The sequence below is a fragment of the Ambystoma mexicanum genome, chromosome 13 (assembly GCF_040938575.1).
Source record: "Ambystoma mexicanum isolate Mex_15411 chromosome 13, UKY_AmexF1_1, whole genome shotgun sequence".
NCBI classification, from domain to species: domain Eukaryota; kingdom Metazoa; phylum Chordata; class Amphibia; order Caudata; family Ambystomatidae; genus Ambystoma; species Ambystoma mexicanum.
The window spans coordinates 140,566,760-141,054,346 of NC_090938.1; the positions used below are offsets into that span (position 1 = coordinate 140,566,760).

Sequence of the window (487,587 nt, forward strand, 5' to 3'; positions counted from 1 at the left end):
GTGAGTAATACGTAATCGAGTGCGCGAGCACATGGGACTGGTACACAGAGGGAGGAGGACTGGTGCCCTGATGGCAGTCACTGTGGGCAGCTGTCGCACTCCAGTTGTTTCTTCAGGTGCTAGTTTTAGAGCATCGAGCTGCTGCACGCTACCTAGTAGGGGGGAGTAGGGTTCGAGAAAGGCAGCTGGGCCTGAGAGGACATATAGCTGCTGGGCCGTTGTTGTTGGATTCAGGGGAGACTTAGGGGCTTGTTGTTTTTTTAGCCCAGCATGGGGGGACTGAGAGTTTACAGGGCCTGCACATGTCACGGGCTACTGCTCCGTGGTACACGGGAAGACAGGCTAGGCATGCACAACTGGGGGGGGTGAAATTGGGTGGGTATGGCCAGTTGGGAGGGGACGTCTCGGGTCGGGGGTGGGGTCTCTTATGTCTCAAGGTGGGGCCTACTGCAAGATAGCGCACTTGAAACGAAGAGGAAGCCTGTGTAGGAGTTGGTATGGCTGGGAGTGATGGCTAGTGGAGTACGAATAGTCACTTGGAAAGTAAGGGGCCTCTATAGCTACATAAAGAGGTTACGAGTCCACGCATATTTGCACAGAAAGGGAATTGGAATTGCACTTCTGCAGGAAACCCACCCCACAGCAGGGAGGCAGGACACTTTGGTAAAGAAGTGAGGAGGGAAGCTGGTGGGTTCACCGTAATCCACATATGCTAGGGGGGTCCTGATCTGGGTGACCTTTGATGTCCTCTTTAGGGTCCTAGAGACAAAGTGGGACGATGAGGGACAGATGGTGCTGGTGCATGGCTTTTTAGAAAATCGAAAGGTGTGTGTTGTGAATACATATGCACCCAGCCATCTCTCGGGAGGATAGCTCAGGGGCAACATGCTCGCCTTGGAAGCAAGACGACACGGAGCAACACAGGTTCGATCCCCGGGTCCGCACTTAGAAACATCTGGGTATTAAGCACGTAATAAATAAAATACCCAATAATATCTTATCATATCGATGCTGGACCCTTTTTCAGTTCATTGTACACGCGCCTGGCCACGTATAGTGGAGCGCTATGGATTTGGGGAGGGGACTTCAATTGCATGCTAAACCCCACTATTGACAGGTCTGACGGGAAGCATAGATGACCGGCTTGAACTCTGCCGGTGTTACTGGATCACCTGAGGCCTATAGATATGTGGAGATCTGTGCACAGGCAGACTAGAGGGTATTCACATTATTCAGCCCAAACGCAGTGCATAAACCCATTGACTTTTTATTTACCAGAGAGGAAACATTGGGGGAATTTGAGAGCACAGGTTATTTGCCAAGGGTCCTCTCGGACCATGTTCCACTGATGACTGCATGGTGAGGGGCTGTGCAGAGATCACTGATTCCTATTTGGAGACTGCTAGCTGAGGCATTGCAGGATGATGTTTTTCTGGAACACATTGCAGACAGCATGAGGCCTTTTTTAGACCAATCAGGGCAGTGTGGATAGTGTGTGCATGCAGTGGGAAGCCTTTAAGGCGGTGACGAAATATGAAGCTATGGGGTAGGCGGGTGGCATCAGGAAAGGTTTATTACAGGCCCTCTCTGACACTGACGAGGAGATAGCCGAGGCGGAACAGAGACATATGGTGGATGGAGGAGTGGAGGGGATACTAATAAAGCTTACACGGCAAAGCATGGTGCATTGGGTTAGGCTGGGCAAGTTTGACTACGCCAAATATATGGAAATGTTGCATGAAAGTGGTGATAGACCAGGAAGGTTACTTGCCTCGCTGTGCCGGGGGGAGGAGAGAAGGGAGATGATTTGCGCAATTAACTATGACAGGGGCATAACGCGAAAGGACGCAAATGGAAATAAATGTGGTGCTTGCTCATTATTATGAGAACCTGTACGGCCAAGACGAGACAGGGAATCCTTCGGAAATGGAGGAAGCACTCTCACAAATCGCACTGCCATGCCTAGACATGTGGAAGAATTTCACGAGGTAATTAGGGCATTGCCTACTGGCAAAACACTGGGGTGGGTGGGCTGCCGGAGAGTTTGATAAAGAATATTCTGAGGTATTGGCGTCCAGGTTGCTAGAGGTGCTTGAGGAGGTGTAAGAGAAGGGGGTATTGCCACAAAGTTTTCAGGCATCTATAATTATCCCAATCCTGAAACCTGGGAAAGCACCCTTGGAGCGTAGCTCATACAGGCCTCTTTCTAGGATAAATTCAGACTGTAAGATCCTTACTGTGGACCTGGTGATTAGACTACAAAGGGTAATAGGTACATTGGTGCACCCAGACTAAAGAGGGTATGTCCCGGGCAGGAGCACGTCCTGGAACCTGAGGCGATTGCACCACATAATCGACTGCACTAATAGGATGCGTGAGGATTGCACAGTGGCTTCCCTAGACGCCATAAAAGTGTTTGACTTTGTCCGATGGGACTGGCTGCACGCAACGCTGGAGCATTTTCGCACTGGACCAAGTTTTCTGAGGTGGGTGCGAGTGGTTTACACGACACCGACGGCAAGTGTAAGGACTGGGAGGCACATTTCACATATTTGGGAACTGAAAAAGGGAACGTGTCAGGGGTGCCCTCTGTACCCCATGTTGTTTATCCTGACTCTAGAGCCGCTGCCAGAATTTCTGCATCTTGCTGTCATGATGTGTTCCCTTTTTGGGATGCTGAGAGATGCCCGGAGTGTATTATTTTGGATGACTTGGAGTTTTTGGAGGTTTTTAGAGGAAGTGCCAGCGAATAGGGCATTGCAGTAATCTAGCCTAGAGCCTATGATGGCTCTTGCTATGGTGAGGCAGCTTGCTGTGGATATGGAACGGTTTTGCTGCATTCAGTAGTTTGGTCGAGTATGCTGCAGATGAGGCGATGGCGCTGGCTTGTCGGGACATAGAGAGGGTGGTGTCTAGGTATAGTCCTAGAATCTTGACAGCGGGAGAGACCGGGATTTTTATGTTCTCAATCAGGAATGTGGGGTATTGGTTGATGAGTTTTTTTGTGTCGCAGGAGGCCCTATTAGCAGGATTTTGATCTTGTCCCCGTTGAGGAATAGGCCGTTTGGCGCCATGCAAGTCTGGATGATGGAGTAAACTGTGTTGAGTCCCTTGGAGTCTTCTTCGCAGTTACCTGTTAGGGGAGGGGACTTGGGTGACTTCTGGCAGTTGGTATAGGTTATACCGCTGGAGTCTAGGATGTTAAACAATGGTCTGGTGAAGATGTTGTATGAAGTGGGAGAGATGCAGGAGCCCTGTGGGACTCTGCAAAGAATGGGGCCGGGGAGAGCGTTCGCATTTTCTGCAAACACTCTCATGTTTGTACCCTCTAGGAATGAGGCGATTCAGGTTGTTTCCTTGTGCAAGAAGTGGGCCAATATCGTGAGGTGGTGGCGGAGTATTTTGTGGTCCACTAAGTCGAAGGCAGCTGATAAGTTGTGAAGGAGCAGCAGGGCAGGTTTGCCATTGTCCCGAATTTCGCCCATCTGATTTTTTAGATCTAGTAGCGCCGATTCGGTGCCATGGCCGGGTCGGAATCCTGATTGACCTAGGCCTAGTATGCGGTTTTCTTCTAGGAAGTGTTGAATTTAAAGATAGGCTGCGCTGTCTAGGATTTTTAGGAGAAAGGAATGGGATTGTTGTGATGGGCCTGTCCTTGTTGGGGGCTTAGGGGTCTACAGAGAATTTCTTTTAGGAGTGGGAGTACCCAGGTTTCTTTGAGACATGATGGTACCAGTCTAGAGGCGAAGGAGGGGTTGATGAAGGACATGAGGAAGGGAGTTAGGATGTCAGCACATTCCTTAATGATTGTGGCAGGGCATACATTGCCTTTGCGTTTTGAGGGTTTGAGAGTTTTTAGAATTGAGTGCACTTCCAATTCTGAGATTTCCTTGAAGGAGAAAGGAGGTATGTTTGAGGAGGGTGTGTTGAAGGCAGGGGCTGCTGTTGTGAGATGGGGTGAATCCAGTCTGTTTTGGTTGGTGCATGTTTTATTATTGAGCAAGTCTATTTTGCTACTCATGGCGATTTGAATGCTTCATCTTTGATGATAGATTGAGGGACGAAAACTGGGGTCTCAAGTTTTCTGAATATAGAGAAAATGTCCCTGGTGTCTGATTTGGCATTTGTGATTCTAGTATTAAAGTGGAATTGGCCGACATGATTGCCTGTTTGTAAACTCTGGAATCTTTGGCGAATTCCCTTTTAGCGGGGTCAGTGTTTATTTTATCCAAGCTGACTGAGCTGTCCGTTTTTTGTTTCGTAGTTCGAGTAGCTCAGTGGTGTACAGAGGGTTGGCGTGCCTGATGGGTTTAGCTTTCCTTGCTATGATGGGGGCAATGGTATTGATAGCCTGATTCAGCAAGGTGTTGTATAGGACTGCGAGTGTGTTAGGATCCTCCTTGGAAGAATGGCGTTTTGAACTCCTCAATGTCTAAAAGGGGGATGAGGTTGTCTTTTGTCAGCTTTTTTTGCTAGTGCTGGTGGTAGTGAGGTGGGAGCAGGCTTGTGTTTTCTGGGATGAGGGATGGAGAAGTGGATGGTATGGTGGTCTGGTCATGGGCAAGGGGAGTTGAATGTGATGGATGACTGACAATTGAGGTCTGTTATCCAGTCCAGAGTGCAGCCTTTGTTATGCGTGGGGCTGGTGATGCGATGTGTGAATCCTAGGGTGTCTAGAGCTTTGGCAAGGGTCTTGGCTTGCGAATCAGGATCATTGAGGCCTAGGTTCAGGTCACCTAGTAGGATGATTTTGGTGGAGTTCTTAAGATTGTCTCAACCGATTTGCTTACCCGGGGGAACTAGACAGGGCTGCCCCTTCTCCCCTCTCCTTTACGCTCTCTCTATGGAACCCTTAGCAAAAGCGGTTAGGAACAATCCAGAGATTAGGGGGATTTGGGGATTTGGTGTGAAAGGACCGAGTTTAAGCTGTCACTGTTCGCAGATGACATCCTATGCTGTGTGTCAATCCCTCCCTAAACTGCTTAACCTAATCAACACTTTTGGGTAATTCTCGAGCCTAAAAATTAATAACACAAAGTCCAATATCTTGTCGCTGCAGCCGACCCGCACCCAGGGGATAACATAGGAAACACTACGAGGAATGAGGCTAGAAAATAAGGGAATAACGTACTTGGGGATATGTATCCCCAATGACCTGAATCGACTGGTAGAAGCCAATTTCATCCCCGCTCTGGTTAAATTGGGAGCGGACCTCTCACGCTGGGCGCCCTTGACCCTCTTATGGTATGGCAGGATAACTGCAATCAAAATGACGGTCCTGCCATGATTACTATATCTTTTCACAGCCCTCCCCACTCCCATTCCAGAGAGCTTCTTCGAGAGACTCAACTCCATGATCTCACGCTTCATTTGGCAGGGAAGAAGCCCCAGAATCAAAATAATTAGTCTTCAGAGGCTTTGCCCTGCCATATTTGTACCTATATTATAAGGCTGCCCAACTGTGCATCCTATTAGAGCACACAAGGGACGAGATGGGCACATTCTGGTCCTACCTGGAGGACATGTGTGGCCCCCATGGCAAAGTTAGGGACCTGCTTTGGGCTCCGACCAAATCAGTTCCAACAAACGTCAGGGGGCACCCAGTGCAATGCATAATATGGACACTGTGGAAGAATAATGGGTGAAATGCGTCCCTATCCTCCTGGCCTTCCCCCCTGAGTTCACTATGCGGCCCCCCAATAGAGCTGGGTAAAAGAGGTTTTAAGAATGCACAAAGGTGGTCGGACAGGGGCCTGGAGAGGGCGGGACAACTATTCCAAGAGGGACAGTTTAAAAACATTGAAACAGTGAGTGAGATGCTGGGGGAGGAGGAGGTGACAGTGTTCAAGTACCTAAGGCTGAAGGGCATCTGTATAGACACGAGACTCCTCCCCAAACTATCTTGTCCACTAACTCCCTTTGAACGAGTCTTCAGTGAGTCTACCACCAGGAGGGGCATTATATCGAAATTGTATAGAGTACTGATCACAAAAAGCCTAGAAGGAAGACAAAACTTCAAGCAGGTGTGGGAGGCGGAGACAGGGAGGAAATAACTGCAGAAACATGGGACCATGTCTACCGAATTATGTTTCATGGGAACCTGTTTACGGCGCAAATGGAGCATAACTTCAAAATGTTCCATGGCTGGCCCTTAGCCCCCCAGAAACTGTCCAAAATGTTCACCAGGGTTTCCTCCCTCTGTCCCAAGGAGTGTGGGGAGCGTCCCAGGGAGTGTGGGGGAGCCAGGCACATTATATCACATATGGTGGTCATGTTCCAGAATCCAGGTATACTGGTCGGAAGTCCTTAGCTGGATGAAAGAGGTGACAGGCATAGTTTTTACCCTTGACCCATTACAAATGTTATTGGGGGTACCGGAGAGCCCCAGAGATGAAAGTTGGTCCCCATGAATCTGTGAGGCAATGCTGAGGGCGGCCAAGGTGGCCATAGCACAAAAGTGGAAGAGCTCAGCATGCCCCTCTAAAGTAGAGTGGTTCCTCAAACTCTGGGACATCTACGTTCTGGAAAAACGTACCGCAATGGTAAATGATAGGATAGCCTCCTTCCACACGGATTGGGGAATGCGAATTCAATATTGGGGTAATAGTGACCTATAAAGTTTTACCTGACATAGCAACGGGGGCCACTTCGCCACTCAGGAAGAGATCACGGAACACAAGCCGAGGGCCCAGCGGCGGGCTCAGGACGCCCCTCTAGAACACAAAGGATGCCTCGTGAGCCTAAGAGACGATACAGCTTGCATGACCGGAATGCCAGCCTCAACACTGTAACTAATGTTAATGTGATATGTGCTAATAGCCTGTGTTGTGTAAAGTTTGATGGGAAGGAGGAGGGTGGTGGGAGTGGGGTGAAAGATTAAGGGAACAATGTGTTACTGAAAATGTTCTTATCATTGCAATATGTTCCTCATGCAATAAGTTTAATACAATAACGTTTTTTTTAAAAAGGGATCTCGCCATGGTTTTGTAAGAGAACCTTCACATCTCCCCTAAAGTCAGGATCAATAATGCTGGCTAAGACGTCTATCCCGAACTTCCATGCTAGGCCAGATTTCAGGGCCAATCGAATGTAACACCCCAGAGGGGGTATCAAAACCAAGTCTGTAGGAATCATTCCTATTTTCCCAGGTGGAATGGTAGCTTCCCTACTGCTACAGATATCAAACCCTATTAATTTCTTGGTGGCAATGGAAGGGCTAGAGGCTGTGTGACTAAGTTTTTGCAATTGTAGGGTTCCCCAATTAGTTTCAATTGAGTCACATCCCACTGCTGACACCATATGTAAGGAACGCATGGTGGCAACAGTAAAGACAGACACAAGTGATCACAGTTCAAGGGTGTTTATTAAACTGTAAATTTAGGGTGGAAAAACACCTAAGCTAAACCTAAATCTAAGATGTTAGCAAGCGTTGACCATAAAATTAAAATAAGGCAGTCCTTGTGGCATATTGTCTAAGTAAAAGGCCTATACGAAAACAAAATATTGCCAATTCATTACAGCTTATTCCAAAAAGAGTGTGGGATAAGGTTTCAAATAAAGAAAGAAGTGTTCACAAATAATATGTCCGGATGTGATTGCCAGGGTTCTCACTTTCCCACGTTTTGAGCACGGGACAAGGTGGATTTCCTGAGCACAGTGCACACTCGAGCTTTTCCAGCACGAGCCAACAGTTCCATATCAGCTATCAGGTTCTTTGACGGTTAAGTCTCTTTCAATAAAAGTCTCTTGCCTTCGATGCCTGATATTCTCAACAAAAAAAACACACAGTTATGTTCCACAACTGCTATGGGTGATGGCTTCACCCCCGGACACCCCTCTTCTGGGTGCAGACCTCTCCCAAGTCGCTTTCAATAAACAACTAAACAGTTAGGTATTTGGTATTTATTTATTTATATTGCGCACCTAACCCCTAAAGTGGTAGCAAGGCGCAGAGGCAACAAGAGGATTGCAAAGCTTGGTTACATTCAGGGGAATGAAGTCCAGCCGTGGTTACAATGCTGGACAAGTCAAAAAGAAACAATGCACGCCGATGAGGCATATGTTACAGAAATATACAATATAGGCAACACTATATACAATACATCGGTTGTCTCATGGAAGGTATCTACACTGCACAGTTGACAACCTAAATATACATATTTACAATCATAGTGGTGGAGCAACAGGGCAGCAAGAGAGCATAAGGTTGTTATGTGTCGTGAGTCTTGAGCCTGTGGATGGTCTTAGTTCTGAATAGGCGGTAGGGGAGGTCCTCCCTGCAAGGAGGTGGAAGGGAGTTCCAGTATTGTGCTGCTTTAACAGGAAAGCTATTCCCACCCAACATAGAGCGTTTAAACCTGGGCACCAGGAGGAGATTGGAGTTGGTCATTCTAGAGGGGCGAGAGGAGGTAGGTCTGGTGAATCTAGTGATAAGGTATTGAGGGGCTGCTTGGTGGAGGCATTTGTGGGTCAGGGAAACCGATTTGAGGAATATTTTGTCTTTGGTAGAAAGCAAGTTGACAGATCTTCTAGAATCAGAAATGTGGGCTTTCTTTGGGATACTGAGGGCTGCTCTTAGGGCGTTATTTTGAAGGATCTGAATTTTGTTCGTAATATATTTGTTGCATCCTACATAAAGTGTGTTGCAGTAGTCCAACTTGGACAAGATCAGAGCCCTGGCTAGTGTGATACAGTTAGACGGAGAGAGAAAAGGTTTGGCTGCTCTGATGAGTTTGCATGTATAAGATGTGCCGGATGCTTTCTCAATGAACTTTAGGTTATGACTTTTCACCCCTGGATCGCCCTCATCCAGGCTCAGACCCTAAATGACAAGGGGAACACTTCCCTTCCCCTTGTTTTGCAATACTTCTGTTTCACGAGTCTTAATGTCTTTTCAAACAATTCAGTGTGGGCGTCCTTCGATGGGGTTTACTCTTTCCAAATTTTGCAACCCACTGTCCAGGCATTCACTTCACCAAGCGGGTTTCATTTCCCTTTCGCTTCACAATCATCTGTCGGTCAAAGACTTTAGACGGTACAGAGGATTTTACAAGACCCCAGTATGACCACTTTGACCCTCTTTTTGCCTTCTTCCAAGGCCTTCTGGTTATCGTAGTTTCAACAACTGGGTAATCGGCAGTGCTTCCTAAGTGAGCACCCACGTGGTGCTGGATTTTTCTGAAGCTGGTTTCCCCCTCTAAATACTAACAGTTCTTTGTTCAAAGTTCAATTAGCCACTTGCTACTTTTCGTTCAACACAGCTCCGTTTCTTATCGATACTCCTCTCGACTCACCGGCTGTGATGAACTGCTTTGCTTTCTTTATCCTTCGAGTCAAGGTTGGTACGCCAGAGACCAGCATCTCCCCCGGCTTGGTTATCAGCGGAGGTGCATCTTGAGTACCGTTGACATCTGCTGCAACACACACTGGCTATTGTTCACTGGCTTATTATTCCTTCTGCAGCGGTTCCATGGGCCTTGGTCAGAAAGGGCAAGGTTGATTCTCTTCTCGTCACCCTCTCGGTCTGCGCCGTCTTTCTCCTCCTCTTGAACGAGGAAGTGGTGTTTACGAACTATGCCGATGATACCCCCTGTATCATCCCGATTGGTGGCACATCTGAATAAAGTTTATACTGTTATTGAGAGCTGGATGATCCATAATAATTTAGCGTTGAACAGAAATAAAACGTAGCTGTTGATGGTTGGGACCTCGAGTTTATTACAGAAATTAGGTCTGGCTTATGATCGTTTTTTCATTGAGGACTCTAAAATGTGTACTTCAAAGAAGGTCAAGACATTAGGTGTTATCTTGGACCAACACCTCAACATGAAGGTACACGTTAGTAGTCTGCTGTCTTCATCGGTATACTATATCAGGCTCTTGACTCATCTCAGACAATATATTTCACAAGTTAGTGCTGAAACTCTATCGCAAGAGCAATTGTTGGTGGGAAGCAAGATTATTGCTGTAGTTTGCTACATGGCACCAATAAAGTCGATCTTAACAGGCTCCAGGTAACTCAGAATGCAGCAGTGTGTGCAGTCATGACAATGGCTCGTAGAGAACATATGTCAGTGGCTAGACGTGCTTTGCACATGCTCCCTGTGGAGTCTAGATGTTTGTTCCATCTCTTGGTCATCACTCAGAAAAGCCGACAGGGATTGATGCCAGTGTATCTACAGTAATTACTGAAAGAAAAATCCTGTTTGAGAACCTTGAGATATAATAATACGGATCAATTGGCTATTCCAAGGTCTAGAACCTCCGGGGCCTCAAGGGTATCCTTTCAGTTTGCAGCCCCGATAGCTTGGAATGGCCTCCGACAGAACTTGAGGGGCACAACGTTCAGAGAAATATTCAGGAAGAAATTGAAAACACTCCTGTTCTCGTAAAGTCTGCCTATCAAATTCTGAACACCGGTCACTGGTTATGATGACTCATTTCTATTTATCCGCTGCTTTTGCTTCTGTTTGTATCCTCTTTTGTGTGTTGCGCCCTCAAGCCTCGGGGTCCATGGATTGCACATTATAAAAATAAAAAGTAAAGTAAAGTAAAAGAACTGCCGTGCAGAGTTAGCTCTTACGTCGTGCGGTCTGCCTTGCTCATCCTGTGCTCTCGTCCTCTACCTTTTATCCCTGTGGGGAAGGAAAACGGTCGTCAGGTGTGAGTGATTCTGGTCGATTGCCTGACTTTGCCTGACCCTTGTACTGGGACATGTCAGATAAATTAATCTGGTGCTAGTCTGTTGTCTTTTGTGTTGTGTGAAAGTGTTTGTGTGGACAAAAGGGGGGGAGCAGTGTTTTGGAATATCCTACGTGGTAGGTCAGAGAAAAGGTGTTGAAAGAAGGGGGATACCGCATCTCACCTGTCGATGTCCTACTCACACTCCCCAAAGGACCCCCCATCCAGATGATCCTCCCTCACTAGTCCACCCCAGGAACTGGATCCAATAGCGATGGCTGTGTACTGGCCACCTGGACAACTGATCCCCGGGGACTACCTAGGGAGACACCTTCAGGTTTCTCACAGAGGTGAGCACTTCATTGATGTCCAGGGCATAGGCTGGGAGGGACCGGGCATTGATGAGGGCATAATTTTGTGGCAGCATGGCGGAACTCTGGGGCATGTGTTTGGATGTGGTGGAATGTACAAAGGCTTGGGCTGTAGATGTAGGTGAGACAGGGGCATTTGGCCTAGCACACTGGGCTGTAGGAGTAACACCATTTGGCATAGCACAATGGTTGGTAGGAATAACAACATTTGGCATAGCACACTGGGTTATAAGAGTAACAGCATTTGGCATTGTACACTGTTCTATAGGAGTAACAGCATTTAGCATAGCACATTGGGCAGTAGGAATATCAGCATTTTGCATAGCATACTGAGTGGTAGGAGTGACAATATTTGGCATAGTACACTGGGATACAGGAGTAACAACATTTGGCATAGCAGATTGGGAGGTAGGAATATCAACGTTTTGCATAGCATAGTGGGCGGTAGGAGTAACAGCATTTTGCATAGCACATTGGGCGGCAGGAATAACAAAATTTGGCGTAGCAGGAATATCAACATTTGGCATAGCACCCTGGGCATGTTTCGGCCAAAAGTGGCATGTTGCTTACGGGCTTGCGCTGGTGGATAACTGCTCGTTAAGGGTGCGGGCCAGGTAAGTAGATTGAGACAGCGGTTTCTTTTTTCATAAGTCTGTGGATGGGCAGGGCGGCAGCCGTGTTCGGGTCCGCAATGATGCATTGCAGGCGGTCAGGGATTGCTGTGAGGGGGGCAGGCAAAGCCTATAGCTGGATGAAGGTTGGACTTTCAGTGCTTGGGGTTTCTGTGGGTCTTTAATCTGGGCATGTCTGTCTTTGGTTGCAGAGTAGGGATGCGTCGTTTTCTTGCTGGTGTTCAATGTATCTGCTTCTTGGATTTCTGGCAGGGTGCGGGGGTAATCGCTTGAGTGTCGGATTCACTACTGGCGGAGAGGGGTGGGAGCAGTGCTGATGGGAGGAAATAGGAGGGTGCAGGAACTGGTATGTACAGCGCACAGGAAAGTTTGATAACGCTGGGGGTTGGAGGTGGAAGGGGCATTCTCAAGATGCCAAGATGGCTTTGGTGCCTCTGCTTACCTTCATTGTGATAAAGGTGGGAGAGCATCATGCAGTTGTGGGGGATTACTCTGAGGGCTCCAGCTGCCATGCTGCCAGAGTGAGGAGTGTGTTATAGACGTTCTTGGGTTTCTATCTGTGGCCTCTGGTCTGTTTGTGGTTGTTACAAGTCCACAGCAAAGTGGTTCCGCTGAGATTGTGTGGCGAGGAGCGTAGCGGGTGAGATCTGTGGCTCCATTGTGCAGCGCCTAACACCTGCGGTGCACAACACTGCGCCCTTGGCCGGACCGGGCTTTTGACGCAGAGGGTTCAGTACATGGCCTTTAACGCAGCATAGTCAAGCGTTGAGGCGTAGTATAGCACGTAGACTTGGACTCATGCAACGTGCTCTGCGGCGCACAACACTGCGCCCTTGGCCTGCGCAGGCTTTGCCGCAGAGGGTTCGGATCATGGCTTTTAACGCAGCATAGTCGAGCGCTGAGGTGTAGTGTAGCACGTAGATGTGGATTCGAGCAGCGTGCTTGGCGGACCAGCGGCACCCAACACTGCGCCCTTGGCCTGCGTGGGCATTGCCGCAGACGGTTCGGTACTTGGCTTTTAACGCAGCGTAGTCGAGCGTCGAGGCGTAGTGTAGGATTAGTCGGGAGAAGTCTTGCTTGATACCAGTGGGTGACCTAAGAGGCATAAGAGATGACCAGCTACCTGACTTGGGGTTGCGTGGGTCCTTACGGATGTTCATGTACTTGGGAGTAAATATTTGGCACGACCTGGCTGATACGCACAAACAGAACATGCAGGCGGCAATAGATGGTCTGAAAAAGACCAGGCGCTTTTGGAAGTAACTGCTGTTGTCATTGGGGAGCAGGAGGGCCCTAATGAAGATGGTGGCGCTGCCACACGTGCTGTATTACTTGGTAAATGTTCTGTATGATGTACCGGGAAAGTTCTTTTGAAGGGGATAGTACCACCAGGGCATTTCTATGGGGAGAAATTGAATTGCACTGAGTACCTTACAAAGGGACTATGTAAAGGGAGGGATAAAAGTGCCCAACTTTGAGTTACATTATGGATCAGGACAGCTGCAGTTTGTTATAGACTGGCTGGCAGACGAGACCTCACTAGACACACAGCTCTTGCAGCCTTGGGTGGAACCTTATTACCTGAAGGAGATACTATGGGTAGACGAAAAGAGCCTTCCACGAGAACTGCACCTACTGACTCATGGCAGGGAGTTGTGGCAAAGGGCTTGGAAATTGATAGGTGTTAATGAGCCCTACTCCCCACACATTCCCCTGATAGCGGTAGTGAGTGGATGCAGGGACCTGCAGAAGGAGATCAGATTGCATTGAGAAGATAAAGGGGTTGCCACCATCCGGGACTTACTACGAGAAGGGAAGGTAGTTGATTTTGGGCAATTCTGGATGCACATGAGCCTGTCTAGTGTAATTACAAAGAGGCAGCCTGAAGCGCGGACTGGGATTGAAAAGGATAGTGAGCTAGGGACCACGTATGACATATCGGAAGGGAGCCATGTGGTAATACGTCTGTATGAGTTACTAATGGGCCAGTGAGGAGGGGAAGAGTTGAGAGTGCGAGCAAGCTGGGAGTTGGACCTAGGTAGGACGTTCACGGACGCAGAGTGGACCAGAGTTCTTCTTTACATGAAACGTGTCTCTAGGAATGCTAGATCTCAGATTACACAACTGTATCTGACACACCCGATTTATATGACATCACACAGGATATTGCAGATGCCAGGAGCGAGCAGACAGGGCTGCCCCAGATATGACGTGCAGGAAGCTGGAATGCTCCATATGTTCTGGACCTGCCCTTTGATCAAAACCTTCTGGGAATCCATTGCGGATAAGGTAGCCAAGGGAGGAGTTGAAATACATGGCTGGCCCCCTCAGGCTAGTCTACTATGCATGTTTGCCTGAGGAAAAAAGGGGAGGGAGCGAGAGAAGAGTGCCGCACATTTAACGAAAATGAAGGACCTTATTTGTATATTGGCAAAGCGCCGAATCGCTATGGCCTGGAATTCAGCAACCGGTTTGTTGACTGTTTGTTATGTTTGTTTAAAACCAATAAAACAAAGTTAAAACAAAAACAAAAAAACAACATCTCCCCACGAAGCACTAGGCCAGGCTATCTCCAATGGCTCGTAACCCCAAGGAAGAGGACAGATATTATACATTTTAGGGCAAATTTGCTGTTTACACGGGATATGGTGCCCTCCTCGCTGAATAATTATAATACCGGGAGGAGGATTTTATATTTTTTAAGTCCTTTTTTGTCCTATTTTTGTAATTCCGAGGAAAAAATGTGTACTCCCGATATTAAGGGCACATGGAGTAAGACATGTTTCAATAAGCCCTTAGGTTTCTTTTATCAGTTCCTGGCCCATTGATAGTTCAAAAAATATATATTTGTACATTGAAAATGCTTTTATGTTGCGTAGGCAATTATTATGAACTTGATTTAATGTCTGTTAATTTTATAAACCACATACACAGGTTTTAATTATTGTAGTTTGTTTCTTTTTTGGATTCTGTGGTATTTTTGTATTATATTAATGTATATACTCTTTGATAGAAAAGGTATATTTTCCGAATAAAGATGTTCTCTCTCTCTGCCCAGATGTTATGGTTTTGTGCTGTACAAATATGCTAAATCAAATTTTAAAAAGTGATGTAGGAGTAAGCAAACGTCACTCACTCTAGTGACCACTGTACTACCGGTACGTGGTTAACCTTCCTCCAATAGCCCTTCCACCATCCCCGATAAACCTAGCAGTATGACAGGTATGGCTTGTCAGATGGAAAAGGACAGAAGAAAAAGCAGGAGGCTGGAGTAAACGTTGTGGAAGAGCATAACCCACAGCTGAATAGAAACATAAATTAAGTAATATACCAATCGCTCGGACGTGGAAGATTATGAAGTAAAGGGGCGGATCTGGGTGAGATTTCCTTCATAGAAGAAAACAAGAAAATATGTTTTTCCTGGCCCGTCCTGTCATCACCTCTGTACCCTTAGAGTTTATAATTTTTTCCTTAAATCTTAGCGAACACTGGTTAGGACGTACCCGTCCCTATTTGAACCAGGCATGGCTGGTTGCTATCATTTGGATTGCGCATACGCGCTTAATTTGCTGAATATGAACATTTGCACTGCCTCGGATGACTGGGGCATGGCCACGCGCTCTGTGCACGTGGATCATGTCGGTCTTAACCGGGCCCAACAAATGACATTTCTTCTGCGCCAGAAGGTGTCACAGGGGTGAAGGCCCTACGCTCCTGGCCGGTAGAGGGGGTGACAGGAAATATGTAAGCGCTGCCATTTTGTACCCGGAAATAATACCCCACATGATGGCCTTTGGACACAGACATAGAGGGTGGACTATTCCATCGAGCATGAGAGAAGATTGAAATAGTGGCAGGGAAGGTCTGTGTGGTGTTTTTTGATGTCTTGGGGTTGAGCAGCTGTAGGGAATTTAAGGAGCATTACTGTAGGGCGGGGCAGGGTTGGTTGGGAATGGGTTAATGCTAGGATGCTGTCTGTCTGTCTTGCATGACTAACTGCAATAAACCTTTTTGCTCAATCCATTGCTTGAAATTAAGACGTTCACAGTTTGAATGTGGCTCATAGCCATGCATTGGCCCCAACACAGCGAGCGTTATGTTTGAGAAATTGGGTGTTTTGCTGTGCAAAATGTTCCTGTCCCATCCCTGCAAAAAGTACCGCCCAGGGGTATGGAGGGAAAGGAACTATGGACAAGGAGTACAGTAGTCACTACAATGAGTAAAGTTTACTTACATACTGTGGAGTTGGATTGCGGTTTTCATTTATATATGAGCATAGTTTTCAGTACAGGTAAAAGCATATGTCAGGTTAGATGGTTGTCATGATGTCTAAGCAAATCAGCATCAACTCTGTTGAGAATGAGCAGCTTTGAGAAAGGCTTTCTTAAAGAGAAACCGATACAATACTTCCTATGTAACTGTTGGTCTGTATACAGAAGGAAACATTGCTGCAGAATCCCTTCCTGGTTAACTTTTGGTCTATATGCTTTGAGCCACACCCTTTGCATTGTGCATTCTGAACCAGCACATAGCAAAGTAACCCTCTTGGAACAGAGGAGCTTAGGCGGGTGTGTGCAAAATCTGTACAATATGGGGTATTTACAGAATGTATGTCCATTAACGGTTACACTCTTTTTTTCGCACTAAGTACATGTATACTTTTTTGGAGAGAAGTTAAAATTCACTTCAAGATGTAAGCCCGAATAAAAGCTAGTTCATGGTCACCTACCTTTAAACACTTCCTAATTAGTGACTGCTCATGCAACACCCGGGAGATTCAGAAGTCAGGCATCCTTTATATGAGACGCAGAAATCGTGAAGGACTGCACCTTGTGAACTCGTGGAAAGGAAGAAGCTATCTATAAAAAATAAAGGGATGGGCTCATTATGAAACAGCTAATGCTGTGCCGCAAAACACCATGTATGCAACACTAATTCCAAAAACAAAATCATGTGAGAAGAATGAAACCATTCTCCCAGGCCCAGACACAAGTTCTTTACCATGTAAAGAGTAAAAACCACAGAAATGTTTTCAACAAACCCGCACCTTTCAATCATATACAAGCATTTGCTAACTCAAAAGTGGAACGGGTCTGTACATGCGAATGCTGAATCACTTCTTGATCAGAGCTAGTGCATTTTTCTAGGCTTTACTCTAAGATAACACATTTGGCATCATACTTTTAAAAGCAATGTTAAGTCCAAGGTAGTCACACAGAATTAAATATATCATCTCCACTCAGGTTCAACGTAAATAAACAATAGCTAAAAGAAGAAAAGCATTTCTATAAAATGGTTACGGATTGGGTGTTTTAGCTTAATGGCACCCGTGACTCAATGAACTGCTATTTTCTTAGTCTTTAACAACAAAACTTGAGTAGACCACGAGGGCAATTAACTTTAACGTATTTAAATTGTAGGGAAATTATTTGTTCAATTCACAGCACATTAACCCATACCCATTCTCCGAAGAGAGCACTAAACTGAGAACGTATGTATGAGAGCCCCCCATAAATGAGAGGAGGCTTGTCTACCATGTCCCTTTGCTGTCTGCACACTGACAGACACATCTCCAAACCATACCAGGGCATGCAAACTCGTTTTCTCTTCTTACAGGGGAATCCAGGCAGACATGAGGGTAGCCACTACCTACTCTGTAGGGTTACTATGCATGTCGTGTGTCTCACTGGGTTCCCGAAGCCACACAGAACCCAGTGCGAATGGAATGTCTGCCAACACCCACAAAGCACAGAGCATGCTCGGGAACTGTGTGGGTGGGTCAACACCCTGGGACGTCTAGAAGAGGTTGGAATTGGATTTGTTCACCCTAAACCATTGACTGGGCTTCAACTATGTGCTATTGTGAGGCTGTAAAAAAAGCCTCACCTGCGATTTCCTTAAAAACAGCTTACATTAGTTTCCTGTAACAGAGTGCTGTGTTTGAATTTTATTTCTCTATAAAGGACAGGAGAATTTCCAGATTTAATTAAGTTTCAGTTCAGGGATTATTGATTGCCATTTGTTTTTAGGGGTTGGTGTCAGAACTTGAACAAAGTACAAAAGCCCCTAAGCAATGTAATATCATAAAATTGTGTGTAACCATGTTTTTTTTTAAAAGATTGGCTTTGTTTTAACTCTAATATCTTAATCGCATGTGATGATTCAAGAAGAATAAAAGCTGTGCATCCTTCTGAGTCTGCTGTCACTTTGAGGTCATCCCAGAAAGAGATCAACATGGTTTCTGTTCCGTGGCGCGGATGGAAACCTGATTACGCGGGGTCTAGGAGATTGTTAGATTCCATGAAACCATTGAGCTGTGAGTAAGCAGTGCAGTCAATGCGTTCTGTCAGGAGTCTGGCATTGGAGATTGTAGTTGCTTGGTAGTAGTGGTTCGAAGGATGCTTTCTTAAGCAGAGGTTTGACAGAGGCTGGAAAGTTGCCGGAGGTGAGGGAGTCCTTGAGAATTGACCTCGCCAATTCTCCTGCATAGGTGGAGGTGAATATTTCTTTGAGAGAGGCGGGACAAGAGTCAAGGGGTGAGACAGAGGGTCAGCTGATGGATAGTAGTTTCGCGAACTCCTCGCTCAAGAGAGGGTTGAAAGAGCAGAAGTGTTCTCGGGGGGAGGGGGGGAGGTTGGGTCTGGTAGAGCAGGTGTAGAGTGGCTGGACAAGAGGTTGAGTTTGGCGTTGAGGGTGGCCTTACTGCCTAGGGCTGTTTTGTGAAAGTGTTCAGACAGGGAGTTGCAGAGCATTTATGAGGAAGCAGTCAGGACTGCAGTGCAGTGTGGATTCAGGAATTCAGCGATGATCCTGTGTAGCTCTTTCCTGCTGCTAGGGCAGTTCAGGATCCCTTTATCATAATATGCTTTTTTGGCCTTTCAGATCCATGATTTGTAGAGTCTATGGTGGTTGGCGAGTACTAATTTGCTATGTATGGTTCTGGGTTTTGGGAGCCTTCAGGTGGGGGCGTGAACCATTTGGGGTAGGTCCTTTGCGGGAGGAAGCGGACTTGGAGCAGGTTAGAGGAATGAGGGAGTCGTTTAGTGAAGGGTCGAAGAGCTCTATGGGTAAGGGTCTAGATGTGGTTGGCAGTGACGATATGGTGCTTAGCAGTGCTTCGGCCAGGTCCGGTAGTACCTTGACCTTGTTCCAGCACTTGAACTGAGATGTAGGGGTAGAGGAAGGCCAGAGGTGTGGTGGTGGTGCGAGGATGGAGAAAGGTATGGCAGAGTGGTATGTCTAGATGAGGGATTGGGGGTTGGATGTGGAGATGAGGTCAGAAGAGCTGAAAATGGCATTGAGGAGGTTGTGGTCAGCAGAATGTGTTGGTCCTCTGATATGCTGGGCGAGGTTGAATGCCTCTGGGCTGTCGACCAGGGGTAGAGTCATGGAGTTGTTCGGGAGGTCGAACCAGATGTTATAGTCTCCCAGTAGGGTGAATGCCAGGTGGTTAACTAGAATGGCTGCTAGTGAGTCGCATAGGTTGTTGGCGAAGTGTCTGCCGTAGTCCGGGGGCCTGTAGACGAGTAGGAAGCTGTGTGAGAGAGTAGGCAAGAGAGAGTTTGACTAGGAGGGATTTGCAGTTAGCTGTGCTGGGTTGGGTTTCAATGGAGGCCATAGAGATGTGAGGTGTGTGCAGGATTGCTAATCCGCCTCCCCTAGAAGGTCTGTTGTAGATGATGAGTGAGTTAGGTGGGAATGATGACAATTTCAAACCAGAAAAGAACAAGAGAAAATACAAGAAAAGGGAAAACCATGAGAAAAATGAAAGATAAAGATAGTCCAGTAAACTGTCAAATATGATGGTCTGGCAAATAAAGAAGATCTGCAGGGCAATAAGACCTGTCAAAAGGCATGTTGAGGAGTCTGGATTGCACCTCCGGCACAAAACCCGACTTCCTGAATCATGCAGATCTGCGTATTACGGTGCTAGTAGCCATGGCTCTGCTGATGCTGTCAGCAGAATCCAGACCCAACTGAAGAGACTCACACATGGCTTCTTTTCCATCTCTAACAATAGCCAAGAACCCGTCTCTTTCCTCCCCCTTGGGAATGTGCTCTGCTGCCATGGAAATGCAGTCCCATAGAGTGAATGAGAATTGTGCAAGGGCACATGTGGAGTTGGCTGATCTAAGCGCCATACTCCCTGCAGAAAATACTTTTCTTGCCCATCCATCTTGTCATCCCTATTTGGAGGGATAGTAGGATGAGCTGCCTGCTTGGAAGTTGCGGTAGCTGCCTGTACCACCAGACTCTCTGGAGTGGGGTGTTTAGACAGGTAGTCGGGGTCACTACTGGAAGGGCGGTATTTCTGGTCATATTTTTGTTCACTGCCGGACTAGTTTCTCCCAATTTGCCGCCACCCATTTTTGGAGAGCAATATGAAAAGGTAGTATAGGATGCATCTGCGGACCCTTATCCAGGATGTCCATCAGATCATCCTGTTCAAATGGGAGAGGTGGCCTACTCCACCCCATATAGTCTACCACTTTGGACATTAGCTGTCTATACGAAGCATCTTGAAAAGATGTACACTTACACCATGCAGAAGGGATAATGCTTTATTAAGTGTACAAGTTAGCCCACCGGCTCTGTCAGCAACACAATTGTAATAAATACTGAACATTCCTTCTAAGCATCTCTCCCCTCACATTCCATATTCTGTTACATGCTCCATATTCTACAGCTGCGGTTTATAGTGACTTTTTCGAATGGCATTTTTTCGAATGCCATTTGTCGAAAACATTTTGCCCCAAAAAAAATGTCAAATGTCTTTTTTTTTTTTTAAATGGGGGGATCCCCCCAAACCTCCTGTTTTTGTTTTTTTAAACACTTTTTTTTACTTTCAAAACCCAAAAAACATATTAAAACATTAAATAAAAAAAGAATACATTCGAAAACATTTTTTTTCAACGAAATGTTTTCGACATAATTGCATTGCGAAGAAATGCATTCGAAAAAATGACCGGATACCTACAGCTGCTCATGCCTGCACTGCTATGGTGACATATTAAGATATTACACACCTCCCTTCTTTATCCAGAAACACACATATGGAAAGAATGTGGTTCTATCTCTAACAATTGTCCTAGAAACTAACACAGATATAAATATGTACATTCTTAAAATAACTAACAAAATAGAACAGTAAACAGATATACATCCTTACACTACCTAATGAAATAGCTAAAGACATACCCAATTATGAAATACCTAAAAACTGTTGGTGCTGAAATAGCGGCCTGTATAAATACAGTACAACCGGTTGTCACTATGCAGTTACAAAATGTGAATGATCTAACTCACATAATCCTTTAAATATAAAGGTTTCCCACAAACACGTTTTAATACCTTTTCCTGCATCACATTTCCTTTCTCATGTCTAATCTTCCCTCCATGGATTGTATTCCTATTGTCTGAATTAGTACTGGTGGATGATAGGTTACAACTATTGCAAATCCTATTGACATTCCACACCCTTAAATCAGCAACTTTCAAAGATCCATGAAACCTCTCCATGACCTGTATAGGTTTTGACCATTTGGCAGGACTTTCTGCTGATTTTTGGGGAAGCTTAACTCTTACCCAATCGCCTGCTTTTACAACACATTCTTTCAACGCCTTTCTGGTATCAAAATAAGTTATGTTCTTCAACTGTGTGCAGAGTATTTTCTCCTCTACATCTTTAAAATCAATATCTCTCTTTTGAGCTCTTCCCAACCATGTAGGATAAACCCTAGTATTGGCTTTTCTTCCTCTCAACATTTGAAATGGTGATATACCTGTGGTAGAATACGGGGTAAACCTATGTGCAACAATAGTCTCTTCCACAGCTTTCTTCCAGTCAACATTCCTTGCTGGAGCACTGCTCATGCTGTTCTTAATGACTTTGTTAAACCTCTACACAATTCCATTTGTTTGGGGATGATATATAGAACTGGTTTTATGCTCAACACCATTATCCTTAAGAAACAATTTAATCTCTTCTGACACTAGCTGTACACCATTATACGTGATGATTGTGGTGGGATATCCCTCCCTTCTGAAAATCACATCCAAAAATGAGATGATATCCTTAGAGCATACATTTTTCACCCATTCAATTTCCACCCATCTGGATAGAATGGCACCGAAAGTGTATGCAAGTGTGCTGGGCTGTTTGTCTGTGTTCGCTGTGTTCCCATCCCCTTGAGAGGTCTGCGTTGCCGTCGGCGCGAGGAAGTTTGCAAGGAGCCGAACCACGCGGCATTGCTCGCACTGTTGGACCCTATTGCTTAAAATCTCTGAACTTTGGATTTGAGGTGACTTTTCTTTATGTAGGCACTCTTGTGCTCTCTCAGAGGATTTCTCTGTGTGGCGTACTACGTACGCGTCAAACACCAACACTACTTCTTTTCTGAATGTTGCTTTCTTTTTTGTTTTCCCCTTGTAGTCCTGCCCCTGACTCCCGCCGAAAGCCCCACCCAAAGCACATCCTAATTGGATCTCTCCACTACTAAACACCCAGGCACGCGCACCGCGCGTGCATCGGAAGTGTATGCAAGTGTGCTGCGCTGGTTGGCGGGTCGGCTGGAGGTTGGGATAGACTTACTTACTTTTATTACTATTTTATTTCCTTTTCACATTTTGGTTATATTTGTACTTAGCCTGTTTTCTTTATTGGTGCCTGCATATGGATTTATTGAGTTCTTTGGCGCTCGTTTGATCACATGATTACGTTCCTTCAGGCTTTTAGTACTAATGTACTAATTGGTGATGCATTTAACAGTATACACAACTCAGGCCAAACATAGTGTGTTTGATTCACTTGATATAAGTTCTGGTAAGCAGGGCTCAATCATGGTGGTTAGCCTACGTAGTGGAAAAAGTCTACTGGACGGTAAAACACAGGTTGGTTTAAATGCAACTGTTCCAATTCAACTGTACGATTTAAGTGCTGACATAACTCCAATAGCACTACAAGTTTCATTTTATAGCGAACGGGCAATGGATGTAAATACTGTCCCCTATAGTATGCAATCATTAGCGGTCGATCCTAATGATGCCATGTACGAGCAACCATTGCAATCTACACAGAATGGACAAAGAGGGGTAACGAATGTTAGTAAAGATATGCATTAGGTGAAACTAGCAAATGCTACAGTGATGCATGACGATGAGATGGATCAGGAATCTATGAACAACATGAACATACCTAATTACATCTCTGATGTTTCCTTTATGGCGCCGGCACTGGCAAACGAGTGGGAAAAATGATGTCGTATAGCTCTAAATCCTCAATCACCGGCAGTATTTCTACCATCAGAAGTAGAACGAATTTGCTTACATAATTTACAAGATGTACACTCCCCTGACCCATGTGTAGGTCTCGATAAACACTACTATGAGAGACCAGTGAGGCCTTCGGGTAGTTCTCCTATATTTAACAACATAGGAACAAACGAGGTGGGAGTGTTCCCACTTAAACATTACAAGAACGATAAATCTGATTGTGTAGAAGAAGACCTACTTTAGGAAAGGGGGAGCAAGCATTTTGAGACAAATGCTGATATAAGTTCCCAATATTAAAAAGAGATGGAGAAAACACGACCTTTCCTGTAATAACTTCACTACTGAATTTACTTGACAAGGGACACAAATTAACACATATGCATTTGAACTCCTTAAAAGAAGGAATGATGGGGGTCTATCAAACAAAATATCTAAACTAGAAGGTTACATACTTGCACAGGCAACTGGCCAATCATAAAAACAGGGCTTAGTGGATGCATGCTTATTGAAAGCTTTAAGTCCTGTAGACAACAGGGGAAAGAATCAATATACACAAACCTCTGAGGTAGATACAAGTGAATACACTGAAACACAATCTTATGCCAAAGCAGTCGCTGAGGGCATGAAGACTGAGATACCATCTGATATGGTAACAGATCCATCACATTTAATTGTGGCAATCAAAGCAAACTCACTGAAATTGGATGATGTGTTTCGTTACTTAATTTCGCATCATCCTAATTTCAAATCTGGTGGGGAGATAGACACTCTCAATGCCACGATTGGAAACAGTCTATCTGTTATTAAGGAAGATTCTCCCAATAGTCCATCGCCGCTTGTGAATATTATTGAGGAATCAGAGGCAGTACAAACGAAGCAAGAGAGCCATAGAGCTTTAAAACTGGCACTCATGTATCAAGAAAGCGATGAAACACATAGTGTGAAAGAGGGGCGAGAATCTGATGAAACTCATGCAATATTCTTTTCACGAAAAATGAAGCGTGCACATGACGAGGCACTAAAAAGAGAAAATAAAACAAAAAAGAAAAACAGTAACGGTCCTCAAGAGACTGATGTAAAAAAAAAAAAAAGAAACAAAAAAATAACAACAAAATCATTACCTCCAAGGATGAAGAAGAAATTGCAGGACAACCTATTAGTTCTCCTGCTGGATCAGGTAATGAGACACAGATTGCCTTGACCCAACTAAATGAGGAATCGAAAGCTGTGTTAAATCTAGCTTTGCCCAGTACAAGACAGATTGACACAAATAAAAAGGGGGACACAAAGGCAACCCTTAGACATGGACAGAGGAGGGGTGGAAATTGTACTTTGGGGTCACAGACACAAGGTCGCTTATCTACATTCCATCCCCTCACTGAAAAGAAAACTACAGGAAAGGCCTATGAAGGGAAAACTATCTCAACTCTTACAACCGGGATAGTGCCTAAACACACTCATGAGAGAAGGGTGTCTCAACACAACTCCCTTTATCTTGATAATGTAGAGACTGAGCCTTTGGGTTTTGCAAACGCTGGAATGGCTGTGGCAAATGACAATCAAAATCATGTCATGCAACTAGGCCACAGTACAAATAACAAAGCAAAGCAGTGATGAGGTAGTTGAAAATGTGGTGAGTAAACAAATGGCAACCAATGGTAGAATGTCCCCTACGAGAGACGGTTTCGAGCAGGAGAGAAGAGATTGCTCTTTTCAGAGAGACAAAAGGTACATCCTGGGCTGGTGCAGTGACCAAGCAATAAATGGTCAACAAAGATTGAACAGATCATTTTTGTTTAATGTGTTTAAGGGTTGTCCGCAATTGAGGACGCTTCACTCTGATGACAGTGAATGGCTGAGGCTGTCTAACCACAACAATCTTCGTATGATTTGTGCACCACAATCTGTGATCATACTGAAGTTGTTGTGGGAACACAGGGAGGACTTTGAGTTACGAAGTCTCTCGTTGCGGTTGTTTAGATCTACTGAGGAGGCCGATGTGTTTCTCGAGGAAAAACTTCAGGTTATTGAAGAAGTAGGGTCTACCTCTGCAAACTCACAGGCCGTGCCTACACAAACTGCCGATCTAATTTCTCAAATCTCTGCATTGGTGGGTGTGGCGTCTAACTTTACTTGGCTGGCCCCATTGATGACTTAAATTATTGAACTGTCATCTAAAGAAAAGCAACTGTAACCAACTATAGTTGGAAATCCTACCAAGCAGGAGCTTAACATTTTATCATGGAATTGGTGTGGGATGAAGAACCTACAACATTGGTTGTCCTGTTATGTTGAAATGGGCTCCCCTATGATCTCATTATTACAGGAAACTATATGTGTTGGGGAGCTCGTTATTGATGGCTTTTCCATTTTTCGTGTGCCTGCTACTCAGGGTTCAATTGGGCGTCCCTCGGGGGGGCATAGCTATTCTCATCAATAACACTATAAATCATCAATCCCATGTTCTCTATGCAAAAAAATGGTTTGCTAGCAGTAGAGTTCGTTACAACTAGGTTGTCAGCTTGTTCTTATTTACTGATATCTATTTATTTCAATCATGCGCAAACACTCCAGATGCTACACTAGACATGTTGGACAAAATCCTTCAGGAGGCCATGATCAGAAATCCTAACTACTGCATAATTATTGGGGGTGACTTCAATGCAGTGTGCATCAAATCACTTGTCAAATCCAAACATAAACAAGTATGGCAAAGTGAGTCGCTTAGCAAGGGAAGTCGTTGGACCAGCTATTTTAAGGAATGGAATATGCAAGTGGTAGACTATGCATTGGGTACGCACAGAGAAACTTGGGTAAGGGGCACAGCTGCGTCCTACATAGACTATTTCTTTGTATCCATCTCCTTAGTAGGAAAGGTTGATAAGGTCGATATAATTAATTGCACATTCAGTGATCACACACCGATTAGTATGAATGTACGATGTGATCTTGAATTTTTAACTGAAGAAGCTATGTTAGGTTTGATAAATCTTGACCGAGTTCAGACTTTGGTCGGTTGGCATCCTAAGATTTGTAGGGAATTGACCTACTTGGTACACAGAGATGCATGGAGGGCACCTAAATTGCACCTGACGCATTACAATGGCAACATGAGAGAAGAATGGACTGCCCGAGTGATACAAAAGCACATTGAAACCTTGAGTAAGCGCCCCAAACTGGACGCTCATTATGACTCACAAAAATTCAATGTCGAAATTGCCAAAATCAAATGAGAAAAAATCGAAATCTAAGAGCCCTTCTTAGGATGCACCTAACTTCTGCCTCTTTTATTGAGCGCACGAAAAGGTTGACACTAAAATATAGAAATATGATACAATCCATTAAGTTTAAGTCAAAAGTACAGTTAAATCAAAGGATCATGAGCAACATTTGGTCAATATTGAATGGTAAAGAGAGCGTGGCCTTGCATGACTTGGGTGCTTCATATCAGCAATCACCTGGCAGGAATATATAAGTGATAAGTTCAAATTACCTACTGAATTCCAATATGTTAATTCAGGGATATTGGAGTATAAATGTAATGAAAAAATGTTCTTCTCTATGGAGCATCCAAGGCGGCCGGCCCAGACGGTTTGCCATCCTGTATCCTCAAAGATGATGCCTATTTTTGGGCAGCCATTCTATTCACCAAATTCTCAAACATCTTAGTTACGAATATAATACCCAGCTCATGGCGAAATGCCATAATTATTCCCATTTTTAAGAAAGGGAATCCCACCCAACCATCCAACTACAGACCAATAGCACTCATGGATGCTTCTGCAAAGGTTTTCGCCATCATATCGCTGCAGCATCTGCAATCATTTATAGAAGAGAATAACATCTACTCGAAGTTTCAAACTGGGTTTCGTAAAAACATGGGGACCTCTTTAAATGCTCTTGTGGTAATAAGAGAAGTTTTGTGGGCAAAATTATTGGGGTTGGGATTTTCGAAGCGGGTGGTGCAGTGGATCACCTTGTTACACAATGATACAACCTTTCAGATTAGAGTAACTAAATCAGGAGCACTTATGCCCCCAATTCATACAAAGACTGGTATAAAACAAGGCTGCAACCTTGCGGCCACGTTGTTTAATTTATACCTTTGTGATATGGACATGCTATGGAATGAGGTCGGTATGTATCCTATAAAACTCGGTGAGCTGAACATTTCTTGGCTCTGTTTTGCGGATGGCATCGTGCTATTTGATCGAACGCCACATGGGCTCTAAAGCAAGTTGAATCAATTTCACGAATATGCACTAGCACACAATCTTGTAGCAAATTCAGTTAAATCACAAATTCTGATTTTTCCTAATAACAAAAGAATTAAATGCTATGGTTGGCCCTTGGCAAGAACCAAAATTAAGTGTGCCAAGTCAATCCGTTATCTTGGTTATCCTCTAACGGAGCTTTATTCAAAGAAATCATGGGAGTTATATTTGAAAAACAAAGTGCGCCCATTGGCATCAATGATGAAGGTGATATTTGGCAAGTATTATCCATTTTGAATGTTGCCACTCATCGACTATTATTTATTAAACGTTGAACCAATCTTACTATTTGGCTTGGACATGTATCTATTGGATATGGACGAGGTGTTAAATAGTATACAGGGCAACCTGTGGAAGAGTACTCTGGGCTTGTCTTTATCGGTGCCGAATTCCATAGTGCACCATGAAATAGGGCTTTCATCTTTGGCAGCTAAATGGGCAATGCGACAACTATATAGATATGCAAGCATTCTGTCGCCACCTCAGAACTCACTTTTCCTTGATCTAAACATGTTACTCATTAATGGAAGCCTTAAATCCTTGGTAAGATTTGAAAGCCAAATGAATGTTATGTTAGAAAACATACAGCTAGAATTCCTTTATCATATATATAATTGTTTCTTTAGATTGATTAGGGGGTTGGATTGATAGATATATTGAGTTGTCTGTTGTGCTTTTTACTGTTGTCTTGTCTTGCTTGTTGTACGTCCAAGATCTATACATTGGTTGTAAAATAGTACTTTGTGATTGCGCTTAGTTTCTCTGTTTCATGAATTTATGGAGAATACTGTATGATTCGTGTTAACGTTCTAAATTTTACGATCTAGATGCAATGTAATGGTTTTGAGTTTGCGTTGCTGTTCTGTTCTTTGTATGTTCATCGAAAATAAAAATAAAGTGAATTAAAAAAAGAAAAAAAAAGAAAACATTGATTCTTCTACTAAAGATTAAGCGCAATTTATACGATCGAGACAGGTCTGCAACTTTAGATCGCAACAAAAATTAGAAAACATATTATGAGTATGCACAGCAATCAAGGAGGAGAAAGTTACGATCATATTATCTAATTAAATTTCCCTCCAGTAAAATACAAAATGTATACTTGCAATTCAAACTGAATCAGTTTCATATATTAGAACGTATTCAATGTTGGCACTTGCCTATTATGGACAATGATAACTTAAGCTGTTGTTTCTGTGAATGTGGAAAACAGCTCGAAACCTTGAAACACCTTGTGGTCTATTGTACATACTTTGAAGTACATAGAAAGAATTTAATGGGGATATATGCACCCCAGGATACCAATTTATCAAGATCCTCTTTTTGGGAGAGATGCATGTATGGTAGCAATACCCGGTTGCTTTTGCCACTAGCACGCATTTTATGGAAAATTGATGTAGAAATCTCACAGAAAAATGAATATATGGTTTTGCAAATGGGTAGTGCCGGGCAAGCTAAACGATCAAGCTAGCATAACCTTGGTATTGATCTAATTTAATTGATTCAGTGTACCAATTGTGTTATGGTTTGTTGAAATTAAATGAATTTTAGTGTTGGATGCTGGCCGAAAACTTACAAGAGGAAGTTTGGCACCATGTTCATGAGTAAAAGTAAACAAGAACATCCATTTAACACCAAAAAGCTTTTATTATGGACATAGCACTTCAGATGCATTAACCTTGAACATTCCATCCATTAAGCAGGATGCATTAACCTTGAACATTCCATCCATTAAGCAGCCCCAAGTATATTCTTGGATGTGGCTGCTAATGGATTGCCTTCGCACGTGCTCACTCTCTAGGAGTGGCAGGGTGTGGCTGGTAAGCCGGCCCTAATGGGCGTGCCCACAATCTCAGCTATATAAGTTGGCCCGATCCTCAAGACAGACGCTTCGCATTATTCTGCACTTGCAAGCAGCGTAACGCTCACCGTCGCCTGAGGTCAGACTTACCTTTGAAGATCCTGCTTCCTGGACATCCTGCTTCCTGCCAGCATACTTACCAACTGGGGGAAGCTGTTCTTACCTGTACATCTCTTCGGCGAACCAAGTATTTATCTTTACACTTTCCGGAACGCCGAAATCTTCATCTTGGCATCCCAGCACGACACGCTCATTGTTGACAGCAGCGCCTGCAAGGAAAAACAGAAGACAAGGTTAGACATCGAAATAACAGTCAGCTTAAAGTTGCGCTTCGCCATATTTCGCGCTTTCCTTAAACAATCACTTACCTGCTGTCAAACATTGCGGTAGCATCCATCTTCCATCCGGCCAAGTCTCGCCTCTCACAGCTGCATTGAGGCCACATTTCCATCTAAGGGAAGAAAACAGAAGAGAGACATTATCGCGGGCATAAATAGGAGCAACATATAAAGACATTAAACAGAACGAACAGCATCACAAGAGCTCAAGAAAGACTTACCAATCATAAGGAGAAGCATAGTCGCAGCAGGACTGGACTAATCCTTATCAGGGATCAGTGAAGGAATTAGATCCCATTTGATGCGCCGCTGCCAGAAGTAGCAGGTCCAAGAGCTTCCATAATTCACAGGAGCAGTATCACAGCGTACCACCGCTCACATCTTTTCTACTGAGGGAGAGGCCTGAAGGGGGTGTACCAAGTTCAGGGAGGGCTGCAACCTTGCCCCAACGCCTCGGCAGAGACCAGGTGAGCGTAACAGAACGCAAAGCCTCTAATACTCTCTGCCTGGGCGTTATGGAACCTTCAGAAACAGATCAGTAAGCCCTCTTACTAGGGGAATTACGGGCTGAAGGACTACACTCTTTTACCAAGGGTTACATGGAGAACTTAAGGATGTATTGGCGCAAGTGGTGAATCCCCCTGAGAGGTGTGCGGACTACATAGACCTAACGGTGCAACTCGATCATAGCTTGCAGAATCGGAAAATGGATCGAGCTAGATCAGAGGGACGGTCAGTTAACGTACAACCTCGTGATAATCAGACTAAACCACATGAACAGTCTGAGCCAATGCAAATTGCTGGATTACGAAGTCCCCTTACCAAAGCAGAAAGGGAAAAAAGAAGACAACAACAGCTTTGCTTATATTGTGGACAAGCAGCTCACTTCCTCCGTGACTGCCCGGTAAAACCACCCAAGAAAACGGTTGGGGCAACAGACAAAACTGATGAAGAAGAAGAACAGAACTCGGGAAACGCCTATGCCCGGCAAGTGTAGGGGTCCGCTTGTCGAGCATGAAAAAGGAATCCGTACAGACCTCACATCTAGTCCTTCCAGTGCTTTTGGTGAATCACAAGCAACCATCAAAAATACATGCCTTGGAGGCATATATTGATTCTGGAGCTGTGGGTAACTACATTGACCAAGATTTGCCTCTCCGAATAAGCCTTCCTCTCCGACAGAAGCAGAAATCGGAAAACGTCACTGCTGTGGATGGTTCTCAGCTATCATCCGGCCCGGTGACACAATACACAGAGAAAGTCAAGCTTCTGTGTCAGGACGGGCATCAAGAGGACATTACTTTCGATCTCATTGGTGCTCCTCAGTTCCAGATGATATTGGGAATGCCCTGGCTGGAGACCCACAATCCTAGGATCGACTGGCGAAAACGAGTTCTGACACTTCCTCATGATTGTGCCGACACATGTTATAAAAAAGATGACACCAATCTGAAACCGAAGAAAGGAATTGTGTTGGGCCTTATCAGCTCCTTACCGCTTTATTACCAAGATTACCAGGATGTCTTCAAAAAAGAGCAAGCCAACGTTCTGCCCCCACACAGACCCTATGATTGTCAAATAGATCTTGTACCCGGAGCCCAGATCCCTTGCAACCGAATTTACGCTATGACAGAACAGGAAAATCAGCATCTTAGAACCTACCTGGATCAGTACCTAGCGAACGGTTTCATTTCCCTGTCCAAGTCACCTGCCTCCTCGCCCTTATTCTTTGTGCCTAAAACGGAGGGGGACTTAAGAACTTGCATCGGCTATAGAGCCATCAATCAGATCACAGTAAAAAATCGATATCCTTTACCACTTATACCAGAGCTCCTGGACTAAGTGAAACATGCTCAAATCTACACAAAACTGGATTTAAGAGGAGCATTCCATCTTATAAGAGTAAAAGAGGGAGAAGAGTGGAAAACGACCTTCCACACGAAGTACAGCCTCTTTGAATACCAGGCCATGCCCTTCGGGCTGTGTAATGCCCCCTCGGCGTTCCAATTCTTTATGAATGATGTACTCTCTGAACTACTGGACGTTTGCGCTCTTGTTTACATGCAACATTCTTATCTACTCGAATTCCATGGAAGAACATGTAGGCCATGTCCGGGCAGCCTTAGAGAAGCTTCGACAACACCAATTGTATGCCAAGTTGGAATTTATTTTCCCATGTAACCGAGGTCGAGTTTCTCGGTTTCATGCTCACACCACAAGGCGTACATATGGATACACGAAAGGTAGATTCAATCCTCCAATGACCCTCTCCAACATCAATGAAAGGAGTGCAAAGCGTGTTCGTATTCAGCCACTTTTACCGTCGGTTTATACCTGTGTTTTCACAAATTGTACATCCTATTACCTCCTTGCTAAAGAAAAATCAAAAGTTCCATTGGTCGACAGAAGCTGAAGAAGCCTTCCAGAAGTTGAAACTAGCATTCACTACAGCACCAGTCCTTCGAAAACCCACAGCCAGACCTACTTTACATAGTCGAGACAGATGCTTCAAAAATAGCCATGTGTATTGCTCGCCCAGAGTGCACAGTCATTAATCACCAGCGCAGTTGCAGAGCCAATACTTTGAACGCAGGTAGACGACGCAATTACTTACAACCACACGCATGCTTAGAAAATAATGAGCACTTATACGGCTATTTATTCATAGCTTGGAAACAACAAGTGATAACACAGAAATAAATCACAGAAAAGAGAGAGAATTCAAAAGAAAATACATCACTGTGGACGTAACTGAATCCCTCATCTCGCCAGAAGCGGCTGGAAGACCACGGTAACAGCCAGGCCGAGAGCACAACAGCCCACAGGTATGCCGGACAAAGGCATCCCCCTTCCGACTGAGGTCTTTGTACTTATCTTGTCTGACCGCTGAGGGGTTCCGCATATATGCACTCCTCAAACAGGGGTGGCAATTTCTCGAACCTTCTAGCAATGTGCTTGCGCATTGATAAGTGACCGTTGGTTGCCAGCTGGGTCAACCGACAGTAACCTCAAGAAGCAAAGCGCTTCCCTCCTCTCCTAAGAACAAATGCCACGTAAAACAGTTCCATAACTCATTGCAAGACATAACAAAACCATCTTTCCCAGCAGAATGTCCTTGACTGGCTGCATACCAGGTTTGGAACGCAAAGCAAATTCAGCTCTCAGCAAAGTAAATACAGTTTTTCACTGAGGCATGGAATAAATATCCATTATGCCTCTGAGTGCCCCCAGAATGCACTGCGCACCAGCGCCATGTTTTAGCTCAAGCATAACACCATGGGAGCAGTATTGTCACAACGACACCCTGAAACAGGACAACTACACCCCATCGCATTCTGGTCTCGCAAATTTTCAGCCCCCGAGTTGAACTACGCAATCACAGATAAGGAATTACTGGCGATTAAAGCAGCTTTCAAGGCCTAGAGACATTACCTTCTTGGGGCGAGACATACAGTCGATGTCATCACGGACCAACATAACTTGCAATACTTGCATACCGCCAAAGCACAATCCTCGCGTCAACTTCGTTAGGCTCTCTTTTTCGCGGAATACGATTTTATTATCACTTATAGACCTAGAGTACACAATGGGAAAGCAGACGCTCTATCACGCATGAGTGAAGAAAAAGAGGCTTTTACAGCATCCAACCTCGTGGCCATAATTCCTGAGGAAACCATTCAAACCAGAATAGCTGCCACCACGTGTGTGGATGACCAAAGAACCTCTTTGCAATCCCTGATGGATCAATCAACACAACAGGAATGGCTGTTAAAAGGTGACCAGTACACCATCGAAGACAATCTACCGTATTTCCAAGGACACTTATATGTCCAAGACCAAGAACTGCAAAAGCAAATCATCACAAATTACCACGATTCATTAGTGGAAGGACGCCCAGGAATAGCTAAAACTCAGGCTAAGGCAAAACAAAACTACTGGTGGCCAACCTGGCGAAAAGACATCGCCCAATTTATTGAAACCTGCGGTGTCTGTGCACAACACAAGTCTCAGAAACAGAGCCCTGCTGGCTTACTACATCCCCTAACAGTACCGCCAAGCACCTTGGCATACCCTGTCGATGGACTCCATCACAGATCTTCCACCCTGCAATGGATACAACACCATATTAGTCGTTGTGGATTTATTCTCCAAAATCGCCCATTTCATCCCTCTGAAAGGACTCCCAACTGCGTCAACTCTCGCTTCTGTGTTCCTAGAGCAAATTGTTCGATTGCATGGATTTCCATCAATATTAGTATCTGATCACGAAACGCAATTTGTTTCTGCCTTTTGGAGAAAGTGTTGTACGATTGCCAAAATCGATCTCCGGTTGTCCACAAGCCATCACCATCAAGCTGATGGGCAAACTGAACAAACCAACCAAACGTTAGAGAAATATCTCAGGTGTATGTTACAACAGTCCGAGGATTCTTGGAAAAATATACTCTGGATAGCTGAGTATGCATACAACAACTCAGTTCACACAAGCACAGGGCAAACTCCATTCTACACTGTGCACAGAAGACATCCGAGGACATCAGTATTTGATCCACCCGATACCTTGGAAATGCCAGCCATAAATAACTTGCATAAAACCATCACTCAGGTTCTTAAGGAGGCGACAGAGCATCTGACCAAGGCTAATGAAAGACAAAACCTGTTTGCTGATCGACATCGGAAGGAAGCTCCCGCCTACCAGATTGGAGAAAAGGTGTGGTTAGCATCCAAATATATTCCCCTGAAGGGGCCAAGAGCTTTCCGCCCAAGATACCTGGGCCCCTATACTATAAATTCCATAATCAATCCTATCGCCATGAAATTGGAGTAACCATCTCACATGAAAATTCACCCCGCATTTCGTGTTTCTCTCCTCAAACCAATGAAGTCCAGTACACGGCTTAGTTCTCTGCCAAAGCACAAAGTAATAGATGGAGAACCAGAATATGAAGTCAAATCCATCCTGGACTCCAAGGTGGTTCGATCAAAATTGTATTACCTAATGGACTGGAAAGGTTACTGACCTCAAGACCAAACTTGGGAACCCAGTGAACACGTCCATGCTCTGCGTTTAATCAGACAGTTCCATCGCAATAATCCCACCAAACCAGGACCGAGAGGAGAACCACCCTTGAGAGGGGCCTTGAGGGGAATGCTGTCATGGTCATGAAGTCAGGGGCACAGGCATGCAGGGATCGCATGCACAGGAGACGTGGGTGGACACTGACTGGCGCCTTTGGCACCAGGCTCATGAACAAAAGTAAACAAGAACATCCATTTAACACCAAAAAGCTTTTATTATGGACATAGCACTTCAGATGCATTAACCTTGAACATTCCATCAATTAAGCAGGATGCATAAACTTGAACATTCCATCCATTAAGCAGCCCCAAGTGTATTCTTGGGTGTGGCTGCTAATGGATTCCCTTTGCACGTGCTCGCTCTCTAGGAGTGGCATGGTGTGGCTGGTAAACCGGCCCTAATGGGCGTGCCCACGATCTCAGCTATATAAGCTGCCTGATCCTCATGACTGACGCTTTGCGTTATTCTGCACTTGCAAGCAGCGTAACGCTCACCGCCGCCTGAGGTCAGACTTACCTTTGAAGATCCTGCTTCCTGGACTTCCTGCTTCCTGCCAGCGCACTTACCAACTGGGGGAAGCTGTTCTTACCTGTACATCTCTTTGGCGAACCAAGTATTAATCTTTACACTTTCCGGAATGCCGAAATCTTCATCTTGGCACCGCAGCACGACATGCTCCATCGTCCACAGCAGCGCCTGCAAGGAAAAACAGAAGACAAGGTTAGACATTGAAAAAACAGTCAGTTTAAGGTTGCGCTTCTCCATACTTTGCGCTTTCCTTAAACCATCACTTACCTGCTATCGAACATTGCAGTAGCATCCATCTTCCATCCGGCCGCGTCTTGTGTCTCACAGCTGCATTGAGGCCACATTTCCATCTAAGGGAAGAAAACAGAACAGACATTATCGCGGGCATAAATAGGAGCAACATATAAAGACATTAAACAGAACGAAAAGCATCACAATAGCTCAAGAAAGACTTGCCAATCATAAGGAGAAGCATAGTCGCAGCTGGACTGGACTAATCCTAATCAGGGATCAGTGAAGGAATTAGATCCCATTTGACACGCCCCTGCCAGAAGTAGCAGGACGGAGAGCTTATCTTCCATAATTCACAGGAGCAGTATCACGACGTGCCACCGCTCACAGCTTTTCTACTGAGGGAGAGGCCTGAAGGGGGTGATTCAGTTCAGGGAGGGCTGCAACCATGCCCCAACGCCTCCGCACAGACAAGGTGAGTGTAACAGCAATGTGATTGATTCAAATGAAATGTAACAACTTTCATCGCTCTTTCCTAGACATATGTTAATAGAAAATATTGTTTTTTCTTTTTCTTAGTGATGTTGTAAAAGTTTTACAATGTATGAACTAACTATAAACAGCTTTTTAATTAAAAAAAAGAGAATGTCAATGAGTACGATGCAATACTTTAATGTACCTTCATTTCTCACTGGGCCTACAATGTCCAAACCAACTAGTTCCCATGGAATGCTGGGTATAGACATAACCCTCATTGGTTCTTGTCTCATGATGTACCCTTTGGCTGAATCTTCACATTCACAACATTCTGTTGAGAGTCTCTCCACTGCTAGATCCATACCAGGCCACCAGAAATCTTGTCTAACAAGTTTTTGGTCTTTGTCATACCCTGGTGCCCCTTATGTGCCCATTGTAATATTCCTTTCCTTACCCCTACAGGAGGATAAACTTTATCACCTCTGAAAACTCATTATTCTTCACATGCACCTCATCAATTATATGTCTGAAAGCCTCTGGAATATCTCCCTTTCTAATTTCATTGCTCTTTACACCATTCATCAAAAGTTCATTTACTTTCTCTAGAACTTCACCAGATGTCATTGGGCCTCATTACGAGGCTGCCGCCGGTATCCATTTTTTTCCGGCACCCGCCAATGGGCAATTACCGGGTCATGCCGAGTTTGACGGACCCGGTAATTGCCCATTTGCGGGTGCCGGTAATAAAGGACTCCCCATCCCCATTCGGCCCCATTGGGCTCAATGGGAATGGGGAGGTTGGTAGCACCGGTACCGTTAATAACGGTATCGGTATTACCATCAAGTTCTGCTTGCGGGTGCCGGTACACCTGGTCAGACGAGGTGGCTGCAAGGGCATCCTCGAGCAGAACTCGTAGTATGGTGGAATGGTAACTACGGTGCCGGTAGCGATACCGGCGCCGTTGTTGCCTTACCACCATACTCGTAATGGGGCCCATTGACTGCATCCATTATTCCTCTGAAACTACCTCCTGATTGACATTTAATATTTGTTCCTCTTCACTCTCATCATCATCAATGTCATCAATAACATTTGTTAACTTTGATAGGCAGTCAGCAGACTTGTTATTGACACCAGGCACATACTCAATCTCCCAATTATACTCTTTTAGGCCTGCTACCCATTTCCTAATTCTGGAAGAAACCTTATCCAACCCTTTGGTCATGAGAATTTCTTTTAGTGGGTTGTGATCCGACCTCACTACAAATTTTGTACCCCAAATAAATGTGTGAAACTCTCCAATGGACCACTTGACAGTCAACAATTCCTTCTCTATGGTCGAATAATTGTATTCTGCCTCTCTCAAAACTCTTGAGGCAAAAGCAATGGGATATTCTACTCCATCAACTTGAGATAATACAGCCCCTAAGCCATGGTTGCTGGCATCTGTGGTAATGATGCTTTTCTAGTTAGGATTGAATGATTTCAAAGTGGGAGCATTATTCAGATCTATCTTTATCTTACTGAATTCACATTCAAATTGCTCATTCCACTCAAACTTCACATTCTTCTTAACCAATTTGCTCATATTAAATGTTTTGCTTGCTAAATCTGGAATGAATTTTGCGTAATACTCCACCATGCCCAAAAATGATATCACGTTATCTTTGCTAGTGGGACTGGGAAAATCTATAATGGTGTTCACTAATTCCACCTTAGGTCTGATGCCTTTGTGTGAAATTTCATGACCCAAATACTGTATGCATGACCTATTGAATTTACACTTGTCTTTGCTAAGTGTAAGACCAGCTTCCTTAAAGATGTCTAAAACCCTATGAACCCTATTGTCATGTTCTTCCTGGTTTTCGCCATAAACAAGTACATCATCCTGAAAAAATAAAACACCTTCTATCTGATGAAATAGTTGATACATTATCCTCTGAAAAACAGCTGCAGCAGAAATTAGACCTAAATGCATTGGGCCTCATTACGAGATGGGAGGTAAGGGATTACCGGCACCGGTAAGGGCACCGGCGCCAGTAATCCCTTAACTCCCTGCTAGGAGTTCCCTTTGCGGGTCCTTCCTTAACGCCTGGTTTTTGCAGGCATTAAGGACGGGACCCGCAAAGGGACTCTAGAGCTAATAACGGTACCGCAATTTGCGGTACCGTTATTAGCGCCTTCTCCATTCCCATTGAGCCCTATGGGGGCTCAAATGGGAATGGGGAATGGCCCTGGTGAATGGGGAATTATCGGTCCCACCGACCTCGGAATGGACCGGTAATTGCTCCATTCACCAAGAAGGAGTCGGAAGGGTTTTGGAGGCAGCCATGGAGCTAATAGCTCCATGGCTGCCTCCAACCTCGTAATGAGGCCCATTGTCTTACATTGGAATAACCCTTCTTTGGTGATAAAAGCTGTAATGTTTATAGAAGTGGGATGTAACTTGATTTGGTGGTATGCAGACCTCAAATGAAAAGTATTCTTTATTTTGGCACCCTTAATAGTGCCTAACATTTCTGTTATATTGGGTAACGGATGCCAGTCTGGAATTACACAATTATTTACACATCTGAGATCAATACACAATCTCAATTTCCCATTAGGTGTGTGCACAATAACTAAAGGGGAAACCCATTCTGACAATTCCACCCTTTCTATGATACCCTGTGCTTCCATTTTCTGTAGTTCCTCCTTCACTGCACCTTTGATGGCCAAGGGAACCGGTCTCACTTTTTGGACTACTGGAACGGTACCATCTTTCATCCGAATGTTATGATTGAAGTTCTTTAAAGTACCAAGTTTCACACGAAATACTGAATGTTGTTCAAACCAACTAGTTGCTGCCTGTTCATCCACAGCATATACAGCCTCCTGGTCACTTGGGTCTAATTTTATTTTAAGTCTCCTTTGATGTGACCAGCTCAGTAATGGAAGTCTTCCTTTCTTAGAGACATATACTTTCCCTTTCACCACTCAGTCCTTAAATTTGAGTATTGCTCAGAACCATCCTTCTAACTCAATGCGCCTGCCACCATATGCGACAGGTCTGACATCCACTTGTTTCAGCGTGATATTGTTCTTGAAATGTTCCTCAAAAAGAACTTTTGGTATTAAGGTAGATTTCGCTCCTGAATCGATAACCATACTTAGGTCTATATTGTTCATTTCTATTGTTGCCATTGGTTTTTCCAAATCTGCATCATCAACCTCAATTTCATTTATGTTTGAGTCTTCAATCGAAAAAGTACATTCTTCCATTCCTTCGCACAGTTCATTAATATATTCTATGTTTTTTTGTTTTGTCCTGCAGCAGTTGGTAAGATGTCCCTTTCTGTTGCATCTTTTGCACACTTCTTCGATTGCTGGACAATCTTCACTGCTCGCTAAATGATGAATGCTATCGCATCGGTAACATTTTCTACGTTCTTGAAACTCTTTCCTTTCCTTGAATTTTGTTGCCTTCTTTTTTACATATGCTGGGTTTTTCCCAAAATGTTTTTTCCTGGTTGTTTATTCTTATTTTGAACCAGTAACACTTCTGGTGCTTGTAATGCCTCTTGTATCTTATTGTCATTTCCAGTTCTTCTTTCATGCTCTCTTACACATTTACTTGTATGTTCCACCTCCTTTGCAATTCTAAGAACTTCCTCTAATGACGGGTTACCTTTGGACTATAATTCTCCCTTACTTTTCCATCATCACATTCCAGAATAAATTGATCTTGGGCAATGCTGCATGGGATCCCACAAGCAAGGCAGGGTAACTACTGTTACTGTTACCATCGGCAACTGGGAGAGGGGCAGACCCAGCCCCCCGCGCCTGCTCCTCTCCTCCCACCCAGCTACGGAGACACGCAGTCTCGGCAGCACAAAAGCCACGGAAGGGTAAGGTGCGAACAGTCATCGCACCCTTCCTCCAAACAGCAAGGTGCTAAAGCGCCACAAGGAAACAACCATCAGGCAGGGCCCAGGTTCAAAGATCTTCCCCCAACAGGGGGTCAGACAGTCGGCTATCCGGCCGGGGGCTGCGACCACAGCGGCCCCCATCACATACACAACAAAGACCCAGGGCCTCCCTGGGTCCTATAAATGAGAGCAGCATGCTCAGAGTAAACACAATCTGTTTGTGGACCCTGAACGGGGACCCAAGCAAACAGGAGGTTCACTGTTTACTCAGTGTCTTCCAAATCTTCTTGCTTTTTTACCACAGAACCCACCCACCCTACAAAAGGGGAGAAGAACAAAAAGAAGTACAAGGCACTGTACGGTGCCCACAACAAGTCGTGGGACACAAGAAGGCGAGCATCTGCCGTCATATTCTCTTCCCCGGCTAGGTGAACAGCCGTTAAAGAAATTCCTTCTTGAATTGCCCAATACCAGAGTTGCATTTTTGTTTAGATAATGCATGGCCACTGTGTTGTCCGTCAGTTCTTTGTCTCGGTGGCAGCAGGAAGAGAAGGAGATGCAGTCTCAAAGTCCACTATATCTAGATGGATTGTTCAATGCATCACTCTCTGTTACACTCTTGCTAAGCGAGAACTACCCTTCGAGCCAAGAGCACACTCTACTCGAGGCACTGGGGCATCCATAGCATTCATTGCAAATGTTCCCCTTGAGTCCATTTGCAAAGCGGCAACCTGGAGTTCTGTACACACCTTTACAAAACACTACTGTCTAGATGCCCACTCTAGATCTGCTTCCCAGGTGGGACAAGCAGTATTAAGACATCTTTTCTCTACTGTTTCTTCTCACAACCCACCTCCAACTCCGGGTACTGCTCGCTAGTCTATGCACAGCATGTGATTCTAAGCAGATTAACAAACATCAGAAGAAAATGCATTACTTACCGTAAAAGCATTTCTGATGGTTGTATCTGCTTAGATTCACATGCGCCCACCCTTCCTCCCCGCTCGGATGGAAGGAACATAGACATCTTTTTATATCTCTCTTTTCTGTACTCACTCACGTCTGGAAGGCTCCCTCAGGGCAGAAGAAATACAAACAGAGGGACCTCGACGCGTGAGGGATTGTGAGTAGACCGCACGTCACTATAGGGATAGTGCTATAGACACGCCTTGTCGACGTCCCCTTTTCGACCTCGAAAAACAAAATGCAATACTCCGCAGTGACCACTGGATGTCACTGACAGATGGCAGGAAAGTCTTCAGCGCTAGTCTGATTTTTTCTCAGCTCCAGAAGGTAGCTGATTGTCAGATCGTTGGCATGAGCTCCCCACCCCTTGAGTGAGGCGTCCGTCACTACTGTAATCTCCGGCCATAGTTGCCAAAAGGGTTCTCCTTTCAGAATATTCTCTGAACATGTCCACCATAGAAGATCCTGACGAACCTTGTTCGGAATCTGGAGAAGATCCGTCATTCGACCTGAGAACTGGGACCATTGAGTCTTTAGAGCCCATTGAAGGGATCTCATTCTCAGGCGTGCCTCTGGCACCAGAAAGATGCAGGATGCCATGAGGCCGAGCAACCTTAAGAAGTCGTAAGCCTGAAGATTTTGGGCGTTTTGGAATTTGGAAACCATCTGAAGAATGTCTTGAGCCCTCAACCTGGGAAGCGAGCTCTTTCCCAGGGATGTGTCTAACACAGCTCCTATATATTGCAGCCATTGATAAAGTGTCATTTGTGACTTCTTGAAATTGAGGGAGAAGCCCAGACTGTGGAGGAAATGGCAGGTGACTTTCAGGGTGTCTAGTCAAATGGTCGACAGTTTTCGTTTAGGGAAAAAAAGGGTTTTTAGCAAAGAAAAGGGGGTTAGGGGGATACCCCAAAAAAAAAAAAAAATTGAAAAAACAAACAAAAAAAATTCAACCATTTGACCTGTCGACCTTTTGGTGTCGACCATTTGTCCTGTCGACCATTTAGATTCGACCAGTTGACCTACAACCGACTTTCAGGTGATCCAGTGCCTGTTCAGCAGATCCTGCTCTGATCAACCAATCCTCCAGATAGGGGTAGACATGAATCCCCCCTCTCCTGAGGTGTGCTGCCACTACTACCATCAATTTGGTGAAGACCCTCGGGCGGAGGTCAATCCGAATGGAAGGACTCGAAACTGATAACTTGAGTCGCCAACCACGAACCTCAGGTATTTTCTGTGCTTGAGATGAATCGGCACATGAAAATAAGCATCCTGGAGGTCCAATGACACCAACCAGTCCTGAAACTGAAGGGCCTGAAGGATCTGAGAAAGAGTGACCATCTTGAACTTGTCCTTCCTGAGGAACTTGTTCAAGTTTCTTAAATCCAGGATAGGTCTCAGTCCTCCGTCCTTTTTGGGGATCAAAAAATATGGGGAGTACCATCCCATGTTCCTCTCCGCTGCAGGTACCGGTTCTATAGCACCTTTCTCCAGCAGGGTTAGAACTTCCTGCTGTAGGAGCGGGTCCGAAAACTTCAAAGGGTGTCTCCCTGGTGGATTGCTTTGAGGTTGCGTTAGAAAAGGAAGGCAGTAACCTTGGGCTATTATTTCTAGAGCCCAAACATCGGAAGTAATGGCTCGCCATTCTTGCAGATGCTGTGACAACCTGCCTCCTACAGGTGTTTTGTGATGCAAGTCCTCAAAGTGGTTTTGTGGTGGTTGCTGCAGCCGCTGATGGCAAAGAGGCTGTAGCTGGAGCTGGCTTTGCACGTTTTGCTCATCCACCGCAAGTGGTCTTTCTTTGGCCCCTTTGACTGGCATTCCTCTCGTTCTTCCATATGAGGAGTAGTGACAATAGGATTGTCCCCTCCAAGATTGATTTGTCGCAAGAAAGGGCGGTGGTTGCCTAATAGCAGCTCCCAACGACTTGGCAGCTGCCTTTGAGGTCTGCAACCTCTCAAGGCTCTCGTCAGCCTTGCTGCCAAAAAGGCGAGGCCCGTCAAAGGACATGTTCAGAAGACGGTTCTCTACGTCTGGTGCAAAACCCGACTTCCGTAACAATGCAATTCTACGCATTACTGTGCTAGTGGCCATGGACCTGCTCACACTATCAACAGTGTCCAAACCAGATTCAAGGGATTCCTGCATACCTTCCTTTCCATCTCTAACAATGGCTAGGAATCCTTCCCTTTCTTCCCCTTCTGGTATGTGCTCCCAAAGAGTGTACAAAACTTTACCAAGTCACAAGTGGAGTTGGCCGATTTTAATGCCATGCTCCCAGCTGAAAATACCTTCCGTGCCCAGCCATCCACATGCTTATCGCCCCTGTCTGGAGGGATAGACGGGTACGCAAGTTTGTTAGAAGCTGTGGTTGCCTGTATGACCAAACTTTCGGGAGTGGGATGTTTAGACAGATAGCCGGGGTCGCTACTGGCAGGGCGGTATTTTGAAGTAAGGGATTTATTCACTGGAGGAATAGAATCCGGCGTCTCCCAATTTTTGGCCACCCTATTTTGTAAGGCCACATTAAAAGGTAGAATTGGGTCTTCAGTAGGACCATGGTCCATTATGTCTGTAAGATCATCTTGGACAAATTGGGCTGTAGGCCTGGCCCAGCCCAAATAATCTACTACCTTAGTCATTAACTGACGGTATGATGGATTGGCATGTTCACCTGGCTCTGGTCTACCAAATTCATTTTCTGGGGACGTATCAATACCACTTGCATTGTGCAATGATTCAACCAAATTCTTCATCCTGCTTTCCTCTGAAATAAGGCATTCAGGAACATTTGGATTACCAAATTCAAGCCCAAAAGGTACATTTTCCTCATCAGATCTTTCTTGTTCCTCAAAAATTGAGGTCAGGGATTAGAAAAACTCCTTCCTAGGTAGAGGCTTGAAAACCTTCTCTGGAGGAGGTGGAGGAGGAGTGCTAATGGGTCCTGAATGCAACCCAGGTGTTTTAGCCTTTTCTTTCTCTCTTCCTAGCTGATCTTGTCGAGCTGGAAGTTTCGGCATCGAGGGCTTCGGCGTCGACAAAGGCATCGATAACGTCGATGTAGTTCCCGACTTCGACGGCATCGGCTTCGAGGGCGTCAAGGCACTCTTCGAAGACTTGCCCTTTGAGGTATGTTCGGTCTCGGATGGCGTCATCGACCTCGAGCGGTCAACTCCACTCGAGCAATCTTTTTCGCTCGACGTCCTGGAAGGTTCTCTCTATCCTTCCTCCTTCGATCACCCGGGCTCGAGGGCGCGGACTGAGGCTTCGCTTTCTCGAACATCTCCATCATTTTTACTCTACATGCTTCCCATTCTTCGGATGATGAATGTTTTGTGGGACATTTCATCCTTTTTGGGGATTCGTCCAAAGATGAAGTGGAGGGGGATCTGTGGCGTCATTTCTTAGATTTTTTCGTCGAAGACGACGAGCGATGGGAATCACTTCGGGACCTAGATCGATGCCTTTCGCATCGAGGAGATTTCTCCTCACGGGACTTCGACTCGACGCTAGAAGCTTTTCAGTCGGACTTACGACCTACCTGCAGTTTCCCCCTCCTCTCTCGCAAGGCTTTCCCCGTCATCGCTTGACACTTCATGCAGGCCTCCATGTCGTGGCCTTCTCCAAGGCACCATAAGCACTCTCTGTGCGGATCGGTAATTGACATTTTTGAGCCGCACGATTTGCATTTTTTTAAACCCGATATCGGGGTTGTGGTCGGCGTCGATGACGAACTCGAGGAGCGCCGAATCTCCGAAGCAACGTACACTGCGGAAAAATGGAACTGAAGCCAACCATTGCCGCGCCTGCTACTTATACACCCGATGATGTCACCCTCGACGGAGACCTTCGAGGGATCATCGACTCGACGACATCGACGCACGGCGCCCTCTGCCGAAACATTTTTCCAAAGCAGCTGAAGCTGGATGGAATACATCAAAGATGAGGAATACGTTGGAGGACACAATCCACTCGAAGAATCATTTACGAACAAAGATGTACCCTTGTTTGTACATTGCAATGAGTTTCCTTTATTGCCTGATGTGCCTTTCAATAAGAAAATCACCCTGACTATCAATACACTGGAAGATTTGGAAGAACCCCCTAAGGCAACCAATCCAGCCGTAGCCCTGGATCCACCTATCAGTGTTATACCATTGCCAGCCCTACGGAAAATGTCTTCCTTCAAGAAAGAAGAAACAATGGAGCATGCAGCAGAGCTTCACAGTTCCTCAGTCCATGGACGCTTTGCAGTGTTTTGTGCCTCTGAAAACTTGTCTTTCCTGGATTTAAACACCAAGGTTCTACAGGATGTAAAGACTCTCACCTTGAAGCCTTGAACAGGGTTTGGTTCATCATGAGGTGCTATCACAGTATAAGACCCTTCTACAGTGAGACAGGCCTTGGACTCAATCTTCTTTTTGGTCTAACTACATGGGGCTTGGGGAGGGGTATACTGTCACGATTGTGCCACTGGTGCACCAATTGGCACCCATCGTGGACTATTTGGGACTCATTTGTTTCCGTATACTCCCTGGACAACACCTATTCATATTATTGTCTTTAATTTCCGTTTGCAAGGCTTTGGAACTTTCGTATTTACTTTTACAAACTACATGTCCCATAATGCATCGTGTGGCAGTTCCCTTTTCCTATGCAGCAGTTCTAGCACTACAATCCCCAGAAGCCTTAGAAAACAGTACAATTACATTCAGGTGTGCTGCTCCAGGTGCTGCTAATTAGCCTGCTTCAGCACAGGGCATGTCAGTATTTAAGCAGCAGCCTGCAGGAGCACAGGTCTCTTGCATTGAGCTTTCTACCAGCCCTGTGTTGCCTTTTTCCTTGGTAATTCGCTGTTTCCTGTGGTTCCAGTTCCTGCTCTTGTTCCTGAGCCCTGTGTTTCCTGCCTTGCCTTGCAGCCCGGCTTCTCAGCCTTCTCTCCTCTGGCTTTTGCCTGCACCTCTGCTCTTCCCATACTTCAGCCCTGCTTCCTTGTTTGCAGCCCTCTGTTCCTAGGCTACAGCCCCCTTGCTCTCTTTCTTGTTTGAAGCCCTCTGTTCCATGGCTACTGCTCCCTTGCTCTCTTGCTTGCCTGCAGCCCTCTGTTCATGATTCCTGTCCTTGACTTACTTGAGTTTTCAGTCCTCCCCTTTGGTTATCCACTTCAGTTGTACTGTTTCCTTAATTTCTCTCTGCTAGCTTTCTCTTCTCTTTCCAGCCCTGAGTTACAGTTCTTGATTCCTGTGTTCTGTTTTCCGGTAGCCGTTCCCTGTATTTAGATACTAGTTTTCTGCCCTTCCTTTCTTCCGGTTCTTTGTCCTGAACCTTGCTGTCGTTGGCTTCCTTTTCCCTGGATATTTCTGTTCTTGTCTTCACTTGTGTTTTATGTAATTCCTATGTACAGAGTTTGGCTGCTGGATTTCCAGCAGGCAATCTCTGCCCCTTCCCTTGTCACATTTTAGTGCTGTACTTCGTGTCATTGTTTACAGTGTACTGGTTCCTGTTTCAGGAAGCAGTCATTGTTCGGTTCCTGCTGGACCTGTACAGGCTTCAGTCTTGTGAGTGCTGTTACCTTGTTCGTGCCTTAGGGTTCAGATACAGACACCCACTGCTGGTGCTCCTAGCCATGAGTATTCAGAGTGGGCCCCTGTAATAACAATCTGTGCAGAAGGCTGGAGTTTCCCAGGTTCCGTGGAACACTCTTTCCCCATTCTGTGTACACCCAACGAGGGAACCCAGCGTGTTTGTAATATTTGTATTCCCTGCCCCATTTTGTTCACAGCCTCTGTTGCTCATCCTTTCTTGTCTACAGGACTCCTTGTAATCCAGCTTCTTGTGCGCTTTTTCTCCCTTTGGCTTAGTGGGCACGCCTATACCCTCAGGCCCCTCCTGACAGCCACTGTGCTAATGGAAGTGATATTATTAATAGTGGGCGGTTGCTGTGTTATTAATGGTAGCCGGTTGCTGTGTTGGTGGTGATGATCTCGTTTGAAACTTTAAAAAAAAAAATTAATCATACGATTTAATTGTTTATTGTAATGCACACAATATTCTTTAATACTAGTTACTTTAACAAATGTAACACCCTTGCATTATAATTAGATTGACGTGGAATTGATTTCAACAGTATAACATTAGTACAAAGCACATATTTGCTTAATTCTGTGCGCATCGTTTGAAAGCATTAGGGTTTCCCTGGAAACTTAAAATGGTTGCCCGTTTTCTGGACGTAGAGAGGTCATTTCCTCTAATGCATGCACGCACTGTAACTGCAGCTTCTCTCAAATGACGCACTGCCGCTGTCTCGCACTGGTAAGTGGCACTCTATTTTAAATAATGCTATATTGCATGATAAGATTCCGTTACTGGCAATACAAAATTGACGGCTCGTGGCGCTCAATCTTAAATAATGCAATATTGCAGGTTAAAGGAATAGTGCGCTCAAAAATATTATTGTCCTGAGGGTTCGGGCATGTGTTTTTAAGCATACGTTGATCGATCGTACAAACATTTCCTATGCACCTTACCGTAGTTTTCCTCTTTTTTACACATGTGAAATCAGACAGCAGGGTGCAGCCATATTGTGCTAATCTTATCTGTTGCCGGATCGCCCTTAGGCGAACTGCCCTGAAGGCACTAAATCGTATCCCCCGCCCCTGGGATGAGATCACTAGATGAGTACCGGCCCATTTCACAACGCCAATGCACGTGCGTGTCAACATTCTCTGTGCTTCAGCTGATGACGTGTCTCTATGGAAATGGCAGGACACATCTTTTCTCAATAAGTATAAACAGACCGCTTCTCATCAGACAACATCAGATTTGCTTTTCCAATCATTTCACTGTCTTTTTTTGAGTATTCTGTGCCTCGTTTCTGTGCTCGGGTCAGCTACCTTCGTTGCTCGTAGCCCGTGCGAACAGATACTAGTATCATTAATATCCATTTTTATTTTGCCCCATAATGGCAACAATACAGCCCTACCAGTACGAGGAGGAATTACTCGATAGAGAAAGATGCGGAAACAATGGGGCTTCGGGTTGACAGTTGGGAGGACGATTCAACAGATCAAGAGCCTGAGCCTAGTCGCATGGACGACGTTTCCACCTGTTGTACCTGCAATCGGTGCACGCTATTGCCCACTGAGGAGAACTGCTGCTGCCAAGAAAACTCTGGATGCTTGTCCTACATATTGGAAGGCGAGACACGTCCACAATGCGTTACCGAACTGCATGACTTCAGGGCAGCCTGCCTCACACAGTCCGTGTTGAGGAATATGATGGTGCGTATGCACAAACTTCAAGCAACACTTCGGCCTCGCAATCCAATTAACGAGTAAGTGTACTCTAGTTGTGATGTCACTTGGGCCACTACCATTTCATGGTTGTATCCTATATTGTCATAACTTTAATCTATCACTGCCAAACGAATGTAGTCTTGCAATTCTATACATCACTCGTAATTTGGGGAAATCATAGTGGTCTTCTTAGGTTTATTTCATGTACAACCATGAAGCAATATTTCTTTGTGTCCCAAATGTAATGGAATGCATAGTCGTTCAATATTGTAAAGTGTCTAAGTAACATTGGTACTGGCAACAATGCCATTGGATACAGGATTGCATTTTCAACTAAGGTTTAATACACTTATCTTGTTCATTCAAAACCATTTTGTATCTTTCTCTTCCACAGGTGGTATAGGCTAGTGGCCTATCGGTCGTTTACATGGTGGCTTCATGGGAGGCTTGGACATCACGTTTGACATGTAATACCCGCCTGTGTCGTTGGTGCCATTAGAGACACATTCCCCAGTGACAGCGTTCAGTACAGGGGATTTTCCCATACTGTGCTGTAACCCGAAGTTTATAATGTGTAGTACATTTGTGCCATCAAAATCAGCAACAAAATAAAATACAACTAAACTTTAATGAATGGTTGTTTCAATTTTTCAGTGAATCAAGTGTGTCTCCATTCAGCAGTGTTCCGGCCCTTTCCTGCATGCCTCTTGGCTGTCCGTCCCCCCTACCATATCAATAACTGTCAGCACCTGTGGCCGTGCCATCCCAAGGTAGCTTACAGCGGTGGGAATGGCCAAGGTGCCAAACACCATGTACACTTCAAAGATATCTTACAGGCAGGGGCCATTGTACACATAGCCTAGCCAGACATCGTGTCTCCATGCAGGCTCTCCTGAAGCAGGCCGCGCCCCTGCAATCCACATAAGTGTGTCTCCATTCAGCAGTGTTCTGGCCCTTTCCTGCATGCCTCATGCCCCTCCATCCACCCCTCCAGAATCAATGACTGTTAGCGCCAGTGGATGTGCGCTGCCAAAAGGGGCTGGCACGGGTGGGAACGGCCAAGGTGGCAAACACCATGTACAGTTCAAAGGTATCTTACGTGCAGGGGTCATTGTACACATGGCCTAGCCAGACATCGTGTCTCCATGCAGGCTCCCCTTGAAGCAGGCCGCGCCCCTGCTATCCACATAAGACCACGCCATATACAAGTCATTCATTCACATACACACCCACTTTTCTAATTCTTTATGAACCACTTGATATTTATCATGAGAACATCTTTGAGCACTGCAAGTCAACTCGTGAACGTGCTACCTGAGAACTTCTGTGACCACTGCGAGTCAGCTCGTCGTCGTGCTACCTGTGAACATCTCCCTGTTCTGCTGCTACTAACTACCCTGCTTGCTGAATCTAACTGTTTGTTGGTCAAGGTAAGGGCAGTTCCCCTAATCATATCTCCTTGATCTTTAAATTTGTATCTATTTCAAATGAACGTACCCAGTAGTGTAATGATCATTCATCTCATTGTCATTACCATTGACTTGAGTTTAATTTGCTATGTTATCGATATATAGCAATTGTCATCAGTGTCAATTGGGTTCAAATTGCATCCTTTTGTGGACCGTGTCCATAAGCATGTTTCCTTTTGATACATGATAGTACATTCAAGGGACGAGTAACATGTTACGATTTCGAGCTGAACATACTCCATAGCACTAACCTCAGAAGAAAATTGTAGACTACTTTCCACGTTGTTTTCTCTGTGTTCCAATTTTTTTACGTCTGTGTTCATCATTAGTTTGCACACGGTGCAGAATTAATGGGATTGACCAGGCATACCCCAAGACGACAAGCTCTCAGAAAGCGCAGAGTGTAAAACACGTAAATTGTACGGCGGGGTAGGCTAGGAGGGGTAATGAGGAATACGTGGGAGGAACAACCAGTCGAAAAAAACGTTTACAGGGGTAAGTAACTTGTTCTTCAAATTGATTGTGTCCTCCCACATATTCCTCATCTTTGATAGACTCCCAAGGCAGTGTTTACATTTTTGGAGGAGGGAGTACACATTTATTTAGTCATGGACTCTATGAAGAACGGCCTTTGCAAAAATACCTCCTTGAGATGAGGTTGTGTCTAAACAGTAATGCTTTACGAATGTATGCATAGACGACCAGGTGGCCACTGCACAGATATCTTTCACCGGGACACCCCTTTGCAGAGACGCAGAAGTTGCCATGCCGCTATTGGAATGAGCCCTTAGACCATCTGGTGGTTCTTTACCCGCCAGTCTGTAACATTCTCCAATTGCTAAAATTATCCATCTGGATATAGTCTGTTTAGTTACTCCCAGGCCCAATGTATTGCTGGTATACCCAATGAAGAGTTGATCATCTTGTCGAAATTGAGCAAGTCTTGAATTATAATAGCTTAGAGCCCTTCTTGGGTCTAGCCTGTGAAGCCTTTCTTCTTCCTTACCTGCATGACGGGGAAGATAAAAGGTCGGTAATGTTATCTTCTGCGACAAATGGAAGTCAAAGACTACCTTAGACAGGAATGATGGTTTGACTCTTTTATCCTTATAGAAAACGGTGGAAGGAGGCTTACAAGAGAGAGCCTGTAACTCACTCACCCTGCAGGCTGAAGTTAAAGCCACTAGTAGGACTGTTTTTAACTTAAGGAGCCTTAGAGGACATGAATGTAATGGCTCGAATGGAATGCATGTGAGAAATTTGAATACTAAATTTAAATCCCAAATCCCAAACAGGCACATGAAATAGGACTGGAGGGTACACATTAGAGAGACCCTTCAGAAATTGCACAATCAAGGGTATCTTGAAATACGAGACCTCTTCAGAGGAGCTCTTAAAATCCTTTTATCGTTCCAATCTAGAGCCCCAGATTGGCTAAATGCAAAAGGAAAGAAAGCACCATAGGTGTGCTACATAGGAAAGGATCCACATTCTTATCCTTGCACCAATTACTGAACTTATTCCAACAGCACCGGTACAAGGATTGGGTTGCTGGCCTTCTGGCCGAAAGCAAGATCTCCATTACGTCTTGCGGGAGGTCCCAATCCTTATATCTCAGCCTCTCAGAAACCATGCGTTAAGGCTGAATGTCTTGACCTCTGAATGGAGAACCCGACGTTCCTCTTGCGAGAGAAGATCCTCTCTTTGTGGAAGAAGTATTGGAGGGCACATGGACATGTCCAGAAGGTCCGGGTACCACGTCTTCCTGGCCCAATCTGGAACAATTAGGATCATGGATTTCCTGAACTTTCTCAACCTCCTGATCATGTGAGGAATGACGGAAACTGGAGGAAACGCGTAGAGAAGCGGAAATTCCCAGTCCACTACGAATGCGTCCCCTAGAGCTCCTCTCAGAGGAAATTCCATTGAGCAATACTGTTTGCACTTCTGATTGAACTCGGTCACGAACAGATCTACTTGAGGGATTCCCCAAAGGGTGAAGATCTCTTGAAGGACTTCCTGAGCTAGTTCCCAATCGTGGGAGACTGTGCTCTGCCTGCTAAGAGCGTCCGCCGCTGTGTTCTGCTCTCTGGCTAGGTGAACTTCAGACAGAGGGATTCCTTCTTGAATTGCCCAGAACCACAGCTGCATTGCCTCTCTGCACAGTGGTAGTGACCCTAAACCTCATCTATTTTTGAGGTAGTACATGGCCACTGTGTTGTCCGTCATTATCAGGAAATTCTTGCCCCGTACAGAGTGCAGGAAGGCCTTCAGCGCTAGTCTGATTGCCCTCAGCTCCAAAAGGTTGATGTGTAGTTTGAACTCTGATGGAGACTAACGACCGCTGATTGTCAGTTTGTTGGCGTCAGCGCCCCACCCCATGAGTGAAGCGTCTGTCACTACCATTGTCTACGGCCATGGTTGCCAAAAAGATTGTCCCTTGAGAATGTTGTCATTGCAAGCCCACCAAATCAGGTCTTCAGCAACTCTGGCCGGAACTGCAGTAGATCTGACATATTGCCTGAAAATTGGGACAACTGAGTCCTGAGGGCCCATTGAAGGGATCTCATTCTCAATCGGGCTTTTGGCACCAGAAAAATGCAGGATGCCAAAAGGCTAAGCAACCTCAGAAAATCGAAGGCCAGCAGATGCTGGGCATTTTGGAATATTGTTACCATCTGCAGAATGTGTTGAACTCTCACCTCGGGAGGCAAGACTTTACCCGAGGAAGTGTCCAGGACTGCTCCGATGAATTGGAGTCTTCGGAATGGTATCATATGGGTGCTTTTTGTAATTGAGGGAGCAGCCCAGTAGGTGTAGGGAGTGGCAGGTGATTCAAAGATGTGCCTGGGCCTGTTCGGGTGAACAAGCCCTTATCAACCAATCGTCCAGGTAGGGGTAGGCATGAATCCCCCTCTCCTGAGACTCACTACCACTTCCGCCATCAGTTTGGTGAAAACCCTTGGGGCGGCGGTCAGCCCAAATGGCAAAACTCGAAACTGATCATGAGAACCGCCAACCGCGAACCTCGCGGCACATGAAAGTAAGCATCCTGAAGGTCCAATGATACCAACCAGTCTTGGAGTTGGAGAGCTTGAAGGATCTGAGAAATGGTTACCATCTCCTTCCTGAGGAATTTGTTCAGATTTCTTAAGTCCAAGATGGGTCTCAATACTCTGTCCTTCTTGGGAATGAGAAAGTAGGGGGAATACCAACCCTTGTTCCTCTCTGCTACAGGTACATGTTCTATTACACCTTTCTCTAGCAGGGTTAGAATTTCCTGCACAAGGAGCAGATCTGGAATGTTGACAGAGTTGGCTCCCGGTGGATGATCTTGAGGCCTTTTTTGAAAAGGAAGGTAGTAACCTTGGGGTACTGTTTCCAGTGCCCATGCATCTGAAGTAATGCCCCGCCATTCGTTCAGATGCTGAGAGATTATGCCTCCCACCAGGGTCTTGTGGGTCAAGGCCTCAGAGTGGCTTAGTTGCGGCTGCAGCAGCGGCTGAGGGTGAAGATGCTGCTGCTGTGACTGATTTAGCACACCTTCCTCGTCCACCATGAGGGAATCTTTTCTGTCCCCTTTGTCCAGCCTGTCCTCTTCCCTTTCCAAATGAGGAATAGAAACGAAAAGGACAACCCATCCAGGAAGATTAGCCTGAATAGGGTTGTTGTTGAGGTTGACGTATGGAGGCTTTAAGTGATTTAGCCGCCTCCTTGGAGGTCTGCAGCTTCTCCAGACTCTCATCCGCCTTGCTGCCGAACAACCTCGAGCCGTCAAAGGGCATATTGAGTAGTCTGGCCTGCACATCCGGTGCAAAGCCCGACTTTCTCAACCACGCAAACCTGCATAGTACGGTGCTAGAAGCCATGGACCTGCTGATACTGTCGGCATTGTCCAGTCCTTTCCATCTTTCACAAAAGCCAAGAAGCCATCTCTTTCTTCGCCTTCTGGAATGTGCTCAGCTGCTCTGCTAACACAGTCCCACAGGGTGTAAGTAAATCTTGAAAGCATACAAGTAAGATTAGCAGACTTAAAAGCCATACTGCCCGATGTGAAAATCTTACGGCCCAAGCATCAACCCTCTTGTCATCTCTATCCGGGGGAATAGAGGGGTAAGCAGACTGTCTGGTTGATGTGGCTGCCTGAACCACCAAGCTTTCAGATGTAGGGTGCTTGGTCAAATAGTCCGGATCAATACTAGAAGGCCTATATTTTCTGGAAAAAAGTTCCTGTTTACAGCAGGTCCAGATTCTGGAGTTTCCCAGTTTGCCATGACCTTCCTCTGAAGGGCTGCATGAAAGGGTAATACTGGGTCCTTCTGAGGGTCTTGATTCAGGATATCCATCATATTGTCTTGCTCATACGCAGGAGAATTCCTACTCCAGCCCATGTACTCAATGAGCCTATTCATGAGAGACCTGGATGTAGAATCTGCATGTTCAGCTGGATCAGGTTTGCCGAATTCCAGCTCCGGCGAAGTGTCTACACCACTAGCCGACTGGAGGCAATCGTAAAGATGAGCTATCTTGGAATCCTGATTAATAATCTCCTCAAGAGCATTTTGCCATAATGAAACCAAAGGGGGGAGCATCCTCTTCAGAGGCTTGCTCTTCCTCATAAATTGAGGCCATAGACTTATAAAAGTCTTTTTTCGGCATAGATTTAAAAACCTTCTCCGGACTAGGCAGAGGCTTCGAAATGGTCGAAGTGACCGTCGAAGGCATCAACACTGGTTTCGACAATGGCGTTGATGATGCTAATGGAATCGACACTGACTTCGGCAATGGTGTCGATGGCGCTTTCGACAATGGAATCAATGAAACATTCGACAATGGTGTCGACAAAGGTTTTCGGCGATAGCGCCGACTTACTCAGAGTTGCGTTCGACTTATGCATCGACAGGCTTGACTCTGTCAGCGATTTTCTCTTTTTCAGAGGTATCGGAGAAAGACTATGTTCTCGAGACGATGCCCTCAACGATTTTTCGTCGGACCGAGAGCGGCTCGCTGGTTTGACATTCTGCTTTGCCATGATAGTCTTTCACCTCCTTAAGTCGTCCGAAGGAGCGACCGGGGCATGGCCTTTACGTGTTCGTTTTGAGGGGATCGAGATACACAAGATTTCATTGTTGAAAGCATCCCATTTACTCGGGGAATCATTTTTGGTTGGGCACCTGATAACCTTGGTAGAGGAATCAGACGAAGAAGAAGAGGGAGATCTATGGCGTCTCTTCTTCGCCTTCGTCGACGAAGAAAATTGTCTCGACCGACTCCTCAACTGAAAATTCTTCGACCTTTTGCGCCGCGACAAGTCCCTAGACTCCACAGACTTTTTATCCCTCTTCGAAGATGACTTTGAAGCCACCCTCCCACCCACCAGTTTACCTCGGCGCTCCCTGAGATCTTTTCCTGTCATGGCCTGACAGGACCTGCATTCATCGGTTCGGTGTTCGGAACCCAGGCACCACAGGCAAACCCAGTGGGGATTGGTAATAGACATCTTCACCACACGGTCCTGGCATTTTTTAAACCAGACCTTGGGGTCGAAGCGTTGGAAGATGAAGACATTTCTTGACGAAATTGAAGCGCCCCGTTCTACACTCAAAGCAAAGCTTTCGGAAAAACAGAACTGAAGCCAACGGCGCGGTTCAAGCTATTTGTACTACGGGTGACATCGACACCCGACGGCAGCCCTCGAGGGACAACGATGCCACTACATTGAGCACAGCGCCCTCTGGTGTGGATTTTCTTTTTCCGTAGCAGCAAAGCTGAAGATACGAATATATCAACGATGAGGAATACGTGGGAGGACACAATCCATTTGAAAGGCAAGTCTGGTTGGCGGCCACAGGAGAGCAGCACTTCAGCTGCCCGAGTATGGAGAAAGCCTCAACAACCAGGCGGGAGCCGCAAGGGATGTGGAGACCGACGAGCGAAGCCAGTGAGCCTGCAAACTGGAGGCAGAGCAACGAAACGGTGCTACAATTCTACCGCAAGAGAACCGAAGAACGCTTCATAAAAGCGGTGAGTCCTAATAATGAAGATTGGGACACCGGGGTGCTTCAGCAACATTATTGAAGAGCGTTAAAAGACAGTGGGCCTCATTACGAGGTTGGAGGTAGCCACATGGCTGCCTCCAAAATCGTTCCGACTCCGGTCTGGTGGATGGAGCAATTACCGGTTCATTCCGAGGTTGGCGGGACCGCTAATTCCCCATTCACCAGTGCCATTCCCTATTCCCATTTGAGCCCCCATAGGGCTCAATGGGAAGGCGGCAACAACGGTGCTGCAAATTGCGGTACCGTTATTGACCCCGGTATCCCTTTGCGGGTCCCGTCCTTAACACCTGGTAAAACCAGGCGTTAAGGAAGGACCCGCAAAGAGAAGGAAGTACCCGCAAAGGGAACTCGGAGTAGGGCTGTAAGGGATTACCGGCACTGGTGCCCTTACTGGTGCCGGTAATCCCTTACCTCCCACCTCTTAATGAGGCCCAGTGAATGGAATGTAAAAGAATATGAGACACAAATTTGCTAAAAAGGACCGAATAGAAACAAGTATAGAAGTATACAAGTGTTACAAGTGTGTTAAAGGGAAGCAAAGTCTGAGAGAGGTCAAGGGGAATGAAGGATAAACCATCACCTCGTGCACTTTTGAAGAACCATAATAGTTACAAGTCTGGGACTCGCACGCAAGGGAGCAAACCTCAAAAAAAGGTCATGTGGAGAAAAGGATAACCCCTCACCTTGTAAACTTTTGCAAAACCATAATAATTACGAGTCTGGAATTCACACTAAAGGAAAGCAAATCCCTGGAGAGGGTACTGGGAGGGATGGATCACCTGGTGAACTTTGTGAAACCATAACAGTTGCAAGGGGATAAAAGAGACACACTAAAAGCCCTGGCAGCAGAGTATAACAGGAACACCCAGGTCTACCAGCGTGAGAAAATAATCATAACAAAAGTCCTGGCAGAGGTGTAAAGCAATAAAGCTAATGAAAATTAGACCATCCAGACCAGAGATAACAACTGATTACTCTTTCAATTTGTAATCGTTAGCTATTTATTTTCCAACAATCCATATATCAAATTACACAATGACAAATATATTCATATAAAATATGGCTCTTTGAACTTAGAACAAACACATCCCTCCAAACAAACTTCATTCACAACTTCTTCATGCATTCATCACATTCATAAACGATAGAAAAATGATATTTTGTTCATATCACAATAACAATAGCAGTTAAAGCATTTCTTAGTTCAACACTTGATTGATTTACAATGTGTCCATCTGTCAACATTCAGAGGATAGAAAAACTGTTTGTCGACATGTTTCGGTTGAGTTCTTAACGTGGGCAATGAATTCCCTTTGTGTATTATATTCAACCTTCTTCAGGACAAGAGACGATCGCCAAATCCGCGTGGTCTCATAGAAAAGTGGGGGTGTATAAGGCAAATAGGCCTTGGGTCTATAAAATAAGGAAAATACAAAAAAGATGTCATCTCTATTTAATAAAAACCCATTTATTGAGTAACAGCTCACTAATAGGGCTGTGTACAAACCGGCTCACCTCCTCTGATTTTTTCAGTGGCTGGCGTGTCGGTTCAGTGGAATAAATCCCGGCATGAAAGATCTCTAATAATGAGCTTCACGTCGTATGTCCTACAAAATAAAGGACATGCAACCTCGTAAGTTTATAGAAAGAGTATAGCATACTATTAGAAAAGAACATTAGTAAATCGGTACTCACTCAGTTAGAGTAGTGGGGCTCGAAAGAGTGTCCGAGCTGTAGGTTCAATCAGACTGCAGGGGAGGAGACAGAATGTAAGTGCTTCCAATTATGCACCCATATATCGCGTTACTATTATCACAATATGAAAAGCTTGCTTTAAGAGTTCTTGTAAATGTCAGCTCCATAGAATAGGAAAAATGTATCCACAATAGGGAGACAGAGACCCATGAGCCTACACGTCTAAACCTCAGAATATCTGAGTATCTACAGTAAACTCTAATCCACTCGCAAAAATGGAGAAATTATGCTTACTTGTTGGGTTCCCTGTAGTGAATCCCTTGGGAGAGTGTATCCGTTACTGGTCAGTCGCAGATAAAAATGTCACGAAGCTGTAACAACAGTGCATAGTGTCAGATATGGAGCCAAATGAGCACGGGCTGGCATAGGCTATATCTGCTGTTGTTTACTTACTCTGTGTTTTCTTCGGCTAGGTCCGTCAATGTATGAATCAGTTGGCGCTCCTCCGCTAGTGCTCGCGGCGACCCGGCGTACGTACCAAGTAGCACCAATGGACGCGCGGCCGCTCGGAATTATGGTCCGTGTGGTAGGGGGCTGCTCAGAATTATGGACAACGTAGTTCCCGGGCTATGGCGGAAACGAAAACTGTCTCCACAGGGATGTACATCTTGTGAGGTATACACACAATTACCGAACAGTACCCGGATGACGATAGCGGTAAATGTGCTGTCTGTGGCAACCGGCCGCTGTACATACTCACCGAGCGTAAAGGGAAACAAAGTCCTGATTGCTAGAGCCTGGGGTAGATAGAGCTAGGCATTGTGGGATATGTGGTCCCAGATATCCGAAGGCCTCAGTTGCTGTTATTTTGTAACCTAAAACGTGAAACCTAACCTCCCATGTCACAGGGCTATAAACAAAGGCTACAGATGAATGAAAAAGTCGAATGAAACTCATCTTAGGCCGCCATAGTGTTATGTACTATTCAGGACATTCAATTCCACCGAGATATTTAACCCATGGCGGACCGTATCTAAAGAATAGATCCATTTCTGTTCCAGGCAGTGTAGGGCACTAGCCATATCCCCGCCTCTTGACTTGGTGCATATGGTTTGTAGTACAAACCACTTGATGTCTGTATCTTTATGATGAAGTCTGTCAAAGTGGTCCACCAGAGGTTTGTCAGCTGTATGGTTTCTAATACACGAGCGGTGTTCCCCAATACGTATTTTAACCTCTCTTGTGGTTTTTCCAACGTATAGTAAATGACACGGACATGAGATGACATAGAATGCATTTTTTGTATGGCAGTTAGTGTGATTCTTCATCGTCCATGTGTTGGTCCCATATTGAAAAGTATGCTTGGTCTCGGTAAAGGGACATACACTGCAGTTCCCGCATTTGTAATGTCCAATAATGGGTGGAAGTCCCCATTGGTTCAAAATCGAGTTCTCTTTGGGTTTTTCATAGTAGGTGTGCACCAACTTTTGTCGCAAATTGCAATTTCGTTTGAATGCAAACATGGGTTTCTTTGATAATGTACCCGGGTTCTTGATTAAATCCCAATTCTTATTCATGATTTTCTTGATAGCATTGCTGATAGGATTATACGTTGTAACACAGACCAATCTCTCGTGGATCTTTTTTTCTGGACTCTGTAGAATGAGAGCCCTGTTGGTGTTGGCTGCTCTCTTCATATTCCTTTTTACCAGATGCTTAGGGTAGCCCCGTGTATCCAGTCTTTCTTTGAGTTGTGTAGCGTGTGTTTGATAATCGACCCTATCTGTGCAATTGCGTCGAATCCTTAGAAATTGCCCATATGACAGATTAAATTTCAGACTCTCCGGATGAAAACTTGAATAATGTAGTAGGGTATTCTTGTCTGTGGGTTTCCTATAGAGTGAAGTGACCAACCCATTCCCTTGTTTTCTAATCAGTAGATCTAGGAAACTGACTTGATCATTGTTCCATTCAATGGTGAATTTTATATTAGAATCGCACGTGTTGAGCCACTTGTGGAAGGTGAGTAGAGATGTATTGTCACCCCGCCATATGATGAACACGTCATCTATATAGCGGCGCCACATCTTTAGCTGTCCATGCGGTTGTGTTCGTAGGATGTCGTTGATGTTTCTTGATTCAAAATTGGCCATGTATAAATTGGCCACGTGTGGGGCAAAGGTGGCACCCATACTTACCCCTTTTTGTTGTTTAAAAAGCTGTTTTTTGAAGAGAAAGAAGTTCTCTGTCATTGCTAGTCTTGAACACTCTAGTATAAACCCTGTTGGTGGTTTATGTGGTTTACTACGTGTGTCAAGTACTTCGGCTAGTACTTCACGTTTTAGGTTACAAAATAACAGCAACTGAGGCCTTCGGATATCTGGGACCACATATCCCACAATGCCTAGCTCTATCTACCAGGCACTAGCAATCAGGACTTTGTTTCCCTTTACGCTCAGTGAGTATGTACAGCGGCCGGTTGCCACAGACAGCACATTTACCGCTATCGTCATCCGGGTACTGTTCGGTAATTGTGTGTATACCTCACAAGATGTACATCCCTGTGGAGACAGTTTTCGTTTCCACCATAGCCCGGGAACTACGTTGTCCATAATGCCGAGCAGCCCCATACCACACGGACCATAATTCCGAGCGGCCGCGCGTCCATTGGTGCTACTTGGTACGTACGCCGGGTCGCCGCGAGCACTAGCGGAGGAGCGCCAACTGATTCATACATTGACGGACCTAGCCGAAGAAAACACCGAGTAAGTAAACAACAGCAGATATAGCCTATGCCAGCCCGTGCTCATTTGGCTCCATATCTGACACTATGCATTGTTGTTACAGCTTTGTGACATTTTTATCTGCGACTGACCAGTAACGGATACACTCTCCCAAGGGATTCACTACAGGGAACCCAACAAGTAAGCATAATTTCTCCATTTTTGCGAGTGGGTTAGAGTTTACTGTAGATACTCAGATATTCTGAGGTTTAGACGTGTAGGCTCATGGGTCTCTGTCTCCCTATTGTGGATACATTTTTCCTATTCTATGGAGTTGACATTTACAAGAACTCTTAAAGCAAGCTTTTCATATTGTGATAATATTAACGCGATATATGGGTGCATAATTGGAAGCACTTACATTCTGTCTCCTCCCCTGCAGTCTGATTGAACCTACAGCTCGGACACTCTTTCGAGCCCCACTACTCTAACTGAGTGAGTACCGATTTACTAATGTTCTTTTCTAATAGTATGCTATACTCTTTCTATAAACTTACGAGGTTGCATGTCCTTTATTTTGTAGGACATAAGACGTGAAGGTCATTATTAGAGATCTTTCATGCCGGGATTTATTCCACTGAACCGACACGCCAGCCACTGAAAAAATCAGAGGAGGTGAGCCGGTTCGTACACAGCCCTATTAGTGAGCTGTTTCTCAATAAATGGGTTTTATTAAACAGAGATGACATCTTTTTTGTATTTTCCTTATTTTATAGACCCAAGGCCTCTTTGCCTTATACGCCCCCACTTTTCTATGAGACCACGCGGATTTGGCGATCGTCTCTTGTCCTGAAGAAGGTTGAATATAATAAACAAAGGGAATTCATTGCCCACGTTAAGAACTCAACCGAAACATGTCGACAAACAGTTTTTCTATCCTCTGAATGTTGACAGATGGACACATTGTAAATCAATCAAGTGTTGAACTAAGAAATGCTTTAACTGCTATTGTTATTGTGATATGAACAAAATATCATTTTTCTATCGTTTGTGAATGTGATGAATGCATGAAGAAGTTGTGAATGAAGTTTGTTTGGAGGGATGTGTTTGTTCTAAGTTCAAAGAGCCATATTTTATATGAATATATTTGTCATTGTGTAATTTGATATATGGATTGTTGCAAAATAAATAGCTAACGATTACAAATTGAAAGAGTAATCAGTTGTTATCTCTGGTCTGGATGGTCTAATTTTCATTAGCTTTATTGTTTTGCCTGATAGACCACAGACTTAAAAGGAGGCGCCCCTTATATTTTGTCTACTAGAGGTGTAAAGCAGACCAGATAAAGAAGTCCTGGCAGAGGAATATGCCAGGCCAAAACAAGACTGACTAAAGGTAAACGAAAGTGGAGACAAACCTGGCAGGGGAGTACACCAGATGTCTTGCATGGTTGGAATTCACATTTAAGATGTTTTTGAATACAAAGTGGTTTGTTGCTGACACAAACCTTAAAGGAAGATGTGTACCCTTGGGAATCTTAAAACACTTGAACAGAAACCAGGGGAAGGGAGACAGCCCCTGGAACGGTGACCCGCATCCATTGAGAATGTTGTGTCGGAGTATATCCATTGGGAACTTTGTGTTGGAGTATCTATATATGTATCTTTTGAACTTGAACATTTGTGCATCTTTCAAGACCAGAGACATTTCCCTTAGCACCTTAGAGTTACTTTTAGAATGTGAGGGCAAGGATAGGATTTCCGACACCGGACAGTTTTGCCTTGGACATCTTGACATTGGAGAGTTCCATAGTTCCTGGTTGATGAAGGGAAATTCCTCTTACAGTAGGGACAGTGAGGCGTTTTCCAACCCCTTTTTATTTTGAATAAATGTTTATGGCAATAAACATGAAGTCGTCTGTGTCCGTGTCTCATTCCTTGTTCGTCACAGTGGGCAATGAGGTAAATGGAGACACATTAAAACCATTCACTGTTATCACAAGAGACGATTTTAAGGCAGCACTAATGTTACAGTGTACTGTGATAAGTCAGAATCAGGAGACAGACAAACAGGTATGATTTTCAAAAGGTTTATTGCCTCTTGTGATTCAGAGAAATACCTAATCTTTCCCTAACTCTGTGATGCTAAGCCCTACTCTATCCAAATGAAGGTAACAAAAGACGCTTGTCAGTGTGTCAAGATGGTCAAAGATAAACAATGTCCTCTGTCCAATAGTCAGGGAAGTAGTCATTTTTTATTTGGAAATACTCTTCTCGAAGGATCCCATAAAGGTTTCCATAGTAGGTTAAAACAATTCGGGGTCTGGATCCGAACTCTCGTTCATCTTCTGAGCCGCTAGTAACTTGCTGGTCACGGGCGAGGCTGTCTGACCTGATTATTGGTCGTCTCGTACTACAGTCGTACCTTCCTTGGGGTGCTTAAAGAGGGTTTTATGCCCATCTGCCTCTAGGGTGTAATTGATCAATACGCTGCCGGGGTCTATGGTGGGTCTGGCTCTGTATTGGGACAGGCACATCCTACTTCTGACACCACGTATGGCAGGTCAGAATCAGGAGATGGGCAAACAGGCATGATTTACAAAAGGCTTAATTCCTCTTGTGATTAAAAAAAGACCTATATTTTCCTAACCATACGACACTAAGCCATACTATATACAAATGAGGGTAACACAGGGTGCTTGTCAGTGTGCCACGATGGTCAAACATAAATGATGTCCTCTGTCCAGAAATCCTATTCTATCCTACTTTCTCTCCCTACTGCTCAAAAGAAAGTATAAAACAACCAAAGCATACTTTGGGTCTTGCCCAAGGGAAAGGGGTGACTGTTGGCTTCTGACCCCCTCTATTGTGTCTCTTTACCACAGGCCCTTGCCCTATGTTCACAGTCCAAAACATAGAGCTTGTGCATGGCTGGAGTGCTGTCCCAGGGTTCCAGCTGTGTCTCTGGTTCACTTGCAAATTGAGTTTCTCACTATCTTTCTACTTTGGGGAGACTTATTTATTTAAACGTGTATAAAGCACCTTAGGCCCATGGACAAACAGGCGTTTCATTTGTTTTGTTCCCCCACTCAATTGGGGTCCTTTCAGTATCTTTCTCCCCACCTTGGGGCTCCTCTCCTTCTCCCTCCCCACCCTGGGTTTCCTTCCTTCTTTCCCTACACTGGGTCTCACCTCTTTCTCTCCCCCCATTCTGGGATTTCTCAGTTCTGTCCCCACACCAGGGCTTGTCTCTCTCTCTCTCTCTCTCTGTCTACTCTGGGGCATCTCAATGTTCTCCTGACTCTGGGGCTTCTTTCTATCTCTCTCCTCGCCTCGCTCCCAGAGGCATAGACAGGGTAGGGCCTGAGCAGGCAAGGTCCACCTAAAATCTGTAAATTCCCACTCAGCAGCCTGGTGTGGCAATTTACATATGTTAATGTAACTGCATTGGGCTCAACTACATTTGCTTCAGGCCCCACTTGTTAGACCATCCTGGCTACGCCTCTGCTCTCCCCACACCGGGGCCCATCTCTATCTTTCTCCCCACTCTGTTTTTATTTGGATATCTAACCGCTCTGTGACTTGTTTCTGTGTCTTTCTCCCACCACTAGAACTTCTCAGTTCTTTCCCCGCTTCGGGGATTGTTTTGGTTTCTCTCCCTACTCTGGGCCTTGCCTTCTCACTCTTCTCTCTGGGGTATTCTCAGTATCTCCCCACTCTGAGGCTCTTCTCCTTTGTACTCCCTACTCTGTAGTATAGTTCCTCTTTCTCCACTCTATGTTATTTTTCCTCTTTCTCCCCACTATCGGGTTCTCGCTGTTTCTCCCCACTGTAAGGCTTTTCACCTTTTTCCTCCCCACTCTGGAGCTCCTCCCTCTGGCCTTGTCACCCACCTGCCGGTCCTCGTTAGTCACTGCGTATTCTGTAACTGCCGAGCGGAGCTCCCTGTGAGGGCTATGTCGACTCCACAAATGGACTCCACAGCGGTGGGTGTCTCCTCCTGCTTCCTGCTTGCTTGGTGTGGGATCTTGTGGGCGTTTCCTCCATCATGCTCTGTCTCAGCCCACTGATGTACTCCATTCTCGCTTGGGCTGCCACCCCACGGCTCTGGTTTATCGCCTGTCGGGTCATGTTGCACTCTTCTAGTGCAGACCTCTGGGTGTAATGCCACATCTGCCGTTCTTCTTCTCCAAGTGTCTCCCCTCTCAATGTGCGCTGGATTGTAATTAAAACCTACAAGCTTTGTGGATATTCCTTCCTGATTGTTTCCTCGCCTGGCAGGACTACAGGAGCTTGGCTTTTCCTTCGTCTGCTGTTTTCCCTGTAGAGGATTAAGTGAAGTTGGGCCAGATGCCGAGCCAGACACTGTTGAAGGGTTCTTACACATCTTAGTTCCTGCATACCCCATAAAGGTGTTAGTCTTGGAAGGGGAGGTATGGCAACTTAAGTTTCTCATTGTGGTTTCCCTGTCCCCTAACTGGAAGTCACCTCCAGAGGAATCCCGCTTGCCCTGTCCCCTAGGGGGTGTTAAGTGTAGCGGGCTCACCTCCATAGTCCCAAAGGGGGTCACAGGACATATGATGAACAGGCACTTATCTCACAAGAGACAAGCAAGTGGATGCACTAATGTTAGATTAGATAATTGATGAGTGGGAACGGATGTTGCAGGAGGAAGATGGAGCGGGAAATCTTATGTCACAAGAGACAAATAGAGAGTGGGCAATGATGTCAATTGGCGTAAATGTCAAAAGCATTGGCTGTTATGGGAACTGCTGAGGCTCAACAATAAAAACGGCATGATTATCTGAAACTCAGTAGACTGCTTCCTTCTGGTATAGACTGTGGCAGTTGGTTATCCATTGTGGGCATCAGCAGTAGTGGCCCACTTCATAATCTCTTCCGGGAAGGCTGGCATCTATGAAGCACTGCCCACTTCTATCTGTGCATATCTCGGATTGCATTTTTGTGGTGAGCCGCTACATAGAATCGCGGCTCGGAGTGAAGCTACATAATGGGGGAATTGTTCCTGTGGCTCATAATCCTCCCTAAATGTAAAATAGTGCTTTTGTTTCTGATCATAGAATGGATGGATATATTTACTTACATAGCATATATGGACATATTTCTCATCATCAAATAGAACTATATTTTTATATATCAGATCACTATACATTATAATGACTTTAGATTAAATATATATTACACAAGCTGGCAAAAGTGGATTCTGTCTTTCCAGCTCCTCATATATTTACCATTAAGGAAAGTTTTTAAGTGCGCCCCTGTGTCTTTAATATCCCTTTCCCCTCTTCAAAGGTAAGGCTGGTAATGCTCCCGCCCTTTGGTGGAGCTCGAAATTGGGTACATTTCAAGGAGTCTGCCGGATGTACATTAAAAACACATTCTATCGGTTACAAATCCCTGTGTCACCAGGAAAGGCCGAGGGAATTAATAAAGACGGGAAAAAAGGCTGCAGTCGGCTTCCCTGGGCCGAGGGCACGAAGGATTTATAGAGTGAGAGACTTGGATGTCTGGACGTAGGGCTCAGCTCAAAGGTACTATCGTGAAATTGCAAAAAGGGCTTTTCTCCAATGCCGACAGCTCAGGATTTATTCCCCCCATTTGTTTCAATTTCTCTTAACGTTCCTTAAATGGAGGAGAAAGCTTCGGCACTAAGGGGCTGGAAGGGAGAGGCAGAGCTATAATAAGATACACTTGTATCCTCGTTCTCTGGAATGAAGGATACGACCCGTTTTTTTCCTGCCCTATGCAGCATCCAGACATACTCTTCTCTAGCGGTATTCTTGCCAAGAACTGCACTGTGTGAATGTAATATCAGACATTACTTTATGCATAAAATAAACACTCACAGAAAAGACCACATGTGCTTCCGAGGAGCAACATTTACATCTGATAAATCCATGTAATTTCTCCAACATGCTTGGTGCCAGAAAAATGGGTGTGGTGATGAGCATGATAAAGGAAAAAACTGACCAATACCATTGGAAACATCACCCACTTCTTGACAAATGAGCACCACACTTTATGAGGGCTCTATTGCACTACATAGAACATGTGGAAAGAACCTATAATATAAGTACCCTATACCTCCATGCTTGCCTTGACATTGATACATTGGAAACCGTTACAGTTACTCATATACCATGTTGTCAAGGTGGTCCTGGGGTCCCAAGCCATCATACACCACTTACCATGGTGAGCTTAAAACCTCGGCACCCACGCTGCCAAGTTTACCATGAAACCCATGCCACCAAAAAGGTCTTGATGTATTGAACCACGAAACTGGCCACTACCCCAAGGCACGAGTGTACAAGGTGTTACCGTATTCTAATCATAATATTATAAATGCTAAGATCAAGGTGTTAAAGTAGAGGTGCATTAGAGAAAGGATAGAGATGGCTAGCTCATGGTTTAAGGCTTGCATCTGACATGAGGCAAGCCTTAAATTCACAAGTTCAAGTCCCAGCATGGATCAAACAACCCTTGCTTCTTTTCATGTGATTTCGTCCCAGGGATTCGAATCGTTGAAATAGAGTGAGAGGTGGGTCCTACTGATCAAATGAGTGGGATTTTTGTCTTTTAGCAGTAAGGGCACAGGGAGTTATGATGTTTCCACCGTTGTACAAGCTTCTGTCAAGCAGTATCTTTTATTCTGTCCCCAAATCACATTTGAATATTAAACGGGATCTAGATGTCATCCTATAACTATGGAAACTGTGGCTGTCAGTTTCAATAATATTGTCCAACAAAGCATTATAGATGTTAAAGAGGATCATGAGAGGGCCGATCCCTGTGCAACTGTGCAAGAAATCTTTTTGTATTTTTTATTTTGATATAGACGAGCATTCGACTTTTCACACATAGATAACATTAAGACTACATAAAACAAGAAGTAACATATCAAAACAATAAAAACGAAATGCATTGGTTTTAGGTTTTTTTTAGGAAAAACTTCGATAGTCAAGCTAGTTTCATGGCATGCTACGGGTCTTTCCCAGAATGAGTCTGGTGACAACCAGTGCAATATATCCACGAACCCAAGGAGCAAGCCACTTGCAGCTCCCCAGTGCCCCTGCAAACAATAAATTGTACAAATATTGAACTACCAACTCATTGCAGAGAGAGCACAGAGTTTCTCCCAACAAAGACTTGTCACAAATCGACTGAATTTCACCATTGTTAATCCAATTCAAACGAAATCTTAAGAATTCTGACCTCAAAATTGAGTTTGGGAATCATTTCAAATAATTTGACATAAAACCTCTCGGTTTGTCATAAATCAACAAACATCTAAAAATAGTCAAACCTCGCATGTGTGCTATAGTTTGAATCCAGTCCATTTGTGACATAGCCAACTTGACGCCAGCTCGATTTGCAATTAAGTCATTCACCAAACGTTCACACTGTTGCAGAATTGTACTGACATATTTATCTAACTAAACCAGGACAGTACTCGAACATCTTTTAGTTCAAAAAGCATATCCTCGTACAAAGTGTCAGCCTGTGGTATCACTATATATCGATATAATGTGATCATTTTCAAAATGATGTACATTTTTAAAGATTGGAGCACCAGCTCATATCTCATACTGACCATTGGAAGGCGCTTGGGAAGACACAAAACCTTGTTCCAAATCTTTCCCTCAATCCAAGTCCAGTTGAGTGTTTGAGAATGGGGTAGTATATTTAAGAAAAAGAGATGGAATGACCTTTCTTTTGTAGTATCTTATTAGTGGACACAGCGAAAGTGTACAATAGGTGTTATAAAATGTCCTCATTTGGGCCACCAACAGAATCAATTTACATTCCATATCTGATCCCAGATTGTACCACGTTTGAGTAGGACGCAACTTAAAGCCTAGGTAGGTGACTTCTTTTACTAAAGGCACAGTTTGTTCAAGGGGCGACCACTTAACGCTTGGAGAGGACTTCGGGGGTCTTTTTTAATTTTTTATTTAGGTTTATTAGTTTTATAGAACAACAGAGAACTTGCAAAATAAACAGCAGGGGGCACATGCCCCTAACAATCTCGTAGTAAGCAATAATTCCCCAAAGTGTCCAGCCCCCCTCTCGCCTCCCGCCCTTGTTGATTGTCTCTGAGCACAGCATCTGTTTGTCCATGATACACCTTAGTCGGCAGCTCCACCCGGGCATTGTACTGTCGGAAGAGGACCAACTCACCTTACTTAAGGACCATGTGTTTTAGGCGAAAGACAGTATAGGGCCGGGTTCTGAACCCAGTAGATTTTCAAACTGTAATTTCTGGATTAGCGAAAACATTTAAAAACTGGAGCCATTCAGTCTCTACCAGAGCACTGGACCCCTGGATTGCTGCCGTAATTCTTTACATAAAATAAATGTCCTTGGCCACCGCCACCCATTCCCTCTTCGCGGGGAGGAAGACCCTCTTCCATGTTTTAGCCCGACATGCTCTGGCCACCACAAGTAAAAGGTTCTGGAGCCTTTCCCATTGTTGGTCCCTTTTTTCTACCCCAAACAATATCAAAACTGGGTCCAGTGGGTAGGAATCCACTCCTGCATCCTTAATCCAGCTCAGTACCTCTGACCAGAATGCCTGGACTTTGTAACATGTCCACCACATATGACAGTAGTTGGCTCTTTCTCCACATTCATGCCAGCACAGATGAACATCCTGGAGAGTGTGACTGGGTCGTACTGCCCTCTATGGAGGAGTTTTATGGTATGCATCCTATATTGACATGAGATTGAGGTCTTAAATACCCTACTACAGAGACTCCCCCATAGACTTTCTCCGATTCCACAGCCCAGATCCCTCTCCCATTTCCTTCTAAGGCTTCTGATAGTTCCTTCTCTGGGGGTGAAGAGTGCCCTATGGAGGAGAGAGATGAGCCCTTTCATGTCCACATGGGTATCTAAAATCTTTTCCACCGGGGTGAGCGATCTCTGCACAAGTGGCTTCTATTTCTCGCCCATTAATACCCCCTTAAGCCTTAAATATTAAATATAAGAGTGGGGACAGCCTGCCCATGCCCAAAGCCTCTTCCAGCTCCTGAATACCTATAAAGACGTTTCCTTCACCAACTGGCCCACCCTACAAAGTCCCGCCTCAAACCAGGATTGGTAATGTTCATGGCCCGGGATTGCATCCCTCACCGGTGGAGACCAGATGTGATTTAACAGTGAGGGCCATGTGGTCACCCTGTCTCTCTTCCCCTTTCCTGTTAACACTTTCCACATTGTCCCAAAAATCGGGTGCTTTGTGATCCTCCTTGGGAGCTTATTTAGCGGAACCCATAACCATTTGCCTACTGTCACTGGGTGTAGGTGAAAGTTCTCCAGGTAGACCCATTGTTTGTTTGGGTCCTCTTTCAGGTGGGGGGCCAGAGCGCTTAGTTGGGCTGCTCTTTAGTAAGTCTGCAAATCGGAGAGGGCCACCCCCCCTTCTCTCTGGGGAGAATGAGAGTCTCGTATCCTACTCTGGGTTTTCGGCCCTGCCATATAAATCCCACTATACTCTTCTTGGCTTCTCTGAGGTGGGCTTATGGTGCTTCCAAGGGGAGCATCTGAAATACATACAGCACCCTAGGGAGAAGGTTCATCTTTATCGCATTTACCCTTCCCATCCATGATATTTGTCCCTTGCCCCATCCTACCATTTCCTTAAATAATTTTTCAAATAGGGGTGGATAGTTTGTGATTCTCAAGTCCTCATTGGGTCTAATTGGAATTCCCTCGCCAAAACCTAGTTTCTCTTCACCCTGTGTAGAAACCCCAGTCAACCCGGTCGAAGGCCTTTTTGGCATCTATAGCTACCAAGACAGGGTTGCACCCCCTGGGTGATGCCTACCTCATGAGGTGGAGAGTCTTTCGAAGAGTATCCGCCCCCTGCCTTCCCTGTATAAACCCCACCTGGTCAGAATGAATTATCCTCGGCAGAAGGCCCTCTAGCCTCGTTGCGATTATCCTCGTGAATAGCTTTGCATCCACATTCAGGAGGGAGATCGGTCTGTAGGATTGGCAGTCGGCCAGGTCCTTCCCTTCCTTCGGGATCACCGTGATCAATGCCTTTCCAAACGATGGGGGAGCCCTTCCTGTCAACATTATATTCGAAAATAGACCTGCCAGGAATCCCACCAGTTGGCTGGCAAAGGCCCTGCAAAAGCCCGCTGTGAACCCATCCTCTCCCGGGGCCCTCCCCAGCTTCAGACCTGCTATTGCCCCGAGAACCTCTTCTTCTGTTATTGGAGCCTCCAAAGTGGAAACTTCCTCGGGTCCGAGGGTGGGGAGGGTCACTCCGCGAAGGTAGGTCCCCAATGCCTCGTCTCCTTCCTCTCCCTCCTTTCCGTATAGAGTTTCATAAAAACTGGCAAATTCTCCCACTACCCCCTCTGGGTCTGATCTCTCTCCTTCCACCTCATTCTTAATCTTTGTCACCCATTTGTCTGCCCATTGGCCCCGGAGTTTGGCTGCCAGCATGGCATCCACTTTATCCCCTTTCTCGTAGTATTTTTGTCTCAGATGTTGGAGACCCGATACTATTTTACCCATCTCCAATTCTCTCAGCTCCTGTCTCTTCGTTCTTGCGTTCTCCAAGTCCCTCCCCTTCTCTTCTTCCCCCTTCTCCTTCGCTTTCTCCAGCATACAGATATCTGACCAAAGCTTATGCCCCAGGAGAGTCCAGGTCCTCTTTTTGGCCGCCCCTTCTTTAATCAACCTGCCCCTCCACGTTGCCTTTGCCGCCTCCCATACTATCTCCCGGCTCACTTCACCTGTATCATTAAATTCGAAATATTCTCTAATAGCTGTTATCATCTCGTCCCTGAAGACCCCGTCTCTCAATAGAAAGTCGTTGCATCCCCACAATGATTCTCTAGGTTTCAATCCTGACATACTGATGTCCGCCCATACCATGTCATGATCTGACCAGCTAACCGGCTGGAGGTCACATGTGCCCAGTCTGCTCATGTACTGGAGTTCCAGGAATATATAATCTATTCTTGTTCTGGTACCATGAACCGCAGAGTAGAATGTATCTCCTTTCTTGGTTGGGTGTGTCTCCCTCCAAACATCTACCAACCCATGGTCCCACATTAGGTCCTGGAATCCCCTGTGTGGCCGTCCCCCTCTATCACCCAAAGGAATGTACCTCCCACTGTGGTCAAGTCACCGATCAGCCCAAATGTTGAAATCCCCACCCAAGAGGAGGAGCCCCTCTGATTTAGCCATTACTTCTCCCAGCACTTCCTTGATGAAGTCCATCTGGCCCACATTGGGGCAGTATATGGCTGCTATGGTAATCCTGGAGTCGTCTGGGTTACCCGACACCACTATGGCCCTCCCATCTGCTCGGCCCCAAACCGTTGGCTCAGTGAGCCTGAGGCTTCTGCGGAGTAGGACTCCGACTCCACCCTTCTTTGTGGGACCGGATGCCCAATATGTCTGACCCACATGGGACCCTGGGATGTGCCTTTCCTCCCCCTTCACTGTTCTAGTCTCTTGCACCAGGAGAACATCCAACCTCGCATTCTTCATTTTCCTCCCCAGAAGTGAGCGCTTTGCAGGAGAGTTAAGACCCTTTACATTAAGTGAACCAATCTTAAGAAATTCGACCCGGCCCTTCTCTTCACAGTGTATCATTAAATGACAACATGGAACCCACTGTTCTCCCGGTCGTGTGGAGGCTGCTCTGTTCCTGTGTGGAACCGGATCCGTGCTATGCATGAAAATTTAAGTTCCCCACTTCTTCCCCTCCCTCCTCCATCCTCCCCCCATGTCTGAGACGCCTGCCAACGGTCAAGCTACTAGGTAAAGAGATTTGTCCGTCTCATGCCGCTCTCCAACCAAATCCCCTCAACACCCCCGGCTGGGGACGCTCGATTGTGTTCCATTCCCACACCTGTGGTGCAGCCTCCGCCACCTAGTTCTCCTCTTCATTCGTCGTCGGGGCGTTTGGTTTCTTACATTTTAGCCTGCCTTTCATCTTCTTCTTTGTGGCCCAGGGACCCTCTGGTTCTCTCCTGAGCTCTGAGGACCTAGGTACGCCCCCTCCCCTTCCTCCGCTCGGGGTTCTCCTTTAAGCACCTGCAGCACTTTTAGCGCCTCCTTGCCACCCGTAACTCGGTAGTCAACTCCAGCTCGTTCAAAGGAAAGGGCAAATGGATAAAACCACCTGTATCGTATGTCCTGGTCGGTAAGCCATTGGGTGAGCGGGCAGCACACCCTCCTGCGGATGAGGGCGGACAGATCCTGATATATTCTGATTGTGTCCCCCTCAAAGTTGAGAATTCCCAGCCTCTTTGCCTTCTCGAGGACCTCCATCTTCTCTCTGCAGCGGAGGAAGTGCACCACAATAGATCTTGGACCTCACCCTCCCACTCCTCTGTGTGCTCTCTCCAACTGGACTTCCTTGCCCCCCTCCAGGGCAAAGAGTTGGTTTATTAGTCCTTGGACTTTCCTCCCGACATCAGCTGCTGTCTCACCCCTTTGTTGGCTCACCCCTAGGACACGCAGGTTGTTTCGGTGTTCCCTATTTTCAAGGTCATCCATCTTCAGGGCTATGTCCTCCTCTCTCATTTCCAAATCTGTTAGCCTTCCCTCATATTTCATGTCCAACAGATCTACCTGGAGGTGATTGTTCTCCATACCTTCCATTTTCTCTTCAAGGGTGTCTACTCTTCCTCTAAGTTCCACTAACGAGGCCTGAATGTCCGTGCGTACAGCTTTAATTTCTTGGACGATGTCTTTAAGATCGTCCTTCTTAAGTGCTGCGGGGGAGGACGTTTCCTGCGGACATGTTGACGGGTATAGCTCCGGGTACCTCAACCAATACTGCTTGGGGCCTATGAAAACGCTGGAGGGAAAAGATTGCGCGAGTGGGCACTCGTTGTTGTGGGGCGACTGCCGGTGTTTGCTCCAGGTTTCTGTTTCCCAGGTATGCCGTGGCATGATTTGGTCGTCAGGTCCCTCCAGACTGCACCCCTGGCTCCTCCTCTGAGGCCCTCCCTCGCTATTGTAAGTCTGGCCCACCAGGGTCAGGTTCTCGTCTATGCAGGGCTTTACTGCCGGCCCTGGACCCTTTGGGGCTTCCCCTGCTCAGGTCTGAGGCTGGGTTTTCAGTCGGGCTCCTTGTGCCGGGCCTTCCTCCCTTGAGACTCACTCCCTTAGGCTCCTTGATCTTTTCTCCCTTTTGGTGTGGGGGTTAGGGTTTTTTCATAATCCGGGTCTCTCTGATGGTCAGTGGACAGGGATATGTGGCCCAGCCCACCACTGAGGGCCGCGATATGGCTCGTGCCCGTATCGCTTCTCCGCCTTAGTCTCCGGGTGAAGCCCATGGACGTTGCAAAGGCACTGGCTGGGGCTCTGTAGGCAAACACCCCATTTTCCGTTTGAGGCCAATCCATGCAGTGAGGGTTATCTCTGGGATCCCCTCTCCGCTAGCGCCTCTCGATTAATTTACGGGTATCAGATGGGGGGGGCACAGCTCCCGGTTTGGCATCCCCTGGGCCCTGTTCACCCCCCTGATTCCTCCTCACCTCTTCGTAGCTCTCGCTGGCACCAAGGGCTCAGGCCTGGTGACAAACAGCCCGTCCGAGCCCCCTAGTCCATTCCTCTGTCGTTTTGTCTCTTGGGCGAATCTCGCTCCGTCACTCCACCAGCACGGTCCCGGGCGGGTCTCTTTGCGGGCCTTTTCACGTCTTCCAATGTGCTGGAGCCCCTCTGCGTCTGCCCGGGTGGAGCGCGCTCTGTGTCTCTGGGGGGGCTCACTTCTGCTACATCTTTCTCCTTTGCTTCAATCCATGACTGCCTTTGGCGGTCCCGGGTCAAGGCCCTGCCCACGGCAGGAGCCGTGGGACACCCGGCTGGGCTCTCGTCGGGGCCTCCCCAGCTCTCAGTCTTGGCCTGCTCTGTCTCCAGGGGCCGACCGCCTGATTCTGCTAATTCGGCTCAAGGCTCCTGGCTCCCGCTCCCCACGTCTGTATGCCGACTTTTGGGTGCAAAGATCCTGTCCGTGTCCCGAGCTCCTCGGCGTCCCTCTCGTGGCCAAGTGTCACAGCGAGGAGTACGGCTTCCGAGGCCCGGCCTACGCTCCACGTGGATGGGCACTCGGCGGGCGTGTCTGGAACTCAACATCTTCCCGAGATGGCATCCGGAAGGTCCAACGGCCCCTTTCACATGGTGGGGGCCAGCAGTGAGGGCCCGGGAGTACACAGCCCTATCATCTCCACTTTATCCCTGCCGGGGTGGTGGAAGCTCTGTAGGCCTTGCAGCGCGGATGGACCTAGAGCCTCATGCATCCGCCATACTCTGCGCCCCCGAGCGGTCTCTTCTGGGGTCTTTTAAAAGCAACAATATTGGATTTTGCCAGATTTAGTTGGAGATCGTTAACCGCAGCATAATTACCAAAAGAGGTCAAAAGGCGCTGCAAGCCTATTGGTGTATAATCCAACAGGACTATATCGTCCATGTAAGCAATCCAATTTATAGACTGCATACCGATCTTGGGGCTGACCAGCGATTGATTTACCAGGGTTTCTGATAAGTGTGCTAAATAGAGGTTGAAGAGGCAGGGGCAATAATACACCCCTCTCTCAGTAAGTACTTCACCAGGCAGATCAACTTGTACATTTAGTCTGACTCTCAGGTTTGTGCCCTTGTGCATACTTATAAGTATTGCCAAAAGACTCTGAGGCAGGCCCCGGGACTTCAGCTTCAACCACACTCTCTCCCTGTTGATAGTGTTGAATGCCTTAGAGAGGTCCATCCAAGCCCCTTATGATATGGGAGCGCCTTTCTTCCAGGAATTATTCGAAACAATCGACCTCACCAAATCATTCAGAGAGATGGAGAGACACCTCCTAAATCATATCTGCGATTTTGACAGGACTTTTTTCCTCCTTATCCAGTCCTACAGATCCCTTAGAACGGTATTAGCATAATTGACCTAAAACATTTGACCTAAAACATTTCATCAAATCTTATGGACCTTTTTTCGGGTCAAATTTTATTAAAAATATATATGGGTGGGTAAGGGTATAGATTAGGTTGAGAGGAAGTGGGGGACTTTGCGGGGGTCTCCTCCCGCATTTTAGACCAAAAAAAAGGTCAAATAAATTCGATCAAATGTGATTAGGTCAAATGTTTTAGGTCAAATAGACCCAAACCCTCAGAACTGCACCTGCAAAAATGTTGCTATCCGCATCCAAGAGAGCGATCGGGCGATAGTTGGCAGGATCAGCCTGATTGCCCTTCTTAGAGATGCAGATGATAACAGTCGACTTCTAAGAGTCTGGTAAAGATGTATTTTTCAAGCCTTCACGAAAAAGAATCATTAGAGCCTTGGACCACAGGTCTTCTTTTGTGGATTTAATTTTGAAGGAATTGGAACCCTGCGTATTCCAAGCCAACAAGGTCCTGCTTCACTAAAGGTAATCTTCAGTCACCCTAAACCCCTCAAATATTTCACCTATGATCTCTGGTAACAAGACCCACATCTTAGTCTTAGTTTCCATCGAATGATTGCCCCCATGTGGGGGAGTAGGTGCAGATCTTGTTGTTGGAAATTATGTTGAGTCTATCAGATTTGAAACTCTACCAACTTCAGGCCTCTCCTCCTTGGTAATAGAGATTTGCTCTCTTTTAGCAATTTTAAGTGAAGAGATTTCTAGGCCCAAATTACTTAACTCAGCACTGGCCGCCAATAAGGCATCCGCAACCAATCATGTTTTTAAACCCAGTTCGACTATAAAAGTGCAACGATGATAAGTAAAATGAATATATTCAATGTCATTTAACGAGAAAAGATGTAGGACAGGGATCTTCTTTAAAGCTGACAAGATTGTACTTCGATGAAGAGTCTTAAAGTCTGTACTCTTTTAGATTGTTGCTGCCAAACTCTTGGTATTGAAAAGGGTTGAGAAGCTGATGAAGACCCAGCCAACTCAGACAGGTATGGGGCCACACCAGAGTGAACCCTAGGGTCCACGAAAGGTCGATTCTTCTGTAGATCTTCTTGCGATAGAGGCTGCTGATGTTTATCATTGATTCCTCAGACCAACTCCAAATCACACAATGGCGGGAGCCATTGAATTTGGTATTGCCTCTTGAGTACCTGGAATTATTTCAGAGGAAGGGGAAGGTAGTGAAACGTTCTTCCCTTGGTAAAAGATTGTTTGTCCTTTTGTTACTTGCTCCACATTGCTGTTTGTACTCCAGTGGTTACTTTGGCCGTTGTCTTAGTAGACTGTGTTGCACGCCATAGATTGATTCCTTGGACTCCTGTCTCCTGAAGTTGGAGCTTCCGTTTGTTCTTTGCTATCAAATATGGGCTCCCAAAAAGGTTTAGATGTACCAACGGATGTCTTGCAAGCTATTTGAGGGGAGACAGATGGGACAGAAGGCGCATATTGGTCTTCGTTGTCTTGTAATTGTGGGTTTCCAGTACATAACTTCGAAGGTCCCAGACATGAGGTCTGTTGTTCTGTGTCCTTTATAGAAACCTTCAAGCTATGTGCAGTTTTGGATACCTTTTTACTTGAAAAATTCAAGGCATGCCAGAAGTTTGTTTTAGCCGCATTTTTCTATTTTCCAGCCCTTTTGATTCTTGGTTTTCAGCTCAAGGCAGGAAGCAACCGGGACACCTTCCTCGTTCTTGGACTTATTTTTCCTTTTTCTCTTCTTCCGTCCATTACAACAGATCTTTGGTAGTGTGTCCTCTTCAATGGCCATCTTTTCGACAGCCTCCGTCAGATCAACGGTTGAGACACCTAACCCCTCAAAATCGTTGGTCACCTGCACCAATCTTATGCATTCCTCCAAGGTGAATTCTGATAAGGGAGTGTCATCTAGGTCCACAGTCAACCTGTCACATATTGATAAACTCCTGATCACCTCGTCAGACCCCACGAATTGTTGTGCGACCTACACTTGATTATGTTTGTCACTGAGTATTGCTTTAACCTGCCTGTAAACTTCGCCGATTGTATTTTGTAAGTTGTTTATGTTGTTCTCCTGTGTCAATCTTCCAATCTTTAATTCAGTCCAATACAACTGTATTTATAGCCGACTTTAGGCCCACCAAAGATGATTCACATTCACCCATTTCTCGGTACAATTCCAATAGAATCTCAGAGGGCACCTGCACGTCACTTTTCAATAATTCGAAGACATTCACTAATGATGTCAACACAAAATTCAGAGCCAACAGTGTTTCATCAGGGACAGTTTTAGAGTTCAAGCCGTCTTCCGGCTGAGAGCACTAGACACTCTTCGACTGCGGAAATTGCTAGGGTAAGGTCAGTAAAGGACTCATGATAGTGGTTTGTGCAGATTAATTAAGCAATGTAGGGCTCATCAGTTGACCCGGGGTTATGCTGTTTATAATCTCCACTGAGTCCCCAATCATTACCTCTTCCTTCACTAATAGGTCGTTAGCCCCAATGCATTCAAACAGATTAATTTCCCCCAGAACTCCACCGTTTCCTTGACTTGAAACAGTCATTTTTTTTTGTTTATGTTTGTTACTGTTCGGGTCTACTTCAAGCTGCTAACCATTGCTGATTTTACACACTGAGAGACTCTCGGAGGAGTAAAAACTTCAAACAAATCGTTCTGATGACATGACACAAGATGTCCCTATTAAATCTTATTTTCATGAATTTGCACAGTCGTCACCTATTTCAAAACATTTAACGCTTCTGGATATTGACATTCGAGCGGGGGCCTTCCCGTTCCCTGCCAAAACAAATTTTCCAATTCGGGAGCTCTCAAGTCATCCGAGAGAGTTCCACTGCAGAGGTAGTATACTTTGGACGTGCGCTGTGTTTTTGTGCCTCCTGGCATCACTCCCCTATTAGGTCAGGGCGTTGCCCACTACCCTGGGATGGACAGGCTTTCTAAAAAGTAGTCGCAATAAAAACAAAAAAAGTGAGTCAAGGGGGCTGCCAGCTGTCTGCCTCGAGGACTTAAAACTAGTGTCAGTGACAGCACTTCAGCTGGGATTACTTCTGAGTAAAGACTGATAAAAAAAATACAATTCCTCTTACTTGAAGATTCCGATGCGCACCGAGACACACTGCAGACCACTGATGACCACACTCATTTAACACACTCCGCGCGGTGCTGGGCATTTTAGCAGTATGGTTGGATAACTCCTCCTCAAAAACGAATGGCACCAAAGAAACACTGCTGAAGAGAAAGGTGTGGACTCCACTGACGACCACACTCGGCTCCCACACTCTTTGCCATGCTCTGTGCGTTTATGGAGATTTTAGCAGTGCTGTTAGATAACTCCTCCTCCAAAACGAATGAAACCAAAGAAAATTTCAGAAGAGAAATGTGTGGACTCCACTGACGGCCACACTCGGCTCCCACACTCTGGGCTGTGCTCCAGGCGGTGCTGGGGATTTTAGCAGTGCTGTTGGATTACTCCTCCTCCAAAACGATTGGCACCAAAGAAACACTTCAGAAGAGAAATGTGTGGACTCGACTGACGACCACACTCGGTTCCCAGATTCTGCACCTTCGGCTTCTAAAATGGGGTGAATCCGAAGGATGATAGAGCAATTGGGGGTTTCAGTGTATCATGGCTGTACTGATATGAGGGCCTGCTGTTGCAATAGTTTAATAGCTAGTTCTGATGTTGTCATAGAAAAAAAAAACAGGGTTTCACAGAGTTGTTGAGATAGGCCAGTGTATCGCGTGGCCAGCTGCAGCATTTCCATTTGCCAGTAAATTGCCAGTAGATCATTAACAATTATCTGGTGAAGCTATCAGACTTTGGGAAAGGGTACGTACATACTATACGCCTTTTTGCCCCAATGCAGGAAAGTTCATAGTCTTGGAGCTTGTTATGCTATGTTATGTTATGTTATCTTCACTTGTATAGCGCATGGTTGCCCAAAGGCATCATGGTGCTGAAGAGAGAGGACTGGCAGCTGAAGACAAAGAAGAGCGCTAGCAAAAACTCGGCCCATTGACCATGGTTAGCCCAGTGAACTAAGGCCTTGAAGCACCTGGCCACCAGGGTCTGTATACACTGTAGCCGCTGAATCATTCCAGTAGGCTGCGATAGATACAGCGAATTACATTAATCCAAGCGGGAAAGAACTAGTGCTGCGACCACCGGGGGGTGCAACTGTACAGGTATCATAGGTAGAACCTTCTTCAGAACCCTGAGATGATAATGGTCTGCTAGACACATAGCCGTGACTTGATGTGACATAGAGAGAGAGGCAAAGAGAATAACACCTACGTTTTTAACCTTACTAACTGGAGTGGGAAGGGGACGCCGAGAAGCGGGCCAAAAAGCAGTGGCCCATAATAAGGGATCCGGTGGACAGCCCACCACCAACACCTTGGTCTTGTCGCCATTCAGCTTGAGCCAGTTCTGATCCATCCAGTCGCCCACGGCACTCAGACAGTTACAAAGGCACGACAACACCTCAACATGATCCTGATCTAATCGGTGTCACCGGCATACGAGTAACAGTTAAGGCGGTGGGCACGGATAAGGCATACCAGAGCCCAGATATAAATATTAAACAAGATTGGGGACAGTGAAGAGCCTTGCGGGACACCAAACGTGAGGAGACAGGGTACAGAGAGGAAAGGGGGCATGGCTAGGGTCTGGGTGCGGTCTGATAGAAAAGAGGTGAACCAAGCGAGAATGTGGCCAGATATTCCAATCTGAGCCAGGCGTGACAACAGGATGGGATGGTCGAGTTGTATTTGGTATGGTCATTGGTACATTGAGATATCCGTTAATCTTCTCTCAATAGCTCTACTTTGTGTTTCAGCCAATACCCTGGCTGTAAAGTGGTCAGTACCGTTGCTGGAGTTTTCATCTTTGACTTTTGTTGGGGTAAATAAAGGTTGGAATAAGAGCTGTCCAGAACTGTCCTAAGGCCAGACTCGTTCTTTATTGGGGTGGCAAAGAACCTTGAATAGAAACCCTATCATTTTTCTTACAAGGAACATGTTCTATCGCTCCCATCTCCCTGATTTTTGATTCTTTTGCTGCAAGGGTTGTGAACCCCACTAAGAAAGGGGCAGAGAAGAAAAAAGAGAGGGAAAAGGAAGACGAAAGCCCTTCCCACCACTGAAAGAACCCAGGAATCAGTAGTTATTGATTTCCTGCAGGTTATGTGGAAGCAGACTTTGCCCATACATGAGTGCTGTGGACCTCGACCCTCACATCAATTAGATGTCTTCTGGTATTGGGCGGCAGAGGGCTGAGAGAAGAAACATCTGGGAGAAGGGCGGGGCTGCTTGTTGCTGTAGGTACTGGTGGACCCTTCTGTCCGATTTCTTCATTTATGAATACCTCTAAAACCTCCCGTGAACTTGGATGGAATGGACTGCCTCTGCTGACCTGTGGCTCCCGACCTGGCTTGAGCTTGTCGTCAGTTCAGGGCTGAAGAGCTTGACCACATTAAAGGGGAGGTCCATAATTATTTCATGGGCATCAGCCTGAAATGTAGTAGCCCTTCACAGTGATGATAGCTGCTCCTAAGACCATAACCCGAGCTGCAGTGTAGAGGTGATCGTAAAATGCATTCATATGTCCTGAGCAACTTGGTGTGCCACCACAATCCTGAACTGAAACCTGCTTGTTATTCAGCTGACAGTAAAAATTTGAATTTGCCTAACTCTTTCCACAATTTCAAGTTTGCGCATCCATAACGGCTTCTGTGTTCACTTGCCACATACGGAGGGACGCATTTTGGTAGAATTTCTTGAAAGCAGCATCTAGCATTTGATCGTCCTTACCCAGCTGGCTTGAAGAGGAGGATGATGTGGATGCTTGGACCTTCCCAAATAGTGTAGCTGCTGCCAGAATTGTAGAGTGTGACAGAGTTCACCCATTAAAGCACAGTTTCTCCCCCAGGAGGGAACAGCAACAAATATCTACTTGGCTACTGACAGAACCAATGCTGGTTTTGCCCACATTTTGATTGCCTCACTTGCCAAGTCTTGTTGAAAATTAATTCCAGATTTTGCTGTAGACTTGAGTGACAGCATGGTGGAAAGGATACCATGATCCGTCTGAGGCACTTCCGGTATTGAAATATCCAAATACTACATGAGTGTCATCCTTGAACCAATTGCCCCATTCTCCCGGCTCCATGCCATACAGACACACAACACTGCACGCTCAGTGCCAGAAATGCGCACATCAGAGACAGACAGCACTACACACTCAGGGTTTAACAAGCATGCTGTCACTCTAACATACATACATCCACACACACTTACATATTATGCCCGTCCTGGTGCATGTATGTCTGGTGGGGCTTGGGCACCGGATTTACTGGGATACGCTGAGGCACGGCATGTCCTCATGTTTGTTAGACAACACATGCATGGTGGGTTGGTTCCAGTATCCACGCCTGTGCTGTACTGAAGGGATTATTCCGGTTACCACGACAACCATCCAAGAAGCATGGAGTTGCGCTCTGCAGGAGTATTTAAACCCTCTCTCTGAAGACATCGGGCCTCATTATGAGTCTGCCGGTAAAGCGCCTGTAGGCAGACTCACCTTACCGTTAATGGTGCCCGATATCCCGGTGTTACCGGGATATTACAGGTGCTGCCAACTGCAGTAACTTCTCATTCTATAGAATCCCATAGCACTCCATGGGATGGGACCTACTGAAGCGGCAGCACCATTGTTAACAGTGCCGGTGCTTCAGTGATTTCTCTGCTATTGGGGCCTGAATGTCGTGTACCGTCCGTACATGCGGAACAGAACAACTGTGAATAGCTACGTTAAGAACTATTGGCATCTGCCCTGGCGCTTAGCCTAAAGATCGCTCCGACGGCAGTGAAGGACTACACTTCCCGGTTCCCCTTGCGCCCGATTCCCATGTGGTTTGTCACGTCATCACGCAGCTAACGGTACCCGTAAGCAACAGTACCTATCTGTTGTGCGGTTGCTGGGCAACGCTCCTTAACCGAAGCGTTCACCCGGCAAGGTTGCTCCCGCCCATGTCCATGTGCCTTGTTTCCTGTGATTCTGCATACTTGATTTCCTGGTGTTTCCGACCTCCTGGCTACTGTTGTTTGGCTTCTCCTGCTTTATCCCTCCACTGGCTTCTGGCGCATACTTCCCTTGGACGGATTCCCTGCATCCTCAACTCTGGCATTCTGTCTCCTCGGCAACGGCTCCTCCCCTCATGTAACTGCGTCTGGCGCATGGTTCTGTTTTCCTTCCCCGGCGCTGTCGCGCTCCTCTGCTGTTAGTCACTGCAACTCTGTCTTCCCTTCTGTGTCTGGGTTAGCGTTTACGTTTCCCTGGAATTTCATTCTTGCAATCTTCTCTGCAAGACTTCTTTTACCTACCTTACTCTTGGAAATCTGCCAAGCGACCACCGCTACTCCTTCCTGGAACTTTGGACTCTTCTGACAACATCATTGAACTCTGGAGCTTTGGACTTCTTTGTGGATTTTGGACATTTCAGAACTGTCAGCTGCCTCCGGTGGGGGGGTGAATTAGTTGCGCCCTCGTTCCGTCCGGGTTAGGCTACTCCTGCACTGCATCTTCTTCCTCCACGCAAATCATCTTCTGGCGGACCATTGGCCCTGACCATTGTATTGGAATGTCTTCATCCTGCAAAGACTCACTTCGGCTGGCATATTGCAAGTAGTTCTGGACTTGCATTGCAACAACTACAGGTAGGAGTTGGGATTTCCTCAGGGGGCGAGGTACTGTTGTGTCTTAAGGAGTTTGACCTGGTGATATGTGTTTCTCCCTTTAGCTCTGCTGCTGCACGGCCTTTTCAACAGAGCCCCTGGCCTGATAGGTGTTTTATCACCCTGCAGGCTGCGCTCTCTGGCGGAAAGTCTCTCTGTGACAGGAGACCCCAGGTTTCGCCCGACACTGGGGATACGTTGTTTGATCTTGATCCTGACACTGAACTCCCGACAGGTCGGGTCTGCCAGTAGTTAACTGCCCCTACCAGCAGACTCGGAGTAAGCCGGTCTAGGAAAAGTTCTGGTGACGGTAATATTTGATGTTTTACCAGCATTTTTCCTGGACTTGTAATGTCTGCCATAGTGTGTCCTATTGCCCTCAAGTCGGTACCCTTTCGTTTGCTGTCTTTCCCTACATTTTTCTGTGCCTGGTTTTGCCCCTGCCTGTTCTTGTCCTTGGGCCAACCTGTCCTGGTACCTTCCCTAACTAGGCCTGCTACCTCCTTGTTATTCAGTTATTCCTGCCAATACTTGTTATTTCCTGCCAGGGTTTTCTTCTCTCTTGCTCTGAACAGCCTGCCTGGTCAGAGTCATCTGCCATGGTGCTACCTGTTCCGTTCCACCTTCTTCGCCTAGAATCCACTGGTGGTGTTCATCTACTTGACCCTGCATGCTGCTACCAAACACCTTGCTTCCCCTGTCATTGTCCGCACTGTCCTCACACCACACTAATACAAGGGGAAGCTTGCATGTGGTGTGGGAAGTCAGGCGCAACACCAGGTTTTCACCTTCCTGGGTGTGTCGAGCCGATTCTTCGCTCTACACAACATCCATACACAGCTCGGACTAGCCACGACAGAGCGCAGGAAGAGTTCAGCTACATAGCGCAGGCGTGACGTTGTCCTTGGCAATGAGACCTTGAATTCTGTCATGAAAAGCCTTCTCAGACATGGGAACCACCTCTGTATCAGCCATGAAAACATCCATGCCTCCCAGGTCCTCTCCTGGCAGTTGTGCCAAAACGGGGAGGAGAATTCTTCAGCAGAGGAAGCTGCAGAAGCACTGGTGAAGAGGCTTGGTAAAATCGGTGGAAAAGTAGGTCAATCTGGAGGAGCCGGTGCTAAAGGCGTCACAGGGTTTGATCGAGAGACAACCAGGGTCACTCCTGATGCCTGAGAGACAGTGGCTAGAACTTCCTGAATGAGGTCTTTAAAATATTTCCCCACATGAATGAAGTGCACAACATCCAGAAATCTCTTGATTAAACAGTCTTCCTTCGATGCGTGGTCGTGGTTTGAACTTGTAGATGGCCCTAGGAGCCCCTGGTGGGCCAGGTGCTTTGGGGCACCAAAAGCAGCAGAGCCGAGAAACCCCTCACACTGGGAGACCACTCCACTCTGGGAGAAAAAGGAGGAAGCCACAGTGAACTCTGCAGAGCTGGGGACAGAAACCTATTGGAGCCTCCTGCAGTATCTGAAACTGCAAGAGAGGTATCACCCAGTGATTGGCCTTAGTCTGAAACTGAAACCATTACCATCGGGTTATGGTGCCCATCATATCCCGCACTATGCCATGGTAATAGGGAGCAAGGAAGTTGAAGTGCAACCTTCAGATGATTGGTGCATGTAACATTTCGGCTGCCAGAGACCCTTCTAGGTGCTGGGAAAAGACCCAGTGACAAGCATGGAATGGGCCTCGGCACGAATCCTGGTATGAGGCAAAATGCTATGGTGCAGTGCCACTGCTACAACCTCTCACAGAGACTGAGGTGCAGTGACAGATCCTGTTGTATCCTCGGTGCAAGAACTGGCAAAAGCTTCCATAGAGGCCTCAAGGTGAACTCCGGTTGTGTGGTGGACTAAGACGACAGATTCAGAGTAGCCCTCCTAACCAAATTCACTCCAGGGAAGGAATCTCCTGGCTGGGGTGCTGAAGAGAATATAGTCTTACCTACCTTGCTAAAAGCCACACAGTTCTTCAGGTGATCCAGAGGACTACCCTGAAGACCTTTGCGAGCGTGCCAGCCGGTGCTTCAGTAATGTCTGTGACAATGCATCATAGAGCACGCAAGTATCCCAGCAGTGAAGAGGCCCCAAGCACTCCAAACAGAGTTTGATTGTCTGCCACTGAGAAAGACCTGTGACGCCCTGTGCATGTGGGAAAACCTGTATCCCCCGGCATATGCGAGAATGAACCGAGGTCAGCGCTGGGATTTTTAAAAAAAAAATTTTTAAGTACCACAGGGAAGCGGAGAATTGAGGAAGAGAAACCTCATCAGGAGTCCGACCCGTTTGATGCAGAGAAATGGACTAAGGGACGAACATGTGGGGGCGGAGTCAAGGACGCTGGATAACGTGCACGCTGAAGCGTTTGTTGCCGTGCTCAGGCTCCAGTCCCATCCAGGCATGAACTCCCCTACACATAAAGGAAAGGAGACAGACTATATGGGTAAAAGGAATATTCACCACTTTGTCAACCTTTTAGAGAATCTGGGACCCCCAAGGGAATAGTCACAGGGATGTTCCCAACACTTCTATCCTTGTGCAAAACCACTCAGGGGAATCAGAAGGATATGCCCAACCTTTCTACCCATGTTCAGAACCATAATGCAGGGAGTAACAGGGACACTTATACGCCAAGTACCCATGCTGATCCACAGGTCCATGAATGAAATAGTCCTGGGAGTCCTCAGACTCTTTCCCAACAGGGGAACACACTGGGAGAGCAAGTCAAGTTCCCTAGCCAGACACAACATCCACCATATGGAAAAAAGCCTCTCCCTTTAAGAAAGCAATGTCGCACCACTTAAAAGTTCCCAACAAGCAGGGACGTACATTTTTCCCCATGCTCCCTCCCCCATTTTGATTCACACATGCATAACCCAAGCAAGCCCATTGGTTAGAGAGTTGTTCTATATCAATGAAGAAATTATCGCAATGAACTGTGAACACTGAACTGATCAATCCCCATTGTCCCAGCAACGCTAGGATTTCGGAGTTGCTAATCCCTGCCTCAAAGGGAGTACGAATGCTGTAGATATTTTTTATCGTGCTAACCGGAAGATGCTCAGATTCCCAATCCACACGCCAGGGGAACAGGAGGATCTATACTCAATAAGGGTAATAACAGCAGGGTTTCTACAGAGAGGGAGAGAGATTCCACTCCATGGCTCTGTTGGAATTCAAGATGCCCGCAGACCTTTATGTGACTTTAGTCTGGCCCAGTCTAAGCAATATAACGACTTGTCGGCGCCCAATGACAAAGCAGCACATTGCTCCATACACAGCACAGGTGTCCGCAATAACACTACGAACCATCCAAGGAGAGGCCTGCCTTTTTTTGTGAAAAGCAGATAGATAAGCCTAGCAGTGTGCTTTGCTCAAGTAGAAGATGGAGGAAGGAATTTGGTGGGGAGTGAAGAGAGAGAGGAGAGGAGACAGAGGGTTGGAGGGAGTGTCTGGAGAATGTTAGGGTAAGAGAGATGCAATCAGGAGAAGAACATTTGTAGAGTGTAGTAGGTAGCCTGAGAGAGAGAGAGAGAGAGAGAGAGAGAGAGAGACAGAGAGAGACAGAGAGAGAGAGAGAGACAGAGAGAGACAGAGAGCAAGAGAGAGCAGGATGGTCGGAAGAGACATGCCATAAGATGAGCAACCATCCAGGTTGGGGAAGGGGGAGGAGGCCCTTAACATAAGTGGCAGTACCCTGTAGTTGAGAGCCCATCCAGGTAAATCATAGAGATTCTGCGCTATCTATCCTCTGTCCTGTAAAAAGTAGAAATGCTACATTATTTACCCATTGTCCTGGTAAACAGAGGAGATTGTGCACTGCGGTTGTATGCGTTCTGGATCGTGTTGGCATGGTGTGCTTTAATATGTAAACAAACCCTTCCGGACTGCTTGTATAAGGAAAGTCTATGTACTAGTTAGCAACATTTATAAATCAAACAATTAACTGCCATTGGTTCCCCCCCCCCCCCACCCCAGTGCCAAGGCATTTTTTAGTGATTTCAGTATTTCACCATGCAAAGCCTTCTAACATTGTCTCCTTCATTAACCCCTTAAGTGGCAAGGACGAGCTATCTCGTTCTTGGCACTGGGGAGGTAATCCGAAGGACAAGATATCATTTAACCCATTTTTAATATCCATTCAATACAATCTTGTACACCCTTAATTTAACAAATCGGGTATCAGTAAGCCTCAACAGAATGGCCTTAGGTCCGTCTGTACATTTAAAAACACATCTTAAAACCAATCTAAATCGCAAAGTCCTTCAAAAGTGTCACTGTGCTAAACCTCTATTTCTGCAATAAAATGCAGTTTATTTACAGATCCTGTTGGAGATTGTATCAATTTAAAATGCCCAATATGCTTCATTCCTCTTAATGCTGACCTAATCAAAGGAACTTCTTCAGGGGCTTACTGCTCACTATGATACTTAAGGTGATACATGACCTGCCTTCTTTACTCTTACACATAGGCTTGTTACTGATCTATGCTACATGGAGTCGAACAATCTAGCATCCTCCATCTATTTCCAAACTAAAATGGTCACCAAGGTCTAGTTGTAAATAAGTACAGGCTAACTTTAACAAAAAGTGAAACACTAAAGGTTACAAAAAATGTATCCTATGAATGTATAAGAGAATGATTTAAATATTGGTAAAGGATGGGCAATAGATGGTAAGGATGGCACATGTTTTGCACATTATTTTCAACTGCCACTGCATGGAACAGGTCAACTGGAGATTGGGCAATGAGGACGCATCCTGAGGTAAGTATGAGGAAGGTATGAGACTAGATGCTACCCCGTGGTAGTTTTTAGGTCTGTATTTTTTGTGGAAGCAAATAGTAATACTATTCTGAACATACTGCAGCTTTCCAGAAAATGGAACATTCAAATAAAAAGGGAAGTTCTGGCATGGTTGTATGCTCGGGATAGGCATTTGCCAGGCCATTGCCATAATGCTACTACATGGCAACAAGATGGCAACAGCTGGAAAATGGTGTGAGCACCCGGACATTTGGTGTCAGTGCCTGGCAATGCCTATCTAATACCTATGCACATCCCAAAAAGGTTGGCTTTGCCAATGCGTGTTTTTTTTAAATTATTATTATTTTTTTTTAATAAACAATGCTTGTTTTAACAGGCCTTCATTGAAAGGAACATATACAAGGACAAGCATGTTGCTTATAAATCAAATGGCAGAATGCACACTTGGTTCAGGTATTTTTATTACACTAGGAGCAGCAATTAGGCCATTCATTCTCAGAAGAATGCTTAAAAATAGCACTGACATGCCTTAAGCGACGCACAGTTTGATGTGATTGCATGATAGAGCCAGTTCCCTAAAGGGTGTATTTTGGGTGGGAAGGGGCAGATATTGGGTGGGAATGGCCATGGGGATTAGCTTGTCCATGGGCAGCCAATGAGTGACTAAATAAGTAAGCAAATACCACAGGTTGTGTGCCCACATTCACATCCCAACTCCCTCTTATATGTACTTCAATGTAAAAGTTGTGGCTTATAGGTGGCGCTAAAGTGCCACCTAAGAGCCAAAACTAAAAACAAGTCGGCTGCAGGAAATATCTGGTGATGAGTAGGGCACTAACAATCCAAGAAAGCAGAACACAAAAGCCCAGGGATTGAGGGGATGAAGTTCCACTTGTTTCTAGGTCTAGGGGGAAAGGGTGGTACGGAGGTACTGTTTGTGGAGCCATATCTGAAGGTGGTAGCTTCCAATGGAGTGTGCGAGGATAGGAAATTATCAAGTGGGAACGTGAATATAAAGGCTTGGGGTGGTAGGATGATTGATGGCTTGGGAACGGAGCTGAGGGCAAGTGCGTAGTGATAGTTATGCAAGCTGAGGGGAGCACAGCCATGGCCAGATTTAACAATACGTTTTAGGATTCTAAACAGAATTCGTTATTACAATGAAAACAATCCTGCCTAGTGTCTGGCAGTGGCAGTAGGTCAAGGGTCCATCAAAGATGGGGGAAGTGGTGACTTCTAGAGGAAAACCTAGCAATAGAGTGTAGCAGTAGGCAAGCTTCCCCATGAATTCCCCAGCAGTTTAGGCCGAGTGGAGGTGAGTTGTGGATGAACTTACAAATTGACTGTGTTCGGTAGGCTGCTGTGGCGATCATGGTGATGAGGGAGAAGCCTGCCGTATGAAAAAAGGCCTTCTAGAAAGCAGGTGGAGGAGAAGATTAGAATAACCTTGGTGAGGTAATATGGAAGGGGGAGCAGATCATTTTAGGTGCTCTGAGCGAAATAAGCTAAGCTTTTGCTCGGCGGAGCATCAGGAAGCACTAGGTCATTTAGTGTCTTATGTTTGGATAATTTTTAAAACAATCTTTTTCCAGAGTTCAGAAAATACTCAACCTTTCTCTCGCCTCTATCGAATCAGTACTCAATGCTTTTTTTCAAACCTGCTTTCAGGCAGCACTTAATCCATTCTCTTTTCCTAAATGTAACCATTCACAAAGATTTCTTCATTGCTGCGTTCATGGATGATTTAACCCTTTATTCACTGCTACCTTCCGGCAGTACTGACAATTTTCTTCAATCCAGAATTTAAAGAACGCCCAGATGCAGCTAGCGACTGAGCCCAACGAGTGAACAAGAACCAATTATGGGGAGTATGAGAGGGCGCTAGAGAGCCGTCCAAGATGGCGGCCTCCTAGGAGCTCTGTGAAGCTCCCCCGAAATCCTGATCAATCGCAGCTATCGTGATGGTGATATGAAGCCCTAACGCCAGCAACATTTAGGCGAACTGTCGGGGGGAAATTCTGCCGGGGTCGGCCGGGCCGCCCGCAGACCTCCGGGCAGGGAGGCCCCAACTCCTCCCGTGTATATCTCGGATCGAGACAGAGTATGAGGCACACACAAGGAGCAAGGCAACTTCTGCTGTTTATTATGCAAACGGCAGGGATGGGTCAAGGAGCGTACGCGTTCGTCCTGACACACACACGATCGTGGGGCTCGCAGGCCCTTTTTACTGTAATATGACGCGCTACTTGCGTCACTTCAAAAAGTTAACAAAAACCTACCGCCACTCTTAATTGGTTGCTCGAGTGGTAGGGTTAGTATAGTACACATATAGAGAATGATATTAGTGGTCAAGGTGTAGTCAGGTGGTATATCTGGGTTGTCCCTTCAATTAGATACATAAGAATTGTTACATGAAGACCCCTGAGGATTGGCTAATGTTACTGACGTCTGAGATAAGAGCCCCATGTTCTGATTGGTGCATCCGTGAGCTCCCCAGCCTGGGACCACCGTTGTTCCCAGCTCTCGGTGTACCCGTGTTTGCAACAATGTTTCAATATGGGTACATGCAGACAATGTGAGGATTTATTCATAGGTGGGAGCTGACCGTTCCCACTGTAGCAGGTGTCCATTGAGCCTTTCAAGTGTCCCGGCCTGTGTCTCGTAGTGCGGGACCCAGACGCCCTGTCTCTCCTGGGTTTTGGCATCTCGTCAGGTTCGGCTTGGTCACGTGAGGCGGGACCGTGTTTGAGGCAGAATTCTGCACAATTAATATTGTTTTTCCACTGTGTGTCTGGTTTAATTTGTAGATATGATTCTAACGTTGGTACGCGGAGTGCGAGGTTGCAACATCGTGCCTTTGATGATTTGGTCTTGGATGTGGGTTTGCAACATTGCGACCTTGGCTGGGTGCTCCACCAGGCTCATTCTGCAGGATCAGCAACCTGACTTTTGCTTTGTTAATGTCCACGGAACTCTTGCTTGAGGCCTACTTGGGCCTGGTGCATAAGTGATCCATTTCGTGCATGGGTGCTTTAGATTATAGTGGCATATATTTCCATGACCAATATCGTGTTTCCATTATACCTCTCACGGTGGTAACGGGTTTCAAGGGAAGCATGAGCAAGCGTTATAGATGAGTTCATGATGCGTCTTGCGTTTCTGTACTCTGAAAGCCTATGTAAAAATAATAAAGATGCACGTCCGTGAATATGCCTGTCGCCTACGTCAGAGCACTGAGTATATTCTTCGTGTAGATTGGTGTGGGAATGTTAAGTGTGTATATTTATACAGATGTGCTTCCCGTTGTCTAGGTCGTCATGGCATCTCTAACGACGTGTGGTTTTTAGTCTAGCTGATCCGGGCCGCAGGTGTCGGCACGGCCAGTGCGGGCTGCTGGGCAGGCAGGTGGACACATCCGTATGTTCCTGTACCATGGTACCTGGTCGTCTGGTAACTGGACGAACTCTTCTCGCGGCGGGTGTCTGGGCCGTGACCCTCTAGGCCAAGCGCGAGAGGTGAAGGACGGGAGCCTGGTCTTCCATTCTCCCACTTCAGTCCCCCCTCTGGTCGACTTGTCGACCACAAACATATCCTTCTCGTTATCTCCTCTTACCCTCCATATCTTAGTTATCCCTCCGAGATGTCCATAATGGTTTACATGATCTTCAAACGACCAATACATGTATTCACATGTTCTTCCAGGAGTACAGTATACCCATCTTCCTATGTAGCTCCTGGGGTTCCTTGGGTTCTCGATCTTCACTGATGGTGGATCTAGATGGTTGGCGATGATTTGTGTGCGCAGCTTCTCCCTCTCTTGTATTATCACCCCTGTATGCTGACCATCATCTGCTGGCATCAAGGGGTGCATTCCCACCATTTCCAGCAACTCGTCAGTCGTGCGTGCCTTCCGGGCCTTCCAAAACCTAATTATTATCAGGGCAGCTCCAGCCAAAATAGCACATCCCACTATTATTTTCAGTCCATCTGACAGCCAAGATGGCATCCATGACCATAATAGTGAAAACCAGCTCTTATCCTTGTTCACACCGTTACTTTCGTCCATCATTTTGGAGTGCATCTGGGCCAATTGTGAAACTGCTTCTGTCAGCGTACCATTGTCAGCATCGTTGGCAGGTATGAACGTGCAGCAAGATTGTCCTATCTTTGCACAAACTCCTCCTTCCATTGCTGTGAGGAGGTCCAATACATATCTGTTCTGGAGTGCAACCATCCTTACAGCTCGCAGCTCCTCTTTAATTGCGTTGAACCCATTTACTGTTGAATTGATGGTCATCATTAGTTCCCACCTTGTTATTTGGAGCCATTTTGCGTTTGCGTATGCCTGCAGTCCCGGATGTATTATTGAGGAGAAGAACATTGCTGCTCTGCTGAATAGTCTATGTTCTGGCGGTATTGATGTTAGTTCCGTTTCCGATCTTCCCCACAGGTAATTTCCTGTCAATGGCTCTCCTTGTCTTTTTCTCCTGTTTAGGACAGTATCATTGCTGTTGGTCCTGTTTCCTTGCTCCTTCTGGAGTGGTGCAGATCTCTTTCTTCTCTTATCCCCTTCATCCATTTTAGGAAATTTCGCCACATCGACATGCTTCTTAGGTACCACTAGTGATGGTACATTGACGTGTACCATTGTGCACACACCATTCCACAGGGGAGGCAATGTATGATATGCCTTTTCCCCACAGGCCCAATAATGGTCCATTATTACTGCTGTTCCCGCTCCCCCCTCAGGTAACTCCATCACGTTTGCACAATTGGTGTTATATCCTACGTCCACCTCTCCTTTATGCTGGTAGCATACTTTGGGTGCAGTCAATGGTAGTATAGTTATCGGGTCTTCATCTTCTTCTACCCATGTGAGCATTGGTACATACTTGATCCACGTCGTCCAACATCGATGATTGTGTGTCTCGATAGTTGAGATAGTTTCTTTTGTTACCATGTTGCTGCCAATCACTCCTATCTCCCAGCTGTTGCCCAGGAACACCTTTCCTGTTATCGTCAGTAGCGGCCTTTCCCAGCATCCTTGTTTACCCGGAACTTCAGTGGCGTACCAATCACATGGTAGGTACTGCAGTGTTACCTTCTTTGTTTCTCCTTTTGCAGGGCCACTTGTTATGTACCTGAATGCTTCAGCATGTAAACTGGTCTTGTGATAACTTAGATAGGTCTTGAGGAAGTTGTTTTCATATGGGTATGAGTCTCGTGTTTTCCATGTCATGTGCACTACTGTTCCTTGAAATCTTCCTTTTGTTTGGAACAGGGCCAAATATATTACGCACTGTGCTGTTTTTTCATCTATTTCTGTGGCAACAAATGTTCGTGAAGCGCTCATGGCGTATGGTATTAATGAGCAAACGTAACAGCTATCCTCAGTTGTCTGCTTACCAATGCGGGTCATGTGTTGGTACCATATGTTGTTTGTGACGTGTGCTGAATCTTGTACATAATTATCAATACCTTTATTGTCTGAGTATGTGCTGCGTTTAACTCTATTTTGCTTGGGTGCAAAATTACTATTACCACCTGACGTAACACCTGTTGCAGCAGGGGACGGGGGTATATTAAGGTTGGGTGCAGCAATAAAATCAATAGCATAGCTGTACTGCCAGACAGAAGCAGCCAAGAACCCGGTGATCATAAAAATCCCTATTATTTTTATTACATATGCTAATTTCACCGGCATTTTGCTCTTACCTTGCTGCGGTCCTGGCAGCTTATTCTTGCGACGTTATAGTTGCCCGCCTGAAAATTCTCAAAAGTGCTGGTTATTAGATGTTAGTTTTGTTACCTTTAAGCTCTCCCTATCAAGTAGTCATTCAGTGCCCAGGCGAAGAGCTGCTCCCACGCTACTCTAAGTGATGGGTCTCTTAGGACTGGCAAGTATGGGTGGAGGTGGGGCATGTGATATTCTATGGCCAGGAGGAAGGCTGTGTAGTATACACGTACCCTTCTCCTTTTTAAGTATGTTGGCCTCTTTATTTCGTATACAAATTGGTGTGACAATTCTTCTGGGTAGTTATCGTCTGGCAGCACCATCTACGCCTGTACACTGAACTTGTTAATTAACTTTTCTTAACAATACAATATTACGCAGTTCCTGTATGTGCGAGAGAAAAAGAGAACATTCACGTGTTTACATGTGTATTAGTGCAAGCATGTCCTTCAGTTTTAGTTACAACTGTACTTAGCAGTCAATGGGGGGGTTTGTGCTCAAATGGCGGAAGTATTTTTACTCTTTGAGCGAGTGATCATGGGGTGGGCAGTATGGGGATCACTTCCTTCTTGGTCAGTTATTGTCTCCGAGGGAACAATTGGGTCGTTGTCTGTGGTTGAACTTTCTTCCGCTGTAGGGGATGTGGTTGCTGTTCTTCCAATTGCTCTGTCGTTGGCGCTGGGGCGGGTCTGCAGTTTGTAGATCTTTACGTCATGTAGGTGGTTCCAGGCACGCTTATCCTTTAGTTTTACTGCTCTTGTTGATACGTCCTCTACCAGATGGGGACAAGTGAACCTCTTCTCATGCCACCTTCTATTGAAATTGCGAAGTAGTACGTGGTTACCTTTGGCAAGTTTGCAGGAGTTCTCCTTTCCCAATTCCGTACTTTCGTCTTTTTCTTGATTGCTGGTGGACCCGCCCCGTGTGCGCTCGAGCTGTTGAGACACAAACACGACACTAGTAATCAAAGAAGACACATATTGATACATTTCATCACCTAACACATTCGCTGAACTTTCGTGGTCGGTGAATGCCCTTGACGTTGGTGTTAGGGGAAGGCGCATTTGGCGTCCAGTAACCACTTCGTGTGGGGTGAGGTGGTGGTCGGACCCTGGCCTGTTTCTAAGTTCAAACAATGCTAACGGGAGGCAATACAACCAACTTTTCTTTGTTGTTTGTTGTATTTTAGCAATTGCCTCCTTCAATAAGCCATTCAGGCGTTCACATACACCATTAGCCTGTGGGTGGTATGCACATGCAAATTTGTGTTTAATGTTCAGCAGGGATGTGATATGCTGGAACATTTCGTTTGCGAAATGGGGCCCGTTGTCTGATCTTAACACCTCACACACTCCCCATCTGGGGAAGACCTCCCTTACTATGAATTTGGCTGCTCTAAACGCATCAGGGTGTGAACAGGGCCCTGCTTCAATCCACCTAGAAAATGGGCATACTACTACAATCATATACCTATTGCCTTGACAGATGTTGATCATATCAACATAGTCAATGTGAAGGTGCCGAAAAGGTCCTTCTGGCCGGGGTATTGTACCTCTTATCACTTTTAAAGTATGGCCGGCCGTAAACTGTTGACATGTGAGGCAATTGCTGATAAAATTTGACACATGAGAGGTTAGCTCGGGACAAAACCAATCTTCTCTAATTCGTGCTGCAATTATTTCCTTGCCTGTATGGGCAGGGTGATGTAATTGGCTCAGGGCGGTATTTAACAGTGCCAACGGTATTACAACTTTCCCAGTGCCACCCTGGCGCCATAGTGCGTCAGTTGGTGACATTGTGCATCCTCTTTTCACCCATACTTCTTTTTCGGCCATTGGTGCAGCCGCTTGTAGCTCCATAATCTGTGTGGCTGGGAGATGGGTGTACCCTTCTCTTATTAACATCTCCCTCGCTATTCCCCTCCCTCTCCCTCTCTGTGAGTCGGTGGGGTTCCATATCTCACCAAAATATGCAGCATATTTCGCATGTGCGTCTGCTGCTGCATTTCCTTTTGATACATAGTCTTCTCCATTGGTGTGTGCGGTGCATTTTACTAGGGCTAGTTCTTGGGGATCGTTTATTACTTCAATTAGTTCAGCCAACAAGAGGGCATGTTGTACTGGAGTGCCATCAGCTCTCCTAAACCCTCTTCTTCTCCATTTTGATAGCCCTGAGTGGACAGTGGATGTAACATATGCACTGTCGGAATATATGGTTACTCTTTTATTAAAACTTTCCTTTAATGCCAATATGAGTGCAACGAGTTCCGCCGCTTGAGCAGAGTAATGCTGTGGTAATTGTACACACTTCATAGCCACACACACCGGCGCCTCCATCATTTTTACTACAGCTGCCCCAGTCCTTCGTATCCCATCTCCTTGATCAATAGTTGATGACCCATCAATAAACAAAAGCTCACCTCCCTCTAGTGCGTTTTCTTCAACTTTCCTAGTACATGAGTATAGTTCAGTTACTTGGGTGCAGTCGTGGGCGTAATCTCCTTCTTCAATTACTTCTGCTAGGAACCTTGCAGGGTTAACCGTGCTACATCTAACAATTGCTAGTTCAGCTTTAGACAAAATAATCTCATAACCTGATGCCCTCTGTGTTGTTAGTGTGGACTTAGGTTTATTCAATATCGCAAATAGTGCATGTTCCACAAATAGTGTAGTTGGACACCCCATAGTTATTGCTGATGCTTTTTCTACTGCAAAAGCAGCTGCAGCGAGACCTTGTTCACAAGAGAATTGGCCTAACATTATAGGGTCTAAGTGACCGCTGTAAAATGCTACTGGTTTATAGCCCATGCTAGTTTTTTGGGCCAATACTGCTTTCATCACTGCTGAGTCGCAATGTGAAAATATAAAGAAGCGCCGCTCATAGTCTGGGGATGCCAGTACTGGAGCAGTTGATATTGCGTCTTTTAATTCGTCAAATGCCTCCCTCATTTCCATAGTCCATCCCAACTTTTTCTCCCCTTTATTTGCTTCCTTCAACCCCTCAAGCAGGGGTCCTATGTATGAGCTGTAATCAAATACCCATGCTCTACAGTAGTTGCACAGCCCCAGAAATTGCTGTAGTTCTCTCACAGTCTGTGGCACGGGAGTGCTTGAGATGGCCTGTGCTCTTTGTGGTGCAATCCTTCTTCCATGTTGGGATATCAGTTGGCCAATGTAAAGTACCTGTTCCTGACAGTATTGTATCTTTTCCATGTCTACCTTGTACCCCTTTTCTGCCAGTATCGTCAACATTTTTAATGAGTCCTCTCTACATTTGCTTTCGTTTGTACTACAAATTATTATGTCATCCACATACTGTAACACTGTGCTTTCCACCTCAACGTTACCCAAATCCATCTGTATTACTCTATTGAAAATTGAGGGTGATTCACAATACCCCTGTGGTAATCTGGTATGTTTCCACTTTGTATTTCGGTAAGTAAAGCTTGTCAAATCTTGTGAGTCTGGGTGTAATGGTATTGAGAAAAAAGCATTTTTAAGGTCAATCACTGTAAAACGTGATGCTTCTGCCGGAATGCCACACAATATTGTGGCCGGGTTTGCTGTTACTGGATACTCTGCTTCTACTATGTTGTTCAAGGGTCTGAGGTCCTGTATGAAGCGCCAAGACCCCCCTTTAGCCTTGCGCACCGGGTACACAGCTGTGTTACATGGTGATTCTGAGGGGACCAATATGCCATTGTTTATAAGGGCCGTTATGGTTTCATATATGCCCTCATCTGCCTCTTTTGACAATGGGTACTGTTTCACTCTTGGTAATATGGCACCCTTTTTCAACTTTATCCTTACACCCCCTATGCTTTTTATGCATCCTACGTCATAAGGGCTAATAGTCCATAATGATTTGGGCACCTTTGACATATCCTCCTTAGAAAATGGGACTGGGGTGCCTGCGGGTGCCTCAAGTGCCATTGCAATTTTCTGTGCTACTTGTTTGTGAGCCACTCTTAGCCATATTTCTACGCTCATCATGAACACCATTTCATTTTCTTCCTTTTCTTCTGAGAACAGCTCTTCATCGGACACCTGGGTCAGCCTACACCCTTCTGCTAGTGCTATCACCGCCCTCCAAGCTCTCCCTTCTTTATCTTGGGCGTGCACAGCAACATAATCAGCTGTTGCAATAATGCTCTCAATGTCCACTGCAAACACCTTCCCTTCCAGTTCATTAGCTGGTGTTTCTGGTCGGAATAGATAGGCTGCTGGTCTCCTCCATATTTTCCCTTCTATCCCTGGCATCCATGCAAATGCCATGTCAGTGCCATATTGAAATATCTCGCCATCTACTGGCTCCGCCCTAATCGCTGTCTGTCCACAGTATGCTTGCAAAATCTGTCGTGCTGCGAGCATGTTAATCCCTGGAGTAGAGCAAATTATGCCATCCTCTGTAAACGAGATCGTCATGTTCAACCTGTTCATTATGTCCCTCCCCAGTATATTTACTGGTGAGGCGCTATAATACAAAAGTGGAACTGACAGATCATAATCTCCAATAGATAACGGAACGTTATCAGTAAATGGAACCAACCCTTTAGCCCCAGAAAATCCTTGGGTGTTCATGGCTTCGCCTGACATCTTAAATTTACCTTCCCTTATGCAAGACCGGGTTGCCCCGGTGTCAACAAGAAATGATAATTTTTTGTCACCTATCTTTACCTCTATGCGTGGTTCCTCCGCACTATTAGGTGTTACTGACAGGATGGGACACACCAAGGCCGTCTGTGGGCTGGCCTATTGGGGGTACAATGATTGGCCATTCCCTGTGTAAGGGTTGTGTCCCAACACCGTCACCCCACCCAATTGTGTTCGTTCATTTTGTGGTGGTGGTTGTATTAACGCTACTTGTTGTTGTGGCGGTGGCAGATACTGTGTTATTTGTTGTTGTGGCAGTGAATAGGTTTGTTGCTGTTGTGGTTGTTGTGGTTGGCCACTCCCTTGTTGTGACATCTGCTGCTGTTGTATGCCCTGCTGTTCTTGTGATGTCCTAGGTTGTGCTTGTTCATTCCATGCTGGTGTTCCTGGCCTGACCCTACATGTACGTGACATGTGTCCTAATATTCCGCAGCTCCAACACACGGGTGGTTCCCTGTTTTGCCATGGGAAGCTCCCTGCGTTGTCTTGGTATACGGGTTGCCCTGTGGAGTAGTTATTTCTGAGTCCCCCAGCCTGTTGTTGGGTATTATATCCATATCCTCTCCCTCTCATAAACCCTCCTCTCCCTCTGTTATAACTATAATACCCAGTTCCTTGCATTGGGTACCCTCCTCCCATGTTCGGTGTGTGTAATTGCAGAGGCGGCACTTGCTGTATTACACCTTGTGGGGGCGCTATTTGAGCTTGATCTTGTGCAGCCACTACTTGCGTTGGGCTTTGGGTCATTGGTGTGGGCGTAGTTATTAGTGCCCCTTCCATTGTGTATTTAGTAAGTTTTTTCTGTACTAATTTGGCCTCTTCTGTTTTCCTGTCCTCCTCCTTTTGTTTCATCTTTCCTTGCCATGTCCTGCAGTGATGTACTATAGTCAGTTGTATTTCTGGCCATGGTTTTGCTTCCATTCCTACTACTTTCTTTAGCTGTTTCTGAACTCCTTCTGGGAGCCCTTGTACTAGTATATGATAAAATATGGCTGGTGTCTTGTCCCATTGTTCTCTAGTCTCCATGCGCCACTTCTCTTGAATGTCCTGGATATAATCAACAGGATCCTCATTTTCACCCATCTTACGGGAAGTAATGGCTCCTATGTCTGAGGTGTCTGGGTACTGCACTCTCAGTGCCTGCCATAGCGCATGTCTGCAGTTTGCAAATGGTGCCCCATCATGCGATGTGTTTGTTATTGTTACTCCATGGAATCCCGCTCTTTTCCAAATGTCATCCGCTCTATCCCCTAATATTGATATTAACAGGCCCTTCACATCTCCTACTGCTAGTTTCTGTCCTGCGGTGTGTTTTTCCATTTCATATATCCACTTACCCGCACCTCCACTTAGTGATGGGAGCCTACATTTTATATTTTCCTTATCCGTATGTTTCCAAGGTACATACTGTGGTCTAACCCCTCCTCTCTCCAGCAGTGGCATTAAATTCTGTCTTTTTTCACCCTTTACGCTCCATGATATTGAGTCTTCACACCCCTCCTCTTCCCCCATTTCTTTTACTACTTCAAATTCTTCCTTACTACCTCTTCCCCTACCTCCCTCTTCTTCCTTTCCCCTTCTTTCATCATTTCCTGTGTTCAATATGGGTATGTTTATTTGTCTGTCTTGCCTGCGACTAGGGAGGTCCCTAAGCCGACATGCATACGGTGTAAGTTCGTTCATGAAGGGCGCGAGCTTTATTCTGTGCAGAGAGCGTGCGGTGGTTGAACACGTAGGTAGTGACGTGGGAGGGCGGCGTGATGGAGATGTGGGTGGCGTGGTTTCATTGGTTTGTGTTTCCCCTATTCTTTTCGTTTCCTCCTTACTTCTCTCCAGCTCCTCCCCTCTTCTACTTATCCAGGGCGAATCTATGTTTGTTCTAGTGAGGTACAGTTTATCTAAGCTTTCCCTTTCACTCTCTCTTCCATCCTTCTCCACTCCTTCTTCCTCCTCACTGCAAAAATTATTTATAAATTCCACCCCCCACTCTGCCTTTTTTCCTTTTATTGTTACTGTTTTTAAATCTATTAAGTCTCTTTCTCCCCTTTCGTTGTTACCAACTGTCCCCCCTAGTGCTGATGTCGTTGCTACCTCCCTACTTTTGTATACATCTCCCCATCTTTCACTCTCCCTACCCCTCCCTTCTCTTCCTTCTTCACTTCTCTCCTCCATTTCCCTACTATTTTCCTCTCTTTTCCTTTTTAATTCCTCCATTACTTCGTTGCTCATCTGTTCCAATATCCTTTCATCCTCCCTCTTCCTTTCCCATTTCACCCTTTCTCTTTCTACTATACTCTCTATTACCTTCCCCTCTTCATATTTTTTAGCTGTCTCAGATATTATCCTCCTCCTCCATATTTCCATTTCTTTTTCCTTTTCTTCTTCTTCCTTCTTCTTCTCTCTCAGCACTACTCTTGATACCCTATCTGCTGCTGCTTTTACCCTTTCAGCTTCTCTCTTTTGTTCCTCGCTTCGTTCCCTTAATCTTTCCAATTCGTCCTTACCTTCTTTCCTTTTCCTCACTCTCTCTCTTTCCTCCCTCTCAAGTTGTTTGATCAGTTCATTCTGCTCTTCCCTTAGTTTTGCTAATCTTTCCTCCAAAATCTCTTCCTTCTGCCGTAGTAGCTCCTCTCCCCTCAGTTCACTCTCTCTGGCACTATCCTCGTTTGTTCTCCTTACCGCCTCCCTTTCTTCTCCAGTTAGTGAGCCTCGTAATTTCAACAATATCTGTGCAGCTACCCACTCATCGTCTCCTATCTCTACAGTCTGCTCTTCTCTAATCCTCCCTTCCCCCATTGGTATCTTCCCATGAGCTACATATGGTGGAGGGCTGTATGCCGGGTTTGAGTATCCTTCAGCCGCCCTTAACCGTCCTTCTATTTCTCCTAATTCTCTTAACGGGTACAACCCTCCTCCCTCTGTTTTCACTCCCGGTGTTATGGGTATCTCATTGCTCGGTTCCTTTTTTATGTCGTCTGATTTATCAACATTTTCTCCTCCCTGTCTTTCGATCCCCGTATTCTTTGTGCTTTCGCACTCCTTTTCCCCACCCGTTCCTTCTTTCTTAATCTCCTTTTCTTCCGGTGTTTCCCCCATAGTGAACATTCCATTTGGTCCTGGTCGAGACCCCTGGAACATCCTCCATAAGTTAAACACCTCCACGTGGTTTGCCAACTTCTTCCCCTTGTATGTATTGTGCAGATGGTTCAGTAGTGAGAGTTGGGCATATGGATCGAAACTACCATTAGGCGGCCATGGTGTTAACATTTTATTGTCGGTCCCCTGGGTCCACTCTATGCTGTACTTAATTAACTTCTCCCTGTGTGGTGGCAGTGTGGTGCATATGTGCTGTAGTGGGGTAGTGAGGGTGTTCCCCCACCCTCCCGACCCTCTCCCGTATGACATGGTTGTACTCCCCTTGTTACCCTTCCCCTTACTACCAATTTACAATATACAACCTTGTATTGCTTACCTCGCCCCGCAAGTGTGGGGACTTACGACAATCCTTTGACAAATTATGCAATAGTAATAAATGTGATGTTATATTATATTCCTTCCCCTACGGCCCCCTGCGGCCGAAGCGCACGCAGCCCCCTGCGGCTGCGTACCCCTTACGACGATCTTATACAGTTGTCCTGTTTCTCCGTTCTCCTCCCCCTTTTACACTTGCCGTGGCCGGCGTTCTCCGTGCGCAGCCACGCCCCTTTCCCCTTCTTCTTTCGATCCACTGGTTTATAGTTTATCTCCGTATCAGCTCCTTTATCATGCTTCTCCTCCCCACCACTCTCGAACCCAAGGTTCCTTGTGCTCACGATATCCTATTAAATCCCTACTGGTGACGTCACCGATTTCTTCGAGCTACTGGTATATTCGTGTTATGTTCTTTAAATTCAAAATACACTTGTAATCTACCCCGCTAACCCTACAGCTGTCTTCCTGTCTCTCCTGGAACAAGGTAATCTCATCAATACTATAACCGGACTGCGCACGCTGCGTCGCCTCGCGTGTGATACGCCCCTCAACAGGAGGGCTTAACCAGCCAATTATCTTCCGTTTTGGGCAACTATGTAACTAGCCACCGCCCACAGGGAAACGTCATCTACCTATCGAGTTTCTTGCTCGAACAATAGGGAACCTCATCTACTCATTCAATAATAAATATCAAATCGTAGGAAACCACACACCCACCCTCACACGTATCCGCGATTCAGGCCAATCAGTGTCTTACGAGCGGCTGCACGTGATGTTTTCGTACCCCGCCCCCCTCTTTCGCGTAACGTTAGCTCACTGTTACGAGCGGCTGCACGTGATGTTTTCGTGCCCCGCCCCCCTCTTTCGCGTAACGTTAGCCGCCTGCTTTCGCACTCGTTTCGCTACCATTCATTCCATTTAGCAACACTCAATTAAACCCTCGCCACTTTACAATTCCTCCCTCCTCCCTTATTTACTTCCTCCCCCTCCCTCACAATTTCGCATTGCTTGTTGTGCGTGTCATGCTCACCAAGTTCTCTCGATGCAGGGCCGCTCGACTGCGTGCACCCCTCCAAGCGGCTCGCCACCTCCCCTCGTCTGGACCACGTCTGGACACTCGCCGACCGCGGGCGGGATACTTCTCAACCGGCTCCCGAGGGCCAATATCCGGATTGCGCTGTCCGGTCCTCTCGCAGCTCCGCGATGGTCCTGTAGTCCTCAGAAGGGGGCAACGGCAGAGGGGGCCGCGCCGCCGGGCCTCCTCGCAACGGGAGTGCCTGGAAAAATTAAAAATAAAAGTCGATCTTAAACAGATCTCAGCAGTGCCTCCAACTTGTCGGGGGGAAATTCTGCCGGGGTCGGCCGGGCCGCCCGCAGACCTCCGGGCAGGGAGGCCCCAACTCCTCCCGTGTATATCTCGGATCGAGACAGAGTATGAGGCACACACAAGGAGCAAGGCAACTTCTGCTGTTTATTATGCAAACGGCAGGGATGGGTCAAGGAGCGTACGCGTTCGTCCTGACACACACACGATCGTGGGGCTCGCAGGCCCTTTTTACTGTAATATGACGCGCTACTTGCGTCACTTCAAAAAGTTAACAAAAACCTACCGCCACTCTTAATTGGTTGCTCGAGTGGTAGGGTTAGTATAGTACACATATAGAGAATGATATTAGTGGTCAAGGTGTAGTCAGGTGGTATATCTGGGTTGTCCCTTCAATTAGATACATAAGAATTGTTACATGAAGACCCCTGAGGATTGGCTAATGTTACTGACGTCTGAGATAAGAGCCCCATGTTCTGATTGGTGCATCCGTGAGCTCCCCAGCCTGGGACCACCGTTGTTCCCAGCTCTCGGTGTACCCGTGTTTGCAACAATGTTTCAATATGGGTACATGCAGACAATGTGAGGATTTATTCATAGGTGGGAGCTGACCGTTCCCACTGTAGCAGGTGTCCATTGAGCCTTTCAAGTGTCCCGGCCTGTGTCTCGTAGTGCGGGACCCAGACGCCCTGTCTCTCCTGGGTTTTGGCATCTCGTCAGGTTCGGCTTGGTCACGTGAGGCGGGACCGTGTTTGAGGCAGAATTCTGCACAATTAATATTGTTTTTCCACTGTGTGTCTGGTTTAATTTGTAGATATGATTCTAACGTTGGTACGCGGAGTGCGAGGTTGCAACATCGTGCCTTTGATGATTTGGTCTTGGATGTGGGTTTGCAACATTGCGACCTTGGCTGGGTGCTCCACCAGGCTCATTCTGCAGGATCAGCAACCTGACTTTTGCTTTGTTAATGTCCACGGAACTCTTGCTTGAGGCCTACTTGGGCCTGGTGCATAAGTGATCCATTTCGTGCATGGGTGCTTTAGATTATAGTGGCATATATTTCCATGACCAATATCGTGTTTCCATTATACCTCTCACGGTGGTAACGGGTTTCAAGGGAAGCATGAGCAAGCGTTATAGATGAGTTCATGATGCGTCTTGCGTTTCTGTACTCTGAAAGCCTATGTAAAAATAATAAAGATGCACGTCCGTGAATATGCCTGTCGCCTACGTCAGAGCACTGAGTATATTCTTCGTGTAGGTTGGTGTGGGAATGTTAAGTGTGTATATTTATACAGATGTGCTTCCCGTTGTCTAGGTCGTCATGGCATCTCTAACGACGTGTGGTTTTTAGTCTAGCTGATCCGGGCCGCAGGTGTCGGCACGGCCAGTGCGGGCTGCTGGGCAGGCAGGTGGACACATCCGTATGTTCCTGTACCATGGTACCTGGTCGTCTGGTAACTGGACGAACTCTTCTCGCGGCGGGTGTCTGGGCCGTGACCCTCTAGGCCAAGCGCGAGAGGTGAAGGACGGGAGCCTGGTCTTCCATTCTCCCACTTCAGAACCGTTTACGAACCCGAATCTGCGCTTCAATCTGCTTGCTATCTAACGCTTCGCCTCTAAACACACGGCGGAAAAGACCCCCCCCCCTCTTGCAGGCCTGAAAACGCGGCCTCCGCTTGAGCGCGGAAGGCCGGGGGAGCGGGAAGGCGGCCGGCTGGGAGGAGCCTGCCTCCCAATTGCAACATCCGAGCGGCGCCAACTTCAGGATAAGACCCGGGACTGCTGGATGGGCCCCGCGGTCACTGCTGCATCCGGGTGCAGCCTGAGAAGAGCGAGCGGCTCAACACTGACACCAGGAAGAACGTAGAGGCAAGCGGCCGTGATCCACGGGAGCCCAGGTACGAGCGTCCTGCGCACCCCTAAACCGCATACACACGCACGGCAGACAGGCTGAAAATCCCGTGCCCCCCGTGCGACAAGCAAGCAAGCGGCACAAATCTCGTGGCCGCATTGGCCCTAAGAACCGAAGAGCTGCGGAGGGGGTCCCGAAGCGTGACACTGGTGCGCACGTCTGAGGGGACAGCGAGGAACACTCGGCACCCCCGGACTCAAGCAACGGAATATAGCGGGGAGCTCTAGTGGCCCTGGGGTTCTGAATATCCTACTGAGGCACCATATGCAGCCTTGAGTCCCGAGGACCTGCCACGTCGCCTCCGAAGACACAGTCGGCCCTATCCATGACAAAAATGGGGAAAACCGATAGATCACAGAGAAAGCTGACCTTTGAAAGCTGCTCTTCCACCAAAACGGGGCCCCCCGACAGTAGATCGCAATCCCCGACCCAGGACCCACCGCATAACAGAGAGGCAACGCAGGACTTCGACATCAGGGAAATACTACTTGATCTTAAAGCTGGCATAGGTGGCCTAGGAAGCAAACTGGATACACTCTCCTCTAAAGTAGTCCAGCTCCAACACCGGCTGCACAAGCATGCCGAACGGCTGGATGCAGTCAAGCAGAGGGTCTCCGACCTCGACGAAGGGGCGTCAGCCCTGACGACCAAAGTGTCCTCACTCGAGACGCAAATGAGAGTGGTAATGGCCAAAAATGAGGACCTGGAAGGTCGTTCCCGGCGCAATAACATAAGAATTGTCGGAGTCAGAGAGCACCAACTGACTTCCAAGATGGAGGACCACGTGGAGAAGATCTGCACTGACTTGTTTGGCCCAGAGATCCTGTCCAAGCTTTTTGTAGTTGAAAGAGCCCACAGAATCCCTAACACAAGACCTATCCCGGGAGCGAACCCGCGTCCCATCATAGCGAAGCTACTAAATTATAAGGATCGAGACGCAATCCTCAGGGCCGCAAGGGACAAAGGGAACCTACTGTATGAGGGAGACAAGATACAGTTCTTCCCTGACTTCTCGTAAGCAGTCCAGACACAGAGACGGTCGTTCACAGCTGTGAAACGCAGGCTGCAAGAAAACCAAATCCAATACTCGATGCTATTCCCGGCGAAACTTTGCATCCAATTCGAGGGAAAAACTCAGTTTTTTAACACGCCTGAAGAAACAAGCGACTACCTGGATCGCACTGGCTGCAGACCAGCCCAAAATAATGGCCTCCAACAAAGGGGACACCGACCAAGAAGGGACCCGCCATAACGTCGCCTCCGGATGAAAAACTGATCAAAGACGTCCATTTTCCATCGACGCAATAACTTAATCATCACGAAATAAGAGCATAACAGTGGGAGGGAGCAAACCTCCTCTTGGAGGGCTACCAGTGCCCCTTGCACAGCAATGTTGACAGTTTATTTTATTAGGGACTGTTCGTCGTGGGCCAGTTGGGGGTTGCCCACTCAAGGGAGGGATACGAGTTCAGTACGGCCGCCTTATACCCCGCACTGCCATTCCACAACAATCACGCTACACGAAGCAGTCCGATCAGAAGCCAAGTCCTCCAGTCACTCATACGGATCAAGCCATCAGTCGCAATATCCGGACCTGTCAAACTTGAACTCCCCGGATCACTCTGATGACAGTGCCAACACTTAAAGTCGCCACCTGGAACATCCGTGGAGGCAACCAGCCGGCGAAAGCGAGGAGAATCTTCCAGTACCTCCGCAGACACAAAATCAACATTGCCATACTGCAGGAAACCCACCTCTTGCCACAGTCGGAAGTGCACTGGGCCAAATCCTGGGGCTTTCACAGGTATTTCTCATCGTACTCTTCCTATGCCAGGGGAGTCGCAATCTTAATAGATCGGAGAACGAACTTTAGTGTAATCGATTCGCAGAAAGACTCTGAGGGGAGAGCTCTGCTGGTGAGGGGGAAAATCGCAGGAGGATAATCGCAGGAAAGGAAGTAGTAATTGTGAACTCCTACGCACCAAATACTGACAGCCCAAACAACTTTAACTGCGTGATGTCCCAACTAGGAAAGACCAATGCAGCAACCATTATATGGGGAGCAGACCTTAACACACCAATTGATCCCAGACTTGATAAATCCCACAACACAACCGGGAATCCATCGAAAGCCAGCGCTCAAGTTAGGGAGATCTGCCAGACTTTTGGCCTTTCTGACACCTGGAGGCACCACAACCGAGACGCTAAGGACTACACATTTTACTCCGCTGTCCATAACACTAGCTCCCGGATTGATTACATCTTGGCGTCCACCCACAGCCCATTCGAATGGGGTATGAGTCAAATTCTGCCACGCACCTTGTCTCACCACTCAATGGTCACTCTCGAGGACTCCCTAGCGAACACAGCAGTCCCCGGCCTTAACTGGAGATTCAAACCAGGCACACTTACCGATGCAGTATTCGCGGACGAACTGTGCAAAGAAATAATGGCCTTCAGCGAGACAAACAAAGGCTCTGTTGACTCGCCCGGTACCATCTGGGAAGCTCTAAAGTGCTTTGTCCGTGGCATATGCCTAGCAAAAGAAAATGGCAAAGAATTATCGGACAGTGAACTACGTCTGAAGACACTAGAGCTCCAGGTCCTCACGACCCCAAGCCCGCACACCCAAGCCAAACTGAAGGAAGAACTTCTGAAGTTCAAGGAAACGGCCGAACGAGAGATAATTATAAATAAACGTCATAAATAAAATTCCTGGGTCGCGGTCGCCAGGTCCGACAATATGGGGAAGGACAGAAACCAGGCGCTCTGCTGGCCCGGCTGCTGTCGATGGACAGAACCCCGACCCGAGTTGAATGCGTTAAAGACGATCAAGGGCAGCGAGTGTACGCAGAGGAGGACATTGCTCTCACATTTCGGAACTTCTACCAGAAACTGTACAGCTCCACAGGTATCTCAGATCCCAAAGCCATACAAGAGTATCTCAACGACACCCAGTTGTACTGGGTGGAAGCAGATCTACGAGAACCTCGGAATGCACCGCTGACTGAGGAGGAAATTCTGGAAGCAATAAAATCCCGCCCAAACTCGAAAGCACCAGGCCCAGATGGGCTCATTGGAGAGTTCTACAAAGCTCATGGATCCATCCTCGCCCCACTCCTACTTCGCGTTTATGGAGAAGCAATCGAGCATGGAAGCCTCCCCCCCACACTGCGTGAAGCTAACGTTATGGTGCTGCACAAAGCCGGCAAACCCGCAGATGACTGTGCATCCTACAGGCCGATCTCCTTAATCAACCTGGACAATAAAATCCTAGCCAAAATACTCGCATCAAGGCTCCTCCCTCTCATGCCAGCTCTGGTGATTGGAGATCAAGCCGGATTCATCCCTGGACGCAGCACCACATACTGCATCAGGAGACTGTTTGGAGTCATAGAGGCCGCAGATCCAACGCTACAAGCAATTGCGGTAATGCTCGACGCCGAGAAGGCGTTTGACTCTGTAGAATGGCCATTCATGATGGCGGCGCATAGACAAATGGGCTTCGGCATTTTCTTTATCAAATTAATATCGCTGCTATACAACGACCCACGATCACATGTCACTCCAGGTAACACTAGATCCACGAGCATATCATTAGAGCGGGGAACACGACAAGGTTGCCCGCTTTCGGCCCTGATATTCGCCCTTGTTATGGAACCCCTGGCATCGAGATTACGAGAAAACCACCTGACCCGTGGTATTAAATTGGGCCCCACAGGTTGATTGTCTCTCTTTATGCTGATGACGTTGTGTTGTTCGTCAGTGACCCCCGAGTGAATCTTAACCCCGTAATGCACGAAGTGATAAGATTTGGCCAAATGTCAGGTCTCAAAATGAATCACTCCAAATCAATAGTATTCCCCTTGACTCCCAGTACAACTGAATTTATTGATGATCATGGTTTCAAATGGGAGCACTCAAAGGTGTGCTATTTGGGTATTTACATGTCACGTAACCATCAGGAGATCTATAAGGATAACTATGTTACCACGTTAAACTCCCTGCAGGAACGCATACACAGGTGGAAATCGTTACCATTAACGCTTTGGGATAGAACGTCCTTGACTAAAATGGTCATTCTTCCTAAGCTTCTGTACCTATTCATTAACATCCCGTTACTCCTCCCAAAATCCTTTCTCCAGAAGGTCAAGTCGGCAGTCCTAGAGCTAATATGGGCGGGTAAACCAGCTTGTGTCGCTTATAACACACTAGTTCAACCGACGTCGAAAGGGGGTCTAGCGCTCCCAGACATAGAAAAATACTATTGGGCAGCCCAGGCTCACTTCCGGAGCTTCTGGTATATGACTCACTTTGTTCGCCCACACGTGCAGGTGGAACGAGCCCTGGCCTCGCCCGACTTGCTAAGCGCCGTTATCATAAGTCAGATCCCAGTTCCATACAACACGCTCAACACAGTTTTGTCTACATACGCAATCTGGAAGAAGATGGCGGCCAAATAAGGTGTAGATGTAAGATTCTCCCTGCTTCTGCCCATCAGATTTATTCCTGGCATCCCCCTCACAAATGAAAAAGTATTCCTGATATGGGCTGACAAGGTTGATGTCCACTCCTTCGGAGACCTGTTCCCAGAGGGCACCTTTTTAACCCCACAAATGGCCAAAGACAGGGGCGGAGACACTTCCCTGGATGTATTCCTTTACTTTAGACTACGTCACACATTACACAAAATATTTCCCTCATTTCCCAAACAACCCCCTACTTGGGAGTTATTGCACAACACGATTCAGGCTCAGGGGGAGGGAAGGTTAGTCTTGATGCTATATAAATCCCTGGTGGTCGATATTGGGAAACCCAACCCTAAAACAAAGCTAAATTGGGAAATTGCCATTCACAAAACGATACCCACGGAGGACTGGTCCTATATCCTATGTCAAACTCAAAAGGTCGCACTAAACACCCTCTATAAACTCATACACTTCAACTTTGTCCACCAAACATACTATACCCCAGTTAAGAAACACAAGCTTCACCCGGAAACGTCGCCCCAATGCGATAGATGTGCAGCGGCCCAGGCGGACTTCCTCCACCTAGCATGGGACTGTCCTGGAGCGAGGCGCTCCTGGAACTCGGTTTTGCAAACGATTGCCGACATCATAGGCGAACAGCTGACCCCACTACCACTGGGGCCCCTTATGGGTCTCACCAAATACCTTCAACCAGCAGCACGTAAATTAGCATCCCTTCTTCTGGTGCTGGCCCGAAGAAGGATCGCCATGTCATGGAGCCGAGGCCCACTACCCAAAGTCGAAGACTGGAAAAAAGACATAACATACTGCCAGGACGTGGAAAACGAATTCATAAGAACCCTTCCACTGCATGCACGCCCCCCCCGACATCTGGGGACCATATATTACATACCTGCTAAATTGTAATGAATCGTCGGACTCCGCGATTCAACTAGCACCTGAAAGGAGAGTGTGGATCTATGATCGTCAAGACTGCACTGAATTGTTAAATTATCAGACACTGATGAAAGACTGTTTCGGACATTTTCTCGTGCTGTGTGGGTGGGAGAGGAGGCAGCCTTAAAGGGGAACTCGAGATTGGGTAATGTTATGTTATTTCTCTTCCTTCTATTTTCCCTACATTTCCTCTCTTGCACCCCCTTTTTTCCCCTCTTCCCTTTTTGCCCTTTCCAAAGGTTTCGACAGAGCACCATGTTGATGCGTTTGTATGCAAAATTCAAAAATAAAGTTTAAAAAATAAAGAAATAAAAGAATTAAATGGGGAGTAAAGGCGGGATCTTCCCCAGAGAGAAATGTTTTGAATAATGGGTTAAACTGTGCATTATAAAGCACACTTTATGTGAAAAATTGGGTAAAAAGCCAGTTTCAAATTGGTTTTTTAGGGTAACTCCTTTAAAAATCCAATAGATACTAGTCGACAACAGTAAACAGTATCATTTCCCAACACATTTACACAATGCCCTTCCGCAGAATATATGCCTCTATAAAAAAACATTTTCAGGCTGGCTGTGCCGCTACGTTTCCATGTTGGCTGCACCAAAACATGCCAGTATTCCCTAATAAAAACATACTCATGTTTACTTTGTGCATAATGGCAATAATGATACCATAAGAAATAAGAAAACATGCGTACAAGCAATAACCCAAAACTTGTGATTGGTCTGTTGTCCACAGCCTTTGCTGCATTGTGAAAGATTTTCAATTCTCATCTGCTACTAATAGCTAAATCACAAATTCTAAAAACGAATCAACACTACTATACAGTAGCATCCTCCACCTGCCTTCCTGCCTCCAGAAAGCACGCTTCACACAAATTAAGCACTTGTTAAACTTGCCAACCCTACCACCCACACTACATCTACGTTAAACAACACACGAGCAAGAGCTCAAGCTTGATTAAAACCAGCACACGGCAAAACCTAAACGCATAGCGCACACAATGGTCAAGCACAACAGCAGGAAGAGAACAATACAACAAAACCTGCCTTCCAAATACGATTTAATTATCAACTCTGCCCCCACTAACCCGCCCGCAATTCTACCTTTTTAATTTCATGACTCAAAGTGCCAAGAAGACGTGCAAATGGCAAATGCTGCCCTATAGCAAACACCAGTAACATAACTAAACAACATTATCAGCTATAAGAAAAACCTATCCCAAACGGATGAAGCGTGAACCAGATGGATGAAGCGTGAACCAACGATGATATTGCCGATGCCCTGCTCCCATCTAGTGGTAAAAGCAGAAACTGCACCATTGGGCAGAATCCATTTCGATTCAGTTCAATATTTAACTTATTCTAAGCTTGAGCAAACAAAGCATACACAGAGTATAAACTACAGCAATCTATCACAATCAATGAACCACTTTGTACAATACAGAGATCCAAAAAAGAAAATCCGTGAGTGCAAGCAACTGTAGTATACAAACACGTTTATATGTACTTCAGTTTTCGATAAAAGAGAGAAACATGCGCATATTACAAGGCATATTTCTATGTAAGGACAGTACTTCTTTTTTTGTATTGTTCATTTATAACTCGCGGTTTCTAAGCGCAGGGTGGGGATTCAAATCTCTGTTGTTTTGTTTCCAAGACAACTGCGTTGCCCCTGAGCTATCCTGCCTCTAAGTGTAAGGTGCTCCACCGGAAAAAGACCAGAACCAAGGGCGACCATAATGTTTCTAATGGGGAATACGATTCTATTATTCAGGTGAAATTTCACATTTTACTTGTGACAGATTCATCGGAGTGAAAGCAATATTACCACACAGGCATCTCACAATGATGTTTATGACAAAAAGAAAAGTATTTTTTTAAAAGGCTGCAAATGTCTCATCAAAGATAATAGGGCAATGCCAATGCATAATATAGAAATACAAAATAAAAAGATAAACAGGTAAAACAAGGATATTTTTAATCAGGTGGCACGCTTCCTGCAATTGGACTCAACTGCAATATTCACTCACATGAATTCTTGTCCAAAAGCTTAGCATTAAATCATGCACACACTTGTCACGGATGAGGGATCGTGTTAGGTTTTGATCTGCTCTCTGTCCATGGTGTGTATGCTTAGGTCATGTTCAGAGTGTTGGTGTGGAATGTTTGGACTGGAGTGTGCATGAGTATTCCAAAGTGTGCATGAGTATTCCAAGAAAAGCAGTTGGGACCTGGAACTGAATGGAGGAGGGGGCCGGTGGATGTCTCTCCCTGCCTATGTATTTTACTTAACTGCCCTCATGTACTTACCTGAAGTATACATCCAGAAAAGACGTATCAAACCCACGCCAGGCTCCTCTTACATATTTAGCCCTAGAGCTACGACGTAACAGATCAACAGACAACCCAAGTCTCTAAAGCGAAGGGAGGCTCGGGACGTGCTCGCATTGGAAGCAAGACGACACGTAGCAACACGGGTTCGATCCCCTGGTGCGCACTTAGAAACCTCTGAGTATTAAGCGCCTTATAAATAACCTATCATGTCAAAGCGTCGGACATGCGCCAAGAAACAAAGATGAGCAATTCCGTCTTCCTTAGGCACTTGCCCATAGTTCATCCGTGCTTCTCTAACTGCTGCTAGGGTTGTCTCCTGGTCGTTAAATGAAAGACACTCAGAGTCTGAGTGGTTGCAGGTGTCCCAGCACCTCTTTGTTTTCTTGTCTAATTGTTCACGGGTGTTAGTCTATAATGTGAAGCTTAGCTAATGCCAGTGCTCGTGAAGCCTGGAGTTCATAGTTTTGCTTTCCAAAGTTACAGTAAAGCTATGCCAGATATGCCTGTGGTGGTTAAGGATGGGCTCCAAGGGCTACAGCCTCTGTAAACACTATATTGGTAGGGACCTTATGAGATGGACGCTTCCCGTTCCCGCCTTGGAGCCCAGGCAATCATCCTTGTCTTTTCGCTGCTATTCTTGGTCCCTGTCTCTGTCTTTCCACCTTCACTCCCCACCTTCCTCCGAAAGATCTCGCTTTCATTGCCTTTCCTCGTTCCCAATTGTCTTTGTCAACAGCTTGATGCCAGTCTCCTGCATTCCTTCCCCTTCTATGGCTCTGCTCTGCCCTTTCCAAGTCTTCTTCTTTTTTTGTTTATTTTCTTTTGTATTAACAGGTATTTACACACAAAAAAGAACGTTATAAATAGCAACCGACCTCTACAAACTCCAGCCCACACATTCGCAAAAGAACACACAGTTTACAGGTACATTTCATTAACTCTATCCTAAATCTTCTCATATTGGTGGAACTTATCCAGTTGAGAAAACAGAACCTTTTAAATCAGAGACAAGTTGTGGAAGTTCCTTAACCCAGTCTTTCGTTAAGGATGTCTTACAGCCTTCCAAACCCTAAGAATCATCTTATTCGCCATCATAGCGGCTCTGAATAGCGACTTCTTCTACGTTCTGGACAACTCATCTATGAGGTCATCATCCCCTATAATCATTGTTTCAAAATCAAATGCAATTACCAGGCTCAACACCTAGTTGACAAATGTACAGGCCTCATTCCAGAAGGTTCTTCCTCTGGTACAATCCCAAATCATGCGTTCCAGCGTCACTTCAGTATGCCTACACCCCAGCACAAATGTGAATTACACATATTCAGTACGTTCATCCTTACAGGTGTCCAGCATGTCCTATTCAAAATGTGTATCTGTCTTGCACACTCACCACCATTGAGCGATACAAAAGGAATGTTACTGCATATCATCTCCGACTTCATCTCATCCACATTTGTTGTAAGGTTTTGTGACCATTTCTCAACTAAACTAAACTCTCTCAAAATTTCCTTTCCTAGCCCTCAGCAGGTGGTTATAAACCGCTGAGCCCAAATGGTCCTGCTTTGCAATTTGTACAATGTGGTCATCTAGGTCTTCCTCCCTAATAAAGTGGGCACCACCGAACACTTCCTTCAGTGTGCGGAAATCTCTATTAAAATCCCCTTCTAAATTGTACTTCGCCTTCAGCCTTGACAATGTGATCCACGCACCATCTCTATCAAGTCCCCAAGCCATTTTACTCATCCCAGGAACCATACTGGCCAGAAAAGTGTGTTCCCATTAAGTTTCACCCTTTGCGTCAACCCGATCTAAGCTCAGGGCAAGTTTTGGAGGTCAGAACAGGCCTCGGCTCCACGGCCAACCATGCTAGTTTCAGCCCTATTTCAATCATCCGGCACAGCCTCCAAGAATGGCACAATGTGGCGCATTGTAAATGCTAGATGGTATGCCCCAAAGTTGCGAACATTCATGCCTTCCTTATTCATAGGCATTTGTAGTTTCCAGATTTTATCCTTGGTTTATTTTCCCAAATATAATTCTGCAACATTTTATCCAGCCCACACAAGATCCCTTTTATCACTGGTAATGGAAGCATTTCCAAAATGTAATTAATTCTCTGAGCTGCTATCATCTCGAGCGTGTTGACCTTACCCCACAGTGTCAAATAAAGTTTAGACCATCTCTTAACGTCCTGCTCCAAATTCTCTAATGCCAGTGCATCTGCATCAACTGGCCAAGTTTCTCTCGTGAGCCAAATCGAAGATACTACATTTTCGTCACGCACTACTGGAAACCTTCCTTCACGAAATTGGACTTGATACAGAGTGACGTAATCGGCATAGCCTCGTATTTTCACCAATCCATTTTGTAGCCTGAAACTCTTCCAAATTCCTCCAGTCGCCCCATCACTGCTGGAAGCAAATTCGAAAGATCCAGGACCGCCAACAGAAGGTCATCCGCCTAGAGCCAGACCTTCTATTCTACTCCACCACAATTCACACCATTGATTCGCCCATTTTCTCTTAGGATTAATGCTAGTGGTTCCATTGCAAGGACAAACAATGGTGAGAGAGGAAATCCCTTCCTGGTACTTCTCTGCAACACAAAAGGATCTGAAATGTACCAATTTGTCATCGCCGTTGGCCTGGTGTACAACAATTATATCCAGCCAAACCTATGCAGTATCAGAAAGAAGTATTTCCAATCTATCCGGTCATATGCCGTTTCTGCATCCAGGGACAGAGCCACCACATCATTCTTCAACTTACTACCTTCATGTAGGGTCAACATGTAGGGTCAACAAAAGACATCTTAATATTGATTGATGCATGTCTGCCCTTCACAAACCCTGCTTGGTTGCGATTGATCATCCTGGGCAGTACCTGCTCTGGACGTCAAGCCAATGATTTTACCAATATCTTCCCATCCATGTTTATTAAACTAATGGGTCTGTAGCTGGCCAGGGGCATTTGTCTTTTTTGACCAAAACAGAAATGTGCGCTTGCCGGACCGTTGCTGGGAGAAGACCAGTCTCAAGGGATGCCATGAATATATCCGATAACAACAACAACAAAAATTCTCTGGTGTTTAGATGGCCCGGAAAGTCCCACATTACATAGAGGTTCTGGAATCAGTCAAACCAGATTAAATAACGGAAATAGATAAGTGCAAGGCAAACCCCAGCATTATTATCATCAAAATAAAGCACATACAGCATACAAGCATTGAATTCTTGGAGCTCTTGCTCGCTATATAAAAAACAATGGTTTATATATTGAACACTTGTCATAACTGACATCATAGTGTTATCTTAGTTACCAAAAACCTACGGGGGATGGGGATTGGTTAGTGATGGTGATTAGACACACATTCTAGGAGTTACATTTCTAATTGGGTAACGCTTGTCTGACTCCTCCTGAGACCACCTCTAAATTGATAAAGGTAAAAAGACATAATCTCTGCAACAGGTAATTGGCTGGCACCTTACTGCATGGGCAGCCTAACATTGGGGGTTTTCATTGGTTGGCTTCGTACTAGCAGAGCTTGGACAACTGACAGGTCATCAAGACATGAGCCAGACAAGAGTAGGGGGAGAGAGGTCTGCAAACTGCTTTCATTTCAATTAAAGAAGATACCATCCCTCAGTTCTAGTCCATGAGCCAGGGTGATCTCTTTATATTTGGCCTTGTACGGCGTCTCGTGTCTGAGTACACGTATAAGGAGTAAGGCATGTGTCCGATCTGTGTTTGTTGCTAATCAATAGACAGTGTTCTTCAATTATGGGTCACGTGTGATGGGACCATGTTTGGAATTATTTCACCCTACATTTATTGGGATTTTAGCTAATATTAATGTGAGTTATATGGTTTATTTTAACACTAGGGACACTATTGAGTTATTCTGCATGGATTTCGCTTTGCTCATAATTGCGTGCACCTGGCTAACAATGGTCGGTTGTGCTCTTCTAAACTTTCATTATTCTGGGAGTATACTTCTGCATTTTGGGAATTGCTATGTCATGCCTTCTCTGCAACATTATGACCCTACGGTAATTCACAGTAGCTGTGGGTGTGGTTACCAGCTTCTGCCTGGGCTCTGCACAGATCTGTATTTCTGTGGTTTCAGCATTTTGTGTTCTCTCGAAGCCTTTAGGCCTTTGTCTATCTGAAAGCATGCAGTAGCTTCTATTTTGGCAAAGATGGCTGCTCATTACTCTTGCGTTTCTCTGTTAGTGAGCTATATACGCGTGTCATTCATGTTACATTCAGCGTATACATTGCTTAAGTTAGTATTCATTATGTCTTATGGATGCTATGTTAATATTCTTCATGCATAAGTGCATATATTACCTAGTGTGCATGTTCTTCATGTTGAGAGCACGTTTGCTTCATGTCTAATGCATGCACATATACTATCACAACAATAGTTCGATTATATTTGCCGTCTTCAGCTTAGATCGTGTCTATTTCTACATGTACCTGCCTGGGATAAAGGCGGTACGGTTGTCTTAATGAGTAGCGTTTCTCACCTTTACGACATTGGGCCAGAGGAGGGGCAGAAGCTATGGATGACGTATTCATCTGACTCGGAACACTCCCCCCTCTGGCCGAGTCCTCGACCACACTCTCCTCTCTGTTCTCCTCCACATAGGGCTCTTTGGGCATCAATATCTTAGTCACCCCCCTCAAGCATCCTGTATGTCTAACATGTTCGTCCACACTCCAGGTCATATAGCAGCATTCCCCATTGGAATCACAATATACCAAGTGCTCGGTGTAATTATGAGGGCCTGAGGACAAATACATTTTAATCCTGGAGGGGCAATAGGGCTTCCCGTTACTTGGGCACGGGGGAGGTCATCTGTTTGGGTATACTCGTATATGTGAGCATCAAGGTTTATTACTATTTTTGTTCCTACTGCTTTTTTGGCAGTCTTTTTGCAATTTTTAGAACATACAAGGCAAATATTATTGGTACTAAAATGGCCATCAGTACTTTGAATGCATTAGCCAACCAGGAGGGGATCCATGAGAAAAGGTAATTAAAAAGTCATCATCAGCAATATCATTTACCTCCTCCACCATTCTTGTGTGTGCTTCTGTTAAGGTGGCTATGGCCTCTGAAGGGTTTAAATTCTCCTCATCGTGGGCGGATGTGTATGTGCAGCAGTAAGGCCGAATTTCTGCACACATTCCCCCCTACATGGCCATTATCAGATCGAGAACGTACCTGTTCTGGAGGGTTATGAGTCTTATGGATCTCAACTCTTCTCTTATGGCGTTAAAGCCTTTCACAGTAGTCTGCAATAGTTCCCATCGTGTAATTTGCAGCCCCTTTGGATTCGTATTTGCTTGCAATCCGGTAGTAAAGAGGGATATAAAGAACAACTCTGTTTTACTAAACAATGTATGCTCATCTGGTATGTTGTTATATGTGTTTGCTATCTTTACCAAGTTATAGTTACTTCTTCTTGTGCGCTTAAGTGTAAAGGACCTCTTATGTCTTCTGTGTGTGTTCACGGTGGGGAAATCGCTAATCTGTACTTCACTCTGGGGTACTACCAAGGGTGGTGTACTTATTACCAGTAGGGAGCACAAGCCTCCCCAATTAGGAGGGAGCTGCATATAAACCCTTGAACAACAGGCCCAATAGCGATCCATTAATACAGAGGTGCCTATTTTCATGACTGGCACCTGCAATGCGTTTGCACCCTTTGTTTTGCCCTACTTTCACTGGGCCAGTATTCATGAAACATAATGTGGTATTTTTCACTGGTATGGGTAGGGGGCCAACTTCATCCTCTTCCCATGGTGAGCAATTTGGAATATTCAGTCCATTCTTTGAGACATAGATCATTTGCATTTTGCACAACCTCTACTGGTACTGTCAGGAGTGCTTGTGCTTTGCACCCCATCATCCCTTCGACCCAACCTTCTGAGGTAAATACCTGTCCATATATTAGTAACAGGGGTCTTTCTCGGCACCAAGGTATCTCAATCCCTGCTGCATTTATGCACTGTAATAACTTATGGTCCATTATTTTAACGTCTTCTCTATTCGGGCCCTCTAATCTGTATTGCATCCCCAGGATCGTCCATCATAGCCTTTTGTTTCATGTAACTATCCTCACAAGGGAATGTCTTTTTTGTCATCCATCGCAAGGTGGCCCATCTTCCTTGGAATTGCACCCTAGATGTACAAAGTGCTAAGTGCATTAGGCAGTGTGCTCTATGTGTTGGTATTTCTGTGGCCACAAATGTCCTGGAAGTGCTTATGGTGTAGGGAAGGAGGGAACACACATAACAGCTCTCATCAGACATCTCTCTCCCAACTTTGCTCATGTGCTGTTACCACAAATTGTTAGTGATATGGGCAGAAACAGAAATATATTTGCACAGGTGCCTAGAGTCATCTAGCACTCTTCTATTTAGTCCGCTCATCTGTGTGTTTACTACAGGGAATTGCTCTGGTGCCATTTCATTTATCGTTGTTACAGTACTTATACTCAGGTTTACTGGTCTAGCAGTATTATAAATGATCATTTCTCTTGCTGCGATAAAATAAAATTATATAAAAACTATAAAATGTAAAAAAACATTGCTATTGTGATTATTGCCAGGGTATGTACTTTCTGCAAATCTCAACGAGCAAATTCTCGACTAGGCGCTAAAAGAGACTATCATTTATTTTTTGACATATGCATTCTTGTATCAGGAGAAGCGTTTTTTTGTATCCTTCACAAGGAAAACCTTGTCAATATTGAAAGAAAATTCCTTTCCAACAATATATAAGTCTTTTGATTGAATAGTAATATGGCGATGCAAATATTCCAAGCTCCTGAAAAGGGATAAGGGGTTCAAAAAAAAAGAACAAGAACAAGAAAAATAAAATTGGTAAAGGGAACATCTGTTATTTTTCTTTCACTGCAGAAGTATCATGCTTTATTCTAGGCGAACGTTGTTGAAAGGATGTCAAACAGACGTGTCTGTTTATCTAAAGAAAAAACAATGCGTCTTTTATTCTTCTTGCTGCTGATTGGTTCTCGTCATCAACCTTGTTTCGGGTCCTCTCTCCTCTTCTTCAATTTCATGCTCAATGTTGGCAGACAGGGTGGTCTCTCCTTTGTAGTTTGACATTGCTGAGGTGTAACCAGGCATGCCTTCCTTGCACCTTTATTGCGGACTGTGTAACCGCCTCCACTATGAACGGTACCTAGAAATGGGGCTTGTGTCACTTCCCGGTGAAATTCCTGTACAAGATCGTGTCCCCTGGAAACAGTTCTAGTGGTTTCAGTAGAACATTTGGATCAGTTTGTCCCTGTGCTTCATCAGTCTTCATTGAACAACCCTGCCGTGCTTGTACCTGTCGTGACATTTCAGAGATTCCATCATTGCTGTCAAATAATCGTGCATTTTGTTCATTAACACAATAGCAAAGTTGTCTGCATCAGTTTGAGCTAGAGCGGGAGGAGCAAGGGGTGTGTGCATTTGGCGTCCTGTCACCAGCTCATGTGGAGTCAGGTGATGGTCAAAGCCGGGCTGATTGCGTAATGCAAATAGGGCTAACGGAAGGCAATGGAGCCATCCTTTTTTCAGTGTCTCGTTTAGTTTGGTGATTCGCTCCTTTAAGAGGCCTTGAGGCACTTGTGAATGCCGTTTGCTTGTGGGTGGTAAGCAGATGAGAATGTATACTTAATGCCCAAAAGCATAGTGATGTGCTCAAATACGTTATTTACAAAATGTGGTCCATTGTCAGGCCTGAGTACTTCTCACACTCCCCACCTTGGAAATACCTCACGTACAAGGAATTTTCCGCCACATGCATCTGGATGTGTGCATGGACCTGCTTCAATCCATTGGGGGGAGAAAGGGCAAACTACCACTAGCATGTACCTGTAGCTGTTACATATTTTGAGCATATCTACATAGTCGATATGCAAATGCTGAAATATTCCAGTAGGACGGGGTATAGTTCCTCTCACTGTTTGCAGGGTATGTCCAGTAGTGAACTTCTGACATGTTCAACAATTTACAATAAAATTTGCGATGTGTGCTGCCAAATTCGGGACAAACCAGTCCTCCAAAATCAGTACTGCAAGACACTTGCTTGATGTGTGTGCTGGGTAGTGCAATTGGTCTAGTACTACTGTAAGCAGTCCTAGGGGCATGACTGGTTTCCCAGTGCTGTCCTGTCTCCATGTTGCATCTGTGGGGGACAATGAGCAATGTGAGGGGTCAGAAATGAAAGCCGAACACAAGGTTGTTATTTTCTCTTTCAAAGAAATTTATTAAACAATAATGGGTTGGGAAAATACCTTTCTAGTCCTGATCTAAAGAGGAATTTCCCTACCTAGAAACTAAAACTAAGGATCTGGCTGTGTCAGGATGTTAGTAACTGAAAGTCCTCCTTGTGTCCAAACCTTCCTATACTGACCCTCACACTATAAACAAAACAACAAAGGGTGCAAGGAAATATCTTTAACTTAATGTTGGCAAAAAGGGTTCAAAACCAAAAGTATAAACATAACTCCAATGCAATTGTTCTCCAAAGTAAAGAACCTTGGATCCAGAGGGTGGTTCCCTTCCCCAGGATTTTTAAACAGGATGGAAAAAATGTCTCTTTAGCTAATAGTTCCTTTGTGTCTTCAATAGACTCAAAGTTCTCGTTCAAGCAAAATGTTCTGTTATAGTCTTTCTGTAAACGTTTTTGTAACTTTTCAGACTACCTGGTATGCTCCCCTGCCAGGAATCTTCATACAATGTCAGCTGCCTGGTGTACTCACCTGCCAAGATTTCTCTTTAGGGTATTTCAGATTACCTGGTATACTCCTCTGCCAGGAATGTTGATACAATTTCAGCTTCCTGGTATACTCGATTGCCAGGACTTCTTATGTGTTTCACAGATCTTTGATACAACTTCAACTGCCTGGGGTATTTACCTGCCAGGACATTTTATGCATTTCACAGTTCCTTAGCTAGACCACAATAGCATATACCATGAGGTGCTTGGTATATCTATCTATGGTAATATTTGCTCAAACATATTTACTGAAACCGCTCTCCACATTGGCATCTCATGCATATATACTTGATTGGGGTTTGCCTTTATAAGTTGCCTTGTCTGCATTCAAACATTCTTCTTATTGGGTGTTGAATTTGTACTTTGCCTTCACTGCATTCAAACATTCTTCATGTATTTTCTGCATCAGCAATCTTGTATCATTCAAAGACTTGTTGGTGCGCTTGTCGGAACACCCCAGGGTCCTCCACTGCTTTGAGCAGACTCACCGGTTCCTTCCAGCATCTCCAATGCTGCTCACGCCTCTGCAGTGTGTTTCATTGACCCACTTTCCAGTTTGGAGTGTGTGCATGTACTTCCAGCATCCTGCGTGGCTCCATGGTCACATGCCAGCTTTCCTTGTCAGCCCGGCCAGGAAAATGCTGTCTCATCGAGCAGCCCAACCTCCAGGAGCTCCTACACGGCTCCCAGCGTCTCCACAACCCTTCTTGCATGTACACTGAACTTCTCCTCCTGTCCCGGTGGCTTTCTCAATTTCGCCAGCCTACAACATAGATGGGAACATTTCCTCCTGCACTGGTGGATTCAATAGTGCGGTTGCCATCTTTAAACGTCCCGCACACTGAAGACTTGGGAAACAACTAGTCTGCATGTTGTACTTCCAGCTACTGCCACTTTGCACAAACTCTCTTGTCCTCCTCCTCAGCTCAATACCTGGGTGGTTATCAGAGTTGGAGTCCAAGGTTATCTTTGGACCTTTAGCTCTTAGATGTTTTTTCTCATGGATTTCACATAAAGGCACATCACAAACAAAAGGTGTTATGTGTGATTTGTAGGTGTTAAGGTCAAAGGTGGGGGCCTGACTAGAATGACAGGCCATTAAGAACTTGGGTGTTAGGGGTCTTCCTCATGGGAAAAGGGGGAATACTGGGATTTATCCAATGAAGTCATAACATCTCCCAGGAAGTTGTCTCCTCTCATGTGATCCTCCCTCGTATAACTGCCTCCAGGGTCGGGTTCAGGTAGTGGCTGCCGTCCACTAGCAGCATGGGAGGAGGTCACTGCCAGGAAATCTGTGAAGACTCCATTGGATTAATTACAGCACCCCCTTTGTTTCCATAACTCTTACTCGTCTGTTGGTGCCCTTACCTTCAATTCGGTAATTTGTGCTATGCGTAGTGTATTAAAACCCTCTTACATCACCATGTTGCATGCATGTGTGCATTTGTTTGGTACAGTCGCAATGTCAGATATTTTGAGAAAATATGCTGCTCTTTTTGCTGCCAGTTCAGCAGCCTGGTTGCCGCAAGGAATTAAATCTGCACCTCTGGTGTGCGCTGCGCACCCCACCGAGGCGATAGCCAATGGGAGTGGGAGTGCGTCTATGAGTCTGTTCAATAGTGGTACATGCTAAGCTGGTGTGCCGTTGGCGTTGTGGAAGCCCCACCTCTTCCAAAGTGAGAGTGCTGAGTGTACTGTTGACGTCACGTAGACGGACTACACTTGACTCCCCTGAGAACTATAAAAGGTGTGGTTCTGCACAGGTGGGAGAGCAGCAGTTGGGAGAGCAGAAGGGAGGCTGTGTGGCTGAGTCCACCAGTGGATCCCTTCTCAATCCGAGACCAATTTCTGCCAAGAACTTTGAGCGAGCTGGGGATGCGGGTTGGAGCGTGGAAGCTGCAGCACAGGAAGCCTGGAAGGACTGGAGGAGAACGTATGCCGAGACGCTGACCCAGTGTGGCCGGAGGGTTGCAGCGTGGCAAGGGAACTGGGCTCCATGGAGCCGCATTAAGGCAGACTGCTCATTGTTGGCCGTGTCCAGGCCAGTGTTCGTTCCTCTGGGATGTTTGCTGGTCCTAGATGTGTTTGAGGGGCAGGTGGTGAGACCCTGACCTCAGCCCACAGATCCCGAGGAGCTTCCCGCCAGTGCTGAACTACCTGAGTGAGTCAGAGAGAGAGAAACCCAGTGGTGTGCATGATGCGGAAGCGGCGCACAGATCTGAAAGTGAAAAGTGAGCAAAAATGACATTCTGTACAACTCTGTAAGCAGAATAAATGGTGAAAGGCAATCAAGGTTAATTTCGAAGTTGAAAGGCAAAGGAAGAAATGCATTCTGGGATTTGTAGCGAATTGAACTGTGAAACCTCATTGTCAAAAGAAGAACCGCATTTGGGGATTTTGTAGTACAGAAACCTAACATGTGCAAAAATAAGGAGATTGGGATTATCATAGCGAAAAGATTGAAAGTCCAGTATAAAGCAAGAAGGACAGTTTTAAAAAACAGAACGTGTGCAGGAAAGGAATATATGAAAGTGGTGCAGGAAGCACTTGAAGATAAAAAGTACAAAGGAAAGCAAGAGTAAGGAATAAAGTGAGGAGCAAAGGACCAGAGTAGTCGCGCTTAGGAAAAGCAAAGAGCCTGGCGTTTTCGAAAGCCTCTGATTCTACCCCATGAGAGGATTGTATGTAAGAAAAACTGTATATAAGGAAAGGGCACATCCTGACCAGCTGAACATGTGTTTGAAACTATAGGGGCCTATGTTTGGGGAAGGGCACCCTCAGAAACCTAAAAGGAACTGTGATATATTTTGTTTTGTGTTGAACCTGACCAGCTGAACTTGTGTTTGGAACTTGAGGGGCCTACGCTTGGGAAAGGGCACCCTGAGAAACCTAAAAGGAACTGTGATATATTTTGTTCTGTGTTGAAAGCTTGGAGAGGCCTGAGCTTGGGGGATGGAACCCTGAGAGGCCTACCTAAGAAATCAAAGTGCATCCTGATAAAACTGACTTTGTATTTTAAAGTTGGAAGGGGCCTGAGCTTGCGAAGGGAGAGAGGCACAGTAAAGTGAAAAGAAGGTGCAAGTGTCCACAACGGAAAAGGAAGAACTGAAAGAGGTGCAAAGTGCCAGAAGAAGGGTGCAGAGAATAAGGAGAGGGGATAGAAGTCAGAGTGGTCACGGCTGGGAGGAGCAAAGAACCTGGCATTCTCGAAAGTCTCTGACACTACCCCATTAAAGACATTTGTTTAAAGGCAAATCCTGACAAAATAAAATATGTTTTGAATACCTGAGAGGATTGAGATTTGGGGAAGGGAACCCTGAGAAGCCTACCAAAGAGGAACTGTTGTGTAGAACCATTTGAGAGCATGAAACTTGGGGAAGGGAACCCTGAGTGATAAAGAAAGAGGAACTGTTGGGCAGAACCATTTGAGAGCATGTAACTTGGGGAAGGGAGCCCCGAGTAATAGAGGCGAGATTTACTTTCCTGGAGCAGTCAAGCAGCATTGTGAATCAAGCCTGAACCCAATATTGAACACCATGTATAGATGTCAGCAGTGGATGTGACTGTCAAAAAACTAAATGAGTGAGACCTGTAAGAGTGAAGCAATGTGCGCTACAGTGAGTGAATACATTTCACCATGGGTTCCGCAAATCTTTGCCAACAAGGTTGGGTGTTTGAAGCAATTCATGCATAAGATCAAACTGAAGGATGATTCTATTCCTGCCGTGGCAAAAGTAACGACAGTGCCTCTTGCACTTAGGAAGGAGGTAGCAGTGGAGCTTCAACGAATGGTGGAAGAGGGAGTCATTGAACCAGTAGAAGCCTCAGAATGGGTGGGTCCCAATGTAGTGGCATGGAAAGCCAATGAGTCTGTGAGATTGTGTATCGATTTTAGGGGAATGAACAGAAACATGTTTGCTGATAGAGTCCCCTTACCAAAATAGATTAACTAATTTCAGATTTACCGTAAATCTGTACCTTTCATCGGTCTCCCCAACTCACCGGCTGTGTTGATCTCTTTAGCAATGCTTTTGATCTTGGAGCCAAGGACGGTATCACAGCGGCTGCTGTTCCTCCCTGACTCAGTCAGCCGCGCAAGAGGGCCCCGGGACACACAATACAGGATTCTTCAGTCTGATTTCCTTGCCGTAAGCTTTCTAATCTGGAAGGTTCTGGAAAGTAACGTCTTCTAGCCGAAAAGGTCAAGGGTATTTGCATCCTTGCATACCCTTCTTGGTTTACGTCTTCCTTCCTTCGTTCAGCTGCAGTCGGGAAAGTACTGTTCCTTCGTGTGCTTTTCTTTGCTCAAGAGTGTGCTCTCGTGCTCCGCTTTTTATACGTGTGGGGAAGTTTAATGGAAGTCAGGTGTGAGTAATCACCAATATGTGTCTGACCTTGCCTCACCATAGTAGAGGGACATGTCAGGTACAATGTCTGGGTGGGAGTCTGTTTTCTCCCAGAGCGGGCTGTCCTTTTGAAAGTGTTTGTGTAGGGAAGCGGGAGGGGTGTAGAGTTTCTAAATATCCTATCGGGTAGGATGGGGTAAAGGTGTTACAGGGAGGGGGATACCACATCTCGCCATCAGGTGTCCCACTCCCACTCCCTGAAGACCCCTCACCCACGTGATCCTCCCGCGCTCGTCCACCCTAAGGGTCTCGATCCAATGGCGATGGAATGGAAGACAGAAGGAGGACAAAACACCGATTTTACGAGGGCTTGTGTCAATAAGATCATGCAAGTGCGGGGGGGGAAGCGGACAAGTGACGGGGGAGTATAAAGGAAGTGTTAAGTGCTGCTAGGGAGGTGGCTCATAGGTGCAGAGCGTCAGAGTACTGTAGGGTTGCAGATACAGTCCCTAAGTGGTTGAGAGGCCCAGAGGCAGTGCAAGGGCAACTGGTCGTGCAGGAGCCTGATCCCATAAGTTCAGTGGGTGGCCGGGTAATCAATATACGCAACAGACAGGGATATCGGCAAGGGAGAGGGAGAGAGAAAGCGGAAGCGAAAAGGAAGGTCTTGAGTTGCTTTCGGAACCTTAGGTGGTCCTGCTCAAGCTTGAGAGAGGCAGGGAGGCTGTTTCAGAGGGAGGCCCCAGCTGAGGACAGAGATCTACCCCCCACTCTCTGCCTGTAGAAGCGTCTGACCCTCAGAGAGTTGGAGTTGGATGAGCGGAGGCCTCGAGAAGGAAGATGCTTAGGAAGGGAAAGTTGGATGTGGTGTGTTCCAAGGCCCCAGAAAGCCTTGTGGACGATGCCGAAGGTCTTGAACTTGATCCTTGCAGCCACAGGGAGCCAGTGGAGGGATTTCAGGGCTGGAGAGATATAATCCCTGGGCTTGAGGTCAAGGACAAGTCTTGCAGTCCTGTTCTTGATTATTTGTAAAGGGCGAAGAGTAGAGGCAGGCAGATTTAGAAAGAGGCTGTTGCAGTAGTCCAGCCTAGAGAGGACCAGGGCTCTGGAGACAGTGATCTTCTGGGGGAAAGTGAGAAATGGAAGAATGCCTCTGGAGAAGTGCAGCTGATAGTGTGATTTCTTAGAGACTTCAGAGATGTGAAGAGATGGTGGAGTCGAAGATGACACCAAGGTTCTTAGCCTCACAGGAAGGTGCAGATAGAGGGCCCAGGGTGGGTGGCCAGAGTAGAGAGGAAAGGCAGGAGCAGTTGTCCCAATGAGGTGGATCTCAGTCTTACTGGCATTAAGGCAGAGATAGTTGGAGGCACACCATTCCTGAATTGCGGACAGACAGTCAGGTATGAGGGAAGGAGCAGAAGAGGGTGAGGGGTCATCTGCATAACACTGAAAGTTAGAACAGAAGGTAGAGATGCAGTGGGCCAGAGGTGCCAGGTAGTGGTTAAAGAACCAGGGAGAGAGGTTAGACCCTTGGGGGACACCTCATGTAGAAAGAGGGAAGAGGGGAAAGACCCGAGTCGCACATGGGAGGGTTGATCTGAGAGAAAGGAGGTCAACCAGACTATGGCCTGACCAGAGATACCCAGCTTGTCAAAGAGACGATTGAGCAGGATGGCACGGTTGACCGTGGCGAAAACAGAGGATAGATCAAGGAGAATGAGGACAGAAGGAAGGTTAGAGTCTAGATTAGAGAGCAAGTCGTCACAGGTGTTCAGGCGAGCAGTTTCCATGCGTCTGGCTGCTCTGAAGCCAGACTGGTGATATTGATATTTTATTTTTATCGCACTCATACACAAGTATATCATGGAGACAAGCAACGGATTCAGTATGAAGATTAATCTCGGGAATGGCCAGCTTTTCCAGGAGTTTGCCAACGAAAGAAGTGATGGAGATCGGGCGATAGTTTGCCGGAGGGGAAGGGTCGGCAGAGGGCTTCATAAGGAGGGGGTGCACAATGGAGTGCTGAGGGGAAGGTTCCAGGGGCAAAAGAATGATTGCAGAAATAGGCCAAGGCTGGAGCAAGGGTGTCAGTGTGGTCCCTGATGGTTCTGGAGGAGCAGGGGAGCCCCTGCTTTGATGAGACTTTCATAGATTGGACTTGTCTAGAAACATCGTCAGGAGTGAACAGGGAGAAGGAGGAGAAAGAAAGAGGAGATACGGCCAGAGAGCGGCCTGAAATGGTAGAGGAAGAGGAAGAGGAGGTAGAGGAAGAGGAGAGAGTGGATAGGATGTCCTGAGTTTTAGTGGTGAAATGAGATGCCAGAGTCATGCAAAGGCCCTGTGACGGAACAAGAGAGGTGGAGACTGCAGCAGGATTGGCCAGCTCCTTGCAGATTTTGAAAAGTTTGGCCGAGTTGTTAGAGGCCACTGAAACACAGGCTTGGATGTAGGCTCTCTTCTTAGAAAGGACAGAGTCTGTATTGCCTTTAGAGCAGGCTGCAGGCCAGTTTGTCAGAGGAGGAGCCTGATGCCCTCCACTTCTCCATTCCTCAGGATATCCCGCTCGCTTCCAAATGTCATCTGATTGCTCCCCTAATCTGGCAGTGAACAGGCTTTTTATGTCACCTACTGCTAAGGTCATCCCAGCTGTCATTCTTTATAAATCATAAATCCTTTTGCCCGCCCCTGATGTAAGTAATGGTAATTTGCTAATCAAATTATTTGTATCCATTTGTGGCCACGGGATGTATTGCGACAGCCCTCCTCATTCTCCAATAAGGAGAATTGTGTAAACCCAGCGTCCTGTCCGAGTGCATCTGCACCCTTTGTCTTTGTCACTGTGTCTGTCATACTAACTCTCTTTGTCCTGGTAAATTTCTCAGTCTATTAACGTGCGGTGTTCTCTCCTCTAAACTGTTTGATCGCATCATTGGTTGTCTGGGATATTCAATGGCATCTGGCCTCCACACTGGTTCTTCCAAATCTAACCACGCTATCTTATTAACTATCCCCATTCTTGTGGAAAGGGCTTGTGCGGCCTCCTCCTCCTCACTGTTTTGTTAGAAACTTACCTCCAGTGTCTCATCCGGCAGCTCCCTTGTTGCCACGGAGGCGGGTGCAGAAATTGAAGGGACATCACGCTCCATACAGGATGCACCGGCAGCTTTTCGGTCCCCAAGCGGGCTGCTCCATGCCAGAGCCTGGTGCCGGTACCGATGATGGAGGCACTGGGACGGTGCCCGGCACGGAAACATAAACACATTGGGGAGGAAGTATAGCTCAGAGGCAACACGTTTATCTTTGAAGCAAGATAACGCAGCGCAACACAGGTTTGAATCCCGATTGCGTGCTTAGAAACCACTCGTTGGTATTAAGCACGTTATAAAGGAACACTTATAAATTATAATTATAAAGAACAATTATAATTATAATTACGCTGGTGACTTCCGGGGTTATGTAAATAAAAAACGGCCAGCTGTGAGGGGTCAGCAATGCGAGGCAGGCAACTTTTTGATGGTTGTTCAAAACATGCCATTTCATTAAAGTATAAATGATATTAAATGCCTTACTATCCTTACTCTGATGAGGATTTCCCTGCCTAACAAAACTAAAGGGAAACACTCTAGCACAGGATGTCTGGTCCTCACACTTAAATATCAAATACACAACGAGGGGGCGCTGTTGCGCACGTTGGAAATGGCCGCCTGATCTAAGAGCTCCCGCTCCACCGAGAAATCCTGAGCTAGTTTATCCGTCCAGCGCTGCCTGTTTCGGCTCGGACGGGCTGGGGGGCTGGCCCGGCCGCCCGTGGGTTACCAGACGAAATCCTGAGGCCCAGGGTCCGGGGTCGCTGGAGATACGGCACGATTCAGATTGACCGGCACGTGGAGTGACAGGTATCCGGAGGTGAGCTCCAGAGCAGTCTACTACAGAGCCGCGGCGTGGCCGGAACGGCTGGGCCCAAAAGGGGAGGAGCTTAGTGCCGGCTCTGCCCTGACACTCTTCTGGCGACACGATACGGCTTCTGGGCTGCTGCGGTGTGGACGACTCTCCGGCCCGTACCTGCTCAAGGCCCGACCCGGCCCCGGTGGTGGTTGCCGCAGTTGCTCAGCCCCATAGAACTCTTTACAAACCCTACAGGGCGGTGCGGGGCGAGGCACCCGATGTGAATCGCAGTAGTAATACCCACACAGACAACCGGTAAGGAGACGAGGCTGGGCGGAGAGGGGGCCCCGCGGGATGCCACGGGGTCGGCCGGGTAGCAGCTAAATCGGACCCGCAATCACCCTTGTTCAGGCGGTGGGCTCCAGTCTCCGAGTGGACGGGAAACCAAACCCCTACTGGTAACTGGAATACAGTGTACTGCACCACCTGGAACGCCATTACTCATGGGGGAGCCACAGAGGCCGGCTAAGGGCACCAAGACTCCGGGGAAGCCGAGGAAGGGCCCCATGGACGCCTACACGGGGGGTCAGGGGCAGGCCGCGTCGGCCGACGCCCACTCGGCCAACACCGAGAACCCCGCTGCTGAATCCAGTGAGAATTTGGACAACCTAACAGGTATAGTCCAAAACAGGTTTCGCTCAATAAACACAAAGCTGGATGACATAGTCTCTACCATCGGCTCCTTAAAGGCTAGAGTGGAGAAGGAAAGCCTACGCATAACGGAAACTGAAACCCGTATCAGCACTAATGAAGACGTTATCTCGCACCACAGCCGCGATATCACCCAAATTAAGGAAAGTATGACGAAACTACAGAGCAAGTGCAAGGACCTAGAATCGCGCTCTAGAAGCAATAATATTCGTGTGGTGGGCGTAGCGGAATCTTTTGGAAAGGGCCAAATGGAGACATATCTTGAGACACTGCTTAAAACCCTGTTCGGACCGGAGGCCTTCTATGAACAATTTCTGGTGGAACGAGCACACCGTACGCTGGCCCCTGCACCTAAACCAGGCGCGCCACCACGCACCATAATTGCTCGGCTTCTAAACTATAGAGACAGAGACACAATCCTACGAAAAGCGAGAGAGGCGGGAACCCTCTACTATGAGGAAAGTCGCATACATTTCTATCCTGATTTCTCCTCTGGAGTACAAGCGAGCAGAAGGTCCTATGAGCCAGTCAAGAAGCTCCTAAGAGAGCGCCAGATCCCATACGCTTTAATGTTCCTGGCAAAAATGAGGCTTCAACATGCGGGCAGGGCCCATTTCTTCGAGTCCCCAGCGGAGGCCATGCATTATATTGAAACTTCCATACCCCTTCCTCCCAGAGGGGGCAGACCAGCACAAAACAACAGGCCCAGACCCTTGGAATGAGAAGCACTTGCGTATTGACCCTGCGTCGGCCCGGGGCCCATATGAGTAACTGATTAAGGTACACCAGGCACTTTGGTTGGTGGAGCTGTTGGACCTGATCGGCAGCCATGTGGAGCAACATGGCCACCCGTGGAATGTTCCATAAGTTGTATGGGCTACATCGTCAAGTTGGGGGTGATGATGAGGGGAGACGGGTGGGACAGGGTGAAGGGGAAGTTACGTTCAGTTGTTGGATGGACTCAAGGGGACATTTTGTTGAGGGTTTTGGCTGCCTTCCGGAGCTACCTCTAAAGGGAGGATGGAAGGGGACGGCCTGTTGGTTGAAAAGTATAGTTTTGGTCGCGGCTGGGTTGGCACTGTCTGTATGGCACGAATACTATGAACTTGTCAGATTTGGAAATGGCTAATGTTGCATCTCGGGTCCCCGGGGGTGGGCTACAGGTCAAGCTGCTGACGTAGAATGTGAGGGGATTGAACAATCCAGTTAAGGTTAGGAAGATATCCAACTACGTCTCCAGGCATAATCCACAAATACTGATGCTGCAGGAGACCCATGCAGTGGGGACAGGTAATTCTCACATCCTGCCCGGGTGGGGTCCCCTGAGGTACCACACGGACTACTCTACCCAGTCCAGAGGGGTTCTCACCGTTATTCACCCAAGCCTTGGGTTTCGGGTTGGTGGGCACAAGGTCGATCCCCAGGGGAGATTTGTCATGGTCTGTGGGGAGGTGGCTAACCAACAGCTTCTCCTGGTTAATACATACGGCCCCAACATTGATGACCCGGCCTTCTACCTGAATATATATCAGATGGTTATATCACTGGATGTCTCGGGTGTCTTGTGGGGGGGGACTTCAACTTGGCCATTGATTCGGTTCTTGATAGATCCTCTACGGTGATGAGACCCCCAAGCAGGACAGCATTGAACCTTAGACATGTCATTGCACAGCTCTCACTGGCTGATGCGTGGAGGGAGGTTCGCCCCGGGCAGTAGAAGATACACGTTTTATTCCTCGGTACATGATTCCGAGTCCAAGATTGATTACTGGTTGGTCTCCATGCCTATGACGCCCTCAGTTGAGCGATGTGAAATCCTACCCCGCACCCTGTCCGATCACTCCCCAGTATTGTTGGAACTACTATTCCGGAACACCCCGAGTCCCTTCAGGAGGTGGAGAATGTCTGGTGGAATGTTATGTGACCCCGGGGTAGTGGAGTCACTTCATGTTGAAATTTCGGAGTTTCTGTCCAATAATAACGGATCGGTCGACAGATAGTGTGGGAATCATTCAAGGTCTGGATGAGGGGTCTGTTGATGTCTAGATCTACGGGTATGTTAAGGGCTTTGAGGACCGAACTATCGTCAGTTGAAGGGAAGTTAGATGCACTCGAGAAAACATATTCAAATACGCAAGACAAGAAAGTACTAGCTGATATACACACACATCTCCAGGAATTTGACAAGCTTGCTTTGAGGGAGGTCCGATATGTGGCGGCCCCGATTCGGGCACGCAGGTACGGGGAGGGCAACAAGGCTGACAGGGCGCTCTCCAACCTAATTAAACACGATAAACAACCCACACAGATCACAAGCATACGCACGCAACAGGGGAGGGTTCTCCTTGGGGATAAGGACATTAATGGGGAATTTATGGAGTTCTACAAGAGGTTATACTCTAACCAAGATAAGAAAACATCCGCAGAAATTAAGACCTATCTTGAGGCCCTCTCACTCCCTAGGCTCCCGGACGAGGTGCGACTGGCGATGGACCAGCCGGTAACGATGGAAGAGATTGGGGAAGCAATCAAGGATCTATCAACAGGCAGGGCACCGGGGTCAGATGGGTTAGGCGCCATATTTTACAAGGAGTTCCGTGAGGAACTTGTGCCGATCCTACTACAAGTGTGGGAGGAGGTGCTCGAATCAGCAGATTGCCCTCAACTATGAGAGAGGCCATAATAGTGGTACTCCACAAGCCCAGGCGACAACCACAGGACGTTTCGTCCTACAGGCCCTTATCACTCAAACACGGACGCAAAAATCTTTGCAAAGGTCCTGGCGAAACGCCTTCTGCCGGCAGTCCCGACCCTAGTCCACCCCGATCAGAATGGGTTTGTCCCTACTCGATCTACAGCCCTAAACCTCAGACGACTCTTTGGTATCATGGCGCAGATCGACCCCGCGAGGAGCGCAGTGGCCATATGCCTTGACCCTGAAAAAGCGTTTGACTCGGTATCGTGGGTCTATCTCCTTTCGGTGCTTGAGGCGTTTGGGATGGGTCCCACCTTTATACGATACGTAAAACTCCTATATACGGAACCTGGAGCCCGTGTCCTGACCAATAAAGCCATTTCCGAGATGTTCCTCCTGGAGAGGGGGACCAGACAAGGGTGCCCTTTCTTGCCCCTACTATTTGCACTGACCATTGAACCTATGGCGGCCGCGGTCCGTCTTAGACACTCAGACAAAGGGATCACTATGAAGGGCTCCACCCAACTAATTTCGCTTTACGCGGATGACACATTGCTATATGTCAGGGAACCTGAGGTTAATATAGCACCCGTCATGACAGAGATCCAGGGGTTTGCAGATTATTCTGGGTACACCATAAATATGTCGAAATCAGAAATATGCCCCCTAACACCTGCCACCCGATGCCCTACAGACACAGGGGGACTCAAGTGGTCCGCAGATCACATTAGATACCTGGGAATACTGGTCTCCAGGGACAAGCTCACACTCTACGCAGATAACCATGAGGAATCCCTACAGGCAATAGGCTCCAAGCTCCAGATTTGGGGGCGGCTCCCAATTTCATTAGCCGGCGTGTTGCCATTCTTAAAATGGTGGTCCTCCCTAAACTTTTATACCTATTTGTCAATATTCCTATATGGCCGGGAAGGGCCTTCTTCTCCAAGCTTAGATCCATGGTGGTAACATTTCTCTGGAACGGTAAGACTGCTAGGATTAGCTGGAAGAAAATGGGGGAGCCCTATTCCTCTGGAGGGATAGCGGCCCCCGATTTCGTACTTTACTATTAGGTCTCCCAAGCGCAATTTGCGAAATATTGGTATAATGACGAGAACAATACACCCCATGCATGGATAGAGGAACACACCACACATCCCACGAATATACAGTCAGTTATTTGCGATCCAAAGTATAAAGACACATGTGCATACAATCCGGTTAGCTGTACAGTCAGGGCATGGATGGCGATATTTGAGAGGCTGGGAGTGGAGGTCCCCTACAATCCAGAGGTACCGCTTTGGGACTTCCCGGGCATACCCCCCACGCATGATGCTAACATACAGGAGTCCTGGGACCCTAACAGGGAAATGAAACTGGGTGACATGTTTGTGAATGGTGTTTTTGCAGACCGGGGTCTCTTGCTGAGGGCACTGGGGGGTGGTCCCCTGAAAACGTTGCAATACTACCGTATGAGGTCTGCATTCCAAAAGAGGTGGCCTCTCTTCCCGGATGAGCCCCCACCCCATCCATGTGTGCAATTGGTAACATCTAAAAATGGCCTGGGGATTGCTAGGTTGTACACAGCTGTGCAAGCTCATACCCCCACATTAAATCAGATAAAGGAGCAGTGGGAAGCGGATTTGCAGGGGACCATTGAAGAAAAGAAATGGGCCAGCTATTGTGCGTTATCCAAGAAGGCTTCGCTTAATGCAGGTCTAAGGGTGATTCAATTTAAAATCCTGAACAGGCTACATTATACGCCGGCCAGAATCGCAAGGTTTGCACCGGATGCCTCTGACGCCTGTCCTAAATGTAATGCTCCCCAGGCTGGATCCTTTCACATGTTCTGGGACTGCCCGGTACTGAGGGGATTCTGGAGGGCGGTGGCTGAGCTCCTGGAAGAATTCACTGAGGTTCCCCCCGATTCGACTCCTCAGAAATACTTGTTTGGGGACATTGGCAAGCAATCAGAGAAAATTAGAAGATTATTTAACATTTCATGCGCCATTGCCAAAAAATGTATTTTACAGAAATGGAAACGTTCTCTCCCGCCCACCCTAAACCAATTTCTTCAAGAACTGGCACATGTCAACGAGTCAGAGGAACAGTTTGTTTTAACCCGACCCTCGGTATGCAGACCCAAGGACATTTGGGGCCCGTTCAGATCCTATCTATGTAATATGATTGCCGATGCTGACTTGTCTTCATAATATTGTTATGTGAAATGTAACGGATATTTTACCCCTGATGTAACTGTTAAACAGATGTGCTGTGGTGTGACGGCCTATACGTGACCATTAATAAAAAAGAGTTTTATAAAATATCAAATACACAACGAAAATATATGGCAATTTCAGATCACAATAATTATATTCACAGTTTCTTGATAACATTTTAGTTAACTGGGCGAACTCCCTTCCCTAGGATTCAAGGTAAATTCAGCTCCAAATGTTTATCAAAAGAAATAAGGAAATCCACATAGGTAGCAAAGTCTCAATTCAGTTTTTGAAGTTTCAATGTCAAGGGAAAGTTTTGTTAACCACAGTTCCAACAACAACAAAGCTCTTCTTCTTGGTGAAATAAATGCTTTCCACTGCCTCAAAATTGCATCAATGTTATTGCCAGCAATAATGGTTTGCCACCACTTCCAGTCATCCAAGAAGACTTGACACAGTTGAAAAGAAATACAACTTCTATAAATGTTAGTGAAAGACAAGTCTTGGTTAACAGTGATTATGTCTCTATTCAAGATTAGGAGTCACAATAGGTATATTTGTTAGGATGACTTTACAGTGCTGCTGCTTCTACTTCAACAATGTCACTTCTACTATAGTTTACCATGAGGACATTTGCCTTTGCCTCATAGTATCCCACTTCACTTGTACTACTGAAGTCTTGCATCTACTGAAAAACAGATATACCATCACAGCTTCAGTATTTTGTGATACCACCACAACTTCAGTACTTTGTGACTCAAGACAGGTGCTGACAAGATTCATTTTAAGGTACTTCAACACTTTCAAATAGGCAAGGCACTCTTCCTCTGAATATCTCTCTTCAAAGGGGACAGCCTCTTTGCCACTCTTGTGTAGAGAAGGAGCTAAGTACCCCCAACTTAACCACCTCGCCCATATTACCTATATGTTGGGAACCAGAGTGTGAAACTTGAGCAGTACCAGTTGAAGTGTCTATACCCTGAAGAATCCTGTCGGCAAGATTTCTTTGAGAAAACCGTACCTACTTCCAAGACAGTATGATGGCTATTTGAATGAAAACCCGGAAGGAAAAGGACAAATGCACGAGAGAGCAGATTGGTGACGTCATGCGAGAGTCGAGACAACATACATAGAGGAGATGCAGAGACAAGAGAATGCGGACATTCTATAAGGCATCAAGAAAATGTCAAGGATAAGCAACATCTCGGGCTCGACATGAAGAGGCTTATGCTACAGAAATAATGAAATTGTTATGCCAGTTCACACGTGTACAGATGCAAAAGTAATGCAAGCAAACAAAGTTTTCATGCGGCTAGCATTATAGTGAATAGATTGCGGCAAGCGTCAATGTATATATAAGAAACAAATAAAGAATGGAGTCTTGCACCACGTATTATAGCAGAGCCAGACTAAAAGAAGGAGAGGCCTTCTTTTCCAAGTGTGTCGCAGTAAGAAAATTAGTGATATACAGGCGAATCTCAGAAAGGCGAGGCTGGATGAGCCAAGAAGCCAAGGATGTGTCGGACTGGAAGGAACAGAATGTAGTTACAATCTGTGAAGGAATGAAGCACCTCTGAAGGCATGAATAAGAACAAAGAAGACGTCAGAGGCTTTTTGGAAAATAGTCTTTTTTAATATGCCTTAGCTCGATTCTGTGGTCTTTCGTCACGTGGAGAGAAGAAGTTGGACGAATATGATGTTCACACCTACGCATGAGAGATTAGTGTATCTCTACTCCGCTGTATTCTGCAGGAACAGAGAAACATTTTAAGGACAAGTTCAAAAGGCCTAATTGACAGCAGACCACTGAGGTGATGATGGATAATGTTCTTATTGATGAGAAGCTATGGTTATGACCAGCTCGCCAAGCACCTGGCAGTCTGGCCTGCGTGCTGCTAGCGTGGGTGGAAGAGGGCTGACGGAGGTTAGAAATCAGCCAATGATAGAGGGCCGCATGATTATGAGCCCTATAGTTAAGTAACCAATGGGACGGTGTATATTTAGTGACGTTCATAGTGACCTGTTTTTAGGGGAGGGCTTAGTTGCCCCACCTGTTGTTATAGAACCTATTACTTTCTCTCACTGTCTCAGACTAGTATGGAACGTATACTTAGATGTTCCCTTAGACCCAATCACACTTACGAGTAGGTTTTGTAGTTTGCCACGTAGGATGACGTTAGTAAATACGCAGGTTGTACGTCACCTATGTCGAGATTTTAGTATAAAAGAGTGGGTTTTTTGTGGAGTTCGGTGAGACCTTGCCATGATACGTCGGATGAGGTTCGTTGTACTCCCTGTTTTAGATAACTGACATTAAAACAGTTATCTTTTTTCCTAGTATTGATGTTTTGAGTAACCTCTCCATCCCCATTCATCTCAGAGTATTGCTACCTCGTCTTAAATGGCTGGAAGTTCTCCAGTTCACTTGTCTGTCTGCCACAATAAAAACCCAAGTTTGCCTTTATGACACACTTCTCTCTTTCTCTTCTAGTCTTTGTCAATATAGGTTATGTCAACTTCAAATAGTCTTTATAAAATGCAAAGTTTCCCTTTCCCAACTTTGCCTTCAACTCTCTGCCAACTGTTAGCCAAAACAATCACCAAGAAGCCTTGGTGCCACTCTCTTGGCTGTAGGTAATGCTTGCACCCTTGTATCTTAGGCAAGGTTGAACTTCTATTGGGTTCACAGTATTGGTTAGATTGCTTTCTGCCTTTGAGAAAGGCTGCTCTCAGTCTCAATAGGGGATTACCTTTGGCTTGGGCAAGGCTTGCTCTCTCTCCAGCTGCGGATACAAGCTTTAAACCCTTGACTTCTTTTATGAGCAATAGTTGTTCACGTGAATAAAGATGCAAAGTTCACTCTTCCCATGGAAAGTGAAATTAGGCGCATGTGATCACGTCTTCATAAGGTTTACACAGTTTAAGGGATTAACAATGGCTTTCCGCAGCGTTTGCTTTTCACGCGAGTGAAAGAGATATTACCCAATCACACGCAAGTGCTACTTTTCCATTGTCCCATTGTAACGGATTCAACAAACAACTTCAGCTTGCTTCTATTTATATGTGAGTGAATATTAAGCTGGATAATGTTGCTGGCAGTGCTCGTGCATGGAATCAGAACGCCAAATTTGACTCACCGGCTTCTGTGATCCTCTCTTCATGTTTTGCACACCTTCTACTGCTTCTGACTTCACTTGGGACCCACACCCTTCCGCGGTGAAGGTGTCTATGGTCCGGCCACTCGATTAAATAGCATCTCTCACTCCTGAGAGCCACGGCTTCACAACAGCTCTTTGCCTCGGTCTCTGACACGCTTCTTGCACGGCAACCTCTGCAATAGGCTCACATGGGGAAAGGCAGCCTTCCTGCACGCCTTCCTCTGCGCAGCCTCTCCATACCAGAGCTTGGGGGTACAGGACCCTCACAGAACAAGCAGGTGAAATCTGCTGCATCAACATTCCGGTGTCCCTCTAGTTCTCCCACTTCTGTCTGGATTGCCAACACTGTGCCTTGTTCCTTCTACCTCTGCTAGTACTGCACACACTCCAGTCACAGTTCCAGCTCCTTCCAATTGCCTGCCCCTGAGGTGGCCTGTTATGCTTCCAGGTACCTTTAGGTGTGGGCTGTTAGGCTTAACTGCCTGACTACTGCTACAGCATAAATCTTCTGTCCTCTTCCTCGTCCTCCCAGTACTTATGGTACTTGTAGTCTTCAACAACAAAGTCAGCTCTTTTAGGTAACTTCCCGATTTTAGGGGTAGATGTATTTCCCTTAGAATCATTTAAAGATGCACCTTTAGAATTTGTTGTGACAGAAGAAGACAATGTACCTAAGGCAATATCTCTAGTTCCTTTACTTTATGCCTTTGGGAGTAAGGACGATGTTTATCATTAAATACCTTGAAGGCTCTTTCGTTTATTAAGGCTTGTGGAGGTTTTATGCCATTTGTGCCTAGAGCCACAGATCATATATGTGGTTCAGATACATCATAATGGCAATAAGCCATTACCTGTTTTGGTAATCTTGAGAGGTTTTCCTTTTTAAAGGACAAATACTGTGTCTCATCCCACGGGATCTCCTCACCACCCTAGGCCTTGTTTCCTCCCAGGTGATCCTCCAGCAGTACACCACCCCCAAGGTCAAGATCAGGAGCGTCTGCCTTTGTCTGGCCACCTGGGAGGAGACTTTAGGCAGGGGTTCAGTGAGGGATCCGTAGGATTCATCACACAGCCCAGTGAAGCGGCGTCAAACCAACTGCTGTTGTGTTATTTCTTGACCTTCTTCCATGCCAAGTAAATTTATACCTTAAAACAGGGACAGTTATCAGAGCGTTTATGTTAGTTCTCATAGAGAGTTCCCTGTTTCATTGTCTCTCAGCACCATTATTATCCTATCTACAATCATGTTTATCTTAATATAGATCCACACTACATTCATGTGAGTATCTCACTTGGGGTCTGGGAACAGGGAACACAAGAGAAGTGTGTTTCTCTATAGTAATACCTACCTTTATATTTTAGGTCTCAACAACAGTTTATGCCCAGTGCCTATAAAGTACAGCTTCTGACTTTTGGTAGTTGTGGATCACACAAGAGACAAGATATCCGAAGGTGCTTTGTAGAACCTCGGAGATACTGTTTTATGTCCTATTCTCAACCTTTACAGCCTGGTGCAGAGAATACAGTTGGATCCGGAATATCAGGTACTGACAGCTTTCCTCTCTCTCTTCATCTTCCAATATAGTTTCTTCACTGTCATCACCTTCATCATCTTCAAAATCTAGTCTCCCAAGGGGACTCGTCCTATACGTTTCACTCATTACCTTCTCCAATATATTCCTTTCCCCATCTTGCGGAGACCCTCCTCTACTCCCATTTATACTGCTGGTGCCATCTCCCCTACTATATAGATTGACAATCCACCTCCGTAGCCCCTACCTGCCCTTCAACTGGAAGAGTATGCTTTTTAAGAATCTCATCAAGTTTTCTAACTTCCATTTCTCTTTCTTTAAAATCATTCATGCCCTTTCTATCTAATTTGAGCATTACTGTCTTCCTACCCATTCATTCGGTACAATCGCTGTCTCATCCATGTCGCCCTGCCTGCCTCTTTCTCTCTGGACCTCCTCCTTGTCATGCAAGGTGTCATGCTGGCGCTGCGTACCTGCTTTCCTTCGAAGTTGTTGAGATGAGAAAGCCAGTCTGCCGTAGTGAAGACACCAGAAGATATTGTGGCAAAGAAAACCAACCCAACGCTACCCTGAGACTCAAAGGAGTGGTGAACTGACTCCCTACGCCACGGACGGACCTTCCCAGATTATTGTGGTGCAAGGACAGTGTGGGGCACTGGCAGAGAAGGCCACACGAACCCTGTAGTCCAAAAGGCTGATCACGATTTGTGGTGAAGATGGAGGTAAGCAGGATACAGCTGGATGATAGGTGCAAGGACTCATGAACAGGAGCTGATCGAGGCACTGGGAAGGAAGGAAGGACTAGGGACACGGGACTGTGAGGAACCTGAAGGTGTCTTACCCGGTGTCCCCCGGGATCTGTCATCCAGGTGGCCAGGACATGGCCATCGCTTCTGGATCTAGATCCTTGGGGTGGACAAGTGCAGGAGGATCCCCTGGGTGAGGGGTCCTCGGGAGTGGAAGTGGCACACCGGAGAGTGAGACGCGGTATCCCCTTCCTAATAAGACCTTTCCCCCGTCCTAACAGGGATGATACCAAGGAATTAAACACCCCCCCTTACCCCTTTCCGAAACAAACTCTGTCTCACTGACAGTTCACCGTGAGCGACAATGGATTAACACCAGAGCCATATACCTGACATGTCCCAACCCCATGGACATGCAAGATCAGGCAGTTACGGATTATTACACACACCTGACTTCCATCGCACTTCCCCACATGGATAAAAGGCGGAGCACGATAGCACACTCTGGGCAAGGCAAACCGAACGAGGGAACAGCAGTTCCAAGATGGAGGTTTAGTACAAGGAGAAAGACAGTGAGACGAGAGAGAGAGTCCCAAGGAGGGAAGTACCTGTGACCTCTAAAGACTGTTACTTTCATGAGCCTTGTAAAGTAAGAAACCAAAGACCAAGAACTAAGGCTGATCAAACCTGCAAATTGTGTGGAGGTACCACACAATTATCTCCTGCGGCGATACCCAAAGCGGGGAGGAGCGATTGCTCCCGTGGTACTGTCCTTTGCTCGTACAACAAAGCAGCATCAGAAAATACTGCACAGTCAGAGAGACTGATACCAAACCAGCTTGTGTTTTGAAACAAGGTTTCAAGCAGCAACATTGTACAAAGAGAACAGTGTGTGAGGCATTGGCAAAGAGCGACGCACAGATAATTTGAACTTTGCAATTGAACTTTGGGAGGCCCAGAAAAGATACCATACACAGAATGGTCCGGCGCCACGTGGGTGCTCATTCAAAAGTCTCTGTTAGGTATTCAATTGATGCTGAGTGTGAGTAAAAGGAATAAAGAGATCAAAGTGGTCATGCAACGGGTCCAACCAAGCCCTGTGCACATTCAAAAGTCTTTGATTGTTTAAAGTGCATTACAATTGGTCAAAGCCCCATTGAGGGAGACTAATTAAGTGTATGAAAAATTAATCCGGGGTGAACCGTGATTCACCAGAGAAGGAATTATCTGAACTTAGTTTGGAAGGGATCTGAGCCCAGAAGAGGGGGATCCAACGTTGAACATTCTGTTGTGGAAAGGGATCTAAGCCCGACTGAGGGGGATCCAGGGTGAACACCCAACATTGAATACTGGAAGAAGGAAAATAATGTTTTTGTGTAATTTTATTTATTTATTTAAGTTTTAATGTGATATAGTTTATAAATAAACTTATAAATAAACTTTACACATAAAAATATAAATTTGTATACTTAAATACAACTTTACATAGTAAAACATATCAGAATAACATAGAGATATAACATACGTATCACTCAATTTCTCAATACAGAAATACAAAGAAAGAAAAAAATAATAAAACCTAATAGCTACCATCTATAAATAAAATAACATCAGCTAACCTAACAGGATACATTTACATCCAACCAATACCATTATTGCCTAACAAATGTCCATGATTCAGGAGGAATGTATAACAAAATGGGCCTCATTACGAGAAGTGCGATAAAAACGGGTCATTACCGGCATGAAGGAACTAGCGGGTCTGTGCTCGTATGACGCCGTTAATAGCGGCTGATTACGAGTGCACGAGCACGCGCGAACCCCCATGCCGGTAATGGCCATACCGCTAAAGGCCCTCCAACCCCCTGATAGCGGCATCACGGGACCCACCGATACCGCCTCCGCCTAGGAGGCACCCCTTAATACCGACCCGGTAATAACATCATGCTAATATTGGGCCCGTAATACCGGACCCGGAAGTAACGTCATCGCGTGGGAACTGGAAATGCGCCGGCGGCCATCTTTAAAAACACAATCCATTGGAATCCTCCCAAACCACCAGTGTTGCACAGGAGAGACCAGGGCCTTCCAAATCAACATGTCTAAGGCAACCAGAAAATCCAACACCCGCCTGTGCAAGAAGCGTTTTTCCGATGAGGAACTTAACATGTTGGCGGACACCCTCGCTGCCCATGCTGAGGACATAAACACCCATAACCTCAAAAGGGAGGCGCAGCAGAGGAAGAAGGAGATATGGGAGGAGGTAGCCCGCAAGGTATCTGCAGTCGGCACCACCGCACAGACAGTCAAAGACTGCAAGAAAAGGTGGAATGACCTCCGCCTTACGGTACGCAACATCCTGGCCAGCAATCGGAGGGAGGCCATGGCCACAGGCGGGGGTGCCCACTCCCCGACAAACTATAGCGCTGGGAGGAGACGTGTAGTACCTTCATCCAGATGGAGTCTATCGAGGGCTTCGGGGAGATGGAGACGGGTGCCGCAACATCTGGAGATGGAGGGGAGTGACCCTGCAGACCCCAGTAGGAGAAACCATGACGTAGCACAAGTGATCTGGAACAGAACATAGGCAAGGCAAAGCATGTCCCAACACACACACATCAACATATCCATGTCCAGATGGAGGCCCAAACCCTGCCACACTGAAATGCATGCTGAGTGCCAATCCCGCTACCAACAGACAGCCAACACACACGGACCATTCCCATGTCATACATCACACAAAACCCAATACAACGGCATGCCACCTGCCATGCAGCATTCCTGAATTGAGACATCACGGCAAATGCCAAAATGCCCCCTTCAAACTACCCTGTGTGACACACCTGTAAGATATGAATGCATGATCAATGAAAATCTCCACAGCACCATATAATGCATCTTGCATGTAACACCATCACTGATGCCCTGCATCTCTTCTACCCCCCCAGGCACCGATGGAGAAGATGCCAGTGAAGAACCACCCACAAGGGCATCCACGTCCCAGGCCAGAACAACTGCCACAGGCAAAACCACCTCCGGAGTAGCCTTGCAGCCCACACCAAAAGCCATGGCAAGTGCCCAGGCCATGCCCGCACATGAGGGCCTCACAGCTACGCCTGAGACCGGAACCACAGAGCTGGCAACACCAGCGGAAGGGGAGGCCAGTGGCAACCATTCTGCAGAAACAAGTTCCGTGGGCGAGGCAACAGCCACAGCCCCACTGAGCGACATCGAAATTGGAGCGGAGGATTATGTGGACGAAGAAGGCCTAATCCATGTGGCATGTCCACACTCCCCAAGCCCCCGGCCACCCCCCAACCCCACACTCAGGCCACACCCACCAGCACCATTGCGGATCCTGCACTCCACAGTTCAGACGTCAGCACCACCCCCGAGGCCAGCCCCGCTAATGCACGCCCGGTCGCAGCACCCTCAACCACTGCTGCTCCAACCAACCTTGAGGCACGGCTATCAAGAGACTGCTGCTCCAACCAACCTTGAGGCACGGCTATCAAGGGTGGAGGCAAGACAGGACTCCATGCTGGAACTTGTTCGACAATATGTGTCGGAGGGAGAGGACACAAGGCGAGAGATAGCGCAGGCCATAGCAGGGAACTCTGCTGACATAAAAGCCTCTGCGGTGATGATGCAAGACAGTCTGGGGGCCGTCACGCAGGTCCTGACCTCAATACTGCTGCACATGCAGCAGCAACAACCCGCTCCAGCTGTGCCAATCACTACGGCATCCACCCCATCCACCACACCCCCATTCTCCACACCCACTTCCTCTGCACCCTCCAGCCCTGTGCGTCAGACAAGGCGGAGTGCGAGGCAGTCAGAAATGCTGCCCACGGACACCAAGAAAGCACGGAAATAGTGTGGGACAACAATGGGAGTGGGTTAGATGGTGTCGGTGGTGTATAGGTGTATAAGGGGGTGTTTATTGGGGGTATGGGGATATCATTGAGGGGTATGGGGAGTTCATTGGGGGTATGGAGAGTTCATTGCAGGGTATGGGGTGTTTTGGTGTTGTGGGGGGCAGGGGGTAGCACATTTCTTTAGGTTACATTAATACACCCGTTGTGTAAAAAATCATTTAATGCCTGGACATTGTTAATTTCATGTGTATCCATTTCATTCATGACAGTGCACAGTGCCCAACACCCCACATACCCTCTGTGCATGTTCACATGGACCCATGCTCAGTGTAGCACTGACACATATCCATCCACGTCCCTGTGGTTCAAAATTATTTGTCAATCAGTGATTGGCGTACAGCACAGCCATCTTGTGCATCACGTACTAGCAGGGGTGCCGCTTCTCCTCAGTCTTTATCCTCATCATCCACACCCGGTGCATGCATGTCAATGTCAGGTGGCAGTGGTACATTTCTCCAGACACACATGTTGTGCAGCATGACACAGGCCATGGTGATCTTTGCCACCTTCTCAGGCCTATAAAGGAGTGCTCCACCAGACCTGCTTAGGCAGTGGAACCGCGCGTTCAACAGACCAAAAGTCTGCTCAGTCACAACACAGGTAATGGTATGAACCCGATTGTACTCCTCTCATGGCTGTTCCACGGGTTCCGCACAGGGGTAAGTAGCCTCAAGGGATATCTTCCATCACCTGCATGCGAATACAAAGAGGTCTGTGTGAGTCACTCTGAGCTACCACCTTCAGGATTCACAGCCATGCCGCAGCAATTTGCTGTTGACATGCACATGTCCCTGTACGTATGCACAAATATTATTAAGATGCATTGTATACTGCAATATGGTGTGCTAGTCTGGATGGCGTTGAACAGATGATGCAGGGTGATTACTTGCATGCTGATGCGGATGTACTGTGGATGCAGGACGATGTCTTGCCTCCCATGATTGCTGTGTATACTACTCTGTGCATAATCACATCAGCCACATTGGCACAGTTGCAATCATGTTTGGTTATGCATTGCTTGATATACCCATGGTGGCCAGGTTGTGTGTCTTACATGTTGTCATTGATATACAGCATTGGTCCAATGTGTGGCAGTGATGTGTCATGTTCGGGTTGGGAGGTTCAGGTCAGGAGTGTATAGCTCTGCATGCAATCTCCACTCACAGCCCATTCCCACCCTGGTGGAGTATGCATCCCCCCACCTCACGACCCCAATGCACTGCCATGGCCCAGTCAGGCAACTCACCAAGCAGCCAGGCACGTCGTCCAGCATGTCGCTCCATGTGACAGGGTAGCGTGGAGTTACGCAGCACCATGGCATCATGTGTAGATCCGGGATATCGGGCGCAGCAATGTGTGATGATCTTGCTGGAGTCACATACCATCTGCACATTGATGGAGTGGTATTGCTTGCGATTGCGGTACACAGCCTCTATGGCATGAGGGACTACCAATTCGACATGGGTGCAGTCGAGGGCACCAATGCAATTGGGCATGTCTGCCAGTGCATGGAAGCCTACTTTGGTGTCTGCAATCTCCTGGGCAGTCCGTGGTAGGGATATGTGGGTGCTAGCCTGCTTCAGGAGGGCATCCAGCGCTTGGGTCAGCATGCGTGAAAAGAGTGGTTGTGAAATGCCATGCAGCTGGCCCACTGTGTGCTGGTAGGTGCCTGTGGCCAGGAAGTGGAGCACAGACACCACCTTTAGTAACGGGGGGATGGCGTATTTCGATGAGGCTGACGATGTTGTCATGTATTATGTCCACAATGGTGGTGATGGTGTCCCGGTCTAACCGGTACAGGGTGTGGATCTGCTCAGGGGTTAGATTGAATGGACTGGGTCCGATGCGAGGGATTGGTGGCTGCCTACAAGGTACTACTGGCTGCACTGGTGGTAATTGCTGGGCCTGTCTCACCCTCCTTCTCCTCCTGCGTCTCCTCTGTGCTGCCTGTGGCTGTGGTTGTTGTTGTGGTTGGTTTTTCTGCTGTATTTGTAGCAGTGTAGGCATGTCCTCCAGCCCCATGATTGCAACAGCTAGTGGTATCATTTTGGTGTGGGAAGGGGTGTGGTGTGTGGGTGTACTCCTTTTATGCTGGGACAGGTTCCATTGACTCCACCTGTGGTGACTGTGTGCACCTGTGGCAGTTGCCTTGACTGCAGGTTACTGTTTACGGGTGGTCCGCGATGCCTGTATGGTCGCCATTGTGCAGGCCCTAATTACCACCTTCAAGATGCTGGTAATTGCATGCCCACGTGAGTTGTGATGTCCTCCTATTACCGGCATCCCGGTATTTACTCCGTGAAGGGGCGCGTGTACATGCGCGAGCCGGTATGAAGGGGCACGGCACGGGCGGTATTGGCAGGTTGTCAGGTCGTAGTGGCCCGGACCCGTTAACAATGCCGGTAATACCATTCCACCTTCCTATTTTCATTACATCCATTCTCGTAATGAGGCCCAATGTATCAATCGTGGAGTCCTTCTACCAATCAATAAACCAGGGGTTTCAATAAGGAAAAGAAATACATAAGGAGGATAAAGATAATTAACATCTCTACAAGTTACAGCATTGGTTCAGATGGAAATTCCCAATCGGCTCTCTATCACTAGCCAAACATTGTACATAGCGACCAAGAGCCTGATATTCGATGTGTTAATGCTACTCCACCAAAAGAGAGATTCTGCTATACAGTTAAATCGGTGGATGTATCTCCCATAATGGGTCTGGTAAATCATGACTAATTTAGGGCAATTTGTCAGCACATGTTTCCCTGTTTCTGCAATTGATTTGTTATTACAAAGTCGAAAGTAACGTTCTGCATCTGGTATCTGATTTATTACTCCTGTGCAAGCCAACACTGGCAAATGGTTCACCCTAAGTAACAAGACAAAACACCTTACTCTTACTGCAGGGCACAGATTAAGGTAAAACTGCGTTTTTTTATAAGTATATAGAGTATACTTAACAAAGTGATAATTCTTGAGGCTTTCTAAGTGTGCCTAATTTAGAATCCAGTCCCAAAAGTCTGCTTTTAACCCCTCAGCTCTAGTGTTCCAGCCAATTTCTTTTAGGTATGAATCAACCTTGATTTTTAAGAGGAGATTCCCAGACTGTTTAACAGATTCAATTCTCAAGGTTTCAACTAAAGGGTTGCCTGGTTTACTTAACATCAACAGGTATAATTCAGACCTTTTCTTGAGTCCATCCTAGTTCTAGCCTAATAATGGCCATCGGAATGCAGGTTGGGAGGCCAAGAATCTTCCTCCAATATTTACCTTCCACAATCTGCACGCACTTCAGGTCCATATTTTGAAGGGCTTCAAGACCATAGATCATCATTGGTACTAAAACCTGTTGATATAGCAGGCGTGCAGCACATATGGTAAAGCCGCCATGTGTCATAGCAAAGCGGTACAATAAAGATGTAATTTGAGCGGCACTAATCTTTCTATTCTGTTTACACTGGAGATAGTCCCCCTTAGTTTCAAAATCAATACCCAGATATCTATAATTAGGGGTATATAAGATCTCCACATTCTGTACTTTTAAGCTGGTACGAGCGACCTTTTTGTTAGTGAATAACATCAATTTGGTTTTCTGTAGATTTATTGTCAATCCGTTGCTATCTGAGTACCGCCATAGGGCTTCTGCAGATCTCCACAGGCCACTAAGTGTATGATCTAATATCACTAAATCGTCCACATATGCCAGGACAGAACAGTGTTTGTCACCGATTTTTGGGGGACAGTTATCTACCTTATCAATAGCCGCAGGTAGATCATAAGTAAACAGATTATAGAGAGTCAAGGCCGTCACGCAACCCTGCTCGACTCCTCCGTTTTGTGCACTTTTGGCAGTCATATTGCCTTGGCCGTCCAATTTAAGGGACACTGTGTTGTTCTGATGGAGGAGCCTAAGGTAGTATAGGAGGCTTTCAGGGCAACCAAGAGCTTCTAATTTAGTCCACATAATGTCTCTATGAACCAAATTGAAGGCGGCTATAAAGTCTACGTATAGCGCATTCAAAGGCGGGTTCCCCTTTTTCCTAGCAGCTGCGTTCTTTTGCGTAGCAGGTCCTCTGAGTCAAGAAACATGTGGGAAGCAAAGAGACTTGGACCCAGAAGGTCTTGAACTGTGTAAATGGACTGTATCCTCGTGCCCCAGAAGGCAGAGTGTGTGCTTTGCTCGAGTGAACCGCTGTGTCCTGTGCTGAAAACATGGGGAAGGAAGGCCAACGGCCCGAACATCCTGACTTATCATTTTGTGAACACTTCTTTCTTTTTCATGGACATTCCCCACATTATTTGTACATTAGTAGTAAGGTTTAGCAATAGTTTTTTTTTAGTATAGGCCCTTTTTATTTGACAAGACTCCACTAGGACTGCATTATTATTTGATGGTCGTAACTTGCTCCCATCTATTAGATTTAGGTTTAGATAGCCGTTTAGTACAACCCTGCAAAAGTTCAATAAACACCCTTGAACTGTGGTCACTTGTGTGTGTCTTACTGTTGATACTATGCCTTCCTTACGTGTGGTTTTAGGCGTAAGATGTGACTCAATTGAAACAAATTGGGGAACCCTACAATTCCAGAAGCTTAGTCATAGAGCCTCAAACCACTCTGTTGCCACGAAAGAATCAATAGGCTTTGATATCTGTAGCAGTAGAGAATCTACTATCCTTCCCGGGAAAAGAGGAATGATTCCCACAGACTTAGTTTTTATAACTCCTCCTAGGTGTTATATAAGATTGGCCCCAATGACCCTTACAGGTCCAACTTGGGTCCTTCCTCTCCTCTATCTCATTCTCTACCTGTGATGTTCCCCAGGGGTCTAACCTTTCTGCCTGGCTGTTCAACCAATACCTGGCACCTCTCACCCACCGCATTGCTGCTCTCTGCTCTAACTGTCAGTGCTATGTGGATGAAACTCAGCTCACTTTCAGGCTCCCCTCAGCTGCATCTTCTCCCTCTCTCATCCCGGATGGTCCGTCTGCAATCCAGGAGTGGTGTGTCGCCAATGATCTCTGCCTTAATGCCAGTAAGACGTAGATCCTCCTCATCGGCACACCTGTAGCTTCCTTTCCTGTCACTATCTGGCCGTGCACGCTGGGCCCTCTTCCTGCTCCCACCTGTGAGGCTAAGAACCTCGGGCCATCTTCGACTCCACACTGTCCTTCTCTCCTCACATCTCTGACGTCTCTAAGAAGTCAAACTACCAGCTGCATTTCCTCAGAGGTATTCTTCCTTTCATCACCTTCCCCCAGACGCTCACTGTCTCCAGAGCTCTGGTTCTCTCTAGGCTGGACTACTGCAACAGACTCTTTCTAACTCTGCCTGCCTCTACTCTGTGTCCTCTATAACTCACCCAGAACAGGACTGCAAGACTTGTCCTTGGCCTCAAGCCCAGGGATTGTATCTCTGCAGCCCTGAAATCTCTCCATTGGCTCCCAGTGGCAGCAAGGATCAAGTTCAAGACCCTCTGCATTGACCCCAAAAGAACTATCTCCAGTTCCAGAAGCAACTCAAGACCTTCCTCTTTGCTTCTACCTTCTCTCTTTCTCTCCCCTGTGATCTCCTGTCTGATACTGCACTGGTCACCTGGTTATCCTCTGAACTCCGGGCCTAGGTCCCTGCCCCCCCCCAGTTGTACACCTGCACTGCCTATTGGCAGCCCTTGCACTTGTGGTCTGTATTTGTAACTCCACAGTCCCCTTCCTGCACTTATTAGACACTTGTTGTCTGCACTTTTAACACTCGCACTTGCCACCTGTTGGCTGCACTGCTTGTTGTTTTGATCCCATGTCCTGCACTTGCCCATCCCCCCACACTTTCCCCTCCCCTCTCCCCTGTGCGATCTCAATGTCACTAGGCCTAGTAAGATCGTTGTTTTATCCTCCCTCTGTTTCCCCTCCCTTGCCTCGTCGCGCCTTGAAACACTCGTGTATAGGCGTGTTATAAATGCCTATCATATCATATCAAATAGAGCACACTGTCTAAAGCACTTAGCAAGACTAGAGGGCAGTTCCAAGGAAAATGGGCTACTTTGCGATGGATGTCAAAAAAGACGTTCCCTTATGGAGATAGCTACATAAAAACAAAAAGCTATGATGGATGATCCTTGGAGGGAAAATAAGATGATGAAATACATATTATGCATATAGAAGAAGTTAGAGTAACAGAACGTAAGCTATTACAGTGCACACATGCTGCACAGAGAGAGAGAGAGAGAGAGAGAGTGAGTGACATGGGACACCTAGGTGCTGGGACAGATCCCAATTATTAATATACTGATAGGTAGTTACCTCATACGGTTAGGTTGAAGGAATCATGGGGTGCAAAGCACAAGCACTCCTGACAGTGCAATTAGAGGTGATGCAGACTGCAAATGATGTATGCCTCAAGGAATGGACTGAATATTACAATTTACTCACATGGGTAGAGGATGAAGCAGGCCCCCTACACATAATGCAAATTAACAAGGGGTCCTGGGAGTCCCTCTGCCAGACATTAGTCCTGGTTCCGAGAGACTTACCCAGAGTCTTTAGCTCACTATCTTTCACAGAGAAGAAATATCCCAAACATATCAGTCCTTGTCCTGCCCTGGGGCAGTCCAGCACCGAAATGCTAGGCAATTCTCCTCTGAACAAGAGTAACAACAGAAACCCCAGACACGTGTTTTGGTCTGGTTGGACCTCATCAGTAGGGTGGATCTGTGCCTCTCTAAGAATAGTGAGCAAGGGGTCCACGTCTGGATTCCCCTAGTAACTTAGGGTGAGACCCAAAGTTACTTGAATATGCAAATTAACAAGGGGGTTCCTGGGAGTCCCTCTGCCAGACATTAGTCCTGGTTACGAGAGACTTACCCAGAGTCTTTAGCTCACTATCTTTCACAGAGAAGAAATATCCCAAACATATCAGTCCTTGTCCTGCCCTGGAGCAGTCCAGCACCGAAATGCTAGGCAATTCTCCTCTGAACAAGAGTACCAACAGAAACCCATAATACCTATAGGAAATGCCACATTATGTTTTAAGAATACTGACCTGGTGAAGGTGGGAGAAAATAAGGGGTGCAAACATTTTCGAGAAATAGGCCCTGCTGTTTTACTGGACCACTTTTGGGCCTGTGGATCAAGAGCTTATATGCAGCTCCCTCCAAATTAGGGAGGATTGTGGACCCTGGTGGTAATAAGTACACCAGCCCCAGTAGTACCTCAAAGTGAAGTACAGATTGGCGATTTCCCCTGAATGGATGCACACTTACGAAATAAAAGGTCTCTCACCCTCAAACGCAGAAAGCGGTAAAGTTATTTTTCGGCCAAATCAGTAGAGGCCTATCACGATATACCAGATGAGCATAGAATGTTCAGCAAGACGTTAATGTTCTTTTTGTCAGTCTTTTTCTTCCCGGGCTGCAGACAGCCATGAATGGAAAGTGGTTGCAAATAACAAGATGGGAATTGTTGCAATCCATAAATGCAACTGTGAAAGTCTTTAATGCCATGAAAGAGGAGCTGAGAGCAATAAAACGTATGGCCCTCCAGAATCGGTACGTTCTCAATCCTATAATGGCCATGGAGGGTGGCGTGTGTGCAAAAAGTGGGCCTTCTTGCTGTATATATATACTCGCCCATGATGCAGAAAATTGAAACCTCTCAGAACCCATAGCCACCTTAACAGAATTGCACACAAAAACAGTGGAGGAGATTGAAAATGATCACTGGTTCAATTACCTGTTCTCCTAGCCATAGAGGTTCAGGAAAGTAACGGCTTCTAGCCGAAAAGGTCAAGGGTATCTCCCTCCTTGCGTATCCTCCTTGGTTTGGCGTCTTCCTTCCTTCGTTCATCTGCCATCGGGAAAGTACTGTTCCTTCGTGTGCTTTGCCTCCCTCAGAGTGTGCTCTCGCGCTCCATCTTTTAACCGTGTGGGGAAGTTCAATGGAAGTCACGTGTGAGTGATTACCAGTAATTGGGCCTCATTACGACCCAGGCGCTAATGGGTTAACGGCGCCGTAAAAGGCTGCGGCGCCGTTAACCTATTAGCGCCTAATTACGAGGTCCCTTTGCGGGACCCGACCTTTTCGACTGGTGTAGACCAGCCGTTAAAGTAGGGACCCGCAAAGGGACCCTGGTGCTAAATACGGTGCCGCAATTTGCGGCACCGTACTTAGCGCCTTCCCCATTCCCATTGAGCCCTATGGGGCAAAAATGGGAATGGGGAAGGGCCATGGAGGAAGGGGGAATTACCGCCACGCCAACCTTGTAATGGGGTGGTAATTCCCCCTTTCTCCATGGCGGAGTCAGTAACTTACCGGCATGGACCATGGTGCTAACAGCACCATGGTCTTCCGCCAGGGTCGTAATGAGGCCCATTGTCTGACCTTGTCTGACCATGGTAGTGGGACATGTCAGGTACAATGCTTGGGTGTGAGTCTGTTTTATCCCAGAGCAAGCTGTCCGTGTGAAAGTGTTCCTGTAGGGAAAGGGAGATGGGGGTAGACTTTCTAAATATCCTATTGGGTAGGAAGGGGTAAAGGTGTTACAGGGAGGGGGATACCATCAGGTGTTCCACTCCGCGAAGACGCCTCACCCAGGTGATCCTCCCGCACTGTTCCACCCCCAGGGTCTGTATCCAAAGGTGATGGCCGTTCCCTGGCCACCTGAGAGAGAAACCCCCAGGGAGTTGCGGGTGAGACACATTCTGGTTTCTCACAAGTGGCAATGCTGACATATATTGTAGGCACAGACATCACAAAAGTGTTTAACAGTGGCAATGCTGGCATACATAACATGGGTTCAGGCATCAGGAACATGCTTTTTTATAGAGGCAGTGCTGCATATATTGTAGGCATATGCATCATAAATCATCTTGTGCAGTAACAATGCTGACATATTGTAGGCACCGGCATCATGAAAATGTGTTGTAAAATATATCTGCTTACTGTTGGTAACTGGGCATCTATTGAATTTTCTTTTTATATCTTCCCCTACAGAACCAAAAAGGAATGTGCTATTTCAACCCAGTATTAACACAATTTCTAAAAACAAACTTAAACACAGTACAATCTATGTAAATGACTTCTTTTAAGACCTCGACAGGGATGTTCTCATATATCGGGTTCCCCAAAGAAGTGACAAGAGAAAGCACTTCATATCTGGATATATGAAGGCATTGGGGGAGGAGTGTGGGTTTAGTTATAGTTCTCTACAGCTTTCAATGCCCAAAACAATGGGCTTGTGGGGAGATTCAACAAGACCCTGAAAGGCATAACAGATGACTTGAAAGATCACCTGAGGAGACAATGCAATGTTCTCTTGCCATGTCTGCTGTTCGCCTACAGACAGGTGCCACAAAATGGAGTAGTGTTGAGTCCCTTTGAGCTTCTGTTTGCCCATCCTGTTAGGGGTCTTCTAAGTCTTGTGTAGGAGGGATTATGGTAACTCAGAGTCTTTCCTACAACATAGTGGATCATTTACTTGGGTTAACACCAAGGATGGCCCAGTACATGGAACAGTCTACAAAGAATCTGAAGTCTGGTCAAGAGTTGATGAAACACTGGCATGACTACAAGGCCAGAGTGACAGTGAACACTACAGGACAGTTGGTCTGGTTAGTGGAACATGTCAAACCTAGAGCACTTCAGGACAGATGAATTTGGCACTATGCAGTTCTGGAATAGATAAGTGAGATTAACTAGCTCTTTGACAAAAAGGCTCTGAGACAGGCGCATAGGGAATTTCATGTCAACCTGCTGAAATGTCATGCAAGTCTGAAGAGACTGATAGCTCACAGACGTGCTACACACAGTATCCACAAATGGGTCCATAGAAGGGGTGCAAATCTCCTCTGATCTGACTAAACAGTAATTGTGAGACTGTCAATGGCTTCTGTTGCCAGTTTGAGGGTCTGTTATCACTGACTCCATGCCACAGAAACTGATGTGTCCATGACATTGACATAGCAGACAGTAAACTATTGGAAAGCAGAAGGAGGAAGTCTCCAAGATGTTAGTACGTGGAGTCATTGAGCCATCCCAGAGTTCAGGGGCTGGTGTTTGTTTCTAAAAGGTCTTGCAATGGGAAAACTGGAGGGTGCTTTTGTGTGGACTACAGAGAGCTCAACTCTGTGACCAAGACAAATGCACAACCCATACCTCATGCAAATGAGCTCACTGGCAAGTTAGGCACTGCCCAATACATGAGTATCAGTGACCTCACAGCCGGGTACAAGCAGGTGGGCCTGATAGACAAGGCAAAAAATAAAGGCAGCATTTTCCATAGCAGAGTGTTATGATAAGCTCACTTAAAAAGGTGCTTGTGAGCAATTGTGGAGATTCAACCACCCATAGCTCATCCAGCCCTTTCCCCCCAATTCCTACAAGGAAAATATTTGGTGACACTCCAGGAGGTCTTCCCTGGAGGGACACAAAATACCCACAGGGGAAAAACCCTCTCCAAAAAAGTAGCGAAGAGTGCGTGAAACTCAGATGTGGGGCTTCAGCAAAACTACCCAGTTGGAAGCAGGGAAAGGCAAGGCATGAGGAAACAGGCAAACACAGACGACTGGACAGTAGTAGAAGACAGCAGAGCCAGGAAGAAGCAGACTGGAACCAGGTAAGAAAACAGGATAAAAACATAGGCAAGAAACGGGGTCCGGAGAGCATCAGTGCCCATGGGAGAATTTGCAAATCACGGTAATCGAGAATCTGGATGTTGATAGTGGAGCCCATTTCACGTGTCATTGTGCCCATCCCCAGCATTCATGAATGGAGCAATTATATTGTTCGAGAGAACCATCATTGATCCCCCACAGACCACAAAGACATGGGATTGCGGTAGGCATTCATGACACAGAGGAGCTCTAGCAGTTCACTGTTATGCCCAAAAGGGGTGGGACCAAGCCTGATTTGCTTGTGGTCTTTCCCCTTTTGTAATGGCTTGGCAGGCGAAGAACGATGGTCTGGAGGGTTGACCAGAGCAATGCCAGAGGTTAAGATTAGTTCAAAACCTTCCAGCCATCACCTCTTTTGTTTTGCTGTAGTCAACCCGAGTGGGACGGGTACGCCCAGACGTCGGCCCTGTGCCTGCTGGGCCTACAGACTCAACCTACTCCTCACTGATGAAGCTCAACGAGGTCAAAACATGTCTGGGGATGCTTGTGGTCTCGTGCAGAAGGGATGTGACCAAGCAGTTTGGGCTGTACTGCCCCTTTTGGGGTGGGACCAAGTCCGATTTGCATATGGTCATTCTGCTTTTGTAATGGCTTGGCAGGCGAAGAAGGATGGGCTGGAGGGTTGCCCAGAGCAGTGCCAGAGGGTAAGATTAATTCAAAACCTTCCAGCCATCACCTCTTTCCTTTTGCTGTAGTCACCCTGAGTGGGATGGGTATGCCCAGACGTGGGTCCCATGGCTGCTGGGCCAAGAGACCCACGCTGCTCTTTATTGATGAGGCCCAATGAGGCCAAAACATGTCTGGGCATGCTTGCGGTCTTGTGCAGAAGGGATGTGACCAAGCATTTAGGGCTGGACTGCCCCTTCTGGGGTGGGACCAAGCCGGTTTTGAATTTGGTCTTTCCCCCTTTGTAATGGCTTGGCAGGCGAAGAACGATGGTCTGGAGGGTTGCACAGAGCAATGCCAGAGGTTAAGATTAATTCAAAACCCTCCAGCCAACGCCTCTTTTGTTTTGCTGTAATACTAACGGAAAGCAACGTTGAAAGAAACAACCAGGTATAGGACAGTGTAAGGAAGGCATGGTATCAACAGTAAGACAGACACAAGTGACCACAGTTCAAGGGTGTTTATTGAACTTCAGTTGGGTTTGAAAAACGGCAATCTAATCCTAAATCTAAAGATCAGAGCAAGCTACGGCCATCAAATAATAATAACGCAGTCCTAGTGGTGTCTTGTCAAAATAAAAGGGCCTGTACTAATAAACCTATTGCCAATCCTTACCTCTAAATACAAATAATGTGGGAAATAATGTTTGAAGTGTTGAAGAAATGATTTGTCAGGATATTCACGACATTGGCTTCCCTTCCCCACGTTTTCAGTATGGGACAATGCGGCACACTCGAGCTTAGCACAGTCTCTGGCTTCTCTAACACGAGGGTGTAGTTCAAAACTTCAACATCATGGCCGTCTGTGCCAAAGTCTCTTTGCCATTAAAAGTCTCTTCTTTCAGTGGGCCTGGTGCAACAAACAAACAATAAAGTTCCTTTCCCTTATTTATTTCAACTATGCACAATTTTCATAGGTGATTTTCTATTCACCTCGGATCCCCCTACGCCGTTCTCAGATCCTCTTTAACACAATGTTCTTAGGATTTTCATGTATGCAATTTATCGGGTGATTCACGCTTCACCCCGGATCCCCCTCTGCCAGGCTCAGATACACTTTGTCACAAAATCTTCAACCAGTCTCCCTCCGTCAGGCTTGGACCAATTTATTTATTACTTTTAACACAAACTCGCTTTAACACAAAGTTTTCAATTGATCTCTGTCAGAATTCCTCTTCACAGATTTGACCCCGTAGTGTAGAAGAAGAATTCTTCCCACTAATGTATCCCTCTGAATGGTATCAACACACATCCAAAGGAATCAATTAATTGAAAGATTGGTTTTCCCCCAAGACCACCGTGGCTGCAAAAAGACATAAGCACAATTAGTATCTGTTATACATGAGGCTGAAGACAATAGTAAGATACTGTGCCTAGACTAAACTGACTAGTAAGAATACAAGTTTTAGAAAAAACTACCACGATCAACTTAACAGCTGTCTCCAATTGATATCCTGTAAAAGAAACAATCTCTATGACTCTACCATTCACAGCAAACAGATGAGCAGATAGTGTAGATAAGGGTAACAGGACACAACCCTACCAGGGAAATCCCAGTGAAGAAATACTTGAAGGAAGAGAAGTATACTTGGGTCGATTGGTCAGAACACAGTGGGCATGAGTAAAACTCCTTCTTTTACCTTCCTGTAAAGCGCGAATGTAGAATGACTTCCCCTTTGCAGCAGATACTGTTTACAGTTACCGCGGTGCAGCTGATGTTGCTCCGACTCCCGCAAAGCTGTGCAGGCAACCTCTGGTCTCAAAATGAGCGCGTACGTTGTTCCGAATCCCACGGTTCAGCGGAGGCTGTCCCACAGCGCAGCGGAGGCTGCCCCGCGGCGCAGCGGAGGCTGTCCCAAGGCACAGCAGAGGCTGTCCCACAGCGCAGCAGAGGCTGTCCCAAATACTTTGTGCTAAATGTTCTAAGTAAATTTGAGTACTTGAACGAATTCACTTGAGATTCAAGAAGCAGACAAAACAAAGCAAAATCCAAGGGTAACCAAGTTCTGTCCGAGTCGTAAACCAATGCGGGCAAAAGACAAAAATCGAAGGGAGAACAAGACGGAATCCAGGGACAAGAGCACAAGTTCGTAACCAGAGACACAGAAGTAAATCCCTAAACAGACAGGGGTAATCCAAAAGCCAAGTAAGTTCCAATTTCCGAGGTCGAGAAAGCCAAAAGTACACGAAATACTGGAAAACGAAAGTAAAACAAAATGCTTGATCAGAAGCACTGAGCAACTGAGGAGACTGGGCTAAATAGCCAGGATCACATGATCAATGTCGTGATCTCAGCTGAGCATTGCGTCTCCCCAGCAACGCGCCACCCAGCTTCCATGGCAGTTTCCAGTTGCCTCGGAAAGCAGGGTTTTGTATGAACCTAACCTGCCGTCCAATGCCCCTCATTTCGTTGCTTTGTCTCTGGATTTTGGTCGTATGAGAAGCACGTGAGTTGCCACTTAAACGTTTATGCATGACAGTTCCCTCCCTCAAAAATGGGCCCCGTCTCCTTGAGTTCCAGAATTCTGCAACCAAGCGAGGAGCATGTATATGCTGGACGGGTTCCCATGTCTTCTCCTCCGGACCATAACCTTTCCAATCCACATAATACATTCTGACTCCCCTGGAGACCTTGGTATTAAGAATTTTGTGTACCTCATACTCCTCTTCCTCCCGCACAGAAACAGGAGGAGGATGCGAAGGGAGAGTGGTATTAGGATGAAAAGATTTTAGGAGAGACACATGAAAAACAGGATGTACCTTCCACTTGGCAGGAAGGGACAAACGTACAACCACTGAATTGACCACATCCGTGATCACATAGGGACCCACATAACGTGGAAGAAGCGCCCTTCTCCCGGGAATACGCAGATTTTTCGTCGATAGCCAAACTTTCCCACCTACTACATACTTCGGGGCCGGTGTACGGTGGAGGTCGGCGAATCGTTTAGCATTATCCTGAGCTGTCTCAAGATGCTGTCTCACCTGCTTCTGTACAGCACTTAGTTACTGAATGCAAGAAGAGGCCGCTGGATGATGCGTCGGCAAGACAGGGGAAATAGGCAATGTTCTGGGATGTTGCCCGTACATGGCAAAAAATTGAGAAAAGCACGTGGAGGAATGAAGAGAATTGTTATATGCGAATTACGCCATCATAAGTACTGAAAGCCAGGTGTCCTGATACTGATGTGTAAGACACCTAAAATACTGTTCCATAGTTGCGTTAAGACTTTCAGTTTGTCCATCTGTTTGTGGATGATATGAATAGGAATACCTTTCATCGATTCCAAAAGAAGCCGTAAGAGATTTCCAGAAGTGAGAAGTGAACTGTGACACCCTATCCGTGATATTAATAAAAGGGAGACCGAAGAAACTAAACACATTCTTGAGAAACAAATCCGCCAAAGCAGGGGGGGATGGTAGACCTTGACAAGGTACAAACAATGCCATTTTGGTGAAATAATCAATGATCACCCAAATAGTGTCAAATCCAGAAACCGGAGGTAAGTCAATGACGAAGTCCATTGAGATCATATACCAAGGGTACTCAGGGATAGGCATAGACTGAAGTAGCCCCACAGGCTTGGGATTAGTGCCTTTACATTGAGAACACACATTGTAACTAGCAATGTATTCGGCTACATCAATGACCTGTAACGCTCACCTGATTCCCGTAGAGGCGCCGGTCTTGACTGGGCATATACCGTATCTTCAAAGGTGATGTGTAACACACGGCTGGCTCTTTGGGCTGGACCTCTGTGCACTGTATGTCTGACTCGAAGAGTAAGATGTCTGCAGATAGAAAATATGGGATTAAGGAACTGGGTTATTGAATGTCTCTCTCTTCTTCCCTTTCTCTTCTCCTGTAGAACCCCAAAGGTTAACGCTCTCACCTTAGGTAAGTGAATGCCGTGCTCTCCATCTGCCTCGGGGCAGGGTGCTGTAACCAGTTTCTTCACTGGATAAGGGGAGCAGGCCTCTTGACTTCAGAGGACTGCTGTCCGTCGTTTACTGCACGAACGGTAAGTTTCGAGTAATTCTAATGTCTTTAAAGTCTTTAGAAATGATGTCTCTTGTTTTGCAGGGTGCCGGCGATGGCGGATGACGGGCTGAAGAGAGTTGAAGATGGAGCCCGTGTGATGAATAGAAGCGCCTGGAAGCACGTAAGTAAGCGCTTGTTGCCTGCTTCACGATGCGCTCTAACTGTCTTTTTATTTTGCAGGTACAAGTTCGGAGCGGCTGCAGGGTGCCGGAATACCCACTGGGTTAGATGTGGAAAGGAGTAATGGCACGTGAGTATTAAAGTTCCCCAATGTCTTTAAACGCACCTTGTTTTGTCTTTCAGATGCGGGATGCAGCGCCGAAGGCCTCCAGAGCGTGCGAAGAGTTGGTAAGCTTTTGTCTTTCAGATGCCGGAATGCAGTGTGAAGACCTCCGGAGCGCACGAAGAGTAGGTAAGCCTTTGTCTTTCAGATGCCGGAATGCAGCGCGAGGCGTTGGTGACAGCCGATGGACCAGGTAAGTGAAGAGCTGTCACTGAAGACCGTAATGCTAACCTGTTCTTTCTTGTCTTTATAGGTGTTGCTGAAGACTGGATTCAGGATGGTAAGCCTTTTTCCTTAGGCCCAGGATCAGATGCAGAAGACACGATGAGCGTTCTGCTGCAGAGGATGCAGAATAACGCAAAGCAAGATTCATCCATCGGGTGTGGTTTAAATAGCCTCCAGTAGTGCTTAGGTGTCTCCTTCCACAGCCACGCCTAGGTAAGAAAAGAGTTCCTGCTTTCCAGAAGAGTTCCAGTGTTCTGAATCTAGGGAGTGGCTCCTGCCCCACCCAACAGGAAAAGTAGTTCCAAACAGAAGAGGATCAGAGGCTCAACTGGCAGGCAAGTAAGCAGCATGGTCTGCTGCAGGTAAGTCCACCCAAGCATTATGAGCCCGGCGCTTCCAGCGCTGTGACTGGGCATATTTATGAGCCTGGTGCCACTGGCGCCAGGACTGGGTCCAAAAGGTCCCAATTGGGACTGGTTGGCACTCGGAACCTGGGTTATGGATCTGCTTCCAAGGGAGTTGGGAAAACCCTGACCTTTTGGAAGCAGAGATCATGACAGTACCCCCCCTCAAGGCCCCTCCCAAACCGGGCTTCTCCGGGGGTTTTGGCTTGTCAGGAAATGTTCGGTGAAATTTTTTGATTAGGCGAGGAGCGTGGACATATTCAGCAGGTTCCCAGGATCTCTCTTGGGGGCCGTAGCCTTTCCAGTCAATTAGTTAAAATAGTTTAGATTTGGAGATCTTGGAGTCCAGAATGCTTTTGACTTCAAACTCGAGTTCTCCATCAACTAGGATAGGTTTTGGAGATTTAGTTAGTCGGGTTTGAGGTTGCACGGGTTTTAATAGAGAGACGTGGAAGACCGGATGTATCTTCATGTGCGGGGGCAAGTCCAACTTGCCCGCTACTGGGTTTACTATGGTAGTGATGGAATAGGGACCAAGGTATCTTGGGTTGAATGTGCGTGGCCCTTTTAGAGGTAGATATTTGGTGGATAACCAGACTTGATCCCCTACTTGATATTGAGGGGCTTCCTTCCGATGTTGATCTGCTCTTTTCTTGTATTGTTCTTTAGCCCTTTGAAGGTGAGAAACAGCTTCCTTAAAGGCTTGGGTGATTGTAGAATGCAGGTAGTCTACTGCTGGTGTTTCAAGATCTTGGAGGGGATCCAACTCCGAGGTTCGAGGGTGACTGCCGTACAAAAGAAAAAACGGGGTTTTCCCAGTTCCCGAATGGACAGAGTTATTGTAGGCATATTCGGCTATCCAAAGGATGTCTTTCCAAGTTTTTTCAGTTTGTTGCAGCATGCAGCGTAAATACTCTTCCAGAGTTTGATTGGTCCTCTCGGTTTGTCCGTCGGTCTGAGGGTGGTGACTGGTCGATAGTCTCACATCAATTTGAGCCGACCGACAGCAACTTCGCCAAAAATGAGAAATAAATTGACTACCTCGATCCGAAATTAGAACCGAAGGAAAACCGTGCAGTTGGACGATGTTTTCGAGAAATTCTCGGGCCAGAGTTGCTGCTGTTGGCAAGCCTTTGAGCGGAATGAAATGCGCCATCTTGGAGAATAAGTCCACGATTACTAGAATCGTATTGTATCCGGAGCATGGAGGTAGATCGGTGATGAAGTCCATAGAAAGCGTATGCCAAGGGCGAGGTGGGATGTCAATAGGGCGTAAGAGGCCTGCTGGTCTTTCCTTTTGACTCTTGTTTTGGGCGCATACTCCACAGGACATTATAAAGTCTCTGATATCTTTTTTCCAAGACGGCCACCAGAAGTAGCGCTTGATCTTTTCTGAGGTCTTGGCCATACCGGGATGTCCTTCCATTAAAGAATCGTGATAACAAGAGATTACTTTTTTCTGTAAATCTGTGCTGGGTAGGTATAATCGTTCTTGGAAATACAATAAGTTGTCCTTTACTGCAAAGTCCTTTCCCTGCAGATGCCAATTCTGTATGTCTGCTGGAGTTACAAGTTGCCTGGCTTTATCCTTAACTTCCTCTATGGATTCTGTGGCGATTACACCCAGAATTCTTTGTTCGGGAATGATTGGTACAGGTTTAGGGTTGATCAAGTGTTCTTCCACTCCCAACCGAGAAAGGGCATCAGCTTTACCGTTTTTTGTACCAGGTCGATAGGTAATTATGAAGTCAAACTCGGCAAAGAATAATGCCCAACGGAGTTGTCTAGAGGATTGGGCTTTTGCGGTTTTCAAATATTGCAGGTTTCGGTGATCCGTAATCACAGTAACGGTGTGTCGGGCCCCCAGCAGATAATGCCGCCAAGCCTTAAAGGCAGACTTGATAGCCAGAAGTTCCTTGTCAGTAATCGTGTAATTGATTTCAGGAGGCGAGAATTTGCGGGACCAAAATGCCACGGGATGCAAATGATTGGTTACCGGGTCCTTTTGTGATAGAACTGCCCCCATGGCAAGGCTTGAAGCATCAGTTTCCACGATGTAGGGGAGTTAGGGGCGAGGGTGTTTTAAGATTGGTGCAGAGATAAATTTAGTCTTCAAATCCTGGAAAGCTTGTTCCGCCTCGGTAGACCATTTCAAACTTTTGTTTTTCTTTAACAAGGCAGTGATGGGCTGGACTATTCGAGAGAATTCGGGGATAAACCTGCGGTAAAAGTTAGCGAAGCCTAACATGCTTTGCACACCTTTTACGGAGGATGGTGATGGCCATTTGAGAACTGCATCGACCTTCTTTGAATCCATATGCACTCCGCCAGGTGATAATATGAATCCCAAGAATTCAACTTCAGTCACGTTGAAAACACATTTTTCCAATTTAGCGAAAAGTTTGTGTTGACGCAATCTTTCGAGGACCATTTTCACGTGTTTCCGATGTTCAGATTCCGATGAAGAATAAACGAGGATGTCGTCAATGTAAACAACAACACACACATCTATGAGCTCTCTGAGGACATCGTTCATAAAATATTGAAAGGCGGCCGGGGCATTGCAAAGTCCGAAGGGCATGACCTGATATTCAAATAGCCCATACTTGGTGCGGAAGGCCGTCTTCCATTCATCGCCCTCTTTTACTCGTACCAAGTGGTAAGCTCCTCTAAGATCCAGCTTTGTATATATGCATGCTTTTCTGACTTGGTCCAGGAGTTCAGGGATCAAAGGTAACGGATATCTATTCTTAACGGTGATCTGGTTCAGGGAGCGATAATCTATACAAGTTCTAAGGTCTCCTTCCTTTTTTGGAACGAAGAACAAAGCTGAAGAAGCAGGGGACTTGGAAGGACGAATAAACCCATTTGCCAGGTATTGATCCAGGTATTGTCGAAGGTGAAGGTTCTCAGGCTCGGTGAGGGCATAAATTCTACTACAAGAAGGAGTAGATCCAGGTATCAGGTCTATCTGGCAGTCATAAGACCTATGAGGAGGTAGAGAGTTAGCCTGATCCTTCCGGAAAACATCTTGGTATTCTAGGTATTCAGGAGGTAACTGGGGAGTCTCTGAAGAAATTGCTGCCAGTGCAACACCAGGTGGAGGGTGACAAGTAGAGAGACATTCTGGAAACTGGACCGTTCTTGCTCGCCAATCGATCAGAGGATTGTGTTTCTCTAACCAAGGTATTCCTAGAATAATCTGAAACTGAGGGGCCTTGATCACATCGAACACGATCTTCTCATGGTGTCCATCTTGACTTACTAGCGTCACCTCTTGAGTGGTATGCGTTACTGGCCCGGAGGCTATCTCCGTACCATCCACCGTAGTAATGACGTCCTTTACAGCCTTGGGACAAAGAGTTAGATTCATCCTCAAAACCATTTCATGATCCACATAATTGCTGATGGCACCGCTGTCGACGTAAGCTTCAATTGCATGTAATCGATCCGGATTATCAGGGCTAATGAGGACCATAGGTATCACGAAATGCGAGGTCACGGAACTGGTTTTCACGCTCGGCAAGAGGACCTCTATCCTTGTCGGGCGAGGTCGTTTCCCTGCTCAGAGTTTGTAACTTTGCTAACTGCAGCTCCTACTGCCTTCTTGGCAGGTTTCACCGGACAGTCTCGAAGAAAGTGCCCTGAGTTTCCGCATTAGAGGCATAATTGCAACTGTTTTCTCCTTTCCCGCTCCTTTTGTGTTAGAGGACCTTTCAGACCCCCTATTTGCATGGGTTCCCCGGAGTCTACTCCTTTGGAAGGAGTTGGCGGTTTGGAAAATACTCGAGCATCAAACTTGGAACGATCGGCTTTCCTGTTCTGCAGTCTGTGATCTATTTGAACGTCTAAGTCTATATAGTCCGAACAATCTTGTGGGGGATTCACTACTTGGGCTAACACATCTTTGAGCTCTCCGCGTAGACCTCTATAAAACAGCGTAATCCTTTTGTCCTCAGGCCATTGAGTTTCCACTATCAGTCTGTTGAAAGACGCAATATAAGCCAAAAGGTCTTGATTACCTTGTCGCAACGAAAGAAGCTCATTGTCCAAGGCCTGCCCCTGTGAATGTCTTGCGAACAGTTTTTCCATACTGAGCTGAAAAGCTTGAAAATCATGGAGGACCGGATCATCTTGATTTACTAGAGGGATCGACCAGTCTGCCGCATTGCCACTAAGGTACGAAAGCACGAAAGCTACTTTAGCTTGATCAGTTGGAAAGGCTGCTGGCCGGCATAAGAAATGCAACCGGCACTGATTGATAAATACTGCAAACCTCTTTGGGTCACCAGAAAATCGTTCGGGCGGAGCCAGAGGTACATTCCCAGGTAGGTTGATCTGCACTGGATTCATAGAGGATTTAGAAGGAAGATTTCCCCCAGATGCGGGTAACGGGTCTGTCCGGCTTGTGACTGTAGCAATTGTCTAGCGAGATCATCTGTTCGCTCCTTGGAAATAATCAGTTCCCTTCTTAGAGCGTTCGTTTCCTGACGGGCTGCATGCACTTCTGCCCTTAGTTCCCCAAGTAACTGGGCTAGCTGGTCGGTATCCGAGGTTTCCATAGCGCCTGGACGGGAGTTTTGTGGTAGGCTTTGCGTTCTGTAACGCTCACCTGATTCCCGTAGAGGCGCCGGTCTTGACTGGGCGTATACCGTATCTTCAAAGGTGATGTGTAACACACGGCTGGCTCTTTGGGCTGGACCTCTGTGCACTGTATGTCTGACTCGAAGGGTAAGATGTCTGCAGATAGAAAATATGGGATTAAGGAACTGGGTTATTGAATGTCTCTCTCTTCTTCCCTTTCTCTTCTCCTGTAGAACCCCAAAGGTTAACGCTCTCACCTTAGGTAAGTGAACGCCGTGACCTCCATCTGCCTCGGGGCAGGGTGCTGTAACCAGTTTCTTCACTGGATAAGGGGAGCAGGCCTCTTGACTTCAGAGGACTGCTGTCCGTCGTTTACTGCACGAACGGTAAGTTTCGAGTAATTCTAATGTCTTTAAAGTCTTTAGTAATGATGTCTCTTGTTTTGCAGGGTTCCGGCGATGGCGGATGACGGGCTGAAGAGAGTTGAAGATGGAGCCTGTGTGATGAATAGAAGCGCCTGGAAGCACGTAAGTAAGCGCTTGTTGCCTGCTTCACGATGCGCTTTAACTGTCTTTTTATTTTGCAGGTACAAGTTCGGAGCGGCTGCAGGGTGCCGGAATACCCACTGGGTTAGATGTGGAAAGGAGTAATGGCACGTGAGTATTAAAGTTCCCCAATGTCTTTAAACGCACCTTGTTTTGTCTTTCAGATGCGGGATGCAGCGCCGAAGGCCTCCGGAGCGTGCGAAGAGTTGGTAAGCTTTTGTCTTTCAGATGCCGGAATGCGGTGTGAAGACCTCCGGAGCGCACGAAGAGTAGGTAAGCCTTTGTCTTTCAGATGCCGGAATGCAGCGCGAGGCGTTGGTGACAGCCGATGGACCAGGTAAGTGAAGAGCTGTCACTGAAGACCGTAATGCTAACCTGTTCTTTCTTGTCTTTATAGGTGTTGCTGAAGACTGGATTCAGGATGGTAAGCCTTCTTCCTTAGGCCCAGGATCAGATGCAGAAGACACGATGAGCGTTCTGCTGCAGAGGATGCAGAATAACGCAAAGCAAGATTCATCCATCGGGTGTGGTTTAAATAGCCTCCTGTAGTGCTTAGGTGTCTCCTTCCACAGCCACGCCTAGGTAAGAAAAGAGTTCCTGCTTTCCAGAAGAGTTCCAGTGTTCTGAATCTAGGGAGTGGCTCCTGCCCCACCCAACAGGAAAAGTAGTTCCAAACAGAAGAGGATCAGAGGCTCAACTGGCAGGCAAGTAAGCAGCATGGTCTGCTGCAGGTAAGTCCACCCAAGCATTATGAGCCCGGCGCTTCCAGCGCTGGGACTGGGCATATTTATGAGCCTGGTGCCACTGGCGCCAGGACTGGGTCCAAAAGGTCCCAATTGGGACTGGTTGGCACTCGGAACCTGGGTTATGGATCTGCTTCCAAGGGAGTTGGGAAAACCCTGACCTTTTGGAAGCAGAGATCATGACATGACCATAGAGGGCCACCAACACCAACGCTGCAAGAGATCAACGGTTTGATTATTACCAGGATGCGCTGCCAACATTGAATCATGGCACCATTGTATAGCTTTCTTCCGAGTATCATTGTCCGGAAGGAACAGCAAGCCTTTGATATGAGGCAAACCACGTAGGATTTCAAGATGAAGTTTGGCAGTCTCTGCAGGATTCTCCTTTACCCATTCTTGTAATTTGGTACCCAGTGTAGACTGCAAGGTACACCCACAGATTACCTGATGCGGTAACAGAATAGTTCAGCCTGTGCTCGAAGGAGATGAGTTACCGTGCATACGTGAGAGGGCATCAGCTTTAGTGTGTAATGAACCTGGCCGATATGTCATCGTGAAATTAAACGTGGAAAAGAACTCATGCCACCTAGCATGCCGGGCAGTAGAGCACTTAACCGATTGCAGGGCTACTAGATTATTGTGGTCAGTGAATACCTGGACAGGAAAAGCCGTGCCCAATAAGTGATGGCGCCAAGTCATGAAAGAGTCCCGTACCGCTAGCAATTCCCTTTCTGTGATAGTATAGTTTCTTTGATACAAGGTCAATTTCCTTGAATGAAAAGCTACCGGATGTAGTCCTTTAGTTTCTGGACATTCTTGAGACAAAATGGCCCCAAGCGCAATGTCCGATGCATCAGCTTCTACCACAAACGGTAGGTTAGGGTTATGTCAGCTTTCTTAATTGTCGTGAAGTGTATGAGACCTCCGTCCCCAAGTATCACAGAGAGAGAATACAAGATTACTCCCTATGCGATCATTGAGGCCACAGGTGGGTAGTCCTCGAAGCCCGGAACCACGGAACGTTGATAACCCCAAGGCTGCTGCAAAGGAAAGCTTTGGTTAGCAATCAAATGAGCACAGTACAACCAGAGAGAGTGAATAAGGGTAAGTGCTTACCTAAGTTGGGAGTTGGTGTGGCCCTAAATCCTGTGCTTGGTGGTAGTTCCGTGGAAGGGGCACGTGAGCTGGTTTTGCCGATGGCAGTGGGGGAGAGGAACAGTGGGCTGGGTGTGGACCCCAGCCTACCCGCCTGCAGCGATTGAAGGCGAACCGAATAAAAAAAGAACTTGATAACTCGATGAAGCAAGAAGACCAAAAACGCCAATTCCATACAGGGCAATCCGAGGCAGTCCAGAGTACAAGCCGAGGTCGGGTGATCTATCAAGGATGCAGAGCCAAAGAGCGTAACCAAAACAAATCAGAGTAGAAGTCATGAGTCGAAGAGCCGTAAAACAAAGTATCCTTAACGCCGTACAGAGTCCAACAAAGAACAGCTGTGAAGTGTGGAACCGTGGGAGTTCAAGGCTTAAGTAGCGGCCGCTTCCGTGTCATGTGACCCGCAAGTGAGACGGGCAAGCGCATCACGTGACCCGCGAGGGCGACACATGAGCGCTGGTTCCGTCTTAGTGATCGCGGAAGCGGCTGTCTGCGCGCACCATCCTGCAGATGCCGTCTGCGAGCACCATCCCGCAGACGCCATGGAAGACGCCAGTGAAGGAGCGGGGAACCCCCGCACTTGTGTATCTGGCCCTTGGGGTAAACCCGCTCACGTGACACCCTCCCACCGTGAGTGACAGGAAGTGAGGCTGTGGATAGTGTGACTGAAGTAGTGCGAGTGTTGCCTGGCCTAGGTACATGTGGGAAGGAAATCGAGGGAAGCGTGACAGGTTAGGGTGTTGGAGCACAGGGGCACTGGTAAATGCAGTTTTGAGATTCTGGAAGGCTTGGGTACAAACTTTATCCTAATAAAAAGTGGTTTTACTGCTCGTCAGAGCGTTCAATGGAGCGGCCAAGGAAGAGAAGTCTTTAATGAATCTCCTATAAAAGTTTGCGAAGCCCAAAAATGATTGAAGGGCTTTCAAAGACTTGGGTATAGGCCATTCCAAAACGACCTTAACCTTAGACTGACTCATTTGTACCCCTTTACAAGTTATCTCACCCAAGAAATTCTACTTCAAATGCATGGAATATACACTTCTCCAATTTTGCATATAGGTTGTTGTCACGAAGCCTTTGTAGGACATGAGACACGTGATCCACATGTAGGTGTCACAATGCCTACCCCCGGGCATCCGGATCGAGTCCATCAGCCCGGGAGCAGGCATCCAGATACTCATTAAAACCCCAACAGCCCCGACTGGGGGCTGTTTGGATTCAGTCCTGGCGCCTTAGGCGCCAGGCTCATCATAGAAATCAGTCGTGGCGCCATAGGCGCCAGGCTCATATACTTTACTTACCTTATGCAGACCATGCTGGAAATGAGTCCAAGCCAATGTGAGGCCTGGATGGGACTATTTTATTACAGGGACTATTTTTCACTCAGGTGTGGTTCTGGGGAACTTCTTACCTGGGACTACTTTGCAGGCTATTTAAACCACACCCGAACAGCAGCCCATGCTTTGCGTTATTCTGCATCCAGCAGCGTGACGCTCACTGTGTCTGCAAGTCAGCATCCAGTCTTCTGCCACGGCCGCCTCGAATCCGGAGCTCCTAGACAAAAGGCAAAGAAAGGAGAAGAGGTTAGATCACAGACATTATTTGATTCCTTACCTGATTCCGGACCCAGCACATCTCCGAGCCTGGAAAGGACATTATTTCAGCATGCGTCGCTTCGCCAGCAGCAGCGCCACGTTATACTCACCAGTCCACCGCATCTTTCGACTCGGCGCTGCCTCCATCATTTTCTTCGTCGAAACCCAGCACCTGGGGGGAAAACAAAAGGAATAACAAGGTGAGCCGAGAAAACCAACAAGGACAATCTCTTTGCCACCATATGCTTACTTGCTTTACAACCGGAAGTATTATTCTTTAATTTGCTGCATCTTCCTATGCCGCACCTATAAAGGGAGAGAAAACAGCAAGTTAAACTCATGCAACTTTTACCGGACAGTGTTTGGTAATACAGACTCTTACCTGAACGCCATCAGCTGCCTCCAGGCAAAATTCTTTTGGACCCAGGTGCAACCTAACGAGGGAATGGAACAAGAGTGAACATCGGACATATTGAACTCTTTGAACTTTATAGACACTGGAGTCAATATTCCTCCGGAACTCCTCCAGTACCTTCAACCCAGTGAAGTAACTGGTATCTACGCGCCCCTGCATGCATCGCAGGATGGAGAACTCATCATTTAAAAACATAAGGTGAGGTTACCAAAAGGGAATATCAGAGGTGATTAGAGGGGAGAACGAGAACTGTTGGGGGGCCATCACTAAAGTCCACGGGTGGCTAAATCCCTTTCTCCACTTGCAGGAGAATACTTCTACGAGTCCAGCAGACAAGATTAGGCGGGCCAGTCCAGACTGTCATCTCTTCACTACGCATCACGTTGGTGGAGACCGCAGCTGTCCGGGTCCGATCGACGCCCCTGTGGGAACCAGGTGAGCGTAACAGTAGGTCGTAGGATGCAAAATAAATCAATATATCATCCAAGTAGACTACCAGGAATTGATCCATCATGTCATGGAAAACATCATTAATGAAGTACTGAAATGTAGTGGGCGCATTGCGCAGCCCAAATGGCATGACTCTATATTCAAATAACCCATATTTGGTCTTGAAGCCGGCCTTCCAGTCATCTCCACTACGGATTCGTACCAAATTGTAAGCACCACGTAGATCTAATTTGGTGAAGATGATGGAAGATCCCAGTTGATCCAAGAGCACAGATATAAGAGGTATGGGATACTGATTACGCACAGTGATAGAATTGAGGGCCCTGTAATCGATGCATGGACGCAGGTCCCCCTCCTTCTTGGGTACAAAAAACAATGGAGAGGCTGCAGGTGAACGAGAGGGACGTATGAAACCTGATTCAAGGGATGAGTCAATGTATTCTTTTAGTATGATGTCTTCCTTGTGTGTTAATGAATAAATCCTTCCAGATGAGATTTTGGCTCCAGGGACCAAATCGATGTGACAATCATACGGTCTGTGAGGAGGTAACACAGTACCTCCGCCTTCATCGAACACGTCCTTAAACTCAAGATACTCGGTAGGGAAATCTGTAACGCTCACCTGATTCCCACGGAGGCGCGGGTCTTGGCAGGAAGGTGTCTGTAACACGAAACGTGATGTGCAGGATTCGGTTGGCTTCTGGGGTCGACCCTCTCCGCACTGTGTGTCGAACTCGAAGGGTGAGGTTTCTGCAGGTGAAATAATATGGGGATTAAAGGTCTGGGTTGCTGAATGTCCCTATCTCTCTCCTCCCAGCTTGTCTGTTGAACCCCCCTCCCAGGTCAACGTGCTCACCTTAGATAGGTGAATGCTGGGCTCTCCATCTGCGTCTAGTGCAGGGTGCCGTTGCCAGTTCCTTCACTGGTGAAACGTGGGCCTCTTGACTTCAGAGGATGGGTACCGTCGTTGACTGCACGACCGGTAAGTTTCTGGACACCTTTAGTCTTTATAGTCTTTTATGCGTGGCACTGAAGCGCCTGGAGTTGCGTAAGTATGGCAGCGATCTTACTGTCTCTTTCTTTGTCTTTGCAGGAGACGATGCAGAATGAAGAAATCCGGAATACGCCACGTGCCGGTAAGTGTGACACTGCTATTGTCTTTGCAGGTGAAGATGCGGCGTGAAGAATCCGGAATGCACTGCGTGCCAGTAAGTAGAACAATGCTGTTTATCTTGGTGCAGATGCAGCGTGAAGAATCTGGAATGCACGGCGTGCCAGTAAGTAAAATAATGCTGTTTGTCTTTGTGCAGATGTAGCGTGAAGAATCCGGAATGCACGGCGTGCCGGTAAGTAAAATAATGCTGTTTGTCTTTGTGCAGATGTAGCGTGAAGAATCCGGAATGCACGGCGTGCCGGTAAGTAAAATAATGCTGTTTGTCTTTGCAGGCGAAGGAGCAACGTGAGGCACGGCAGCTGCCGATGGATCAGGTAAGCAAACACTGCGTGTGAAAGTTCATTCTGCTAACCTGTGGTTTCTTATCTTTTGCAGGTGCTGATGTTGCTCGGATACCGGAATGGTGAGTATAATTCTTGCAGGTTCAGGATCCAAAGAAGAAAAGCTGGAGCAGACTCGGTGAGCGTTCTGCTGCAGATGCAGAATAACGCGAAGCACGTTTCATCAATCGGGTGTGGTTTAAATAGCCTTGGAGTGATGAGGCGTCTCCTTCCACGGCCCCGCCTAGGTCAGAAAAGAGTTCCTGCTTCCAGAAGAGTTCCAGTGGAGTTGTGCTGCCCCACCCAGGTAAGAAAAGTAGTCCCAGTTCACAGAGGACTTTTAAGAGTCTGGCAAGTCAGCAGCATGGTCTGCCGCAGGTAAGTCCACCCAAGCATCTTCACACCCCTGATGAGCCCGGCGCTTCCAGTGCCGGGACCGAGGCTTCTGATGAGCCTGGTGCCACCGGCGCCAGGACAAGGTCCAAAAGGTCCCTGTGGGGACCGGCTGGTGCCTAGGATCAGGGTTAGGGGCCTGCTTCCAAGGACGTTGGGCTGATCCTGGCTCCTTGGAAGCAGTGATCATGACAAATCCCCTGTCAGCACTGCACCAATAGTAGATACATTATCCATTAACGGGCGGCAAGGATTATTTGTTGGAGCCTTACTACCCCAACACCTAGTCTCACAATATTCCGACAAGAAGTCGATACTGCCAGTGTGCCATTCAATGGAAGGGTTATGTAACCTAAGCAATGGAATTCCTAAAATGAGCTTGAACTGTGGTGCTTTTATAAGATCAAAGAAAATGTTTTCTGAATGAATCTGTACTGTTTCCATTATCAAATCACCTGTCTGTTGGACCACCAAACCTGATAACAGGGTGGACCCATCAACAGCGTTCACGACTACAGGGTTTTCCTTGTCAACAATAGACAAATTCAAATCATTAGTGTACAAGGTATCAATATAGTTTTCGGTGGCACCAGAATCTAAAATCGCTGTGGCTTGTACGACTCTGCCTTGAGGTAATCTAAAGCTCACTTTAATAGTGAATGGTTGGACTAATTTAGAGTCCATGAAAACATTAGTGCTCGGCAATTGGACTCCTTTTAGTGCCGAGCTTTCAAGTTTCCATGTTTCTTAATAGGCTTCTTGTTACAAGTTTTCAAAAGATGCTCCGAAGACCCACAATAAAAACACAAATTGTTTTTCTTTCGATGTTCTCTTTCTTCCTGAGAAAGAGGGCCCGCGTAGCCGGCCCGATTTACATAGGTTCGGGTGCAACTGCAGCTGGTGTAGGGTTAAACTGGATATCAGGCGCAAGACCGCGTTTGTCCCCTTTCCGGGTGGCCTTTCGGGCGTCAATCTGAAGAACTAGTTCCAGTAACTCTGGAAACGTAACCGGGACTACTGGTACCATGGCAAGGGTATCTTTCAATGAATCTGATAACCCTTTATAGAACAAAGACGCCTTTTTATCAGCGGGCCATCCTGTTTCAGCAGCTAGTTGATTGAATTTGGCTAAATAAGCCAGAAGTGTCATATCCCCTTGTTGTAAACGTAACAATTCCAGTTCCATGACTTGAGCCTTGTATCGGGTATCAAACACCATGCCCATGGCTTCAATCAGAGCGTCACAATCGAACAGTAAAGGACTACCCTCCTCCAAGAGAGGGTTCGGCCACGCTGCTGCAGTTCCCCCAAGATGCGACAATAAGAATGCCGCCTTAGTTGCAGAGTCAGGAAAAGAACCTGGTCGGCATAAATAATGCAAGCGACATTGGTTCAAGAATGTCCTGAAATGCCTTGGATCCCCATGCAACCTCTCTGGAGGAGCCAAAGGAAATTGGGAAGTGATGTACACTGGTCCTGCCTCCGCCTGTGCAGGCTCGATGGCAGGGCATTAGGCACCACAGGTGCAGCTTGGGGAGGCGGCTGTATGGCTGTTTGTAATTCTAGAATCTGTTGTTGCGTAGTGGCGTGAGCATTAGCCATATCCGTTCTTAAATCTGCCACTAACTGGAGGATATTAGCCAGCGTCTCGTTGGGGTCCATGTTAAGAAGGCTTCTGATTATGTCAGAATTCCACTTGACAGACTTGACCCCCTAGTGTAGAAGAAGAAGTCTTCCCACTAATGCATCCCTCTGAATGGTATCAACACACATCCAAAGGAATCAATTAATTGAAAGATTGGTTTTCCCCCGAGACCACCGTGGCTGCAAAAAGACATATGCACAATTAGTATCTGTTATAGATGAGGCTGAAGACAATAGTAAGATACTGTGCCCAGACTAACCTGACTAGTAAGAATACAAGTTTTAGAAAAAACTACCACGATCAACTTAACAGCTGTCTCCAATTGATATCCTGTAAAAGAAACAATCTCTATGACTCTACCATTCACATTAAACAGATGAATAGATAGTGTAGATAAGGGTAACAGGACACAACCTTACCAGGGAAATCCCAGTGAAGAAATACTTGAAGGAAGAGAAGTATACTTGGGTCGATTGGTCAGAACACAGTGGGGATGAGTAAAACTCTTTCTTTTACCTTCCTGTAAAGCGCGAATGTAGAACGACTTCCCCTTTGCAGCAGATACTGTTTACAGTTCCCGCGGTGCAGCTGATGTTGCTCCGACTCCCGCGAAGCTGTGCAGGTAACCTCTGGTCTCCAAATGACCGCGTACGTTGTTCCGAATCCCACGGTGCAGCGGAGGCTGTCCCACAGCGCAGCGGGGGCGGTCCCGTGGCGCAGCAGAGGCGGTCCCGCGGCGCAGCAGAGGCGGTCCCGCGGCGCAGCAGAGGCGGTCCCGCGGCGCAGCAGAGGCTGTCCCGCGGCGCAGCAGAGGCTGTCCCGCGGCGCAGCGCAGGCTGTCCCGCGGCGCAGCGCAGGCTGTCCCGCGGCGCAACGGAGGCTGTCCCGCGGCGCAGCGGAGGCTGTCCCAAATACTTTGTGCTAAATGTTCTAAGTAAATTTAAGTACTTGAACAAATTCACTTGAGATTCAAGAAGCAGACAAAACGAAGCAAAATCCAAGGTTAACCAAGTTCTGTCCGAGTCGTAAACCAATGCGGGCAAAAGACAAAAACCGAAGGGAGAACAAGACGGAATCCAGGGACAAGAGCACAAGTTCGTAACCAGAGAGACAGAAGTAAATACCTAAACAGACAGGGTAATCCAAAAGCCAAGTAAGTTCCAATTTCCGAGGTCGAGAAAGCCAAAAGTACACAAAATACTAGAAAACGAAAGTAAAAAAAAATGCTTGATCAGAAGCACTGAGCAACTGAGGAGGCTGAGCTAAATAACCAGGATCACGTGATCAACATCATGTTCGCAGCTGAGAGTTGCGTCTCCCCAGCAACGCGCCGCCCAGCTTCTATGGCAGTTTCCAGTTGCTGCGGAAAGCAGGGTTTTGTATGAACCTAACCCGCCGTCCAATGCCCCTCATTTTGTTGCTTCTCCTCGGGATTTTGGTCGTATGAGAAGCACGCAAGTTGCCATTTAAACGTTTATGCATGACAATCTCCCTCTGCCGGGCTCGGACCAACTTTATCTACTTTGCAATCAACTTTCATTACTGTATCAACATCGATTTTGCACACAAGATTTTGCTTGACCCGTTGCAGGAACACTTTGATTCACAATCCTTTGCCACTCGTTCACTTTTGTCAACTCTCAGCTGGATACCTTACAGAGACCTTCGATTGAGCATGCACGCGGTGCGGGATCGCTCTGTCAAAGGTATTGCATCTTGGTTTCAAAGTTCAATCACTCATCATCTGCAATTCAACTTTACTTGCGTTGGTTATCACATGCGTTTCATACAATGTTCATTCCAGTGCTCACCATACAATGTTGCCGCTCGCTGAGCTGACCAGAGCCCAGGGCCATACCCCCTGCTTGTTTCTTATGAGGTTGTGAGTAATCCATATTTATCTTACCTACTCCACCTGCGCCCCTTACCTTGTCCACTCAATCTGCTCCCTTTATTACCTTACCGGCATCTGCTATGTGTCCCAGTCACTGCATTGGACGTTAAGGTTGCTTAAAACATTTGCAACAGTGCGCCACCTTTAGTCGGACCTATGTACTCTACATTCTGGTAGAAATCTCTACTATCCCCTCTCCTCATAGACAAATCACATTTATGTGTTCATTATTAATGCATTTGAACTTGTGCCTTTCTGCATTTTAATCGACTGCCTTTTTGGCTCCCTTTGCTAAAATCGAATCTAGGTATGTTTGGATTATGTATTTGAACTTGTGCCTTTCTGCATTTTAATCGACTGCCTTTTTGGCTCCCTCTGCTACAATCGAATCTAGGTAAATAGGTATCTAGGTATCTGTACCCTAATACTGTCATATCTCACAGAAGGAGATGGTCTTTGTGGCACCGATGGTCACAGGCACGTATGGCAGCCATTGTTTCTCCCAAGATGGCGGCTGCGGCAGGTTGCGGCATTACAGCCTTGCAGTGGATGCCTGCAACCAAGGCACCGCCCCTCAGCAAAGTTCCGGTTATCTGCCGACATGCACAACGCTCGAGTGCGTTGCAACTCCTTACAGTCAGCGCTCCGTAAGTTCGCCCCTAGGCTTTACTACTTGCTACAGCTCCCATTGTTCGATTTTAATACTTCTCCGTCTCTGTGTTTTCAAAGCTTCCCACCCGCTCCTCTGGAATTGAGGCTTCGCCGCGTAACACCCGTTCCCTTCGAGCCAGCGGTCGACTCAGACCCGATTCTTTGCTAGCCATCCGGGATCGCTTAGCTTCATTCCAGTCGGGACACATTGAGCCGGCATTATCGCTCCAGTCTCTCCGGACATTACCCAGCAATTCACTCCGAACCCATTTCCGACTTATCTCACAAGTGGAACTTGCTTATCAGGTATCTTTTGCACGCTTAGTTTAGCTCCGACGCCTTAGTTAGCACTGCCTTTTTCTCATCACGTCTCTTTTTATCTCTACCGGCTCACAGCCGATTCCAGAACTCTCACAACTAGGATCACACGTAATTTCTTTACGACTGAATTCTGCTTCGCAGGTATTTCAGATTCCTTTCCAATCGATTTAACATACTACGACATTTAGGAGACTCAATACCTTCAACCTTCTTTCTTCTATATTTCAATCATTCAGAAGGAATTCGCATTCTCGCTGTTCTGAATACCTCATTGCACATTTCCTATCTCCATAGGGTAAATATTTCCTTATCCTATATCCAGATCATTTCACCCCTATTTCTACTCCTGAACCTATTGTTCTATAATGTTTACCTTTCTTATTTCCTTGTTGTATTTGCATTCAGTCACCTGGAACCGCAACGGAAACTCACCCCATCCAGTGCAACATAGAAGATTACATCCACTGAGGCGATCAGGGTTTTTTACCCCAGAGGGTTTCCCTGGAGAGCTCATTCCCTCCTGATTCCTTTATCTAGGGAGATGAAGAGGTTCTCCAGGTGGCCACTCATATTCAACACACACATCTACTGGAACAGGTCAGTGGGTGCATGTTTAGAGGGAGAGTATTATTCCTGAAAAAATCCAATTTATGCAACAGTTATTACAAATACACTGCTACCGCGGTTACTGCTGCCTTACTTTCTGCGCACGCCACTGCATCTACGGTGGTCATTGTTATTATTGTTTAACATTGTGTGCAATTGCCTACGACAGCACCTCTACCTCAACCAGCCTTTTTGTAGATCTGGTAGGCATCTGTTTTTAGACTGTATTAGGCCAACATGCCCTCCACCCTCACTACTCTATTTGCAAGAATACTGCCCACCCTACTCTATCTCACATGGCACACCGGTGGGACAGTACCCAATTACACCACCGCCTCCCTCCACTACCCCAATCTTCACAACACCATGACTATGCCGTCCATTGCTCACCACACCAACCCTTACCTCAACAACCCAGCCTTATGGCTCCAACACTTTGCTTCCAGACCTTCACCAAATATACCATGTTCCATCACCCTGAGAAATGCCAGACTTGGCTCGCGACTCACGCACGCCTCCCATCACTCTGTGCATCTTAACAAACAGCCTCTGACCTCCACTGCATCCACACACTTGAAAAACCCATCATCACCTCACCCCAACCTCCCTAACACTAGCAATATTAAGGGTGCATTAATCAATGTAAGATCACTCACGGCTCACACTCTAGAAGTGGCTGACCTTATTCTTACCCTCGACCTCGACTTTATGGCTATCACCGAAACTTGGCTTCACGCAGCCTCTGGCCCACTACTCTCCCTTACCATCCCTCCAGGTTACAACATTATCAGACACGATCGTAACTCTAACCAGTCCAAAGGTGGTGGCATTGCCATCTGTTACTCACCGGTGAGATGAGTGCGGGAAACCGGAGAGTAGAACCAAAAACAGGGAAGTTGCTTGAAGAGCTTTGGGTAGAGCTTCCACCCAAGCCTCCTCTCTGTGAGGGAAATAAGACCTTCTAAATGATATTACCTCTTGCTGTAATTAACCAGGCAAGTGGACTGATCACCCAGAAGGGCGGGGAGAACGCACCGCCACAAACCAGGCTGCAAAGGAAAGAACAACAAGTAAGTAATACGAAGGTAACACTTGTCCCCTGTAAGTCTTACTAATCGATGGAATACCTGAGCTTTTTCCCCCCGTTGTATGGAAGTATGGCACAAAACCGTAAACCACCTAGGAATATAACAAGACTTAGAACCTAACTGATTTAAGCTATGACACAAATCAGGAGGTGGACAGGATCTTACCAGTGGAGAAGGACTGAATGATTTGAGGAGTTCAGAACACAACGACAGGGATAAAATAAGAAAAAGGGAAATGTTAGTAGGATACTAATACCCGGGCGGCACGAGGGTCGCACTGGATTCGGGATGGTGCACAGCTGCAGAGCATCCTTAAGTGCACAGGAAAAACAAAGTTCAATCCAAAAGTTCAGTTCGCAAGGCAGAAAAGTCTTACCACTGGTGACTGAAGAGTGAAGGTAACAACCAGTCGGGATGGCAGTTCCAAGGTAAGGTAAGTTGAAGGCAGGCAAGGTCTGACTCGAATGAAGGTAATAACCAGTCTGGATGGCAGTTCTAAAGTAAGGTAAGTTGAAGGCAGGCAAGGTCTGGCACACTAGCGGACAGCGACTATGGCAAAAGCGTGTAGAAGAGAAGTCCGGGAGAAAACAGGGTTCCGGTACACGTGCAGGCGAAAACAAAGACAAAACCTTTTCTAGCTGTAAACAGAAGCGGCGTCCTGGCTGCAACCACGGATTACATCAGTGAGGGAGGCGGGGCAAGCCAACGCGAGGCTCCACAGCCGAACTACCGCACGGAGCTAGGTTTTCTGGGAAGTGTAGTTGCGTTTCGAGTTGCTAACTTCCACGGCAGCTGCCATCGTGCATAGAATGGAGCAGCATTATGCCGTATCCTTTTGGGGAGCGCCACAAACCTCCTGACCTTCCTGGCAGCTGTACTTGGGGAACCGACTGCACTGGGAAACCGAAGTGCTAGGGACGCAGGTGGCCGGGTTTTCCGCACAGGACGAGGTGAACATCGGCTCATAACAGCATCCGCCCCCAAAGGCGGCGGCAACCCCTTGCGGGCATGGAAGCGGCGCAGGAGTACAGGTGAGTGAATATTGCTCAAGGGTTCCCAAGACCTGTCCTCAGGACCATACCCCTCCAGTCGACCAGATAGAATGGCTGGCCCCTGCGGAGTTGAAAGTTCAAGATATCAGCAACCTCATACTCGTCCTCGCCATCCACGCGAACAGGGCGAGGTCGCGTAGGTAGACACGTAGAGGGAAGGCAAGGCTTGATGAGACATACATAGAACACCGGATGCAGTTTCCATGAAGCAGGCAAAGAAGGACGCACTGCTACAGGATTCAAAACTTCCGTAATTGGAAAAGGACCCACAAACTTCGGCAGCAGCATACGTTTGCCAGGAATGCGCAGATTACGCGTAGACAGCCAAACTTTCATGCCCACTCTGTATTCCGGGGCTGCAATCCTATGTCGGTCAGCGTACTTTTTTGCTCTCTCCTGGGCAAGGAGAAGGTGGGATCGAACTCCCCTACGGACCGACTCCAATTCTCCCGACTCCAATTCTCTTACACAAGCCTGAGCGGCCGGGTTGTCAATGGGGAGTGCCAGATCCAAAGGCAAAGAGCGTGGATGGAATCCATATAAGGCAAAAAACGGTGATACACCTGAGGCGGAGTGTACCGAATTATTGTAGGCAAATTCGGCAGGGGCGAGCATCTCCAACCAGGTAGACTGAAATTGGAGACACAGGCATCAGAGGAATTGCTCTAGAGTGGCATTAGCCCTCTCAGTCTGTCCATCAGTTTGTGGATGATATGCAGAGCTGAAACGATCGTCAATGTGAAGAAGTCAAAGCCCTCCAGAAGCGAGACGTAAACTGAGGGCCGCGGTCTGAAACAATGATAGAGGGAAGCCCAAAGAAACGAAAGACATGCTTGAGGAACAAAGAAGCCAAGACGGGGGCCAAAGGCAAACCCAAGCAGGGAACAAACAGAGCCATCTTGGAAAAGTAGTCGATGACTACCCAGACGGTATCATAACCGTTAAGAGGAGGCAGGTCCACAAGGAAGTCCATGGAGACCATAAAACACGGTTTATGTGGCACCGGAAGGGGACGCAAAGGCCCACAGGTTTGATCTAGAGACTTTGCATTGAGCACACACCGAGCAAGAGGCCACATAATCGATGACATCCCTGGGCATTGATGACCACCAAGCCCAGCGGCGCAATGCCTCCAGCGTCTTTTGCTACCCCGGATGGGCTGCCACGAAGGAATCGTGTGACCAGGCTAGGGCCCGAAGACGTGCTTCTCCAGGAGGTATAAAGAGACGACCCTGGATATAAGGCAAGCCCTGTATAATGTCGAGGTTTAATGAGTCGCATTCCTCCTTATTTGAAGTCACCCAGGACGAGAAAAGGGCACGGAGCGAAGGCTGAGGAGTGCAGGCACAAACCACCCTTTTAGGTAACAGCAGGGGACGATCGGCCATAGGAATACAAGTACCGTGGGTTAACCTCGAAAGAGCGTCAGCACAGGCATTGAGACGAGCCGGTCGGTATGTGATGACAAATTTAAATTGGAAAAGAAAAGATGCCAGCGAGCTTGTCGGGCCGTAAGGCATTTCATTGATTTAAAGGCAAGGAGGCTGCGATGGTCCGAATAAACAGTAACCTGATGACGGGCACCCAACAGATGATGACGACATTCTGCAAAGGCGTCTCTGATGGCTAATAACTCACGCTCTGTGATAGGATAATTGCGTTCATACGGGGTCGATTTCCTGGAAAAATATGCAATATGCAACTGGATGGATCTCCCCTTAATCAGGACATTCCTGTGACAACACTGCCCCGATAGCTGAACCGGAGGCATCCGCCTCCACTAGGAAAGGGAGGAGAGGGTCCGGGTGTTGTAAGACCGGTGCCGTCGAGAAGGTGGCCTTCAGAATTTCAAAGGCCCGCTGTGCCTCCGGATTCCAGGCATACGGTTTCTTGGAGCTGGTCAGTGCCGTTAAAGGAGCAGAGATCGATGAAAATGAATGGATGAAACGCCTATAACAGTTGGAGAATCCCAAGAAGGACTGCAATGCCTTGACAGAGGTTGGAATGGGCCATTCTAGAATCGCTCTAACCTTGGAGTGACTCATTCGAATGCCACGGCTAGTCAAGTCATAACCAAGAAATTCCACCTCAGTGGAATTAAAAACACACTTCTCTGCCTTGACGTATAGGTGGATCTCCCTCAACTTTGCATCTCCCTCTCCTTTGCAACACAAGACGCAAATGTACGTAGTGATCCTTCATAGAGTATGAGTAGATAAGGATATCATCCAGATAAATTACAAAAAATTGGTCCAGGTAGTCATGGAAGATGTCGTTCATGAATGCCTGAAAGGTGGCCGGGGCATTACAGAGTCCGAACGGCATCACTAGATATTCAAATAACCCATAACGTGTCTTAAAGGCAGTTTTCCACTCGTCCCCCGCTCTAATCCGAACGAGATTATAGGCACCCCTAAGGTCAAGTTTAGTGAACACCACTGACGAACCAAGTTTATCCAAAAGCACTGATATCAACGGAAGAGGGTACTGTTTTTTTACAGTAATTGCATTCAATGCCCTGTAGTCTATACAAGGGAGCAGGTCCCCCTCCTTCTTAGGGCCGAAAAATAGTGGAGATGCCGCAGGGGACTTTGAAGGCCTAATAAAGCCTGTGGCCAAGGCTTTATCTATGTATTCCTTCAGAATCTTGTCCTCTGGTAAGGTAAGGGAATTGACTCTGCCGGCTGGTATCTTGGCCCCTGGTAACAGGTGTATCGGACAATCATAGGGCCTATGAGGAGGCAATTGATCTGCCCTGCCCTTATCGAACACATCCCGAAAGGATTCATATTCAGGAGGAATGTCTATACTGGCGTCACGAGTGATGGCGCCTATGACAGACAAGGAAGCCACCAGAGCTTGACAAGAAGACTCCGGGCATACATACGTGTCCTGAAAACAGTGTTCATTACATTCCAAAGAAGGGAAGCGAACACTCTTCTTTACCCAATCAATAGCAGGGCTGTGGTGTTGCAACCACGGAATACCCAATATGACCTGATATTGAGGAGCCTTGATTAGATCGAATGAAATCGATTCAATGTGTCCGTCTTCGGTCTTCATGCTGACAAGGGAAATATTCTGTGTGACCAAGCCGGATACCAAAGATGTACCATCCACAGTATGAACCCTCTCGGGTTGTGCCTTGGGTAGTATGGACACATTGTTTTTTGCAGCATAGTCATAGTCCATATCGTTCCCTGTAGCTCCTGAATCGATGATAGCCAAGGATGAGAATGTAGCGTCTTCGGTCGTGGTGAATAACACAGGAAGACTGACAGGAGCAGACGAAAAACCCTGTGAGTCCAAGGAAAACACTCCCGGCGTAGGGACTCTATCTATCGCAGTGATTTGGCGGTTCCCGCCTTTTTGACTGGTTTTTTGGGAATGTCTTTCAGCTGGTGTTCTGAAGACCCACAATACATGCACAAACTATGTGAACGTCGATATTCACGTTGTGCGGGAGTCAAAGGGCCCCTCACCGCCCCTATCTGCATGGGTTCTGGAGTTCGAGCAGGAGGAGTGACTACGTCCACTGGAGAGGGGGTAAGGACCGGGGTTTTACGTTCCCCTCTTCTTTCTGACCTTCGGGCATCTATTTGTAACACCAAATCAAACAGTTCACCGAAGGAGGTCGGAACAACCGGGATTGTGGCTAGGATATCTTTTAATTCTTCAGACAACCCCTGGTAAAACACGGCTGATTTCTTCTCTTCAGGCCAGTCCGTTTCAGCAGCTAGCTGATTGAATCTGGTGAGATAAGAAAAAAGAGAAGAAGTGCCTTGTCATAGACTCAGCAACTCCAGGTCCGATGCTTGAGATTTGTAGCGGTTATCAAACACCTTATTCATGGCCAAATTGAGTTTGTCACAGTCATGGATGATGTAGATCTTAGACTCAAGCAAAGGGTTGGCCCACGTATCCGCCGTACCCCCGAGATGGGAAAGAATAAAGGCTGCCTCGGTGGTGGAGTTTGGAAAAGCGGTGGGGCGACACAAGAAGTGTAGCTTGCATTGATTTATGAAAGTCCGGTATTGTTTTGGGTCTCCGGTGAAGCGTTCCGGAGGGGCCAACAGGAATTGTGTGGCCATCAAAACCGGGGCCGCAGAAAACCCTGAAGCAGAAGCTGAAGGTAAACCAGAACCTGAGGCGGCCGCACCCGCCATTTCTACCCCCAGTGTTGGGGGAGTTTGAATACTCCGTAAGCTATCGATCCTCTGGTGCATGGCGTCATGAGCCATTGTCATGTCAGACCGTAACTCAGACACTAAACGAAACAAGGCGGCCAAAGGATCAGCTTCATCCATGGCTTCTGTTTTTGTTACTCTCCGGTGAGATGAGTGCGTGAAACCGGAGAGTAGAACCAAAAACCGGGAAGTTGCTTGAAGAGCTTTGGGTAGAGCCTCCACCCAAGCCTCCTCTCTGTGAGGGAAATAAGACCTTCTAAATGATATGACCTCTTGCTGTAATTAACCAGGCAAGTGGACTGATCACCCAGAAGGGCAGGGAGAACGCACCGCCACGAACCAGGCTGCAAAGGAAAGAACAACAAGTAAGTAATACGAAGGTAACACTTGTCCCCTGTAAGTCTTACTAATCGATGGAATACCTGAGCTTTTTCCCCCCGTTGTATGGAAGTATGGCACAAAACCGTAAACCACCTAGGAATATAACAAGACTTAGAACCTAACTGATTTAAGCTATGACACAAATCAAGAGGTGGACAGGATCTTACCAGTGGAGAAGGACTGAAGGATTTGAGGAGTTCAGAACACAAGGACAGGGATAAAATAAGAAAAAGGGAAATGTTAGTAGTATACTAATACCCGGGCGGCACGAGGGTCGCACTGGATTCGGGATGGTGCACAGCTGCAGAGCATCCTTAAATGCACAGGAAAAACAAAGTTCAATCCAAAAGTTCAGTTCGCAAGGCAGAAAAGTCTTTCCACTGGTGACTGAAGAGTGAAGGTAACAACCAGTCGGGATGGCAGTTCCAAGGTAAGGTAAGTTGAAGGCAGGCAAGGTCTGACTCGAATGAAGGTAACAACCAGTCGGGATGGCAGTTCTAAAGTAAGGTAAGTTGAAGGCAGGCAAGGTCTGGCACACTAGCGGACAGCGACTATGGCAAAAGCGTGTAGAAGAGAAGTCCGGGAGAAAACAGGGTTCCGGTACACGTGCAGGCGAAAACAAAGACAAAACCTTTTCTAGCTGTAAACAGAAGCGGCGTCCTGGCTGCAACCACGGATTACATCAGTGAGGGAGGCGGGGCAAGCCAACGCGAGGCTCCACAGCCGAACTACCGCACAGAGCTAGGTTTTCTGGGAAGTGTAGTTGCGTTTCGAGTTGCTAACTTCCACGGCAGCTGCCACCGTGCATAGAATGGAGCAGCATTATGCCGTATCCTTTTGGGGAGCGCCACAAACCTCCTGACCTTCCTGGCAGCTGTACTTGGGGAATCGATGCACTGGGAAACCGAAGTGCTAGGGACGCAGGTGGCCGGGTTTTCCGCACAGGACGAGGTGAACGTCGGCTCATAACACCATCATCCATAAAAATGCTCTAAACTTCCACCTCTCCTCTGTGCATCACTTTTCCTCTATGGAAGCACTGACAGCCAAACTAGCCGTCATTCCTAACCACTCTATCACCTTCCATCTACTTTACCGGCCACCTGGGCCGCTGTCCACCTTCGCTGAGGACCTCTCCAACATCATCACTCATAACACCAAAACCAAATCCCAAGCCTTGATAATAGGGGACTTTAACCTGGGCCTCACTGATCCCAACGACAATGCTGCCATGACTATTGATAATATGCTTATGAATGTAGGATTCATACAGCTTATCAACCAACCTACCCACGTTAAGGGCAGAACCCTCAACTGGCTAGCCTCCCACAATTGTCCTATCCATATCATCTCTAACCAACAGTATGCATGGACCGACCACAACTTAATTACGTTTAACATTCAGTCCAAACCTGCCAGCCTCTCTCCTACCATTGCACCGGCTACTGCCACCCGCAATAAACGTGCTATCACTTGCGACAGACTCCCACCCCTCCTCCTCCCGGCTCTCAATGACCAGGTTCGCTCATGCTCCGACCCCACGGCTATGGTTGACACCTTTAACCTCGCTATGCAAAAAGCCTTAGATATCATCGCCCGGGGGCGCTGTTGAGCAGCCTGCAAGATGGCTGCCTAGTGCAAGAGCTCCGTGCCTAGCCGCCTTTTACCTGTTGACATCTGCGGTTCTGCTTTGGATCCTGTGTCCCTGCTACGATCCCTGCACTGCGGCCAACAAGCTCTATCTGCACGTCGAGTTTTGGGAGAAATCAGACCCTCGGAACTGGAGATCTCCGTCCCCCCGTGTCTCGCCGCCATTGGGCCTTCGCTGGGCCCTGTTCTCATCGTGGCCTGACCGGGTGCCTCCCGTCGGATTCGCTGCTGGATGCTCTGCCCCTGACACCTTGGAGCACACACTACACGCGTGGGCCGGTCCGCTCCTGTCCCGGCCCCACCAGACTGTCCTTTCCGCTGGGGGCTTAGGCATCCGCGGCGCATCAGTGGGCTGTCTACAGCCGCGAGGGGCCTGGGCTGAGCTGCCTGGTGCGAGCCGGCGGAGTCCGCTGTCGCGCCCTCAAAGGGATTCTTCAATACCTGATTCACTGGCTGGACTGACCAAGGAGGGCTGGGTTCTCAACTTGCCGGGCTGCTTTTATCGAGCCTGTGGCAGCCCGTTACGCCGCCGGAGCCCGCTCCCTTCATCCTACTACCTCCTCCTCTGGTTCCGGCCATGGCGAGTCGTTCCAAAGGATCTGTTAAAGGGGGTGCCATGGACAAATTTACTAAGACGGTCCCTCGGCCGGAGGTGGGCCACACGTCGCCTCTGCAGGAAGAACTTGACAACGACCCTAATCCGGGGGTGGCAGCGCCGGACCTCACTGCTATGATGGAATCAATGGCTAAAAACTTTGCCTCCTTTCATGAGAAGCTTGACGATATTAATGCAAATGTCGCCTCGCTCAAAACCCATGTAGACCAGGCTGGATCTAGAATTACTGAAGCTGAAAACCGGATCTCCACTAATGAAGATGTGATACACGTACTTCAGGACACTGTGGCCACCTTATCGCGCGACATGAAGAGCGTTAAAGCAAAATGCGATGACTTGGAGTCCCGCTCCCGCAGAAACAACCTTCGCATCATTGGGGTCCCTAAAACTGCCCTGAAGGGGCGCATGGAGGACGCAGTCGAACAACTAATCAAGGACTTGCTGGGGGATCCGGACCTCTCCCCTTATTTCACGGTGGAGCGGGCTCACCGGGCCCTTGCCCTGCGACCCAGACCTGGCGATAGCCCCAGACCCATTATAGCCAAGATTCTTAATTATCGTGACAGGGACCTCATCCTTCGCCTGTCACGGGAGAAAGGGGAGCTGCGACTGGAGTCTCAGCTATCAGAATCTTCCCAGACTTTTCGGTGGCGGTGCAGCAGGAGAGACATCAATTCCTCGGCATCAAGAAAATGCTCAGGGAACGCAATGTACCATATGCCATCTTATTCCCGGCTCGGCTTAAACTCACTCATAAGGGCAAACTGTACTTTTTCACCGTCCCTGATGAGGCAGTGAAATTCATCGAGATGCAAATACCGCTTCAGGGTTCTGGAGACGGCTGTGTGGAGGCTAATTAATTGTGAATGGCACGGATTGTGGACATTTATTGAACTTGTTTACTTAATCTGCACTGCGTTACTGGTAAGGCTGCTCTGTTCATTGTAACGTTATGCGCCTGCGATGACCCACGCCCCTGCAGTCCTTACGAGCTGCAGCGTTAATGTGCACATCCTTATTGGCGTATCTGCGATGCACTCCACAGAGCTAGTCTTGCATTGTTTTGTTGTCCTACCTCAATTTCTGTCTTCCTGTTGTTCAACTGCAGGTCTTTAATCTCTCAGCGATATGCCCCGCTCCCCGTATATAGGACGTAGGGATGTACGATATTTGACTGTCAAAACTGTTTTGGTTTGTTTGGGAACCGCAGGGGCTCGTGCGCAGTCCCCGATTACCCGCTCCGCGGGCGGGGCCTGTGTCATGTGTCCGCCACCACTGTTCGTTTTGCAACAGAGCCATTTGGCTCCAAGCGTGCTAGCGCACGGCAACGGCGCACCCCATTGCGATTGCACAGTTTTTTTTCAAACCTTTGGTATGTGTTGGCCCCAGTTGGGCCTCGGGGCAGATCCTTATACTGGACACTGCCCTGGACAGAACTGCCACGGCACCCAGAGTTCTGTCTGGTGCGGAGCGCAGGCTGCATGGCCACATGCAGTCGCTCAACATCTGTGACGCCTGAAGAACACTTCACCCGCAGCAGCAGGAATACACCTATTACTCTTCGGTACACGATAGTTCGCCCAGGATAGATCTGTTCTTGGTCTCAAGAGAGGTCATGGGTAGGGTGGAAGATACACGCATTTTGCCCCGCACATTCTCGGATCACGCTCCAATCACATTATCCTTAGGACTGGGAATTCCCATCCCAACACTCAGCACCTGGCGCTTTAAGTCCGAACATCTAAAAGACATTGTGTTTAAATCTGAGATACTAGCTGACATTGAGTCGTTCTTTGAGCTTAACTCTCTTCAGGACACGTCTGCCCCGGTTAGATGGGAGACCTTTAAGGCTTACATTAGGGGTATGTCTATCTCCCGGGAGGCTGGGGTGTTGAAAGCTATTAGAGCCGCTCTTGGGCGATCTGAGGCCAAACTGAAAAGGTTGGAGCAATGTTGTTCCTCCGGGACTGACCCCACCACTCTGGGCCAAATCTCTGATGAGCTCCAGGTATTTAACACTCTAGCTACCAGCGAAGTTCATTACTTCAGCCGCCCGCAGGCCGCCAGGAAATATGGGGAGGGGGACAGGCCCGGGAAGACGCTTGCAACACTTGTGAGGGGGGAATTGGGCCGTACGCAGATCACTTCCATCAAAGATCGAAATGGTGACGCTCAATGGGCGGACCAACGAATACTGGATATATTTACCGAGTTCTATAGATCCCTTTACTCCCAGCCCGTAGAGCACACCGAACAACATATGCAAGAACTCCTCGACCAGATCCCCACCACAGAAATTTCCCCACAGACCCGGGACCAGTTGGATGCCCCATTTACGCTAGACGAGATAGTATTGGCTATCTCAGACTTACCTAAAGGCAAGGTGCCGGGACCTGATGGCCTCACTGCGGACTTCTACCGAGAGCACATAGCTATTCTGGCCCCCCGGCTGTTGGAGGTCTGGAGTGAGGCACTCCAAGCTGCTATCCTTCCCCCTTCCGTGCGGGAAGCGGCCATCACGGTGCTGCTCAAACCAGGTAAACCTGAGGATGAGTGCGGGTCCTATAGACCTCTCTCCCTCATGAACCTAGACACAAAGATCTTTGCTGAGATCATTGCTAACCGATTTCTGCCTATTATGACGCACTTGGTACAAGAGGACCAAGCAGGCTTTGTCCCCGGCAGGTCCACCTCCCATAACATCAGGAGATTGTTCAATGTCATGTCCTGTATAGATCAGGACGTCCAGGCCGTAGCGGTTACGCTGGACGCTCAAAAGGCCTTCGATATGGTCTCTTGGAAATACATGTGGCTGGTCCTCGAAACAATGGGCATTGGCCCTAACATGATAGGGTTCATTAAACTATTATACACTTTCCCCCGTTGCGCAGGTACGAGTCAACTCACTAATATCCGAGATGCTTATGCTATTCAGAGGCACCAGACAGGGTTGTCCCTTCTCCCCGATCCTTTTTGCTTTGGTGATAGAACCGATGGCGGACTTTATCCGTGCACGTCACTCGCGTAAAGGAATAAGACTGGTTGACGATCCTGAAATAATATCTCTATATGCTGACTATGTCCTACTATACGTCAGAGATCCCACAACCCACCTAGATCCCATACTGAGAGACATCACCCGGGTCGGCACCGACTCCGGATTTACGATTAACTATTCCAAATCGGAGATCTTCCCGCTCACTAAAGCTACCCTACAGCCCACCACCGAGTATCCCCTGCGCTGGGCCCCTGAGGGTGTTAGATACCTTGGGGTGCAGATATCCCTCACTAAACACACCTTGCTTGCCGATAATTACTCAGCTGTAGCACAAACAGTTGAGACCAAAATTTCACGATGGCACACTCTTCCGTTGTCCGTCGTTGGCCGACTATCTCTTATTAAAATGATCTTGCTCCCCAAGCTCTTATACACCTTTTGCAACATTCCCTTATGGCCCGGGAGAGCTTACTTCACTAAATTGCATATGCTTTGTGCACAATTTCTCTGGCACTCTGGTGCAGTGCGCAAGAAGTGGACTGACATGGCACTTTCATACAAATGGGGTGGTATTGCTGCTCCGGACCTAACACTATACTGGATCGCAGCCAGGCCCAGCATGCTACTCATTGGTACCCGGGCTCCCCAGTGCGCCCACATGTCAAACTGGATCGGCTTGCCTACGCCGGTATTAACTTAATGGCCTTAATACTACATCGACACTACGCACCTGATTTCCCCATCGACCCCATTGCTGCGACTCTGTATGCCTGGTCACATCTGCTACACCCGACAAGTGGGCCCTCCCCATATTACAAATGGCTTCCCGTATGGGCCTTTCCTGGCCTGGAGCCCACGCTTGATACCGCTTTGGCCCGACACTGGGGTGCACTGGGGTATCGGACGCTGTCCGACTTCTATCCCGAAGGCAAATTCATAGATCCCCAAACTTGGAGACCGGGGCACACCAGATCCCCCCTAGAGACTCTTCAATACTACAGGCTTCGCGCCGCGTTCTGTACCATGTGGCCCTCCTTTCCGGATGAGCCCCCAGATAACCCGGCAATAGCCTACATCGCCAACTCGGGCGGTGCACGGGCATCGTCTCTTCACTGTATCAAATCCTACAAGACATCATCCCCACTCCGGCTCTTGGGGCGCGCGACGGATGGTCGGCTGAACTGGGTCTAGAAATACCTGATGAATTGTGGGAGGACATGTGCTGCCACACACAAAAAGTTTCCCTCAATTTCCGTTTTCGTGCCATGCAATATAAGCTTCTCAATAGGCTCTACTATACACCACGCAGGACATCGGGTTTGCTCGCTCTGAGGTGCACCTCTGCCCGCGCTGCAGGGCAGTGGATGCTGATCACTTACATATGTTCTGGACCTGTAACAAATTGTCCGATTTCTGGGACGGTGTCCTTCATACACTAAGTGCAGTAACTGAAACTGTAATTGATCCCGATCCTTGGCAGTTCTGTTTGGGGTCTGGAGGACTGACGAAACTAAGCTCCTGAAAAAGTTTTTGAATATAAGTTGCATGATTACTTCAGAACTGGAAGCGCTCCTCCCCACCGGCCTCTCAGAAATGGCTGGGTATGCTCACATGGTCACGGAACTGTGAGGAGGAATACCTGACTATGCTGCCCGCCCAATCTCGCCCCAGGAACATCTGGAGCGAATTTAATATGTATCTCAACAACCAAAGTGAGAACACGCCCGGATCTGGCTTGTCTCCAGTCTCCATCCATGCACCGTGATCTCTGCTGTGTCCTTCTGTATCTGGCGATGCTCTGTAACCACTGTTGGAACTATATTCTGTAATCACTATGATGTTTTATGCTATGCTTGATTTATTTGTTTGTTGCCTTGAAGTATGTGCCTTGTGAACCTCTGCCGACAAAAATAAAAGTTAAAAAAAAAAAAAAGATATCATCGCCCCATCCAAACTGAGAAAACCCAAACCTCGAGCCCACCTGAACTCGTGGTTCACACCCCAGCTCAGAACCCTCCGCAAAGAAAAATGAATTGCGGGATCACATTGGAAAAGTAACCAGTTCGCAGCCAACAAATCGTGCCTCCTCCTGGCCACCCTTAACTACAAGGAAGCCATATTCCAGGCTTAAAAAGACACTTACAATAAACGTATCGAACAAGCCAAATCCAACACCAAAGAATTGTTTAGAATCCTAAAAGAACTTGAAACCCCTGTCACTGCACCAGACACTTGCATCAAAGATAGCACTTGGTGTACCAAAATCCAAGAGGCTCTCCTCTGCAAGATAGCCACCCTCCAAATTAAAATCAATAACAAACAATCAACCCTACAATCCAACCCACAACCCAACCCTATCCCCACCCTAAACCACCCCATCCCAGACAATCTGACTCCTTTTAGCTTCTCTCCACTCTCCATTTCCGAAGTGGAAAAGATCATCACCAGCCTTAAACCGACCAATTGCCAAGGCGACCTCTGCCCGGCACCTATAATCATGGAAGCAGCCAATGACCTAGCGCCATTAATTACTACGCTCATCAACTCTTCCTTTAGCTCTGGGATCGTACCTGACAATCTAAAGGACGCGTGGGTCATCCCCCTATTGAAAAAACCTACCCTGGACGCTAGTATACCCACAAACTACAGGCCAATCACCACAGTCCCGTTTTTACTAAAAATCCTTGACCGTGCAGCATATCTACAAATTCAAGATTACCTTGAATCTAACAAACTCTTGGGACTTAGGCAATCTGGATTCTGGCCACGTCACAGCACTGAAACTGCCCTCATAGATTTAAAAACACAGATTGAAGATCTAAAAGACAAAGGCAAACTTGCTCTCTTACTCCTCTTGGACCTCTCGGCGGCCTTTGATCTCGTCAATCATGAAATCCTCTGCCACCACCTTAAATCAGCTGCACACTTCTCCGATAAAGCTACAACCTGGATTAGCTCCTTTTTAGACAATAGATCTATGCGCGTGTTCTCTCCACTAGCAGCCGCCCCACCTGCATCCGTCTTCTGTGGCGTGCCACACGGATCTTGTGTTTCACCCACGTTGTATAACGTGTTCACCAAACCTCTCTTCGATATCTTGGACTATCTGGGTGTCACTTACACCAACTACGCTGACGACACCCCGATACTAATCCCTATCTCTGGTGACTACATGGCTGACTCCCTCGCTATCAATGTCATCTACCAGGTCATCCAGGCGTGGATGGCTCAACACGGACTCTGTCTTAATGACGAAAAGACTGAGCTCCTTATTCTTGGTTCGCCACAAAAACTTACCAAACTCGACCCTGCGTTCAAGTCCTTCATCATCGATGGGAATATTATCCCAACCGCCAAGGACACAAAAACCCTAGGGATCTACATTGACTCGACCCTATCCCTGACCAGACAAACTAACTCAGTCTCTTCCGCAGCGGCATATACCTGCAAGCTTATTACAGCCTGTCGCCTTTCCTCTCCGCAACCAATTGTGTTGCCCTGGCTAGAACTCTTGTATTATCCAAGATTGATTACTGCAATGCACTGTACCTAGGCACCAATTGCTGCAACCTAAACAAGTTACAAATTGTCCAAAACAATGCGATTAGAGCTGCCCTCAACATTCCCAGGCGCCAATACATATCCGACACCAGACGCAATATTCGCTGGCTCTCAGTCCCACACCATACCTCCCTGAAAACCCTGGCTCTTACCCACAAATGCCTTCATAACCAAGCTCCCTGCTACCTGGCCAACCGATTTGCCCTCCACAACTCCATTAGACCCCGCAGAATGGCTCATTTAAACTGCCTTGAGGTTCCACGTTTCAATCTCCAAAGATCAGGTGGAATTAGCTTCCCTATCTTGGCAGCTAAACTCTGGAACACGCTTCCTAATGAGCTTAGAGCAGAAGCCTCATTCCCGAGATTCAAACACCTTAAGAAAACCTGGCTGGCCGCCCAGGACATTTAGCTCTGGGTTCTCTGCTTAATTTGTACATGTATATATAATCTGCTTGTCCTCTCATTGCTATTATTATACCTGTAAATTCTGTATTATACTTGTAAACTTTGTAATTATGGTTCTGTCTGTTTTTCTTATGTTGTAACTAAGTGATGCGCCCGGTTGCCCCTAGGCCTGGTGCGATATACAAATAAATAAAATACAAATACAACGTTGGCTTCAACACAGACCGGTCTTGTATCGGTCTCCCCAACTCACCGGCTGTGTTGATTTCACTGTGGCGTTGCTTTGTTGTTGATGCCAAGGACAGTACCACAGCAACTGGGGATTCTCCCTACCTTGATTATTGACGGAGGAGGGCCCCGGGTACGTCCGACACACAAAGCAGGATTCTTCAGCCTGGTTTTGTGGTCTTACGCTTTCTATTCTCAAGGTTTCATGGAAGTAACGGTTCCTTGTCGAAAAGGTCAAGGGAACTTGCATCCTTGCGATCCTCTTCTGTTTCGCCGTCTTTCTCCTCGTGTTAAACTGCCATCTTGGAACAGCTGTTTCCTCGTGTGCTTTGCCTCGCTCAGAGTGTGCTCTTGTGCTCCGCCTTTTATCCATGTGAGGAAGTGTAATAGAAGTCAGGTGTGTGTGATGGTCAGTAATTGCCTGACCATTGTATTGGGACACGTCAGGTATACAGCTCGGGTGTTAGTCCGTTTTCTATCATCGCAGGCTGTTTGTGAGAAAGTGTTTGTGTTGCAAAAGGGGGGGTTGAGTTCCTAAATATTGTACCTGGTAGGATGAGGTAAAGGTGTTACAAAGAAGGGGATACCGCGTCTCACCATCCGATGCCCCAGTCCCACTCCCCGAAGACCCCTCACCCATGTGATCCTCCCACACTGGTCCACCTCTGGAAACTGGATCCAAAAGCGACGGCCGTGTTCTGACCACCTGGATGACAGATCCCCGGAGACTAGTGGGTGAGACACCTTCTAGTTTCTCACAACAGGTAGAGAGACAAAGTGCAAAGCAGAGTCTGGAATATCAGGACACACGAAGCAATAAGTTCAGACAAAACAGGTTGTGGCCAACACAGTGAATACCGGGGGTTCAGAAAACTCAGAGCACTAAGCATTGGCACTAGAACAATGGACTGAACTCTCGTAATTAGGCAAGCAAGGAACAAACAGGAAAGCTAAAAACTGGAGGAAGCTACTAACTCAGCAATTTCGTGACATTGAATAACGGGAACAAAGGACAGAAAAGCAAGAGACCAGGATAGCAGAGAGAAAGAGAAAAAACAGCTTGGTAAGAAACAGGACAGGTCAGTGATGCAGAAATGCTTACAGAAAACAGGGCGTTTGCAGAAATTCAGAAGGGCAGCATAAATACTGGTATAGAACTGGATGTCCTTAAAAGCAAAACAGGACAGGGGTTGTAACACAGACTAAGGCAGGCAGGGATCAGAAGTCAAAAGCAGGATTTCAAGGAAAGGTTCAATAACAGGCAGGCTGCAACAGCAGACTAGAAAAAGCACTGCAAGGCAGCAACAACAAACAGGATTCACAAGCCAAAATCAGGATATTCAGAAAAAGATTAAAAACTGGTCACAGGCGCATAGAAGCACAAAGACCCAGTGGAAGGAGTTGAATGAACAACTGCTTCTGTTCAAAGTGAGTTTATAAAGGCCCTCCAGCCCCACAGCCCAACAGGATGGAGCTGAGTGCAGTCTCAGGCAGCTGCGTATAATCAAGCCCTTTACCGGCTTGAATAGCCTGCAGAAGTGGATTGTTATTAAGGTCTCTCTGGCTCTCGGCAGCCTAACCTGTTGTAGCTTGGAACAGGTGAATGCAATCAGGACCTCTACAGCTCTTAGTAACTTGCTGCAAATAAAGGTTCTTTGTATGTCTCCTCCAGCCCTCTGCCTCTTGCACAGCATACATATACCAACATGCATCTGCTGGTTTAACCCAAAACCTGAAATGGGACATGAAATTAGATTGGTCCAAAACTGCAGCGATAAAACAAGTGAATGAATGCAAGGTTTGTAGGTTTTAACTTGGCAATTATGTCAGAAACAGAGTCACTGAATGTGCGCATGTAGCGGTGCTGGGTGGCAGGTGGGTAGGATTGTGACCAAGACTTAGTTCTTTCCAGGTAGAACTTCCAAGTTCTTTATCATTGAGATTATGCTGAGGAAGTGTGCAATCAAAAGGTGAAAGGTCGGCAAAATAATCTTCTGCTTTAAATGAAAATCAGACACAATTTCAGAAATAAAAGATGGAACAATCCAGAGGATGACCTTGTCTCTATGGAAGATGATATAAGAATCTTCCAAAGAAACATCCTGAAGCCCACTCACACTCCTCGCAGAAGTAATGGCCACTTAAAAACCAGCTTTTCACATGAGGAAGACCAAATTGCACATATTTAGGAGTTCAGCATATGCATAATGGCAGCCAGAACCACGTTTTTTTTAACCAATCTGTTCATTGTTTTCAGTGTTCTCCCATGTCCCCAGCAAAGCCAGTTTCGGTTCCATAGGCACTTGGGCCCCCATCACGGTGGACAGCCTGCGCATGCATTTCCTCCAGAAGACTTGAAGCTGTACACAGTTCCAGAGTGTGTGATGGAAAGTACTGCCCTCCCTCCCGCTATCCACCACCCCACACGCCCCACCTGGCAAGCGCAGTACGTGAGTAATATACCCTGTGGAGGATGTTGAATTGGATTAGCCGCAGCCGGGACGCTATCCCCCACCTCCCTCGGGAACATCAGAGCTGCCACCCATTCTTCCGATTCCATCTGTCCCAAGTCCCGCTCCCATTTCTCCCTCAGGCGGGCAAGTTCTGTGAACCCAAAAGCCGTAAGCAGCCGGTACAATGTGGACATGACCTTGGACGGAATGCCAGATGGGAACAGGTTAGCTTCCAGAGGAGAATTCTTTGGGACCTCTCCCAGAGCGGGAAATTGGGCCTTCATGGCATGCGTTATTTGTGCATAGTGAAATCTCTCCCCTGCCAGTAGGCCGTATTGCACTTGTAACTCTTTGAAGGGTCGAAGGCGCCCCTCCTGTACTATGTCCGTTAGGGTGTCTATTCCCTTCTCTGCAAAGCTCTTAAAATAGCCCATCTTCAGGAGCTCCGTCAGTTGCGCGTCATGCCAAATGGGCTGCTCAAGGGCCGGTTTTCCACCCCACCCAATCTCCTTAGGCTCCTGTACCCACACCTGGCATGTGTGCTGTGTCAACCCAGGGAGAGTCCTCCCCTGTCTAGTCACCCCGTACAGTACCTGTCCGGGTGACCTGCTGTTCATCCTTCTGCGCTCCACAGCTATGTGAGGGAGGGAAGGGTCCCTGTGTAGCCAATAGTTCACGGCCCCTGGCTGTGCTGCCCAGTAGTACCTGCGCTGGTTGGGTAAGACTATGCCCCCTTCGAACACAAACCGTTGCAGTATCTTCAATGCCACTTGTGGTTGTTTCCTCCCCCCCTCGATAGGAGCACCCGGAGGGATCCCTCAATTTCTACAAAGACCTTCTTTTGAATCGGGAGCGGGGCATTCTACAGGACGTAAAGGAATTTGTGAAGTGTTAGCATCTTGAAAGGAGCTGCTTTGCCCAATAGGATCAGTGGGAGGGACTGCCATTGCGTAACGTCCTGCGCGAATTCAGTCATCACCGGGGATAGATTTTGCTGGTTGAAGTCAGACAAGCATCAGCTGAGGTGGATGCCCAGGTATTTGAAGCCTGAGGCTGCTATTGTGTATGGGCATTCCTGCGGAAGCATTGTCAGGACCCCATCTACTGGAAGAGAACTGACTTTTGCCAGTTTATTTTGAGCCTGCTAAAACTTTGATATGCCTGTAGTATTTCAGTCACTGCCGGGCATGAAATTCTTGGGTTGCTCATGTATATTAGAAGGTCGTCTGCATAAAGTGAGACCCAGTCCTCCTCCCCAGGGCCATTTGAATCCCACCCACTCCAAGCTTTCCCTGAGCTGTATCGCTAGTGGTTCTATTGTAAATGTGAACAGCAGCGGCGAGAGGGGGCATCCCTGCTGCATGCCACACCACAGGGTGAAGGCCTGAGAGGTAATCCCATTCACTCATATCACCGGCTTCGGGGCGGTGTATAACAGGCGAACGCAAGCCAGGAAATTTCCATCAAAACCCATGCGGCCCATAATCTCCCAGAGCGAGTCCCACCGCACAGAGCAGAGCACCTTCTCGAACTCTCTGGCGAGAAGTGCCAGTGTGTCCGGTATTTCAGTTGCCAGGCCCATGGCGAGTTGCACCCGGCGCAGATTAATTCCCGTGGATTTAGAAGGCATGAAACCGCACTGGTCCGGATGAACTGGAGAACCGATTATCCCAACAGGCGATTGCCCAGTACTAAGGCTAGGATCTTGGCCTCCCCATTAATTGAAGATGTTGGCTTGTATAAAGCACACTGTTCCGGAGGTTTACCAGGCTTCGGTAGGACCACTATGCTGGCAAGCCTGAGATTGGGCGGTAAACTCCCGTCTTGTCTGCATTGTAGAAAGAGCCGGTGCACCAGACCGACTATGTTCTCCCCCAGTCGCTTGCACGTCTAAACCGGGAACCCATTGGGCCCTGCGCTTTATCCATCTGTAGCTGCGCAATTGCAGTTGTGATTTCATCCTCCGATATGTCAGCCTTCATGCCCAGAGCCTGTTGCTTGGTGAGCCTCGGGAGAGGCACCTGGTCTAGAGCAGTCAGCCCGCCCCCAACCCCCAACCTCCCCTGCCCAGGATCTTATAGTGCTTCATAACATTGCGCAAAAGCCTCACCAATATCTGCATTGTTAGTCAGTTCCTCTCCTGAGGTGTTGCATAGGGTGCGCACGTACCCTGCCCCTCTATCCCTCTCCAACCAGGCCAGCATTTTGTCTGCTTTGTCCATGGCTTTGTGTATTTGACTTTGCCTTGCCCAGTGTGCCTCCCTGGCATTGTCCAGTGCAACATTGCGCAGTGTTTCTTGTGCTGTAACTATTGCCGACTTGACCCTGTGTGACCCAGGAGAGAAATTCCTCCTCCGTCTCCTATACCGCTCTCTCTGCCGCCTCCACCTGCCGAATGTGTTCCTTGTGCTTAGCTGACACCATTGAGAGAACCTCCCCCCTCAGTGAACCCTTATAACCCACCCATAGCATAGACGGCTGTCGACTGTCCCTGTGTTCAGCTAAAAGTACTGCCCGGTTTTGGCAACCAGGCCATCAATGAATTCAGGGTCTCCTTGGTAATAAGTGTTGAGACGCCAGCTCATCTCTGGCTTGGTCATCCCATTCTTTAACTCCATAACTGACGGGGAGTGGTCTGATATCCCTCTGGCCAAGAATTGGGCGGAATGCAGCTTGTGGGTTGTGTTAGCTGGGACAAAAAAATTATCGATCCTTAACATGGAGGCGTGTACCCCTGAGAAGAAAGAGTTACCCATTTCCCTTGTGTGCCGGCACCTCCATGTATCCACTCACCCCAGAGCCTCGGCAAATGAGCGCAGTTTGGTAGAAGTCGTCAAGTTCCTGGTGCCAGCGTATGGCCTGTCTAGATCCCGGTCCTTCACCTCATTAAAATGCCCCCACCCCCATTATCCAAATGTCTGCGTTTTTCTGCAGTGTCAGCCCCTGAAGTTCGGACAAAAGGTCTGATGCATGCAGTAGGGGTGCGTACACCACGACCAACCCCCAAGTGGCTCCCGAAATCCCGACATCTCCCCCCTTGCCAGAACGTAACGCCCCCTGGGATCAGACTTCCCTTCTTCAAGCTGGAATGGGACCCTCTTATGTAGAAGTATGAACGTCCTCCGGGAGCCCCTTGCGAAACCGGTGTGGAACGCCACCCTATAATTGGATCTGAGACAAAATGTGCACTCTGTTCCCACTAGGTGTGTCTCAGTGAGAAATACAATATTGCGGGACTGACTATTGAGAAACTAACACCAACCTTCTTTTGACACTTGAACATAGCCCATTAACATTCCAGGTCATCACTGTGACTTTCCCGTTATGAGCGTCATTCGAGAGAAACCAGCCCTTAACTCAGATTATGCCCCCCAACCCGTTGCCCCCCTGTCACCCAACAACACTCCTTTTTTCACACCCCATCCGTGCCAAGTCCTTATGCGCTGCATGCCTTGCAAAGCCAAATTCAACCATAAATAAGCCAACAATTGTTGATAAACTCCCCACGCACCCCTCGCTGTACTCCTCCCCAACCTGAAGCACCTGTCGCCCTAACACTGCACCAAACGGGTGCGAACAAACCAAGTGAACCATTTGCGGGGTGTCTGCTTTTGCCATTCCATGGGTGCCTCCATGCCCGATCAGCCGCCATTTGGAACGAAGTACCCCTGAAAGTCATCGCGGGAGTATGGGCCAACGAACTCCATGCCGCTAAGTCAGCCATTGCCTGTTATTTCCAGCACAGGCTCCAAGGGCACAGACTGATCTACTGCCTGTGATTCGAACAAGACTGGGGAGTGCGCCAAATCGGGCTCGTCGGGGCACCCTCCTCGTGGCTGATGCCTGGGAGATGACAGAACGTGTCTCCCCAGCCATGTCCATGCCTCCCTTGGGTTGTTGAAAAGATGCACAGTTCCCTCGTAGTAAACTTTGAGTTGCGCCGGAAAGAAAAGGGCGTACTTCATGCCATGTGAGTGCATCTTTCTTTTGACAAGTCGAAAGATTGATGCGCTTTCTGGACCTCCCTAGTATAGTCTGGGAAGAACCCAATCCGATAGCCGGTATATGTGATGGAGCTGGTCGCCCACGCCCTTTGCAGCAAGGTGTCCCGGTGGTTCAGGAGTCGTGCTATGATGGTGCGAGGGGGCACCCCCGAGGTGGGGCAGGGGGCTGGCATCCTGTGTGCCTTTTCCACTGAGAAAAACCTGGAGAGTTTCTTCGGAGCGAAGAGTTAAGTGAGCCACTGCTCCAGCAAGAGCTCCATGCTGGGCCCCTTTCCTTTTATGGCACTCCGGGGATGTAAATGTTGTTGTGACGTACCCTTCCTTTGCTGTCTTCTGCCCTATTTTCCAGGTGTATAAGCTTCTGGGTGACCGTTGCCCGCTGCTTTTCCATTCGCTTAATTGCATCCTCCGAGTCCGAGATGCGCTGCTCTGCTTCCCCGACCCTCAAGGCCAGGTTCTGCATGTTTTGCCTGAGCAGAGACACTTCCATTGAGAGGCCATCAATTTTCCCCTTCGTGGAGGACCTGGATTCCCCTATTGCTCCCATGATATCTCAGACGGAGATTTGGGTCGTCCTGCAAATCCCTTTATGTGCCTGTCATCCCATTGGTGAGAGTTGCAGGGAGCTGGGGAGTGCCCCCCGTGTACTGGTCCATTTTGCACTGGAGCCCAGTCTTCATTGCTTTGTCCTTGAACATGGTCCTGCTCTCGATCTGCCGCTCTCCCTCCCTTCTCCGATTATGCGTGTCACCTCCTTTGAGCAGACGTGCTTGTCCTACGACCTTCAGTCCCCCTGCGTATCACTGGCCTTGTGCTGCCTTTATTAATAAATGTGATCCGGGCCACACCGCAATGTGCCTGCCCCGCTTAGCCCTCCAGACGTAGTCTGCAAGTCACTGGCCCCAGCGCACTTCCTCCACCGGGACCCCTTGGTGGGTGGGGGGTATTTCACACAGTTTCTAAGTCAGCAAGGGTTCAAAATGCGAGTGGCTATGCCTGGTGGCATTGTTGTCCTCCCTCTGCTGAAGCATGGTCACCAGGCACTCCCCCAACCCAGTGTCCAAGAAAGTGCCACTTTTATGGCAGGTTTGTTTGCTGCTGCCTCGTGCACCCCCTGTTATGTCTGGCCAGTGTAGATGGGCCTTGGCTCTGGTAGTTTCACTGGTGCTTCGCAGTGTTGTTTGCTGGATGTGGGCCAATTCACACAGCAGCCCTCCCCGCTGAGCCCTCCAACGTCAACTGCCTGAATTGCCTGGGGGGGGCTTATATGTAGAGTTAGGGTCTGCAAGTGTCCACTACGCAAGTGGAGGAACTTTTTGGTAATGTCACTGTGTGTCCCCCGCGACCAGTTGTTATTTCAATTTGAAGTGTCGCATTGGTCTGTCAAAAAAAGGAGACCCAGAGTTCCCCTGATTTATTTGTTGGCCCTCTCTGATAACACGTGTTTCGGCATTATAAATGCCTTTTTCAAATCAGAGCATATCTCTGTATCCTTCACCGTCGGTCATAATATGCATAATAACAAATGGTTTTGTACAATCAGACTGAAAAAAAGGTCCGACCGTACAAAACGACCGAAAAATGCTACCACCAAAGGTTTGAACACCAAAAGTTTGCAGTTAAGTAATAAGAAGACTGCGGGAGTGTCCCCCGCAACACTCCGCTCACTATACTGTGTGGCATAGTGAGCAGGGTGTTGCGGGGGATACCCCCGCAGCACACCGGCAAACAAAAAAAAAAACGAAAAAAAAAAACGGGGGCTGCAGTGGTGTCCCCCGCAACACCCCACTCACTATACTTTGCAGTATAGTGAGCGCGGGTTGCTGGGGAAACCCATGCATCCCCCGTAGTATGTAAGTGTGTTCACATGAGAAAGGTGCAAACTTTTGGTAGTTTGCACCTTTCTCATGCGAACATTCTGGCTGCGGCAAAATCAGCCGCGGTCGGATCACTTGGAATCTAATAAATATGGTAAATTTTTCACCCGAAGCGAGACGCGAGAGAATAATCATTTGCAGGCAGGATTTAACCTAGTACTATTCCTTCGGCTATTATGCATGTTATGACCAACGGTGAAGATACAGAGATATGCCCTGATTTGAAAAAGGGATGTATAATGCCGAAACACGTGTTATCAGAGAGGGCCAACAAATAAATCAAAATAGATCACAAACCAATGGTTTTCGGAATTTATTTTATACTGCGGCGCAGTAACAAGGTGTGTTAAAAACAAAATTGTCCACTATGCAAGTGGCCATGGCCAACTGGCCTTGGTGTCCTCCCTCTGCCTATCACGGTGCCATGCGTTCCCCCCGTAGCAGGCTGAGCTCCAGTGTGTGCCCCGGTGTCCCTTAAAACAGCGTCTCTGGGGCTGGTCTGTGGGAGAGTGGATTTGCTGCTCCCTTGTACACCCGCCTAGTATATCCAGTCAGCAGCTCCAGTGTGTGTCTCGTTGTACCACTGTGGCACCAGAGCTGCCTGTCTCCTCCTTCTGTACTCCGACAAGCATACCAGCACTGCACGGTGTCTTTGAATTGCGCTGCTCTGCACTGCAGGTTCTGGACTTCCTCTTCCCGCATTATTCAGCTTTCTTCTCCGGTCCTGCTCGCAGCTGTCACACCCCTGCTCGGAGGCCCCACCGCTCCGGCTCACTCGTTGTCACTGAGGGAGGAGGAAGGAGAATCCACAGGGAGGAAGGCACAGTATCAGGTCAGCCCCACTGTACAGACCCCAGCACTGATGGTGTCGCCAGAGTGTCTCCAAAATGGCGCCGGCCGCTTCGTTCTCCGGCGGCGGTCGTTTGTCAGTTTCCCCATCACTGATTCCTCTCGGGGACAGAGCGGGTTGTAGCCACAGTGTTCCGCCAACAAGGGACAGTTGTTCCACAGCTTGTAGCTGCCGGGAACAGGATTTAAACTGTAGGATAACAGCAGATTTCACAGAGCAATGGAGGCTCGCGTCTACATCTCTCCACTGTGCAACAGCGGCACCAGCCAGAAACCACATTACAGTCTCATGTAGGAGGAGGTTCTCTGAATGCGTATAAAGAAGAAGCCCTTCAAAATGCTGCTTTACAATGTCATTCTTCAAAGGAAAGCTCTCCTTAGAAGAATTTAGCGAGGCAGCTGTAGCAGACAAATAATGTTTTCAGGATTATCTGCAAGATAAATCATAAAGGACAAAACATTGTCCAACAAGGCTTTATGGGGTTTGATATCTTTGGATAGAAACCAGTAACAGAACCGGACCCATGTTGGCTTCTTGTTAGGTCCTTCCTTGCTGCCCGCATGACCAAGATGTTAGCATCAGAGATTCCAGCATTGGGGTAAATTACTTCTTGAGGAACCAGACTCTCAAGCTCAGCAATAACTGTTACGCTAACCTGGTATCCACGGGTCGCCACTCAGCCCTGGTTGCTGGATTCGCCCTGGACCCCTTCCCGATCCCGGATGGTGCCTTCGATGGAAGTCGGGCCTGAAAGCACAGGAGGACTGGATTTAGGTTCAGGTACGGTCTCCTCCCACCTGCCCTGGGTTCGACCCAATGGCCCTCTCCTCACCTTGTTGTGATGTCTGGCGTGCTCTCCGTCCTGCCTTCTTTGCAGGGGTGCATAGTCTTCTGCGGGCTTGAGCGACCAAGTTAACGTCACTGGTGCAAGCCCATTCAAGTGTCTTTTAAGGTAGGTAAGTCTGATTACAGCAGTCTTTATATGTCCTTGCCTTCTTTTCTTGTGGTTAATGTCTTTTCTTTATTCCCCCTTAGGTGAGCAGAGGTTCGGCGAGTGCGCAGTTTGGATCGGGCTCCTGCCAGAATGGAGGACGCAAGAGCGCACTACGATTTGATAGGTAATGCGCTAAGTGAGGCGCTGTTTTGTCTTTTACTTGCTAACCTGTACTCTTTCTTCCTTTTCAGGTCGCAATGATCTTTTCCGGCGTGCGAGGTGTTCCGGAACGATGCCGGCCTAGAAATGCCCAACCAGGTGAGGTTCTTGTGATGACGGAGGCCAGCGCCGTAAGTAGCTTGTTTTAAAGTTGTCTTTCTCTCTCTCCCTCCAGGTTGCTTCGTTCCAGTGCTTTCGTGGAGTCCCGAAAATGCTGATGGCTGGATGGATAACCGCGAGCAGCAGAAGCATGGACGAACGATGGGCAGAGGCGGGATGGAATTCGCAGGTAAGTAGATACTAATAATGATGTTCTTTGTCTCCTCTGCAGGTCTGTTGTTTCAAGGATCGCCGGTATCAGGACACTGGACACGATGAGCGTCACGCTGCTGGCTGCAGAATAACGTGAAGCACGTTCTGTAACTTGGGTGTGGTTTATATAGCCCTCTAATAAAGTAGTGCAGATAAAGTAGTCCCAGGCTGCCACACCCCAAAACACTGTACCGCATAGTCTGGTTCTAGGAACTAGACTGTGTGGGTGCCTCCATGTTGGCTGCAGGCCCCCAAAGAAAAAGTAGTCCCTTCAAGGAGGTTTCCCATTCTGAACATGAGCCTGGTGCCAGGGCTGACTCCAGGAGAGTCCAGGAAGATAGTGCAAGGCTCCTGAGGCCCCAAATGAACCCCGAGTCCTGACCCTACCTGGCATGTGGGCATGTCAGTGGGGTTTTGGGTCAAGGGTTGTGACAATAACAGGCAAGGATAAAGAACCACCCCTCCCAGCTGAATTAAGAGATTCCAGGCCCTGGGTAGGAGATGAAATAATCCTCTCGAGAGCAGGAGAAGGTCAGAGAACAATGTCTGTCGAGGCCACTAAGAAGCCGCCAAGATTAGGCTGCAACTGCAAACCTCCACGAAAGTACATAGAGTCCAGCGAATTAGAGGAAATTGAGTAAATGAATAAAGAAACCTCCTCTACCAATCCATGCTTGAGGCGTCTACCAATCTACCAAGAAACCTCCTCAACCAATCCATGGTGGAGGCCCAAACAGTGATGAGAGGCGTACTCCCAATGCAGATGGTTACTCTCTGTTGCAAACAAGCCCACAGAAAGATGTCCCCAGTTTACCTCTCATTTGTGAGTGATATGGAACAGTCTGCTCGGGAAGTCCGCTTTCTGGCTCTTTTCCCCTTGTGGATGGGATGCAACAGGATGAACATGATTCAGAAGGCACTATTCCCAAAACTCACAGGCTAGGAAGCACAAGGAAGGAGATTTTGTTCCCCCTGGTTGGTTTAGATAAAACATGGCCTTGGTGACGTCCATGAATGCCTGAACCAGTTTTCCCTGAATCAGAGGAAGAAAAGAACTGTGGCCCTCAAATCCAAGAAGTGTATGTGAAGAAGCTCTCCTGGATGCACCACAAACCGCAGCAGCGGGATGAGTCCATTGGAATGGGGATTTGAGGAAAAGGAGGAGAAGGGAGGTCCCCTGAGGAGGATTTCCTCCAAAATCCACTACTTGCGAGAACTCTGGACTTCCTTTGTGATTAAAATCTTCTTGGACAAAGGTTCCGCCACCTAATTGCACTTTGCTAGTAAATGTAACTGCAATGGTCTCATTGAGTCTGGCAAGAAGAACAAGGTAGATGTTTGAGTTCTGATGATGACATGATGGATTGTTTCAAAGCCACAAATCTGTCGGCCAGGGTACAGACATATCCAGAGTGATGTCCAGGACCGCCCGATCAACAAGATCCTCTGGGATGAAATGAAGCTAGACTTATTTTTTTTTATTTTTTTTTAATTACAGTTTGTTATAAACTTTTTAAAAATTACAAACAACTTATCACTTAACATGTACTCATTACACTATATTCTAACTATTCAGATTTGAATCATATTAAAGTTGTTTTTTTTTTCTTTCGCCAAGTATTCCTCTTCACGTCACTTTCTCCTCAATCATTATTGCGGCCTTTGATACCTCATTTTTCATCAACAACTTATGTAATTTTTCGAGATAAAGTGCTAGTGCTATAGTTTGCCGCTGGGAGTCATCCTTATGGAATTTAATCCACCATTCTTCTCGACAGTATGTCGTAAATTTCACCAGTTCCACACCTAGGTATCGTGTTCTTAAGTCTCTCAGGTCAGAGCAATCTAATACGAGGTTTTTTCAACGTCTCCTCTGACTTTGTGCAGAATCGGCATTTGTCATCTTCACTTTCAGGTTCTTGCCTTAGTTTTTGTATCTCTTTAGTATTGAATAACTTCAATCTGAACCTCATATATAAGTTTCCGAGGCGCTTACAGGGGAATATTTCAAGGTATTTAGCTAGAATGTTTCTTTTTGACTGCGTTTGGATTGTTGGTTAGTGTTGTTTCATCTGTGTTCAATTGTTTTAAGATATTTTTACATCTGGCACTCCATCTTTGTAAGAGATCGTCTTTCTTACCATTTTCAGTTTCCCACATGATCTCAAATTGTGGTATGTTTGCTTCTGTAGTGCTCTTACTATACAACGCTAAAGTATTCCACATGATTCTTGCATTTAAGGTTGAAAGACTCATTTCATATAGTACACAGGCAGTTGGAAAGCCTTGGGGCAGTTGTGAAATACTCTTCCAGAAAATGCATTTGCATCTTCCCCAGAGCACATTTGAGCACCCAAACATGCTTTCCGCTCCATATACTAACACCGGAATTACTTTGCTTTTATAAAAGTTTATCACTGGTGTGTATGAAAACTTGCCATATTTTTTGTGGATTATGGCCCCTTGTGCTGTCAATTGTTTGCATTGACTTGCAATCTTCTTTGTCATCGGGTCATCATTTACAGTTGCGTTGATGTATGTTCCTAAGTATCTACTGCATTTTACCCGTTTTAGTTCTTCTTTTCCAAGCCTCCATTTGAACTTTTCATTTTTGTTCTGTGAGCCTTTTAGATTTTTTAGTATTAAGATCTCGGATTTTCCTCCGTTAATTTCCAGACCAATCTCATCAATGTAGGCCTTTAGGGCATTCAGCTTCCTCTGGAGGCCTATGGGGGTCCGGTCCAGTAGCACTATATATATCATCTGCATATAGTGCCCATCCGATATGTTTTCCATTTATTTTCGGCGGGAATGCCACAACCTCGTCTATCGCTTCACCAATCTCCGCAATATAAAAATTAAACAGGGTGGCTCCCAGAGGACATCCCTGTTTGACCCTTCGGGCAGTTTTTATGGGATTAGATAGGTGGCCTTCATGGTCTAATCTGACTCGTATTTCTGTGTCCGAGTATAGTTCTTTTATTGCAGATATTAGACCTGGTGGGCATCCTTGATGGTTTAATTTTGTCCACAGTAGATCGCGATCTATACCATCGAAAGCGTGAGCCAGATCAACAAATGCCATATACACCTTCTGTTGATTTTTAATCGCCTCCATCTTCAGTAGATTTATAATAAGAAGATTCAGACCGCAGCCAACACCCTTGACAAAGCCTGACTGTCTCACATCAAACCTGTTATTCTTTTTAATCCATTGGGTTAACTGCGCTAATATAATAGTGGCAAATAGTTTGCCAATCACATCCAGGAGCGCTATGGGGCAATAGTTTGCTGGATCTGTGCGACATCCTTTTTAAAGATTGGCACTATTATAGCCGTTTTCCATGAGTTTGGTATTCGTCTTTCCTGGATTATCTTTTTGAACAGCACATTGCAGAACTCGGTCCATTCCTCTGGATTATTTTTTAACATTTGGTTTGATAGTCCGTCAGGGCCTGCGGCTCTTGACGAGCTGCAGTTTTTTATCACTCTCCTGATATCGTCTTTTTCAATTTCAAGATCCCAGGACTCTGGTCTTGGTATGTCCAGCTGTTTCAAATCTCCTTGTCTTGCAAACAAGCTACTATAATGGTTTGACCATTGTGAATCAGAGACCATGTTTGTTATGGACTCTTTCTGTGGATTTTCAATTTCGTTGATGAGCGTCCAGAACCCTCTTGCATTCCTTTGAGTGTCTTTAGTATCGCCTCCTCATCTCTTTGCTCTAGAGTTCTTTTGTGTGAAGATATCCAGTTCCTGTAGGTTGTTTTTAATTTTCTCTTAAGATCCTTATGGTTGGGATTCTGTCTCCACTCCAAAGTTCGCATCTCTCTCCTGAGCTCTTTTTTTTTTTAGCCACCTCTAGATCAAATTTGTGTTTTCTATATGTCACTTTTTTTGGTCCCATTGAATTGACCTTATAGATTTCCATAAATTGGGTGTATTCAATCAAGTCCCTTTCTCAATTCTGTCTTGTCAAGCTCGTTATTTCTGTTAAGTCTCGAATGTCGTCCTGGTGTAGTCGCAGACACTTGCAATTTGGTTCTAGCATCACGTTACCTCTCCAACATTCTCTCCAACTTTTACTTTCTTGCTTCCAGGTTAGAATTAACAGATTGTGGTCGCTTTGTGGCGTCTTTTTTACCTCTAGAGCCACAATTTCGTCGACCATGGACTCTGAGACAAAGAAATAGTCAATAACTGACTTTTGGTTTCCTCTTTCCCAGGTTTCTCGTGCCGGGATGTCTCTGCTTATGTTTCCATTTATCATGTTCATGGTCCTTGCGTCCATTTCCTCTAACCAACTTGTTTTCAAATTTTTTTCCTTTTCACTAAACTTGTCTCTGCCGTTTAATAGTTTTTGTTCTTCAGTTAATTTGATATTTAAGTCTCCACACAGAACAATGTTTGGGTTCTTATTAGATGCCATTATGGAGTCTATTCAATTTAATACACTTAACATAAGCGTGTTACTTGGGACTGCCTGATGGTTCCAATATATATTTAATAAGTGTATCTCTACCTCTTTTTTTTTTTCCAATTTACCATCTCCAGCTTTGCACTCTTTAAGTACGGCGAATGGTTGCACGAAGATTTGATAGATAGTCCACTTTTCAAGTTGACTAAGATAAGTTGCCCTGACATCGGTCTTCCTTTACTTTGCTGGATTGCTGGATTAAAAGCTATTTCAAATCCATCAATGCATGGGCATGTTGCGAGCCATGTCTCTTGGAGACATATGAGATCCAGCGTTTTTAGCTCACTAGCAGCTGAGCACAGTAAATGACTAAACCCTTGTGTGTTCCAGGAGCCTACGGTGATCTGTTCCGTATCCTCATAGCGTTAACTGGATTGGGAATCACTTAGTGAGCGCGCTATCCAACTCCATTGATCTGCTTCATCGCGATTTTGGGTCTTGTCTTCAGACGTAGAAGCAACTGCTGAATTATCCTCTAGATTCTCCACTGTGATTTAAATTTTTTTCATTAACAAGTCAACAGGCAGACGAATATTTTCATCTTTTAGCATTTTTTCTTCTGGGGAGGCTCTTGTCTGGGCCTTTTTCTGGTTTCTGCAAGTTGCATCATTGGTCATACAGTCAGATACCTGGCTATATGTGCCTTGTTGTCCTCGTAAGGCCGCTTTCACATTCTTTTGTTGAGTATCAGCGGCTGAGGTGGAACTCAGTAGGCTGTCCATTTCATAAATCTGGAAGCCAGCTTCTAGCAGTTGTCTTTCGCACATCATCACTGTTTGTACTATTTTTACTGAGTCAATATGAAGAATTATTCTATCCAATTTCAAATCGTCTAGAATTTCAACCCTCTTTATATCGATGCTTTTTGTGGCTCTCAAAGCAGGAATAAAGTGGAATAGTTGCATCACCAGACTTCGGTTCGATTTCTCGATACGTTCAACTAGAATTCTGAAGCTATTTTCAGTTGAGGGCAAAGCTGATTTGGTGGATACTTTTAGACCACCGCCAGCCACCTGTTCTTCGCTCCAGCTCCTAGCCGAGAGTATTGGTTGTGGTGCATGTAATTCCTGGGTCCCTCGAGATTGGCTCTTTTGGTCAATCTGGTCATTTTCCTTTTTGGCAGACCCTCTCTCATATTAATGTCATAGGGGACCCGGTAGTTTCTCACATGCTTATTTAAAGTTCTCTTTAGTTTTTTTCCCATTGTGTAAAATTCTTTTTTTGGGCTTCCTGTAGTTGCATCGACTCGTTCTCTCCCTTCACTTTTCTTTGGAGAGGGCGACATTTCTACACGCCTCATTCTTACTGTAGTATCTTTCATGTGGTCTTTTACCTTGTCCGCAGATGGCATCTCACTCTTTTGTTCTCTTATCGCAAGCTCTTTTTCATCAGACTTTGCGTTCCCCAATCTCTCGGTGCTTTCTTTAATTCGTTCTAGCTTCTTTGCTTTTGGCACCCCTAGATTTTTTTCTATGTCTTCCATGGTAGGTACTTTTTCTTTCTGTTGGTTCGTTCTTTCGTCACATTCATCTTCCGGGGTACTGTATGTTGAAAGATTAATTAGTTCTACATCACTGCTATCTGATTCTTCTGTGCTCGTGCAAGAATTTATTTTTGACTTTCGTGTGAGTGCTTCACGCGTCTCACTATTTGCGGGTCTCTGATTCTCTTCCTCTTGTTTCTCCGGGGTTTAGCCTGCGTGTTTGTTATTAATCGTCACATTGAGAGATTTAAGATTTCTAAAAGAATTTGAGGCATTCTTTGCGTTCTTATTTTTTGGGGCCGCCATGTTCTTAGTCTTTTTTTTCCATTTGCCCTGCTACTATGGACCATTTTCATTTTTTGAGGGACTCGCAGCTTTGCGTGGATGTTGTGTCTTTTCAATTATATCAAACCATTCTGTGTCTTTTGTTTGTGGTCGTACTTCACCCACATTCCATGTTAAATTTTCACTTTGCGGCTCTTGCACTATTGGGCTTGTGGGTAGTTTACTCTCTTTTACTTGTGGTACAGCCTCACCCACCTTCGGTGTTCTATTTTCACTTTGCGACTCTTGCAATATTGGGCTCGTGGGTGGTTCACTCTGTCGGCCTTCCACTTGTAGAGCCAAGTTTGGCTTTGCCTGTGGTACTTTGATTATTACGTCTGAAGTTGGTATAGATGCACCTATGATCTTTTCAGGTGCGCTTGTCGGTGCTCTCACGATTGCGTTAGTTCTCAGTCCATTCATTGTACTAAACCCACTGATTGCATTTTCGTTTATTTCATCAGTTTTCCTCCGCTGCGTTGTATTTTTGCATTCTAATCTTTGTCCAGTTTTAGAACAGCAGCAGCATTCCAATTGTTCTCGATTTACGACTTGTTCTGCTCCACTTATCTGATCTGCACCACTTTCTTCTGTACTCGCTCTCATGTCACGTTCTTTTACCAAAATAGCTACCGCTTCTCTGGCTACTTTTGCCGATAGCGTTTTGTCTTCTCTGGTGTTTTTTAAGGCCTCTTTTAGAACTAACATCACTAGTTCATTCTTGTTCCATGCTGCTATGTTTTGTCTGGTCATTTCATTCATGTTCTTTTCAAGCGACTCTATCTTTGTATTTAGACCTACTAGTAACGTGGCTTGATCTTTTAGATTGTCATTCACTTGCTCATACAGTTTCGTTAGTGGACTTACTGCAATTGACGTCGCAGACATCAGATTTGGGTGAAGTTCATTGATCACCTTTGTTATTACTCCATAGATCTGTGTTGTTACCGTCTGTTCTTTATCAGACAGTTTTCTTGAGATCCGTGGTCTAACATTCCTCTCAGCTTCGCTCATTTTCTCGGATTCGGATGAGGACGACTCCATAGATCTGTGTTGTTACCGTCTGTTCTTTATCAGACAGTTTTCTTGAGATCCGTGGTCTAACATTCCTCTCAGCTTCGCTCATTTTCTCGGATTCGGATGAGGACGACTGGGTGGATGACAAGATCAATCCTGAAGTTTTGCTGGTAAATCCAAGCTTACTTAATCTATTTCCCATCGCTTTTTTTGTTTCGCTGATAAACTCTGGGGTAGCTCTCTTCAACCTTTTCTGAGAATAATGAAATTGTCTATCTGAGCTTTTTTCCGTTCTCCTACGTTTCCCCAGGAGTTTTACGCATTCAGGTGTCGCCCATCCAATACACTCGCTTTCTTCTAAATCAGTCCTCTTGTCGTTTCCAGTAGTATTTAGTGTTTCTGTCACTGGTGTATGATTTGTCGTTATATTTCTGGGTTTGAAGCCTTCGATCCCATTTTCTATGTTTTTTGGCATCACTGTTGGGGTTGCAAACTTTGCATTTAGTTTCATCAAGTCGCGAATCAGCTGGTCGGCCACCGCTATCATGTCTCTGCGTGGTTTAGTGAGGGGAACTTTGCTTTTATCCTCTTCTATCGTGGAGTCATAGAGGGGAATCCGGACTTCCCACAACTCTTCTCCGATGGCGTTGAGCACCTCATCATTAATCTCCTCAGTGTCATTTTGAGCCGTGTTTGTATCCAGTTGGGTATGTACCTCTTTTTTGTTTTCTCTGTCCATTCTTTGTGGTACATGTTCGTTTTTGTCACTTCTTTTTGGCTCTCCTTGATTTTCTTTCCAACAGCTTGGTAGCTTGTTATACTGCTCAAAAGTTTTCCATGGCAGGTTTTTAAGGGATTGTATTTCCTGGTCTTTGTGCCTTGGGGTGGGTGCTTTATCTACATTCTCATGCATTTTTAATAATTCAGATGGGGCAACTAATCCACAGTTGTCCTCTGCTCCGGCACTCTGCTGCTCGTCCAGCATACATTTCACAGTTTGTTTGTTTGGATGAAGTTTTTCAGATTCACACTGCCGTGGCGCACTATTTACTTCACTGTGTGCATTTTCGGTGGTGCTCCCTGTCGTTCCGGAAACCACCCGGGTATTACCTTCTTCCATATCCTCATCGCGCGGCTCATCTCCACTAGTCGCTCCGGACTTGTCCTGCGCATTACAGCGTTAGCAGCCTTGGGGGAGAGCTTGCGCTTCATCAGAACACACATTTCCTGTTTATTTGAAACCTGTATCATTGGGTAAGTACACGCACACGCGTTGGTGTTTATCTGGACTGTGTGTGTTATGTGCGTCGGGATCATGGGCGGCGTCACTGGTGTTACTGCGTTGTGACCGGCTGATGGGGTGATGCAACTCTCCCTCCCTTGCCCGCCCCCCTCAGCCTGTACACTTACTTCCGCGTTCTGAGTTCCTGCATCTTTTCAGCCACCCCGCTGACTCGAGGTCCCGACTTGCTCATTCTTAGTCAGCATTTTTCATGCGTACTCACTCCCTCCTCGCTTCACTTGCGCCCTCGTTAATGGAATTACAGTTCTTTTTTCCATCGGGCGCAGGTCCGCACGGCCCACGCAGAACACGAGAAACACTCCTGCCACACTCCGCGATGCTCTGCGTCGGGCAGGGTGTTTTGAGGGTTTGCTCCTCCTGCAACAATATAAGTGAAGGAAAGACTCTCTCAGGCAGCACCTTCACATGAGAAACACTCCTGCCACACTCCGCGACACTCCGCGTCGGGCAGGGTGTTTTGAGGGTTTGCTCCTCCTGCAACAATAGAAGTGAAGGAAAGACTCTCTCAGGCAGCACCTTCACACGAGAAACACTCCTGCCACACTCCGCGATGCTCTGCGTCGGGCAGGGTGTTTTGAGGGTTTGCTCCTCCTGCAACAATAGAAGTGAAGGAAAGACTCTCTCAGGCAGCACCTTCACACGAGAAACACTCCTGCCACACTCCGTTAGCTACACTTATTCTACAATAATCTAGACTTATTCATAATGATCGAAAACCACAGATTGTGCAATGCGTCGCACATGACTTAGAGACTGTTCACACATTTTTCTATGGAGAGGGAGCCCTGATCAAGCAATAGTACAGGGTGGGGTTCATGTGGATCTTTGGGAGATGAACATGAGCTGCCACCACCGAAAGCACTTTCATGAAAACTGTAGGGCCAGATTCAAACCAAATGGCAGGCAACTGTATTGGTAGTGTTGAGGGTCCAGAGTGAACCAGAGGAACAGACAGCGTATCTTCTTGAGGAGGATCATCCACAGACATTAACCAATCCCCCACTTGGAGAGCATCCAAAATATGAACCATGGCAGTCATGTGAAAAGTCTTCTTGGGGAGGAACTTGTTGAGCTCAGAGAGGTCCAGAGTTGGCCTAATCCCACCTGTTTTATTTAACGGTGCAATGTCTTGAAGGGGTGAAATCTCTTGACTTTTTTGCTGTCTGGAACAAACTCTACTGCCCTGAGGCAGAGAAGATTTTGAATCTCCTGCTTGAGAAATGAAGTAGACCTCTGAATATTTTGTGGCGACGATGTAGGCAAGGATGGAATGTTTTAAGATCAGGCCTTCCTTGATGATAGGGACTACCCAGGGACTACCCAGGGAACTTGCGTGATACTCAATCAGGCTTCGTAAAAGGAGGAAAGCTTCCCTCCTGCTGGGTATGCATGATGCCAGGGTAATAAAATGGAAGCGCATGGATCCCCACTTCAGAGTCCAGATGATTTTGGAACAGCATCCTGGCCTATAGTGGAGAGGACTGCTGGTTTAGATCTTGAGCAAAATGTATTCTTCTTTTTTTTGGCAAACCCAGAAAAAAATGTAGAAGAACCAGAAAATGTACTTTTAGCAGATCGTCTTGCTTTGAATGCCCTGAAGGCGTCAGAGGGTTGTAAACTCTTTCTGGATGTACAGAAAGGGTGCTCAGGGACTTTGTCGTAATAGTACCTGTTTTACAAGTTTGCAGTACCTGGTCAGTAGAAGGGGGAACACGTTTTCAGATCAAAACGTATCCTGGACATCCTCATGCAGTGATGAGGTCTTTAGATATGCATGCCTTCTCTAACTAACTGAATAATTCTAGGCTGTGGATGTAGTGTTGGTAAGGTCCTTGTTGCAAAGCCACTTATTAAATTAACTAATTCATCTATTATTGCACGCTTGATATCGTAGACCATTCTCTAAGCATGGGACCAGCCTTCGAACCTGTGTTGCTCTGCATAGTTGTGCTTCTAAAACAAATGCGTTGCCCCTGAGCTATCCTCCCGGTCCAAGAAAAGTGGCCTTGCGACAACCAAAAGAAAAGTTCCTCCTGAGCATCAGTGGGAAGTAAGTCCCTGAACTTTTTCAGAGATTCCCAGTTATGTAAATTGTACTCAATGTGACGAATCTGACAACTTCGTCACTGATTCCCTGGAAGGAAGCCCCTCTTACGTGGCGGGGGAAAGGCAGAAGCTACCCGACTCTGACCCTGGCGGTGGCTATCTGTGAGAGGACCACGTGGGTGAGAATAAGCTCCAGGCAGACTGACAGACACTAAGTCAAGTTTACTCTTCAGTTATTCCTTTCAATGACATCCATGTACCTTTGTAACATTCATACATGGCCTGTTGTAATACAGATACTGATTTCCCAGGTTTTTCTAGCACAAGACCTATTTTTCCTCCCCCCGACCCTTTTTTGGGTACTGAGATGAGGAAGAGAGATTGAGTAATGAGGCAGACTGGACACAGTAAACCCACGCCACGTTCTAGTCATTAGAGACTGCAGAGCAAGACCGGGACATTTAAAAGCAACACAGGAACCGAATTCAGGAGAACGAGAGAGCCAGAAACTGGAGAGGCACCTAACTTGTGCTGACACTGTGCAAGACGACGAAGGCAAGCAAGCTGCACAGTGCAGTGCAGAGGCCAATGGGTATGGTGTGCAGAGGAACCGGACCGGGAGAAGTCAGCTGCTTTTCGACCACGGGCAGCCGGAGCTGCCAAAGTCAGAGGAAGGTGAAGCGGGAAGTGAACAACTCGCTGGACCCAAGACCAGTCAATGGACCGGGAGCACAGACACTGGGGAAACACGAGGAACGCTGAAGACACCATCCACGACCGGTAAGTCCAGAGAGAGTGAGCGGGTTACCACGGAGCGTCTAAGTGAATGCAGTGTACTGCATTCTAGGCTAGAGAGCCCAAGAGTGAATATTACTGATACAAACATTGTTGAAGGAACAAGCCTAAGTGAAGGCAGTGCAAGTATTTCTGACACAAACATTGTTGAGAGAAAGAACCTGAGCGAAGACAGTGAAAAAAATGCAAGTAACAACAGTGTTAAAGGCAAAAGCCTAGACATAGGCAATAGAAGTTAGAAAGGGTTGCTGGCCCGATATTGGAACATTGTTGTAAGCTTGATAAAAGAGAAAGTTGTGCCCTGGCAGGTTAGTGAACCAGGCAACCAGTCAGTCTGGGACTCACACCCAAGCAAGAAAGTGACGACACCCTGGCAGGCAAGTAACCCAGTGGTAACACTTTTCAGGAACAAGGAACAATACCCTGGCAGGAGATTACACCAGGGAAAGGAAGAAGGATTGAGAGTCTCAAGGGAAAAGCACCCCTATATGTGAAAGTTTGTATCAGATAAGGAAATACTCTTGTCCCTTTAAGGATTCAAGAGAACTATGCCAGCACTGTGAGAAAACATTATCAAGAGCGCTAGAAGAAATCTAGGGGAAAGGAAGCCCCTTTCCTGGTAGAACTTTGTTTCCTTTCCGTTTGTGCACCTTGGAATGTTATGTTTGGAACTTCAAGAAGAAGCTATATGTTTATAGCTCAAAGAAATCCCCATTTTCACCTTGTATTTAGTTTAGAATGTAAAGGTCATTTTAGGGTTTTGGACGCAGGACTGAAGACTCTTTGTTTAACATCCTGACACAGACATTCCTTAGTTTTGTTGAGGTAGTAAACTCCTCAGAGTTAGGTATAGCAAGGATTTCTGAAACTCGTCTTATTATTTTGACAATAAAGGTTTATAACCAAAACTTAAGATGATGATATGTTGATGATGATATTGCATTTATAACGCGCCTGTACCGCATGTTTGTGATCAGCAAACCAATAAAAAAAGAATTTTAAATAAATAAATTACGCACATGTACACATGTTTTTCTAGGCACCAAGATGCCACTGTGTCCGAGTCTGACTACTGACTGCTTACACCAGTCAGAACTGAGGCTGCATTAATCTGTCTGAGAGATAGGGTGTCGTTCTGGTAAACCTTCTTACCCTGAGATTCCCACATCTTAAAATCCTTATCCAGAATAGTTGTAGGATTCTGAATAAGGCATTTGCCTTTACTTAGGGCTGCAGAAACAAGTACAGATTGTGAAGGTAAGTTTCCCATAGCAACACAAGGTGCAACCTTTGGAGTTTTGTATTTGGAGTCTAAAGATTTGGAAACTATAGGCTCTGAACGAGGTCTCTGCCAATTGTGCATTGCCTGTTCCCTTAATATAACCTCTGTTGCCAAAAAAGGCTTATCTGAAGAGGAAAGAGAAAAAAATGTTTATTCCGCTTGCGCCATTAACATAAAGAAATACAATAGCAATAAAACATCTACACATTATACAAATCTCAAGGTTATCTAGATACAAAGCCTATAATAGGTATACAATTGGATTAAAATTGTCTCTCCAGTCTTCTGAAAGACGCTTTGACATATTCACACAGATTAGAAATAATACTGCTGTCATTACAGCACAAAATAAATGGCATTGCCTCAGCTATAGTTGTGATATTGGAATATATAAAATTCCTCCTCAGCAACTATCTCCTTAGATCAATCAACAGGTTACAAATCAACATAAAATGGGGTAAGTCTTCATTGGCCCCAGATCCACAGGAGCAGCGCCCATTCTTAGACAGCCATGGCATCCGTCCCCTTAGAGGTAAAACATTAAGGGCCTCATTACGAGTGAGGCGGAACGGGTTAACGGGCTCCGCTAAAGGAGGCAGACCCGTTAAACCCGTTCCGCCTCATTACAACCTCCCCTCGCGGGACCCGGTAAGTAACACCTGGTCAAACCAGGCGTGCTTACCGGGTCCCGCGAGGGGAAGAGGGAGCAAACAACGAGCCGCTCGTAATCGGCCCGTTGTTTGCACCCTCTCCCATTCCCATTGAGCCCTATGGGGGCTCAGATGGGAATGGGGAAGGTCTGGGCCCGGGTTCCTGGAGGGAGGAATTACCGGGCCCTCCAAACTCGGAATGGCCCGGTAATTCCCCATTCTGGAAACCCGGACACGGACCCGATTTCGGCGGCAGCCATGCCGCCAATAGCAGCATGGCTACCGCCGACGTCGTAATGAGGCCCTAAGTCTTAACATTAAAATAATTTGCCTCTGTTGAGGAGATCTTATTTTACTTATTGCATTTCCTTAAGGATCTGAGCTGGGGGCAACGGCTAAATATTTCCGGGCACTCAGATTCACAATACAGCTCATGGCATTATTGTATTCTAACACCTTGGCTCTCTTTTTTAGATTTAACTTATTTATACCTCCTTTCCTAATCTGCTTAAAATCTACTCCCCAACTCTTGCACAAGGCGGAATACTTATTAAGCCATGGATAGTTTACATGTGACACAATTTCCCCCACATCATTTATAATGTTTGGGTTTTCTAGGCTCTTACTAAATGCTTTCCAGCAGAATTTAAAAAATGTGTGTTCCACACGTAGCATAATACTTGGTACGCCCAGTTTCATCTGTAGTGCCTCCCCTGGTGTGCTAGGACCAAGACCAAATATCTTCCTCAATACACTGTTTTGTATGCAATCCAACGCGGCACGATTCATGTGTCCCCATATTTCACACCTATACAGTACTGCAGAATATACTTTGGCCTCCTTGGCCTGAATGCACTTAACATGCCAGTGACCAGCACATTTACAATAGAACCTAGCCAAGCCACCCAAACCTGCCTGTAGCCTTTTTTCCATCATGTTGAGATGCAGACGCAGGACCCATTACTTAAGAACGTGTTTTAAGTTGTACCCACTGAGATCTGTGGCAGCATTAATATGTCTAAGAGATAGGGTGTCATTTTGGTAAACCTTCTTACCCTGAAATTCCCACATCTTAGAATACTTTTCCAGAATAGTTGTGGGATCCTGAATAGGGTGTTTGCCCTTACTAGAGGCTTCAGAAATGACTGATTGTGCAGGTAAGTTTCACATAGTAACAAAAGGTTCGGACTTTGGAGTTTTGTATTTGCAGTCTACTAATTTGGAAACGATAGGCTCTGAATTAGGTCTTAGCCAATTGTGCATTGCCTGTTTCATTATTGAAAACTGTGTTGCCAAAAAAGGCTTATCTGAAGATGAAGAGGAGAGCCTTGACAAAAGGGCCTGAAGCAGCAGGCTTCACAGGAGGTAATAAGCCTGCATTGCCTTGATATTACCATATGGGAGTGCTTTTGCATAATGAATGAGAGTTTCATCCTGCACTTCCGAAGAAGAAAGAACTTTGTCAACTCTAGCTATCTTAAGAGGAGCAGGATTGACTGGTACGTTCGCCGGTACCGAGCAGGAATGGGAACTAATGGTGGTAGGCACGTATCAGAAAGCGTGCTGGCTAAAACTTCCCAATAATTCATAACAAACTGCATAACTGTAGAAGTTATCTACTCAATGAAGTGTGTAGAAGGCCCAAAGTGCCAGGAACAGACTCTTCGTCTAAAGAAGCCACCGGAGACATAGATGCATCAACTAATGCTGGAATATAAAGGTTCTAAAGTGTTAAAAAATATTTTGATAAACATTCAACATCGAGGGCCTAGATACCTGAGCATTACTAAAGGAAATCAGTACAGAGGCCTCAGAAACTGAGGGAAAGCCTTGCTCCAGAGAGAATTGCAGTCTGGGAGACCTCTTCCCTCAAAGGTATCCCTAAAAACTCCTGACGTGAAATATTCCAAAGCATTAAAATGATCAACCTCAGAATCAGAAAGCTGAATAGCTTCCGAAGGAAAATCATGCACACACTCAGCACAGGAAAAAAGTGTTGTGCTTGTGCTTTGGGTGTTTAGAAGAAAACTCAACCGTTACTGAAGCTGGTGACAAGTGTGGCCTGTGGTCTTTCCTCTTATGGTAATCTGAAAAGGATTTGCTGTGTTTTTGGTTTGGGGGTACCAAAGTAAACTGCTTAGGAAATGCTGCTGTGGAATTAATGGTACCAGGATCCTGTAGGGAGTTAGACTTAACTTCTGGATGAAGGGAGCTAGACTCCATATTCTTGGAGACCTTTCGATCTTGAGAGAAGTTATTGCCTGTTCTGGATGGTGCTGAGGCAGTAATACCCCTCTCTGGTACCTTCTTAACCTTGTCTGTGGTGAAAAGATCATCCAGTACCAATGGCCAAGTCTTGCACCTTGGTTTCTGCCCACCGAAAGGTACCCGCAAGTGCATACGCCCATGGTGGACTCCTGCAGAATGTTGATAGAAAATATGACCGATCAAATTGAAAATGACCCACCTCGGAGAGGGCAAACAGCAAAAAAAGAGAAAAGAAAACCCTTAAAAAGGGACGAGCATGGAGAAACTCATCCCACGTCCAACCACATAGGCGGAAAAACAGGAACTGGGAGGTGTCAGTTGGTGGTACACTGGTGATGCACGGGTGATGCACAGGTGGGGGTCGGGCACACGGAGGGATGCTTGTGCGTACTGAGCCCCATTCTAAAAGCCTTAAAGTGACAGCATCATCTTTTGGGGAAGCTGTTTCCCTTCCAGTCTGTGATACTGGAGTACCCAGATTATGGACATGAATTTATTATCCAGAAAGACGACTGTGAATTTAGAATTGGAGCATTTTTCGTGCAGCTCAACTCGGAAGGGGTTAAACAACCTGTTGCCTACATTAGCTGGTAAATGTCCAAGAGAGTGAGTGAGCGGAAATGGGCCACAACTGAGAAAGAGGCATTTGTGTGCAAGTTGAAAACCCTATATTTGTGGGTCCCACTTTACTGTCAAAACAGACCACCAGCTTCTCAGGTGGTTCATGGCTATGCAGGGAGAGAATCTAAAGTTGTTGCATTGGGCCATATCCTCACAAGGTTTGAATATGGACATCCAGCACAAAACTGAAACTTAGCATTTCAATATATTTGTCATCATAGGATACTTTCATCTTGATGCTGAGCTAGGCCTTTTTGAAGGATAGTGTTCCATCATTGCCATATGCGAGGGAGGTATAGACTGAGTTCTTTTTTATTTTTAATGTAAAATAGTGCTGGTAATTCCATCTCTGAAAGTAAGATCTGCTAATCAGACCTCACTTTCATAATGCTCCCTACTAGAAAATATAGTATAACCATGGAACCCTGTGGGGACAGTCTACTGGCACCCACTGCAGTTGCCCTGTAGTTGGCAACATGGCAGTTAAAGAGTGACATGTGCATTACTGTAGAGAGCATCCTGGAATCCAAAGTTCCAACAGCCAGGTGGTGGTCTTTTTAAACATAGGCTCCTATGGTCCAAATTATACATTATTGTGAACCCCCAGGGACTGGTGGCAGTCTATGAAAAATGAAATATAAGCCATGTCTGATGTGACATAGTGGCTCCTAACTATATACAATTACACTGGCTAAAAGCCTACTGGTGTCATATTAGTGTTAGCTTGGTTGCTCGTGCCTCATTCACTGACAGGGCTGTGTCAGCAAATGAGAATTGGGTGTCACCTAAAATAACAATTTGGGAGCAGCCCAGGAAATTCTCTTTTGATCTCTCCGAGAGGTTTTGGCACCTTAACTGGAGCCCACATTACCCCTCTGCTGAGGCAGCTTCACTGGTTCCTGGTGGACAAGAGGATATTGTTAAAATCCTTGTTTATGGTACATCGGGCTTTCAACGGCCTTGTACCGGAATATATCCAAGAAAAGTTCCCTCACTATGTACCAACGGTGTCTCCGCTCACACTCTGCTTTTCTGGTCAAGGTCCCCGTTTTAGACTGACCCGTACCTACGGCCGTGGCACTTCGGTGGCTGCCGCCAAGGCCTGCAATGCTACTCCCCTGGCATTGCGGCTGGCCGTTGAACACCTCACCATTTGGCGTATGTTCAAAACATTTGTGTTTTAATTTGTTTGGCTGGCAGCTCTGTTTTCATTCCGGCGCCAGGGTGCCTTCGGGTGTTTGTGCGCTCTATAATTATGTCTAACATAACATACATAGCATGGGGACATGAAATCTACTGTGAGCGTTAGCTGGGAACCACTGCTTCAAAGGGATGCCCTGACAGTACAATAGACTGCATCAAGCAGGGTGATAATTAATAGAGAGAGACTCGTTGATGTATGCAGATAGGAGAAGGGGGGGTGCAGTAGAATAGCCCAGGGGGCATTCCAGCAAGAGAGGTGTTCCACTATCTTGGGATTTCCTAGGGCTCCCAAACTCCTTGTAGCCCTGCCCCACTTCCTGCAGACAAATCACTCTGTATATGACATCACCAGGCAGAAGATTTTGAAACCACATCCAGTATTGGACCCCCTACAGAAGTCTAGAAGCGAGCAAGTCCACAGTACAAGATTGCATTTTTAAGGAGGTGAGATCATCCACCATGTTGAATCATCCTTGGGCTACTGAAGGATTACATTTGGAACTTTGTTGTGGATACAAACTGCTCCAAAGTCCTGTTCCAAAGAGGTGAATACAAGGATTTTCAAGAAAAGTACAAGCATTTTCTCTCAACCATTCCACGAGTAAATTTAGGGCGATTGACTGCACAAGGCCTACTGAAAGGGCAGATCAAGGTTTTACCGTGTCTCTGGAGGCCCTAGATTAGGTCTCACGCAACTAGAGGTCAAGAAACAGATCTGTAAACTGTTTACCAGCTTCAAATAATCTTCGAATTGGCTCGACCTTTACAAGATGCTTTTCAAACCGCTGCAGGCACCCAAAGCTGATTTTGACACTTGTGGCTTTCGATGCCTGTCGAGCCATTGAGCCACTGACTCAACCCATTGCAGGCCTGCGCTCCAATCAATTTCAAGCCAATTGTCACTGAAGAACCGCAATGCATCATTGGACCCCTTCGAGCAGGCTCAGTCTATCCTTGCCATTCGGTTGTGCTTAACCTCCTGTGCTTTCATTAGACTCTGAGTGAAATGGTGAGGAATTCTGAATTTGGCGCTTCATATTTTAAATGTTTCCAGTATGATGTTAGCTTCAGTCTCTTGCCGTTGCTCCTATTGCTATCCTATCATCCTAGCCACAACTGTAGCCATCCATCAGAGTCCCACAAGGTTACTTGTGTTCTGGAGAATAATGAATATGTAAGAGCACTGTACAAACAACAACCAGTAATATGAAAAACGAATATTCGAAAAGCCATTTTTCTAGCTTAGCAAATCCGATACAAGAAAGGAAAACAATAGCTTATTCTGTTTAAAGTTGTTCAAACTGATTTTCACTGAAAGAGTTCCCCAACATAGGTGCACCCAGCTGGTTCTATCTTTGTACACGTTTCACCCACCAACGACCTCGTTTCAAGATAGTTAAGTTGATGTGAATGAGAGAGGTGCAACATGAAGTATCAGAAGTAGAGGCGATAAAGCAGAATAGACCATGTGTGGTGTGACAGAGAGGTGAATAGCAGGTGGGGTTAAGGTAAAGCAGAGGAGGGGATCATGTGCGACACTATAAGAGACTGGAAGGTAACAGCAGACATGGACAAAGGATAGATATGGCACATATTAGATGGTTGTAAGGGCAGTCTGTGGTAAGCAGGAGCTGTCGGGTGCAAAATTCCTTTATCTCGGTATACGGAACAAGCCTGGGAATTCGATTGGGGTTAGCTAGGAATCTTAGGGAACAACAGTTCGGATTCCAAAAATGACAACTATAGGGCAGCTGGAGAGGAGAATGGGGAAACAGAGTCCTTTTGGATAACTAAAGCCCTAGGTTCTCTCTAATCAAGTTGCTGCTGTGCTGAGCCAAAAATGTCCATAACAATAGACATTGAGAATAGGTGAGATGTCACAGAATTAAAGAGCATCCCTCAAACAGTTGACATAATTGTACTGCGTCTTCTTTCCTATTTATAGTTGTAGGTACAGCGATTTATATTGTGGATTCAACTTGAACATTTTTCATAATGTTTACATTTCATGCACATTCATCATTTGTAGTATGTGCTTGAAATTGAGGGTTTTTTTACGGCTCAAAAAACATATTAAAATTGTTAGTTCCCAAAAATGACATAACCCTGAAAGGGCTATGAGGATAATTTTGCTTCTCGTCTATTCCCATAATAATATATCCTGTATCGTGCAGCAGTTTTCAGAGCAATGCTAACAAATGGTACAGCATGAAGCAACTAAACGAAAGGTTAATGGCACTGGGATAACAACGGATATTGAACACAATGAATTTATATAGTTGGAAGAAAAAACGTTCACTCAGATCAGACCTTTCTAATGTACCGCACCTCGCCACCACCAGACACTCACTGGCATTCTACATCACTGCATGAGGATCAGAGACAGCTTCCAAATCCTACCCTCCTAACCGCCACCAATTCGTCCAAATGGATTCCTCCAGATGATGAACTCTGCCTATTGCCTGTGGAGTCCCACAAGGATCCATGCTCTCACCCCCTTGATCTTCGAACTCTACATGGAAACGCTTGGAACTCTGCTAGCTTCTCACAACATCCACAACGACAAAAATGCAGATCACACACAGTTCTACCTGAAGATATCCTCCATCAAAGACATCCACAGGCTCAAAACCTGCATCACATTTATCTCGTCCTACATGCCCAGTACTTATCTGAAGCTTAACCCCTCCAAGACTGAATTCCTACTGTTGACCAAGAAACTGAACACCCTGATATCCGGACCTAGATCGTCTCAATGAACCTAGAGAGCTTTACACCCCAGCTGAACACCTGCGGCAAGTCCCTTAGGCTGTCATCCGCCGTGCCGGATGGTGGTTACTTCCGCATTGGCGGCTTCAACGCGGAAGATTGCGTTACTAGTTCCGGCACGTTTTCTGCCATTCTTGCTGTGCTGGTCTAGTGTTTGCACTCTTTGGTGGCGGCTGCCGGGAAATATATATTCGCTCCCCTTCCGGCGACCGTTGCGTTGCAACCCCTTAGTTTAAGCATTTCGCTCACCTTTGGGTTAGACGCTTGTTTTCTTCTCTTGGCTTTTCTTAGCCGCCTACTCTTTCCTCGGATTCGCTCTGCTGGCGTTTCAGTTCCTCCTCCCCTCTCCCTTGTCTATCCTCTCTCGGCTGCTTTCTCTCTCACTCTGCCGGCGCTGCCGCTGCTCGGACTTGCTTTCCTTCTGCTTCCGCATTCTGAGTAGCCTGCTTCATCCTCGGCAAAACCTCCTGCTCGGAGCCGGTCCCGCTCTGTTGACAGTTCTCCATCGCCGGATCCACTTCCCATCGTTGGATCCTTCCTCACCTCGTTCTGGAACATTGTTGCTGCAAAAATGGTTTGTTCTGCCATTCCGGCTTTTTTCCCTTTTTTTCCTGTCTGACCGCGGGAACGGGGCCACAGGACTGCTAGTTATTTAGCTGTCACTGTGGCTTCCTCTCGCGGCAGGCTCACCCCACAAAAGAAAGAGAAGGATTACCTGACACGTCGGAATCTCAGCCCCAAAGACGTGGAGATCAACTTCTCAGGTGAGGAGAGTGGGGAGGAAGAAGGGCCAGAGATTACAAATTTGGACATAGGCTCTATATTGAAAAACACCTCTCCTTAAAAGAGCACAAAGGAAGGAAGACACAGTTTGGTACCAACTTCCCCTCACGTAGAAAATGAAGCACTTCATGCCAGCGAACAACTCCAAATATACTGTCCAAGCCTGGGTCCTCTCCCACCTGGATGACGGCAATGCCCTCCTGAAGGCCTTCCGGTGACCATCATGGCATCACAGAGATGTGCCCTATGTGCTGTAGCACAACTCATCAAAGACTTGCAAATTCAACACCATCACCCAACCCCCACTGAACTGCACTGGCTCCCGCTGCAAGCATGTATCACCTTGAAATCCTGCTGCATCATCTATAAGGCAATCGCCCTCCAGGCCAAACCTACCTTGCTGAGAAGCTCAGCATCACCAGGGGCCTACGATCCACGAGAACCAAGGACATGTACAGACTTGAACTCCACCTGTGCAGGAAGGAAAGAACCAGAAGACAGACCCCCTCTTGTAAGGACATGTCACTTTCTCCCTATCAACACCAGACTCACCCCCTCGCTTCCACATTTCAGAAAGGAGCTCAAGACCCTTTTATTCAAGGAATGGCACCTCCCTATCATCTAGGGCCACACACTATCCCCACCTAACTTGACACTGACCAATCTGCTCCTGCCCTTTTCCCCACCCCTGGTTGTTTTTAGATCCCTTGCTGTCAAATTGTCTGCCCTCCCTAGTTTTTAAATCCTGCGTGGAACCTGGGGACATCCTCCTCACTTCTTTTCCCCTTTTCCTCCTCTCGGGTGGCCAGGGAAAGGCCATTGCTTTTGGATACTGACCCTGGGGGTAGATCTGCGAGGGAGGATCACCTGGGTGGGGGAGATTTGGGGAGTGGGGAGATGGCGCCCTTAGGTGAGACATGGTATCCCCCATTTCCTTTTCATAACAAACCCTCTAGCCCTCACACCTTTGTAGGTTATTGTCAGCCCGTTCTCTATTCTTCCCGTAAATCCTTTCCCCAGAAACACAAGTTTAGTACTGGGACAAGGAAGAGGCCAACTAGGCAAGCAAATCATCATTCTATTAATACAAACACATACCAACCTCAAATATGTACGGAGACGCGGAGGACGAAAGCAAGAGTCAAACCTGACTGTCGTTTCACCAGTGAGCGGTCTAATATTTTCTGGACTAATCGTGGCGGCGGGAACTTTAAAAGCCGGCATCCTGATGGAAATTGATTCAGCTGTGGAAGCAGGGCTACGGACGGCTGGGGGCAGGCAGACCTCTCCGGATCAACAGTGTGGCAAGCAGAGTGCTCAAGACCCAAGAAAGGATGCAGAGCTGAAGGACGCTGGAGGCTGGTGGCAGACGGTAAGAGGAAGACCGGCTTGACTGAGCGAAGCAGTCGTACGAGACCCGAGCTGTAGGAGAAGCATCGCTGGGTGAGCGGGGTAACGGAGAGACGCTGGTAGAAGTACTTTTGAATGTCAAATGAAGTGAAAACACATATAAGTACGTTTTAATGCCGAATGAACTGAAAGTAAATACAAGCAATTTTGAATGCCGAACAAAGTGAAAGGAAACATCAGTTCTTTGAATGCCGAATGAAGAAAAAGCAATTATAAGTACTTTTGAATACCGAACAGAGCGAAAGCAAGTTTTGAGCAATCTTGCACACTGAGCTGAATGAAAGTTTTGAAATCTGCCTAATAGAGAGAACTGCATTATGTGAGAAAACAAGCATTGGCAAAAGCCAAAAGAGAATTCAAGGAATTGTATGTTATGAGGAAATATATATTGGCAAGAGCCAGGAGAATACAAGAAAGTGTACTAAGTGCATTGTGGCCAATCAAGCCACGGAACTGTGTGTAACACAGGTGAATAATTCAAGCAGAACTGTCAAGTTGAAGCAGTGGTATAGTGTTGATGAAAAAGCAGGCTAGAAGGGGCATTGGTTGCGTGAGCTGTAATGGGTGGACCATGTGGTCTGACAACTGCACCTAGACCGAGTACTCCTCTGTATGGAAAAGCCACAGAAAGCACTTATAAAGAAACTTGTGTTTTACAACAACCTCTTATGTGATTTTGAAGTCAGGAAACTGAACTACCTATGTGAAAAGTAACCATGTTCTAAGAGCTGGGAAGTGTACGAAGGAATGTGTTGTTTTAAAAAGCCAGAAGATTTGAACTCTGTGCTTTGTGAACTATTTGAACTTGGGTAAGGGGTAGCTGATTGCAATGCAAGAGCTGGAAGAAGCTCGGAACTTTACTTTGAATATTATTCATTTTGATGCTGTCATCCCTACACATTGTATACAGTTAGACGTGAGGGCAAGCAAAGGTTTTGGACACAGACAGACATTTGCTTTGGACACAGACATTTGCTTTGGACTTCCTGACACAGACTATCCTTAGTTTTCCTGGTTAACCTTTTTGAACCAAAATTCAAACCTATTGTCCGTGTCTCTGTCATGATGCCTTCACAATCCCCACTCCTTTGAATTGATCCCTTCCGATCTGTGTCCTTCACAGTGCACTTCACCTGATGACTTGTTAAGGAAGCTGTCAGCTGAAGATAGGTCCTCACTTAATAAATACACTAATAATAATTAGCTTCACCTATGTTTAACAAACAAGTCTCGTTACAAGGACAGTATGTGCTGGATTCTCTTAAAATAAAATAACGGTTGTCATAAAAACAAAATCTATCACAATAACTTAATCTCTGAGTTAAAATTCTTGAATTATGCAAGATGTTCATATTATTCTATGTATTAACATGTTGTGTCTCTAACCACAGGCACACAGAGGTGTGGGAAGGACAGAACGGTGCTCCGGGATATCAATCAGCAACTAGCAAATAAGGAGGACGGAGCCAGCGTAACGCAAACCTTTCTTTATTCCTGCTACATTCTGAGTCCCGGGCCTTAGTAGCCCCTCCTCCTATTCCCTTGGCCCCCTTTCAGTCTTCCTCCTTCTGCCTTTTAAGTCATCCCTCCTTTAAGGCGTTTCCTTTCGTGTTCCACATAAAACATCTCCTCCTGCTTATCATCTTTTGTAGGTTTCATATTTCTACTACTATTTTCTGGGGGTCTTTGCGTTATTCTTCTTGGTCTTACGCTTGCTAGCGCTTCTTCATCTTCCACTGATTACTGAATCCTCTGTGCCAATCCATGAACACTTTCTGAACCAGAATATTTATTCAGATGCACGTCTTCCAGCTGTCCAAGCTCTTGTAATCCCTCACTATGCCTGAAGCTGTAGAGAGGAATAATGCAGAACAATCATGCCTGCACCACATCTTTAGTTTCCAACCCAGTGATATGCCTTGTTCACCTTGGCAGTGTTGATCATCTTCTCCTGCAGTCATGTCGTAGAAGATACCAATGCTTCCATTGCTTTCCGCTGTCAAATTGGTATGTCATTCTTCCTCATCCTCTGTTGCTGAAACCCATTTTCCAACGCGTCTACTTCGCTCTGGATACTGGATATCTCGTATTCCTTCTTGGCCATTATGTTCAGGGGCTGTTTGTGTCTTTGATGCAGAACTCCTCTGAGTTCGCTATTCTACGCATTTAAGACTGTAGGAGCTCTTCTATCACTGTAACCTTTACCTCTTTCTAACAAGGTACTTCTTTTTGCATCATTGAGTTCTGTTTCCTTGAGGGCTTCCACTCATCCTTTTCCTTGTCACCTTGTAAGAGTCCACCTTCACGTTTCTCTTCTTCCGTCTTCAATTTTCCATCTACTTCTTGCATCCTTGTCTCCATCCATTCCATTACATCTTTGTGACCCTTGTAGTCTTCTAGGTTCTTTCCAAGACAAGTACGTTCATTGGGCACCGTCTCTTCCAGAGCTGTGGCGGTGCTGTCTTCATCATGGATGCTTCTTTTTGTTTGCTTTATTGCCTTCGCAGTGGCAGCCTGTTCCATCAGATCTTGAATCTGACTTTGCATGTATTTCTCCACTGCCCAGTTTCTCTCATCTTCCATTCACCCCCTTCTGCTCTAGCTGTAGCTTGGACTTCATTGTATCAGTATACTGGATGTGTTTCGTTGTTAGAATAACGGAGAGCTCTTGTACTGGGATGATGTATCTTGATATTGATGCCGGCTTGGTGACAAGAGTGCCCTCAGGCAGGGATGGAGCAGCGGAGTGCTGCATCGCTGCTGGAGCGGCAGAGTGCTGTGTAGTGCTGGGATCCGCAACAGAGGCGGAGTGCTTTGTGGACTGAGGCGGAGTGCCTTTGGACACAGAGGCAGTGCTGCTCCGTGGTGAGGCAATGTGCTGTGTATCACTGGGATCAGCGACGGAGGCAGAGTTCCTTGTGGACTTTCTGGAGAGAAGGGAGTGGATTGCCATCAGGAGGGAGAGCGGATTGCTGTGTTTGCGGGACGGCGGATGTGCCTGTGGAGTTGCTGTTCTATTTGTCGTGGCTCTGTCTGGAGGGCACAGGTGCTCAGGTATTTTTATTATTATTTTCTTTTTGTCAGGAGGTCTGGATGTTATCCTGGAGGCCTGGACGTAAAATGGAGCAGTATACATGACGTGTCCCAATAGAATGGTCAGGCGAGGTCAGGCAATTACTGACCATCACTCACACCTGACTTCCATCAAGCTTCCCCACATGGATAAAAGGCGGAGCACGAAAGCACACTCTGAGCGAGGTAGGGCACACGAGAAAACTGCGGCTTCGAGACGGCAGCTGAACGAGAGAAGAAAGATGGCAAAACAGGAGGGGATCGCAAGGAGGGACGTTCCCTTGACCTTTCAGACAAGAAACCATTAAGCATAAGACCAGGAACCAGGCAGAAGAATCCTGTATTGTGTGTCGGAGATTCCCAGGGTCTACCGCGTCACAAATCAAAGTAGTGAGAAGCAGCGGCCACCATTGTACTGTCCTTGGCTCTAAGAGCAAAGCAGCTTCAGTGAAATCAACGCAGCCAGTGAGTTTGGGAGACCGATACAAGACTGTTATGTGTTGAAGCCAAGGTTGCAAGCAGCAACATTGTATGGCGAGCGCTGGAATGAACATTGTTAAAACACGTGTGATAAAAGACGCAAGTAAAGTTGAATTGCTGATGAGTGTTTGAACTTTGAAGAGACTTTGATAGGATACCTTTGACAGAGTGGTCCAGTACAGCGTGGACGCCCATTCGAAATGTCTCTCTAAGGTGTCTTGCTTAGAAGTAGCAGAAGTGAAAGTCAAATGAGACATATTAAGAGGAGAACAAAGAATTATAAATCGAAGTGGTCCTGCGATGGGTCAAGCAAAATCCTGCATGCACACAGTCGAAAATCTTGGATTTTGAAATAGTAAAGAAAGTTTGTAAAATTAGATAAATTTTGTCAGAGCCTAGCAGAGGGAGACCAATTGAAGGTCTCATGTTAAAGTGGTTCTGAGCTCCGCACATAGGAGAATCCTGAAGAGAAAGGAACTTTGAATGTTTGATTGTCACATCAGAACTTCTGAAATAAGAGACTTTGAATGGCAAAGAGACTTTGGCACAGAAGGTCCTGATGCTGAGATTTTGAACTGCATCCTCGTGCTAGAAAAGCCAGAGTATGTGCTAAGCTTGATTGCGCCGCCTTGTCCTGTGCTGAAAACGTGGGGAAGGGAAGTTAACGGCTCAACTATCATGGCATATAATTTCTTGAACACATTTCTTTTGTACAACATTGTTTCCCACACCATTTGTATTTAGAAGTTTGGATTGGCCATAGGTTTATTAGCATAGGCCCTTTTATTTTGACCAGACTCTACTAGGACTATGTTCTTTATTATTTGACGGTCATAGCTTGCTCCCATCTTTCGATTTAGGATTAGATAGGTGTTTCCCAAACCCAATTGAAGTTCAATAAACACCCTTCAACTGTGATCACTTGTGTCTGTCTTCACTGTTTTGGTACCATGCCTTCCTCACACTGCCCAGCAGCACTCATGTTCGGGACCCCATACAGGTGGGGCTTCCCGTTCTCCACAGCTGGACAGTTCACAAAATCGACCAGGAATGAATCAAGTGGACGGGCGAGCTCAGAACAACAGAGAGAGACGGGCTGTGCAAGCTGCCCCTAGCAACCTAGCTCCTGGAGACGGAGTGCTAGTGAAGAACTGGTCGTCCCAGACCAAACTAGCCCTTCCGCTTGAACCAACCCTGTGGGTAGTAACCAGCAATGACCAAGGAATGCTAACAGCCCAACCAGAACATGAGTCGGTTAATAGGAACTAATCCCATTTTCAGAGAGTGCCAGAGAGTGCCACTCACGATGTGGAAAGAAGCTCCACTTCCTGACAGTGACCCAGGATCCCGCAGGTCCAATCCTCCAGAGGCTCAGAGTGGAACGAGAGAAGGGGAGGAGGGGGAGCCCCCGGCTAGCCCAGTTAGCCAAGTCGCCTACCCAGGAGGTGCAGACCATAAGAGACTCGAGTGCACTGCAACTCTGGTGCGCACCCCCTGACAAAACAAGTCCAGATATGCACTGCGAGAGAAGCCACAGCCATCTACGAGGCTGAGGGGGTTTGTCGTACACGGAGTATACCGACGAACTGTAAGCTGAAATGACTGTTAATGCAATGTTTCAACATGTTTCCAGAAATGCACCTCCCCTATCAGCGACAGCGCCCTGATGCCTGTGGGCACTTTACAAATGGACTAAATAAATAAATAAATATGTGTCTTTATGTGATTTAGGGAGGGGTGTGGTGTAGAGGAAAGGCAGATGCGGTGTCCTGATGTTGCAGCATCAGATATCAGGCTGGACAATAATGCTATCAGGCTTGTCAGTAATATCCTCCTCTTCACTCAGATATTGGATATTGGAGATCACCTGGTTCCCCTTCCTCCTCACCTGATGTGGTTGAATAGTCCAACTTCTTTCTTCGGGCTTGCCGAGCATCTGGTTTCTTTTTTTTTAGCAGATAAGGTCTGCCTAGATCTGAGAATCCCCGGTGGCTCCTCTCCGCAACAGCCGGTAATGTTGTAGGGGAAAAAGCAAATGGCATAAAAAAAAAACAAGAATCTTCACTATGGATGGCACGATAGGCTGGACTTGCTGGTAGTACTTGGAAACAATAATAGGAGGGAGAGTGTTGGCTGGCTTGGAGGTAAGAATGAACTCAGAAGAACGTTCATAAGGGCTAGCAGGGAAAGCGTAATGTAGAAGAAATAAGGGAACCAACAAAAACGGGTACGGGCTGAAAGGACCAGGAAAAACAAATCCAGGAAAGGAAAAAAATGACGATATTCGGGCAGAAAAGAGGGGCAGAAAAGAGGAAAAAGAAATGGGAGTCAGAGAAACAAAAAACACGGGAAGCAGAGCAAGAGGGAGGTAATGGTAAGTAAAGGAGCGGGTGGACCACCGCCAAGGGAAATAATACGGAGCACAAGCAACGAGGAGAATCCAAGAAGTTGCAACGTGCCGAGACGCCGAGTGAAGAGTGGTAAATACACTTGGCGGCGGCCATGTTGGAATAGACTAGACCACTACACACGTTGTGGAAACAACGTGGTAGCACAGTCTAATGGCGGCCGTATTTCCACCTATTCCACACACGCCAGTTACCCAGGGTTGTGACATCAGATCGCAAGGGAGAAAATAAAGGACCAACTGCCCACCAAAACAGGACAGTCAGGTGCAAGTAACCCAACTTTGTGGATGTGTAGTCATTTACATGAGACCCTGGAGGGTCCAGTTAACAACCTGCCAGAGGCCCAGCAGAGAGCCTAGTAGCATTCCTGCTTAACCTCTGGGTTTAGCCCAGAGACTTAAGTTTTCACGCTCTTCTCCAAGGAAGACCGCGGTGTCTCTGGGTTGTCCTGCAGCGCTGGAACAGTCACCCTTGAGGGGCTATGGAAGCATTTGTAAATTGTAAATCATGTCCGTTTACATGTTTTTTTATAATTAAGGGTTACTTGTATTTGTTCCTGCCAGGGAAGCACTGGTCAAGGGCTTAATAAAATGTTAAAGAGATGTCTCAGCAGGACTTCACATGTTGCAGGCATTTTTCCCTCATTCTCTTTGTTGCTTTTAAGTAACTCATTTGGCACGTTTTATTGCAGGCCTTAGCAGACTAGTGTGGGGGAATGGGCCATTTCTCTGTCAAGCCCCAGCTCACTGGGATGGGCTGTTTAGCATTTAAAAGCCCCATAATCTGCATCTGTTCTGAAGTAAATACCTGGCTAACAATGCATAATAGTCTGTGCCATGGCTGCTTGGTTGACATGACACAGAAAGGGAACCTGTATGCCTTTTTCCTGAAACCAAACATTTCCTAAGAAAGAAGGCGTAAACTGGGACAATCTGCATTTTCAAGCATATAGTGGTGTAATCGATGGCAGAAACACTCAAGGGGATTGATTTACAAAAATTAGGACTAACATTTTTGTTTTAGTCAGAGAGTGGCACCACTGGCTTGAAACCAGAAAAGCCACCTCTCCTATGCTGCCATCATAGTACTCAGGGTAGTTTTCACTTGCACTTTTTTCATGTTCAGCGCTGTAGTTTTGCCTTCCCTGTTATGGTCTTGCGCACATGCCAACCACTCAGGGTAAAGAGACACCAGGCCTTTAGCATGGCATTCTGGGACTCGTAGTCTTGTAGTTATAATGGGGAAACCAGGGGTATATTTATGTATTTATTTTATTTGTAAAGCGCGCATACAACTCGTAGGCATTGAGGCACTGTTGCAGGTACAGAGTACAGAGTACTAGTAAAGCTAGTGAGATACAAGCATAGTTACATACAAATAAAAGGTAACGTAGGTATAACAAATGGCAATTGTCATACAAAACATACAGAATCATACATAGGTATAAAGTCAAATGTCAATTATCCTACAAAACAAGCAGTTGGGCGGTGGGGCAGAGGATAGTTCCTGGCAAAAGGCGTGAGGGGGGATTCAGGTTTAGGTAAAAATCTGAGTTTTTAAAGCTTTGTGGAAGATCCGGTATCAATTTAAAGAGGCTGGAAGGCCGTCTCGAATGGAATGGTGTGTGGGTGCGCATTTCAAAATGGTGTGTGGAGGCCCCATTCCCTGCAGGTGAGACGTCCTGCCTGCACATGTTAGCAAAAATGCCTTTATCTGGAGTAGTGTAAGGTTTCCAAATGTAAAAGGGCACTGTAAAAATTGTAAATATGTTTTTTGAGAGCACAGTTTCATTTGGTGCAGTTTTGTGCAAGTAGCCGATCACACAATCAAATATAGTTTACCTTTTTGACATGTAGGCAGTGCATGTGGGCAGAGTCTTGTGTGGCTATGAGCGGAGCATACATCTCAGGGTTTTTGATTTTCAAATGTAGGCAGGTATGCCTAGTGGCCCCTCCACTTCTTTCCTTTATCCCCGTGCGGTCTCCTTCCTTCTGCCTCTTAAGGTCGTCCCCCAAATTAAGGTGTTTCTCTCGTGTTCCACATACAACATAATACCGGCATACACTAGCCAAACAAATGTGCCTTGTAGGGGCCACTGGGCAAGAACGAGCATCGTATTCTGATCTATGCCTTGCTTGCACGTTTGGGTAATAACTTCTCATTCCATGCTTTCAAAATCAATTGTCAAGTCTTATCCAGTGCTCGGAGAAACTGCAATTTCCTAGTTCCTAATCTGTGACTAAAAGTCAGGCTATAAATAGAGGCCCAGATACACTAGAGCTCGAGCTAAATATACCACCGTCAGCGCCACCAAGAAACTGGAAATCGTCGCTGGCATTTCGGAGGGGAATCCAGCCGGGCCAGTGCATCCAACTCCGAGCGTTTGCAGAGAAGATTGACGGCTAAAACGGCGCTCGGTGTGAATGTTGGAATCCATAAAATAAAGGTCAGCTACATATTTTTCTTAGCGAAATCAGCATACCCTGTTTGTCCTCAATAAGCACATGTGCTGCATGCCAAGTGCAATATTAAAGGAAGACTTTATTCATTCCAACGGGCCGTTCTTAGGATTTGAGGGCCAGGTCGATTTGAAGATGTCTCTTTCAGTTGGTGCTATGAAGGTACATTTCAAACACAGGGTACAGGAATGCGCTAGCTCATCTGTCTCTAGTGATAAATATTACCAAAAGTCAAATAATATATCATTGTACCAAAACATCTGTCAAAATATAGGCACGCAGTCGTGGAACGTTTCTGCATTATAGTGGCAAAAAATATTAGCATCAGATTTCCAAGACATATCTGCATCTCATTACGGATGTCAATTCACCAAAATGCCAGTGGGAACATGCTTGATGACAACAAAGAAAGTGGCATCACATCACCAGACATGCCAACATAATACATTACATTTGGGAGACGCTAGCCCAGTCCCGGGTTTAACTTTGCATTCTGGCACTTGTAGTCCTGGATTTTGCCATTAAAAATGTTCCAAAATGCAAATTTAAACCAGGACTGGAGTATCGTCTCCAGAATGGAATGGATAATGTTGGCTTGTAAGCAACACAAGTAACTATCCTTGGCAACATAAAATAATGGCAACTAACCACTGACTCTAATAAGGGGAAGTGACATCACTCACATATCAAATAATTATAAGATTAACAAAGCAGACAAAAGGCTTTTTCAATTACTGATGATATATTAACTGTCAGTAAGACCCTGCACAATAATCATAGGTCGAGTGCACTGCCTTCATATGCTCATACAGCCGCATGTGGCTTGTTACTAACATCTCATGGCAGTTGTTGATTAATTATTTTTCCTACTGCTCACCTACAATGCATCCGACCGGCAAGACCTGGGCAGACAGGGGACCCTCAAGCATGCAATTAAAACATTGTGAGGCCCATGGAGCAAGGAAAGAAAACCTCATCTGGTCCAGCAAAAGCTAAATTATACGAAAACGTACGCTGATAAAAAATTAAGAGATGTGAGCCCTATGAGGGTGGACTTGTCTGCAATGTATTCAAATGTATTGAGCAAAGACGCTTCGGTTCAAGCAAATGCTGAAAAATTACAATGGCGAAAGTGGTATGGGGGAGGGGAGTTATAACTGTTAAAACTCATGATCCCTTATAAAGCTGTGATGAGAACTGATAAGAAGAACAATGACAAGAAGGCTGTACACTGTTTCTCATATGCATGTCTGTAACTTGAGCTCTTGAGAAGTAACTAAAGATTGTAAAAAAAAAAAAAATTAAGAGGCAGTGTAGGTTTTTTCCTGTGTGGGTTATTCAATTTTACAATATTTATGAGTATTTTAATAATTGTCCAACTCCTAATTCCTATGGTACATCCTGCCTCAGCGACACTCGCCAACAAAAAAAGTGAGTTTTTTTTGCCCGCTTTTCAGGGAGCTTTGGCAATAGGGATGTAACGGTATTACGGTATACCGTTAAAGATACCGTGAACCACTTAATTGAACAATAATAACCGTCACATTGTTTATACCGGTATACCGTTCATACCGTTAAGTGTGCTTTTCAATCTGATTTGGAAAGGCTGCAGTAAGCAAGTGCTGCACAGTCTTGGTCTTGCACTGTTGGATGTGCCGTCTGCCAAGTAGTTTCAGTTTGAGCAGTTTTTAATGCCATTCCATAAACCACACGTGCCTGACACAAAATCAATATGTTAGCAATAGGAAGAATAAATACAGTACCAAGAAGGAAAAGGGTTTACTCTTTTTTTAAAGCGCTCACACAGCCTGCTGGCATCAAGGCGGTGTTAAAGAAATTGTTTATTTAGTTGTGTAATTTGCGTATTTATAACACGCTTAAACACCCAGAGGTTTCTAAGCGCTGACCCAGGGAAATCGAACCTGTGTTGCTTCGTGTCGTCTGAGCTATCCTCCCGGGACTTTGGGTTGGCGGCTTTGGGGTTTATATATTTATAATGGATAATGTTTTCTAAACATATGACGATGGGGGATGTCCCTGGTTCCATCATTGAATTTACATATAATAAGTCACACTGCAAAATGTACTCATCTCTGTGGGTATTCCCTGCTGCCATACCAAAGGGTAACATGTCTGTGATTACTGAACACCTTTTGGCCCGGAAGTAAACTAAAGGCTGAGAGAGAGAGACAGAGAAAGAGAGAGAAAGAGAGAGAAAGAGAGAGAAACAGAGAAAGAGAGAAAGAGAGAGAGAGAGAGAGAGAGAGAGAACAAACATATACTACCATCAAACGCCATTGATCTGTGGCATGTAGGTTATCAAGATGGCAACATGTTCATCTTCACCAGTAGCCAGTGGGGGAGCTAAAAGCCTTAATAACCACTTAAGAAAAGCTATTCAGTTTGCTTTGCCAGTTGCAGCAGCCCCCCCCCCTTTCCACACGTGTGTTTGTGTTTGGTGGAAGCAAGGGGTGGCATTTCAGTGGAAAGTATGTTGAAAAGCCTAATTCTAGCCCTGGGTGCCTGGTTTTGTTTGTGATGATAAATCTGACAATTTATGACCTTTTAGAAAATATTTGTTAAAATTAGTTAACTCCACCTACTATACCGCGATAACCATGATATACCGTCATTTGGCAAGAAGGTTATTGTACCGTCAAAAACTAATACCGTGACACCCCTATTTGGCAAACTTGTCAAATTCTGATTTCTGACATACAACCCCCTTTCAAATATTAGTGGGGGCCTAGGAAAGTAAGTGTAAGGGCTTTGCTGCATGTGTTTTCTTGGGCATGGCTTCAACATGTCCAGATTCACTATGCAGTGAGTAATCTCCAGACATATCCCACTTGTGCAGAAAATACCTCCTCTCCAGCTCGTTCTCCTCTTGGTGCTGCACCCCATAGAATACAGTTGAGGCCCACGGAAAATTCAGTTCAATTGTGCTCGAAGCTCCTCTACCTTTTCCTTCTGTGACTTCCTGTGCATCTTATCTCTCCCTTGCCCTCATCATCCCAACTAATCTGCCCAACTTTGATTCTCCCTACCACTACTGAATGTTCTATCATACTCAGCCTTTGCCTCTCTGACAGGCAAAGTGCTTCAAAGCCAATAAATATGGCAGCAGGCGCTATATAAATGCAAGATAACATAGCATCAATTGCTGCCATTTCTAGGGGCCGGCCAACGGGGCAGAGGCCTAGGGCACCTTTGGGCGGAATGCAGCACTGAGAGCTTGCTAATTCTGCCATCTGCGAGAGAGGCTTCAGACATTGCATTTTAACGTAATTAACACTGTAATTTAATAGAAAGCAGCGCCATGCACACAGGGCACCCTCTTGCTGCAGCCAATGACAATACTCTGCTCAGAGTTTTTTTTTCAGAAGGCTCTGTGACAAATCTAGTGATGTCACTCCTTTCCCAGGAAAGGTCTCTTCTCATGAGGCCATGAGCCAGGGAAAGGCAGAAGCTACCTAATACTGGCCCTGGGGGAGGCTGAGGGAGGACCACGAGGGGAGACAACTCTCATGGGAGTTGGATAGACACGCTAGGTCAAACATGGTATCCCTCGGTTTCATTAGGACCTAAAGACACTCCTTCACTTCCCCATTCTTGTATGGCATATTGTAAGGAGGATAAAGAATCTCCGTTGTTTACTGGTCACCAAACGTATATGCATATCTACCCCTTTAATGAGAAAGAGAGATGGAGGAATTAAGATCATTAGAAGCAGCAAGCTGACACTGCATTCTATTTGTTGGAGGATGTTAACAAGTGCTTGGACTTACATACATCCCTCTCCCTTTAATAACACTGAAACAACAAGTACTGGGACTTATGTACGACCCACAGCCCCATTTTATAACACTGAGACGAGGAAGAGGGATGGAGTGATGAAGATCACTGTAAGCGGACAAACCCATGCCGGGTTCTAGTGATTAGAAGAAGTTAACAGGTGCCGGGATATTCAAATATGGAACACCTGAACAGAACGAGAGAGTCAGCCTTCCCGACACTGGTTGGGACACAGGAGGAAAGCGAACTGCAGACCAGAGCGAAGAAGCTGGTGATGACAGCGTCCACGGAAGTCAGGCGTAAGAGTGTTTTCTGCGCTGCCATCCCGAGCAGCAGGAGCTGCTTAGTGAAGGAGAAGGCCAGACAGGAGCCGAGAAGCCAACGAGATGTGCTCCCAGGCAGCAAGCAAACAGCGGAGGAAATGCTTAAAATCGAGGGACGCCGAAGCTGCCAAAGAAGACTCGTGGGCTCTGCAGGGGGGACATGCCGGGGGATGAGAAATGCACTTAGACACCTTCTTTTGTGGATGCCATATCGGCTCGGCCATATTTGTATTCCCTACATCATAACAAAAAATGTGACTTAAAAACCACACACCATCAATAACAATACATCTCCTAGTACTGACAAGGGGTCCAGGTGGACCACGCCCTCCGACCTTCAAGGCGGCATATGGTGGTGAGGCCCTATCCCGTACCCCCCATGCCTTGCTCTCTGTGGTGGGGCGATCCCAGAAGGCCGACCCTTCGTTACCCAACTTGCCTTCTGAGCCTGCCCCCTACACCCTCTCCCCCGCCAGGACCCAATAGCCACTTTTCAGGAATTTTGCAGAGGGGTGTACTGCGCCCTCCCCTTCCCCCGATTCCAACTCCAGAGTCCCCGGAAGGGGATTCTGTCTCCATTGTCCTCCCCCCACCTGCAACTCTCTTTCCCCTACTGCCCTCTCCCGAACTCCGATATCCAGAGTGGGTGGGATGTAAAAGCCCATCGAATGCAGGCAGGTTAGCAGCATGGGCCCGGATGGCAGGAACACAGCGGCGCAAAATCCTCCCAGGGTAATGCATAGAACTGTGCTCCTTCGCACTTTTGCCCCCCTTTTTATGAGCCAATTCACGTCACTGCACTCCCTGCCAGGCCTGAGCCCGCGAGAGCCACTTGCCCCCCTGCCGTGGAACTGGTTCCACCTGGTGGCTCCTGACTCCAGTCGGCCCAGCCACTCCAATGCCCCCTGGCTGCCCCCAGCCTGCCCAACCTGGCAACCCCGCAAGGGCGGGCTTTTTGCTTTTTGTAAGCCCAGAGAAGGAGATTGGGATATTGGGGCGCTCAGAGCGGATACCAAATGTCATTAGTAAAGAGCAAAAACCCACACAAGGGAGCTGGGACATTCAACACAGTTGGAGAAGTGGCGGTGGCCCATATGAAAGATATAATTACCTGGATACAGAAGCAAGTGAATGCTAATGAAGAGTGTGAACCTGTGATTTGCACTCGAATATTGAGAGGACTCAAAAAGCTCTGTCAGGTGTGAGAAACCAAAGGGTGTCTCACCCGCTAGTCCTTGGGGACTTGTCATCCAGGTGGCCAGGACACGGCCATCGCTTTTGGATCCAGTTCCTGGGGGTGGACCAGTGCGGGTGGAACACCTGGGTGAGGGGGTTTTGGGGAGTGGGGGTGAGGCAGCCGATGGTGGGACACGGTATCCCCCCTCTTTTGTTTATCTAACTCCTCCTATTCTTTGGAATTCACTGAGGTGCCAACTCCCGCCCTGGTACACAAACACTGGGCCGAGGAAGAGGGTGACTGAGAGTAACAACATTAACTTTCACACATCATACTGGACATGTCCCGCTAATCGGCCCAGGCAAAGTCAGGCCCTTGACTTTAAGTGCATACACCTGATACCAATTAGCTCTCCTCAAACGAATAAAACGCAGAACCCAAAGACACACTCTGAGCAAGGTGGAACACGAGTATGAGCAGAACATCTGGGACGAAGGCAAACCTTATGGAGCAGAGCCACAGACTAAGGGGCGAGAGCAGCAGGTCAAAAACCCCAAGAGTTCCCTACCGGAGGGAATTGCCTCTGACAGGCCGCTGAAAAAACATGGAGAAGGCCAGATCCCACAAGTGAAGACTGCATTGTGTTTCAAGGACGCCAGCGACCCCTCCTGGGCGAACGGCAGAGTTGGGAAGGCGAGGCCAAGCCTATGGTACTAACTTTGACTCGTGAAATGGATATCGCAAAACCAGAAAAGAGATGCACACAGTCGGTGAGTTGGCAAGCAACCTGAGAGACTGGTGTGTATTAAAGTTTCAAGTATCAACATTATATCGCAAGTGAAGGCTGCACACGTGTACGCGAAGAAAGGCAGACCTGTGAATGAACTCTGAAGTAAAAGACAGCTGCAAAATCAGCTATACTAAGTAACGGAGTGGTCCGGAGAAAGGAAGTAGCCCACTCGAAAGTCTTTGTGAAAGGTGCATTGTTTGAAGCGATAAAGCGAGTGAACAGCAAAAGTAAAATAAATAAGTTTAACTCCTAGAGAATGGGAGAGTGAAAGTCAAACTGTAAAATTTGAGTCAAAATGGTCCTGCGGTGGTCTGTAAAGAAAGCCACACACATTTGTAAGTCTTCGACATCCAAAAGAGGTCCGAGCCCGACAGAGGGAGACCTAAGTATAATAAGCTTGGGGAAGGGAGGCCCCTTGCAAGTTTGTGTTGAACTTTGTCATGAGAGGTCTGAGCCCGACAGACGGGGACCTACGTGAACTGTGTGGTGAAAGGTCTGAGGCCGACAGAGGGAGGGACCTTTGTTAAAGGCATGGTCTAGTAAAAAATGTTATTTAAAAAATAGATAGGCAACATAAAAAAAAAATACTAGCATTCTCTTTTTTAAAACTTCCTATGTAAAATTTTGAGCTATTCAAGCTCAAGATTCGCAAAAGCAAGCACATGGGCGCATCCATTTTGTGAAATGGATGCCCTCCTGTGCTGGCTTTTGCGGCACTAATGAAGGAAAAGCCAAAAGTCAAAAGCGACCGCAAACATAAATACAACGTTTTTAAAGCTGCGGTTTTATTTCTAAATTTTCCGGGCTCCTCCAGCCCGGAAAACGTAGAAAAAAACCTGCAGCTAGTGCTTATTTTTTTTTAAATAAATAGCACTTACCGAGATTCAGCTGCAGCTTTCCTGCTCTGGTCTCCGGTCCCCGTCCTCCGCGTACAGCACTAATGAAGGGAAAGCCACCCAGCGGTAGCTTTTGTTTACTACAGCTGGCTGGCTTTTCCTTCATTAGTGCCGCAAAAGCAAAAGCCAGCACAGGAGGGCGTCCATTTCACAAAATGGATGCGCCCATGTGCTTGCTTTTGCGAATTGTGAGCTTGAATAGCTCAAAGTTTTACATAGGAAGTTTTAAAAAAGAGAATGCTAGTATTTTTTTTTATGTTGCCTATCTATTTTTTTAACAAAAAATTTTACTAGACCATGCCTTTAACTTTTTGGTTGAAACATTATTTTGGAAATCAGGAAAAGAGACTTTAACGTGCAGGGCCAGGCGGGCCTCGATCCACGTTTTTGAATGGTTTATTGTGTTGGAAACCGAGCCACAGTGTGTCCTCCTGCCTACAGGGACTGCCTTACTTTGTGAGGTCTAACGTGGGGAGGAGAGAGCTGATTCAACCACATTTATTCATTTGAACACTGTTTTTTTCTTTTGCACACATTTCTCCTTTTTACACTTTTTGTACAAGAGATAGGGCAGGCATTAGGTTTTGTCAGCATAGGCCATTTTGATTAGACGGACTCCACTAGGATTGCGTTATTTATTATTTCATGGTCAACACTACTCCCATCTCAGTTATAGGGCAAAGTAGGAGTTTCTCCAACCCCAACAATTTCAATAAATATTTTACAAATTGTACCCATTGTGTCAGTGTCATATTTGTGATACCATGCCTCCCCTACACAGGAGAGTACACCAGGTACTCAGCTAGCCTGGGATTCGCAGGCAAGTGAAAAGACAATGACCCTGGCAGGAGGGTAAACCAGGCAATCAGCGAGTCTGGGACTTGCACCCAAGTACCGAAATAAAACCCTGGCAGGAGAGTAAATCAGGGATTGAAGAAAGGCGGCAGAGACCCCATTTATGGAATATATGAGAAATGACACGTTGAATAACTAGAAAGACTCTAGGAGAAGGGAAGGCCCTTCTCTAGTGGAACTTTATTCATGTTTCTTTTCCGCACCTTAGCAACTTTATATTTGGAACTTTTGAAGGAAGCTGCAGCTGTTAAGCCAAGAGATATCCCCCATTTTATGTTATATTGAGTTTACTGTGTGAGGGTCAGTTTAGGATTTTGGTCCCAGGTCAGAGAACACTTTTTGCTTTAGACATCCTGACACAGATGTTCCTTAGTTTTGTTGCGGCAGGGAAACACCTCTTGGAGTCAGGGATAGGTAGGATTTCCCCAACCCCTCTTTTTCTTTTGATGATACCATTTTTTGATAAACACTGAAAATGCCACTGTGTCCGAGTCTTACTGTTGATCCCTCATAGCTCCCAAATCCCAAATTAGCATCTTTTTGGGAAAGTAAACATCCTTAAACAGACCCACAACCTTGGACAGTTTGATCATTTCTCCATTGCGTTTGCAGGCAAGAATGAAGGGTTGGGGGCTTATGGTGGACTGGACTAAAAAGGTTTTAAAAGGTTTTAAAATAAAATATGTATATATCTTAATCAAAAGAGTCAAACACTTTCAGCAGAAGTAGCCAGTTGTTGGTGCAGGGGTGGGAGACCAAAGTAAATAGCCCAAGGAAGGCACACAATTATATGGGGTGGAATTGGCATTCATGTATGGTCTGTAGCAGGTGACTAGGCCCATTTTCTTGTTTGAAGTAGGTTTTAGGGCGATCAAATGAGAACACTCCACGTCACCTGGACACCAGTGGGGTTTCTTTTGAAAATCATTGTTTTCTGGTAGGTTATTCCAGTTGAAACAAAAAAGAACTACACCCCAGAAAGCATTTGTTACATCAAACCCCAGTATTAGAAAACAAGTGCTTAGGTGACATGGAGTCACCCATTACCCATTATGTTTGTTGGTTTCAGAATAGGGGCCAGGAGTTGGAAAATGTAAGGCTAAGGGGATTAAGCTTAAGGGAACTGCATCCTTTGTTTGGTTTTGTATTGTTTCCAGGAATAATTTCGTGTTTGTGTGTGTTTGTGTTATGTAGTGTGAAAAACACTTTATATGCAAAGGTAGAAAACAAGCATTAACAAAGCCAATAATTTTGAGCTGTGTAGGTTTTTTGTTGCTTGCTACTGTAGGTATTAAGATCACATGCTCATGTTCCTTCACGGTTTGCCTAGTGTTACACTCACTTGTCCAAGTTACCATCAAGTATTGTCATCTTACAGTAAGGTACTTGTATCATAGCCAGGTACTCACACACATTGACAGCATTTTGCCCCCAGACAACAGCAACAAGCACAATTTACTAGGCATTACAATATGATGGCACTGTACTTGCATCATATAATTATAATGTGGTGTTTTTATTGAGCTTCATGTATGTGGACCACTCTAAGCACTGTTCAAGGTGGTGCATTTGCCCTACAAGTCCCCTTTTACTCTCACAAAGGAACTCTTTGACTTACTTAATGCCTTGCAAATGTGGGAAACACTTTGCCCTCTTAAACTCCTTGGCAGATCTCTGTATTATACATATCAAACGTGTCCCCCGGGCATACAATATAATCTTTAGCAACTACGACCAGTCTGCACATTCAGGTGTTTCTTAGGCTGTAGCTGGTCTCCGATATGGAACTTGTGTGGAAAAACTTCTAAGCTGACGGAAATATTCTGTTGCAGTTATTCAAACATATCATCCTTTAATTATCTTCAAATGTCAGCATATGATATGTTGTTGTCCCTGTAAGCAGTATATACTTGAAGAATTGCCAACTGACGGGCAATGTGTTTTATTTTAACTAATACCATTCCATGAAGAATGTGTTAATGAAGATATCTCCATGCGACCCAGAGCTGGTCTGCAAGCAGCCATTTGTTCATGCCAAAGCTTTGCAGTCCCTACATTTCAGGGTGAGTTAAGGTGTAGCTCCCTTTCACAGAAGAAACACTCCGTTCACGAAATGTAAAAGGTGCATTTTATCTGCAACACATGCAAAGCTTTATAGTAGAGCTCCCAACTCACGGACATTGGGTAATTATTTTTGTTGGATGCTCCTTTCTGAGAGACATAGGCCTCATCACGAGTTCGGCTTCAGCCGTTAAATGCAGCAGCAACGCGCTATTACCGCCGCATTTAAGGGTTGGCCCAATCAAGAGTTGGGTGGTAAGTTGGAGTTTTACCTCCAGCGCCTCATCACGAGTCAGGCGGTAGCCCTTAAATCTGGTGGTAACGGTATTAGTGCCGCCAATACCGGTCTGCCGGATCACGAGTCGGCGCAAAAACCGCCAGACCCAAAAGGCACCAGCACTATTACAGCCGGCATTATTACCGCCAACGCTATTACAGCAGGCACTAATAGTGCCAACACAAAGTACAAAAATACAGACGTATCACAAGTGCATTTTCAGCATTATTAGCGCTGAAAACCGGCGCTAATATAGCTGAGAATTACCCCCAGTCTCCAGCTGACGGTAAATGAACCCAGGTGCCAGGGATCAGGCCACAGGTGAACACAATACACATCAGAGGGCTACATAAGACCCACCCCGGCCCCAAACACTGTTTCCAACACCATGCACATGCAGCAATTAATTGCTGCGAGCTGGGAAAGGCAGCTGCTCAGGCTGCACCTGGCCTTCAGATGCAGGACAAGCAGGCCAGGGCACAGGGAGTACGGGGGAGGGGGTGGAATGAGGAGGAGAGCAGCCCCAGCAAGGCGAGCACCCATCCCCAGGGTCAGGCCATCACCCTGGGTCCTCAGAGACACCCAGTTGGTAACTGTGTACCACCTGGACAGGGAGACCACCAATGAGCTGCTGGCCACAATACATGAAGAAATTGGGAGCCGGATTAACATCCGCACAACCGCCGCCCACATTGGTGAAACTGGTGGCAGCCCTGCAGTTCCTGGGGACGGGCAGTTTCCAGCACTCCGTCACCATGATGCATGGCAGGGCACAGTCAACATTCTGCACAGTCCTGGGCCAGGTGCTCGATGCCCTTCTGTGCCATGTCAACCACCACCCAAGCCCAGGTGAATGACATAAAGGCATGCTTTTATGCCACCACACAACTGCCCAATATGATAGCAGCCATCGACTGGACCTATGTTGGGTTGGTGGCCTCCCAGGCCCATGAGGTCGTCTAGAGGAACCGCAAGCAATGCCACTACATGAACATGCAGGTGACCTGTGGCCCTGACCTCACCATAACCCAGTGCTGTGCCCGCTACCCAGGATCCACCCATGATTCGATGGTCCTACGCAACAGCGCACTGCCGGAGAGATAAATGGAGAGACACAGAGGACAACGGACCTGGAAAGTGGGGGAGTACAAACTCTGCCACATATGCACGTTGAAGCACAATAAAACAAATGGGCGGGGATAGTCACAGGAAGCATTGTATGTCAAGAGGAGGCACTGGCAGCACATATGCAGCCCCTGCACAATCGATAGGGGGCATCTAAGGGTGCATGCACACGTCTGACACACCGGGACACAATGGTGATGGCCACACAACGCTGCCATCACAATGACACATCAGACCACAATGCATCTTGAATGTGGCACTGTGCAGATGCACACCGGAGCACCCAACAGCATGTCCATCTGTGCCACAGTCGTCTGCCCATGTGCAGTCAACCCAGACATGCCACAGAACACACGCCAAAAAGTCACATGTGCATGTACAGGACAAGTAATTAATGGCATAAAATACAAATTATGCACACCAATCACATATACACATTGCATGGCCCGGATGCACACAAGATTGCTCACAGCAAACAATTGCCAGATACACTGAGACTGCAGACCCATGCATGAGACAAATGACTGATGTCCGTATTACACCCCATGCAGGTGACTCCAGATATCCGCAGCTGGCGTGGCTGATGACCCCTCTGCGTGACCCACGTACACCATATGAGACCATCTACAACCATGCCCACAGCCGTACCCCCATTTGCATTGAGCGCACATTTGGCCTCCCGAAGGCATGGTTCAGGTGCCTAGACCACGTTGGAGGGACCCTGATGTATCCCCCTGACAAAGTAGGTAAAATAGTCTTGGTGTGCTATACTCCATAACATTTACCCAAGGAGGAATGTGCCTCTACCCCGCCTACCCACTTATGCTGACGGGCCACACCCAGAGGAAGATGAAGATGACGCCCAAGTGTCAGGAGCCAGGCCAGACACACACAGGGATGAAGTGAAAGCAGGGAGAGTAGCCGACAGGTGCTAATAGACAATTACTTTTAGTGTGTTGACCTGACCCAGTACACAACCTGCACAGTGTGACTAAAGAGCACAAGAAAACACAATCATGAATGTCCTTGTATGGCATTTGTTCAACCAATTTGTTTGTAACTTTTTCAAACTCCATCTCCCCTATATCCCCACCCACCACCAACACCTGTTATGCTTGATTCAAAATGGCGCGGATTTGCAATGCATTCTGGGAGCGCTCGGAGCCATGTTGGATATTTACTTCACACCGCAGTGCTGAAGTGTTAGATTCACAGTGCTGAGACAAACATGCTTTTCCAAACCTGGTATGCGCTCAAGGCCATTTCTGCTGGGAAAGCTAACGTTGTTATGGCTTGTTACTGTTCTCCGTGGAGCGTGTTTTTAGAGCAGGGAGGCCCTGCGTTCCTTGAGGGGAGCTCTCGACTGACCCAGCTGGCAACCGACGGCTGTTCCTCAACTGCGCAGGTGCAATTTCCAGAATGTTCGAGAATTAACTCCCCTTTGTGGAGTGTGTATATATGTGGAAACCCGGAGGGGGTCAGGTGAGACTTCAGCCAGAGAAGGACGCTTACGTCTGGCCTTCCTGTGAGCTGTGGTACTCTCAGCCTGGCTGTTCCCGGGGTCTTCCAGCCGCTTCTGGACGAGATGAGGACTTCTATTACGCTCACGGTGATGTATTTCTTTTTGACTTCTTCATTTCTTCTGTGATCTAGGTTCATATTAGTTTTATGAGTTATTTCTATGTATTTGTAAGCTTTGAATAAATAGCCGTAAAGAGCTGATTTATCTTCTCAGAGTGTGTGGTTGTGAGTTATTGCGTCTGTCTGTTTATGGTTCAAAGTACTTGCTCTATAATTGCATTGATGATTTACGGTTGTTTCGTGCACTTTTCGGGGGAGAACAGTACATTTTTGGCATCACGAACAGGATGTACGTGATGAGTTGTTCCGTGCATCCAAGAATCTGTTGAAACGTAGATAAGATTTGGTTGTCGTGTAAGTGAAGTTTTTTGAAAATTGAAGGGTTTTTTTTGTTGTTGTCTTTTTGGTAACTGTTTGAGTGCTTGTGGGAGTGATTGCAGTGTGGAGAAGAAAATATATAGGTTCAACAAAGTTTTGCTTTGTTTGCGATAATGAGTAGTTTGTTCAAGAAGAAGAACGTTACCGCTGGAGGTGCCTTTTCTGATGTTGTTATTCCAGGTTGGACTAAGAGTCCGTATGATAAGTTGGCTCAAGCATGGGCATGTGGTGCCGGTTTAAGTGAAACTTGGGATCAAGGATTGGGAGATGCTGATCCGACTGATGTAATTGCATGCTTGCAACAAGTTCCAGTAGAACGTGGTAAAGAATGTGCGGCATTAGGTAGGCAAGGTTGGGTTCTTTTGCATGCTTATAGGAAAATACATCAGAGGCAAGTGGACATGAAAAATGAGATTTTACGATTAGAGAGAGAACTAGCTGCAGAACGGCAGACTGCGTTAATGCAGCAGATTCAAATGAAATTGTTTAAAGATAAGGCCGACACATATCAGGCGGTGGCCGAGAGGGCAGCAGTCAGAGTAGCGCGATACAAGTATAGGAAAAGGCGGGGAGGGGTCAACAAAAGAAAGGTGGCAACTGTAATCGCTACTGCTGTTGTAGACTGGGATCCGGACAAATGGGATGGTGATATTTTTGATTCGACCAGTCTAGAAAGTAGTTCCGCAGAATAGTCTGACCCCAAACCAGAGGTGAAACAGAAAACAGTGGCGGCGAAGACTGTTAGAAGGCGGCGAGCCGGACCACACCCGCAGAATCCTGGTGATGGGATGGTGGATTTAAGTACTTTTGAAGATTACACACAACCGGAGGTTGGGGAAATTATTACCCGTTTGAGGCAAAAATCAGAGGAAGCTTTATTGACATGGATGGTGAGATTGCTAGACGGTGGTGCTGCAGGGTTGTTGGTAGATTCTACTGATTCACTGCATTTTTTACCCCTGTCAATTGACACCAATGTACAGGAGGTCTTAAGCGCAGGACCGCCCCCATATGCAAATGGTCAAGATACACAGGTGTCTTTGTTGCACCTGATAGCCCAAGCATGTAACCGTAAATACCCTATTACCACAGATTGGCCCAGTGAAGAAACAAAGTGGTATACGTTGAAAGAAGCAATTCAAAAAGTCACAGCATGCTATGAAAGAGGCGATTCACATAGACGCTCCTGATCACATGGGAGCCGTGCCGCTCTCAGTTTCAACGCGAAACATGGAGATTAGAAATGCACCACCCGCATACAAAAGTGTCATTATGACTCTGCTCGTAGGCATGGCGGGCAAGGCTACTGATGAGGTAGCAGATGCCATTCGGCAACTTGCGGATTTGGGAGAGTGGGATAAGAGCGATAACAAGCCACGGGAGAGAGAGGGGCGTAGTGAGAGAAGAACTGAAGGCAGGCGGCAAGATAGCAGAGACTCCCGAGTGTACCGAAAAGACATGTTTTTGGCTTTGTTAAAAGATGGTGTGCCACATGAAGAAATTGATGGCATCGAAATCAGAGTAATGTATGAATTATACAAAAAACGATGACTTGCAGCAAAAGAGCGCTATAAACAGGTTAAGAAACAAGTAGTCACCACAACACAGGGGGACACCTCACCTTCTGCTCCCCCTGCGGAAGAACAAGACGAAGGGTCTATGGGGACACCTTCCCCGTACCAGCCGACATACGCTGATTTGAGAAAAGTGGTGAGTGCAATGCTAGAGGCGGAGACGAGTCACACTCATTCGAAGTTTGACTAGGGCTTCGGCCAAGCTCCGGCAGCGTCTGCCTGCATAAAAGTGGATAGGCGGCCTCATGTTGATGTTAAGATTTTTTGGGGGCCAGGAAACACAAAAGGGGTGCGAGCATTGATAGACACCGGGGCGGAGGCTTCATTGATTCATGGTAATCCGACAAGATTTAAAGGCAAACAGTTTACGATTACAGGTTTAGGGGGAAAGGAGACCCCCGCAGTGCAAACGAGAGTGGAGATGAAAATAGGAAATTTAAAGAGGCAGAAATACCAAGTATTGATTGTCCCGATACCTGAGTATATAATTGGCTTTGACATTTTGGAAGGGCTAACCTTGGGACTTGGCGGTAAAACGTACCAGTTTGGGGTGAGTGCATTAATTTGTACACCTATTACTGTAGGCAAATTGAAGATGCCCCCAGTGCAAGTGCCAGTGGCAACCAAGCGAGTAGCCATGAAACAATACCGCATTCCTGGGGGCCACAAGGACATTTCAGACACCATCAAAGAGTACGTGGAGGCGGGTGTATTACGCCCTATTACCACCTCATGGAACAATCCGCTCTGGCCGATTAAAAAGGGAGGATGACGATGGATTACAGGGAGTTAAATAAATACACTCCTCCCTTAGTGCCCGCAGTCCCAGATGCTATTACTTTGATTGAAAATGTCCAAAGGTTTGAGGGGACTTGGTATGCAGTGATCGATTTAGCTAATGCATTTTTCTCCGTGCCAATTGCTGATGAGTGTCAAGAACAGTTTGCATTTACCTGGGGTGGACGTCAGTACACTTTCACGAGACTACCCATGGGGTACATGCACAGTCCGACTATCTGTCACCGGCTGGTGGCAGAGCATTTAGACAAGATACTGTGTAAACCTGACATACAAATCTCCATTACATTGATGATATTTTGATCCAGGGCAAGGATGAGCACAGCGTGCAAAGTCAGCTAGATGTCATTATAGAAGGATTAAAGAAGGAAGGGTGGGAGATTAATCCCTGAAACAGTGATATTCTTAGGGATTCAGTGGCATCATGGACATCGAGAAATGGTGCCAAAAGCACGACAGAAAATACTTGAATTCACTACTCCAACTAGCAAAAAGCAAGCTCAGCAGTTTATAGGACTGTTTGGCTTTTGGAGACAGCACATTCCGCATTTAGGGCAGATATTGGCCCCCCTCTACAAAGTGACACGAAAGAAATATGAGTTTCAGTGGGGGGGAAGAGCAGTAGAGAGCCTTTGAGATGGCGAAAGACACCGTGCAGCAGGTGCTTGATTTATGGCCCTTGAAGGAAGGCGAAGTGGAATTAAATGTGTCTGTGCAAGACAATTATGCTAACTGGAGTGTGTGGCAGAAACAAGACAGGAAACGTGTGCCATCAGGGTTTTGGAGTCGTAATTTGCCGACGCTGGTAACTCATATACTCCGTTTGAGAAGCAATTGTTGGCATGTTATTGGGCTCTTGTTGATACCGAGCAGATGACCTTGGGTCATGATGTATTCATGAGACCTGAAATACCAATCATGCACTGGGTACTGAGCTCTCCTAAAACACATTGTATAGGACATGCTCAAGAAGCCAGCATAATTAAGTGGAAATGGTATATTCAAGACAGAGCCAAATCAGGAAAGGGTGGAGTGGCAAAATTATATGAGCAAGTAGCCAACATACCGCCCTCAGATTACATACCACCGGAGGTGCCTGAAAAACGTGAGTCTCCCGTGAAATGGGGAGTCCCTTACAGTGATTTAACCGTGGAGCAAACAGAGCATGCTTGGTTCACGGATGGTTCAGCTCGATACGTGGGAACTGAGCGGTACTGGAAAGCAGTGTCGTACAATCCCAAAACAAAAAAGATGTTGACAACGACAGGGAAAGGAAAGAGCAGTCAGTTCGCCGAACTTTACGCAGTTTACCAAGCATTGAAACAAGAGACCCCGGGTCAATGTCATGTGTACACAGATTCATGGTCCGTGGTGAATGGATTGGCAGTGTGGTTGCCGACTTGGCAAAAGAATGGATGGAAGATTCATTCAAAAGGGTTGTGGGGAAAGGAACTGTTGCAAGATATTGCAGAGATGTTGTTACAAAGTGAAGTCACTGTATATCATGTGGACGCACATTGTGCCACAGATTCATTAGAACATTGGTTTAATTCTGTTGCAGACGAACACACCAAGATTGCGACAATGGATGCAGAGGCTCGGGAAGACGATATGGAGGGTTTGGTCAAATGGGCCCATCAGGAAAGTGGGCACCTTGGAGAAAAGGCTACTATCGGGTGGGCACAAGCTTGAGGCATCTGTTTTCCGTGAGAACTAGTGAAAACAATTATTTTGCAGTGTCCCATGTGCCAGCACCAATTGCATAGACCTATACCTCAAATTGTTCGAGGCACATTGAGAAGAGGCAAATTACCAGGTCAAATTTGGCAGATTGATTATATGTAACGCTCACCTGATTCCCGTAGAGGCGCCGGTCTTGACTGGGCGTATACCGTATCTTCAAAGGTGATGTGTAACACACGGCTGGCTCTTTGGGCTGGACCTCTGTGCACTGTATGTCTGGCTCGAAGGGTAAGATGTCTGCAGATAGAAAATGTGGGATTAATGAACTGGGTTATTGAATGTCTCTCTCTTCTTCCCTTTCTCTTCTCCTGTAGAACCCCAAAGGTTAACGCTCTCACCTTAGGTAAGTGAACGTCGTGCTCTCCATCTGCCTCGAGGCAGGGTGCTGTAACCAGTTTCTTCACTGGTTAAGGGGAGCAGGCCTCTTGACTTCAGAGGACTGCTGTCCGTCGTTTACTGCACGAACGGTAAGTTTCGAGTAATTCTAATGTCTTTAAAGTCTTTAGTAATGATGTCTCTTGTTTTGCAGGGTTCCGGCGATGGCGGATGGGGGGCTGAAGTGAGTTGAAGATGGAGCCCGTGTGATGAATAGAAGCGCCTGGAAGCACGTAAGTAAGCGCTTGTTGCCTTCTTCACGATGCGCTCTAACTGTCTTTTTATTTTGCAGGTACAAGTTCGGGGCGGCTGCAGGGTGCCGGAATACCCACTGGGTTAGATGTGGAAAGGAGTAATGGCACGTGAGTATTAAAGTTCCCCAATGTCTTTAAACGCACCTTGTTTTGTCTTTCAGATGCGGGATGCAGCGCCGAAGGCCTCCGGAGCGTGCGAAGAGTTGGTAAGCTTTTGTCTTTCAGATGCCGGAATGCAGTGTGAAGACCTCCGGAGCGCACGAAGAGTAGGTAAGCCTTTGTCTTTCAGATGCCGGAATGCAGCGCGAGGCGTTGGTGACAGCCGATGGACCAGGTAAGTGAAGAGCTGTCACTGAAGACCGTAATGCTAACCTGTTCTTTCTTGTCTTTATAGGTGTTGCTGAAGACTGGATTCAGAATGGTAAGCCTTTTTCCTTAGGCCCAGGATCAGATGCAGAAGACACGATGAGCGTTCTGCTGCTGAGGATGCAGAATAACGCAAAGCAAGATTCATCCATCGGGTGTGGTTTAAATAGCCTCCTGTAGTGCTTAGGTGTCTCCTTCCACAGCCACGCCTAGGTAAGAAAAGAGTTCCTGCTTTCCAGAAGAGTTCCAGTGTTCTGAATCTAGGGAGTGGCTCCTGCCCCACCCAACAGGAAAAGTAGTTCCAAACAGAAGAGGATCAGAGACTCAACTGGCAGGCAAGTAAGCAGCATGGTCTGCTGCAGGTAAGTCCACCCAAGCATTATGAGCTCGGCGCTTCCAGTGCTGGGACTGGGCATATTTATGAGCCTGGTGCCACTGGCGCCAGGACTGGGTCCAAAAGGTCCCTATTGGGACTGGTTGGCACTCGGAACCTGGGTTATGGCTCTGCTTCCAAGGGAGTTGGGAAAACCCTGACCTTTTGGAAGCAGAGATCATGACATTATATTGGTCCTATGCCAAACAGCAGAGGTTGTCAGTATGCATGCACTATTGTAGATACATATTCGGGATATTTGATGGTTTTTCTGTGTAAATGTGCAACCCAATTGACCACCATCAGGTTGTTAGATCAGATCATAGTACATTATGGAGTGCCTTTGCAGATTCAAAGTGACAATGGGTCACATTTCAAAGGCAAATTGATCCAAGAATTTTGTCAGGACAAGAGCATTGAGTGGATTTACCACATCCCCATTCAGCTGCGGCAGGGCTAATTGAACGAATGAATGGGTTACTGAAAGAACAGTTGCGCAAATCTGGAGACGGCAGTTTGGCAGGCTGGCGTGATCGTGTGTTTGATGCGGTGCAAGTGTTAAACAATAGCCTGTGTATGAACATGAAACTCCTTTGATGCGATTAATGACTCCTACTTTATAGGTTCAACCCAATTCAGTCAGAGAAACATTGTTATACTGGGAAATTACGCCAGGTTCTTTAGCTCCCTATCGAGCAACTCCAGAGTCAGCAGGAGTAGATTTGCATTCCAATGAAGAAATCAGATTAGATCCTAGAGGAATAGTTGACATTGAAACAGGGATTGGAGTACAGATTCCCCCAGAACATATGGGATGGATTGCCCCTAGATCTGGCCTAGCATTGAAGGGAGTTCAAGTGTTGGGAGGGGTAATTGATGCTGATTACCAAGGCGAGATTAAAGTCATCCTAATAAATAGTGGGGATCGGTTGTTATCAATACACAAGGGTGATCGAGTGGCTCAATTGATAGTCATTCCCATTAAATTGTCCATGATTAAGAAAGGGGAGCCTCCTACAGTGTTAACTACCTGTGGGGATCGCGGTTTTAGCTCTTCAGACAGTATGGTACCGGGTGCAAAGGTGTGGGTGGAAAAGCCAAGTGGCCCACCAGTGCCAGCAGATGTCATTGCATCAGGCAAAGATCAAGTAGTTTTAGTAATGGAGCCTGGTAGGACTAATGTCTGGCTGAGAGACTCCCAGGACCCCCTTGTTAATTTGCATATTTAAGTAACTTTGGGTCTCACCAAAAGTTACTAGGGGAATCCAGACGTGGACCCCTTGCTCACTATTCTTAGAGAGGCACAGATCCACCCTACTGATGAGGTCCAACCAGACCGAAACACGTGTCTGGGTTTTCTGTTGGTACTCTTGTTCAGAGGAGAATTGCCTAGCATTTAGGTGCTGGACTGCCCCAGGGCAGAACAAAGACTGATATGTTTGGGATATTTCTTCTCTGTGAAAGATAGTGAGCTAAAGACTCTGGGTAAGTCTCTCGTAACCAGGACTAATGTCTGGCTGAGAGACTCCCAGGACCCCCTTGTTAATTTGAATATGTACCCGCAGACAAATGTTACCTAAGAGAGTGATGTGCAACACGGATATCTCTTTTCTGGGTTTACTTTGTAGATCCTGGGTCTGGTTGGTGTAACTGTGGCACTAAATGGACGCCATTTGGGCGAATTAAACAATCTTCTGTTACCAGCGACAAATGTCACATCTGTGCCAGTGATCAAGGGGATAATGATAGTGATGAATAATGTTGTCCCCAAGCAGCCCTATGCCAGTGCCAACAAGCCCGCCAGACCGAAGACATGGATCCGTGAAATGCGACAAACACATCAGGAGCAAATGAAAACAACCTTGATGCCAGCCGTGCAGGAGACATTTGTAGGAAGGAGGAAACACTCTCCTATGATCACCGAAGAAGAGAATATGTGGATATATCTGGCACAGCAAGTACTGAATATATCACACTTTTGTCTTACTGATGTGCCCAATGCTGAAGCTTTACTGACTACATGTTTAGTAGCGGTGCCAACGCCTGTTCCAGTTTTAAAGCATATCTTCGGCGTCACACATAATGATTCTTTAGTTCAAGACTCAGACATTAGACAAATCTTTTTCAGTTTATGAATATTGTCGGTTCTGCCAAGAGACCGACAAGAAATGGAGAAATTTGACACGTGTGATTACATACAACATAACCCAAGGCGATGTGTGATATAATTTGACGTGCAAAGAACAAGAAATTGGAAAATGCCGACAAATAGAGGTGACCAATCAGCATAATCACACTACGTTCGAGCGGAGACTGTGTTCATGAATAGCACGCATATGCACCAGTGTAAATAACACTATGTCTTGCAATCATACAGTGATAACTGCTAGTCATTTCAATCATGTGAAACTTCCAACAGGATGGCTCTTTTCATGTGGTAACATTACAATACTTATTTTCCAGCTAACATTTCTGGAGGTCCATGTGCTTTGACTCGATTAGGACTAATGATGTTTCCTTTACACTCAGCAATAACTCGAGGTAAAAAGTCAACTTTTGAATCTGTAGGGCTATCTCCTGACTGTGATTCACATGTACATTTGCTATTTGCTGTGATTCACATGTACATTTGCTCTTTCCTTTCAAATCGACCCTCCCAGGTCCAACTGGGGTCCTTCCTCTCCGACATCTTTTTCTCCACCTGTGGTGTCCCCCAGGGATCTAATCTCTCTCCCTGGCTGTTCAACCAGTATCTGGCACTCCTTGCCCACCGCATCGCCGCTCTCTGCCCTAATTTCCAGTGCTATGCGGACGATACCCAGCTCATTTTCAGGCTACCCTCAGCCTCCCCCTCTCCTTCCCTCATCTCTGACTGTCTGTCTACTATCCAAGAATGGTGTGCCGCCAATGACCTCTGCCTTAATGCCAGTAAGACTGAGATTCTACTCATCGGTACTCCCACTCCCTCCTTCCCTGTAGCTCTCTGGCCTGCCTCCCTTGGCCCCCTCCCTGCTCCTACCTGCAAGGCAAAAAACCTTGGGGTCATCTTCGACTCCACACTCTCCTTCTCTCCTCATATTTCTGACGTCGCCAAGAGGTCACACTACCAGCTGCACCTCCTCAGAGGTATTCTTCCCTTCCTCTCCTTCCCCCAGAAGCTCACTGTCTCCCGAGCCCTGGTTCTCTCGAAGCTGGACTACTGTAACAGCCTCTATCTTAATCTGCCTGCCTCCACTCTCCGCCCTCTGCAACTCATCCAGAACAGAACTGCGAGACTTGTCCTTGGCCTCAAGCCCGGGGACCGTATCTCTCCAGGACTGAAATCTCTACACTGGCTCCCAGTGGCTGCGAGGATAAAGTTCAAAACCCTCTGCATTGTCCACAAGGCCTTCTGGGGCCTGGGTCCTAAATACCTTCAACTCTCTCTTCCCAAATATCTTCCTTCCCGAGCCCTTCGCTCATCCGCCTCCAACTCCCTCAGGGTTAGCCGCTTCTCGAAGCAACGAGCTGGGGGTAGATCTCTCTCCGCGGCATGGGCCTCCCTCTGGAACAGCCTTCCTGCCTCCCTGAAACTTGAGGAGAACCATCTCCGGTTCCGGAAGCACCTCAAAACCTTCCTCTTTGCTTCTGCTTTCCCTCTCCCTCTCCCCTGCTGAACTGCTAATTAATTTTCACTGAAACTGCACTGATCCTGCAACTGGACCACTCTAAACGGCCTCGGTCCTGGGCCCTGCCACTCTCCACTTGCACTTATGCCCTGGAACCCCTTTGCACTGCGGGACTGTCTCTGTATCCCTACAGCCCCCCCCTCCCCCAGCACTTGTTCTGCACTTACCTCACACTTGCCACCAGCTGGCCCTATTTATTTATTTATTACGTACGCCACTTACCTTGTACTGCACTTTTCCCCCTCCCCTTCCCCTTGCACTTTTTCCCCCTCCCCTACCCCTGCACTTGCGCGATCTGAATGTCACCTGGCCTAGTAGGATCGTTGTCTGTCTCCCCTTGTCCCCCCCTCCCTGCCTCGTCGCGCCTTGAAACACTTGTGTATAGGCGCGTTACAAATACCATATCATATCATATCAGAAGCTGAGGTTTTAGCATTAATCCTTTCATTAGTAGGTGTTTGGGGTTTAGCTGCTGGAGGTTACAAATCTTTGATGAAATTAGCGTGTTTAGTAGTTAAAAGTCTTAATCATACTTCGCAGGCTTTAGAAGAATTACTCCTTGATAGTCAAGTTATTAGAAAAGCAACTTTGCAGAACAGAGCTGCTGTTGATTATCTATTGCTGAAAAATAATTTAGGGTGTAATGCCTTTGAAGGTATGTGTTGTTTCAATTTAAGTGACCACTCACGATCCATTGAAAGTCATATTCGAGGTTTGAGGGATCTCATTTCTCAAGTGTCTGAATATCGTAACAGAAATAACAGAAACTGGTGGAATTGGTTATTTTCATGGATACCTGATATTGGGGGTACACTACGTTACATTTTTGCTTGCATTTTTATTATACTGTCTATTATCATTGCTTGTTGTTGTTGCCTTCAATGTGTTCCCAATTTTGTTTTAATCTTTCGTAGGTTTCAGAGACCGGTTCCAGTGCCACCTGGCTACGGAAGATAAATATCCAAAGGGTGGAATTGTTATGCTTGATTTATGCTTGATTCAAAATGGCGCGGACGCGCAATGCATTCTGGGAGCGCTTGGAGCCATGTTGGATATTTACTTCACACCGCAGTGAAAAGCTGCACACATTTTGCTGAAGTGTTAGATTCACAGTGCTGAGACAAACATGCTTTTCCAAACCTGGTATGCGCTCAAGGCCATTTCTGCTGGGAAAGCTAACGTTGTTATGGCTTGCTACTGTTCTCCGTGGAGCGTGTTTTTAGAGCAGGGAGGCCCTGCGTTCCTTGAGAGGAGCTCTCGATTGACCCAGCTGGTAACCGACGGCTGTTCCTCAACTGCGCAGGTGCAATTTCCAGAATGTTCGAGAATTAACTCCCCTTTGTGGAGTGTGTATATATGTGGAAACCCGGAGGGGGTCAGGTGAGACTTCAGCCAGAGAAGGACGCTTATGTCTGGCCTTCCTGTGATCTGTGGTACTCTCGGCCTGGCTGTTCCCGGGGTCTTCCAGCCGCTTCTGGACGAGATGAGGACTTCTATTACGCTCACGTTGATGTATTACTTTTTGACTTCTTTATTTCTTCTGTGGTCTATGTCCATATTAGTTTTATGACTTATTTCTATGTATTTGTAAGCTTTGAATAAATAGCCGTAAAGAGCTGATTTATCTTCTCAGAGTGCGTGGTTGTGAGTTATTGCGTCTGTCTGTTTATGGTTCAAAGTACTTGCTCTATAATTGCATTGATGATTTATGGTTGTTTCGTGCACTTTTCGGGGGAGAGCAGTACACACCCCAGCACACTACTGCTCTGGCTCATCGGCGATGCAATCGGTGTCGGTGTCGGTGCTACTGGCCTAATATCGCTACCGCCGAGTGCCAGCGCAATTAGCGTGTGCTATTAGCCTCAGCGGGAAATGCGTCACCGCTGGAATGGGAAACACTGCGGTGGCCATTTTGGAAATCACAATCCTTCCAAAATCGGAGCCCCTGGCACCCATCTACACTGCCAGACCATCCAACATGACTCAGCAGAGGGCAAGGGGCAAGGCAGCCCAAGATCGACTGCGAAAACCTAAGTTCACAGAGGCGGAACTCATTGTCCTGGTGGATAAGGTTGTGGGCCACCATGCCGAGCTATATGCAGCAAGGCAGAAGAAGACATCCTCCCAGCGTCGCACCCAGGTCTGACAGGTGATGAGCCAGAAGGTGTCGGCAGTCGACCTCGTCCCCCGGGACGGGGAAGACCGCCGCAAGCGTTGGAATGACCTGTGGGTCCGGGGAATCCTGACCCACCATGGCCACAGGTGGAGGCTCACCACCTGTACTGGACCGGACACCCTGGGAGGAAAAATGTAGCACCGTGAACGATATGGAGGGGAATGCAACTTGATGTAACTGCATGTAACTACAACAGCTCAGTACAGCATCCCCCAGTGGAACTACCCATGAGCCGGATACTGTGACTGGGGGCAATGCGTTGCAGCCACTATAGGCACCTACGTCAGCACCCATGTGCCAGTGCACCAAGGCCACCCCTGTAGCACCGATTGCATCAGGCGCAATTAACGTTACCGCCGAGGCCGTGTGCATGTGCATGCATACTTGTGATGCAGTGCTATTTGCGCCACGGCTCTCGGCGGTAACGCTATTTCTGCTCGGAGGAAATAGCACCCACATAAGGCCCAACTCGTGATGTGGCCCTAAAAATATCCACTTCCCGCTTATTTCCAGCTGTTTTCGGTGCTATTACTGGCTATTACCGCCAGTGCAATTACCGCCAATGGTAATAGCGCCCCCCCCCAACGCCATGGACCCAATGGGGAATGGGGATTTACTGCCCCCGCAACTCGGGATCCGCCGCAATTTGCAGTAACGCAAATTGCGCTGGCCGTCATCCCGGCGCAATTCGCGCCAGAATACTGCCCATGTCATGATAGAGCTGGGTTTATTGATCAGACTCTGTTACAGACCAGACAATACACTGCCTATTTCTCTCTGCCGATCTAGAGCCATCTCTTCGTGCTTCTACACTTACAGCTGCTCTGGTTCCAGCAGTAAAGCGTGTAGGATAAAAGAGCAAACAGAATACATTTAACAGAAAGGTAAGAATTTGAGCATTCTGAGATGCAAGTCACCCTTACTCTTTCAATGTGAATCCAATCAGAGACCCTCACAGAGAGGTTGTCGCCCATTCACTACGAAGACATACCAGACACCTTGCACAGGCATGTGCTAAGCACATGCACTTCTATTATATAAGCACAACAAACAATTGTCTACTATTAACTACAGTGAGCTGTTTTTAATTAAAGAATCTGCCTTAGCAATCTTGCAGTTATATTCTTTTGTAAACAACCATCGATACATTACCAATTGTGGCCTTTATTTCAACAAGCTCAGTTGACGAACTGCTGACCTATAGGTTAGAAGGAGTCCAACAGCAGGCATATTATTAACTCAGATTGCTTATTTGTGTCCTTCATGCTCCAAAGATTACTATTACAATACGAACGCCCAACATGCACAATGCCATGTACGATTTCATTAAGAAAAGTGGACAAAAAGTCCAAACAATCTGTAGAATAGCAATTCAAACCAGAATAAAAACATCTTCATCAAAGGTGAATATTGGAAAAAGATAACTCATTTCTTGCCAAAGAATTTCTAATCAAGATTTTCAACTCTAAAGGAAAGAAATCGTTCAAATGTCATTGTGCATTTTTTAAATTCATATTTACAACAGTGTTCACATATTCTGCACTATTGCGCATTTTCAAATGTTTCCTTAGATGACTTAGAAAAAATATTAGTCTGCGCTGCAAGACTGTTCCCTGGACTGGGCACTGCGTCCTAGTACACTGTCAGGCCCAGCGCAAGAGCCTGTTCTACAGAATTAGACACCGGCACGAAAGAAACTGCACCAGAAATTCAGGGTGAAAAATATTTCTTTTTTTAAAATAAAAAAATAAATAAAAAATGATCTAACTGGCTAACGCATCATATGTGCCATAGCATTCGAATTGGCATTACTTGCAATACGATTGCCCAAATGTATGTTAAGTACACAAATACTTAGGGCAAGGTTCATGCATAGACAATATACTGGTAATATTTCTGTTGATGAAATTAAAGTCAGGCCAGCCGAAGTTGCACTGAAAACGCACAGGTCTGCTACAAATGCAGGCACTTGATGGAGGTCAGTGGTATTCGAGGCTTGTCATTGATTTAGTGCAGTGAGGTGGAACATTTTTAGAACATCAATTATGGCCGCATGTCGAGCATGTCCTGCACTAGAGGTTTGACGTAAATGTAGGTATCAATCAATCCCAAAAGTAGCTTTACATACCTTCCCCATTTCAACCTCTTTTTGTAATTTCTTGTTTTATTCAACTAAACCAGCCAGCATGCTGGCTTTAACGGATTTAAAGAAGTGCACTGAAATTCAAACTTATTAGAAATACTACACAATGTAATTGACCAAGACTGATGACATATCTTGTGTTATATGGCATTTGTATAGTGCCTACTGCCATTGGTATGGCCTCCAAGTGCTGTAGGGATGAACGCCCTTCGGAGGACCATAGTCAGAAGTGAGATGTGAAGGATTTCTAAAATGTATGTGTGCACTTGTAGCCAGCACAACGGTCGGTGGGGGGTGGCTAGGTCGCTAATAGCAGCCCATAGATAACAGAAGAGATGATGGGTGACATGACAGATTGTCAGGAGAGTGCGATAGTCAAGGATACTTATTATGTGAACAGCTGGACCAAATTTTTTCGTGGGACTCAGCTCAGCTGTATTCTATTGAAGGTGGTGATGTGTATTTGCGTGGGTGAAGTTGAGAAGTGTATATTGCAGATGTATGAATGTCAGGGGGACGTGCCCCGGGCGGGATACAGCTATGTTCCATAGTGGTGGAGTGCTTCATGTACCTTCAAAGCAAGGTTGACACCTAGTTAGAGGGTCTTGCAGAGATTCTTATAAGGCCGGACTGGGATGCATTCCATGGGGGAGATATGTCCCGCCCTGTCGATTCTTCAGGTGCCTCTGCATTCCAGTCAGGGGTGGGTTATGGTTCACTTAGTTGAAGGACTAAGTTTGTGAGGATGCTGAGGGAAGAGCCACGTTTTGAAAGCCTTCCTGAAGGTGAGGTGATCCTCTATGCAGCAGACAGTAAATGGGATTGAGTTCCAAATGGTGGGTGGTTGGACTGAAAAAGAGCCCTATTCTGATTTTGTCACTGGAATGACCAGGAGGAGTGCTGTGCCAGATCTGAGGTTTCTGATAAGTAACAAGTACGTTTATGCTGCAGGTATTCTGGTCCAGTGTTGTGGAGAGCTTGGTGGGTGATGCACATTGCCTTGAAGGTCGATCATCGTCCAATCGACAGCCAGTGAAGGACACAGAGGGTGGGTGTGAATTGCTCTCTGGGGCCTAGGGCTAGGAGGAGCCTGAAGCAGTGTTTTGTACCCGTTGGCGTTTTCAAAGTTGTGATGTGGAGGCCCCCAGGTATAGGGCATTAGCATAGTCTCAGCATGAAAGGATGATAGCAACGACCGTGGAGACTCTGTGTGGGAAGGTCAGGTAGGGAAAGATGCGGCTGAGAATGCGTAAGTGTAGGTAGCAGCTTTTTGTCAGAGAATTGATGTTATGTGAGAGGATCAGGTACGTGTCCATAATACATCAGAGGATTTTCATTGTGTTGGAGGTGGTGAGGGATGGGGTGGGCAGTCTTCCTGCAGAGCACAATCTCGGTTTTTCCTGGGTTGAGAAGGAGGTGGTTGGCAGTCATCCAGTGTTAGATTACGGTGAGACGTGATGCAAGATCAGGGGAGGTGCAGGAGGGGTCCTTTGGGATTTTGAAGACGATTTGGGTGTTGTCTGCTTAGTTATAGCTAGAAAAGCAGAAGGATCGAATGAGTGTGGGTAGGCGGCTCAAGTAGAGGTTGACGGGCAGGGGGGCCGTGAGATGCGCACTGTGGCACTCAGTTGGCAACTAGCGTGAAGTCAAGGAGAAAGGAGACATGAGTATTGTTCGAGATCTGTTGGAGAGGAAGGATGATAGCCACTACAGAGCTATGTCCCTGATGCAGAGGGAGTGGAGTCTGCCCGTGAGGGTGGCAGCCTTCCGTGTCCAAGTGTCTTTTAAGATCATCCCAGATGAAGTCTAGGCATGATTAAGTTTCTCGTAAGTGTCTTAAGCTGGATTGGGTGGGGTTGAGGATCTGGTTGGATTCGGTGAAATGGCATAGTTGTGAATAGGCTGTTTGGTCGATTGGTTTGGCTATGAATTGATTGTTTGAAATGGGTCTATAATTGGTCAGGATAAGGGGGTCGAGTGAGGACTTTTTGAGCACGGGCTTGATTTAGTAGGTCTTCAATTCTGCTGGTAAGGCGCCGGAAAAGAGAGAAGTGTTGACGATAGATCTTGCAATGCCCCTGTCACAGGTGGAAGTTAGTATTTCTTTTAGTAGAGTATGGGGACATTGGGATCCAGAGGGGCAGCATTTAGTTAGTAGCTTTAAAAATTCAGGAATGGGGGATGGAGAGAAGGATGAGAAGAATGGGAGGGTGGAAGGCGGGTCTGAGGTCCTGGTGGAAGGGGCTGGAAGGAAAAGGTGACCGATGCGATTTTAGTGATGATGGCGATATTTCTTTCTAGGGCTATGTTGTGGTAGTTGTTTAAATAAAGTAAAGTCACATTTCTTTGTATATCAAACAATATAGAAAGACAAGTTATGATGTTGCTATAAAAAGTGTCTCATACACAGAAGAGGTAGTTAGCTATTATCAACAGCTCACAGTAAACACTCATTAAATCAATACTGTAATGTTAGACATAGTAAATAGTTTATTCAAAAAAATATTTTAGGAAAATTCCTTATTATAAAAAAGCGAAAGACATAAAGTCGCTTGTAGTATTAAAGACTAAAACACTGTCTAAAAACAGACACTATAGTCGTGACATATAAACCTAAATAAAGTCAGGTAGTGTATGTCCTGTTGACATCAATTCGATTTATTGACTATTGTAGGGGCATTAGCCGTCTTACTATAATCAAAACCCTTTTATTGGGGTAAACTCTTCACTCTAGTAAAATCATGCCTAGATGGAAAAAACTCGACATGTTTCAGTTCTCATACAGTTTTTTACTGGCCTTTCTTCAGGAGGTATGTCACTGTAGCGAGCGCCCTATCGAAAAAACAAAAAGAAAGAGAATACCCCAAAAAACTAATAGGAAAAGCTGCTAAAAGAGTTTTTAATAACAATCGTGAATCCTTAATGGAGGAAAAGGTTAAAAAAACAACTTGAAGATAGAATAGTGAGCGTTAATACGTTCACTAACCTGAGTCTCTCTATTACCAACATTGTACGCAAGCAATGAAAGATTTTTGATCAATCATCTACTAAACTTCCCTGCCCTCTTTTTGCGTACAGAAAATCTACCACTATAGGTAACCGGGTTAGTAGTAGTAAATTTCGAGGAAAACAACTACAAGAAGAAAGTCTAACTAAAACATGGGGCTTGAGTCCTATTACGGGCCATCACCCTTGCAGACATTGTTTGGTGTGTAAATCCACTACTAAATCTAAAGAAATAGACATAGGCCTCGATACACCTTGGCAACAAGTACAGTTTACTAACTGCAACTCAGAATTTGTAATTTATATGATCACATGCCCATGCCAGTATAAATATATATAGGAAAAACTATTCGAAAAGTCAAAACACGTATTATTGAGCTGTATAAAAAACAAAACCGTTATGGCACCGATGGTTAAACATTTTTTAGAATTTAACCACACATGTGAAGACTTTAAAAGGACAGTCCTCATGACCCTAAAAGGGAATGACATCAATAAAAAGAAAAAAATGTTACTAGAAAAGGAACAGAGACTTATCTTCCTTACCAAAAGTGATCAAGTAGGGCTCAACGAAGCCATTGAATGGCATAAAATCTAAAAATTAGAGGATCTTGACAATCTAGGATGTTTCTAGTTACTGTCATGAACTACAGAACACGTCCCTTTTGGACTTCCTGGTCCTTGTCACAATGGGGCGTGCACTCCATAATACTCCCAACATGGTCGTCCAGCGTGAAAGCCCTTTCTCGCTCCACGCGCTGGACGTAACGTATTCTATTAATAGACCACGCCTACCGCGGCTCCACGCGTCTCAATGCTATTGCAAAGTAGCGATCCGACGTGTGTCCTGTAGCTTGCGGTATTGTTTCCTTGTACCTGTCTATCTACCTGTTCCTTGCCCCTTCCTTTCCTCCTATTTCCTGGACTCGTGTGCTAGTTGCACCTTTCCTGGTTCCCCGGCAGGGGTGTTGCTAGGTCTGGCTAAGACCCGGGGCTACGCTAATGTCGGAACTATTGGGACTGGGGGCTAGCTAGCCTTTTGGCTGTAGCTCCTGAGATTCTATCCGGGGCTACAACCAAAAGACCAGGGGCTATAGCCCCCTTAGCCCCCCCCTAGCAACGCCTCTGATCCCCGGATTCCTGGATCCGCGTCCCGGAAACTGAACGCACTCTGGAGTCGGAAGAGACTCGGGCAGCCTTGTTCAAAACCAGGTCCGTCCGCAAGAAGGCAGCGACCAAGACTCCAGCAAAGAACGGACCCAGGTGAGAAGGGGGAACTCCTTGACAGTTACAGCCGCTCCTTATATATTTGAAATATCTACTACTTATAGCATACATAGCATCAATACTGCAGATAAAGAAAATGCAACTATTTAATTTGAATAGTTAACGTCTTCCAAGTGAAGACTTGTGTACATGTAGAGGAAAAATAAAATAGGGATACGATAATAGTCCTACCAAGTAACACAGTTCCCTTATTTATATTGAACTAAACATGATGCTAGGCCATTTAATTACGCTACAGAGATAACTGGTAGATAGCTAGAGCAGGCAATTTAGTACGGTACTCTTTAAGAAAGTCAGTACAAAGGAATCAACGCGTATAAAAGCATACCCACCCAAGATGGCGGCCGCTGTCTTCTACACACTGGAAGGCTGCGGTCCCCGAATGTGAATGATACACGCCGCGGATTGAAGGATTATTGACAACGAGTTGCAAATAGCCTGGAGTTTATTCGCTGAAAACTATGTAAGCGTTTTCTAAGCGAACTGAATTGAAAATAGATACACGGACACAGACGAATTAGGCAACGACAACGAGTCACGCCTACACGTGTTAGCCGCATCTAAAATTAACAACTGCTGCAGGTATTCACATACTGATGTGTCTCTTTTTCTAAATACGTTACAGACCTAAACTACCACAGGCCTCTTGAAACACTAACCTACAACCTCTCCACTATCTGAGGGTATTTACAGCTCAGAGAAATCGAATCACGATACACACTACAAAAGGAGATATACTGTGCAGCGAACGCAACAACCTAATCACAGTGAGCTTTCTAATATGTACAAGGTTAACTTTCTCGACTACTTACTAAAAGCATATATACTCTTGATATAAGTCTAGATAATGAACAACTCGCTGCACTTTTTCCACTTTCCCTTTAGCTGCAGCCTTTTCGTCCACTGCAACATTCAACCATTTCCTATGGGTGAATTCTCCAATTAGAATTAATACGAGGACCATCCTACAGACTTGCTATCGACTACTACATAGCTACTTCAAAAGACGGTAGGCTACGTTTTTATTGTTAACGTGTCGCCTTTACAATGTACAGAGATACAGTCCAGAAATACGAACAGCAGTTTTTAAAACCAATGCAAATTTAAATTGCAGGTTGCAATAGACTCAATTGAGAGTCAACTGTAGACCAAGAGGATTAACCCCTGCTATACTCAGGAACCTACCTCAATAAGCCCTTCTCCACATACTGGACCAGGTAATTTACCTCCCAGGTCTAGTACTATACAAAATGAAATTATATTAAGTAATAGAGCAACTATAGCTTACTTTTCCCTTGTTTTTTATCAACAGCTACAGTTTGAACACAAAGATTGATGTTTTACACTGCCAACAAGAATGGTTATTGATACCAATGTATGCCTTCGTAGCATGTCTTGTTTTTTACTGTAACACTAGAATATACAGTGACATACCTCCTGAAGAAAGTTGTGTAAAAAACTGTATGAGAACTGAAACATGGCGAGTTTTTTCCATCTAGGCATGAAATTACTAGAGTGAAGAATTTACCCCAATAAAAGGGTTTCGATTGTAGTGAAACGACTAATGCCCCTACAATAGTCAATAAATGAAATTGATGTCAACAGTACATACACTACCTGACTATATTTAGGTTTATATGTCATGACTATAGTGTCTGTTTTTAGACAGTGTTTTAGTCTTTAATACTACAAGCGGCTTTATATGTCTTTCACTTTTTTTATAATAATTAATATAACATTACAGTACTGATTTAATTAGGGTTTACTGTGAGCTGTTGATAATAGCTATCTACCTCTTCTGTTTATGAGTTTCCCTTTTCCGATAAAAGGTAGAGCTACCACCTCAGTGGTTCTATTGGGTTTCCCCCTTTAAGTGTATTGGCTATAAAAAGTGTTACACGGATGGGTGTAGATACATCTACTTTCCTGAAACATCAGCCATCAGCCTCACTTTTTCCATGCCAAAATACCATTCCTGGGAGGTGAGAATTGGAACTGGTGTCCTGCATGAAACACACTGGTGACATAGGTCGCGGAGCTATCATATCAAGACAGTTTTGCAGAAGTTTATTTCAATTGCCATCTGTGGACATAAAGCCCATTCCTGAGCTACAATACAACACTGCCTCTCAGTTCTCAGCTGTTTGGTCATGTCCTCTCTTTTTTTTTCCATTCCCTGGAACCGAGGAAAGGGCAAGTTATGAGGAAGCAAAGAGAGGAGTTTAGTTTCAGATACTGGAGCAGCAGAGATACACACTTTCCTGCTACTTCCCCTCATTCTACACTGGCGATGCACTATGATCTTTGCATGGCATGGCAATTTACTGTACTCAATACATTCAACACTGTACCTCATAAGCACGCTTTTACATCTACTAACAAAACAAGGACAATAATTTGTGTGGTCAAAAGACTCAAGACGCTTTTGATCAGATCAAGCAATTTGATGCCTCTGCCATTTGCATGCATGGTTTACTTTGAATCAGACCCATCAACTGAGCTCACAGTAGATTAGTCATGATAGCACAACACAAAGCAGGCTCTACCGTGCCTCGCTGAGAGGCCTTGTATGCCAGCTGAAGCTTAAGCACAACTGAACAGGAATAGTCACAAGCAAAATGGGATTTGGCAGTAGTGTGGGCCTGTGAACATTACCATCTCTTCTTGTACGACAAGATGTTCACAATCATTACTGGCCACCAGGCCTCAACAACCATATATGGCAAGCACAATACTAAGAAGCCTCCTTGCATTGCAAGATGGGGACTAAATGTTCAGCAGTACAACTTTGACATCAATCACTAACCTGGAAATGAGGGAAACTCATCAGACTATCTGTCCAGGAGCCATTTGCCTGCAACACAGAAACCTATACTGTCCAAGGTATAACAATATATAACACTATGAGCCTGATTCATGGAATGGGGCGCAGAAATGGCGCATGGTCCGCACGCTGAAAATGACCTGCCCGAGCCATGGCACAGAAAAAATATTAAATGCCACCCGTTATCATGTATATGTAGACGCATTACTAGCCGTCACGCAAGTAATAAAAGGCTGCGCGAGGAACGCCCACAACACACCCCCAAGCACAGCGAAAAGCAAGCAAAAGGACTAACATGGCGCAAGCCTCCGCACCACCCCTGGTCCACCATCCAGTACCCCTGTGAGAAGGCGCGCCGCACCTCGCAAGCCCAAGCTGCCCCTCAACTAAATTGCGCATCTCAACACGCAAGCCCAGGCCGTACCCCAGAGAAAATGTGTGCCCTCACTCGCAAGCCCAGGCTGCACCCCAGTGAAAACGCGCACCCTCCCTCGCAAGGTCAGGCTGCACCTCAGTGAAATAGCACGCATCACCTCGCAAGCCAAGGCCGCACCCCAGAAAAAACGCATCCCTCACTCGTAAGGCCAGGCTGCAACCCAGCGAAACCGCATGTATCACCTGGCAAGCCAAGGCTGTACCCCAGCAAAAAAGCGGGCCCTCCCTCGCATGGCCAGGCAGTTCCCTCCAGACTGGGCACCCCCCGGTACCCCTGGTAGCCCCCTCCAGACTGGATAACCCCTCCAGACTGGACCCCCCCCCCAAGCATCCCACTCAAGACTAGACCCCCCCCCCAGGCATCCTCTTCCAGACTGGACACCCCCGTCCAGACTGGGCACCCCCCCAGGCCTTCAACTCCAGACTGGACACCACACCCAAGCAGCCGCTCCAGACTGCACACCCCCCCAGGCAGCCCCCTCCAGACTGGACACCACCCCAGGCATACCACTCCAGACTGGACACCCCACCAGACATCCCACTCAAGACTGGACACCCCCTCCTGACTGGACACCCCCCCCAGGCATCCCACTCCAGACTGAATACCCCCTCCAGACTAGACACCCCCACAGGCATCCCATTCCAGACTGGATGCCCACTCCAGACTGGACACCCCCCCAGGCATCCCACTCCAGACTGGACACCCCCCCAGTTAGCCCCCTGACAGTCTTTCACAATACCAGTGCAATGCACGTCAGCAGCTTTCCTGAACCTCTGTGGTCTGCCAGCTACATGAAGTGTAACACCAATATGTCAGCCGCAAATATGATTAACTGGAAGCACTTGAGATCCATGCAGGACTGGAGCATCTGCTGAAACACCACTCAAGACTCTAACCAGCCGACCCGATACACACGTGACAAGTGAATGCAATGGCAAATGGCATGTGCATGTTGGCCCTGGCACATTGCCAAGGTATCAAAGCACACTAACTGAATGTGTGCCCACGACAGAAGTAAACATACTAATAAAAATGAAAAATACACAAACAATGCCCATGTGCATCACCCCCTGAGCATCAGTGACCTGGGTGGAAGGTGCATCAAATTACCAGACAGAGAACAATAACATGACAGGGCCATGCATGGGTGATGGGAGGGCAGTCAGAGAGTGCATGAGTCACAGAGACCGGAGAAAACGTGATACCACTGCGAAATAGCAAACATGGCTCACTACTGCATTCCAGTGTCCGTGGTGGAGCAACACATGAGAGAAGTGTGTGACTGAACATGCTGGGGGGCGTGTCTGTATGACATGGGTTTAACAAAGCAATGACAAACAAAAGTACCATTAACAGGACCATGGAACACCTACACAGGGATCCCACCTACCTCCACCCCAACCTCACTGATGGCAAACAGTGTTGCTGCACAGCTAAAAGCAAATTAAAACATACAGTGCAGACACAGCCGCCTGATGGACCCACCCCCACATGTCAGGCACATGTGCCTCCTTCCCGCTGCAACCATCACAGCAACAAGACACATGAATGCACGCACGCCACAAGACACACAACTTGTAATGGCGAGATGCACTGGCTGAAAAGTAAGTATCAAAGTTGCACATAAACAAATGAACTGCATAAAGCGTGGAATGTAACCAAATCAAATATGTACTGCATAGAAATATTTACAATAAAAACGGGCAAGCAAGTTGAAAGCAGTTCAGGGGAGAAAAAGAAAAGAAATAAAAACCCTACGCCTAACTAACAATATACATGAAAAACTGGGAAGGAAAGTCTGGCAAGTCCGGGGAAAATAATAAATAAAAAAAGAAACCTGCATCTAAATAACTATTTACATAAGCAGCGGGCTAGTACTCCTTCCAGAACTTAATCAGCCTTTCCCCCAGAGCTGGGTCGCACACCACATCTACCCCCACTCGGGTGGCCCTCCGTTCTTGCTTGGAGGGCTTGAAGGTCGTCCAGCATCCGTGTCTCTATCACCTCCGCCCCCCTGCAAGTTGCCTCCAGGATGGCAGCCCGCCTCCCTGCACGACGCAGCGCAATCCCAGCCCTGGCCATCACCACTCCTGCTTCCTGTTCCCACTGACTCTCTGCCACGATGTGCCTGTCATAATGTCTGAACACGGAAGACAATCTGTGCCTGAGGCGTGCCCCCTGCCTCACTCTGCCACCTGCCTCCGTTGGGTGGTCTGCCCTGTGAAAAATCGCCTCCTCCTTATTTCCTGCTTCTGCTCAGTGCCTGCTACGTTGGTACGCCCTTCGAGCTGATGATGATACCCGGGGACATACGGCACCTGACCTGCTCATGGGTGCCTGCTGTCCCTCCATTGCCTGTGCCCCTGTCGGTGCCTGGGTAGGCACAGTGGCCCCCTCAGATGCTGTGTCTTGGACTCCCAACGTGGGCAGGAATGTGATCTCCGCCAAACAGGGCGTTAGGAGTGGGACTGGTGTACAGGGGGCCCTTCTGGTAGCTGGGCGGAAGGCAACCTGGAGGATGACTGGTGCACAGAGGAGGAAGTTGAGGGGGTGGTCACTTCAGGGCGTTAAATGGGAAATCATATTGTGCCTCCTTTCTAATATATATTGGCCTAAGCCCAGTCGCTCTGCGAAGAAAACCGTGTCGCAAAGTTCAGATTTTAGATCGACTTTGCCGCCATTTTAGGATCATCCACCATTTTGATTTCTGTTCAAATGTAACTCTGTGTTCTAAAATGGTGGACTGTGTTTCCAACTTGTAACCGAGCCTTCCCTACCCTTGCACCTACGTTAATGGTGAGACTGTCAGCGGGCCGAATGTTTACACTGGGTAATGAGACCTTGTCCCATACATGACTTGTGGTGTTAGGATTGTCTGCACCAACAAGCCTCATCCACGGACATACATCGAAAACAATGTTATGCAAACGTTGAGCGTGGACACTGGCTGAACTGCATTGTGAAGGGACAAGTGCTAAGGCTTACTGCTAAATCCTGGAATATGCTTTTGCCATTGTGACTTGTATGAATGTAAACCAAATGTAATCCGTGTGCATATTGTTGTATAAGCCATAAGTGAACTTGGCAAGAACTATGACCATGGATTATTAACTTGCAGAGGGGCTGGACATTGTTACTGAAATTGTATAAATACCTGAATGTCCAGATGTCCAGTACCTCTCACTTCTCACACTGAAGGGATGGTACTCACTATGATGTACTGAGGGCCAGATAGCTATCTGATTTGTTTCTTTGTAAACTGTGCAGTACAATAAAGATCTGTGAACCTTTATAAACCAGTGTTTGGTGTATTTCCTTTTGTGGTACTCAGCCTCGATATTTCCTCTTGCTTTTACAGATGGCGCCCGAATAGGGACCCTCAAGATTGATGCCATCTCGTTGAAGGTTGACGCGGCTATCGGACCGGGATCGGACGGTGAAAAAGGGGGCCCCTTTCTTGGATGAGAAACGATACCTCAACAGTACTGCACGACCCGATCCCTGGACGGTGAGCCCGCAGTCCGAGACGGCATCTTGACGAGGGTCCATATAACGAGGCGGGCAGTTTTGCCAAAATCACCAACCACGTGGGTCCTTTGTGTCCTTAGATTGTTAACGCTCACCTGGTATCCACGGGGACGCCACCCAGCCCTGGTTGGATGATTTGCACTCTCGAACCCTCTCCCGGTCCCTTGGTAAGGCCTCTGGTTAAAGATGGGTCTTAATATTGTAAAAGGTGGATTCTCCATCCTGCTCCTCGTGGCAGGGGCGCGTAGATGTGGGGGGCGAGCAGCGACCAAGTTACTTCACTGGTGCAAGCCCCCCTGTGAGAATCTAGGCCTTCTGCGACTCTGTAGGTTTGCTGCTGGACAGTCTTTATATGCAGTTCTTATGTCTCTCTTTGTTCGAATAATAATATCTTGCTTCTTTCCTTTTAGGTATGGAAAGGTATTTTGGTGTTGTCATGCAGTTTGAAGATGAGCATGGGCCGGTAGGCAAAAGTGCTGTGTGCGCGATGCTGTCCGGTGAGTAATGCGCGATGCGTGGCGCTGTTTTGCCTTTTATATTGCTAACCTGTGTCTTTTCTCTCCTTGCAGGTTGCGATGTTCATCGTCGAGCGCCGTAATGTTCCAGCAATGATACTGACCAGGAGTTGACTACCCAGGTAAGAATTTGTGGCTTTCTTCATTCGGGAGGAAACGTGAGTAAACGCTTACTAATGCTGTCTTTTTTTCTCCTCTTTCCAGGTTATGGTATTCCAGGATGCATGCAGTGCCGGATGATGGAGTTCGTACCTTTAGGTGAGTGGAAATGAAGTCAGCGATGGATTGAAGACAGGATACTGTTCCAGGTAAGTTTCCTAGTGTTCTTTCTCTCTCTGTAGGTCCTTGGTTTCAGGTAAGCTGGCATCAAAGAACTGGACACGGTGAGCGTTACGCTGCCCACAGCAGAATAACACAAAGCATGTTCTGCTGTTTGGGTGTGGTTTAAATAGTCTCAGGTAAAGTAGTCCAGGTAAAATAGTCCCAGGCCTGCCACACCCAAAGTAGTCCAGGTAAAGTAGTCCGAGGCCTGCCACACCCAAAAGACTAGACCGCATAGCTCAGTTCCTTGTAACTGAGCTATGTGTGTGCCTCCATGTTGGCTGAACCCCCTCCTCCCCCAAGTTAAATAGTGCCAAGTAAATAGTCCCATTCTAATGTTGGTCTTCATGATGGTTATGAGCCTGGCGCCAAAGGCGCCAGGATTGACTCCAAGAGAGTCTTGGATGAGGTTTTAAGGCCTTTGACCTGGCCCTAACTGGAAGGCTGATTTTCCAGTGAGGGCCAGGGGCAAGGGTCATGACAGCACTCCCCCCCCCAAGGCCCCTCCAACAGTGGCACTTCTGCCTGGTCCTGGTTTGGCTGGGTAATTCTGATGGAACTTTTTAATTAAGCGAGGTGCATGGATGTATTCACTAAGTTCCCATGATCTGTCTTGAGGGCCGTATCCCTTCCAATCAACTAAGTAGTATAGTTTGGATATGGTGTATTTTGAGTCTAGGATATCCTTTACTTCAAACTGGTTCTCCGTCAACTAATACTGGTTTTGGTGGTGTTGTAACCCGAGTACCGGGTTGTACCGGTTTCAGAAGTGATACGTGAAACACAGGATGAATCTGCATAGTGGGTGGTAGGGCTAATTTAACTGCCACTGGATTTATTATGGATTCAATAGAATAAGGTCCCAGATATCAGGGACGAAAGGTCTGAGTCCCTTTTATGGGCAGTTATTTTGATGCTAACCAGACCTTGTCTCCAATTTGATAGTCGGGGTCTTTACTACGATGTTGGTCAGCGAATTTCTTTTGTCTGTTCTTGGCTTGGAGTAAATGTTCTGTTGCTTCTTTGAAGGCCTGGGAAATAGTCGTATGTAGGGTTTTAACCGCTGGCATTTCCAAAGGGGTTGGGAGATCCAATTCTGAAGTACGTGGATGTCTACCATATATAGTGTAGAAAGGGGTTTGTCCAGTGCTGGTGTGTAATGAATTATTATAGGCATATTCATCTATCCATAACAAGTCCTTCCAATTTCTTTCCACTTGATGTAACATGCAACGTAAGTATTGCTCGAAGGTTTGGTTTGTTCTTTCTGTTTGGCCATCTGTTTGAGGATGGTGACTTGTGGATAGTCGAATGTCAATTTGGGCCATTGAACAGCATTTCCTCCAGAAGTTGGATACGAACTGACTACCTCGATCTGAGATCAAGACCGATGGAAAGCCATGTAGCCGTACGATTCCCTCCAGGAATACTTTTGCTAAATTGGATGCATTTGGAAGACCCTTAAAAGGAATAAAGTGTGCCATTTTTGAGAACAAGTCTACAACTACTAATATAGTTTTGAATCCTTGACTGGGAGGTAGATCTGTAGTGAAGCTGGTTTCTGCTTTTGGGACTTGTTTTGTGCACACACCGCAAGATTGGATACATTGTATGATGTCTTTACGCCATGTAGGCCACCAATAGTTTCGTTTTACTTTAGCTAGAGTTTTGGCAATTCCAGGATGACCTTCAATCAGGGAGTCGTGATAACCCGAAATAACCTGCTCTTGTAAATCTTCACTTGGCAAGTATAGACGGTTCCTAAAATATGGTAACTTGTATTTAATGGTGTAATGTTCTCCTTGAGTACACCACTCTTGTGAGAAAGTGGGATCCATTAAGAGTTGGATCTTGTTTTGGAATTCACCCTGTGTCAATGTTGTCGTAAGACCCAGGAGTCTGTCTTCTGGAATGATGGCTACTGGATCTGGAGTTATGGATACCTTTTCATCAACACCCATGCGGGACAAGGCGTCAGCCTTTCCTTTTCGGACTCCTGGCCGGTAGGTGATCACATAGTCATATTCAGCGAAGAAAAGAGCCCACCGCAGTTGACGGGATGATTGAGCCTTTGCTGTTTTTATGTATTGCAGGTTTCGATGATCAGTTATGACCGTGACAGTATGTCTAGCACCAAGGAGATAGTGTCACTTTGTCTGTGATAGCATAGTTGAGTTTGGGAGATGAAAATTTTCGTGACCAGAAGGCCACAGGGTGTAACTGGCCAGTTCCTGGGTCCCTTTGCGAGAGAACAGCTCCCATAGCCATGCTAGAGGCATCCGTTTCAACTATATAAGGGAGGTCTGGGCGAGGATGCCATAGAACTGGAGCAGAAGTGAATTTTTTCTTAAGTTCTTGAAAGGCCTCTTCTGCTTCTTCGGTCCAATGGAACTTTTTATTATTGTTTTTTCTCAATAGTGATGTAATTGGATGCCCTATTTGGGAAAAATCTGGGATGAATCGGCGGTAAAAATTTGCAAAGCCCAACATACTCTGGATTCCTTTAAGTGAATTTGGTGACGGCCAGTTAAGAATGGCATCTACCTTGTGCCTATCCATTCTGATACCTTTTGTTGTGAGGATAAAACTGTCATGAACTTCGGATCACGCCCCTTTTGGACCTCCTGGTCCTTGTCTCAACGGGGCTTGCATTCCGCACTACTTCCAACATGGCCGTCCAGAGCTGAAGCCCTTTCTCGCTCCATGCGCTAAACGCGGCGTGGTCTATTTATAGACCACGCCTTCCGCGGCTCCGCGCGTCTCAATGCTATTGCAGAGTAGCCCAGACGTGTGTTCGTAGCTCACTGTATTGTTTCCCTTGTCCCAGTGATATTACCCATTCCTTTTCCTTTCCCCCTTCCTGGTTCCGAGCTTTTCTAGCCTTTTCCAGTCTCCCGGATTTCTGGACTCCTTGATCCCGGAACTAAACGCAACCTGGAACCAGACGAATCTCAAGCAGCGCTGTTCAAGACCAGGAGCGTTCGCAAGAAGGCAGCAATCGAAGTCACTGGCAAACATCGGACCCAGGTGAGAAGGGGGGGGGAAACTCCTTGACAGTTTGAGACGCCACCCGACCGAACCTAAAAACGAGATGGAAGCCGCCGTGCAGGACTTAATGCTACGCATGCAAGAACTATCAACCGAGGTACAAACTCTTAAGGCGGAAAACGCCGCGCTCAAACAATTGGTCTTATCCTGGGATTCTGCTACAAAGGAGGGTGCCCTGTTGGGCGGTATTGTTGACAAGTATGATGGTTCGGCAAAAACACTCCGCGGATTCCTGGATTTATGCCTGGTCCACTTTACCTTCAAGCCCTATTATTTTTCGACTCCTAGGGCTAAGGTGGGTTTCCTCATATCCCACCTTTCCGGCAACGCTTTAACTTGGGCAACACCCCTTGTCAACTCCGGCAATGCCCTCCTAGACGACTACGATGGGTTCATACAGGCCCTTAAAGGCATGTTTCACTGTCCAGAGCAGGTCTATACTGCCCAGGAACGCTTGCTGGACTTTCAACAAGGCTCCCACGATTTGCTCACTTATGTGACCAGATTTAAACAATTGGCCAAGGAAGCAGACTGGTCCCCTGAGGCTAGTTTTACCCTGTTCAGGAGAGGCCTAAACGAAGAGATCAAGGATGAACTGGCCAGGGTGGCCAGACCAAATTCATTCCAAGCACTAATGGACCTGGCCTTGCAAATAGACTTTCGCATCCAGGAAAGGAAGGCTGAAAGAAAGAAATCCAAGGGAAACCCACCCAAGACGTCCTTTGAGAGCACAGCCAGATCGGACGCAAACCCAAGTCCAGCCCCAGAACCTGAACCCATGCAAATTGGAGCCTTTCGTGGACCCATATCGCCTCAAGAAAGATTGAGAAGGATCCATACGGGTTTGTGTATGTATTGTGCTTCAGACAAACATTTAGTCAGGGAATGTCCTCTGGCACCTCCTCAGCGTTCCGGAAACGCCAGCTCCCGATCTTAAATGGAGCAGAGATTCGGGAGAGATGTTTGCTCCACATCAATTCCATCCTTGAACTCTCCTGGACAAAACAGTTTGGTGATACTACAGGCTTTCCTGTCGCCCTCCAAAGACAAGACCTATCCCATTCTGGCCTTGGTGGACTGCGGAGCTATGGGAATCTTCATTGATCAAGACTGCGTGGTTAGTCATCATATTCCGTACGAGACCCGAAACACCATGCAGCCGGTGGAAGCAATAGACGGAAGACCACTCTCTTCAGGGCCCATAAGCCTGCAGACTAAAGAGATCCAACTTTCCATAAACCATCATCAAGAGCGGATTACATTCGACATAATTAAGTCAGCCCATTACCCCATGGTTTTGGGAATGCCCTGGTTACAAAAGCACAATCCGTATATCAATTGGACAGCAGGATCATTATTCCCGGGCTCAGAGTTCTGTATGTCCCACTGTCTGTCCCTGGATCCCTCCTCAGTAACTCCTAAGGAACCACCAAGAGACCAAGAAACACCACTCATGGTTTCCAATATCATACAAGTTCCAGAGGCCTATCAGGGATATGCTGATGTATTCTCTACTGCCATAGTCCAGGCCTTACCCCCTCACAGGCCCGAAGACTGTGCCATAGATACTGATCCCTCAGCTGTAATTCCTTTCGGCAGAATGTTCATTCTTTCCGAACCTGAGAAAAAGGCCCTTTGGGAATACCTAGACACTAATCTTGAAAATGGCACCATAAGACCCTCGAAATCTCCAGCGGGTGCTTCATTGTTCTTCGTTCCCAAGAAGGATACCAAGGAACTCAGACCTTGCCTCGACTATAGAGTCTTAAATCAAAGCACTCTCAAGGATCGGTACCCACTGCCCCTGATCTCGGATATCCTGGAAGCTGTGAGAGGAGCCGATATATTCACCAAATTGGATCTCAGGGGTGCCTACCATTTGATCCGTATCCGGGAAGGAGACGAGTGGAAGACCGCCTTTAGAACACCATTTGGCCACTACGAGTACCTGGGCATGCCCTTTGGACTAGCCAATGCCCCAGCAGTTTTCCAACGTTTTATGGATAGGGTGTTCTCTGATATGTTGTTTCTCTTCGTCATTGTCTATCTGGACGACATATTGATTTTTTCCAAGGACCCTCAGAAGCATGAAGGACATGTCAAGGCAGTTCTACAAAGACTCCGGGAACATCACCTTTTAGCCAAGCCTGAAAAATGTTTGTTTCACATTACCTCTGTGCACTATCTGGGATTTATCCTTAGTCCAGAGGGGATTGGCATGGACCCTTCAAAAATAAAGGCCTTTCTCGCCTTGTCTACTCCCACGTCCGAGAAAGAAATCCAATTCTTCCTAGGACTAGCCTATTTCTACCGGAAGTTCATAGCCACCTTTTCCGAGATTGTACAACCCATAGTGGCTCTGCTAAAGAAGGACACCCCATTTGTCTGGTCAACTTTACAAGAAACTGCATTCCGGCGTTTAAAGACTGAGTTCACACAAGCTCCCATATTGGCTCAACCCGATACAAGTCGACCCTTTTTAGTGGAAACGGATGCCTCTAATTACGCCATAGAAGCAGTGTTGAAGCAGAAGATGGAGGACGATTTGGAACACCCTGTTGCTTATCTGTCAAGAACCTTAACTCCTAGTGAAACGCACTACTCCGTCCTGGAAAAGGAACTCTTAGCCATTCGCCAAGCTTTCACTGAATGGCGACACCTACTTCTAGGAGCCAGACATCCTGTCCAAGTCCGTAATGATCACCGAAACCTACAGATTCTACAGTCACTGGAGTACAGGAAAAGTCGTCAGGCACGTTGGGCCTACTTTTTTGCCCAGTATCAGTTCCACATTACCCATGTCCCTGGATCACAGAACCTGATCGCTGACGCCTTGACTCGCCCTCCTGACTACGTGACCACTGAAGATAAAGCATTTCCTAAAATGTTCTCTCCCACAATATTCGTAGCCCAAGCAGTTAATCTCCTGGAAGAAGTCCGATCGCAAACCCAATCCTCTGAATTATGGAAGGACATTTCAACACGAAATCTCTGGAAATTAAGAGCCAAGGAAGGCTACTTATTCAAGGACAACACACTATTCATTCCTACACGGAAGCTACAGCAAAAGATAATAAACCTTTGTCATGACACACTCCATTCCGGGCACCGAGGTATACACAACACCCTCCGTCTTATACAGAGACAGTTCTGGTGGCCTAAAATGAAGTCTGACGTGCAGCAATACATTCAGACTTGTATAACCTGTGCCCAAAATAAACATGATAACAAGAGACCGGCGGGTCTTCTTCTGCAGCCCACTCTACCCTCTAAACCATGGGAAATCATCGCTACAGACTTCATAGTGGAGTTACCACCTTCCCGAGGATATACTACCATCATGGTCACCATAGATTTGTTTACCCATATGGCCCTTTTTACGCCACTGATGAAACTACCCTCCTCTTCAGAACTAGCTGGAATATTTCTGGAACACATATTCCGACTACATAGGCTTCCTTCCAAGATCATATCTGACCGGGGTCCCCAATACATTTCACAATTCTGGAAACACCTCTGTCGGGTATTAGGAATCCAACGTGCCCTATCTTCAGGATATCACCCCCAAACCAACGGAGCCACAGAACGTGCAAATCAGACCCTGGAACAATATCTCCGATGTTTCGCTACCAAGGTCCAGGATGACTGGTCCCTCCTGATACCCGTTGCAGAATTCGTTAACAACAACTCTGAACACTTGACGTTACAGACCAGCCCCTTTTACTGTAGTCAGGGGTTCCATCCATCGGTCTTACCTTCAGTTCTTCCTGACCCTACACCAGTACCTACTGTTGACTCCTGGATCGAAACTCTTATCAACATTCACCGGGAGGCTAAAGAACACTTAGAGAAAGCCAGATTACAGACCAAGAGGTATGCAGATTCAATGAGAAGACCAGGTCCGTCCTATACGGTTGGTGACCGAGTGTGGTTGTCATCAAAACTACTCCCCCGACACTTACGACCAAATAAGATGGCTCCCCGCTACTATGGTCTATTTCCCATCAAGGAGATTATCAATCCTGTCTCATATCGAATCAAGCTACCTGACTCCTGGAAAAGAATTCATCCAGTCTTTCACACATCCCTATTGAAACCCTACATCCAGTCCTCTCGAAATCCCAGTAGACCACCTCCTCTACTGGTTGACAACCAACTGGAATATGAGGTGTCCCAGATTTGTGACTCCAGGTATAAGCGGGGCCATCTTCAATATCTAGTGGAGTGGAAAGGATATCCTCATAGCGAAAGGACCTGGGAACCTATTTCAAATATCAAGGCTCCTCGGTTGCTCAGAAGATTTCACCTAATACACCCGGGCAAACCTGGAGGGAAAGGCCTTCGGAGGAGGCATGCTGTCATGAACTTCAGATCACGCCCCTTTTGGACCTCCTGGCCTTGTCTCAACGGGGCTTGCATTCCGTACTATTTCCAACATGGCCGCCCAGAGCTGAAGCCCTTGCTCGCTCCATGCGCTGAACGCGGCGTGGTCTATTTATAGACCACGCCTTCCGCGGGTCTGCGCATCTCCATGCTATTGCAGAGTAGCCCAGACGTGTGTTCGTAGCTCGCGGTATTGTTTCCCTTGTCCCAGTGCTTTTTACCCATTCCTTTTCCTTTCCCCCCCTTCCTGGTTCCGAGCCTTCTAGCCTTTTCCAGTCTCCCGGATTCCTGGACTCCTTGATCCCGGAACTAAACGCAACCTGGAACCAGACGAATCTCGAGCAGCGCTGTTCAAGACCAGGAGCGTTCGCAAGAAGGCAGCGATCGAAGTCACCGGCAAACATCGGACCCAGGTGAGAAGGGGGGGGGGGGGGACTCCTTGACAGTATTTCACTTTAGGATACATTCAGTTCCTGTCATGTCACTTCCCATTGCATATGTCATAGTCCCCCCTTTTCTTTTTTTAATGACTTGAGTCCTGAGTTTAACATTATCTGATATTTTATCGTGAATGATAAGGTGCACATGTTTGTGTATTGGGAGAAGGAGTGGCAAGGATAATTGAAAAGTGAGCAGCATTTGTTCCTATGTGCCATGCCCATAGTGAAACATTAAGAATTCAGAATAGGTAGTGGAGACTAACAGGGCTCAGTTAGGTGGGAGCATATTACTCTGCCTGACTTAACAGACCTCTCAGAGGAATGTATGTTGGGTAATCTCTCCAGTTCCAAAGTGAGCCAGTGTGTGACAGTGGGTAAAAATAGGTGTGAGGACTCTGTATGTGACTGTCAGAGCTATGCTCTGTTGGTGGTATTCGTAGGATGTAGAGTTGGTAGAGCCAGAGAAATCCTGGGATGGGCCAAGTCGGGCTTGACTCCATGTGGCAAACGTGGGATGAACGGGCAAAATGAGAATGCAAGTATTGGAACCAAAGACACCATTGCTGACACTCTGCTGGCATACAATGCAAGCCCCCAATACTTGCATCCTGCCTCCCCAACACATCCACAAACTTCCTACTAGGGGCCTGCAAACCCCTTACACAAATACCATACATAGTATTCCACCTCCCACCGCAACAACACAAATCCCCTAACTGGAATTCCACGTCCCTATCCCTACTAAACATAAATCCCTTCATGGCCGTCCACCTCCACAGACCACGCAGAGAGAAAACACCCTACATCTACTTGGAGCAATCAGACCATGAAAGTTAAATCTGCTTTTTTTCTGGCTTTTATACTTTAAATAAAGATGCTGCATTGATTGCAATGAAGAGAAATACAAGTATAGAATGTATTTAAAATAGTGCTTTTTTTAATAAATGTGTTTTTTCAAGTTTGGAACATGATTTACTAATTAAAGCAACTATTCGGCTTCATATTCGGCTTCGGCCGAATAGTTCACAAACTATTCGGTATTTGGCCGAATACTAAATATGCTATTTGGCACAGCCCTAATCCCAACCGGGCGAAAAAAAATCCTCTTCCTTAATGATTGGAGAAGAACCTGGGAGGAATGTAATAATTTTAGAGCATTTAATTCTGGATGTTTCTTGATAAAACCACATAATCAACTTCCTGCTTATTTACAAAAATTTCTGAGTGCAAGATATAGAAATCTGTTTTTAAGATTTCGTTTAAACCTCTGGTTCACGAGGGAAATTTCTGGTATCCACTTGAAGTCGGCAGAGGAACAAAGAGTATGTAGATTCTGTGAAGAATTAAATGAAACAGAAACTCTGAAACATATTCTTTTGGTCTGCCCTAACCTAACAATGCAAAGGAAACTATATTTCTATCGGTACTTCAAGCACTACATAACTTTATCAGTAGAAGATAGGATATGGGAAATGACTTTCAATGCCAATCACCTTCTCTAGCTTTGACGATAATTAATTACTTGCCGTTTTTAAAGATTTGCCCCAATAAGAAGGCATTGATATAGAATTTATGAATGGAGGCATTTGTATCGGGTATATATGTATTCTGCTCGAAAAGAAATGATTCGGGTTTTAAATTAGCACTTTGCATATGCCAATTTGAAATTCTTATCTATAAAGAAGTACATCGGTATGTAGATTCTATATGTCCTGTTCTTAGACGGTTTCAATTGTTTGATAAATGTTGTAAACAGATGTACTCTGCACTTCTCCTACTTCTATCTCTTAGTGTTTTCTTTTGCTCTCTTTTTTCTTCCTTCTTTTTTCTCCTTTTGTTCTTCTTGTTTTCTCTTCCTTTTCCTTTTTTTGCCCATGTTGCCTTTCCAAATCATGTATTTACTTAAATTTTGAAATGTATATTGAAAGGTTGTAAATTAACAGCTAAACAATAAATAAATAAATAAAATACAAACATTCCTCCTTGGGATATACCATTAATCCATGGGGGTTTTACAGGTATCAATTTCCTTTCGAACAAATAGAATGGATTTATGTCAAGTTCCTCACTCTAAAATCAGTCTTTTATGTGGACATCCTTTTGCAGGATGTGTGAAATTGGAGCCCACACATGTGAAGCCCCTTATCTGGTCGCTCAATCAGGTGCTTTAGTCCTCAGATGTGATTGGTTGTTTGTGTCCAAGTTTCAACTCTCCCAAGTCCATCCTTATTTCAAAATCTAGTCTCTCTAGAAGGGGTTAGGGTGGCCAACTGTCCTGTATTTTTCTGGACTGTCCCTTTTTGGAGGACTCTGTCCAGTGCTGGACAGGTAAACGTCCCGCCTCCTTTCATTTAGCAGTCTTGAGCCAGGCCCCCTTTTTGTACCTGCATATCGAGCTGCTGTCTACGCCCTTTCAGTCGTGTTGTTAACACCCTGACACCTGAGTTTATTACAATGCTAATGCTTTATTCGTGGGACCGTGTTGGTCATGTTTACAGTTTAAAACCGTGACCATCAGCTCCCAAGGACAAAGCATTAGCATTACAATTAAGGCGGGTGTTGGAACGTTAACAGCCATTCACCAATTGTTTAAGGGCGGACCAAAGGTGAATGACACTGTGACATCATCGCCACCTTGTGAGTAAGTGTTCCGCAAAATGATTTCAGAAAGTTACCCACCATAAAGGGTGTGGTGTAAACCAGATGTAAAAAGATCATTAGTTACCAATAATATTCATTAATCCTAGCCCTACTCTTCCCTGTGACAGCAATGAGAACCTGCCTTGCCCGTGCAAAGTATGGAAAACTCCAAACTGAAAGAGTGATAAAATAACTGGCGAATGCTTTGGATTCTAGGGGCAATTTCAGTGCTGCAAATGGAAACAATTTACTGGGGGAACTGTCATCTCTTTGGAGGGACTTGGCTGTGGGCAGGAGGGGGCGTAGGCCCAGCCAGATTACACAACACAGCATGGAACCCAATCCTGGCATATATGCAAAGAGCATGATGGGAACATCACAATGGCCAAAATTTTAAATTTTAAACATGTCTTATAGTGATTCAGTAAGACACCCTTTTAAGCAAATAATGGACCCTTCTGTTTTGATTGGTCACAATATTCACCCTAATAAAGAGATGTCTGTAAATTGCAGGACATATATATCTGTTTGGACAGCTGCAACACTGCAGTGAGGCTTTGGCAGTTTTTGAAGAGCAGGTTACGTGTGCAGTAAGTGCGATAATGCAGCTTCAGAGCTGTTTGGTAGATTTCTGTGGGGGCCCCTGCGCTCTGTGGCACATGTGAGCAAACTGCTTTCATAGGACTCTTTTGAAAGCAGGTCTGCTGGTTGAGGTAAAAGATCTTGGACATGTGCTGGCCCCTGGGTGTACCTGCATACATTTCAAAAGGAAAAACCCGTAGATCAACGTCACCAGAATGCCCCACCCACATGTTCGCAAGGCCACACCCACACAAGGTGTTTTTCTGGGTTGATGCTTGACAGCAGATGGAGTGGATGCACCCGTCTGTCTTGTACATTTTATAAATGCAACTGTGGCAAGAAAAGCCAATGCTACTGTAAAGACTGGAGGGGGTTAGCTGTACTACTGCCCGCTATATGGCAGAGTAGAAGCACAGAGCACCCCAGTCAAGGTTCTCTATTGTGGTAGCAATGGACAAGCAACCACGGCTAAAGCTCTCAGGAGGTGATGCGGGCTGGTTCTTAAGTACAATGTAGTCCCCAAGCCCCCCACAAAGGAATGTCTGTACACTATGTTATGTGCTAACACAGTTCTTTATATAAAAACAAGGTTCAAGATATATACACATCAATTAATAACACACTTTGTACTCTGGAAATTCTAATATCGAAAATATATACAATGTCTGCGTGGTCTCACACTTAGCTATTCATTCCTTTAAAATGGATCTACTGCTGGTAGTTATAATGGCATACAAATCATACAGCAATGTTTAGCAGCATGGATCATATGAAGGAAGACAAGATGGGTTAAACAATGGCAGAATGCTGACCCCCTACCTAGAGGCAGTTCCGAATGAGGATCCGCCCACCTGGGCAACCTGTAATAAAGTGAATTAACAAACGCAGTTCATTAATGTTTAAATAGTCTTGGTTCCTGGCAATAATGTTCAACTACCCCAATGTACCTGAGTTAGAAGAGTTTCTTCGACGTTCGCCGACAGATCTCTCGAGAGTGGACTCCCTTTAAAGCAGGAGCCACAGGGTGTCGAGATTCCGCAAAGAAATGTGAACACTTGCGTCGAGACTGCAGCTTCGACCTTTGCGGTGCTCGTCGACGATCGAACGTGGATGTCGAGTGAAGATGAGGCATGCAGAGCACCCCTATGGAAAGAGATTGGTGCCGCAAAGAAGACTCGTGAAGAACGTAGGCCCGGAAACAGGTGTCAGCGTCGACGATCAGGACTCAACCACTTGTTGACGTCTTTGTGGACTTGGGGTGTGGGGAAACCCACCAGCGGACTTTCATCGGTCGTCGACGACTTTGACTTTCGCCGGTGGGACAAAGCGGTCGACGGTGATGGCAAGGGAGCCCTTCGTTTAATGTTCTTAGGCAAGGTGGAGCGGTGCGGCTCCAGTCGTCGAGCAGCACAACTTCAAGCTGTCCCCGCTTCTGGGCAACACGACTCAACCGGCTTCCAGCAGTTACAGAAATCCTCCGAACCCCGGCATATTGGTCACACACTCTATTCACACTGGTCCCAAGGGTGTACCAACAACATGCAATCACTGGGAAGGCTCCAGTCTGGCCTGGACTTCCCCACAATAACATATATGGTTCTTCCACCCAACAGCCAGTCAGGGGAAGGGACAGAGTCATGGCTTCCCAGGACTTTGGGAAACAAGTTAACAGTCAATAGAAACCAAGAGGCCACAGGGGCCATCTTGCCTTCCATCAGGAATCCACTGATTCTGTATCCCAAAATGGAAGATACTCAGAGCACCTGCAAATTCAGCATGGAGCTGCCACCAGCCCATACCCTGCTTTGTGGGCCACACAGGTGCCCAAAAACATACACTTGGGGTACAGAGTTGTACCGCCACCCATGGGTGCCATAAGGGTATCCCAAGGGTTTCTGTCCGCCACAATCAAAAAGAGGAAGAGCTGCATTGCCAGGAGTCCCAACTGGACTCCTGCGTTGAAAACATCACAGAACACACATGGTAAGGGGGTAGAGGACATGGATATGGAGGCCCTGTCCCTCCAATGCATTTCCAGCATCACAGTTACAATAAGCAAACATTATCTGAACTATCAATCAAATGCATTTGGGAAACATTAGAAACATTAGAAACTATGGTCCTCATTACGAGTCTGCTGGTCCGGAAACAATAAGACAAACATTATCTGAACTATCGATCAAATGCATTTGAGAAACATTAGAAACTATGGTCCTCATTACGAGTCTGCCGGTCCGGAAACAACAGAGGCAGTAAACTAGCCGCCACCGTTGTTTCCTGACCGGCAGATTACGAGTTCTGCAGAACGCCACCCACCTGCAGGCGGAAATGGAAACACCGGCTCAGTCATATACGGAACCAGTGTTACCATGGTCCCCATTCCCATAGAATCCTATGGGACTCTATGGGAATGGGGAACAACACAGCTACCGCCTATAGTTTTTCCGGCACAATTACAGCCGGACTCATAATGAGGCCCTATGTCTTCTTTCCCAATTATTTGCAAATGACAATATTACCGTAAGATACGTGATTTCACGGGAGATGACATTTTGAATTAAACTCTTTTGAGAGGTATGCACTCTCAAGCTGTTCATGTCAAGTGGGTGGATCATCCTGTTTTGCCATTGTCTCATCATTCCGTCAGTAATGAACAAAGCTAGGAATTGGACGCCCTACTAGACCATGACACAAGGAGGCTTACCATCGTAGAAGACCATACATACATACATCTTAAAATTAAAAAACTACGAGACAGAAACATGAAAGCAGTAGCCATCACACCCTCACCTCCATTCTGGAAGGAAATGCTATTTTGCTGCCTGCGTGAATAATATGAAATAACTCGTACTGGTGGCTGCAAAACCCAGAGACTTCACGCTCTTCGCTGGAGCCTCGAGAAGAGCATAAAAACCCAGTCTCTGGGTTAAAACCAGAGGTGAGGCAGGTATGTCCCAGGGTCTGGGTGACGGGCAACGCACCAAGATGTTTTTTTACAGAGCGCTGCTCCGTCTTGTTCTGGCGCATTCCCTGCTCGGGGTACTGTACTCGTGGGAGACTGGGCAGGGCATATAAAAAATAACATGTTCTTAGAATGGTGGTTAGGTACCTACATACCTGCCTAACCTCTGCGTTTTTAAGCTCTTCTCTGGGTCTCCGGGGAAGAGCGTGGAATCTCTAGGTTTTCGGGCCGTTCCTGCATCTCCACTAGATTTGTGTGCTTTGATGCCTTTCCTGCAATGCATGCAATACCGTCAAGTAACTATGTGTCCATCGTCGCTTCCTAACAGCGTATCTGATGGGAGTGAATGTTTCTTTGCTGCCCCTCCTTCCCCAAATGCGTACATGCCAACCCTCCCGATTTAAGTGGGAGACTCCCGATTTTTTATTGAAAAATCGGTCAATTTTGTACTGTCTCCCGCTTAAAATAATTATAACCTCAATGCAATCCTATGGGAAAAATACATTCTACCGATTTTTGTGGTGAAATCTCCCTCCCAGGGGCTCCAGAATGTTGACATATCTGCAACTGCGCTCATGTTTGTCTTCAAAGCGAGTTAACTGTAATGAAGGGCAGACATTACGGGCTCCGCTAAACATGTAATGCCTATGTCTACCTAATGTACTTGCAACTTACCGCTTTATATGTAACTAAGTAATCGCATGCTCCAAAGTCGTATTCTTGCCTACTTACACCTTCTTGAAAAAGCGCCTCAATGCCCGTGGGCTGTAGTGCGCTATACAAATGTAAAAAATAAAAATAAAAAAAAATGTGGAAAAAAAATTGAGAGATTGCATTATCACGTTGATAATGCACTCAGTTTGCGTACATGTTAACATTTGAATATATATATGTGATGGCTCTTTTAATGTTTTGCAAGTTTGGTGCTTATACAACAAACTGTGGGCAGGGCATTCTGGTGAAGTGGATGGGTTTTTCATTTTAGAAGGTAGGCAGGTATGGGACTCTGGAGTAAAACAATTCTACAATAGGTGTACGTTTACAAATGTACCCAACATCTAGCTGGAGTTTAAATAGAACCTTTTGTCATTCTAACAAAATGCTCATTCCGTTTGTCATCTTTAACAGTCATTCAGAATAGTCTGTTTTTGGCTTGGAAAACATGTCCCATTAGAGCTCAGAATAGAACTTTTGCCACGGCTCTGGAAGGGAAATTAGCTATTATGTAGAACAGCTTAAAGTGTGCCTTACTGAAACAAGAGTGGGCAAAATAAAGCATGCCATTTTCTTCACACGTTCTACTTCTATCACCTCGTGGTTTCCCAAACGGCTCTTACTCTATCCAAGGATGAATGTATCTGCACTTTGGGCACATATTTGAAAAGTGCTGCACTACTCTGAAATGTCACTGCCAAAACCGCAACGTTTACGCTTTCCTTCCTCACAATTTATTTTACCTGACGTCAAAAACAGCAAGCGACAAAATGGAGGCGACTCCCCCTGTCTGTCGCTACAAGAGGGATCATCCATCCGTGACTAAAATAATAGGCTAACATGGCCGCCATCCAGGGCTATAATGGTACTATTGCCCTTCCTATCATGGCGGACAGATTTGCTCTTCTTTACGTCTGACGCTCCCGCGCCCAAGCAGCTGAGAAGGCGCCGCATCCCTTGGTTGCCATGGAAAAAGGGGCGTTTTGTTTTCAAAAGATGTCCCGCCCATTGTGGGCGGCGCAGCCATTGTTTAGGGTAACTGTCAGACTGTACCATTCGTTGTTGTTGTTTGTGGAACCCGGGTCTTGGAATTCTGTTCTTGGTCGGGTCGTGGACTCAAGATTAAAACTCTGCTGCAGCCGGTTCTGAAAAAAAGACTCCTTACTCTCTTATGTCCAAGGGGTTTAATACAACGACGAATAGTCGCGCACATATCAAGTGCTGTGTGGGGTTACCAGAGAATCTTCGAAAGTTCCCTAATGAGCAGGTGAGTCGGTAGTACGCGATCAATACCGCAAAGGAATGGAGCAGTCCAATGCTAGCTAGTAGCGTTCAACCAAGTGGCCATTGGGTATATGGCAAGTGCTATTATTAAGTTTGTCGGTGGTCGGGTGATGGGGGAGGGGAGGGGTTCTTTAGTATATAGCTGGAAGGTTCTAAAGAGCTGTGCAGTGGGCAAATGCAATTCTCGGGATAATTCGAAACTTTTGTTTGTTTGGGGGGGCAGAGGTTGCTATAGGAGTAGTTGAATATTTTGGTTTCGAGGAGATCCGGTGTGGCAGTGCTGGGGACGGGTCTCGTCGTGTTGGCTCACGAAAAGGCGATCACCCGGGTAAGTTCGTGAGGGCTCAGCCTGCCAATCAAAGTGCTCGGCAAGGTGAAGTTGCTCACTATTTGCTGACACCCTTAACGTCTGGTCAACGTTGTATAGCTTCTGACCATAGTTTGTATATTATAGCAAGTTTTTCAAATCTTCAATGACACTGGATGTGTGCAGTATGATTTTGTATTTGCTCTGTGACTATGTTCTGCAGAGATAGTCAACATATACAGTGTTGCTGTTTAGCCCTTAGAAGTCGTTGAGTGCCCTTGTTAATGTGACATAGTACAAGTCCATATCCTTCCTGCAAACTTAGACAATAAGTATATTGTTCTCATACACGAAAGATATATCTTGGGAAACCATTTCTTCAGTTAAACATATTTTGGGTGATACCTATCCAGCTAGATGGAAGAATTTTAAATGCACTTCTATACTCTTCTGGCCTTTTTTACTGAATTCATTATAAGTTTTAATCTGGGATAAGCATTTCAAGTTGCAAGATAAAAACTCAGCATAAACGTGTAAGCAGTTGGGCAGCCATCTGCTTTTTTATGTTTGTTGCTTAGAGCAGAGCTGGATGCTCGTTGGACTCTGCTTAACTACTTTTGCCTACCGGAGTGAAGAATAATTGGCCCTACCTGCAGGGTTTAAAAACCCTGTTGCCACCACGTGGGCGAAGTGTGAGGAAGTGTAAGCAGTTTGGCAGGTAAGCGCCTTCCCTTTTGCAATACACATGTCTGCTACGCGGCGGAGATTCCAACTACATAGTGCAAATGTTGCCGAGCTAATAGGGCGCCGCTAAAAGGTATGGCACGCCAGCCCCTGCATTGGGTGATTCTGATTTCAGCAAAATATCAAAAGGGAGCGGGGAGACTGGTAGATTAACAGCGAGCAGCGTAAGATCACTGCTTTTTTAGTACCTTAACATTCGAAATCCCTGTCCCAAAGCAACATTGTAGTCCACATTAAAAAGGATGATTTTGTTTCTCATCTGCAAGTTGAAACTTCCTTCTTGGGCACCATTGACAATAACTCGGTTTTAAACACTGAAGGGTATTGGCTAACCAGGTGTTGTGGGCAACGTGTCTGAAGTTAGGTGTTACTTATGATATGTAGTGTCTGCTGCAGTTGGTGAATCCCTAGGCTACCCCTGCCTAGTACAACAGAGGAAAAGACAGCCGATCACCAAACATGCGCTGACAAATTGCAAGAAAAATCCAAAATTGGAAATCTGGTTTTATGTCAGTAATTTGTACAATGGTGCCAGATTGTGGTGCTGACACGTGTTTCGACCAAGTAGGTCTTTCTCAAGGCACAACACAAAAATCTTAACAGTTTAAATAAATCAAGGGCACTTCAGTGTAATTATGTAAAACAGCAGGTGTCATTTATGCAACCTCATCATAACACAATTAGTTAAGCATATCCACATAATTTGACCATGTTTATCCATAGAACATGTAGGTTAAAAAAATAATGAAATAAAAAATAAAAGTATAACTGATGCAATCCATCCAAAAATAAGCACATGTCCAAAATGACAAAAAGGAGAAGAAGAAAGGGAAGTCAAAAAACAACCATTAACACCATGCCATGGGCTGGAGTTACTCAAACAACAATAAAGACACTGACATTTTGTTTCCAAAACGGACTATACACACTATGATATGGTTAAGGTAACCATTGTTAAACTATCAAAAAACTCCAAAGAGATCGAAGACGTTGCTAAAAACGAGTACTAAATGCTTAATGCGGTCCAATAATTAGATGCGGAGATATATATATATATATATATATATATATATATATATATATATATTCCTGTGATGCAGATGCATGAGAAACCCCTAAAGTGAATATTATACGTAGCATCGCTTGTCATTTAAAATTCAATGTATGGCAAAAAATGCCTCCACAGTAAATTGTGCTTACCCAATCTTTGCGAATAGATTCCTGGCTTGATTGGCCTGAAAGGACTGCTATATGAGAGAATACAATACAAATTGAAAGTTGAAGAAACTGGAAAGAAGTTCAATAGAATGCATTAGCACATGGTAGCCTAGCTTGATACCTGAACATAGAAAATGTGATACCGCGTGTCCATACTTCTCCAAAAAAGAGAAAGATAGAAAAAAGAAATGAAAGGAATCTCCACATAGGCATACACTAGTAAGTAATTCCGTTGATGCAGAGTTAATATTGATGTAAAGAGACCCCCCCCTACGTGCAGAGCATGCAAACCTTAGTGCACACATTAGATAGTGTGCGATCATGAAACTACAATTACTGTCATACAATTGTTCCTGTGAAGCAACAACCCGTTGTTCTTCAATGTATGCAACAATTACCATAAAGCCTCATTTATAAATCCACAGAACGACCATTGTATTCCTCGGAATTAGATGCCGCTAAGAAATTGCATGAACTGACGATCCCTTACGCGCCTAACATCCAAAGCTTGGTGCACATGTTAGATGGAGTGAAAATAAAGAACTACAATTACCGTCCTGCAACGGTTCTTGTGAAGCCCGGACACGTTCGCCTTCAGAAAATCCAACAGTTTCCAAAATGCATCATTCTTGAATCCAAAGACCGGCAAACATTATACTCTTGGGAATTAAATGCTGCTAGCAAATGAAAAACACATTGTGGGGTATGGCAAGAGGCGTCTGTTATAAAAATGATGTTCGCCACTTAATAGGTTGCAATCATGAAATTAAGTTTATTATACAAAGAAGTCCCCAGGTGGGCGGGACCTCTCATCACCAGCTTCGCTTCGTGTAAGATTCTGGAATCAACATTCCAGAATCATACACTGATGCGTATGCATCAGAATATGGAATTACAGATGGCATACAACTATGATGCATCATAACATCTTCCCCTCCACAATCTTCATAAAACTAAACAAAGGATAACAAATATGTAACATGGCTGTAAATGAACAACATTGAACAGAAATAGAGAAAACTAGTATGAGGTTAAAATACAGCAAACTGTTATTACAGACTAAGTAGAATGTAAATCATACTATATATTCAAAGAAATAATTAAATAATAGAATGCTAATAAACTAATTTGAAAGTATTTCAAAATTTGTAAAAGGATATAACCAACTGCAGCAACGCTCTCTCACGAATGTAGATGGTCCTCAACAGGTCACACCACAAATGTTCTTTAATAAATAAAATCCTGCATACAGTTCCGCATAATTCTTCTGTTTCTCGAAGACAACTGATTGTTCCCAAACATCTCTCCAGCAGATCAATGAATTGTATCATTTTCCATTGAACCACCATCTCTTGCCGTTACAATACCATCACTTGCAGACAAATAGCTGTTCTCAACTGTATCTCCAATAGATCCTTGAATATCATCATTCTCCATTGAGCCACCATTCCTTGAACATATAACATCATCACAAGACCATTTCTTGCCGTCATCTAGAATTACTGACTTTCCTGAACAATTCACCACTTTTTGAGGAACCCGATATTTTGACTTCTCTTTCAGCACTTTCTTTGGTTCCTTTACCCTAATCCAATCTCCTCCTTCAATCCTGCTCTCTACCACATGTTTTTGCTTGTTATAGTATTTCTTATATTCATCTTGTGTTTTCTTTACTTTCCTTAAAATTTCATCCAAATGTATTTCTCTATTCTTTTTCAACACCAACCAAGCAGGTCTGAGTCTATTGGTAGCTGTTCTTCCTCTCATGAGAGTGAACGGTTCTTCCTCTGTTGCAGAGTGTGGAGTAACTCTGTATTTAAGTGTCTCTTTCCATGGTAATCTGTTAACAATCGCTAGTTGGATGATCCCTTTTATAAACCTATTCATCCTTTCTACTAATCCATTTCCCATTGGATGGTATAACGCTGTTGTTCTGTGTTTGATAGCTTGTTCTTTTAAGACATTTTGTACTTCTAGTGATAGAAATTGAACTCCATTATCCGATATCAGTTCTTGTGGATCACCTTCTCTGTTGAAGATTTCTTCCAAAAACGTCATCACTTTCATAGCCGTAACGGTGCCTTCAGCTGCCCCGCACTCTACTCACTTAGATGTATAGTCCATTAACACAATGAAGTATACTTTTTGGGATCCAAGCATTTCATAAGGGCCAGTTATGTCAATGGCCAACTTAGTCCATACTGAACTAGGTATTTCCACAGGTTGCAACATCGTGTTTCGAGTCATTTTCCCTTCATCACTTACTGCACACGCAGTGCTCTCTTTAACTAAGGCTTCTAATTCACTCCACATATTAGGCCACCAGTAAGCTTCTCTCACCCTTCTCTTATTTCTATTTATTTTATTTCATTTGTTATACACCCAGACCCGGGGGTATCACGGCGTAGTTACAGACAATGTGAGAATGCAATCTTAAAAGAGAACTCAGAAATGCACAGGAACAACAGTCAATAATATATAAAGCAGTCAGCTATACACAGTTATTTGCTTTCAATTAGTATTTGTTGAAGAGCCAGGTCTTCAAAGAGCTTTTGAATTTTGGGAAGGATGTTTCATTCATAATGTTGGTGGGTAGAGCATTCCAGTGTCTGGGAGCCAGTATTTTAAAGCTGCTACCCCCCGCTCTCTTTTGTATCTGGGAGTTTCGAGGTATGTGTTTTTATTGGATCTGAGGAATCTGGCCTGGGGCTTATTCATGACTATGTTGTTGAGGTATTTAGGTGCTTTATTGGCCATACATTTATGAGTGATGCTCAAGGTTTTAAATAAGATTCTAGCTTGGATAGGGAGCCAGTGGTGGTCTCTTCTGGTGTTGGATATATGTTCAGATTTTTCTATGCCTAGGGCTGCTCTGAGGGCCTTGTTCTGCATGAGTTGAAGTTTGGCTATGTTGGATTTCGAGGTGCCAAGGAAAAGGATATTACAATAGTCTAGTTTGGACAGTATGAGGGCTCTGGCTAGTGTAACGCAGTTATTGGCTGAGAGGAATTTGCAACTTAGGGAGATGAGTTTGGAGGTGTAAGAGGTGGACGAGGCTAGTGTGTTTACTTGTTTAGACATTGATAGGGTTACATCTAAGTAGACGCCAAGGGTCTTGACCCGTTTAAGAACGGGGATTATGGTGCCATCAATGGTGAATGATTTGAAAGCGGCCTCGAGGGTATCAATTTTGGTGGAGGCGCCTAGTATGAGGAGCTCGGTTTTGTGGTCGTTGAGACAAAGGCTGTTGTTGGCGGCCAACCAGTTTTGTATGAGTGAGTAGATTTGGTTGACCAGGAGTGAGTCTTGTTCGTGATTACCTGAGAGTGGGATGAGGATTTGTGTGCCATCAGTGAAGTTAGTATAGATCACACCCATGGCATCCAGAGCTGCGAATAGTAATTTAGTATAGGCATTGTACAGAGTGGGGGATAGGCAGGAGCCTTGCGGCACACCTGCAGGGACTGGCACAGAGTCTGCTGACTCTTTGCTGATGGATACTCTAGATGTCCTGTATGCCAAGAATGATTTGATCCAGTTAGTGGTGTTCTGAGCTAGGTTGAAATTGTTAGCTAGAGTGTTACAGAGTTTATCATGGTCAACCAGATCAAAAGCCGCTGAGAGGTCCAGGAGCATTAGTAGGCAGTTTACCTGCTTCTCTAGTGGCATCCATTTGGATTTTCAGATCAAGGAGGGTTGTCTCTGTGCTGTGGTTAGGGCAGAAGCCTGACTGTCAGTCTCCTAACAGTTGGTGGTGTTCCAAGTGGTTTTAAATTTGGCAGTAGGCTACCGTTGTAATAGGTCGGTAGTTAGTGGGTATTAACGGGTCCAGAGTTGTTTTTTTTAGAAGGGGTGTCACCCAGGCTTTTGTTTATTTTTTGATATAATTTTTATTGGCATTTTTAGGTTATTACAACAAACATATAATTTCGATTCCATTCCCAGAAAAACCGTTCAGTCAATAACCCTTTCTCCCCTCCCCACCCCCCATCGCCAGTGAACAGGTATCGATTTCAAACTTGTCTTGCAGGGTCGCATTGTGCATTTTTAAGTTCGGACTGTCGAATAGTCTGGTGCACGCATAGTCTAGGGCTCAACTTAGTGGCGCCCCATGAGGGGGCGCGTGCCTTGTACAACAGGTACCTATAAAGTCCCCAAACTCCTCCTGGCCTGGAACCTGGACAGGTCAGCGGATGAAGGGCTCACCCCTCAGGTCGGCCGTTCGTATTTTTTCAAAGAAGGGGAGCCAGAGTTCCTCAATGTTAGATCTAGATTCATCCAGGACATGGGTTAGGAACTCCATGTCATATATCGCCCGAACCTTTGCAACCCATTCCTTCTCCTCGGGCATGTGCGGGTTCCTCCATTTCTGGGCCAAGCAGCTCCTGGCCGCCACAAGCATGACTTGTAGCATGTGGCCCTGGGTGTCCTCCTGGTCATCTCCCACCTCAATGCCAAAGAGAAGCAACCAGGGGCACAGGGGTCTAGTGACTCCATCCACCCCCTTGATCCAGGACAAGACCTCCCCCCCAATATGACTGCACCCTTGGGCAAGACCACCACATGTGCATTTAGTCCCCTTTTTCCTTTCGACATTTCCAACAGTGAGGGTCGTAACCCGGGCTCATTCTGGCTATGAACTGTGGAGGGTAGTGCCATCTGTGTAAGACCTTTAGAGCTTGGTGTCTGTACTGGGGGGAGGTCGTTGAGCGGTTTGTCATCTATTGCCATGCCCAGGTCTTTTTCCCATTGTGTCTGTGCTGGCGGGGGATCCCTTGGTATCGAGAGCAAGAGGAGCTTGTACAAACGGGATATGACCCCGTGGAGCCTCGAGTGGAGATGATAATTTTCTCAAAGTCTGTGAGGTCCCTCCTGAGGGCGTCTCCCCATGAGGGTTCGGAGAGAACTCCCTTCAGTTGAAGGTAGCCAAAGGGTGATAGCTTGCCCAGCCCCAGGGCTTCCTCAAGATCCAGAAGGGGCATGAAGGACCCACCCACCCACAAGTGGCAGGCCCTAACGAGGCCCGCTTCGTACCACCTCTGATAGGCGGCAGGCTCCGCCACTTTGGCCAGGAATGGTGGCGCCCAAATACAACTCAACAGAGAGGGCCAGGTTGTGAGCCATCTGTGGTAGCTCCCTTCCTTCCAGATGGACCATAGAACCCCCAGTACCGGGTGGTCCAGAACCCGCCTGGGGATATGTGCTCTCGGGACCCATAACCACTTGTTGAGCGTGACCGGGTCGAGTAGCCTATTATCCAGAGCCACCCATTGCTTTTCTGACCCAGGGTTGAAGTGGTCAACCAGAATCCTCAACTGGGAAGCCCTGTAGTATGTGTCAAAATCTGGGAATCCCACCCCTCCGTCTTCCTTGGGCCTCGTTAGGACATCGTAGGAGATCTGTTTCTTTCCCGCCCAGAGGAACCTGAGCCGGGTGCGTTTCATTGAATGTAGGAATGTGATAGGTACCTGAGTGGGGAGATCTGGAAGAGGAACAGAAATTTGGGAAGTACCACCATTTTGATCAGGTTGAGTCGTGCCATCCATGAGAACCCTGAGACCGCCCACCTCTCTATCTCTCTTGACCTCTGTCCACAAAGGGGTGAAGTTGCTCGGGAAGAGGTTCGTAGGGTTGGGTGTGATTTGGATTCCCAGGTGTCGGAACCCCTCTCTCTGCAATTGGAAGGTGAGACCCTCCACATACTACTTCTTGGTTTCCGGCAGTCAACCCCCCCAATAAAGCCACCGATTTGCCCAGGTTAACCTTGTACCCCGAGAGGTCCCCATAGCGCTCCAATGACCGCAGCACATGAGGGATCGTCTGTGACGGTTTAGTGACAGAGGAGAGAGTCATCGGCGAACAAGCTGATTTTACAGTGCGAGCTGCCCATCTGAACTCCAGTGACAGCCTCATTGTTGCGCACCGAGATCGCCAAGGGTTCCATGACGAGGGCGTATATCGGGGAGGATAGCGGATGGCCCTGTCTCGTTCCTCGCCCCAAGGGGAAGGCCTCTGATTCAATCCCATTGGCGGCCACCCTGGCCGTGGGGGCGGAGTATAGTGCCGCCATCCATCCCAACCACCTCTGGCCCATCCCTATTGCCGAGAGAACCTCCCCCATGAAAGCCCAACTCACCCTGTCGAAGGCCTTTTCTGCGTCCAGGGACAGCAGCAGGACCCCCCCCTCGTCCCGGGTTTCCCTTGAATGTAGCACATGGAGGGTTTTGCGCATGCTGTCCGAGGCTTGTCTATTTATTATGAAGCCCGTCTGATCTGGGTGAACCAGGCGGGGCAAGCATTTCTCCAGGCGAGTGGCCAGGATCCTGGCAAAGATTTTAGCATCAAGGTTCAAGAGGGATAGAGGTCTATAGGAGCCGCACTCTGTCAGATCTTTTCCTGGCTTGGGGATTACCGTGATGAGGGCCTGTAGAAATGTGGGGGGGATCGTCTTTGTTTCGGATTTGGTTGAACAGTTTGGCCAAGGGCTCCATCAATATGGGCTGGAATTGTTTGTAGAAATCGGCCGTGTACCCATCTCCCCCCGGGGCCTTCCCTGCTTTAAGTCTCTTTATGGCTGCCTCCACCTCCTCCACCGCTATATCCCCCTCAAGGTCCTGCAATTCAGCCTCGGTTAAGCGGGGTAGCCAGTGTTCCTCCAGATATGCCCGGATCTCCCCCAACGATTCCCCCCCCCCCCCTTGTTTTGCCTACAGGTCCCTATAAAAGTTTGCAAAGGAGCCCACTATCTCTGCCTTTTTATTGAGGACCTTATCTTCCCCGTCTTTTAATAGGTCCGACCCTCCTCTCCAGTCTACAACCCCTGGCTCTACGTGCCAGTAAGGGCCACACCCTGTCCCCCTTTTCGTAGTTCCTTTGTCGCGTGTATCTCAGTTTCTTGACCACCTCCCCTATGAGGACCGTATGTAGGGCCTGGTGCTTCTCCCGCTTTTCCGATAGGAGGGACTCCCTGTCAGCCCCCTCCTGGGTAAGCCTGCCCCGCAGGCTCTTAAGTTCCATCCGTATCCTGGCCTCTATGAGCCCTCTTTCCCGCTTGCGCCTGGAACCCTCAGCTATGAGGAGACCACGAAAGGTGGCCTTCGCCGCCTCCCACACTGTCACCATATCTGTCTCCCCATTGTCATTCGTCTCAAAGTACGCCTCCATTTCGTCTCTCAGGAAGTCCCTAAAGACCGGATCCCTCAGAAGCGTGTCGTTGCACCGCCACTGGGCTGATCTGGGGGACAGGGGGAGCGACCAGTCCGCCACAAGAAGCTCATGGTCTGACCACGTTATTGCCTCAACCCTTGGGGGTGTAGCTACCCCACTCCCCTCTTTAGAAGTTAAAAGGAAGTCGATTCTGGTGCAGGTGTGGTGTGGGGGGGGAGAAGAATGTGTATCCCCCGGGCTCCGGGTTTGCCACTCGCCAGACATCCTCCCAGTAATGTTCCCTCAGAAGGGTCTGCAACGTTAGGTTATCTTTAGTTGTCTCTTTCGGTTCAGTAGCTCTTGCCGTCCACCAGTCTAGCCTGGGGTCTATTATGAGATTGAAGTCGCCCCCCAGTATCATGGCCCCTTCAGCCCATTTGTCCATTACCCCAAGGATTTGGGTCAAGAACCCCATCTGACCTGAGTTGGGAGCATAGAGGGTGGCCAGGGTTATGCGTTCCCCTTCATAGGTATCCTTAATCCACAGGAACCTCCCCCAAAGCCTATTTTGGTTTCAATGTTAGTGAGGTGGAATGTTTTGCTAAAGAGGATCCCCACCCCTTCCGTCTTCAAACTTCTGTGGGAGGCCCAAAAATTGGCTCCAATTTCCCTCCCCCTGATGGGTGATTCCCTGCCCTGTCTGTAGTGGGTCTCTTGGAGGAACAGCACCATTAGCTGTTGTTTGCGGAACATATTACTGGTCAATGACCTCTTGTTTTGAGAGTTGAGGCCCTTGACATTGAGTGTGCCTATCTTGCCTTCAACCATTTTCGTCTAGGTAGTCCATCGCTATCTTCACCGTAATGTAATGCTCATGTGCGGCCTGCTGTAAAATAGAAGGTTCTTGTTCGATCTGGCTAATCCCCCGTAGACCCCTCTAGGTGTTACTGTTTTGACCTTTGTGGTGGTCATTCTCCCCCCTGTCATTCTCCCCCCTTTCCCTCTCCCCTCCATCATGAGGCGTTTGTCCATGTCTCCCGATATCCTTCGGGGACGGTCAACGAACCACCAAGGACTCTACCCCAGCCCTGGGTAGTGTAAACGTGTGGATAACCCATGCCCTTCTTTTCAGAATGTACGTGTGTGAACCTTTAAACAAATATGTGGGGCGTGACCTTGCATTCGAGGTCCCCCACTCCCCCTGTGTCCCCAGGCACAGACCCCATGTGCGGGTCCGTCGAACAAGTCAATAAACATTGTGAAAGAACAGTAACCAGGCCCAACTTGGTGCCAACGTGGCGCTCCTCCGTGTGACCCCCGGTCACCGGCCCTAGAGAGCCATCGGCGTAGCACCCAGCGACCTTAGTCACTGTGAAATTCCTTGACCCTGGTCTTGCCACTGGGTTGCCCCAGTCTGTCGGGGCCCAGTGGGGGGTTCCTGGTCTCTCCCCCTGATCCGCCGGATGGGCTGGTACGGTCGCCCACCAGGTCACCAGTGGCCCGCAGAATGTCCTCTTCCGTCACCAGGTGGTGTCTTTCCCCCGACCACTCGAATGCCAAGTAGAAGGGGTGCCCCCAGCGATACCTGACACCCCCTTACCCTGCAACCATCTGGTAAGGGCACCGCATTTCTTTCTCATTGTGAAGGTGAGGGCTGAGAGGTCCTGATAGATTGCCACCTTAGAGTCTCCATATTGGATATCACCAAAGTTCCTCGCTTTCGCCAGGATCCTTGCTTTGTCCTTGTAATAATGCAGTCGGGCCAGCACCGACCTCGGGCCCCTGCCTCCTCCAACAGCGCGGTGCACCCTGTCGAGCTTAATCTTGGTGTCGGCCTCCGCCCCCATAACGATTCTTATATCGTGAACCTTGCCTTCCAGTCCCTGTGGGCTCTCCCCTTCCGATTCCACTAGGCCAAAAATATGCAAATTGTTCCTCCTTTCCCTGTTTTCCATGTCATCCACCTTGAACCGTAATTCCTCCTCCCTACGATGTACCTCTTGAAACCTGGCCTCCATTTGCGTCTCCAGGATCGCCGTAGAGCGCTGGTTGTTCTCGACTCCCTCCACACGGTCTTCCAGGGTGGTGACTTTAGTGGTAAGGTCGGCCAGCTTAGCTCCCATGTTGGTCCGAATTCCACGTATCTCCTCCAAGATCATCTGGATATTATTTTGGATGGCTCCCAGGTCGGGAGGCGGCACTGATGGGCACCCGGTGGCCATCTTGTCCCCTCTGGCCACAAATCGGTACTTGGAAAGGTCCTCCTTCAAACTCATGGGGTGCTGGTTGCGGCAGAGTAACTGTCCACCGTGGGGCCCACAGCCGCGGTAGGACTTGTGTAGGAGGAGAAACCAGAGCTATCCACGGTGGGGAGGTGCCTTCGGAGTGACTGTCTATGGATGTGCCGGCCGAGTAACTCTTAGGGCTTCAGCGCCAGTGGGAGAGCGGGTTTATCTCCTCCCCCCGACCTCCCCCCCCCCCGTGGTTAGGGAAACCACTAGATGGCTGGTCGTGGTCGGTGGGGAGCGGGTGTCCTCTGTGGCAGGGTATGGGGGAGGGACCCTTTAGTCAAGCGGCGCTCGTGGGGGCTAGTTCATAAAGTCCTGGCCCAAGGGCCTCTCACCTGGAACGTACCGTCTCCAATACCCCCCCAGTCGGATGTAGTGTAGGCGCGCTCCCGCGACTGCCCAGAATGGGGACCCCTGGTGTGAGGGTAGGTGGGCCCGTCCAACTCCGCCTGTGGATGAGTGGTGTGCCGGGGTGCTTCGATTCTCGCTGGGGTGATGAGGATCCGTGTTCAGCTCCTTGGGCGTCTCCGTTCAGTGTCGGGCGTGTCCTCACGTCGGCCCTGCACCGCCGTGCCTGGGAGCGGAGAGCCAGAGGCCTCGGTGGCACGGTAGGACCGCTCCAGTGAATTCCGACAAGGGCGGGGGGGCCAGGCCGCCAGGCACTCCTCAGCACGGCTCGGCAGAAACTCCAGGGTCCTCTGCCCCCGGCTTCTCGCTCCAGGTGGATAACCCCCCGCAGGCGGCCGCAGTGTTTCCCTGCTCCTGCTCTCTGCTGCGGCCTTGGCGTGTCTTGGCGTGCGCCGCCTGCGTGTTGCTCGGGACTGCGGGGGGAGGGGCCGCGATGACTTCAGGCGGCCGAACTCGGCCCTTGGGTGTCGTACAGACTCCTGGTTTGGACCCCCTCGCGGGGCAAGGGTTCACACCACCTTTTTTAAGGGGCTTGTGAGGGATGGGCTCCTTCTTTCTGCTCAACGCCGCAAGTTTCCCGGGGCTGGGTGCAGAGCTATCGGCTCAGGCGGCCTTCTTGCCTGCGCCCCCTGGTGGCCTCCACCCATGCTTTTTTGATGCTGGTGGGGACTGTGTTGGTGAGGAAGGAAGCCTTGACGAATTTGGTGATGATAGGTGTAAGGGTGGGGGCGCAGAGTTGCACTAGGTGGGAAGGGAATTGGTCTTCTTTACAGTTGGAGGCTTTGAGTTTCGTTATGGTTTTATACTGTTGATCTCCCATTCATTCCGCTGGTTCATACTCGAGCATCCAATCACGACTAAGTGCATTCATGCAGGCAGGCAGCCAATCGGGCACACAAGGTATTCAGGCCATTCACCTCTCTCCAGACACTCGCAACAAGTTATGTGTATTGGGACAAGTACCGAGCCATTCAACGCTCCAAGCTGCATTCATATCGGTTTCGGGCAGGGCTGTCTGTCATTGTGTCAATCACCAGATACTAGACCTCCACAACACAGAATGCATATTCGTCACACACTCTATTCACCCAGGTCCCACCCACAGGAGGTACCCACAACATAAATCACCGGGAAGGCTCCAGCTAGTCTGGCCGGGCCTTCACAACACCACCAAATATAGCATTTCCACCCAATAGCCAGTCAGGGGGAAGGGACAGAGTCAGGGCTTCCCAGGACTTTGGGAAAACAAGGTAATGGGTAATAGACAGCAAGAGGCCACAGGGGCCATCATGTTTTCCATCAGGAATCAACTGATCCCAATGGCAGGGCCAGGGTATCCCCAATGTGGAGGATACTCCGCGCACCTGTCAAATTCAGCATGGAGCTGCCACCAGCCCATACCCTGCTCTGCGGGCCACCCACAGGTGCCCAAAAACATACACTAGGGGCACAGGGTTGCACCCCCACCCATTGGTGCCATAAGGGTATCCCACGGGTCCGTTCACCAAACCAAAAGGGAGAGAGCTGCACCGCCAGGAGTCCCACATGAACTCCTGCGCGGAAAACACAACAGAACATACAATAAAAAGCAGTAAAGGACAAGGATACGGAGGCCCTGTCCCTCCGATGCATTTCCAGCATCACACCGTGCCCACCCCCAATGCTCTAAAAAATACTAACCTCCACCTGTGCAGTTAACTTTGCAATGCACAATCCTTAATCACTCGCTCACATCAGGATCTTTCCCGAAAGCCCCAAAAACATCAGTTTCATCTCAGAACTGATTGACGGCGTGGCCTACAAACAGCTTGGCCAATTTGCCGACGCCAACAACCTCCGAGACCCAGCGCAATCAGGTTTCAGACCACTAAGGGGAACAGAATCCTCCCTAGTCTCCATCTGGGACGACCTAAAAAGAACAGCCAACGCAGACCGCTGCGTGGTTCTCATCCTGCTAGATCTCTCTGCAGCCTTCGATACCATTGATCACTCGACTCTAATAGTCAGACTACAAACACTAGGAATCAAAAGCACAGCCCTTTCATGGATCTCCTCCTTTATCTCTAACCGATCATAAATCATGCGCCTCGACCAGTTCACATCCATATTACGCCCCGTTTGTAAAGGTGTCCCCCAAGCAGCGTCCACATCTCTGCTAATCTTCAACTTCTACATACAACCCATTCCCGCAACATCCGCTCATACAACCTTATCTGCTACACCTATGCAGCTGATACCCAGATCATCCTCAAAATCCAAAACACACAAGGCTCTGGCAGCCCAGACCTGTCTTCGTGCCTCTCTGACATTGACCACTGGATGACGACCAAACGCCTCATCCTCAACCCCGGGAAAACTGAAATCCTAGTCTGCGGGGAAAACATCACTCATCCCCCAACCAATCCCGTGGCCCAATTCACTAGGACATGCACCGGCACCCACTAACGTGGTTAAAAACCTTGGATGCAAATTTGACTCTGATCTATCCCTCACCCAACACACCAGCAGTGAATCCAAAACCTGTTTCTTCCACCTATGTATCCTTGGGTGGATTTTCCCCTACCTCACTTATCCCCATCGTTTTTTAGCCATGAACTCCATCAACCTTTCCCGCCTAGACTACGCAAACTGGCTCTACCTAGGAGCCCCAGCATCTCAACTAAGGAAACTCCAAAGAATCGAAACTGCGGCAGCACGCCTGCTCATTAACCTGCCCGCCAGAGAACACATCAGCCCTACCCTGACAGTCCTCCACTGGCTCCCTATTGCTCGACGCATCACCTACAAAGCCATGTGTATTGCGCATTCCGCAGTCCAACACCAGCCCTGAATTCCTCTGAGACAAAATTGTCCCCTACCAACCTTCCCGGAACCTCAGATCTCACATCCCACCCCACAGCTCCATTAGACTTGGCGGGTCCTCCCTCTCCGTCCAAGCACCAATCTGGAATTCCCTTCCATTACACGTTCGCAACACTGAAAACCACCTGAAATTCAGGAAGGCCCTTAAAACCTGGCTCTTCCCAATACTGTCCTAATCCACTGCTCTCCGTGAATACACCACTAATAAATGCCCCCGCATAGATCACAACTTGGGGGGGGGGGGGGGGGGGGGGGGGGTTTGGGGGGGCCGGCAGCACTCGCAGCGGTTCCACCTGACCCACCACCACATATTGCTCAGCAACACTCCCAGCCGACTGGTACTCCAGGTAAGCCAGCAGCTTTCGTTGTGGCACACCTGATCCACCATCAACCCACCCACAACTACACTCCCACCGGACAAGCACCCCAGTTAAGCTAGCAGCCTTCACTTTGGCACACTCGCAACATTCTCACTGTCCCTGCCCGCCAGCCCACATGAGGGATGACTAACAATAAAATATGTAGCCCAGGGTAGCACACGCCCATCACTAAGCAATTCACTGCCACTGTTAACCTGCATCGCTCATTCAGGAAAGCTCTCATCACTAGCAATCCCCCAATACAAAAGTATTCCCTAATCTAGGTATAACAAACCATCAATGTCTGTCGCACTATGGAAACCTACTGTACTACAGTCTGAAACCTATGGCACTCTGAAGCCTAGCCCCCGACCCCCAACCATGCAGGATTCTCAAATCTAGGTGTAGCCTCCTCCTTCGTTTATTATATGATGAGACCTACTGCATTTTGGGACCTAGGATGCTTGCACACTATACAGGACTCTCTAATATAGGTGTAGCCTGCATCGTTGTTTACTGTATGATTAAAACATTTGCATTTTAATAGAGGCTTCTCTCCCACTGTACAGGATTCTCGGATCTAGGCGTAGCCTCCGTCTTTGTTTACCATATGCCTAAGCCTACTGCACAGTGAAATAAAGGCCTTTCTCCACTATACAGTATTCTCAAATCTAGGTGTAGCCTCCGTCTGTTTAATATATGCGGATACCTGCTACAGTATGAAAGCTAAGCCCATTGGTATCGGACTCTCAATTCTAGACCTGGACATACATTACCCCAGCCGAGCAACACACAGCCTACTATGCGCATATCTTCACACCACTAGCGTGGAAACAGGCCGCGGGCACGACCAAGCATCCATGCACAATAGAATACGGCTATGGCCAAGCACCTCCAGTCTAGTTCAGACATAGCCGTCCAGACTGAAACTCCTGATGTACTTCCACACCTCTGCCACTAGCATACAGCGACCACCGCCCAAAAGGAAACCGGTATAGCTGGCCTCGCAAAGACTCTCAACAATAGCAATCTATCTGTAACCCTCAACAGCACCCACCCATGTGCCTGTCCTCTCTTGGGCTGCTTAGTTGAGCGTGGCCAGACACCCAAGTCTTAGAACGGCAACATGCACACATGCATCTCCTAAGCTAAACTCCCTATAATTTCCAACCACATAGATTACAGTCACCAAGGGCGTTCCAACTGAGGAAAAGAGCACATTGAGGCCACACAAGTGGGGAAAGAGAGCTGTATAAATAACCAAATACAATATAATACATGCAAAATGCACCAATGCGTGTCAAATTCGGTGGCATTTGTTTTTTGCCATGTTCAACTTCATGGTTACTTACCATCCTTGTCCTCTTCATGGCAAAGCTTACACCCTATCCAGGATAGGAGGGGATTTAGATGCTGTCCACTCTAGTACTCTGCTTCCGTTGATGGGTTCTGTTGTTTGTTTGTACGATCTCTTCTCCATTATTGAACATTATCTGACGGTGGGTGAAAGAGCATCTTTCCGATGTCACGATCCAGAAAGCACAGCTTATCAATGGCTTGCCTTACTTGCACGAATATACCTGATGATCAAACCAGACTCTGTGCTCCAGTGGTCTCATGACGCCAGAGTCGTTGCCCTCCCAGGCCAGCAAAAAACCTTGAAATTTGCTGGTGGCCTCATATGAAAAGAGACGTTGTGGATAACATCTTGAAATGCTCTGTATGTTCACAGTGTAAAACTGTCCCGTGTAAACCAGTGGGCTTATTACAAGCCATGCCCATTCCACATAAGCCCTGGTTTATGGTCTCTATGGATTTCGTGTTTGAAATGCCACCTGTACAAGATATGACCACCATCCTGGGGGTGGTCGACGCTTTCACCAAGATGCCACGCTTCATCCCCTGTCGGGACTTGCCCTCCGCCTCTGATTTGGCCACTCTATTCTTCACCCCTATTGTCAAGATTCTTTGGTCTACCCGCTGTGCTTATCAGAGATCGGGGATCACAGTTCACTTCCCGATTCTGGTTGGCCCTGACCGGTTCTTTGGGCATCAGTGCCTGTTTTTCCTCATTGTACCATCCCCAAACTGATGGGCAGACCGAGAGGGCAAATCCACAATGGAACAATATGTACGCTTTCTTTGTTTTCAATATCAGGCAGCCAAGTATGTGTCACGTGATTTGTCGCCCTACCCAGAAGAGCTGGCATATAAGCAGATGAACCTTGCTGGGCGGCACTCCTTAACTATAGTGCTTCACCCGGCAAGCAGCCTTTTTTACCCTTGTTCCCTGTGATTGTTTGCATCTGGCATCTGACCCCTTGGCTCCAGTTTTCTGGACCTTGATTTCTGTATTACCTTCTCTCTGCTTCTGCTGCTCGTTCCCTCAGTCGGATCTACTGGCTCCCCCTGATTTTGGCTACTGTGTTAACTGGGCTGCCTTGCCGGTTCCCAAGCCTTGTGAGTATTTTGATTTTCACCAATGGATTTTTTTCCCACGGTTTTCTTCTGTGGAACTCTGCATCTACGCCCTGGATTGCTTTTTTTGTTCTTTTTGTGTGTTTGGCTTGCTCGCTGTGATTGCACTTGGATTCTTTGGATCTACGCCTCAGAGACTTTATTTGGGACTTCCTATATTCCGGAACTGAAAACGTTTGTTTTGTCCCTAGGTTGCACCCTTGTGCCGTTTCGGGTCTGGTTTCCTTCACAAAGAAAACCTTACTGGACCTTCTCTGGACTAGCCTCTTTTCCTGGACTCCTTAGACTACCTTGGCAGGTGACAGCAAGTAGATTCAGTGTGTGTGTGTGTGTGTGTGTGTGTGTGCGCGTGCGTGTGCGCCTGCGCATTGATTTGGGACATGTCGGGTATACAGCTTGGGCGTTCGCTTGTTTTCTCTCACAGTGAGCGGTCTCTGAGAAAAGGTGGTGGGGGTTGCATTCCTAAGTATCCTACCTGGTAGGATGGGGAAAAGATGTTAGAGGGAAGGGGATACTGCATCTCGCCGTCTGGTGTCCCACTTCAACTCCCCGAAGACCCCCTAATCCAGGTGATCCTCCCACACTGGTCCACCCCTCAGGAACTGGATCCAAAAGGGATGGCCGTTTCCTGGATGACCGCTCCCCAGGGACTAGCGGGTGAGACACCTTAAGGTTACTCACAACACTCATGTAAATTTGGTACATACCACCCTTATTTCTGCTGCTTTTGTCTATTTGGATACGTGGGTAGGAAAGTGTAGCTGTTCTAGTGCAACACCTAGCAATTTTACAGGCATCGCAGGCTTCCCTGCACTATCCAGATCAAACCAGTTGGTCAGAGGGGTGTGGTACCCATAAGTCCTTCTCCTCCTTCGGGGCTTCTCACTGCAGCTCTATAACAATTGGTATGGTATTAAAGCTTCCCCCACTCTCTTCCTCTTCTCCTTCCTTCTCCCTGCCACCATTATTTGCATTTTTCGTTTTGCTCCTGGGTACATCCTCATACTTCCCTCCAGTAAGTTGGCTGCTCTGCCCATCATTCCGTCCCGTTCCCTAATGATCTTTGGTCCTGCTCAACTGTCTTGGTGGCACATTTTATTATGGCCACTTCACTGTCAATTTCAGTGCTTCAATCAATTGCCCTAGCTGCTATTGATGTTGTACTGGGGACCAGTCACTTCTCCTGTACACCCTTCTATCCCCCTGTGCCAATCCTGAATGTATTGTGGATGTTAAATAGGCTGAATCGGAGAATGTTTTCTGCATTCCCTTCCATCCTGTTTAATGCACCGATCATTGCCACTAACTCTGCTGCCTGTGCTGGATAATGCGATGGTAATCGCTGCTGGGATGCTATAACCTATTCCCTGTCCCTCCAGTATGTCTCCTTCCAGTATCGAGTCTATGCTTGATGATCCCTCTGTTTCTTCTTCCTTCACTTGTGTGTTCCCTGCCATTCTATCCATATGTGCTGCAGAATCATACATGTAGTCCCCTTCCTCTGCGGGTTCTACTATGACTGTTGCTGGGTTGACCACACAGTACCTCACTACCTCAATGTCTGGGTTTGTCAGTATTATCCAATACCCTCTGTGTTGTCGGTGTGCTTTTTGATTTTTTTTTTCCAAGATGGCAAATGAGTGCTCCACGTACAGTACTATGGGTCACACCATGTTGCTTGTCACTGCCTTGTCTATTTCAAACACTGCACCCGAGAGTGCTTGTTTGCAGGGGAAAGTCCCTTCATCACAGAGGCTAAAATACCACTGTAGTAAGCCAATGGCTTGTGTCCCTGTGCCGCCTTTTGCACGAGGAGCGCTGTCGTCACTGAACCATCCGAGTGGGAAAACTAGTAGAATTTCTCTTTATAAGGAGTGGCCAGCACTGGCGCATGGGCCAATGCTTCTTTTAGTTCTGTGAAATTTTCATTCATTTCAGATGTCCATTTTAGCTCCCTCCTTTCTTTCTGCGCTTTCTTGAGGGCCTGCAATAAGGGTTTTGTGTAGATCGGGTAATCGAAGACCCATGCCCTGCAGTAATTGCATAACCCCAGAAACGTTTGCATTTCCTTCACTGTGCATGGACGTGCTGTTGAGTGAACTGCCTCTACCCTCTCGTGTAATCCTGCACTCTTCAATGGATATTATTTGCTCCATGAACACAACCTCCCCATGACAGTATTGCAGTTTTGCATAGTCCACTTTGTACCCTTTTCTGCTAGTAATGTTAAGGAGTGTACCAAATCTGCTGTACACTCTTCCTCGGTCTCTCTGCATATTAACAGATCGTCAACGTATTGGATCACTGTGCTTGGCATTTGTAAGTTACTTCGATTGACTTGGATTAATCTGTTGAAAATGCTTGGTGACTCACAGTACCCTTAGGGCAGCCTAGTGTGTTCAAATCGGGTCCCCGATAGTGAACGCTGTCCAGTATCGTGAGTAAGGGTGCAATGGAATGGAGAAGGCATTCTTCAAGTAAATGGCTGTGAAGTAGTTCACCTTAGCTTGGATGTTGCACAGTATTGTAGCGGGGTTCTGTACCAGGGGAAACTCTGCCTCAACTACATAATTTTGAGGGTGTAAATCCTGTATTAATTTCCACGACCCACCCTTCGATTTCCTTATCCGGTATGTAGCCGTGTTGCATGGCGATGAGAATGTCTGTATGATGCCCTGCTGCCATAGTGCATGTAGAGTCGAATATAGTCACTCATCGGCTTCTCAGGACAATGTGTATTGTTTTGAACGGGGCAGCAGTGCCCCTTCCTTTAACTTTATCTTCACCACCCCCACTACTTTCAGCAGCCTTACATCATCGGGTCCTTTGGTCCATAATTTCTCTGGGACCTGTTTGAGGTCTTCATCTTTTGTGTTTTCTCCCTTTTTTTACCAGTTGGTCAGTATTGGCACCACCTTTTCTACTACTTGCTGTTCCTGCTACAGAGACCTTGTTAGCTAGAACACCATCTCACCCTCTTCTTTCTCATTGGAGAACAGCTGCTCATTTGTTACTCTTGTGACTGTCAGTTTTGGGTCGATACATAACACTGTACACCATTCCATGTTGTTGTTACCTGTCCTGCATAGGATCACCATGTCCTTGCATCACTACTGAGAGGACTGAGACTGCTTTTTTAACGTTAGGTGTGGTGCTGAGGCAATCAGTTGGAGTTGTTCAGTCTGGAGGTTGGACACCCAGACTGAGTTTTGGCTGCGTTAGGCCTGAGGAGACGCCTAAGCTAGCCAGTAGGTGCTCAGCTAGCTATGTTTTATTAGGATGATGAGGTGTTCATGGGGTCATGTTGACATATGAGCAGTTTTGAAGACTTCGGGAAAGATTCCTGAGGAGAGGGAGTCATTTATGATGGTTCTTGCGTACTCTCCTGTGCAGGTGGTTGAGAATATTTCTTTGAGGATTGAGATGGGGCAGGTGTCTACGGGGGGATCCATATGGTTTCTGAGCAGAGAGAAGTTTGAGAAATTGGTCTCTTGATATTGGTGAGAACGAGTTGAAAGTGGGATGGGCTGTAGTTGCTGAGGCAGGCGGGGGGGTGACTGGTAGGGCGGGTGGATTACGTGACGGGGACATGAGGGTCAGTTTGTTGTTGAGAGAATTTGTACCGTCGAGATACAGTGAGTCGCAGAGTGACTGAGTCTCAGAGTGACTGAGATGGGATCGATTGGTGGTGGTACAGGTTGGTTTGGTGTAAAGTCTCCCGTAGTATATTGATAGGAGTGTCTTTGGAACACAGTAGTGGCGCTAATATGTGCTACGTCCCTATTGATGGTAGTGAATCTTTTGTTACTGGAACCGTCACCACCGCCCCAGAGAAGCCCTGCTAATCTGTCCCCTTGTTTGAAAGCTGAAGTCCCCCCCCCCCTACACATATACAAGATGTGGTTGCTCCTGTATCTATGAGAAATGAGAACTCTCTTGGTCCTATTTTCACTGCTACCTCTGGGCTCCTCTTCAGGGCCATCAGTTACTGCCAGGACTAGACACACTCAGGCTTTCTTTGGCCCCCACATCCCTTATTGTGTGGACTGCCCTGTGGGAAAGGATTTCCTCTGAGAACGCTGACCCCATTGTAGTGGGGTACCACATTCTGCCCTAAGATCACTGTACTTCCTGCAGCTACTGCTGGTGTTTGTGCCATGGTTGGGGACGCTATGCCACCATCCACTGGCCCCCCCTTGCACTTGTGACAGTCCCTTCTGCGGGGGCGTCTGTCGCTACTGCAGCTGTGCTGTGGGAGGCTGTATTTGCAGCCAGTGTCGCTGTGCGGTAACCTATCCTTGTTGCTGCGCCATCTGCATTGCTTATGCATGAGCTTGTTGCGGTCACGGATGCGCAAAGTGCCCCATATTCTGGCATATGATTCACGGCCCAAAGACCCTGTATCCTGTCCCTCTATAACCTCCTCTTCCTCATTCTGGTACCCCTTGCCCATTGGAAAGAATTCCATATGCATATCTCCTGCTGTGGGGCTCCCCATTGTGGCATATACTGTGGCTGCATGTAACCCCCTTGCAGTGGCTTGTTCACCATGGGAAACTCTCCATGTTGGCCCAATACCACTGTGGCAGCGTCTGGCACAAGCATCACTCCTTCAATTGTATACTTGGCCAGTTTCTCTTGTACAAGTTTTTTTTCTGCTTTTGTAGCATTTTATGTTGTATGTCTCCTGCTTTCGGTTGCAGTGGTGTACTATTGTGGCCTGTATCTCTGGCCATCCCTTGGCTTCTATTCCCACAATCTTATCTAATGATGCCTGCACATCTGTTGGCATCCCCATTATCAGAATGTGGCCGAATAGTGGCGTGCCGGCGTCCCCGGACCTTCGTGTCTCCTGTGTCCCGAGATCCTGTACTGTGTCCAGAGATCCTGTATAATAACAGGATCATCGTCTGGTTTCATTTTATGTGCCATTACTATCCGCAGGTGATGGCTATCGGAATACGTACTCCTCAGGACCTCCCATGTGTATGCTCGACAGTTGTTGAATGGAGCTTCATCGTGGGCGCTAGTGCTAAATTTCATCCCCTTGTGCCCTGCATGTTCCCATTTTTGACCCCTTGTTCTCCTATTCTAGTCACACATAAACGATTCATATCCCCTATTGCCAATGTCAACCCAACAGTCTTTCTCGATCGCCTGTATCCATTTGCTGGCCCCGGCTTCGAGGAAGGACAGGCTGCATATTGGATTGTCTTGGTCCACGGTCTGCCATGGTACATAATGTGCGTCCCCAGACCTCCAGATAAGGTGCGTATCTGGTCTTTTTACACACAGAAATCTTCTCAATACGGCCCTTTTACAAATCCACTCTTAACTTTAGCAATCCACACCGTTTCTTGAAAGAAGCAACTGGGATGATAATTCCTGGTCTGTTTATTTTTTTCAACACTCTCCTTTGTTAATACTTTCTGAGTAATTTAGAAGGAAATTTGTGTTTTGTTCACTTTGCTCAACTGCCTGCATTTTGTAGGTTACAGTGTTATTAAAGCATTTTGAATCGTAAACTTGCTTTTCACATTGCTTTAGAATCCATGTAGTATTGTGTAAAATGAAAATGATATAAAACCAAGGCTGCTTCATTTTCGTTTTTTAATCATCGGCTTTAATAGAGGCGGTGCAGTAGCATGGGCAGTTCATACTTTTTTTCTTCACAGAAGCACATCAATTCCATTTAATGGCTTGGGGTTCTTGATGTCTTGCAAGCCTTCCAGCAAGTAGTTGTTTGGAAAAGATTTTGGTGTTCTATACGAAGACGGGTGTATTTTCTTCTTTTTTGTTTTGTTTTGTCTTTTAAGATTGCATGTGTTCACCTGCATGCACACGCATAAAAGGGCCCTGTACATAGTTTGTCCTACAGAGCAAAGAATAGCTAGGCATCTGATCTGAAACTATTTTTATTGGTTTTTGAAGGTAACGGCGAAGTTCTTCAGAACATAACCATTGGGCACATGCCCACAACAAAGCAAACAATTAGCCATTCTTTCACCCAGCCCCCCCCCCCCCCCCGCCTAACCCATTGTCTCGGGACACTCAATCCGCTTGTCCATGCTAAACAATTTGGGGCAGCTCCGACCGGGCTCCAGGCCGTCGGTAGTTAACCGACTCTTCTGATTCAGAGTCAGTTTGCTCGATACCAAGACGTGTTTTGGGCTGGCCCGAAGGGCCCCTGGGGACCTTCGGGCAAGTCCTCTGTGTTGACAAACACCTCATTGAATTGCAGCCAGTCGATCTCTATCTGGGCACTTGAGCCGTGTATTGCTGCCGTAAGTCTTTCCATAAAATGGATGTCCTTGGCCACTGTCACCCATTCTCTTCTCGTGGGAAGGGCGGGCCTCTTCCACGTTCTAGCCCTGGCTGCCAACAGGAGCGAGTGTGTGAGGTCTGGTAACTTTTCCCAGTGATCATCTTTTTGCTGCAGACCAAATATTATCAGAATTGGGTCTTGTGGGAATACCCCCTCTCCCGCCTCTTTGTGCCAGCTAAGCACTTCTGACCAGTAGGCTTGGACCTTCCTACATGACCACCACATGTGCCACTAGTTGGCTCTTTCCACCGGTATCACTACAAAATACTGGATCCCATTACAGCGAGGTAGAAAACCTTGCATGAAAAACAATGAATTTCCCCCAAAAATAGATTGGGTTTAGGGAAGGGTCACGTCGATACTTACCTGCACACTGGCGGACATTGTGAGAAGATGGCACTGCTGTCATATGCTTCAATCCCTCCTACTCGGTCTTGCGCTTTTCAAAACTTCTGCTTCTACCATGTCCGATTACTGAGTCCCACTACCAAAAATCTAGCACATTCCAAAGCCTCATTATGAATCTTCTGACTCATATAGGATAGTCTGCTGAGTGCTTTTGAAAGCCAGTTATGTCAGGAAAGCCTCACACGGAACTGCAAGCGCCATTACCCTATGTGCCTTTGCGAGTCAATATCCTGTTGGGAAAAGTAGCTCAGTGGGTCAATAACCCTGTTGTAGAGATTGTGTAACCTGTTAGTTCAGGTCTTGTTGATAGGTGAGTTACTGCGTCTGCATCAGAGGTAAGTGTTTAAGATGCAGGTAACATTTAATTGTAACATAGCTGATTTAGCTTTTCGATACAACAGGACTACTAATGTTCAGTGATTCAGAACACACATTTCATCATGGAGGCTATATTTGTAATGGCTCAGAAAACTCATCTCATCAGGGCTGCTATACCTGTAATGGAAAATAGTGCTGGTAAAACATCTGCATTCGAACAAGTGCATCTGGTGAGATAAATTCCCAGTCTAAGTTTGCACACTTCTAAAAAAAAAAAAAAAAATGAGCACCCAATTGTAAAGCTCCACTAGATTTGTAAATGGAAAAGGCATTTTCATCTTTTTGAATATTTATTGGTGCTATGTCAAAAGACAAGGAGAGGAAGAGCAACACTGAACCTAAGCAATACAGGAGAACAGGGGTAGTGGGGTGGTGGGAGGAGAGGCAGAGAGAACAGCCAACGTATTAGACAATCCAAAACAAGAATTCGAGCAACAAGAAGAGAGATCAATGAGCTACATAAGAGAGCAACAAAGAAAGTTTGAATGGAAACTGGTAAATAATAGGGGAGACACTCGCACACACTCACGCGCGCGCAATATGAGTGAGGGATGGAAGCCGAACAACAGACATATAGATACAGTGAAATAAGTAAGCACATATCAACAGCAGACTGGGAGAGCTGGAAATAGAAAATCCAGACTAGAGAAAGGCAGGCCAATAACCTAAGAGGCGCAGTGCAAGAAAGATAATCAAAAGGTGTACCAACAACAACAGAGAAAATGAAAAAACAGATATAGCCAGAGTAATGACATGAGAAAAGTTTATATCAAGAAGGGAAACCGCAATAATAGAATGCAGAGATGGGAGAGGCAGAGTGACGGAGCAACAGACCTCAAAACGTGGCATAGCAACACTAAGGGTAAGAGGCCGAATATCGCAAAGTGAGAGACGGGGAAACAGAGTAGCAAAGGGAAGGAGTGACAGAGAAAAACATGGTGCGGCTGTCAATCAGGTAGTGCCAGGCAGCAAAGGTAGGCCAGAGAGGCACTGAAGTGATGCTGGTTGTGTGAGGGACTTGATTTATGATGTAACTAGCTGGCATTTGTAGTAGTTCTTAACAGAGTTTTAGTGTCCAAGTACAATGAAGATGAATCTGGGTAGTACGCGCCAACAAGTTCTTTTACACACACATTGAATAGTTGTCAGATGCCTTTCTACTCTCTTGCGAAGGAGGAAACTCATTTTTACTCCCTTTAAAATAGGATTTACTCTCCAATTCAAAAGATTGGGAGTAAAATACTCGCACCAAAATCCAGTCTGGCGCACTGTGCTCACCCCTTCTCTTTTTGTAGCAGCAGCATTTGTCTCGCCCTGGTCCCACTCCCCCTTTGGTGGCCTGAGCCAGACCGAATTCTATCTTCTTCATACTGCGGAGGCACGTTGACCAGTCCCTTCAACACTCTTCGATGTCCTGTCGTCACCCTCTCTCGCTCCATTCCCCTCCTGTTGCTTCCTCATCTGAGGCCACACTACCCTTGTTCCCTCCTTCTTCTTCCTCCTCCTTTTTCCTTCTTCCTCCTTGTCATCGAGTGTGAACTTTATTCTCCCTGACAATCATTCCCTCTTCTCTTTATTTTTCCTCCGTACTACCTCCACTATCAACTCTTTCTGCTTCGTTGAATATTGCATCCACCTGCTGTCACATATTCTTTTCCATGTCTGCTATTTCCACTCACCCCACACATTTGTGTAACTCCTCGTTTCTCACTCTTGTTCTCTGTTGTCTTTGTCCCCCTCTGGGTTTTTATACCCTGCAGCGTGCCGTACTGCGGGAAAACACTGTAGGGCGGGGGGCACAAAGCTTGGTCCATCGCCTTCCTTTGTCCCCTAGCCCTCCATTTTTATTTTTTATTTTTTTGTTTTGTTCATTTGTTCCCCTCTTGTTGCTTCATGAAACTTCCAGATACCCAATATATTCTGCCTGCTTTTTGATTTAGAGCCCTTGTATTTTATTAACAAATATGAGAACATATTTTCTATTATTCAGCTGCTGGATGATCCTTCGCCGGGCCATGCATGGAAACGCTGACTTGCAGTCTCCCAGATACCATGGCAGTTTCTTACACATGTGGCCAAGGGGGCTATCTAGATGGGCCATTATGTCCCACCCTCTGGCTGCCCCTCCTCCGTCCCAATCACCCTAGGCACCCCTTTCCACTATTCTTTATATAACCTTTTCCCCACACTTGCCCTTAATCATTCGCCTCCCCTCCTTTCACTCTGACCTTCTCCACAGACCCACCCACTCACTCTCACCTGTCACACTGGCCTTCTCAGGCCAGAGCATTTGCTCTGTGTTAGTAAACAACGTCTCCACGGGCTCACCTGTCCCTATTTTAATGAAGATGGGAGCCAAACCACCACCACCCCTCCTCCTCTCGCGCACACACTTACTGCTAAAATGCCAAGTGTGCGATTATACACCAGGTAGCTGTCGATGTTGATCCATCCACCATGAGTCAACACCTCATGATAATATAAGCAACTCTGACTACCACACATGCTTCCCTCTCTATACCTCAAACGCAGTAATAATAACACTCAATTTCCCCCAAATGACGCAACTATACAATCGCTGGTACTTCGTGCAACTCCCGTCTAACAGAGTCCCCCTCTTACTACGCACCTCTGACCCACGTCCACTCCCTAATAAGGTGGCACGTGCTAAAACTAATCCTCTCACCTTGAGGATGCGTCCTAAACACCATTAAAATACCACTCACCCACCCCCCAATCCTGGCCTGGGCATGCAAACATGATGCAGCAATTTCTTGCACGGTTACACTAGAGTCTTAGAGAACCTTGAGTCCCCTCTGAACTGAGCCTCCCGTATGGGCTCATTCTTCCCCCTGAGTGTGGGTGGCACTCTGGCCAGGCAGACCTTGGTGAACTCTGCATCTGCAGGGACTCCTCAGTGATGCACGTAGATCAGGTCTGCGGACGCCGACTGGCGCCCCCAGGGATGGAGGGCAGAATATCCTCAGTTGACAGGGAGAACTAAGAATCCCACTGGAACCTCCAAAAATGTTTCAGTGGTCCTCCCTTAAGCTCTTAATAAATAATTACAAGTAGTCCAAACAGGAGTGCACAACGGGCAAGAAGTAACACTGTCTGTTACAGTTGGGCAAGCACAAATCAAACAGCCGTGGAACACAACTGGTTGATGAGCTGACAAACTGGCATACAGCGAACCTCGTTTTTATGCTGCTAATTTAATGTTCATGGTAGGGGAAACAGTTGCACTTCAAACTTCACGTCTTTGTGGGTCCCGCAAAGCCCACTGGTTAAATACATTAGTGGAACATGATTGGAGCAAACAGATGCCCTCTCCTAGCTCATCTCCACATGTAGTGCCACATTGTTTGCCAACAGTTTGCAATTAGTAAAAACAATTGTTCTGACCTCTGGTTCTTTATTATCCTGCCATTGGTCAGCATCATAGCGTATGGAACACGAGACAGTCTTAACTTGTGGGAAGGGAGACATTCACACAGCACCTGCAAGATAGCAACCTTCACAAACATTGTAGTGGTGTAGCATTGTTGTGGTGTAGGGGAGGCATGGTATCACAAGTATGACACTGACACAATGGGTACAATTTGTGGGACATGAGAAACTGGATACGATAAACAAAACCGTCCTAGTGGAGTCCGTCAAATCAAAATGGCCTATGCTAATAAGAACTAATACCTGCCCTATCTCTTGTACCACAAAGGAGAAATATATGCAAAGGAAAAATCAGTGTTCAAAAGAATAAATGTGGTTGAACCAGCTCTCCTCCCCACATTAGACCTCACAGAGTAAGGCTGTCCCTGTAGGCAGGATGACACTCTAGCTCGGTTTCCAATACTACAAACCATTCCAAACCATGGTTTGAGGCCCGCCTGGCCTTCCACGTTAAAGTCTCTTTTCTTTGCCTTTCAAAATTGTCCTTCCACACAAAGTTCAGAAAGTTCCCCCTCTGTCGAGCTCGGACCTCTCACGTCAAAGTTAAATCCAAAACTCACCGGCTGTGGGTGTCTGTCCTGTTTTGCTTTTTCCAATTCAGGAGTCAAGGTTAGTACCACAGGCTTGGCCTCGCCTCCCCAACTCAGCCGATCACGTGCGTGTCCTTGAAACACAATGCAGTCTTCGCTTGTGGGATCTTGCCCCATGTGTCTTTTGCGGTCTGTCGGAGGCAACGAACATCAGTAGGGTACCCTTTGAGTTTTTGGCCCGCTGCTCTCGTCCCTTGGTCCGTTGCTCTGCTCCAGTAGGTGTGCCTACGTCCTGGATGTTTGCTCGTACTCGTGTTCCGCCTTGCTCAAAGTGTGTCTTTAGGTGTTTAATTGGTATTAGGTGTATGCACTTAGTGTAAAGTGCCTAACTTTGCCTGACCTGATTAACAGGACATCTCCAGTATTATGTGAGAGAGTTAGTCTGGTTACTCTTATCACCCTCTTTCTCTGCCCACTGTTTGTGTAAAAATGGGGGCGGGGCTTCAGAAAATTCTACAAAATAGGATGGGGTAAATGAACAAAAAAGGGGGGAATACCACATCCCACCATTGGCATGACACACCCCAAAGACCCCTCACCCAGATGATCCTCCCGCACTGGTCCGCCCCCAGATTCTTAATCCAAAGGAGATGGGCGTGCACTGGACACATGAGCGAAAGATCCCCAGGGACTAGCTGGTGAGACATCTGCTGGTTTCTCACATTGGACACACACAGTGATGGCTACCTCTCCGGGTCACTTGAATTTACCGTCTGATTGGTTCCAGCGACTATGGTCTGCTGGAGATGAGCACCTTGAGTTCAGCTCGCTCATCCACCCTCCCCCCCCCCCCCCCCCCCGACCGGTGTGCACTGGCCATGTGTTTGCATCCCCATGGATTGTGCATACCTGTGGTTGCGTCCTTGCTCATACAAGATCTCCCACCCCCCCCCAGTTGGCGCTGAATCGGCACCTTCATTACAGAGCGGCATCCGGATCAAGATGCTATTTCTTTACTTGACTTCTCGGATGTTCTTATTTCCAATCGCTTTAACCTATTAGTTAGTCCCGTCTGTTTCTGTTTGAAACCAAGAATGAACCAACTTAAGGTTCAAACAAGTTATTTAGACTATTGGTTAGTAAAATCTGACCGTCTTATTGCTGGGAACTTATCCTCCTGTTTTTTAAATTGATCAGCAAAATATAGCATCTATAAATATATCACAAAACAGATTGAAAGATGGCAACTCGAAAACCTTGTAGAGCGATCTATTGTCTGTACCGATACCAATGCAGAGGTTGTCAAGGAATACGGTTTGTTCAAAAGATGTTACAAAAATGGCTAAACTGCTGAGTAATATTGTGACGCTTGTGGACTTATTTGCTAGTTCAACTTGCTCCTTTCTGAATAGGTGCAATGTTTTGCGACTGTTTCATTGTGTCACAAAGCTCTATTCTGTTACTACCAAAGACCAAGCGTTAGTAGAAATCCCGAAACGGAATTGGACTCTAATTGGGCATTGGTCCATTTTATTTCCTCATTAGACGGTAGGCGGTACCGGTAAACCCTTACCGCCTTACTACGAGGTCCCTTTGCGGGTTGGGGAATTTAACGCCTGCTTTTTGCAGGCGTTCAAAACCAACCCGCAAAGGCACCAGGGAGCTAATTACGGTACCGCAATGTACCGTAATTAGCGCCTTCCCCATTCCCATAGAGCCCTATGGGGCAAAAATGGAAATGGGGAAGGGCAATGGGGGAAGGGGGAATTACTGCCCCACCAACCTTGGAATAGGGCGGTAATTCCCCTTTCCACCAAGGCGGTGCCAGTATTTTACTGGCATGGACCAAGGTGCTAATAAAAAATAAAGAATAATTCTTCCAAAAGAACATGAGTAATTTGTTCACCTTGGTCCACCGCCATCCGTGTAATGAGGCCCAATGTCTTGGTCCACCGCCATCCGTGTAATGAGGCCCAATGTCTTGGTCCACCGGCATCCGTGTAATGAGGCCCAATGTCTTGGTCCACCGCCATCCGTGTAATGAGGCCTAATGTCTTGGGCCACCGCCATCCGTGTAATGAGGCCCAATGTCTTTTTACTATGATGATCTTCAAATGGGCTATGAATTGTTGACTTACCCGTTCAATGATTTTCCTTTCCACAATTCTGGGGGTGGAAAAAACATTGGTACAGAAAAGTCAATTTTGCCTTCCATTTAGTTTACGAGCATTGCAAGACTCGGGTGGAATGGGCTCTTGGATGGCCTGCAGAGGCTGGTTTGCCAGCTGATGACCGTGCATGATGCAGCCGTAGAGTAAATCCTTGAAATGGAAGCCTTAGACAAGGCCTTCCCATGGTTCACAGGACCGAAATTCACCACAAATTGAGAAGTCTTCCGAAAAATCTTTGTGCACGTTACCTAGAACTTCAAGGCACAAGCAACATCCAGTGAATGCAAGGCCCTCTCCGCCGGCGACAAAGGCTACGGATCTTGTCCACAAAACTCCTCCACACCTGTATCCAACGTGCATCCAAGAATTCCTGTAGATGTTGAATGTGCAACCTGCAGAGACTAACGAGGTAGATGCAGGACGACATCATGCCCAGCAACAATTTGATGGCCTGCATCGTGGCTGTTGTCGCAGATAGTCGTTGCACCTTCACTTGAATGGCCGCTAGCCTCTCCTCTGAGGGCGATGCCTGGCAGGTCACTGTGTTGAGTCTGGCGCTGAGCTACACTGCATGGCGTCAAGCAACACTTAGGATAGTTCACAGAGAATCCCAGCTCCGTCAGAAGTCGGCAGTCTCCTTCGTGTGCTCGTCTGCCAGATCTTGAGAGTGGGTGCTTCCAGGTATGGTTATACGTGTATGCCCTGCACACCCAGATGGTCTGGCACCGGGGCCAGGCATTTTGTAAACGCTCTTGGGGCCGATTTCAAGCCGAACGGTAGGACCTTGAACTGGTAGTGCTTGCCTTGCACCATGAACCGTAGGCACTATCGATGTTTCCTGTGGATGGGGACATGGAAGTACGCGTCAAATCTCCTTCCTCCCAGTTGGGCGAGCACATGCTGCAACATAACCTCCTGATTTTTCGGGGCTTCAGGTACTTTATCAGAGCAGGTCCAGGAAGGGTCTCCAACTCCCTGTCTTTTTTCTTACCAGAAAGTATCTGGAATAGACTCCGCAGCCCCAACCCCCCGAGCCATTGAGGAACAATCTCTTCCGTAACATGGCCTGCACTTCAGAGGAGCTCCTGACTGGGAACCAGTGGAATACATGGGCACTTGCGTTGGAACTCAAGGTGTGGCCCTGGGCCAGAGCGTCTAGCACCCATCTGTAAGCGGTTATCTCCTCCACTCGCTGACTAACCTAGTCAGCCGGCCTCCCACCAGGGTGCATGAGTGGAGGCCAGATGTCCTGGTCGGTACAGGCTTGCCTGGGCACCCTGTCCTGTGGGTGACGGCGACACTGTCCTCCGCTACCGTAGCCCTGGGAACGACCTCTGTAGGCTTCCTGACTCAGTTATAGGGGAGTCCCAAAACATTTAAAATCCGGATAGACCTGGATGGTAAAAAAACTTGCTTGCGGCTATAACCCAAACCTCTGGATGGATTTGCACTAAACGTGCGCAAGGCACTACGTTCTGTTCCCAAAAGAGTGCTTTTGAAAATTGGGTAAATCTGTCCAGTGTATTTTTTTTATTTTTTTATTTTATTTATTTTTTACATATGCCAAAAATGGAGGTTAAGGAATTGTGATGATCTCTGTGCGGTCCGCAGACTTACTTCCCGATTCAATGTCCGTGGACGCCTGTGAGCCAATCAGGGAGCCGCGTAATGTTCACGGACATCGTACATGCCCGCTGATAGGTAAATTAAAATCAGGAGATGCATCAAAACTTTGAAAACGGACGCCATGTTGGATTCGCGAACTGCACCGTAGCCGCAGTAAACAAATACTCAAACACATTACACTTGTCAAATAAATGAAACCATCTCTGGGGAGGTCAGGGGTGTTGAAATAGTAGGGGGTCCCACAGGCTTGAATGGGAAAAATAATTCTGCTTGCGGCTGCAGCCCAAAGTGCTGGACGGATTTACTACAGACTTGTGCGAGGCGCATTGGCAAGGGCCCCAAAGCATGCTTTAAAAAAAAAAAAAAAAACAGGACAGATTTGTAAAAGTGTCAAAATGTATGTACAAGGGAACTCCCAAGTTTAAAGGAATGGGAGGACACAGCAAAGGACCTTTTATCTTATGGAAAGAATTACAGCAGCAATCTACGGATGGAAAAGATTACAGCGGTAATCCACAGTGGAAGTGCAGATGTGGAAGGGGAATGGCAGCAATTTTGCAAAAGATTTGGTTCAGGGTGAGGTATCATCCTTATAATAAAGACATTTCGGCTCGGCACAGGCAAAGACATGAGCAGTTAAGACTTAAGTCGATTCCTTTGAGAAAGGTGCTCGACCACCACACGTTTGAAATGTTTGTTTTTTGCCTGAAGTTTACGCACAGGTTGTACTGTGATTCAAAGGACTGGTGGGTGTAAGTGGGCGGGGGGCGGAATAATTATAAATAAGTTTCAGAGCTGTAAGCATTTAGAGCGGACATGTGCCCTCCTGTTGATTTCAGTCTTTCAATGTCCTTTTGAAAATAATAAAATTCAATTTACAAAAAGAAAATGTATGTGCAAAAAATAGTGATATAACTTTGATTCCTGCCATTGAGCCTGATCCTCAGCAAGGACAAATATCTACTGGGATTTGCTTTTTTCGGGCTTGCGTCATGGCCACCGCCTATGCCCCATGGATTGTGGGGACTGGCCATGGCTGCAAGCCATGGGCACTGTCCATTGTCACATTATGGGTCTCCAATGGACCAGGATGCAGGCTATGTGCAGTGGATAACGGGGGTGGTTTCGTGGGGGATTGGGGTCATGGTCGAGCCTCATGCCCTAGGCCATTCAGCCATGACTTGCATGCGCTGCTGAAGAACGACGCACATCATTATGTGCTGCAAAAAGGTGTTCATTAAAGGAGGTTTATAGTCCTTTCATAGATGTTAATAGAGGAATTATTAATATGGTTTACACAGTGTTGTAACAACATGAAACATTTTTGCGTATATAAAAACCATTGAAATTCGGTTAAAAAAGTTGTTAAAGGGAAGTTATGTTGCAAGCAACCATAATTCCCACTGCTGCCATGCTCGCCTGCTGAAAATGTTCAGGATGGATTGCTCCTGTGCTTCTCTTGTTCAGAATGAGTGGATTTTGCTGTCATTCTGAAGGATGCATTGCTTAATGTTCCCATTTTGGAGCCCTCGCTGAAGATTACACATTTTTCCTTACTGGGCCTCCACTAGTTCCAGTAAAAGGGTCACCCCTTTCGGTCTAAATGCATCTCCATGTGTTTATGAAATTGACAGCAGTGGCCTCAACACGCCATATTAGTGGTACTGGTCTTCCTTAACTGGATGACTGGCTCATCCAGTGCCTGACCCCACAGGAAACCTATCACCTCCAGGCGTTTGTGGATATTCTGCAAACACTGAGGTTTTCTGTCGTGTAAATAAATTGCAGCTAGTCCCCTGGAGAGGCTGGCTTACGTTGGTCATGTTTGGGATACCCAGAAGCCATTTCTTTTCAACCCAGCAGCACCACCACGTAGGTGTCCAGGAGAAGATACTGCATTTTCTCTCTTAGGATTCTGTTTTGTTTTTTTCCCAAAAAATGCTGGGCTTTAATAGCCTTTTGTGCCATAGTTATCACGTTGGCACCTGCCCATATAAAGTGAACACAGATGCACGTTCAGAGACGGGTAAGAAGGTTGTGGCTTGGTGGTACATGCAGAATCTCCTGTCGGGGCTTCCATTTCAAGTTCCCAAATTTGAGAGTAGCTTAATGACGGATGACCCCTCTTGGTTTGAGGAGCCAGCATGAAGAGTTACTGTGTCCATGATTTTGGAGCATTCTGTGTACTAAAGCTGAAGGCTATATTGCTGATTAGTCCCGTAGCCAAGAACAAGTGGATCTTGATTTTTGACAGACAATATGACGGGAATGTTTTATGTGCAGAATGTGATAAAGGGAGTCATCTCTGATCTCCCGGTTGTGACCTCCTCCCATGTGGCCAGGGGAAAGCAGCAGTTACCTGATCCTGACCCTGGGGGCGGGTGTATGAAGGAGGATCACATGGGCAGAGACAACCTCCGGGAGATGGCATGGCTTCATTGGATGAGACTCATTAGCCCCCATTTGCCCATGAAGATAATCCTCCCCTACGTAAGAACCTTATCATTAGTCTTCCTCGCCACCTTTGAAGAATAGGGAAAACCTTTCCCCACATTAAATGAGCCAAACGTCCAACCTTGATCTAGTATAAATTACAAGACCGCCGTCTCCAAGTCAAGTTTTCAATCATCCTAAAATACTTTGCCATTTAAAACTACTATTGAAAGTGACTATTCAAGTTTTGGAAATCAATCACCAACAATTGTCCCAGAATCACTCGAAGTACTCGGACGAAGAAGAGGCAAAGAGGAATGCAGAGTTGGAGAAGCTGCAAGCCCAGCGAGCGCCCTAGTCTTTTCCAGCAGTACCTGTGCCTGGGAAATTTAAATGATGGAAACAAGATCTTAGCTGTTGCAAACTAGTTTGACCTCTCAGCGAGGCTCGAAAGACCAAAAAGCGGAAACGGGTGTGGTGGAGACGGGCGGCTCACTAGCAAAGAAGGGAGCCGCTGACACAGTGGGTCGTGCTGCCAGGACGCCACGCACCAGGAAAGACTCCTAGGCGTTTGCCGACTGCCACAAGCAACCCCCCTTTCTTACCGTAGCCTGAGGCGTAGCGGGCAAGTGGAAGAGACGCTGCGAGAGACTGGAAAATGAACAGGAAGCAGCCACAAAGGGAAACCAGGTGGTGTACCTTCACCGAATGAGCCCAAGAACACCAGCACGAGCTGGTGAGTCAGCCCAAGGGCAGCGGGGACCCTGGGGCGTATCTGCGTTCACGGCAATTACCAATAACTGTAACAACAACAGAAAGGGATAAAGCAAAGACACTAACTGTAAAAAGGGGAAGATAATTCAAACCCTTGTCCATATGTGAATGCATGGAATGTAACACCATGTAACACCAAAACGAAATGTATATCAATAGGATATATTATCTAACCAAGTAAATATACAATTGTGAAAATGTTTAGAAACCCTGTGTGAATGCAAGAAGCCCTGTCTGGAGAGTACACCAATTACAATTGTGAAAGTAGCAGAAGCTCTGGCGGCAGAGGTACACTAGGCAACCACAAGTGTGTGAATCTGAGAAGTCCTGGCAAGAGAGTATAGCGGACAATCGGAACTGTGTTAAGCATATGAGGAAAAGACAAGTCCTGACAGGATTTACAAAGCTAGGGAGCTTTTGGTTATGACAGTGCTATTGTGGGCCAAGAAGCACACAAGGAACTGGTATATTCATCAAAGAGAAATCCAAGGGAAGGAAGCCCCCATTCTTCATACATAAAATACTTTTGTGTTGGAACTATTTATTATTCTTTTATGAACACTTTTTCGAGGGCTTCAAAGGTTAACAAACTTTCCCTTTTCACCTTTATAATGTAGTTTTAGTGTCAGGGTCAGACACAAGGACAGTTTGATTTTGACAGCCTGACAGACACATCCTTAGCTATGGTTTAGGTAGGGAAATTCCTCTTAGAGCAGGATCCAAGAACCCTTTTCCCAACCCTTTTATTTTCAATAAAAGTCTTTAACCAAAAACATGGCTAACTTGTGTCTGAGTTTCATTCCTGACTCCTCACAACAAGCAGGGAGGAACCAGCTCTTCACAACTCTTGCCTTTTAGCTCTAAATATGTTTGACAGAGCAGACCCACAGTTACTGTTTTGCAGAATCTTTGGGCGAATAAAAATAAATTGTCCATTTCACGCCCGATCTCTCCCAACCCCATCCAATTTTGCTTTTCTCATGCAGAGAAAAATCTCCAATACTTATTGAGAAGGGGAACATGATGTTGGAGTAAATCAAAATTACTTGCCCAAAGACTACTATTCTTCTAGTCTGTGACCCCTTTCCTTAATGCGCCCTCCCATCAGCCCAGCAGGCACAAATTGTTTGTCCTGACCTAGGCGGTCAAAACGGATTGGTGTGTCAAATTAGATGGGTGAGGCATGAAGGACAGGAGCTCCCCTATGCGCATCTGCTCCCCACTTTAAATTGGGTTTTGCTCATTAAAAGGGCTCAGGTCTGTTTCCCATGTGGGGATATCGTATCCCCATTAGTATGAAGGAAGACGGGAGCATGGATTAGGAGTTTGGTAGTCATGGCAAGGAGTACTTTTTTAGATGAGTGTCAAGATGCCAAGGAGACGCCTGCCCAGCTACTGTGATCAAGGAGTGCATCCTGGAGCTGGCACCCTTCATCAGTGCCCTGAGTGATGCCTCCTTCGCCACCTTCAGGTCCCAACCAACCTCACGGACGGTCCTCTCCCTGCATAAAACAAAACCTCATTAGCGCCTGACATCCCCCACCAACTATCGTCCCGTCCCATTCCTACTCAAAATACTGGATAGAGTAGCATATATTCAAATCCAATCCTTTGGAAGCCAACAATCTCCTGGGCCTAAGGCAACCTGGATTTAGACCAGGACACGGCACAGAATCCACACTCCTAGATCTAAAATCCAGATGGACGAGGCCAAAGACTCTGGAAAGGTTTCCCTCGTACTCCTTTTAGACCTGTCTGCAGCCTTCGACCTGGTTGACCATTGCATCCTCTGCCAGCACCTCGCCTCAGCTGCGCATTTCTAAGAACAAGACACTACCTGGATCTCGTCCTTACTGTCCAACAGATCTTTTAGAGTCTTCTCTGGCTTAGCCTCTGCCCCACCAGCCCTGGTCTCCTGCGGAGTCCCCCAAGGCTCCTGCGTCTCACTAACACTGTATAATATATTCACCAAACTCCTATTTGACATCCTATACAGTCTAGGAATCTCATACACAAACTACATGGATGGCACGCAAATACTTATTCCCATCTCGGGCAACCATGCAACCGATTTCACTGCCTTGACCTCTGTCATACGATCCAAGCATGGATGGCCTCCAACATGCTGTGCCTAAATGATGAGAAAACTCAGATCCATCTGACAGACTCACAGACCACCCTCAACAAACTTGACCTCAACTACAAAACCCTCACCATCGACGGAATTACTATACCCTTGGCCAACGTCGTAAACGCCCTAGGTGTATATCTGGATGCCACCATAAACAGACAGGTCCGTGCCATTCCCTCATCGGCATACGTGACAAAACTCATTCATGCCTGCAGGACATTCCTGTCCAAAGACAGCTGCCTCATGATTGCAAGGGCCCTCATAGGATCTAGGCTGGACTACTGTAACGCACTATTTGCAGGCACCTCAACTCGAAATCCTCTGCAACCACATTTCAGCAGCCAGGAAAAACGCCTGCTGGCTACCCATTAGGCAGCATATTCTTTTCAAAACGCAAGCCATCGCACATAAATGCATAACCAACACTGCACTAAGATGCCTCTTGCAATAAATACAAAAAATGCAATTCTCCAGACCAACCCGACCGCTCCAACTCAACTGCCTAACCATCCCACCCTGCAGACTGAAACGCGCTGGGGGCTCTAGCTTCCCCACCATTGCTACCGGACACTGGAACGCTCTCCTACACAAATTGAGATTAGAACCTTCACATGGGGTCTTCCGCAAGCAGCTCAAAACCTTCCTGTTTTCCCAGGACACCGAGGTAACAGCCATACCACATAGAGTAGACCGTGGCCCTCGCCCTCAATTTCCAATTTTCCTCTGCTTCTGTGGTACTATCTTCCTCCAATCACTGCATCTGTATCTATGCACTTGTATCTCTCGACTTCCTATTCATGTAACCAGCGCCCTGGTGTGCCTCCGGGTTTGGTGCACTCTATGAATGTTAAATAAATTAAAATAAACCACATTTTTCAGTTATATTTTTTTCATTTTTTTTCTCTCTAGGTGGGTGGGATGGCAGATGCTGGCAATGGGTCTTCCTCAGGCAATCGAAGAGCCATGGATTGTGCACCTCAGGAAGTGGAACAGCTTCCAGACCATGACCTGCCTAGCTTGAACAAACCTGACCCTCCTGCACGTGAGTCCAGCTTTTTCTAAACAGGCAGCCTTATAGATATCTTTTGGTTTAGTCTAACCCTTCCTCTGTTGGGCACGACCCGTGGCTGCTTTTACCTTTGTAACTCAGTAGCAGTAGATGTTCTTTAACTGTTGCATGTGAATTCAATTAACCACCAACCCTCCTGATACAGACTAGGTCCGCAACCACAAAGAAACAGAAGTATTCGTAAAATGACTGAAAAATCTGCCGTCAAATAACCCAAAATGCAACCCATTTTTTGTAAGCTACTCAGTAGATTCCGAGTACCCTGTTCAATAAAATTCACCAGGTTAGGGGGAGTTGCCAGAGGAAAAAGGTATTTAATTACTGCACATTAGGCCGAAATAGTTGGTTTATTATTCTGATTCACTTGTGAGGTCTTGGTGTGTGCTGACTGATGGTGGGCCTGAAGGAGCCCTACATGCAGGGTACCAACACGCGCAACGCCATGCAGCGCTCGTGGGCTGGGGGCGTCCTTACATTTCCACAACCCATCAGTGGTCAGGGACTCAACATACTTTTAACATGACCAGGGAGGCTCAAAGACACCTAATGTTAAGGGGCCAGGTAGGGAGGCAGATCTGGGCAAAAAGGACTCCACCTAGAGTTAATGGAAACCCTTTTGTACAAAGACCAGGAAAATACCTTTTGGGTGGGGGGGGCTTAAAATCACCCCTAGGGTCACCCTTTCTCATCACTTAGCTTTAGTAGACTTCTGGGACCCCCATCCAAGACATGAGTGTCTGTGGACTACTTGGATCGTTGTCGCATTCACCAATGCATTTGAATGCGGGATGACCAATAACTTTCTTGATAGTTTTCTCCCCTGAATTGTAATAAAATGAGATGCAGCAGAGGACTTGAATTTTGCTAATCTCTATGTCTAGAAGACTGCACACCGCAGCTGGTGGAGGTTTGTCTTTAGTGGACCCAAGAGTGGTTTCACAGGCAGGTGGAAGGTGCCCGCAGCCCCGTTCAAAGTGGCAGACATTGGGAGGAAGACTGAGTTAGCTGGCAGAGACAAGGACAATGGAGCAGGAGAGCAGAATGAGCAAGAGAGATTGGGGGATGTAGAGAGGTGGAGAGTGCACGACTAGTAGGAATGATCCAGATAGCCCTGGTATGAGGAAGAATTTCAAAGCTGGCAAGACATTTGGAGTGGAGAGGAGGGAGCAACAAAGGTAGTCAACCTGGAAATTGCAAGCAAGAGGAATCCTTGTATAGTAGCTTTTCAGGAGATGAATGAGACCAGGTTGGGGTGGGGAGATAGTTTTGGAGGTGTATGGTGAGGACCAAGAATGTGATGGAAGTAGGGGAGAGAAGAGGCATGGAAGACTTCGAAATAGGTAGGACATGATAAAAGAACCTGGTGAAGCTTGGTGGTGGAGAGGAGGAAGTGATGGTAGGATACCCTGGTGCGTTCAAGGGTTTGGGGAGTGGGGGACGGTAGGGTAAAAGAACAGTTGGGCAGAACACCAGTAGAGGGAAGTAAACTGAGCAGAGGCGGTTGGATAAGGAGACCAGAGAGGTGTACAGAAAGGGCCAAGCGAGAAGGCATAAAGAGCTCAAAGAACTAGGCCTAAATAGAGGGAGCATCCATAAGTTTATGAATTTGGTCACCCAGCGAAAGAGAACAAAAGTTAGTAGGTGTGGGGAATTCTCAATTTTATTACATGCAGGGATAGCAAGCCACTAAGAATATGGATGGTGCAACCACTCTGTGATGGGCCTCCCCGAGGATGTACAAGCTGGGTTCTCGTTAACCCACTACTGCCCCAGGTCTGCAGTATTCCTTGGTGGAAGGATGAACTACGGGGCTCCAAGGTCCGGTATATCTTGCCTTTGAAAATCAAAATGTAGAGAAGATATCCATCTGCAGAGAAGTTTGAAAGAACCAACAACTGTGAGGACACAGTTTAGGAACTGGAATTACCTGCGAGGAGACTAAAGGAAGTGGCTTGCATGTATTTTGTTCATCCCAGTTCAATACCGGCTTCCAATTGAAGGAGAGGACACAGTAAAGCACTGTGTAAACCCAGAGAAGAAAATCCCAAGATGGAGCCGGCTGTCGCATTCACTTTTTAAACTCCTTGCCACATTAGGGCCAGTTTAGATTACCACATAATGTGCCAAACAAAAAAATGCACTAATAATTTTTAAGGGTTCATTAAACCAGTTGGGGAATAACCAATAAAAAGCAATTATTAAAATGAGAATGAGGCATAGCCAATTAGGAATGAAACCAGAGGCCAATGCCTGGCCTAGGTAGGATACAAAGGTGCTGGTAAAACATCAGAGCGGGAGAGAATCCCAGAGAAGGCAGATGTGGCTATTCATGCCCATCTGGCTGACAGTGTGGGAATCCTGAGAGTGCGCTGTTTGGAAGAAGGCCCCCGAGCTGTGAGATAATATATTGGTCTGCCGTTCACATTGTGAGCGCTGGAGGGGCTAATTGACCAGGATCTTTGGTAAAGCACTCTCCCACCTTGAAGGACATGGAAGGCCCAGACCATGATGCCATCCACTAGCAACCCTGAAGCAGTTTCGAAAGGGATGGAGCCAGTGACAGGAGGACAAGTACAATATTGATTGGACGAAAAGCACACATAGCAAGAGGGTGAGGGGAGTAAAAACCATTGAAGCAGGCCATACATAGTTGGCCAGAATGTTCGGGAGGGGTCTATGTGCGAACCTTGAAGCCACAAGGTCTATGAGGTACCACTTTGGAATCCTGAAAGCCAAGGTCTAGGAGTGACTGTTTTTGAAAAAACCTAGAATTTTAGTCTGACTGGAACTCTGAAAAGAATCCTGTGCCAGGGGGAGTTGACTGAGAAATCTGAACATCCCAGTCTTGATGAAGGCGTCTTGTAAGCCTGGTTCACGTAGGGCCAAGGAAATAATATATTCTGCCTCGAAGATGTTCGACCAGAAGGTACCCTTGCTGGGAAATGGTACTTCCTCTTGAGAAAATGAGAGTTCCCCTAAGAGGTAAAGCATCCAGGGTCAGGTTTCCCCTACTGTTAAATACCTGCTAATGTCAGTTTGGATTTCTTTATTATTTTTCAGTCATTGTGTTTAGGGAGAGTTGGGCCTTCACAGATTTTCAGTGTGAGGACAGCATCACAAACCAAGCTGGTGGTTCTCACTCAGCACCCTAATTGGCTGTGGAGTGTTGAAGGTCAGTTGGAGGTCATTGCCAACTGCCTTTCATTGTCAAAAGCCCAGCTAAGGAGATCAGGAAATTAGGAGCTCCAGGAAACAGGTACCATTCCTTTTTAAGAAGCCCAGCTGTGAAAATAAAACTGGGAAGACTTGGAGAGCTGAAAAAGGACACAGGTTGCAGGGATTCAAAGGGATTAAGTGAAGTGAAGTGAAAAGAGTCTCCAAGTTTTACCTTTGTTTATAAAGATTGTTAAAATACTTTTTTTTGGTTTTTGGTAAACAATCCTTTTCTTTACCAGAGAATCTGAAAGGAAATGTTTTTCTAAAAGGAAAAATGAAGTTTACTTGTTTATTTGTTCGTTCACTGCATTATTTTTTGTTCTGAATTGAAGATTCACTTCAAAGTGAACCGGCATTTCTTTTCTGAGGCCCCAATGCTCCACATTCAATTTCATAAGATCGGTGGAGTGCCTGAGGTATTCTGTAGTGAAGGCTTTCTACATTGGCGAGTAGCGTAGTCTCCGTTGAGAACTATGCACTTGGCGTTAGTAACACAAAGTTTCATGATAATAAAAGTTGTTTTTTATGCGCGTGCAGTGCGACTCACTTCCCTACTGAGGGGTGCAATTCAAATAACTTGTCGTCGGCAGTGTGCGCGTTGACGTCATCTTATCCCTGGAGACCAGATAAGTGCATGGAGACAGTTTGCTTCGGTCAAGTTGTTGAGAAGAGCAACGCTGCTGCCAATCAGTCCGATGATGCACAGGAGAGCAGTAATCCTAGTGAAAGACTTGCAACACAATGACAAGTAAGAACAAGTTTAAAGTGTTTAGAAAATAACTCCAAGTTGAACATGTTTAAAAAGGTGGAGAAAAGATTAACACTGCTGCAAAAGGGAGTTGTGAAACATACTTTTAGAAAAATAAATGAGTCTGTTTATCACTAGTAAAGCAGGGAGCCACATCTGGTGCGAACTTTAATAAACTGATTAGGTGTCACAAAAGCCCATTCAATGAGTTTTGCAGGAAAGAATGTTTCCGGGAGCCAGCACTACTAGTTTTTTAGCACAAGGAGAGAAGTGATCCCTGAGCAAGAGCAGAAGCGCCTCAAGGCATTTTGCAGAGGAGAACCAGGTACTTAGTATGGTTTAGTAATCAGGAGGAGGAGGACCTTTCTTCCCCTCTATAGATTTCTGTGAGTTAGCTGGAAGAAATCCGATTTTATTTATTTCATTCACTTCCCCTTCCCCCGTCTGTGTTCTGTGCTCAGCTGAGTATTCATTATAGGGAGTGCACAACACCCTTGAGGGTCTGCCGGGGTTCAGCAGCTTCTGCTGACTTCAACTTAAGATCCAGAGTGACAGTATGAAAGGGCAAATTTAACTGAGTCTGCCCGAGCTGTCATGAACCCGGTGGAGCCTACAATGGATGCCCTGGGCGAAATGATTTGGGAACTAAGGGAAGAGTTCATGGTGGCCCATAAAGAAAATGTGTCCTTGAGTAGGAAGGTGGAGGCGTTGAGTGAGAGTCTCTCGGATCCAAGAGGCATATGGTAGACTGGCAGTAGCAGTTCCCTCCAGTGTTGGTTAGGGAGGAGGAACGGCCATGGTATGCTGCCTTCCTGTCAACGGGGTCTATATTCGACGACACGTCCATATAAACCATGTCTGCCCCTGCCATTTCTTCTTCTTCTTCCTCTTCCAGTAAGTTCCCTTCCATTCAGTCCATGTGCAGTGCATAATCATCTACAGGTTCTGCTATGAATGTTGTTAGGTTGACCGTGCAACACCTTACTGATATGATAGGTTATTTATAACATGCTTAATACCCAGAAGTTTCTAAGCGCGTCCCTGGGGATCGAACCAGTGTTGCTGCGTGTCGTGGTGTTTCCAAGGTGGGCACGTTGCCCCTCAGCTATCCTCCCGGGACAATTGCTACCTCAATTGCTGGGTTTGCTAGTATAACAGGGCATCAGTTACGAGGTTGATGTACTTTTTGATTTTTCGAGGCTGGCAAATAGCGAGTGCTCCACCTACAGTACTAGGGGGTACCCCATGGTAATTGACACTGCCTTCTCTATGGCAAACACTGTAGCTGCAAGCGCGTGTTCGCAAGGGCAGTGCTCCTGCATCACTGAGTCAGTACGCCAGTGGCTTGTGTCCATGTGGCTTCTTTTGTGTGACGACCGCCGTCATCACTGAGCCGTCTGAATGTGAGAACAGATAAAATTGTTCTCTGTAGTCTGTGGTAGCCATCACTGGCGCGTGGGCAAGTGCTTCTTTTAGCCCTGTGAAACTCTCATTCATTTCAGAGTTCCAATTTAGTTCCCCCTTCTAGGAATAAGGGTTTTGTGAATGTGGAGTAATCAAACACCCATTCCTTGCAATAGTTGCGTAGTCCCAGGAACCTCTGCATTTCCTTCATTGTGCGTGGGTGAGCTGTGGAGTGAACTGCCTGTGCCCTTTCTGCTGTTATCTTGCACCCCTGAATGGATATTATCTGTCCCAGGTACACAACACCTTCCTGAGAGTATTGCAATTTGGATTTGTCCACCTTGTATCCCTTGTCTGCTAGCCATTTCAGAAGGTGCACTGAGTCTGCCCTACACTCTTGCTCTCACTGCAGATCAACAAATCGTCAACCTACTGGTTTACTGTGCTTGTGTCGGGGCCGGCTTGCTGGAATCCACAGGAACTGATGCTGATCCCACAGACCCTCAACAGGAGTTCCCTGCTCAACCCTATGTAAACAGCTGAGTCGAGGTAGTTTACTGGCCAGGAATCCACGCCGATATAAAAACCTTCATCCAGACGTGTGAAATCTGGCAGAAAACCGGCACACACATCCCATTACCTGCCCCTCTGATCCTGTTGCTGATCATGCAATGCCCCTTTTCAAGAATTGGTTTGGACCTCTTGAGACATCTTAATTGGGCAATAAGTATATCCTGGTGATCATAGATTATGCAACTCGATATCCTGAGGCAGTCCCAATGCGAAATAATACCACACAGCAGATGCTTAAACATCTTCTGGCTTATTTCTTTAAGGTTTTAGGGTTGGCTTTCCCAAGGAAATACTAACCGACCCGGGTTCCAATTTTATGAGTAAGCTTATGGCCGAAGTCAAAGAGCTACTCCCACATTACCTCCTTGCAAACTTCTGTGTACCGTTCCCAGACCGATGGTTTGGTAGAAAGATTCAATAAGACCCTGAAAGTAATGCTACAGAAATTGGTAGATCAGGATGGGAAAGACTAGGACCAAATGATCCCATGGGCACTATTTGCAGTGAGAAAACCACCCCAGGCTTCCACTGGGTTTTCTCCCTTTGAGTTACTCTATGGAAGAGCGCTCGGAGATATCCTGAACATGCTCTGGAAAACCTGGGAAGAACGAGAGGAGGCCCTCATCCCAATCTTGCAAACCGCCACTAGCATGCAAGACCACATGAAGTTGGTTCGGGACTTAGTTTGCACTCATGTGGGAAAGGCCCAGAGTCAGCAAAAGGCCAATTATGATAAAAAAGTAGAGTTAAGATCATTCTCTATAGAACAGAAGGTACTGGTCCTCTTACCCACCTCTGAAAACAAACTTGTCTCCAAGTGGCACGGACCTTATGCGATAATAGCACGAACTGGAACCTGCACGTATAAAATAGCCCAAGCAGACTGAAAACAGAAGGTTCACTTATATCACATAAACCTCCTGAAGGGGTGGAAAGAGAACTAGTCAGCCACCCAGGCCAAAATACTAGCCTGTCTGGTTCCCAAAGACATAGATAACTATGACTTAATTCCTTCCGAGTTATCTATCCAACAGCAAGAAGATCTAAAATATGTAGTGGTCTCATTTCCTGATATGTTCTGAGAAAAACCAGGAAGAGTGAAGGTACATAACACTATACTCGAACACCTAAAGATAAATTGGTTCACTTAAAACCATACCGTGTACCAGAAGCCCGTAAATAGATGGTGATCAAGGAAGTCAACAAAATGATGAAAGCCAATGTTATTGAGCTCTTCTTAAGTCCATGGTCCTCTCCTATCGTGTTGGTCACCAAGGCTGAACGTCCTGGAGATTCTGCATAGACTTCGGTCAAGTTAATGCCATATCGGACTTCGATGCCTATACCATGCCACGCATCGATGACCTAATTGATAAGCTTGGGACAGCCGCCTTCCTATCTACCCTAGATTTGACCAAAGGGTATTGGCAGGTACCCGTACATGGACCAGATGAGGAAAAAACAGTGTTCTCAACGTCCCTAGAATGATTCCAGTTTAAAGTCCTTCCTTTCGGCCTACGCGCTGCACCAGCTACCTTCAAACGTCTCATGGATATGATCCTTCAATCTTATTCTGATTTCTGTGGGGCTTATATTGACGATTTCGTCATCTATAGTAAGACCTGGGAGGACCATTTATCATCATGCAAGTCCTCAAATACTGGCCTAAATGCTAATCCAGCTAAATGCAGATTGGCCCCATCAGCCGTAAAATATCTTGGCTTCTTCGTAGGGAATGGGACGGTACAGCCCCAACATGAAAAGGTACAAGCAGTCTTGGATACACCAATTCCCAAGACCACAAGAGATCTTGGAGCCTTTAGACAAATCAGCCCGGCTGACAGATAAACTTAAGGATGCCGAACCCCAGAAACATCATTGGAATGACAAGGATGAGATATGCTATAACATCGTAAAACTAACTCTGTGCCAAAACCAAATGCTGAAGGTAGTTGACTTCTCCAAGGAGTTTGTGGTAGACGGATGCCTCCCTAACAGGGTTAGGAGCCGTCCTGTCCCAGATTTGTAATGGACTGGAACACCCCATATTATACACCAGTCGCAAGTTGTTCCACGTGAAAATAATTACTCTGGTGGAACTAGAGGTCCTGGAAATTACTTATTGGGATGAAAATTCACAATTGTTACAGACCACTCTCCCTTAGTTTGGATTAGCCAACGCAAAGAGTCCAACTCTCGGGTTATGCGATGGTTTCTAAACCTACAACCCTATTGTTTCACTGTGAAAAGGAAGACCAAGAAAACTTTCTTTCCCGGTTCCCCTGTTAAACAAATGTGACTACATTGCATGGAGGGAAGGGTATGTGAAAAACCTGAAGTTGTCTCCCTAGCTTGTTATACCGTAAAAGTAATCACATAGCCCGAATGATATGAATAGTATGTTGGCCATAAGCGAATCGCATCATGTGATAAACTTCGCAAACCAAGAAACCTGAATGTGACCATAGGGAGTCCATTTTGTAAATGCCGGCCATTTTGTTTTTCTTTTTAAGTAAAACGCTTTGCAAAGTATATTATATGTTTTAGAGTCGCACACGGTGCAAGGCCACAGCTTGAACTCTAAAATACTAACATAGGCAGGAATGTAGAGCCATGCAGAAATGCATTGTTTTCCCTCTCAATGAGACCTTGAAGCTGTACAGAAGCCGCGCCTAATCAGTAGTCTAGGTGCCGGTTTGTCTTGCAAGCTCTGTTGTAAAAGGCAGTTAAACATGAATTATATGCAACTAATGGTGCTCCTTCATGAAGAATGGTATTTCGAAGGGATTGTGTCCTCCGACGTATTCATCTTAGATATCTCCTTCCAGCTCTGCTGGCCTCGGAAAAATGTTTCTCTAGAGGGCGCTGCGCGTCGACGTCCTTCGAGGTGATGTCCCTCGACAGCCGCCGTATCGACGCCGACGTCATCCTGGCTATAAAGGCCGCGCGCAGCGCCTGTTGCTCAGTTCCCTTTTTCCGCGCGTACTCGGTGCCTCGGAATACCGTTGCTCAGTTTTTGTCAGGTTAAACCTATTTACCTCGAGTTATTCGATCCGTACTCGATGGCTTCTTCGTCGGAACCGACAACTCCTCGATCCAGCTTCAAAAAATACAGAGATTGTGGGAAAAGATGTCGCTGACTGACCCTCAAAGAGTTTGTCTGTGGTGTTTGGGAGCTGAAAACCATTGTTCGGAGTGCGAGGACTGTATGTCTATGACAGCTAAGACCCTGAAGGAGCGTAGGGGGAAGCTGGAGAAAGGTAAGACTTTAAAAGCTTCTTCTTCGTCGACGAAGTCGAGACATTCGTCTCCTCGTCACCATTCACGCTCCAGATCTCGGAGTGGGTCTCATCACTCCTCGAGATCGAAGTGTTAAGACGGATTTCTGAACTCTGTCCTGGTGGCGCAGAAGTTCAGAAGGCCAACCTAATTACTTGGAACAGGGTAACCTCTGGACGAGCCAGACCAATCAAGGTAGCGATCGCGGCGGTCAAGACTAGGTCTCAAGAGGGGTGAGGGTGACTGAAAGCCCGCAATGAGCACACAAAGCAAGATCACTTACAAACTACTCCAAACAGGTGTTATATAATAAATATATACACATTTATTTTAAGGCCTTTAAAACAACGACCGTAGCGAGAAAATCACAATATAACAATATTAAGCCAACACATACCATATCAATACAATACATATACATATACAAATACGACAGTCGCAAGCGTTATATGCACGAAATGTGTAGTCCACCTGAAAGGGAAGGAAAACAGGCAGTGCGATACTGCTTTAGACTCAGTTCGCCTTCAGAGGCACCTAACTAGATGGAAGTCCGAGCCCTGCGAAGAGTGGAGCCTTGTGCTCAAAGTACCTGCACACGCTGGTGCCAACGGGCAAAAGGAGAAGCTCTTCGGAGGAAGTCAGGCAGTTCGGGTTAGTGCACAACAGAAGAAGAACAGGTTCGGCGACTCAAGCGCAGCCTCCACAGTGAGCAGAAGCAGAGCGCGAGTACGGACAAAAGGGTGCTGTTTTTACACAGCGGGGAAAAGCAATGGGCTACTGCAGGAGGGCGACCAGATCCTAGCTATACTACTCACCGGTCCCCGATGCAAGCAGACCCAGGCTTCTCCACGTTAGTTTCAGCAGCTGGCAGGTTCAGAAGAGCCGGGAATGCCTCGTCGTGTAGAGAAAAAAGACGTCCCAATCGAAGAAACCTGCACAGTTTTGTCACCACCGCAGGGCAACGGAGCGGCCGTGTGTATCCGAGCCAAATGTACACTACTCACTTCAGACTTGGGAACGCCAAGTGTACGAAGCGTGTGAGAGTGACCAGGACTCGAAATACAACACAACCTGGCGGCGGTTACAGAGCTGGACTCCCGTGTAAGCTGGTCAGTCAACTGGATGGCCCAGAGACGCTTCCGAAGGCTTACTGGCAGGAGATGATGAAGTCGCCGGGAATAGCTGTTCCTGCTATTCCAAAGGTCGAAGCACCAGTACAGGCCTTCTGGTTCGATCAAAGGAGGAAGGGGTTTCACAGGACGACAGCAGTGCAAAGGAGGAGTCCTTCAGCGGGTCACCAGCGATTCCTCGGTCCAGCCTCTTGGTTGCAGGATACTTGGCTCCTGTATTCCTTCGTTCGTGAGAACTCAGGAGATCGACATGGAAGTGGTGTTTCCAGCCCCCTCTTATCGACGGTTCCCTTCGCGCCAAAACGGAGGGGACCCAATGGGAGATCCGCTCATCAACACTCACACCATACGTGGACCAATCACGGACCACGGTGGTCCCAGGCATTCACACCACCCTAGACTCTCTGGCACCCAGGATGTGTATTGGGACCAGACATCCCAGCCCACACCCTGGAGGCACACAAAAGACATGTAGAAGCCCGCGAAAGCAACCAGGTTTCGCGGGAAAGTACATGCCCAAATAAGGAAGGCCCCGGGTCGGCTCGACCTGGGGAAGGTGAAGGGAGCAAGACGGTCAGCGGACAGGACAAAGGAGCCTCGTGGTCTGGCCATTTTGGGAGCCAGGCCACCATTTTGGGTGAAGCGCAGAAAACGCGCTTAGAACGCCAAAAGGAGCTCAAAATACAAAGAAACGATCGCTGCCACCATTCCCGTCCCTGAATCACTTGCACCGATCAAATACAATCCTAAACGAGTATCTAGGGCCTGTAGAAGGCTAGAGACCCAAGAGAGCTGTAACTTAGCTTACAGTGCCCTCTTGTGTCATGTTGCATGAAAGCCGCAACATGATAAAAGAAACTACGGGAAACAGCGTTCCCCGGTACTGACTGTCTTAAGGGCATGTCAGTTTCCCCGTAAGAAAGGAGCGAAAGCCCAGAGGAGTGCGGCAGAAGGCTGCACTTCTCTGGCAAAGTCAAGAACAAGGTGAAGAACAACAGCAAAAAGTTTAGGGGTTGCCACATGGAAGGAAAATTACCTACAATTACGAAATCTTTCCTAACATGAAGCACTCGAAGAGGAGATGTCGAAGATCCCCTTTTCCGTCTTCCTCTTCCTCTGTTTCGCCAAAGAGAATCCCGTGCCCCACGAAACATAGTTCCCGGGCTGAATGGGAGGAATTCCGCAAAAATATGATGAGCGTCTTCAAGAAAGTGGCCTCGACCCCCTTGAAGACTGCCGAGAGCGATGCTCTGGTCGAAAGACCCGAAGGTCAAAAACGCCGCGAGTCGCAGTACCCGGCGAAGGAAACCTCTCCAGCGCGTCACGAACCCTCGAGCAGGACTATGACCTCCAAACCTTCCTCGAAGGTTCCGTCGACACCGTCGACGAAAGTTAGGTCGATGTCTTCTACGCCGTTGTCGAAGGGACCTTCAACACACAAGTCTGTCGACTCGACGCCAGCTTCGACACAGGTGTCGACGCCAAGAAAAGTCACGGTTACGACACACCCAGTGTCTATCCCCAGGTCCTCGACGTCGATGGCTTCGAGATTGTCGAGTAGAATCCCAATTCTGTCAAGGTCTTCGAGGCCTCCGCCTTTGTTTTCGACGCCACGCTCGAAGCCTTCGGCGTCGGCGACATCGACGTTTTCGAGGCCGATTATGACAAGTTCGGCACCCTCTGCCTTGGAAATGGGGTTTACACCCTTTATGAGTTCAGAAAAATTGAGAACTATGTCCTCAGTATTGGAAGAGAGTGAATTGTCTGAACAGGAAGACACATTTGAGTTGCAGGGACCTGTAACCCCAATTAGAGAGGAATTTTCCTCTGAAGAACGCAGGTTAAAGGATCTTCATGAGGCAAGTGGGGTAGACACCTCCCCTGAGGTGGAGTTTGCTAGGCCAGACCCGGGGGAGCATGCTGAAACCCCCTATAGAGCATTAATGGCCAGGATCACAGAGTTTATGGGGTGGTCTGCACCTTCACAATCTTTCCAACAAGATGACCTCACGGATATTCTTGACAAAGGCCCACAGGAGGATCCTGTGGTGCCTTTTCATAAAGCTCTTCAGAGGAAGATCATGACAAACTGGGAAACCCCAGATGTCCTACCAGCAGTAAATAAAAAACTGTCTACAAAGTACAGGGTATCCTCTACAGACCCGGAGTTTTTGTCTAAACTCCCATCCCCAGAAAGTCTGGTGGTACAGGCAGCATCTTCTACCAATGTCAAGACGGCTTATCCTACCGTCCCACAGGACAGGGACGATAAAAAATATGATGCTATGGCAAAGAAAGTCTTTTCGGCATGTAGCATGGCGTTAAAATCTGTTAATGCTACTTGCACCCTTGCTAGATTCAGCCATACACTTTGGGAGTGTGCTTCTACAGCGGCTGACTGCATCCCGGAGGAAGAAGAAAGGGATGTGTTCCTGAATATTATACAGGACGGTCAATACGCTATGTGCGAATCCCTCCAGACGGGTATTGATTCGGCTGACGGTATCAGCAGAGCAATGGCGGCAAGTACAACAACCAGGCGATTCGCTTGGTTGAGAAAGTCTGGTTTTGCCCCAGATGTGCAAGCCAGGCTCTTGAACATGCCATTCGATGGCTCTTCTTTGTTCGGGAAAAAGGCGGATGACAGTTTAGAGAAACTGCAAACTTCAAAAGCAGCAGCAAAATCCCTAGGAGCTGCAATCCGTCAGACTCCTTTTCGTCCCACAGGAACCTCTGCGAGGGGCAAGTCCTTTCGCTTCTACTCCGCATTCGGAAGAGGTAGAGGACGACCGGCTCAAAGGGGACAAAGAAGAACTACCCGAGGTGGACGAGGTAGATATTGAAAAGCCGCAGCAACAGCAGGTGCCTCTTTACCATCGGCATCTGCATCAGCCACCCCAAAACCACTCTGAGGACTTCCCTCACGGGACACCTGTAGGAGGCAGGTTGACTCAACATCTGGCGGTATGGCAGGCTATCACGTCAGATGCTTGGGCATTGGAAACAGTTGCCCAAGGTTACTGCCTACCTTTCCTACGTATACCTCGGAGTCATCCACCGGGGATCAGCTCTCAGAAAGCTCCAGATCCGCTCCTCTTGCAGGAAATTTTAGACCTGCTAGAGAAAGGTGCCATAGAACCGGTACCTGTAGCGGAGAGGAACAAGGGCTGGTACTCCCCTTACTTTCTCATTCCGAAGAAAGACGGAGGACTGAGACCCATCTTGGACTTGCGAGAATTGAACAAATTCCTCAGGAAAGACAAATTCAAGATGGTCACTCTTTCTCAGATCCTCCAGGCCCTTCAGTTCCAGGACTGGTTGGTATCTCTGGACCTTAAAATTTGGATGATTCTGCGGTTCCTTTTGGATAACCCACTGGCAGTGGTTCCTCTGGTATGCCCTGCCTCTTTGATTCATGTATCTTGACTATCTTGACTATTGCTGGATTTCTCAGAATCAATGCGATCCCATGGCATACGGTTGCTGTTCCCGCTGGTACTTGGCCTCTCATCATTTTGCACCCACACAATATCATCAATTGACCACTTCTTACCATCTTCCATCACTGCTGATTTGCCAGAACTGCTTTCTATCCTCTGTGGTGGTTTGAAGCTAGATTCACCTTTCATAGTTTTTTTAGGTTCTTTAACACAAACCCAATCTCCTTTCTTAAACACTTTTTCTTTCACTGCGTTTCTGCGATCATAATATTCCTTGTATTTCTTTTGTTTGCCAATTACTCTCTTCACAATTTGCTCCATGTCTATATGAACATCTTTAGACCCAGAAAACATCCAAGCAGGTCTCAGACGGTTGAATGCTTGTCTGCCCCTCATAGTAAAAGGCTCTATTCCTGTAGTGGAATGTGGAGTGGTTCTATATGTGCAAAGCACTTCTTTGAGAGCCTCTCTCCATGATGGCATTGGCCATGGCCAATTGAATCACTCCTTTCACAAACTTATTCATCCTCTCAACAAGTCTATTTGCAATAGGATGGTATGGTGATGTTTTTATGTAGTGAATGGCTCTCTGGCAAAAACTTTTGGAATTCCAGTGATACAAATTGTGGTCCATTATCTGATACTAATTCTCTCGGATCACCTTCTCTGTTGAAGATTTCACTTTGGAAGTTCAAAACTTGTGGTGACACTTTCTTCTAAAATTCCCCACTCAACCCATTTTGAAGTGTAGTGTACTAAAACCACAATGTATATTTTCACAACTTCCAAATTTTCATAAGGTCCCATGATATCTACTGCCAATTTGGACCAAACTGGTAATTTCAACAGGTTGTAGAGGTGTTTTTCTCACTCTTTTAGTCTCCTCGCTTGTGGCGCATGCAACACAGTTCCTGACTTTCTCTTGCACAAGCCAGGCCACCAATATATACTTCCTCCGACGTATTCCTTGATAATGGATCACTTCCAGCTTGCTGTCCTCTGAGTTTTTTTTTTCAGTAGAGGGCGCTGCGCGTCGACGTTCCTCGAGTTGGTGTCCCCTGACAGCCGCTGTATCGGCGCCGACGTCATCGTGCGTATAAATACTCGCGCAGTGTCCGTTGTTCAGTTCCGTTTTTCTGCGCTTCGTGGGCCTCGGAATCGTGGTGTTCAGTTCTTCAAGTATTTCTTATTATTCCTCGAAGATATCTTCTTCATTCGATGGCTTCCTCTTCCGAACCATCAACCCCACGGTCCGGCTTCAAAAAGTGTCAAGATTGTGGGAAGAAAATGTCGTTCACGGATCCTCACAGGATCTGCTTGTGGTGCCTGGGATCGGAGCATCACTGTTCGGAATGCGAGGACTGTATGTCCATGACAGCGAAAGCCTTGAAGGAGCGTAAGGGGAAGCTAAAAAGAGGTAAGACTCTCTTAAAACTTCAACTTCTTCGGTTTCCTCGGCAGAGTCGAGACATTCGTCTCCTCGCTGTCACAGGAAACATTCCTGGTTAAGGTCTCGCAGCAGTTCCCATCAGTCTTCGAGATCTAAACACTCGAAAAAGAGGTGTCGTAGATCTCCCTCTTCGTCGTCTTCCACTTCCCCGGAAAGAGTCACCTGCCCCACGAAACACAGCTCTCCAGCTAAGTGGGAGGAATTCCGTAAAAAAAATGCTTAGCGTCTTCGAGAAAGTGGCCTCGACCCCCCCCCCCCCCCCCCCCCTCGGAGACGGCTAAAGGTGATACCCTGGGTGAAAGACCCACAAAATCGAAACGCCGCGAGTCGTTGAACCCAGCAAAAGAAACTGCCTGAGAGCATCATGAACCCTCGGGCAAAGGCAGTAAGACCGCATCATCGACGCCGTCGTTGAAGGTTCCTACGACTCATAAATCTGGCCAACGCCTTTATCGAAGGGCCCGTCGACACACAAATCGGTCGAATCGACGCCGTCTTCGACACTGATAAAGGACAGACCTACTGCTGTTACTACATCTCAGTCAGTAGACGTACCGAGGGCTTCGACCATGACCTCGAGGATGTCGTCTATAACCTTTACGACTCAAACTAGGATTTCGATCCTCTTGAGTTCTTCGAGGCCTCTTCATACTTTTTCGACGCCTTTTTCGGTTTCATCGATGCCTTTGACTTACGCGTCGAGACGTTTTCTCAACGGGTGACTACAAGCTTGGCCCCTTCTGCTCTAGAAATGGGTTTTAAGTTTTCAGAGCTTTGTCCTCCATATATGAGGAAGGGGAGGATTCTGACCATGAAAGACACTTTGGGTAACAGAGGACCACTACACCTATACCAGAGCAATTTATCTCTGAAGAGAACAGATTGAAGGACCTTCAAGATTCATTGCATGAGGCAAGTGGGTTAGATACTTGTCCAGAAGTAGAATTTGCTAAACCAGACCCAGGGGAACATGCTGAGATCTCTTATAGGGTCTTAATGGCCAGAATAATAGAGTTCATGGGGTTTTCTACACCTTTACCTTCACCTTCTTTTCAACGGGATGATTTTACGGACATTTTACTTAAAGGCCCACAGGAAGATCCTGTGGTTCCCTTTCATTCTGCATTGCAGAGGAAAATATTGGCCAACTGGGAAACTCCTGAGGTTATCCCGGCAGTTAACAAAAAACTATCTGCCAAATATAGGGTATCTGCTTCTAACCCTGAATATCTGATCAAACATCCAACTCCAGCGAGTTTGGTTGTACAAGCAGCAACTTCATCGAACAGTAGATCTGCATACCCTACTATTCCACAAGACCGGGATGATAAAAGGTTTGACGCTATGTCAAAAAAAAGGTCTTCTCAGCATTTAGCATGGCACTTAAATCCATTAATGCTACTTGCACACTCGCAAGATTCAGTCATACACTTTGGGAGTGTGCTTCATCTGCGGCTGACTGTCTCCCGGAAGGAGAGGAAAGCGAAGCATATCTGAACATCATTAAAGGTGGTAAAGACTCAATGTGTGAGTCCCTTCAAACTGGCATTGATTCTGCTGACGGTATCAGCAGGGCCATGGCGGCAAGTACTACAATCCGTAGATTTGCGTGGTTGTGAAGTCTGGTTTTGCTCCAGATGTAAAGGCCAGACTTTTGAATATGCCCTTTGACGGCACTTCTTTGTTTGGTAAGAAGGCTGATGACAGCCTAGAGAAGTTACAAACATCCAAGGCAGCAGCGAAATCTCTTGGAGCTGCAATGCATCAAACTCTGTATCGCCCCTCAGGAACCTCTTGGAGGGGTAGGTCCTTTCGCTTTTATTCCGCATTCGGAAAAGGCAGAGGACAGCCGGCTCAATGGGGCCAAAAACGATTCACCGAGGTGGACATGTTAAAAGTACAAAAGCCGCAGCAGCAGCAGCATGTGCCTCCTTGCCATCGGCATCTGCGTCAGCCGCCTCTAAACCACTCCGACGTCTCTCCTCACAAGACACCAGTAGGGGGCAGGTTAACTCAACATCTGACGGAATGGCAGGCTATTACGTCAGATGCTTGGGCATTGGAGACAGTTGCCCAAGGTTACTGCCTGCCCTTTCTACGCACCCCTCTGTCATCCACCGGGGAACAACTCTTTGAAGTTTCCAGATCCGCTCCTTTCGCAGGACAGTCTAGACCTGCTAGAGAAAGGTGCCATAGAACCGGTACCTGTAGCGGAGAGGAACAAGGGTTGGTATTCCCCCCTACTTTCTAGTACCGAAGAAGGACGGAGGACTGAGACCCATCTTGGACTTAGTAGAATTGAACAAATTACTCAGGAAGGACAAGTTCAAGATGGTAACTCTCTCTCAGATCCTTCAGGCCCTCCAGCTTCAGGACTGGCTGGTATCTCTAGACCTTCAAGATGCTTATTCCCATGTGCCAATCCATCTCAAACACAGGAAATACCTGAGGTTCACAATTGGCAACTCTCACTATCAATTTCGAGATCTGCCATTTGGGCTGATCTCCGCCCCAAGGGTCTTCACCAAGCTAATGTTGGTAGTGGCTGCAAGTCTAAGGAGGGAAGGGATCCACGTCTACCCCTACCTAGACGATTGTTTGATCAGAGCAGTATCTTCCGAACAAGCTCAGATCCAACTAGATTATGTCTGCCACTTCCTTCACAAACTGGGCTTCTCCCTCACTTTAAAGAAGTCACAGATGATACCATCACAGAGACTCCAGTTCATCGGAGCGGTCCTGGACACTTCCCTGGAGAAAGCCTCACCATCAGAGGTGAGGGCTCAAGATATTCTGCAGATGGTCACCAAGTTTCAAAATGCCTAACGTCTCCCTGCCCTCGGCTTTTTGAGGTTGCTAGGCCTCATGGCATCCTGCATCTTCCTTGTGCCAGAGGCTCGCCTGAGAATGAGATCCCTCCAGTGGGCACTAAGAACCCAGTGGTCGCAATTCTCAGGAAGAATGACAGATCTCCTTCAGGTCCCGGACAAAGTGGCTCGAGACCTTCAGTGGTGGGCCTGTCGGGAGAACATTTTGCAAGGAGCACTGTTTTGGCAACCATGGCCGGAGATAACCGTAGTCACAGATGCCTCACTCGCGAGGTGTGGAGCCCATGCCAACGACTTGACCATCAGGGGTCGTTGGTCTCCATCGGAGTCCAGACTACGTATCAACCTGTTGGAGCTGAGAGCAATCAGACTAGCGCTGAAGGCTTTTCTGCCATCTGTACAAGGGGAAAAATGTCCTAATAATGATGGACAACACAGTGGCCATGCACTACCTCAACAAAAGAGGAGGCGTAGGATCACTGCCACTGTGCAGAGAGGTGATGCAGCTCTGGTTTTGGGCAATTCAAGAAGGAATCTCTCTATCGGCAGTTCACTTAGCCGGAGAGAAGAACTTGATAGCGGATGCTCTGAGCAGGCAGAGCACAGTCTCCCACGAGTGGGAGATAGCTCAGGAAGTCGTTCAAGAGATATTCACTGTTTGGGGAACTCCTCAAGTGGATCTGTTCGCCACCAGTATCAACAGGAAGTGCGATCAGTTTTGTTCAAGGGAATTTCCCCCAAGAGGAGCTCTAGGGGACGCGTTTGTAGTGGACTGGGAGTTTCGTCCGGTCTCTGTCATTCCTCAGATGATCAGGAGGTTGAGAAGATTCCGGAAGACTATGATCCTAATTGCCCCAGACTGGGCCAGGAGAACGTGGTACCCAGACCTTCTGGACATGTCCATCTGCCCTCCGATTCGTCTTCCGCACAGGGAGGATCTTCTCTCGCAGAAGGGAGGTCAGGTTCTCGATCCAGACATCAGAACCCTCAACCTTCACACTTGGTTTCTGAAAGGTTGAGATACAAGGATTGGGACCTCCCAGATGACGTCATGGAGGTGTTGCTTTCGGCTAGAAAACCAGCAACAAAGACTTTATATTGCTGCCGTTGGAACAAGTTTTGCAGCTGGTGTAGAGAAAAGAATATAGAACCCTTTTCACGCAGTACACCAGTGGTGTTATCTTTTTTTGCTCTATTTGGCAAATTCAGGTCTTTAAGTTGGTACGACCAAGGGCTACCTCGCAGCGCTGTCGATCCTCCAGCACACTGCGGAGGAGCCATCATATTTCAAATTACCTCTAGTAATCCAATTTCTGAAGGGGTTAACTAATGTCCATCCCCCAAAGCCGTTCCAAGTTCCCTTGTGGGACTCAAATCTAGTCTTAAATTTACTGATGGGTACTCCCTTTGAACCACTCCATTCTTGTTCATTAAGATTTCTCGCCCTTAAAACGGTCTTACTAGTGGCTTTGACATCTGCCAGAAGAGTGAGCGAATTACAAGCTCTATCTTGCAAACCTCCTCATACAATTTTTCACAAAGACAAAGTTGTCCTACAAGTGAAGCCTAAGTTCCTCCCAAAGGTAGTCTCTGAATTCCACATCACTCAGAAGAAAACTTTACCTTCATTCTATCCTCCTCCCCATCCCAAGAAAGAGGAAGAGAGGCTACATAGGCTGGATCCAAGGCGAGCCTTGAGTTTTTATATCAGCAGACTTGCCAGGATAAGGCAAGCAGACCAACTGTTTATAGGTTATGCAGGACACAAATTAGGATTGCCAATCACAAAATGGACCATTTCAAGATGGATTATTTTAGCCATTCTAGAATGCTACAAATTGGCAGGGAAAGAGCCCCCTCAACATCTTGGGGCTCATTCAACCAGGGGTATCGCAGCCTCTTCGGCCCTCCAAAGAGGGGTACCGATTCGAGACATATGTGCTGCTGCCACATGTTTGTCCGCACATACCTTTACAAAATTCTACAATCTAGATTCCTCCTCTAGCCAGGAGACCAGATTTGGCAAAGCTGTGTTACACTCTGTTCATTTTTAAAGGGAAATATTCCAATTTTACTCCCACCTCCATTTACACACCACTGCTGTGGGAGTCTATCAAGATAAGGAATACGTCGGAGGACACAATCCCTTCGAAGAACAAGTTACTTCTTACCTTGTAATGTTCTTTCGATGGGATGTTCCTCCGACGTATTCCTGATCGCCCCTCCCATCCATCCCCTCAGTAAAACTTCCCTTGTAGTTGCATCTTACGCTCCTTCAAGGTCAATAACCATTTCATGCACAGCTACTCTTAAGCTTCAAAACGGAACTGAGCAACGGAACCCTTCGCGAGTCTATTTATACGCACGATGATGTCGGCGCCGATACGGAGGCTGTCGAGGGACACCAACTCGAGGGACGTCGACGCGCAGCGCCCTTTACTGCAACATCTTTCCGAGGCCAGCAAGCTGGAAGTGATCTATTATCAAGATAAGGAATACGTTGGAGGAACATCCCATCGAAAGAACGTTACAAGGTAAGAAGTAACTTGTTTTTCTTACTCTTCTGTTGGTCAAATTCCTTCTTAAGTGTCCTTCATGGGCCAATACTATTATTTTCTCTCTTATGCCAATTGGAGGGATGACCCGATCACCTCTATATGTGTTCTGCAACCATCCTAATTTCTTCTCTTATCTGGGCATAGTCTCTTAAACTTTGATCACATTTGTACCAGTCATTTTCTATTGCTTCTCTGATATTTCTCTGTTCAGTATTACCATCCGCTATGTTTTTCCATTCTTCTTTCGTCACACCAGGGATTATGGTGGCAATGATGTCATCACCTCCCAACTCACTCTCTGTCACTATTGATTTTTGTACATTCTACCGGAAACCTTGAGTAACAATCGGCCACAAAATTTAATTTCCCAGGGGTATAACATATGCAAATGTTACATTGCATTATGTCAACAATCCATCGTCTAATTCTCAGAGATATCAAATGTGGTATTTTAGACTCCAACACATGTACCAACGGTTTGTGGTCAGTTTTAAGGATTACAGGTAATCCCCACACCAAGTTCCTAAAATGTTCCAGTATCCATTTTGCTCCCAAAGCTTCTCTCTCTATAGTGGAGTAGTTTAATTCTGCATCTCTCAAAACTCTTTACCCAAATGCTGTTGTCACCAAACCTTTCTCTTGTATTTGTTCCAAAACGCACCCAAACCTATTTTGCTGGCATCAACTGAGATTATGGTTTTGGCTTTGCAGTCAAACATGCCTAATGACGGAGCTTTATTGAAGTTGATCTTGATTTCTTCAAATTCACCTTTGCACTCATCTGACCATATATATTTTGCTGACTTTTTCATAAGATCTCTCATATTTTTGGTTTTATTGGTATAATCACTCACAAACTTGGAATAGTATTCCGTCATGCCCAGGAAGATTCTCAGCTGATCTTTGTTTCTCGGTTCGATTATGCCCAAAATAGTGTTCATCAATTCTTTCTTCGGACTTACACCATCCGCATCAATAGAGTGATACTTTATCGCATTTGATTTTGCATTTGTCTAGTTTCAATGTGAGACCATTTTTCTTTATTACTTGTTTCGCATCATGTTCTTCTTCAGTGTTGACCGATATTAAAATGTCATCCTGAAAGCAGTATATACCTTCTAAGCCATCAAACAATATAATTGACATTAGTCTTTGGAATACCGCCGCAACGGAAGCCAGGCCAAATGGCATCCTCTTAAACATAAATGCGCCAAGTGGAGTGACAAACGATATAAAACATTTTGACTCATTTTCTAATGGTATCTGATGATGAGCCGAAGACAAATCTGGGGTGCTGAACATTTTGGCCGGTTTCATGGTCATAAGTAATTCACCTATATTTGGGAGAGGATGTCTGTCTATCCAGATGTTTTTGTTTAAGTCTCTGAGATCCACGCACATCCTTATGGACCCATCAGGTTTTATTACCAGAACTATGGGGGCCAACCACTCAGAACTCTCTATGGTTTCTATTATGTTTTCTTCGCACAATCTAGTAAGTTCCTTCTTTAACGCATCCTTCGTGCCAATGGGGACTCATCTTACTTAGTGTCATGATCTCTGCTTCCAAAGGGTCAGGGTTTTCCCAACTCCCTTGGAAGCAGATCCATAACCCAGGTTTCGAGTGCAAACCAGTCCCAATTGGGACCTTTTGGACCCAGTCCTGGCGCCAGTGGCACCAGGCTCATAAATATGCCCAGTCCCAGCGCTGGAAGCGCCGGGCTCATAATGCTTGGTTGGACTTACCTTCAGCAGACCATGCTGCTTACTTGCCTGCCAGTTGAGCCTCTGATCCTCTTCTGTTTGGAACTACTTTTCCTGTTGGGTGGGGCTGGAGCCACTCCCTAGATTCAGAACACTGGAACTCTTCTGGAAGGCAGGAACTCTTTTCTTACCAGGAACTCTTTTCTTACTTAGGCGTGGCTGTGGAAGGAGACACCTAAGCACTACAGGAGGCTATTTAAACCACACCCGGTGGATGAATCTTGCTTTGCGTTATTCTGCAACCTCTGCAGCAGAACGCTCATCGTGTCTTCTGCATCCGGTCCTGGGCCTAAGGAAAAAGGCTTACCATCCTGAATCCAGTCTTCAGCAACACCTATAAAGACAAGAAAGAACAGGTTAGCATTCCGGCATCTGAAAGGCAAAGGCTTACCATCCTGAATCCAGTCTTCAGCAACACCTATAAAGACAAGAAAGAACAGGTTAGCATTCCGGCATCTGAAAGGCAAAGGCTTACCTACTCTTCGTGCGCTCCGGAGGTCTTCACACTGCATTCCGGCATCTGAAAGACAAAAGTTTACCAACTCTTCGCACGCTCCGGAGGCCTTCGGCGCTGCATCCCGCATCTGAAAGACAAAACAAGGTGCGTTTTAAAAGACATTGGTGAACTTTAATACTCACGTGCCATTACTCCTTTCCACATCTAATCCAGTGGGTATTCCGGCACCCTGCAGCCGCTCCGAACTCGTACCTGCAAAATAAAAAGACAGTTAGAGCGCATAGTGAAGCAGGCAACAAGCGCTTACTTACGTGCTTCCAGGCGCTTCTATTCATCACACGGGCTCCATCTTCAACTCACTTCAGCCCGTCATCCGCCATCGCCGGAACCCTGCAAAACAAGAGACATCATTACTAAAGACTTTAAAGACATTTGAATGACTCGAAACTTACCGTTCGTGCAGTAAACAACGGACAGCAGTCCTCTGAAGTTAAGAGGCCTGCGCTACCTATCCAGTGAAGAAACTGGTTACAGCACCCTGCCCCGAGGCAGATGGAGAGCTCGGCATTCACTTACCTAAGGTGAGAGCGTTAACCTTTGGGGGTCTACAGGAGAGGAGAAGAGGAAAGAGATAGGGACACCCCAATAACCCCAGTTCATTACCCCATATTTTCTATCTGCAGACATCTTACTCTACACGTCAGGCATACAGTGCACAGAGGTCCAGCCCAAAGAGCCAACCGGGTGCTACACATCACCTTTGAAGATTCGGTAGTCGCCCAGTCAAGACCGGCGCCTCTGCGAGAATCAGGTGAGCGTTACAGAACGCAAAGCCTACCGTAAAACTCTCGCCCAGGCGCTATGGAAACCTCGGATACTGACCCCCTAGCCCGGTTACTTGGGGAACTAAGGGCAGAAGTGCATGCAGCTCGTCAGGAAACGAATGCTCTAAGAAGGGAACTAATTATTTCCAAGGAGAGAACAGACAATCTTGCTAGACAAGTGCTACAGTCACAAGCCGGACAGACCCTGTTACCCGCATCAGGGGCAAATCTTCCTTCAACATCCTCTATGAATCCAGTGCAGATCAACCTACCTGGGAATGTACCTCTGGCTCCGCCCGAACGATTTTCTGGTGACCCAAAGAGGTTTGCAGTATTTATCAATCAGTGCCGGTTGCACTTCTTATGCCGGCCAGCAGCCTTTCCAACTGATCAAGCAAAAATAGCTTTTGTACTTTCGTACCTTAGTGGCAATGCGGCAGACTGGTCGATCCCTCTAGTTAATCAAGATGATCCGGTTCTCCATGATTTTCAAGCCTTTCAGCTTAGTATGGAAAAACTGTTCGCAAGACATTCACAGGGGCAGGCCTTGGACAATGAGCTTCTTTCGTTGCGACAGGGTAATCAAGACCTTTTGGCTTATATTGCATCTTTCAATAGACTAATAGTGGAAACTCAATGGCCTGAGGACAAAAGGATTACGCTGTTTTATAGAGGTCTACGTGGAGAGCTCAAAGACGTTTTAGCCCAAGTAGTGAATCCCCCACAAGACTGTTCGGATTATATAGACTTGGTCGTTCAAATAGATCACAGGCTGCAGAACAGGAAGGCCGATCGTTCCAAGTTTGATGCGCGAGTATTTTCCAAACCGCCAACTCCTTCCAAAGGAGTAGACTCCGGGGAACCCATGCAAATAGGGGGTCTGAAAGGTCCTCTAACACAAAGGGAGCGGGAAAGGAGGAAACAGTTGCAATTATGCCTATATTGCGGAAACTCAGGGCACTTTCTTCGAGACTGTCCGGTGAAACCTGCCAAGAAGGCAGTAGGAGCTGCAGTTACCAAAGTTACAAACTCTGAGCAGGGAAACGACCTCGCCCGACAAGAATAGAGGTCCTCTTGCCGAGCGTGAAAACCAGTTCCGTGACCTCGCATTTCGTGATACCTATGGTCCTCATTAGCCCTGATAATCCGGATCGATTACATGCAATTGAAGCTTACGTCGACAGCGGTGCCATCGGCAATTATGTGGATCATGAAATGGTTTTGAGGATGAATCTAACTCTTTGTCCCAAGGCTGTAAAGGACGTCATTACTATGGTGGATGGTACGGAGATAGCCTCCGGGCCAGTAACGCATACCACTCAAGAGGTGACGCTAGTAAGTCAAGATGGACACCATGAGAAGATCGTGTTCGATGTGATCAAGGCCCCTCAGTTTCAGATTATTCTAGGAATACCTTGGTTAGAGAAACACAATCCTCTGATCGATTGGCGAGCAAGAACGGTCCAGTTTCCAGAATGTGTCTCTACTTGTCACCCTCCACCTGGTGTTGCACTGGCCGCAATTTCTTCAGAGACTCCCCAGTTACCTCCCGAATACCTAGAATTCCAAGATGTTTTCCGGAAGGATCAGGCTAACTCTCTACCTCCTCATAGGTCTTATGACTGCCAGATAGACCTGATACCTGGATCTACTCCTCCTTGTAGTAGAATTTATGCCCTCACCGAGCCTGAGAACCTTCACCTTCGACAATACCTGGATCAATACCTGGCAAATGGGTTTATTCGTCCTTCCAAGTCCCCTGCTTCTTCAGCTTTGTTCTTCGTTCCAAAAAAGGAAGGAGACCTTAGAACTTGTATCGATTATCGCTCCCTGAACCAGATCACCGTTAAGAATAGATATCCGTTACCTTTGATCCCTGAACTCCTGGACCAAGTCAGAAAAGCATGCATATATACAAAGCTGGATCTTAGAGGAGCTTACCACTTGGTACGAGTAAAAGAGGGCGATGAATGGAAGACGGCCTTCCGCACCAAGTATGGGCTATTTGAATATCAGGTCATGCCCTTCGGACTTTGCAATGCCCCGGCCGCCTTTCAATATTTTATGAACGATGTCCTCAGAGAGCTCATAGATGTATGTGTTGTTGTTTACATTGACGACATCCTCGTTTATTCTTCATCGGAATCTGAACATCGGAAACACGTGAAAATGGTCCTCGAAAGATTGCGTCAACACAAACTTTTCGCTAAGTTGGAAAAATGTGTTTTCAACGTGACTGAAGTTGAATTCTTGAGATTCATATTATCACCTGGCGGAGTGCGTATGGATTCAAAGAAGGTCGATGCAGTTCTCAAATGGCCATCACCATCCTCCGTAAAAGGTGTGCAAAGCATGTTAGGCTTCGCTAACTTTTACCGCAGGTTTATCCCCGAATTCTCTCGAATAGTCCAGCCCATCACTGCCTTGTTAAAGAAAAACAAACGTTTTGAATGGTCTACCGAGGCGGAACAAGCTTTCCAGGATTTGAAGACTAAATTTATCTCTGCACCAATCTTAAAACACCCTCGCCCCGAACTCCCCTACATCGTGGAAACTGATGCTTCAAGCCTTGCCATGGGGGCAGTTCTATCACAAAAGGACCCGGTAACCAATCAGTTACATCCCGTGGCATTTTGGTCCCGCAAATTCTCGCCTCCTGAAATCAATTACACGATTACTGACAAGGAACTTCTGGCTATCAAGTCTGCCTTTAAGGCTTGGCGGCATTATCTGCTGGGGGCCCGACACACCGTTACTGTGATTACGGATCACCGAAACCTGCAATATTTGAAGACCGCAAAAGCCCAATCCTCTAGACAACTCCGTTGGGCATTATTCTTTGCCGAGTTTGACTTCATAATTACCTATCAACCTGGTACAAAGAACGGTAAAGCCGATGCCCTTTCTCGGATGGGAGTGGAAGAACACTTGGTCAACCCTAAACCTGTACCAATCATTCCCGAACAAAGAATTCTGGGTGTAATCGCCACAGAATCCATAGAGGAAGTTAAGGATAAAGCCAGGCAACTTGTAACTCCAGCAGACATATAGAATTGGCATCTGCAGGGAAAGGACTTTGCAGTAAAGGACAACTTATTGTATTTCCAAGAACGATTATACCTACCCAGCACAGATTTACAGAAAAAAGTAATCTCTTGTTATCACGACTCTTTAATGGAAGGTCATCCCGGTATAGCCAAGACCTCAGAAAAGATCAAGCGCTACTTCTGGTGGCCGTCTTGGAAAAAAGATATCAGAGACTTTATAATGTCCTGTGGAGTATGCGCCCAAAACAAGAGTCAAAAGGAAAGACCAGCAGGCCTCTTACGCCCTATTGACATCCCACCTCGCCCTTGGCATACGCTTTCTATGGACTTCATCACCGATCTACCTCCATGCTCCGGATACAATACGATTCTAGTAATCGTGGACTTATTCTCCAAGATGGCGCATTTCATTCCGCTCAAAGGCTTGCCAACAGCAGCAACTCTGGCCCGAGAATTTCTCGAAAACATCGTCCGACTGCACGGTTTTCCTTCGGTTCTAATTTCGGATCGAGGTAGTCAATTTATTTCTCATTTTTGGCGAAGTTGCTGTCGGTCGGCTCAAATTGATGTGAGACTATCGACCAGTCACCACCCTCAGACCGACGGACAAACCGAGAGGACCAATCAAACTCTGGAACAGTATTTACGCTGCATGCTGCAACAAACTGAAAAAACTTGGAAAGATATCCTTTGGATAGCCGAGTATGCCTACAATAACTCTGTCCATTCGGGAACTGGGAAAACCCCGTTTTTTCTTTTGTACGGCAGTCGCCCTCGAACCTCGGAGTTGGATCCCCTCCAAGATCTTGAAACACCAGCAGTAGACTACCTGCATTCTACAATCACCCAAGCCTTTAAGGAAGCTGTTTCTCACCTTCAAAGGGCTAAAGAACAATACAAGAAAGGAGCAGATCAACATCGGAAGGAAGCCCCTCACTATCAAGTAGGGGATCAAGTCTGGTTATCCACCAAATATCTATCTCTAAAAGGGCCACGCACATTCAACCCAAGATACCTTGGTCCCTATTCCATCACTACCATAGTAAACCCAGTAGCGGTCAAGTTGGACTTGCCCCCGCACATGAAGATACATCCGGTCTTCCACGTCTCTCTATTAAAACCCGTGCAACCTCAAACCCGACTAACCAAATCTCCAAAACCTATCCTAGTGGATGGAGAACTCGAGTTTGAAGTCAAAAGCATTCTGGACTCCAAGATCTCCAAATCTAAACTATTCTACCTAATTGACTGGAAAGGCTACGGCCCCCAAGAGAGATCCTGGGAACCTGCTGAACATGTCCACGCTCCTCGCCTAATCAAAAGATTTCACCGAACATTTCCTGACAAGCCAAAACCCCCGGAGAAGCCCGGTTTGGGAGGGGCCTTGAGGGGGGGTACTGTCATGATCTCTGCTTCCAAAAGGTCAGGGTTTTCCCAACTCCCTTGGAAGCAGATCCATAACCCAGGTTTCGAGTGCCATCCAGTCCCAATTGGGACCTTTTGGACCCAGTCCTGGCGCCAGTGGCACCAGGCTCATAAATATGCCCAGTCCCAGCGCTGGAAGCGCCGGGCTCATAATGCTTGGGTGGACTTACCTTCAGCAGACCATGCTGCTAACTTGCCTGCCAGTTGAGCCTCTGATCCTCTTCTGTTTGGAACTACTTTTCCTGTTGGGTGGGGCTGGAGCCACTCCCTAGATTCAGAACACTGGAACTCTTCTGGAAGGCAGGAACTCTTTTCTTACCAGGAACTCTTTTCTTACTTAGGCGTGGCTGTGGAAGGAGACACCTAAGCACTACAGGAGGCTATTTAAACCACACCCGGTGGATGAATCTTGCTTTGCGTTATTCTGCAACCTCTGCAGCAGAACGCTCATCGTGTCTTCTGCATCCGGTCCTGGGCCTAAGGAAAAAGGCATACCATCCTGAATCCAGTCTTCAGCAACACCTATAAAGACAAGAAAGAACAGGTTAGCATTCCGGCATCTGAAAGGCAAAGGCTTACCATCCTGAATCCAGTCTTCAGCAACACCTATAAAGACAAGAAAGAACAGGTTAGCATTCCGGCATCTGAAAGACAAAAGTTTACCAACTCTTCGCACGCTCCGGAGGCCTTCGGCGCTGCATCCCGCATCTGAAAGACAAAACAAGGTGCGTTTTAAAGACATTGGGGAACTTTAATACTCACGTGCCATTACTCCTTTCCACATCTAATCCAGTGGGTATTCCGGCACCCTGCAGCCGCTCCGAACTCGTACCTGCAAAATAAAAAGACACAGCGCATAGTGAAGCAGGCAACAAGCGCTTACTTACGTGCTTCCAGGCGCTTCTATTCATCACACGGGCTCCATCTTCAACTCACTTCAGCCCGTCATCCGCCATCGCCGGAACCCTGCAAAACAAGAGACATCATTACTAAAGACTTTAAAGATATTTGAATGACTCGAAACTTACCGTTCGTGCAGTAAACAACGGACAGCAGTCCTCTGAAGTTAAGAGGCCTGCGCTACCTATCCAGTGAAGAAACTGGTTACAGCACCCTGCCCCGAGGCAGATGGAGAGCTCGGCATTCACTTACCTAAGGTGAGAGCGTTAACCTTTGGGGGTCTACAGGAGCGGAGAAGAGGAAAGAGATAGGGACACCCCAATAACCCCAGTTCATTAACCCCATATTTTCTATCTGCAGACATCTTACTCTACACGTCAGGCATACAGTGCACAGAGGTCCAGCCCAAAGAGCCAACCGGGTGCTACACATCACCTTTGAAGATTCGGTAGTCGCCCAGTCAAGACCGGCGCCTCTGCGAGAATCAGGTGAGCGTTACACTTAGTGTGCTATAGGTTTAGCACCCTTTTTTAAGATAATCTTGTGTTGGAACCCTTCCAACAGTCCAATTTCTTTCAACAGAACACTTTGGGAAATTGTTTAGCTAATGTGGCTTTGATGTCGTTATTGTCCTTCAAAACTGTTAGGATGGGAACTTCTTCACCTGGATGAATTCTGATGCGTGTTCTTCCCATCCGACTACTGATGATCCATTCTTTGCAACATATAGTTTACAATATGTTTCTCTTCCTTGGAAACATAATTTCACCCAAGTACATTCAATGATCTCAATTTGAGTTTTGCCATAACCCTGTTGCTCTCCTGTGCTTTGTAATTTTTGTATATTGCCTGATAATACTTCAACAAAAGTATTGACGTCGGCCATTGTATAAGGAGATCCAGTATCTACCATTATGGGTAATGATATGCCATTTATTTTCATGTTAACCCATGGTCCTTTTTTTCTTTTTATTTTTTTTTCTTTCTCCTATGGCGGTAATTGTAAGTATTTGTACCTGTTGACCATCATCACTCCTGATGGTTAGCATATTGTCAGGTTCAGTATCTTCATCAATGACCCTTACGGCATTTCTTGTTTGTCTGTTGACATTAAATGAATGTCTGCTAAATCTTCTTCCTCTTCATCGGACATTCCTACACACCTTGGCAAAATGGCCTATATGGCCACATTTATAGCATTCTACAGCTGCAGCAGGGCAATCTTTCTCTGCGTCATTGTGCTTGTACCATCCACATTAGTGACAGTGGTTTTGAATTTGATTCCTGTACCCCATCTCACTAGGTTGATTTTGATTTCTGCCTGTAGTGTCTCCCTCTTTTTGAGTTAGCTCTGGAATTATTGGTTGACAATTTTATTTATCATGGCCACCATTGTATCTTCCGATTCTTCTCTCGCTTCTTCCTGGAGCATTTTAATTTCTTTCTCCTCATTTTTTTTCAAACCTCTCCCTCCTACATCGATCACCCAGTTCCATAGTCCTGGCAACCTCCACAGCTTGTTCAAGTGATGGATCTTTAGTTTGCCATAACCTCTGTGTGCGTGAGTCTGCCACGTTTAACACTAATTGGTCTCTCAAATATTCCTCATTGATGCCAGTGAATTTGCAGGTTGACATGAGACTTCTTAATGCTGCCAAATAAGCATCTATCGACTGTCCCTTAATTGTCGTCTGGAAAAGAATCTGTATCTCTCTAACACAATATTTGATTTGTTTCCAAAGTGTTTCGCCAATTTCCCCAAGGCATTCTCAAACGTGCGATTGTTGTCTCCACCTTCTGATTCTTCAAGTTCAGGGAGCGCTCTGAAGATCCTTAATCCTTCTGCACCTATGCAATTAAGTAGTGTGGCCTCTTTGAGGTCATCACTATATTTACCACCACCAAAAGCTCTCAAATACACCTGGAAACCATCCACCCACTGTTCCCATGGGCGCATGTGGTTGCCGGGTAATGGAAGAAATTGTGCAGGGACTGTGATATGTTGCATTTTTTAGCCTAGTTGTGTATTTACTTATAAGCTTCACATTCATGCATTACCTTGCTTGAGTTAGGATAGCATCACATAAGATTGTCCTTTTATATAGCGTGCTTTTATTGCATTTTGTAGGTCTAATTGTCACAAACTGGTTTGCACCTGGAATGTATTTATTATTATACGAACACTGGTACGTGATTTTGGTGCTTTATATTAATGAGCAGTGCCTTATAGTGCATTGGATCACAATCTGTTATGTTTACGGCTCATGAATCTTAAGTTTGTTTTGCAGCACGGAGCGTGTATAATACGATCCGTATAGTCATTGTACGATGGTTGTCATGGAAACTGAGATGCAATTTCTCAAAATGGCTGCACGTCGTTTCACGCTCTAAGGTCCCTTTCTCGAATGCGTAATGGCGGTGACTGCCGTTGGCCTGCAAATCATAAAATGCGCTCGCTTTAACTGAGCATCTTTGTCGGATTAGTTTTATTTTCCTACCTCATGTGCATCCACCGTGCCCACGATGAGGTAAGCCTGCAAGCGTTACTTGCGAGGTGCCGGCTGACTGCACATCACAGCCTGCGCACAGTCACGGCACCGCGTTGTGATCCGCAGCCTTGCCGCCTTCTCCACTGGACTCGGCCGTCGAAGGAGCTCCGGGGGCTTCTGCTGAAGATAAGGTACTCTCGTCGCCAAATGTTATAGAAGACTCCCACTACATTACTGTACATACGTGAGTTTTATTGCAGAGCCCTCGGAGAGACATCCAAGGGAATCCAACATCTGTGATGGTTCTGAAACAGGTTCCAGAACCATAATAACATTAGATTTCACACACCACGCGTCATCACCGCGTTGTGTGTGTGTGTGTGTGTGTGTGTGTGTGTGTGAATCTACATAACAAGCCTCTGACCCAGTGTTTAGAGAAATGCTAATGCAGGAAAGTGCCTTCTGGGTTTTTCTGAGATTTGGCGAAGTGCTCGGAAGCAGCCAGCACTGCGGTGTCAAGTGCCGGTGCGGCTTGACTGCTGTACGTGTAGACGCAAGGAGCTTCCAAAAGAGGGTTGATTTGTGTCTGGTCAGCGTCCCTGTTGTGAACACGGTTATGTGTGATTTCCCCCTGATCCTTAAGAGCTTCAAGGCAGGCCATGCTGGAAAGCTAGAGGAGTGGGGTTATGTCAGCAGCAGTGCATCAGTGTTGCGGTACAGGGTAAGGGGTGGGGGGCTCTGACATGGTGGTGATCATGTGTGAAGTGTGACCCCTGAAGTGCAGCTAGTGGCAGTAGAGGGGCCAGCAGAGGTCCTGCACCAGTGTTACCAAATTTTTAGTCTGCTGGAATTGTGAGTATGTCACTAGTTTTACTGTGATTATACAAAAGTAACATCAGCATGTGTATTCATGAGTTATAAGGGGCAGGGGCCTGTGACAAATCGAGGGAACTTTTCCCTTTTCCCGAGGGGGGAGCCTTCCCCTTTTAGGCTAGGGAGGTGAGCCTGCTTCGCAAGACACTCCCTAGGGGTCTGGGCAAGTGGGACCTCACTGGAAGAGACTCCCTCTTTGGGGACAAGGACTCCCGTTCCTGTGTGGAACTCCCTAAGACATACCCCATCATGGCATACGTGGGACTATCTGAGGTAAAGAACTGTGTAAAATCCAGAGACTTGGCTGAAGACAAAACTAAAATTATACTTTTTAACCAAGAAAGATCTGTCCCTTTAAACATAAATCTCCATTTAAATGAGACTAGGAGACGAAAGGAGCAGCACACACCGCAGGGCAAGGCAAGGCAAGGCAAGGCAAAGGGGAGAGACACACAGGCAGGGTTAGCCCCCTGATAGCCTAACACTGGAGAGCGGTGAAGCTAAGGAGTGCCACAGAGCATGCAAGTTTCGGAAACGGCTTTGAGAGCAAGAGCAAAGCAGCGGATGTGCACCGTACAAATGTAGGCGAGGGAAATCGAGAAGACTGTGGTGGAGTGACCCCAACTACTTTGTGGTGGGTTGGGTGCCCATATAACAACACCAAAACCACAACACTGCAAAGTCGGAGACCCGTCCAGATACCTCAGTGGTACTTGTTAGCACAGAGAGGGTGCTGAGTGATAGGAACACCAGAGAAGATGAAATGGCTGAGAGCCTGAACAACGAAAGGGAACCCGAGCCAACACAGACCCCAGAGACGTTGCCCCACAGCAAGGTAACGGGGAAACCCGTGAGGCTGCCAAGGAATTTAAGATAAACTGGTCTCGGTGAAACTGCTTAGACACTGAAATAAAAGTCTGAGATGGAACTGTAATGATGAGAGGGAGATAAAAGCTGAAAAAGAAATTAAGAATGGGACATAAATAACATGGGAAGAGGGGCAGGTACCATATATGCTAAGAGGCAGAGGCTGTAAATCAGAAGGAGAATTCTATGAAAATAAGACTGGTGAAATTCATAAGAGGAAAGAAATGCAAGCCAACCCAACTCAAACGAAGGGGCACATTAACTACCAAGAAAGCAAATCACAGTTAAGTATAACGGCACATCACTGAGGAGCAAAAGATAAGAGAAAATATTAAAAGGGATTCTTGGAAAACAACCCCTACGAAGGAGAGAAAACCCAGAGAACCTATGAAGGAATTACAAGAACTTGTAAAGAGGGTGACAAGAGACTATTTGAAATTAACCTACTAATAAGAACTTTGACTCAAAGACGAAACCCTGAGAGAGAAGACAATATGGAGATGGGAGACCTTCTCCTGAAGTTATTTTGTTAAGAAAAGTGGTAGGGTCAGTTGGGATTTCATTTTTGGACCGCAGACTTTATTTTTGTTACTTCCTGACGACGGACTAGCACCTTAGTTATTTACATAGGCCAGGTACACCCACATAGCAATAGGGACAGTTTGGCCTTTTTTATCATTTAATAAACACACAAGTAGAAATGTTAAAGTGTCTGCGCCCTTCTTCTGTCCCTCCTCAGGCCCCAAATGGCAACACTACTTTACTTTATTTCTTTTGTATTTTTATTTTTTATTTTATTTGAATTTATAAAGTGCTATACGCCAAAGCAATAAACACCTCTTTTTAAAAGAAACCATTACAGCAAGTGAAATATGGACATTATGCATTGGACCAGTTTAGCAGGAAAGAAGGTGATCACGCAAGCTAGAGCGAAACAAAGTAAGAGAACGAAGGGCGATTGGTAGCGCGTTCCAGTGTAAAGGGTCCGAAAGTGGGAAAAGGCAGAGCTGGGCACAAGGAGAACGAGGTACTGCTAAGAGGAAAAAACATTGAGAGCAGAGTCTGCAAGAAGGGCAGTACAATGAGAGAAGAGATGAGTGGATAGATTGTAAATGGACTTGAAAACACGACTTCAAACTTAACACGAGAATAAAAGGACAGTCAGCCGAAGATTAGAGTGCTTGGGGTAACCGATTTGCAAGGAGAAGGGGAATAGAAGACGGCTTGAGAAATTCTAGACCAATTTAATAGACCAAAAGACAGGAGGATGAGGTAGCATGGATTGCAGTGGAGAACGAAGAGAAAGATACAAAAAGCTTAATGTCTGCGTAGAAGTGGTTGGATACCCCAACGAAGCGGAGAACCAGTGTGGAGAGAGAACAGAACGGGACACAGGACCGAACCTTGAGGAACAATACAGAAAAGCTAGCAGGAGCCCCTCGCTGGAAAGAACCTGGCTAAGTACAGTGAACAAAGTGATTGTTATGGACTCTCAAAGTGTGTAAAAACCACAGAACAGGTTATCGTGCCATGTTCTTTCTAGAGAGGGGCGCCTGCTACACTTTTTAACAAAAATGTTTTTATTTTTTTATTTTAAAACCTTGAGGAACACCCTGATGTAACGGGAAGGAGAGTCAAGTGCTACCTTCCCAGGAGACAGAGTAGGTACAACCAGAGAAGTAAGATTTAAACCAACTAAGCACAGAACCAGAGAAGAACGAGAAGTGAGCAAGAGGGAGTGATCGATGGGGTTGAAAGCTGCCGAAAAGTCAAGAGGGATTAGGAGTGAAGAATGCCTATCATAACAAGCAGGGAGGAAAGAGTCACAGACGGAGAGTAAAGCAGCCTCAGTAGAGTGGTGAGGACAGGAGCCATATTGAAAAGGAGGACGTGAAGAAAGAAGAGACTTAGAATAAACAACACATTGCAGGAGTTTAGAGCGATTGGGGGGGGGGAGAGATGTAGGTGAAAAGAAGAATCCAAAGGTTTTTTTTTGAGAATCCGAATGATTGTGGCATGTTTAAAAGAAGAGTGAAACCAGAGGTTTGAAGTTGGATGTTGAACAGAGAGGTAAGAAAGGGAAGAAGGAGGGGATAGACTTTAAGCACGAGACGAGAGAAGGAAGGGGATCAAGAGGAGCAGAAGTGGGATGATTTTGATATGATGGGTTATTTATAACGCGCTTAATACCCAGAGGTGTCCAAGCACGGATCCTGGGATCCGAACCTGTGTTGTTCCGTGTGGCCTTGCTTGCAAGGTGAGCACGTTGCCCCTGAGCTATCCTCCCGAGACTACCTTAGCTATGAATACCAAAAACTAGTTTTCAGAAAGGGCAGTGAAGGAGGTGCAGGAAACCCGAGGAGAAGGTAGCGAAGAGAGACTGAGAGGACATCAAAGGCATGATAGCAGAACAGAGTGACATTGGAGGAAAAGTGAGATCCGGGGTCATCTGCAGAAAGAGAAGAAATAAAAGCAGGAACAGGAGATTGGGGAGAAAGGATACGAGATAGTTTGGAAAAGACAACGAGGATTTAAGGAGTAAGAAAGAAGCTCAGAGTAATGAGACTGTTTCGCCGGGAAGAGGGCTGCATCAAAGGTAGAGTGAAGCTAGAAGAGAACGGAGCAATCTAAGGTGGAAGGATACTGACGAAGAGTAGGTCTTATGTAGCAAAGCTCAGGAGTCGACGACCATGGTTGAGGGGGTCGGGAGGGGGTTTGAAAAAGTGTGAGAGGATGGGAGAGTGTCGATTTTTAAAGAAGCGGCGGCATCAGCCTAATGGGCAGCAAAGGCAGAGAAGGGATACAGGGAAGAATTATTGAAGGACAAAGAAAGCGTTGATGGAAAGTGTGAGCGGAGGGAGACTGGGAGGAATGTGTGGGAACAGGGATAATAGAAAAGGAAAGAAGATGGTGTTTGAGAAATAAGCAGAAAGAGAAGTAACAGTAAGAAAACGTGAGGTGCAGAGAAGACCTGGAGATATGGGGGGGGGGGATATAGGGAAAGAAGATGAGAACAGAGGTGAAGGAAAAAGCGTAATGAGAAGCGGGGGGAAAAAGTGAAGATGAGCTGGACTGGCAGACTGCCGAGCATGTTAGTGGTTACTGCCTGGGGCAGAGGGGGTTTTGTGGAGTGGTGGGGGTGTTAGCAGTAGATGTTGTTGTACAGATTCACAGTTGTCAGCGCTCAAGGCAACAGACTGTACATGAAAGTATAGGAGCATCTGGCTCCAAGCCGCACTGGAGCACACCCACAAACACTAAGTGCTGCAGACAGTGTGTGGGCCTTGTCTGGAATTTACCCGGTGCTTCGCCCTGGACATAATGTAATACCCATCTGGGAGTGTCTTTAAAACTCCAGCAAGGCGGCCGGAAGATGGAGTCTGCAGGAGGAGGTGCCACAGCAGAACCAGGCAGCTTGCGAGCAGGAACGGGAGACTGCCAAGCCGGTAAGTGGTTACGCCCCATGGGAGGTGGAGCAGTAGATGTTGATTGTGCAGACTCCTAGTTGTCATGGCTCAAGGCAGCTGGCTGCAGACGAAACTAAAGGAGCACCCAACTCCAGACCGATCTGGACCACACCACACACAATAGCCATAATGGCCATTGAGAATCAACAAGCAGAATCTTAACTTGAGAAGGCTATGTGCGGGGTTAGAAATGTGAGGCAAACAATTTTGTAAAGAGTTTTCAACTTTAGCTATTTTATTAAAGAAAACAAGTTGAATAAATGGGTTTCGGGGAAAGTTAAACAGGGGAATGACTGGTTTCCTCCCCCATGTGATTCACCCATATCCCCGCACCCTCCAGGGTCGGGGCCAGGAAGAGTCTGCCCTTACCCTTGCCACATGAGGAAGGTCTCGGGCCGGATTTTGGGGGAATAACTACTGATTCATCCCAGCTATTACCATGGCCTACATTGCTACAGACAAAGTGCACGTGTTGCCTTCCAATAAAGGTGGAAAAGATTGCTGCTTTTTTTTCTAAAAAGAGCAGTAATTGACCAAGGGGAAATGCCAGAGTGTTCAGTGGATGTTGCCCTGCAGGGGCGAAAGATGCACTACTCCCTTTCGCCATCCCTGTCATTGGTCATTGAGTGCATGAATGACCTGAGCTTAAGTATATTATCTGGTGTCTCCAATAACACTAGTAATAGACAGACCAGATAATTGGAGTAGTGAGTGAAGCTGAGCCTTGTCACATGCGCTGTCGCCCAAGTGCTTGCATTCGCCTACATTAGTTACAATTTTGGGGCCGCCCTCTGTAGCGGCCTTTAATTTTGTTCTAAACTCTTTGGTCCGCTTATATGATTGATGGAATACATTTCGAGATCAGAAACCAGCCCTGAATTCAATTAACTCTAAGCTGGGTTTCTTGGAAGAAGTATTACTTGTAGAGAAAAATGGGAAGGTGCAGAAAGACAATGACACAGTATTGTCTGGCTTTCCAGAACCCTCATACAGCCTATAAGACATGACCAACGTGGTCTTGTATCTAAACTATAGTGATCCTGTGGAGGGGGATGTTCTGGATAATAAAAAGCAAGCAGCAGCTGTGGTGGCTACTAGGAAACCTGGGAAAGCAATGCACAAGAGTGTGCAGGAGCGTATTCCGAGGGAGAAATAACATTGAATCGCAGCAATATCCAAAGCCCAGAGGGAGCGTATCCCCCATGTCATCACTTTAGGTTATGGGAGGGTGGGTTGGAGAGGAATCTGCGGTTCCACCCCATTTTCTTTTTAGCTTTGATTTTATTCACATTTTCTTATTGTTACAAACAGGTTCAATGCAGATTTAAAGCGTATACAATCAACTGACCCATTAAACCTATCCCCCTCCTCCCCCCCACCCCAACACCAGAGCACCACCCCCCCCCCCCCCCCCCCCCCCCGATCCCCGCGCCCGAACAAGAACTTTAATCTTGGGAGACTCTGAATGTTCTCTTCATATCCTGTACTTAGGAGTTGTGATTGACCATATTGCCGGTTGAGTTAAGGCCGCTGTCCCCCGGGCCGTGGGCACCCGGTTTGTTTACAGCATATCCCCGTCCCTCCCCTCTCATGCCAGGGCCTCGCTTTGGTGTCAGTGAACGTCCCATCCCCAGGACTGCTGCACCCCATACCAGTACGCTAGGAATGAACCAGAATCATTATTCACCATTGCAGTCAGTTTGTCCATCAGGAACATGTTTTTCACTTTTTTCAGCCTGTCTTCCTTGGAGGGGGTCTCCGGACTCTTCCACTTCTGCGCCCGGGCCAACCTACCCGCTCTCAACATTGGTTCCCACATCCTTGGGTACCTATGTATTTCCGTTTCCTCCGGGGGGAGCCCCAGCAGCATCGTATTTGGTGGGAGAAGTTTGTCTGATACCTCCGCAATCCAGTCCCTCACCTTCCCCCAGAAGTCTTGGACCTTTGGGCAGTGCCACCACATGTGGCTCCTGGTACCCACCTGGCCGCATCCCCTTGAGATATTGGTGGCACCCTTGCAAACATCTTTGACAGTTTCGCTGGGTTTCTATGCCACCCCTGCAGAATCTTAAAATTATGCTCCATGTCCGAGGTGAATAAGTTCCCATGGAATGCTATTTTAAATATCCTCGACCAAGCGTCCTCTGAAATATCCTCTCCTGCCAGGTCGTTCCAGAATGAGCGGAAGCTCCTCCTACCCGGAAGGTTGTTAGTGTTCAAGATTTTGTACATTCTGGATACAGCCCCCTTCTTGAAGTCGCTGTGTCCAGGAGTTTTTCGAAGGGGGCCAACCGTCTCAAGTTTTGACCCCCGGACTGGTCGCAGAGGATGCGGAGGTATTCGAAGATGGAAAGAGACCCATATCCAAGAGCGTCCCTCAGTTCCTCGTATGCTAGAAATTCACCCTCTCTGAACATCTGCCCCGCCCATTCCATTCCCGTGTCTGACCAGGCCTGGGAGTCCCAGAACCCCATACTACCCAGTTTGAGAGGGTGGCCCGGTTCCACCCCATTTAATTAAATTCCCTTTAAGGCTTTTACGATATTGGCCTCTTAGGATTAGATTGAACCTATGCCTGACTAATGAAGTTGTGGGTGCGAGAGCTAAGGTGACCCCTTATTGGTAGGAACTGCAGATTTTGTATAAATAAGAGCCTGGTGGAAACTTTGGAACTTCTATGTATTGAGTGCCATGCCTTGAATAAGCGAAAGTGTCCATTTTTGTTATTGTTTTGTATTTGACAAACGTTTTTTATACTCCGATATGAACTTTTGGATGACTATTTTGGGAGGAACACCGGTTTCCCTTCTAATTTTAGCTGTAAGGTATGTTAATTGTATTATGATACATTTGGGGGCAAATATATTTTTTGTGAGATAAATTGCTATTTGAGATGCATTTCTTTCATTGTTCTTTATTTTCTTTGATATACTATTATGTTTTTGTGTGTGCTACGCAGGGTTTAATGTATGGGTATATTGTACGGTTATCATTAATTATTGTTCATGGGTTTTTTCTCTCTTCACTTTGTGATTTGTTTTAATGTGTGAAATGTTTGTATTAAACTACAACACACAGTAAATAAATGAAACTATTTAAGAAAAGACATGTTGGTGTACAAAACGCCCTTTTGCCATGAAGACTTTTTTCTATTACATTAAGAATTTTCAACATTTTGTTTATTTTACACAACATTGCAGATGACTGAATTTGAACCCATGTCTTGATTCAAATCTATTGCACACATTAATTATTTGCTTTTAAAAATGTGAGTGAATAATTTTTCTATCCTTGTTTCGTCTGTTTTATACATTCAAGAATATTTTGTTTTCCACATTTTTAATAGACTTGCAAGTTTTTGGAAAAATTGCACTGATTTTATAGAAGTTTCTCACCTTTTTGTGTTTCGTTGCGTTTCAAAGTACTGGGTTTTTCCACCTACAGCTGGCTCCACTCAAGTCCTCTCGGCCGCCGATGTCATGGAGGTAGCACGAGGAGTCTCTGACCTGACAATAGCCCATGAAATAGTGATGAACAAGAACTTCCAGCTGAAGGAACTAGTCTTCCCTTCAGGCAGGTATGTTCTAGAGAGTAAATCTTTATCCCGCTCTCCTGCCACCAGTCCCTTACGAAATACCCTGCTCCTCACCTGTTCCTGTTCATGGACACCTGCTTCTATAGTGTCCCACCCCAAGACCAGTCCCTTCTCAGGGGGCCACATTTCTTGCCACATCCATCCACTGCCAAGCCATTGAGAACAAACCGCCCACCCGGTATTGATTAGTCTGTTTTTCAGGCTAGCATCTTATGCCCGTCCCGCTGATCACATAAACCGGTCTCTTCTTAGAATCACCCCTTCAAACCTCGACCCCCTCCTCTTGTGCCTTCCACCATCCCCTCAAAAAGAATAGTTTTTTTTTTTTAGACCTCTCAACCTCCCAAGAAAAACAGAAAATTCCCTTCAAGAGTACCTATGCCTGACTAATGAAGTTGTGGGTGCGAGAGCTAAGGTGACTTGTAACTGGTAGGAACTGCAGATATTGTATGAATAAGAGCCCAATGGAAACTTTGGAACTTCTAGTTATTGAGTGCAATAACTTGAGCCCTTACCACAGAATCTCTCACCATTACAAGAAACTATGCTACCTGTTACCTTCTTTTTCCCAAGTAACTGCTGATTGAGACACCCAACCTCTGTTCACTCTGGTACTGTATTGAACCACAAACCTCAACAAGTCCCTTAGCAAGCACCTTTAAAGACACCCAAGGTTGAGTGGTTCGAATGACCCTGTGTTTTCTCCTTTCTCTTCTTAGCCTAGAACATAAAGTAAAAGAGATTGTGCACAAGGTATTTTGGGATAGCCTCCGGGATCAGCTCTCAGCAAACCCACCGGATCATACACAGGCAATTAAACTGCTGCAAGAAATCAAAGAGGCAAGTGATTTTCCATGGTCCCAATGTCTGTGTGTGTGCGAAAATTCCAACACTGTGTGTGTGTGTGTGTGTGGGGGGGTGTGGGGGTGTGTGTGTGTGTGTGTGTGTTGGCGGTGATCAGACTTTCCTTCATGAATTCTTCAGTGATGTACCTGCAGAAGGCAGTTTCCTGTTTACGGAAGAAATATATATATCATGCACGTACATAGACCAGGTTTAGCATTCATATTTTGTAACCTGTTTACCCACGCAACACAAGTTTTATTTTTTTGTGGTTACCTTTCTAGTCTATTTATTATTTTTTATTGAACTGTGGGTTGTCTCTGACAGGCACTACTTACAGTTCTACTGCCCAGTCATGGCCGTCTGAAGGCTCTGATAGAGGAGGTGTTGGACATGGAGTTGATCCACCAGGGAGCTAAGCACGGGGCAGTGGATGTCCTTCAACTTGTGCGTTTCATCCTGGACATGATGGCAATGCTGTGTGCTCCCATCCGAGACGAAGAGGTGCAGAGGCTGAGGGGGCTGACTGATACTGTGGACCTCTTCAAGTGCGTAAAGATACAAGCTGGGCATTTTGGGGGTGGAGGTTAGAGGAGGAGCCTATAAACTGAATGAAAATGAAGGAATCTGCTGCAGGTTCTTCAATAGGACGTGACATTTTTTACATGATCCTGGTTATTCAGTTGGTAGCCCTGGAATTAATTTGAAGAAGTTTAAATATTGCCTTGCATCTAGGAGATTGTGTATGGTACACCCAGGATTGAGCATTGCCGTCTCTGGATTTGCTGCGTCAATTTCTTTGTCTGTAATTCCTCTGTTACCCAAATATTTGAAGGCTGGAATTATGGTTTTTCGACGGTAGGCCTTTGCATTGTAAAGCATGGAGTGTAGTGCTACAACGAAGTAGTAGTAAATGGTTGTACTTCACCCCCATTCAGGGAGATTTTCCATGTGCTGGACCTTATGAAATTGGACATGGCCAACTTTGCTGTTTTTAGCCTGCGACCACACCTGCAACACCAATCCGTAGAGTATGAGAGGGGCAAGTTCCAGGAACTGCTTGACAAGCAGCCAGGTAAGTGGGGCATGAACCACTTTGTGCAGATGATTGCAGGCTCAATTATATGAAAGACATACATTCTCTCTGTCAGAGTGCATCTTGGGCAGAACCAAACTGGATTCAAGAGTAGACGGTTTATGGATGGTTAAAAGGCAGGACACCTATTTATGTTGGCCATTCCAACAGGGATTGTAGTGTTCTTTTTGGGGTGTGATGTGAGGTGGTGAGGAGGAAAGGGGAAGGTTGATCATAGGTGTTTTAAAGGGCTACTCATTTGTTTAAAAGCGTTAAAGTAATCGGCAGGGGCACCTTCAAGAATAGCAATAAACTTGTAAAACTGTTAATGAACACCTTATTTGATCCCTGTAGTTGGCTCCTGCCGGGAGCTATTTTAATGCTAATATTTCCTTGATGTTTCGTCTTATAAGAAAACATTATGGCTGCAGTTCACTCTCAATGTACTGATGACTGTAGGATATACATAATTCAGCTTTGGAATGTGGTGGGGCAATTTAACTGAAGAGGGCAAGTAGTAGATATTATGCGAATGTGTGCTAAATTTATGTTTTATCCTCTTGTTCCTGTTTTTGTCAAACAATCTATCAATTGCATCCGCTTTCCTTTCGTACACTTTATACTGATTGATTTGTCTTTTTAGACATCTGTTGGGAAACATTTTTATTTTTGAAACTTTCCTTCCAAGGACATCACTTCAAAACCCCCTACCTCTGCTAGTTACTTGAACCCTATGGGGTAGGTACATCTTTTTGCTTTATTTCCCCTGCTCAACTCAGTTATTTTGGAGGGCACCTTTCAGTGTATGTTTACCAGTGCAGGGGAACTCTGTCCCCTGCGTGAGATACCTGTATTTCACTATTGCACACATCTCCTTGCAGTGAAGTGCTGCATTGTTACCCCTTTCAATGTTTCTCTAGTAACATTTTGATTACAGATTTGATGTGCCTAAGTAAGCAGGTGGCAGGGGACAATGTATTTGGTATCTAGAGGATAGCTCGGGGGCAACGCGTTCGCCTTGGAAGCAAGACTGCGCAGAGCAACACAGATTCAATCCCCGGGTACGCGCTTAGAAACCTCTGTGTATTATGCGCGTTCTAAACAATTGTATTTAATATACATTGATGATGATGCACTCTGTTGGCAATTTTTATTATTTACTGCATAAATCCTTTTTTACTGCCATGTGTTTTTTGCCCTGTCCTTTGGTCATCTTGTTCTTTGGCCTTCTTCCAGTTGTCTCACATCAGGAAATGCCATCCATACAAGTTATGCGCTTTCGCTGGATCCAGCTTGTATTCCTTGTTAAATTGATAGTGTTTGTGACCTGGCCTGATATTGGGAATCGGGACTATCTTGTTCGACTAGACATTCTGGCTAACGGATGCCCGTTGCTGGGCAGATTTGGGGTTTGGGGTTTGAGGTGATCTGTGATTGAACAGACCTCAACTGTTTGAGAAGATCCTTGCCATTGGTGGGCTATGGCAGCCCACATTGAAATAAGGGGAGCCCTGCAGCCGTTACCCACTGGAGCCAAGACCCTGAAGAAGGGAAGCCTGTGCTTAAGACCCGGATGACTGCTCTGAGGATGACTAACAATACTAAAGGCATATCCTGGTGAAACCCTGCCTCTTTTGCTGCAGCCTCGAAGACCATAGTCAGGGCTTCGACCCATACGCTAGTGAGAAACACCTGTTCAGATCCTGCATGAGACACCTGCTGCCAGAAGCTGTCGGAAGTGTCCTGGCACCATCTGTGCAGCACCTGCCAACCTTGAGCTGGAGCGCAGGACTTTGTAAGTTGCTGACATGTGGCTGAACACCTTCCATCCTTCTCTCCAGAATGAAGAGCCTTCTTGAAGCCAACTCTTTCTCACTGTCGCGTGTCTCTCATGTCTTCCTTTGATGGGAGTAAACTTTGCTGTTGCCTTTGTCTGCAATATCCTAGGGGGCGGGTCTCCTATCGTCGTGGGAGCTGCTGTGGTTTCTGTCCAGAAGTGACTATGCCATCCTGTTAGATCTTCGGAATGGCAGCAACAGAGAGACAAGCCTCAGTTTAGCCTTAACCAAACACAAGTCCACCCACTGCCTCTGTGGCCCGTGGACAGCCTACAACTGGACCAACGGCACAAATGACACCAGTGATTTTGTAGTACCCTAAGGGTAGTAGAAATTCGAATTTCAAGGCCCAAGTCCAGGTCATTTCATCAAAATGCCAGGGGTAGCAGAAGTGACATCACACAACCCTTGACCTCTTATGACATCACAGGAAGTGATGCCATTTGACCCCACCCCAAAGTGACATCACGGGAAGAGTTGGAACACAACCTTTCACCCCTCGGCAAAAGTGAGTGGCCGCACCTAAAATTGTTTGCGTACACTATGAAAAATATGGTTACGATGTCACTGTAAAGTGATCTATATCAGTGCGTATAGGCCCATATGATCAAATCACTGTGAATGCAAGCAGACGTCCAAGGCCAACCGATAATGATGTGTTATTATATAGAACTTACGCTTAAGTGCTTCATATAGAACAAATATACATACAATATCACCTAACCTGTGTTGGTACTCATTTATCAACCTCAGCAGGATGAAAGACTGAATTGACCTTTCTGCAAGTCGAACCTGCCACCTGCAGATCACGCACACATTGCAGCAGCTAGTGCTCAACCCACTGAGCTATTTTACCGGCTATAGCTATCAGAAAACCACCCACTCCAGAAACTTCAATGTAAAAACATTTTTTTAAAGTTTTTGCATTTTTTTTCTAGGGGTAGCAAGGGAGATCACAGGGGTTGCAGTTGCGATCCCTTAATGACATCCAGTCCCAAGTCAGCATTCCTGTTCATGACAACCCCCAACCAACCATAGGAATTGCATCGGTGTAAAGGCTACTTTCTAACTGTCCCATGCCTGGTTGTGATCAGTGGACCTTTGGCCAAGGCTAACCACGCAAGCTAACTCCTATTGTGATGCGATTTGGTAGAGTATGCCAAAAACCTTTTTTTCCTAGCTTCAAAACTCTGGTCTAGTGCTCAGGCTATTGCTTTTGCTAGAGGCTGTTCTGGGGGTGATGCGGGGGGGGGAGAGGGGGACTTCCAAGACTGTGCCCGCTCTCTGAAATTTTCACTCTGAGGTGCTAGGTCTACTTAGCTGGTAGGGATGGACTGCCAAAGCTATAGGGTTTTGTATTTATAAATCTTTTTTATTTTAAAAACTTTTTATTGAAGGTCAATACAGATTCAACTTATTGCACATTGCATATAACCATACATATAATACACATATCAGATACATATTTCATCAATTACATTTCAATCACGTAGGGGGTTTCCTCGTCTGAAGCCATTTCGCACAGGTACATCCTGAGCGGGGCCCATATGTCCTTTGGGTGGCTACTCTGTGTCAGTCAATGTGTATTGTTCCTCACATCCATTTACGTAGGTCAAATCACGGAGAACATTTTCAATTTTCGGTGGGAAAGTGTTTGTCCAGCATTTCAATATGCATCTTTTGGCTACAGCACAGGAGACCTTGAACAATCTCCTGGTCTTTTCAGCTTGTTTGCCTATGTCTCCAAATAGGTATTTTTGCGGAGACATGGTTGCTGGAATCTGTGTAATTTCTTCCAGTATTTCTGCTACCTCTTTCCAAAATGCAACAATTAGGGGGCACTCCCAGTACATGTGTTATGATCCTGCCTGAACTGCTTTACATTTAGGGCATTGCCCCAAGTGGGCCACCGAGAATTTAGCCATCTTAGCAGGGGTATAATGTGGCCTATTTAGGATCTTGAACTGAACCAGTCGAAGACCTGCATTCATTGACACCGATTTTGTAAGCATACAGTATTTGGTCCATTTTTCTTCCGGGATGTTTATATTTAGGTCTTCCACCCATTTAGTTTTGATATTATTTGTAGGGATGTGTGTTTGTACTAATGAATATAATTTGGAGACTCCCAACCCCGTACCTGATGTGGCAGCCTGTATGCACGGGTGTGAGGGTGGTTCGTCTGGAAAAAGTGGCCAGCGTGCACTGAATGCAGATTTCCTCCTATGATATTCAAGCGTTGTGAGTTGTCCCAGTCCTACTGCCTCACCAAATTCCTCCCTTGTTACAAATTTCCCATTCGGGAACATGTCTCGCTTCCGAACTTCTTTGTTCGGGTCCCAATGTCTTTGTATTGTTTTGTTCAGTGTGGGTGGTATACCGGGGTATTTCCACAGTGGGACATCCGGGTCATATGGGGTTTCTATTTTCAGTTTTTTGTATAATGTCCATGCACGTACAGTGGTCCCCACTGGGTCATAGGGACAAGAATCTTTGTATTGAGGGTAAAATATAATGAAACGGAGATCTATGGGATGTGCAGCAAACTTCTCGAGTCATACATGGGGTGAGCGGTCTTCAAGGACATACCAGTGTTTTGCAAATTGCGCTTGCGCCACCAGATAGTATAATTCGAAATCCGGTGCTGCAAGTCCTCCTGTACAATAAGGTTCAGTAGGCTTTTCCCATTTCATTCTAGGGGTCTTCCCGTCCCATACAAAAGACACTGCCATTGCTCTTATTTTTTCAAAGAAGGTTCTACCTGTCCAGATTGGTATATTCACAAACAAGTAAAGTAACTTGGGGAGAATCACCATCTTAAGGATAGCAACCAGGCCATTTAAGGATATAGGCAGCTTAGCCTATGTTTGGAACTTCACCTTGAGCACTTGTATTATTTGTTCATAATTCTCTGTGTACAGTGTTTGTCTGTCACAGGTTATCATTGTACCTAGTATCGTATGTGTCCGGTTGCCCATTTGAGGTTCTCCGTTGTCACCGGGCATATGGTGTGAGGTGTCAGCGGGAGTATTTCAGATTTTTCATTATTTTGTAACCAGAGTAGTCGGCAAATTTGTATGTCTTGCATTAGGGGTGCCAGATTGGTGTCAGGGTCCCGAACATACAGTAACGTATCGTCCGTGTGGGGCAGGCCTGACATTCGTTTTCCCCTATCACCATGTTTTAGTCTAACCATTATAGCCATGGGTTCGATAGTTGTATGAGTATACCGTTTAGGGTTTCAAAGGATTGGGCCTCCTCAAGAGTAGGGCAATGTGGTAAAAAAAGTGTTGGTAAGTCTGTTGCCACCAACGTATTGGCAGTAACAGAGTTACCACAGCTTTTACTGTGCTGCCAAGTTCCAAGTTTGACCTCGAAGTGGAGGATTTACCTCCATCAAGATGCTGGAGATAAATCCTTCACTTTAAAGCCAAAACAGAGCAGATTAATCTGGCAAAATAAATCCCAATGGAGGCTTTTGGACTCTGACAATGGGGATTTTCACTGCCATACCACCACTGGTAATACTACAGGACTGAGTGACAGTAACAGCGAACTAGTTTGGTAGTAATTCAACATATTTACTGCTGGATCACTGCAAAGCTCTTAATGGGACTCCTTGTTTCTTCACTTTACTGCTCAGTTGCTCTAGTTTCATTAATTTAAAGTGCTCTTACTGTTTTTAGTGTAAAGTATAGGTGATCTTGCTTTGAGATCACCAACCGGTGTACATAAATGTGTGTGTGTGTGTGGTTAAGTGATAGCCGCTTGACTTTTACTCCACCTCCATATAGTTTAACCCCTTAACTGCTGAGGTGTTTCCCCTCATAGTCCTGAGCCCTTTTGTGCACATTTTGGTATGTTGACATTCAATCCCTTGTAACTTTTGTTGCAAGTGATATTCTGACCAAATAACCCTTTTCTTCCCACATATAGGCGGTCATAACTCCACCAAGGATTTGTGGTTTGCTGTAGCGGGGTGTGAAAGAAAAAAAAAGTGACCATATTTTTCATAAGTGTACCTTCTGTGTTTCCTATTTATTTTTTTAAATAGGACATGCTTGCACCGAATGGAAGAGGCGGGTAGGAAAGCTGAATGCGAACACAAAGGCATACATTTCTGAAAAGTAGATGACATTCCAGGTTCAGGAAGGGGTCATTTGCGCAGATCCGGCAAGAGCTATTTTCCCAGAATTTGGCAAACAATTGCAAAATTGGCAACCCAAGTTCGCCAATCTGTATACACTGGTATGATTATTTGCCTTCCTTGGGGGCAAATTGGTAGCACCGCTTTGCCACCAAAGAAGGCAAAATGCAATTTTGCCATTTTGTGGCAAAAGTCATGTGGGGGTTGAGGGGCTGTTTGGCCTTTGGGGGGGAGGGGCTCACCCCCAAAATCAATATCCTGGTGTAGGTGGTACAGTGGTGATTGCTGGTTGAGGATTGAACAATCCTCACCAGCAATTTTCTTGTGCGACAGCTTGTTGGAAAGGGGAGAGTCTCCCCTTTTTATCAAGCCCTCTTATGAGCAAACCGGGAAACACATTTCAGGGCCCTGCAGGGAAGGTACTCCAGGAAGGGGAAGGTTTCATAAGGTACAAAAGGTTGGGGGGTGTTTTATCCATTAACAATGTTCTTAATGCTTTTGCGAGTGTGTGTGTGTGTGTGTGTGTGTGTGTGTGTGTGTGAGTTCCTGGAAGCAAACAATGTTTTCCTTAACAGAAGTCTTCTATGCAGACTGGAATTACCCCTTTCCAAGATGGTGAAGATGTCTCTAGGAGTTGATTGGCTGGAAGTCAGAAAGGCAGCTTGGAATGTTGTTTAGGATTCTAAACTGCCTTTCATTCAAGACAACAACTGAGCAGGTCACAGCTACTTTGAGCTCCAGGTCAGATATTTATTGCATTTTAAACCAGTCCGAGAAACAGACGAAGAGTATCTTCAGGAACATGAGAGCTAAGTAAATCTAAAGTTTAGAGTATATTTAAACGTTTGTGAGGAGTTAGTTTGAATAATTCTAAGTTGTAAATACTTTTAGTTTACTAAGTATTAAAGCATAACTGGACTTTAAAAATTGCTGGGCAACTGATTGGCAAACAGATACTGGAAGATTGGTGTGGCAGGATCGTTGTCTGTTTATTGACTTGTATATCTGCAGCACAAGAGCCGGCCCTACGGTTAAAGAAAAGAACACTCTAACGTGCAGTGACATTGTGACGCGCACAGCCTTGCTGGTAACCCAGCAACCAGGCGAAGCAGCAGATTAGCACATAGGTAAGTCACTGTTAGCGCGCGTATACTGAAGGTAAGTACGCGTTCCCAGAAGGGAGCCCTCTTTGAGTGGGAGTTAAGAAAGGGAGCCTTGGGGCACGGCGGTGAGCTGTCGCACACGCGTTGTGGCGTACATCAGTTTACCAATACTAGGACTAACAGCGTAGTAGAAAGAATAAGGTGAGGGTCAGGATTGTGCGCTGCAACTTTTGCATCAATCTTACACTCTGAACACGCATTGTGCAGCTAAAAAGCGTTCAAGGGCACCATTCAGAACAGTGCTTAAGAGCAGTAGTTGTTCCCAAGGCAAGGAATATACAGGAGAATAAAGAGATGGCAGGAATCCTGCTCAAGAAAAAGACCAGATATAGAGTCTATAAAATGAGTAATAAGGAGACGGGTGAATCAAAAAAGAACTAAGGGTCAGAGAAGAGGACCATATCAAGACAGACATCTACACATTGTTACCAGAGAGCAAGTTGAGAGACATGAATATTTAAAAGTAAAAGAACTTTAATAGATCAGAGAAAAGAACAATACCAAGACAGACACATAGTTTCAAGAGATCAAGATAAGGAGTCATCAGGGAATCCTCTAGATGTAGATAGCAGAAGGGCTGTGAGTTCAACTACAGAATTGAGAAGCCAGTAGAGGATTCGAAGGTGCCTTCTCTAAGAGGAGGAAGACGGGTAATGGGAGGGAAGTGGTATCCAGGCAGAGAAGTGAGAGCAGAAGTTAGAAGAAACTAGTATTGATCTCATGCTTTTGGATTTTAGGTCTTCAGCGTTCAGTTGGAGTTTCAAGGAGGAGCGCCTCAGTGAAGACTTATTTTATCCACTTCCCCTTATTTCCCCCACACCCGAAAGACTGTGGGCTCAGCAGTAGTCACTAAAACTCATTCAGTCCACAGTCTCGAAGGGGTAAGTGGGTGTGCCTTCTCATCCTCTGCAGGATAAGAAGCTGGGACCTGACAAAAATGCCCTTGCAGCACGCAAAAAGCGTGTCTGCTAAATTTACAAACTGAAGCCTCTCTGCTTCAGCTTGTAAATTTTGTTTCCTGGCGACGTCCTCAGGGCACCCCCAGGCACGTAAGGGGAAATCTTATACTTCATAGCCTGGGGTCGGGAGCATCAGTGATGCTCCAGTGGGGGGCGATCCACAACCCCACAGTTAAGTAATGGGGGTGGGGGGGTGGGGTTAAAGGCACAATATAAGAGTATTATATTTTTTCTTTTGTGTTGCTTATTTTATTTGGGTTCTCTTGTATGGTTAACTGTACCATTGCACCACCCCACATCTCCTGTAGTCTACTTTTCTTATCAGTTTACATTTGTTTGATAGTTGGGCTAGAACAAAGTGTCCATTACCCTGCTCACTAAATAGTGGGGCCTCTCCGAATCCTCTTAAAGGGCTGGTTCTGAAAATCTATCGGCACAGCACACACTCCAACATCCAACTTTAAGAGTAGTCTTAATTTGTTTTATTTTTGTGCAGTTATCTAGTGGTTAGTGTATTAGAAGATGGGACAAATCAAACTGAAATCTTGGGTGAACTTGTAAAACAGACAAAAATCGAGACCCACCTTACCTAATGCGTCTTAATAGCATAAACTGAGGAACCTGAGGGCGTCCTCACTTCCCTTCCTCTCCCCGGTATTCTCTTCTTGGGTGGCCAGAGAAAGGCCATCGCTTTTGGATCCTGGCCCTGGGGGTGGATATGTGAGGGAGTATGACCTGGGCGGAGGAGACTTGGGGAGTCTGAAGAGGACGTCCCTAGGTGAGAAAATGTATTCCCCCCCTTTCCCAACACACCCTCCATCCCTAAAGCCTTTATAGGCTTTTGTCAGCCCTTTCCTTGTTCTTCCCTTAAAACATTCCCCAAAACACACCAGTATACTACTTGAGCAGTGGGGGGAGGGGGATTTCCGCTTCGGGAGCCAAACCGCTCTGACGTTTCACAGCTGAAAAAGAAAAAATGGCCACCAAGGAAGGGGAGACTTAAGTCTGTCCTCCCTTTCCATGGTGGCGTGTCGCTGATCTGGAATAGACTTGCTGGGGACGCGTCCACTCCCAAAAAGAAGGTAAGTGCGTGGCAGGTGAAGGGAAATCTGTAGATGGGGTGGGAGAGAGCACTTAGCTCGTTCTCCGGTAGGAGAAGAAGGCGGCCTCTAGCCCTGAGGAGGCTCAGGGTGGCGGGATTACAGTCTGCTAATTGCTAATCGGCCCCCCTCCACCACCCTGTTCCAAGCCTCCTCATTGTCTGGGGGCTGACGAACACCCCCCCCTTCCCCTCCTGCCAGGTACTAATGGGACCAAGAAGAGGACCGCTAGAATAACACATCCGCACTTTGTTAATGCAGACACATATAGACTTCCCCCCCCCTGCCCCACCTCCAGCTAGGTACAGAGACTAGGAGGAGGACAACAAGAGTGAACCGTCTAGTCCTTTTGGAATAAGCATGGAGGCGGGAGCTTTGAAAGCCAGACTCAAGATGGAAATTAAGTCAGCTGTGGGAGAACGCCCACAAACTGCTGGATGCATGCAGATCTCTGGTGTAGCGGTGTGGCTGGAGGAGCGCTCGAGATCCTGTAAAAGTGTAGAATTTATGCAGAAGGAAGCCGAGGTACAGGGCACTGGAGGCCGGTGGCAAGCCAGGCTGGCTTGACTGAGGGAAACAGTTGAGTGAGCCTTGAGTCGCAGAAGCAACACGGCTGGGTGGGCGCAAGCCAGGGAAGAATGCTTGGAGATGATGTGAGGTACCATACGGAGAGAAAGGAACCTGTGGCGGCGAAGGACCTCTTAAGAACCCGCAAGTCCAACCAATAAGTACAACCAGAAGGGGGAACACCGGGCTGGCAGGCAGACATAGTAATTAAGTAATGACCAATGATTTAAATAGAAGCACGCATTGCTATTTGAATGACAGTAGATATAAGGCCATTTAAATACCGAACGAAATGAAAGCAAGTTGTGAACACTCTTGAACCTTGAGAGGAGTGAAAGGAAGATTGTGAATTGTACTGAAACGATGAACTGCAATATGAGAAAACAAGCATTGGCAACAGCCAAATTACAAGGAACTGTATTACCTGGGAAACAAGTGCTAGCAAAGCCAAGAGATCACAAAGAGTTGTATGGTATAAGCCAAGAAAGTTCAAGGAAATATGTTATAAGAAAACAATAATTGGCAAGAGTAAAGGGAACATAAGCAAGTGTAACAAGAACATGGTGGCCAACCAATCCACGATACAGTGTTGGGAGAGTGCGACACATGTGAATGCAGCAAGCAGCACTGTTGAGGAGAAGCAGTGGACTGATGTTGAATGGAAAAGCTGTAAAGAAAGGGTACCGGTTGCGTGACCTGTAATGGGTGGACCAGGTGATCCGGCAACTGTGCATAGACCGGGTGCCCGTGAATGGAAAAGTTACTGAAAAGACCCATTAAGAAGGTGATTTTGAAGCAGTGTTATTTTGAAAGCTGGAAGATTTGAACACTTGGGGAAGGGAACCCCTGTGCTTTAACTATTCTGAATTTAGGGAAGCTGATTGCAGGCCAAGAGCTAGACGAAGCGCTGAACTTTATTTTGAACACTATTCATTTTGATGCTGCCATCCCCTACACATTGTATGCAGTTAGTTAGTTGTGAGGGCAAGTATAGGGTTTTGAGCACAGGCTGATGGTTCTTTTGGACTTTTGGACTTCTGGACTTCCTGATGTATACTATCCTTAGTTTTCTTTAGGTAGTGTACGGAAGGCATGGTATCAAACCGTGAAGACAGACACAAGTGATCACAGTTCAAGGGTGTTTATTGAACTTCCCTGGGTTGGTTAAACGCCCATCTAAAGATGGGAGCAAGCTACGACCATCAAATAATAGAAGGGCCTATACTAATAAACCTATTGCCAATCCTTACTTCTGAATGCAAAATGGTGTGGGACAATGTTTGCACAAAAGAAGTGTTCAGGAAATATGTCGGGAGAGTTGGCAGTTTGCTTCCATTTCTTACGTTTTCAGCACGTGGCAAAGCGACACATTCGAGCTTCAAACACACTCTGGCTTCTCGGCCACGAGGATACAGTTCAAAGCATAGGTATATGGGCCTTCTGCCAAAGCCTCTTTCCCAATAACAGTCTCTTACTGCAGAGGGCCTGTCCTAACCAACGGGCACCAAAGTTCCTTTCTTCTCAGGATTTTTACATGCACAAGTTCTCGCTTGCAGTGTTCATTATGGGTCTCCCTCCTTCAGACTCTGACCCCTTTTTACCCCAATGTTCACACTTTGTCTCCCTTAATCGGTCTCAGACCTTGTAATCTCGCTTTCTAAGTTTTCATCTTGCTATCAAAAATGTAAGACGTTAGAATGTGCAATTGGCTTTGCTTAAACCGTCGCAGGACCACCCTTTTTTTAAATATAATTTTTCCAACATGACCCATAAAGCATTGTACATATTAACTCTTACGTAAAGTTTAATGTTACATTTACTACTCCCCCCCTCTTCCCCCTCAGCCTACAGAACCCTTCAATCCTTCCTGCACGCTCCTACCAACATTTCCTGGGCTACTCCGCCCCTGCAGCGCTATCCTCTCCCCGTTTTTCCCGGTCTGACACGAATAGTGTCGCTATTAGTTGTCTCCAGGCAATCAACGTGTCTGCTTCCACCTCCTCCCCCATGCCTGCTGCTTCATTCCATACTGTTTCAGCATTCGCCCATTTCTTAAGATCTTGCCACCAGACCTGTGCCTGCGTTTTCCTACTCGCTTTCCAGCTCATTGCTATCCTACGTTTAGCTAATGTATACGCCAGGTATTTGAGTTTGCTCACGTGTTTAGTTCTGCAGGGCCTGGGGAACCCCTCACCCCCCCCCACCAACAGGCATGCCCAATGGGAGCTCACATCTAAGTTTCTTTTTCTGCCAAGAAGTGGGCCACCTCCCTCCAAAATATTCCTATTTCAGGGCATGACCAGAACATATGTACCATTCCTGCATTCATGTCCCCACATTTCGGACTTGTTTGTGCACCAGTGTGTTTAAACTTAAGCTATTTTCTTCGAGGTCATGTATGCTCGGTGGGTGACCTATAACGGAATTTGTTGCAACAGCGCGTTTCTTAATATCTTTTTTATGGTATCCTTGCACTCTGACCCACAGCCCGTCTTCCATTGATTTCCCCCACATCTTCCTCCTAGTTCATTCTCGTCTGGACCACCTCTTTCCCAACCTTAGACATCAGCAACTCCATATATACGGGATACCTCGTGGCCCCTTCAGACACGCCATAAAAAGTTTCTATGACCGTCTCAGGCTGTTGGGCCAACACCACTTTGGGCCACGTACCTTTGATAATCCTCAGCAGCCTAGAATATGTGTTATGCTGTCCCTGATGCAACCCTGTGTCCTCCACCAATTTATCAAACTCCTTCATCTGCCCGTCTCGCCACACATCCCCCCCCCCCATTGTCACTATGCCCACAGGTTCCCACTTCCTTCTGATGTTCAGCCTCATTTGCTCATCTTCTCTAGCGGAATCTGTGGGGAACACTGGGACGGATTCCCCATTAACTGGCAAGCTCTATTCAACGTCTTACCTCCCAGGTCTAACAGTCTACCCTCTCCCACCTTCTGTTTCGGCAACCATATCCTCTCGTTCAAGAAATAAGGGGTGCATTCCGCATTCAACAGTTTAGATTAGAGTGTTTGATCTTCTGATAGCCACCTTGCTACATATTGGATTTGGCTGGCCAGATAATATACTTCAAAGTTTGGCAATCTAATAACTCCTTGCTCGTATGAGTTTTGTAACATCCATAATGCTATTCTATTCCTAGAATTATGCCAGATAAAACCCTTGCATATGCTCTGTAGTTTTGAAAAGAATCGCTTGGGTATTTGTATGTGGGATGTTAGCAAAATAATATAATTGCCTGTGCAGTGCCACCATCTTTAATAACGCCGCTCTTCCCATCATAGTCAAAGGTAGCTTGGCCCAAAATACCATACTGTTTTCTATTTTGGATACTGCCTTCACTGTATTTTGCTATGTACGTCCTCAGTATTATGATATACGTCTATACCCAGATAGCTAAACGTCTCGGTTTCCCACTTTACCTGTAGTACCGGCAGTTTGTGTTGTGGCATTCCTACATATGTCCCCAGGGGGAATATGCTTGACTTTTTGGGGTTAACTGTTGTGCCAGACAACCTTGCATACCGCTCCATAACCTCCAGAATGTATTGTGTATTCTTTTCTGGGCACTTCATGTACAGAAGTACATGAAGCCTTAGGGCTAATTACTACTTCCCCATATTGCTGCCTGAAATATGTCGCTAAGGGTTCTAATGCTAGGATGAAAAGCATCCGGGACCACGGGCATCCTTGTTTGGTGCCTTTGCTGAGTGGCCACTGTTCTGATATGCATGCGCCAGTTCTGACCCGCGCCAATGGCTCACTGTATAGTAAACTGACCCATCTCGATATAAAGGTCAACTTCCGTATTCTATCAAAAATGCCAGTAGCCAGGGCCATTTGACCGAGTTGCAGGCTTTCACCGCATCCAGTGAGATTTTTGCCGCCTCTTGGGAGCTCCCTTGGACCTAATCTATAACATGATGGAGTCTCTGCAGGCTGTCGGGTATATTCCTACTTGGGACATGCTCTGTTTGGTCTGTGTATGAATTTGTTTGACTGCTCTTAACCTATTCGTTATCACTGCTGTCCAGATCTTACTGTCCTGATTGAGCAGCGAGAGCGGTCTGTAGGACCCGCACTCCGTGTCCGGCTTGTGTTTGAGGAGCGGAATAATGATTGCCTCCCGTATAGACCCAGGCAATGTGCCTGTATTAAAAGCCTCATTGGGCATTGCTAGCATTGAGGGGAGTAGTTCTGTCTTATTTTTTTTTTTTTTTATTTTAATTTTATTGGTTTAAAACAAACCTTTAAAATATTGCACAAACATCTACACAAAACAAGAGTTTTACCGACTCCGTCATCATTTGTCAATGCCCCCGACTGGATCGATTTCATTCTCCCCATACCTTCGGACAGAGATAGTCACCCAGATTTCCCCTTAAAGATGGTTTTTAAGAGTTCTCAACCCTTTTCTCCGGCTCCTTATTGACCTGCGTTCTCTTTTAATTTCGCTACGATAATAGCCAGAAAGGAAGTCAAGGGCAAGATTAGTTTCATGTCCAGTCCATTCCACATTTTCCGCCACCACTCTTCTGCGCACGCAGAACGATTTGCATCTGACCATTGGCCCAGATGTATTGATCTAGCGTCTCTTAGAGCTGAGCAGAAGAGGACTAAGTGTTTTAAGGACTCTAGCTCCTTATTACGAAAGCGACAAGTAGAGGTTTGTCCCGCATTACACGCCCAATAACTGGTTCGCTCTTTAGTTCTTAATGCATTCAACCGGAACAGTAAAAATAATCTTCTTGCATTTGCATTTGGAAAGCGGGACAAATATTTTTGCAAGATGTTGTACCCTCTTGCTTCCGTAGGAGAATCTGTCATCGCATTAGCCATCAATCGCTCACGACATGTATTTATCCAGTCAGCACGCCATAGTCGCACTTTTGCGGCCGCAGGATTACTATGGAGCATTTGCAAGCTGATGTTGTTGATCTCCAGAAGATCTTCACAGCGTTTTATCCATTGAGAAAGGATATCTGGACTTCCTGATGCCGCCTTGTGAAATATCTGGAATTGAAATATTCCCGCTTCTACACACGTTTTTCGAAATAGTGCAAGTTGATTCCAGCATATTCTCGCATGCAAAGAGATTAATGCTAATTCATACCGTATACAGGCAGTTGCGATTCCAGGTGGTAGATTTAGGGTCTTTGACCAGAACATATGTTCTAGTGAACTCCAATGTGTTGATGGACAACCAAAGGCATTTTCTGCACCATATACCAGAATTGGTACTACTTTTTGTTCATAAAAGTTGCGTAATGGTATCATTGAAAATTGCCCGTATTTTTTGTGAATTACCAGACCTTGACAGACCAACTGGCCACATTTCCTTTTTGAATCGGCCACCCAAGGCTCCTCACAGATACTGGAATTAAGTGTCATGCCAAGGTATTTTACACTTTTTGATGTCTGTAATTTCTCTTGATTTAGAGACCATACATACTTTGAGCCTTTTGAATTGTGACTTGTTTTCAAGTTCTCGAGCACCAATATTTCTGTTTTAGATGTATTGATCTTCAAATTATTCTGGTAAACGTAGTTCTGTACAGCATCAAGTTTGCGTTGGAGCCCGATAGGTGTTAAATCCAGGATTACTAAATCATCTGCGTACAGCAGCCAGTTTATCTTCGATCCCTTGAGATTAGGTGGGAAGGATCTCACTGTTTGAATCGCTTCACCGATATCGGAGATGAATAGACTGAAAAGCGCGGCTGCTAGTGGGCAACCCTGCTTCACTCCTTTCAGTGTCTTGATTTGGGTGGACAACGTTCCTGAAGGATCCAACCGAATGGCAATTGAGGTGTTTGTGTGGAGATCTTTAATTGCCGCTAGTAGGCCAACCGGGCAACCCCACAACTCTGTAGTTCTGTCTTATAAGCTTTTATAGAATTTACTTGGGAGTCCGTCTGCACCTGGGGCATTGCTGATGGGCAGTAGCTTGATGACGTGTTCTAGCTCCTCTAACGTTATCGGGACCTCTAGGTTCTCCCTTTCTGCCGCCTCAAGTTTGGGGAGTGTGATCTCTGTTAATGCTTCCAGTGCGTCTATCTCTTCTCCTTCATTGGAGTCTGCATATAATCTCTTATAGTATTCAAAAAAGCATTTGTTTACTCATTCCTGGGTTTCTCGTACTTAACTATCCATCCCTTGCATTGCTCTGTTTGTCTTGGGGGTCTCACTTTTGTATAACCAGGCCAGTAATCTGCCTGGCTTGTCACCTTCAGCATTCAGCCTTTCAATGCATTTCCTATAACTTAGGTTGATTAGCCTATCCCAGTGGTCCCTGCACTCTAGTTGTAATTTGTTTATGGTCTTGGCTTCCTCTGGGGATCCCATGCCCTCCCGCATCCTCGTTTCTAACTATTGTTCTGCATTATGTAATTCACGTGTTCTCACCTTGCAACCACTTTGATTTAGCCATTGCCGCTCCCCTCTCCACTACCTTAAATGCTTCCCACAGTCTCCCAGCTGAATCGACACTGCCCGTGTTGTGCTCGAAATACTCCTATCTCTTTTCTCAGGTCCTCTCTGAACACTATCTTTTAAGGATTCGGCCCGAGTCTCCATGGCAGGATTCTAGCTCTGGGTGGTAGAATCTGCCAAGTTACCACTAGCGGGCATGGTCTGAGTGGACCATGGCTTTGCATTCCTCCTGTGTCACTTCTTTTGTTAACTACGTTCCCATAAATAAGTAATCTAGCCTTGTGTGCAGGTTCTGTGGGGCACAGTAGTGTGAGTATCCTCTGTCCTGTGGGTGTCGCAGCCTTCATACATCTACTAGCCGAAAAGCTTTTAACAAGGGGCTTAAGGCCTTCACTGCCAGGGTTGGTCGTGTGACCTTTCCGTCCGACCTATCAAACACTGGATCCAGGGTACAATTAAAGTCCCCTCCCTACACCACTGCTCAGTCCATATACAGACTTATCTTGGTATATAGGGTTCTAAAGTAGGCTGTAGTATCTTGATTCGGGCATAAATGTTGATGATACACACACACACTTCTTTATTTTCCACCAGCTCCTGTATCAATACCATCCTACCATCTTTATCTATGGTGGACTGTAGTAACTTGAACGGGACATGTGGCGCTATCCATGTCATGACCCCTCTAGTGTACGCTGAACATGTAGCCCCTAGGGTTATCCCTTTCCATTTCTTTTTCACATCCTGCTTTTCCTTGGTCGGATGACTTTCCTGCAGCATTGCTGCATCTATATTCTGTCTCTTCAAGTACATCTTAACCCAATTAGGTTTAATGTAGTTATTGAGCCCCCTCACATTCCAGGTTGCTATCTTCATTTCACCCATCTTATCCATTTTCCACTCCTCCCATCTTTGCTCCCACCCTCCAACGCACTTTTTGACTCGTCTGTAGGCTTGTCCCCCTTTAACTTCCCAACACCCCCCACCCCCTCCCTCCACCCTACCTGTCCCCATTACCCCAACTCCCCTCCCTCCCTCCTCCCCAACTGTTGCTCGGCTCCATCTCTGGATCTCAGGCTACCCTGCATCTCGTCCTTTTACCGATCAGCGAACAGTACTCTGGGCGCTGCAGGAGGATACCGCCCTACCTGTATCCTGACTAAACTACCTACTGGGGGTTGACAGCTTGTCTACTATCACTGCTTCCAGTGTCCCTTGCATTATGCCGACAGCATACTGCACAGTCCATTACATACATAAACATCTATGTGAACACGTTATTTCCATTTCAACTTATTCTGGGTTATGCTTTTGTTCATTACCCTGCAGCATATGTTCTGTCCATCAGTATGTCATAGAAGAATTACGGGCAGGACAAAGTGTCCATCCACTTCGTCACATCTTCTGGAGACTCGAAGAACAACGCTCTGTCTTAATGCAGGACCATTAGTTTGGCTGGGTACAGAAACATATATTTGAATCCATACTCAAGCAACCTTTTCTTAACCGACACATAACTCGGATGTTGTTTCTGTACCAGGAAAGTATAATCTGGATACGCTGTACTTGTCGGCAACGCTCTGCTTATCGTACCTCCTTTTCGAAGGTGCTCCAGGATCTTTTCGGTCTTTATAGTTCAATATCTTGGCGATGATCGGTCGGGGAAGGGCTCCTGGTGGCTGCTTCCTAGTCTGGGCCCTATGCTCTCTTTCCACTGTGAACCCCTGGGTGAACAATACGGCGCCAATTTCTTGCAGCAACCTATTTTAATATAGTTAGTCGGATCTGGACTCTCCTCGGAAGTCGCACAATGCGTATATTGTTCCTACGGGCTCGTCCGTCTGCCTCCTCCGCCCTGCACTCAAGGTTGTGCACTTGTTGTTGCAATGTGAACACATCTTTGGCGTTGGTAGTGCAAACGCTCATGTTTGTCTTAACTTCCTTTTCTAGCCCTCCTGTGCATTCAGCCAGCACTCTGTCATCTTGCCTCAGAAGGTTAACGTCCGCTAACGGCATCACCTTGCACTCCAGGGATGTTTTCAGGTCTGCGATGGCGGCGTCAATCTTAGACTCCCATGATGACTTCCACTCTGCGATGGCTGTGAGGATCTGGTGGTCATTCCGTGATGGGGCTACTTTGTGCATGCCTTGCACCCCAGATTTTGCTTTCTCTCCTGCCTTGTACGTTGGTTTAGCAAAATGTCTATAAATGGCTGCGTCCCTTTGGATTTACCCTGTTTTGCCGCCATGTGTTCTTCACGACTCAATGGGAGCCCACCCCCTTACAGCGCTCCACGTTATTCTCTTTTGTTACAAATCCCAAATGTGGGGTCCTCACCCCCCCCCCCCCCACCCCGCTGCGTGCAGGTACCAGCTCTGTATCTACTTCCTAAATGTTTGCTTATCTGTCCTCCAGAGGGGCAGTACAACTCCAGCCACAACACAGCGATCTCTGTACACCTATGTCTTTCCAGCTGTTTATCGTGGCATTTGGGCTGTATGTAAGCGCCTCTCCACTGCACCAATCCGTGGTGTTTCCTTCCAGTCCAGCGCCACAAATCTGATCCTAACGTACTGCAGTGGTGCTCCTCTCACCTTTCACTATTGGTGTTAGGCTCGAGCTCCACCGTTGACTGTACACTCTCCAGTATTCATGTTGTCATTGCCTTTTGGGGCCCGAAAATCCACCTGCAATCGCAGCGTGCGGCCTTGCCTTGATCCTTTCTTAAGTTTCCCTCTCAGGCCTGCCGCTGGGGCCGGTTCATCGGCGCTGGCTCTTGTACCCCGGAACTCTTGTGTGCTATCCTTTCACATGGATTGTTCACCTCTGTGGCGTTCGGTGAGCGCTCCAGGAAGCTCCTCCGCATCTGCTCCATCATTCACCAGTGTAATGTTGTAGCCTTGTACACTGCCTCGCCGAGGACGTCATTTCACCAAAATGCCTGGGTTAGCGGAAGTGGCATCACATGACCCTTTGACCCCCCCGATGACATCACAGGAAATGATGTAATTTGACCCCACCCCGAAGTGATATTGCGGGAAGCGATATGGAACACCACCTTTCACCCATTGACAAAACGGGAAGTGGCATCACATAGCATTGCAACTATGAAAAATATGGTTACGATATCACTATTATGTGATGTACATTTCATACAAGAATGGATTGCCATATGTATCGTTAAGATCAGTGTGTATAGGCCCATATTACCAAATTACTGTGAATGCAAGCAGACGTCCATGACCAAATGATAATGATGTGTTATTATATAGCACTTACACTTAAGCGCTTTATATAGAAAAAATATACACCCAATATCACCCAACCTGTGTTGGTACTCATTTATCGACCTCAGAAGGATGAAAGACTGAGTTGAGGCGTTTAAGAACAGACTAAATTAGTAACTCATCCCCTGAAGTGTGCCTGAAATAAACCTTTAATGAGTCTAGCAATTATTGTATAGAATTCCAGAAAGACGCATTATTTGATATTCCTATTCTTTCTTATTTAGGGTCAGTGCTGAAAGTGTTAGACTTGTGAGACTCCCGTTCTTCTTTTTTTTTTTTTTTTTTTTTTTAAGGGGCCTGGACCAGAAAGCCAGCCACTCCAGAAGTAAAGAGCCACATAGTGCTGGCCACAGCCCAGGAGCTTGCATTACTACAAAAAAAAGGTTGCAAGGGAGACCTCGGCGGTCTGGCGACCCCTAAATGACGTCCCTGGAACTACCCACCTTTTTCAAAAAGCCATGTAACTCAGCTGTTCTATGTGAATAAAACAAATCCTCTAAGAAAAACAGATCAGCTTTTTGTCCCCATAGCACCTAGCCGGGAGGGCGACAATGTTTCTAAAATTGCCATCTCCAAATGGATAGCTAGTGCAAATAAAACTTCGCTATTCTCGATCAAAAAAGACCCAGCCTTTCACACCAAGCCATCGCTCTATCAAAGGTACTTTAGCATTTATTGCAAACATCCCTCTAGACGCTATTTGCAAGGCATCTACATGGAGTTCAAACATACCTTAACTCTGCATTATTGCATTGACACACATTCTAAAGCAGATTCAGAGGTGGGACAAGTGGTGCTAAAACATCTATTTGCCGCCTTACCTTCTCACAACCCACTTCCTTCTCCAGATACTGCTCGCTAGTCTGTGCATAGCATGTGATCTAAGCAGATCCACAAGCCTCACTGTAATCGTATTTCTGATGCTTGTATCTGCTTAGATTCACATGCGCCCACCCTTCCTTCCCTCCTAGAGTCGAATGTGCATAATGTTTTTCCTGCTTTATCTCTTTATCTGCCTTATTACATCTGTACTCCCGCTATGCTTCATGCAACCTCATGTCAGAAACAAAACAATCTGATGGGGACCTCGACCCCTGAAGGACCATGGGTACAGTGGACATCACACTAGGGATAGTATTACTGATACGCCCAGTCGACATCTATTTTTTTTTTTTTTTATACATAAAACAAAGAAAACAGCATTATTAAACAGTCCAATAAGGCACCTCATAAATTCATTAAACAGTTATGAACAGATCAGTAAAGCACATCATAAATCCATCAAACAGTAATCGACCCCCCCTGTAATCGATCACGTAAGCATCATATAAGGGTGCATTCAGAAAATACTTTATCGGTAACAATGAATTCTAACATAGATTTCCTCGTTGTAAATATTTATAATTCATTGTTTTCCCCAATTCTATAGCAATCTCCTTAAAAAGTCATTGAATCCAGAGCAGTGCCTCTAGAGGGAGGGAGTACTAGGAAGACCCCATAAAAAGGAAGACCAAAAGGAGAGAGAAGAAAAAATAACTAAATAAAATAAATCCAACAGCACATTGTCAGTTACAGGAGGTAGATGAGGGCTTCAATATGCTCGTCAGGGCTTCAGAAAATGCTTCAATAACATTGGCTGAAAAAACATTTGTTCTTTGTCCCGCACAAAGTCCAGAAATGGTCGCCAGATGCATGTAAATCTTAGCATTTTTCCATCCAACATAGCCGACAGCTTTTCTAAGCCTAATAATTCCCACACTTTCACCCAGCAATAGGCAATATGGGGCCCCTCTATGGACTTCCAGAATCGGGCTCTTGTGATCTGAGCCGCTATAAGGAGGGTAGAAAGCAGAGCTGCTCTGTTACCGGACATCGGGAAGGAGCCGTCATCCGGGGAGACCCTAGCACCATTATCAACGGGTGCATAGGTAGCAAAACCCCAGTAATCTCTTTAATTTTAGAGCGTACCTCTAGCCAAAAGGATTGTACAACAGAACATTGCCACCACATATGCGCCAGATCACCTTTCTCACCAGAGCCGTGCCAACATGTGTCCGGATAGTCCGGATTCATTGCATGCAATCCACTTGGGGGCAGATACCATTGATAGCATAGTTTAACGGCATTCTCTTTCACAATCTTACATCGGGAACTCGTTTGGGCTCTAAGCCATGTCCTTTGCCAGGATTCCTCTGGGATCTCCATTCCCAATTCTTCGTCCCAAGCCTGCATATAGGGGAGCTTCTCCCCAAGAGTAACCCTCTCTAAAAGTGTATAGCTGGCTGAAACTCTGAGCCTGCTGGCCTTCTAGTATTTTTAGTTCCAATCCAGTCGGATCTCTGTCCGCAGCTCGGCGAGTGACCCTATTAGTTATCCAGTGACGCAGCTGAATGTATTGAAAGCGTTCAGCTTCAGGCAGATTGAATTCCCAGTTTGAGTTCCCGATCTTCATACAAGTCCCTCAGGCGTACTGATTCAACGGGTTCCCAGTTACGGAACGTGCCACTCTCCAGGCCCGGTGCAAAGGCTGGGTTCCGGGAGACAGGGGAGAGGGGCCCCAGGCCATGCTGCCCTATAGTATCTCTGAATCGAGGGCAATCCCAGGCCTCCCATTGATTTTCCCGTGGTGAGGAGTTTAAGAGGTATTCTAGGCTTTCCCGCTTTCCAGACAGAGTGACTTGATGCTTTTTGCATCTTGATAAGGTCCCCCTCCGGAATCCGAACTGGAAGGGCTTGAATTTTGGAAGCAATGTCATCTTGAGCGCGGTAATACGGCCCAACCAGGATATTGTTTGAGATTCATACTGAGAGCCAATCCTTCGCTTCCGTCTGTAAGGCAGAGATATTGGCCTTGAAGAGTCCCGAATAAGACAGTAAATTGTATACCCAGAAAAGGGATCTCAGTCGTAGACCACGGAATGGAAAACCGTGTTTGAATGGTTGCCATCTCGCTGGAGATCTCCGTCAAAGCCAATCCAATAGATTTGGATGGGTTCACCTGGAAACCCGAGAGGTCAGCAAAACGGGACACAAGGTTCATTAACGGTGGTATAGACCTATAGACCTTTAGGAAGCAAAGCAAATTGTCTGCATATAAAGCTAGTTTATGACATTGTCCCGCATATTCAGAGCCTAGTTTAACTTGCTGCACCAAGGGTTCAGATTTATCGCCCGCCGGATGTTATCTTGCGCTTAGCGATTACGGATAAATCATGTCTGGTCTCAATCAGGGTCTGGAGTATCTAGCTCAACCTTCCTGCTATAATCCTAGCTTTGCGTCCGTATTTAATAACGCAATCGGACGATGGGATATACATTCTGTCGGGTCTTTCCCCGGCTTCAAAATCAATGTGGTTGCGAATTCTGCCATGGATTTAGATACCGAGCCCGCCGCCCAAATAGCATTAAATAATTTTGTCAAGTAAGGTGCCAAAACAATGCCAAAGGTTTTATAGAACCTATTCGTGAGACCGTCGGGGCCTGGGGCCTTCTCAGACGGAAGGGAATGAATCGCAAACTCTGTTTCCTTAAGTGTGATAGGTTCCTCTAAGCGATCTAGGGTTTCCTGAGACACCCGGGCAACTGTGATTCCTGTACGAATTCCTGGGCTAGTTTCAGGTCTGTCTCGAATGGAGCCGAGTGCTCCCTAAAGAAATTTACTATAATTTGAAGTTTCCCTCCCTCCGAGTTGATCGATTTCCCATTGGCATCCTTTCGAGTGTCAATTTGATTTCTCCCTGCCTGCCTTTTCAGCTTGGCTGCTAACAGCCGATTGGCCTTGTTCCCTTTTGAATAATAATATAATAATAATAATAATAATAATAATATTGCTTGGTTCCCATAATACCATATGCCGCCTGACTCATGTGATGGGCTTCTAAGGCTTTGCGGGCCACTCGCACATCCCTTAGCAGATGCCGACGTCTCCTTTTGTACAGCTCCTCCTTCTCTTGCAGTACCTCTTCCAAGTGAACCTGTACCTGTCTCCTCACTTCCCGCCTAACCACTGTTTGCGCTATAATATGCCACCTAATTACCGCCTTCCCAGCATCCCAAACCGTGAGTTAATCCACCTCCCCCCGTATCCTTTTAAAAAAAGTAGCGAACTATAGCTTCAGAGACACTATCTCGAAACTGTGGGTCACTTAATAAAAGTAAATTCATACACCATGGTCTCGTAGGAGGTGGGGTTGCATGAAAAGGGGCCACTTTTAAAGAAACGGGGGCATGATCAGACAGAGCCTGCGGTAGGATTTCTACATCTATTAACTGGAGAACCAATTTGTCTAAAATGAGGAGCATATCCAGTCTAGAAAAGCCCCTATGTGGCGCAGAAGAAAAGGTATAATCCTGCTCCTCCTGATGAGAGAATCGCCACGCCTCAATAAGTGAGTGTTCGCGGAACAGAGAAGGGAGAGCTAAAAAGTTCCTTTTATCTGCAGCAGAGGGGGGGGGGTGCAAGGTCTTATCAACTAAAGGGTTAACCACAGCGTTAAAATCTCCCGCTATCCTGAGATCACCCTCAGCATGTTCATATAACAGTTTTGACAAGGAGGCAAAAAACACCTCCTGGTGAGAGTTGGGCACATATAGCGAGACCAAAGTTACTTTCCACCCCCGTACCTCAGCCACCAGCATAAAATATCTACCGTCCTCATCCCGCAACACCACCTGCACCTTCAGGGAGACATCTTTACGCAACAGGTTAGCCACTCCTCGTTTCTTTGAGCCAGCAGAAGCGCAAATCTAGTGGGATAAGACTTATCATTAAGCCGAAACTCCTCTCACTGTAGGAGGTGAGTTTCCAGTAAAAACAAGAGGTCAGGATTAAGAGTAGTTAATCTGTGGAATAGAGCTTTCCACTTTAGGGGGGGAATTTAAACCTTGCACATTCAAGTTGAGTCAGCTAAAGTTCTGTCCCATCTTCCCATTCACATAAAATCCTCTGCTTATCCCTAAAAACGAAGTCGACCCCAAAGAGGAGCCACCCCCCTCGATTATCCCCCCCCCTCATGCTTCCCTGCAAAGCGACCCATTCAAATAGACTACGCAATAAAGCAACCCAAAGGACAGAAGTGAGCCCCTCCTCTCATCAAAAGAGCACCCGCACTGACATTGTGATAAAAGTAACCAAAATAACATGACCAATATAAGAAATAAAACAATCTTAACAGAATAAGTAAATATATCAAAGAATAAAAACTATAAACACAGAACAAGAGGCCACATCGGCCTTTACAGAATACTGTAACATCGCACATAAAGTGGACGCACTCCATATCTGGGCGCACGGTCAAACACACTCAGTCTCATCTTGAGCACAACTCCACCCCAACGCTCAACATTTAACCATAGTAACCTACAACTTGACTCTCTGACCACAGCTCCCTAGGAGGCAGAGAATCTCAGGCATCTTGAGCACCTAATTTAGCTAAGCATGTTTTATAAGAAATGTGCATCTATTTAGCAACTAGGGCCAAGATTCTATAGACCTCAGGAACCTTATATTAGAGACATTTCACCATGGTTCGCTACATTGGACAACCACAGCATCCATGGAGTCTGGTCCCTGCAGGAGCAGGAGGCCCATATCAACTGACTGGAGCGGAAAGCTATCTTGCTCGCCCTCAAGGCTTTCCTGCCGCTCATCTGTGGCAAGGTGGTCCTCATTCAGACGGACAACTCCACCAGCATGTATTACATCAATAAGCAGGGTGGCACCAGGTCTTCCCTGCTGTGCAGCCTAGCAGGAGCTGTTGGGTATTTTTGTGGAGATTTGGGGCCTGACGGTATTTTCTTCCCGCCGAAAAATAATTTAGCAACAATCACTCCTGGTATTCAGATTGGGCCATGTACAACAATAATACAGTGGACATGCATTATTTCAGCACACAGACATGCGTGGTTGGTATGCGTGATTGGTGGTATTTTGGTGAGCATAATTCCTTTGTTTTATTTGTGGCCCCAATATCCAGAACCCCTTATTTTTGTTTAGATTTTTCATGTAATCACTAGAGACCTCAGGCTTTCATTTCAGGAACACCACATTTTCATTTTTAGTGTGCCACCATGGGCAATTTCTCTCCGTCTTATCTACGGCAACGAGCTATCATGTGGTATTTTTCACTATCTTATATATGGTAGTGAACTATGTCCCGGGCCTCCCTTTCTGCAGACTACAACACACACAGTTAGTTATAATTGCTCATACTGAATTACATTGTGCACACAGCTGCAGCCAAATCTTATGTTTAGCTACCTTGAAAATGACAATTGCACTGTCTAAACATCTCCCCACATCATCAGCACTGTATTGGTAAATATAAAACACACCACCCGTCTGCTTTCAGATATTTTTGTGTATTATAAAAGTTGCATTTAAACACGATCTCACTCTTTACAGAAATGAATGAAATAGCACAGTAACAGCATTATCTGTGATACACTGAAAAGAGAGTGGCGGAGACAAGAACTCAATTTGCAACATTAAACACGTGAGTAAAGCACCGGAATCTCCTTTCCTACACTGACTGAATATTCTCGTACACACTCAGCCCCCACACCTCAGCGAGATAATTACCAGGCTTATTCAGCATATAACTTCTTTTGCTGTTCGCCTTCTGGAGGGTTTCACCCAGCAAGGACAAGCATCTGCTGTCACTCGAACTGGGACTTGTTGACTGGAAAAGCCAGTCTCTGCAACCAAGTTGAATCTGCTTTAGGAATCGGGCATCCCCAGCTGTCAACCCCGTCCTTCTTCGAGCTGTGTCAAAATGTCTCTGCCTTCTGCCCCCCAGATTCTGCAGCAAAGCACTAGTCACAGCCTCTAACATGATGCTTGATGTGACGTGCTCCAATCAGAATCCATCATGTTCTATCCTCCTACTTTTAACAATGGTTTTTCTTGTACAGTTGCAACTGTAACAAGCTGATTTCATGCTTATTCGAAGTCTTTGCTTCCGGCAGTTACTGTGGACAGAGCACAGGAAGGCAAAGAAAGAAAAAAAAAACTTGATGTGTGTTTAAAACCGATTTTCAGAGTCTGCCTCTTTTTGCAGTGAAGACACATTCTTTTATTAAGAGTTATAATTATTAGTCTTGTTAGTGAGATTAGTTTGTTAATTACCAAATGTGTCTCTTGCAACATAGGCATTTCAGGTGAGAAATGGTGTGCATTTTGAAGGTACAGATGTGTGCTTTTAACTGTGAAAAATGTATTTGCATTTTATATGTAAAAATCGTTTTTGACTGAATAACCTGCCCTTACTTATATGTCCATGTTACACTGGCAACACATAGCTTGAAACAACTGCTTCATAGCAATGCACCACACCCATGCAGTGGCGCCGCATAAAAATGCTCAATAACACATGTCTTGCTGTACCACATTATATCAATGCACCAAACCCATGCAGTGGTGCTGCACTTCAAAAAAAAAAAAAACATGCTATACATTGATCCTGTGCAGTGGTGCTGTACTCTGTGCTCCCAAAACACGCTAAACACTCCTACATATACCCTCCGTTTTTTTTTTTAATTTGGCTAATCTGAGCCACAATTGGAAAAAATCCAACTTGTTCCTTTCCTTCTTTCAAAAATGTAACAATACAATTAACATCCTTGTCGTGAAGATGAAAATTGAAAGTCGCTGTTCAATCAATATAATAAAATTCAACTGAATTTATCAATTCTTATAAAATGTTCTACATTTGCCTTCCCAATGGAAGTGTCAAGTCCAGTATTTCAATTGTATACTTGAAGTCAGTTGAAAATAATAAAATAACTAACTAAAACAAATAATTAACATAACAGATTAAAACAATTCATTAAAATAATAAATACGTGGAACTCCATATGTCAGGACTCTTGTCTGCCTCTTTTGGTTTATTCGGGTACTCTTTCATCTTGGTACTCTTGGATCCTTTTCTATAGAAGTCATCTTTTCTTTAGCATTCCGGCTAGTTTGTCTTCACCTCCACCCGGAGGCAGGCATCTTTTGGTCTTCATCCAGGGGACTCCATATTCCATCGTCTCCCGTGACCTCCGGTATAAATAGTTCATGCTCTAAACCAAAATAGAAAAGAAACAGATTAAGTATATAGCACAATACTAACCACCCTTTTGCCAAAAATAAAACATTTTGTTTTCTGAAATTAAACACATGTTAAAAAGAGAATAAGCATACATGAAACAACATTTTAAATTCAATGCATTTTCATTCTGCACACCGACCATGAGCTTCCATTATATATAATTTTTTTTTTTTACTTTTTATATTATTTATTTATTTACATATATTCCAGTGTTTGTTATAACGGCACACAATCAACTTTTTAACTTCTCTGTCACTGCCTCCTGACTGTACCCATTTATCTTATCTTTTTGTGCTCAAGGGACTTTGTTGTATTGTGTGCATCAGTGGGCAGCAGCCCCAGGGCTTTCTGTTTCTACATGCTCAAGCCGCCTGATCTCGTGTCTGGGATGGCATGGCTTGATCTGATTTACATGGACAAACTGCTCTATCGCCGTTTCACCTTCATTTTTCAAAATCTTATAAACCAGAGGAGAGACCTTATCTATAATTCGAAATGGCCCCTGCCAGGCTGCTAGAAATTTAGAATTTTTCTGTTTACTTTTTCCAAAATGAAACTTGTACACCTGATCCCCAACACTGTATTCTCTCACTGATGTTCTTTAATCATAGTATGTCCTAGCACTGTCAGCAGCCCTTTCCAGATTTCTCTGCACAAAAGCAAATGCATGTTGCAAATGCTTCCTCAGTTCATCAATGTACTCATGAACTGTGGATGCACTCACAAGTGTCTGCTCATGTGTTCTGTACAGTAGGTGTTGTGGTAACACCATTTTCCTACCTGTCAAGACCTCATGGGGGCTAACACCTGTTGCTTTGGCAGGAGTTGATCTGATTGCCATCAAAACCAACGGTAAACGTAAATCCCAGCTGGAACCTGCTTCTGCCACGAATTTCTTTAAAATATCCACAACAGACCTAATGCTCCGTTCAACTCCACCTGAAGAGGCTGCCCGATATGCGATATGTAGTTTCCTTTTCACACCCAGTATTTGCCATACCTTACTCATTAGGGTACTTGTGAAATGACTTCCTCTGTCTGACTCAATTCTTTGTGGCAACCCAAACCTTGAGAACACATGGTTCACCAGCAATGTGGCTGCTGTTTGCGCACTACAATCTGGTGCAGGAATACATTCAATCCACTTCGACATCAAACATATCACACTTAAAATGTAACAGTGTCCTCTGCTCGACCTTTTTAAAGGCCCTACTATTTGCAAATCTGACCATGGGAGAGTTGGGCCTCTTCATCAATGGTGCTCTATGCATTGGTGAAGCAGGTTTAAATTGGGCGCATGCTAGACATCCTCTAGTATATAATTCCACATCTTGGGACATATGTGGCCAGTAAGCATAATCTTTCAGTATTTCCAGTGTTTTTTGTGAACCTCTGTGGCTTGCAGTTATTGCATCATGTGCATGTTGTAGAATTAGCCCTCTGAATGAAAGGGGTACCACCCACTGTATCTGTCCTGTTATGGACTCTCTAATCATGAGTCCATCTTGTAATCTAATTCGTTTTTTATTCTTTAATAGTACCCTCAACTCTTCTTTTCCCACACAATCATTTTCTGTTAAAGGGTTTTGTTCAGGATCTATCAAATGATTATAATAGATTCCCAAAATTCGATCATTCTTTTGTGCCTCAATCAAATCTTGGTTTGGCGTGTCATGGCCCCATTGCACCACTGGTTGATCTACCTCCTTTGGTGCTTTAGAACGTGTTACTGCTTCAATCTGCATTTCACCCAGTAAATCATCAATAGGTAGCAATTCTCCCATCACAGCCCCAATTTTAGCCAGGTGGTCTGCCTTATCATTTCCCTCCTAATTCTCTCCTGGTGTTTTTAAATGCCCACAAATTTTTCTCCAGTATATTGTTAGATCATTCTCTGACACCAATCTGTCTATGGCTTGTATCATTTTTCCATGTTTAAGTGGCTTTTTGTTGTATGTAATTATTCCTCTTGCTTTCCAGCCAGGTAAATATTCTACAAAACTATTCCGTGCATAGTCAGAATCAGTCACCAGGACAATTTCACTGAACTTTCTATCAGCTGCAGTAGTAATTGCTTTATAAATGGCTGCCAATTCCGCCACTTGACTGCTCCTAGCTCCAATCCTCATCCCTATACTGGGGACTCCTTCACATTTCAAACATATTCCTATTCCTGACACTAATTGTTTATTACTGTCATTTTCAATGTGAAAAGCACAACCATCCACATATACAGTTGGCAAATCCTTGCATGTTTTTTCATCAAAAGCTTTGTGTGGTGATTGTTCAAATTCCTGCCAATTAGGTTCCACTTCCATTTCATTTGATATTTGTTCAGCTGCCCAGTCATGTAAGTCAGCTAACCCTTGAGCAATTGGGCTCTTTTTATTTTGTCCATATCTCACTTCTACAGGAAAACCTTGTAGTGTCAGCGTCCATGAAGTGATTCTGGACTCCGCTAGATTACCTGACCTAATTCTTTTACTCTCTAAAAACTGCAAAGGTTGATGATTTGTTTCAATAATCACCTTTTCTCCCGGAACAATGGGGCGGAAATGTTGTAACGCCCACACAGTGGTTAATAGGGCCTTTTCACATTCATTAAATTTCATTTCAACTTGGGAAAATGACGTACTAGCATAGGCAATTGTTTTGTGATTCAAATCATGTTTTTGTGAAAAGGAAAATGACGTACTAGCATAGGCAATTGTTTTGTGATTCAAATCATGTTTTTGTGATAACACTGCTGACATACAATGTTCAGAAAAACCTATTTCTATAAAGAAATCCCTACCTTTTATGGGATATGCTAAACATGGTGCCTTTACCAGACATTCCTTCAGTTTAGCCACTGCCTTAGACTGCTCTTTTTCCCATTTCCAGGGAGCATTCAGTTTAAGCAGTTTAGTCAATGGTTGAGTGATTTCAGCATAATTTTCAATGAATTTTCTGTTATACCCTGTCATTCCTAACAAACTTTTTACTCCTTTCACATTCTTAGGATCTTTTAATCTTTGTATGGCCTCTATCTTCTTCTTTTGTGGATTTAGCCCATGTTCAGTCACTTCATGGCCTAGAAAGTTCACTTTTTTCTTGCTCCATTGTGCTTTTTGCAAAGATACTTTGGCGCCTGCTTTCTGCTATTGGCCAAGCACATGTCTTATTTCATCAAAATGGCTTTTCAGGCCTTCATTTTTTATCAAGACATCATCCACGTAAACTATGGTTCCTCTTTCCGCTGCATCAGGCATAGCCTTTCTCAAAAATATGCCAAATTCACTCCCAATATTGATGTACCCGAACGGCGTTCTAAGCCAGGCGTATTGAGTCCTGTCAAATGTAAAGGAAAATAAATTCTGTATCTCCTCTGCCAATGGCACGCACCAATATCCAGAGGTGAGATCTAATGTGGTAAACACTTTTGAACCATGTACCTGAGCTAAGCCTGATCAATGAATGGCAATGGCCATCTGGACACTGGTACCTTTTTATTTAACTCTCTCAAGTCTGCACATAGCCGCCATTGACCATTTGGCTTTAACACACCTAAAATGGGTGTATTGGATGTGCTATGAATGGGCCTGATGATTCCCCGCGATTCCAAATTTTTAATAATCTCTGCCAATGATTCTAACAGCGGTAGTCTATACTGGCGTACAAACACTGGACTTCTGCTACACCCTTCTGGTAGTGTGGCCACATGTAAATCAGTTAAACCACAATCATAAGCATCTTTTGCAAATACATCCTTAAACTCCATAAATATCTCCCTCAGATTGTTTCTATCCTCGTTGCTGTCACACGCATCTGCTAAGGAGGTCTGCTCTTCTACCATTTTGGAAAATTCTGGAAAATCTTCTGGTAAGGGAATCTCGGCGCTTTCCTCTAACTGTGTGGCTGTGTCTTTTTGTAAATCTGCCACTTTTAAATATTTTGGCATATCAGCTTCCACTTCAATGGGCTGATTTTCTGTTTCATTTTCATTTAAATTAAATATTATGCAATCCTCTTGATGGCAGCACACTGTCTCACTTGAATCATAAGGATACACAGAATGAATTTTAAATATTCCTTTGGGCTGAGAGTCCAGGTTTTCTGGCAACTCCCCCTTGGCATCTACATACTTTTCAGGGATATTTCCAATCACCATGTTATTTAAATCTGCCGTATAATGTGATTTTTTTTGTATGGCCATTCCTAATGGGGAGTTTTCCTCTAAATGAATATCCTGACAACCTTTATTATTTACCATAATTTTTACAGATCCTTCACCAATATCTACCAATGGAGTGTATTCATAATCCAGGCCCTGCTGTTTTATGGATTCATTCAGGCACACAAATGCATCAGAATCTTTCATCTGCTGTCCATTTCTGCACTTCAGTGTTATTGCAACCTGTTTGGTGAATGCAGGAATAATAGTATCCTTCCTCATCTGTAATTCAACTGCATATGGGACCAGCTGCGCGCAATGAAAAGCTCTTCTTTTGGCTCCAAATTCAGGTGCCGGACCACCTAGGCGTGACCATATTTTTTGATTAAGGAAATCTAACACCATACACATTCTGTGCATGATGTCATTGCCCATGTAAAATTAATGTTGTGTTCCACTCACTATCCATACATTATGGTAAATTGTTTTCTGCCCAATGCTAATTTTAAGCATGCATCTGCCTGCAATTCGGTTTTCAAAGTCTGGACTGTCCAACCCAGAAACATATTGGTTTTTAATCCTAAATTTCGGGATTTCCTCCCTCTCCATTATTTTTTGCAACAATTTCTGATTAATGAAGCTCCTCTCCTGTTCAAGCGCTAAAGTGGTTTTTATTGTTTTAAAACAGTCATTTATACCAACATGAACCCATGGTTGCTCATCTTCCATGTGTATTTCAGCAAGAGTGGTAATGTGTTTTTCTGACTGTTTTAGAAGCAATATTCTGTTTGATTGTTTTCTCTTTTAAATAAAAACGTAATGTGTGCTCATCTATGGCAGTCTGCCAATTTTTCCTTGGGTCCAAGTAGAATTGTACAGGTAGTCCTTCATTGTCACTCTGCATTTTGTCTTGACACATTAATATAACAGTGACACTAGGTATGCAACTATTCTGGAGATATACCTCCACAGCATCATTTGTTTTGGCAACATTGTCACATTCATTTATGTTGCTGTTTTGTGATTTTAGTTTCTTAGGCCTCAATGGTTTTTTGGTTAAGGACCACAGCACTCCATTCACCCCATCTATGAGAGGAGACAATCTTTTCAGGCAATCTGTCCCCATCAAAAATGGAATTTCACAAATAGATGTGATCAATACCTCTTGTTTCATTCTGTGCTTTCCTATTTTTATGTCCACCTCAGTTACACCTATGATGGGCACCTCCTCCCCATTAAAGCTATGCACTGGACCTTGATTTCCCTTCACTGTGATCTGACTCTGTGGGGTCTCCCTTCATTGATACTCTTTACCAGCTCCTTGGACATAATTGTGGCTTGTGCGCCAGTGTCAATCATAGCAAATGTGTGGCATGTTTCTTCTACAGTGATGGGTGCATAATATCTGTCCTCAACTTCCTCTAATACACATAAGAAGTGTGAATTCTTACTGATTTCAGGGCTCACCTTTCTCAGGCCTTTTTCACTTTTGGCTAAGCGCATTGGTAAATGGAAAGACATTTTTCCCCATTTCTGCGCGAGAGACTTTATTCATTTCTCCATGATCAGAGGTTTTTTGGAGTGTGGCTACTGTTCGCCCATCCATCTGGGTAACATCAGAGACCACATTACAACCTTCCAACTGAACATGTGTAACAACATCATTCAGCAATTTGTCATTGTTTAATTCTGTGCACGTGTGATCATTTAGTGTGATACCAGCCCTTTCAGCCTCTTCAAAAATATGTGGCTCAAAGAATTGTTCAGGTGATTGACCCGTACCCTCCTTTTGAGTATTTCCTTTTTCTACCTGTGTTTGGTCATTGTTTTGCTTGCCCAGGGAAGGAGCTATAGCATCCCCACTTACTCCCTGTTCACTGGTATTCCTCATGCATGAGTCATTTTTCTTAAATCTGTCTTTGTTCTTTTGGAATTCCAGGTGTTTCTTTTTTATTTGCACAAATCTTCAATGTTTGATTTAGTTCTAGGTTAAACCGTACCTCTTCTTTTTTTTAGAAGTATTTGCATTTTCTGTTACATGTTAATTTATTGGTGCTTTCACTTTTAAATCATTAGGCATCTCAGAGTCATTATGCAAAACTACATCAGGGCAATCTGTCTTTTTGGCACTGCAGGTGTCATAAGTACTTAGTCACTTCTCAGAAGCCCCCCGGTCATTGCTAGGGCCATCAGCCCCCTCTTTAGATGGTGGTTTTTGTGCTGTATAGAGCTTTCCTATTTGCTCAGCTAACATTTTCACTTGGGCCTCAAGGCACTGGAACCTTTCCATCTCTCTAGAATCCTCCTTCTCTGGCCTAGGTTGATATTGGTTGTTTTCCCCCTGATTGGATCTATTCTGATACTCTCAGGTGATTGATGTCTGTTGGGATGGTTTCTGAACTCTTGATTCATTTGTGGTGGCGAGCGGGGTGCACCCATCCTTTGATTATAATCCCCTGGTGGGGAATCATTGTACTCACGTGGATTGTAGTTCATGTTTTGCCTCATGTCACGTCTCTCAGATTGTGGGTACTGGCCCCTATGTTGATTTCCATTATCAGTAAATCGATCCACATATCGGGCTCTATCCTGATTACCATATATCATGGTGTTGGGATCAAATCTGCTCTGTGTCCCCAATGACTGGTAGGGACCATCATTTCTTTGATCTTGATTTTGTCTCTGGTTATTGTTCATACCTGCCATATCAGGCCGATATCCTACGCGGGGTCTGTCCCCTAAATACCTAGGGCTGATGTAGCTCTCCCTATTACTAGGATCATGTGATTGGAACATTGGTATAGGAAAGGGCCATCTTTGTTGATTACCCCTTTGTTCAGGTGTCACATTATTTTTACCTTGGCTTTGAGCAGACTCAAGGGACATTTTGGCTGACCTGATTTCCATTACTGTGGCTGAGGGTTCTTTAGATTTAGGTCTAGTATCTTTCATTTTATCACTTTCTCTACCCTGACAATAGAGTACCTCATATAGTTTTGTGCTTTGATGTACAATCCATTCAAGGGACTTGTCACGGTCAAATTCACGGACCAATTGGGATATGATGTCTTTCTATAGCCCATAGAAGTATGCAGTTTTAAACTCATTGGAATTTGGGTCAAAAGATACATCAAAGCGAGAAAATGCTCTTTGTAAGTCTTGTAAAAATTGGCGAGGTGATGTATTAGGTCCAGCAGTGATTGTGTAAGCGACTTTCTTTGCCTCCTGCAATGACTGAAAAGGAGAAAAATGACGCCTAATTTCTTTTTCAAACTCCACTATGTCATATTCTGCTGTTCATTTAATCCCCTTATGATGCTGGCTGTCGGGGCATCTAAAGTTAAATGAAAATATTGTCTGTACTGTTCCTTAGGTATCTGGAGTGCTTTAAAAATGTCATGCACCGCTTCTAAGTGATCCTCAATGCAGCATTCACCTCCCTTTTTAAATGGTTTGATCAGGGCTTTAATGGATTTCATTATTTTGTATGGGGCTACTTGTTGCAATGCATGGAATTGCACTACTTTGTGATTCAATCCTGTTTTCAGGTGTACGAGATTGGTGGCTGCCCCCAATGGGAGTATCAAATCCCCCAAGGGCGCTGCAACCAAGTTCAGTCACCGGCCCAGTCACTGGAGCACTAGCTCTTTGGGCAGAACTAGAATTCACCTCCACTCCATTGAATGTGGTACCCTGCCGCCTCTCCTGGGACTTGGAATGCACATTTGCTGTTCTAAGTCCTTACACTTTTTAAGGAGTCTGTTTGCTTCATTTTGCAAATAGTTGTTTTCCCCACTCATCTTATTAATCGCCTCCTGCATGTCGCACATTTGCGTTTGGCCTTTTATGACGAGTGGATACAGGAAATGCATAACCTGTCACGGACGGAGAGATTGATTTACAAATTGAAATGTAAATGTTCCACATATGAGAAGATCTGGAATGTGTTTAATTTCTTTTAGTTTATTTCTTGATTGTTTATATTTTATTGACTCTTTTTGTGTACTTATTGTTTTTGGTTTTTGTACATATTGCTGTTGCTGATTTGTTGTATATGTTGTATATAATATAAATAAATATTTTTTAAAAAAAAAACGTTTGGCATTCATTGAACTCTTTATTTCTCTGGTCTCTTTCTTGAGTCATTTTAATCATTTCTTGTTCTGCACTCTGGAGATCACATTCTTTTTCACAATGTTCTTTTTGTAAAATCTGCATTTCTGAAACAACCTCATCTTTATCCTGTCTAATGTGGTCCACTAAGGCTTTTAGTGTACCAATTCTTGCTCACTATCCTCAAATTGTTTCTTGCTTTTGGATAATTGAGCATCAAAGTCTCTGCATTTTAATTGCATGTCTTTTTGGCATACATCCAATTCTGCTCTTAACATTTCCTGATTTTTACTTGCCCCATCTAATTCAATCTTTAACCTGTTAATTAGCTGGGTATCATTTTCCTGCATTTGCAGGGACCTATTCAAAATAAACCATATTTTGCCGCATAGCCGTATTAAACAGTCTTTCTCTGCACTTTTATCGGCTGCATTCAATAATCTTGTAAGGCAGACCTGAGTTATGCTGCCTTCTGCAAAAATATTGTCTAGTTTTTCTTTCTGCACCTCACCCTGAATGCGGTCACGCCATTCTAAGGTACTGTTTGACGACCACGTCCCATGTGCAAACAACTTTGCCTCTAAATATTGCACTAGGTCTGAAAATGTGGTTTCCCTTTGTGACATTCTGAAATTCGTTTTTATTGGCACACTGCTATTATAAAATGGGTTCCCTTTAATGTGTGAGACACGCTTGCCACGCCCAGTAGGTACTCTATGATCACTTTCCCAGCCTGCAACGCACCATAAATATGTTGGGTATTTTTGTGGAGATTTGGGGCCTAACGGTATTTTCTTACCGCCGAAAAATAATTTTGCAACAATCACTCCTTGTATTCAGATTAGGCGATTGGTGGTATTTTGGAGAGCATAATTCCTTTGTTTTATTTGTGGCCCCAATATCCAGAACCCCTTATTTTTGTTTAGATTTTTCATGTAATCACTAGAGAGATCTCAGGCTTGCATTTCAGGAACACCACATTTTCATTTTTAGTGTGCCACCATGGGCAATTTCTCTGTTTTATCTACGGCAGCGAGCTATCATGTGGTATTTTTCACTCTCTCATATACGGTAGTGAACTATTTCCCGGGCCTCCCTTTCTGCCGACTCATAGACCTCCGGCAGACTACAACACACACAGTTAGTTATAATTGCTCATACTGAATTACATTGTGCACACAGCTGCAGCCAAATCTTATGTTTAGCTACCTTGAAAATGACAATTGCACTGTCTAAACATCTCCCCACATCATCAGCACTGTATTGGTAAATATAAAACACACTACCCGTCTGCTTTCAGATATTTTTGTGTATTATAAAAGTTGCATTTAAACACGATCTCACTCTTTACAGAAATAAATGAAATAGCACAGTAACAGCATTATGTGTGATAAACTGAAAAGAGTGGCAGAGACAAGAACTCAATTTGCAACATTAAACACGTGAGTAAAGCACAGGAATCTCCTTTCCTACACTGACTGAATATTCTCGTACACACTCAGCCCCCACACCTCAGCGAGATAATTACCAGGCTTATTCAGCATGTAACTTCTTTGGCTGTTCGCCTTCTGGAGGGGTTCACCCAGCAAGGACAAGCATCTGCTGTCACTCGAACTGGGACTTGTTGACTGCAAAAGCCAGTCTCTGCAACCAAGTTGAATTTGCTTTAGGAATCGGGCATCCCCAGCTGTCAACCACGTCCTTCTTCGAGCTGTGTCTTGTTAGTGAGATTAGTTTAATTACCAAATGTGTCTCTTGCAACATAGGCATTTCAGGTGAGAAATGGTGTGCATTTTGAAGGTACAGATGTGTGCGTTTAACTGTGAAAAATGTATTTGCATTTTATATGTAAAAATCTTTTTTGACTGAATAACCTGCCCTTACTTATATGTCCATGTTACACTGGCAACACATACCTTGAAACAACTGCATCATAGCAATGCACCAAACCCATGCAGTGGCGCTGCACTTCAAAAAAAACATGCTATACATTGATCCTGTGCAGTGGTGCTGTACTCTGTTCTCCCAAAACACGCTAAACACTCCTACAGAGCCTACCGGAACTCAGAAGACTAAGTCTTCTCTTCCTCACCCGGTGGTTAAGCGACATCTGGCGGGCCTCACCAGGCTCTACCCGCCTGTTAGGCAAGATTGTATGCAGTACCCATAGGGTGCACTACAACAACCCTGACCTCCTGGCAGTAGTAACCCAATCTTTGGTATAATTCTGTACTACACAGGTTGGTAGTGTGGAGGAGTAGCCAGGCTTATCTCAAGAGGGGTCAATGTGAGCTGTAGGGGAGTTACACAGAGGCACACAATGTTTCTTGATAAAACAATTATTAATGTATTTACCATCAGTAAATGTAAGCCGTCTTCAGATGGGGCACTGTAAAACACCACACAAATATACTTCAAAATTACACAATCTTATTTCAGAATCGGTTAATACCCATTTGGGGTATCTGGTCTTTCCATCGAAACCCTTTCCAACTAAAATTTGCATCGAATCTTTTTGCATCAAATGCATATATGGATGGGGTAAAGGGTTATTTTTCATTGGGGCCGGGTTCTAAGGGTAAATAAAAGGGGGCTGAGGGAATCCCCCCATAATAATGCAAAAAAATGCATTTGATGTAAAATAATGTGATGGAAGCTTTTCGTTGGAAGGGGTTTTGATGTAGGCCGGTTGGATGGAAAGACCATAAACCCCATTTGGGATGGCATACAGCAGAGACCTACGGCCACAGGTGACTTCAATTGCTAGGGTGCTGTTGACCTTCATGTATTAATGTTAGCATTCAGGATTAGTTAAGAGCAAGTAAAAAGGAAAAAGATTATTAGAGCAAACAAGTTACCACAAATATTTCTTAAGCAGGCAAATATTTTCAGATCCCTCCAATAAAAGTAATTGAGTTAACACGGGCTACGCCAAAGTCAATAGGCAATAGTCTAGATGGGCTGAAGCACTTCCTTGAAGTTAAGTAGAAAAGTCTTTGTGCAATGTTTCAGAAGTCTTTTGAAGAAAAAGATGAATCAATGTAGGGCCACAAGCTGTTAGACTTGTGAGAAGTAGAAGATGCAAGCAACTCTACAACAAGGGTAGAAGGGGCTGAGTGCGTAGAGGGGAGGAGTGCATTGAGGGGGCGGGTGCATAAAGCCGATGAGTGAGCAAAACAGGTGAATACATAGTGCGTGTGAGGGCATAAAGAGGACGAGTGCCTGGAGCGAACGAGTGCCTAGAGTGGAACTGACCTGTTACCAGAGCGGACAAGTTGCGCAGAGATACTGAATGCGGAGTGTGTGGAGCAGATTGGGATGCATGGAGTGGATCGGAGTGCATGGACTGGACTGGAGCGCATAGAACTGTGCGACGTATATAGTATGGTTTGGAATGCAGAGAACGTTTGGAAAGAGCATATAACGCATCATATAACACCACCACGGTTACTCTCCCCTCTACACCACCACTAGAACACAGAGATACTATGACACCATTCGGTATAACTGTTCTCATACTAACATCCGCCGCATACTCCACAGCACTCTAAGTAAAACACTGCTGGTTACACACCCCCCAGCCGGGCGTTCTCCTCAGGCATATAACGCAGCCACACTCGGTCTGGATAAATCCTGCCAGAACGAACACATACTCCTGATCTCTCAACCACCACACCTACCGCTAAGAAGCAGCTATTACACGAATATCGCACCAGCTGCACACACAGCTGGTGCTCACACGCACCTTTTGACTCTCTCTACTGATCTGAACTTCGGTTCCCAAGGGCGCTCAACCTACCAGCGCCTTCAGGCCATACCAATGGTATATAAGGCGCTATATAAATGCAAAATAAGATAACATAATATACCAGGAGGGGTCCATATTCCCAATCTCCTTCACCCGAGAGCCTCCCAGCCCTAGGGTTTTCTCTTCAGGTCTTTTGGCGTGGGGCTAACTGACCGTTCCCTTGAAGCCCTGTGACCCCCACCAGCGCCGTCGGCATCATCCGGGTCCGCCATCAGCTCCCTTGCTTCGTCCTCTGAGCCTATAGCATAGGATCGGTTGTGCAGTTCGAAAAAGAATCTTGCAAGGAAACCCTCAACAGTAACGGACCTTCTTCGCCTGTAGCCAGGCTGTGACTCTGGAGGCGTTTGCAATTCGCTAGCGTGTATGGTGACAGGTCTTGGAAGAAAGTAATTGTAGAACCCCGGAAATTCACAGGCTCTGCCTTTCTAGCCGCTGCCATTATTGCCTCTTCTAGATTGAAGAAATTAACCCTAGAGAGAACATCAGGGAGGAGATTCCGCCTCTGTTGGAGTGAAGAGTAGACCTGGTGGGTCCTGTACAGAATCAAGTCTCCGAATCTCCAAGAGACAACAAGGATTTGAAGAGAGCCTTTACATTGTCGGGGAGGTCTTGATCAGGAATTTGTCTTGGGATGCCATTTAGTCGAATATTATTTCTTCTTGAGCGGTTTTCTAAGTCAGCTTGTTTGGCTCCCAATTCCTCCAGCCGCTCCTCAATGATCCTGACTCTCCCTGCAAGCTCCTCGTTCCCATGTGTTTGCTCACATGCCAAATTCTCTAGATCATGGACTATGGCCTCCAGCCCCGATATGTGAGAGTCCAAGTCGGCAATGGAGCGGGCTAGAGAGTCTTTAGAGGATTTTATTTCCAGCTTTATCTCCTGGGTGATATCTAGTTTAAGAGTTTAACATTTCCTCAAAACGCAGCATGGATAAAGAGGACTCTGGCAAGGAGTCCGCCCCCTGCGAGGCGTGAACATCTGCTTTGGTAGTCTGCATCTTTTGTGTAGCAGGCGCAGAAGGAGCCAAATACGCTGTAATTTCGCTCCCCTTGTGTTTATGACCAGATCTGGGCATTATCAGGGAGGACAAATGGGAAATTGGCACACTATGGCCTTCAAATGCTCGCAGAGCGTAGTCCCCTCTGTGGAGCGTTCAATAATGCCCAACTAAATACAGAAGCAGAATGTCTTTCCAAAGCCAGCAACAAGCACAAGACCAGGAATGGCAACCTCCAAGATTGGGACAGCTCGTAGGAGTGACCAGGGGCCCCTGTCGCTGTCGCCTTGTCCCTGCTAAAATCCGTCCCTGCTAAACTTCAAACACATCCAGCCTTGGTGTGCGCCCGCAAGGATCTGCTACACCAACCTCCAGTTAATGCAGGTGAGTGATTCAGTGGGGGAAGGGACACAGCCTGCAAGATATCAGCCCCATTCACATGCCCCGCCAGCTCCTCTCCCAGCCAACTTAGTGTGCACCTCAACGAGTCTGCTTCATCAGCTTCCAAACCTGCCCCTCCATGCTTGCAATAGGGGCCCCTCTCATCTCCTCCACAAGACCAGCTGAGTGCTCCCTGCAAACGTTTCACTTGCGCCGCTGGTCTCTTCCAGGCAGAGCGAGGCAGCGTGCTCCATTCCACAGAGGCCGTGCTCGTCTCGCACAGCCCCTCACTGCTGCTGCCTCAAGCGCTGGATCACTGGGGTAAGCACACTCCGGGGGGGGGGTCCGTTTATGTATAAACATTCCCAAGAGCTCCAAGCCAGGGGACTCCCACCCCCCCCAACCCCCCTCCGCCACTTAACTGCCTCCAATTGTCCTTCATAGTAGAGCTGTTCACAGGGGCCCCCTCCTTTACAGGACCAGACGTTTCTCCTCTGCTGCAGGCACTCCACCTGCGCTGCAAGTCTCACCCGCTCCCAGGCTGAGTGAGGCGTCTCAGTGAGGCCGCGCTCCTCACGCGGCCTCCCACCGCCGGCAAGGACGCTCTGGAGGGGGGGGGGGCCTGTCTGGCGACTGCTAATGCTCCCAATCAGTTCAGATCAGGGAGCCTCCGCCCCCTACCTCCGCCGATCGCTGCTCCCTCTGGCACTTCCAGCTGCCATGTCTCCCGCACACCGGTATCCCCAGCTTCAGAAGGGTCGCCGTCACCACCAGCGGTCCACCGGGAGACCTCTGATCTCTCTGCCTCATCCGCGCCGACGAACTTCAGATTCATGTACCCTCTCGTGGCCGAACCACACCAGTCTCCCTCAAGCCTTGGCACCGGTCCAGTTACTCGATTCGCTAGACCCGGGCACCAAGGCGCCAAGAGACCAACGGCCCGCCCGCCATCTTGTGAGCCTGCACTGACACTTCTCAGACCTTCAGGTGGTGGGCTCCTCCAGCAACTCGTAGAATTACGATGAAATCAGCTACTCCAGTCCGGGGGACCCTCTGCCAACATTTCCACCACAATTCGTCGTTTTTAGGGCATTGAGCCTGGCCAGGCGCCCTTCCACAGAGCCTATAGCAGAAACGTCCGCATGGCGTGCTGCCTCGCCATCCCCACCCCACCCCGTCAACCTCCCATTTTGAGTTTCGAAAACAAATTATGTAATACTCTGCGAATACCACTAGATGTTGGCCTATGCAAGGCATGTGAATCTAAGCACATACAAGCATCAGAAATAATATTACGGTGAGTGATGTATTCCATATGGCGGTTAAGGGGTTACAACTGGTGGGGAGGCGATAGTGTTACAAACATGGGGTAATGGGTGGGGGGGACTTGGGAGGGAGGGTTATGCCCCCCCCCCCCAATACATTTTCTTTATTTAAAGAAATCTGTATTTTTTTCGGTAAACATGTTTCAGTAAAATAACAGTAAACCGGAAATCCCACCTAAAGAATAGGGCAAGTTAGGCATTACTCCATCCTGGCTTTTTGAGTTAATACAACTTTGTTAAACTTGAACCTGTTGTCTGTGTCTGACTCATGATGTCTTCACAAAGCAGAACAGTCACTTATCTCCTCGTCCTACAACTTGTAGCAAAGTTGTAGCACTTGTACTTGGATTAAGATGGAGGATGACTGTATTATTCCTGAAAGGATTTTTTCTCGATTGTCTGGTGGCTTTTGCTGTATACTACTGGTTTGGAGTTCAGAGGCCTTCTGTAAAATAGTGCGCAGGTCTGGTACTTCAAATTGGGTCCAGCTCTCACTAGTAAATGTGACTGAGCCGCAATGCTCTTTAGGAAAGTGCAAAGTATACAGATCACATGCAATGCCAAGTAAAGGATTGTCCTTTCAAGTTTTTACTGACAATGAAAACAAAAAAAAGACTGTGGGCAACGCACATATACATAAACATGCACTACTTATAACTCCCCAGTGTGAAGGGTACCCTCCTACCTCAGGGGTTTAAGGCAATGATTTATTTGTTGCAAGCGCTTTGGAATGAGAAACTATATTTAAAAAAAAAAAGACAAATCAATCACAATAGAGGATGAGGATCAAAGACCAGTTATGAAGAGAAAGGGAGAAGAAGGTGAGACTTCATACTTTTAAACAAAGCGAGAGAGGATTTTAAGGGGAAGGGAGTTTTAGAGGCAAGAAGCTGGAGTGAACGAAAGCGAGTAGCGGCGCAAGGCAGATGGAAAACTGCAAGAAGAAATTGAGATAATCCGAGATTGAGTAGGCTGATAAAGGGACATCCAGGAGCAGAGTTAGATGGGGGCAAGAGCATGGATATGTTTTAAAGACAAGAAAATTAAATTCATGACAGTGAATGGGGAGACAGTTAAGGCAGGCAAGGTGAAATGTGCACAGAGGGATGTCGACTATATAAGGTCCTAACCGCAGAGTGCTGAAAGGATCTAGCGCAGGGGGGAGAAGGACATATTTGGGTTGGCCAACATAAAGTTAAGAACAATAATAGTCGAAAAAGAACCAGGGATTGGAGCAATCCCTTGGATACACATCACATACAGCGTGGGCTTCAGCAGATCTTTATTTCATTAACAGAATGGTCAGGGTAAGAGATAATCGGCTAGTAGGAACTGGGGAGGGGACTCATTAAATAACAAGGGACTATTGTGTCAGGATGGGTCATCAGTCATTCCAGTAGCCCTCCCTCCTGCAGCCTGCTCTTGTATCAACGGAGGACCAGCAGGTACGTCTGCTTCCCGCAGGACCAAGATGCTAACTTATCTTTCCAAGTTCCTTTTATACCCATTGGGCTTTGCTGCTTTTCTAAGCTGTTTTCCCCATGGATTTGGTTAGCCCCCTTAATCTGTTAACTCCCCTTATAAATCTGTTACTAATCCGGTTTCATTACTGGTTGATTACTTTGTTGGTTCCATTAGCTCCGAGGTGGATCTGTGAGGTTTGAAAGACATCCACATATGAAAGTGCCACCTTGGAAGTCCTTGGTTAAGTGGCCTTGGCTCTGTTGTGTCTCCCTATCTTGGGAGGTTTATCATTCTAATGTTGAAAGGTCCAGGTTCAGCGCTGCCAAAGTGGATTGCACATATCTGTTGCGCAAGTAATGTGGTGACGTCGAGATTGAAGTGGTGGGTAACATCGGGAGCGTCATTGAACGTAGTCCCACGGGGGGAGGCAGTGAAGGGTGGGCGATTTGGGTGTAGTAATGGGTAGTGGTTGGGGGTGCAAGATGCCTTGGGGCGTAATGTGGTTGGGGGCCTTGGGGAGAATTCTCAGAAATGTGCTAATTCCCCTCTACCTTAGAGACCCCCCGCAAACTATGCTGGATTTTGAGGACTTGATTTTTTTAACCTGGAGAGAGTAAGGCCCTTTTTTCCCCCACTCTCTCATGTATTTGTTTCTTTTGGTTGTGGAGTCTAACAAACTCCATAGGCATTATCTTTTACATTGTGTCACACAGCACCTTCAGTGCAGTAACACAGGGAAGTCTTTCGATTTCCCAAGGTTTAAATACCTTCTCTTGGATAAACTACTGTTTCCAAGAGCAGTGAAATGAAATTGATTTTACTTACATTTATAACTCTTTAGACCTAGCACACACTACCTTACTGGTGCTGGAGGGGTTACTTAGTATCCCCTTTGTCTAGCTTCTCATGTAACATTTTTATGTTACCCTTTCCTCAATGAATGGCTGGTGGCAGTGGTTTACTTTCAACTATTGTGGTGTGCAATTACCGCGAGCTGCGTTTCGCAGCTGCAGTAAAGCACCCAAGGTGTGCCATTTTTGTCCAAATGGTCCCGTCGTCTTTTTTCGCCATTTCTTCTTGGAAAGGTCCTTGAGATTTACTCTGCGCGCCAGACCAGGTTTGGTCCCTTTGTTCGCTTTGCCTTTAGCGGGATTCACAAGTGAAGACCGCCTCTGGCTCCAGGGTGTCTGGCGGGGCTAGGAAGTGAGGGAGGTGCCCGAAACTCCATGTGCTTAGTCTCCTAGGAGACCCAAATGCACTCTGTGGTGATTGGCAGGCTGACTGTCCGGCAAGGACAGCCACCCTGTTGGGTGACTGACAGCTAGGCTGGAATGAATGGGAGAAACCTGCATAAAAGGCAAAGCTTTTGGCTTGGAAGGCAGAGTCGACCACTGGACGATGGAACCGAAGAAGAACTTGAAGAGGACGCCTGCTGCAACTCCTGCACCGTTGGAGTGCCCAGTGAAGCGCTGCTGCTGTGCTGAAACTCTAAATTCATATTGACAGAGAAGCCCCTGCAAGGATGACTTCTCCCTTTGAGTTGGTGGGACCAATCAACTCCAAAGTAAGCCACCTGGACATCCTCTCGGAGCTGGTTGAATTTCCACACAGTTGCTGCTGAAAAACGAAACGCCAGGGAGAGGAACACCAAATTGTGTGTTGCTTTTAAGCTGGCCAAGAACGTCAGGAAGATCCTCCAGACTCCCAGGAAGCATGACTGACTGTGCCTGAGCCACCTCAAGAGTGCTGGACCCCAGATGCACGGAAAGTCCATCTCGACAGCCAGAAACGACAGTGTTGCTATTTGCGGTAGACGGATGGAGCTGAAACACCGAAGTGCCACTTGTTTGAAGATTGCCAGTTGCGGTCAGTGATAGTCCCATTGCAGTGCAGGAGTCCCCAGAAGTCCTCCCGCTTGTCCCCACGACCGAGGCCCACAAACACCAGGATCTGCAGTACTGCACAGGAACAGAAGTCATCTGCTGCACTTTTCTTCAACCTAAAGGTACTGTACAGTCTAAGAACTTACCTCTTGTTGTGTAACTGCACTTGTTCTCTGTTGGTGAGACTTGTTGAGGTTGCTCTGTAGAGTTGCCGACAGCTTCTTTACTTCACAAGCCTAAACAGCTTGTGGCCATACTTTGAATTTATTTTATTCTCGAAAGACGTTTAAAAATCTTGTGCAAGACATTTACCTACCTCCTGAGAAGGGCTTCAGCTTCACCTGGACTTTTGCTCAATTGACTTTGGCTCAGCCTAGCTCCCTGAATGACTCTTCTTCCCGCTGTGAATGCGTTTGGTCTTTCTTCCAGGAAAGGTTAACTAACTTTGTATTGGGGGGTTTACAAATGTACTTACTGCGTGAGATCTCTTGCTGTGTCCTAATAAACTTTCTCTTTGACAAACTCTTAAACCTGATTCTAAATGCAACTGATATATTAATGTGCCCAGCACACGCACTATTGAAGTCACCTGAGGGTGTAGGTAGTGTCTGTGAGCCATCCCAAAAGGGTACTTACTGATTTTAGAAATATTAAGAGTGTGTGTTTTTTTTAATGTATTTAAGTGTTACTATTCTATTGCTCCCGTCTGAAGAAAGCTTACTCTAACTGACTGATTAATACATTAATAATTGTTTATTCAAGAAACCTTCTGTGTAAGTGTTTATTTGAAACCTTGTCACTGTATACCTCTGTGTAACTCCCCTACAGCTCACATTGACCCCTCTTGAGATGAGCCTGGCTGCTCAACACGCTACCAACCTGTGTAGTACAGACTTATACCAAAGGTTGGGTTCCTATTGCCAGGAGGTCAGGGTTGTTGTAGTGCACCCACAGGGTACTGCATGCAATCTTGCTTAACAGGGGGCTTTTGAGAAATATGTGCACAGTAAAGAAGCCATTTTCTTGAAGGACCTTGTTAGGAAAGCATTTTACACAGACAGCTCATAATAAAAAGGCTGCAGGCTTTTGTGACAGCAGAATGTATTTCTTGAACATTCAGCAGAAACGGCGAACAGAAATGTTGCAAGACTGAAGTGTTCCCAGGAGGACGCAGTCCCATCTAAGTCGCTCAAAGAGATACTTTTGAGGCCAATGAGCTAGATACCTGGGTGCACTAGAAGAACTGGCAGAGAAATAGAAATCAAATACAGTTCATTAAAATCCAGCCACGGTGTGGGATAGTTTTTATGTGATTGTTAGGCGGAAACCTGTGCAGTTCCCTCTGGGACCACTGCAAAAGATTTAGGACTACATGTGTTTGGCAGTAAACCCACTTGGTAGCAGTCTGTACCACACAGATTCACTTGGTAGCTGTGGCTGAGCAGTCAGACCTCTCTCAAGAAGTGTTAGGCAGTATGTGGAGTATACAACGTAGGGCAATTCTACATAGTAAGACAAGCAAACACGCAACAAGGCTTCGGTGTAAAGATATAAAGGTATTTATTTATAACGACACATCTATAGAAAACACTCTGGCACTAATACGGCAAAACAACTTCAATCGCAATTACTATCAGAAAAAGATCAATCCCCCTAACAATAGTTCGACAAGTCTAGGTTCAACGGCATCACTTAATTGCAGACAGAGGTGTATGCTTTAACCTAGATGGCACTCTAGTATTCGTTAGGACGGGAGAGAAAAGGCGGGTTAAGAAATCAACTCGATACCAATACTTGTAAGAACAAAGATGCAAGGCAAGAAGACAAGAACCACTGTAGATTCCAAAGTTCAGAGGCCAGGCCCACTCGGAGAGAGGCAAGGCGATAGGTCCCAAAAAGTATCTTAGTGGAAATGCGCTTCGAGTCGCAGATTGTTATAGGCAGATTGGACCAGTTCAGAACAAAACGTTATAGAAGCTTGGAGGCGACCCTATGGAGAGGCGAGGATTAAGACACCCCACTCTATCTGGCAACAAGGGAAGCCAGGCGGACACAGTACCTTGTTTGTGGAGAGACCGCTCCGGCGGGGGCAGTTGTTCCTGGTGGTGGATGCACGTCCGGTCTTTGCCAAGAGAAGAGATGATCTCGTCAAAGGAAAGTTGAAGATCATTGCACCACCAGGGAAGAGACCAGCCGCGGGCGGCTCCGTCACAAGGCACCACCTTTTGGTCGCGGTACAGGGGTAGTGGCTATCCGGTTGCCGAGGTGCTCTGCACGGGCAATTCGACCACTGTGTCCTGGAGCGAAGAAAAAGCAAAGGTGACTGGTTGTTCCCACAAGTCAGGGGAAGAGACACTCCGGCAGGGAGATCTCCTCTGTCGTCGGGAAGTGGTGAGTCGGTTCAGCAGGGCTCCACCGGAGGTGTCGTCGTTGCAGGTCGGCTCAGCTTTACCCTTGTCGGATTCTTAGGTCCTGTGGCGACTTCTGAAGATCCAGTCCCAAAAGCCCTGCTTTTATGCAGAAAACCCCCATTCATTCAGCCTAGCTGTCACTCAAAACATGCTAAGTGGTGAGCGGGGAGGCTCACCACTTGGGCCAATCACACCAGAGTGCGACCGGAGTTGGCAAGGCAACTCAGTCCGGGGTGCCTAAATGCCTAAACCCCCTCCCACACCCGCTCTGGTAACCCAGACAGAATGGTACCACTTTGGAGGGTCTCTGTACAGAAGCCCGCCAAAAGTGGAACAAAGGGCTCAACCTTTGGTTTAGGAGTCACAGAGACGAACACAGACGCCATTTTAAAAACTGAGTTCTGGCAGAAAATACCATCCGATAGACTTATTTAAGATAAGTAAACCGGTGGTATGTTAGAGATTAACGGGAAAAAGGTATTAATCTCCAACAATGGGAAGAATCCCATAGGGTTATATTCGGGGTCGAATATAACAAGTAGTTTCCACTGCCACCAGCCAAAACTCGACGAGGGGGGACGGGACAGTGCTCCCTGGAATAACAGACCCAGGAGTAATCGAATTACCCCTACTAGTATGTCCACAATAGGATGGTTTGCACTAGTTTTGTTAGTAAATTTAGGTCTAGTAAAGCCAATGGTGACTTTACATGCCCGGCGAGACAGTAGTCCGTCACCGGGTATGGAGTCTATGATGGAGGTCCGCTAGGACGCCCCAGTGTTACGGCACGTAGGGTGCGGTGTAACACACATAGAAAAACATATGAGACCCTATGGAGTAAAATACCCTATAGCCCATAGAACACATTGACATTCAAAGGAATTACACACATTCATGTCAAAGAGTGGGAGAAAGAGTCTCACTCTTGGCAGGATGGAAAAAAAACTAACTCCAGAAATCCAGCAAAGCTGCTGGGGGACTCACTAGGTTAGGAAATTCAGCCTAAACAGAGAATTCTCCCTAACAGTGATAAAGGAGGTGGGGGGGCCAGAGGGCCGGGGTAGGGGGGGTCATGGGGTGCGCGATAGGGAGACAATCAGCAGTTCAATCTCCCTTGGGTGCAACATTGTACAGTGTATTCACTGATGTCCACGGGGCACATCATTGGTCAGACACTGTGTGAATGTCTCGCCCCTTGCCATCTCAAGATGTCCTGTCCAAACTGTATACAGTAGTTTATCCATTTGTATGTTGGGCATTGCCCACCAATGGCAGATGTGTTTTTTACTGATCAGCATAATCGTGTAATTGTGGGGCGGTGTGGGAAGGTTTGCAATGCCACAAGGCTGTTCATGTGATGTTGGCCAAGACACGGTTTACCTAATCAAGGTCACTTATACGTTCTTATAGGGGACTAACATAGTTCCACTAATCGGCTCCTGTGACCTGCTCAAAAAATGTAACTAGTGTATGATATTTGGGTATAAAACGTTTAGCCACAGTGGGCGTCGTTGACCGCTCATTTCATTCAGTTCAGTTCCACTGGGCTGTCTAAACCGTGCTTCCCAGCTGTTTTGGGTCAAATAATTCTGCGTTCGAATACACTCTGTTTTTTATTACTTGTTCTTTCCTGGAACTACTTTTGGCAGAGGTCCCCTGGTACGATGGTATGTGTACTGCTTTTGTTACTGTAGGAGGTATTCTGAAAATTTAAGTCCTCTGATGAAATAATGCCAGGGAAGAACTTTATCTAATGTCTGTTGTGCTCTTGGTGGGGAGCTATTGTTTTTTGTCCTCAGCGTTGTCCAACTTTGTTCACATCCTTAAACTGGCTCAACACTTGTTCTCATCTTTGTCATTGTGAAATGCCAACAATATTCTTCACTTAGCACAGCTTACTAATTGGCTACAAAACCTTTAACAATACCGTTGTTGATGAGACAAAGGGAGTAGAAGTCTGCCTCTGTCTTTTCCTTGGCAGAAGTACAGATCTTGTGTTTCTGTGCGTCTTGCCTTGGCACATCCCTACCTGTTTTTTTAATCAATGAAGAGCTTCTTGTTCCCATCCTCTGCTTGGGGCTGATCTCCCACAAAGGCAAAGGGACCGAACGTAGAAGACGTGTTAACTTTCTTTTTTTTGTATTATCCAACCAACTTTTTTTTTTTCCACATTTTAGGCGCACTGAATGATACTACAGTCTGGCTACAGACGGCAGCAGCAGAGGTGACCACCTCCAAGAACCCCAAACCCAGTGTGGTTAATGGTTTGTCCACATCACCGGTCAAAGAGAACCTGATGGTGCCAAGTCCGACCATGGTGCTGAATCAAGCCTACATGAACCTGCTTCGATGGAGTAGTGACGATTACAAATACCCAGAGGTATGATGAGGAATTACTTGAGCCATCTCTCGTCAAAAATGGGTTTTGAACCTGGCTTCCTCCATTCTTGGAAAATGGCCAAGCATTCCAGTCTCCTTCCCAGACTGCCCATGCTTATAATTACTGCTCAACCTTCACTGTGTTCCTCCTCTCTGCTTGCAGACTCTCCTATTGGACCGTGCTCGACTGCAGGAGATTCAGGCTAATGTGGTGCAGCTCGGAGTCATAGCTGCTATTCTCTTGGTTACTGGGAGTGTTTGCGGGAGCGCAGTTTTCAGCTGCGAGGCATTTGTTGATCGGTTAAAGCGGGTAGCAAAAGTTCTGTTGGAAGGCCTTGACCTCAGGTACGTTATTTTCCTCGTATTTTATTTTTATTATTTTATATATATATGCAGAGGAGTTGGCCTAGTTACAGTACATTGTGGTTAAATAATTATGTTGGGGGTTGTACAGGAAGAATAACCATAAAAGGTCAGACTTTCAATTATTTTACTTTGAGTTTGCATGTTTCTTTTTGTAGTACTTTACTGTGAAGGGAGGTAACAATAGTTGTTTTGGTTTAGGGTGAGTGGTCTCAAGGTCATGCATTGGATCTATAACAGGGTTCACAAGCTTTGTAAATATTCCTTGTTGAGTCGGGGTCCCCTGTATGTTTCTTTTAAATGTTAATTTAGTCACCCATCGAGTCCCAGTAACCAAGAACGTATCGTCCTGAAGGCCGTGCGCCCCAGAAGTGTCAATGTTCGATTCTTTCATAGTCATTAGATGAAGATATCATCCAGTGAGTTACTTCAGTTTTCTGCTTTAAAAGATTTATTGTTTTGTCCATGATTGCAAAATGTAATGGTTTCTCCTCCAGAGCCAAAAAGAAGGATCGAATTTTGCTCCATTTTAGCAATCCATGCACATGCCTCCTGCCCTTTTTTATTTTGGTGACCTGAGATACATACTATTCCGAAAAGTGAAATGGAATACTATCTGGATGGATGAAAAATTCATACTGGGGGGTACAAAGGGGACATTAACACTACATATCAGTCTGCTGAATTAGTTTTTTTTTTTTTTTTTTACATCTTTGAGGCCTCCTTTTCCTAAAGCCTGTCACTGGATGGGCATCGATCAGGAGATACACAGGCAGTTCTTTGTTTTTGCATTTAGCGTTCATAAACTCATTTCCAAGTGTTTATGGCCATCAACGGCCTGCTAACGCAAGCCAAAGTAGACCACAGTGAAGGGAAATGGAGGGCTGAGGGCCATTCATGGCAATCGCCACCCGCGTATGCAGGTATAAAATGCAATTAACACCACAGCCTTGTGCCCGGGTTACTTTTGGTATTTACACCAAAATAGACATGGTAAGACACTAACTTTTATGAAGGGGTGCATGTGTACATCTTTTCATGAAGGTGATGCCTTTGCCAATCGAATGTGGCTGCCATGAACAACAGGTACTTGGGGAGTGTGACAAATCAACTTCGGGGTCACCAGTTGTGCAGGGATGAATATTGATTTCTCTAGCATGGGGTCTGGCATGGATTCACATGCTCGTGAATATTCCCCGTCGTCAGTCTGGGAATCCTCGGTAAAGAAAAAAATCTTCCGGCGGAAAATCCCAAGGTTCTTCCAAAGGATTCGGTGGAGGTGCTTCCTCCTACCGTCAACCTTCCCCGCTCGTCGGCCCAGGAGACCTACAGGGGCCGTGCCAAATCTGGAGGAGGACGTTGTCGCCAAGGTGGCGCTTCAATGTCGAAACAAGATTGAACCGGCTGTGGTGTCTGGGCCCCGCCTGTGCACCCCAGTGGGAGGCCGGCTGGCGAACTTCGTCGGCTTGTGGAAGATCATCTCCACCGACCGTTGGGTGCTGGACGCTCTCGTCCACGGACACACCCTGGAATTTCAATGAGTGCCTGCGAATAACACCAGTGGCCTGGCAGGAAAACCACGTCCCTCAGCTGCTGCTGGAGGTGCGTGTCATGCTAAGAAAGGGTGCGATAGAGCTCGTCCCAAAGAGGCTCGGGCTCCGAAGTGTACTCTCGTTACTTCCTTGTCAAAAAGGCCAGTGGATGGAGGCCCATCCTAGACCTCCGTGGTCTGAAGAAGTACATCCGGTCCCAACATTCCCGGATGGTGACTCTTCAGCAGGTTCTAGGACAGCTAAAAGAGGGGGATTTCCTGTCGTTGCTGGACCTGGAGGATGCTTACTTTCACATCCACAAGGGACACCGCAAGTGTCTTCACTTCGTGGTTCAAGGGCAACATTACCAGTTCAAGGCCCTGCCCTTTGGATTGAAGTCGGCGCCAAGGGATTTCACCAAGTGCCTGGTGCCGGTGACGGCACAGCTGCGTCTCCGTGGGATCCACTTATACCCTTATCTGGATGACTGGCTCATCCAGGCAAGCTCAAAGGACATCACCGTCGACCACATGGCGAGGACCGTCCGGCTCCTGACGGATCTGGTGTTCTCGATAAACTATACAAAGTTCTGCTTGACTCCATTGCAGGACGCGCTGTTTCTGGGAGTCCGACTCAACACGGTGTTGTGCCTGGCGTCTCCGTCAGAAGAGAGGATAGCGGCCATCTTGGGCAAGGTACAACAGCTGTCCTGAAGCTCGCAAGGGTGAGGTTCATCAAATCTCTGCTTGGCATGATGTCGTCATGCATATACCTCATTCAATTGTGCAGACTGCGGATGCGTCCACGACAGGAATTCCTCGACGCCCGTTGGATACAAGTGTCGGGAAGCTTCGAGGACAAGATCACACTTGACTAGAGTTTCTGTCGAGCGATACAGTGGTGGGGAGTTCGCACACATCTGTCCGACGGTGCTGATTTCCAGACCCCCACCTTACCAGGAGACGGTTACTACAGACGCCTCCCTGGAAGGCTGGGGAGCTCACACCAGAAGCCTTCATGCAAGAGGCTTGTGGCTGCCAGAGGAGAAGGCGTTGCGCATCAAGGTGTTGAAGCTGCGGGCAGTGTTTTGGGCCCTGAAGTCTTTCCTTCCGTCCCTCAAGGGTGAGGTGGTGTGGGTCTTCACTGACAAAACCACCACCATGCTCTACATCAGGAAGCAGGGGGGCACCAGGTCCCCAGCGCTCTCCAAAGAAGCGCAGGAACTGTGGCACTGGGCCTTCGCCCAGGGGTGTTCCCCATTCCTTTTCATCTGGCCGGAGTGAAAACACTGTCGCGGACTACCTCGGCAGGGAGCTGCACTTTTGCCACGAGTGGGAGCTCTGGCAGAACCAAGTCTATCACCTCTTGCGCAGATGGGGCAATCCCCAGATCGATCTGTTTGCGACACTGATGAACACCAAGTGTCGGATATTTGCCACCAGGTTTCCCCAGACGGGGAGCATGGGGGGACACATTCTCATTCCCCTGCGTTCCCTCCGTTGCTTCTTCGACTAGACAATCCACTCAGATGGTCCCGGTGCAGGATGATCCTCGTCCCATCAGCGTGGCCGAGACGGATATGGTACCCTGACCTTCTCGACAGGTCAGCGGCCCCTGCAGTCAGACTTCAGGTGGTTGCAGATCTTCTCACCAGGGAAGGAGGTGCAATTCTGCACCACGACTCGGGATTGCTGAACCTGCAGTCCTGGCTTCTGCAGCATTTGAATTTGGGGGCTACAATCTCCCATCGGACTGCAAGGAGGTGCTTACCAAGGCCAGAGCATCGTCTACCCTTAAATGCTACAGGCATAAATCCTCGGGTACTACCTTATTTGCTGTTGTTGGCCAAGGGTGGACTGGCCCATGCTTCCATCAAGGTTCATCTGGCGGCTATCTCCTGCTACACCAGATCTCCTGGACGATCATCTCTGTGGTCGCATCGATTGGTCAAGGAGTTTGTCAAAGGACTATTTTGTTCGTTCCTGCCGGTGAAGGCTCCGGCCCCGGCGTGGGAACTCAATGTGGTGCTTACTAGGCTCATGGGTCCTCCGATCGAGCCTATGCATTCGGCGCCTCTGAAATTGTTGTCGTGGAAAACAGCTTTTATTGTGGCAATCGCCTCCGGACGATGAGTGGGAGAGATACAGGCCCTCTCTGTAAACCACCTTATTTGACATTCCACGAGATGATAGTAGTGCTGCGGACACACCCCTCCTTCATGCCCAAGGTGCCGTCAGACTTTCATCTAAACAAGCCCTTGGTGTTACCTTTATTCTTCCCAACGCCTTCGTTGCCAGCTGAGAGGACTTTGCACTCGCTGGATGTGGCTTGAGCGCTGAAGTTCTATGTGGACCGCACAAAGAATTTCCGGAAGACGTTGCAACTTTTTGTGAACTTTGGCACTGTGAACCATGGAAAGGCCCTCTCCACGGCTTCCATTTCCAGGTGGCTCTCCGGCTGCATCCCCCATTGACACCGGTTGGCAAACCGACCGTTGACTGGCCGTCCGAGAGCCCATTCGACCAGAGCGATCGCAGCAACTACGGCGTTCCTGTCTGGTGTGCCACTGCATGATATCTGCAGGGCTGCTACGTGGAGGTCGACGCACACCTTCACGAAGTTTTACTGCGTCGACCGGGATTCTAGGGTGGAGTGCCAGAGTCAGCCAGGCCTGTTCGCTTGAAGGTGAGCCTGCTGAGGAGGTAAGAGATGCCAAATCATGAGCTGCTGAGATGCTTAATGTTGAGCCTTGCCACCTCCCTTGATTGTGCATGTGTGTACTGCTATGTATTCTTTATTCATGAGCATGTGAATCCATGCCAGACCCCATGCTGGAGAAGGAACAAGTTACTTTCCTGTAACTGTTGTTCTCCAGTATGGGTCTGGCATGGATTCACATGCGAACCCTCCCACCTACCCCTCTGCGGCTCTTCTCCTGGTCCTACTGCCACTTGTACCTCCCCCACTCTCTACAACCTATTCACCCTTCCCCTGTTAAGTGACCTAGAAGAATTCGGCATAGCTTTTACGAACTATGCCGACGACACGCAAATTCTTCTCCCACTAACAGGAAACTACGAACAGACCTCAATACCCTACAGAAGACAAATGCACACATTCAGGCTTGGATGGCAGCAAATGGTCTCTGTTTAAACGGAGAAAAGACAGAAAACCTACTAGTAGGTCCAAAAGAATCCCTAAAAAAACTAGACGACAAATACAACTCTTTTAATATTGAGAATTCAACTATCACAGCCTCCACCGCAGTGAAAACTCTTGGTGTATACTTGGACTCTACCCCATCAATGGACAGACAAGTTAGTGCCATCTCATCAGCTGCACTCGCTACTAAAATCATAAATGCAGTAAAACCCCATCTATCAGCAAAAAACTGCCTCAACATTGCTAGAGCCACTATTGGCACAAAACTTGACTATTGCGACATCCTACTCCTAGGCACATCTGCAAATAACATAAACCGATAACAAATTGCACAGAACAACGCCCTTAGAGCCGCTCTGAGCATCCTGAGGAGAGAGCACATCTCCCAGGCAAGAAAAGACACCCACTGGCTCCCCACACTATCGCGCACAAATGCCTTGCCCAGACAGCCCGGCCCACAGACCAAAACATGACCAGTACACTTACTTACTCTCAGTCCCAACCTTCAACAGACCGAAAGCTGGCGGCACCAGCTTTGAAGTCCTAGCCCCAAAAGCCTGGAACGCGCTCCCACCCAGCCTAAGAAATGAAGCATCCCTTACAACATTCAGAAAAGTGCTCAAAACAAAGCTATTTTACTAGACCAGGAACAAATGTATTGCCTGCAACCAATTGTTCCCTTGTAACTTTGGAACACCACCAGCTATGCCATGTTTAACCTTTACTATTGCACATGAAAGGCTTTAACTTGTATACTGTGTTATACTATTGCACATGAAAGGCTATAACTTGTATACTGTGTTATTAAGTGAACATTCTGTAACCGCGCCACAATGCCTATGGGCCGCTGGGCGCTTTATAAATTCAAATAAATACGTGCTACCAAATCTGAAGATGGCTGCCAGAGGAGGGGGCTTAGGTAGAGGGCAGTATGACCCAGAGACCAGTGATTGGTAGGAGAAAGACAGTTCAGAAATTAAACTGAAACTGATTTTTCTTTACAGGATTCCCAGCCTGACGACCAGGAATATTCATGAGCATGTGAATCCATGCCAGACCCATGCTGGAGAACAGCAGTTACAGGTAAGTAACTTGTTCCTTCTAAACCATCAATCAGCCCCACACCTCTAGTACACAGAAGGTATCCGAACAGATTGGAAACGCAAGCAAATTACTAACCTCCTTGTCCATTTTGCCCCCACACACCTCCCCTCTGCTTGGGGGAGAGGCGTCTGATCTGCAGTTGGAGCTAGAGGACAGAAGAGCTCTAGTAGGGAGGGTATGTAGGTAGAGCGAGTTGGATGTAGCAGGGTCCCATTCCCCAGAAAGCCTTGTTGATGATGCAGAGGGTTTTGTACTGTATCCTTGCAGCAACCGGGAGCCAGTGGAGGGATTTTGAGGTTGGAGAGATGCAGTCCCTGGGCCTAAGGCTAAGTCTTGCAGTCCTATTCCGGATTAGTTGAAGGGGCGAAGGGAGGATTTAGGTAGGTTGTGGAAGAGACTGTTGCAGTAGTCCAGCCTGGAGTGGACCTGGGCTTTGGAGACTGAGTTTCTGGGGGAAGGTGAGGAAGGGAAGGAATGCCTCTGAGGATGTGAAGCTGAAAGTGAGACTTCTTGGCACGGTCCGTGATGTGAGGAGAGAAGGAGGAATCGAAGATGACGCCAAGATTTTTTGCCTCAAGATGGTGAGGGGAGGGGCCCATGGAGGGCGGCCAAAGTGTAGGGGAAAAGGAGGGATCTGGAGTCCCAATGAGAAGGAGCTCGGTCTTACTGGCATTAGGCCAGAGATCGTTAGCAGTGTACTATGCCTGAATAGCAGATATACAGTTGGGCATGTGAGTGGAGGAGGCAGAGGAGGCAAGCTTGAAGGAGAGTAGTGTTGTTTGCATAACATGAAATTAGGAGAGAAGGCAGAGATTAAATGGGATAGAGGGGGCAAGGTATATGTTGAAAAGCCAAGGGGAGAGAATGGAGGAGAGAAAATGACCCAGTTGTACCTGGGAAGGTCATTCAGAGAGGAAGGAAGTCGGCAAGCCAGTCCAGAGCATGGTCTGTGATGCCAAGGAGCACATTTATAAGGGTGGCATGATTGCCCTTATTCAAGACCGAGGAAAGGTCAAGAGGGATGAGAACGGAAAAGTTTTTTTGTCAAAATTAGAGAGCAAGTCTTCACGGGTGTTCAGGTGTGCAGTTTCTGTGCCTCTGACAGCTCTGAAGCCAGACTGGTGGTCGAGGAGACCACCAACAGATTCAGTATGGTAGATAAGCTTGGAAATGGCCAGCTTCTCGCCAGCTTCTCCAAGAGTTTGTCCAGGAAGGGGATAATGGAGATAGGGCAGTAGTTAGCCGGACAGGAAGACAGCAAAAGTCCTTTTAAGGACAGTGTGCACAAGGGAGTGCTTGAGGAGTGCCGCAAACCATCCAGTCGTAAGGGAGTGATTGCAGAAATCGGCCAAGACTGGAGCGCAAAGGAGACCATGTCCTTGATAATTCTGGAGGAGCAGGGGAAGCACGTGTTTGGATGAGACGTTCATAGAGCAGGCTTTTCTAGAAACCATATTGGGTGCTATGGGAGAGAAAGAGGACAGTAGGAGGGGAGGGAGGGCAAGGAAGGCCTGAGAGCGGGTGAGGCGGGGGAGGGTGGGCTGTAGAGGAGAGAGGACAGGATGTCCTGGGTTTTAGTGATGTAGTGAGAGACCAGAGAAGTGCAGAGGGCCAGGGAAGGCAGAGACGAAATGGAGACTGCAGAAGGATTGGAGAGTTCCTTGCAGATTTTGAAAAGTTGCTGTGTTGTTAGTGGCCCCACAGATGTGGGCTTGGATATAGGCCCTCTTCTTCGAACAGATGGAAAATCTGCATTGCCTTTGGAACAGGTGGCAGGCCAGTTTGTCACAGGATGTGCTTGAAGCCTGCCACTTCCGCTCGGCTGCTCTGACTGGTTTCAGAGAGGCCAGGTCAGAGTCCTACCAGGAGTTGCAGGTTCGTGCGGATCCTCATGACTGGGGCAAGGATATCCAGAGTGTTGATGGAGAGTTGAAGGTTAGTAATGGTTAGTAATGGCTGTGTCGGAATGAGAATCAATGGCGGGAGTAGGAGGGGTAGTGAAGGTGGCGGCAAAAGCATCAACTGACACTTGCTTCATTGATCAACTGACACTTGCTTCATTGATCAACTGACACTCGCTTCATTGATCGAATGACGGAGAAGGAGACTGGCAGTGCGGGCGGAGGCTTAGCCGGGAGAAGACAGGAGAGAATGATCAGACCAGGAGAGTTCAGTAATGAGAAACTTGGAGATTGGGATGTCTGCCGAGATGAGGACATCCAAGGTTTGCCAGGCTGAGTGCTTTGGACCGGAGGGAAGAATGGAGAAGGAAAGAGTCTGATTTTGCGGAAAAGTCCAAAGGCATCGGGGGAGTCAAGGTGAATATTGATGTCTCTGAGGAGGCGAAGCTTGGGGGAGGAGGCAAGGAGAGAAGAAGCACGGTCGGCCCATTCTGAGAGGAAGAAGGAGACCTGGCCAGGGGGCCTGTGCTGATGGCTGGAGTCGTAGAGAGAACAGGAGAGACACCAAGCTTGCAGGTGAGGCTTTCGAAATAAAGGGGGCAACTAGATACAGCGAAGTAGGGCGGGCCGCGTATGAGCCCCACCATCTTTCTACATTTTCTCCTGTGGTGCCACAAAACCATATTCTCACAGATAAACCAATATTCTAAACTCAAAAGTGTTGATATTCGAAAAGGTCTGGGAAACTGATTTCCCACCCCACCCAACCCATCCCTGGGCAGAATGAGGGTGGTATATGCTATCCGTGGTCGCACAGCTGCCCACAAGAAACCTAGGAGGGCTCTTCGGATGTTGTCATGGTAAGAGGGCGGGACTATTACAGGATGGGCTTCAAACAAGAACAGAAAATGTGTGTGAACATTAATCTTAATCGCCGTTTGCCGCCCATGACAACGTGATCTTCAACCACGAGTGGAGGTCTTTTTTTTTTAAAGTTTCCCAAAGAGGTATGAAATTGGCCTCGAGCAGTTTAGGAAGGTCAGCGGTAATGTGAGCCCCCAAATAACACATTTTCCCCATCTGAATACCTGACTCCTGAATCTGTTTGTGATCGGATGAGGTGTTTTGGTAAGGAAGCCCAACAGTTTACGCAGTATTCATTTAAAACCCTGACCGACCCTGTTATTTCAGACAATCTTCAGGAAGGCTACAAACAATGACCGAGCGGAGCAAAGGTATGCTAGGGTGTCGTCTATGTAGAGTGCCAACTTGTATTCTCCTGACCCCATCTGCAATGCCCGAATGAGTACATTAAAGCGTATAGCTGTCACCATTGGTTCAAGGAAAAGTGTGAACACTAGCGGCGATGGGGGACACTCCTGCCGCGTAGATGGAATTCACGAGAGGCAATCCCATTTACCACCACCCTTGCCTTCGCTTGTTGGTAAGTCCCATTGCCCCCGCGAGCCATCTGGGCCCTATGCCAGCCTTCACCAGTGTCGCTCTCATTAACCTACATTCCACCCTGTCGAATACCTTCTCGGCATTATCAACAGCAAGACCGCATCCTCCGTTCCAGTCTCTGCATCCGCTATCAGATTCAGGGTCTTAGGAATATTGTCCGAACCCTGCCTGACTCTGATAAAACCCACCTGCTCATTGTGAAGGGAGGACGAGATTCAATCTGCCCACCAGGAGACTTGCATAGATCTTGGCATCTGTGTTGAGCAGGGATATGGTCTGTAGGACCCACGTTCCAATATATCCTTACCCTCTTTGGAAACATCAATTAAACGCGCTTGCGTGAAGGTGCTAGGGGTAGCACCCCTTTCCAGAATGTTATTAAAAAGCTTAGTCAAAAATGGGATCAACAGGGGGGCATGCTTCTTATAAAATGCTGATGTGTAGCCGTCCTGACACTGGGCCGACGATGCCCTCACCCCGTCCTCCGCTTAGAAATAGCAATTCGTATCTCTTCACTCGAGATGGATGCATCCAGGGCCTCCTGCTCCAATGGTCTCAAAACCGCTAGCAGAAGGGAATCTACTTATTCGCGAATCGCTCCCTCTTCATCATGATCCTCAGAGGTATACAGCTGGGAGTCAAATTTGCCAAATCAGTTCGGACACAATAGTCTTTCCCTTTTTTCGGCTGCACCTTCGGCAATAAAGAGGCAGGGGAAGGCAGCCTTTGCAGCTTCTGACACAATATGGAGCAGCATGCCACACACATTACGCTAAAGCGTCCTTCACCTCAGCCTGGAAAGATTCTCTGAATACCCTATCCCTAAACAAGATGTAATTGCAGACCCAGCTCCTGTTTTTTGGTATTCCTGGACCCATGTTCAGCGTCCTCACCCCCATATCTTGATCGGATCACCCCACTATCTGGATTTCTGCCCCCCATCAGGAGATGTTCCTGCGCTGCCTCGAAGTATATAATCTATTCTGGTGGATCTTTGTGGGACGGGGAGTAAAATGTATAATCACGGGAGTGGGGTGGGCCGTCCTCCATGAATTTAAGAGAAAGTGCTCCTGTAAGAGTGCCGAGTGTGCCACCCCCCTCTAGTGGCTTGGGGGGGGTGGCCCACTTCTCCCTGAGTCCCAGTCCGTGGAGGGGTTCTAATAAGGTTCAGGTCACCTGTGCATATCACCATTCACATCCCCCAGGATTCCAGCAGTGCGACAGCCCGCTGGCCTATGCATCGATTCACCACGAACAGCCATCCATCCATTTCCCTATTGACCTGGGTCACCTCAAGCCCCAAGCTGCCATGTGTCAAAATACACACTCCCGCCTTCTTGGCTGGGCCCCGGAGACCACATGACTTCCCAAACTCTTTCCCCCTCAGTGGGTATTCCTCGCCTGCCTTATATTTGGTCTCCTGCACGAAGAGCACATCCAAATTGGACTGTCTAAACTCTTATCAACATGGAACGCTTCTGTGGCAAATTGAGGTCTTTTACATTTAGCGATTCCCCCCCCCCCCCCCAAGCCCTCCCACGCACCTTTATCACCCTTCTGTGATCTTGCTAAGCTATCGTTTGCATACTGAGGTGAATCTCTCTACAGTCACATCTCTGCTCCCAATAGCAACCACCAAAGAGCTGCAAATAATCATCCGTCTCCTCTCCCTCCCTATCGCCATCCCCAAACATGTCATGTCTAACCCCCATTCCCACCATAAACCCAATAGTCCCCCCCCCCCCAAAGTAAAGAGGGTGAAAAACTGTAACAACTGGAGACTCCCCAATGCTAAACGAGGGCCACCAAAGGGAGATCCCTCTCCCTTGAGCGCTCACATCCCTGCCATCTTGCTGCTTTGCCGTTTAACTTGTAACTTGCAACCTACTATATAGACCAGAATCGTCCATCACCTATATCAACGTGCAAATAACATCCAGTCATCCCTTGGAGTTTTGCTGTTCACTGACGATACTGGTCCGCACATTAGCAGAAGAGTCAGTAACCAGAGCCAAGGTCATGGTTCTTGAGAACGTCCTCGTGCCCATTGCTCTGCCCCTTTGAGGGAGTCTCGCCAATTTCTCATTCTGCGATCTGTGGTTGTCACAGCGTCTCCGGCATCCGGGCTGCAATCCTCCGTCATCACGTGCCCCAGGATGACTTCCGCCTCCTACACCTAGAGGACCCTGTACTCCTCTGAATTCAAAACAAAGAGCGATGTTGGGCAAGATTGTATGCAGTACCCTTTGGGTGCAATAAAACAACCCTGACCTGACAATAGGAACTCAACCTTTGGTATAAGTCTGCACTACACAGGTTGGTAGCTTGTTGAACAGCCAGGCTCATCTCAAGAGGGGTCAATGTGAGCTGTAGGGGAGTTACAGAGATTCACAGTGACCAGTTTTCAAATAACCTTACACACAAGGTTTCTTGATTAAACAATTATTAAACAGTCAGTTAAAGTAAGCTGCCTTCAGAAGGGGGCAATATAACAGTAACACTCAAATACACTTCAAAAACACACACGCTTAATATTTCCAAATCGGCAAGTACCCTTTTGGGATGGCCCACAGACACTACCTACACCCTCAGGTGACTTCAATAGTTAGGGTGCTGGGGACATTAATATATCACTGTTGCATTTCGAATCCGATTTAGGATTATGTTAAAGGAAAATGGTTATTAGAACAAAACGAGAGATCACACAAATATTCTGAAGTGGGTAAGTAATTTTGGTAACACCCAATGTAAAGTTTGTTCACTCCTTCCTGGAAGGAAGACACAACACCTGAGCAGAGGAGAAAAGAGTCATTCAGGGAGCCAGGCCACCCAATGTTAAGTTGGCAAAAGTCCAGGTGAACTGAAGCACTTCTTGCAGGTAATTAAAAGTCTTGCACAATGTTTTAAGTCTTTGTAGAAAAGAAGAAATCAAAGTAGGGCCACAAGCTGATAAAGCTTGTGAGGTAGAGAAGCTATTAGCAACTCTACAGATGCAACCAAGACAAGTCTCCAACGAGGACAAGTGAGATTCCATGACAAGAGTTAAGTTCTCTTAGACAGTACAGTACCTTTTAGGTTGAAGAAAAGTGCAGCAGATGACTTCTGTTCCTGCGCAGCTCTGCAGATCCTGGTGTTCCTGGGCCTCAGTCGTGGGGACAAGGAGGACTTCTGGGGACTCCTGCACTGCAATGGGACGGTCACCAATCGCAACCAGCAATCTTCTAAAAAGTGCCACTTTAGTGTTTCAGCTCCTCGCGTCTACCTCAAATAGCAACACTGCGGTTCCTGGCTGTCGGGATGGACTTTCCTTGCATCTGGGGTCCAGCACGCTGAGGTGGCTCTGGCTCTGTCAGTCCTGCTTCCTGGGAGTCCGGAGGATCTTCCTGAAGCTCTTGGCCATCTTAAAAGCAAGGCACACAATCTGGTGTTCCTCTCCCTGACGTTTCGGTTTCCAGCAGCAACTATGTGGAAATTCAACCAGCTCTGAGAGGATGTCCAGGTGGCTTACTTTGGAGTTGATTTGTCCCACCAACTCAAAGGGAGAAGTCGTCCTTGCAGGGGCTTCTCTGTCGATACAAATTGAGTTTCAGCACACCAGCAGGGCTTCACTGGGCAAACCAACGGTACAGGAGTTGCAGCAGGCGTCCTCTTCAAGTTCTTATTCGGTTCCTTCGTCCAGTGGTTCACTCTGCCTTCCAAGTCAAAAGCCTCGGCTTTTATGCTTGTTTCTTCCATTCATTCCAGCCTAGCTGTCAGTCACCCAGCAGGGTGGCTGTCCTTGCCGGACAGTCAGCCAGCCAATCACCAAAGAGTGCATTTGGGTCTCCTAGGGGACTAAGCACAGGGAGTTTCGGGCACCTCCCTCACTTCCTGCCCCCGCCAGACACCCTGGAGCCAGAGGCAGGCTTCGCTTGTGATTCCCGTCAAAGGCAAAGCGAACTAAGGGACCAAACCTGGTCTGGCGTGCAGAGTAAATCTCACGAAGGATCTTTCCAAGAAGAAATGGCGAAAAAAGAAGACAGAGGCCATTCTGACAAAAATGGCACCCTTGGGTGCTTTACTGCAGCTGCCACCGGCCGTTCATCGAGGAAAAGGTAACATAAAATGATTATATGAGAAGCCAGACAAAAGGGATACTAAGTAACCCCTCCAGCACTCTATTGTAAGATACTGTGTGCTGGGTCTAGAAAGTTACAAGTGTAAGTAAAGTCAATTTCACTTCACTGCTCTTGGAAACAGTACTTTATCCCAGAGAAGGTATTTAAACCAGGAGAAATCTGAAAGAATTCCCTGTGCCACTGCACTGAAGGTGCTGTGTGACACAATGTAAAAGATGATGCCTATGGAGTTTGTCAGACTCCACAACCAAATGAAACCGTGTTCAAAATCACATTAAAATACATGAGTGGAGAAAAAAGGGCCTCACTCTCTCCAGGTTAAAAATTCAAGTCGTGTAGAGTTGAGCAGTCCTGCAGTCCTGCAGTCTTGCAGGGTGATGCAGGGGGGCAGCGCCATTGCGGATTCCTTCTCCATCCCCCCAGAGAAGAGGCACAAGGCGGCGGCGGTAGGAGAAACTGGGGTAAACTTGGACATGGCTGATGTTTTTGACTTTACAGAGCCGGCAAGGTGCCTCAGGAGCAATTCGAAGCTCCCGCCCCAGGCTGACAGAAGATCCCCACCGTCCAGGCGAGGTAAGAGCCCCGCTGCCCCGCCTGCCGCCCCCACATATGCCCCTGAAACTTTTTTTGACTTTGAACCACCGAACAAAACAAAGAAACCGTATATTTCCGCTACTAGCGGATGTCAGGTACTGTCAGGTTGGAGCGACATATTCTTTTTACATACAGTATCATATACTCATTTACATGGGTCAGGGGAGACACATATTTAGTATAGAAAGGTTTTGGGAAGTTATTATGGGTTATATTTTTTTTTTTTTAAATTTCACTTTTATTGATTTTGAAAAGTTCGGCAGTCACATAAATGCAGCTTACATCTCTTGGTTACAGAAAGAAAAAAAAGCGAGCATGTAAGTATTATAACAATCAGTTATATCGCATACCTGAGAAAAGAAAAGAGAAAAAGAAAGGAAAAAGAAAACCCCAAACTATTGCATCTAAACATATCCCACCCCTAATTCCCACCCCCCGCACATGATATCAAACCGGAACTTAGAGAGAGCGTTGAACAACATTAATTAACCGTCATTTCAGTCATGGCAGTGGGCATAAAAGTCGCACATTGATTTAACAGACACGTACTCGAGTCAATCCAATCGTTAGGCCTTCGTAGCTTTGGACATAGCGTGTGTCAAACACACCTTACAACGCATATATAGAGCGAAACTCCAACCAGGCGTTCTCTACCGTGGAACGATCCCCATGCAATGCTGCAGTCAGGCACTCCATTCTGTAAATGCTCAGTGCGACTGCTCGCCATTCACTCTTGCTGGGGAGCGTGGGTCTCTTCCATGTCATAGTAAGACATGCTCGAGCAGCCATCAATAGACCCTGCACCATTTTGCATGCCACCACTATTCTATCCTCTTCCTCAGTTAGAGAAAACAAAACGAGCAGTGGATGCATCTCTCTTTCCTCCCCATCGAGGTCCCTGATCCAGCTAAGGACTTCTGACCAATAGAATTGGACCTTTGCGCATCCCCACCACATATGCCAATAATCGGCCCGCCTCCCACAACCCCTCCAACAGTTCGGGCTCACTCCCTGGTACATCTTGGCCAGCCGGGCAGGGTCGTATTGCCATCTGTATAGTAATTTGGTGGCATGTAATTTATATTGGCACGAGAGGGAGGACTTCGCCGTCCTTCTGCACATTTGTAACCACAGTTTTGGGGAAATTTGCCTGCCCATATCAGCTTCCCATTTTCTCTTAAGTGTCAAGGAGGGTTTAATATCGATTTCAATGAGTGCGAGGTACATAGCACTGATCAGACCCTTGGAGCTAGTGCACCGATCGAGGATCTCTTCAAACGGCGTGAGGTCTCTTTGTAACTGTTGCTTCCATATGGGTCTGGTCATTACCCCCTTGAGTCTAAGATACAGGAAGACCGAGAGTTTACCTATGCCGAGGGCTTCCTGCAACTCCTGAATGGTAATAAAGGAGTCATTGCGGCGCAGTTGTCCTGCCCTTTCTAGCCCCGCCTGGTACCATGCTTCATAACTCCCTGGTTCCGGAATAGCATCGCGGATCCCTGGTGACCAGAGATGCCCCAGTGGGGCAGGCCACGTTGTGACACCCACCATTTTCCTCCCTGGTTTCCATATCGACCATATCGTACCTATGATGGGATGGGATTTGACAGTGTTACGTAGTTGTGGTCCAGGCACCCATAGCCATTCACTCATGATAAAGGGACGGAGGTGGTAATTATCAAGCGCTATCCACTGGGGTTCTGACTGCTGTCTGAAATGTGGGACAAGGACCCTAAGCTGAGTGGCTCTATAGTATGTCTCAATATCTGGGAGGCCCACCCCAGCGTTATCTTTTCTAAGTTGAAGGAGGGGTCTCGGGATTCTTGGCTTTTGGCCTTGCCATAAAAAGGTTAGTATCAATTTCCTTATGTCTGTAAAGTAGTCCGGGGGCATTTGAATAGGGAGCATTTGAAATAAGTACAATATTTTAGGGAGCAGGACCATTTTTACAGCATTCAGACGCCCTAGCCACGAGATGGTAAGTTTGGACCACCTTTGGACATCTTTCTGGAGAGCAATGGACATTGGGGGAAAGTTGGCCTCATACAGGGATCCAAGGTCTCGGGTGACGTTAATGCCCAGGTATCGGAGCGTAGTGAGGCTGACCTTAACGCCCAAGGGGGCGAAGCGCTCGACGTCCGCGTCTCTGCGGGTGTCTATTGGAAGGACGACAGACTTGCCCGTGTTAATTTTCAGTCCTGCCAACGCTCCATACTCCTCAATAATACTAAATGCTGCCGGGATCGAGTTCAAAGGGTCGGTCACATGTAGCAGAATGTCATCTGCGTATAGTCCCAATTTATATTCCCGGTCGCCCACCGTGATACCCTTAACTCTGGCGTCGTTTCTCAGTTTTTGTGCCAACGGTTCTAGAGACAGCACAAATAGGATCGCCGACAGTGGACAGCCTTGCCTTGTGCCTCTCTCAAGGGGAAACCAACGAGAGTATCCCCCGTTCACCGCCACGGACGTCACAGGGGAGCTATAAAGTGCTTTAATGGCACGGGAGAGCTGTGGTCCCAGCCCGTATGAACTCAATACCCTCTCTAGGAATTCCCAGGAGACCCGGTCAAAGGCCTTCTCGGCATCCAAAGACAGGAGAGACGGGTCTCCCCCCATCTCCTTTGCTTCGTGGATTAGGTGCAGCGTTTTTCTCATTGTATCCGCGCCCTGTCTGCCAAGGACAAAGCCAACTTGGTCGGAATTTATCAGCCTAGGGAGGAATGTCTCTAACCGGGCTGCGATCACTCTGGCGTAAATCTTCGCATCGATATTAAGCAAGGAGATGGGGCGATAAGAGCTACAGTGTCTGGGGTCACGGCCCTCTTTTGGGATGACCGCGAGGAGGGCTTGCGAAAAAGATGGAGGTGCCTGGCCTGTGATAAAGATGTTGTTAAATAGTGATGTAAGAAAGGGAGCAATGAAGGGGGAGAACGTTTTATAGAACCCAGGCGTGAATCCATCGTCCCCTGGGGCTTTGCCTGTTTTCAACCTCTTGATGGCCTCTATGACTTCCTCTTCAAGAACAGGCGTGTCTAAGGAATCCGCATCAGTGGGTGATAGTGTGGGGATCTGCAATTCCTTCAGATATGCATCTATACTCCCTACGGGGGGGGGCGGGTCACATGTATATAGGTCTTCGTAAAAGTAAGCAAATGCTTCCTGTATGTCCTCAGGGGCCGTGACTACCGTGTCTGTGAGAGTGCCATCAAGTCTCTCGATCGTTTCAACCCATCTCTCCGCTTTTTGCGCGCGAAGGCGGGCCGCCAAGAGAGCGTCGGCCCTGTCACCCTTCTCATAGAACTTCTGCTTGAGATACTGTAGGGTCTGTGCCGTCTTACCGGCAATGAGTATCCTCAACTCCTCCCTGAGACGGCGGACTTCGGCAATATGTGCAGCCCTCTCAGATGGGGATGACTGTGCCATGGCCTGCGCCCTCCCAAGCCTTTCCCTTATATCCGTCTCCACCAGAGCACGTTCACGTTTTTTATCGGCTCCCTCTTTTATTAATATTCCCCTCAGCGTCGCTTTGCCGGCCTCCCAGACATGTAGCTTCCCCACCTCCCCCGTATCATTTATAAGGAAAAACTGTTTTATTTCATTTTCCAGGTTTTCTCTGAAGGCCAAATCGACCCATAGAGAGTCGTTGCATCTCCATTTGGAGTTTCGCGGGGCTAGGTCATGCCAGGGTATGTCCACCGCCACCATATCATGATCCGTCCAGGCGGAGGTATGTATACTGGCTGCCTGCATTATACGCGTGAGATGTTCTGAGAGAAAAATGTAATCAATGCGCGTAAGCGTGTCATGGGGGAGGGAATGGAAGGTGAAGCCCCTCTCCAACGGGTGTAAGTGACGCCAGGAGTCAGTGAGGCCAAAGAGGTCAAGGGTCAGCTTGATGTTCGCCTCGTTTGATATACCGGGTGGGTCTGCTGCGTCTGCTTTGGATTGTCTATCTAAGGAGCTGTCCATCCACGTGTTAAAGTCTCCGCCGAGGACCGTGTGTCCTTTGGCCATTCCAAAGACCTTTTCACTGATTTTATGCAGAAATCTGTTCTGCCCCTGGTTAGGTGCATAGAGTGTGGCGAGGGTGACTATCGTGCCCCTTATGTTAGCAATGACTATGAGGGCCCTCCCCTCCTGATCTGTCCATGTCTCCATAATAGTGCTCCGCAGGCTCTTGCGGATTATGATTCCCACCCCCGCTTTCTTCAGAGCGCCCGAGCTCCAAAAGGTGGGCCCAACCTCCCGTGATGGAATCATTCTCTCCTCGCCCTTCCGATATCTCGTTTCCTGAAGAAAGAGAATGTCGATCTTCGATCTCTTAAATTCCCTGGCCACCATAGATCTCTTGGTGGGGGAGTTCAGCCCCTTAACATTAAGCGTGCAGATACGTATGGTATCTGTGGAAAGTGTGTGTGTCATTTTAGGTCATATACGTGTGTATGCACCTCGAGTGTGCCTGCGACAGCGCCAATTCCGTGTGTAAAGCCCTCGCGTACATGGGTATTGTGCTATTTCTCCCTTCAAATCTAAGTTGTGGTCGATTAAATGTTGCCCTTCTACCCCACCCTCCCCACCCTCCCCACCCTCCCCCATCCCCTTTATGATCGGCGCCCGACCCGGCTGGGTTGACCTCACCCAGTCGAATTCGGACCATCAGCGGGGACCGCAAGAACAAGCAGTCCCTTCCCATTACAAGCGAACATAACAGTGAGCCCCCAACAAACAAATCACACAAAAACCTGAGTAAACCGCAGCTTCGAAACAGTACTATCGACTCCCCCCAGAATGTCTATGCTGCATGGATATTACCTCATATCCATCACCAAGTTCACCGTGCAAACAGAATCGAATGCTCCCTACGTAGGTTGATATATCGCAGTCAAGGAGCGCCTCGAGGAAGGCGTGTGGATCCATGATCCTCAATGAGCAAGTAACACCTCAGTCGACCCCTCGACCCATCAGGCGGGGCCTCAAATGAAGCGATCGGGGCAAGGCACCCTTCTGAGGAAGGCATTTTTCCCCCAGTAATTGAGCACACACGACCCCTGTCCAAGCTAGTGTTCCATGTCACGCGAGTCATCCATCCTCCGAAATTTCCTGGAGCCCTGGATACGCCTCCGGCGGGGGCCCTTGATGCGCCATTCAGCTTCCTTTATATTTGGATCCCCCTGGGAGGGCTCCCCTGCGTGATCGCCCAAGAGATCAGCTGTGCAGTCTGCAATTTCCTTCTCCGTTGCGAGCTTTATTGTCGAGCCTTGCCACTCGAAGGTGAGAGAGAACGGGTACCCCCATCGATATCTGCTTCCCTTGTCTTTCAGCATCCTTGTAATTGGGATACATTTTCTTCTCAGAGCAAGCGTGAGGGATGACAAATCCTGGTAAAGAGAGACAGTCGCGTCACCCATGGTGAGTGGTGGGGCATTTCTAGCTTTTTCCAAGATGCGGGCCCTGTCAGCGTAGTTGTGAAATCTGACTAGGACCGAACGCGGACCTCCTGCCCTGCCTCCTGCCCTGTGGACGCGGTCGATTTTGGGTTCGTCTACCAGATCGTCCTTAAAGAGGAGTTTCAGGATGTTGTGGATGGATTGCCTCAAATCAAGATCAGTCTCCCCTTCCTTTTCGGGAATGCCATGCACACGTATGTTGTTACGACGTTCTCTATTTTCAAGATCGTCCACCTTCAGCTTTATTTCCTCTTCCCTATGTTCTAACTCCGCAATACGAAGGTCCATCTGCGTTTCCAGTGTATTTAAGGAGGTTTGATTGTGTTCGAGCTGTTCCACTCTATCATCCATTTTATCCATCCTTTGCGTGATCTTGTCAATCCGACCCCCTATGTCTGCTCTCATGCTTCTCATTTCTTTGAGTAGGTCAGCAACGTCCCCTTTAGTTGCCGCGGCCTCAGATCCTTGGGAGGCCATCATTTGCTCGTCCGGGCCTCGGGGGTCGTCTTGCGATGGGGTAAACTTGTATTTTGCCAATTTGTCCATAGGGTCCTTGAGCAGTGGGGTCACAATCACACAATGGGGTGCTCTCAGGACAGCGTCTGCATGTGGTGGTGTGTCTTGCGGGCCGGATAGGTTCCGTGTCGTCGAGGCCTGTGGCCGTGTCCGGAGGTCCCCGTCCAGGCGAAGTGACAGTTCGATGGGACCAGCAGGAGCAGTGGCCGGGAACGGGGGCCGAGGAGGGCACACGCCCTGGAGTCCAGGGGCCCAACCCTCAGCCCACTGCACGCCGGAGGAGAGGGAAGCGCGTAGCGCTGATATCCCCGGAGTGCATTTTTCCCCACCAAAAGAACTATGAGCTCGGGGGAGGGTTCGGTATATCCCCGTAGAGAAGGCCTTCCTCCGTTGTCGCCCTGGCAGGGACCCGCGCACCGGGCGCGGCTTAAAGTCTGGGACCGTGTCTTACGCCGGTCAGGTGAGGCCTGTGCGTCTTTCAAGTTGCACGCACCTTCTCGCAGGATTCAGCCGAGGGTCCACGAAGTCGCCAGTTTCCTTGGGCCGTGTCAGCGCAGCGTGTGCTGGAAGCTTCCAGGCCTCGCGCGTCCTCCTTCCGTATGGCGCAGGAGAGTGTTTCTCCGGAATGCAAGATCCGATTTCGATCGGAGTTGGAACCAGACGGTGCCCGGGAGGTTCCGACACCAGGTTCCGACGTTCTTTTAGCCAGCGGGGGTCTCGTGGTGGGGGCTCAACCCACTTTTTGGGACCCTTGCGCGGAGCTCACACGGAGAACGTCTCCATCCGTGCGCCCCCTGGTGGCCGTCCCATCATGGGTTATATTTTTAAACAGCCAATTTTGCCCTTAACCTTCATTGCAGTCTATGGAAAATGCCCCAAGCCAAGATGGAGGTTCTCAGTCTAAATTCTAATTGGCTGGAGATTGTTTATAGGGAGGACAGTGAACATTCTAAACTGCCTTTCATCGTCTTTGCCCAGCTGAGAGGTCGTGTGCTATGCTGCTCCTGCTTAACTTGTTCAAGGGTGTCAAGTTTCAAGCAGTCGAGCGGAATCTTTGAAAGTATAACCAGAGTCGTGTATGGAGTTTGGTGGAGACACAGGACAGGAGTGAGAAATTTCCAATTTTCTGAGAAAAGAAGTTTTCAAGACTCAATCGCAAGATAAGTGACTTTCCATGTTTTGATGAACTTTGTAAAAAGGTTATATTAATTTAAAAGGATTGAAATCGCAAACCTGTATCTAAAAACTGAAGCGCGTACGTTTGTTTTCTTTCCTACGTATCATTTCAAACTAGCGCGTGATTTTTTTCCCGTTACCTTGAGCCTGCGCGTGTGACTCTGCGCGTGAGAGTGAAGCGCGTGCGTGAACCTTGGACTTGCGTTTACTGTTCATATACGCAAGGGTTTTGCTATGTGAGTTCGCGTGTGTATTTTATTACGCGTTTCGTATCTGCGCAAGAACAAATCTATGCGGAGCTTCCGCGCAAGCTCTCAGAAGTGTCACGTGACAAAATAAAAGCGCATGTGCTTTTATCCCGCGGTTTGGATTTTCAGCGCGTATGCGTTTTACCCGCGGTTTGGATTTTAGCACGTGTGCTGGATTTTTCCACGTGAAGATTTCATCGAAAGTTTTAAATTCGTTCGAGTAAAAGACACTCTAAAAAGAAAATATAAAAATAAATACAAGAACTTCCTTAAAACTTATTTAAAGAACTTTAGACCTTGTTCAAGAATCTTGAGGTTGAGAAGACTAACTACAAAGTTAAATATTACATTCATAGACCTGCTGAGAAGGCTGAATGATCTTTAAGATTCTGGTCAACAAGTAAGGAAGTCTTGTCTGCTTATCACTTCTCTGGGCATACTGAAGAGAAATACCATGTATGGTTTTTTGACTATTTTGGTAAAGGATATAGAGTTTTAAGGTTAGTATAGTAACCCATTGAGTAATGAGGTGTATTACATGTTTATATTTTCACTACAGGTGAAGACCCAGCGAGTTGATAGCTTCTAGCCTGGTGTTTGTTTATTTGTCCCTTCCCCCTTTCCCCTGGAAGTGAGGTAAACTGAGTGGTTATATATATTATCAGCTCAGAGTGCCACATTTTGGGTGGATTGTCGGGGGTTCAGCAGCTTCCGCAGACACCAGGATCTCAGCCTGACAGCGGAGCACAGGTGATGGCAACCTCCCTTTTAAAAACCACACCAGCAGCATGTGCAGGGTCGGGCCTGTGTGACGATGACAGGGGCCAGAGTCCCGATTCGGCGAGAGGTTTGCAAGCTGAGGCAGCCTGGGCTGGCCCTTTCTCCGGCCCTTGCTGCAAACGCACGCGAGCTGCACCCTTCGAGACCTGACATTAACCAAAAGATCCTGGAGACGGCGGTGCCGACAAACGAGACCACCACTCCGGTGGCTCGCCCCGGTACCACCCAGGTACCCCCCACAAAGCCGTCAAACCTGAGTAAGGTTCAGAATGATCAGCCTGCCGGTGAGGTGCAGGGAATAGGGGACCAAAACAAAAACCCCCGGGAGACCCAGATAAAAGAAACTGAGCAGCACCCGCCCCTAAATCCCTGTTCTGCTGATACAGGGAAGGAAGGAAAAGAGGCAATTCTGATAACAGCACAAATTTACACCCATGCGCATTCAGAGTTGCCAATCTCAAACCACCCAGATAACAACTCAACAAAAGACCAAGTCACATCAGTTTTTCCCCATCCAGTACAAGGACTGTGCAGCCTGGAAGTCACCTCCATATACGAACTGCCCAACATGGAGGTCAATTTGGTACGGGCCACAAAGCCCACCACTGACATGAACCCCCGTGTCTCACCGGGAGTCGAGGGAGGCATAATCCCACGCACCAAAAAGGCACACTCTGCAAAGAAAATAAAAACAACATATAACAAAAGGCAAAAAGGAAGGACTCAAACTGAAAGAAACAAATAAAGCAAATCTTAACGATCTGGCCAATATAAGACACGAAGACGCAAGTCTTGGACCAAAAGACCAAAAAAAACTAAACAGCTGGCAAATAAGAAGGCGGAGACCCGGACATCCACTTTACCAAACCCTATGATTTCAAACGCCCTGCTCAATTTTTTCAAGAAGCAACAGCATAAACCGAAACTAAACTCAGATATAGAACTTTCTGACGCAGACATTTTGGAAGTGGTAGACGGGATCTTGCCTGTTAATAAAGCAAGGAAAACCGATGAAGCAAAATCCCATACTAATGAAGAAGCAGACATGGGGCCACAGGTGACGCCCGAATCAGTCGAGGATCTACATGGAAATGATCCCACTCTAATGCCAAGAGGGGAAAACACCATCCACCCTCCAAAGGATCCCAAAGTCATCCAGCAGCAAGACGAGATGGAGCAAGCGATGGCCCTACCTTGCCCAAACGCTGCTGTCTCGCCGGAGACATTACAAAACAGCAACCAGAAACAACAGGAAGCAACAGACCCTATAAAGCAGAATACATCTTCAGAACTTCAGGGGGGCGACAAGTAATACGTAGAGTGGGCGAGGCTACATCTCCAAGCGCCTGGGTCAATGGGGAAAATGAGTGAGCAGCCCTGGGCAAAAATTCATCTACAACATCTAGACAGGAGTGAAAACCTCCCAAATCAAACAATTGACCGAACAGCGCCAAATATGAGCTACACCGGAAAGTATGGGGAACACTGAACTATGCTAACCCCTCCCCAGGTGCCCTTCCGTTCGGAAATTTCAACGCAGTCCCGCCTTCCATCGCAAAACATAGAAGTGCAACAAACGCCGGGCAAGCACAGAAGGTACAGTAAAATTGTGATGGACACGCAAAGACCATCACCGAATAAAAATCCAGACTTGACAACAATTATGGCGGCAATCATGATTGCTCTCGCCCCCTTTTGTAAACTCTACGAAACAATAAACGAATCAACAAAAGATAACGCAACAATTCTTGGCAAACTTCTATCAAAATTTGAGTTCATTGAAGGATATTTAACAGCTGTAGAAGTAAAAAAATGAAAAACAGACAGCGACTTGGGAGGCCAAATGGGCCCGTATGGAGGCAGAACTCAAGGAAGGCACTCAAAATAACAAATGCCACAAAAAGACAATGGAAAGAGCGCCCCAGACAACGTCAGTGAAGGAGAAAGGTGAAACGGAATCTATTTCCACCAAATCAAAATCGACGCCACGACCAGAAGATCCATCAATGCAAATTCAAAACCCGAACGCCACTCAAAAAACAATACCTTTGCTTAACCAAAGGGAAAAATAGCCTTGCAGCTGGCAACGCAAATACGAACGCCGAAGACCAAACCTCCACTAACAGAGGACAACAAAGAAAATAATAAGATCGACTTGATTAAGAGCCCAATTTCAAGCGTTTTGAAAGCTCTAAAACCTCAGAGGCCAACTCTAGAGAAAGGTCACCAAGAACGACGGAGGAATTTCTGGGGACAAGTGCACTAATGGACCTATCTGTGCATCCGGAACCAGAGATATGGAAGGATAACGTGCAAAAAAAACGCACCCAGTCCGTAGACCTAGAAGGACGCACAAAAAAAGACTACACCGAGGTAGAAACCCTAGGAGAAAAGAATACACAAACCAAGGGACAAAACACCACCTAAGCAACAAGGTGAAGCTCACCCACAACAGGAAAAACCCGAAAAACGTGAAACGGACAAAGGAAATGAAAACACCCTGGCGTCAACCCCAAAAAATCAAAGAACACAAGGAGACTCTGAGGAAAAAACAAGGACATATGGGCAGGGAGAGGCCTATTACACGGGAAAATCAATCGGAAGAAATTAGTCTTCAAACTAGAACAAACCTCATGCAAAAGCAACTCCATGATCCTCAACAGGAAAACAGTTTTAAAAACGCTGAATAAAATTGAGTCACTCAAACATCTGAAAACGGACAATTTTATCCTAATTGAACCCTACCACTGAGAGCAGAAAGCAAAAACCTATCTGCATGTCAAAGGCAGGGCACTCAAAGGACTTACAAACGAGCCATATAAAGACTTAAAAAAAAAGCTGGCTTTACACTGACCGAAATTGCACAAGAAAAGCAAACCCCAATAAATAGCAATCACCAGGAGGAGCCTCAGAAAATCGATCTCCTCCGTTTCATCTTCAAGACCCGCTGCCGAAGAGCCGCCCGACAATGGCTTCATGGAACACGAAAGGCCACCTCCATTTAACGAACCTGGACAATCAAGACCTTGGAGTCTTTGATATACTCTGTCTCCATGAAACGTGGCTAATGACAAAACCTTCTCTTGACGGCTTTGAGATAGCATTCTCTTGGGCTACAAAAGGCCTTTTTGGACGCCCATCCTCGGGGCTCTTAATAGCAATTTGACTAGGATCAGTGATTGAGATCATAAAAAAGAAATAAAGACTCATATGGTATCCTTGCGGTTCTTACAACATGGACCCAAAAACACAGTGGATTGAGGGGGAGCGAAACAGCAAAGATAGCAATCAACTGTCTACTTAAACCCGCAGAAAACGTCTAGCACAGACTTTTGCAAAAAACTAGAAAAGGTAGTCGACAATATTTCAGTAGAAGACTCCCAGACCCACATAATTATATGTGGAGACTTAAACTCAAACTGTAATATCAAAACGGACAACTCCAGGGCGAAGAAAGCTCAATCAGAAGAAAGAGGAGCAACATGGATGTCTCTGATATCAAGAAATTTAAACAATGTCGCATCACTGAAAGCATGGGAGGGGACGATACCTACCTGGAAGAGAGGCGAATCGAAGGCCACCCTTGACTGCTTCTTTATTTCACAGTCTGCTGCAATATATAGAAGACTACTCGGTATCCAGAACTACAGAGAGTGATCATAATCTGGTGGCAATAGAATGGTCGTCAACTCGTCCCACGCCCCAAAGCTACAATCACCTGATAGAGGTAAACAATCGACTCACTCGCCTACGTCTAATGGCATCTAACATTGAAAACATCAGACTCCTACAAAAAAGGAGTCGTTCACTGGAAACAAAGGCTGGGTGTCCGACTACTTACCCTTCTTGCTACAATACAGAAAGAAAATGAATGGTGGTAACCACGCAGCAAGCAAAATCAGCCATGTGTATGACAAAAGTAGTGGGAAAAAAGAAGAGCCCTAAGAAAAATGAAAAGACAGGCCAAAACCGCTAATTTCCCGACTGTTTGGAATAATTTGCAAGCCGAAATAAAGAAATACAAATCCTGGATCTTGGGGCACAGACACTCATTGTACCAGAAGGACACAGAGGCAGTGCTCCGGGCACTAAGTACAAAAAAAAAACGACGAGTTTTGGGCACTCATTAAAAGGCCCAATAAGGCGATAGATACCCGAACCATGGAAGTGTGGGCCACATTTTTTGAAAAGCTGTTCAAGGCCCCGGGGTCCAGTGAAACTCTACCCCAAACAGTCACAGGTTCCTCATGTATTTACCTTTCCGACAAAGATGAGATAACAACGGCAATAACAAGACTAAAAAAGTCAAGAGCTCTGGAGCCGGATGACCTTAGTAATATAGACCTCAAGGAAAACGTGGAGGAATGGTCAGAATTTATCAGCGTCCTCTTTGAACACTGCAGAGCATCAAGAGCCATCCGAACATCTTGGACTGAAGCAGTAATTGTACTGATTATTTAAACAAGGGGACAGGGAAGAACGGAGCAATTACCGTCCGATTGCACTTCTCGATATAATAGGGAAAATCTTTGCAACTCTACTTCTGGGCCATTTTCGCACCTGGGCCAAAGCGTCACCTGCCAACGACCCATTTCAAATGGGCTTCCTAAAAAACGGAAGCACTACCGTTAACATCTTGTTGCTAAGCCTCATAAAAACAAAGGTAAAGCAAGGCGCTGCCCCAGTATTTATGGCCTTCATAGACCTGTCACAGTCGTTAGACAGAGTGGACAGGCAAAGACCATGGTCCAAATTGGAAAAATGGAGATGCCCGAAAGAAGTGCTTGACCCCGTGATGGCCCTCCACGTGAATTCAAAACTAAGAGTGCGCCTCAACACCCAAGGCGGGCTATCTCGCGAAATACCCTCAAACCGCGGAGTGAAGCTGGGCTGTCTCCTAGCACCGGCCCTATTTATCGCCTATCTAGGGGATTTCAAAGAAACAGAACTTGCTGTCAGAGCCTTCCTGCCGAAGCTGGGAAACTCGAACATCTCACGTCTACTATACGCACATGATCTCGTCTTGTTAGTTCAGACACAGATAGGTCTCCAGCCCCAACTCAACAACCTGGCCACATACATGGAACTAAATAACCTGCAAATAAACAAAACAAAAGCAAAGATACTGAAACTTGAAAAAAGCTCCATGAAAAAAAAGACCAACAATAAATGGTCCCTTGACAAGGTGAATATCGAGGTAGTGTCTACCTACAAATACGTAGGAGTGTTTATTGACGACTCTGCCAATGAAGCTACAATGCAAGCAATACTGTGGAAAAAAAAGCAAAATATCTAGCAGCCCAAATGAAGACAGTGGACAGAAAATATGGGAAATTTTCATTACTACCGGTCATTCAATTTTACAAAGGGAAAGTAGTCCCTACGATTACCTACGGGATGGGTGCAAGCCTGAATATACCAAACGCCATTTGGCGAAAACTAGAAGGATAACTTTGGAAATCCCTACTATGTCTTCCAAACTCGGTCCAGTGGACCTCATCAGGCGAGAGCTAGGCTTGCTTTCTTTAGTAACAACGGTAACACTTGGTGCCATGCAACTTCTCAGAAATACCTCATTAGCTGAGTCTCTGCCGATCTACAAGATCATTGAAAGAGAAATAGCAATCTGACTACCTTAAATGTCTGGGCAGACAAGTTAAGAGAGAAGTTGGAGGAGATTGCATGCACAGAATAATATCTGCAAGTGAACCCAGTAAGAGTAAATTCCAAAATGGAAGCCCAGGATTGGATTAACACGCTTGAAAAAGCACAGGGTAACAAACTCACAAAACATATCCCGCCAACCTTTAACAGACTGAAGGTACCACTGTCATACTGCATAAAGTTCCCAGACAAACAACTAAGGACAACCTACATGAGAGCATGCTTGAATCTCCTCCCAACACGTGAAATTCAGGGTATCAGATTAAAAACAGCTATCAAAGAATGCAGACTATGTGGCAAGTCCAACCAATCGGAAACAGTAAGACACCTCCTAATGCAGTGCTCGGAGCTAAGAGAAGTAAGGGCGACCTATTTGAACAGCCTGTGCACCGACTTTGTGGGACACCAGAGAGAAGAATCCTTATGGTGGAACAGGCTGATCTCAGGTGAAAAGATGACCTGGCCAATCGCAATGGCGAAAATCTTGGAAAGCGTTTTTCATAAGATAAATGCGCAAACTGTCTCACTTCCCACGCACCCGGCCGGAGATCTGGCTGAATGACTGCGTTTGGAAACTGATTGCAACCCTATAAGACAAGGTCTTGTCTAAATTAACTTTCTCGCCCATCACTTTGAAGCTAAATGTCTCTTCATCTTCTGTGCACTTCCGGCACTGACCACTTTAACTAATTAATTAATTGTTGTTGGATGTCTCTTGCTACATTTTCCTTAGACTCTCTCTGTCCCTCTTTTTTCCACTTCTTTTTTCGCTTTTTCGCTTCTTCGCATCTTTTTCAGTAATCTCTTAGCTCCTAAACAACAGACTTGACTCTTGTAAAAAATTGCTAATGTGATTATAAACAAGTAAATAAAAAAAATTCAAGTCCTCAAAAATACAGCAAAGTTGCTGGGGGTCTCGAAGGTAGAGAGGAATTAGCACATTTCTGAGAATTTCCCCTAACAAGCAAACGTGTACCCCCACTGATATTGAATTTTCTTCTCCCACAGCCATTGGGTCAGTGAGTGACAGTCTTGTTGTTTGCTCATGGTCATTGCTGATCTTGGAAAATCTGTACTTGGGCTTCTGACCCCTCTCTCTGGCCTTTCGCAGAATGGTTGCCATATGCCGGAGGTAATGGCACTTCGCCAAGACTGATCTTGATCCCTTCAGGAACCTGCTTGCCCAGGGGATCCTGTCAAACGGGATTTCTGGAGAGGGCAATTCCTCAAAAAGTCAATTTATTAATTGAGGAATCGATTCCCCCTGTACTTTTTTTAGGCCCAGTATGCAGATGTTCAACCGTCCCTCCCTATTCTCCAGGTCATCTACTTTTAGCTGCTTTCTGTTCATACTCTTGCATCCGCTCGTCCGTCTTCATTTCCATCAGGTCCGCCATTTGCTGATCAGAGATACCGGATTCTCCTCAACCTTATCCACCTGGACCTTGAGTTCTGTGATCGCAACAGTGAGTCTGCTCTTTATAGATATAATTTTGTCCAGGAGCAATCGAATGTCTGCCTTTGTAGATCCTGCCTGGTCTGCATCTGGAGTGGAGGGGTGCGCATCTATCGTCGCTCCCTCGTCCCCGGGCTCCCTACAAAAGCTATGTAACAATTCAGCAGTGCTGGGATTCAGCAAATAGCAGTCGTCTGTGAGTATATTGCTAAGAAGGAGGGCTTCTTGTACCAGAGGAGCAAGGCCAGGAGAAAGATGGTCCTGGCGGGATCCATTCTGGATGACTTTTGGGAAGAGGGCACGGCTCCAGCCAAAAGGGCTAGGGTGGAAAAGAAGTATCTGGTACCGGACTCTGCAACCAAGTTCCTGAGGTTGCAGCCATCGCCGGATTGTGGTATGGGCGGCCACGAAGAAACGGTTGGCCAACCCGTCCTCGCCGTCTTCGGTCCCTCAAGACAGCAAGGGGAAGAGGATGGACGCCATGGGATGGAAGATAATTTACATTGCAGCGTCCACTATCAAGGCAGCCAACGCACTGGCGATCCTAGCCACTACAACAGGAGCTGTGGTACAACCTGGGGCCGATTTTGGAGTTCCTCCTCGACGATAAGATGGAGGCAATTGCTCTCTTCCAGGAAGGGGAGGTAGTGTCTGATCATGCCATCAAAGGGGCGTTGGATGTTGCCGACATGGGGTTTCCGGCAAATGGGGGGAACAGTGTCCCCCTTAATCGCCAAGGCTGGATGAAGGCCACGAATTTCTGCCAGGATGTCCAAGCAAGGTCTATGCTTCGTAGTGCACGGACAGCACTACCAGTTCAAGGCCCTACCTTTCGGCTTGATGACGGCCCCCAGAGTGTTCACAAAGTGCCTGGCACCAGTGGTGGCCCATCTATGTCTACAGGGCATTCACATATACCCATACCTGGCCGACTGGCTGATTTGCACCTGCTTGCAGGAGCTGGCCCAAAGACGCACAGAGGCGTCTAACGAATCTGGGATTCTCCGTCAACTATCCAAAGTGCTGCTTGACGCTATAAAATGACACAATGTTCCTAGGCGCCAGACTCAATACGGCGTTCTGCCTGGCATCTCCCTCAGAGGAGAGGATAGCAGCCATTCTGGGGAAGGTGCAACAGCTGTCGTCGACGAGGACGGCCACGGTGCGGGCCATCAAGTTGTTGCTGGGCATGTCATCCTGCATCTACACGTCCGCCTCTGCAGGTTGCAGATGCGGCCCCTCCAGGAATTCCTGGACGCCTGTTGGATACGTGTCTGGAAGCTTCACGGACAAGATTTCGCTCCATGGCGAATTCCGGTGGGGGATAGTATGGTGTGGCATTCGCTCCAACATCCGCCAAGGCACAGGATTCCAGAACCCGCCATACCAGGAGACGGTCACCATGGATGCCTCCCTAGAGGAATGGGCAGCGCACACCGAACGTCTGCACGGCAGAGGCCTGTGGTTGCCAGAGGAGAAGGATCTTCATATCAACATCCTGGAGCTAAGGGCAGTGTTCTGGACCCTCAAGTTGTTCTTCCAGTCTCTGACAGGCGAGGTGGTGAGGATCTTCACGGACAACACCACTACCATGTTTTACATCAGGAGGCAAGGAGGTGCAGGACTTCTGGCAATGGTCTGTTGGACAGGGGCTGTTACTCATCCTTCACCTGGCGGGAGTGAAGAACACCATTGCAGACTCCCTCAACGGGAACTGCACTCCTGCCACGAGTGGGAGCTTCGTCGGGATCAGGTGGACTGCCTGTTCGCCGAGTGGGGCAAGCCCTAGATAGATCTGTTTGCTACGGCGACAAACTCAAAGTGCAGGAAGTTTATAAGCAGGTTCCACCGGCTTAGGAGCCTGGGGGATGCATTCTCCTTTCCATGGGCAGGACTGCCTCTCCTGCTACGAGTCATCAACACACTCAGAAGGTGTCCATATAAGATGATACTCATCATCCCGGCGCGGCCGAAGCAGATTTGGTATCTGGACCTTTTCATTCTGTCAGCGTCACCACCGGTCAAGCTGCTAGTAGTTCGGGATCTTCTCACCAGAGAAGCGCAGTCCTGAATAACAACCCAGGATCGCTGAACCTGAGGGCTTGGCTCCTGCAGCCCTAGAGTTTGGTGGATACAGGTTGGCTGCGTACTGCAGCGAGGTCCTCGCGAAGGCCAGGGCGTCGTCCACTTTGGTGCTACGGTCACAAGTGGAAGCGTTTCGCTACGTGATGCCGGTCGCAGAAGATTACCCACTGAAGGTCACGGCCCCGCAAATTCTTCCATACTTGCTTTCCTTGGCCAAGGCTGGCCTGGCACACGCTTCTATCAAGGTGCATCTGGCGGCTATCTCCTGCTACACCCGGTCACCAGGAAGATCTTCACTGTGGTCTCTCCGACTCGTCAGGAGTTCCTCCAAAAACATTTTTTATCTTTCCCTCCGGTGAAGGCTCCTGCCCGGGCGTGGGAACTCAATGTGGTTCTGACGCGGCTCCTTGGGGGCCCCTTTGAGCCTATACATCAGGCCCCTCAAGTTCCTCTTGTGGAAAACTGCCTTCCTTGTGGCCATCACCTCTGCTAGGAGGGTAGTTGAAATCCAGGCCCTATCCTGCAAACACCCTTATTCAAGCAAGGGAATCTGGCTTAAGCATTCTTGTAGATGCGATTCATCAAATGTAGTAAATGCACTAAAGTGTCCTTGTGGCTTCTACTACGTGGGCGTGACAATGAGGAAAGCCAAGACGAGGTGGACCGAGCACAAGTCAAACTTTCCTACTAAGAATTTGAAGTCTCCTGTAGCCATGCATTTTATCGAGGCAAGACGCACAGTAGCACAAATGAAATGTGATTCTAGAACAGATCAAATTATAGACAACAGAGGGGGGAGACATTCATAAGACTATTACAGGGACATTTTATGGATCGATCTTCTATACTTGCTAAGCCCAAGTGGTATGAACTGGGATTTTGAATTAATGTGTTTTGTATAATGCCGGTAAGATTTATGAAGTGTTGGAATGGCAATCTGAAACATTAGACTGTGAGTAGGTGGTTACCTACGAGGTTGTACTTTTGAGTTGCCCAATGGAATAATCCAGACCACACATGAGTAGTATAGACTGTGAGCGGGCATGTACCAGAGAGGGCTAGTAGATCTGTGTACGAGATATTGGCAGAATAGATCCACAGAACCCCGTCAGATGACAGAAGACATATATACAGAGGTGTCTCTTTCCACCTGTCATGCTGAGATCCTGGTGTCTGCGGAAGCTGCTGAACCCCCGACAATCCACCCAAAATGTGGCACTCTGAGCTGACATATATATATTACTGCTCAGTTTACCTCACTTTCAGGGGAAAGGGGGAAGGGACAAAGAAACAAACACCAGGCTGGAAGCTATCAACTCGCTGGTTCTTCACCTGTAGTTAAAACATAAACATGCAATACACCTCATTACTCAATGGGTTACTATACTAACCTTACACTCTATATCCTTTACCAAAATAGTCAAAAAACCATACCTGGTACTTCTCTTCAGTATGCCCAGAGAAGTGATAAGCAGACAAGACTTCCTTACTTGTGGACCAGAATCTTAAAGATCATTCAGCCTTCTCAGTAGGTCCATGAATGTAATATTTAACTTTGTAGTTCGTCTTCTCAACCTCAAGATTCTTGAACAAGGTCTAAAGTTCTTCAAAATAAGTTTAAGGAAGTTCTTTTAAGTTCTTGTATTTGTTTTTATATTTTCTTTTTAGAGTGTCTTTTACTCAGGAACGAATTTTAAACTTGGGATGAAATCTTCACGTGGAAAGCCAGCACACGCGCTAAAATCCAAACCGCGGGTAAAACGCAAACGCGCTGAAAATCCAAACCGCGGGAAAAAACACACGTGCTTTTCTCCAAGTCGCGGGAAATACGCACACGCGCTGAAAATCCAAATCGCGGGTAGGACGCACACGCGCTAAAGTCCAAGACGCGATAAAAACTCACTCGCGCTAAAGTCCAACCCATGAAAAAATACGCATCCGTGCAAAAACCAAATCGCGGGAAAAAAGCACACGCGCTTTTATTTTATCACGTGACACTTCTGAGAGCTCGCGCGAAAGCTCCACATTGATTAGTTCTTGCGCAAGCGCAGATACGAAACGCATAATATAACACACACTCGAACTCACGTAGAAAAAACCCACGCGTATATGAACAGTAAACGCGAGTCCAAAGTTCACGCTCGCGCTTCACTCTCACGCGCAGAGTCACACGCGCAGGCTGAAAGTAACGGGAAAAAAATCACGCGCTAGTTTGAAATGACACGTAGGGATGAAAACAAACGTACGCGCTTTAGTTTTTAGATACAGATTTGCGATTTCAATCCCTTTAAATTAATATAACCTTTTTACAAAGTTCATCAAAAATGGAAAGTCACTTATCTTGTGATTGAGACTTGAAAACTTCTTTTCTCAGAAAATTGGAAATTTCTCACTCCTGTCCTGTGTCTCCACCAAACTCCATACACGACTCTGGTTATACTTTCAAAGATTCCGCTCGACTGCTTGAAACTTGTCACCCTTGAACAAGTTAAGCAGGAGCTGCAAGGCACACGACCTCTCAGCTGGGCAAAGACGATGAAAGGCAGTTTAGAATGTTCACTGTCCTCCCTATAAACAATCTCCAGCCAATTAGAATTTAGACTGAGAACTTCCATCTTGGCTTGGGGCATTTTCCATAGACTGCAATGAAGGTTAAGGGCAAAATTGGCTGTTTAAAAATATAACCCATAATAACTTCCCAAAACCTTTCTATACTAAATATGTGTCTCCCCTGACCCAATGTAAATGAGTATATGATACTGTATGTAAAGAATATGTCGCTCCAACCTGACAGTACCTGACACCACCATGCTTAAGTTAAATACGAAGTTGTGGGTCTGACACTAACTGCAGGCTTACACCGCCTTATGGCCGTTACATTTAGCTTTATCCTTCTACCAGCAGCAGGAATAGGGCACAGCAGGATTCTCTTTCTGCCTCCAACCCTGCGTAGTTTGACCTTGCTTCTTAATATTGCTGGTCAGTTACTTTTTGACACACACCGTAAACTTACTGTACCTTATCCCATTCTCTATACTTTCCGTTTACTTGAAGCAGGAGTAGGGCACCAAGCAGAATGTTTGTTATCTGGCCCTGCTCCTAGCTTAAACTGATTTTTCCTTCTTAATTTACCGAACAGTTCCATTAATCATATAGTACACTTTACACTTACCATCTTTTATAATTAATTGACTCCTGGCCCCCTGTCGTATGATTCCCGGCTGCAGTGCCATTTTTGTGATGAGCATTACAGTATATTCACTAGGAGCAGGACTCCTAGCCAATCCTGTTCTTACATTAATTATTTAATTCATTTTTTAAGGTTGGACAGATCTGTGTTCCAATGATAACGGATCTGCTCCAACATAGGCGTTGTATTGATATACCTCTGTGAATTCACCAGCGTTCCTGGGTTTGGCTTCGGTCATGTAATTCCATGTGCGGATACTTCCCTTTTTTGTCTTTTTATCTTTCAGGTACTCTGTCCTCGGGCATCACGCTCCTCCCCGGCACATGTCGACTTATACAGGGTTCAGCAGGTGTCCATCCTGCAACGGGCTCTTTCCGACTAACAACCCCCACTCCTTCTGGCTACGTTGCCTTTGTCCAGACCACGGCTGGCAAGCTTGTACTGCATGCAACGCACTTTCCTTGAGGTCTTTGATGAACAGACCTGCCAGGTGGAGGGCGCTCTTCCAGAGATCGCCGCCAAAGGACCTAAAGGACTTCCTCATCAATCCAAGCTCAAGGTAGGGCTGCTCTTTTTTTCCAGTGCACCTCGCAAGGGAGACTCCTACCCAAGGACTCGCCCGTGCGGCAGGGACCACTCGGGTCCTGGTAACAGCACAAGTACTGAGGCTAAATCAGCTACCGGCAGGCCGAGGGGTCAGTGTATCCTCCCAGTGACAGGGCTGAGGGACCGGAAGTTTATTTTACCGGGTCTTCTCCCGAGGGGCTACGCCCTAGTACCGGCAACATGTCCAAAGGGGTGCCTATACGCAGTTCTACCAGCAGATCCGCTGAGGGCAAAACGCCTACCAGGCCTCGGCCTGAGGAACAGGGTAGGCCCCATGATCCACACTCAAGAGTCCTGGACCGGGTGGGGCCCAGTGAGCCGAGCAACATGATGCAGGCACGTGGAGGGCAGCTTGACAAAATTGCCGCCGTGCCAGACACTCCAGACATCTGGCCGACGCCGTTCCAAGGCAGGCAGCAGATGGAAGAACGCATGTCAAGGTGGGACTGGTGCCAACCAGGTATGTGGCCGACAGCTTACCCATCCTACCTGCAAGGCAAGTTCCTGCTGCGTCTGTAGGGGCAGGGCACGCAACCGCTCGACCAGCTGACTGCTACCCCATCAATATCGCTTACCACCACTCCGGCCGGCGAGGATAGGTTCTTTGGAAGGTTCCTCTGGCTCGTGAAATCTCCTCGGATGCGAGTCATCCTCGGGGGCTCCATCAGGGACCTGCTCCCACCAATGGCTCCGGCATCGCAGGCCCCAGTACAGGTGCCCCTGTTCAGCCACAGCTGCCCGCTCCGGCCCCCCAATCGATTGTGCAGGTGGTTCTGCACCAGCCTCCGGTCTCCACACCTCAGCCCTCCGGTCCCAGCATCCCTCCTCTGGGGCCGGACCAACTGGACCCTCAGGTGGACACAGATGAGGAGGAGGACCCTGACACACCATCTTCAGCCAAGGCCTTCCACAAACATCTTGCAGGGCTGGTACTTGAGCCTTCCTCAAAACGAGGTCGAGTAACCAGCAGAGGGGAGGTGTGGGGGGGCCTCCCAGAATTCCTCACGCTACGTCCGATTGACAGAACGGGGATCCCGATGAAGGACATAATTGCCTTGGCCAAGAAGGTTTGGCTCAAGCCTCACTTGGTCCAGCCAGTGAATAAACCGCTGGATGCCAAGTACAGGCAGATGGAGGGGGATACACTCTTGCTATCGGCCCACCCTCAGCCACAACCCTCGGTGATCACTTCGGCATCACTATACTCCAAGCCTGTGTTGTCCTCAGCCTCCTCCTCTGTGGTGCTGCTGGGCAAGGAGGAGAAGATCTTGGAGGCGTACTGGAAGAAGCTGTATTGCAATGCATTCTTGCACCTTAGTCAAGCCAATGCGGATGCTATGCTGGCAGCCGTTAACCAGAGGCTCTGGTGGGAAATTGCAGATTTCCTACCAGAGCTTCTGGCACAGAGCCAATCGTGATTCAAGGCCGGGTTGGCAGAGGCCAAGATGGTGGCACAGGACATCATGGAGTCCACCGTGGCCCACATCAACACCTCTGGCCGTGCCATCTTCATTGCCACGGATATGAGAAGAACGGCCTAGCTCTGTGCTACGACATTCAACCCGGATGTCCAGGAACACATCTTAGACCTTCTTTTCGAAGGGGGTGACATCTTCCACTCCACAAGGGACGAGGAGCTGGTCAAAAAGAAAAAACGCTCACAAACGGCCAAGTCTTTATTCATCCTAGACGTACACCCAGTCACAGCCGTTCTCCGACAAGGGGCGTACATATGGAGGGTTTCGCGGCTTCCAAGAGCGGAGGGCCAGGCAGCCTGACCGTTCGCCCAATCAGCATTGGCACAAACAACAAAAAGGGAAGTGGGGGTGTGGAGTAAGGGCTTTTTCCAGTCCCCCTCCTCCGCAAAAGCCTCGGAGGGAAAGAATGCATTACACGCCCCTCCGGGTCCACGTGTCTCCAGTGGGTGGCAGGCTTTCACTCGTGCACATTTCTGGCGCCCGAATTTAGCGGAACCCTGGATCCATCCACTGGGTACTGCCTTCCTATCCCAGCCTCTCCTCCCTCTTTCCCTCCACTCTCACAGGTTGGGACAGCAACTCTTTTGGCGGAGATCCAGTCGCTCATCGAGAGCCAGGCAGTGGAGGAAGTCCCAGCCTCCCAGCAAGGCTCTAGGATTTTCGCCATTCAGAAAAAGAACCAGGCGGGCCTGAGAGTTGTGCTGGACCTTTCCACCCTCAACCTCGCCCTACTTCTACAAAAATTCAAATTGGTTACCCCAGCTTTGATAGCAGAGACATTGTGCAAGGGAGACTGGATCTGAAGGGCGTGGACTTGCACGCATCATTCGTTTCTACGATTCAGGATCATGGGCTACCATTTTCAATACAAGGTGCTTCCTTTTGGCCTCAACTCGGCCTCAGGGTCTTTACCAGGCTGAATACAGTGGTGGCCATCCTCTGGTCGCAGGGCCACCACATCTACCCGTGCCTAGACGACTGGCTCGTCAGGGCGACATCTCCGGAAGCAGTGCAACACACTTCCCACGTTCTTATGAACGGTTCCATGTGTTAATATCCCCACAAAAATAGTACCGTATTTTTGCAGCAATATTAAGGCATGGAACCTGTGGGGGACACCCCCGCAACACCTGCATTATTTGTAAAGGAGCGGGCTACACCCCTGCAGCCCCCACTCCCAAAATTATCCCTCTAAAAAATATCGCCTATGGCCGTTCCTGACCACCATATATATGGCGCTATTTTTGGTGGGGTTAATATGTAGTGATACCTTATGAACACACTGCACGAGCTGTGTTTTTCGCTCAACCTCAAGAAGTCACAGCTGCAGCCTACGCAGAGACTGACCTTGGGCCTCATTTGGGACATGTGCTCTGAGTTTTTTTCCCTCGGAGGACAAGATCACAGCAATCAAGAGGGCCACGGCGCACTTCCTCAGCAGAGAAGTGACCTCAGCCTGGTGGTACCAACACCTACTGGGTCTCATGGCATCAGTCCTCTTGGCTGTCCCCCACATGAGACTCAGGATGAGGAGGATACAGCTTCACTTTGCAGTATCTTTGAACCAGGAACGGGCTCTCAGAGATGAAAGTTCCTCCGTCGATTCAGCCAGGCCTCACATGGTGGTCCAGGGACTGCAACCTGCGGCCGGGCAAGCCTTTCCGGCAACCTACTCCACAGGTCACCATCATCAGACTTCTCGCTCGAGGGTTGGGGGGGGGGGGCACCCTCGACACCTGGCACCTGGATCGGGCAGGAGTGCCACATCAATTGGCTGGAACTGATGGCCATCTGGCTGGCGCTCAGAGGCTTCCTTCCGGTTATCGAGGGCATAGTCGTCCTCATTCAGACAGACAACTCGACCAGCAAGTTCTTTGTCAACAGGCAGAGAGGTACCAGATTCCCCAAACCCCCAACCTCCCCTCACTGTGCAGGCTGGCAGTCAGCAGGTGGGAATGGGCCCAGGAGAACAACATCTACCTCAGGAATCCAACCTGGAGGCAGACCAGCTCAGCAGACTGGGAGCGGACAACTACAAGTGGCAGCTGAACAACCTAGTACTGCAGGAGATCTTCTACAAATGGGAACACTCTCAGGTGGACCTCTTTGCCTCCTGGGGCAACAGGAAGTGCCAGCTGTTCGCCTCCTGGCAGGGTCGGGGCCCGGACTCCCTGGGCGATGCATTCAGATCCGGTGGGACGGAATGACAGCATACGCCTTTCCGCCCACACCACTGATGGTGATATGCAAGATCAAGGAGTCTTGCCGCCTCAGCATCATTCCAATCGCACCATGGTGGCCAGCCAGGCCATGGTTCTTGGCGCTGCTCAGCCTCTCGGAGAGGCCTCCCATTTGCCTTCCGACGGGCCCAGCACATTGTCTGGCGCAGCAGGGTGGCAGGGACATCCACCCCGCTCCACAGAAACTAGTCCTCACAGCGTGGTTCCTGAACAGGTCACGCTAGGCCACCTCTCTTTCCCAGGCTAACCTGAGCTCCTACAAGGTGCTAGGAGTAAGTCTTCCAGGGCCCAGTAAGTGGACCGGGTTCTGCCACTGGGCAGACTCGAAGGGTATCAACCTTCTGGCATGTGCCCTGGAATACGTGCTCTCCTTCTCAGTGCACCCCGCCCATTCAGGCGTGCAGGTGGACACTTGCCGCACCTACCTGGCAGCCATTGGGACTTACAAAAACTCAGAGATCTTCCACCACAATTGTCAAGAAGCCTTGCAAGGCTCTACCTGCCCATCAAGAGACCACACCCTGTGTGGGACCTCAACATAGTTTTGGGTGCCCTGGCACACAAACCATTTGAACCAATTGCGTCCCCGGACATCAGGCTGGACACCATTAAGACGGCCTTATTAGTCGGCCTCACCTCGGCTCGCAGAATCGGCGAAATCCAGGCACTGGTTGCCTCTGAGCCATATACTATGTTTCACAGGGACAAGGTAGTCCTGCGGACACACCGAGCATTCCTGCCGAAGGTGCCTTCCGCATTCCATCTGAAAAAAGAAATAATGCTGCCTACGTTTTTTGCTGAGCACAAAGACGAGGCACAGAGTTTTGCAATGCCTGTATGTCAGGCGTGCCCTAAAATTTCTATTTAGACAGGACCAAAGGCTTCCGCAAGTCGGACGCACTTTTTGTCACCTTCAGCGGATCAAGATTGGGGTATCGGGCCTCCATAGCCCGTTAGATGGTCTCGTCCATCAAAGAAGCTTACGAGGCACAGCATAAGCCACTGCTGGTCAACATGCACACCCACGCGGTCAGAGCCAAGGCAACGGCCATCGCCTTCCAGCGGCATGTCCCCTGGCAGGTCATAAGCAGGGCGGCCAAATGGGCCACCCCTTCGGCTTTCTGCAAGCACTACTGTTTGGAGGCCGGCTCTAGATCAGACGCGGCCTTCAGACAGGCGGTTCTTAGGAACCTGTTTGCTTAAGAGGGGTCTCCTCTCCACCCTGGGGCTACATTCAGTTGCAATCGCCCATGCAGTATGGAGGAAAGGGGGTGGGACATAAGAGTAATTATAAGTTACTCACCGTAGTGACTAACGTACTCTTAGTCCCCTTTCCTCCATACGTCCCACCATCCTCCCTCCTGATAAAACTGGTGTCATTGGGCAATGTTAATCTATTGTCAACGCGTCTGTGGGGACTGAGGTGTGACGCCGGAGGGCAGATTCAGTGCAGCCCATGCTCCCAAGGCCACACCCGCACGCACCTCTAAATTTAAAGGGGAAGAACGTTTTTTCTGGTGAAAAAGGTTCTGTCTCCCGTCCCTTGGAAGGGACGCCCATGGAGTACGGAGGAAAGGGGACTAAGTTAGTCACTACAGTGAGTAACTTATAATTTTTTCCAGAAGCCTTTGTTACAGGATGTAAGGGCCTTGCACTCGCTGGGTGTTGCTCATGCCCTGAAGTTCTACGTGGCACGCACAAAGAGTTTTCAGAAGACTTCACAGCTGTTTGTGAACCTTGGTCCTATGAACCATGGGAAGGCCTTGTCCCAGGCTTCCATCTCAAGGTGGTTCTCCGGCTGCATCATGCACTGTCATCGGTTGGCAAACCGACCGCTGCCCGGCTGTCCGAGAGCCCACTCCACCAGAGCGATTGCTGCGACCGGCGTTCCTGGCTTGTGTCCCTGCTAGACATCTGCAGGGCTTCTACGTGGAGGTCCATGCACACCTTTTACGAAGTTCTACCGCGTCAACGGGGATTCCAGGGAGGAGTCCAGGGTAGGCCAGGCAGTGCTACGCAACCTGTTTGCTTGAGGTGATTCTGTTCCGCAGGTAAGAGTTAGTTGCGTCTGATCCTTACCACCTCCTGTGGTTGTGTAATGTTTTACTGCTATGTATTCGCTATTCATGAGCATGTGAATCCATGCCAGATCCCATGCTGGAGAAGGAACAAGTTACTTACCTGTAACTATTGTTCTCCAGCATGGATTCACATGCAAACTCTCCCTCCAACCACTCTGCGGCTCTTCTTGGTCACACTGCCACTTTACATGCAATCTGAAGATGGCTGCCAGAGGAGGGGCTTGGGGAGAGGACTGTCATAGCATCTGGCAGAATGACCCAGAGGACAGTGATTGGTTTAAAGGAGAAATACAGTTTGTAAGTGAAAGTGAAACCGTTTTTTCTTTTACCGAGAAATCCCAGCCTGACGACAGGGAATATTTGTGAGCATGTGAATCCATTCCAGACTCCTGCTGGAGAGCAATAGTTACAGGTAAGTAACTTGTTCCTTTTTTCCCATTGGTTAACTTGTGTGGTCTTCCTGTGGTGCTACAGTTTTTCCTGGGGCTCTTGGTTCTCAAACCAATTTCTGGATCTCTTCATTGGGGTCTCTTCCCCATTCACACGGATGATCTACTGATTTCGTCCTTTTCATTTCTATGGAACTTTCTACTCACCTTTGAACTCTCCTGAAGTAACTTTGGGGGTACTTGCCTGTCTCTGGACGTTTGTCCTGTTGCAAGTTGGGGATTAAGGAGTTCTAGGCCAAGAACTAAGACGTTTGTACTTGCCAGTGACATTTGATATATTTTCATCATGCTCTGCACTACAACTATGAATGTGTTTTTACAATATAGTTATTTTTGGTAACTGTTTAATTCTTTTTCCCTGAAATGAATTGCTTTATTAACTTCCTAATATTAATTTAGATTGTTTATCAGTCTTTGGCTGTTTTGGAATTGTTCACCCCTCTAGCACTGTCTGACTGTGATGTGTGCATTTGTCTTGTTCGGATACTATTTCTAGCCGTGTTGGACCTAGTATGTGGTGTTGGCCTAATGAACTGGGATGACAATTTTTACTGTTCATGTTCCTGGTCCCTTTTCTTCCCACTCCTTGTGTGCCTACCACCAGATAGTGGACCTACGTGTGTGTCTGTGTCTGTGTCTTTAGATCGTGTACCTGCAATTAAGTATAGGGCTGAGGAGTGTCCTAGTTAAGCAGTTAGCCCCAGGGACTTTAACACAGTCGCCGGGGGCCTTACCTGATGCGGTAATGCCCATCCTGCGAGGGGCTTATTGCTATTAGTACTCCGGCTGGTAAGACTGTGGTACTAATAGTTAATTGTTTTCATTTGCGAGACTCCTTCAGTGTTTAGCAATTGAAATAAAGAGATGGCCACCATGGAACGGGGAGAATGGACTATTCGTAGTCCCTTCTCCCTTTCCATGGCAGGGATTACAAATTGATTAAAATAAAAATAAATAAAAATCAAATGGTCGTCAGGGAGAAGGGACTACAGGTAGTCCTTTCTCCCTTTCCATGGCAGCCATTCGCAGAACGGGAACGAACATCGAGGGACGCGGAGTGACAGCAGGTAATTCTTTGCCGGGCTGGTAACGACCCCTCAAGGGCCAATTAGATCGATTGTTACAATCCGGTTGTCCCTCGCTGGGTTCTAATTTCCCTTATTGATTTTATAATATATTGAGTATTTTTATGCTGGTTGTTAATGTTAAACATAATAAATGTACATACTAATTAGTATATCAGGGTGGTGTCTGTTTCTAGGAGTACATGTGTGGACTAGTTTTATGTCGGCCTTCTACCAGTTCTTGAGAGCAAAGCCTGACTATTCTGCCACTCTACCTACCACTTGGCTTTCTTTTTGGTTGGATACTTTTGCCACACCATAGGGTTAGTGCACTTACAGCCCTCAACGGGCAGTTTTAAAAAAACTGCCTTACACTTTCAATAAACCTTTTGACTAAAAATGTTTTATAAAATGCTCTCGACCAAGCTTAAACCATATGTCAGAGGTTTGGAGAAGTGCACATGTCCTTTTTTGGTTGCCAAACCTCAATAGGCCCGTTTCACTTGGCTCAGGAACTTGAATCCAGAGTTCAGTCTGTGTGGCAGTCGGGAACAGGTCTCTTGAGTCTCCTGAAACAAACGCAGGCCCAGGGAAGATTTCAGCTAACCCGGTTCCTGTCCACTTCACCCTGAACCAATGACAAGCAGACATGGGTAACCCGGTGTCCTTGCAGTTCTCAATGCGGGTTGGGGGGAAGGTGCTGTCTGAACGGGCAAGAAGTCCCTCCTCCATTTCATGGGCTTCCAAGACCCCATTGAAGGGCTGTCAGTTCTGGACTTGGGGCACATGGGTTACTTCCAGGCAAACGTAAGCTGTGATGAATCCTGCATAGTCATCACTAAACCCCAGCCTAAATTCTCCTCCCATGTGCCTAAAGGAAGGCAGCTGCTATCTGATTCTAACCCTGGGGGCGGTAACAGAAGGGAGGATCACATGGGATTGATCGTTTGTATAGCGCCTATACACATGTGTATGGGAGGAGACTGCTTTCAAGGGGAAGTGGTGACTGGAGAGATGCAGTATTCATCCTCTTCTGAGGAGGAGATTCCCAGAATACGTAAATCTCTGTCATGCTGTAAAATGTATGGTTCCCTCTCCTAGAACTACCCACAGTACAGGAAATTAAACCTCTTTTAACCAGCATAAAAGTGCCATATTGGGGGCTCGGGAAGTTAATATCCCAACTTCTAACTGTGATTCTGCTTTATGTAGAGGCTTAAAACCCAAGGGTAAACCGCCTGCTCTTTAAACTACCTTGCATAAATCTGACCACTCTGTTAACAAATCAGATTAAGTTAACTGGTCCTAAAATGAACAAAAACATTATGGACTTCAAGTCCTATAATGCTTTTTAGTACTGGGATGCGGAAGAGGCACTCAGAGTTGAAGTATCATCAGCGGTCCGCTTGTTGTGATAGTCAGCACCTGAGCAGGTCCTTTTAAATATATTAATGGGTTCCAGGTGCAGGAGAGAGGAGAAGCTGATGGTGTAGTAGTGGCGGTAGCAGGACGCAGTGCAAGGGAAACTGTATATGCAGAAGAAGCGTGGCCTGGTAGAGAATGTGCAGCGGGAAGCGACTTCAAAGGAAGCTATGCCGTGTGGCCGATGCGCTCTCTGCACACTGGGGACTGCTCTATCTATCTGTGTTCTTGTATTGCGCCACTAGCCCTAAGGCCTCAGGGCGCACACAGGAGAAAAAGAAACAGACAAAGAACAAAGAACATAGAATGTTAAGGGACAACAAAGATGGTGAAAATAAGCCAGACTCTACCGGAAGACAAGGAGTCATGGAGTGTTATAGAACAGACACAATGAAAGTAGTGTCCGTTGTAAAGTGGGAGGAGGCCTTACCCAAGGGCTCAGTACGGAAGGCACACTGTAGGTCACACACAGCTGTGAAAGCTCTTGTGAAGGACTGCGCAGACTGCTGCAGTCGAATTGGAGCTGGCAGAGGCGCAGAAGGCCCCGAAGAGACCCGCAGCAAAAACAGCGACTCAGGACACACAGAGGGCATACTGGTGAGTTGGCCTGAAGCAGGTGACTCCGGGGCGCTCCGAAGGAGACTGCTAGGTGAAATTGATAATTTTGAATACCGAACAAATGAAGAGGGGCAAATTGAGCGCAACTCTCCTAACCAGGTATTCCAACTAGGGGTTAATTGTAACCTGCATTGCCAAAGCCGCAGAAGAGTGATGAGGCAAACTGGGCGTAACGCTCCTGATAAGTGATGCCACTTAGGGGTGATTGTAACCCGCATTGCCAAGAGGTTGCACAAATCTAAAACAAAGACCACAGGAGCAAAGACCTCCTTGTATGAGTGACCAAGGGAGAGAGAACTGTAACCAACCTTCTTGAAACGGGCACCCCTAGGCTGCCGTCTTGCCTAATTGGTTCACTTGCCTTTATCCTAAGCCAATCCCCAAGCCGGGAGGCGTAGCCAACCTCCGCACCAAGGCCTGCACAAAGGCTTACTCCCCTGTCCCAGCCTGTGATCTATCAGGCACCAAGGGAGCAGGAGCTCCCCAAACACTGCTGGAGCAGTGCATCGTTGCATGGGTGAGAAGCAGGAGCTTCGCCCCACACTTAGAGGTAAGCCTGTGGGCTCACCCTCATGCGCCAAGAACTCGCCATAATTTCAAAGGAAAGCGCCACTTCAATGCGCATTGCGCGACATACTGCAAGAATTCTCCTTCATGTTCCACAACGTCGCCACTCAGCGTTACCTTGATGCCTTTGAATCAGCCTCATAATTCGTTACTCTGCTGTCGCCATTCCAAGATGGCCGCCCAACACCAGCAGCCGACCTACTTCCTGAAACAGGCACCCCTAGGCTGCCGTCTTGCCTAATTGGTTCACCTGTCTTTATCCTAAACCAATCCCCAAGCTGGGAGGAGTAGCCGGCCTCCGCACCAAGGCATGCACAAAGGCTTACTCCGCTGTCCCAGCCTGTCCTTGCCTTTCCGGCTGTCTGCCAGAAACCCTGCCTCTCATCTGGCAGCCGTGGAACCTATGTCGGACACCCTCAACAGGTACTATAATGTTCGCAGTAAGAGCTCCTTAACTGTCGTTTGTGTTCGCATTATTTCTGCCTTCTTCCCGCGTGCTGCCACTAACGTGTCCTCGACCTACTGGCCCTTGCATTGCATGTGATATGCCCAACTTATTACCACTGCTATTTGACCATGGCCGTTATTGCCGCGCGTGTTTCACCGGTACAACCACGATCTGCACTCTCCTGGAAGTGCACTTTTACAATCTGCTACCTGCACAAACAATTCTCCACACACAGTTCTGTAAACCACTCTATGGAAACTGAATATGTACCTACACATATTGCACCTAGCGTAGACTGTGATTTTTTTTTTTAACCTAAATGAACTTTTAACTGCTGAACCTGCATACGCCCGTCTGCACTTTGTATTCTAGCCTGTATTGTAACTCTTGAATCTAGGTGAACCCTTACTACTGCATCTGCATATTCCCATCTGCATACTGCATTTTAGGTTTCACTGCAAATTTTGATTTTAGGTGAACTATTAATATTGATAATGCATACTCCCGCCTGCACAGTGCATTTTAGCGTATATAGTAAATTTGAATCTAGGTGAACCATTGATATTGAATTGATTTTAGGTGAACGATTGATATTGAATCTGCATATTCATGTCTGCATATTCATGTCTGCACATTGCATTTTAGCCTGTATAGTAAAACTTTGAATCTAGGAGAACCCTTGATATTGAATCTACATACTCCCGTCTGCTGCGTACAAATAATAGTCCCATTTGCCAGCCTCACGGGACATTGGTACCAAGCATAACCATTGCCTGTTAATCCACTGTTGTTTAATACAGCACTGTGGTACATAGCCCTTATGCAGACGTCTAGTCCTTCACTGCATTAAGCATCAGCATGCCCCCTTCAGCGACTAACCAGACTATCTACACGATAATCCTTGCTCTGAGCACTACGCTCCACATCGTGATACTCGCCACTCCTGCTAACAGGACACTGCCCTCCTTAACATCCACCACCTCGCCTAATCCATCCACCATGCCACCTACAGACATGGCAGATGTTATAAACCACTTCCCATGCAAGCCTTGCCCAACCACAGACAGAAATGTACGCCTTAGAGCGAGACTAGCCAAAATATGAGCCACTCACTAGGTCGCTAAATATCTCCCCAGAAGCTAAGATTCCTAACATGCCCTTAGCCCCCTATTGCGGCTCCAAGCCTACCAAAAAAGCTTAACTAAGTAAAGTAAACCTAAACCTCCACAAACCCACCTACCAACTACACTAACTATTACGAGTCCCCAGATAAAAGGAGCCCTAATAAACTCCAGATCTCTGGTAGAACACGCTACGGAAATAGCCGATTTGATCCTGAAAGATGACTTAGACTTCCTCGCCATTACTGAGACGTGGCTACTCCCTGCTGCAGGCCCTATGATCATGCTAGCAGTCCCTAATGGCTTTTCCATCCTTCGACATGACAGACCTAATTCCAGAGGAGGAGGTATCGCTATTATCTACAAATGCGGCCTCGCCATGAGACTAGCTTCCCAGATCGACATCCAGTCGTGCAATTACTTTCAGTCAAAGTCCCTTTAACCAATGCCCAAACCCTGAGTATCCATTTGATATACCGCCCTCCATGCCCACCTGGAACCTTCGTGGATGACATTAACTCCATCCTAACCAACAACCTTAAAAGTTCCTCGCAGGTACTTCTACTTGGAGACCTGAATATAGGCTTCAATGACCAATCAGACCAGCTTGCCATAACTACAGCTAACACTCTATCAGAACTTGAATTCACCCAAAGAAGTAACACCGCCACCCACAATAAAGGTAGACTACTGGACTGGGTGGCAGAACATAACTGCCAGGCCAACATCCTATCCATCGCACCACTAGCTTGGACAGACCACCACCTTGTGTCCTTCAGGCTCTCCAGCAATAGACCTCCACCGACAACGGCCCTTAGGGCTCCACCTACACTAACAAGAAATAAAGAGTATTACTGTGGATAGGTTTATCCCGATACTACTCCCCACTCTTAACTCACTTCTGGTTGAAGAATATAATAAAATCATGATCACCTCCTTCGACCAGATCGCCTCCGCGAAACTAAGACCAAGTAAGCAGAAAACTCATCTGAATAAATGGTTTACACCTTTCTTAAAAAATTTAAGACAACAAAAAAGAAATTGCGAGGCTACCTGGACAAAACATCCGTCTGAAGCCAATAAGCTCAAACTTGCTAAACTGTACTCCCTCTACAAAAAAGAAATCTGCCGAGCAAAACGAATATCCTTTGACACATGCATATCCAACGCCAAATCCAACACAAAGGAACTTTTCACCTTTCTTAAAGAAATAGAGACTCTAATAGCACTACCGGACACATGCACGAAAGATTAAAAAAATGGTGTGAAGATATCCAATACGCCTTAGCCAATAAAATAGCCATTTTTACAAAATAAAATTTCATGCAAAAGAACTGCCTTAAATGATCCCCCTGCTTCCAACACAACTGGTAAGGCTATCATAGATGAATCTACTCGATTCAGCTTCACCAAAGTCTCCATCCTTGAAGTGGAAAGAATTATTCTGTCCCTTAAACCCTCGAACTGTCAGGGAGACCTATGCCCGGCGCAGCTTATCAAGGATGCTGCCCGTGGCCTATCTCCATCACCAAACTCATTAATGCGTCCTCCGCTACTGGCATCATTCCCACTAACCTTAAACAATCATGAGTACTCCCAATCTTAAAAAAAAAAACACCCTCGACCCATCTACACCAACCAACTATTGACCCATTACTACTGTGCCCTTCCTTCTAAAAATCCTGGATAAGGTAGCGTACACTCAAATTCAAAAACACCTGGAACAACAACATGTGTTAGGAGCCAGACAATCAGGTTTCCGTCCCCAGCACGGCACAGAAACTGTCCTCATCGATCTGAAGACCCAAATCGATGAGCTCAAAGACAGTGGTAAATCAGCACTACTCCTCCTCCTAGATCTCTCAGGTGCTTTCGATTTAGTCGAACACACTATCCTCATCTAAGCACAGCAGCACACTTCTCTGACGCTGTTACCTGGATCAGATCCTTCTTAAGCGGCAGAACAATGAGGGTCTTCTCGCCGCTAGCAGCTGCAGACCCTATACCCATACATGTGGTGTGCCCCAGGATTCATGTGTCTAGCCTACACTGTACAATATTTTCACTAAGCCCCTTTTCGATGATCTGGATCCTCTTGTTATCACCTACACTAACTATGCAGATGATACCCAGATCCTCCTCCCGCTTTCAGGGGATTATGAAAAGGATTTGGCCTTGGTGAACAGAGTGTATATTATCATCCAGGCATGGATGGCCACACATGGTTTATGCCTGAATGATGATAAAACTGAACTCCTCATCCTGGGCACCCTGTCCAACTTAAAAAAAAAAAACTAGGCTCCAAATACTCATCATTCATAATCGATGGCAACGTCATAAAAGTAGAACATGAGGTAAAAACACTTGGCTTTTACCTCGACTCAAACCTGTCCAAAGCCATCATTAAAAGAATCCAAACTCTACAAAATAATGATCTCAGAGCGACTTTAGGCATATCCAGAAGAGACCACATTTCAGAGATCTGTCGACAGAATAATTGGCTCCCAACTCACGACAAAGTCCTCCTAAAACCCCTGTCCCTGACTCACAAATCTCTCAACAATGCTGCAACCATCTACCTGGCTTAGAGATTCCACAAGCAGACGTTCACGAGACCAGTAAGACTTGCCAACAGAGATAGACTCTCCTTACCAAGCTTCAAACGATCCACAATTGGAGGTAACACCTTCCTGGTGAAAGCGGCCAAACTATGGAATACTCTGCCTCCCAGTCTAAGAACAGACCAAACTTACCACAAGTTTAGATCCAACACCATCACATGGCTGAAATCCAACAACTAGCATTAATAACCACTACCCAGGCCACACGTAGAACTGATCGGCCTCCGCCTTGGTAACCACCATATGACCTGATATGTTCACTGCCATGATAGTATCTTTGCAATAACCCCCTGCACCAGACTTTATTTTGTATACATCTTTATGGGTACTGCCTGCACATTCCCCTGCTGCATATCATGCCTGTAAATACACACCCTCTCTGTATATCCACCTTGTAATTCCTACCTGTATGTAATCTGCATATATTTCTGTGTAACCAAGCTTCGCATATACTTGTAACTGCTGCGCCCTGTTTCCCACGGTATGATGCGCATAATAAATAATAAACAAACCTGCATTGCCTACAGCCAAAAGGCGAGAAAAGAATAATAAACCATACCAATCTGGGAAGAACTGTAACCCATTTTGTCAAGAGACTACCGAGAGAAGCAGTTGTTTAAACCGCTTCACTTAGAATCCTGGTGTGGAGAATTGTGGAACAAGCATTAGCAGAGTACAATTGTAGTATTAGGAGTTTTATCCTGGCAGGCGAGTAAACCAGGAAAGGGACAATTAGTAGTTATTCCTAGCAGTTGTGTATACCAGGAAAGAAGATGATTTAAAGTACTGTGGTTGTGGTAAACAGGTGAGTTGGAAAAGAAGTGTTAAATCCATCAGAACATTTATCATATGTTATGAACTTGTGTTTTGAGGAAAATACTTATGTTTTGCCAAGCAAGAAACTGTGGAATATTAGTACCCGTTTTGAGTTGTGGACAAGCCTTTGGAAAGAAAGATATTCCCTTTGCCAAGTGGAAGTATGTATTGCGTGGAAGAGTCCTTTGGTGCTACATTGAATGGAAATGTGTTAGTGCACTGAACTTCCTTGAACTTTGCTCAAGGTATTCCTGGCTTGATCCAGGGGAAGGGAGTCCGACCCTGGTCACAAGTAGTATTTTCTAAAGCTTTTGAGTTTGAATTGATATCCTGTGGATCTTAAGACAGACAAACAACCCTGTATGGTTTTGTGTATGTTAGTTTGAGGCTCAGATGCTTTTTGGTCACCAGGTCATTTTTCTTTAGTCTTAGTTTGTTAGGCAGGCACCATCCTTGTTAGGCGAGCCCCCTAGCCATTTTGTCCCATTCAGACCGGGAACTCTGGTACAAGCTGGAAACTTTCCTGGACTTCCTACCCGAAGACGAGAAGGTCGAGGCACTGCGACTCTTTCAGGAAGGGGAAATGGCCTCGGATCACGCATAACAGTGGCAGTAGATATCGTGGATACTGGTTTTTGCCAGATGGGGAACGAGGAGTCTTTACGCCATCAACGTTGGCTGAAGGCTACACTTTTCCGCCAGGATGTTCAGACTAAGGTACTCGATATGCCCTTTGACGGTGAGACCCTCTTTGGAAAGGTGGTCAACGAGTCTATGAAGGCAATAAAGACCGACACAGAGATGGAACGGTCCCTCGGAACGTTGCAACAGTGTTGATTGTCATTCTTTGGCTCCTCCAGAGGAAAGCCAGGAAGATATTGAAAGGGTTACAGAACCCCTTACAGGCATCCTTCACGCTCTTCCACTCTAGCATACAGGGGGGCACTCTCAAGGCAGTGGAGGTCGGCAGCGGTGCCGCCTGCAAAGCAGAACACCTACCCACAAGCAGGCCTGAACAGGCCATGGCTCCTGGCCCCCCTTATGCACCCTAGTGGGAGGCCGGCTGGCGAAGTTTGTCAGCATGTGGGAAAAGATCACCACGGACAGATCGGTGCTGGATGCTCTTGGACAGGGGCACACCTTGGCGTTTCAGCACAGGTGTCCTTGTATCCCTCCAATTCAGCGGCAAGAACTGCATGGGCCACAGCTTCTGCAGGAGGTGTGGTCCATGTTCTGGAAAGGGGTGATAGAGCCAGTCCCCCAGTGGTTCCGGAGTATATTCCAGATACTTTCTAGTTTGATAAAGACAAGGGGTTAGAGGCTGATTCTGGATCTATGTCGTCCCAAAGTTCTGGCTGATCACGTTGCAGCACATGCTTGGCCAACTGGAACAGTTGGACCTGGAGGACGCCTACTTCCCCATACCTATTCACAAAAAGCACTGCAAGTTACTACGATTTGTAGTTCAGGGTCAGCACTAACAGTTCAAAGCTCTGCCTTTCGGCCTGAAGTCGGCTCTGAAGGTGTTACGAAGTGCCTGGCCCTGGTGGCGGCACATCTTCAACTGCAAGGCATCCACGTATACCCGTACCCAGACGACTGGCCGGTGCGTTCCTGCTCACAATCTCTAGCAAGCAAGCACACAGCCAAACCAGTACGACTGCTGACGGAACTGGGGTTCTCCATAAACGATCCGAAATCTTACTTGAAGCCATCTTGGGACCCCTATTTCTGGGCGTACGACTCAATACAGCGACATGCTTGGCGTCTGCCCTCTGAGGAGAGGGTGAAAGCCATACAAGCCAAGGTGCAGTGCTTGTCGTTGGCCAAGGTAGCGACGGTGCGATCCATCAAGTTGCTTCTGGGCATGTTGTCCTCCTGCATCAGCCCCTTTCGCCGACATGCAGGTGTCGGCGAACTTTGCATACAAGATCGCCTTCAATGAAGAGTTCCTTGGGGCGATATGGTGAGGATCTTCATGGACAACACCACGACCATGTTCTACATCTGAAAACGGGGGGGTGAGGGTTGGCCGTTCTCCGGCACTCTCCAGAGACCCAGGACCTTGTGGCAGTGGGCCATTCGTCAAGGCATGTTCCTCCTGTTCACCTGAGGGGAGTTGAGAACACCATAGTGGACACGTTCAGCAGGGAACTACGTTCTTGCCACGAGTAGGAGCTTAGCCAGGACCAGGTGAATCTGCTGTTCGCCAAATGGGGCCGACCCCAGATCAATCTCTTTGAGACAGCGGCGGCGAACACAAAGTGTCAGAGGTTCGCCAGCAGGTTTCCTCAACCGAGGAGCTTGGGTGACACGTTCCCATGGGAGGGACAGTTCCTATACGCTTTTCCTCAGTTTCCACTCCACTTACTGTGATCAACACACTCTGACAGTACCACTGCAGGATGATGCTTGTCGCCCGGGCGTGGCCGAGGCAGATCTGGTATCCAGACTTACGCCCGTCGGTAGCGCCGTCCATCAAGCTAACACTGTCCCCGGACCACCTCGCCAGAGACTGGAGGCGATTCTGTATCGCAACCCGGAGTCTCTGCACCTGAGGGCATGGCTCCTGCAGCCCTAGAGTTTGGAGGTTAAGCTTTACCCACAGAATATAAGGACATCCTGGCCAGGGCCAGAGCCTCGTCAAGGTTGAAGTGCTGCGGACATAAATGGAACCGCTTCTCCGTGTGGTGCCGGACTCCAGATTACCCCTCTGTTTGTCACAGCTCTGCAACTTCTGCCATACTTGCTTTCCTTGGCCAAAGCAGAACGGGCTCACACCTCCATCAAGGGGCATCTCGCTGCCATATCCAGCTACACCGTGTCTCCAGACAGACCTTCGCTGTGGTCTCACAGGCACGTCAAGAAGTTCCTCAAGGGGCTCTTCAGGACATTCCCGACGGTGAAGGCTCCTGCCCAGGATTGTTGTGCTAACTAAGCTCATGGGAGCGCCCTTCGAACCTGTGCATCAGGCTCCGCTCAAGTTTCTCTCATGGAAGACGTCTTTCCTCGTGGCTATCACCTCTACAAGGCGGGTTGCAGATATTCAGGCCCTGTCTTGCAAGCAACCTTACTTGCCTTTCCACTCTTCAAGGGTGGTACTGTGTACACACCCCATCTTTATGCCAAAGGTACTGTCGGAATTCCACCTCAAAGAACATTTGGTGTTACCGGTCTTCTTTCCGAATCCGTCGTCGCCGGTGGAGAGGGCCTTGCACTTGCTGGACGTTGCTCATGCCTTGAAATTCTACATGGCACGTACAAAGGATTTTCGGAAGACTTCTCAGTTGTTCGTCAACTTTGGACCTGTAAATCCGGAAAAAGGCGTTGTCGAAGGCTTCTTTCTCCAGGTGGCTCTCGGGCTGCATCATGCACTGTTATCGACTGCAAAGCAGGCTGCTGCCAGGTCGTCCGAGAGCCCACTCCTCCAGTGTCATTGCAGCAACTATAGCGTTTCTCTCTGGTGTGCCTCTGCTCGACATCTGCAGGGCTGCTAAGTGGAGCTCCAACCACACATTCATGAGGTTCTACTGCGTGGATAGGGATTCCAGGGAGAAGTCCCAAGTCGCCAAGCCGTGCTACGCAATCTGATTGCTTGAGGCGCGTCCGTTCCAGAGGTGAGTGTTTATTACTTCGGTTGAGCCTTGCCACCTCCTATAGTTGTGCATATGTACTGCTGTGTAATCGTTATTAATGAGCGTGTGAATCCATGCCAGACCCCATCCTGGAGAAGGTTTAAGTTACCTGTAACTTGCAAACTCTCCCTTCTCCTCTGTGGCTCCTCTTTGTTCATACGGCCACTTTACGTGCTTACCAAATATGAAGATCGCCACCAGGGGTGGAGCTTAGGGAGAAGACTGCCATTGGATGGGGGCAGTATGACCCAGAGGACAGTGATTGGTTTAGAGGAGAAATACAGTTTTAAAGTGAAAGGGACACTGGGTTTTCTTTTAGGATTCCCAGCCTGACGGGCAATATTCATGAGCATGCGAAACCATGCTGGAGAACAATAGTTACAAGTAAGTAAACCTTACTTCCCAGTAACCACCTCAGACGAGTGGAAAAAAACCTAATGGAACTGGGTTTGGTGATTGGTGACGCGGTTGTAGGCTATCACAACCAGTTGTGAATGATAGAGAGGAAGGACTAAGAGAACACAAAGATAACTTTTCATATTTGCAAAACCCCTGTGTTTAGTCTGACACAGGGACTGATGCTAGGTATTGTGGGATACTACTGTGGTACAATTTCATAATGGTGGAAACCCAATGCCTGACAGATGTTTAATGTGCTTATTATTTGGTAGAAATGTCCCTTTTACAAACCTTCTTTCACTGATTTTCAGCATACCCTGCCTTCTTACCAACTGCCTGACCCATTCAGAAGGTTTTACGATTAGTTGGTTTGGCAGGACACCCTGCTTTATCATCTTACCATATGAGCTGCTGTCTAGGTGGTTAAAGTGGCCTCTTTATTGCTAGGGCTGGTCAGCAATGTCTGTCTTTTACTGTTCCAGGGTCTGCATCTCTCCAGCCCCAGAATGTTTTCCACTGGCTCCGGTGGCTGCGAGGATGAAGTACAAGACCCTCTGCATCATCCACAAGGCTTTCTGGGGTGTGGGAACCCGCTACATCCAACTCTCACTCTCTAAATACCTCCCTGCTAGAGCCCTTTGGTCTTCTAGCTCCAAATCTCTGCAGAGCAGACTTTTCCATGCAGAGCGTGGGGGGTAGATATCTCTCCTCGGCAGGAGACTCCCTCTGAAATGGCCTCCCTTCCCTTCTCAGGCTTGAGCCGGATCTCATTAAGTTCTGGAAGCTTCTCAAGACCCCTCCTTTTTTCTTCCTTCCCACTCCCCTGCTAATGTCCCCCTCTGCTGCATTGACTGGCTGCCTTGTCCCTTCTGATTCCTACAGAGCGCTAGGCACTCCTCGCCCAGTCTACCCCAGCGATCACCCCCGCCCCCTCTTTGCCCCGCACTTCCTTCCCACCCTAGCTGGCACTCTTCACCCCCCCCCTAACTGACACCCACCCCCCTGCACTTCTTGTTACTGCACTTGCACGATCCGAATAACACGAGGCCTAATAGGACTATTTTCTTCCCTGTCTCTTTCCCCTCCCCCCCCCCTCTTTTATTGTCTTGTGGCGCCTTGAAACACCATTTGCTGTATAGCCGCTTTATAAATGACCAATAAATGAATAAATAAAAATGGTCTCAGGAAATATTTTGTGTTTTTAGATGCTCACGGCTGGACGAGGTCTTGCAGGATATTGGGGAACAGGTGCAACAAGAAGTAGGACGTACCCTTCACAAACTCGGCTACAGTTCTTGGAGTAATGATAAGGCTGCTTCCCTGAAAGGACAGATAGCTGGCATTGCAGAGGAGGGCAATCCTGTCCGAACAATAACAGGTACAAATGAATGGTCCGCAGAAAGTATTTGGGCAACATAATGAAAACCACAGAATTCAGAACCCAATGTGAACCTCCCCCAGTATAAAGCATATCACCCTGTCTGATATATTTTACGAACTGTAACACTAAAGGTAGTCCAGAAACGTGCTTCAACCTGTCACTAAGCAGGCTGGTACAGACATTAAGTGGAGAGAGAAGGTAGGGTACAGGGACGTGAAACTGAGACGTGGGCATCGCACACACTAGGAAATGGTATGAGCACAAAAGAAGAGCAGGGTTGTCCACATTAACTGGCAACGTGGAGTGCTGTTATAATTTTCAAGGGAATTAAGTGTTATAAAAATAATGTACATGCTATTGGTAACTGTATAATTTAAAGCTCTCAGTGTTAGTTGAGTCGTGGGTGGAATTCGAAAGAGTACCTTGTCAAATATGTATTGCAGTGTTAATCATGAACTACCGATATCTGAAATTGGGTGGCAGGTAGTGCTGGTTACACTGGAACGTGAGTTGATTTTGGTTTGTTTTCTTATTTATAGACCACAGGATAATGTCTTTTCTTGAGAGTTGTCTGTCGCCAATGAACCAGAAATCTGCTCCTTCTCCTGCCGGAGGACTTGCTTTGATTGCAGAAGAACTAAAGGCTGTTAGCAGGCAGCTTGTTGCAGTGATTCACCACAACCGGTTGGTTTACGGACCTTACTACTCCAGAATTCTAAAGAAACTGCTCCTGCCTGAGACTGAAGCCGAGACTAGTATAGACTCCCGCTAGCAGTGGCTTTCAATGAATCTGCTTCTTGGATCCTCCCTCCCAGATCGTTGAGGTCGCCGGGGACATTAAAGGCTTTTTCGTCAGTTTGGTGGCATTGTCAGTATTTACACAGACAACAACCCAAGATATCGCTCCCTCAGCCAGTGTTTTGGGGCTTTGCTAGAGGGTGGAGTTTTAACTTTTTTATAGATCTTTACAATTGAGCTTAAAGTGTGAGATCCAGCTCTGGGTGGGAAAGGGAGGCTGTGTCTCTTTTTAGAACTGGTAATGTATTTTGTGTTTTTGTTTACGTGAACATTTTTTAAAGGCATTGTGAGTATGAAGTCCCCAGGATGGGGTCCTGCTTTGCTACATACAGTACTCATGCAGCGTTTACTTTTATGCATAGAATGCATGTGTTACCTTATTCCTGTGTTGCGATCAGATGAAGCATTAGACCTTCGATTCACACTGCTTCAAAGTATGGGATTTTTTGCCCTTTTGGTTGGTATGTAAGATGGAGGCATCGCAACTCCCCATTACATAATGAACAGCTATGTATTATGGGCTTGTGATAGCCATCGTGAACCAGCATTGACATAATCGCTTATGATAACTTGAGTGGTTTGTGAATGTCCCCAGAACTCAAAGATGGCAATACAGACACAACGCAACTTTCCGTTATGTTTTTATAATATTTAATGTATAAACATGTTTTTAAGCTTCCTTCCCATTGAAAATGCACAGGAATAATATTGCACCCTTGAATTATAGCCTTTAATTCACTGGTATGAGATCTTTGCTATGAGTTAGTTACTCCTTTCAAAAACATTGTTGCTTGTTATATACTGCTAGCCAACACTATGGGCCTCATTACACGGTAGGTGCTAAACCATGGTGCTATTAGCACCATGGTTCATGGCGGTAATTTACCGATTCCGCCATGGCGGAATGGGGAATTACCACCCCATTCCGAGGTTGGCGGGGCGGTAATTCCCCATGCCGCCATGGCCCTTCCCCATTCCCATTTTTGCCCCATAGGGCATAATGGGAATGGGGAAGGTGCTAATTACGGTACCGCAAATTGCGGTACCGTAATTGGCACCAAGTTCCCTTTGCGGGTCCTAACTTTAACGGCTGGTCTACACCAGCCGTTAAGGTCGGGTCCTGCAAAGGGACCTCGTAGTAAGGTGGTAAGGGTTAATGGTCATCGGTAGTATTACCGGTGACTGTTAACCCTTACCGCCTTCCGTGTAATGAGGCCCTATATATACATAAATGTGTAAATAAATAATATATACTGCCTTATCTAATAAAAATCTCTTTGGACCCCTTGGAAAATTATTTAATCTGCCCTTGTTTATTTTGTTTGTTATTAAAATACATTTAATTTGACTTGAAACCAGAAGGGAAAATCTGAACGCATCTTTTCACCCTCTGGTTAGCTGAGTTTGCATTGGAGCGACCTAAGGTCTGCAGATTGCTTGGAGTGCAGAACCAGGAACCATTTATCATTTGCATATTGAATGCTCATTTTCCCAGAAGCAGCATCTGTGATTGCTGGATTCTGAATATCCATTAATTTCATACTATTATGTTCTCTGAGGTTCATCTTTAGAGGTCAGATGATTTAGCTTTTGTTTTATAAACGGTGGTTTTTGAACATCAAGAGGCAGAGGTTTAGCACAATTATGTGGCTGCTTTTGTTGAATGCGTACTTCAGGGGCATGCCTGATTGCTTGGTTATCTGCAGCTACTGGCCATTGAACAGAGTTATTGAAGGTAGCTTGTTTAGCTGCTCCTCCAGACAACTTTAGGCAGTGGGCAGGAATAGACCAGTCAACTTTGTTAGGTGCTGATCTAGTGTTCGCCTTCACTGAAATATGGCCCGTTGGCAATGGCTTGGTGCAGCTTAAGTAGAGTGCTTGCTTTCCTGTTTTATGGACCATGGTACATTGTTGGTTAGTTTCTGCTCTGTTATATACACCCTGTTCTGTGGTGTGTGTGGCCTATGCAATGTCAGGTTTCCTTTATTTATTCCCCTTTATTTGAGGACTGTAGATGAGTTTTGTGTGGGTTGAAAGTGTTCTACTTTGGTTGGTTTGGCCTTAACTTCTCAATACAGAATCCTGGTTCTGGCCCAAGGCAAGATGGAGTTTCTCAATAGAAGCTTTGATTGGCTAGAGAGGACAGCAAGACAACAATGAACATTCTAAACTGTCACTCACTGCCTTTCACGGTCGTACCCCCAGCTGAGAGGACGTGTTTGTAGCTGCTCCTGCTGAAGTCTTGGGCCTTGTAGATTTGAACTGCCAGGTCCTTTGCAGTCGAGCGGCTACTCTTTTGGGGGTTTTCAGGAGATGTATCCAGGTTGACAGGAGAGTTTCTTAAGTTCTTTGAAAACCATTCTAAAGATAAGTGACTTTCATTCGGATATGTAAATCGGTTGCTCAGATTCTGTGAGTCATTTCAAGAAATAAAAAGTAATTTCAAGTTTATAACTGTTATGTCGCACTGTTGAAAAGGGTGCGTGAATTTTGACTTTCATTTGATAGTAAATGCGAGGTTTGACTAGTGAGCGCTACGTATTTAGGACGTGTGACGTGTTTACCTTCTCGCATACGATTGGATACCTGCGAGTTCAAGATCTCTTCAACTGGTGCGCGTGGAGTTACTGTTGCCTGTGCGCGTCAAATACTGCTACGTGTGTTCGGTAAACGTTTCTACGTGTTTTTTGGTCACGTGTGCGTGTGTTCAATAAGTCCACGTACTTTCTGAGGCATGCGTGTGCAGAACTGTTATTTGCATGTTTTTCTTTCGCGGTTGTGCGCGTTCAAGTAACCTACTCTATATCGCGTGTGCTTGTTTTAAAACTCAAGTGAAAAGAATGAAGAACAACATTCATTTAAGCTTATTTCTGGAACTACATACAGTGTAAAAGGCAAAGGTCAAGGCTCTTATGGCTGTTTAATACAAAGGAGTTGCTGTGTATTTCAAGAGACTCAAGAAAAGAGGTAGAAAGATATTTTCAGCAATTTCTTCAACCTTCTCTAAAATACTTTAGGAGAAGAACCAGGTATTATTCTTTACGTTTTAGTTGAGGATATAGAGTCTTTAAGCCTAAATGTTAAGTAATATGAGGATTTGTGTTTTGTTTATGTATTCACTGCAGGTTCAGCATCAGCTAGTTTTGACATCGCCAGCCTGGTGTTTTTTATGTTATCCACTTCCCCCTTCCCCTTTGGGGTGTAGTTAACAGAGCTGAGTTTAATCTGGTTCTGAGAATTACATTTCAGAGGGATTGTCGGGAGTTCAGCAGCTTCCGCAGACACAGGAATTCTCTCAGCCTGACATGCACTGCTTAGTTAGTGTTTTAGTGTATATGCTACTCTGTTATAATATGAACTATATGGCAAACATTGATGGTGATCTAGCTTATGTTATATTTTGCTACTTGTACAGCACCTACTGCCATTGAAATGGCCTTGAAGCGCTGTGTGGTGAATGGCCCTTCGGCAATACACTGCATGCAAATAGTAAATTGAATTTTGGCAACTGTTCATAACTAACAGATATGTTTAGTTCAAAGGCAATATACTAGTCATGCAATGCAGATTGTTCAGGCCAGAGAGGATTACTAGGTCAGTGGGTATCTGACAGCTGGATAATTTTCTTTTTGTGGGATTCAGTCCTATTCTGTGAGTTGCAGGGGAATAGCCCGTTCTGAATTAGTCCAACCCAAACTCCTGTGAAAAAAAGGCTGCTCTAGAAAAGGGATCAAGTTCCTTTTCTCTTTCTATGGTGGCAGTGACAGGAAGGAGCGGAAGGCCCAAGCGCTGGTAAATGATGTTTGTGTGTGTGTGTGTGTGTGTGTGGGGGGGGGCATCTGTGGGAAAGGTGAGTGTGGGCGAGGGCCCTCTGGGAACAGCACCCTGGGAAAGGCCTCAGATGGCTGCAAAATAACAGGTGGTACGCTGATCGCCCACCCCAAGTGTGAATAATGCTGTAGAAATGTTTGACATTGTATAGAAATATAATGTTGCACTGTTGACTGTACTGAAAAAGCCATCTTTAGTATTAGTAGTACATAGCCATCAATAGAGAACCTATAACCTGAGGTACCCCCGCAGACTAGGTTCCTTAGACTGTATGAAAAAGGCAGAGGTGGATGAGGGACAAACTGGGTAGTGTGGTGAATCCAGGAAATTCATCCACTCTCCCCAAGGTGGAGACCCCGCCTTTGGGATTAGAGAGGTGAGGATGCTAAGCTTAACTGTCATGCTGAGATCCTGGTTTCTGCGGAAGCTGCTGAACCCCCGACAAGCCACCCAAAATGTGGCACTCTGAGCTGACATATATATATATATATATATAACCGCTCAGTTTACCTCACTTTCAGGGGAAAGGGGGAAGGGACAAAGAAACAAACACCAGGCTGGAAGCTATCAACTCGCTGGTTCACCTGCAGTTAAAACATAAACATGCAATACACCTCATTACTCAATGGGTTACTATACTAACCTTAAACTCTATATCCTTTACCAAAATAGTCAAAAAAAACCTTACCCGGTACTTCTCTTCAGTATGCCCAGAGAAGTGATAAGCAGACAAGACTTCCTTACTTGTGGACCAGAATCTTAAAGATCATTCAGCCTTCTCAGTAGGTCCATGAATGTAATATTTAACTTTGTAGTTCGTCTTCTCAACCTCAAGATTCTTGAACAAGGTCTAAAGTTCTTCAAAATAAGTTTAAGGAAGTTCTTTTAAGTTCTTGTATTTGTTTTAATATTTTCTTTTTAGAGTCTTTTACTCAGGAACTAATTTTAAACTTGCGATGAAATCTTCACGTGGAAAGCCAGCAAACGCGCTGAAAATCCAAACCGCGGGATAAAACACACACGCTTTAATCCAAGTTGCGGGAAATGCGCACATGCGCTGAAAATCCAAACCGCGGGAAAAAACACACGTGCTTTTCTCCAAGTCGCGGGAAATACGCACACGCGCTGAAAATCCAAATCGCGGGTAAGACGCACATGCGCTAAAGTCCAAGACGCGATAAAAACTCACACGCGCTAAAGTCCAACCCACGAAAAATACGCATACGCGCAAAAACCAAATCGCGGGGAAAAAAGCACACGTGCTTTTATTTTATCACGTGACACTTCTGAGAGCTCGCGCGAAAGCTCCACATAGATTAGATCTTGCGTACGCGCAGATACGAAACGCGTAATATATCACACACGCGAACTCACATAGAAAAAAACCCACGCGTATATGAACAGTAAACGCGAGTCCAAAGTTCACGCTCGTGCTTCACTCTCACGCGCAGAGTCACACGAGCAGGCTCAAAGTAACGGGAAAAAAATCACGCGCTAGTTTGAAATGACACGTAGGGATGAAAACAAACGTACGCGCTTCAGTTTTTAGATACAGATTTGCTATTTCAATCCCTTTAAATTAATATAACCTTTTTACAAAGTTCATCAAAAATGGAAAGTCACTTATCTTGTGATTGAGACTTGAAAACTTCTTTTCTCAGAAAATTGGAAATTTCTCACTCCTGTCCTGTGTCTCCACCAAACTCCATACACGACTCCTGTTATACTTTCAAAGATTCCGCTCGACTGCTTGAAACTTGTCACCCTTGAACAAGTTAAGCAGGAGCTGCAAGGCACACAACCTCTCAGCTGGGCAAAGACGATGAAAGGCAGTTTAGAATGTTCACTGTCCTCCCTATAAACAATCTCCAGGCAATTAGAATTTAGACTGAGAACCTCCATCTTGGCTTGGGGCATTTTCCATAGACTGCAATGAAGGTTAAGGGCAAAATTGGCTGTTTAAAAATATAACCCATAATAACTTCCCAAAACCTTTCTATACTAAATGTGTCTCCCCTGACCCAATGTAAATTAGTATATGATACTGTATGTAAAGAATATGTCGCTCCAACCTGACAGTACCTGACAAACACCTGTAAGGGACAGGGCAAGCAGGATTGCACTGCAGCGATTCCAACACCCTGCACCCCCTCCCTCCTTTAGAGGACTGGCAAACCCTAGAGAGAGATGCGTTATACTCCTATGTCCCGTCCCCTTTCCTCCATACTTGTGGGACATTCCGTTCTTCGGGACGGGACCAGAGCACTTTTTGTTAAAAAGCATCAAACAATGAAATGTTTTCTTTCTCTTTTTACGCGGGGTATCGCACGCGGCCGTAACCCCACCCTCCTGAGCGCCACATTGCCCTTCAGTCCTTTTCTCCGCACGGTCAGGGCTGGACGCACTTGCATCACCGGGAGAAACATTTATTTTTCTTGTTCCTGTTGTCCTTCTCTCCTGCTCCGGTTCTGCTGCCACTTAGTCCTCCGTCTATGCCGGAGCATCTGGGATTTGTGTCCTGTTCTTCATGCGAACTGCGCTTCGCTAGGGCGGATCCCCATTCTCTCTGCTTGTAGTGTCTCGGGCCGGACCATCGCTGGGATTCGTGCTTCTACTGGGATTCCCTTTCCGTCCGGGCACTCCAACGCTGTCTTCTTCGGTGGGAGGACGTCTTTGAGCGTGTTCCTCTACCTCATCTTCAGCTCTTCATCGATGAAAAGAAGAGACGCCTGGTAAATTCCTTACTTTTTAGGGCACCCCGGCCAGGGGACTCTTTCCTGGGGTCTTCTTGGGCCGGGACAGGCTCAAGCAGCTCTACCACCAGGGTTTCTCCTGAGGTGCCTCGCAGGCCTAATGGGCGTATCAGAGTTTTCTCCAAGGGTCCCCACGGTGGGCCTGCCAATACCGGATCACGATCCGAGGTTCACCGGTCAGGTGCTAAATGTCAGCCCAGTACATCTGTGGCTTTGGACACCAGAGTTTGCTCCGAGGTCTCTGTTTCTGGAGCTTTCCACACAGACACCAGGGTACGCCCTGGGGACACGGCTTGAGGCCCTTCAGGAGGGAGCTAAACATACCGGGTTGAAGCCTAAGGTTCCTCTTCATGAGGTTAAGGTTTGTACCGACAAAACCTAGAGACCTGTTCCTAAGGTCTTGTCTGTAAGGGTGAATCCTCCGCTTTCAAGGACGCAGTAATACCTGTTATGTCGAGAGGGCAAAGCGGGTCGGACTGCACTGGAACTCCTCTGCCGAGGTTCCTCCTCTGGAGGTTATTTTGGGGGCCACGTCTAAGATGTCAAGTAAACATCTGAGACCTCCCAGTACCGGCTCGGCCGAGGATCCTTGTGTCAAGGCTAAGGTTTTACTTAAGTCCCCTGACAAGCCTGAGGACGATTGCCTCATCTGGCGCATTTCTTTTCAGGCATCGACAAAATGGCTGCCCAGCCCTCATAGTCCATGGTGGCCATTTTGGATTCTTCCCTTACACCTACTTTCTCGACGGCGGGTGATGGGAATCCTAGTTTTGGGGCTGAGCAGCCTTTTTCACCTCAGGTGGAAGGTTAAAATATGTTCCGCCCTTCTTACGACTGGCGTGCTCGGATGCAGCTGCCACATACTGTCTCACTTCCGCCTACTTCTGCTCTGCTGATCTATGCGGACCTGATTGGTGGTGGGCCTTCCTGGCAACCATCCTCATTGCGTTCGTGGGGGTACGCCCCTTATGAGAGGCCTCTGCCTACTCCAGCGCCTAAACCTTCATCAGAGGGTGTATTTTTCAGGAAATTTCAGAGGCTTGTGCATTCTGACCCTATGAAAGAGTACTTTAAGGGTCTTTTCAAGGAAATCTACTCTGAACCTCCGGCGCCACCTTCCACTCCAGCGGCTCCGGCGGTTGTACCACCTCTTCCGATCGGTTCGCCTCCAGCTCTGACTCCACTACCCCCATTGTCTCCCATAGAGAAGACACCGGTAGAGCGGGATAGCACTTTAAAACCTGTGGCGGCCCATCAGTTTGCCACTGATCCGCTGTATGACCCTCATGTAGATCAGGATAGTGATGAGCAGCCATGCTCGGTCAGAGCATTCCATGAACGGGTGCTGGATATGATGGCCCTAGACATTCCAGTACCTGAGGCCCCCCACTCCGCAGGAAGGGGTGTTTTCGGGAGCGTTCACCTTGTCACCACAAGAGGTCACCGCCCTGTTTCTCCAGAAGGACGTTTTGGCTGAGGCCCGTAAGGTCTGGGATAAGCCCCACAACGGGCTGCATATTAATAAGAGAATGAACGCCCGTTACAGGCATCACACCTCTGAGGAGATGGCTTTGGCACCTTGTCCGCTCCCTTCCTTGTCAGTGGTAGCTGCGGCCACGCTTCAATCAAAGCTGGCTTCTGCGACCTCTACAGCTGCGGCTCAGATTATCTCCAAGGAGGACAACATTTTAGACTCCTTGGGCAAGAAAGTCTTTGCCAACTCAGCACTGCAACATTGCCAAGCAAATACCGAGCCGATCCTGGTGGAGGCTAATATGGAACTGTGGAAGGAGTTGGATAATTTCCAGGAGTGCATTCCAGGAGATAGGCCAGACGACTTCAAGGCCGGGTTGTCGGACGCCAGGGTGTTGGCACAAGATGTCCTGGAAGCCGCGGCACATCATGTGGATACCTCAGCTCGAGGCCTGATGGTGGGAATTGGCACTTCCCGCCAAGCGTGGCCCCATGCGACGACGTTTTCGAAGGAGGTGAAAGAGACAGTTCTGGACCTTCCCTTAGATGGCAAGGAATTGTTCCATTCATCTTCGGATGACGAGCTTACAAAGACCAAGGCGAGCACCAAAACCGCCAAATCTTTGTCGGTCCTGGCAAAGGTCCCAGCTAAGGCCCCTTTATAAGAAGAGGTCAGGGTCTCAGTCTCGATCCTTCTCTGGCTTCAAGGGGTTCCAGGACCGGCAGACGCACAGGACTGAACCACAGGTTGGCGGCACCCGTCGAAAGCAGCAACGTGGTCTGTTTTTCCTCTCGGCCATCAGCCTCCTCTCCAGGAGCAGGTAGCCTCCCTGCCGACAAGTCTGCAAAATATTGTTTTGTCAGTCGCATGAGACTCCGGTGGGAGGACGAATCTCGTCTCATCTCGAGGCGTGGCACGACAATCACTGAAGATCAGTGGATTTTGTCCATCGCTCGGGCAGGCTTTCACTTGACCCCCAGCCCCGCCCCACCCCACCCGTCATTCCTCCCTTCCAACAGACTGGGACACACTCCCTCAGAGCTGAGGTTCAGAAGCTTCTAGACCTCAGGGCGGTGGAACCTGTTCCCCCTAGGGGAGCAAGGAGAGGGCTTCTACTTTCAACTGTTCACGGTGCCCAAACCCAACCAGGCTGGCCTGTGCACCTTCCTCGACCTTTCCCAGTTCAACATTTCTCTCCCTTCCCCCCCAAGAGAAATTCAAGATGATCATACCCTGCCAAATAAAGTCCTCTCTTCTGAAGGGCGACTGGCTCATTGTAGTGGACCTTCAGGACGCGTATATGCACATCCCGATATGGAGGCTGCATCGAAAATATCTGCGGTTCTCCCTGGGAGGGGAGCACTTCCAGTTCTGCCTGCTCTCGTTTGGTCTCAGTTTGGCTCTGTGCGTCTTTGCGAAGATTTCAGTCATCGCAGCTTTTCTTCGGCTACAGGGTGTTCATGTATATCCGTACTTGGATGATTGGTTCCTACGCAGCCCTTGTCCTCTGACTGCGTTGAGCAATTTCCAGTCTCTCCTCCAGCTCCTGTTCCATCTTGGGCTGTCAGTGAATTGGCGTAAATCTTCTATGATGGTCTCCCAAGACCTGATCTTCCTAGGTTTCTGTTGGAACACGATCGACTCCAGGGTGTATTTGACGGCAGACAGGATTGTGGATCTATTCGGCATGTGTCTCTTAATACAGTCCGAGTACATGACGGCTTGGTGGTTCCAGAGACTTCTGGGCC

The 487,587-nt window shown here is 46.7% G+C and overlaps 1 protein-coding gene across 4 annotated transcripts; it reads left to right on the forward strand.

The window, feature by feature from the left end:
- The first annotated feature begins 234,534 nt into the window (after positions 1-234,534).
- Positions 234,535-478,408, forward strand: TCP11 (t-complex 11). 4 transcript variants are annotated; one of them, XM_069633483.1, is made up of 10 exons: positions 234,535-234,643; positions 328,300-328,432; positions 368,643-368,775; positions 369,513-369,633; positions 369,964-370,184; positions 370,575-370,711; positions 421,033-421,235; positions 421,398-421,579; positions 476,808-476,980; positions 477,523-477,838. In XM_069633483.1, the coding sequence occupies exons 2-10, from the start codon at positions 328,309-328,311 to the stop codon at positions 477,753-477,755; spliced, it is 1,527 nt and encodes a 508-aa protein (XP_069489584.1). In that variant the 5' UTR covers positions 234,535-234,643; positions 328,300-328,308; the 3' UTR covers positions 477,756-477,838. The 4 variants fall into 4 exon arrangements, with proteins under 4 accessions (XP_069489584.1, XP_069489583.1, XP_069489586.1 ...); XM_069633482.1 differs by lacking the exon at positions 234,535-234,643 and adding an exon at positions 288,822-289,337 and having other exon boundaries at positions 477,523-478,408; XM_069633485.1 differs by lacking the exon at positions 234,535-234,643 and adding an exon at positions 288,822-289,337 and having other exon boundaries at positions 368,621-368,775.
- Positions 478,409-487,587: the final 9,179 nt, after the last annotated feature.

Coding starts and splice junctions, on each gene's coding strand:
- TCP11 (XM_069633482.1), top strand. CDS start 289,242: ATGTCCAAGGGGTTTAATACAACGACGAATAGTCGCGCACATATCAAG. Junction 421,236..421,397: donor ACGATTACAAATACCCAGAG/GTATGATGAGGA, acceptor CTCTGCTTGCAG/ACTCTCCTATTGGACCGTGC. Junction 476,981..477,522: donor TCCTGTCCGAACAATAACAG/GTACAAATGAAT, acceptor TCTTATTTATAG/ACCACAGGATAATGTCTTTT.